The 576,716-nt window shown below is 37.8% G+C and overlaps 9 protein-coding genes, 1 long non-coding RNA gene and 1 pseudogene across 15 annotated transcripts in view; 6 read left to right on the top strand and 5 right to left on the bottom strand.

Moving 5' to 3' along the window:
• The window catches only part of BET1 (Bet1 golgi vesicular membrane trafficking protein), a 9,838-nt gene extending 8,723 nt beyond the window's left edge, over window positions 1-1,115 (top strand). Inside the window, exon 4 of the mRNA XM_081147085.1 lies at window positions 1-1,115. This exon is cut by the window's left edge and continues 62 nt beyond it. Coding sequence (XP_081003211.1) covers window positions 1-94 — 94 coding nt within the window. The 3' untranslated portion in view covers window positions 95-1,115.
• Window positions 1,116-49,009: 47,894 nt separating this feature from the next.
• On the bottom strand, window positions 49,010-53,070 carry GNG11 (G protein subunit gamma 11). Its single transcript, XM_081147000.1, has 2 exons — window positions 52,856-53,070; window positions 49,010-49,425 (listed from the first exon to the last, which is right to left on the bottom strand). Exons 1-2 carry the CDS (start codon window positions 52,949-52,951, stop codon window positions 49,300-49,302), a joined length of 222 nt encoding a protein of 73 aa, XP_081003126.1. The 5' UTR covers window positions 52,952-53,070; the 3' UTR covers window positions 49,010-49,299.
• Window positions 53,071-56,880: 3,810 nt separating this feature from the next.
• On the bottom strand, window positions 56,881-80,085 carry GNGT1 (G protein subunit gamma transducin 1). Its single transcript, XM_081148122.1, has 3 exons — window positions 79,952-80,085; window positions 63,641-63,746; window positions 56,881-59,383 (listed from the first exon to the last, which is right to left on the bottom strand). The coding sequence occupies exons 1-3, from the start codon at window positions 79,957-79,959 to the stop codon at window positions 59,255-59,257; spliced, it is 243 nt and encodes an 80-aa protein (XP_081004248.1). The 5' UTR covers window positions 79,960-80,085; the 3' UTR covers window positions 56,881-59,254.
• Window positions 77,271-81,639, top strand: TFPI2 (tissue factor pathway inhibitor 2). Its single transcript, XM_081148121.1, has 5 exons — window positions 77,271-77,746; window positions 77,935-78,114; window positions 78,944-79,123; window positions 80,500-80,670; window positions 81,024-81,639. The coding sequence occupies exons 1-5, from the start codon at window positions 77,662-77,664 to the stop codon at window positions 81,104-81,106; spliced, it is 699 nt and encodes a 232-aa protein (XP_081004247.1). The 5' UTR covers window positions 77,271-77,661; the 3' UTR covers window positions 81,107-81,639.
• Window positions 81,640-86,583: 4,944 nt separating this feature from the next.
• LOC308561619 (tubulin alpha-1C chain pseudogene) lies at window positions 86,584-87,933 on the bottom strand (annotated as a pseudogene). Its single transcript has one exon. The product of its transcript is annotated as a tubulin alpha-1C chain pseudogene (transcript).
• Window positions 87,934-109,737: 21,804 nt separating this feature from the next.
• On the bottom strand, window positions 109,738-274,648 carry LOC308562228. Its single transcript, XR_013999594.1, has 3 exons — window positions 274,462-274,648; window positions 268,765-268,873; window positions 109,738-109,810 (listed from the first exon to the last, which is right to left on the bottom strand). It is a non-coding gene; the product is annotated as an uncharacterized lncRNA (long non-coding RNA).
• Window positions 274,649-274,833: 185 nt separating this feature from the next.
• Window positions 274,834-364,778, top strand: CALCR (calcitonin receptor). The gene is made up of 14 exons (XM_081146291.1): window positions 274,834-274,866; window positions 275,056-275,233; window positions 320,449-320,534; window positions 325,004-325,148; window positions 326,854-326,964; window positions 333,435-333,547; window positions 335,161-335,252; window positions 340,796-340,922; window positions 347,754-347,907; window positions 351,903-351,963; window positions 352,048-352,114; window positions 354,461-354,679; window positions 356,676-356,717; window positions 362,575-364,778. Exons 2-14 carry the CDS (start codon window positions 275,227-275,229, stop codon window positions 362,875-362,877), a joined length of 1,527 nt encoding a protein of 508 aa, XP_081002417.1. The 5' UTR covers window positions 274,834-274,866; window positions 275,056-275,226; the 3' UTR covers window positions 362,878-364,778.
• A 22,847-nt stretch (window positions 364,779-387,625) lies between these two features.
• Window positions 387,626-484,120, bottom strand: VPS50 (VPS50 subunit of EARP/GARPII complex). The gene is made up of 28 exons (XM_081147863.1): window positions 483,966-484,120; window positions 477,430-477,498; window positions 462,680-462,802; window positions 461,500-461,571; window positions 458,004-458,057; window positions 457,093-457,163; window positions 456,273-456,390; window positions 456,156-456,191; window positions 454,937-455,019; window positions 443,033-443,075; window positions 441,590-441,688; window positions 440,008-440,148; window positions 435,830-435,962; window positions 432,659-432,750; window positions 428,398-428,492; window positions 427,965-428,063; window positions 425,951-426,041; window positions 423,087-423,263; window positions 419,936-420,054; window positions 417,237-417,343; window positions 406,694-406,815; window positions 404,090-404,170; window positions 395,715-395,863; window positions 394,385-394,481; window positions 393,174-393,332; window positions 392,668-392,789; window positions 390,543-390,732; window positions 387,626-388,345 (listed from the first exon to the last, which is right to left on the bottom strand). The coding sequence occupies exons 1-28, from the start codon at window positions 483,996-483,998 to the stop codon at window positions 388,226-388,228; spliced, it is 2,895 nt and encodes a 964-aa protein (XP_081003989.1). The 5' UTR covers window positions 483,999-484,120; the 3' UTR covers window positions 387,626-388,225.
• A 6,890-nt stretch (window positions 484,121-491,010) lies between these two features.
• Window positions 491,011-524,079, top strand: HEPACAM2 (HEPACAM family member 2; the record flags this gene model as incomplete). Of its 3 annotated transcripts, XM_081147391.1 has the most annotated exons (10): window positions 491,011-491,204; window positions 498,727-499,077; window positions 503,235-503,519; window positions 507,567-507,863; window positions 515,692-515,817; window positions 515,905-515,929; window positions 516,018-516,055; window positions 517,331-517,404; window positions 520,324-520,433; window positions 523,398-524,079. In XM_081147391.1, the coding sequence occupies exons 1-10, from the start codon at window positions 491,126-491,128 to the stop codon at window positions 523,399-523,401; spliced, it is 1,389 nt and encodes a 462-aa protein (XP_081003517.1). In that variant the 5' UTR covers window positions 491,011-491,125. The 3 variants fall into 3 exon arrangements, with proteins under 3 accessions (XP_081003517.1, XP_081003518.1, XP_081003519.1); XM_081147392.1 differs by lacking the exon at window positions 523,398-524,079 and having other exon boundaries at window positions 520,324-520,437; XM_081147393.1 differs by lacking the exons at window positions 515,692-515,817; window positions 515,905-515,929.
• Window positions 524,080-540,358: 16,279 nt separating this feature from the next.
• On the top strand, window positions 540,359-555,017 carry SAMD9L (sterile alpha motif domain containing 9 like). 2 transcript variants are annotated; one of them, XM_081147268.1, is made up of 4 exons: window positions 540,359-540,580; window positions 543,919-544,049; window positions 548,384-548,492; window positions 549,957-555,017. In XM_081147268.1, exon 4 carries the CDS (start codon window positions 549,976-549,978, stop codon window positions 554,728-554,730), a length of 4,755 nt encoding a protein of 1,584 aa, XP_081003394.1. In that variant the 5' UTR covers window positions 540,359-540,580; window positions 543,919-544,049; window positions 548,384-548,492; window positions 549,957-549,975; the 3' UTR covers window positions 554,731-555,017. The 2 variants fall into 2 exon arrangements, with proteins under 2 accessions (XP_081003394.1, XP_081003395.1); XM_081147269.1 differs by having other exon boundaries at window positions 540,368-540,580; window positions 549,961-555,017.
• Window positions 555,018-561,212: 6,195 nt separating this feature from the next.
• Window positions 561,213-576,716, top strand: part of SAMD9 (sterile alpha motif domain containing 9) — a 16,341-nt gene continuing 837 nt past the window's right edge. The window contains exons 1-3 of one of the 2 annotated variants that reach the window (XM_081147266.1): window positions 561,213-561,537; window positions 565,252-565,342; window positions 571,587-576,716. The exon at window positions 571,587-576,716 is cut by the window's right edge and continues 837 nt beyond it. In XM_081147266.1, coding sequence (XP_081003392.1) covers window positions 571,595-576,352 — 4,758 coding nt within the window. In that variant the 5' untranslated portion in view covers window positions 561,213-561,537; window positions 565,252-565,342; window positions 571,587-571,594 and the 3' untranslated portion in view covers window positions 576,353-576,716. The remainder of the gene's footprint in view (window positions 561,538-565,251; window positions 565,343-571,586) is intronic. The other variant, XM_081147267.1, reaches the window with a different exon arrangement.

Raw genomic sequence — 576,716 nt, 5'->3', positions numbered from 1 at the left:
ATCCAGAGGGAGCCAAACAAAGCTGATGTGCTATATGATGCTGTTTTCATTCTTTGTCTTTTTTGTCATTTATTGGATTATTAAACTGAGGTGATGTAAGTAAGTGTGAGTTTGGAATTTGTTCCAACTTAAGTGGCTTGGGGTACCATTTTGGTAAAAAAATCAGCATCAGAACATTCCTAATTTTCACATACTATGGCTTTTTCCATGGAAGATTACTGAATTTTACTTGTTTTATAAATCACAGGTAATACAGTGCTCTTTGAATACTGTTTGTTAATGAATCATTTTTGCCCCTATTTTAAGGGGTATTGAGATGGCCAAAAGTTAGTCCAGCCCTAACAATTGTCTTTCTATTGTTTCCTGTCAGATTAAACAGCAGTATAGTATTCTGTCATTACCGTAAACGTAGGTTTCCATGCCACATGGAGAAACTTGGTGGGAGAATAATTGAATGGAGAGCCTGTCGCTGAGCTCTTGGGGTGGTGACCAAGATTGGGATGGAGTGATAAATATATTTTCCTGAGCAAACACCAACTCTAATGATGTAGTACCTTTCCTCCTTCAGTTGGTTAAATTAGATTTCTTTTTACCTACAATTTTTTCTAATAATTTTTGACTATATGACTCCTTTTCCCCCTTTGCCTAAGGACTTCATGCTTTAATAAAGCTTGTTATTTTGGCATATTTCTTGTAGGGTACAAAACAAATGTGAACTGGTATAATTGTTATTTTATATTAACTTTATACATACCATTGACTTGGCTTAAAATAGTTTTATGATTTTAGCTATTTAGGCCATTTGGTTATCATTTGTGACAGAATAATGTGAAGCTAAAGTAATTGCTAAGCTCTGAATGGAAATAACATGTTCAAGAAAATTAATTGCCTCTGCTTTATTATGTGCTCAAAATAGATGATTGAAAGTACTCAGCATTGAACTTGGGGTTAAGAGTATTGTTGCTTTAATCCAGTATATTTGTTTATAGAAAGCAAAATAAAGGTGGAATGTTGAGTAGAAAGAAATATAAAAATGTTCTTAAATATTCTGTATTGCTACCATTTTGGAATTTACTCATTTATAAACACTAAAAATAAATTTTTAATGAAATAGATTAATCATCTTTGTTGCTTCTTTATTTAATCCTCTTATATTTTTAAAAAGAACCTGAGAAATGTCCTGAAAACACAGATTCTGAGCAAAATCAGGAAAAGTTAACATATTTGTATTATTTCACAACTTGCTTCAAACGAATGATCTCATGACTGCAGTTTCAAAAATATTTAATTTTTAAATATTGTTAGTTATAAATCTATTATCATTGATATCACAATAGTTTTTGTTCATCCCTCATTATCTATCAATTCGGATCCTGTGTTTTCTGGTTGGATTTGTTGTCATTCGGGCCTCTGCTCGGCAGGTTAACACTAGAACTGAGAGGGTTAAGTGACAGTGTGACAGACCTGAGGTATGATGTGAGACACACTGGTTTAAGTTAGATGACCGTGGTTCAGATATCCATTTGTTCACTTGCTCAGTGTTTGGTGGCCTGTTTCTTCATTAAATCACCTATTTCATAGGATCATTGTGTGAGACAGAGAATATATTGGAAAGTGCCTTACACATGATAGTCACCCAATAAATGTTGGTTCTCCCTGTTGTTCCAGACACATCAAAAATGAGAGTAATTTTAAGGGCAGGACAATAAGCTGATTTCAGGGTTTGATGATTACATGATCTCTAAGTGGAAATTTCTATCAGACAATTAGAGATTTTTTTTTCAAGAATTATTTAATTATGCCAATTATGTGACATCTAGAGCTCAGGGAAGACTCAGAAATCATGGCAGTAATTAAAATTGCAAAAAGAAAAATGACTGGAAGATGGAGACAGAAGGGAATCAACAAGAAATAGACAAGATCAGGCCCTAGGGAAACCAATGAGGGCAAGACAAGGATGGATTTTAAGATTAAGGATTGATTATTATATGAAAGTACTCTGTAAAACATTAAAACTACTTAAATGTTAGATATCATGAAGGAGGTGATGATAAGGGGTTTGGGGTGATGTAAACGTGATTCTTATCACTGCATTGTCCAACATTTCTTATTTTAGAGTTCTTTTTAAGAACTATCTGAAAACAGGTCCCTAACCAGTGCTTCACATCCCTCCCCCCCTCCCACCCCCCCATCACTGCCTTTGCTGAGATTCCTGTCAGGCAGCTCCTGAAAGGACCTGTCCCTGCCCCACCTGGGATCCGTCTGCCAGCTTCCTTGTCTTCCTTCTGTTTGGGGACCCACTAAGACAAAGTACTTCCAAAAATAAAACTTGGGGGAAGCATCAAATATGGAAAAGTTCTAGTTCTTTATAATCCTTTACAAGTTCATTGTTAACTCTGAAAAAGAAATTATTGCTAAGTATATCTGGGAAGTTGATTATAATAAACAGGCAAAATATTCACATTATTTAAATCATACAAGACTTGCAGATGTTTGGGTGGTAGGGGCACACTATAAATCCTATATTTTAAATGGTAAAGCAGAGTCAGAAAGCAATTCATAAAATCTATAAAAACCCCAAATGTCCAAAATTTTCTGCAAAATAACCATTTCATGTCACTAAGAGTTGGTCCTTGGAAGTGTGCCAACACATTTGCAGATAATAAGTGTAACTTATCTGCTCCATCTCCTACAGATATTAGGCATAGGTCTCCACAGTGAAAGAAGGCAGAATTATACATATTATTGCTAGAATTTAAATTAGCGTGCAAATTCATTCTTGGATACTACTTGAGCAGAGAATAGTTGTTAAATCTAAAACAAATATGCAACATTTTAAGCATCTGAATTCTGGAGCAGAACACTGGCACCTGCACCCATAGAAAGCTTTTGGTTTTATGAACTAAATTAGTTTTCCTAATTTTTCCATGCTCTTAAGTCTCAAATCACATGTATTGAATTTGCTTCCTTGTAGAGAAAGTAGAAAAAGTGCTTGATAATTTGGGTTCATTTAGTCAGTAAATAACTTCATCAGGCCATACTGATGAATTCACTGAATAAATATTTACTGGGAAGCAAACTAGCATCGTAGCTAAGACTGAAAGCTATGAAGTCACACTTGGGTGGTAGGAGCACACTATAAATTCTATATTTTAAATGGTAAAGCAGAGCTTAAATTCTGGCTCCACTACTCACATGATGACTCAGGGCTGATGACCCTGCGCCTTAGGTATTCTATTTGTAAAAGAGGAATAAAAATTGTATATAGATAGCAGTGATACACAGTCAGAGGGTGATTGTGATACTTAAGTATTACTTGTAAAGAACTTAGAAGGGCTCCTGGTACTCAAAGGTACTGCCTTCAGGGTAGTTGCTCAGAGGTCTCTTCAAATTTTAATTTATTTTTCAAAATGTAAACTACAAAGCTTCATAAAACAATAGCATTTTAATTTTTAAATTAATTTACTATGATTTTAATATACTTGCTTAAATTCTTTGTACCTTCATATGGCCTAGAGTAAATCACCAGGAAGTTCTCATGTAATAAGATTTAATATAAAATGTGTATGTAAGAAAATGAAAAGGAAGAAAGACTATATATTCTCATATATATTCATATATTTATATAAAATACTGAAAGAAAAATTTCAATCACCTTTGTATTTATATAGTCTTCAATCTAAATTATATTAAACTTTTTTGGAGGAGATGGGCATTCTAACACAGGAGTATAAAAATTTTATATTAAGTAGTTTGCTTTCTAATTGAGTGTGCAAGTGTTGCTTAATTCAATATATGCTTTCACTTTTATTCCTAGTAATAGCATGAAGTATATTTTCAGGAAATCTAATTTCTAATTAAACAGTTCCTACTGGTACAAATCTATGCCAAGTTAACTCAAAATGGGTTATATTTTTATATAACCAAGAGTATTTTCTCATGACTTAAATTTTTGTTGTAGTACTTACATAGAACTGTTATAAATGTATTTTTCTTGGAGCTGTACCGTCAGGTATTTAAAACTCATTTCTTCCTTACTAATGAGGAGGTTTTTAGAAACTGTTACATCTTCAAAAAATATCTGTGTGGTGTCTGATGACCACATATCCCATATACTCAGCTTTCCTAAATTTTTAGAGATATAAGTTCCTAATAATGAAAGAGCATGAAAATTATTCATAGAAAAGACAATTTTAACTATCAAAAATAAAATATTTTTGTTTAACTCATTCAGGAAGGGAAATTTGGTGTCTATCAATATGAGACCTTATGTTAAGTACCTGTGTTTTTCCTAGAACATTTGGCACAATAGTAGGTCCCAAGAAGTGATTGGTGAATAAATTAATGGTTCCTACTACAGAACATATCTTTTTTATGATCTCTCACTAAAATTTCAGTGCTGAGACCACAAAATGCCCTTAATAAAAATGTGTCCCTTGATTGATAACATACCAAGTTCATTTGCTAGCTGAGCTTCTTTGGACATCAGAGGCACAATACTATAACCACTAGGTTAATTAAGGGCCCAAAAGTGCTGCTAATTCAAAATTCTTCTTATGGTTTTTCCTTTTATAAAGCTGAGGGACGATAGGTTAAAATTGAATGCTCTGCCTACAGGGTCAAGAATGGATGCCACCAAATGAGACACAAGTGTCAGAGGAGTTGGGGAAAGCTGTTTAATAGTCCTCCCCTTCCATCACCATTCAGATTTCAAACCTAACAGGTCTATCAGCATCTCTGCCCTGCGTTAATCAGGTAAGTAGGGCATTCCATCCCAGAAAACCTAGTGGGTTTTTTGTTTTGTTTTTAAGAATTTCATTCCTGTTTCTGTTTCTAAGTAATTAAACTTGACTCCCGTCCTTCTCCAAGAAGTCTGCATTTCACCCAACAACATGTGGCACTCAGTTAGCAGTGTAAGTGGGGGCTTCTCCGTGACTAATTCAGGTCAGAGGGTGGGGCACTGCATCGCTGGTGTAGCGAGTTAGGCGCATCCACTGAGCCTAGCACTCCTGGGTTGTCTACAGTTTGCTGCCATTGACAATATAGAATAGAAGACATATAGATATAGATATATCCAAGATCTATAGATGTTTTATTTTGTGTCTGTTAAAACAGGCACTCCATTCTCATTCATGAAAGGCAAGGGATAAATATTAGCAACTTAGAAACTCAGCTCTTTTTGTCTACCCGGCGTTTCAGAGCCAAAAATTTCTGGTCTGTTCACAGGATTAGAGAATTTTGAATTGGAAATGAGACACTATCTAATTCTAACATACTGCTTTAAATATGCAAGGCTCTGATCTGCGTGTCTTCTCCGGTAAAATTGATAGAGAACTGAGGATTCATTAAGTCAAGAGGGTGCACACAGGTGAAGGAACCAAGTCAAACACATCTGTCTCTTTGGTCTTGCTGCCTTTGTTTGTCATTACCAACTTTCCAACCATTACCTTCACAGCTGAGGAAACAGCAGCCAGACTGGTGAGGAAAGAAGGCTAGTGTCGGGGAACAGGAAAAGAAACATTTAAATCACTACATCACAGGAGGACCACTGGGGTCCACCGCCAACTGCACAACCACCAGCTCTCAGGTCCTGGGTGTTTAGGAAGGAATGAAAGCATGGGGTTTATAGGCATATATGCATAACCCATGGTCACAGACAATAGTGCAGTGAAGGCCCGGGGGAGGGAAGGGGGGGAAGGGGGACATCTGTAATACTTTCAACAATAAAGATTTTAAAAAAGCGCAGGAAACCTCTAGGCAGCAGTTTAATTAAACTAGAATGCAGCATAGAAACACAAAGAGTAGAAAACAGAAAGTGAACAGAATTCCAACGTATATCTATATTCCTAAAGGAAACCTGGAGAAAATGAAATGAGGCGAGTTTTGAAGAGATAATGGATGAAAATTCGCTAGAATTGAAGAAATACATGAGTTCTCAAATTGATAAGCTACTTTAAGATGCAAGCAGGATTATAAAGAAAAAAAGAGAAAAAAGCCCCCCCCCCCCATTAAGCATAACATGTTAAAATTGCAAAAACATCAAAGATAGAAGGGAAAAGTCTTGAAAGTATTTCTTCAGTATGAAGAAAGTTGAATGTAGGAGGGAGAAGATGAACATAAGGGCAACACTTCAAAGGGAAAAAAATACCTAATTTACCTGGCCATCTTCTTGCAAAATGTAACTGTTCCTTGCCTTATTTTCAGGGCTTCCAGACCAAGGAGAATGGGAGAAAGATGGTTTATGAAACAAGCCCCCTCCCGTCGATGGAACTCGAATAGAGGCTAACGCAACCCCCTCCAGACAGAGCTGAGGACGCGGAGCAGGGCTCGGAGAGGAACCGAGCTCCCACTCATGCCCCAAACTCATGGAATCACGTCACGCCTGCTATCGCACAAAGGACAGTATGGCTTCAAGTGCGCCGGTTCTTTTCAAAGCCTTGTACCCACAAATACAAGGAATAAAATCCAGTAACATACCAAGTGGGAAGGTCCGATCTGGAAAAACACATAGAATTGTGGTAGCTTGAGAAGACTCGTTTCATTAACTTGTAACATCAGAGCCCACACCGGTTCTGCTGATGGCCCGACAGGCGGTGACTCTTGGGGACCAGGTGGAGCAAGATGCTGTTGGGTAGGTCCCTCGACCCCACGCCTGAAGTTGAGGGGTCGCAGGAATACAGTATTGAAGCCGGACAGAATTATTGGCAAAGTGAACGGTCAGTTGCATGAGAACCGGGGGTGTTTGCTCTGGTCTATTCCAGAGCCCGAGTGCTCAATGAGTGCGTACTGAGCAAACGAGTCAGGGTAACCCCGAAACACAAAGGGAGGCCTGCCTCCAATAGGCGATTTAAATCACTCTGAAGCGCATCGTACTCTGTCAAGGCCCATTTTCAAAAGAAGCAGAATCTAGCTACTGATTCTCTGTGCAATCATATTTAAAAGAGGGCATGGTTCTGAAAATCAAGGTGTTAAATTGAAGTTCCCGAATTTATGACATGACACTAAAGGGAAAATTCCACTATTTTCGGGCAATGAAAGCGTATTTTTAAATAAAAATATTTATAAAACATCTCTCAGTTCGTTGTAAGTTCTTGCTACCGCGTTGAAAAGTGGCACAGCTTGGCTTGGGTGGGGGACATTGCTTATTGCTGTGTGCCCAGCACCAGGCAACTTGGCCTGTTTGGGGCATACTCTGACTGTGTGAGTGTGGCTTCCCACCCCCGAACCCAAAGGCGCTAGGGACACTCGCTCCTGTCCTCTCGGTAGCCTGGGTATGTATCGGCTTAGAATCCAGGCTTGACCAGTTGAGTGCTTCCAACCAGTACTTGAAATGAGGCAGGTAGCTGAGAAACGATCAGTGGCAGAAGCCACAGCATCAATTGTTCAACAAACAGAGATGTGGAGTCCGGTGGCAGCAGCCTTAAGTGTCTCGAGTTGAGTCGCCTGACAAAGACAATAAAGCGATAGCCTTGGTGTCCGCCGGTCGCAATGCCAGAGGCAACCCACCCGGAGCGCTCATGAGATGCGACTGGCCACGCTTCCTGCTCTCTGGCCAACTTTCATTTTTTCATATCCATTTTCTGTTCTTGATCCCCCGCTTCTAGAATGATTATGTGGACAGCATTCACACAGATCCATTTTCTCTTCAAGTGAGCCTAAGCCGTGTTCCTAACACAAAACCCACCGATGCACCTTGCCATTCGTGATACAAGTTCAAATACTAAAGTAATTTTAATTTTCCTAAGGGAAAACACACAAAATGGACATATCTTGTCTTACCTTATATATTTGCCACTTCAACTTGGAGAGGAAGAAAAAGTTCTGTGAATTGTGGGGTGAATTCATGCATTTGTTAAGAAGTATTTCTAACTTGCTTTGGTTCTGCATAGCCGGCCACCTACGTAGACAGCAATGCCGACCTTAACAGCAGCAGGGACTATATTCAGCTCGAAACCTGAGGATGCTGGATAGTACACTTTGTCTTTCAGACGCTGTATCCTTATTACAAAGGCATGTTTCATTTTTAACTAATGACCTCTTGGGAGTGTGGTATTGATGTTTTTAGTCTCTACACTGTTTTTACTTTCCTGCAACTCGTAAGTAGCAGCTGATTAGGGGCATAGAGATGCTAATTCATCATTTGAGCATCCTCTGGGTCATACATAAACATAAAACAGACTAACTTGTATATGCTACAGTAATCTAAAAGGCTCATCACATCATCATAGTTCTAGAAGAAGAAAACTGGATGCTATTCCCAAGGGTCCCTGGTTGCTGTAGGAGAGAAAAAAAGAAATAATATGTATATATTCGATCACATAAAATCTTCTGATTCTACAAATACCCACGATTGCACTTAAATTTCCTTTCACGGAAATTTCCTGTCAACAGAAATTTAAACTTTAATAATAGAAAAAAGAATAAAAACATTCCCAAACGTAAATGAAAGGAAGACGTAATGAAATAAATGTTTATTTTCCAGAGGGCCCAAATGTAAACATATTGATTAATGGGATTTTTGTCACATAGGAGATTTTTGTTCCACAGAGTATTAGGTCCAATAGTTTATTTTGAGGGGAGGAAACACGGGAAGGTGCTAGCCCTCAATAGTCTTCTATAAGCCTGGATATTGTAAAATAATGACTTGACTTCTGCTGTTTTTTTATTTTGTTTGTTTATTTGTTTTTCAGAAAAAGTGCTTTATTACTAGTGGATTCTCAGTCCATCTTTAGGGATTTGTGATTCTGAGTACTTAGCAGAGAAGGAAATATGTTCTTTCTTTAAGGAATAATGGATTGTTCATTGGATCCAGTACTCAATCTAAAGAAAAATGGGCTCTCCTTTGACTTAACCCTAACCATCCACTCAGCTGTTATTAAGCTTCTACACAATTCCCATCCAAGCAGCTGCCCACATCTACTTATTTGGAACTATTTTATATTATGTAAAAACAATTAAATTACAATCATAATTTAAATAAATAATATTTGACACCCAGAAATAGCTAGTAAGGATATGTTTAGGAGAGAGGGGAAATACGGTTGTTATTAAAATAGTTTAAATGGCTAGATAAATGTTTTCAAGCTCAATAGTTTCCAGTAAAGCTCATTATCTGGGAAAATATTAAAAGTTGAGAATTATAAATATTTGGGAGATTGATACAAAATTCTTAACTGATATAATAAATACATTTAAGATGTATAATATCAACATTTAAAAATTCTTAAGTCTAAAACCACTAAACTGCATGCAAAGATGTATCATTAAGAAAAATTAAAGCCACAATAGGTTTCTATTCCACAAGAAATAAAGTAGTTCATTTTTAAATTATTATTTCTGACACTTACCTGCTCCTATTATCACAAGAAACAGTAAAATAGTATTTTTTAAAAAGTTAATGGTTATGAAAGAGAGTTTTAGGGGCAATGCGATCCAAACCACCGCTTAAAAAATGTTAAAACTGAGAGCTCCTCATATCAATGGAACTGCCTAAGAAGAAGGCAGAGGTGGGTGGGGTGACGCTGAAACCAAGCCTGGTCATGTTTTAACCACTTGCTTTGTTCACATCGCTACCTAGACTCCACCTCAACCCTGTTTGCTTCTCTAGCCCTTTCATCATACGAATGTCACTCAAAGGAAATACAGTTAACAGCAAGTTGTTTGTTGTTTTAAAGCGTCTAAGTATATACATCAGGCAAGAAAGGATTGTTTATGCCACTGTAACAAACCACAGAAAATTCCCAGGGCTTCGCCCCCCAGCCTGTTCCTTGCTCTCGCTGCAGGCCCATGCAGGTAGGCTAGGGAGCCCTGTTCTGTGTCACCCTCGATGCTCACGTGCGGGAGGTCCCATGTCAGTGCTTGTCATCATCACTGATGCAAGAAAACTGGAAGCTGCAAACAGCACTTTAGGTTTGTGTCCAGAAGTGACATGTGCCATGTCATTCATATTTCACTCCCAAAGCCCATCTCATGGCCACCCAAACTTTAGAAGGCAGGAAGAGAAATCTTCCCTGCACCTAGAAGGAGAGATCTTTGGTGGGCAAGCATTAATGACTATGTTATATATAAAACAGCTATTCCCCTGAGCTCTGCAGGGGAAATATTTACTTCATTACACATTCCATGAGTAATGAATATTCATATATCTGTGAGACAGATATTTCTAAACAGACTTTTAAATGGATAACATGCAGAACAAAAACCTAGGATTTAAAACCAGATTTTAAAATCCCATTATGATTTGAAGGTTGAATTCCTTCAAAAATGCATTTATTTATTTGTTAAGTAATGCTACTTTTCCGCTCAATTCAGTTTTACCCAATTTAGTAATAAAGTCAGTGCAGAAAATTATGCTATTAGTATTCTTTCTGTTTTATCGAAAAAAACCACCATGGTTTGAGGAAAGTAACTAAAGAAAGATTAAAATACCCTAGGTGCAGAGGTCTAAACATCTAAATGGGAATAAAAGATTGTCACTAAAAACACTAAATGCTTCTAGGCGAAAGAAAGTTAGAAGCCAAATAAATCATATCTTCGCTGTGTAGAGTGTATGTGTTATGTTAGCTTCTTTAAAATTTTCTTACAGGTGCTGTGCAGCTTATACAAGGTTTATATGTGACAATAATCACCTGCACAAAGATAAATGATATTATGACAATTTTAAGTACGTAATTTACCCAAAGGTCTTAAATAACCAACTAACTGAAGCTTAGGTGGGGCAAGAAAAACTTGGAGTCAGAAACTCATAGGTTTCAATTTTAGCTTTTCCATTTTATCTGTGTGGCAAGTCATGTCATCTCTCGGGCCCTGTTTCCTTTTCTCTGAACCGGGGATACTTTTATTGTATCATAGGGCTGTTGAGGGGATCCCTCATTCACTCATTAAACAAAATATTTCATCAGTCTCTCCTTATGCCATACACTTTACAATGTATTAGGGATATAATGAAGCACAAAGCAGGGAAGGGAGACTCTCAATCCTCAGGCAAACAAAAGAAGTCCTTTTGATAAAGAGGTAAATAAGCTGGGGAGCCAGAGTAAGAGCTGGGGGGAGAAGGGTCCGAGAAGGCCTCCCGAGGAGCTGCGGTTGGGAGAATGATGCCCCGGCCGGCAAAGAGCTCCGGGAAAGGCCAGCTGGGCAGAGGAAACAGTCAAGTGCAACGGTGCGGAGACTGACTCAATGAGATGACACATGACAGACAACTCCAGCCCTGGCCGAGTGGCTCACCTGGTTGGAGCATCGCCCAGCACACTGAAGATCGCAGGTTCGCTTCCCTGGCAGGGCACATACCCAGGTTGTGGGTTCTATCCCCAGTCGGGGCGCTTATGGGAGGCAATCAATCAATGTTTCTCTCTCTTTCCCTCCCTTCCTCTCTCTAAGATCAATAAAGATGTATCCTCAGGTGAAGATTAAAAAAACAGCAACAACAGAAAAACGCCTCCAGAACATCCAGCTTCTCCCTCACCACTCTACCCACCCCCACTACTCACCCTCAGGTAGTCACCCTGCTTCGCAGACACTTCACTGCACATGTGACGACAGCTGTGGTGAGTTTCAATGGCATACAATCTGGTGAGTAAGATAGCAACCAATAAAAGCCTTTGGGGAAAGTCATTATTAGTGTTAATTGAATACAATCATTGAAGCCTGATTGCCTGAGACGTTTTCAAAAAGGAAGGGGAAGAAATGATGTTGAATACAGTTAAACAGGAACGTGTAATCTTGGAACAGGTCATCAATTCTAAAACATTCAAACAAAAATGAGTCTGCTCTTTGCCTTTCTACAATTTAATTAATAGTTAACTGTCTTTACTATATTAACTTTTCACCACAATAAGTATTTGACAACATATTAAAATAATATCCAAGTTCAGTCCTTGACCTCAGAGTGGCAGCCAAAGTTGCTAAATCATCCAGGCTGAGCTGAGCACACATCTTATAAAAGTTTTCAGCTTGATGTCCCTCGAGGGGTTTGTACATTTTAGGTGCCTTTCTAACTTTACTGAAAAATTGCTTTGAGGAAAACAGGGGACCACAGGCCATCCAAATAATATCGTCTTTAAAAGATGCAACAACTAAACTCTACCACTAAGCTCCACATAACGTTTTGATCAAGTACTGTCAAGCACCAGGCAATAGTCCTGTTAAAGAGAAAACCACAGGCTCAGAAAGGCATCATTTGGGCTAAAGCCCATGATACTAAACCTAGATTTAATACTTGACTTAATTACTGTTTCAGCTTCTCCCAGAAACATAACCTTAATCGACCAGTCTGGAATTTTCTGGTCAGCACCAATGAGGCAATCTCCAGAGGCCATGTGCAGGATAAAAACCCTTGCCATTCCCTTCCCCTTCCAAAAAAGTTGTCCTGACCTAAAAATAATCCTTTTTTTTTCTTCTGTTAATAGTTCTCTTTCCCCACAGTCCTTCCCATAAAAACCTTCCTCTTTGTACAACTCTTTAGGGCACATTTCTGCTTGCCAGATGGGATGCTGCCTGATTCATGTTCAATAAGTCCCATTAAATCTTCAAATTCACACAGTAAATTTTGTTCTTTAACAGCCTCCTAACTCAACATACATAAAATTCATACTTATGAAGAGATATGTGTATTAAAGACAGGAAGTATCCCAAGTGCGATCCTAGCTTACATGTTGCCGCGATGCCGAGTCACTGTAAAAGCGACTTGTTCCATCACCGTGGAGCTGAAAGCTCTGTGAACAGTGAACAAATCTGAATCCCACGTCTTGATCCTTTGACAAAGATGACCTGCAGGACACCAGACTGTATCCAAGTGTTCACCATCCAACAAAGACACTTTAATCACAAACAATCAAGATGAGATAAAATATTAGACAAACAAAAAAGCTAAGCTGGTTTTGTAATGCTAAGCTAGTTCCTATTTTTAAAATTACAATAAAATTCTTTTTTTCCGTTTAAAGTTACCCAGAACACTATTGTTCGGAGCTCCTGCCTGCATTCAACTTAACTAGTAGATAAATTAAGCTGATAGCACCAAAGCATTCTTATTTTAAATTATTTAAATTGCCATTACACCAGTTAATGTGAATATTATATATGTGTCTCTATCTATGTCTGTGTCTATGTAAATATGTATACCATCGTAGGTACCTTTCGAATGTATCCTGTTTAGCAAAGCTCTCAAAATAATCTTGCCATATTTTCTTTGCTCTACTTTTGAAAGTAAAAATGCACCCTTCCTTCACAATGTGATAAATGGCTCTGGATCTAAGGCTGAAAAAATGATCTGGGTTTTCCATCACATAAGCCTTCCATTATGTCCACCCATTACCTGCTCGGCTTTTCTGCATCTCTCCTGAGATTACACGGATTTCCACTTTAAACGAAATTTTCAAATTACTCAGAAACGAAGATGTAGGGTTTTTTTCTTTCTCCCACCGTGGATCCTCCAGGTTCCAAGTAACAACAGTGGAAGCCTGTTTCTACTAATTTCAGTTCTTCCTTGGCATTCGTCCAGCCGTCTAAAAGGAAACAGGCTTCTTCTCAGCCCCATCTGTCACAGCCACAGAATTATATAATAGCATGTCAAAATAATGACTCCGAGGCACTGCGAAACCCTCTAGTGCCTTCCAAAACTTCTAAGAAAGGCGTCCGCTTTCTCTTTAACGAGTACATTCTGCAGACTCATACCACTTTGAAAACTGGAAATCAATATATGGCGTGATGGTTGAGCATAATATTAAAAGATAGGATCATGACATTCTTCGACTACTCAAGAGAAAGCAGCGTTTTCCACAGACACTCATTATATCTGGGATCACTTCAGCTTTCAAAAACGGTAGCTGCCTGCTGGTAATTAGATCACGAAGGATGACTCGGTGGCAATGGAAGTATCTACACAGAAACAGCATTAACTGGGATGGTGGTTCTCCTATCAAAAGCCAAATTTTCTTTGCTGTTGAAACTTTCAGATACTTTCTAGCATGTGATATAAAAATTTTGCATTATTTTGTTAAAATTTAAACCAATTTGTTATTTTTTTCACAATCAAAGCCACACATAAGGAAATTACTGACCAAAAATAAAAATAATAGCATATCTTGTACTAACTGTATATGCTCATTATAGAGATTTTAGAAAACAGAAAAGTGGGAGAGGGGAAAATAAATATCATCTATATTTTCACTTTTCAAAGATATCTACTTTTAATAGTCTGGTACATTTTGTTCCAGTTTTAAAAACTTTTTGTTTTGAAAGAATTTTATGCCTATAAAAAAGTTGCAAAAATAGCACAGAAGGTTACCCTATACCCTCCTCATCTCTCCCTTTAATAACCGTAGCACAATGACCCAAACTAAGAAATTCACATCAATACAATTCTATTAATTAAACCAAAGGCTTCATTCAAATTTCTCCATGTCCTTTCCTATTCCAGGATTCTTTTCAGGATAGTTGTCATGTCTCTATGGTCTCCTCTGACTACTTCTAGTCTCAGTGGACAGAGCTGGAGAATATACGTATGTGTACTAACCCATGTATACTCACAAATCCAAATTTATTTCTGTATCTAATATTTGTGTAGATACTAAAACCATAAGGTCATACTGATGCCTGTAATTCCAATACAACACTACAGAACTTATTCCAACCTCCTCCCTAGCCTTATATTTCACTTCTTTCTGGTAGGGACAGTGAGAACTGGCTCTCATTGTCTACAATGTATGTATTTATTTTTCTAACTCCAGTGCACACAGAAATAGTTTCTGAATTATAAATTCATGCCCATGTGGGAAATAAATTTACTAAGTTAAGTACATTATTTGTGTTTCATTTTTTTTTCGTCTTAGCTTTATATCATTCACTCAAAATAATGTTCAGATTCCTTTGTTACAGTTTCTGTTCCATTTTGGGTTCGTTCACATTCTGGTGGATTAAAAAAAAGAAAATTTTACATTCTATGTAATTCATTCTTTGTGCTGTAGAGTTCTGCGATTTTTGACAAATGCATAGTCTTGTATCTACCACCACAGTTGAGATCTAGAATACACGTGTACCCTCAACCCCTAGTCTCCAAGGAGGGTTGAGAAGCCTATGGCACACCCCAGAGCAGTGTTGCTTTAAAAAAAAAAAAAATACACCTCCCTGGTCTCTGGCTTTTCGTGTCCTCATCAGAGGGCTCAGAGGCCAGGTACTGAGGTGTGCGTGGGAAGCCTGAAAAGCTGCTTCACCTCTTTCTGTGTCCTTACCACCGAATCCCCTGCAATCAATAATCACCAGCTCTTTACAGTGTAGGGGTGTATGTGCATATGAAATCACTCCCACCCCCCACTCAACACCTGCCCCCCCCAACATTCCTTCATCAGTTCCAGTAACCAACCCTGAAAATATATTTTGTTAAAATGTCTTATTTTGTTTCTTTGCCCAGGGCTAGTTCTGGTGTGATGGGAATGACCTGCTTCTTTCTAGGTCAAAGAGCTACAGGGAACTGAAGCTCCCAGAACCTCTCTAGAGACAGCGGAATCCCTGAGCTTTAGTCATCCGGCAGCACTGCAGGGACAGTCAATGGATGTGATCCAAGGTCACCAGTGTGAGAAGCGCTCTGAAATGGCAGGCTTTCGGACAGTAGGAAGGCTGCCGAGTCTTCAAAGGGCCCTACATCCTGTTGTTCCAAAGTATGGGCAATCTTTCATCCCACCCACATGCAAAGAAGTTTTTTTTGTTTTTTTTAATCTATGATATTTTAATGGTTAGAAGTTTTGTGTCCTGTCTTTTTTTTTTTTTTTTTTAATTTATCTTTATTGTTGAAAGTATTACAGGTATCCCATTTTTCCCCTCACTGACCCTCTCCACCTTGCTCCCACCCCTCCCCAGGCCTTCACCCTAGTATTGTCTGGGTCCATGGGTTATGCATATATGCAAATAACTTCTTTGGTTAATCTCTTCCCATCCTCTACCCCCTTCCCTTTTCCCTCTGAGATATGACCGTCTGTTGCATGCTTCAATGTCCCTGGATCTATTTAGTTCGTCAGATTCTTTTGTTCATTAGCTTCTTCGTAAAGAAGACCCTTCAACATTTCATGTAATACTGGTTTGGTGGTGATGAACTCTTTCAGCTTTTTCTTATCTGTGAAGCTGTTTATCTGACCTTCAGTTCTAAATGATAGCTTTGCTGGGTAGAGCAATGTTGGTTGTAGGTTCTTGCTTTCCATCACTTTGAATATTCCTTGCCACTCCCTTCTGGCCTGCAAGGTTTCTGTTGAGAAATCAGCTGACAGCCGTATGGGTGCTCCCTTGTAGGTAACTAATTGCTTTTCTCTTGCTGCTTTTAAGATTCTCTCTTTGTCACCCACATGCAAAGAAGTTTTGACACCTGTGGCAGCCATGATCACAAGTAGCCCAGGGCCTTTTTGGTATCTGTTAACTAAACTTCAAATAGCTCTATAACCAAATGACTCATTGATTCTTATAAACTAAATGAAAAGAATCTCGAATTTTTCCACTCCTCTTTGGATCCCTGATACTCTTTAATTTTGGAGTCAACTTTTCAGTTTTGAAGTTGAAAAGACTGAAGAACTTAGCCAGTTTGCGGCTTCGAAAAAATAAAATAAAATGGAGAAAAGAAGCCGATCTTGAGGCTACAATAAAAGATAGTTTTCCACTGAAATGTGCAAGGGCCTTCATAAAATTGTTAAGGGAGATGAGAGAAGTAAAAAAAAGTAGGGATGGTGATGCCTGCCCACTTTTTTCTCTAAGGCAAGCACTGACGATTTTTCAAGTAAAATAGGAAAAAATCCATTTTACCTCCATGCAGGAATTCTTATTTTAGTCTTAAAGGAAATGGCTTTCTACGCATCTGAAAACTTTCTTCTCAGCCAGGTATGAAAGACGAGCTAGAGACGTAAGCAGGGGTGGGGCAGAAAGAACGCACATGCTGAATCCATCAGCCTGAACTTGCATCAACCTCCCATCAATTACCAGCTTAGTGACTTCAAGGAAGTCAGTCTCTTTGGCTCTCTATTTTCCCATCTGTAAAGTGACACGTGCCTCACAGGTGCTTATTAGGATCAAGTGAAAAATTTTGTGTCGAAATGCCTGGCACATAATAGGTTTTTCATAAATGTTCATTGAATGAGAAAATAACTGTGGTTCTTATGTGGTTTGACGTATTTTGCCTTGAAGCCAACTCCAGGGATAGTATTCTGTGCATATTTATTTTGCTGCCTGGCTACTTTGGCACTGTCCCGGACATCCACACCGGAGAAACAAACTTTGTCTGGGATGGGTGGCAGCTCACACGCCAGAGCCAACGCTGCACACTCAACCATGTATGAACAGAATGATACACTAACGTTTATAGCAGAATTACGGCCAAAGACTTGATGGAGAGTGTCATTTTCTGGGTAGGAAGGAACCCAACCATAGCTTGCCTGATGCTTCAGATAAAGCCCAATTTTAAGAAAAATAAAGCCTCTTACAGGAATTTTCTCGACTGCTTTTGCCACCCCTCAAATTTGACTTAAAAAAATTGCAGCTGCTGAAAGTAACTGCAAAACATAAAAAGGAATTTTATTTAATACAGCATTTTTTGCCCCTTTACAAGTCAGCTTACTTCATGGAAAACTGCTGTATTATTAAAACTTTCTTAGTTAAATCTCATTAGCAACACACCCATATCATTCATAAAATTTCCTATTTGTTGCCTTAACCAAAAATAGGGTAACTATATAATTTATTACCCAGACTGAGACAATTTTGGGAGTGCCAATGGGCTTCATTAGTGATTTATGCTGGGAACCTAAAGGATACTTAGGGATGGTCTTAGGAACACCTGGACAGAGGGTTGCTCTAACTTTTCACAAGGTTGACTAGCCTGATCCCTGAAATCTATGAGGACTGATGCACAAGGGAACTGCAGAAGGAGGCAAGGCTGTTTAGATAAGCAGAAACATAGAATGATTCTCTTCTTCCCTGAATTGGAGGATTATCATGTAATTTTCATTTTAGCATGAACTGTTATTCTAAGAGGAATTCTGTCTGCCTGTATTGTCACCAAATTTCAAACAGGAAGAGATTTCCTATATTGGTGGCCTGGACTCTGATTTATTGTTTGCTAAGGCACTGGAAACAATATGCCAATTTTGTGATTATTAGATTTGAACCTACCTCATCATGTGACACCCTTCTCCAGTGCAAAGGGACACATTGTTTTCATCAGGTCTGAGGATATGTGGTTAAACACAAATCTGGCCTTGCGGATCAAGCATGAAGGGAAACTGAAATGTATAAGTATTTATTACATTTTGTAGATATTTCTGTTTAAATATTACTTACAGTACATGCAATATATATTTGATTCTATTGGATTTATCATCTAGGTGTACTGGGAACTGTCTTAATATTGTGTAATATTCTTTCTGCCAGGTTATTTGCCTAATAACATTACAAGAACATCACCATTAATTGTTATTATAAATAATTCAGTTATTTAAAATGTTTTGAAAATGGCATTTTTCCTTTGCAGAGATCAGACAAGGCCTATTGTTTTATGTCTTGTCTTTTTCAAGTTTTCTTATATTTACTTTGAAAACTCACCACTTAGCTGTATCTTCCAGCTAGTATACAACAGGATACCCTAAAATAATTTTTTTAACAAGAATGGTTGAATTTTAAAAACATGATTTTTGCCCAGCCGGGCGTGGCTCAGTGGTTAAGCATAGGCCTAGGATCCAGGAGATCCGGGTTCGATTCCCAGTCAGGGCACATGCCCGGGTTGCGGGCTGCAGCCGATCAATGACTCTCTCATCATTGAGGTTTCTGTCTCTCTCTCTCCCTCTCCCTTCCTCTTTCTCTAAAAAAATCAATGAAAATATAGTTAAAAAAAAAACAAAAAACAAACAAACAAAAAAACCCCATGATTTTATTTTTATTTTTTGGTCGAAAGTCAGATACCATGTAACACTGAACACATTTATCCTCAGTTGCATTTGTAAATTCATTTTTCTCTTCTTCTTTATGTAATTCATTTATTTTATAATCCAAGTCATATTTTTTAACTTGTTTCTATGTGCCGGCCACTATTATTATTGTGAGCATACCCAAGTGAATAAGGCATGTGCCATTTACGTTATTTAGAATGAAATAACAGGGGAAGGATTATGACTATATATTTGTATATGTGCTCGGGGTTCAAGGAAAAAATGTGAAATATGCAAATTCTAATGTTATTTTGAAGGCTAGCCATTTAAAAGGTCAAAAGAAGTGTTTTCCTCTCAACAGCTAATAGAAATGGAGGAAAACCTGCCAAGCAAAGAGATTCAATTTGGCCGTGCATTCATTAGTTCCTTCCTGTGCTGCCTGCCACTCCACCCGACGAGAGGAGGCACTTACTGACTGTTCAGAGGGATGTCAGGCATGAGTGCCTTTCCCGAAGAGGACACCCTACTTTCCACTAATATTTAATTTTTTCTTTGTTTTCTCTATTAAACAAAGGTCTTTGCAAAACCCACCTATTTACCTCCTTCACAAATGTTAGATTGTACAAATTGTATTTCAGAGTAAAATAGTGTTAATGCAAATGCTCTTGTATAACACTAATTTTGTATAAGAGGTGATGAATTTAGATATTTTATTTACAAAGAGCCACTGACTGAGAATGATTAATTTACACTCTTCTTGTAAAGTCCAAACAAACAAACAAACAAACAAAAACTTGTAGAAATTCATCAAATTAATACATATTTGGATAACTATGACTTTTTCCAAGGTTGATTTAAAATAATATGTTAGCCTGGCTGGTGTAGCTCAGTGCGTGAGCGTCGACCTATGAACCAGGAGGTCACAGTTCAATTCCTGGTCAGGGCACATGCCCAGGTTGCGGGCTTGATCCCCAATAGGGTGTGCAGAAGGCAGCTGATTAATGACTTTCTTATCATTGATGTTTCTACCAATCTCCCTCTCCCTTCCTGTCTCTGAAATCAACAAAAAAATATTTAAAATAATAATAAGTTAAATTTCCTGCAGTTCAATGTTAAAATTCATAGCTGAACTTAGTGGGGCTAAGGCATTGAAAATCATAAACCAAGTAAGAATAGAACAAAACTGTCATTTTCAAAATTATGGAGAATCAAGATAAGCAATGTGAAAAATAAACATAAATCATTAAAAGAACCACAAAAATAAAATATAAAAAGATATGTTGCATGAGATTTCAGTAAGTGTTACAAATGGAAGGAAGTAGAAAAATACCCACGGGAAGCTAGCATACCCTCAAGGGACTCTTAACTTGTATGACTCAGGGGTTTTTTACTTTCCAGAGAAAAGCAGGTCATAAATGAATCTTTCCATGGAAGGAAAAAAAGTAGTCTAACAACTTCTAGGTTTCCTTCCTGGGTACTCATACCCACCAACACTATAATAAACAAGTTTATGAACTTACTAGTTATATAGATAGCTGGGAAGAGATGTCCAAGTTATAATAAGTTACAAGGGAGGGGACATTCCTTAGGGGAGCAAGGACTTTCTCTAGGATAGTCAGATCCTTCCTAAAGCTCTTCACTGTTGGAGTCCCTTGTTACCAAATAATCACATATTTCTCCTGTCTGAGTTCTGAACAGATTGAGAAATGGGCGCAAAATCAGAGTGATCAAACTACCGACTTAAGTTTCATTGAAGCTGGATTAGCGTGTTCCTTTGGATGCGAGAACAAAAACATGCCTCTGATTCTTCCTCCTGTGCCTTCCCGAGTAGTCACCCTGTCGCCAGGGCCCAGTCACAGGGCAGCAGGCAGGCTTTCCTCTCATCAGGACAGGCCTGCCTACTGGGCTTTGGGAGCCAAAGAGAACAGAGGGACAGTGACAGAAAAACAAGTGACACATGAGCTCGGCATTTCACACCTTAATTTTGCCTAACATGAACCAATAGCTCTGTCTTTTGCTATCAAATCATCCTCTTTGAGAAAAGCAGCTGTTTCTACCTCCTACTTCGAAGAGGGCTGAAGTCACTGGTGAATAGATGGAGATGAGTGAGAAAAGACTGTCAACTTTATAGAGGTTTAGAAAAAAATGCAAGTCCTCTAAACCAAACGCAGGAAGGGACAAAAACCTCTTCAACTACCTTTGTCTACATTTCCTCAGTTTCTCCTACTGCACACACACATACACATACACACTCTGAAACATCTATTCTAATACAAAATCATATTTGGCTTTCCGACGTTACTTAAATGTTCACGTGAGTCTTCTTTCCCTGATTACAGATTATAAATTTCAAGGGGAAGACAATATAGTGCAGCAAAAGCATATGGGCTTTAGGTTCCCAGAGAACTAGGTGAAAATTCCAGTTCTGAAATTTACTAGGCGTGTGACCTTGATTGAGCAATTTAACCTTTCTGAGGCTCAAGCTCATCTATAAAATGGGCCTAACTCCGAGGATCATTATAGGGCACACAAATATCAATGCACATAAAAATCTATTGAAGGTGCTTTAGACACATTGACACTCGTATTTTTCCCCACAGAAGACATTTGTTATCTCTTTTGAATTCCGCATGTAGCATGATTTTCTGTACATTGTCAAAAATGTCAAATGACCATGAATATAAGCTCCCATTGCCCTGCCTTGGAAGCCACTGCTGAACAGATACTACTTTTGTATGTATGGTTTTGGAATATTTGTATATTTTTAGTGTTTGAATATTCTGTCCTGGTACATTAGAAATAATCTGATTTTCACATTAGAGATGTATGTTGAAAAACTATGCCAGCACATTTGCAGTTCATTGTTCCTATGAATAATTGAAGGAGTATTACAAAGGGTCCAAAGTTTCGGCTTTGCAAGATGAATAAATTCAAGAAATCTAATGCATAGTAAGGTAACTAGAGTCAACAATAATGTACTATGTATTTGAAATTTTCTAAGAGGGTAGACATTAAGTGTTCTCACCACAGAATACATAGTACCACAGAAGTTGGGGAAATAATCGGTACCCAAAGCAAGCTTGAATAATTAAATAATTCTGAACCATCACAAAGCAGATTCTTGAAAAGAGTGTGTGACCCTCAGTCTGTGGGTGTTAGGGACTGACTGTCTGGGAGTTCTCTGAATTTATTTTTGTGTAAAATACAATGTTCATTAAAGGATAAGTAATAAAACTATGCTAATTAAAGTAAAAAATATTGAAATTCAGTAGTAACCAAAGCCATTTAGAAATTAGATCAACAAAAGAGTTTTTTTCTAGTGGGAGTATTTTATCACCTACATTTTAAAAAATTGCTGGTAAATGGCAATAACAAAAACAAGTAAGACCTTTACTTTGTTTAATTATTGTTTTTTAAATTTTTTATAGATAGTGCCTAATCTTTTCAGCACTCATTTACCCTAGCTTGCTCTTTAAGCTTTGGGAACTGACATTCACAAAGACTGGATGAGCCAAAATTCTATACACACACACACAAAATTTTATAAATTTTACATACATACATAACACATATAAGTATGTGTATATAAATTTACTCTAAGGTTGTCTGTTCCCAGCCTGGACCAAGTTATTTTTGCTGCTTTGGGTGGAGGAAAGCGAATGGTCAAAGGGCAGTAATGCCAACACAGCCAGACAAGGTGGGCTTGGTCAGAAATAAAGGAGATAGGTGGGAGTCATAAGGAAGGGAGTAAAATAAGTAAGAATCATACAAAAGGCTGCATCTACCAGGTGGTTAATAAATCTCATTTTCACTGTTTCTTGCTCTTCGGGTCCCACATTTCCCTCACTTTTCAGTCAAAAGATGTTATTCCTTAACTGCTCTTTAATCTCAGAAGCTATGCAAATCTCCCCTGCCTCCTACAGCCCATGGTTCTCAACCCTGAACAGTAGAACCACTTGGGAAATGTTGAAAAATACTGACACCTGGGCTCCCCACCAGACCACACATATCAGGAGCTCTGGAAGCTCGGCCCAGGGTTGGTCTTGTTAAAGCTGCCCGGCTGGGTGAACACCGCTCGCTTCCCACCCCTGACCGCAGAGCCACATGATAAACACTCTCGCAAGATGCTTTCTTTTGCCTCAGATCTCTTCAGCTCTTGTCATTCATAGCTCCTTTCTCCCCTGGGATCTTGGAGGGAAACGGTCCTCTGCCCTTTCCAAGATCATGCCCCTCTGTGTGCTGATTTCACTGCCTCCTCTCCGCTGTGTTAGCTTGCTTTTGGTCACCTCTCTTTGTCACTTCAATGCTCCCTTTCCTTCGCCTAAACACTGCCCAAGCAGACGTACAGGTGGATTAGGCTCTTTACTTGGCATAGCAACCCCATGTGGTAGGCGTGACTCTCCTCACTTCATGCATGAGAAAACTAAACTCCAGGGAGAGAGGTAACCCTGCGGACTTACATAGGAAATTCAAACACGAGTGTGTCTAGTTCCAGATTCTGCCGTTGTTCTGATGCACCTGGGTATTTATGTCACCAAAGAACAATTACATAACATGAGTAACTAGCAATAAGAATTTAAAGGAAGAAATTTTTGCAAAATCTGCATGTATGTATGTATTGTCTCTTGAAAAAATCTCATGCTGTTTTTTAAATAGGACTCTAAAGGCTATAGCTTTAAAGAAGAATAATTTACTGATCCTGACAATAGAAGTAGCTTCATCCATAAATGTTACAATTGTATAAACTTTATCTAAATGAAGAAATAGATTAGATAGATAGAAAGGGAGAGGGAGAGAAGGAAGGAAGGGAGGGAGGGAGGGAGGGAGGGAGGGAGGGAGGGAGGGAGGGAGGGGGGAAAGAAGAAAGGAGAAATTAATTTTTAAATGAATATACAATGCAGGGGTGGGCAAAAGTAGGTTTACTGTTGTTTGCATGGAAAAATACAATAATTCATAAATAATAATACAAGAATAAACTCTGTGTGCCACATACCCACAACTGCAAACCTGTATTTGCTCACCCCTGTATATATTCACACATATATGCAAACATCAATGTATACATGTCAAGCTATGTTGCCATTTATCTAAACCAGATGGTTTGATGAGCAATTTTTTATTGTATTTAGTTATTAGCACATGTAGGTCTCTGTCAATTCTCTACCTGCAACTCATTTTCAGTATTTGCAATAAGGTGTCATGTAAAATACATAGAAATTCCTGGGGGGGAAAAAAGATCTATCTATCTGTGATTTCCCCCTATTATCTCATATCATGCCAGGAGCTCCATCTACTCTTCTGCGCTACACTGGGTGCACTCAATTTTGTCTTCAACAAAAGTTGTGTCATATACCCATTGTGTCATGCTGACAGTCCATAAAATATCTTGTTCTGATGAGTAGCCCATCTTTCCACATTGCGCCAATTCTCTTCAACCTTTACGTAATTCTGATGAACCATTGTGAAGACAACCAACAGCCAGTCCCTGGTTACACGTCTGTATGTGAGCAGGAGGGAGAGAACACTGAGGCACAGACTAAACCCTTTCCCACGTCCTTCACACCAACAACAGGCATGGCCCACTAACTCTCCACCGATGTTACTTTAACAAGGAGGGAGAGTTTCTCCCTTTTCATTATAAACGTTCTAATCAAAGGAGTGCTCCACTGAGAGCAGGTCCACATGTTAGGGATATCTGGTGTTGCTCTTCTCCAATGTGCATATTCTATTAGTAACACAATAACAAAAACACATCTTAAAAGGGTAAAGTTACAAACCCTTGGGGAGAAAAATGACTTGTATAATCAAAATGCTACCAGGCACTTAACTGAAGCAGCTCTGGCGGGGATAATTATAATATAATTTATCACCAGAAAGCACACTAAGATGCGGAATACATAATCATCTTATCAGTAAGCTGAGAGCAGTGGCAAAACTCATTTGAATTAAGAACCCAAAATGTAAGTCTCAAGGAAATTATAAGGTGTCAGGCAATCAGTAAAATTGAGATGAATGCTAACAGTCTTTCAAGAGGTAGGTTGAATTTTTTTTTTTTTTTTTGGACTAAAGTTTTTAAATACAAAGGGTTAAAAACTTACCCCAAGGTTTAGGCGTCACAATGGCTTTTTAGGGATGTATATGCACTTGAAACAGAATAGAATTTTCTACTTCCTTTTCTTCTAGAGAACTATATATTTAGGTATCACAACTATAAAAATGAAATTATTTTCATTTGCTAGGAGCCTAAAAGTGTATCGAGGTCCTAAACTACATTAAATGAACAGTATTTAGGTTTCCTCTGCTAGAGTTCCAATTTTATTTTGTTGTTAAGGGACTCTGTGTTGTGTATAAACCACCATTATGCTCTTTTAGACACTAAAAATGTAATAGCTGGCACACTTAAATAGTACTTTGTGCTTTTCAACCATTTTCACCTATGCTTTTGCAAGAGACCCGCCCTGGGTAGAGGAGGGAAGAGCAGTCTTTTTGCCCCATCCATTCTCCAAGAGAGAACTTCATAAATGCCTGCTCCCTGCCCTTTCCCCCTCAGCACAGGCAAGCCAGGATGTATTTCCAAAAGGAACTGTTCTAATAAACAACAGAAAAATAACCAAAGGAAATGCAAACACAGAAAATGCATTATAAAGTGCAAGTGTCCAATCAAGGGTACCTAAAGACTGCGAAAAAGAACTGGTGACAAAGAAGAAAAAAATGAGATTAATTTAAAGTCTTCGTTTTGCCTTAGACTAGATGCGTGAGCTTGGATATGGTGGACCCTCAACTTTTCATTTGTTTTAACGTGTAAAATGTAATTAGTAACTCTTACTTTACAAGGCTGCTCTAAGGATTAAAGCTGTGGATGTTAACCCTCCTGTAACCCCCTGGGATGCAATGCAAGGCATTTTTTCACCCGCGGAAGCAGTTCTGATCAGGAACACCGTGTTACACCCCGTTGCAGTTGGCACTGCCCTTCAGGGTTGGAGAGCTCCCTTGTTAGTTCAAATCTCATGAGTAGATTAAATCACAGAACTATCTGTGAACTCCCCAGTGAGTGCTGCTTTGTGTCTGAGACCCTGGCTACGAACCACATGAAATACATTAAGAAACAAAAGTTTGGCCTGATCCACCAGCCCTGTGCCTTTTAGAGATATGCTCTCCCTAAGATCTTGTCCCTCCCCTTCCCTACCCAATCTTCCATTTCTCTCCCCGTGAGACTTCAGAGTCTCTTTCATTTGAGTAGCCCTGAGGGCAGGCTCTGTGTAGTCCTCTGAGGCCAGTCCCTCCCTGTTTAAGTTTCTCAGTTCTAGACATCACTGGAAATCTCTTCCCTTCTCCTATTCTTCCTGTGAGGGTGAGGGTGGGGTTCTTGTCAAGTTAAGTGTAGTTTCCCAGTATTGCAATATCTTAAGTACTGAAAAATAACCCTATGCATATATTCACTCCTTTGTATTGCCTTAGATCCTTCCTGTGAACAAAGCTAGTCTCTCCACAAACCACCACGTGGCCAACGCAAGGCCTCATGCAGGGCATAAAGAAGGCCTGCTGAGAGCAGCAGGCCCACACTCAGCCCTGGGTGCAGGAGGTTTGCCTCAGACTGAGGGCAGAGCAGAACCAAGAAATAACTTCCTCTGCTTGGGCCTGCACTAAGTGCAAGGCAGTGGTGGTCTGTCCCGGAGGGAGGGGCGGGAGTGCTGAGAGGGAACCACAATAGGTGCAGGAAAAATTAAGCCCTTTCGTGTCTGAGCACAGAAGAGAACTGCCAAAAATTCTCCAGCACTCCATACCCTACATTAAACACAGTCCCCCTCATCCGCGGTTTCACTTCCTGCGGTTTCAGTTACCAGAAGCAGTTCAAAAATATTAAATAGAAAATCCCAGCAATAATCAATTCATAAGTTTTAAATTTTGTGCCATTCTGAGTAGTGTTATGAAATCCCAGGCTGTCCCATTCTGCCCCCCTCCACCACCCAACATGAGTCACCCCTTCGCCCAGCGTCTCCATGCTCTTACTACTCCCTAAGTCACTTAGTAGCCATCTCGGTTTTCACATCAACTGTCTCTGGGTATCACAGGGCTTGTGTTCAAGCAACATTTATTTTACTTAGTAATAGCCTCAAAGTGCAAGAGTAGTGATGCTGGCAATTATGAAATGCCAAAGAGAAGCTGGAAAGTGCTTCCTTTAAGTCAGCAATTTTCAACTGTTTTCATCTTAGGGCACATATAAACTAATTACTAAAATCCTGAGACAAACCAAAAAATATTTTCTGTCGATCAGACCCAAAAAAAAAGGGTAAAATTTTGATTCATTCACACCGTATGGCTATTGTTGTGACTGTTGTCATTTTTTTATTTGACAATCCAAGAGAAAAGAGTGCCCCCAACTAAACAGTCAGGTATTGCATGTTTTAAAATTTTTTGCGGTGCCTTGGTTGAAAACTGCTGCTTTAAGTGAAAGGCGAGCACAGTTCGACAGGATATTTTGAGAGAGAGACACACACATAAATGCACAATCATATAACTTTTATCACAGTATATTGTTATAATTGTCCTATTTTATTATTAGTTATTAATGTTAATCTCTTACTGTTCTTCGTTTAGAAATTAAACTTTATCATAGCTATGTATGTATAGGAAAAAACATAGTATATATAGGATACAGTACTCTCTGTGGTTTCAGGCATCCACTGGGGGTCTTGGACCATATCCCCTAGAGATAAGAGGGGCTGATGTATATTTTTTACACACAATGACCAGCATTCAATAAAAAATAATAATACACATGAAAAAGCAAGAAAATACATAATCAGGAATAAACAGTCAATAGATGAAAGTTCAGGTATGGAACAGATGTAAAAATGTTAAGACTCGGACTTTAAAATAACTATTACTACAGACCACCACCAGAAGCATAACATCAATAGCCCTCTATTCAAGCAGTGGTTCTCAAAGTTTGTTTGGCAGACTGGCAGACCACTTCCCAGCAGCATCTGGGAACTTACTGGAAATGCAAATTTGGGGACTTCACCCTATCCCTACAGAGTCTTGGAAGGGGGCTCAGCGGTTTGTGTTTTAAGAGCCTGCCAGCTGCTTGTAATTCATGCTAAAACTTAAGAACCACTATGCTAAAGAAATTGAATTCACCACCATAGAAAAAGATAACACAAGACCCAGATATCTCCACTATGGATTCTATTAAACATTTTGGATGAAATAATAGCAATGCAACATGAGCATTTTCAGAAAATAAAGGAGAATGGAACCATTTGGAACTCATTTCAGGAGAGAGTATAACCTGGATACCAACCTGATAAAAATAGTACAGAAAAATAACACTATAAAGCAGTATCCCTCACAAACTCATATCTTAAAATTTTAACAAAATACTAAATAATTTAATAGTATATAGAAAAGATAATACATCATGACCAATGAGATTTATCCCAGGAATGCTAAGTTGGATTGACAATAGAAATTTAACCAAGTAATTCATGATATTAAAATGAAAAATATATTATAATATCCATTTAATAGATGCAGACAAAGCATTTGACACAAGTCAACACCTATTAATGTTAAGGATTCCTATCAAAGTAGGAGTGGAAAGAAAATGCTAATTTTTTTCAAAGGGATCTACAAAAGCTAAGAGCTAACTTCCCACTTAATTGTGTAACATTATGCATAAAGCTCTTAGAACGGCGCCTGGTACAAAGTACTGCAGCAGGGTTTGCAATAAAGTAATTACACAAGTTTTTAATTGGTCTTGTCAGAAATGCTACAAGTAACTACATGCTGTGGAAATTTATATTATTAACTTTTATCCTGGCAAAAATTGGATGTTCAATAGATGTTCTTTTTTTCTTGGATTACTACTTTCTTTTAGCAATTTTCTTTGTATTTGGTTTTGAAATTTAATGATGTTCTGAATACTTTAGTACAGAAAAAGAGAGATTTTGAGTCATAAAATTATTTTTAAATGCTTTTACTATTTTCTTCCTCCCTGAAGAATGGATAATGCCTTTCTTTTTTCATAGACTGAAAATCTTCGCAGCAAAAATATGAGTTTTCTGATGGTGTGACTGAGTGGTTTCTGAGAGAGATGAGGGTGCATGTATTTGATCTGTTCTGCATACCGGGGTTTCTTTATATATTTTCCTGCTCTACATGTCTGTCTGAATGAGGCTTGGAGTTAATTACAGCATCAGATATCACTAAAGCACATACAGTTAGTTGGTGGCTCAGGGGTACCAATTGGACCTGAGTGTCACACTGTTTCCCAGTACAGGCCTTAAAAATCAAAAACTCATTTAGAGAAGTGCAATATTTCTCTATTTCTCTTTAGGTTTCCGATAGAAGTTTTCTTCCTTAAAAAGCTGCCTTGCCCAGCTGATGTGGCTCAGCGGTTGAGCATCGACTTATGACCCAGGAGATCAGGGTTTGATTTCCTGTCAGGGCACATGCCCGGGTTGTGGGCTCGATCCCCAGCAGGGGCGTGCAGGAGGCAGCTAATCAATGACTCTCTCATCATTGATGTTCCTATTTCTCTCTCTCCCTCTTCTTTCCTCTCTCTGAAATCAATAAAGATATATTTAAAAAATAAATAAATAAAGTGCTGTAGCTAGTAAGCGGCAGAACTAAGTTTTGAATGTGGGTAGACTGGCTCCAGACTTCAAGCTCTTTTTTTTTTTTAAATTGTTTTATATATCTTTATTGACTTCAGAGAGAGGGCAGCAGAGGGAGAGAGAGATAGAAACACCAATGATGAGAGAGTCATTGGGGATGGAGCCCGCAACCTGGACTGGGAATCGAACCTCGATCGCCTGGATCCTAGGTCGATGCTCAACCGCTGAGCCACGCCTGGCCGGGCAGACTTCCAGCTCTTAAAGAGTGCCACTCAAATTAAAATTGCTTGCACGATGTCTTCATTAAACTGTAGGCTTCACAAGGCCACCAACTGTCTTGCTCACAGGACCTAGTGCATAGTAGAGATCTAAGAAAGAGATGTGAACCATATCCGGTAGCTATTCGTATCCTTGATTTATAGGTGAGGAAACCAAGAGGGATGAAGCCAAAATAATCCACTCAGAATCCAGCAAATAGGCAGGATGTCCAAGGTTTGAACCTAGACCACTCTGACTCCAAATCTTTTCCTCATTCCTGTTATAGCACACCAGACTAACACTTCTTTAGACAGCTGGAAATCTCCAAACAGTTAATAGACAGCAAAGAAGTAATGGGTAGAGTTTGTTCTTTTGAGAAATTTATATATATATATATGTAAGCAGCTTTCTATTTTTCCATTTTTTAAATTGTAAAACATAAAATTTACCATCCTAGCCATTTTAAGTGCATAGTTCAGCGGTATTCAGTACATTTACATGATTATGCAACCATTACCACCACCCATCTCCAGGACGCTTCATCTTGCAAAACCGAAACCCTGTCCCCATTAAACAATAACCCCCATTCCCCTCCCCCAGCCCCTGGCAACCACCATTGTACTTTCTGTTTCTGTGATTGCCTCACTTAAGGGAAATCATACAGTATTTGTCATTTTACTCAACACTGGTAATGGCAAGGGCCTTGAGGTGCCTAATGGTCATCATGATGATGGTCTTGATGATGATGATCATGAAGAAGAATGATTATTTTTAATACCAGAAAAAAAAAAAAAGGAGACTGAAGTTATACTTGTAGGGCAAAATATTGTTTACCTCATTTAGACCATTAGGTATCATGTATGCAAACTTTTCTGCAAAATAGATCTGCTGTTTTAATGGATAGACATCTGGGCAAGTGAAAAATTCATTTAATTCAGTAATAAAACATCAGATATTGATTCCGTACTGTCATTAAAATAACACTAACAAAAGCTTCTTGTTTATTTCAATTTTTTTAACTTTTCATTTTTTAACTATGTCTTTGAAACTGTATAAAATATGCTTAAACAGGAAAAGGGTACAATAAATTTAAGGTAAACAGTTGCATGAAAGATGTCAATACAATCCTAATAAAAAATAGAAAGGAAATAAATCAGATCTACTTGTATTCTTTACAGACTCAGAGGTAAAAATGGAAATATTTCTATTTTGGCAGGTGGCTAATTATTAGTCTAATAGGAACAGCATTCATGTCACAGCATCAAAGTCACAAACCCTTTTTAAAAAACACACTAGTCTTCTGTTTTCCTTCACTTTCCTCTTAATTGGAATGGATATATTCCATTATCTAACACTTCAATAACACTTTTGGTCACACTCTAAATGTATCTATGTCCCGATATTTAGGTCTCATTGGTCTTGCAAAATACAGGCCCTCGATTAACCCACCTACTGATTCTCTCCATGCTTCTATCCTTTGTTGACATTCCAATAATTTTTTTTTCATATTACGCTGCAGTCACATTACTCAGCAGTGACTATTTTAAACCATGACCATTCTCCTGAAACTTCCATTCCTGCAACTTTTCATTTCCTCCGTGGGGTCAGCAGTTGATATGACCTATATATATCTCAAAACAAAACAAATGCCATCAGTTGGATATTTTCTAGATTTCTAAATTACTAAACATATTCCTTCTCCCTCCATCCACTGCCACCCTCTCTTTTTGCACCCTCTCCTCCTGGTAAAATTCAAAATCTCCCATCTGTGATTTGGAACCGATCCTCTCCCATCTTCTCAGACATTTTACACAATCAAGTATTTTTTCTCTCTGTAATAGTTTTTAATTGTTTCTTTAAACCTAAATGTTGTCAATTGCTTTCAAGGTCTCTTAAGTTTCTGCCAAAGAAAAAAACCAAAACCCTTACCTGATCCCTCATTCCCCTTCAGCTACAACAGACTTGTCAAAACCATTGTGCAGCCTGGCCAGTGTGGTTGAGCGTCGACCTATGAACAAGGAGATCGGGGTTCGATTCCCGGTCAGGGCACATGGCCGGGTTGCGGGCTCGATCCCCAGTCGGGGGCATGCAGGAGGCAACCGATTGATGTTTCTCACATCGATGTTTCTCTCTTTCCTTCTCCCTTCCTCTCTCTGAAATCAATAAAAACATATTTTAAAACAAAACAAACCAAAACACTGTGCATATTTTACTGTTTCCAATTCCTCATCTCCTGATCATTAGCCAACTCTCTAATCTGGCTTGAACCCCTGCCATTTTACCCAAACAGCTTTCACCAAGGTCCCTAGTGACGTACATGTCACTAAACACAGTATCTTTTTAAAGTTTTTATCTTATTTGATTTCTCAGTAGCATATGACAATGTTGAACACTATCTCCTTCTTAGGACACGGTCTTCTTTTGATACGTTGTATCACATTCTCCCGGCTTTTCTTCTATATTTGGCCATGACTTCTTGGTGTTCTTCGCATTCTCTTGCTCTTCTACCCAGGAGGCAATTGTCGGCCTTCCTTTAGGCCAGGCCTAAGCTCATTTCTGCTTTTACATCCCTCCCTAAACAATTCCATGGTTTTAGTTACCATCCGTATGTCTCTATTGGACATAAGTCTTATGCATCTCCTCAGATTTTTTTCAACTGCCTCTTTATTCTTTCTTAGTCAGCACCACACCTCTCCTGCAAGGTGATTACTGAGGCTTTCAAGTTGTATGTGAAAGGTTGAGTAGAATTTGACGTGTAGAATATAGAAGTAGAGGAAATCATTCTAGATATTGAAAATGGCAAAACAAAGGCACATTTTCATAAGAAAAAAAGATTGAGACCAATTTTGGAATCAGGAAGTAATCAGCTTGACATGAGTACAAGCTTTAAAAATAGGTTGAGCCTGGGTCATGGAGGCATTTGGCAGTCAGATAAGACAACCAGTCTCCACCCAATTGATAATAGTAATTCCCACGATGGTTTTCAACAAGGGAGTTGTGGTATTAAAACAGCGGTTTAAAATGACACTGTTTTGATACAACAGGGCCTTACAAAAAGATGGTTTTATGGAGAAAAAGAAAAACTATAGAAGCTGGAACATGAAGTTGGAATGTAACTATTTTAGGCTTTCTGTTTTGGTACGATAAAGGCCTTAATCAAGATGACAATGAGGCTCAGCCGGTGTGGCCCAGCTGTTGAGCACCAACCTATGACCCAGGAGATTGAGGTTTGATTCCTGATCAGGACATATCCTCGGGTTGTAGGCTCGATCCCCAGTAGGGGGCATGCAGGAGGCAGCTGATCAATGACTCTCTCATCATTGATGTTTCTCTCTCTCTTCCTTCCTCTCTCTGAAATCAATAAAGATATATTAAAAAAAAAAAAAAAAAAAAAGACAATGAGAACTGGAAGAAAGAATGGACCCAGAGAACATACTGAAAGACAGCAATTAAATTTGATTTGCAGGATATAGAGCAGATGGAAATTCAGGCTAAAAAGTCTCTTGAAGGTTAAAGGTAGTTGGAAAAAGAGAATCACTATTTAGTGTTCAGAAGGGGATTTGGAAATGTGAAACTAGCATCTAGAAAAGAAACCTAGGGTGCTCATATTAATTTAAAAGTCATCCTCAAAGACGTGATAGCTTAAATTTTCAAAGTTGAGTTTTCCAGAGAGAAATACAGAGAAAGAAAAGAAAGTCAAAGATAAGTCCTTAGGAGGCATATACAGTGCTAAGCAAGCAAACAGACAAAGAACAAGCAGAGACTTCATTTTTTATTTTAATTCAGCCAGAGAAGCCAAGGAAAAGAAGAGGCATTTGGCACATTCTGAGGGTGTTTAAATCCTTGCAAGGGATTAAGAAGAGATTGATGAAAACAGCTCGGTCTTTGAAGAAATGTTGTTGTTAAAAGGGAGTTATAAGATGCTAGTTTGAGGAGGAAGTAGAATTGGTGAAAAGTTTCTTTTGGCTTGCTTATTTTAGGCTAGGAACATCCTGACAGCGAATTTATACAGCGTGGAGGGGAAACTTTTGGAGAGAAGAGACATAATATACGAAGAAATAATTAAGTGATGAACATTTTGGATGATGGAAGAAGGGAAAGGAATTTAAGGAATGGGGAAAGATAAGTCACAGGAAAAAAGGAAAGACTCCTTGTCCTTCCAACCACTGCCCAAAATAGATCAGTTGCAAGGATCCGGGAAAGATGTGCTCAGAAGTCTCGAGATGGACAAGATAAAGTTTCAGGGCACTGTTGCAAAAGAAAGATAAGTGAGAAATCAGATAATTTGCAGTTATTCATCTCCTCAAATGTCCACGTATGAAACAGAACAGAGGGGCTGCCAAGACAGTTCTTCAGCATTCCTTTTGAAAGTGATTAATAGTAAGTTTTGCCCCATGTTTGCTGTATCTGTCATATTTAGAAAAGTCTAAACCTGGGAAAGCAAATAGGTATAGTCTATCATGTCAACGTCAATTGATTAGTAAACCTGCAGCACTACTGGGCACCAGGAGAACACCCTGTGATTATTAGCAATGTCCACTTTGGGCCAAGCATGGAGGGTTGATAGATTTGTTAAATCAGGGATCATAACTAGAAGTTATTTGGTCTAATTTTCTGATATACAGATCAGAAGTAAGACATCATTTGGGTATTCGTCACAGGTTTATACTTTCGTAGAAATGTCAGGCAAAGCCAACCTACTTTAAGATTCCCTAACTGAAAGATTTGGACTTCAAAACTGGATTTGGAAACCCAGAGCGTTCAAGCAGAAAGACCAGACTCCACTCATTTCTCTAAACTGGCTTCAGATTTCCTGTTTGCTCTTTCTTTCCATGTTCATCTGGGACTGGCTTGTAAACACATTGGAACTTTACATTTAAAAAGTATAAACAAAACTTGCACCACTATCCAAATTGGTTGTCTGGTATTTTTTTCAGTAGAAATAAACACTATTCCGAAGCAAAAAGCTTTCCAAATGTACTCTTAAGTGGATAAAGTGAGAGAAGATGGTAGGGAGGGAGAAGAGCAATGGTGTCTCTGTATGTAGAGAAGTCTCTGCAGATGTGGCAGGGGAGGTGGGATCGCTGTGGCAAAACACCTTTGACAGTGTCAGCCCCTATCAATGATGCAAATGTTGGTCAGCCGACCTGGGAAGAAGGCCGGGTGTGGCTGGGGCAGCAGGCCTCTTCATTTGCTTCAACGCCTCAATGTAAACTGGAGATGGAAATTAGTTACAGAAAAGAAAACCAAAAGGTCCATCATTTTATTAAAGATATTTGACAAATAATAGAAATATTAATCCATTTCTTGAGTATAGTTAACATTTTGGTTGACATTGTTGAAACAAATTTCTGTCATCAACAGCTGCATTCTTGTTTTCTATACTCGTGCTATAAAATTCCTCTGCTATTATGCAGTGTATTGTTCATGTGAAGCTGTTTTTAAAGGAAGCACAGTTCTGTCTTGATAACTATCAGGAAACCACCAGAAGTTTCCTACTGTCTAAGCCAAACCAGTCAACACTGATCATGCTTTCACTGACACAGCCATGAACTGCATACCCCCTAAGCCTCCCCTATAGTACAGAATCCAGTGCTTTAGCACATCGTAAAATGTAATATTTCAGTAATTAGAAAAAATACACACAAAATAAAACAAAAAGGAGGAATACTTTACCTTTCTTACTAAAATAAAAATAGTAGTCTTATTTAAACTCTTATCCAAAAAAGGAACAGACTTGCTAATGTCACGTGATACTTCCATAAATAGTACAGTATTTACATGTTTTCTTTTCTGAAAGTGGAGAATTATTGAAGAGATTAGAGAGAAAATAAGTTCACTTGTTGTTTAAGGATAATATATTAATGTTTGTGATATTTATTGTTTGTGCACAAATGATTATTCCCTTTAGTCATTTTATTAATATTTCTTACCAATCTTTGCTTTTGGTGTTTATCCTTAGAAATACCTCCTTGGAGTGGGAAAGAGATCTCCCTCAGGAGTATGTATAGAACAGTGGGAGACAAGTCTAACATGGTAGATTCAAAATGTGTAGTGTAGCCCTAGCTGGGCTTGCTCAGTGGTTAGAGCGTCAGCCTGGGGACTAAAGGGTCCTGGGTTCGATTCTGGCCAAGGGCACGTACCACGGTTGCTAGCTTGATCCCTGACTCCAGTCTGAGTGCAGGAGGCAACCAGTTGATATGTCTCTCTCACATTGATGTTTCTCTCTCTCTCTCTCCCTTCCACTCTCTCTGAAAAGCAATGAAAAAATATCCTTGGGTGAGGGTTAAAAAAATAAAAGTTTAAAAACCAAAAAAAACCCAAAATGTGTGGTGTAGAACCTTGAAACCAATCTGAATCATTTATACTTAAATCAATAAGCAGGAAAAATAAGGCCACGGAAGTTTTCTGAAAGGGGAAGTATTGTCACAATAGTGAGATTCCTCATGCGAAGGGCAGGGGTCATGCAAGCCTGTGTCTAGGAGCCTGGGAAGAGTTTGCTACCAAACAAGTTGGAAAGACTCCAAGAGGCAGAGGCAGGGAGAGAAGCATGGTGGGAGAGGTTTCAAAGTCAAAGGAGAAAGGGGTTCGAGTGGGAAGCAGCTTCCAATGATACAGAAGGTCGTGTGTGAAGGAGAATTTAAAGGCAGAGATCTGACCGTTGGAAAGTCATGCAGAGAAAGCTGGTGAGAAGGGAAGGGATGTGAGGCTGCAAGATTTCAAAGAGTGGGTGACTGGTGAGGAATGGATCAGGCAAACGGTGCAGGCAGTGCTCTGTGAAGTGGAAGCAAAACTGAAAAAAGCACGGACTGTACTGCTCCCACAGGGAGCAGGAACCAGGAAAATTTCTCCTCTTGTTTCATTGTTATAATTGCTGTTGTTACTATCGATTTGGGTAGAAAGTGCAAGTCACATTTTTAGGCAGAAAAGAGGAAACCAATGAAGGGTGAGAATTAGAAAATCTAAGGGATATGGCATAATATGTAGACTCACGTCCCAGGAGATCCAGGGATACAAGAGCTCAGGGAACTAGGCTTAGCGAAATAAAAAAATAACTAAAAAAGAAAGAAAAAGGAAATGTATGCATCTTCATAAGAAAAGAGAGGTACCAAGAAAGAAAGATGAACATCTGACACAGTCTCACATAGGAAGGAGAAAAAGAAGGCGTACATCTGATATTTCAAACGTTTGCACTGAGTAAGAGAGCAGGACATCGGCCAGGGAGATGGCAGGCGGGAGCGAGGCTGAACTGTGGACGAGAAGAGAGAAGTTGGTGACTGATGCAGTGGAGAATTCAAGAGAGAGGTAAAAGACAGGCAACCGTGACACGGAAAACAACCCCAATGCAGCAAAGGCCCAGGCAAGACCCTGGGAGCAGGTAAACTCCAGGCTACCATGGCAGAAGGACTAATTTCCATCACAAATTAACTGGACTTTGGAGGTGAAATATTAGACAAAACAGAAGAAGGGGAGGAGAAATGTTGAAGGAGGGTTGGAGAGGAGAGGACTGGAAGGAGGCTTGGACAGAAAGATGCCAGAATGACATATTCAGGTAGAGGCTGTTTCTTCTTTGACCTTGTAAACGCCTTTTCACTCGAGTGAATAATATTTGCTACATACAGAGGTGTCCTGTGGAAGACTTTTGGGGAAATGAAGGAAAGACTCAGAGACGAGATGAGTGGCAGGAGGTGATGTGAGTGGGTTTAAGGGATGAGTTGTGTACATTCAGAGCCAGAGGGGACCTTGAGAAAGTAAGTCTCAGGAATTCACACACAGGCCTCAGCTTCCCACAGGACATAACAACAGGAGAGCTGAGGGATCTTTGTCAAACTCTTCAAAGATGGTGTGAAATGATCTGACGGTGAACGATACAAGTCTGATGTTGAAATGCTGACTCCCTGGTCCAGGCTGCATAGAAGCAAAGAAAAACAGAATTTGGGGGAAAATTAGGGAGAGTGGAGGGACTATGAAGGAGGTGTAGGCAGACATCAGGATGCATACAAGGCAGAGGGAAAGATGGAGGCTTAGAAAATTCACAAACTCGTGATTGAAGATGAAAGAATTTTAAGATAAAACAGTGCTGACAGAAGTCAAGAGCAAGGGGAGATAATGAAACGCAGTAGCAGCTGCAATGCTAAAGCAAATGGGCAACACTGATAGTCTGATATTTCATTCGGTCATTTATCACAAAGCAGGACGTGGTGTCATTATATTCTACATTCTGCCCCAGGGCGCTGCTCCCCCTGAAAGAGGGTCACGGTCCAGGCCTGAAGTGTTTTTGACCTACTGGCTCAGATGATCCAAGAAAAAAAAGGTCTGGTTTAAATAAATCATCTAAGAGCAGCAGGGGTCAGGCCCTTGACAATTTGTCAGGTTCAGAATGAGAAGCGAGGGAGAGTGAAGCGCATCAGCAATCAGCCTGCAGAGATGGCCCGGGAATTGGACAAGGTAATGACCTCCGACCTCTCATCAGTGTCTTCTACTCCCACAATCCCCCCACCACACACTCCACTATTCTCCACTCTCCCCCGTCCTCCCCCCCCTCCATGATTTTTAAGATCCTATCATGAACCTCAGAAAGTGCGGGCCAAACTGGCCTCTGGGGGAACTACAAATGACTAAAACGTAATGTGCTCAGCTCTTTAGTAACTTGGGGGATCAGAATTAAAATAGACCAATATCATTAGGTAGCTTCAAAGGGGGTAAATGAAATCAGAATATCTTCTATGTTGCAGCACAAAGTATATATCTCATAAGAGCATACAGCACAAATATTTTCCACAAAGTAAACACAATTGTATAATTAGGTGCCTCACCCAACGCCAAAGCATCACCAGCATCCTGGCAGCCCCTCTCTGTTCCCTTTTTTCGCACCACACACCTAAGAGCAGCCAGTCTTGGCTTCTAACACCGCAGATTTGTTTTGCATGCAAAAGTTCACTGTCATTTTGTCCACATTTTTAATACTCTCTGGGCATAGCTCAAGATAGAAATTATTAATATTGAAAATTGGTAATATACCGACAAAAATACTAGTATTTTAACACTTTAAATAGCACAGCATAAGGTAGCACTGTATAGTGGAATAGCAGGATGAGCAAACCTGCCACTGGAGTCACCTGGGTTAAGGGGATTGCGAAACCTACGGTTGAAGGGTTAAAAGGGTCATCTCATTATCTTCGAAGCTGGCGGGAGATTAGGGGGAAGGGTGGAGTCAGGTCTGATGTCCTCAAGGACGAGGCCAGGTTAGCAGGCGACTGTGTCCCAGCAGAAAGGACAGCAAAAGCCAGCAGCGTGAACTTTTGGGTCCTTCCGGAGGCTTCCTTACGTAGGCATGATTGATTAAATCACTGGCCATTGGCAACTGATTCAACCTCTAGCCCCTCTTACTTCCCAGAGGTCACAGGGTGGAACGGAAAGTTTCAGCCCCCTAATCACAGGGTGGGTTCTCCGGGCACCCAGCCCCACCCCTAGGCACAGGCTTAGGGCGCTTCGTTAACATAACAAAAGGCACTCTTGTGATTCTCCTCTGGTAGGAAATTCCAAAGGTTTTAAGAGCTCGGCGCCAGCAATGGGCAGGGACAGAGGCCAAATGTCTGTATTTCTTAATATAAATCACATGAAGTTGAACACTTATGTTGCCTGCCTCTCAGGATCAAATGAAGTAACATGATGGGGCACAGAAAACAGCAAAGGGCCGTGCAGCAAGGGACACTGCGAGTGTTATGCTTATCAGTTACCTGCTGGTTGATTCATCCCCCAAATCCAGCTTTTCCCAGAATATTGAACACACGAGGAGCCGGAAGACATTTTTCTTGTTCCCACTGGTCAATAAACAGGAGAATCTCCTCACCTGTCATCTGTAATCAGGGTTGAAAAAAGAAAGTAAATACGTTTCAAAATGGAGAAAATAAGATTCAAAAGGGAGACTTTTCTGTAGAAATTTTCAGTGGCCAGAGTTAATGAATTAGTCAGAAGGGTCATTTGGCACCAGTTTTAGGTGTGTTAGAGATGATACAAACAGGAATTGCACAGCGCCTATTTTTCCATTGCTTCTTAACCTCCCATTTCATTTTTGAGATATCCTGACCCTCAGGGTCTGGGGAAAAAAAAGAGATAAATTTGGATTTCATTGTGCAGTAAACAGCAGTAAAACACTCTGTTAGAGAGGTTTATAGCAAAAATCTTTTTAAGCAAAGTCCAACCAAATATCTCACTCGGCTGCAATTTTGGCTCAACTCAGTTTTTAAGAAATATAGGTTGAGATTAGTCTATTCAGGTTCTGAGAAGAAGGGGAGGAGCAGGAGGGACTCTACTTATTAAGGTGATTCTGCCCAAGCCCAGCCGAGGGGAATGCAGATGTGCACAATGAAATTCTTTGTTATGTGCATATATATCAGATAACCCTGTGGATTCCTGTGAAAGAACTGAAAATCAGCTTCTCTAGAGAACGGAATGTACAGCGCCCAAGAAAACAATATTACACAAATGGAAAGTGAGAGTCAAATCTTCGTTTTATCATCTAAAGCCAGTATGAATGGGGGAAATTTACCTAACTATTCGTATATCAGTTTTGTCACAATAAAGTGGCAATAATCCTAGTCTACATTTTATAGAGTCCTTGTGAAGATAAAATAATTAACATGTACAAAGCCTGTGGCACAAAGTCAGATAAACTTGACAAATGTTAGCAAGAAGCAGGAATAGGTACAGGAGTAGGAAGAAGCTTCTAGGTAAGGAGACCACAGACCTGATCCTCTCATTGCGGCCCTGCCACTAATTTGCTGCACAGCCTTTATCCATACCACTGGCCCATGGTTTCCTCATCTTAGAGGTTAGAAGGACACAGTTCTCTAAATCTCCCTCACTTCTGCTAACAATTACGAGTTCAGGGGTCCTCAAGACCACCCTTAAAGTCAATAAGTGGCTAGAATGACCCACAGAAGCCACGGAGAGCTGTTTTGCTCACCATGATGGTTCATTATAGCTGAAAGGGACATGAAAATCAGCCGAGGGAAGTGATGCACAGGGCAGAGTCCAGGAAAGTTCCAAGGATGGAGTTTTCAGTCGCCCTCTCCCAGTGGTGTCATGGACAACACTACTCTCTCGGAAACAATGTGCTACAATCCTCATGGAGTGTTGCCAAGCAGGGAAATTCACCGAAGCCTTGATATCCAAACTCATTGCTGGGCCTCCATGGTCAGCTGCCCTGTGGCTGGCCTCAGTCTCCAGCCTCTGCACATGACCCCAAGACTCAATATAAGTCACAATGTAATACTTTCTGGCATGGCCCAAAGTCCTCAGGTAAACAAAGACATTCTTACCAGGCAGGACATGCAAAGGGTTTAGAGATGACCTCCCAGAAGTAGGTAGGAAAAGGCCAGACCTCTCTCTGGAACAAGGTTAAATTCTTCACTGTATACTGTCAAAAGTTTGACTTCCAGCTCTAACACTCTGCACCAGCAGCCTTCAAATTTTTACTGGCCAAAACCGACAAAAAAAAGGAATTTTCCATGTTGACTTGAACACACATGTTTATAAGACAAATACCCTTTTACTATACGGAATATATACTGATATTTTAGTTTATTTTGCTTGATTAAAAATATTGGTAACATCCCACTAAATTGACCATTAATGGGTCTTAACATTCAGTTTGAAAACATTGGTCTGAGCAGGGACCTGTGAGCCAAATCCAGCCTGCTGCTTGTTTTCATGAAAATGGTTTTATTGGGACACACCTACACCCATTCGTTTATGTATTTTATTGTCTGTGCTGCTTTCATATTGGAGTAGTTGCCACAGAGATAGCACAGCCTGCAGAGGCTAAAATATTTACTAGTTGGCTCTTTACAGAAAAAGTTTGACAACCTCTGATCTAGTGTATTATTGTGATTTATGACCTCAGGAAAATACATTTATAAAATTGCCTATATTCCTTCCAATTTATGACAAATACATAACCTTACACCCATCATTTTTTTTTTTTTTAGTTTCTACGAATGCATACTAATGACTTGGGAAATGTCCTTCTAAAAAGGGTAAAAGAATCTTATATTTCCAGGGTCAGCTACCAAGTCAATGGATGCTCCGAGGCTGTATAATACTTTAAGCTCGTGATGTGCATGCCCTCAGACTTGGGATTGTTACTCATTAATCAAAAAGTATTCGCAAACTCCTTCCCTTCCAAATAACCTGCACCCTTTCAGCTGTAGACAAGTATGAGGAATTATGTGAGAAACTTAAAAGAAATCAGAATCCTGAGAAATACTGATTAGGATTAAGGAGAAAGAGAAATGCACTGTACCAAGAAAAAAAGTTCCAACACCGACATACACCCGAAGAAATACCAACAGGAGTCCCTCTAAAGTCCAAGTTCAGACAGAATGTTCAAAGGAATTCAAACAAGAGCAAATTTGGCAGGTGAGGAAGAAATTAAATAGCAAACCCAAATTCTCTGAACATCTCTCTCATCTCAGCCATCTAAGGCAGAATGCTAGGAAAAAACAAGAAAAAAATAAAAATGCAGGCTGCCTGGGGGTGAGGGGGGGGCGTTGCTAGGACTGGTACAATATTATCAGTTTCTGAAATATTGACAGGATTGGCTTATTATAGCTTTTACCCTTACCAGACTGACTTATCAATGTTTCAAACAGAAATAAAAGCTTGTGACTTCGCAGAGTCTGGCTTTATTGAAAATGAGTCCTGCATGAAGAGGCGATCCAGCTGCAGGCATTCGTCCTGTTCCATAACGTGTGGAAAGGTCATAATCAGAACCTGCAGTCCTTCTGCTTTCCAGGCATTGAGGTGCCTATAAACTGAGTTAGTCAAATTAATTTTCAAGAAGCTGCTCCTTTTCTCTTAGGTGCAATTCGGCTTGGCCATGCTAATCGTGAGGGGTTTTCGAGTCATTGAAACCCTCTCACACTCGTCTGGATGCTTCTCTTCTCACAGCAGATCCCCATGCTCGCCCTCGGCCTGTGTGCATTACTGTCCGAGCGTGTGTCCTGACCATCCCCGCAGCTTGCCTTTAGCATCAGAATCTTCTGGTTTATCTAATGCAGCTTCTTTTCTCACATATCCCTAGCTTATGCCTGTTGGCTTCCACCGCCGAAGGTTGAAACCAAAGTCCTTATCCAATGACGTGGTTAGATTGTAAACTGTCCCCAACTTTCCACTCTTCTTTGTCTCTATGCCCATTACCATGTATTTGGTGGCTCCCGCACTCAAGAGAGGGCATCTATTTTCATTCCCTTTGAATCTGGGTTGGCCTTGTGTTTTGCTTTGTACAACTGAACGCAGCGGAAGGGATGGTGTCACGGTTATTTCCCTAGGCCTGAAGATACTTTTTATGTTTCCACTCTCTTCTTAGAACCCAGCCACACTATGACCACAAGTCCAGGCAAGACTGTTAAAGGATGAACAACATAGAACCCAGTCACCAACTCTGCCCCCGTCAACTCCTAGCCAATACCCAGCTAACCAAGCAGCTTCCAGCTGGTCCATCAAGGGACTGCTCATGAGTCATGAAACCAGCCAAGATCAGCAGAGCCCGTCCCAGATACACTGACTGGCAGACTCATGAGCAATAGCAAGTGCATTGTTCTAAGTCATTGGATTTGGGGCAGTCTATTTCAATAACTGAACAAGCATTTCCAAGACTTTTTACCAAAGGCAGTAGGCTCCATTATCTATAGGTTCCCTCTACTCTTGTTACATACATTGATAAATGCTTTCTTGGCTTGCCACGCTGCTCTCAGCAAGTGAAATTTCTCCCTCTTAGTCTAATATTTAACAAATTCTTTTATTTCACTTGAGCTACTATGTCTCCTTCCATGAAATGTTCCCACAAAAAAGGTAGAAAATGTCCTAGTCTTACTTGAATACTTCACTTATGACCCTTTCTTTTCCCAAACACTTAATCCACTTACACTTTGTGCATAAAATTGATTTAATTAATTGGATTTGATTAATGCCACTACCACACGTTTCGACTGCCAGTTCCTAGAATTAGGAAAAATATTGGCTGAACTTGTCCGTAGACTGTTGTGTTAATAGACTCTCAGTTCATTTGTTGAGTCAAATGAAAACAAATGGTTTTTAAATGTCTAAATTACTCCCTGCCCCAAGTTGAAAAACCCAAATATCAACAAATATTAATTTATTCTGTTTTATTATCTGCTTTTATATGAAAATAATATATGTAAATAAGAATCAGCTGAAAACCCAATTGCATACAATCTTTCAAAGCTTAATTAAAACCAAAAAAGAGAAGAGGCAAGTCTGGATGTTAGCAATTAAAGAGCATGCACACCATATTGTGATGTTCCTCATTAACACTTAATTTAGTTATAAAGAGGAAACATTTAGCGACAAAGGCCTTTGAATGTTTTAAGTAATCAGTGAACTATATCGGTGTTAGAGCTTTTAAATTATGTTTTTAAATTGTTTAATAGAGGTTTAAATGTTCCTCACCTCTTCCCTTCATCCTTGCTCTCTTAGATTGAGACACACAGACTTTTTAATACTATTTCAAAACACTCAGGCAAGACCAACTCCCTTTCCTTACTTCCCTACATAGTACCAAACAGAGCTGTGAAAGTTTGAGTAACTACAGATTCTGTAGAACAGATATATTTTTCATGTATTTCTATTTAATCTGATTACTTCCAAAAGGGATTTGAAGGTGCTCATTGATAAATATTGATCAATGCCAATACATGAGGACTTCTTATGGATTTAATGAGCTCTACTCATAGCCTAGATAATCTAGGTCATTAATTCCCAAATCAGCTCTGTGATGTAGGTCATTAGCATCATATGCCTCAGGTTGACCATAAGAAAAGGCTGAGATGACACAAGCTAAAGCCTGTGGCTACACTTACTAGATAAAACATATAGGTTTGTACAGAGACTGAGCTTGATCACTTATTAGAAAAGATTGGTTAGTACCTTTAGGCATTTCTCTAGGGCTGACTGTCACTTAAATCATTTTGATATTTTCGAGAAAGTACTTACAGAGTCTGATTTATTTCTTCTAGGCATTCTGCCCTCATTCATGCAGTTTGTATCAGATAAAATTCTGGCACTAAACCGAGAGATTATATTATTTAGCAAGTTAAAGTTTATCACTGTTATAATAATTTAGAGTCATGATATGATTTTTATTAAGAAGGCAAAATTATCTTACTTGGTACAGGTTAAAATTGTTGTGTTAGGCTGTGATTAAAAAGAAACAACCAACCAACAAATAAAAACAACTAAAATGAGCTACTATAAAGTTCTATGTCATACTCCTGGGCTAAAGATTTCTGAGGCTATCGCAGCTGGCTTATTTTACCTATGCCAAAAGCCACTTCAGAAGATTGCCGAGCTAATAGTTCTTTTAACCCTGCATACGCACAGGCTCCTACAAGAGAGGTAGTATTGCAATAATGTTTAAGGCACGGTGTCTGTTTTGCCAGTGACACTAGCTATATGACTTTATGTAAATTATTTACCCAATACATAAGGTACTTGTGAGAATTAAAAAACATAATCTATGTAGAAAGGTTACCCGGCGCCAGACAAATATTAAGCACTTCATATGTACAAGCTACCATCATCATCATCACCATCATCACCATCACCATTCATCACCATCATCCTCAAAAAATATGAAAAACACTTTCCTATTCATCTTAACTTATATACCATAATGTGCTCCATCTCTACTGAGATCTGATTAATTATAATTTCTATGCATTCCATGATGTTGAACTTTGTCCAATCCACCACTATACCCTTTAAGACTAAACAAGTGCCTAGTACATACAGGGGGCTCCAAATATTTTTGTTGTTGAATGGTCTTCCCCTGAGGATAGCCCAATGCACAGAGTGGGGTGGCCGGTTCATCCTAACAGGAGAGCACTTCCCTTCTCTCACCACCCAACTCCTCTCTATTAGACCAAAGGCACCTTCTCAGTAGGAGCTGCTCTTCTAGACTGTTATATTCAAAATAGGGGCTTATTTCTCCTTCTAGGACTCAGTTCGAGGGGATAATGGTGAAATATAACTATTACTGACTCAATATCTTTGTCTTAGTAGGACAAGCTTAACAGATCAACATATACTACTAGCCAAATCATGTTGACCATACAAACTTATATGTCTGATTCATAGGACATTAATACCAAAATAGACTTACTCTCCAAAGCCTAAACATAGCCCTATAAATTTTGTTTCTGTTTTTTATTTTAAAATTAAGTTTAGTTTTAAAACCAGATAATATATCCTCAGGGTCCAAATAGTTAAAACTTTATAGAAAAATATACAATGAGAAATCTCAATCTCATTCTTGCCCACCTGGTTATACCCAACATTGGCCCTAATGGGTAGCAATATGTATTAGTTTCTTGTATGACCTGCCAATGTTTCTTTAAACAAATAAAAGCAAATGAGAATAGGCCCATAAAAAATGCTTAACATCACTAATCATCAGGGAAATGCAAATAAAAACCACAATGAGATATCACCTCACACTTGCTATAGATGTTACATTATTAGGTTATGTTATTATGGCTGTGATGGCTATTATTAAAAAGACAAGAGACAACATGTGTTGGTGAGGATTTGGAGAAAAGAGAATCCCTGTGCACTGTTGCTAAGAGTGTAAACTGGTGCAGTTACTATGGAAAACAGCATAGAGTTTCCTCGAAAATTAAAAATAGAACTACCACATGATCCAGCTATTCCACTTCTGAGAATTTATCAGAAGAAAATGAAAACATTAACTTGAAAAGATATATGCACCCCCATGTCCATTGCAGCATTATTTATGATAGCCAAGATATGGAAACTAAATGTCCCTTGATGGATGAATGGATAAAGAAAATATGAAATATTTATATATATACACACAATGGAATATTATTCAGCCATAACAAAAGAAGGAAATCTTGCCATGGCTACAGTATAATGGACCTTGAGGGCATTATGCTAAATCAATTAAGTCTGACTGAAAAAGACAAATACTGTGTGATTTCACTTATATGTGGAATCTAAAAAGGAAAAAAGAAAAGAAAAAAGAAAACCAAACTCATAGATACAGACTGATGGTTACTACAGGCAGGGAATTGAGGGTGGGTGAAATAGGTGAAGGTGATCAAAAGGTACATGAAAATCTGACTGTAAAAATCACAGGAAATCAAGGAAATGCAAATTTAGACAATAATGAGACATCAGTTTGCAGCAACATACAAAATAAACATCCTTAAAATACCAAGTGTGGGTGAGCTTCTACTATAGATTCTGCCTAGAAAGAGAAAAGCCAATTTTGCTAACTTGAGTTCATAGAATCTAAGTCTCAATACACAAAGCACAGTAAATATTTTATCAGTTACCAAACTACTGCAAACTACCGTGTAGTTTACCAGGAAGAAACTGAACCCATGGTTTAAATTGTACTTCACAAATTCCCACACACTAAAAGTTATTTTTATAATATATCCAAATGTGTAGCTACCATTTCATTTTCTTTAAATGCAAGCTAATAGGTTTTTAGTAGAAAATCAAAAGGATTTTATTACACTTCTATAGGTTTGCTGAGTTACTATGACGAAACAGTAAGAAAAATAGAATAGAATTAGATTTAGTAGAAACATCTACAAGATCGGCTGTTTAAGGAAAAACCAGACATTGGCTAATTTGTCATATGGTTGAAAGTATATGAAATGTAAAAGCTAGGACCTCATGGAGGTGCACGTGAATGGATAGTTGGATGTGCCTGATAGAAATTCAGGGTACTGCCTTGTAATCCACAACTCTTAGAAAGTTAGGGGATAAATGTATGGATCTGGCCCCCCATGAAGGAAGCACATGATTTAATCTGCTTTACCAACAACCAGAATTGATGTTTGCTTTCTCATGCAACAGAAGAAAACTTTATGACTTGAAATTGAACAGCTCATTCATGTAAAACTCAACAAGCACCAAGGTACTGAAATCTTAGGCCACCTAAATATTAAATAGTAGAAACACCTCCCAAATACTAATTGTTTTGTGGCCGTTGGAGAAAATATACGTACCTTTACCGTCCTTAACCTCACCTTGGAGTAAATCATGCTTTCATCTAAAATTATCCTGGGGCTCTCGGTAATTCCAATTGACGTCAGCACTTGGGAAAAGGCAGGAAACAGAAGGAAATGGTCCCAGCTCTCAGTTTGCTATAACCTGTTCTTTCAAATGCCCCCGGGGTATCCTGTTCTTTTGCAGGGAGGGAACGGAAAGTATTTTCAGTGAGGGTGCTGATAGACTTTAGGAAGCTGCTAAGAGGTCATGAGCACCTCTCTGGCTTGATAAGTTACACCTACGCCTCTAGGCAGGCGAAAAGGCCCGATCAAGGAGAAACCTGGAAGAAAGGTCCCTTTCTTTGAAGTCCGACATGCAGGTGCTTTCTCAGGCAACAGAAGAAAACTGTTGGATTCGATCAGACCACGCATTCTGGCTAAAACTGCGGCAGCTGTGACCCACTATGAAAAGTTAAGCCACGGACTGGGAAAAGGTATTTGCAACACCTTATTGACAAAGGACGAATGATCAGAAGTAGAGGGAGAATTCCTACAAGTCAACGACGAAAAAGTCAAGCAAATTTTAGACACAGGCAAAAGATTAACTGGTTCCTTTGGAGGAACAGGGAAAGAGGTGTGCTTGGCCCAGGCCTGCTGGAAAAGGCTGGCAGGAGCCGAGGCAGAGCCAAGTGCCTGTGCCAATGCCACACAGCTGCAGGGTTGGGATGCCCAAGACCTCGAGACCACGTGGGCGATGCAGCGCCCTGGGGGTGAACATCCCGAGCCGGCCCCCCCTCCGTGTGCTCATGATCCCCGATCCCCAGTCCCCCCGCTTTCCCACGGCCAGGGAGGCAGCAACACCCTGAACAAGATGTATGCGATGATAAACTCAGGAAGTGGTTTGGCCTGGTTCCTTCCTCACGCGGATCATCTGACTCCTGTCAGCATTAGGGATGCTACTCACTCAGTTCCCTAATATTACGGTTAGGTGGAAAACATTGCAGAAGTCCGAGCTCAGCAATGTAAAACCCCTGAGAGGTCTGAAAGCAGAGGGAACTGGCCAGGAGACCTGATCCATCAAACCACCTCATCTTTTGATATAGGTCCCAAACACCCAACATTGCATGGGGAGAAATAATGAAAGTGAATAATAATAATAATAATTGAAAAAGCCTTCAATCGCCAACACTCATTTTCCAGAGATAGCACTTTATTTGAGGCATCAAGCAATATACTGAAAGAGGTGAGCCATGCGCAGGAAACGTCCTAATCTCCATCACTGTCCATGTGACACTCTGTCTCTTAAGGAGGGCAAGTAGCGAGCCAAGACGAGATCTACAAAACCGTATCTAGGCAAGTGCTCGAGCAAGTCCGCTTTCAATTTCGTTTTGCCTCCTTTAAGAGGCACATCGGTTTTATTTCGGAAAACTAAAACAAGCTAGTTCTTCCACGGAGGACAGAGCTTCTCCCCGGGGCTATTTATGAAATAATGCAGCTCCCTTTCTCTTTAAAGGGGTTCTTGTCTTCTGGAATTCCTTTCACCAGAGGATCCTCTCCAGAACGTTCTTCAATGTAGTTTTTTATTTCTTCGGAACATTTAGACACCTGAAGCGGGGGGAAGAAATAGAATGAATTAGGTCAGGATTGGTCAGGCTTTATCACCACTTTTTAGTGAAATTAATAGAATTGGCTACGATCAACGTTTACAACGAGACTAAGAATATTAGAGTGCAGCACAGAGTATGTATGATATCATAAACGGTACAATGGATGTAAAATATATTTCTAACTACGGTCGGGATCAGAAAGTTTGAAAGTCATTGTATTAGGTAAATTATCCTCAGCAATTTCTATTCATTGTGACTCACATGATTTCCTTCCTCTGCTAAAACACAGTTATGACGTGTCCACAATATTTTAGGAACTAAACCATACCCCGCTTTCAATTTTCCATGCTAATGAACAGATGCAGTAGTAAATTCCAAATGTTTTGGGGCATATCCTGCCAAAATTCTCACTTATTATAGGTGTGTGCCACATTCTGAATTTCACAAAATTATAGATGCTTTGGAGAAAGTCTGACTCGGGAAAGGCTGAAGTTGCCCAGTTGTCCCATTCTTTCCCTGCTCAGAATTCCTTCCCCTTAGTTAGTTGCTTGGGGGCAATGATCCTAATAAAAGACATATCTGAGGCTTATTATGCTAATCTGAGAGTGTTGTGTGTATGTAATCATTTTAAACTTTATCTGAAACGGAGAAAGGATTAAAAAGCTTTTTTAAAAAGTCTATTCTTAAGAGACACCTTGCAAGAGTTAAAAAAAAGTACTAATGAGGAAAAAAATAGGATTCATGTCTTAATGAAGGCCTCTATTACTAGTAAGAAATTAGAAGCGAAAATTATAGAATGAAAGCAAATTCCAGGGGAGACCACTTACGACTAGACAAAAATGTCCCCACTCAATTTGTAATCTAGATTACTAATCTTCAAACTGTTTTAATGGTGACCACTAAAACATGTTCACATGTGTATCCCAAAATGTATATAATTATTTACTTATAAATAAGTGCAGATACTACTGTGTCGATACATCATTCATAATTATAAAACATAACCTGGAAATTATTTAAAAATAGAGATTTAAAACTAACCAAAAATAGAAATTTTAATATTTTACTCCCACACCCCAAAGTCTCCTTGCACACCACTGTGGAGGTCACTGATCTAAAATTTAAAACTAGGCATTGTACTTCTCTGGTTAAAATGTGGCAGAATAAAATATTTGCAAGTACCATTTTCTCAGGTAACATCTGCTCTCCATCACTGCTGACATTTAGAGTGTGTACGCTCTAAGTGAAATCTCAGAAGTGAGATGCAAGTATTCATAATGTGGGGTCTGAGGCCACAGAGAAATTTCTGGATAAGATTCAAGTTCCCCTAAGTCGCATCTGTTCTTAAGGAGGCTTCTTCATCATGTTTCCAAAGAGATCTGTAGTATACAAAGTACTCCTCTGATGCATTTCCTTCCATGATCAAGAGGATATGTTTGAACAACAATTAGCTGGAGCCAGAATCCAGCCTGTGAATTTCATGTCCTTGGCCTGAGCAGAGCACACAGCTCAGACATGAACAGTTGATTGACAGAACTAACCAGCGTCACAAGACTGTGTTTTAGTAACTGCCCTATCATTAGCTCTGGTGCCTTAAATGAGGAGCTAGTTAGCGTCATCGGGATTCAGGGTTTGTTTTTTTATTCTTAAAAGTAAGAGGGGTAAGTGATCTCTAAGAGTCATGGTGTTTGTCTAACCTAATACTCTATAATTCAAAGTGCATTATGAAATATGTTTGAATATTATTATTAGGACTTCGATGCATCTCCCTTTATTTCCTAAGGCCATCCTTGAAATTTTCTCTCCCTCTGGCATACAACTGGAGTTTCTGAAGTTGGAAAGCTGACCTAGCAGGGTGTGTCCTAGACGTGGATGTTGGGGAATTGGCAGGGAGGACCTGCTAATGAATGATATTTCCACAGTCAGCTGCATCCAGGCCATGCCCAACTACTAATTTGAAACTTTAAATAACCACAAGACATTTGTCTCTTTTTCCCCTACAACTTCTGCATAGTGATACTAGATATTAAGATGTTCCAACTTTGCAGACAATGCTTTACTTCAGTACATGCAACTCTGTTTAATATGTAACTTCGAAGTTTCACTGTGTGAAAAAACTAAGTGGCCAACACATGCTCTACCGCTGGGGTTTGCCATCCACAAAATCAGTCCCTTAAAGTTTCAAGAAACAAGCCTATTCATTGAGTCCCGTAACACATTTCCTTTAAACATAGCAGTATTGTTATAGCTACAAAAACTGTCAACATGGACAGAAAGGACTTTACACTCCAGAATCTAGAAAGAGCAGGGATTTTGAAGTGAAAGGTTATTTAATTTGAGAACAGAAATGTGTAAAGAGTAAAACTCAAAAAAGCCTGCATCTTCCAAAATGTGCATCCTGAGTACCAAGACTCTTGTCATAAACAGACTTACCATAACTACAACAGGCAGGCAAGTGGCAATTTTACAATACCTGCGTCACTTCCACTGTTGTCTTAATTTTTTTTTCTAGTATGAAACCACAGAGAAATAAAATCAGTTTAAATGTTTCTTGCCATGGAGAAAGGACTAGAACTTTTCCTTTAAAGAAAAACAAAAAAAAAAACCTATCAAAAAAACCTATTCCCTGACTATAGGTTGCCCGATTGAGGAAAAGAGGAAGAAACAAAGGCCCAGTTACTAGTAAGAAATTAAAGTCAAAGTTACAGAACCTCCAATAGATTTCAGTGGAGACTTCTGAGCACTGGGGCATATATTCTCACCGAACTTGTAATCCACTTTGGTGGGCTCTACCCTTTTTCATCATGATCACTAAAAGGAATTTTCGCACGCACCTCAGTATATGTAGAATTGTTGTTAAATAAGCAGGTACTACTGTGCTCGTTCATCGCCTATGAGGCATAAACTGGGAATGATAAAGGGAGGGGAGTTACAGATAAACACAAGGATTGTAATGCTTTGCTTCCCAGCCCCAGGGGACTGCTCCTTGAACACCTCTGGAGAGGCCCCGGTGAAATTCAAAACTAGGTAATTCAAGGCGTTAAATTGTGATTTAAAAAAACCCTTTCAGATACCACTCTTCCCATGACAAAAAAGATCAAGAAACTAAGTAGCCATCTGACTTTCGGAAACCAACTGTCTAACAGCAGGAACGTTTCCAGTGCCTCTCCCCAGCAGGCGCCTCCGACGCCCTGACATTTGCCTTCAGATTCCTCACCGGACCCCAGCCGGCTCCCGACCTCCCGAGATTTCCCACGTCACCTGGCAGCTCCCGGCGCCACCAAAGTCCGGCTTCAAGAGAAGCTGCAGAAACAGAACAAAACTGCAACAACAACGACAGCAAACCTACTTGTTTTGCTGCGACGACCCAGGAAACGCTGACCCCGGATTATTTCAGGGAAGAAACTCTCCCGGGGCAGGCAGCTTACCTGCTGTCTCTGCAACTTCACCTCTTTGCGAAGTTGCTCAACTTCCATCTTCAGCTTTTCCTTTTCTGGCAGATCTTCGATGTGCAGGGCGGGCATCGTCGCCCCGGACCTGGGCCCTCGGGGCGGCTCTGGAAGCGGAGCGGCTGGAAGTGCCGGCAACCAGGGCGCGTCCCCGAAGCGCCGCGCGGCCCGCGCACCCCGCCCGCCGGGCGGGACCGGCCCGCCCCCCGCGCGCTGGCCCCGGCGCCCGACGGCGCAGCGCCTCCCGCCGCCCTGCCCCGCGCCCCCGGACCTCAGCCCCCCCGATCTCTCCAGGTCCCCGCAGCCCCTGGAGGCCTGCCCCGGGGAGCCCGGCGGGCGCTCCGCCCGAGGACCCCGCGCCCCGCCCGCGATCCCGCCGCGCCCTCGGGGACCGGCCTGCGCTGGGGCCCAAGAGTTGGGGGAGCTTTAGCCCACTTTCCTGGAGGAAAAAAAAAAACACACCCGAAGTTTTACTTTTTGTTTCCCCTTTTCCCCCTTTCCCAAGTCATATCCGGGTTTTGTTTGCGAAACAAGAAAGGAAGACACCCCCAGGCAGGAAATAACAACTGCCCTGCGCTTCTCCGAGCGTTTCCAAAAGACGCGGCGCGGCACTTTCCCCCACTGACATCCACATTCACTGTGGGGACTGTGGGCGCCGAAGAAAAGTCCCAGAGGGAAAACGGGCTGGGCTGCGGTCGCAGAACACTCTCCACATCCGCACATGCCCAGCCGTCCAGCGTGTTAGGTGCCCGGGAAGGGTTTTACGCATTTGGGGATAAAAGGGGGATCAGGGTATGAATGTTATTTACAACTTGCAGACATTATATAACCCTCTGCGCCCTCAGTCGCGGAGTTTTGTTTTCTTTCTTCAGGGGAGGGTTTTGTAAGGACTGGAAGGTGAGCAGATGGTACCAGGAGAGGAGAGAGCAGGGATCTGAACGGTCCCCCCCCAGAAGATTTCCTCACCTCCCCCTGCCCGCACTCGGGGGACAGTTGACACCAGGAGTCTGAATTCCTGACGCCTGCAGTCTTGGTTGCTCCACTTTCTGGAAAGCAGTACTCCTCGAGCTGCCACTTTGTAACGCCAGGAAAAGTGTCTGGTGTGAAAAATGTTTCTGTGCAATAAAAACCTTCCCCTGGACTAGAAACTCAACCCTTGTTAGTGATGCTTTAAGGGAATCGAAGAAAAGTGAAGCATGAATGTGAGAAATCTTCCCAAGCAGTCAGATATTTCTCTTTCTCTCCGGGGATTACCTCCTGCTCATACAGTCAAATTCAAGCTAAGAGTGGAGGCAGGAACTGAATATTTCAGGGTACTTGGTGGTAGACACCCATCACCACTCCCCAGTCTGTAAGTAGAGGTTGGGTTTGTCAAACAAGCACAGTGATCTACTTGCTGAGTAGTCCTGGGTTCTAGTCTCAGCTCCCACACGGGCAGTCACTGGAAAAGTTACTTATTTTTTCCTGGATTTTGTTTTTCTAATTTGTAAAATATGTGATGGGCCTGGGGGAGAGGGGGCGGCAGTGAATTAGCTAAGGTATGTTTCCTTTCTAATTGTATGTATGTATCTACATCTGATAAATCTCTTTCAGAAAGAACAAATCTTAGGTTCTTTTTCTGTATTAGAAATACCACACATTCCAGAATCTCCCAGACTCAAAGAAGTTAGATCAGCTGATGGAGTTTCCCCTGTGAGCAAGCTGTGAGCCAAGACAAAAACTCACATGTCTCCAGAACCCATGCATTTTTTTTTTTTTTTGATTCCCCATTGTTTAAATTTAAAAGGTTGGTTAAAAATAGCTTGAGTAAATTAGTGAAAGTAGTTAATGTGGCCTAAATTAAATAAGTGTAGCATCCAAATGAAATAAGTTGGTTAAGTAAATTAATGGGAGTATGTCTGTTCCAAATCATAAAAAGAGAGTTATTTTGGTCTGGAAATTTCTTCCTGGTGAAATCATCTAGTTGCCTGCAGTGAAAAAGAATTATAAACCCATAATGTTTTTTTAACTTCTTCTACAGTGTTATGATACTTAAATTAGAGATGAAATACATATTAGTCTATTTTTTTAAAGGTTTTATTGTTATCAAATAATTCACATGCTAATATCATGTTTAAGTAAATGGGTTGAACTAAAATAGATTGGGAAATGCTGAAATCCTGTGATCACACAGCATCTGAAAAATGTTTTGTTATTTGGTTTTAAATGGTAAGATGATAGAAAAGCTTAAATACACACACACACACACACACACACACACACACACATGCACAAGTATGTAGCCCCTATTCTTAAGCATGGAATTTACCTCCCAGAGAGCAACCACGGTAAGCAATTTCTCGTGTATTCTCACAGAAATATTCTATCAGCAAAATTCTTTTGATAATTTTTTTAAAAAGACGTATCAATGGTATCCATATGTACTTTTAGCAATTGACATATCTTTGATAGATTACCCCTAATAAAAGTGTGCAAAATAATATGTGTGAAAATGACAGGTGTGATCAGAAATAAACTGTTATTATCCCACCATCTTTTGACAAATGTTTTAAAGAATTGCCAGTTATATAACAGTCACAGGGATGTGAAGTGCAGCATAGGGAATAGAGTCAATAAAACTAATAATTATGTGTGGTGTCAGATGGGTACTAGACTTACTGAGGTGACCACTTCGTGAGTTATATAAATGTCTAATCACTATGTTGTATGCCTGAAACTAATATAATATTGTATGTCAGCTGTAATTTAAAAATTTAAAAAATCATTGGGTACACAAAAACTTTTTTAAAGAAGAAATCTGCTTAATAAAAATAATATTAACCATGTGGTTATTTTCACTTTTAAAATATAAAAGGGCAAAAACCATGAAATATTTACCTTGGAATACAAAAAAAGCAAAAACAATTCTTTGGCTATTTTTCTGATGTATGTTGTTTAAAATCCATATAAAGAAAACTATAAGAAAAACTTGAGGGCAGTTATATTAGAGTTGGTTTTATACTAACTTGAACTAAAAAAACCAACAACACAGGGTTATTTTGTGATTTTTGCAAGACATAGATTATATGTTTTATGTAAATAAATTATGCTCCCAAATTATGCTCCTCCCAAATTACGCTCCTCTAAAATTTATTAAGTAAATGGTAACTGTTTAGCCCATTAGAATGATGGCTTCTTTAAGGAAAGCATTTATCATACACTTCATGCACTCTTGGTTCATTTGACATTTGGATCAATGTATTACAACTATCACACGGACACTTTCAGGACTGACCCATTCCACGTAACTGGGTGCATGAGACTCCTTTTTGAGGTGGATACAATGGGAAGTCACAGGACGACAGGTGTCTCATGCTCCGGTTACCTCAACAACTAATACTTCATGATATCAAAATGATTTCTTTTATCAATTATGTTCATATAAGACTTTCATTTTCATTGCATGTAATCGGTCATTCTCATTGCTCAGTTTATTGTTGCCCTCATGTTAATATATTCTTAAGTTTGCTATTAGCCTTATTTTAAAATGCTGCTAATATCAATCAATCCAAATGAAAATAACAGTGAAGTTTTTTTCTTACTGAACCTTAAACTCACCTACGTGTACAAAACACCCTGAAAGTGCGTGTATCTCAGAGGATAGTGTATGTATACTTTACCCATTCTCACTAGTGATGTCAGGAAGTTTTGTTGAACAGCCAAATGCTAAGGCTGTGCCTGGAGTATTTTTTGTTTCCCTTTAGTTCTACCTCATTCCATTGAACCTAGTAACCCATGTCCCTGAAACAACATTTGGGGAAAAAAAGAATCACTCACTGCCTCTTGTACAGCTGTGTGCGCTGTGGGACGGTCATGATTTCATTTCCTTCTTCCTGGACCATCTTTCTCTACACTTCCTTCCTATGATTTTTATCATATTGAAAATTCTGCTGATAAATCAGTATATTGAAGCAACAGGAATTTTACCTTATTGTTGATTTAATGAATAAGCCAATAAGAATTTTGAATTATCCGCTTTTTAATGGAATCAAACACTTAATTGAATTAAACACTTATTAAGTCAATTAAATTGTAGAGACAATTTATTAGTTGGTACAGCAGATGAACGGAACTTCCAGCTTAGGAAATTTACAATATACTATTGGAAGTAAGACAACCATACACATTATAATAAGAGAAAGCAAAGTAATGTTAAATGACTTTACGGGATATACAATCCTCTTGGGATGGAGTGAGGGACAGAGGACATCATTTTTATTAAGCCTCCAAATACAGGATTTCAAAGGTTGCAATGAGATGGAGTGGAGGAACATTTCAGGTAGAAAGAGTAGTATGATTCAGTTCTAGAAGATGGGAAGATGAAGAGTCATGCTAGGGGTTATTTAATATTTAAGCTTGTTGACAACAGGAAGTGTACAGGGTTTGTAATAAAAGAGGACATTTATTAGGTTTTCTCCTATATGCTTATCTCTGATCTCGTGATTCTGAATATCCATATAACAGTTTGTCCTACTCCCCCATTTTATATGTGAAAAAACAACAACTGAGGCTCAAAGAGCTGAGGTGACTTGTCCAAAGCCCTCAACTAGAAAGTGGATGAGCCAGGGTTTTAATTTAGAATTGTCTGGCTCCAGAATGAAAGCTAGAGGTGTTCGTTAGGAGTATATATGTTACTAAATTCCATAGCTAAGACTTTTTCTTTTTTTAATCAGAAAAAAAGATATGGAACACTAAATTGTACATGGAAAACCCCTAGACACAGGCCACAATTAAACAAACAAATGAATAAAATCTATAGTAAGCTAGATGGTGACGGGTGCTATGGAGGAAAATAGAGTGGGAAAGGGAGAGAGGAAGTCCTGGGGGAGGGGGTGGGAGAGGGTTTTTGGAATTTTAAACACGGGGAAAAGAACTTTTCCTAAAGAAAAAGAGATGAGACTCCAGTAGCATATCCTGGAAATCTTTAATACCCAAAGCATGTTTGACATGTGGTAGAGTGTGTTGCTAACCATTTAGCCAGAAATCTAGAGTCTGGACCTGCAAGATTTACCAGTTCACTTCGCTAAGCCTTGGTTTTCTTCATTCCAAAATGAAAGGCTTGGACAAGAGTATTAGGTCTTTGTTGAGCATTTACTACACCCAGAGTGGGCGTGCACTGTGCTGGGAGCCAAACTCGGGACAGCAGACCTTTAGATTCCCTTCCAGGCCAAAGACTAAGAATTCTTATCTTTCTCAACGGATGATAATAAATTAGCATTTCTGATCACAGATATTCAAAAATAGCACTGTAAATGTGAGAGAGTAACAAGGGAACACTCACAACAAAAACAGTTTCCCAGGGGGGCCATGAACACTTGTCATTTGTTACAGAAGCAGAGGCGTTGGTCATTAGCACAAATCCGGTGTCGGCAAACTCACTACGGTGCCAGGAGGAAACCGAAGAGCAGGGTAATGCTGACGATGGCTATTTTTCAATCATCTTGCCTTTACACTGACGCAGGAAAGACATCACGGGGATGGGATGGAATAGCGTGTGTATTATTAAAGGATTCTAGGCATTTTTGTCTAATTCCTTTCCCAGTAATAATACTAATACTTACTGGGCCTTACTATGTGCCCAATATGCTAAGTGCTATAGTCACCCTAGTACAATAGTTAATCCCAGTGAAAAAGGGGATAGCACCATGATTATCCTGATCCTACACTAGAAGAAACTGAGATTCAGAAAGATTAAAGAATTTATCCAAAGTCAGTTAGGCAGTAGAGTGCCAGAGCCAGAGCTCTCTGGCTTCTCGCATTCTTCATCCTGGTGCTGGTTAAACCTACTGTGCTCCGTGACCATAGACTGAACGCTCAGTCCATTCTGGGAAAATGTCACATCACCGGGGACAACTAGAACTGGTTGGAATGTAGGAAGAGGCTATGTGGAAACCACTACTGCTGACCGGGGGTGGAGAGAGAGAGAGAGAGAGAGAGAAACAGAAAACAAAACATCAACAACAAAAATCTTCACAGCACACGTTCTGCAAAGGTCAGTTGCATGAATCAAAAGAACAGGCTTCCTAAATCAGTAAGCAAGAGAAAGGCTGGGAAAAACAGAAGTCTAAGCGTGACATCTCCAGGTGCAATACAATGACTGTTGACAGGGAAGTGAAGGGACATAAACCATTAACTACACGTGGGCAGCCAACGTAATACAGGCCCATTCACAAAGCACAGTAACCGCTGCTCAAGAAAGGGGTCGTTTACATTGGAAATTAAAAGTTGACATTTATAAATTGAAAAATTAATGTACATGCTTAATAATAGTATTATACATGACCAAAAATTCATATTGTCATTGAAGCTCAAGATGTTGCAAGGACGTCTGTTTTGTTTTTATGAGATCACGCAGCCTCCTTTGAGCTCCTTGAAGGGGTTTTTGTCTTCTGGGATGCCCTTTACTAGCGGATCCTCCCCGGACCTTGCTTCAACATAATCCCTGACCTCTTCGCAGCACCTGGATACCTGAAAGGAAAGGAGAAAGAGACGACTCGTTTGGTTTAATATACAGCACCGCAGAGCGCAAGAATGTATTTATTATACTAATTTCTTTGTGTGCTACCTTTCTAATGGGATTCTGCTTTCTGCCCACGCTTATGTGCTTTTTTAGGAGAGAAGGGGAAATAGCAGCTCCCTCCCCCGTCCCCCTGGATATCTCCTGGCAAAGGACAAGCAGCTGGCCACACTCCAGCTAAGGGTTCCCAGCAGACACAGGGATCAGGACACAGCTGGCAACACAAGGCAAGAATGTCACCAGAGGGAACATTAATGACATGTTTTTCCTCCTTCCAAAAAATGTGGCCTGCAAAGGTGGGAGGGAACGAATAATTGTGAAATTCCAGGCTTATCACCACTGCTGGAATCTCAGAAGTATACATATAATATCATTTTAAAGCTATCTACAATGATCGATCATGATAGTGTACTTGAAGGTGAGCTCCAAGGGGTCAGCGGCCTTTGTCTGATTCATTCACATGCATCCCAGGCATGCAGAAGAGAGCCTGCGTTTATTTGGTGCCCAGTAAATAAATATTCACTGAACCGAATCCTTTGTTTTGTTTATGAGCTCGCTTCTCACTCATCTGCACCATTATAGCAATAACTCCGTGAAGAATCAGCCTTTAGTATTTTAATGCACTCAGCCAGAGCCTGCTAATGTACCAGTTAACCTTTTAGAGAGAGGCAATGTTCTGTACATATATACATATAAGTGTGTGTGTGTGTACATTGAAAGGCACACATGGGAACAAAGTATTCATACTTCTAAACTTTAAACTTGGTTTATTTTCACTTAATATATCATTCATAACATTAACAATTAGCACACAAAAACTTTTTTTGGCAATCCATCAGGTGGCCATTCCATAAGTTATATAACCAATTTATTGTTTTGTTTTTTAATAAAATCTTTATGCCAATTTCGAATGCAAATTCCAAACAACATTAGTCATAAGATTACAACTCTGTTAAATAATATGTAAACTCATTATTTACATATTAGAACAAATCATTTCTAACTGGGGCAAGGCATCAGTTAGGTGGCTCCTTCATAGGATGAAACGTGGACTTTGTAAACACTTTTGAAATATACAGTCATTTAGGTTCACTTGTTTCCTTCCTCAAAATTCAAAACTGAGATTTAAATTCGCTCTTTCCTCCTCCAAGCACCAGTTCTTTGGCCCCAACCAGAAGTCAGGACAGAGGTTTAAATTGCTGTCCTAATGTAGGAGTTTGACTGTGTCTGGCTAGTATCTCAGGACAAAGAGCAATGAACTACCTAAAGTCCTAGGTGACTGTATGTGTTTAAAGTGATCTCAGTGAGGCTTTTTATCAGCATATGTGGCTTAATTCAGGGTGAATGGTATGGCGGAAAGCATCAACATTGGATTCAGGCCACTCCAGGTTTGAATTGTGGCTCTGCCCACTGGCCAGCTAGGTATCTTAGTCCAGATTTAGATACTTCATCTATGAAACAGCAAGAGCAACACTGGCTGCATTAAGTGCCTGGCATACAAAGATACTCAAGCTGTAGCTATTTTTAGCTATTACTCCAAAGATTATCTTAATCATTGCAAATCTGTCAGCTTAGAAACTGGATGCAGAGTTGTCTTACTCTGATATTACTACAACCTTGACCACAAAATAGATTGAGGCATATTATGGGCCAGCCTGGTTCATAAATATTAACAGTAATTTTAAAAGTCATAATGGTAGAAAGTACTTGCTACATACTAGGCATTGCACTCAGAGCTTTGTATATATTATCCCACTTATTCCTCCCAATTACTGTCTGCATTTGATGTTGTTACTATACCCATTTTACAGAAGAAGAAACAGAGGCACAGGTAAGTTAGGTAACTTAGGGGAGTGTTACACAGGGAGAAAGCTGAACCAGAGATATGGTTCCAGAGCCTACCCACTTAGCTGTATGGTAATGATGCCGTGTCACCCTGTGTCGGAGCTGTGGGTTCAGGACCCAGAAGTTCTGTGGTGTGTGTGTGTGTGTGTGTGTGTGTGTGTGTGTGTGTAGTTTTGGTAGTCTAAGATTAAATGACTTTGACTTCTAAGAGCAAGGAGACGTTGAATAATAGAAAAAGGAACCCAAAACCTGACAGATGGCAATGTATGTAATGTTTACTCAAAGTAAAAATTCCTAGGTGAACTTGCTACGGGAGAATGATAAATATGAAGACAGCCAAATTGACTACAAAGCCACAATCCAGAGTATATAAATAATAAACAGCTTGTCGATGTTTCACGTAAAAAAGAAAATATAGCTTTCCTTTCCTCCAAAATTATTTATATATATATATACATATATATAATTTTATTTTATTTATTTTTGTTCAAAATATTACAGATGTCCCTTTTTCTCCCCAATGCCCCACTGCACCCCATCCCCTCCCCCTCCCCAGTCCCTCTCCCCACCATTGTCCGTGTCCTTGGGTTGTGCATATATGCACATAAATTCTTTGGTTACTCTCTCCCCCTCCACCCACCCGCCCCCCTCCATCCCTCTGACATTCGTCAGTCTCATCTATGCTTCCATGTCATTGAATCTATTCTGTTCATCAGTTTTTTAAGTTCTTTAGATTCCACATATAAGTGAGATCATATGATGTTTGTCTTTCTCTGCCCGGCTTATTTCGCTTATATTCCCGAAATTATAAAGATAAGGATTTGAAATTTTTGGTGTGTGTTCCAAGCTTTTATGCTGTTTATAGATATAATTTGATCTTTACAGCAAAATATGTTTTGCATATATGGAAAGGGCAACAGGGAAGATTGAGACAATTGTAAACATTAGAGAAGCCAAAATTCCTATTTTTATGGGGAGTAACAGCTTTGAGCAAAGTATGAAGATAATACACTCCTTTTTTCACTTTGGCCTGATAAAATGAGTTATTTATATACTTTTATCACTATCACTTGTGAAGGAATTTTTGACTCTTCTAACTTTCCTAAAATAAACAAATCTAAAATACATATCTACATTTCCAAGCTTTGGTCTCTGCTTGTTTGACGGAAACTTTTATGCCTTTGCCATTTATTCTCATTTAATGGCAGAGAATTCTTGGCAACCATTTCCAAGACCTGTCAGATGTTTTGGGGAGGAACCTGAGAGTTCTTGTGCTTGAACAAGTTTATATTTCCAAAGAAGGAATAGAACATACTCATTCATTACTGGCCATGACAGTGCTAGAGCAGAGGAGGTCTTAGCTAAAGTATTTGAACAATATCAAAGTATTGCATCAAATAAAAAGAAGCTTATCAATTTAGAAAGATAAAAACAAAAGGCCAATATGCATTGCTTTATTTTATTGCTTAGCTGCAATATGGTCTCTGTCTCATATTCTTTTCTTTTTTTATTTTCTTTTAAACAAGCTCTAAAAATGTAAAAACATTTTTAACTCAGTGGTCATACAAAAACAGGCAACGGCTGGATTTGGCCCATGGGAAATAGTGCCAATTCTTTGATTTAGAATTTAAATCAAGAGCCCAGCCGGCGTGGCCCAGTGGTTGAGCATCGACCTAGGACCCAGGAGATCGGGGTTCGATTCCCGGTCAGGGCACATGCCCGGGTTTCGGGCTCCATCCCCAGTCGGGGGCGTACAAGAGGCAGCGGATCAATGATGACTCATTATTGATGTTTCTATTTCTCTCTCTCCCTTCCTCTCTCTGAAATCAATAAAGATATAATTTTTTAAAAAATTTATAAAAAAAAGAATCTAAGTCAAGAGATAATTGTGATTATTAATTTTTTCATCTCTGATAAATTTTTACCTGCACAATTTATTTTTAACTCCATTGAGCCTCACCAATGAATGGTGTGGGGCTGAAAAAATAATTTTCCCTCTACCTTTGGCTCAGAACCCCTTGTAATAAAAAATCAGATTAACAGGAAAAAGACAAACAGGAGTTTAACAACATGTATACCTTCTGTAAACATGGGACATACCCAGGAAAACGGAGTAACTTCCCCAAATGGCCCAACACACTTCCTTAAATTCCATTTCCATCTGAAGACAAATGAAAGATGGGTGGGAGGGGTGGGGCTGTGGGCCATTTATGAGCTTCCCAGGCAAAGCACAGGAATAACCTTTATGCCAAAGAGGCATATTTGGTGGTAGCAAATTCTACACCCCTTAGATGGTTCTAAATCTGGCCAATCCTGCAGTATCTCTGGTTTAAAACAGAATTCAAGAGAAAACAGCAGCTTACCAGCATTCTTTCCAGTGTCACTTCTTTCTTGAGCTGGTCCACTTCCATCTTCAATTTGTCTTTTTCTGTCAGATCTTCTATATTGATCACGGGCATCTTTCGCTTGCTAAAAGGTAGAGAGTTAGTTCATACAACTGAAGAGCTGAACTTGCTCCAAGTCAGTGTTAGCCAACCCTCCCCTCAGCTCTTAACTTACTGAGTGAGCTGTCTCTTTCTTTGTGTGTTGAGCTTTCTGTGATAATCAGTTTCTCATGAATGCTCTCTGAGCAATCGTAGCACTGAACACTACTTGCCTTGGGATTTTAAAGCTTCTTTATAATCATCACTAATGTGATTAGACCAAGCACTAGACTCTGAACGCCTGCTAGTAGGTTGGCACGGGGAGGTCAGTGCAGTCAGTAGGTAACCTTAAATACCCAAAGCTCCTCCTTCTTTCACTCTTTTCTTTTCTTTCTCATTTCACAGTGTAAAAATTTGGATTTCCAACCCTCATCTCCAGTTCCAGAGCCTCCACTATATGATTTATGCCATTTACGTCCTTTGAAAGTCACTTTGAGGACTGCCTATTAATCCCTCAAATTGCTAGAGTATTTAATCTGGTTTTCACAGAGAACCATATAAAAAATATCATTATAAGTTCTTTATAAATATTAGATTGAAATATGCACCAATCAAATGAAAATAAAGCAAACAAACCACTTAGTTAATGAAAAATAATTAGCATCTTACTTCAAAGTGTTTTTCCAAACAATACCTGGAATTTGTGTATAACTGTCCCAGTGAGTTGGACAGCAGTGATGAGCTAATGTGGCAGGATACAGGGGGCCCAGTGAGTCTGACCTACCAATATCATTATAAAAGAATGGGCTTTCTGTTTTGCACTCTCCAGCAATCCCTTCTTAATTAGATCAGGGGGCACTGGGAAAGGTGGCACAGTAGCTTGGTGGTACCCATATGAAGTTGCCTGGAAAACATTTCATTATAGCCAAGTGCCATCATGCTTATCATCTCTACTTTTTTCTCTTTTGCCTCTGCGGTCCAATTTTTATAACACATTTTCATGTGATAGGTCACATGCTATTTCAGAGAACAACTTATACATCCACATAAAAACACTCTACTAATCATATATCAGCAATTAACTTATTTCCTTATATTTATATAGTGTTTTTATTTCCAAGACCTTTGAGGAAATATTATTTCCCTTCCAATTTTATAATATCCAGTTCTTCTCTGGGAAACAGGCAGTTTAGTATATTTTGGGGGATAAATGCATACAGAGGCCAGCACAGAAACAGAACAGAACACTCCATGGGTACCCAAGGCCAGTGTTCCCTATAGTTTTTGCTTCTGCTATTTCGTTTTTATTTTAAGAAGCAATGTGATGACAAGAAGGTTATTTTTCTTGTGTAATTATTGTTTGGTAATTGAGAGCCCATTCTCAATTTTATTCTGGCCTTCCTTCTCACTCCCTTCAAACTATCTACAAAAATTCACCAGCACATTTATTTCTGCTCATCACTTTTACCTGTTGATATTGTCCTTTCCGTTACTTTTCTCCAATGTGGAAAACCTGTTTCACTTGACAATGGCTCTGGCACTTCAGTATAAGGATCACTTCAGGGACGTGTTAAAATGTAAGCCCAAATTCAACCTTTGATCTGAAGTAGGGCTTAGAATTTCATTTTCTCTGTTCCAGAGAAGGCCTGCTATATTACTACCAATGAAATGATCATGCATGAGCATTTGCTGTGTGCCCTGACTAAGTTACTTAACCTCTCTGTGCCTCGGTTTACTGGGAAGCAGAAGCAGTAATGTTACTGACATTGTAGATTTCTTGAGAGGAATACAGGTTGCGTAACAGTATGTAGCACAGAGCAAGCGTTCAGCACACATTGGCTGCATCACTCTGTGCCTCTAGACGTTCAGACTGCACTGTCTTACATGTCACTTACTGACAGGTGGCTTTATAAATGCTCTTAAAGGACAGCATGGAGACATGAAGTGGCTCCTTCTAATACCATGTGCAGGAGATGCTCTCGGTGCCCTACCCAGATTCTCCTTTCCAGGCTGGGTATTCATCTTCCCGGCAGATGTGGGTTTTGACCGCCAAGGGCAAACCATCGGCATAGGTTTGTCCTTGGCTCATGGGAACCACTTCAACCGGTGATGTCCGGGAGATTAGGTCCCCAGCTGGCCCCTGAAGGTGACCTGTAGCAAATGGCTGGCTGAAGTGGGGTCCTAAAAGCCCAAACAACTTTCCTCTGGGCTGAAAAACCTTGATGTAATTGAGAACCTTCCAGCGCTCCCCATGGGCTCAGGAGGAAGCTGGACTTCTGAACCCCCACATCTGCGTAACTGACCCTGCTTTATCCTGCTTCCCTCCTTCCTTCAGATGTTCCTCCTGAGCGCTCGCCCTCCATGACTCACTTGGACAAGGGTCCATCCTGACTCTGCTCCTAAGGAATCTAAAACACTATGGATCTGTAAGACCTTTACCAGAGCATGCACCTCTTTCACAACATTCATGTCCTCACTACTGCCTACTGCTCTGTATATTGTTTGCTATACAGAAAAGAATCACGAAGTGTTGATAAATCACCCGCAATGTCACATGTTCACCTAGACATAGAGAAAGGTGTAAGGTATCTAACATCACTTGATTAACAAATGATTTCTTTCTTTCCTTTTTTTTTTTACAAATGATTTCCTAACCCTAAAATGCAGTGATTCACCATGTTTAATAATATTTTAAATAAAATGCACTTGAATCTTAGATTCAGGAACACTTGCCAAATTCATTGTCACAGGTCTCGTATGAAACAGTTTAAAGAATGAGAATCGAAACTCACTTTCCCCAAGGACACTCAGGCACACAGAGGAGGGTCCAAACGCTCAGGGTTGTATTAAGTTCAAGGGTTTAAAGAATTCAGATATGACATCCTCTAATTTACCCTCGATCCCATTTTCTGGATGAATCAAAGGTTGTCTAGAGAATTGAAATATCCAAAATCACACAACTGGGTGGCAATAGAGCTGCTGCTATAACTTAGGTATTTGTTTTCTGGCCTGGGGCGTTTTCTACTCCCTCATATTTCTCTCAGCCACTCTTCTTTAAACTAGTGTAAAAGAGATGTGTCTTTTTACACTCCACAATGACATAGAAAAACAAGCAGAGTTCACTACCTCCCACCCCCCATTCCTACCCTGCTACTTAGGCTGCTTATATTCTACGCTTTCCAGGCCGAGCCACCTCTCCATGGAGATCCTAGTGGAGCTGGATCAGATTACTGGCCCTATTACCAAGCATCCCAACCCCACCTTTACCAGAATATAAGAGGAAGACTGAAAACTTAGAGACCAACAAGCTAAGGTAGCAGTTACAGCCAACCCAGGGGAGAAACATACGCTCATCAAGTAGAAGACATTTGCCTTTTGCCTCTTGCTCCATCCTACCATTAGAGGAGCTGAGGTAGGTCCAAACCAGAAGAGGAGGCGGAGGGCGCACCTCACAGTCCTACCCTATCCTTGGAGAAGTGGTTCTCAATGGACGCAATACTGCTCCCTAGAGGGGACTTTTAGTTTATGGTTTTAACTGGTTTTTGTGGATGTGGGTGAGGGGATGTTGGGAGAATAGAACTATGTACAGTAGATTAAGTGTCCCACCAACATCGTTCAGAGTTTCCATTGGGCTTCTTGCTAATTTATTTTAGAACTAAAATGGGCTAGTGTGAAGTTCAAAGGCTACCTGTTTTCTGCTTTTACACATTATAGATCAGCACATTTTGAAGTAAGAAAACTTGACAAATATTTAATTTATAAGGGCTGTATTAGGGAAAAATTATCCAAATTATTTTTTGAAGTCCTTTGTTTTATACAGAGGTCAATCACAGATTCTTTGACATAGAAACGTTGTCAGTATACTTTAAATATTGAATCACAGAGGGAAGGCGGAGGGTGGGGTGGGAAGAGATTAACTAAAGAACTTATCTGCATATATGCATAACCCACAGACACAGACAATAGTGTGGGGAAGGTATGGGGAGGGGGTACGGATGGAGGAGGTCAATAGAGAAAATAAAGGGGACATCTGTAATACTTTCAACAATAAAGATAAATTTTAAAAAATGTTTTGAGTTATGAACATTCACTTTGACATATTTTTTCAGATACAAATCCACTGTGTCATGTACAATAAACTTGTGATCAGATGGGTATAAGTTTTCTTATCTCGTATTATTTTTTTCATTCTAACATTGTACTTGGTACTATAAGAAAAACAATAGCTCACATTTTATTCAATCATTCAACAAATATTTACTAAGTGCCCTTATGTGCCAGGCACTATTCCAGATAGATGCTCGAGGGTAAAGCAGAGAAAAAGATCAGAAAAGTTTGTGCCCAAGGAACTTACATTTTCATGAGGAAGCCAAAACAGTGAACAAGATAAAAGAATAAAACATACCATGGAGCAGGTCGTGATAAGCACTAAAAAAAAAAAAAAAAAGCAGGGACGAAATGGGATAAGAAAATGTTGAGAGAAGTGTTATAATTACTGCCAGGGTGGCCAGAGGAGGCTTCTCTGAGACAATGTTACTGAGTGAAGGCCTGAATGCGAGGAAGGACTGGGCCATGCCTGTAACTAAGAGATTGTTCCAGAAGACAGTAAGTGCAAAGGGAGAGAGCCAGCATGACTATGAGGAGTGAAGTGAGGAAAGCAGTACATGATACCAGTGATCGTGGAGGTCTTGCCGGCCATGGTAAAGACTTTAGCTTTACTCTGAGTGACTTAGGGGATGTTGGAGGGTTTTGAGTCACAGGGTGCAGTTATCTCTATAAAGAGACTCATGTATTTTAGGGGCATTACTCTGGCAGCTATTTAAAGAGTAGACCATGGAGGGCAGGGGTGGAGGGTGAACACAGAGAAGAAGCAATTTAGATAATTAAGATGAGACACAATGGTGACCAACAGCAGGGTAACAGGAGGGGAAGGGGGGTGGAAGAGGTGCTGAGATTCTAAATTTTTAAAAAAAATATATCTTTATTGATTTCAGAGAGAGGAAGGGAGAGGGAGAGAGAGAGAGAGAAACATCAATGATGAGAGAGTCATTAATCGGCTGCCTCCTGCATGCCCCCGACTGGGGATTGAACCCCGATCACCTGGATCCTAGGCCGATGCTCAACCGCTGAGCCATGCCCGGCCGGGCCTAAATGTGTTTTGAAGGTAGAGATAATAGGATGCTCTGAGAGTTCAGATGCAGAATGAAAAAAAAAAGGGAAAAGTCAAGATAATGCCAATGGTTTGAGCTCGAACAAGTGGAAGAAGGAATGTGCTATTTCCTGAGATTGGGAAGACTGAGAAGGGGGATCTCAAGTTTGAGATGCCTGTTAAACACTCATCTGAATGTGTGGTGTGGACTTTAGGGAGAGGCCGGAGCTGGGGAGAGAGTCACAGGAACAAATGAGGACAATGAGTGTAAACAGGAAGAAAACAAAGGATTCGATGCGGGAGGATTCTAACGCTGGGAAGAAGAGAAACGAACAAAGGGAGTGAGTGTGCGGTAATGGGCATTAAATGAGGCGATATTAAGTAACAACTTTTGATCATGTCCCGTGTGCCAGACACGGTGCGAAACACCTGCATGCAATGCCTCTAACACTTTATATCATGTATCTACTCTATCCTGTCTTTCTATCTGGGCCAGTGAAATGATAGCAGATAACAAGTATGTATTCATTCAGCAAATATTTGTTGAGTATCTACCATGGGCCAGGCACTCTTTTGATTGCTAGGGGGTTGCAGCAGCAAATGAAATCAGCTTTCTCACATCTTACTGTTTATACTTCATCACTATATAAATCATCCTTTCCAGCTGAGTTTTTTTTTCTGTCACCTAAAAGGTGGTTTGCATTTTTGTTTTGCTTTTTTCCTATCTAATCATAATGATCATAGGTTTTATCATATTTGGTTTTTGGAAGCCAGTTGCTTTTTGTATCTGTTGCTATGCTAGGACATGAATACCATTCTCTCTTAACCTGTTAGCTTATTCTTAAGGTATAGGTGACTTATCGACATTCAAATATATTTTATAACACTTTCTTCCCCAGAGCAACTCTGTTTCTCTGTTTCTACTGAGCCAGTTAGGTGTTCAAGACAGAGGGATAGTGGTAATAAGTAACTTGCTCATTCCACAGACATATATGAGATCCTACTTTTCAGGTCTTGATCTTAGCGCTGGGGTACAATGGTGAAGATGACAGGCAAGTTCCCTGCTGTCACAGAGCTTATATAATAGTGAGAGGATCAGACAAGTAAAATAAAACTAATAAGCATAATGATTTTAAATGACAAATACTATAAGATAGTTTATGAAACCATAAAGTCATAAGGTGTGGCTGGGACGTGGAGCAACATCATATACACTGATTAGAGGTAGTGCCAGTAAAACCAAGACCCAACTGCCAAGGAGACAGTAAAGACCAGGAGACGAGCATTTCATGTGGGGAGAAGGGATAAGCAGAGGGAACAGCTCATGCAAAGGGCCTGAGGTGGGAGCAAGCTTTTTGTTCTAGGATAACAGAAAATACAGTGTAACTTGAGTATAGTAAGATCAAGGGAGAGAGATGGGACAAGGTCCGTAAGGGAGGCAGGAGTCAGATCACATAGAGACAGAGCAAGTGAACTTGCATGGCGAGGTGGTGAGGAACAGAATGAGGGGCTAATGGAGGGCTTTAATTTTATGTTGAAGGACTCAGGTGGCGTGATATGGTCTGATGTGTAGGAAATACTTTGTTGTGTGAGGTTAAGTGAAGAATAAAAGTGGAAACTAGGAGTTTCAGCAAGAATCTAATGTAATGGTTCTTAAAGAACAGATAGAGTTGAACTGCATTGGTAGCCATGGATATAAAGAGATACAGGAAGATTAAACATGCAATTAGGAGGTAGAATTGACAGGACTATTGATTAGGCAATGAAGGAATGGGAGGTGTTAAGAATGATTCCAAAGTTTTTGGCTTGAGAATCTAAGTAGAAATGTCATATATAGAAAGGAGGAAGATTGAGGTATATGAGCAAGACGTCAAATTAGGATATGTAATGTTTGAGATGTCTATTAGACATCCAAGTAGAGATGCTAAATAGATATAAGTATTTGGAATTCAGAGGTGAGATTAAGACTACAAATAAATATATGTACATGGGTAAGATTTACATGTATATGTACTTGAAATCAAATAAGAAGAGAGTATAGTTAGAAAAGCATTCTCAAGGCTGAGCCTAGAGTCACCCCAACCTTTAAAGGGCAGGAGGAAGAGATTGATTATGAAATTGTAGTCAACTAAGTGGGGGAAAACCAGAAGAATACGGTATAAAGATTAAGAGAAAGTTTTCAGTAATGAGGAAGTCTTTGAAATTGTTAAATACTGCTGAGAAGCTAGACAAAATGTAGATGGGAAAATGTGGTCTTTGGTAATTTTAGAGAAAACTGTTTTTGTTGTCTTTTTTTCCCATAAATCCTCACCCAAGGATATGTTTTTTAATTGATTTTTTGAGAGCAGAAGAGAGACATTGATGTGAGGGAAACACAGATCGGTTTCCCGTATGGGCCCCAACTAGGGATCGAACCAGCAACCCAGATATGTGCCCTGACCAGGAACCGAACCCGCAACTTTTTGGTGTATGGGATGACACTCTAACCAAATGAGTCACTGGTTTAGGGCTGGTGTCATTTTTTTTAAGAGTCCAGTAAGATGTGGCAACGTGATGAGTCGCCCTTGACAGGAGCACTTCCTGTCCTACTTCCCAATAGGAAGTTTAATTGGAGTGGGATGTGGAAAAGGGGAGAGGGGGAAGTGGAGACAGACAGTGAAGATAACATTTCTGATAAGTTTTACTGAAAAAGGAAGCGGTGAAATGGGGCCCTAACAGGAAAGAGCTGTAGAGCCGATTATGAACTTTAAGTTTGGGATGGAGAAAAAAATCAGAGAGAGAGAGATCACTCCACATAGAAGCTTTTAGAACGTGGGTGATGAAGAATAAAAGAGGGGCAGAGCTGATGTTGCCAAGGAGTGAGAGGAGTGAAGCCCTTGAGGAGAAAGGACCCAGAGGAGTAGCCAAAGGGTCCATCTCTGACTCTAACAGGGCATGACTTGCATTGTAAGAGAAAGGAGAGAGAGTACAGGAGGTTCAGTTGGCCAGAAGGAACAAGTCTCCCTTCTCTGGCTTGGTTCGGTATATCTAGTCCAGGAGGGTGTACTCAGCTCTCTTCTAATACAGGTCTTTCAGTTCAACTCCGTTTTTCTCTCAGCTAACAGTCAATAGATCAATAAGAGAAAAAAAAATTAGTGAGAGTCCCAGGAGATGTATGCCCCTTTCAAACTGCAGCTCCTGCCTCTTCCTGCCCCCAAATGGCAGGCTGTCCCTCTCATGTAATTTAAGACACAAGACTTTTCCATATAAAGCTAGAACAAGTGGACATTTGGAGGGCTCATGACACGTTAGTAAGTAATGTATAACTAACATGAGATTTGGGGCAGAGTATACAAATGGCAGCATTTTTGCAAGAAAGGGTGTCTTTATACTTGGAAAGGTCAAGGTCCATTACTTTCTGCTAAATATAACCCTGAAAATAAGGACTTTAGTATTTAACTCTCTCAATCCTCTAATCTGATTATCAACTTGGGCAGATGTCTCTCAGAGCATTATCGCAACATATTTGAATTGTAGCTACTTGTTTGTTCTCAGTGATAAACTTTGTCTTTGAATGAGAAAGAAATCTGAGATAGAGCTGTCCAGGAACTAAACTAGGGCCATGGGAATATGTTGTATATAACAAGCCTGATTTTGGTCCCCACTAATGTAGAAGAAAAGGGTGTGTGCATGTGAGTCCGGGGAATCCGGGTTCAGATGGCCTGTGCTAGCTGTATAGCTTTGGCCAAGCCACATATCTATCTAGAGCTCCAGCTTCCTCACTGGCAAGTGGGGAAAATAAAGAATCTCCCCGGAGTGGTTCTTGTGGGGTATTTAATGTACTAACAAATGCAAAATACAGTGTAAACTCTCAATAAACATTATATCCATTATTATAGTTACTGCTATTGAGGTTCCCCCCTGGTATACAGCAATTAGGGGAAATTTTCTCTTCCTTTCCCCATTCCTGACATGCCACTCTCCAGTGGACTGGTAACCCATGCTAGAATTCTGGGTAAGTGGTGAGGCTCTACTATGCAGGAAAGGTCTTGGATTAAATAGTCCAAAATTTGTCACGACCTTTGGGTGCCCTACATAGTTAAATATGCAACAACCTGGGCAAGAGAAAAGATCCAGCATCCTAAGTAAGCATGACATTTGAGGAAGCTTATATCTAGGAAGAAGAGAAAGGGGTTTCAGAGCTTCTGCTCTTCTGCAGAAGGCAATGTTTTGCTCGGACCACAGCTCCTGAAAGACCCAACCAAAGCAACTAGCTGATGAAGGAATGAATCTCTGTGTCCCATAGGTATTGAAGATGGAATGTGAACTATGTTTTGTGGATTGCCTTTCATTTTGAATTGAGCTCTTGCTTAAATTTTATTTATTTCCTCTTTTGTGGTGCCATAGAACCAGATATGTATTCTTAATATTGCACTAAGAACACTATATTGCAACTGGGTTATATCATGTTCACCTGTCTACCCTATTATGCTGTGAGATTCCTAATGTATTTATTCACCCCAAATACCTAGCACAAAGTTTGCCACATTTTAAATATTTAATCTGCTTTTTTTTAAAAAAAAAAAAAATAGGTGAATGAAAGGGTGATATAAGAGACACATACACTCCCTTATCTTGCTCTTCCTTGAGAGAAGGAGAATAATAAAGTTAGGCATAGGGAATGTCTTATCCTTTTATGTGGCATGAACTTATTATTATGTAATAACACTCACAAGTGCACTCTGAGTAAGACAGAGGGCGCATTAGAGCAAACGTTTCCCACATGGCCCAACTTGGCTAGAAAAATGCCTACTTGGTGAAGCAGTTGCCTAAACTTTAACAAAACCCTCATGATCCCTAATCTCTCAGGAGAGATTAGCTGGCTTTCTTAGAAGATGTGTAAACACCTCCCTGGTGCCAGTTGGACTCTAGACTTTATTTTGACAGGGCTTAAACTAACAGGCAGCAAGTGACTGTTTTTTTTTTTAATATGGATCTCCAAATCACTGGGCTCAATGAATTCTCGTCACTCACTCATGAGCAAGACATGACACCCCTCTCTAAGGTGTCTGACAGAGAGGAAGACCATCTGACTCAATCCTTTCCTTAAATTCATGGTTACCTTCCAAGCCCGTGGGTTTCTCAGAACATAGAACAACAAGCTTAAGACTTGGGAATTCCAGGAGTGAATTATAAACTTTATAGCCATTTGTTAAGGGGCGCCCGGGGTAGAGGTGTTGGTGAGAAAGAAGAGAGGCAGGGATCTGACAGGTGCTCCTGAACTCACTGTAGGGTTTGTGTGTTTCAATTCTGTCTTTGTTGTTCTACTCTAATGTCTTGGTAGAGTAGAGCCCAGGACTGGGTATATTAGAAAGAACAGAGGGCTGAGTTTCAAGAGCTTGAGTTCTAGTCTCAGCTTGCCAACAACTAAGGTAAGTAAACATGATCAGCCATTTCATCTTGCTAGGTCTCAATTTTGTAACTCTGTAAAGTGAAAATACTGGAACAGGTGGTATTTATAGTTCCTTTCAGCACTCTAATTACAAGAACTCCATGCCTTAATTGACAGAACTCCAAACTATTTTGGGCCTCCATGTTTAGCTGCAGCCACTCGAGCTGTCACTTGGTATTGCAATGACAAATCAGTCTGGGTGACTGTTCTTCCCAGTTCCCTCCAGCCTTGTATTTCCTGTTGACTTTAGATAAAGGAATTGCTTTCCTCAGCTATGTCATAAACTTTGGCTTAGACACTAGTGTAAGGGATAGAAGTACAATGACATCCCTGTGGAGGTGGATTGTGGTGGTCACGTGGCTCCTTGCTCATGGCCCTAAGGAGAAATTCAGTAATTTAAAGTAGTCCCAAGAAATTGAGATTTCCCCTTATATTGGGAGACATTTTTCCATAGATATAAAAGTACTCAAGTGATTTGCAATAAGAGGACCAATTTCCCTTATGATAACCTGCCTGGATGATCTCAAACTTCTAACAACCCCACTTGTTCAATGCTCCTTCTTTCCTGTCCCTGCTTTGTACTCACAGAGGTGTTAAAGATGCATCCTATTTGGCATAGAACAAAGGAAGGAAACTAACATTTCTAGAATACCTCTGGACATGGATTTCAAACCTGTGTACTCTGCACTACAGAGGGGTGGAAAGCCTGGATTTGGCCCTTTCCTGTCCCTTCCCCTTCCCCTTCCCCTTCCCTTCCACAGTTCCTGTGGCTCTGTTTCCTGATTGTGATTGAGGCCAAGGCACAACGGGAACTGGGCCATGAGAGAATTGGGGTGGGTTCTGTGCCTGTGTGTGAGGAGCTGAAGCACATCTCTTTGAGCACCTAGGCACTTTCCCTTTAATCCTCAAAACACATTTCCAAGGCACAGTTATTATATCCATTTTACAAATAAGGAAACGGAAGCTAAGAGAGTTTATAGAACTGGTCCAAAGGAGCAAGGGATAAAATCCAGGTCTTCTCTGGCTTCCAACTCTAGCTTCCTATTACATCATGCAATTTCCCAAAATAATCTGCCCTAATTCAAAAGATTCCTCGTTTTATATGAGGCAAAAGATGATCACAAAATGCCAGCAGCTGAGAGCAAACAACAGAAGTGACAATAGTCAGTGCTGAATGACCAGTCTGACTCAGAATCAGTCCAATTAATTTCAGTCCATTTGGAAGATACATTCAATCATATTCAGAAGAATGGAAATAGGTGAGTTTGAAGTTGAATGAACTTCTCTCCTGAGCATGATCCTGGTTCTATGTTTGGTAAAAATTTTGCTCCCCTAGTGATATTTGGGAGGTACCGGGAGGATCTAATTTGATTCTCTTATGAATGTGTCTTTCGAAAACTAGCTGGCTGTCTCATTGGCTAGTGTGCTGGAGCCACTGATGAACTGATGGCTGAAACTGGTCATAGTGGGGACATCTGCAACGTGGGAGTCGCTAAACTGCAAACCAACCCCATTCTTCTTCCTGGAGAGCTGGTTGTGGAACATCTATCCTTGTATCTCTCTCATTCTTAACCATAGATATCTGGTAATATGACAGCATAAATGACACTGAGTATTTACAGACCAGGCTAGTTTTCCTAGGCATAAGACTCTATGCCACGACATCAGGATAATTGAAAACTGGCACAAGAAGCTATCGTGTACAAAATATCCTGGACTATTAACCTACTGTGAGCATAAGGGTTTTCAGAAACTTGGAAGAGAAATCCTGTAATTTCCTTCCCATATCTTCAGAAGAAGCTAGGAATAATTATTCTCTTGAGAATATTGAACAGCTCAAGAAGAAAAGATTTAGGAAAGGAAGGCACATTCATCAAGAGAACTCATTAAAATGTTCCCCCAAAGATCTTTAATATTTCATGTAAAAGATAAGAATAGATCATTTGTTTTGTATAAATAAAAAGTTAGATTCCCCCAGTTGGGTGGCTCAGTTGGTTGGAGCATAGTTGCCTACACCAAAAAGGTTGTGGTCTGATCCCCAGGCAGGGAGTGTGTGGCCTCTCTCAAATCAATCAGCATCCTTGGGTGGGGGTCAAACAAAAAGTTAGACTCGGGCTAATATGCCCAAGGAGCAGTGAACTCTAACATATGCAGCAACATTGTGTGGGAAGGGGCTGATCTGGTCCAAGCTTCAGGATCCCCAAAGCCCCCTCTTTGAATTTTGTTCCTGCTGAAAAAATATAGCTACAACTCTTACACATGCCCGGATGGGGGTGTAAAACTGTATTATCATTTTTGGAAAACTGTTTCGCAGTTTCTAATATTTCTAAATATTTCCCGTAAGAGTAATATAAGTTGTATGTACACATGAAGCACCTTTATTCATAATATTCCAGAACTAGGAACCACACAAATGTCCAGCAACAGGACATCTGTGGTATATTCACAAATCAGAAGGCTCCTCAGCCTTTAAAAGGAACGAACTACACAACAAATGGGCGTGTCCCGAAAACAGTCATGGAGCCAAAGAAGTACGAACAGTACTTACTTTATGATTTTCTTTGCAAGAGACTGGAGAACAGGCAATACCAACCTATGGTGATGAGAAGAGTGGTTGCCTCTGGCCTGAGGATGGGAGGGCTGTCTGTTAGAGGATATGACTGAACATTCCGGGGTGACGGAAATGTTCTAATTTTTTTTGATTGGGGTGGTGATTACAAGGGTCCACACAGTTATGACAAATTCTTGAAACTGTACACTTAAGGTATATTATGAGCCTTCTATTCAATGTAAAGTGGGCATCGATGGAGCTGTGTATGTACATAAGTATAAATGTATAAATGTAAATAAATACACACACACTTAAATTTCTAATGTAACTCAAGGGCCTGTTAGAAGGAGCCTCAGCCCAATGAATTTCACATTTTCTCTCCACCTTTTAAACACGTGGGCTTCGTGCTTTCCAAGTGTAGGCGCAGCGCTCGGGTGATGCTCCAGCGGGAACCTCACGCGGTCTCCCCTCCAGCCCGTCGGTTTCCCATCCCTGACACAGGGCCCAGGCGGTCACCCTTCCGGACGCCAGGGAGAGCCGCGGGACAGGTTCACGCGGAGGGGAACTCCCCCCTCTCCCCCCTCTCCCCCGCGCCCCCGGCGCCCGGCGCGGCTCCCAGCCCGCGGGGCATGAATCAGCCTCCCGCCGGCCCCCCACAGGCCCGCCCCGCCCCGCCCCGCCCGGGTCGGGAGGACGCGCACCCTCCATAAAGCGGACACCCCACCCGCACGCAGGCCTGCGAGCTGCACCCTGCGCGCCGCCTCCCGCCTCCCGCCCCGGCGCTTTCTGGGGACTCCCGGTCCCGCGCGGGACGCCCGAACTTGGTCACCATGGACCCTCTTTGTTCCCTCGCGCTGTTGCTTCTGTCGCAGCTCCTGACGGGAACAGCGGGCAATGCCGCGCACCAGCCGCTAGGTATCGCCCCCTCCGGGACCCCCTCTTCCGTCTGGCTTCCTCCGGCCCGGCTGCGGTGGCGAGGGGGCCCCCCGCGCGCCCGCCCCCGCGCGCGTCCCTGCGGCGGGAAGGGAAGGGGCCCCTCCGCGCCGGGGAAGTTCCCCCTCCTTCCCTCTCCCTGACTCCCCTCCCTCCCCTCCCCCCCGTAGGAAACGCGGGGATCTGCCTCCTGCCCCCGGCCGTGGGGCCCTGCCGCGCCCGGATCCCCAGCTTCTACTACAGCAGGTACACGCAGAGCTGCCGCCAGTTCATGTACGGGGGCTGCGAAGGCAACGCCAACAACTTCGAGAGCCGCGAGGCCTGCGAGGACGCGTGCTGGGCCATCGAGAGTAAGTTCTGGCGCCCGGGGCGCTCGGGTCCCGCCGGGGCGGCGGAGGCTTAGCCTGGATGTGCTCCAAGGCCCAGCAGGGCTCCCTGGTCGCAAGTCCGCACAAAAGTTTGCAACGCGTTTTCTGTCCCCTGCCTGGCGTGCATCACAGCTCCACGCCTGAGCAGGCTCGGGGGAAGATGTCACCTTAGGGCAAAATAATTCAAGGGTATAATGCACTGGGAGCAAGAGGAGTGCTTTCTGCATGTATCATTAGTTCTAAAGCTAGGGCTCTGACACCTCCGTTTCCGATGTCAGTTACCCATAGACCTGAAATCCTCTTAGTGGATTTTATTATTGAACTGTGATTTATCCAACCATAACCTTACTTTTGTCCCCTCATCACCAAACATGCCTTTGTGAGTAGGAGGGAGACGGAGGAGGTTGGCAATACTGTTTTCTACTTTATTTTAATTATGTTTATTATACCTGTTAAGGCCTGTGGCAACGGAGCGGGGGCTTTGCCATTCAAGGAGCTGAGCCAGGGGAGATGCCTATATTCCTGTGAATAAGCTATTTCACTTCATGTGCAGGAACAATCAGAACACCCCCCGGGGGAACAGTCTTTCTGCTGAATTTGAAAGATAAAGGCTCAGTCAGGTCTGGAGACACTGTTCAAAACATCACAAAGCTAAATAACTGGATTAATGGACGGTCTTTGGGGGATTTACTCTCCCGGCACTAAATATGATGTCGTTCCCCTCACCCGGTTGTTTCTGAATGTACAGTAAAGTTTTGGAAGTGATACTAAGAAGCCTCATTTTTTTAATTGCCTTTTTTCCTTTTTGTAGAAGTTCCCAAAGTGTGCCGTTTGGAAGTCAGTGAGGGGCAGTGTGGGACGCCCCGAGGAGACTACTTCTTCAATCTAAGTTCCATGACCTGTGAAAAAGTCATGTCTGGCGGGTGTCCCCGCAGTGGGAACCAGTTTCCGGATGAAGCAACTTGTAGGGACTACTGTGTACCAAGGAAACGTAAATATTTTTATGGTGTTTCTATGCCATTTCTTTATTAAGATTTTTAGGGTGAAAAAATCAATTCGATGTGAAATTCATATTGTTCGCACTGTTGTGATTTCATATATAATATGCTATCAATCTTCACACTGTTGCCCTGAGGGAGCATTATTATTGCCTTCTTACCTATAAGAGTACAAGCTAGGAGAAGGTAAGGACTTGCCAAGTTCTCAGTCCTGGAAAGGCACAAAGCCATGACTCAAGTTTTTGCTTCCTCCTCTGCATTGTTTCTTGAGAACTATTTGTAATCTATTCGATTGCACATAAAATTACAGTATATATTCATTAATGAATGCCATGACCTCAGGTTGCTTGGACTGAGCTGTATACACGAAATAACAGAATGTATATAGACTTAAGTGGTGAAGCTTGAAAATTTCTTTCTAAAGTTTTTGGTTAGATTTCTGTATCCTTTAGTAATTGCAAATTGCAGGGCATAAAGCTATCTCTCTCTCTCTCCTCTGTATTAAAAACTTTGAATTTATTTATTGATTTGAGAGAGACAGAGACATCGATTTGTTGTTCCACTTATTTATGCATTCATTGGTTGCTTCTTGTATGTGCCCCAACCAGGGATTGAACCCGCAACCTTGGCTTATCAGGATGATGCTCTAACCAGCTGAGCTACCTAGTCAGGGCTTCTCTCCTTCCCATTTCCCCCCCAGTTTCTAAAATGATGGGCAGTATTCAGTATTTGTAGAGAGGGACAATACAGGCATTTTCCCCAGGCTCAGTAGAGAGAGATACATACAGGTAGATGAATAAATTCAAAAAAGGGAAATTTACCTTGGCATGGCCTCTGATAAAGTCTACAGCTATAATATTGTGTTGAATATGCAAAATCTTGAATTGATGAGGAGATGGTTGTTGCTGGTGTTTTCTTCAATTGTTTGTGTAAATGTAAATGCTCCAGTGGCTATCTGGGAATTAGACACATACATTCTTGATTAATAATAGAAGGAAAGCTGAAAAACATTGAAAATAAAACTACCAAGACAAGAAAGTTTATAAAACATGTCATATATTATCACTTGAAACACAGCCCATTTTTATCTGACCATATCTGTTGTTTGGGTTTCATTTCCTCACACGTTCAAATGATACATAGCTTCAGAAGAAATTCTATTCAGTTTATCAAAATTTAGAATTAACAAAATATACCATGTAAACTTTCTTGAAATTTGAGGCACACATTTTAAATGGTTTAAAATGATCATTTGGATTCAGCAAGAAGCTTCTATGGGATTATGTTTTCTTCAGTTACTTCAGTAACCACCACAGCTTATTAATTAGGGTATCACTGCATTTCTAATTTTACTGTCTTTTTCCTAAAGGTCCATCATATTGCTACAGCCCAAGAGATGAGGGACTCTGCTCTGCTAATGTGACTCGCTATCATTTTAACCCAAGACACAATGCTTGTGAGGCCTTCACCTACACTGGTTGTGGAGGGAATGACAATAACTTTATTAGCATGAAGGACTGCAAACGCGTTTGCATGAAAGGTAGTGAATTTTTCTTATTCAGCTTTTAAGCCAACTTTATAAATAATTCATAAGCAAAATTATATTTTATGTATCCATTTTACTAATAGCATATTGCCATTTCTAGACTACTTCTACCTAAATGGCGCTTTAGGTAGAAGTTTTGTGAAAATGCTTATTCTGGATAGTTACAGTAGACACTAGCTGTATCCTTGTGTCGTAAAGGTAGAATGCTGTTAACTGAGTGGACAGTAAGTAATACTGACTTTATAATCATTAAAAATAAGATGTCAGTTTGTAAACATATTGGAAATGGTGGTTTATAGTGATCCTACAGGCTGATGTGATGTTTCTTTTTATTTTGTTGACTTTAGCCTTCAGGAAGAAAATAAGTAAGAAGATGCCAAAGTTTTTCTTTCCTGGTAGAAGACTGAAACTTCAGAAGAAAGGATTTTAACTGATTTTTTTTTATGTCATCTTATGAATGCTACTATTGCCTTATATCTGAAGAATAATATGGTAACATGAGTAAAAGAATCATTAGTGATTTATTCACATTTTTATTGATCAAAGTTACTTTTTTAAAAATGTGTCCACTTTTTATACATAACTAGCTGCTACTCAAATGTGAATCTGTTATTTTTAATTTACCATTTAACTGTTTCTTATGAGGTTGAAGCCTTGCTCGGCATAAGAAAGCAAATACGACTCACCCAGTTCTTGGGGTTGCTCTTCTGATTTCAGATGATGTTAATAACTGAAAAACAGACAACATAATCATGTTCTTTTAACACATATGAACATAAAAAGGACCAGTAAATACATTTTATTTTACATTTAAAAGTTGGATTATATTTTAGGCCCAAGGTGACAAACTTGTAGATTTACCCATAGTTTAAAAAATATTACAAGTGCTATTATGTAGACACTGCTAACTTACTTCCAATTCTGTTGTCATTTAAAAAATAATAAATTTTTGAATGAATTAAAGAGCTTGTAAATTTATTGAAATCAGAAATGTACTCAAGGGAAAAAATTCTATCTCTCTTTATCTATCCATCCATCTATCCATTCATCCCTACTTGCATGATATGTTTGTGGTTACATATAGATAGGTTGGTTTTAATAGTCTTCCTGTTATTACATTATTTCCTAAGACATAATGGATTGGAGACCACTGAAGTTAAAATTTTTTAACTGTTCAAAATGTTTATTTACATTACACTAGAGACTATGTATGAATTTAATCATTTAAATTCCACTAATAAGTTATTCTTGGTAAATATAATGCCAGTTAAACAATTCTCTCTTTCTCTATAATAAAAAGATTTTTAAAATTCCTACATTTTCTTGGGAAGACTAATATGTTTGAAAGTATGCCTTTGATGCAGCAAAATTATAAATGCATTTGCCCTTTGCTTGAGTAATCCCTCTTTTAAAAATCTATCCCAAAGGCATTGTGGCAAAAATATAAAATGGTATATGCTTGAGGACATTCATTGATGTATTTTTTGAGATAACTGAAAACTGGAGACAAACCAGATGCTCATCAACAGGGGACTGGTTGAAGAAATTATGGATGAGAAACGAGCAAAATATCTATATAGAGATATTATATTTGATCCTCAGAATACATTAAGAAAAACAGGTTTTAGAACAATATGTATAAACACACATACAAATCACAGAAGATATAAAGATAATAAATATGGTTGCCTAGGGGGGCTGGAGGAAACAGGATTAGACAGGTATGGAGATAAAACTTATGTGAATGTACTTGCTATATAGTTTTGATCTTAGACCATGTAAATATTTTACATAATTAAAAACCAAAATTCAAGAAGAATAAAAAGCATTCCTTCTAAAATTGGAAGCAAACCAAAACAATTGAACTCAAATGAATATCGAATAGTGGCATAATGACACAAAGGATATATAATTCTTTTTAGTGGCTTAAAACCAGCACTTTGATTATATCTATTTTGGGGGATATACTCTTAAGGGTCAAGAAAATTCTGAAGAAACATGAAAATGCACTTCATGAACTTCTTAGTAATATTGATATTGTTATTTTGAAACTATCATATATAGAATACTATATTATACAATACATTCTGTTAGAAAATGTAAGTATTTACATTTCTTTAGAAGTCACGATTTTCAGTGTTAAGAGAAAAAGAGATATAAGTATAAAATTAAGAAATTAAGGAAAAAAATTTCAACTTTTAAATTGGAATTACAAATATTAGTATGAACTCAAAATTTATTTTTGCTTTCCAAAAAAATGTATTTCCACCCTTCCATGGAAAAGTCCTTGAAGCAATGACAACCCAGTAGCAGTAAGTGCACCTACTGTCCAGATTGTGATCTTGAAATATTATTTCTCGCTAAAAGGAACCAGGGCCGGGGGTTCTTAAGAGAAATTGCTGAGTTTAGGTCTGCAACAGAGATTATGTAAGGTGAATCTGGGCAACCTATTTCAGAAAGTAAGGAAGCTATCAAAGACTAATAAATCATGTCACATACACACACACACACACAAAACAGGAGAGTAACATTAAGGGGCTTCCACTGACCTAAAACGGGACAATATGAGCATCAAAACAAATAACCACAACATATATAAGTATTTAAATATGAATATAAAATGAGTTCATAATTACACACACACTTCCTTGGTCATTTTTGGAGGTGTCTAGGGCATTCTCATTACTTTGAAAACCAGTGAATTAACAGAAAAAATAAAACATTTATCCTTTAAAAACTGTACCACAAGGAAACTAAATAGTGAATGAGAGAATGTTATTCTTGTAAGAACCCTACCTAATACAGGCATTAAAATGTTAGAATATACCCTAATGAAAGTATGCGTCGAGGTAACCATCACCTGTGGATGCAGAAACCATGGCATGACAGGCCGAGGGGGGGCAGTGCATGGAGGAATCAGAAGAACGTCTCTGAATACAATAAATTTAACATCACTAATAATGTGCCAACAGACATTATTTGCTGTTTAATATGATGTAACAAGTACATACCCCCTCCCCAGGAAGCAATCTTATAGAAAGAAATAAAGAAAAAATTGAACCTGAAGTTGATTAAGCCTCTAGATCTTACTATTATATTGTCAGATTATAAGGCAGTATTGGGGATAAAGGAATAAGGTAGAAGAAACCAGAAAAAGTCAATCAGCCAAGTTCATAATGTTGGACATTCTAATGGACAAATAGCTCAGTTTCTCCAACAAACCAAGGAAATTTTAAACAGGGGGGGGAGGCAGTGCTTTTAGAGACAACAAGCAGCATGTCCTTAAGGGGTTCTTGGTTGAATAAGGTCTGTATTTATGACTGTTCTTGGTGGTTTTTGAAAATGAATACAGCAGAAGGATCTTGTGTGTGCTCTGGGGTTGTCGGGGGAGTGATACAGAGCCCCTAGGGGTTTGGGGGGTTCCTAGCAATACAGAGAAGCTTGATCGATACCTGCTGCCTATAATCCCCCTGTAGTCGAAGCTCCTTGGGGATCACGGACCCTACTCAGTTTACAGCTGCAGCTCTCTGTTCAGCATGGGTAGGAAGATCCTTTAGATACAACTGTTCTGATACCCCAAACCTCTGCCATTTAATTGTAATGGAGATTATTTCATAAAGCTCTTGTAGGATATTCTATCAAAGGGAAATGCCTTTTTGCCACAATCAGCTTGAAGACAAGTCACTACTGTGGTGGCACCAGACGGCCTGATTAAAAGGACTGTCTTGTTCACCAAAAGACAAAAAAGGAATGGGGTGGCTTTAAATAACGGTCTTTTATTGTCACATGTTCAACCATAGAAACTGCAATGGAACCTTCAAGATTGCCTGGCTCACATGCCTCCAAGAATATGTGCTATCTCCCCCAACAGCCTTGTGGACATTTAGCTAACAATGTTCTGTACTGAGGGATGTTTGTCCCTGCGTTGTGACTGTAGAAATCACAGCTGTGGTGCATCCAGAGAGTCCCCAGGGAGTTCAGCACAAAAATCATCAGAAGGACGTATATTGGTCACCTTTGGGCTTCTTATGACCGTGTGGATTCCATCATAGTAGCAGGAACTTGTCTTTACAAGCTTCATGTTTCTAGTAAAATATAGGTCTTGTAATAAATATAAGGAAAAGTAGAAAAGTACAGAGTTGTAGCTTTAAAATATTTTTTGTCTATATATTCTGTTATAAACTTAGTGATGGAGGCAAGCAAATGCGGGAATCAGAATCATACAAAATTATTTCTTCTCCCTTCCACTCACCTGTTCAATTAGTCGCCAAGTATATCAAGTCAAGTCTATTTTCATCTTATCTTATTCTAGGAAAATTAAAATATTCTCCCAAGTTTCCTTCCTGCCTATGTCTGTTCTATATCCAATCATCCACACTGATGCCAGGGAAATATTTCCAAAAAAAAAAAAAGAAAATCTTATCAGGTTATTCCTCTGCTTAAAACTCTTTAGTGGTTTCCTACTGAATCTTCATGTGACTGCCCAAGCCCCTAGTGTGGCATTTAAGACTTCTTACAAGTAGATCATGACATCTCTCTCCGGATTCATCTGTCTCCTTTCACCATCACCTGCAACTTACAATTCAGTTACACTCAATTATGTTCAGTTTCCAAAGCATGTCATACGGCTTGATGGCTCTATAATGTGTTTATTAAATTTTGTGCATGAGAACCATCTGGGGAGCCAGGTACACTGCAGCTCCTATGCCCCATACCCAGGGGCCTGATTTAGTGGGTTTGAGTTGGTGCTCAAAGACACACATTATAAACAACGGCTACAGATGACTAGGATGTACCCTTGCATCACACCTTGAGGACTACTGTTTTATGCCTTAGCATAAGGTATGTGTTTGGTTTTCTGCTGTTGTTTCCTCACTGCCACCCTAAGCAATGCCTTCCCACAATTGCTACCTCTGGTTTACAACTTCCATGTCTCTTCTCCATCCCAGTTCCCCCATAGGCTTTGATACAGTTGGGGTAAAACACTCTTTTGGGGGGGTAACATTAGAGTTCACCAAATGTAGGATCCCACCACACACTCCTGTTTTTTGGATAATCTTCATATTATTTCCTTAGTGACATATAAATTGAAATTTATGTGTTCCTTTTCTTTTAGATGTAAGTATGCGTAGTCTCATTAGATCCTATTTTTCTGTACAGTCTTTGGAGGGTGTGTGAAGAGGTTACTATTTAAGTATCCAAATTATCCTAGGGAAATTTGAAATTCCAAACATTATGTTAAAACTAAAATAATATTTTAAGTTTTAAAAACCATAGATCAAATTTTCTTTTCTGTTTTTTAACCTACTTTGATTTTTATATTCATATTTCTTAATGCACACAGACCATAAATCATATGTTGACACTACCTTCAGAGCCTAATCTCATTAACCCAATAATGCATTTTTTTAACCTATGTTACCTAGTGTTGATGCAAATAGAATCTTTTAGCAAAGACATAAACGGATATGGTTCTAAACTAGAGGTCTGCAGTTGAGGCCAGCTGTTCCCCTCTGAGACTAAAATAGAGGTTAGTCTTATATCTTTTGCTTAGACAATTCTTTTGATATTTGATACTGAAGACATCTGCCCTCTGTCCTTAGCCATCCTCTCCTAGAAATTTTTCATCTGAATCACAGCACTGTAATTCTCATGGTAAATTGATATTCTACATTCTGTTTTAAAGTTAATCTTTTTTAGATAACCTTTACTTGTAAAATACTTTTTTTTACGTAGAGGATCTGTTCGGCTATAATTTTTAAGAAAATATTCTGTTTGTCTTTTTTCTTTTATTTTTTAAAATAACGTCACTTTTATTGACAAGTTATATCACAATGGACTTCACAGAACAACAGAAATAAGACAGTCAGTCCCAAGACACCAGAGTGTGACATTGCAGCAGACAGACTAATGCTCTTCCCCCCCATCTTCTCCCTCAGCACTATCTGCTCCAACCTCCTCATAATCCTTCTCAAGGGCAGCCATGTCCTCACGGGCCTCAGAAAACTCTTCTTCCTCCATGCCCTCCCCCACGTACCAGTGGACAAAGGCCCGCTTGGCATACATCAGGTCAAACTTGTGGTCCAGGCGGGCCCAGGCCTCAGCAACAGCTGTGGTGTTGCTCAGCATGCACACGGCTCGCTGTACCCTGGCCAGGTCTCCACAAGGTACCACAGTGGGAGGCTGGTAATTAATGCCAACTTTGAAGCCCGTGGGGCACCAGTCCACAAACTGGATAGCGCGTTTGCTCTTGATGGTGGCAATGGCAGCGTTGATATCTTTGGGAACCACATCACCACGGTAAAAGAGGCAGCAAGCCATGTATTTCCCATGGCGAGGGTCACACTTCAACATCTGGTTGGCTGGCTCAAAGCACGCACTGGTGAGCTCTGCCACAGTAAGCTGCTCATGGTAGGCCTTCTCAGCAGAGATGACAGGGGCGTAGGTGGCCAGAGGGAAGTGGATGCGGGGATAGGGCACCAGGTTGGTCTGGAATTCGATCAGATCAACATTCAGGGCTCCATCAAACCTGAGGGAAGCAGTGATGGAGGACACGATCTGGCTAATAAGGCGGTTAAGGTTAGTGTAGGTTGGGCGCTCAATATCGAGGTTCCTACGACAGATGCCGTAGATGGCCTCGTTGTCAACCATGAAGGCACAGTCAGAGTGGTCCAGGGTGGCGTGGGTGGTGAGGATGGAGTTGTAGGGCTCAACTACAGCTGTGGAAACCTGGGGGGCTGGGTAAATGGAGAACTGCAGCTTGGACTTCTTGCCATAATCGACAGAGAGATGTTTCATCAGCAGGGAGGTGAACCCAGAACCAGTTCCCCCACCAAAGCTGTGGAAAATCAAGAAGCCCTGAAGACCTGTGCCCTGGTCAGCCAGTTTTCGGATTTGGTCTAGGACAAGGTCAATGATCTCCCTGCCAATGGTGTAGTGCCCACGGGCATAGTTATTCGCAGCATCTTCCTTGCCTGTAATGAGCTGCTCGGGGTGAAAGAGCTGGTGGTAGGTACCCGTGCGAACTTCATCGATGACTGTGGGTTCCAGGTCTACAAACACTGCCCTAGGCACATGCTTGCCAGTGCCTGTCTCACTGAAGAAGGTGCTGAAGGAGTCATCTCCCATCCCAATGGTCTTTTCACTTGGCATCTGGCCATCGGGCTGGATGCCATGTTCCAGGCAGTAGAGCTCCCAGCAGGCACTGCCAATCTGGACACCAGCCTGGCCAATGTGAATGGAGATGCACTCACGCATAACTGAGACTTGGAGGGCTCCGTGGGGCTGGAGGAGGTGAGGGGACTTCGACAAGGACCTCCCACTGGCAGACTACCAAGGAGTCCAGGGGAGAAGTCTCTCAGTCTTTTTCTATTTCTTGAGTATATTGCAGCTAGTTGAATGATGTTATATCATCAGTTTAATTATTACCTGCTAAAAGAAACTTTTGTTTCAAATATAGTCTACAATTTAAGTGAAAAAACAAAGCTATTTATAACTTTTAACAAATATTCCCGTCTATAATAAATTGTGGTAAATGTTATTTTCTAAATCAAACTTTTGAATGCAAATGTCATTTCTCAAAACTAATAAAGCTAGGCTAATCTCAAGATTAGGTGTTATGCTTCAAGGAGACAATTATCTTTAAAATCAGGATATTTCTAATTATTAAATCAATAGTCCTAAGATGTGCTTAAGCAAACATTTAACTGCCAGGTATCTGTCCTTCTTATAGACAAATGGTTATTTCTGGCCTTTTTTTTCTAAGGAATTGTACTGATTTTTATAATGATATCACATGTTTTATTTTTCCTTAAAAGTAATTTCTTCACTATTTAGATACATTTATTCTTCAAGTTAATTTTAAAATTAAATTTAATTTTCAGGTTAAAAATAACCCCACCTCATTAAGTGGATTTATATAACATATATACACTTTCATTTGCAATAGAATTATCATCTTTAAAGTAAGAAATTTATCAGACACAAAAAACATAATAGCATCATAGTTCTTTCATCTTTATTTTATCAAATCATATGATTATTTTCTAGATCCTACCATCAAGACCTGTGAAAGTTCTGGTACCAATCTATGAGAGTTTGTTGGCTTCACTTGGATAGTTTAAGATTATTGGGAGCTGGGACGATTCTTCAAAGGCAAATGACAGCTCTAGACATTCAACTTTAGACTCAGGGAGAAGTCTGTTCTGTCCATGTTCCCTACTTATCCTTTTGTGGAACAGGATGCACTCTCAGCAGTCAGCTGCACCTCTGCTTTGCTTCTCTGTGCTGTTATAAGGTTAATTTTTTCAGTGACTTGTCCAAACCAGCCAGTCCTACAAAGGAATGTCGGCTCACATGGAATCCATGATCTGTTTGCTAATGCTGGAGCCAAGGATATTCCTCAGGCCTTACCAGCTCACTCACACCCACCTTCTTCTGAAGGTGTTCTTTAGGGGTGCTGCATCTGAAGGGAATCAGACATGTTTTAATCAGAATGTCTGGAACCCTTCCCCTTTGTGCCAGTAATCCCTCAGCAATCCACGCTTTACTTATTAAGCTTCGTGGAAATAAAAAGGCTGACAAGACAAAGTTAGGTCCAACATTCTTAGGACAGCTATAAACCCACGCATTTCACTCTTTTCTAGGGATCACAACTCTAAAAACCTACCCATTTCCTTCAAAGATGAGCTATCTTGACTATCTCAAAGATGAAGGAGTGAAACACACTCCTGGTAGGGTATTATTATACCAGGATAACAACAAATCGTTCGTTGATATATCATTATTTATTTACAAATTTTATATTTAAAGTTTACTTTTCATTTTTTTGAAGTTTTGCTGTTTTTGTTAGTGGAACTGTATTATAAATCATACATTCTGATAACTACCATTAAATAGGAAAGCTGTGACTTTTGGGCTAGTTATTTTTTCAGTTAATCAAATATTATGCCTTTCTTATTTGTTATATTATTTCAGTTGATTTTTAAAGTTTTTTCACAGAGTGAGTCACAACATTTGCAAATAATAATTATATCTCCTTGTTGCCAATATCTAAATTCCTTGTTCTTTTTGTTGCCTATTGCATTGGCTAAAATTTCCAAGAACAAAGATAAATAATAATGAAAAAAGTATGTTTGTTTTTTTTTAATTTCTGACTTTTATCAACATACTCTTTGTGTCTGAGAGCTAACAATGCCATTGACAATAGGTTTGAAATTAACATAATTTATCAGATTAATGAAGTATAACCATCTTCCTAATTTACTAGGAGGTTTTCTTTATATCAACCACAGATCATGAATCTAATTGGACAGATTTTCAGGTTATAAATGTGATTATATATTTCTCCTTTGATATTTTGACATAATAAGTGACCTATTTCTTTTTAAAATTTTTTTAATTTTAATTTTTAATATATCTCCATTGACTTCAGAGAGAGGAAGGGAGAGGGAGAGGAAGAGACAGAAACAAGGATGAGAGAGAGTCATCGGTTGGCTGCCTCCTGCACGCCCCCGACTGGGGATCGAGCCCGCAGCCAGGGCATGTGCCCTGACCTGGAATCGAACCTCGATCTCCTGGATCCTAGGTCAATGCTCAACCGCTGAGCCACGTCCAGCTAGGCTGGACCTATTTCTTAATTCACTGCAGTGTTCTTTACAATAGCCAAGATTTGGAAGCAGCCCACATGTCTATGAGTGGATAAAAAAACTGGTACATTACACAATGGAATACTACTCAGCCATAAAAAGGAAGGAAATCTTACCTTTTGTGACAGCATGGATGGACCTGGAGAGTATTAAGCTAAGTGAAATAAGCCAGTCAGAGGAGGACAAGTAGTATATGATTTCACTCATAAGTGGAACTTAATGAACAAAATAAACTAACGAAGTGGGGGCAGACTAATAGCTGTCAGAGGGGAGGAGGTTGGGGTCTGAGTGAGAAAGGTGAAGGGATTAAGCAAAGAAAAAAAGAAAGACTCATGGACACAGACAACAGTGTGGTGGTTGCCAGAGGGACGCAGGATAGGGGAGTTAGAAGAGGGCCAAGGGCGATAAACTGTGATGGAAGGAGACTTGACTTGGGCAGGTAAACACACAATACAATAGATAATTTATTGTAGAATTATATACCTGAAACCTATATAATTTTATTAACCAATGTCACCACAATTAAAAAAACAAAATTAGGAATTAGTCACTTGCTTCCACACTTCTTTTAGAAGCAAATTATATAGGACTCGTCTACTTGTATATAGGAAGTACATTTGTTACAAATAATAACAGGTAAGTAATAATTTAATTCTCTGTCTGCTTCTCACCATTCGGAATAAATGAATTACTAAAAGAGTGAATTACAAAAAAAATAAATGGTCTAACGGAAGTATCAATATGGGCTTATCTATACATTCTAAAAAAGAAATTTTATTTGAACATTAAAACTTTTAATATAGTCCTGAACTAAGTTTGATAATTTTTAAAGAAATTGGCCTAACATCTGTAGTTTTTCTCTTTCTGATGTCCTGTCACATTTTGGCAGTATTATGCTTGACAGATAAATCTTAAAATAGTATGTCTTTTCTATACTGTGGGATTTTATAATATTATAAGATTTAGTTAGTTATTTTTTAGAGGATTTTAATAGCTTACACATTAAACTGTCTGAGCCTAGAACTCTTCTAGGGGTTGCTCTTTGTTAACTTTTTTGTTTTATTTATGACTTTTCATTTATTCAGGCTTTTTATATCTTCTTGGGTTGATTTTCCTTTAAAGTAACTTGATGGAGGCTTTCAAAAATTTTAGCATTGCCTGCCTGGGTGTGGCTCAGCGGTTGAGTGTCAACCTAGGATCCAAGTGATCAGGCTTCAATTCCCGGTCAGGGCACATGCCCGGGTTGTGGGCTCGATCCCCAGTTGGGGGTGTGCAGGAGGCAGCCGATCAATGACTCTCTCATCATTGATGTTTCTATCTCTCTCTCTCCCTCTCCCTTCCTCTCTCTGAAATCAATAAAATATATTAAAAAAAATTTTTAGCATTGAATTTTACATCATATCTTTTTAAGAACTTTTTATTGTATCCTTGATTATAGCTTTGTCTACTTTATTATAGACTTTCAAATGAACAAATATTTAAATAAACATGGTTCTGCTTTTTATATATATCATGATAAATAATTTTTGCTTTTATCTTTGTTAATTCTAACATCTTGTTTTTGTAAGTATGTAAGTTTTCAGTTTTTTTCTTAGTTGATACGGCTTCACATGGAATATTTGAAATGTAATAAGAAATTAACTAAAAAAGTAGAAACCTGTTGTTAAATTCAAATATATCCATGCAAAAACCCAATAATACTAATTTTAGAGTGTGGTTAAAAATATGATAGAATTAAATTGAAAAATTAAGCTTAAGTGAAGGGAAATTGATTGCAATGAAGGTATTCTAGGAAAGTACATTGGATTTTATTAGGTTAAATGTGATTACTAAAGATAGAATATGTGGTTCCCAAATTATTAAAGAAAAAAAAATTAGAAAGAATAAATTCAAATGAGGATGAGAAAGGAGAAAAAAAGACTCAAAAGATACAAAAGCCAGGGCAAATAGAAAGCAAAATATAAGCCTATAAAAATAAATTTAACACCTACATTAAATATACTTGGAAGAAATTCTAAAGACAAAGATGATCTTCCTGGAATAAATAATAAATTTTTAGCATTGAATTTTACATCATATCTTTTTAAGAACTTTTTATTGTATCCTTGATTATAGCTTTGTCTACTTTATTATAGACTTTAGCTCTTTGCTATTCAGCGTAGACAAATATAAAAAATAAGCAGAAAGATTGACCATAAAAGGATTGAAATACATACCAGGCAAATATCAATCCCCAAAAGTTATGTTTCTATGAAAATAATGCCAACATTCCATCCAATATTCAAATTTTAAAAAGTAATTCACCAGGAAAATGTAACTATTCTAAACTTCTGTAAGAACAGATCATCTATCTATTTATAGCAAAACTAAAAATCTTAACAGAATTGTAAGAAACAAACAAACAAATATGTATACCATCATAGTGGGAAATCTTGATACATTTCTCTCCATAATTGAAAGATCAAAACAGAAAAAAATCAGTAAGGATATGTAGACTACTGAACAACTTAAAGTTAATACAATATCATTGTAGTGTAGTAAAAGCAGCCATAGACAATATATAAATAAATGGGTGCAGTTGTGTTCCATTTAAACTTTACTGACAGAAACAAGTGGCTGGCTGGAGTTAGCCTGTGGGCCATAGTTTGTTGACCTTTGTTCTGAAGCATACAATGAACACTAATGAAAATTACCACCTAACCATAAAACAAGACTCAGCCAATTTTGAGGTATCAGTACATAAGCCACATTTTTTGAAAACAATACAGTTAATTATCAGTGATAAAATGTTAACTAAACAATGACTTTGGAAATTTAGTAAAAACCTCATAGGTCAAAAAGAAATAGCTGAAAATCAGAAAATACTTGGAACTGAATAATAAAAATTACCTATCAAGACTTGTACAAGGCAGCTTAGAAGGCATTTAGGGGAAAAACTGTTAACATTTAATGCCTATATTAGGGAATATGAAAGACATATTAATGAGTTGAGCATCCAAGTTAAGAACTGAAATTTTAAAGAGGATTGGATTGTCAAATTAGACTCATGAGTAAGAGATCAAGCTTTATTAATCACATCGAGGATAAAATAATCAAAGAGCATAGTTAGCTCATGGAGAGGTCCAGCACCTCTAGCTGGGCACTTCTAGCTAGGTGTTTGTTTGTTTTTTAACTGTATTGGAAATTCAATGATCCACAACATCCGTACTGAAGGAGCATTTAAGTCATAAACCATCTCTGCTTTCTACGGCTCACATGATATTTTCCAGGCAATTATGTCCTATAGATCTATAGATTCTGCATTCTTTTCTTTAAGCAATTCTAAAGAACCAGGCACACTTGCTAAAAGTCTTTCGTACATCAGGCCTCTCCGTCTACAAAGCCATTTAGCTGGCTTTCTATGAAGTCTATGCACAGGAGATTAGACTGGGGCGTTTGCTTTCTTTTCTGGAGGCATCTCCCCCTCTTCTAGCCAGCAGAGTAAATACACTGCAGATCTGCTGCTTTAATCATTTACTGCCCAAGAAAAAGTCAGAACAATGGAATACAACTAAAAAGAAAAATACAAAATCCCAAAAGCAGAAAAAAACCCCACATAGAAGCATTAATGAAGTAGAAACGAAGATAAATGGACACAATACACAGTGCTAAACAAGCAAGCAAACCCTGGTTCACCGGCAATATTAGTAAAATGGATAAACTTCTGGCAAGATTAACAAGACAAAAACAAAGAAAGGGGACCAAAAATCATTAATATCAGTAAGTACAGCTGTGAATAGAGACGGCGAAGATCCTAAGAGCATATTTGCCACAATTTTTATGACAGCAAAGCGGAAATCTTAAATTGAACAGACACAGCCCTGGCCGGGTGGCTCAGTTGCTTGGAGCGTGATCCTGTGCACAGAAAGTTTGCGGGTTTGATTCTGGGTCAGGGCACAAACCTAGGTTTCGGGTTCTATCCCCTGGTCAAGACTGACTCTCTCACTCTCTCTCTCTCTCTCTCTCTCTTTCTCAAAAATCAACAAAAACATACCCTTGTGTGAGGATCAAAAAAACAAAAGCTTGAATGGACACAATCCTAGAAGGGAACCTGCCGCCAGGCCAGTCACAACAAACTGGAGGGAAGGGGATCCTTAGGAGCTCCAAATGTTATTAGAACTGGGACTAAAGAAAAGATGGAAATAAGGAGAGCACTATGGAATGACTCTGTTGTCTGCTCAATGTGGACCTGAAACAACTAACAAAAATCAGGAGGCAAAATAAAGTGGAAACAGAGCAGCTGTGATAGCCGGGAGACATCAAGTAGTCGGGATCCAAACATTTTCACAAATGCAAACACTACGCTCATACTAAGACCATGACTAAAATTATGCAATAACCACTAGTGGAGGGCGGAGGATATGATTTAATTTTGTTGTAGCTCGCAGCAGGGGACAGATAGGTTGCAACTAAAGAAAGAGGGAACCGAGAGATTTTATTTCACTAAATTTAAGTAAAATTACAAAGTAGCCAGTAGAAAAGAACTGAAATATCACAGAAGCAGGATAAAAAGGAAAGAAGATAAATAGAACACCTAGTCAAATAAGTATATTTTTAAAAACAGAAGAGGCCTCCCATTTTCAATCTGGCTTATAAAGAGCTTGGGAGCTGCCATTCTGTCCTCATGAGGAAAAAGCTGAACAAACTGAAAATGAACAAGTCTTCATATATATAAAAAAACTGAGGCCATGGGATAAACTTATCTACCCCTCCCCCAAATGGAAAAGAAAGGTGAATAGAGAGAATCACAGCTTACCAGGAGCAGAGACCCAGGAGCAGAAGCACAGACTGAAGCCAGCAAGGAGTAGGAACATTTAAATGGATATTGGCTAATTGCTGGGGCCTGAGCAAGGGCTAATTTGAGATGAAAAACTCCTGGGGACCCAGGCTCATAAAGTTAAACATAGTCTTACCATACGATCCAGCATTCATGCTCCCAGGAAATGCCCAATGAGTTGAAAATTTATGACCACACAAGAACTTGTGCACGAATCTTTATAGCAGCTTTTCTTATTACTAAAAATTGGAAGCTACCAAGATATCCTTCAATAGGTGAATGGATAAAGGAACTGTGGTTTTTCAGGGCTTCCTAAATGGTATTTTCCACATGACACTATAAGTTTTCTGAAACTTATAGTTTTTGAGACCATCTTTGGATAAAGACGAAAATTTACAAATTCAAAATTAGGTAGGGAAGTACTTTTTTTTAATTGAAAGAAGAAATAATAGTAAAATAGTGGAGCCTGGGAAATTCAATTTCCTTTTTTTTGAGGTCTCTAGAAAACCTATACAATTTGCACTCCCACTAGCAGTGCAGGAGTTCCAGTTGCTCTGTATCTTTGTCTGTTCTTGATATCGTGCAAGTCACTTCATCAAATGATTATACAGATTACCAATTTGTAAGTTATTTTTTGAAAATGTGCATTCCTAGAAGAATTTTCTTAAATAAATCAGTTAACTACTTTATGATGAAGGAAATGAAGCACAGATTTAATAATCTATTACCATCAGGTCAGTAGTGTCCAGGCTTTATTTTCTACAGCTCAGCCCTCTTTTCTGAGATTTTAGTAATTTTAGATGTGTTCGGTGAAAGAATTTTTATTGTTTTTTTTTCCCCCTGTAAATTTCAATGCTTACCATACTGTGTGTAAATTATCAACAATTAATAACTATCCTTTGAATTAATGAATAAATGAATTTCTAGCAAGCAATCACATTTCAAAGCTTCATCATATGCTGGTATTAGAGTCCCTTCTATTTCAGGTTGGACCCATCGGTTTGTAAAAAGGACTTGAATATAGCTTTTTTTTTTTTTTGGCAATTACCTGATGACATAAATGGCCAATTTTTCTGTCCTTGGAAATAAAAAGCAGAAGTTAATTTGTGCCAGACTGTGTGGCTTCTTGTTTAATCACCATAGTTATCTATTGTGAGCAAGAAATAACTTGTATAACTTTCTCTACCAGCCATATTTTCATTCTTACCTGGAAATTAATCACTACCTGGACCACAGAGACTTGTACAAACAGCACTTGTTCACTGTGAAACTTATAAATCAAATACTGCAAACATTCTTTCTTTCTTAGAGAGGTCAGGAGCAGGAAATGCTAAGTCCATGGAAAAGTGACATGTTCTTCAACCCCACAGAGTGAGAGAGTAGAAGATCAGTTTAAATTTTATGGGGTTTCTGTTCCATTACTTTTAGAATGAAAGTGTTTAGGGGAGAAGGAAGCTAAGAAATACAAGTTTGCATGCAATAGTGATTTTTCCCCTTTTGTTATTAAAGCTTTTCCAAGACTATGAATAGTAGATGATTGCAAATAGGTACTTTGATTTTCTATAGAAATTGAGCAACTACATTTGTTAGGGAACAGAAATCAACCTTGTTTTTTCAGAATAACCTCACATTTCTTATGTTAAAAAAAAAGAGGGGGAGTAACTTTTCCTTCCTTGTAATGCCAAGTAAAATAAAAGAGAGAGATTTGGATTGCTCAATGCTGAGACATACTCCCTCACACATTAATCACGTCTTGTAGAGAAGTGAGTTGTGCACTATTTGATGCTGAGATAGCATTATCTCCTCAGATCAGTTTGTTCAGCTTGTAAGGCCAAGGTTCGCACATCATGAGGCAGTTTCACTCAGTTGCAAAACAGACCCGAGGTTTGAAAGGGAGTGGCTGATGTATCCACTGTCACAGGGTGAAGGGCAGAGAGGGCACTGCAAGGGCATTTTAAGGCAGAGTCAAGGATTTTGTTGTAAGAAATTCTGGGAACAAGACTCCACCATTCTAGGGTGGCAGATGTGAGCACTTTTGTAGGAATGAGTAGATACCTTCCTACTAAAGGCAGTGCTTTAGAAATAAATGCAAGGACTTCTTTGAGATGTGCAGGTTTAGAGTCAGGAGAGGCAAAACTGAAGACATGAGTGTGAATAAACATGAATTAAATTCTCTCAGCCAATTCCTGGTGAAGGGATTGACTTGTGTCCTCATATAAGGGGACAGGGGGAAGCCTTTAATACTTGCTCTACTACTTGGGTGTGGAGTCCACCCTAGGCAACACAGATATCATCCAATGCTTCCTAAGCAAGAGAGTCTGGAAAGCATTTCTTCTGTGGCATCCTCCTGCCTCTGCTGGAGCAGAGGAGACCTCTGACAGACAGATGCAAGTTCTAGCTTTGGTTAGATACAGAAGCACTGTGGAGATGGAGTGGTGAAAGCAGTTACCAGTGGTGACAGAGAGTTTTAGGTAGTTATGCATAAAGTACACTAATGCCAAATAGAAAATTGCCCTAGGAAGGCAGTGAGTGTGAGAAAAGGTGTCTATCAGGAGGGATCCCTTGTAAGCCTCAAGCTAGAGCAGCAAGACATGCTTTTCTCAGTGCAGATTGACCACCGGAGTGATGTGCACCTCTTGATCTGGAGCTTTCTCTGAGCAGTCCGTAATCTATAGGGACTTGAATGTGCAACATGTTGGAATATCACTGCCGGCTAGCAGGAAGAGACCAGACACAAATGGGGAAGGGATGAGCCTACAGAGAATAACTTGGGCTAATCTATGGATCCCTTTTCTGTTGTAGGTCTACTACAGGGAGAAGGTCTGTAGTGTTGGCATGACTGGAGAAGACAGGGACTGAACATCCGAGAGAAAAACTTCCCACTCTTCCAATTTTTCTTTGAGGGACATGCCCCTAAAAATAGATTATTAGGAAATGGATCCTCAAGGTTAACCTGTCATAATTACATAATGCCAGCACCTGGCCCTACTCTTTCTGGTAAGGTCTGAATTATTTCCATATTTAAGAAGGTACAGAGTGAATGAGTGTGTAAAGGTACTTGAGAAGATTTTTTCCTACTCATATTTCATGAAACAGTTTTACTAAAATCTTCACATCTACAAAATCAATTCAAAGAATGTTTTCAATCAATTACGTTGGTCAGATCACATCATTTTTTACTTCTGTCTAAATTGAGAAGTAACGCTCTTTGAATCCATGGGTGGTGTGGTCACTGAATATTTTATCCTAAGCTACTGGTGCCCATTAGCTGATGGGGTATATTTTACCCCATCCTATGGGTATACACTTATTATGTTCATGATATAAGACATATTCTTCTATTATTTTGTTTCTTTAATTTTTGTTTTCAGGTTTTTAAAGGCAAAATTTATATGCAATAAGATGCATAAAACTTTAGTGTATAATATAATGAATTTTGATAATTCTACTTAAGCATGTAATTCATACACCTATCAAAATAAAGATAAATATTTCCACCATCCTAAATGTTCCTTCATAGAACTTTCCACACAATTACATTCTCCCCAGAAATAACAAATTTCTGATACTTTTCCCTCTAGTTTGCTTTGCCTGTTCTAGAACTTCACGAAATGGAACCATCCAATATGTACTCTTTTGTGGTCAGCGTCTTTCACTTAACATAACATCTGTGAGACAGTGTGTATTCAGTAGTCCTTTCTTTTTTATTGCTGAGTAGTATTCCATCATATGCTTATCCCACTATTTATTTATCTACTTCCTTGATGACCGTCATTTAGATTTTTCCAATGTGTGACTATGATGAATAATGCACATTTTATAAGGGTGTGTTTTTATTTCCTTTGGGAAAACTCAAAGAGTGGAATTGCTGGGTCATTAGTGAATGTTTAACATTATAAAAAACTGACAAACAGTTTTCCAAAGTGGTTTCCATCATTTTGCACACCCACGGGCAATGTATAGAAGTTCAAATTTCTTCACATTCTTAGGACTGTCACCCTTCAATTCCTGTACTCTTAATTCTTCACACTTAGGGTTGTCACCCTTTTAAATTTTAATTGTTCTAGGAGTGATATCTCTCTACTTAATTGGCATTTTCCTAATGATTAATGCCATTGAGCAACTTTTCATGTGCTTTTTGCCCATCTTTTTGTGAGCTGTTTGTTCTTTTGCCAGTTCTTTAATTGAGAGGTTACTTTTCTTATTGCCAGGCTGCAGGAATTCCTCACATGCTCTAGGTACAGCTCCACTGCTAGATAAAAGCGGTGCAAGTATTTTCCCCACCTATGACTTACAGTTCAGTTTCTTAATAGAGTTGTCAGGAGCGGGGAGAATTCCCCCTCTACCCTTCTTTAGCAGGACTAATAATAAAACAGTAAAATTGACACCAAACTAGATTACCAGGAGAAAAACCAATTTACTGTGTGCCCAGGGGAGAACCACAATATCATGCTCCGATCATAAAAATAAGGCTCAGAGAAATGATCAAACCAGGAACTTTTATACTTTCAGATAAAGAAAGAATAAATTTGTGAGAAATTGACAGGACAAAGAAAGCACTCACCAGAAAGGGATGGAAGCAAGGTTTGGGTATTTGTTAGTGAGGAATCTATCCATAATAAATGAGAAGAGGCAATGAGATTTGATTATACAGACTTTTGGCACTAGGTTGTTTAACTCGAGTGATAAGGGGTGTCTTCCAGGTGCCGGACGGATACCTTTCATGTAGGCGATTTGTTTCCTGTATCCGAGGGAGCAAAAGAGAATCAAGTTGCCCTGCGGGCACTGGCTGCCTGTCAAGTAACTTTCATTCAAAGTCATCAGTTCTCCATCATGAGATATTTTGGGACAGACTGTCTTGGGCCCCAACAGTGTCTTCTGATGAGTAAAATGTTTAATGTTCATTAAGTCCAATTTATCAATTTTTAAAATGTTTTTTGCTTTCTGATTCTAGACTAAAAAAAATAAATAAATCTTTGCATGCCATGGACAGCAATGATCATCTCCTATATTTGGTTGAGAATATTTCTGGCTATTCTTTCTTTAGTGAGTTTTGATAAGTGGTGTTTTTCAAAAAATTTGTCTATTTTATATAAATTGTCAAATGTATCGATGTGAAGTTGTTTATAATAATTTCTTATTATCCATGTAGTATCTGCAGGATCTCTGTTTTCATTTCTGATATGTTGGCCAACTGTGATTGTTGTCTGTCTTCCAAAATCAGTCTAACTGTGGGTTTATCAATTTCATAAATATTCATGAATATTCATTTTTAGCTTTAATTTTTTTTGTTTCTCCGTCTTCTACTTAATCGATTCCTGTCCTTTTATTTATTATTTCCTTTTTAACTTACTTTGGGTTTACTTTGCTCACTTTTTTTTAGCTTCTCATTATGTAAATTTAAATAATTGGTCTTAAACTTTTCTGCTTTCCTAATATAAGTATTTAAAAATGTAAGTTTCTAAGTTATGCATTAGCTATATTTCACTAGTTTTGATAGCTGTTTTTTAAAAATTTTCATTCAGTTTAAAATACTTTCCAGTTTTCCTTGAGATTGTTTCTTTGACCCGTGGATTACTTAGAAGTGCACTGTTGAATTTCCAGATGATTAGACTTTCTAGATCTCTTATTGTTACTGATTTCCACTTTAATTTTGTTTTATCTGAGAAGATACTCTGTGATAATTCAATGCTTTATATTTATTAAGACTCGCTTTATAGTAATATTTCAAATATACATAAAATAAGTGCTATTTCATAGTTTCTAGGTGTAGTGTACCATAAGTGTCCGTTGGGCCATGGTCATGGGTAATGTTCAGATCTACGTCCTTTCTAATTTTCTGTGCACTCGCCCCATCAATTACTGTAAAAGGGCCTGGATGTTTAGCTATTATTGTGGATTTGCCTATTTCTCTTTACTTTTGTCAGTTTTTTGTTCCATGCATTTTGAAACTCTCTTATTTGGTGCAAATATATTTATAATTGCTTTGCCTTAATGATCAATTCATCCTTTTTCACTGTAAAATGTACCTCTTGAAACTTTTTTCTGATATTAATATAACCATTCCAGCTTTCTTATGTATACTGACTGCTTTCATGATCTGTTTTCCTTTTATTTCTATCTATCTGTGCCTTTTTATTTAAAGTATATGTCTTGCAGATTCCATATAATGGGGCCTTGATATTTTATCCCATCAAAAAGTATTTTCCTTTAATGTAATTTTCCCCCCAAGGAAATTAACTACTTATTTTACAGACAAGATTTAAAAACTATTTACTTTTCGGATAACTTGTGAATTTAATAAAGAAATGGCAATAACTGATATATACATTAATTCAAAATATTTATTGATGTAGCTGAATGGAGGCCCATCACTACCTGTTTTCTGACTCCTATCTTTATTATTCCTTTCTCCCCTTTTTCTGCCTTATTTTTGGGTGAACTAAATATATATTAGCATTTTATTCTTCTCTTAACTTTTATAGCTATTTTCCTTAGGTTATTTTTCTATTAGTTGCTTTAGGGGTTACATTATATATTCTTAATTTTTACTGCCTACGCAGGGTTAATTTTGCACTACTTCATATAAAATATAAAAATATTGCAAAAATACATTTTTATTTCTGCAACCCATATACTTTATGCTATTGTCATATATTGCATCTACATATATTTTGAACTGCACAGTAACATGTTTTTTTTAATATAAGAGAAAAACGAGCTTCTGTATTAATCATGTATGTATAATTTCTGTAGCTCTTCAATCCCTTCTTTAGATCCGATGGCAGACCACATCCCTTCTGCTTAAAGAACAGGAGCACCCTGAGGCACACTTTGTCCACAGGCAAGGAACCAATGCAGTGTGTCTCAGGAATGTACCGTCACAGGCAAGGGAAACAGTCTTAAATTATGTCACCTTTTTATAGAAAGTAGACAAAGAGTTGAAGCCAAAGTGAAAGACCAAATGATATGGGGGGAAAAAAGAGGGAAACGATGTATAATATTACAAGGAGGAACTGGAGCTGTCTACATACATTTCTGATCTCCTGAATTTTTCTCATTTGTATTCAAACTTGATTCGAAGGCAGCTTCTTACGCCGCTCTGGGCACTGACCTAACTTGCAGACTATGTCAAAGAAGGAAGAGAAGAGGGAACCGAATTCAGCTTTTACAAAGTTACATCTGTGTAGCCAGTTGGCTTCTTATTTACAGGGTGGCACACAGAGAGCTGAGGGATCCAAGAGTGGATCCAACACATTTTCAGTTTTCTTTGATGTATAACCACAGTCATTTTCGTCCAAGGACAGATATTTATCAGCTACTTGCACTGATAATAGTTAGAACGTATTAGTATATCTTTATATTCATATCTCCTTGTCCTGCTTGCTAAAGGGGGGAGAATAATAAATAACAATGAGCGATCTGAGAAATGTATACTTTGGGCAATGTAACCTATGACCTTTTCAAAGTATTTCGGCCTACCTCTCCTTAATGCATATCCCACATTATTTTGTTTTTATGTGAGAATTCCGAAAAAGAAACTGTTCGAATCTTGATTCAGAGCATTTCCCCCCATCAAATATGATATTTCATTTGATTTTAAGGAATTTTAATTGTTATAATTCCTCATTTCTTGGAAACATGGGTCTGAGACCACAGTTTAGTTAAGATTCTCTTTCCTTAACCTGATTTTTAATTTGGAAAAGGAATTTTATTGACCTTTATTGGGGGCACAGATGCTAAATTGCCAAATGTCTTAAATCTAGTTGGATATAACTTAAATCACCTCTCCTGTTGGTTTGAACTTTGAATCTGTCAAGGTATTGATTTGGTTTTGTCAGCATGATTTTAAATAGGACCTAATGCTGTTTTCCCAAAATTTCACCAAAGAAGCACTCTTTCCCCATTATTTTATTTTTCCATGAACTTGTGTTTTAAAATATATTTTTGATCCAACAAACCAGATTTGTTAGGCAGTAGCTTGTATTGCCTTAAAACAGATAGCAGTTTAATTTTTGTTGATACTTTTTAATTCATGGAAAATAACTTGCAAGCACACATATTTCTTTTGTGTAAGTCAAATAATTCAGGGGCTCTGTGGGTATGTAGTAAGTAAAAGAGTAGAATACAACAATTTCCTTGATAACAACATTTACCTTATTAGATACGTGTGTAAGAGTGACTTTAAAAAAAAAAGTGACTTTAATAAAGAGACATCACTAACAGGGCCAGTAGTTTCTGCTGATATCTAGAAAAGAAAACTGGCTGCGTGACATAGTCACAAATCATATTATATGGTGACATTTTATTGAATATATTTAAACTTTTTTTTTTAAGGCCATCAGCAAGGTCAAAGTAAATCTCACAGAATGTTAAATATTTAAATAGATCCAAATATTCTCAATATCGTTTCTCCAAATTTCCCCTTCCCGTCATGTTAGCTGTTTCAGCTTTCTTTGATCTGTCTTGGTACAAAAACATTCTCCCTGTTTAGAGGTGATAGGGTATCACTCTAAATGGTAATCTCTAAGTGCTTTTATTTATAAAGACCACATTTATACTCTGGTATAGTTCAGTAAAATTATAAAGCTTATATCTTTTTTTCTAGTACATTTTCTATTAAATTTATTGGGGTGACATTGGTTAGTAAGATTAGATAGGTTTCAAGTGTACAATTCCATGCTACATCATCTGTATGTCACATTGTGTGCCCACCACCAAAGTTAAATCTTCCGTCGCTGTATAAAGTTGATATCTTTTCTCCTTCATATAATTTCCATATTGTCCCTGTGGCTTTCCAGATATCACGTCTCTTGGCCTTGTGGTGCCTTATCTGCAGAAGGTGCCGTGTTTATTTCTTCCTTTATTCTTCTTCCAGCCTCCATCAAAACTCAACCTTTCCATAACTGCCAACACATAGCGTTGTACCTACAGCAGCACAGGGCTAAGTCGTATGAGAAATGCATTTACATTTTATGTCCCTAAGTAGAATATGAACTTCCCGATGGTGCAAGTTTTATTTTTATCTTCATTTTTCCTCAAGCAAGGAAATGCAGTTAGTATTTCTACCTTCCTCAGTCTCCCGAAACTGCTCTTGGGTAAAGCACCACTCATCTCTTGACTGCCACATGCAATTCTTTAGCTTTTATTTTACTTGCCATTTCCTGGGCATTGACAGATTGCCTACTTTGTCCTAAATTTTCTTCCCTTGGATCTGGAAACACGGCTCTACCCAGGTCTCCTTCTATCTCTCCTGTTTCTTTCTCCATCTGATTAATTGGGCCCTCTTTCCTGAAATAGTGGTGTTTCCCAGGATTCTACCCTCACCACGGTTTTCTTCCTATTTCTTTCCTCTCTCTCTGAATAAAATGATTTCTTTCCATGTTTCATATGAGGCCTTCTTGCTTTTCTTGTCTGTCAAACTCTTCTAGATCCTTCAGGACCCAGTTGGTTGTCAGTTTTTCTTAATGATGCTTTTAAGCTCAGCTCTTGTATTGCCTCCTCTGTAAACTATTCTCTGGTCTTTCTCTACAGAGAAAATATAATCTCCTAGTCTACAAGATTGCTGATTTATAACTTATATACATACTTCCACAATGGCTTTCTTTTATTTAATTTATTGGGGTGACATTGCTTAATAAAATTATACAGGTTTCAGGGGTACAATTCTATAAGACATCATCTATATATTGTATTGTGTGTTCACCATCCCAAGACAAGTCTCCTCCCATCACCATTTGTCCTTTCCCTCTGGCCATGAGCCTACTGCTGCTGTCTGTTGTCTCTGTCTGTGAGTTGTTTATCTCTGGGGTGTGTTTTTTTTTGCTTAATGTCTTCACCTTTTTCACCCAGCCATACTATCAACATGTTACTTTTTCCCCGTGACTCTAGGAGCTGGTAGTTGGCAAGGTTTGTTTCTTATTTTCCTTTTATCTCCACTGTGTAATACCGTGCACAGCATATGGCACATGCTCAATAAGTTCATGTCGAATGAATGAGGGAGCACATGACCAGACAAGCGAATGAAGAGGTAAGTGCTGTTTAACCATATTGATTCAAACTGTCTTAGCCACCACAGCCAGCTAACACAACCACAGAGGCAGGAAGGAATCGGAAAGCTCCAGCCCCAGGTATACATAAGTAAACGGTAAGTTAGAGCTGAAAATTATTCTCTCATATCTGCTTCCACAGTATGCAAACTCACGAAAACTTAGCAAAGTCCTCCCTTTGTTCCTATCAATTTTAAATTTTGCATTTTCTAATAGTCTTTAAAAAGGTGCCATTGACAAACTCACCAGGTCCCCAATGTATATACTAATTGTTACTTACACTTTGTTTATATGACATATAAGTATTTTCAACTATTTGAATTCATTTGGCTGAAAATATAATCTGACTAGAAAGAAAGAAAGAAATATAAAAGGAGCTACTACTTTCTTTTCAGAAGTAAAAGATGGTATTTTTTTTCACTTGTTAGTATAATCAAGCTTTCAACATTTGGGGGGGGGGGATGCATTTATAGCCAATAGTTCAGAGTTTATGATAAATAATTATTGTGTTTCATAATACATTTGAGATAATTTCTTATGACTCTATTGGAAGTTTCTGGTGAAATTCAGGATTCTTATAATAAGATTTAATAAAATTAACTGGTCTTTAATATTGTGCCAGTCATTTTAAAGAAATACACTTGACATAAAGGGGGGATAAATGGTGATGGAAGGAGACTTGACTTGGGGTGGTGAACACAAAATATAATATACAGATGATGTATTGTATGATTGTACAACTGAAACTTATATAATTTTATTAACCAATGTCACCCCAATAAATTAAATTAAAAATAAATAAGAGAGAAAAAAGAAATATATAAAACTGGCAAAGTAAATTTGGGAAATGGAAGAATGAACATTACAAGAAGGATTTAGTACTAAGCTGGTAGAGTTTCTTAATCTTATTATTTATCATTAAAAATAAATTTCACCACAATTTTAAAAAATAGAAATAACACGTGACACCTTCATTTGAACCTCTCTAAAAATAACAACCCTGACAAAAATGATTAATCTTTGGGTTATACCATCTTGTATATTCTTAGATCAACCATTGACAGTTATTTAACTTCGGGGAGATAACCAGTTTGAAGTAATGGAGTTTTCTCTCTTGACACCTTTGATTTTAAACATCTTTGGGGGAAAAAATTTTACACTCAGACTCTAGAGTTATATAAAATCTTTTTGTTGATTATGTTCACTTAGCTAACTAAGAGAAAATAAAATGGTTTGCTTGTTACATCATTATCTCCAGAGTAAGTTATGTGGGTACCAATAAACTCTTCAAGCTCATTGAAAGCAAGAAGGATTAGATTGCAACATGCAAACAAATAATTTGCCATGATTACTGCTTATTTTCAAGCACACCTTTGTATATAATTGGTTTATTTTCCTTAAAAGTGGTCCAGTTTTGTAGTTTTGTGCTTCATAGTTTCATGTCTAAGATAAAAATATAAATTTCTAAAGTTGATTCACACAGCATATCAAAGAACCAGTAGCAGCATCATTTATTTTATTAGATGAAAAAGACTTACTGGGCAGGAGGAAATTTTTCTCTTTTTCCAGAAACTGTTTTCAAGCCAAACTTGTAAAGAAATAAATAAAAGTCCAACTGCTATATCTGGCAGTAGTGGGAAAGCACAGGATGGTAACCACAGAAAAGAAAGAACAAAATTGTAATAACTGTTGTGGTTGCCTTATGATAAAGTGCAAGAAAGTCTCCGAAAACATCCCAAAGAAGTAATAACTTGTCTTTGAACATACTCAAAACACAGTCAACTCATCCCAAAGACCTTCCCTTGGGATTTCTATAACCGCCATAATGACAAATCTGGTATGTTCACATAGGACCCTAAGGTATAGCCATAGAGTTGTGCCTTTAAATAGAAGGGGAGCAGAATTTGCCACTCCAAAATATGCCTCTTTGGGATATTGATAATTTTAAGCTGGTTAATTAGTAAGGCCTAGAAGTCTCTGAAAGAACTTTTGACCTTGCCCCAAACTGCCTAAAAGAATGTAAGGCAGAGGGCCTGTTCCAGGAAGAAGCTATCACCATAGATAACAATGGAAACTTCCAGGTGTGGTAGACAGAGAGGAGGTTTGATTCAAGTCCTTTCTTTGATGCATTGTTTCCAGATGGCCCAGCAAACATTGTTTACTAAACATTAACTCTTTTCATCTACCTGTAGATTGACTTAACTTCCATTTGAAGTCCCAGACCCCCAACTCATGCTTAGTCCAGAATAATAAATATACTTCATTTGGCCTTATTATTTTGACATTTTTCTTGCTTCTGTGAATCCCTTGTGTGTATGTATTATAACTTGATTTTTCTCTCTTTAATTTGCCTTATGTCATTTTAATTACTCAACTAGCCGTAAGAATCAAGATGGGAAAGTGGAATTTTCCCTTCCTCCACAATATCATATCCCCAAAAGATTCTGTGCTTAACTTAGTAACTGGAATTGGTTTTGCCATTTTGATTAAATCTTAAACTCAGTTCATTATAAATAATTATGCTGAGTCATTTTAAAAGTTGAAGAAATATCTGGGAGATCTAGAAGTCTTTCTGCTATGCACTTCTTGTGTATCAAAGTCCCGGTCACTTGGAATTCTGTGAACCTGGATATAAGATGTGGGTCATCGTTCAGCATGCACAGTCCTCCTAACCCAATAATAGAAAATATTTTAAAGAACAAATCAATGCAAAACTTGGGATGAACTCAAGGCTAAAGATAACGCAAAGAGATGGCTGAAACCTGAAAGCATTGAGTTCATTTATTTTCCAGGGCCAATGACTCCAAATTGAAGAAGAGAAATGCAAAATTCAGGAAGGGGGTCATTATGTTATTCTAAGGAATTTTGATAATGATAGGAGTCAACGAGCATCTACAAATTCTAAAAAAATAAACCCCCATCCCCCAAAACATAAACCCATACAAAAACCTCATTGTACACAAACCAAAATAGCCTAAGTAAATAACTTGTAAATGATAATTACAGTGGAAATGACATAGTGGTACCGAAGAGAAGGGACAAATTGTTACAAAATATCATCCAACCTCTTACAAGGCAACATAATGATCTTTTGTATTTTTTGATGAAGAAATAAAGTCCTCTCTCTCTCTCTCTCTCTCTCTCTCTCTCTCACACACACACACACACACACACACACCAGAGTTATATCCACAGTTAGCCTCCCAAGGATGATTAAAACTTCACTGAGTCCACTGACAAAATTTAATATTTTTCTAGGCAAAATCCATCCTACATAGTAAAGATCAGTTTGCTGAGAGGTTTCACTGCTGCTTGTAGAAGCATCCTAAATTTTCCCATATACAGACTCAGATAAAGGAAATGAGGTGAATCTTGGGAACATGACCTTAGGTTTCTGGTGGGATTTTAAATTTTAGTCTAATTAACATGAAATGAGGTCATCTTTTCAGAAGCCCCAGGACGTGTCTTGCGAATGGAGATGCTTGAGATGTATAGAACTGCCCGTGTTAAGTAAATTGCTTTGTGAGAGTGTTAAGTCCCTTAATCAGGCTTAGAGGAAATATGTAAATTAATTATTTTTCAATCAGAAACTAGAAAAGAGATTACCCAAAGATGAAGAGTTTTAGTAGTTAGGTTTCTGGTTTTATTTATTCTCAATTAACCTCTGAAAGTAACATACACAACACATTTAAGATCAATTAGCTCATAAATACTATAAATCAGTTTCCTAGCAAACACATCAAATTTATGCTTATAATATTTCAAAACAAATTTCTTAAGGGAAGTTTGACTTCTAGCTATTTTTAAACTGTTTAATCACTTTGAATTACTTGGATAAAAGAAGCTAAATGGATGTGAGTAAATAATAAGAAATAAGTTCTGAATTGGTGGTTATACATGTAAATCTCTGATGGAGTCACACTTATAAAATGGGTTTTTTGCTTTGGGTGATTTCTTATGCCATGAATGTTACCAGTGAGTATATGATGGGAACTGACAAAGACTCCTGAGCAGTAATGCCACAACCCCTCCTTCCAGAGTGCATTTGGTGAGATCAGGGCAAGCCACTCTTCTGTGTACACACGCACGTAATGCATCTTGTCCATGGCAACCTGGAAACCTTTCACTTGGTTTATTACCTTTCCGGAGCCATGTTTACAATGGCATCTTAGCAATTCTATAGTAGTCTACCTTACAGAAAAGCAATAACACCACATAAACTAGATTTTTATAATGGTAAAAAACCAGAAAACTCTTGTACTTTATATGAAAAATTAAGGTATAAGAACACTCAAATGGAGTAATTTTGGACAAAGGTGAATTTGGGCAATGAAGTCATCCAGATCAATATTCTGTAGTCACAGAAGCAAGATATTTGCCTTATTACTCTAATTTGGGCAAAGACAGTCTATAAATTATAAGGGCTAGTTTAGAGGAAGGGTTAATCCAGCACACTAGATTCTTATTGGTGAGGTAGATATAACCATTGCATCTTTTGGTGAATACTTGGAGTGACTTTTTGAGAATTGTTGTTTAAGAAGTAAATTCCTACCTGAATGCCCCAGATCCTTCTATGTCCTTTGCAACAGAGTCAGTATTGTAGGTTGGAAGGAGCTTACAACCTGGAAGAGAAAGACATGAATATTTTTTAAAGATTAACTGCTATAAGAAGGATGCCACCTAGTCATATGTTCAGGACTGTAAAAGGAAAGGACAAGAGATTTTGAACATAGAGGTGGAAAGAATAGAAAAGTTAAAATGTCTAGAGGAAGGTGGGTCAGTAAAAAGACGGAGAATGATGTCTGGGATCAAAATACCCACCTCATAAATAAATCTGAATGCAACAGTGTGGGGAAGGAGAGATACAAGAGTGTGGGAGAAACAGGGTAAACTTTGAATCTTTAAGTTTGGAGGTGCCTCTGTTGAACAGTCATGAGGGGAATGAACAGTTTGACAGGAAAGTAACAGCTGGTAGAATGTGTCATCGGTAGAGCTGAGAATGGGTTTCTGAAGATTCCTGTAAGCAATATTGGCAGATCCTGTTTCCAGATAAAGTCTGAGGGGCTGAATTTCACATCCGTCAGTTTGTGGATGACCAACTTTCCTTCCAAAAAGCGCAGGACGCATGCCTGGGTGAAAAAGTGGGAATGGAAGGTGTCCATTAAAATGGATAAATTCTATCACTGGGTTTCCCCTTTCACACTGACAACTATTAATCAGGTGTTGCTTTTGCCTGATTAATAATAAGGGTTGCTTTTGCCTGATTGGGGTGTCAGGACACCAGACTTCCCTTCAATCTTGAAGAGACGCACCATGGTATTTTCTTGGTTGGTCTGTTTCCTTTTCTGTGGGCTTTAAAATTTTTAATACTACTACTCTATTCATTTGCTTAATTTCTCACCTTCCTGCAGATACTTTGCCACTGAAACGATGTTCCTGAGAGATCTGTGCAATGATATGGCCTTGGGAATGTGAATCAGGAGCAGCCCATTCCGGGGGGTAACTTCCAGCTGGCCAACTGCTGGCCGCCTGCAAAGCCAGTTACCTCCTAGGCAGACGCTTGAGGCTAGACCAGAGCCACTGGAGAGGACATTTATGTCAAACTTTTTGAAAAGATTAGGAGATAATCATTCTGTTCTGCCCAGAGCAGGTTCTCCACTGGAAAGAGTAACACTACTATAAACATTCCTCTCTTATAATGCTCAAGTGATAGAATTTTACAGGGGAAAGAGATCATGAATACTGTGTAATCCAATAGTTTCTCAATGATAGTAACTGAATTCCTTTTCCTCAGATGAAACCTTACATGGAATTCCTTTGTCTCTGTGCCACTGCTCTCTGACCTCGTGACATGGTTGTTTAGAGAAAGAAGAGAGATTTCTTTATGTTCCATCTCTCATTGAACTCTCTATGACATCTGGTACCTTTTCCTAAAGGAGTTCCTCTATTTTCCATTTTATCCGGGAGAAACTGCTCACATTTCCTTACACTAAATCCTTTCTTTAAAATCCTCAGCACATGTGATGTCCTTCCAATTGATTTCTTTTGGCAGCTTTCAATTAGGGAGACTATTCTTGATCACCAACTCCCACGAGCCTCCCTTTCCCAGCCTAAATAAGTCATGTCCCAGATCTCAGGGGTTCCTATCTTATTTAATGGGATACTTAAAAAAAAAAAAATGTCCTAAATCTGACATATAGATTATGGAAAAAAACCCCAACACAGACTATTTTTATCATTTTCCAACAGTATAGAGTGATATAGACACAAAATTGTGTTCTTCCTTAAATAATACAGTTCAGAAAACTATTAACTCTCCGAAATAGATGATAATAGCATCCATATACTTAGATGCTCAAATTGGAGCTTTTAATCCAACAGCCTGAGCATTGTGTAAATGAGAAACTATTTTTGTTGTTGTTGCTGCTGTGTGTGTATATGCTTTACTAACACATGGTTATATTTTCTACAATCTCAATCCATAACAGAAATTTATTTTGGAAGGGCACCATGTAGGAAATATATATTTTGCAGAAGTGGTCACCTGAAACTAATAAGATTTTAAAATCTGAATATTTAACATTGTCCTCAAGTCAAATAATGACAAACTATGAGACAAATATTTATTTTCTTATTTTCTCTCTCTCTCCTTTCTCTCTTTCCTTTATCCTATAAGCTAATTATCTTTTTTGCTTTGGTTTTCTATATAGTTCAGTGCTGCCATTTGGCCATCTATATATGTGGCTCCCGTGGAGCAAAAAAATAGAATGTTTTCTTGCTTTCTGTGACTGACAGGGGCAGGACAAGAAAACAATTCCAGCACAACTATTTGGTTGTCTAGGAGAATTTTCCACAAAACGAAAATAAAATAGAAAAGAGTAAAATAAAAACTTCACTCTCAGGGACAGCTGTCTGGCAAACTTCCTTGCATTTGCAAAGTAATTCCTGAAATGACAGTGCTGGAAGAAGGCATTCCCCTGGTTTGCATGGCCCACCAGGTCAAAGTGGAGTTTTCTCTCATATTTGCTTGAATCTCTCCCTATATCTAGTAGTCATACCCCAATCAGTTCATTCTAATTGGCAGAGGCTTCAGTATCCAGGCAAAAAAGATAATCACACATCTCAGTTCTTAGGTATTCTTCCCACATTTGACAAGCTAGGCTGTGCAATATTCAGAGCAAAATCCCCAGGGCAGAAATTGGTACATGAACTTTGTCATCTCATAGTGCTATTTCCCTCATGTAAAGCAAATTAATTTTATGGTTGAATTAACACCATGCCCATACATAAAAATAAAAAGGGGAAAACTGACTTCTCAAAATCAATATTTCCAAAACTTATCTGAAAATGAAGAATTGAATGAAGTCCAACGGGAGATAGAATGCAACCATGAATTTAGGTAAATACAGAAGATACTGGTAATACATTTGCCACAGTGTGGTGGGTAAGAGATGTGTTTTTCTCCTCTTTGGGTACACCCCTCATCGCAGTGGGTGAACAGTGCAACTTGCTTGGGTGACATTTAGTGTGGCTGGAACCTCAGAAGGACTTGGGTGAATGTTCAAGCCAAAATAAACTGGCATTGTTAGCCAAGCTCCTGGTTTTTCAGGATCATTAACTCAGCAGGTGATGGAAAGCTGCAAATCTCTGATCTGAACAGAAACTTATTTGTTTTGAAACAAATTCCCACCAACCATAGTATTTTTGGGGGGTTTATTTCTTACACTTGCCTTTGAGATATCTGCCATTCTTTCAAAAGTTGCAGTTTTGATGATTAGCATTATAGATGTCATGTATCCTCCCCCAAAAAATTAAAATAAAATAAAAAATGTTTCCAAGGAAGGAGGGCTAGAGCTAGGCATTTCAGTTCCAAGGAGAAAAGCATTTCCACTAAGCTTAAAGTGCTGAAATGTGAGAAGTCAAAGTTCTCCAGACTGGGTAGGCACAGAGTTGGAAGCCATGGAAAATTGACCCTCCTGGGTTCGTTTTAGTTGATTTAAAACAAATTACTTATTCATTTATTATTGAGCTCAACTGAACTCGAGTGTGGCTCCAAAGATAAAGGACTGGAATCCTTCCACGTGTGGGCAATTGAATCCCTAGGCTATCTTGGGCATCCAATGAGCTCTCAGAGCAACCTAAAGACAGAATTTTTAATGTTAGCTTAATGCTAATTGGTCAATTTATTTGATTTTTCCAATAATGTACTTCCTGTTTGCGTCTAGGGATTTTCCTGCCATGCCACCTCTTCCAGCATTAAGTGTTGCAGCACAGCTTCTAGCATCCTGTGGTTTATCTTCTGTTAACACACTGAACAAGCCTTCTCCTTCTGTCTCTTCAGCAATCTCCCCGCACTCATTTATCTGTAATCACAGAGAAAATACATCTGTCTAGGTCTCTCTCTCTCCTTCTTGCTCTCTCTCTGCTTTTACTAAATAAAATTTAACCTTTGAGGAACTTCTTATGACATGATCATGGTAGCAGTGGTTTTTTAAATCTCCCTGAAACTTCTCCTCAAAACCAAACTGATTAGCCATAATAGTAAAAAGAAGAAGAAAAAATTCAGATGATATTTTTCAACAAATTTTATATCACAATCCACAATCAATCATTTTACTCAATGGGGAAACACTACAGGCTTTCCAACAAAAGCCAGAAATAACACAAGGGTACTCACTATGAGCACCTCTGTTGACATGGCATTGAAGATAGCAGCCCATGCAACTGCAGAAAAACAATTAGACACCAACGGGTAGAAAACAAAACCTAAAACTAGCACAATTGGTGGGTGACATGACATGATTGAATTTATGGAAAATCCAAGAGAATCTATGAAAAAAACTGTTAAAAATCTAAGAAAATTTAGTAAAGGAGATGGATATAAAATTAGCATACAGAAATTAATAGTCTTCATGTATACAAACAATAATCTGTTAGAAATGTAAGAAAAGGCTCATTTACAGCAGCAAAACAAATTGTTAAAATACCTAGGCAAGACCATAACATAAACTATCTTAACAGAGCCTTAACTTTAAAACATTACTAAAATTACAAACTATTCTTCTGAATTATGTTTTTGAACATAAAGACTCAACATCATAAGTGTATCAGGTCAATATTAATTTATAAGTTAATATAATTCTAATAAAATTCCAAAAATGTTTTAAACCAGAAATGAATATTAAATTGACATGGGAAAAATATAAACAAGCAAGAGTAGCCAAGAAAACAGCAATTCAAGATAAAAATTCTCAGCAAACTAAGATGGAAACTTCCTTGGGGGAGGCAATCCCGAACATAACATCGTAGTTAACCCAGAACATAACATCGTTGGGGGAGGCAACCCCTGAACATAACTGTTCAAATATTGAAAGTCTCCCACCTAATGTGAAGAACATGCCAAGGATGGTTCTTCTCATCAGTTCTACTCAACACTTCTCCAGGAGCTCAGGCCATTGCAACACGGCCAAGAGCAGAAACAAAAAGCAGGCCGACTGAAAATGGAGAAATAAAAATGTTTCTATATTCTGAAGCAAGACTGTTTATTTTAAAAAGTAGCCGGAGAAACTCTGGAAAGAAATAAACAAGTCAGTGAAGCTGCTTCTATAATTTAAAATGTGTGCTGATGCATGAAGAGACAGATCAATGGAATAGCATAGAAATTCCAATAAGAGACCCAAGTATATGCAGAAATGTAATGAGTGATATAAACAGACTTCTCAAATGCCAAAAGGAAAGATGAACTTTTTATTTACAGGGGCTTCTCACTTTGCATGTGGTCAGTGGCGTAAAACATGACTAAGCCAGCTGACATCAGCTAAAGCAATCTTAATAGTTAATGAGAAAACTACACTTGTTCTATGATCTTTTAATATTTTTTGTCAAAGCACTGGGCATTCCTGTAATATGGGTTATAAATGTATAGGGGAATTAAAAATAGTAGAAGTAATATTTATTTCGTACACTCCAATCCAAAACATTAGAAACACTGAGAAGGAAAGTGTTTTATTGCTTCACAGAAATGTATCAAGAGTCGTTTTAACAGTGCTAATTTTCTTACCATCCTAGAAACAGGGAACGCATCTTTCAAGGCTTTGGGAAACTCCTTTCTAAGTCTGGATCAGCTTCCAAAATTTTATGCTTTGCACTTTCAGTCTTACGAAATACCCCTGAGAGTTTCCATGTGACTTTTTTCTTTTGCTGAGTTCGCTTCCTCTGGGACATCTTCATCTTTTTCATTGCAACCACATTCCACATTTATGTCATCGAGTGATTGTGGCTGCGTATACAGCATTTCAAGTGGCAGAGTGTCACCATTCCCACAGTCACTATTTTCTTTGCTATTCCATTTGTGCTTGATTCAAGTCTACTCACAGCATTATTGTTTTCATTTCTTTCCCACACTTTTATCTTTGCTGAGCAATTCTCTCTCGATTATCTCTTTTTGTAAAATGTCATGGATTTGTCACTGGGAGATAAGAAGGCAAGAGAACGACATGCTTTACTGGCCGGCATGAACTGAGTAACAGCTGTACAGTGACCAAGTACCAACAGCCTCAGGAAGAAGTAACACGATTCGTCACTGATCACGACGTAGATCTGTTGTTCATGTGCTGATTTATAAACTGAAGATGAACAGCAAAGTTTGTACTCTATATAATTATTCACAGATAATATACTGTGATAACTGAAGTTTGAATTATGCTACTGAGAAACAATATTATTTAACTAAACCACGGTAACTGAAAGTCGTGCGTATTTGAACCACAAACACCGGGATTGGTTGTAATTGTTCTTTGTAAAACTGATTAGCCATTTGAGAAATGGTAAAATCATGTTTGTACCTCACTCCTAAGCTAAGAGGATAAACTCTACAATAGATCACAGTTCTAAACATTAAAAAACAACAACACATAAACTAGCAGAAAATATAGACAAATTCCTTTGTAAGCTGAATATAGGAAATATTTTCTAATTGTTACTCAATATATAAAATGAAATGATTAATACATTTGACTACATATAAAAATTTTTAAGGTGATAAACAAAACAACCAGAAAAAGAAAAACTCCGTAAGCAAAAACAAAGGACAAATAAAAAATTTAAGAAGATATTTCCATGTATGTCGTGTACCAAGAGCTTTTACAAATCAAGGGGGAAAAGATCAACAACTTCTGAAGAAAATGGGCAAAAGAGATGAATAGAGCATAGAAGAAGAAATATTTTTAAAATTCTCAAACATATGAGAAAATGCCCAGCTACACATACAGTTGGGGCAAAAGTAGGTTTACAGTTGTTAGCATAGGAAATAATACAATAATTAATAAATAATAATATAAGAATAAACTCTATGTTTCACATACTCACAACAGTAAACCCACTTTTGCCCCACCTTATATAATAAAAGAAATAACTATTTAAACTTTACTGAGATATGACTTCTTACCTATCAGATTTGAAAAAATCAAAAAGTGGTAACATCTTGCAAAACTGTTGTCCTGAAAGATGCACGAGGCACAGTGGATACGCTCTCTGAGTGTGTAACTTAATTTTAAAAATGTCATTTCCATTCAATGAGAGTGACTCAATTTGCCAATACATAGATTCACTTAAGATTTTAAAGTTAAAGAAAATAAATAATGGCTTTTAAAATAGATCCTTCACGTGGTCCAGACATGAAGTAGTTTTGAAATGAAATGTCAAATACACTATATTTTCCAATAATTAATCACTAACCATTTGTCTCTGTGCTAAAGCTTGGCTTTTAAGGAAAAAAATTTAAAAACTCTAATTACAGCTTAGAGAAGCAAAAAGGTAAAAAAAAAAAAAAAAGTAATGTTTAGCAGCTTAATGGGATTTCTTATTGATCCATGATAGCATTTTGAGAAGGTTGTTTTTCTCTTCACCAACAGGCTGCACACATAAACCTATACCACCAGTTCGAAATTATCGATGTGTCATACTAATATGCACCTAAAATCAATTGTCAAGCTCTTGAGCGCCTAAGTTATAGACAAAAGTCTAAAAGATTTTCAAGATGAGTAAATATATGGGATGTTGGGAATGCATGAAAATCTCTCCTGGAACTGAGAAGTGGAAACACTACAAACCATTTCCATTTCAATGAATCTGCTGTTAGTGATGCCAAATCACTACTTGGTTGTAATGAGAATGAAAGAAAACTACAGAACTGATTTCTTCATTTCGTCACTCGAATAAATGAACTTTGCAAAACATTTCTTTAGTACAGGCCAGGAAAAGTCACAGCCCTTTAACAAATTCCTTTTACAGAGTTATAACTTAGTCCATTACTTGTTGGATCTGGATACTGCTCTAACACACAGGGTGTCCCCCAAAATTTTTATGCACCTTGAATGATTATAAAGTCAGTGTTTATTAACATACAGTTCATTTTCAAAATTTAAAAGAATCTACAGAAATGAATAATTTTTTGTCAATGCCTGTTTTCAGACTGATGACCGTTCTGGTCCAGGCACTGCTGATAACTCGAAGCAATGGAATCGCAAACATCAAGAATCATTTCACTGGGTATTTGTGCGCCCTCAGTTTGTCGACTGTTGACAGTTTTCTGCTGTAAACTTTATCTCTTATGAATCCCCATAAAAAAAAGTCTAGCGGCACTTTAGGACAAATTTTCTTTGTCCAAAGCTTAGTCTGGCCCCACCCATTATTTCGAATCAGTTAAACCTGAAAAAGAGTGAAAATTAAGTGAGTCATCCTCTGTTAAAGTGTGTAGACTTTTTTTGGGACACCCTATAAGACATGTTACAGCTTTGTCATTGTTCCTAAGCTAAGGTGGAAAGTGATGTGACCACCATCCTCTGGAAAGTAATCTCAAATATTGGTTCCACCCATGTGGGGGTTATAGTTTAAGTCATAAGATGTAAGTATTGATATTTTAGAGTCCAGAAGCCCTCGAATACCCTAGTTGCAGGACTTTCTATTGCGTCTCTCATATTATTCCATATCTTGATCATATTAAGTTACCTTTTCTACTTCCCAAGAGGACCTTCTGTTAGAATAAGAAATGGTGAGCCAGTTATGAAAAACGAATACCAAGTCCCGGTGGCTTAGCATAAAGACAAGTCGTTTCTTCCCCATCACTGTTGGCTGCAAGTGAGCTAGTTCCTCAAGACTGTCTCGAGGGTCTTGGCTCCTTCCATTTGTAACCTTGCCATCTCACAACAGGCCCCCAGGGTAACCCCAGAGGAGTGGGGTCGAGCACGGGGGGATTTTTATGGCAAGCTTCTAAATGAACACTCGACTGCTGCTTTCAGCTCCTCAGCCAGGCCCAGGCCTGTGGCTACAATCTAACCTCACGGGGGCTTAGAGACAGCCTTCCTTGGTGACCAGGATGAGAAAAGAGGAATGGTGAACACAGAGTTATTTTCTGTCACAACCCCTAAACAACAAATCTGCAACTTCTAAATATTTCGGATTGTCATCGGAATCCTTGGAACCTGGTTATTAGAGGTAGAAGGGGGCGTTGTTAGTGATAGATAAATGTAGCAGGCAAGGCAAATAAAGATATTTGATAAACAAGAGCTGTCAATCCCTATAGGCCATAGTCTTTTCTCTTCCTTCGGTCCTCCCAAGTAGCCATCTCTCCTGGTAGTTCCCAAAGAGCCCCTTGGGCTGACTTTGGAACAGTTCGACCTGGTCCACATATTGCTAAGACTTTTCAAGGTTTCTATGTATTTTGATATCTACTTCATAACCAAACCAGATAACCTTAAGAGGCAGCAGGAGCAAGAAATAAAATTTGGCCAGAACTTAAACTGTTAATAGAAATGAATGTCTTTTTGTGGAGATTCCTACGTGCACAGTTCTGAATCACTCTTACTTAGCTGCATATTAAAATAAACTTGCAAACTACTCTGTGGTCATATTGAGTCTTGCTAAGAATCTAGTGAGCTGATAAGCTAATACCTCAAAGAAAGGAAAAATGAAAATTAAATTAGAAATAAAAATTAACAACAACCGAGGGCATGTCAAAAACAAACTTCCATCTTATCAGTCCCTTTCAAAGGCTCCAATGACGGGTATGTTGTGAATGGAAATAGTGATTTCCTTTTCAAAGTTTTTCATTCAGTAAGATGACAAAAGGTATCTGAAATTACAGATCTGAACTCAACGAGAATCAATGCTTTTCCTGCTGGCAACTTAGCAGCTTTTGTAATTGATGTGACAGTTTCTGCCACAGACAATCGACATGTTACTCCATCTCTCAAGCAAATCTTAAAAAAAAAAGATTTTCAGTTTTACTTTTTCGTAGATATTAACATTCTCCGAACAAGGTATGGTAGCAATGACAGACTACAGATTCTAGGCTTCGACAACATCCTGCTCTGGATAATACAAAACAAACTCTTGTCAGTGTGACTTTGTCAGCATACCTAATAATTTACTCAACAGGACAACTTATAATGTAAAATCTTTCTCTAAGGGCCTTTTAAAACAGGATTCACAGACAATGGTGCGGTAAGCTTAGGGGGGCAGGTGAGGGGTGGAGGAGGCCAATGGGGGAAAAAGGGGGACATCTCTAATACTTTCAGCAATAAATATAAATTTAAAAACTAAAAATAAAAACTAAAAAAGGATTCTCCTTAGCACAGGTGGACATGAGTGATGACAGATAGACATGCTCATGCCTCTACCATCACTGACTCAGAATTATCTTTCTTGCTTTGAGCATAAAGTAGATCTTTAACACAGCAATAAAAGACTGTTCACACCTTGTCCTGTCTCATCTCATCTTTTTTCTCCACCCACATACCCTGAACCTGAGCCCCATTCAGTTCACTGTTTCATAGTGTTTCACATTGATCTTTTGCACTTCTACGGTTTTTTGCATTAGCTATTCTCTCACCCTGGAAGATACTTTATCTGTCAGAATTAGTTAGGTTATATCACAGTAACAAATAACCCTTCACATATCAGTGCATTAAAACAACAGACATTTATTTTTCACTCATACATTGTGGACTGGTGAGGCTCATCTCATCACAGTCATTCTGACACCAAGGTTGGTGGAAACTTAATCTCACAGCAGAATAGAGAAGGGACCCTGCCGAATAATGCACTGGCTCTTAAATTTTTTACTAGAAAGTGTGGGTCTCACTCATTCTGCTCACAAAGAAAAGCACACGGTGCCCTAGCTGGTTTGGCTCAGTGGTTAGAGCGTTGGCCAGCGGACTGAAGGGTCCTGGGTTAGATTCTGGCCAAGGGCATGTACCTTGGTTGCAGGCTCGATCCCCAGCCCCAGTCCACTGGTGCAAGCGGGAGGCAACCAATCAATGTGTCTCTCTCACGTCGATGTTTCTCTCTCTCCCTGCCCCTCCCACTCTGTCTGAAAAGCAATGGAAAAAATATCCTCGGGTGAGAATTAAAAAAAAAAAAAAGCACATGGCTATCCTTAAATTGAAAGGGGATTATAAATGCAATCCTACCATGGAAGGAAGGCTATCAGGTACTTTTTCTGAGCAGTGCTAGTGACTACCACATAGACCTTTTCAGCAGGTGAAGTTTACTCACTTTTCAAGATACATACAAATGTCACCTCCTCTGGGAAGCCTTCCATGACATCTCAAGATAATTAATTGCTTCTTTATCTTTACTATTCAAATATTTTGTACAGACTTTCTTAGAATATTTATCATATTATGTTATAATAATCCATCACTATATCTGTATTATACTGTATTACACTGCATTACACTGAAAATCCCTTATTCACATTTTTCTGCCAAGTGCCCAGTATAATTGCAGCATATGCTGGGTGCTTGCTAGATGCTCCTTGTTGAAGGCTTGTTTGTCCATTTTCCTCATTAGATCATAAGGTCACTGAGGTCATAGACTATGTCTTTTTGCGCTCCCTTAATCCTCGTGTCTTGCAACAGTACTTGGCATTAGTGGATGGACTTACCTACTGTATGTTGGATAAAATAAATGATTAATTATTTTATTATTATACATATTTTATTAGTAGGGTAGGCTAGGTTATGCTACAGCAACAAAACAGTTCCAAAATATTAAATAAGTTCAACAAAATATATGAATTGTTCATGCTATATATTTACATGGGTGGGCAAGGAGCTCTGTTCCATCTACCCAGTTAGGGACCCAGGCTGAGCTATGCTCTGTCTTATAGCTGAATCATCCATAACTCCAGGCCTTTTCAGTTACCCTGGCAGAGGAATGAAAAACTGGAGAACCACAGCTTTTTAATTCTTCAGCCTAGAAATGACCTAGCACTTCTGCTCATGTTATTTTCATTGGCCAGAACTTGCCACATGGCCCCATAACAACTGAGGGCTGGGAAACATGAAGAAACAAATGGAATACTTGGTGTGATGACAATATTCTCATAATAGAAAATAAGTGTCCTCAATGTGGGAAACATAATGCTGGCAAGTAATATAACCACATTTCTCTAGCACTTTCCAAGTGGGAAGTTGCCTGAACTCAATAGCTGGTGTAAAATGCCTATAGAGTTAAGAAAATGATAAAACTGCTGTTTTTTGGGGAAACAATTCTTTCACAGACACTTAAATGACTTTCAAGTTAAAATGAATCTGCCTTCCAAGTTCCCATTAAATATCTATAACAATGAAAGACACGCAATAACACTAAAAGCTAAGGATAATATTTAGTTACATGTTAAGACTGGAAGGAATTTGCAACACTAGAGATGATGATGGGTTTCGGTAGATGAGCCCCTGTCAGCACAGGGGCCTGGGAGCAAATACCTGCTCAGCTTCCAGATGTTTCCCCATCTCAGGGGTGCTGAGATTTCACTAACCAGAAAACTGGGAAGTTTTTCACTATTATGCAGGTATTATTTCATTTGGCAGTCACAATTTGTCCCATTTTCTCTATTTTCTTTATGGTTACAAGTCTGAAACTCAGCTGAACCATAAACAGACAGGTAGGAGCCTTGTTTCCTAGGATGTCCTCTGTTAGAGTGTGTTGTCTGTGTTTTCATCTGGACAAAGTAATAGACATTGCCTCAGACTCTCTCTTCTGTGTCTGAAATACAGGACAGCAGCAAAGAAGTAAATTTTATCACACTCTAATGGAGTTATATTAGTTGGACAGTTAGTTGCACTCTTAAACCTGCTCGTTAGCTATCAGGATCACAGAGAGGTATTCTCCTGCACCAAAGCGGACAGTGGGAGCTGATTCAGTGAACATATCCATGTGGCAATAGATCATTCTGACTAGGACATTTCACATTCAGGGCTGAGTAAACAGGAACAAAATGAAGCAAATGAAAACTATAAAAAAATATACTTGAATTATTTCAAAGCAATCGGAGTGTAGAATGTTCCTAAGTGTTTATGTCTTCTCCCCCAATTGCACATTTTAATAGCAACATTTCTATTTTCTAAGCTATTTTTAAAGCCCTTTTTGAGTTTTCCCAAAGCTTTCATTTTGTTTTTATAGAAACAGTTCTCATTCATCTCATATTCAAACCTCATGGGTTTACATAGCTGATTAGATTACATGATTACTACAGCAACAAAAAAACTTAGAGGCTTAAAACAACAATTTGATTTTTTTTTACACTTCTTTGATCTGAATGGGGCTCAGCTGAGTGGTTCTTTCATCCCACCTGCTATCTCCTGGGGCTGGCATGTCTGACACCCCAGCTGTGATAGCTGACTAGCTAGGGAGTGACTGGGCAGATGTCTCCATGTGGCCTCTCCACAGGGCTATCTTGGGGTTCCTTACAGCAGGGTGACCTCAGAGTAGTCAGGCTTCTTATGTAGTGGCTGGCTTTCAAGAGAGAGGGAGCAGGTGCTACCAGTTCCTTTAAAGCTCTAGCTTCGAACTAGCAAAGCAACACATTTGCCACATTTTATTGGTCAAAGCAAGTCGCAGGGCCACCCCAGAGTCCTGTGGAGCAGAAATAGACTCCACTCCTTCAGGGAGGGGAAAAACGATGATAGCTACCTTTGAAAACTACCACAGCAAAGAAAACTGGCATAAATAGATTTAAAGTAAATCAACTCTTGGTAAATATCCAGCTTGCCTCGTATGAGACATATGTGCGCACTTTGGAGACAATAACCTACTCGCCATAAATTCAGTGGGCAGTAACATCAATCTGATCGCTTTACAGAGGTATTGGGTAAGGCAGGGATTAGGCCTGGTGAAGTGGTTAAGAATGTTTCTCTATATAGCTTGATAATTAAAAAGAAACACTATTAGTTGAAAGATTGCAAATATGATCTTACAATAAAGAGGAAGAAGAATTGCATGAAAAGAAGGTTTGGACCAGCTGAATTGAGTTGAGAGGTAATTGGGTGTGAGAAGAGAGGATTCATGGGCAGAAATGAATCTGGACATTCGCTATTTGACCAGATTGGTAAAGTTTATACCCAGTGCCCCAAGTCAGTTTGAAAGACATGATGATCTCACATTAAGCAGACACCAAGAGCTGAGAGCAATTTCTTAACAGTCTAAATGCATGAGTTCATTTTAATAATCAGTGTTTTATCTAATGGAGTCAAACACTGCCTAATTCCAAGATTATGGATTAAAAAAAACAACCGCATTGTCAACACGTAACTTTTAAAAACATACTCTGTCTCTTATTAAAGTGTCTATAAAGTGTTGGATCATTTCTGTATGAATGAGTGGTGCAAGGAGCTTTGAGATATGTGTCCTGCTTACCATGACTCTAAATAAAGCTTGTGTTTAATGCTTCTTCCCCAAATTGACCCCTAATATTATCCTCCTGGCTCAGCTGTCATCTGCCAATTTAACCCATTTTTTTCTACTTTTGGCTTTTAATATGTGTTAAATATGTTTCAATATGTGTGTCAGTGGAAGAAATGAAAATTACTCCGGACATAAAGTGTTTGAACAGCTCGCGAATCACTGGCATTAAGTGCTATTAGAATTACACGTGTCTAACAGATTCTTTTCACCGTTCATTGAAACAGCCTTTAAATGATGAAGTAGAGTTTTGAAGATCAGAAAAATGAAAGCACCAGAAAGTACCCTGAGAGACAATCTCATTTGTTTCCAAATAGAGAACTACTATCTCTAACCCTAACAGGGACAGTGTGATTTGGTAAGAAACACACAAGTCTTTTGAAACAACTGACTATTCTGTTGACTGAATGTGAGCAAAGGCACCCTCTTCACGGAACCATGGTTCCCTTCCTGTAAAGTCGTGTCTTTCTCAGAGAAGATATTTAAATATCAAATGAGATAAACTATGAGAAAGTAGTCTTTAAAGTCTAAAACTCCATAAAATTCATATATTCATTTAGCCAATGTTCGCATAGCACCCACTCTACGCCGTGAACTGTACTAGGTTCCATGTGAGCTTCTCCATATGGAATATAGTTGTGAATGCTGATTATATAGGTTACTTTTAGAACTGGCTTGCTAAAATCCCACAATATCAAAGAAATAAAAGGCTTGTTTTTGAGGGTAAATTGTTATTTAAAGCTTTGCTCAGCTTTCCCTTTGGAAGGTACTGTAAATGCCCAGTTGTCTTCTGATGTGACTCAAGGATCCACCATAGCACCTTCCACAGCGCACCACCTAGACGCCCCTAAGCTCCTACGGTCCACAATCTTCCTCGGCAGTTCGCTCCACCGTGAAGAGCTGTGTTCAAAATCCCTCCGTAAGAGAGTCTGACTCTGCTTTTGATGTCCAGCTGCTAAGAGCATTTAAAACTCACCTCTCCTCTTTCCTCTCGGCCTTACAATTTGGTGGCTGATAGGAGGGCCTAGGTGCTCCCTCCTTTGGGAGGAGATTCAAGCCACAAAAGCTTTTTCCTACCATCCTATAATTATCATTAAAACTCCAAACCAGTCCCTTCTCTCTACTCTCTCAAGCTACTTTTGGACCTAGTGGAGAAGTCTGCTCTCCTCTCCTCAAAAATCCCCCTTATGTAAGTAATAACCCTTTTTCATACCCTCTTGGTGTGTGTCTGGGGTCTTCAGACTTGACACCCAAACTAAATTTTGGTGGGGGTCCATTCTGTGTCTGGGTATGGTCGTTGTCGCCGCAGAATGGCCACAGTTGCCTCTGAGAGTGGCATGCCCAGGCAGTGATAACCATCACTGGGGGGCTTTCTTTTTGTCTGGCTGGCTAACGGGCTCTGCTGCCTGCTGGCCAACATGCAGTCTGAGCTCCTGCCTGCTGGATAGCCTGCGCTTTGGGCTATGCTCTCTGAGCTCCATTTGCTTAGTTTATAGGTGTAACCTATCTAAGTTAGAAGTGTCAACAATTAATTGGCTTTTAGGGAAAGAAGTATGAAATTCAGGCCCTTATTATGGCAACCCTGGGTCGTGTGTCTCAGCGCCTACCTACCTGTGTGCCTTAGATTAAATCATGTGTCTCAATTCCACCAAAAACTGTGACTGACACTAGGGTCAGAGAATGACCTTTGTCCTGTGACCAACTATGACCTGGTATGTTTCATCCAAGTATATACAAGTCATTCTATTGAGAGTTCAGGTGAAAGGTATCTATGGGCTTCTGGGGTGGTAACTCACATGGAGGAAAAATGTGAATAGCGTCATTACTTGAAAATTTGAATTGCTGAATTCCACGCCCCTAAAGGCAGATGGCTCACTAGGACCCCACAGGTGCCTCTGGTGCTGGTGCTGCTGCTGCACTATGTCTCTGTTGCCAAAAAGATACTTGTCATCAGAAGTATAGGGGAAAATACCCATGACATGCCTGTAGCACAATCAAGAGTTAATTCAACCATTGCCCGAGGCGAGGTCCTGAAGGTATTGATTGGTTTTTGTGCTTCTACAGCATAGATTCGTAATTAACTTTAACATCTGCTGAAATGTACCAATTGGCAAACCTTCATGGCCTTAATCAATATGGAAGCTCAGATTACAGTTACACTGGGAAAGCCCACTAAAACGAAGTAAGGTTCCCCCTATAATCTTAGGGGAGTTATTGAACATAAAGCAGAGGACATGTGTCTCATTTTAGCCATTGAAACTATTACCTTGCCTAAATTCCCCATATTCATAGCACCTATTGTCCCAAAATACTATATAATAAACATAAATGCCCAGGTGTAATGAGCAATAAGTGAAAATTAAATTGTATTTGCACTTACAAATTAGCTTGAGACTACATGAACCCTCTCTCTGGCTAAAATAGTTAATATATCTCAGGGTAAATTAGAATTGGGGTCTTCAAGGATTGAACCACATTATAAAAGAGCTCTTTGGAGGAGAGGTGATTGTTCCCCTTGCTTCTCCATTTAACCGCCTAATTTGGCCTTTTATACTGGAAGGAAGGAATGGCACCACAAAGGAGATCGCTGCAAACTGGCCACTTGATCTCATGCTTTAAGGTTCCCGTACCAATATTATTGAAGCTACTGAGTCCATACAAACAGCAACAGGTAAATACTTTGCTACTGTTGATTACAAAGAAAGGCTCTGGAATCTGTTCAAACTGTGTGCAACAAGCACTCCCATTAGCATCCCCACAGACTCCTTTATTGTAGAGGCTTTAGTAACCTTTTCTCATGTCTTTTGGAGTCTCCTGAACACCGAAAATGGTCATAAGTTGCTCATAGACTTCTGATGCAAGAACCTACCCTCCTTGACCCCATGCTATATGCCATTATAATGCACTTTCTTGCCACACACGGGGCATGTGACCCTCCACACCCAGCTACCTCCCTTTTACTGGGTCATGGAAGCAGCAACCCTCAAGCTCATCATGACTACTGAGGCTCCTTGCTGCAGGGTAGAGCCAAACCTGGACCCTGTAACATATTCACCTGCAGGAGTTTCCAACCTCAGTCCTTCGTCTCCTGTTATCTATCAGAGTGCTAGGGAAGGTAAACCCTTTCCAAGTTCCTCTGGATACCTGAGTTCTTGGGATCAAATGAATGAACAGCAAAAGCAGTGGGTAAACTTTAAGGATGCCCTTATCACCACCACCAATGATGGAACTCACTGGAGAGCAGCAGCGTTTCATCCCTTAACCTGAACATCCTGATCAGAGACAGGACACAAGGATCAACACAGTTGGTCAGACTTCAGGCACTGAATCCCTGGATGTCAGGCATCTTAGCACTGGATGCCTTGGCCAAAAATCAGCCCTCTTTGCACAATTTTAGTCTCCAGAGCCATTGCAAATGGTCTGGCTGTCTGATCCACTCAATGGCAGCAACAATTCCTTATCCATAATTGCCCCCTTAGAGATAAAGAACTTTGATAATTTCTTGCCTCACAGGCACCCAAAACATAAATCAAGGTCACACACGTCTGTACACATACTAAAGCTACATCCAAGACGTCGCCAATACACCCCTTTTCCTCCTCAGAGTTTTAGACGTTATTAATAGCGACCAAGGCATTTGCCTTACTTTTCAGAATATCTAGTATCGGGCTTTTGAAGAAGGCATTCAAGGATCTTTTTTGACCTTGCCAGCCTCATTTAATAGGCCTCATGGAGTGCAATAATGGCCTACTTAAATGAGTTCAGATTCAATGAAATGAACATGGTGCATTTTAGTCATCAGTAGACTATCAGGGGATGGATTGTAACAAAGAGACTGACTCTGTTTGTGGATGTTTGATCACTGAAAGTGTTTCAGCTTCACCACGGCTTCTTCCCGTTTGTCTCACATCTGGACTGGCTCATAAGAAAGCCGAGAGGCTCCTTTTTGGGGCAGAAACAGGAAATTCAAACCAGGCATGCCCTTTCCTGCAAGGAAACCCTTACTCCAACCCCTCTCCTTCTCCCCACCATAAAAATTGCAAGAAAGTCTCCTTTCCACACTCCTTTAAGCCATTTTTGAACCTGCTTGAGAAGACTACCCTGCTCTTTCCAGAAAACCTGTGGTGTCATCAGTCTCAACACCCAAACCAAATTTTGAGTGGCTGTCCATTTTGTTTCTGCAGGATGGTTATAGTTCCTTTCCTGGATCAAAAGTTTTCTTTACCAATGCAAAATATAGAGGGGAAAGAGAGAGAGCAGAGGAGGAAAAGGGACACTCATATGTGCACAGAACAAAAAGAAAGAGAAAGCGAAGTGGTCAAAATGAAACGAATTGCCAAGTGTCCATTTAGATGACAAACAGGATAGTTATTTACTGTCCCATTCCATTACTGACATTTTCTTTCACACCACAGGTTGCCAGGACCCCTCATTTTGTAACATTTCCCGATTGGAATTTCGCCACATGACATTTTACTAACCAAATTTCATTAAACATATATCTTAACCCTTGACATTCGGGCACTGATGACATATTTGGACCTGCAATCAGAAACCCTTTCCTAAGATGTAAAAAATGCTTGAGAGTGTATGAAGGGGATGGAGATGTCCTCTCTATATTTTAATAAGACATTTACCATATCTCAGATGTCAGATTTCCTATTAATATTCTTTAGATGAAAATTAAAATATGATTCTTCCTCCTCCATTATGATTTACTTAGCACATGTTATAATCTTAGTAACTACCATAGAGCTGTTTGGAAGAAATATCTTTTCTTTGATGGACTATAAGTAGTTTATAATTTTTTCACTATTCTTTGCTCAATAGAGTCTACTTGCCAAGTGAACTCCCCCTCCAACTTTACTGAGATATAATTGATAATTAAAAATTGTATGCTTCTCACTGGTCAATGCAAAGTGATAGGTTTTTAGCAATTTCCAACTCCTCCCTATTTTGTGATGCACTATCAGAATCAGTTAATAGATATTACTCCAAAGTTTGGGGGGATCAGCTGTCTTTGAAGCCAATGCTGTTCCTACTCCTCAATTTAGCTTTACAAGAAACAAATTGGGTATCCTGATCACCCTCTAACTTTGTCCCTATATTTCAGTTGACTTGAACTCCAAATAGGAGAAGGGATGTGCGATGATCACGCTGAGCCAGACAAATGTCATCTCCAGGGAATCTGTATTGGTGCACAGGGACTCCAATTAGTCTCTTTTGAGCACCTGGATTTGAAATTTAAGCCAGCCAGATGGGACAATCCCAGTTGAAATGGATTAGCTTTTAAATACAAGTCAATAAATAAACTGGAATAGGACTATAAACACATAAAAAATTAGGAATTGTATGACATAAATGTATTCAGAGAGATTCACTGTAATAGACAAATCTTAATGAAAGGAAGAAAAGTATCTGTCCCTGTGCTGAGAAACAAGACTGAAGACTGAGACACTATGGCATAGAAATGGAAAGAGCGATCACGATGCATAAAATAGTCTAGTTTTTGCTCAGCTATGGCCCTTTAGATCTGTGTGATATCCATGTATCCATATAATAAATTTCCATATTGATTTTAATCAGCTAAAAAAAAAGCAGAGTGGGGGAATTTGGTGAAAGAGGTCAAAAAGCACAAACTTTCAGTTATAAGATAAATAAGTCCTGGGGCAGTGATGTACAACATGGTGACTATAGTTAACAATTCTCTGTGGTATATTTGAAAGTTGTAAGAGTAAATCCTGAAAGTTCTCATCACAAGTGAAAATCTATTTTTTTATAACTATATGAGGTGATGGATGTTAAACTAAACATGTTGTGGTAATCAATATATACATATGTCCAGTCATTATGCTGTGCTACTTAGACTTGCACAGTGTTGTATGTCAGTTATATGTCAATAAAAGGGGGGGGGGGCGCAAATGCTATTGATTTGAACCAGACTGTTTTTTTAAGAAAAAAATTTAAATTTAGGTGGTTTCTACAAGTTGGAATGTCTTCCTCACATTTGGTAGTCGTCTTAGTTATCTCTTTCTGCATAGTCCACATTACCCTTAGAGTTTAGCTGCTTAAAACAACAGACATGATTATGTCAGGAATCCTGGCACGGCTTGGCTGGCTGCCTTTGGCTCAGGGTCTCCTAGAAGGCTGCCATCAAGGTACTGGCCAGGATGACAGTCATCACAGGGCTGTTTTCCAGGCTCACTCATGTGGCAGCTTAGATGGCTTCAGTCCTCTGGGAAAGCTCACAGTATGACAGGTGACTTCCTGCAGAGCAAGCCAGCAAGAGAATACAGCTCAGATGCCACATTTCAAGCGGTCCTAAAGGAGAAGCCATATGGCAAGGAACTAACAGCAGTCTCTGGCCAGCAGTCTGCGGAGCCACATGAGGACGTCCTGGAGGCGCACTACTAGTGTGGCGATGCCCGCGGCGGTGGCCGACACACTGATCGCGGCCTTTAGGGACACGCAGGGCTGGGAAATGCTCCGGAGAAACAATTCCATACAAAGGTCAGCCGAAGAAAGCTTGTGTTGCTGTATCAAATAGCAAATAAAAAAGACTTTACAGCAAAAGGGAAAACCATAGATAAAGAGAGGCCTATCATACTAAAATAAAGGTTTAATTCTCTGGGAAGATAAAATAACCCCAACTTTTCATGCACCTAACCTATACAGCCTTATTAAATGTAAAGTAAAATTTACCAAAAGTAAAAAGATAGACAAATGCACAGCCACCAGGGCTCAAATTTACATACCTTTTTTAGTAATTGATTAAGCAGACAAAACATTTGTAAGGAACATAAAATTTTTGAGCATTGTTATTAACAAAACTCACCCAGCAGAAATGTAGAAAATACCTTACAAAAGTCATTCTTTCCAGATATAAAAAGAAAATTTTAAAAATTCACCATATACTGTGCCATAAAGTTAATTTGAATGGATTTCAAGGTTTGAAATAATAAAAAATATATTAAAAATAAAAATACACCAAAATGTATATTTTTACCTCAGCTCAATTACATTATAAATAAAAAGCCACACATACCATGTACTCACATCATGTATTTCACATTTTAGATTATATAATCATTTATTTATTATATACATTGTTTATTTTGCCTTTTCTTCTACTAGAGAACAGAGATTTTAACTTTTGGCTTTTTGTTTTCACTGATGCATCCATCCCCAAGTTCACCTCTTTGGATTCCCTTCTTTGTCCTGATGTTTGCTCCCTAATTCTTCCCTGCCTTAGTAGCGATCTGATACCTTCAAATAAGATGCTTTGTAATAATTTGTGCAGCTTTCTGATTCTCAGTGGAAGGACTAGTACAAATGACAGGTTCTGCCATTACCAGAAGCTGGAACCACATTTATTTGACCTTCTGGCACAATATAATTTCAAGGTTCTGGTACAAACTCATGGAAGTTATTGTAAATAAAATCACAATTATTATTTGTGATTATTAGATTCTTGTCCATCCTGATAGGCTGTTACTCAGAGAAGACTTAATTTTAATTACACCAATAAAGCAGAAGACATCTGCACACATGGAAGAATTTTTCAAACCTATCACGATTGACTAAGTTATCTGAAGGTATCCAGGTTGGAGATTTAGTATCAAAAGAAAAGTAAAAGTCTAGTCTTGACCAAGTGTCTTCCACATGTTCTCCCTCTTGTCCCTCAGTTCTCACATTCCTTCCTATTTATGCCTCAGAAGTGTTAAGTGCTGGTGATACATTTATATCATGTTCTCTCTCTTCCACTTGCCACCGCGCACTTTCAATTTTTCTTATTACCTGTGCCTGACTTTTTACACAAAAATCCTATTTGAGATTATTGTAGGACCAAGCATGCAGGCTTATGGTCCAGATAATATTCTATCTCATGTCTTCCAGAAATATCAAACTGCTGATGTTGGCCAGTAGGTTCAGAAAGTTGTCTGGGCATCAGTGTATATGTGAGTGTGTGCCTGCCTATGAAAGTACGCGATAGTAATTAAAACCTTTGACACTGACACTGATTACAGATACAGGAAAACTGGCAAAATAAAACCAGGAAAATAAAAAAAAATTTAATTTGTCTGCATAAAATTAATGTTAATTACTGTCATCTCTGCGAACTACTATCAATTATTCTTAATTACAATGTAGCAAAATAATGATTATGTGTGATTAAATATTTACTATGGTGAATCTTAAAAAACCAGAAAATTTAGCACTATCAGAACTTAAAATTTCCTGGATTCTAATAGCTGGTGACTAGGAATGGATTCCATTAAAAATGATAACTCAGATTTTACCACCTAGGGCGAGATGACTTAGCTTCTTGCAAAGGCTCCCTCTCAGTTCCTCTGTATTTCTATGATTGTCTGAGAATGTCTTGTGTGTGCTTATAAATAAGCAGGATCAGGGCAAAACAGTCCTGCTAAGGGCCGATGTTGCTCTTCCAGGCACTTGTCTGTTCCTGATTGCTGCTGCACTAGAGTAGTCTCCGGACTATGCCAGTACTCTGATATAGCTCCAGGCATCAGAGTCATCAAGCAGGAGAATTCTGCTTGTACTCCAAATATTTTACAGGATTTGGGGGGAATAATTTGATCATGTTTTATTTATAGTTTCCTTTTACTCCATAAGAATCATACATAGAGGTATTGAGAAGCTGGACTGAAGGACAAGTCAGAGTGGTTAGACACTATGCAATATTCATAATCACCTCTTCTGCAGTGATTACCTCTTTATTTGCTGCAGACCAACTTTTCTGAAGCACATAGACATCATGGGCCATTGGGCTCTCACACCACTTCTTCAGACAGGCTCAGAAATGTCCGAGCCCCAGTGGTGGACATGCAAAATCTTAAATTCAAGATGGTATTGCTTCTATACTTAAATAATCGAACTTTATAGTATGTGTCAGCATGAAGTTGTGAGTACTGACAACCTAAAGCATTTAGAAGCATTGCATCTAAGTTTATAGAAAGCACTCCAAGGAATAGTTGCCAGAGGCAAGGTATATATTTGCCACACTGTGCTATAATCAGTAGAGTATCTATAAGAACAAAGTACTTTGTGTTGCATTTATAAATTTATATACCAATAACAAATTGTGATATAACACATGTATGAAGTCAGAGACCACATCTGGATGCTTGTTTGCTTGTTTTTGTTTTGAACTTCTATCACCATGAGCCCAGCATATGGTAGGTTTTCAATAGATACTGGTTGAAAAAAGAAAATTAGAAAAAAGTGAACTTCCCATTTTGGATGCACTTTCCAGCTGCAGGCATATTTTCAGATGAGAATTTTAAAGCTCGTAAATCAGAAAGCCTGAGAAGTGTCTTTTTTGGTCAGGACTGTCACTGAGAGAGGATACTGGATCTGTTCTATGGTGTATTTGGTTCGGTAATGGAGGCAATTCTTTCTTACATGAGTTGACATGATGACGATTATTTCTGGAAGGGCCCTTTCTGTTCAAAGTTCTGGAATAAGTACATTTCAATAACATACATTTATCCCTGACTGAAATCCAACTTGTCCTTCAAACTTACTTTAAAAATGTTTTTTTAAGTTCCAATCTACTAAATATATAGCACTTTTGAAAAACTGTGATGGTAGACTAAAGTCATAGCAAAATTTACTTGAGAAAATATATGAAGCTAGTGTTATGGTATAACAATTGAATTTTTGCAGCTTTATGAGGTATAATTGACAAATAAAAATTGTACATATTTAAGGTGTACAGTATGATGTTTTGAGATATGTATACACTGTGAAATGATCACCACAGTCAAGCTAATTAACATTTTCGTTTTTCTCACACTCCTTTTGTGTATGTGTGCGGTAAGAACACTGAAAATTTCCTCTTAGAAAATTTCAAATATAAAATACAGTATTATTAACTGTAGTCACCATGCTGTGCCTTCAATCCCCAGAACTCACTCATCCTGGGCAACTGAAACTTTATCTTTTGACCAACATCTTCCCATTTCCTCTCCCGCCAGCCCCTGGAAACGACTATTCTATACTCTTTTGTATGAGTTTTACTCTCTTAGATTCCACGTATAAATGAGATAATGAAATATGAGATAATGAAACATTTTTTTTTCTATGTCTGGCTTATTTCACTTAGCATAAGGCCCTCTAGTTTCATCCATGTTGTTGCAAATGGTAGGATTTCCTTCTTTTTAAAGGCTGAATAGTATTTCATTACACATATATATATATATATGTATGTATGTGTATAGCTATATATAAGTTGATATATATATCAAATTTTTAGACTGAATTCCTTTTTTATTAATATGCACATCAAGTTATTGAAATGCTGACTTCAGGTAGCTTTCTCCTTAAAGATGGCACTTGCAGGTACAAAGACGTCTACAGCCTTCAGATGTTTACTTGAAACGGTTCTTCAACAGCAGTTTGATCTTCTAGCTGAAGATTCACAAATTCTCTAAAATCAAATTGATGTTTTTTATTTAGATGACTAATGAAATTTCTAGTGATCTGGCTAGGATCTCCCCAGGGAGGAGACAGACAAATGGGACACGTCACAGGAACTATCTGAAATAGGTGATACTGTTCCAGGAATCCAGTAAACACTGTCTGGGAAAATGTGATTCTTGGCACAAAGGACACGTAAAGGAAGAGCTTGTATTCTCTTGGTAAGTTTCTGTGTTATCAGACGTGGATGTTTCACTCCTGTCACTGTTCCCAACTGAATCCTGAGAGTCCTGAAAGTTTGGAAAGGTAGCAGACACACGATATTCATCTTGATACTGCTTAAAAGATTTGTAATGACGTCTCGTGCGACAGAGTTGAATCTGTTTTGTACAGCATCTGCTCTTTCTCTTCCAGTCACATTTCCACGACTGAGGGGGGACAGAAACAGTCTCGATGTGGCTTCTTCTTTCTCTCCTTAGTTGTAGGACTTGCATCCCGTTGTAGGTTCTGAATGATGGTTCTTCTGTGGCTTAGTTGTAATTTCGATGTTGTTGTGGGAGGATCTGAGTATAGCGTTTACCTATGCCACCATCTTTTCCTTTCTTTGTTGTTATTAACCCTCACCTGAGATATTTTTTTCATTATTTTTTGAGAGAGTGGAAGGGAAGGAGGGAGGGGGAGAGAAAGAGAGACAGAGAGAGAGAGACGGAGAGAGAGAAGCTTCGATGTGAGAGAGACACATTGATTGGTTGCTTCCTGCACGCACCCTGACCAAGGCCAGGGATCAAACCTGCAACCCAGGGATGTGCCCTTGATCAGGAATTGAACCAGAGACCCGTTGGTGAGCGGACCAGTCCTCCTACCACTGAGCCACACGGGCCAGGACTATGCTGTGATCTTGACCAGAACTCATATTTTCTTTATCTATTCACCCGTTGATGTAGAACTAGGTTTATAATGATTCAACTTTGCATGCCCTCACCATCGCATGCACTGATAAGTTGATGATAAGGCAGGAGAACTCAGAAATAAATGCAAATCTCCTGTATATTTAGGTCAGTGTCAGTCAGCTCCGCTGAAGGAATTGATAAACCTGTGACCCAGAAATTTCTGTTCACATTAAGTTTTAAGAAGCTCTGATCTCGAATATTCTGACTAATCCATTATCCTTTTGTGTAATATCCTGGAGGCAAATACACAGCCAGAGGCAAAAGCCAATCAGAAGAGTCTCTGGTGCAGTCAGTTATTCATTCATCCACCCATCTCTCTAAACTACCCAGGAATTGAGTAAAGAAATGTTTTTAGCTATTTTTTGAACATTAATTCACCAAATATTGCTTGATAACCTACAATCAAAAGCACTGAACAAGTCAGTTAAGGTTGCACAGATAAAAGATATTAACTAGTGCAGAATATAAAGAAGTAACTAAACAAAAATAATATAGCATGGGGAGCGCTATGCTGGTCAAGGTAGATGGTGACAGACACACATGAGAAACATAACAAAGATTTCCTAGAAGATATGATATTTAAGCCAAGATGTGGAGGCTGAGTAAGAGTTATTCAAATTAAGTTACGGAATACTAATAAATATGGCCCGAAACACAGTGGGAAATTGCATAGGAGGGTGAAGAGCATGGACTGGTGAGCAAGAACCTGGGTTCTGTGCTCAAGCACACAAAGAAGAGCAAGGCCAACTGCAAAGAGGGTTAAAATAATTTTTCAAGTTGAAAGAATTCAAGTTGAGTGGTCCACTGAAGGCCAGGGAGTTCTGCAAGGATATCAATATTGCCTCATGTCCCTCCCTATTTTATTTTATTTTTTCATTTCAGGTGTCAGGCAGGGAATTTTATAGCTTTCTATTGACATCAAAACATTCTGACCGACTGCGGTCGCCCTGGGATCTGGTGAACTGGGAGGTGAGCACCCCTTTCTCTTACAGTCACGAGGAGCTTTTCCCAAGGCACGTATTGAAATGGCATGTTCACACTGTACCTACTGAAATACAGTCGGAGTCATGTCTTAGTAACCAAGTTGGTCATGACTTGTTTATTTGTAAGAATCGGAGACAGTAAGCTCTGAAGCAATAATTTAAAAATATATGTGTTTAAAATGGGAAGGTGAATTATTACCATAACCATGGAAACAAAAGGGCAGAGGCTCAGAATGTGATATGGTTTGCACAAAGATTAAAAGAGCCAGGGATTTGGGGGAGGCTATTCATGATTGAACAAAACGGTGTCTCTATTTCAATGGACACCTTTTCCATCATTTGCCTGTTCCAGGACTTCAGAATAGGCTTGTCCATTGATCACAGGATCTTTTGTAGTAATGAATCTCATTCCTGACAACTATTTTCCAAGTAGCCTTTGGGGATCAAAATCCCTGGGTACATGGAAAAAGCAAATTTATGGGCCGTGAACTCTGAAAAACTTTGTCACAGAACCTTCATTTAATGTTGCCAGTATACTTACATATATCTTGATCATAGGTTTAGAAGCCAAAGTCCATTATTAGAAATCCAAAGTTATTCCCATCCTCCTATCGCTAGTATTTTACTAAACTGTTAACATTTCTAGTTATCAGGATTTGAAAATATATTTGGTATATCAGAAATTTTAGCCGTATCTAATAAATTTTGATACATTGCATTTTCATTACTATTTAGTCAAAATATTTTCTAGTGTCACTTGGTATTATCCACAGATTATTAAGAAGTATGTTGTCATTTCAAATTCTTGTAGTTTTCTTAGGTATCATACTGTTATTATTTCTAACTTAATTCCAATGTTGTCACCAAACATACTCTATGCTTTCAATCTTTCTCAATTTATTGAGGCTTGTTTTTTTTCTCTGTATTGTCTAGCTTGGTGACTGTCCATGTATACTCGAATAGAATATGTATTCTGCAGTTTGAGATGTAGGACTTTATAAATATCAGTAAGTCACGGTGGTGGTTAGTGCTGTCCAGACCATCTTTCTCACTCCAATAGATTATTCCAATAATGCTTTTAGTCCACTAATCTTTTATGTCATTACTGATGTGGTTGGATATAGAACCACCATTTTGTCACTTTTTTTGTCTGTGACCTCTGCTTTATTGTTGTTTTTCCTGTTTCTCCTTTCTAGTCCATTTTCGTATTAAATATTTTTAAATTTTAATTATCTATTATTTTAGCTATACCTTCTTGTACTATTTTTATAGCTGCTCAGATTATAGTACACATACTTAATGTTTCACAGTCTACACAGAGTTAATATTTTACCATTTAACACAAAATTTAGAACCTTTGCAACTATGTATTAGTTCATTTACGGTCTCCTTCCCGAGCATCACCTTTTATGATAGTTTCTGTATTATATTTACATATATTGTAAACCTCACTTGAAAACGTTTTATTTTTGTTTTATATAGACCCATATATTTTAAATAAAGAGGAACACACAGTCTTCTTTATTTTACTGCATATTTACCGTTTCAGATGTTTTTCATTACTTCTGGGAGACTTGACTTTCCATATGACATAATTTTTTTAGACTGGAAAACTTTATCAATTCTTGTGGTAAAGTTCTGCTTGCAATGTTTCCCTTTATCTGCAAAATTCTATTTCACCTTCATTCTTGAAGGATAATTTTGAGTGATGATTTTTTTCCCCTCAGCACTTTAAAGATGATGTTCTGTCTTTAGGTTTCAAATTTCCTATTCAAATCATTATTTCCCTGATGTCTTCTAAAATAAATTTGGGAAACTAAAAAAATTACATAAATATATAATTATATATGTATATAATATATATATATCTCCAAAATATTTCAAAGGGTAGAATGTTTGCAGAGCCTTTCCTCCATAACAGACTGTCTGATCATGAGTTGTCAGTGAAGAGCCCTCCCTGAAATGTTTAACATTCTTTCTAATATAAAAAAATGACATTTCTATCCACAAGCCAGCAAATTGTGTTATCACAGTTACAAAAGAAAAGTTCGAATTTACTTTTGAAATGGTAAAATGCAACCTAGCGCTCACTCTCTCTGGGATTCTATGCTTTAATATAATCTTATGTCCACTTTAGAACTGCTGAAAACTTGGCAGGGCGGAAAAGATTTGATATCCTATTATACTGTAAATCTGTAGTATCTGTGAGCTTGCCTAGTCTCAAAAATCATAGGCACTTCAAATGTAAGAACTATTCAGGGCCCTGAGCAGTAATGTGGTTTTAGACTCATTTTTCAGGGAAAATACATCTTTTCAAGTGAAGTTGGAAACTCCACCGCAAATCAGAGAAAGTGCTCTTGCTTAGCTCTCTAGCCGGTATAGAAAATTAAATTATATTGTGCATCCTCTCATCCCTAACATGCATTGTAGGATTGTGGTTTACAGAATTGTTGAGATTTCTGAACTATTATTAATAATTATAGCTTAGTGCAATGCTATTTTTACTTATTTCTGACCCCCCCCCCCAATCTCTCCATATCTAGGAATACATATACATTAAAATAATAGCCGCCTGCCAAGATATGTCACTCTAAGTGAAAAGTAGGGTAGAGCGGAGGATTGTGGGGTCATTTTGGTTAACCTTATATTTTCTGCCAATGATAAGAAACAGCAAGGAGAGGGCAGATTAGGTAAAGCAGGAGATATGGGAGATTGGGATGCACATCCCACCTCTTAATCTGCACCAAGTGACACAGCCACTATCCTCTCAGCTTGGCTCTTCAGTCATATATTCTCTAGCATCTTCAATCTATACATGACTTTACTGATAACAGTTCAGAAGTAAGGCATGAGCGTGTAATATATTCAAAAGCAACACAGTTCTGTCATGTCACCACAACTGACAGCCATCGATGCAGAGAGGACTTGAGGCCGCACTGATCTCTTACGGCTCCAACACGGATGGGTATAATGGAAACTGTGCTTGATGGAGCTTCAAGAGACCACATTTAATTTCTTGACAACATGGAAAACTGCTTTCAAGTGAAAGACACTTCTGTATAGTAAATGTCTGAAGATGCACGGTGGGCAAATCAAATCACTGGCGAGAGATGAACTCTTCAACCTTTTCCAAATTTTAGTTTAATGCTGGTGTGCTGTTAGCTTAAGTTGAAAAGACAGATAACAGACCTGATTTGAATTGTTTTGTATTGTTTGTAGCATAGTGTGATCTATATGAATATTTTGATAGCATTAATTCAGCCCTAAGCTGTTTCTATTAAAAATAATAATTAAATGGTGGCCAAATTTAAAATGTAGATGTAATTTAGCATTAATTTTTTAATATATGAACACACATGCATTTATACATATGGTTATACCTGAATTCCAAGGTAAAAGATCTATGTTTGAAGGCACCATTATCAGTTCAGCAGTATAGTGTTAGTGGGGTAAATGATATTAGAGAAACAAAAATGAAATGGGGTATGTTTCCTGTCATCAAGAAGTATGCCATATTACTGGGAAGATTTAAAAAAGTAATCCAGATGTTCCTAGCCTTGAAGAACTGTGCCTAAAAAGAATTTAATTTTTATATAGAGACGGTTGTGACCTATTTGTGTGGAATTAGCCCCCTCAATGTACCCCAGTTTTTGGAGAGTTTCCAAGCCACACATTGTTGTGGAGCAAACCTCTCAGTTGATACTGTTCTCATCTCTGATCTGTTGGGAGGCTGGCACACTTACCTGAGAGCAGCGACACTGCTCAAAGTCAAGCCAGTGTTCGTCTGATCACCTTTGTCCTTCATAAAATGTCAATTTCATCCAACTTTAATTCAAGAATGATGATTAAATTAGAATTGGTTTATATTGTGAAGGAGACAAATAATATTCTCTCTGTATATACATATATACATATATACACACAAGTGTAACATATGTACATGCATACATATATACACATGTATATATGTGTACATATCATATGTATAGTTTCCCTATGTACTTTATATATAAATATATACAAATATATGTATATGAATAAAGAAATAAATATGTATAGTTTATATATAAAATTAAAATATATATTACATATGTAGTTTCTACATATTTTATTTCTAATGTACTAGGGACTAAGAGGGGCAGGGCATTAAAAAGCATGATTACTATTGGAGGTCATGGGTCATTAAAGGTTTGGCTATAAACATAAATGACCATGATATCAATAGAAAGAATGCTTTGTGTAAGAAATGCAAATAAAATGATATGGAGAACAGAATCAGGAGAAATTACTTATAGTTGAGGGACTCATAAATAAGCTGACAATATAATTTATCATCTAAACTTGTACATTTTTAAGAATGAAAGGGGGAGCGACTGACAATTATGCCAGGAAAAAGGTGTTAACCAGGATTGTTGCAGGCAAACCAGGACATAGCAGTCACCTTGGAGGGAGAATCTTACAGAAGAGATGGCATTTCATCTAAGAGTTGAAAAATGGCTAGGAGCTGGACAAATAGAAATAGGGTGAGTGTCATATAGAAGCAACAAGTCATAGACATGAAATCAATATGCATTAAAGAGCAGGGACTCTTTAGATTTACCTGAGATACCAGAGGTAAGCCCTTTGAATTAGGGTAGAGTGGGAATAGGTTGGCCTCAAATGCACCAAGTCCATCTACCTGTACTCGGCCTACAGAAGGAAATTATATCCTATCTGGAGAAAAATAGCGCCAAGGAGAGTCTCAATCATTTTTTCAGACATGGTGTCTGGGGTTCAATAAAAAATAAGTACACATGCTAAGAAACAGGAGTAGTTAATAAAAGCCAAGGGAGAAGCAGGCAATATAAACATATACTTAATTAAAATATTTTTAAAAGGAGAGAAAATACAGAGTATCTCCCTGGCAAACAGGATTTTATAAAAAACAATCAAATAAAAATTGAAAACAGAAGTCACTATATGACTTTTGAAACATATTAGAGACTGCAAAGAGAGGATTAGTGGACTCAAAGTTAGGTCAGTCAAAATTTAATTAAAAAATAGATGGGAAATACTGAAAAGAGCTAAGAGACTCATGGGACATGGTAAAAAAGTTTAACATATATGTAATTAGAATTCTAGAAGGAAAGAGAGGAGAACATAGAACAGAAACAAGTTTTGAAGACCTAATGGCTGAGAATTTTCCAAAACTAAAAAAATCAAAGTACCAATGCAAACATTGGTACAAACCTAAGGAAGGGTAAATTCAAAACGAACCACATTTGGGAACGCACAGTAAAACTGCTGAAAACAACAAAGAAAGAGAACAGCAGGAAAGTAGCCAAAGAAAATAGCACATTATTTTAAAAAATGAGAATGATTAGCACAATATTTAGGATGATAGAAGCCAGAAGACAGAAAGAAAATAACTGCCCAGCCAAACATCTTTCAAAATTGAAAGAAAAATAAAGGTGTTTTCATAAAGCAAACACCAAAAGATTCAATATCAGCAAATGGACACTAGTAGAAATATTAAGAGCAAGTCTTCAGTTAGAAGATGAATGGCCTTTGGAGGCAGCGTGGTAGTGCAGGAAAGATGAGGCACACCAGAAGGTGTTATGTTTTTGATAACCCAGACGCATTTGAGGAGCACTCATTAGGTATTTTGTAGAATATTCCTCAGTTGGGATTTGTCTGATGTCTTCTTATGACTAGACTGAGGTCATAGTTTTTTGGGAGGAAGACCAGAGAAGTAAAATGCCATTTCATCACATTATATCAATGGTACATACTAGTCATTACTTACCAATGTTGTAAAACTTGACCACCTGGCTGAGGTAGCTTTTGTTAGGTTTCTCAACTGTAAAGTTACTTTTTCTCTCCCCTTTCCATACTGAAATCTTTGGAAGGAAGGAACTATGGACAATGTACACTGTATGTTTAAGGAGTAGGAATTTGTGTTCCAACTCTATGGGGGCAGAGTATCTATCTACATGTTATCTGGAATTCTTAAGCATGAAAGAATTTTCTCTTCTCCCCCTTACTCAAGCATTTAAATTAGGATGGACTTGATAGATATTTATTTTATTCTTTGTCTCATAATCTGATATCACCTGATTTTTTTTCTTTTCTTCTTTCCTTTTTCTTTTCTCAAATTATTCCAGCTTTGGCCATTGGGAGCTTTTCAACTTGGCCCTACAGTTTTGTCTTTCCTGAACGTCATGTATTGAAATCACTTTTTTCCCCCCACTTAGAAATATACATTTTAAGTTGCTTTGTGGTTTTTTCCCAGCTTGATAATCATTCATTTCTTTCTATTGCTGTGTCATGTTCCGTTGTATGGATATACCAGTTTGTTCATCCATTTACCTACTGAAGGGATTTTGATTGCTTTCAGTTTTTGACAATCAAAAGTAAAACTGTTATAAACATTCCTATACAGGTTTTTGTGTGGAAATACAGGTCTTTTTACATCAAATGGGTAATACTCAAGAGTACAGTTGTTAGATTGTATGGTTAGACTACGGTTAGCCATGTAGGGCCCATCAAACTGTCTGTACCAAAATGGCTCTATCACTTTTCATTCCTACCAGAACTGAATGCGTTTCTGTTGCTCTGCACTCTCATCAGCAATTTGTATTGTCAGTTTTGGGGACTTCAGCCAACCTAAGAGGTGTAGTGATATGAAATTATTGTATTAATATGCAATTTCCTAATGACAAATAATGTTGAACTTATTTCTATATGCTTATTTACCAGCTGCATTTCTTTTGGTTGGTTGTTAACTTAGTAAGAAACTGTTGACTTTTTAGAGTTCTTCATATATTTTGGATTCAAGTCCTTTATCAGATCTATGTATTGCAAATATTTTCCCCCAGACTATGGCTTATCTTTTCATTCTCTTCATAGTGCATTTCATAGAATAGTTTTTAATAAAGTCTAATTTATCAATTTTTCTTTAATAAAAGACAGATGACACTTTTGGTGTCATATCTATAAATTCATGGCCAAATCCAAGGTCACATAGATTTTATCCCCTTTTCTTCTAGATTTATAAGATTACAAACTTTTTTTTTTTTTTTTTTTACTTTATATTTAGGTCTATAATCTATTTTAATTTAATTTTTTCATGAAAGATGTAAGGTCTGAATCAAGGTTTTGTCGTTTAGTTTTTGTTGCTGTTTTTTGTGTATGGACATTGATTTGTTGCCAAGTCCATCGTTTCTGTGTTGAATAGTCTCTACTCCCTTGTCAGGGATTAACTTACAGTATTAGTGTTGGCCTGTTTCTAAGCTTTGTATTTTATTCAATTGATCTACTGTCTATTCTCTTGCCTTTACCATGCTGTGTTGATTACTATCGTTTCATATTAAATCTTGAAGTCAGTTAGTGTTAGTCCTTCAACTTTGTTGTTCTTCAATATTATGTTGGCTATTCTGGCCTTTTGCCTCTCCATATACACTTTAGAATTACTTTGTTAATGTCCCCAAAATGGATTGTGCTGGATTATTAGAATTGCATTGAATATATATTTCAAAAGGGAAGAAAGTATTGACATATTAATAATATTGGACCTTCCAATCTATGAACACAGACTATGTCGCCACTTATTTATATTTTTACTTCCTTCAAAATGTTTTGAACAATGACAATAAAAGCTATTTCAAAATATGGCTCTTAGAAAACAACTAAAAGTAGAAAGTTGCTTAATCTGATAAAATCCATCCTCCAAAAATACAGGAAATGTCATATTTAATGGTGAAATATTGATACTGAAATATAAAGATTTCCCTCTGATATTAGGAAAGAAGCAATAATGTCCTCTATTACCACCTTTCTAAATGTTGTACTGGATGTCCCAGCAAGTTCAATAAGGCAGGAGGAAAAGAAAGAAAAGACATAAGAATTAAAAACATATAAATACAACCATCATCATTCAAAGATAATGTAATTTTCCACAGAAACCCAAAAGAATACAGAGTGACTATTAGAATTAATAAGAAAAGTTCAGTAAGGTCACTGGATACAAGGCCAGTTTTAAGAATTGGAAGAGTCAATATTGTAAAGATGTCAATTTCCTCTTCCCAAAAGGATATAGAGTCAATGTAATATATAATCACAATAAAAACTATAGAAATAGTTTTTTGAAATATGAGAAGTTGATTCTGAATATTTGATATATATATCAAATAAAGACCAGGCATAGCTAAGAAGAACAGAGTCAGAAGACTTTTATTACCAGATATCAAGATTATTATAAAAGTAGTATAGTTAGGGGGAAATCATAGACTATATGGTCGAATGAAAAGTCCAGAAACAGAGCTATATGTATGTACTATGTACACCACATATATGCGGTCACCTGATTTATGATAAAGATGCCATTAAAATTCAATGGAAAAATTATGGTGTTTTTAATAAATGGCGCTGGTTCAATTAGATATTCATATGGAAAAAAGTAAACCCGATCCTTATCTCTTATTTATCCAAAAATGAATTTCAGATAAACAGTCTAGCTAAATAAGTTACATGTAATCTTTATAATTTCACAGTACTTAAAATCATCATTAAATAAGTCACAAAGAGTACTAACAATCAATAGGTGGATACATAGATAGATAAATAGCTTGAGAATAGATGTATCAGTGGATAGACAGAAAGGTGAGAGGTTAATGGCAGACAGTTAAGTAAATATGTAGAAATCTTGTGGGGTAGGCACTTGAGTGTGTGTTTGCATTTTCTGGGAACACTCACTGAAAATCTGTTAACGGCAATGAACTTAGTGGAGGAACTGGGGGTGAGTGAAAGTGGTAGGGGACAGAGAGGGGTTTTAATTTGTACATCATTTCCATTTTCTAAGGGTATATTTAAAAATAGCAATAGAATATCATAAAATTCTGAGCAAATTCAAATTTTTTTTTGGTTTACATTTCATTGAATAAAAATCCCAATAAGTATTATTTCAATATAAATCAATAAAATGTTTAATAAAGAGAATACAGTTATGCCTCTTCCCAATCAAAACCCTCACTGATGGCCTACTCCAAAGATAAAATGTCCTAGGGCTGCGCAAAGCATGAAAGAGTCCCTGGAACACAAGGCCCTCATTATCTGCACTTTGTCTACATCTGCAGCCATTTTCCATACTTCTTCACCAACACCTCATGCTAGATTACACTGAGCTGTCTATGCCTCTCGAAAAATAGCATGTTGTCTCATAGGCCTGTGACTTTCCAAGTACACAGAGATTCCTCTGCCGGGGATGCCTGTATCTTTTTTTCTGCCTGAATTTTTTTGTTGTTCCTTTAAAACTCAGCTCAGACATTAAGTCTTTCAGAAAAGTTAACTACTCCTTCCACAGAATGCCCATTATACTCTGTATATACTTTTTCCCCCTATGTTATCATCTTAGTAATGCTTTGCTTACTTTTTTATCTCCAACATTCACGCGTGAGCTTCCTGTGGGCCAAGGTCTCTCCATTTATCTTCGCATTCACAGTACCCGACATGGCGTATAGCTAAGTAAGGCTCAGTTAATGGATTGAATTAATGAGTTTAAAGTCTCTGGTCCAATAAACAAAAAAATTATACTGTGGACACGTGCACATAGAGACTATAGGAGAAAACTACAGACGTCTAATCGCACTTAGCTGGACACCTATGGAAAGATTTGTTCTTATTAGGTGAACTCTCTTTCAAAGAAATGGCACTTGATTGTTGAGTTGATTGATTGGGTTCTCTACAGCTTGTGTTTGAGTGGAAGGAAGTTCTTAGGTCTACTGGATATTTCTGGGTTGCCTGGCAACGGAATTTAACCTTCAATATTGGCTATTTCCCTTAAGAATGTCTCATCAGTCCAGTCAAACTGTCACTGATCAGCGTTTTCAGAGTCCAATTTTTTTAAGCTTTAGATGTGCTGTATCAGAGTAGTTGGAGCCAGAATGATTTGAAAAATCTAGAAACAGGGTGGTCTGAAGTCCTAAGATTCCCGAGCAGGAATATTCTCTACATAATTTTCATACTGCCATATCCAAGGGAAAACAGCCCTTACTAACCAAGTAGCACATTACAAAAAAACTAAAAAGCAATGATAATAATAATAATAATAATAATAATAATAATACCCCTCCTGGTCAAATTTGGTAGGATTCTTGTAGTAATTCATTTCTCTCAAAATCAAATTGATCTTTGATTTTTATTAATTAAATTGCAATTGCAAATGAAACAATCCCAGGAAATGACTTGATGATTTTATGAACATTAAGAAAAGTTATAGCCCGGCCGGGCGTGGCTCAGCAGTGGAGCATCAACCTAGGATCCAGACGATAGGGGTTCGATTCCCGGTCAGGGCACATGCCCGGGTTGCGGGCTCGATCGGTGACTCTCTCATCATTGATGTTTCTAGCTCTCCCTCTCCTTTCCTCTCTCTGAAATCAATAAAGATATATTTAAAAAAAAAAAAAAAGAAAAGTTATAGACGTGTATTTTCTTTTTCCCCGTAATACCGTAATATCTAAGTTAGGAGATTTTATAGCTCTCAATATATTAATCTTTGGATAAATAGCACCTTCAGAGAAAGGGATAATGACCCTTTATGATAATATATGGCATCATACTTATTTTACCTGTACATAAGCCTGAATGGTTCATTAATTCAGTTTTCACTCATTTAACAAATATTTAGTAAGCATTTACTGTATTCCAAGTACAGCACCAGACGCCAGGGAAGCAACGAAGAGAAAAACAGACAAGTCCACGTGCTTTCACAATCACTAGACACCCAGTGAATCTGCTTAATTATTTTATCTCTGCTGAACAGATTTCTCTGCTTCTTACTCCGCAACTTCTAAGTTACACTTCTGCTGTTCAAAGGCCAACCTGTGCTGCACTGCTTTGAACTCCAGCTCCAAAATCAGGAGCGCCCACCTGACCAGGCTACTCCGTCATTTGCCCCTTCTGGATGTCACCTGCGCCAGAGGCAGGGGGTGCTGGAGAAAAAGCACAGCCACTAAGGGTACGCCCCGGGTGCGAGCGGTCCCACTGAAGGGCCTGATTTTGGGATGCACCTTGCAGATACCTCTACAAATATACAGATCTAGAGGATATGTCCTTTATGGGTTCACCTATCCCAAAGAATGTTTTTGGAAGAATAACTTAAAAAATGTCAGAAGACCCAAGTCCTCTTTGAAGAATGCAAACAATCTGCTCTATGTATGGGCCCTAATGCACTTGTCATGCCCTCGGTTTTTATTATCATTAGATAAATGTTTAAAAGTGCTGGACTCTTTTGCATGTGAATGAAATCCTCCTCTGACCCCACATTCATGAGTCCCAAGCTCTTTCCCCTGCTTCACAGCTGATCTTGGTGCTTCGCTCTTTACCTCTCGCTCACTTCCCAACCCACTCCCACCAGCCCTCTCCCCCTAAAACTGCCTGGAGCTGCTCTCCCCAAGGCCCTGACCACACAGTTTGTGATAAATATTAAGAAAACATTTTGTCCTTACTGTACCTGACGTCTCAGAAAGATCTGCTTCTTAATTATTCCCTCCATAAAAAATTATTTCCTTAACCTCTATGACATCACACTCTCCCAGGCAGCAAGGATAAGATCTGGGTTGTGAAAAGGCACGCTGGAGAGACGGGGAGGGTCTCCTGAATGTTAGTGGGGGCTGGGGGGAGGAGAGGGGAAAGAAACGACTTGCTATAGACTCTAAGTGATGTGAGGAGAGTAAAATGGTACAAAGACTCTTCACACCAAGACCTGTGCTCCCTCGGGATCACAATGTAAAGTGGATAGATGTCCCTTCTCCAGGTGCCCAGGATCTCAGAGCAACCCTGTGTTGTTCAAGCATTTTCTTTCTTTCTTTCTTTCTTTCTTTCTTTCTTTCTTTCTTTCTTTCTTTCTTTATTTATTTATTTATTTATTTATTTATTTATTTATTTATTTATTTATTTAAATATATATATTTTTAGTTCAGAGACAGGAAGGGGGAGAGAGAGAGTTGAAATATCAATGATGAGAGAGTTATCATTGATATTCTGCCTCCTGCACAGCCCCAACTGGGGATCAAACCCTCAACCTGGGCATGTACCCTGACAGGGAATCGAACCACAATCTCCTGGATCCTAGGTCGATGCTCAACTGCTGAGGCAACCGGTCAATGACTCATCATTGATGTTTCCATCTCTCTTTCCCTCTTCCTTCCTCTCTCTGAAATCAATAAAGATTTTTTTTAAAAAAAAGAAAAGAAAAAGGACTCACATAGTATGATTCCTCTTAGTCAAATGAGTTCCACAACTAGCAATTGGATTGTGTCTGTGAATTAAGAGGCTACGACTTAACTGAGGAATATTTTCTTGGGCTCCCAGGGGTGCATAGCCAGGAGTGAGGAAGCAACCCCTTCCATTTCAATATTTGTATCTTCCTAAATTGTTGAGTTTTTTTATTTTCTGCATTTATAAGAAATCTCTGTTATTTGAACTTTATATAGTAAATGCCTTCACTGAGTTATTAATTGATAGAATAAATAGCCTGTGCTGCTTGAGGTGATATATGAAATCCACGATCTCAGATACTTATACTTCTAATAATAAATGTGGCTCAAATTAAAAATTACCTTCACAATTCAGTCATGTTTCCAGGTTCTGGTCAATATAAATTAGCAAAGTCTTATAGTTAATTTGTGAGAAGACCCCATAAATACATCACCTGAGTAGTAACTGTATAAATGGATATAAAACTCATCACACACCATCCATAACCTCATTGCTTATAGATTAAAATTAGAGTCAGATCCCACTCTGCTACGTAGGACACAGAGTTCAGGTGGCTATTTTTAAAAGAAGCTCTGTCAGCACACATTAGTAGTACTTAGCTTGTTTGAACAAAATTTTAGATTCACACTTTAAAACTACAGTGATTATTGAGTTTTCTTTGGATTCTTGATGGCATTATTATACCATCTTTGGAACAAAAACAAATCACCAGTTGAGTCCTACACAAAAAGAAAATCAATACATAGCAGAAACCACAAACCACAAATATTTCAAGGACTATTTAGAAAGCAATTGCTTTGCTTATATTAAAATTTATTCTGGGAATTTCCTTTTTAGCATATTAGTTCTGAATCTTCCCACTTTTCTTGAAAACTATACAGAATAATAAGGGAATCAGTGACAGATATCAGGCTGCCCATCGAATATTTATGCTTCCTTTCCGTTGTTGAGTTGTTTCTGGGAACCAGCTCCCCATCCAACAAAGTCTGGAGGGCCCAAACTTTTTGTTTGTCTTGTTCAAAGGTTCAATTAATTTAATTTAATTTTTTTATTTAAGTATAGTTGGCATAAAATCTTATATTGGTTATGTTAGTTTCAGGTGTACAATATAATGATTCAACATTTTTATACCTTCCAATGTGGTCTCCCCACTAATTTTAGTAACCCTCTGCCGCCATGTAAACTTATCACAATGTTATTGACTATATTCCCCTTTCCCTTTTCACCCATCCTCCAGCCCTTCATCTGTCTAGCATCTAATAACAGAAGAAACAAAACACAAGTAAACCTAAGGTGAGAATAGAGAAAATCCACTGGGACTCAGATATTTGTATTGGAAAATGAGGGACAAGCAGTTTAAAAAATAATAATTCAGTTTAAAGTATTTGCAAGAAGCCCACTAATACCATCTAGCACATACATAGCACCTTTCCACATATGTGATAAGAGATCACAAAGAGGATTCCATATTCATGGCCAAACATACCATGCATTCTTCCTTCTCAGATCCACCATAATATTCCCATTATTTCTAGGTCAAAACAACCTGTTTACTGATGATGTTTCATAATCTGCTCAAAATCTCACCTCACTGCAGGCTGCTTAAGAGATGATTCATATAATGCTGTTGTATGAAAAAAAACCCACAAAATATTCCCATTCAGCAAGTATGTATTTAGTGTCAGTTATGGGCAAAGCACTGGGAAGCTCTGCACTTGGGATTGGCAGGAAGCACCATAGGATATTTCTCTGTGTCACACACTTATTACCACTGGGACTGCTTTGTTATGAGGCTCAAGTGGCAGGACAGTGCAGAACGTCCTCTGGAGCTTGGAGTAAAACCTCGCCTTCTTCTAATATTGACTAGTCTCCATTTGAAAAGCCAGACTCATAGATACAGAGAACAGACTGATGATTGCAGTAGGGAAGCGGGGTTGGGCGACTGGGTGAAAAAGGTGAAGGGATTAAGAAGTACAGATTGGTTGTTACAAAATAGTGATGGGGATGTAAAGAACAGCATAGGAAACATAGTCAATAATATTGTAATAACTGTATGGTGCCAGGGGGTACTGGAAATATCGGAGATAACACTTTGTAAAGTATATGATTGTCTAACAACTATGCTGTACACCTAAAACTAATACAAAATTATATTGAATGTAAACTGTAATTGGAAAAAAAAAAGATAAATAAATTAAATAAATTTAAAAAGAAAAGTCAGCTTCTGACTTACTACTGAACCTCATTCAGTAAAGACTGAATATATTCATTGAAGTTTGTGTTCCTAAGACCCTGGAATGCAAAGAGATTATGACACTTAAATTGCTCATTGTGAACAAAATTATTTCATCCACTGAATCACTCGCAGGAGCATGTCATTGTTCAGTGGATGTGGAATATGGGATGGGCCCTAGTAGACCAGAAAGGAGAAAACTTGCATGACTAGGATCCTTAGGGTTCCTGCTTTTCCTACTGTGTTGCCTTGCCTTAACTACACCTATGGTCTTTTAGGAAGTTCCTATGTCCAGTTACCCAAGGAGGGGGAAAAAAATGTGTAGTCTGTTTTATATGTAGCAGAGGAAGAAAAGTGTTTTTTTCCTGCATTATATTCTGTCACCAGCAAAAATCTGATAGCCACTACATAACAGAGCTCCCCAGGGATCGCCCTGAATGACAGCAATGGTTGGCTTGTCCATGGTCCATGGTAGGAGAGTTGGCCTGAAGTATGGATTTACACTAAAACTACTTCTTTAGCAACTCCGAAGATTTTGTAAGTCTTTAAATACTCAGTAATAAATCCATCTCTGCTCAAACCTGCTCGAGCATTATAGTCTCTGCAAATGAACCCTGACCAAAGAAATGTAACTAACATTTATGACTTGACTATATATTATGTTCATGATCAAAGAAGCATTACAGTCAAATGGCATATATAAAGAACAACTGTTGCTACTTTTGTTTGCATTTAGCGGAAATCATTCTTATATATATGGTTGTGGTAAAACAAGCCTCATCTTCACAGCGTGGTGGGCTGTTATAATATAGGCTGAGAAAATTGCTTTAAAAAATAATTTCTCAGACCTTAAGAGAGGTGAATTTCACAAGTCAGAATGAATTTGTTTGGTGAGAACCACAAGAGGTTAAACACTATCTTTTGGTTAAGAAGTCAAACGCCCTGAATGCTTGGGATCATTAAATGTCTAAGCCATGATGTATTGGGAATTTTTAAATGCAGCTTTACATGACCTGAGTGAATGACTGAAATATTGATGCAGGTTATTACTCTAGAAAGAACATTAACTTTTCTTCTTAATTTTTAAAGTCAGTATTGAGTTCCATCTAGCTGGCCTGATAAATAAACCACCCTTGAGAAAGTAGTAGCAAGCAATAAGCCCTGATTTGACTGAAGGAGTGGAAAACTATAAAATCAATAATCTAAAGGTCTTGTTTTTCTGGAAACCTTCAGGCCAAATATGCCTCCTTTGGAAATGTCAGTACAAAACATGTAAGTACTGACATTTAGTCCATTTCTTTACCAAAAAAAAAAAAAAGAGTAAAATTTATCTTATAAAGGTTAAAGGATTTTTTTTTCTCGAGTATATAGTGGCAATTCTGGAATTAATTGTTTATTACATTATTTAGGGCTATGATAGATAATAATACTGATAATAATATCTATAGCATTTAGTTCCTGCCATTTGACTGGCTCTGTGTTAAGTGTTTCAGATAATTTTTTTTAAGTTTTTTCTTTTTTTTAAATATGTCTTTATTAATTTCAGAGAGAGGAAAGGAGAGGGAGAGAGAGATAGAAACATCAATGATGAAAGTCATTGATCAGCTGCCTCCTGCACGCCCCCTGCTGAGGATCGAGCCCGCAGCCCAGGCATGTGCCCTGATCAGGAATCGAACCCCGATCGCCTGGATCCTAGGTCAATACTCAACCGCTGAGCCGCGCCCGACCGGGCTGTAATTCCTCAAACTCGGGGTCTTCTTCCCTTCTCTGGCTGATCAGTGAGATAAGATACTGTTAGATGTACGCATTGCCTCCATTCTTGCCATTATGGCTATTCCATTCATGTGCCCCTTGGGGAAAACACTAGGATGGGAATCTAGTTGTTTATTAAATTTCTTCAGGCCTTTCTTCAGTGTTTATTAAATTTATTTGGTCTTCCTACCTGCTTTACATTTTCTTCCCTTGATAATGCCCTGTGCTCTAAACGTTACACATCACTTTGTTTCTCAAGTTCTCAAGCACCAAAACCATCATTTCCTAAAGAGAGTTCTTCTCAACTAATTGTCAGGGGGAATTGTAAGTAAAGTATATGCTTCCTTGTATCTTACATCCATGCCCACCCAAGATCACCCACTGCAGCAGACACTGAGCAATCACATGGATAAAGGAGCTCATCTGGTGGGCATTAGGCAGCCTCTTTCATCATTCCAGTGCTTTCACAATGAGCACATGAATGGACTAGCAATAGTGGCCAGGATGGAGGCAATACACGCACGTAACAGTGTGTATTCTGTCCCCCTGAGACTGATTCTTGCTCCTGAATGTCCAACCCAATAGCAGCAAAAATTGACATGAAATCCTCAATATGGCACCATCCCTTGATGGCCTCAACCAGCTCCTTGATGGCAAGTTGAAAAGATCGGACCCCTTCTTCCCTAGAAGGTTGCAACTTGTCTTTATCTGGATGGATACATATTACATTATGGGTTTAACGTTTCTACCCACAGAGTCTTGACCAGCTGAGCCCAAGGACTCACAGAATGCCTGAAGCTGTATCACATTGCTTCAGACCAAGGAATCCACTGGTCTTCCATGTACAGCATCACCCATCAGCTGCTGGACTCACAGGGGCAGTTCAAGCACTAGCATAGAGATGATTTTGCAGGGTTGGGGCACATTTATGGTGCTACTGTAGGCAGAATACTGAGTCCTGGAATCCAAAGGATGGAAAAAAGAATGACTGCTCTCACTGTCATTCCAAGCAATCAACTTGAAGAGATTTTGTTTCCTATCAGTATAAGTTCTGGTTCTGTTTTACCTGAGGTCTTGTTCTTTGGTAGGAGTAAGGTTAGGGGGTAAGGTTAGGAAGGAATCTTTCACTAGAGGATTCAGTAACCTGTGAATTGCCACCTGGCCATATAACGCTCTTCAAAGCACCAAAGAAAGAAGTTACGGGGCTAGCCACCCTCACTGACCCTGATTAGCATGCGGGAATAGAGTTGCTGCTGTATAGTGGAGGCAGATACGGCTGAAACTCAAGGGATTCACTGGGGTGCCTGTTTTACTTCTGTTCATTAATAGCCATGAATGGGCATTTATAGCAACCATCACCTGGATAGGCCATAATAACCATAGGAGCTCAGATTTTTGAGTGATGAACCACCAGGCCAGCAAAAGTACTGGCTGAGGTTGAGTGGAATCTGGGAGTAGTCAAATTGAAAGATGAATATCAGTTGTGGCTTCAGAAATAATTACAGCTAGTCCCACTAGGTTCTTTGTTTCATAAATTGCCACTGGCTACTGCTTCAGAGAAGTAATGAAAGAACAGAATTTAACATAGAGCATGCATGAATCGGAATATTAAAGTGTGGACCTTACCCAATATTATCAATGCCTGGTTCGTCTCACCCTAGCTTTACCACTTCAGTAGAGTCTACCTGACTTCCAGTTCTTTCCATTGCTAGTACCTGCATTTCTTTACCCCAGGGCTTTTTCCAAAGTTACAAAAGGTGACTTTTACCCTTGCATGTGGTAGTCTGGAATTGCCAGGAAATTAATTCCCCCTCCTCCCTACACCCAAGCAGGGACAGCCGTCAATCAATGGCAAACAGGAGTTGGTGAATGAATATCCCAGTTTCCTCACTCAGAATTGGCAAATGTCCCCTTGGAAATTCTACTTGCTTAGATCATCTCTCATCTGTTCCCCTCTTTCTAGAATCTTAGCCCCTCTAGTCTTAATTGTTTCAATCATCTTTTCTCTAATGCCTTTACTTTGATAATTTTTGTTTTTAATTTCATCAACTTTTCTATTTGATTGGTGGGATTATGTTTGGTGCAAGCTACTCTATCCTAAATCAGCAGTGGAAAGCTTCAGTGAACCACTTCTGAGTTCCTAACGTATGCCTGGCTATTTTTTAAACGTATGTTAATAATAGGTAGCGTTTATTGAGCAATTACTACTTTATATGCTTTATAATGGTCAGCATGCATACATTATATATAATTATCCCATCTACAGACATTATTCTTACTTTACATAAAAAAAATGAGCTACAGAGAGTCTAAATAACTGTCTTATGATCACAATTTAATTAGTAAGAGATCTTGAATTTGAAGCTAAGTCTGGTTTCAAGCTTTTTACTGCCTTACCAGTGATCTTCCAGTTTCATATGCACAGCAGAATAAAGTATATAAAGTGCAGATTCCCAGGCCTAACTCAGAGATATTCTGATTAATTTTGTCTCTAGAGAGCCTCAGAATCAACACCTTTGGCAAGCAGCCCAATAATTTGATGTGTATATTCTAAGACTGTAGTTTGAGAAGCATTTCCCTACATCAGACTACCTAACTATTTTATACTTTATATAAGTATATAAGCTTCGAAAAATTGTAATTTTCTTGAATTCACAGGTCAAATATTATGCTCTGAGTATGATTCTCATAGGATGTAATACAGCACATAGAAGGGCTTCGATGAATATTTTATGCATAAGAGCTAATATTCCACAAGAGGGACTGTATGCATGATTCAATATTATTATGATCTAGCAAGAATAAGAAAAACCAAAAAACCCTCATTTTTAATAGTGAAGGATCACAAGACATCTGTACCTGCCTTGGATGAGAATATAGTTTAAAAGGAAATGAACATTGTACTTATCCTGCTAGATATAATGGATTATATAATTTATTGTTTTAAAAACTAAAGAGAAAAATAGTTTAAGATGTAGCTAATTTCACATCAAATCAGCATCTTTTTATCAAAAATATTATTTTTTTTACAGCCTTAAGAAAAGGAGCTCTTGTGGAGAAAAACTGAGTCCAATATTTAAAATTTTCAGGAACTGTTATAGAAACAGGCCGAACCCTGAGGAATACTCTAAAGTTTTAAATATCAGTAAGAATTATATTACTTCAACATGCATTTATTTAGCATAAACTTTCATTTATTTGAGCACACACGTACTTGAGAGACAAATCACTCTTTCTAGTCTGTTCACCTTGGCTCCCCTAAGTACAGAAGGTGTTTGTAGTAGATTCTCCTACAGGCTCTTTTCGTTTGGAAATGAAATGATTCCTCATCTAACATATACATATTTTGAAGTTTCCATTTCTGTGACACAAGGAAAACTTTGATGTAAGCTTCTTTGGTATAGAATGTGTTTGGAGTAAAAATTGGGGGTAATTATTTAGTAAGAGATCTTACCTTTCTACCCAAAAACCATTTATGCTAACAAAAAATGACAATTAAAAAAATACTTGAAATCAGAATAAAAGGTTAATCATATAAAGATACTTTCTACTACCTGCAGTATTAACAGGAAAGAAATAAGACATATAAAATTAGAGCACAAAACCAGACTAATATTTCTGGTATGAGAATTATACTGTGTCCCAAGGATGTTAATGGAATGTGATATGCGAACGAATGTCACCTTCAGGTGTGTAAAAGCAGAAACAAAAGGTTGAAAGCCAGTATTCTATATGGCTCTAAGTATCAGGAAAAGAAAACATAATAAAAAAAAATTTTTAATGAAGTACAAAGAAGCCTCAAAAAGAAAAAGAAAAAAATTATGAAAGAATACTCAAATGAAAGTATTTGTCTTAAAATTCCCAAATAAAAAAGCAAAACCTAGGCTGATTGAGTAAAGAAATAAAATTGCCCATGTGGAACTTAAAATAGGTAATGATTGAACAAAGTGACAAAAGTTTTGAAATATTAAGAGGGAGTCCACTTCTGGGCAGGATGGATTAGGTTAGAGCCGGCCAATGATCCTCCTGCAATAACTAGATAAAGTGAGATAAATGTAAAATGTCATGTTTATACAGACATTTTGAGAGCTGTGGAAGACATAAGAATTGAAAACCATAAAATGCCTCTGAAGAGCAGAGCAGAATTTTTTGAGTATCAGGGTACTTCAAAGACAAAGATTTCCTGGAGAGGAAAGGGGAGTGTGGAGAACATAATGAATACTCACGACGAGATTTTTAGAAAATTGGGGAAAAGAAGGAAATTCCTCAGTCTCAAAAGGAGCATCTGCAAAAGGACCTATAGCAGACATCACGCTGAATGGTGACAGCTTTCCCCTGACATGGGAAAGACACAAAGATATTCTCTGTCACCAATTCTGATCAAAATTAGACTAGAAGTTCTATACAGTGCCACAAGGCAAGAAAAAAAGACATTAATATTGAAAAGAAGAAATAAACTGCCATTGTTTACAGGTGACATGAAAGTATGCATAGAAAATCTGAAGGAAACTACAATTATTAGAAATAATAAGTGAATATAGGAAGTCTAATATAGAAAACATGAATGAAATAAGTTTTTAAAAATACTATTACCTTTACATTTTAAAATGACTACATTGAACACCTTGCAATAAATCTAATGAAAAAAAATGTACACAACTATATTGAAAAATATACAATTAAAAGAGGCCTTTAAATAGAGAGAGACACAATCTTCATAGATTGGAAGGCTCAATACACTGAAGATGTTGTAGACTTAAATTAGTTTATAGGTTCAGTAAAATTCTAACCAAAACTCCAGCTGATATGGTTTTTGAAAATCAACCACTGATTCTAAAATTAATGTGGAAATTCAAAAGGCCAAGAATAACTAAAGCAAACTTAGTTATGCCAAAACAGCATGAACCAAAAGGATTCACAGTCATCTGAAAAATGGTAAAGCTGACCTGTCAGTACATGGAGAGAGAATGGTCTTTTCAAAAATGGTGCTAAATCAATTGTTTATCTATATAGAAAAAAATATTCCACCCGCTCTTCATATTGCACAAAACCACAGATTAGAGCCTTAAATGTGAAAAAGCAACGCTGTTATGCTTTTAGAAGAAAACATGTGAATCAGCATTCATGATCTTGGGGTAGGCAAAGATTTCTCCAACAGTACCGAAAAATATCAACCATAAAGAAAAAATGTGGCAAATTGCACTAAATTAGAATTAAGAATTGCTATTCATCGAAGACACCATTAAGAGAGTGTAACAGAGGTCAGAGGCTGAAGAAGAATTTTGAAGACTCATATTGGACAAAGTACTTATGTCCAGAATATATAACGACAACTTACAAGGCAATTTTTAAAAGGTAGACAAGTTAGTAACACTTTGAACAAAAGACTTGAACAGGTACATCACAGAAAAATGGTATACAAATGACCAGCACACACATGACAAGGTACTTTCACCAAAATGACTAACCTGGAAATGACAGATAACAGCAAGGAGGAGGAACCATTGAAGTACTCACAGTCAGCTTGTGGTAGTAAAACTGATAAAACTGCTTTGGAAGTCAGGTTGGTAATATCTACTAAAGTTGAATCTATGCAAAGCCAAGGACCCAGCAAATCCACTCTACTTATGAATACAACAGAAATGACTTCATATGTACAATAATTTTCATAGCACGGTTATTAAAAAACAGCCCCAAACTAGAAACAACTGAATGCCAATCAACTATAAAATTAACAAACTGTGATGTATTTGTCCAATGAAATACTAAGCAATGCAAACAAACAAGCTATAGCTCCAAAAAAACAGCATTGATGAAACCCACAAACATAATGTTTTATGATAAAACCCAGAGCTAAGACTATCTAATGTATAATTCCACTCAAAAAAGTTCTTTAAAATAGTAAAGAGCAATCTAAAGTGTTGGAAATTAGAATAAAGTTTACTATAGGGATTGGTAATAGCTTAAATGGGCCCCTGGGGTACAGGTAATGTTCTGTTTCTTGATATGGACACCGGTTATACAGGAGAATGTGTTCACTTGGTGAGAATTCATTGAGCAATGTATTTGTTATAATTTGTACGCTTTTCTATATAAATCATACATTTCAATACACTTTTGCAAATTGGGTGTTTCATGAAGAAAATAAATATAATTTTGAGTGTATGAGCCAAAAATTAGGTAATATTAAGTCACTGCACATGCAGAACATATGGCAAGATGTATTTCATAAAACTATAATTATATGTGTATCACTGGGAAATCAATGCCACTTAAAAACAGTAACAGTGCCGTTCTTAAATGAAGTTACTGAAATTAAAGCATCATTTTAAGTTAAGCTTTTTTTTAAATAAGCTTTATCATGTAGGGAACAGAAAAGGGACATTGGTGTCTGATTTGGTAAATTTCTTGTCTACCCTAGAATATTGCTTAATTTGATGCACAATGTATACAACTGTTCTTTTTGCTGACATTCTATAGAAATATTCTGTCCAATATTTCAAAATATCTTTCAAATGCAACCTGTTATTGCAAAAAAATGGACTGGAATGTTTTAGTTTATACACTCATTATCCAATTCTGAAAAGGCACCAGATGTGTAAGGAAGTAGCTTTCATTTGTTTTCCCAAGGGTAATATAAAATTAACAAACTTAGATATTCAACAAAAACAATCATTATGAAATAGAATGCTACATGTAACATGCACCAAATAATCTAATAGAGGATGGAAAATGTCCTAATGAAAGATTTAGAATGACACAGCCTTTCAAGAATTAAACTATTACAACAATACAGTCCTAAAGGGTACTGCTTTATAAATAATAAAAAATGTAAGGATTAATTCGATTATCTACATAAATATAAAGACATATTTAATATATAATAACAAATAAACAATACAATTATGTAATCATAGGTTATGTTTGAAATTATAAAGTTACAAGAATCAGTTTTACAGATTTTAGAGTAAAAGAAGGCACACTGGTCTTCCTCTTTACAAAACAAAAAATCTTGCTATAATTTGACCATATATGAACTCTGGAAAGAATCCCAATATTTCTGTTTTGTCATGGCTCTCCTCTGGAACGCCTTTCATTTTGAAGTAGTACAACCTAGTAATTCAGAGTTTCTGTGAGATGTACAACTAAACTAAGTTTAGATTCAGTTTCCTTTCTTAAATGTCCTGTGGTCTTTGGTAAATTATTTAGCTTTGTTGATCTTCAACCTGCCAATCTGTGAACAGCTACAAAATATTTATGATGAGCCTACACTTATAAAATACTTAGCACAATACCTGGCATTTAGTACGCATATCAGACGGTCTTAGTTTTATTTTAAGAAACATTAAACAGCACCTGATACTACCAAGTTTAGTTCTCCAGGAATACACTGATATATCTTTAAAATCAAGGATCCAAATCTTTTTCCTTGTTTCTCTCAGCAGAGCTGAGAGGCTGAAACTGTAGAAACAAAATCAAATCAAATCAGCTGGTGACAGTAGCAGCATATTAGTGAGCTATTGTCACAATAGCACGGCCTAACAAATTGCCCCAAAGTGTAATGGATTAAAACAATAAGTTCTTCAGCTTATATAGGTTGGCTCAGCTGGAAGCTTTGTCTTAGGGTGCAAGTAAGTCAGATTTGGCTTTATTTAGGCTATGGAGAAAAGTGCTGGCTCTAGGCTGAAGTGTAGAGTGTTATCTAGCATTTGTGACCAGAGCACAAAAGTACAAGCCTTACCCCTGAACACAATTCCAGTTTCTGCTCACTTCACATCTGCTAATATCCCACTGGCCAAATCAAATCACATGTCCAAGGCCAACTTCAAGCGATAAGAAAGTATGTGCCAGCAACCATGAAGTCATGGGCAGAGAAAGGTGTGGAAGAATCATTCTTTTACAGCTGAGTGATGAATTAGGACCAACAATTCAATCTACCACAAAGAGATCTGAGTTCATGACTGTAGGACTGCAAGCTGTTCTTAGGGTCACTTTAACCAGATAGCAAAGCAAAAGCTCAGCTCTCAATGACACATAAAATGAATCCAGTAAAATAGGAATAATAATAATCTTTAACTAATAGGGCTTATATTTAGAATTTTAAGTAAAATAAGTCGCATAAAACAACTTGTAACACAATACTTGGCATAACAGTCAAAACACATATTAGTTAACACACACCTACCAAACAAAAGAGACAGTTAGCTACATTTCAGATATATGCCAGTGGATATGAGAGTAAACAACAGAATGCATGTGTTTAGCTTATTTTGACTTGTTATTGTAGGAAAACATGTAACTCCAACCCTTTTGTTCTTAATCATATTGGGTTAATTTAAGAACATGACCTTTGTAAATGTAAGACAACATATTTGGAATGAAATAAAGCAAGATAGGAGAAAATCCCTCAGCTATTCTTTGTCTCATTTAGGAGGCTGTCCTGCATTGCCCTTTGATTGAATTAATTTCAGTTGTAAAGCAAGGGAACTTTTAGTACAAGCATCTGGTCTTTGCATTCTTGGAAAAAGAAGGCAATGACATTGCTCAAGGAATTCTCCTTAGTACCAGAGAGACACAATTTCAAATTCAGCAGTAATTAAAGAAAACAAACAATTAAAAAATGTCAGGATGGCAAAGTCAGTATGGCTTTAATAAAAAGGAGTCAAAGGAATCTGATATTTTTATGCTAAATTTCAAGCAGTGACTTCAAAATGAACGTTGAGAGATGAGTTGGAAGCCAGGGAAACAGCAGTCTGTAGGTGGAAGTTCTCTTAGCGATCATATTCAGTTGTTATTACTATTGAATATACAGTTGGAATTAAAACTTTCATCTAAATAGACATGTATATTTGATACCACTGTAATTAGCTAGTTATTAATAACAGGAAAGGAGCAAAGGGAAGGCCAGATATTATAGGCATGTCATTTGGGCAGCTTCACTAGGAAGCTAAGACTTTGCACTCCCCGGGGGGGAAAGGAATCCAACAAATGGAAGATAAACTCATGCCCATTAAAGCTATGGTGGGGGACAGAGAAGGTGCTGACTGTCAGTCACACCTGGGGACAGAGATGATAGGCCAGAATGGGTGTGACCACTGCAAGCAGGTGGAAATTTGGGGATACACAATCTCCTAAACGCTGGAACTTGCCCTCTTGGTTCCTGTTGTGCCCTTGGGACTCTTGGTGCTCGGGGCACTCTCTTGGTTCTCTTGCAGCGGACCCCACGTGCAATGGCCTCATGCCGGGCTGGGCCTCGCTGCAGCAGGAAAAGGAAACTGGACACTGGCTCTGATTTTAGCTGTCCTGAAACTCCAGCCACAGTTCTCCTACGACTGGACTCAGGGAGATGGGACTTTGGAAACTCCGGCACTTAATTCCACGCAAATAAAAATCACTTGTTCTCCTGTGGGAGTCTGAAAAAATTCCTTTTTTCTGGATATCGCAAGAATCCCACCCCCAGCAGCAAATGGGAGAGGGAGATGAGGCATGCTCCCCTAGGATAACATATTTATATAAAAAGGCTTTCTAGCACACTTGTCCAATGCTCATTTTATTTCTCTATTTTACTTTCCAGTTCTTTCACTCTTTAAATGACTTACTACCCAATATTGAATAGGATATAGAATATATTGAATAGAATATACTCTTAATTACGCCTATTCAAACTTTAATACTCTGTTATCAGCAACTGTTTCTAAAGGACTACAGCTATATGTCAAGTGATGGAAATAAATTATGCTTGTTTTAGTAGCTACTATACGTCAGTCATTTCACAAAAGAGAGCCAAAAATATCTATACATGTATGTTCAGGAATTTTTCTTTCTTTCTTGAAATGATTTGAATATGTTCTTAAAAATTTAACATACTATAAATACAGCTCTCTCTATAATGGCAACAAGAAGAAAAAAGGCAGTTGATGGGAAATTATTTTGAAACCAAAACACAAGCATTATTTAAAAGCCTTTTCTTATCGGAACCAGAAGAGATTTATAATAATGGCTTTGTTTCTATTTTTAGCTTTCACCCTGGGAACTTGGGCAAGCCTTGATGTTTCCATACAAACCAAGTGAGACCAGCAGTAATAGTTTGTGTCAAGTATTTGCTTCCTGTATCTCTTAAAACTTTCAGAGTTCGAGTTAGTTGTCCTGGAAGCATGAATCTCTCCATGTGGCAATGAGTTGTCAGGCTGGAGAAGAGGAGATGGCCTTCAAAGGACAGAGAACATAGGGGAGCTGTGGGTTTTACTTTGCTGGGTCGGGGCCCTGTCATACTCAAGTTGCTGACACCTACTCACTGGGGAGACTCGGTCTTCAACCAAACCCTGTTCTGTAATTCCTCCAGTGAGTCTCAGACCTTCAAAATATTTTTCTTTGACTTTTAGTTACTTTTCAGAAAAATCTGACCAGTTCTTTTGGAGGTAGATTTTGGGGAAAGAGGTTATAAGCACTGTCTGATTTTATTGTTTTTCCCTTTCCCTTTAATTAGTAATCTTTCAGTTTTGTTTATTGTTTGTTTTTTCCACCAAATTTTTTTTAATTGCCATTGCATATTAGATTTTTTTCTCTTTTCCCAACACAAATGGGTCTTAGAGTCCTGGTTTCATAATCTGGCTGGCATTCAGCCTTGTATTATTCTTAGTTAATGGGTCCTCCTTGCACAAAAATTTAAAGCTAACTGTGTTCAGCATCATTCTTGTTTTACGCTTGACTCTGTGAAATTTTATTAAGGGAAGAATTCCTCATCAGTCACTTACATCTGAATGAGCAGGTGAGTCAGCATGGACCATCTCCTAAGTCATTTGTCATGTAAAGCCTTAGGTCTGTAAAAATAAAGTTATTAAGGCAATGCTTGTCCAGGCTTATGAGTATTTTGTTTGGAGCAGGAATTTTCTTGAATGCGACTGAAATTACATCGTGTAGACAGCTTCCCACTTTGCCTACTTCACCTGGCTATTGTCTATAAACACTTCTCCAAAACTAAAGTATAAGCTCCTCCAGCTCAGGGGATATTTGAAGATACTTCTTTAGAGCCTTTAAGGAGATCTAGACTTAGAATATCCTTATATACTAGTTCATAATATCAGATTCAGAAATTGGTTGATATACCAGTATTTGGAATTATTATCCACATGATTGAATAAATACAACTTCAGATCCAGATCTGATTCTCTGCACTCTGTCTATGAGGAGATGATGCTTCATTGTGGGGACCAGGAAACCATAGTCACATCCTTTGTTATTAATGTAATTTGAAATTTCAGGTCATGTTTACAGTTCTGAGCTAAGACACTGAGAAGCATCTTCAGGAGCACATTTTATTTTATTTTATTTTATTTTATTTATTTATTTTTTATCTTTATTGATTTCAGAGAGAGGAAAGGAGAGGGAGAGAGAGAGATAGAAACATCAATGATGAGAGAGTCATTGATCGGCTGCCTCCTGCACGCCCCTGACTGGGGATCGAGCCCGCAACCCGGGCATGTGCCCTGACCGGGAATCGAACCCCGATCGCCTGGATCCAAGGTCGACACTCAACCGCTGAGCCGCACCCGGCCAGGCCATGAGCACATTTTAAAATCATGTGTCTAAACTGTATTTTGGGGTCCAATACCATATAAGACACTGCAATAAACTGTGTTGAATACATCACGTCATTGAGCTATTTTCTTTTGTTCTAATGTGAAGATATTACCTATCGCTGGAAATGAAAAATAAATATATCCAGGTTTAAAAATATTTTGCAAAATAACACCTATGAGGAATAACATGGAAAGCACAATGAGAAAATTTACCTTGAACTCTGGCAATTGTATCTGAATTAATCAGGTATATTTAAATTGCAAAAGACAGAAACCCAAGTCAAACTAAATTTATTAAAACAATGGAATTTCTTGAATGATATAAGTAGAAAGTTCAAGGTTACTGTGGACATGGTTGTATCCAAAGATTTACATGAGAGAATTGAGAAAGATACCATCCCTTCCATCTCTCTACTCTGCTTGCTATACAGTTAAGCTCAATCTCAAAGATAATCACCAGGAGCTCCAGGCTTATAATGTTTTTGCAACTTGTGATCCCACTGAAAAGAGGCAATGTATCTGCACCAACATTCCCATCAACTCCTAAGAAGAATTTTGATGAGCCCTTGCTTGGGCTACATACTCACTCTTCTCATGAGTGAGTTAGGGTTATATTATTAACTGCCTCAAAAGAGCAGAGGCACCTCCCCAAAGAAAAGTGTTTTAGGCAGCCAAATAGAAATAGAAGTCTGTTGAAAGGTCTTATGTCCTTCAGTTTTATATTTGCATATAATCAATAATTTAAATTAATTATAAGTATTATGCATATGCAAAGAAAGCAGACTATGTACTGACACTTTCCAGTATATCCTCAGCTTCTAAGTCATAAAATATTATTATAGAGAAAGCAGTATTATAATAAACCTTATAAATTAGGTATTCTTGGATTTAATTCATGGGAAAACTATTTCATGTTAAAATTTTTATATGCTCTTCAACTTGTATCTGGAATATGTTGAGTTTATAGGTTTTGATAATGGTTTTATAATTTACTCTATCTCAGGATGAATTCTGAGTATAATAAAAAATTTAATATATAACAACCTCTCTATTCTCTAACTCAGGTCTAAATAATCATTTTCTGCAAAAAGCTATATAGTAAATATTTTAGGTTTGTGAGTCATAAGGATTCTGGTGCAACTACAAACTCTACTGTTGGGGCACAAAAGGAGCCACAGATAATCTGTGAAAGAATGAGTGTGGCTGTGTTCCACTGTGGTTCGCCAACTTAGTGGGCTTGGTGAAAACTCAGTACCTATTACACAGTAAGTCTCAATACTCATAGAGAAGATCATGACCTATATTGACAATGTTTTAATTACCGACAATTCTAACTTAAAGTGAATTCCTTTCTCTTTCATTCCAACAAGGAATAACAAAAACCACAAATATGAACATTTTTCTGACCTCTCATCACTGCTGATACATAGAGGATTCCCACCTTGAAGTAGGAAAAAAAATACTCATTGACAAAGTCTATCTAATTCCCCCAAATATTTCTGAAATGCATAAATACATTTCCATAACAATGTTTTACAGCATGTCTTGGGAACTCTAAGCCATGCGCCAAAGCCAAAAGAAATATATGTCCATGAAACTTTTTTAAAGGGGATTTTGAGGAGATGATACAAAAATAAGAGTCTATAAAGAGTGTAAAAGGAAAAAAATGACAAAGAAACAAGAACTCAGCAGCAGGATTCGGACACAATTCAGCAAGTATCTGTCTCTGTCATAGTCCCAGATATGTTTTATAGAAAATGAATTAATAGACACCAGAATCTATCAGTCTCCTGTGAGAATAGATAGGTAATATAAGTCATTTTCCCAAACAACTCTGGGTAAATGGCTACATTTGATTTTCTGGATCAGGAAAGTCATCTTTAGGACTCTACTACCTATAAAACTCTCCCTGATATAGACAGACATTTACTTCTTAACAAAAAAATATTCTAATCATATTTTATAGTATGGCATAGAAAATATACTGTTTTGTGTTGTGGATACCTATGGCTTAAAAGGTGTAGATTTTATAAAAGTTATGCATCTAATGTGAAATTTAAAATTCCACGAAATGTTAGTCTCTCAAAAGACATCGTCTTGAGTATTAGTGCAAAAGAAAATAAATCCGAAAATAGGTTCTCTGGAATACAAATATAGTAGAAATCCAAGTTCAACTGCTCGTCCTAAATGTAAGATTTTCTTCTTAAACATAAATATGCTTCATTTTCCTCTGCTTGTGTTTGACCTCTAGCAGCTGGTAGCTGTCTTCTGTGGTACTCAAAAGAAATAAAATAAAAGAGAAAAGCCAGTATTTTATTCCCAAAGAGACACACAGCCTTCCATCCACCAGGGGCTTCCAGGTTAACTGACTCTGACTCTGACAGCCCGTAGTAGCTGGTTCCATAGTTTGTGCTGAAAAGACTACAGCAGAGGCAGCCAGAAAAGTGATAAAGGTGACTGATCGAAGAACCCAAACACTTGGATTTTCCCCTTCACCAACAAGCTGGAAGACTTCAGCTGACTCACTTTACATTTCTTTGTCTCCATTATTTTTGGTGAGATCTTGATCCTTGAACATCACGTAGCTTCTGAGGACTGCACTGAAAAGGCTGTACTTTGCGTGCATGTGCGCACTTAAGCCTACTGCCTGGAAGCATTCTGGTGCATTCATGGGCTTTGCAATCACATAGATCTAGGCTGGAGTCTTTGTTGGGTACTTCCTAGCTGCATCTACCAGAGCAAGTTACTTAAACTCCCTGAACCTCAATTTCCTCACTACAATGTGGGAAGGATCACACTTATGTTAATTAGGGACTTTGTGAGGGATTTAATTATGCAACAAATGTTATGCCCCAGGACAAAAATGGGTGTTTTATAAATGCAGTTTCCTTCCCCGTTGACCCACCCGTATTTAATCATACAGTTACCATCTAAAAGGGTTGATTTTGGAATAGTTTACCAATTGCCTAGTTCTACTATATTATAGATTCTGGTTCAAAGGAAATGTCATGTAACCTAGAAGTTAGGAAACTAAAGTTCTGATCTCATTTTTATCCATAGCATTAAAAAAAATCAGGAACAATTAAGCACAAACAATTAAAAAATCTGAGAGTGTAAGCTCTCATATATAATATAGAGGTGATAAGACCTCCCCTGATTATGCATAACTGATCATGTAGTATTTCATTGGATACTTGTGAGAGTTAAAGTGAGCACTATTTGTAGACCAAGGAATCATGCTATGGCCACTCTAACTAGAAAGTTATAACTAGAAAGAACCAACTGAGAAGATGTATGTGAAATGGCTAAACACTGTACCACCTGCCTAAGAGATAACAGAGTCTATGCTAAATGGACAAAAAAAGCCCAATTTTGCCTCTACCATCCTGATCTTATTTTTTTCCATTACCTAACTTATGTTAGATTCAAAGTATTTAGAACTGGGGGATTGTGGCTGAATTGTGCCTTAATGTCTGTGCACCTAGATGATGTCAGCACCAAGGCATGGGATTCTATACAAAACTCATGGGTAAAGTGAAAAAACGTCAGAAAACCAAGGCTAATTTCAGTGATAAGTGATCATGTACAAGGTGAAGGTAGATATCTCTTGAAAGAGGTTAATATTTTAATTATAAATTTTAAAATTTCCAAGCAGATGTAATTATAAAAATAATTTTTGTAATAACTTTATTGGGTGTTTTTCAGTTTTAAGCTCAATTTGTAACATCAATGAATCAGTGCAAAACATAACACTCCAACACTTAAAAATGGAATTTAAAAATGTATCAAGTTCTATTAGAATGCATGTGGACCATGGTTATAGACCAACTACTGCTTTTTGCAGCTAAGAGAATGTGAACTAGCAGCACCTCACCCTTGAGTCAATAGCCAGCCATTGACCTTCACTGTAAGCTGAATGGTTGTTTCAGATGCAATACCACGAATAGGGAAATTTTAACTTGATAGACATGAGGAGGGGATTCAGGCTGAACAGATTTCAATAAAAGTTATGCAGAAAGATGACTGGCTGGAAGCATTGTTGTTCATGAAATTATGGCTGGGAAGAGACAGCATTCTCTCCAGCTATTGCAGTTGTTACAGGCAATTTTCAAAGAATTTTATTACTAGTGATTTTAAAAGAAAGGGCAGTAAAAGGTCGCTTCCTGTTTCTATTTAGCAGCTGGTACCATAGCTGAAAGGAGAGAATCAATGGAGCATGAACCAGATACATTCCCTGTATTTCCATGTCTGCAGGTAGTTTCCCATAACGGCCATTCATTTTTCTTCAATTCAACAATAATTTTGTTCACTTCATTAATTAACTGGCAGTGTTCTAGACACTGGGGATATGTGGGTAAATGAAACACAAAATTCCTTCTTCTCTTGGCATTGATACTTTATTGGAGGAAGACACAAAAAATAAAATAAGCAAGTAAATTATATAATCTATGTGTGATAAATGAACTGGAGAAAAACAACGTAGAGAAAGTGGTGGTGGGGGTCAGTATCGCAAATTTTAAATTGTATGTGAAAGCCTCATTAAGAACGATCTTGTGAGTAAAGTATTACTTGTATAAAACTGGGTACTGTGTAAAAGTTAACAGCAAATTACCTCTCTTTAAGGTGTATACATACTAGGAATAAACTCAATGATGGCTTAAAATGCAGCCAGTGCAAAAAGTAAAATAGAATTGACTCTTCAGGCTAGCATTTCTCAAAGTCTGGATCTGACCAGCACCAGAGACGCCTGAGGTACATATTAAAATGCAGATTCCTCATTCTCAACCCACAGCTAGTGAATCAAACTGCGCAGGCATGGGTTCTGGGAATCTGTCACTCATCAAGCTTTTTGGATGATTCTGAGGGACTGTAACATTTGAGTACTGAGACTGCCTAATGCAAACACATCAAAAGTCAAGTAAAAATCCACCCATTTACTAATTTAAATATTTTCTGAGTGTTCTCAGTTGTGTAACTGTCGGGTCTAAGGAGAGGGACCCATGCTTCAGATTATTCTGATGCAATTGGAGCAGCTAGATATTCAAATAAATTAATAAAAGAATGTAGAAGAAGCTCATTATGTTCTTATGAATTTAGTTTGGTGGAGGGCAGGGGGAGACAGCTGAGAAAATTGCTGATTTTTTTCTCTCTCACATCTTATGCTTGCAAAAAGAATCCATTTATGTAAAGACCTTGGATTTGTATACTCTGATCCCAAGTCAGCCGTCACTTCGTGGCCTTCATGGAGCTCTAGCACTGTGTCCAATGATCCATTTCATGTAAAAATATTTTTTTAGAGTTGCAGGAATTCCATGATGTTAACACAAACATTTCTATTCAGTTGTTCATTCATTTGATAAACAGTTATTGAGGCCTACCACATACAAGTGTCCAGAGGCTAGAGGAAGAGATGAACAAACCACTAGATGAGCGTCGTAAAACGTAACAGAGGTCTGTGAACTGTGTGCTTTAGGGGCCCAAGGATGAAGTCACTGACTTCCTGGACTTCTGGGGTTATTTTCCAGTAAAGGAGATGACACCTGGATTAGGACTTAAAGGTTGAATCAGACTTTGCCAAGGAGAGGAAAAGGTAAGGATGTTCATGGCAGACATAGCAGCAGGCACAGATGCACAAATGCAAAAGGGTAGAATTTTACCCCATTATAATAGAGCTATGCAAAGACTTCTAGCTTCTTCAGCTTGTTTGCTTGTTTTAAAATATACCTTTATTGATTTCAGAGAGAGGAAGGGAGAGGGAGAGAGAGAGAGAAACATCAATGATTAGAGTCATTGATTGGCTGCCTCCTGCACACCCTCCACTGGGGATCGAGCCCTCAACCCGGGCATGTGCCCTGACCGGGAGTCGAACCGCGATCTTGTGGATCATAGGTCGATGCTCAACTGCTGCGCCACACCAGCTGGGCTGTTTTTTGTTTTTTAACTACAAGCAACTTCTTTGGAGAACTTATAAACTGGCACTTTTACTTTTAAGATATATGAAATAAATCCAATAGAACAATTACTTAAATCAAAAGCATTTTATTGATCTGAAATTCTTGTGTCTCTAGAGAAACAGAATCCCAAGGCTGTGTTCAGTAAGATTCTGTGATATATTTACTGCCTGCCTATTACTCACTGTCTTATTTGCTTTCACAGTTGCTAAAGATTCAGTAATTCTAACCTGTGTACAGTTTATATGATGGTTGTTGTGGTTTTTTTGAGCCACACAATTCTCTGAAATTAAAGGTATATTTTTAAAAGTACCTGTTTAATTAAATATAAAACTTTTGTGAAGATCTCCATAAATATGTTCTTTTATATCATACTGTCACTTTCCCCCAAGACCTAAAAGAGACAAGTTGCTCCAGCTACATTTTCTGGAACTAATATGAGCCTGTTTGAAATACCATTGAGAACCATCTTTAGATAAGTCTATTTGCTAATGGGGCATAGGACAAAATGCAGTTTTGCAATTAAATAATTGCTTTTGACTATGTAAGCAGTCAGTACAATCAATTCATGACAGAAAGTAAATTCTTTATATGAATAATTTAGTTGCTGTTTTTATTGAGAATCCAAACACTTGGTTCCTTTAAACAAATATTTAGTGAGTATATATATATATATATATATATATATATATATATATTTTTTTTTTTTTGCTCCTGGAAATGTATCGGGCTGTACAGGTGAAGGAGGCAGACACAGTCCCTGCCCCCCTGGAGCTTACCATTGTAACAGAGGTTAGAAGGAAAACTACAGTGTCTAAGTTCCAAATGAGTAAACCTTAACAGATAGGGGTGTCCGGGAAGGCTTCCACAGAGAAATGATCTTTAAGCAAAGACATGAAAACCAAGTTGCACTTATCTAGGTGACTAGTCGGAGAGATTTATTCCCAGGAAGAAGGAATGCAAAGGCCCCAGCTGGGTATAAGGACTCAAGGAATGAAAAACTTCATGGCAGGAGCACACAAATGAGGGCGACGGGGCCAGGTCATGAAGGGGTTTATAGTTCACGTGGACTATTTTAAAATTAAAGAGAAGGGGAAAGCCACTGAAAAACTGAAGAGTCTGACGGTGGCTGACTTTTACCTTTAGAAGACTGCTTCAGATCAGGCTCGGGGCGCACACAGCCCAGGGAGGCGCCCCTCTCTCGCCCGCTCGCGGCTCGGAGGAGGTGCTGCTCCAGAGACGGCCCGAGGCGGGTGGCGAGGGTGCCAACCGAGCTGCCCGGGGAAGGGGCCGCCTTGGTCCAGGCGGGGGAGGCCGGTGGCGTGGAGTTAGGCGGCAGGCACGTGGGGAAGGGAAGGGGAGGGGAAGCATTTGCAAGGTACCGATGCGGTAGAATCCAAGCTGGAGGACGTGCGAGTGTCTCCGGGACGCGAGGGCCCCGCCGCAGGGTTGCAGGCGCCCCTGGGCCACAGGTGCCTGGGGCAGAGCTGGGGGGGAGGGAGAGGGAGGGGGGAGCAAGGCCGCCAAGACGTCTGCCTGTGAACCGAGCAAGACAGAAACAGACTGGGGAAGAACATGGGGCCCAGAGGTCTGAACGTGGGTGAGAGGCATCTGGTGCAGAGGGGGCGTTCTGAACAGGTAGGAGTCGTAGTCGACCAGCAGAGAGCAAGAAGCAGGGAAGGAGGGAGACTGAGCACCCCAGGGCGCCTGGCTTTAGGAAGGGGGAGGAATGGTTGCTTCAGGGCTTAGGTGGAGAGGAAGAGAGAACAGATTTGGCTGTAGAAGTTGCATTGCTGGTGGTTGTGGGACCCCCACCAATGGCTCCTGCTTTCTCTGCAAAATATAGTTAGGCTTAACAGTTACGGGGAAAAAAGTGTTGGGACTTTAAAGAGAGCAAAGGATTGTTTGAGTGTCTTTGTGCAGCAATTAAAACACAGCTGACCAGAGAAACATTGAATTGCCAGGTAACGTTTAGGGCCTGATTCACACTGGGGATACTGGGGATCTGCAGTCAAAATACTGTAGCTAGTATCTTAAGAAAACAGAAGTGCAGAACCCCAAAATCCTGAAGAGCCAAAAATCTGTTTTACCGATCATCAAGTACACAGGACCTGGGTGCATGTCTGTGGTAGGAAAAGATGTCTCCGTGTATGTGTGTGTGTACATACAGGACTGACTGAATGAATGTGTAGACGTTACACACACACACACACACACACACACACACAAGCATGCCCACACACACGAAAAATATGACTCTCACTCAGTGTTGATCCAGATAACCTTAACTTTCCAAATTGAAACAGTAATTATAATTAGCCAATTATAAATCTTATCACGTTAGAAGGATCAGTGATTGCATCTTATCAGGGTCTAGGAATTGGACTCCAGGATAGAGAGTTCTAGGCTTCTCACAGCACCATCAATGGTTTCTTAAATATTTTACAATGATAATATCAAGATAGAATTATTATTTTAAGCCCATGAGACTCAAGTTTGTCATTTGTCTATAATTGTGGGGGAAATTAATACTACAAAGTCTCTAAGAAATTGCCATGTGGTAATGTGGTGAGTTAAGCCACGTCTTACCTCACAGCCCAGAGGAGATAAAAGCCCAACACGGTTAGTCAATGGCAATCACCCAAAATATGGCAGTGAAGTTGAGAAGAGACTATCTTCCCTAGACCCAAATTCATTGTAATTGTTCATTCTTTCCTCTGAATTTATCCAGCACATTATTTTTAACTCTGTTTAGGATATCATTTAACCTTCTGTGTACTCTAATTGGTTATTTGTATGTCTTGGTCCTCTGCTACATTTTCCCTGGGCTTGAATGACAGTGTGCTAAATGACTGTTTCAACATGGTTTCTGAAATAATGCCCTATTCAATAATAAACCTTGCTTAATAATTCACTCAACAATTATTGTTGATTACTCTTCTGTATGCCAGATATTGTGCCGCACAGTGACTACCCAGTAGAGAAATAAAATAGATACATTTCCTGTTCTCACAGAATTCATTTTAGTGGGAAAAACTGGCATTAAACAAATAGATGCAGAACTGAATACATAATTGAAAATTTAAGTGAGTTTCTGAGCAAAAGAACAGCATGGTGTGAGAAAAATAAAGGGAATTAATTCTATATTAAGTAAAAACTTTGAAGTAGTCACAAATAAAGCAGGGTTTCTCAACCTCAGCATCACTCACATTTTAGGCTGGGTGATGCTTTGCTGTAGAGGGCTGTCCTGTGCACTGTAGATTGTTTACCAGTTTCCTGACCTTTTCCTACTTGATGCCAACAGCACCACCCTAATTTTAACAGCCAAAATGTCTCAAGATATTGTCAAACCACCTCTGGTAGCATACCACTAATTTAAATTGAGACCAAGTGTATAAGTAAGAATTATGAAGGAGAGAAAATGGCCAGAAGACCCTTATTCCAGGAAGAGGAAACATTATGAGACATCCATGGGAGAGAAAAGAGCTCAAAGTGTTTAAATAACTGAAGGAGGCTAGTATGGCAGGAGGTGTTAAATGAGGGAAAGATCTGTACAAGGTAGGGCAGGAAAGAAAGGCAGAGGACAGGCTTAAGAAGAGTCTTATAAGTTTTGTCAAGGAGCTCAGAATTTATCCGAAGAAAAGTGGAAAGCTACAGGAGAGTTTTCGGTAGAAAAGTGGCAAGATCAAAAAATGCAATTTGTATTTTAAACGATCCCTTTGGTTGCTCTGATAAAAATAAGTAAGAGATTAAGAGTGGAAATAAAGAGGCCAGGCAAGGGCAACTGCCTTTTTCTAGGATGGTGGCTGGGTCTAGCATGGACGATGCAGATGGTAAGGAGCAGGCCCAGCGAAGCTATATTTTGGAAAAGGAAATAGCAGAACTTAGTGTACAGATGATTATGTTCAATGAAAAGAGGAAGAAAAGGAAGAAAATTATTTGAGGCTTGCATCAATTTATAAATACATACATTAGATTTGTGTTACTCACTTCAAATAATAAAATTTTTGGTTGGTCATAGTCCTATGCCTTTATGACATTAAAATTTTTAAATTCACATTTCTTCCACGTGATTGTCCTACAAAAACAGTTTATATCCTCTAGCCCCCTACACTTCCCACCCCACCGAGTCTTCTCTATCCCAGGTTAAAATTCGAAGGACTTCAGTAGTTCAGTTCATGCCACAGCTTGCCATTCTCTTAACCCACTCCTGTGTGTTTATTAGATTATAGCATCTAAAACAGAGTGGTTTACTCTAGGTAACGCTCTGAAAGAGTATCAAGGGGAGTAAAAATATTTCTAATAGGCATACTGAACTCTTCACTCATGTTGAAGTTTTATTAATGAAAGCTTCTGTCATTCAAACATGCGCTAAGCCGTTTCTTTCTCAATCCTATACATTTGCTGCTGCAGTGATGCTTCTAAATGTAAGACTTCATGCTTACTGTCTTCAGGCATGTTGTATCTGTCGGAGTTCAGTCACCCAAACAGAAACTCCTCTCTGCATTTCATGTATAAGTCACTATAATAAAGGGCATTATAGATTTATATGGGATTGGAAGGATGAGGGGGTAAAGGTCAGAAGTCATCACGAACAAGCGAGTCTGCAACCTGCCCTAGGAAAGGACAGAGGGAAGATGACATTATGACCACCTAATTATTTAGAGCCTCCTCTGAACTGGATGACTGGTGAGCACGCACATGAATACAAATACTCTTCCCACTCTACTCATTCTGAGAAGTCCACTCATATATTAGATAAAATTACAGGTGGAAAGAGTATATTCTCAAAGAATATCTGGAAGCAGAGACACAAATCTGCACTTACCAGATGGATATCAAGACCTGCGGTCTTTAAACAGGTGCTAACCTTCATCATTTGTACTCTAGATCTCTCTCTAAAAGCATTTTGTAGTGTTTTTGATGTATGCATTGTTAAGAGCAATGATGTCTACGGTGGCCACCTCACACTTGGTGAGAAAGAGCTGGTGATACACTAGATGACATTATCCTCAGCTGCTGAATGGACGTTCATTTCCAGGATGCAACTAACAACGCCCACTCACACAGTGGGTCATCAAACTGAAGGAAAACAATGATCATGTGTTTTAACAAGATAAATTCCGGAGAAGCCACTCCACAAGCAAAAAATTTGAAACCTTAGCAGAGAAAAGTACCTTCCAACACTTCATATGATTGCTTTTCCAAAAGTCTTTAATCAAAGTCAAGTGCTAAAATTATGAAGCACGGAGAAACACCATGGTTAATTTACACCTGCAGTTTCTAGTTTTCCACGCAAATGAAGTTCTTGCCCCCTCAATCACAGCTTCTCACTTCACCGAGGAAACAATACAGAAATTGAAGCCTGTTTGCTTTAGGAAAGATTAAATGAACCCAAAAGCTGATCTATTCATAGTTTGATAAAACCAAAGAGACGGCAATTTCCTAAAATATACAGAGGAATGAAACATATCTGCATTTCTGCTGAGAAGTCACTGCCAGGATGGTCAGACTTACTGGGGAGTCATGTGATGCCAACTTTTTGGTTTTATTTTTACTTGAAGAAGACAAGTAGCCAGTCTACAACCAGAGGTGGGGCAGTGGGTGGGAGTGTGAAAAAACTTCTCTCTCACACACATGAAACCCTGAGGAAGGATCAGTAAGATTCACAGTAAAAGACCCAAAGAAAACAGAGAGAATGGGAGAAAGGATGCACACTGATCATTGCGGTGCTTGTATTGGAGAAGCCCCCACACTCATCACCCACTAGCAGGAAGACTCAGGGCGTCGATCTCTTGATGTAACTAACCATGTGGTAATTCCTTTGGTTGCTAGAACATGCACCCCCAACCCCAGACTCTACACCTGTCTCCCCAGACCTAGTCATCCTTAGTCCCTCACTCTTAATTTCTTCCATTCACTAAACATACTCACCTCTCCTCCAATCCTAAACTGGGTTTGCTCCCGAGCCTTATTTTTAGAACCCTGCTCTTTTCCATTTCTGTTGCTGAGAAGGGGAAGGATAATCGTTAGTTCTGGAAGAAGGAAAAAGTAACTGAGATGGTCTGGTCTCCTCTTGGCAGAGTTCTTCTTCCTCTTCTGATTAACTACAAATAGTTACTTAACGAAAATAAAACACAGGCTTTATTTTGAGAATAAATCTCCTGTGTTGTTTGCATATCGTTAATTCCTTATTATACAAAAAGAGTTTTTTATTTTGTTTTGTCCCAATGGGGAAGTTTATTATAAAATTCACCTTCCTGATTTGGGGAATCATTTGTTTATTTGCTTGTTTGTTTGTTTGCTGCAATTTGTGAAAAATGTGCCATTCTATCACATGTAGATTAATGTCCTTGTATATCTGTATTGTAGGAAACATTACTAAACAGCGCAAATATTAAAATGTCAGGTCCTTTGAATATAGAGCAATAATGTATCATACTGATAATTCATTTTCCATTAGGATAATTCAATTCATGACGACAGCATTATTTAGACAATAATCCAACACCAGAAAATGAAATAGCCATGGTGATGACTGTAAATGTTGGCTGGGTGATGATTAGTGATTCCTTGCCAGCAAACAAATGTTCTCATCAGTATAATTGTCCTTTAGTATGGACCCTCTTTCAAGCTATTAGGATCTCTTGGTGAAATAGAAATTGAGAAAGAAAGAAACTGGCCCAGTTTAACAACTGAAATGTATGACTTCGTAGGCCTAGACAGAGCATTAATCCAGAAATAACAACTGTTCACTGTTTTCCCTAAAAGTAACACTTAGAGCAGGGCAACTCAGCTCTGAGACTCAGATGGTACATTTTACATCTAATGATCATAATAACTGCTTACCTCAAAACTTATGTTGTGGATTAAATAATAACATGCATGTAGAGCAGAGGTGGGGAACCTTTTTTTCTGCCAAAGGCCATTTGGATATTTATAACATCATTCTCAGGCCATACAAAATTATCAACTTAAAAGTTAGCTATGAAAAAAAACATTCCTAGACTTACCGAATTTTGAATCCCACCCACAGGTGCCTTGGCAAGGCCAGACCTAATGATTTCGCGGGCCGGACATTCCCCACCCTTGATGTAGAAGAACCCCAGAAATCACGGGAAATATAATAGTATTAAAAATTATTGATATATGTTCTTACTTTCTGCAGAAATACCTATATATTTTGTTTATGCTTATTCTATTCTTTGCCATAAAGCAGAGTTACTTTTATCCTATACAATTCCTCAAAATTTTCCTTTACAGTTTATGCTTAAGAAGTCTTTCTCCTCCAAAAATATTATATGATATTCATGCACATTTTATCTTGTTTTTTTTTCAGTCTCTACAATTTAATATTTAACCCGGCTACAGTTTAATTTTGTTATAAGGTATACAATAACTTAGTTATCTAAAATATTTTTTTCATATAAATGATTAGCCAATTATCTTTTGAAATGGCAGTGCCAAAAATGCTGTCTTCATTTTACAGATGAGCAACAAAAGCTCAGGGAGGTAAAACGACAGCCTGTGGTGTGAGAGCCAGCTCAAACCTGCTCTCAAGAGCCAACTGTAACCAGTATTTCCCAACTCCACATTCAAGAAATTGGACATGGAGGAAATTTTACACCAGGAAAATTGGCAACACTACAAACCAGAGCTTCCAGAGCTTGCATCCCTCCTTCCTTCCTTCCTTCCTTCCTTCCTTCCTTCCTTCCTTCCTTCCTTCCTTCCTTCCTTCCTTCCTTCCTTCCTTCCTCCTTCCCTCCCTCCCTCCCTTCCTTCCTTCCTCCCTCCCTCCCTCCCTCCCTCCCTCCCTCCCTCCCTCCCTCCCTCCCTCCCTCCCTCCCTCCCTCCCTCCCTTCCTCCCTTCCTTCCTTCCACAGCCCATTTATCGACATATCACTGGAAGGGTCCTCATTCGCAGTGGGCAGTATGCTGTGCTAAGGCATTAACAAGATGATAACATAAACATGGTCTATCTTCCTGAAGTATCATTTGATTTAGTAGTGACATATTCAAGAATAAAGAACACAAGTATATTACAAAGTAGGATATAAAATTCACATAACTTTTTAAGATTTGGCCTGATATTTTACACACACACACACACACACACACACACACACACACACACACACACAGTGTGTCCTTGTGGCAGAGGGACTTCATCCACACCTCCAGCTCCCAGTGCAGAGATGAAAAAGATGTGTTAACTCACCTTCCCCTTTAGGAGAGCTTCAGCAGGAGTTTAAAAGCAGTAGAGTAGAATATTTATAAGGGCTAGGGGTTCCTCCTCTGATCCTGAGCTTGCACATCCTATAATTTTAAGTGATGAAGCTGGAATAAAACTGCAAATCCTCTGGCAGCTCATTGGTCTTTCAAAGACAGTACACTATTTCTCGCTGGCTCATCATTAGCATAGGCTTAATGTAAATAAAGTAGGAAATTATGTGCTGCTTGCCAACATATTCTAAATAGTTAGAGTACTAGCAATCATCTGTGTTGTAGGACACCGTTCCAAGGTGGCTCCCCAGGATCCCCAACTCCTGGTATTCATGACCTTGTGTAACCCCCAACTCTTGAATTTGGGCTGGACTTACTGGTTCTCTTTCAGTGCATAAAGTATGGCAGAAGTAATGGGATGTCACTTCTGCAATTAGATTTTTGATAGTCTGTGGTTTGTTTGGGGCCCTCTCTTGTTCTCTCTTGACTTGTGTCTCTGAGATAAGCCAGCTGCAGTGTTTTGAGCTATAGAGAGATCCATGTGGCAAGGAACTGATATTTCCAGATAACAGCCAGCAAGAATCTCAGGCTTGTCAACAGCCACATGACTGAGCTTAGAAGCAGATCCTCTCTGAGTTGAACCTTGAGATAACTGCAGCCCTGGCTGATATCTTGATTGTAGCTTTGTGATAGACAGGAAGCCAGATACTCAGTTAAACCCTGTCAGTATCCTTGACCCTCAGAAACTATGAGATAATATTTGTTGTTTTAAGCCACTAAACTTTGGAATGATTTGTTAAGCAACAATAGATAACTAATACAATCCCCAAGGGACTCAACTCAAGGATGAAACTATTCAGAGGCCTTACATCTTAACAGTCTGATGGACTAATGATCCATCTCCCAAATGCTCCACTTCTCTTCTGAGAGCCTCTTTTATTTACTGTTCTTGGGACATAAAGACATCAATACTAATTCCTTGTTACAGGTATCTGAACTTCACGTATTTGGATTCTTTTTATGAATAGTCCCATACCTTTTATCATCAGTTCTCCTTGTTCCACTCAAACCCTTATATTGGCAGCTTGCAGCTGAACTTGGTTAGCCTGGAGCTATGGAATAGAATTATTCCAGGGACAACAGGAAGTGGCCAGGGGAAGACCGAATATCTGATGCTAATCTTATTAGCAGCAAACTTTGAAAATACTACCCCAGACCCAGGAAACTGGCTATGGTGCATGTGCTGAGGGCAGGGATATGGTCCCACCTTGACTGAAAATGCACTGAAGGTTTCCCAGAGAAAGAAAGGACTGCTCACATAAGCGCCAACTGTGTCTAATGACATTAGCCTGCGGTGTCCCCACTCTCAGAATTCTCATGTTTTGAAATGACTTTTGTCCTTTCCTATATCTAGAGGCTTTGCAAGGGCTCTCTAGTACCCTTGGCTCTACCTGATTTGGTTGTTGCTTTCAGATATGGTTTTAAAAACCAACACTAGGACAACTTGTTGTCTACGCTCTTCTGATTTAATGCTAAGACTTACTGGAACACTGCAGGGCTGGGGAGTGCTTCAGGGCCAGGTGAGTGCATCCTTAGGAGGAGATGCTATCAATTGTTTGTTAGAAGAGGAATCTGCTGCCTGTCACTCATTAAACAATTGTCCACAGGTCAGTGGCAAGGCCACAGATAGGGCCTTGGATTTAATATTTTCTTTCCTTGTCTTGCAATGGAAACAGCATGCTAAGCATTTCTTCTATTTTCTAATCCCTCACAAGATAGACTTCCATCAGAAGGTCACCCCTACCTTAACTGACAAGTGATTGCTAAGACTTGAAATTCTGATCAGTTTTCTCTCTCTTGCCTGACACTATAGGATACTTGCTTAGCCCTGCTCAGTCTAGTTAGTTGCCACTTTTATTGATGTTTATATTATACGAAATGGCTCTATTAACTAATCTCCTTGCCTAACAGATTCAAAGTATTCTGAATTGCTGTCGATCATTGTGACCCTGGTCAGGGCTCCTGCGTGACCAACTTTTGCAAAGTGATCTTTACTGTCACTGTCCCAGCTTGCCCTTTGATGTGTAAAGTAGAGTGGAAAGTGGGGAGGAAGCACCTCGGACCAGGTACCTCCTCCTGCAGCTGATCTGTTGTCTGAACTGCCCAGGACTAATGCCTTTTACTTCTGTGAGTTAACAAAACTTTTATGTGGGAGGAGAAATTTGCAGCTACCACATACTCAGAGCTGCATTTAAGCTGGATAAATGTGTACTGATATCCATTTTTACACAAGAAAGCTGGACTGACATGAAGAGAACCCAGGTCCTCTATCTGGACACATTTGTCTCTACCTTTAAAACCCTAGTTAAATATCAGTTCCCCATGACACTACAAAATTTTTCTAGTTGGTAGCAATATCAACTTCCTAGGAATTTCTTACCCTTTGGTTGTGCCACACTCAGCATGAACCATAGGCACCTTGCATTTTAGCTATTTGTGTGCATCTTTTCTTCCCTAAACCATTCATTCCTTGAAATCAGTGAAATACTCAGTTTGCTTTGTGTTGCTCCACAGCTTCTTGCACAAAAGCTTGCTACAGAGGAGTTAAATAAATATTTGTGGGTCGGATGAATAAAAAAAATGAATGAAAAGAGTCTGCACTTGACAAGGGAGGGAGACACTGGGCAATGAGGACCATGGGAATAGCCGTAGGAGGTACAGATGAATTTTTGAGGGGCTGAAAATGATGAGGGTATTTGGTCCAGGTATAGATAGAGAGCAGAACCCAAAGTTATGCCTAACATCAATTTAAAAGGTCTGGCCAGTTTAAAGTGGTATATTTTGATGTTTGTTTGTTTGTTTGTTTTTACTACCAACAAAGCTGACTGTAACAGTTAATTCTTAGAGTTGTCTAAGCCAGGAAAGAAAAAAGAAATTAATAACTATCATACTGTGAGTAATGGGCATTTATTTAACAGTGTTGAGCATTTGAATTGAGCCAAGCTCTACATGAAAACACAAAGTAGCCAAAATAGCCATAGGATATATTTCCAGAGATCATATGCCATGGTTATTATTTTGCAAAAATAATACTGGAGATATCACTTTGGGGCTGCGATGCAGTGATGTCAGGTCTGTGTCCTGACTGTCCCTACGTTTCTAACTGTGTAAAATGGTAGGAAAAGCACTAATTTGATCTGGAGTATTATCCAGTTGTGTGTCTCACCAGCTGTGTAACTTCAGGTAAGTTCCTAATTTGAAAATGAGGACTTAGGTTGCAAAATCTATGAAGTCCCTTCCAGATCTCACATTCATTGGGTCTAGGATTTAGGAATAGACCACACAAATGTGGACAAGCTTTTCCCTTTCTTCTCCCTCCACCGGGACAGGCCCTTTACTCTCTCCATCAGCGCTGGTGGTGGGGAGGAGGGGGGAGACCGGGTGTTGGGCACGAGGCTTCCTGGGCCACAGGGACCCCCTGGTGGCCACCCGGGGAACTCTCACACTAGACACCTTTCCTCAACCTTGGGAAGATTATAGGCCCTCGAGAGAGCCTTCTTTCATTTGATGTTTTTACTTAGAATTCAGTTGGTACTACTTTGTGTAATCTTTTCTAACATGTCCATTTACTTTTACTTTCTCTTCCAACTCTTTTCCAATTACCTCAGGAAATAGCTTTCTTCTTTTTTCCCCCTTCTATTCTTAATTTTATTTACCTCCTTGATTTATTTATAAAATAAAAATAGGGTGACTCTTGTGTCAATTTTTTAAAATAAATTATTTTCTAAAAATTTTGGTAACTTTTTTCTGCTTGTACAAGAACATGCATGTTTACTGCAGGAAATTTGGAAAATAATAAGAAAATAAATTACCCACAATATTGTTATCTAGAGCTATACACTGGAAATACTTCAGGATATTTCTTTTTAAACTTCTTTTGTATGCATATGTAAGTAACTTCCAAAATTTAATTTAGATCATGTTACGCTTTTGTTTTTGTTCTTTATAACCAGATACTGCTTACTCAATACTTTATATTTTAAGTATTTTCCAATATCGACGTTGAATCAATTCTCTATTTCATATTCCCAAATCTAATAATAATAATACTTTACCTAATGATTACCTCGTGCCTGGCACTATTCTAAACCCTTTTATAGATTATCCCTTTAAATCCTCAAAATAACCATGAGATGTAGACACTGTTATTATCCACATTTTAAAGATTTGAAAACTGAGACAGGGAGATGCTTGTTCAGGGTAATGCAGCTAGCAAATCCTAAATTGGAATTTGAGCTCAGTAATCTGGCTCTAGAATCCATGCAACTAATTAGTATATATAGCGCCCTTTTTGAGCATTTCTGTCATCTCTAACTTTAAAATATATCCAGAATTAAACAACTTCTCTCCACTCTCTTACCACTTCCCTGGTATAACGTGCTATCATCTTTCACTTGGATTAATCTAAAAGTTTCACATCCTGTTTTTCTGCTTCTGACTTGCCTGTTCACAATCTATTTTCAACACAATAGCCAGAGATACTCTTTTAAAACATAAGTACTGTTGTGTCGATTCCTTGGTTAAAACTTTTCGGTTGCTTCCATTTCGCTCAGAGTAAGAGCCAAAGCCCCTTCTTGGTCTCCCTCTATGTTCACTTCTTACTCCACGCTCCGGGCTCAGTGGCTCCCTCACCCCCTCCCCACTCTGCCCTCTACTGTTCCTCAAGTGCACCACGGGGCATAATCTATAAAAGCAAAGTAAGATTAATTGGCTTCATGAAAACTAAACATGTTTAATCTGTGAAAGACATTCAGGGAATGAAAAGATAAGCCACAAACTCAGAGAAAATGTTTTCAAATTACATCCCTGGCAAAGGACTTGTATCCAGAATATATGAACAACCTTCAAAACTCAACAACAAGAAAACCCAATATCAATAGACAAAAGACTTGAACAAATACCTCACCCTCCAAAATATACAGATGGCAAATAAGATGGAAAAGACAATCAGTATAATTACTCCTTGCTGATGGAAATGCAAATTAACAATAGAATAAAATTCCACTATTCATTTATTAGAATGACCAAAAAGCAAACAACAAAAACACCTGGCAATACTAAGTGCTGGCAAGGATGCAGAAGAGCAACTAGGACTCTCAAATATTACCGGTAGAAATGCCAAATGGTACAACCACTGGCAGTTTCTTATAAAGTTAACTATACAGTTAATTCCTACCCAGAAGACCCACTCATAGGTATTTACACAACTGAAATAAAAACATATATTCACACAAAAACCTGTTACAAATGTTTATAGCAGCTTCATTTGCAAAAAACTAGAAACAACCCACATGTCGCTCATCAGGAGAAAAAAAAAATCAAATTGTGTTGTTTATTTAACGTAATATTACTTAAGAATAAAAAGGTATGAACTACTGATGCCTACAACAACATGCAAGTATTTCAAATACATTATGCTGGCTGAAAGAAGTTAAGGCCAAAAGTCTTACTATATGATTCATTTCATTTGACATTCTGAAAAATGCAACACTATATGAATAAAGAACAGGTCAGTGCTATCAAGGGTTAAAGAAATAGGTCTGACTCTACAGTGGCAGCCCGAGGAGGTTTTGTAAAGGGGTGCTGAAACTTTTCTATATTTTGATTATGGAAGTAATTACATGATTCCATGTGTTTGTCAAATCTCATAGAACTCTGCAACATCATGATTGAATTTTACTGTTTATAAATTTAAAATAAATTTTAAAAAATACCCCCCAAATTTCTACTTGAGTCAGAAAACTGAATACAGATATATATAGGGCTTTTTCTTAAAAGGTAATGAAAAAATTCACTATCTTTAACCTTCTTTATCATTCCAATATTTCATCTTACTAAAAAGAAAGGTAATAGGATATTTGTCTTCCTATTATAAAGATATCAATGTATTAGCAAAGTTGCTAAAGTACTGCCTTAGAAAAGAAGAGATTATGGGCTTTTCGATAAACTTCTGCTACTACATGTGTGGTTGTTATGTAAGCAGGAGAATCTGCTATCTTGGTAGTTTTTTTGTTTTGTTTTTAATATATCTTTATTGATTTCAGAGAGAGGAAGGGAGAGGGAGAGAGAGAGAGAAACATCAATGATGAGAGAGTCATTGATCGGCTGCCTCCTGCACGCCCACCGCTGGGGATCGAGCCCGCAACCCGGGCATGTGCCCTGCCCAGGAATCGAACCGCAATCTCCTGGATCCTAGGTCGATGCTCAACCACTGAGCCACACCTGGCCGGGTGGTAGTTTTCTGAATAGAGTTGTCTCCCCAGAAGAATCAATGAAGCTGCTGACTGATTAATGAGCATGGAAACACAGAACGCTGTTATCATTAACAGTGAAAAAGTATAGACTTTAAGAAGAAACAGAGCAAAGACATATGTGAAATATTTTCTCTAGCCCTAGTTCATTGTTCTCAGGCACCAATTTATACCTGCATGTTAATGAAAAATAAACTTTTAATAAGTAATATTTTGGAGGGTGAGAAATTAGCGGTAGTACTGTGGGATCATATTAATTAAATCCTGTATACACCTGATGTAATTAATGTTAGTCTTTGAACTTCTCAGGGTTTCTCTTCCTAAATCATCATTATCTACTTTATTCCTCATTTCCTCCTGCTGCTTTTGTTGAATAGAAGATAATACTCTCATTTTAGGTGTTTTATGGATTTTGCTAATTCTTCTCAAAAGCCACCGGTGTTAGTGGAACAGTCAATTCCATTAGGGTCTTAACCAGCTTGAAAAATGTCCCTAAAACTATTTAGTCAAAAGTAAAATCATCAAAGTGGACAGACAGAAATCATATTCAACTGTTCCCCTACAACTAATCTTCCGTTCTCAATCCCTTGCAGATATTCTTTCTCCATGCCCATGTTATACTGTTATTATGGCCATGGAAATATTAGAAGTAAGAGGGATAGACAGAACAAAACTTAAACATAGGTTTTGTGTATAAGTATATATACAGGTGCATAATTTTTTTTAAAAGATTTTTTTATTGATTTTTAGAGAGAGAGGGAGAGGGAGGGGGAGAGGGAAAGAGAATCATTGATGCGAGTGTGAAACATCGATCAGCTGTCTCGTGTACGCCCCCTACCGGGGACTGAGCCCCCAACCCGGGCCTGTGCCCTGACTGGGAATTGAACCAGCAACCTTTTGGTACATGGGAGGAAGCTTAACCAACTGAACCACACTGACCAGGGCAGTTGCATAATTTCTTTACTTTACATCACACTACTCTGTTAACACACTTTCTCTAGAAACAAATGCAATATTATAATTACAAATTTTCTAATTTGAATAGTTTTCTCACTAAATGTTGAACTCTAAATTTAGTGTTGATGAATCAATATGAGGATGTATTAAAAGTTGAACAACATGCTATTTTCTGCTTCTGCCAGACTTACTGAGGAGTGCCTCAAATATATTAAGACTCGTGTTTATGATGAATGTTAGTGTTTAGGATCCAGAGATCAAGGAAAGTAGACGTGTGGACCACAAAGGGGAGAAACATGTGAGGTGATGACCATGGGATGGGAAAACAGGTCAGTCCTCTAGGCCTAGGAAACAATGGGGAGACTGAGTGCCAACTGGAACTCAGTGACCACTACAATGTTACCCTAGTAGAAAACTCAACTCTACAACTCGTTTGTCTCTCTACTTCTGGAATTCTTTGCACAACCCTCTCTCCTCAGTCCCCTCTTTATCACAGGGTCACTATCACTACCCCTCAAGTCATAATCTTGTTCCAGCTCAAGTTCCTGTATCAGAACATTTTCAATGACTTAGATGTCAAGAGTCTCTTCTTGTACTACCCAGAAGATGGTATGTTAATAGAAAAGATAAAATATTTCTTTACTAGAGTGCAATGTTTCTTTGATAGATAACTTTGAATACGTTTCCCATAGAAACATTGCATTATTGTTGTAGTAATACAACACTATACCACAAATATATTTAGAGATATAAATATCATGAATAATACTGTTTCCCAAAGAAAAATATCTTCCAGCTTCTGAACAACAGATTTATAATCAAACTTTTGGAACCCTGCCCATTGTTATAGTGGGAATTTCAGGTAGATATATTTGTATCTGTGTTGTTTTCTTCATTACTGTAAACTCTGGGCAGTAGGGATATGGTTAAATCTTTTAGTAGATTAGTAAAGAAGATAGAGTATCTACTTCGTGCCACAAGCCAGGCTCTCGAGGAGAAGAAATTAATCACCATCATTTGTTTATTATATACAAGTTTGGCTGTGGTCTATGCTTGGCCATTTCAAAAGGAACTAAACAAATCTAGTCTCTTCCCTCTGGGAACTTAAAATCAAATATAGGCTATTCTAATAAAGCGTTAGAGGTCCAAGAAACATGTAAATTCAATAAGAAGTATTTATCAGTCAAAAAGAAATTGAATTAAATGAGAGCTGAGCTTCCCAAAGCATTCTGAGAGGTTCCAATGCACCCCCGTGCGGCAGAGTGAGGGCTGCACTCTGCGGGGTGCTTTGCTCTGCTCACCGCCCAAACTGTGGAGGACTTTTCTCCAAACCTAGAGCTTTGGGAACTTCAAGGGTTTTAGCAGGAACTTCTCCGCCTTAACACTGCACCTGTGAGAGTAGCATAACCCTACCTGACCCTCTATTCTCTAAAGTCATTTCAGACTTGGAACCTGATCTTTCGTTTTGAAAATAAGGAATTCCTCCCATTGTGGCGTGCTGGCTCGGTTGAAGGGCGTAAAGCAATCCTAGCCTCACATATAATTGGAAAAGAGAGGAGTGTTTTGGTAGTCTTTTTAAGATAATTTGATACCCACCAAAATTTGATACATGGTAGTTTCTTAAAAGTAGTTGCAATATGGAAGAAGCAGTGAATTTGGGCCTGAGGGAAGGTACAAGGTAGAAATTGGCAAACCACGGCCTGTAAGCCACATAAGGTCTTGCAAATAAAGTTATAATGGAACATAGTCACATTTATTTGTCTATATTTTGTCTGTGACGACTTTCATTTTACAACATCATAGATTGCTAAGTAGTTGTGATATAGACCATATGGCCCACAATATCTAATATATTTACTCTCTGGCCTTTTACAGAAAAACTTTGACAATTCCTGGTGTAGAGTCAGAGCTCACATGATCAGCTGAGAGTTTTACGGTTACATCTATCTCCTGATGGCAGAATAGCACAACAGAAACTCAGCTTTCTTTCAAGTTTAGACCTTGGTCTAGTGGATGGGTTAGGCAACATGACAAGGGACCTTGGGGTAATAGGTTACTGCACAGAAAAATTTTAAATGGGAGAGAGACAGAGAGAACCACTGACAAGCATTAATGACTGAATATCTTCTTTATATAGGATAAGAAACTCATTCCACTGATATAGAATAAAGTGTCATACCTAGTCACTATACCCAACCCATGGTTTTCTCTAATCATTTTAGAATATTTTGCATGCTTATGAAAGATATAAGACCAGTAGTCCTAAAGTCTGCCCTATTTTTTTGAATTAAATTTATCAAGATGACACTGGTTAATAAGATCATATAGGTTTCAAGTGTACATTTCTATGATAGATGATCTGCATATTGCATTGTATGTCCACCACCCAAAGTCAAGTCAATTTCTGTCACCATATATTTGGCCCCCTTTACCCTTTACTAACCTCCCCATGCCCCTTTCCTCTAGTAACCACCACACTGTTGTCTGTGTCTATAAATTTCAGTTTTGTATCCCACATATGAGTGAAATTAAATGGTTCTTAGCTTTTTATGACTGACTTATTTCACTTAACATGATATTCTCAAGGTCCATCCATGTTGTCACAAATGGCAGTATCTCATCTTTTTTACGGCTGAGTAGTATTCCATTGTATATATGTGCCAACTTTTCTTTATCCAGTCATCTATCAAAGAACACTTCAGGCTGTTTCCATGTCTTGACCACCATGAATAATGCTGCAGTGAACATAGGGATGCATATATCTTTGCAAATAAATGTTTTCAAAGTTTTCAGGTAGATACCCAAAAGAGGGATTGCTGGATCATATTCTTAATTTTTGAAAAACTTCCATAGTGTTTTCCATAGTGGCTGTACCAGGTTGCATTCTCACCAGCCTTGAATGAGAGTTCCTTTTTTCTCCACAGTCTCTCCAACACTTGCTAGTACGTGTCTTGTTGATAACAGCCATTCGAACAGGTGTGCGGTGGTATCTCATTGTAGTTTTGATTTGCATTTCGATAGCTAGTGAAGTTGAGCATCTTTTCATAGGTCTCTTGACCATTTGTATATCTTCTTAGGAGAAGTATCTGTTCAAATCTTCTGCCCATTTTTTAATTGGATTGTTTGTTTGTTTGGTGTTGAGTTGTATGAGTTCTTTTTTTTTTTTTTACCTTCATCCGAGGATATTTTTTCCATTGATTTTTTTTTTTTTTTAGAGAGAGTGGAAGGGAGGGGAAGAGACAGAGCGAGAGAAACATCAATGTGAGAGAGAGACATTGGTTGCCTCTCCCACACACTCAGACCAGGGCGGGGATCGAAACTGCAGCCCAGGTATGCGCCCTTGACCAGAATCAAACCCGAGACCCTTCAGTCCACAGGCTGATGCTCTAACCACTGAGCCAAACTGGTTAGGGCTGTATGTGTTCTTTATATATTTTGGGATATTAACCCCTTGTTGGAGCTGTTGTTTGCAAACATCTCTCATTCGGTTGGTTGCCTTTTTGTGCTCTATTTTTATTTTAGAAAAATAACTGATCACGGCTGAGGCTATGGAGCTCACTATCAAAGTGCTTCCATTTACAAGAGTCAAAGATTTTTTATCTTTTGTGACTATGGCACATTTCTATCATCTACAGTCACTTCTCAAGGCAGACCTCATTATACAAATATTTTCTTAAGAAAACTTGACTCAATCCAAATAAAAGGGCATTTCATAAATATATACTTAATGATAAACAGAAGTATATTATGGCCATAAGTTGCAATTTTCAAGAATTCATATAGAATCCTAGGACCATTTTAAGATTGGAAAAGCCACAATTAGTACTATCTATCAAATATTGGAAAGTGATGACACTAGAAATATCAGACTGATTAGTTTTACTGGAATGGCTTGAAAAATAACTAAGAAAATCATCAATTAATGATACAGTTACATAAAAAAAAAACAACTCCCTGGGATAAAAATTATCATAGTTTTGTGACTATTCCTTTCAGTTGCCCTTATAGAGCTGCAAAATTACGTCTTTCGGTATTTCAGAAAAATATTAGTACATTTGCTCTTTATTGGGTAATTTATTTCATTTACAAATTATCTTTTTATATATCTTAAGGTCTTCCTAAAAAGTTGTGGGTAAACAGAACTTCAAGTTACATGTGTTAAGAATATGTCTTTTTAAAAAATCTTATAAATCCAGATTAAAATCTTGGCTCTTGCATTGTGTTTTAAGTGCTTCTATGAATTATTTAATCTCTCTGAAGTTGAGTTTCTCATCTATAAAATGGAGTAACAATAGTACTCATTTCATAGTGTATCGTGAGGATTAAATGAGAATAAATGTAAAGCTGTATCACACTGTCGGGAACATGGAAAATGGTAAAAAATGTTAATATTTTTATGTTACCTGTACTGGGAAAGATAATTATGGTGTTCTACCACAAGTAAAAGCATCTTGGTAAAATCAGTTGCTATACCAATAAGCTTTATCCTACTTGATTGATTTTATTTTTTGTCTTTGGTATTTGAGTTTTTGCTTGTTTCGCTTTCTTGTTTTCAGTAAATTTGAGTTCCTTCCATGGATTTTCTTAATGTGGCTAGATCTACTCTAAGTTCTTCACAGATCAATACTTGGACCACAGTTACTTGCCAATACCTTTCAACAGACATGGAAAACCTATAGCACACAAGCATCATTCATTCTTCCACTCCAAGAAAAAGAAAGACATCATTAATCAATGACAATATTTCTTTTCTACCTGAGTTCTAATGCAGCTCAGAATCCTTCTCAAAACATCATTCCTGGAAGGCAAGAACAGAGATCAAAGATAACAGGTGAGCTGAAATCTGGTTGGCATCCCTGATTTAGGAGATGGTGCCTGTTAATTCTCATTGTCTGTATCTTATGTCCTTGTAGTTCTTCTTGTCCATGTCTATCTTTTTTCACCTGCCTAAGTCTTGGGTCTATCAGTGATTGTCACCCACTCTGTCATATCTAACGTCCACTGCTAACATTGATACTAAGATGTTGCTTATTGAATTTCTATACTACAAGGAGCTGCCTAGAAAATCACACCTGCCCTAATGGAATTTATAGACTAGTTGATTACATGAACATTAACAAAGAGTCACCTTTAAAATTTTAAATTACAGCCCAGCCAGTGTGGCCCAGTGGTTGAGCATGGATCTAGGATCCAGAAGATCATGGTTTGATTCCGGGTCAGGGCACAAGCCCGAGGTGCAGGCTCGATTCCCAGTGGGGGGCGTGCAGGAGGCAGCCGATCATTGACTCTCTCTCATCATTGATGTTTCTCTCTCCCTCCCTCTCCTTTCCTCTCTCTGAAATCAATAAAGATATATTAAAAAAAAATTTTTAAACTACGGTTGAATTAAATGAAAAGTATATAATGGAGTCCTAACTAAATCTAGTGAATCAGAATAGGCTTCCCTAAGGTAGTGTTGTTTGTGCTAAGATGAACAGGACTTAAACAGAACTAGGAATTGGTAGGAGGTAAAAATATTCCAGGTAGAGAGGTCAGTATGAGTGAAAGTATAGGGATAGAAAGAACTCAGTGTGTTTAGAGAGCTGAGAAGGCCAGTCCTTGCAAACCCCATAGGAAAGAGCTTGGAAAATAAATATCCTGACCTCACTTTCCTCCAAGCTTCCTCCCCCTCCTTCTAACATCTTGCCGATGCTACAGATTGGCAAAATCCAGTCAATCTGAGTCAGGAAGGCAAGGGCAGAGCATTTTGGAGAAGGGTGAATGACTCTGGAGAGGCATGGAAAGATATCCAACACAAGCACCTGCTAAGTTGGGGGAACAGAAGTGACTTCATTCACCGAGGGTGGGTGGAGAGCAACCTAACAAGGCCAAAATTATAACGCTCAGAGTGTCTCAGAGCACTGGCAGGCCAATCAAAACTGCCAGGCCACATGGAGCCACATGATCTGCTTATGCTTTCTCCATAAAAATATCTCAAGAAAACCAGCGTCTCCATTCCTTTTGCCAAATGATCCCTTCCGTTGGTACTGGTCACCAAGCACACATTAATGACAGGACACTCATCACTCCACATACCTTAGTGACAGGTGTTAGGACGGTCCTTGGTTATAAGAGGAATATCTTAGGGAGTTTATTTCTTCACATTGATGATAGGGGAAAAAAATCAGGTAGACAGCATGTGACTTTGTGACTATGAACAGCAACACGTTGTCTAACTTCTGTGTATCTGACATTCTTTCTCACCCACCAAGACATGTCTTATGACTACTAATCAGTTTCACAACTTTACTCTTAATGAATGTTCAATTATCTAATCTTTGGGATGTTGGTTATTTTCAAGACAGTTTTTCTTTCTTTTATTCTTTGTCTGTTATACCTCTGGTGTTAAAAAAAAAAAAAAGTTCTCTAAATGTCAATCTTCAGAGAAAATAGTGAGGGCTGAGGTTGCCTGACTTTAGAAATTCTCAGAGATTTCTTTTTCTATCTCATAATACCTTTCTTGCTAACCTCTCAGAGTTCCTGGAAAATAAAATGACATGATACATAAGGAACCTTTTTTTTTTTTTTAATGCTTAGCTTTACCCTTGTGCTTCTTTTTACAGGTTTCTGTATTTCCCAGAAGTGGCTGATTCCTATTTCATTTTATTTTTTTCCCAAGCAAACTATTTTCTTTATTTCAATTTTATAATTAGAAGCAAATTAAATTGAAATTTTGTATTTAATAGTTCACAGTATTAGAAAGTTCTTAACAATTTTGAATCACTTCACATTTTTCCTGCAGTTATAACTTAAAGAGGATACTTGTGCCCAATGCTATGAGTCTTACATTTAAAAAACACAATTGTAGAAGTATACCATCTCCTTAGTTCTATTTTATTTTTACTTCCATGTGAGACATTTACTTTTTACCTTATTTATTTTCATTGTAATAAGAAGAAAGGCCCAGATACATAAGCACAAGTGTGTGCTCACACATACATACATATACCGATAAACTATTCAGACAATTTTATTCTTTCTAATATTCAGGCTTTAAGGTTATTGGAAACAAGACCAATGAATTCACATTTAGAAGCAATGGTGAAAAATGGGGCCACTGATGCCTTTCAGAGGAAAAAATAATATAACTTCACAATGAGTTCTCTTTAGGAAAATAGTGTTTTCTTTGCATCATTTTATTAATTCTCTCTTCATGAAGGATCTAAGAGTGGAATGCTTTGCTAAATGTTGCTTTCTTTATTATTATAAAAAGTACAATCATTTTAGAGGATCTGAAAGTTAATTTTCCTCAATGCCCTTTTAAAATATAAATTACTTTCAAACATATAATTTTACTGTAACTGTAATCTGTATAGTAATAGAAGAGAGTAATATACATTGAGCTCACACTAATGATTGTAAATTATAGTATCATTGTGAAGTTCATCCAGACAAAATAACATTCATTAAAGAGTAATATTTATAAGTGTTGTGCCTAATGTGAGTACTTGAATCTTGACCACAATGGTAGAATACAACTTCCAGGTTCAGAAATCTCTTTATATGTTAATATTTAGAGAGGCTCTTTAACTGGAACTCTTGTAGTCTACATCACTAAACCCACACTCTGAAAAGAGAACTGTACTTACTGTTCTCAACATTTAACACAGGCATAATTGTTAATGTAAAGTGATGTTTTGATGTAAATTTCCTGTTCCTCCTCACCACCGACTGGTAAAACCCCTTGACTGCTATGTCTAAGAGTACTTTTCTGAGCAAATTAGGATTCCTGTATATGTCCGCAGTACTGATCCCTCACCCTGTCTCTTCTAAGTCTGCCCTAGAATACTGTCTTTTCACATCAGATAGCATTACCATATGGAATAAATTTTAATCTTTGCTTTTGCACTTCCTCAAAGCTCCTTTTCAGCATAGAAACTGTAACTATTATTAAGAAGATATTACTTTCTTCCATTATATTAAAACTGTGTGCTTCTCATCACCCATGAAGCTGGGAATGCCTAGTCTCTTTGTGATGCACAGTTGCTATCTTTCTCTTCTCTTCTCTGAATGCTTTGTGTCCTAATTTATTGGAAAATTCCATGCTGTAGTATCTAATTAAAAATTTGACCCAGTGATCCTACTTCTAGGACTATATCCTAAGAATCCTGAGGCACCAATCAAACAATCTATGCACCCCATGTTCATAGCAGCACAGTTTACAATGGCTAAGATCTGGAAACAGCCCAAGTGCCCATCAGTAGCTGAGTGGATAAAAAAGCTGTGGGACATTTACACCATGGAATAGTATGCGGCTGTAAAGAAGAAGGATCAGGATGGATGGACCTGAAGAATATTATGCTAAGTGAAACAAGCCAGGCAGAGAAAGACAAACATCACATGATCTCGCTTATACGTGGAATCTAAAGAACTTAATATACTGATGAACAGACTAGATTCAATGCCATGGAAGCATAGCTGAGACTGACGAATGTCAGAGGGATGGAGGAGGGTGGGTGGGTGGAGGGGGAGAGAGCAACCAAAGAATTTATATGCATATATGCACAATCCATATTTAAAAAAAAATAAACAAAATAAAACAAAACAAAACAAAAACTGATCTCCATCTCACCATTTTTACCCAAATGACCATGATATATTTTCTGTTAAACCCGGATATCAATTGATCAGAGTGATGAGACGATGTGCTCCTCCCTCATTAAGAGTATTACATTTGTAGCACAGTAATGTGCAGGAAATAATTAATTTGAAATAAAAATATTGAAAAAGATAATGGGAGAAAAAAAATTCACTTCTATCACTCCAATGGAGCTGTTACTAAAAGCCATTTACTTCAGGATAAATGTGAATAGTAATTCACCTTAATGAATTACTAATTTGGTCTAAAAATTGCTATAATTTAATGTGACTAAGGAAATATTATGGCTCATATCTCTAAGTCCAGCACTTAAAATACTGCCTCAGAGTATATTTTTCAATCATTATTTATCACCTCTGAGGTCATCAACATCCCTGCTTTCCTGATGGCCATGTGTTGGGAACTGTAACCCTCTTCTATCCAGGCCACTTCTGATTAAACTGCTATTTCCCCCAGGATTTAGAAACTCATTGAAGTCAAGAGCTAGACCAGGGATTTGCTGGGTCACAACTCACTCTTTGGAAGCTTTTAGAGGGTAAAGTAGAAAAAAAGTATATTTTCCATTTAAAAATTTATTTATTGCTTTACTTAATTAAGAAGCTATAAAGTTTTATGATGCCTTTTTTTATGCCACTTAAATAAAGCAGCTTATGACAGAGTAATGATATCACCAAAAACAGCTAGAAGAGAAAGATGAGATGCAAAAAGTATCTACATGAAGCTGTCAGTGACCTGCAGAACTAGACTCAGGATAGAAAATAGTTTCAAAAGCATCAACTGAGACCCTGAGATCTACTTTTCTACTTGCTCATAAAACTAAGACTTAAATAATCAAACAGCTCACTGCATCCTAGAAAACAATTTTAATATTTATAGAAATATTTAAACATCTAGCATCCTTCATAGTAAAATACAAGTTGTCTGGCATTCAAATGAATAAAAATTATAAACCTACACACCCAAGTAGCTAAAAAAACCCTCCAAACCCAATAAACACAAAGGAGCAGGATACAGATAATAAGCTACACATCAAAGCACAACAATTTGCTCAAAATTAGTAGCAACAAAGAAAACTTAAAAGGAGCTATAGGGGGCAAAAGACAGTAAAGAGAAACAGGGTAAGAGTAACAACAGTCTTTTCACAGATAACAATACAAGCAAGAAGTCAATTGAGCAACATTCATAAAGAACTGAAAGAAACTACTGTCAACCGAGAATTCTCAGGCTGGTTAATATAATTTTCAAAAATGAAAGCAAAATAAGGAATTTTTCAGCTATGTGAAAGCTAAAAGAATTTATTACCAGCAGACCTGCACTATAAGAAATATTAAAGGTATTCTTTTAGGGAGAAAAAATATTAGATAATAATATGAAACTACAAAAAGGGAAAGAGAGCACCAGAAATGGCACCCATGTAAGTAAATGTGTAATTACTAATTTTTAAAATCACATTGACAGATAATTTACTATTTAAGCAGAATACTAAATACTAATACTAAAATAGGTAATATTAATAGTATAAAGTCTAAAAGGAAATATACAAAAGTATACTATAATAAAATGCCTATACTATGCAGAAAGAGGTGATATCATTTGAAGATAAACTGTGATAGGTTAAAGATGTACACGATAAACCCTAAAGCAACCATTAAAATAAGAAAAAGAATATTTGTTAGTAAACCAACAAAGGAGGAAAAAAATGAAATCCAAAAAACTATTCAATTAATTTCACGAGGAGGAAAGGGGAACAAAGAAGAATTTGGACAAATAGAAAAGAAATAGCAAGATGACAGGTTTAAAGCCAACCACATCAACAGTCACATCAAATGTAAACACTCCAGGTAAAAGAAAAAGATTATCAGGTTAGATTAAAAAAGCATGATGTCTACAAAAAACACACTACACATAAACAACACAAATAGCTTAAAAGTAAAATAATGCAAAAAATATGCCACATTAACCAAAAGAAAACTGGGGTGGCTACATTAACACTTTACCCAACAACAACTTGAAGCACATGTTTTCAAGTGCACATGGAATATATAACAAATAGTCCATGTTCTAAGCCATAAAACATGTTCCAAAAATTTTAAAGGATTTATGTAAGTTTTATAACTACAATTAAACTGGAAATCAATACTAGAAGGAATAATGAAAAATCCCCAAATATTTGGAAACAAAATTATATACTTTTAAATGTCTCATGAATAAATGAGAAATCAAAATTAGAAAGTATATTTAAACTGAATGAAAATGAAAACACAACGTATCAAAATTTATAGGGTTGCCACTAAAACTGTACTTAGGGAATATATAGAAATGTTTCTGAAAAATGACCACAACTTGTACTACAAGAATTTAGAAATAGATGAGCAAATAAAACACAAAGTTAGCAAAAGAAAGGAAATACAGAAGATAAAAGTGAAAAAAGTAAAATAATATAAATAATAGATAAGAGCAAAATATGGTCCTTTAAGAATATAAGTAAAGTTTAAACACTTCTAGAAAAAAATAGATAAGGCACAACTAACGAGTAGGTGGTATCATTACAAATTCTACTGGTACTAAAAAGATAGGGAAATACTAAAAACAATTTTATGTCAATAAATTCACCAAATTAGATGAAATGGACAAATACCCTGAAAGACACAAACTATCAAAGCTCATTCACAAAGAAAGCGATAACCTAAATAGCCTATACCTATAAAAGAAACGGAATTTTTAGTTTGAAATCTTCCTGTAAACAAAAACCCAGGCCCAGATGGTTTGCTGGTGAATTTTAACAAATATTTAACAACTAAATAATATCTATTCTACTCAAACCATTTTATAAATTCAAAGAGGAGGAATATTTCTCTACTTATTCTTAGAGGCCAGAATTACCCTGATAACGAAGCAGACAAAGACTATACAAGAAAGAAAACTACAAACTAATAACCTGGATGAATACAGGTGCGAAACTGAAACATAAAATACTCACCTGGCGGTCATAATAAGAACCTCCAGCAAGCGAGGAAAAAAAGGGTATTTATTCAATCTGATAAGGGGCATCTAAGAAAAACTTACATTTAACATCAACTGTATTGGAGAGTCCATTCAGTACAATAATCAGGAAACAGAAGTAAAGGAGATCAGACTGGAAAAGAACTTGTAAGGTGGTATTTATTAACAGATGATATGATCATCTATGGTGAAAATCTGCCAAGGATGAAAAGAAAAAGCCTCATTCATTGCTAGCAAGAATTAAAATAGTACAGCCTTAATGGAAAACATTTGGAAAGTTTCTGTAAAAGTTAAAAATAAACTTACCTATAATTAGGCAATTCTATTCCTAGGTATCTACCCAGAAAAAGTAAAAGCATATGTCCAAAGACTTGTACACAAATATCTGTAGTAGCATTATACACAATAGCTTCAAACTGGAAACAGGCCAATGTTCATTAACTGGTGAATGGATTTAAAAAATGTTGTATATACCTACAATGGAATACTATTCATCGATAAAAATAAACAAACTACTGATATGTACTCAACATGAACGAATCTCAAAAATACTACATTACGTGAAAGAAGTCGGACACAAAATCCTGTATATTGTATGGCTCCACGTATAGGAAATACCCTGAAAAGGCAAATCTACAGAGACAGACAGACCAGTAGTTCCTGGGGCTAGAGGTAGGAGCAGTGAATGACTACCAACGGGCATGAAGAAACTTCTTGGGGTAATGAAATCTTCTAGAATTGCATTGTGACGATGGGTGCAAAGTCATTGATTTATATAGTTACAATGGATGAATTTTATGGTATGTAAATTATACTTCAATAAAGCTCTTTTTAAAAAAATCCAACAAAGGGTTGGGAAGGGAGAATTTAGATAAAATAAATTTGACAGCATATTTATAAATGTTGATGCTGGGTGATGGGTAAGGAGGGGTCCATTGCACCATTCCTTTTACACATCTGTATGTTTGAAACTTTTCAGAATTAAAAGGAAAAACAAAAAGAGAGTAACTGATTCATATTTTGATCTATTGTGTAACCTATTTTCTATAGTCTGATTGTTGCGCTGTGAGCATATGCCCTTCATAACCCTAAGTAACCATATTCAATTTTAACCAATAACTCTGTTGACCTAAACTTCCTAACATTTCCTATCTCAGTCATTTATCATTCTTAATAAGCCTAAGAGAGCCACTTTCAATTTAATTTCTCTCTTCAATTATAAATGAGCCAAATGCCTGATTTTCATGCATGTCCACATTTCAGGAATCTTACTCAATACACTATGAGATTGCTAAGGGCATTCAATGTTCTGTGCCAATGCTGAGGGCATTCAATGTTCTATGCCAATGTTGAGGGAATGGAATGAAAGAAGGTGCTTTTCATACTGATTTTAAGTGTCCTTACTCTTATTTTAGCCACTGATTATTATTTCCCTAAGGAATTACGATACGCCTTTAACTATTTTATAAGGTTTTTTCCATAAAGAAAATATAAACACTTGAATTTAATCCCATTTCCCCAGCCACTGCATTGGGAGGTCCTGTGTGTTTTTCTGCAATTAAAATTATTCATTCCTTCTGAGTTTTAGTATCATTATAATGATACTCAATGATTATAATCCATCCTCAAATTTATCACAGTGTGACTTGTATTACAGGAAGATAGACGATGCCTTGCCTGTCTCTCCGGTGAGGATATAAAATAAACTCTTTCAAATATATGACTTTGGCCAAACCACCTTCTGTTCAACTTTGAGTCTCAGAGGTTAATGCAGTGAGCTCTCAAAATGTTTATTGAATTGAACTGATCTGGAACTCAGCTTGTCCAATGTTTACATTTTACAGATAAAGAAACTGAAGCCTAGACTAGACATCATGACATACACAAAAATATTGACACTAAGGTAATTAAGTCAGACTGCTCCAAGGAAGAAGCTACATCCCTGGATGCTGCAACTAGCCCAGGCACCCCATCCCCACTTACCCTGCTCCTCTCTGGACACCTGAGTGGGTTATAACCAGGCTGCTATAATGATCTCAACATACCCCTATGCCAAGGCAAAGGAGGGCAGAGGGAGGCTCTGCTTGCGTCTGCCTCAAGGTCATCCAGCTTTCTAGCTTCAGATACTTTTCGTGTTCAATTGAAATTAAATTTGTATAACAAAAAATTCATTACTGAATAAAACACATCCTTTTTCATTTAGATGATGGACAACACCTCCTGGCTTTTTCTATATAATACTGTAAATAAAATCATCTTAAGCTATGCTCTTCAAAATGTGAGTGGGATGTTTTGAATAAATATTGGGTTTTATTTTTTTATATCCCCCGACGCAATGGTTCTATCCATCCTAGGTTTCAAGTCATGTACCCTTTCCTTAATTAAAAATAAATAAATAAATTTTAAAAAATGACCTTGTATGGCTGTGTTATATAAAGATGAATATAATCATGGCTGTGTTATATAAAGATGAATATAATCAAAGCTGCATTCATTATTATATATTCATTATTATAATATATTTTTTCTTACTTAAAAGAAATTATAAATAAAACATTTTCTTAGGCCCTAAGCACTGATTTTTGGCTGCGAAGCTCACACACACACTGGGGTTCTTTAGTTAACCATCCCATGGGCTAAATTTCTGCATGTCTCCAGCAGAGGAACATTTGGCCCAAGCTACGCTTGGACAGAAAGGTAGCCGAGCTGAATGTATAAGCAGCCCTGAAAACAGTATATTCTAATTTCTACTCTAGGGCACATTAATGTGCTCTTGGGCAAGTCCATTGAATTTAGTATAATTACCTTTGTTTGTTCACTTAAAAATAACTCATGGGAGGTGAAGTTGGAACACTCTGAATCATTACATAAGACTTCACACTGTGAATAAAGTTGCCTACCTGACCGTTGTTGGGTAACTGACATCTGTCACAGAAACCAAATACAAAATCTAAATTCATAGGCTGCAGAGAATCTGATCTCTCCTACTGCCTAGCTCCCAATTCTCCTTTCCGACAAGAGAAGGCTCTCCTGATTTCCAGAGAGCAAGTGCCCCTGAATTCGTGCAGGGCATGACAGAGCAGAGTAAGCGGCTTAGCGCCTGCTCCAGCTCTCAGCTCTCAGCTCGCAGGGAAAGCCAGGCTCCCTTGCTTTCCCATTTCCCGTGGGTTTAATTCAGAACTCTTTCTCACCGGTGTACCCAAGTGCAAACTGATGTGAGCTGAGGAGATTTTTACCTTCAGTCAAATTCCTAAAATGTATCATTTCCAAGTGGCTTCAGATCTGAGGAAACAGTCAAAGTCGAGGCTCCTGCTAGCTCTTTGCATTCTTTTGATATGCGCAACAGGGCCAAAGCTACTGCTGCTAGTTTCATTCCGACCATTGCCAACGTCCATGCTAGGAAGACAGAAATATTTTACAACATTTATCTCATATCTTTCAATGAACTGCTTTCCTTGGAGAATTTAGCACCTCTTCGGATTGTGGAGGCCTGGGATTGGGTGCTGACTGCTAGGGAGGGCTCTCTCCCCCAGACTCAAGAACTTTCTGCTGGCTTCCTTTACAATGGCTCTGCGTTCAGATAGTAACTGGGGCTTCAATCTTCTCTCAGTCTGAGTGGGAATGTGGGGTGAAATTGGTATTAAGAGAAGCAGCTATTGGATTTTAATTTATTCATTCAAAATATATTTATTAAATGCTTACTAAATACCAAGTCCTAGATTCCAACAGATAGAGGAAAGACAGTTTGTGTTCTAAGAGTTCACATAATCTGAGGGTAGAGGCAATAAGACACAACCCTTAAATTAGGGAAAGATCGATGCTATGATTGAAATAATTACAAAAAGATCTGTGTGTGCTCTATGCAGAGCACTGTCAAGACGGTGACAGTTTATGGTTAACACCAGAAAAACTTAGATGATTTCTTTATTGGGCTTAATGTGTTTTTCCTACTTTGTGGTTTCTATAGGTGGTAGGCACTATTCTGTGAGTCCTGCTGTTTCAATCTTGTTATTTAATATTATCTGGTGTCCTGAATTCTGTTCATTTTTAATGTCATCTTTATCCAACACCATTTTCTTATATTCTTCCCTGATTTTCCATCCAAGAAGTAAAGTGTTCACTTTAAAAGTTAAATAGAAAAAAAAAAATGCTTTAAAAATGTAGAGGCAAGGTATTGTGTTAGCTTCCGATGACTGCTTTAAGAAATCACCACAAACTTGGTGGCTTAAAACAACACTGATTTATTCTCTTACAGTTCTGGAGTCCAAAAATTCAAAATCAGTTTCACTGCTCTTAAGTAAAGGTGTCAAAAGGTTTGTATTACTTCCAGAGGCTCTGGGGTGAATTCATTTCCTTGCCTTTTCCAGCTACTAAAGGTCACTTATATTCCTTGGCTTGGGGCCCCTTTCTCCATCTTCAAAGCTCATCAATCCAACATCTACTTCCAACATCACATGACCTTCTCCCTGATTCTGTTCCTCCTACACTGCTCCTATAAGACCTTTGTGACTACATGGGTTCACCTGGCTAACCCATGATAATCTCAAAATCTTTCATTGCATCTGCAAAATTTCTTTTGCTTTATAAAACAATATTTGAGGGTTCCAGGAATTAGACTGTGGACATATTAGGGGGGCCATTATCCAGCCTAACATAAGTATTTGAGCCCACAGAATTCATAAAATACATTCAGGGTTTATGTTTCTGGGTGGTGCACTCTATTCCACCACACATTTCCCCAGTCCTCAGTCCACTTCTGGACCTTGATTAAATGTCAAAAGCAGATAACCCAGGCCCAAGTGGTCATTCTTAATGTTTCCGAAGGTAAATGTTTCACAGTATTTCCCTATTTTTGTTTAAAATGTACATGAAAGTTTTAAAAAATGCAATTGGAGTAATTCTGGTTCACTGACATTTAACTCATCTAAAAATTTCACTTGGGAAAATGCTGATATTTTCACAAAACTGGAGATATTTCTCCCTCAATTCATGGTCTTAAAATGTAAAGATGATAGTTATTAAGTCAGAGTTGAGAACATGGAGAAACATATAGTTTTCAGTGTTTTATTTCTAGTGAGATTGACTTTTGCTCTAATTTTACATTTAGTTAGTTCTTAGTGAGGAAGTATTTTTTTCTAAATTAAAATCATTAGTTAATGAAAGAACTGTGTGTGTGTGCATTTGTGTGCGTGTTTTTCAAATGACAAAATGCTTCTTAAACTTTCACTGAGCAATTGCCCATGAGAATATGGATTTAGCCTGCATTTGATAAAACCAATAGTGCTAAAGCTGTTTATACTTCCTTCAGCATCTGAGTAGCCTTGCAATGGAGAGATCATGTTATGCAAAATAGTTCAGGCCTTGAGCATGTACTTCATTCTCATTTCAATATCATTTCTTATTTATTTATAAGGAATATCAATAAAAGTGCTATGTACTGTTGGAAACCAAAATCTTTATTTCACACTACTGATGATAGAGAAATCTTAGTGATTTTTATAAACAGGGCATTTGTCAAAGACTGGAATGATAACATTTAGACAAAGACATCTCATATTTATAGTTAAAAATGACATGACATTCACGATTCCTTTGGAAATATCTGTTGCTTATAGTGCATACACTTAGTATTTTCAGATAGGAGACTCACCAGTAACCAAAGTTTACTGTACATTGATAGTTTGGGAAATGTTTGCACTTTAATCCAAATTGACTGTTGCTATGAATATCTTAATTTTTGTTATTTTCTTTCTTACACTTCAATTTCAGTCTTTAGGAAGACAACACTGGGAAGCAGCTATAGCAAAAACAGGAGGGTGGATGCTCTCCTCAGCCAACCTGACCCCTTAGACAAGTTATTCAGAACAAACACTGCAAATCATTCTTGCTTCCTACATCATAATGCCTGAGGAGATACTACTCCTAGTAGGTTTTAACATCTGAAAGTAAAGGCCCTACATAAATGCAAATTGTTTGCATTTATATTTAGACTACATTATTGCATTTTATCATTTAATATTTATTCTATTTTACTTTCATATGCACTTTAATGAGTTATTTGTATAGGCCTCATGGTAATTAAAAAGATATATAGCAATAAGATGCTGTATGGTTCAAATTTGGCTTTGTATTTGACTCTGTGTTTAACTCATGAAGTCCCCAATTTAATTGATACCAGGCTCTACCCTTTTTCAGGTAACTAATTTTAGATGAGAAACAGCAATAAAACCGCCTTGGTCTCAGATGTGAAATCACAATTACCATCCATCCTTCTTAGTACAATTCCACTATGGCTAGCTTTACCCTAAAAAAAAGTCAGCATTACATCAAATATTATGAAATAGAATATGAGAAAAGTGGAAAAAATTATTAAACACTTTTTTCCTACCTTCTTGGTTAATCTTAGCTTTAATATAGATTATGCAATTTATCAGTTTTAAGATATTTAAACAAACACACAACTAAGACTTCTTTCTCTTCTGGAGTTTCCTCTCAATTCCTTCCTTAAGCAAATATTTTTATATTGTTAATATAGACCCTTACATGTGCTAAGATGTAAGTGCAGTGAGTGTAATAACGGAAAAACTCATGATGAGAGAATAAAAGAGAGAATGTGGCAAGTTGCTTAATTTCTGAGATCTGGTTTTTCAGCTATAATATGGGATTGATATTTACTTTACACAACTACTGTGAAGATGAGACAAAACACATTAAAATGTCTTATTGCAGTACTTAGAACAGGATCAAGCCCTCAAAAATAGTAGCTCTGATTATAATTATTAGTAGCATTATCAAAATCATTGTTATTTCAGAGTCCTTCTTAGGTAAATGAGTGAACTGAATCCTAGAGATTAAAATGTGCCACCCAAGTCTTCAGAGCCTAATTACGATTCGGTCACAATACAATTTATTAAAGACAAGACTCTTTATAACTACATATACCATCCCTCTTGTGTGAAAATCAGATATTTTCCCCAAGATTCTGGGTACAACGAACAGGACTCTGAATATGCTGGTTTTTAAATAAAGTGATCTTGTCTTATGATATTTTTGGGACTTTTCCTAAGGAAACTGTGCAGGCAAGCATGTCACCTTGTCTTCTGGGCTTATTGTGACTCCTTTATTTTTCACGAGGGGCCTGGAGAAAAGCACTTTCCATTTCAGCCACTTACTATTCTGCAGTCATTTCTGAAACATTCATAGGAGCATGTTTAAGGAACTGAATACAGTGAGACTGAAGAAAGCAAGTAAGGTCATAAGGACTCTTGGCTACAAGACGCACAACTTCAAACAAGCTTTTAGCCAAAAAAGAAAATATAATTTATTGGCTCTCTTAACTGGAAAATTTAAGAGCTGTGTTTTGAAGTTCAGATTGTTATGGAAGAGAGATATTCTTATGGTGATTAAAAATGCATGTGAGAACCTGCATTCATATTAGAAAATAATTACAAGCCAGTGAAAGTTTCTGCTGAAACAAGTAAGATGATCACATTTGAAGGTATTTTTTCCAGTAGGGAAACAATGCAGCTATTCAATAAATTTTCGTAATGCAAACGGCTGGACCATATCTGGCTGCCCTTCCACACAGACTTTGTGCCTTCCCCACCCTACTATATGCTTCGGGGCTGATTCCTATAAATCAGGCTTTCCTATCCTCAAATTCTGATTTGTTCAGCCAATATGAGGCGCTGTCTGAACGTTTAAGGTTAGGAGGAGAGAATTCAGGGTATTTATTCCTGCAGTTCGCCCCTGATCTGCCATGAGTTGGCTAAGGCTGTGTTCTTTGACCAAAACTTCAGCTTCTTAAGACAGATCTTTTCTGTAGTTGGAGGTCTTAAAAGGTTCTTAGTATACATTCTCCCCCTTTGTCCTCTCAGGCCTGCAGGTGATGGCAGCAATCTGCTCAGCTAGCTCTTGGGTATTTCACCATTCTTTATTAATACTGTTCAACCTTGGCCAGATATTTGTTAAAAAAGCAAACTTGTTTCTTAAACTATTTTCAATAACCCCTTAGGACGTTGCTTTTTCCTGCTAATTTCATGTCTGATAGGGTAATTTATATCGGGTCTAGCTACTGGAAAAAATCCTTCAAAATGTAATTTTATAAATGAGTTGCTCTGCTATTGAATGGGTACACTAACCTAACTGTGCAGATGGGAGCATGGGCCTTATTCTCAATTAGTCATTTTCCTGCAGTGGAATTACGCAACCATAATCTTGCATGGACTCAAGGTGGGCAAAGCAAGTTCCTCTCCCCTTTATGAAGGTAGATGGTGATGTTTCTAAGGCATGGGCCAAATGCCACTGCGGACATAGTGTTTTGTGGGTTGGATGTTCATAATCTTAAACCAAAGTAAGCAGTATCAGTGAGTCTTCAGCCAACAAAATAATTGCTCTTAAACATCCGTTCCACAGAGCAAAAATTTAAAGAACTAAATGACTGCCTCTGCTCTATGTGGAGAGTATCTAAGTACTCAAAGCAAGTTGAAACTTTCCAATGATCAATTGGAAAGTGTGAGTAAATTATTTGAGTTAGAAAGTATTTGATGAAATATGTTTACCTTCTCTGGTAATGAGAGGACAGTGATGTGAATTGGAGAAAAGCTTTAAATTAGGAATAATGTCAACTTTGTTAGAATCTTCACCTTTATATTTAGTGTAATTTTTATTGAACAGATCATTTAATCTGTGTCATATCAATTTATCTTTTTTAAATGAGAGTTTAATTTTGCTTCAACCTTTTATGTTTCAAACTTCCGAGTCAGTTTTTAATTCTTTTTGAAATTTCTGGCTTCTAAGAGGTCTTCCAAAGCCTCAGCAACTTGGTGAAGTCAATCAGGACTTTAAACGCAGTGTTCCAAGAAGGAAATGGAATATAAATACAGGCTGAGTGTCTCAGTGACCTTTGAAATAGTGGCACCATGATGGTTGCAAAGTAACATCGTATCATAGCACTGTCAAAACCATGAAACAAAAACATTTAAACTAAATGCCAACAAATTCAAAAAGAAAGAAAGAGTACCACTGAATAATCTCCTGCATTGCACTGCATTCAGAATCCAAATAGAAATTCTGGATAGTTACAAACTTCTCATAAGAAGTTTCAACCTTATACACAACGGATGTATGAGCCGTCTATTGGTGGGATTGGAGAAAAGCAAAACATTTCTTCTAGCATCAAGTAGTTCCCAACATTGCTGGGAAACTCTCTCTGGGCTAAAAGACAAAAGGCTGCAAAAATACAGAAAAGGCTAACGGAGGTGAGCCAGGGCAGCTGGTGCTGGCCTTCAATTGCTGGGGGATGTGCCAACCTCCCATTTCAGGGGGAAGGTTTGGTTAGGGCAAGTGTGGAGACCACCTGGGATCCCTCAAGGCCGGTGCTGGGGCAGGTGCTTTCTTCCTCAAATTAAAATGCATGGAGTTGAGCTACCGAATGGGTTACAACATGAAAGGTGGCCTGAAATGAGCACTGGGTACCAAGACACAGACAAAAATCTGGGCCAGAGAACCAAGAATACAGGAATGAAGAACAATAAGTTAAAATGGAGAAAAGAGGTGGGTCTGGGGGGATGTGAACAAATGCTGGAGCTAGAGGGTCATTGCTTGTGATAGAACTTTTAGACACAGCCAAAATATGTGTGCAGAATTCTGGGGTAAAATAAAGCAATAAATATCACATCACTTCACTGTCCAGATTCTGAACAAGTTGAGAAAAAAATAAACAGTAGTTACAGAGAGCAAATTATCACTTTTATTAATCAGTGGCTAGGTTGGAGGACTTTTAGGTAAGATAGTGAAGTAGAATTGCTACTACTGGAACCCTGAATTAGATAGACTTAGGTACCCTGTAGCAAGCAAGGCTGGACCAGAGCAGGCCTCCCTGTGTTGGGGAGAGTTGCCCAAGTAGGACTCACAAGGTAAAGAAGCAGAGGAAAACCTATCTTGTAAGCAGGCTTGGTCCCCGGGAGAGACAAGTGGAGCTGAGCCAAGCCTGTCTAGTTCCTCCATCCAGGTTTACCCAAGGAGAGGAGAGAGATTGAGGTTATACCAACTGAGTTCCATCCATAGGAAAGAAACATTAGGAATAGGGAAGGGACCTTCCCCAATCACAGGAAGTGGCTAAGTTTGGATGGATTTGCGGGGGTGGTGGCAAGTGCTCAGAATGATACTGAAGGATTAGCCAGGGTTGGCAGAAGTCACACTGCTGTGCTCCAGGACCTGGAGGGAAGCAGTGCTCATCAAAACCCATCCTCCGTGTAATTAAAATGTGTTTAAGAGCCTTGAAAACTGAGCCAAGGATAAAAGATATTAATCAACCCCCAAACTTTCAGCATCGTATTCCTATATTTTTCTGTATTGTCTGTCGTTAGTTGCTTATAACTTTATACATTTTAAAATACTTCCATGTATTGTCATTTTGTTTATACGCATAATCATCCTTTTGGGGGAAGCAAGACTATCATCATTATATCTATTTTATAGAAAAGTAGAGGACTAAGATGTTATTTTCTTGAAAGATACTTAGTAGAACTAAAACAAGAATATAGGTTTCCTAGAATTTTTATGACTAAACTATGAAATTTGATTTACTTGATAGCATAAATAGAAGCTAAGAAAGAAAGCTAAGATATATTTCTGAACAGGTTGGCCTCATTCTCAGACTATGAAAATTCAAATACCTGGAGTTTCAGGCTGGGCCCAGTTACCATGAACCATCCTGCGTAGAAATATTTGACCCATGCAATCCATGAGCTAAATTTTACATAGTACCATATACAAGAAAGTCAGTTGTGTATGTGTTTTTAACAGATTTATTAAAGGCAGGTTTACAGATATTTTATTTCTTTTTTTTTTTTTTTGCTAAAGTCATGGCAATATAGAAAAACCTTTCTAATCATTATTTTCAGGGGAAAATGAACATTTGTGGGTAAGCCAGTCACTTATTTACTTATGCTGAGTGCAAAATAAATGCTGGACTTTAGGTACTTATTTATTCAAAGAAGAAAAAGACTTGTCTTTAGCTAAGTATACTCAAATCAGGGAAATGGACAAATAGGTGAACATAATAAATTACTATAGCTGAAATGATAGGGGGATACAAAGCCTGTAAGGGAAGTATGAATGATAAAATAAAGAGATAAGTGACAGAGTCTAAACTTTTAGAACTTTTCTTACAGATTTTATATAATATATAAATTCTTTCCTACCAGAACTTTACTTCGCAAATTGTATGGAAGCTGGATTTACCCTACTCAGCTTATAATACAAATGATTTATCTTTATGGTCTATAAAAATTTTTTTAAAGAAAGTGTAAATGATTGATATTATCATTGCATGAATAATTACTTTAGCATTTCCCTGGTTATCACAGTATCGTGAAAGTAGGGATTAGGAGAGAAAAACATTTGCACCCCAGAGCAGTTAGAATAAAATAAAAACTGAATGATATGCTTCTGAAAGAAAACATGTTCCATTATTCTAGCTGAGAACAATGACATGTCCCTATGGAATCTTAGGACTGACCTGGCAAAAAGCTAATAATTTAATGAAGCCACAGAAAGAATCTACTTTTATGATTTTCTCTGTACCTATTGGGATATTTTCAGCAAAACACAGTGTATTCCTAATCACACAGGATCCTATGGAATGACTGAACCTGTGACTGAAATATTGAGCCATCTTTCAAAAAAATAGAAAATAATTCTGGTAGCATCCAATTTGCAAAGGTCTTTATCTATGAAAAATTTTTTAGAATGGCATATTCTGTATAGGAAAATGAGCCTGTGTTAGTTTGCCCGATAAAGCATTCTAAATCTCCCTTGTCAACTGAATAATTCACTCCATTCAAGTAGAAAAGACCTCATGGGGTCTTGTTTATCTTGTGAGGGGAACATAAACCATAGTTATAGCATAACTGCCCAGTCTGAAGCACTGAGCTCTAAAATATTCACTTGTGTCAATATGGGACTCATCTTTGAGGATGCACCTGATACAATCATCTGCAGTTCCATAAGTAACTTCTTTGTCCAAATGGGTTTATACACCACCTCTTTCTTTTTTTAAATGAATAACTTACCCATTTGTGTATTTCTTAGAGACAACTGAGATATAAGCAGCAAATAATTCATCTATTTGATTTCCTGATTTTGGTAAAATCCTGAGACGATCACTGGCTTTGGGGCTAACAAATGTACCACAATAGATTAGAGCAAGCCCCAGTGAAGTCATGGGTAGCCCCACAAAGCCTGGTAGGGAAATATCTGTGATACAAAGTCACTAGCCAGCATTTCTAGAAGTGATAGGCCATTTGTCATATAGTGAGGAGTAAACAGCATCAGGCCATAGGTGTGAAACTGGTAGCAGAGATGTAGAAGCCTCAGAGAGGGCAGACAGGGAAACAGGAAGGAATTATGTCACAGGCTTGATTTTGGGCAGTCTCTTAAGGTCTGATTAAGAGTCAGTCTCATTGATTGAGGTCAAGCTTCATGGTGCCTCAGTAAGAGAACTTAAAAGGAAAAACTTAATTAATGTTGGTTGTTGATGATAAAAAGCTTTGAGTCCAGACTCAACCAAGAGTCTCAGGCAGGCACTACAGGTAAAAGTACTGTTCTATAGGTAGAATTTAAGTTAGTACTGGGGGTCAAAAGAATGGAATCTCTGAGTCAGGTAGAGGGTGAGGAACCTGGAGGTCAGAAAGTGTTATGGACTGAATGTGTGTGTCCCCATAATAGTCATATATGGAAGCCCTGACCACCACTGTGGCTGTCTGTGGAGTAAGGAAGTAATTAAGGTTAAATGAGGTCATAGTGTGGGGTACTAATTCAATAGGTTCAATGAACTTATAGGAGGCAGCAGAGAGCTCTCTCCTCGTGCACACACCTAAGAAAAGCAATGTGAGCACACAGCAAGAAAGCAGTTGTCTGCAACCCACAGAGAGAGCACTCCCCAAACATCAACCCTCCTGGCACACTGATCTTGGAATTCGTCTCCAGAACTGTGAGAAAATAAATACCTGTTGTTGAAGTAACCTGGTCTGTGATATTTTGTTATGGCAGCCCAAGCACGTTAATGCAGCAAGCACTGTCAGGCAAAGAACTTTGAAAAGGGAACGACATAATTTTAAGTTTTAGTGAAAACTGTTGAGTTGAGGAATCTGATATTACAGCATTAGATTTTATATTTCTCAATAGGATGTAAGCTATAGGAAAGCAGAAATTTAGTCATTCACTGGAACATCCATAGTTCCTAGAACACAACAGGTATTCAATAAATATTGGTTGAATGAATTCTGTCTTACCAAAATTGGCCAGAGACCTGCAGTAAAGGCCATTAGAAATAAAAGCAGAGAATAAAATAGCTCTCAGCACAGCATTTTACACACAATAGACATTGGACTGATGTTATACCCAAAACAGAGACAGTTGCAGAGCCATTCGCTATACCTTCTCCAGAGTTTCAGAGTAAAAGTCATTCTCTAGACTACTCAACAAAATCCTCTGGGCCAATTTGCTTACCTGGAAAGGCAAGAGGTAGAAAACACTCGAAAGGCAGCCCATTCAGAATGCACGTAATGGACTTCCTCATTTTTCTGAGAAAATAGCCAATGAGGGATCATGATCCAACACTTCATAATTTACAGATTGTTCACTGATAAAGCAAATTCAAACAAAGTACAGACTATTAATATCGTGGAAGCCATATGCTACATGTATATGCACAAGAATTTTATAGGGAAATGCTGGAGGGCTTAAGAGCAAGGCCCACAGTGTAAGCCTAGTTTAAGCCATTGTTTATGTCACTTACACTTACCCGTTCGTCAAAGTAAATCATAACCTAACAATCCCAAAGTCAAGGAGTGAGGACATTCATTTTACACACCAAAAATGAAATATTTTGGTCCTCCAAGTTTTAGAAACTTGGCCACGGCAAGGATGCACATACGTAATTGTATTACAAAGGAATGAAGTGGTAGAACCAAGAATTCAGTCTATTATAATTGGTATTGTCTGATTTTTAAATTTTTTGAAAATCTTTATGATTAGTAGTGTTTTTGCTATTATAGTATTATTTTGCTTATCCTTGATTATTAAAGAAACTAAACACATTTTCATGGTGTTTTTTGTCCAAGTATATTTCATTTTTTACAAGATGCAGGAATGTTATGTATATATTCCCAAATCAATTGTCTATTATATGTTTTGTGAGCATTTTCTCTCATAGCTCATACACTGGCTTGTCTTCACTCTTTTCTAAAACTTAGAGGACCAAAATATTTCATTTTAATGTAACTGAATTTACCTATCACTTGTATGGTGGATGCTTTTCTATTATTTTTAAAGAAGTTCTTCCCTATTCAAAAATCTCAAAATATTATTCTATATTAACTTTTTTAAATAGTAGTTTTGCCTTTAACATTTAGATCTTGAATTCACCTGGGAGTGTGGGGGAAGGGCAGATATAGTATGAGATAATAGTAGTCTAATTTCATTTTTTCCCCCGTATGGATTCCAATTGTATTGGCAGGGCTTCCTACATAATCCAGCCTGAAAAAAGTTATGTGCCTTTCTGGAGGTAAATATTATATGTAAAGTAAATATAATGTATAAATATATAAAAATTATAAATATGTAGAAAATGTAGAAATTAAATAAAGTATGCCAAAATAGTCCATAGGTCAAAGAAGATACTATACAAATAAATTAGAGTGTATATAGTAAGAAAACCAAAGTACATAAAGATATGTGAGATGTAGTAAAAACAATGCTAAATGGAAATATTATAGTTGGAAATAAAATTTCTTAAAAAGAATAAACATTTTACATCAATAACCTAGGATTACATTTGAAGAAGGTAAGAGAAAAGAGCAAATTATATGCAAAGTAGAAGGAAAAGTGAAAAATGAATGGAAACCATTGAAATAGAAAATGAACAAAAAATAGAAAAAAATCATAAAGGTGAAAAGTTGGTTTTCTGAAAAGATTAATCTAAGAAAAATTGTCAAAAAGTATAGGAAATACAAATTAATATCAGGAAGAAAAACATTAAAATGATAATGGGGAAATATAAACAATAAATTAAAATGTGGATAAATATGCAACATCGAGCAAATGATTGGATTTCAAAAACATCATCTTAAATTAAAGAAATAAGGCATAGAAGAATACTTCGCGATAATTGCATTTACATAAATTCCAAGAAATAAAAAATTCATTAACAGTGACAGAATATTAGACAGTCATGGAAGGGATTGGGGGTGGGCGAGAAACAATTGAAAAGATGCATGAGGGAAATTTCTGATGTGCTGGAAATGATCTGTTTCTTGTGTTCTTTGGTGTTTACACAGGTGTATACAATAGTTAAAATTGAGCAATTAAGATCTGTGTACTTTATACCAAGTTAACCATATCTCAATTTTTAAAATGTTAAAAGTAGGCCTTCCTTGCTCCGGTTGTTTTTAGAAGAGCTGTTGAACTCTATCATTACCATACTTTTGACATTTTCAATGATCTGCTGTTCCTCCCTTGCTTAGTGCCCTCCCAGTCCTCTAGCCCTATATATCTCTTCCCAAATGTTTTCCCTCTCTATAAGCTTTCCCAAAGATATCTGTGCATTTTGGAATCCTATCCTCCTTGACCTATCCAAATTCTGACCCCCCAAAGCCCAGTTCTAATCTCCCTTAAGTCTTGCCCATCTACTCTTGCCATTATTATCATCATCATAAGTATTATTATTATTAACTATGATTTATTGAGCATTTTATATGCTGTATCCCATGTTGTTTTACTTGTCTAACAACCACATGAGATAGGTAATCTTATCCCTATCTCTATACAGAAAACTCAGCTCAAAAGCAATTTGCAAAATATTAGACAACTAGAAAGAGACAGAGCCAAGATCGTCCAGCTATGAAGACTGTGCGCTTAAGCCGGCCAAGATTCACTTCCATTCAATCACATGCTTCCTTTTGGTCAGTATGAGTAAGCACTTTAATATAGTGTTTTTTGTTGTCAGTGTCTCTTAAGAATAGAAACCAGGGCTGTCATTTCTCTTCCTCTTCCTAAAATACTTGACATATTGTAGTCACATAGACAACTAAGGGAATAGTTGCTGATTGATTGAAAATAAAGTTATTATCTCCAAGTCTCTGGAGCTGGAGCTTTCCCTAAGTAAATAAAGGAAGCGTTCACAATAATTATGGCTAAAATATGAGAGTTTTGTTGACTTATGACTAATTTGTTGCCAATACCATCACTTGTCAGATGCATCCTGCATATGTTATACAATAGTAATGATTAAAGGCAACCTCTTGAACATTAACATGAATATAGGGACATAGTTATTATCTGTACAAATATTTGGCATTCATTAGAGCTATGATGAAAGCAAAGCTGTCATTTGAGTAAAGAGCTTTTAACAAAATTAAAGCTGGGGTGTTTTATTCTACTTCCTTGTGTTTCTAAGACTGAGTGACAAGTGTTGCTTGCTGTAATTTGAATTGTCTCTTATTAAATTAGTTAAGTAGAAATTCTGTGACATCCTTTGTTTCTTTGCCTATCTGAAGATGTCTAGGCGCCCTTATTTTATATATCAGTAAATGATCGTGTAAGTTTTCTCCGCCCCCAGCATTTTTGATCTTCTCAGTATCACAGGGAACTACATTTATTTGTCTTTCCCTTGCCCTCTGGCTTCCAAGAAGGCCTGGCCATTAGGAGGAACAGCAAAAACCTGGAGGGTAAGAGCAGGGTAAAAGCCAGGGTATTTCTATCCTTTCTCTACTTCTGGCAACATTTCTGGCAGGGGCCACGTATCCTGGTGGCTTCAACTTCCACCATGCAGCCTTCCACCTGCCCCTATGATTCTAACTGCACGGAAAGATCTAGCTCCTGAGGCCCTGGCCAAGTAGCTCAGGCGGTTAGAGCATCGCCCCAATACACCAAGGTTGTGGGTTCGATCCCCCATCAGGGTACATATATGAATCAAAGAATGAATGCATAAACAACTGGAACAACAAATTGATGTCTCTCTGTCTCTCTCTCTCTCAAGAAAATCAATTTAAAAAAAAGAAATATCTAGCTTCTGGACTCTGGTTATATCACCTCTTCATTTCATCCCTCCAGCACTGGGGTGGTAGTGCAGTCCTGCTGTTGCAAACCTCCAGATTGCTTCACCATCTGCTTTTTGGTGTCTCAGCTATTCTTTCTATTTAAAAAGATAGATAACCAAGTTCCAGGAGTAATTCTCTACATTAAATCTCCCCTTCTTGAAAGACTTTGAGAGGTGTTTGGGTGTGTGTGGTTTTTTTCATTTGGACCTTGACGGATACATTAACCATTTTTTAAATTAATCACTTAGTATACCCAGTGCCTATATGTTACAGCAATACACTTTCACAAACTTCAAATACAATAGGAAAAACTTCTCAGAAAACAAGCACACAATTTATGAATACCTTTTTATTTCCTGTCTTGCTCATTCAAGATGTGGTGACAGCAATTAGTAGCACTATGGAAGTCTCATTGCTCCTATTTTTATTGATAATATAGAGCTAAAAATCACACTGATGGCACAACACAAATTCCTCTGTTTTGGTCAGTATTTCTTCCTTACTTGAATTTATTAGGTATATTTCAATTTCTGATTGTCTTTGTCAGGAACTTTAATTGGTATGTTTAACATAATAAATTACCAACTAATTAGCAGCCAGTAAATAAAATGAAATAGACATAATTTCTTATCAAGAGATGACAACCAAATAGTGCTTCAAAAGAGAAGCAGTCATATTTTTGAAAGATGAGTCAGCCTAATGCAACATCTTTTTCTCTACGGATTTATTAATAAATTAACAAGTTCTTTAATTTTTGCAAGTTTTATATCACAAATGTATATTATTCAAAATTGGTGCCTTTCTAAAATAATGTCTCATTGCTCTGTCTTGAGATAAATCAGAATATATACTGTTAAATCAATTGAAATTCAGAACTCAACAAATAGGTCTACTGCAGAGACTCACACCAAGATGAGCTCATAAGACAGATACCTGGAGCTACGATGAGTGATGCTGCGCACTGTGTCTTAGATACACATCCAGAAAACCCAGAGCTGAAGCTTCCTATATCAGCAACAGCAAACTAAAAAGTGGTCTTTGTTTCTGCTCTTCTGGTGTGAACAGATGAAAGTAGCCACAGGCCACGCCAAGGCAAGCACATTCTTTGGTAACCTTCCTGATGCATAATAGTATTAGGAACCCAACAGCAAGTTAAATGTCTACAAAGGGGGTCCGTGAAAAAAGGCCTGAACCTCCAGTTGCTATCACTTTCTTGAACAACTCGATCAATGACCTCTATTGACAACACAGAAAAGTAAGATAGTCTCACATAGACATATGTGATGACTGGGAAAGAGGAGTTAATGCCACAAGTAATGTGTGATCTTGGAAAACATAACTTCATCCATTAGATCTCAGTGCACTCAATTATACAGCAAGCAGCTTGGAGCAGCTGATCTCCAAGTCCCTTTTACCTCATATGCCTTGCTCTGGACTCTCACCTCCCTTTGACAATATTCTCTCTTTTTTTTAAAATTTAAAATATGTCTTTATTGATTTCAGAGAGATGAAGGGAGAGGGAAGGGAGAGGGAGAGGGAGAGGGAGAGGGAGATAGAAACATCAATGATGAGAGAGTCATTGATCGGCCGCCTCCTGCACGCGCCCGACTGGAGATCAAGCCCATAACCCGGGCATGTGCCCTGACCGGGAATCGAACCCCGATCTCCTGGATCCTAGGTCGACGCTCAACCGCTGAGCCACACCAGCGGGGCCAATATTCTCTTTTTAATAACTGGCTAGACATGTGCAAAGGAAAATGGGAAATAGGGCACCCATAAAGCTGTGATACAGACAAAACTATGCACAAGGAAGCCAGAACTAGTACTAGTGGAAAATCTAAAAGAAAAAATGCTAACCCATGCAAAAATGAAAAAAATATCTCCTATCAGGAAATCTGAGTGGGGTGAATGTCAAAGTTGGGTAGCTCAATTGTAACAGGAAAAAAAAGCTAACAAAGTAATGATTTTCTTGTGTTCTCCCTTAAGTACAAGGGAGCAGTAAAGCCACCCGCTTCATATTCAGTCTTCTGAGATAATTACAAAGAAATGCACAGAAGACAATGCTCTTTTAAACTAAAATTTACAGTTGCCCAACAATGTGGAAAAGCCCCTTTTCCTATTTAGTAAGTAGATACCTCCAGCTAGGGAGCATTTTTTTTTTCTTTTCAACCCAGTAGAAAGGAATTCTTGCGCACCTGCCAGTCCATCTCTGAAATATTTCCAACCTCGTTTCCCCCCAATTTTCATTTTTTCTTATTCCCAGATGACAAAATGTTAACTAGGAGGAAAATCCAATCTCTTATGTAGTTTCATTTCAAAATAGAAAACAGTTTATCAAGTTGAGGAGGTTCCTTTATTCATATTTACTCTCTGAACAATCTATTCCTGAAGGGTAATTAAGAAGTCAGGTGTGAGAATGTCGCGCAGGCGAGCCCCATCTCTAATGGGGAAGAATTCATTTTGGGGTAGCGAGGGAAAACTGAGTTGTTCGGTACTGTGGTCAATGCATACAATTACAAGGGTATTATGAAAAAATGAAATAGCTTCTCAATTTCCCAGTAGCAACTCACTGTTTAATCTGTAATGTCTTTTGTGTATCCTCAACTGGCTGCTGCAGAGTTTGGGGTTTTTATCATAGGATGTGGCATGACATCCAGTTCTTTTACACATAAATAGAGAACTCAAGACTTTGAAAATAAAGTGGAGCTCCAAGATTAGAGTGGTAAAATGTGACTCTCACAGCATGTGACCACAAAGGCCATAGGAGCGTTATATAGAATAATTTGTTATTCCCTCCCATACCTCCCCCAGCTTTTGACCAATCTACCAATTCAGAAGGGAAGAATCTGGCCCTTTGGGATCCACTCCAGTAAGTTTAGAGTATGCAACAGTCCTATAAGGTCAGGGATTGTCAATTGTAGACATGGTCACCAAAATAACAATATCACTACATACATACATACATACATACATACATACATACATACATACAAAAAAGCAACAACAATAATTGTGCTTTTCATAACATCAAACACTTATTTGTGGGTTTAATGCATCACCTAATTTAATTTTCACAATTCTTGAAGTAGAATTACTGTACACATTTTATAAATAAGGAAGGCAAGACTTGGAGAAGTTATATCAAACAGCCAATGGGTATGGTTTACTCCTTTCAGTCTCATCACTGGTAATGCTAAGATATTTTATCAATTATATTATACTAAAATTATTTTTATATGTTTTTAATTTAATATTGTCTTTCAGAAAAAAATTTCTGACACTATGGAGGAAATTCTTGATTATGTTTGGAATCATTCACAAAAGTTTCTGTAGGTGTTTATGATGTTAAGCAAAAATAATGCAGTACTTCCATTTCTATTTTTGTTCAGTACATGTAAAAAGTATTCAAATTTATTTTAAAAGAGTGAGAGTAGTATTGGATATGTATGAATGGAGATATTCATCACTTACATAATGAATATATTCATGCTTTACTCACCAATTGGTTTATAGCGCAACTGAAAGATACCAGCCACCACAGTGATTGCTTTTTAAACAGCTGTGATTTATCGTTCACATACCATACAACTCACCTACTTAAAATGTGCAACTCAGCACTTTTATTATATTCATAGGGTTGTGCAGTGAGTGTCTCAATCTATTTTAAAATGTTCTGCCCTCCCTAAAAGAAATCCCATGCTTATTAGCAACATATATCCAGTCCTCTCCAACCCCTCCCCAACTCCACCAGCTCTGAGGAATCTCTAATTTACTTTGTCTCTATAAATATTCCTACCCTGGACATTTCATGTAAATGTAAATATATAATCCATGGTCTTTTGTAACTGGCTTTTTTTTTAACTGAGAATATTGCTTTAAAGATTTATCTTTGTTGTAATATGCATCCATTCTAAATTTATTTTTATTGTATAATAATATTCCATTGGATAGATATCCAACGTTGTATTTACCCATTTGCCAGTTCATAAATACTTGTATTGCTTCCATCTTTTCACTCTTATGAATTATGAGACTATGGACATTGTGTACAAGCAGACATAGGTTTTTACTTCTCCTGGGCATATATTTAGGAGTAGAATTGCTAGACCACATGGGAACTCTATTTTTCACTCTGAGGGACTGCTAAACTGATTTCCACAGCAACTGTACCATTTTGCATTCCCACCAGCAATGAATGAGAATTTCAAATTGTTTACATACTTGCCAATAGTTGCCATTATCTGTCTTTTTTATTATAGTTTTCCTACTGGGTGTGACATGGTACAACACTATGGTTTTGAATTGCATTCTCATGACTACTGAGTTAAAAAACTTTTCATATGCTTAATAGCCAGTTATATGTGTTTGTTTTTGTTTTTGTTTGAGAAATGTCTATTCAAATCCTTTGATCATTTTGAAAACTGCTATTTTTTTTTATTGAGGTAAAACTCATGCAACGGAAAATTCATCACTTAAAAGTGTATAATTCAGTGGCATTTAGTATCTTCACAATGGAGTGCAACCATTATTTCTAATTCCAAAAAACATACATCAGGTGTTCAACATAAGTCAGATTTTTTGTGTAGATTATGTAGAAAAACTGTTGTGATATGACTCAAGGCCCTAAGCATGCAAAATACTCTTACCAGTCAGAGCATTCCATGAGCTAAATTCCCAAGAGCTATCCAAAAACCATCAATGGGAACAGGCCCTTCTTGGAAATAAGGAAAGTTTGAGCAACTGAGGCCTACTGGATTAACCCTTTTCCACGTAACTTGTATCCAGAATATATAAATAACTCTGAAAACTCATTAATAAGGCACACAACCAACAGAAATGGTAAACAAATTTAAACAAATATTTATTAAAGATGATATATATGTGGCCAATAAGCACCTAGAAAAGATTCTTAATATCTTTACTCATCATGGAAATGCAAATTAAATTACAAATGAGATATCACTAGGCATGCCTAATTAAATCACAATTAAAACGACTGACAATGCCAAGTGTTAGCTTGAATAGAGAATAACTGGAAGTCTCATATATTGTTGGTGGGATTATAAATTGGCACAGCCATTTTGGAAAATAGCTAAACATACACTTATCATAAAATTCAGTAACTGCTCCATTTATCCAAATAAATTGAAATTATAAGCCAACACAAAGGCTTAAGCTCAATTGTTCATAACAGCTTTATTCATAAGAGCCCCCAATTGGCAACAATCCAAATGTCCATCAACAGGTGAATGGATTTATAAATTGTGGTATATTTTTATAATGTAATACTCCTCTGAAGTTAAAAAACATCAACTTTGGATACATACAACACTGATACATACAACAAAATGAACATCAAAGAAATGCTGAGCAAAAGAAGCCAGCATGACTGATAATTTATAAAATTCTGTGACAGGCAAAGTAGTCTATAATGTTAGAAATAAGATCAGTGGCTGCTTAGGGTTTGAGATGGGGGAGAGTGGTTGACTGCAAAAGCCACTGAAGAATTTTGGGAAGTGAGTAAAGAGAATGCTCTATCTTGATTAAGAACCAACTGTGTGGTTGTACACAGTTGTCAAAACTCATCAAATAGAATCTTTAAAATGGTTGTATTTATTGTATGGAAATACATATATAAATCTCTATCAAAAGTAAATTTGTAAAAAGTGAAGTTGGAGTCCCTGGATCAATACTTAATAGCATTTTACTTGTCTTCTAGTTATATGAGTTATTAAATCTCCTCGCTTTTAAACCAGTTTGAATTGATTTTCTGTTACTTGCTTCCAAAAGCATCTTTACTGATGTATCTCATCAATCATAAACAATATAGAAAACATATACAGATAATACTGTCAATAATCTTATGTATAAAACTCATGCATATCAAACAATTATACTATAAAATATTTTTCACATATTTTCACAGTTCCACTAACAATTATACTTCAATCTACATTTTAACATATATTCAATTCCTAACTAGAAATAATAAATCATTTTTTAATTTACTTGTTACTAATATTTCTCTCCAAAAAATAGAACTTAAACTAAATTAAGCTAAAATCCTTAATTAAGTGGTGCATATGTGAAATTTGCCTTTAAGTAAATATTATTAATAGTTTAATTCAAAAATATATAAGCAGGTATAGCATGAATTTCATGACATTCTGACATGAAATTATATAATATATTTTAGACTTAAATATAAATATTCACAATAGTAATTTTTAAAAATTTCCAACAGATAAAAATGAGCTTAGATATATAATGATGGATAGGTAGATATTTGGCATAAGCTTTTCTAAATTTGAGAATGCTGATTTATGGTATTAGGCAGTATAAGTATTATGGGAAAAGTCACATTCACAGGTTACTAAACATTAGAGTCAGTTTTTCTTTTCCTATACGTGACAAAATGTAATGAGTGGAGTTCTCTCCTTTTCATTATTTCATGTACTGTTATTTGCTATCAAGAAAGAATCCCTGGGTGGTGTTGCTCAGTTGGTTGGGCATCGTCTTGGGCACCGAGGGGTTGCCAGTTGGGTTCCCAGTCGGTCAAGGCACATGCTGGGTTGTGGGCTTGCTCCCCGATGGAAGGACATGCAGGAGGCTGCCAATGATGTGCCACTTTCACATCAATGTTACTCTCTCTCCTTCCCCCTTCCTCTCTCTAAATCAACAAAAAATATATATTTTTAATTTATAAAAAGAAAAAAATGCTCTGTAAGGTAAACATTACATGATCAGCCCAGAAATGGTCCACATATCTGGAGTTCCCATTGACTCCTAACTAGTGTTCTTTATCTTTGTATCTTTCTTTTCCGTGTGTGTTCCTTAAAAACAGCACAATGGAGAATAGCAACAAGGCTGCCGTTTGTCATTTAATTTGGATTCGGTAACTGCTTGAATTTCCACTACGCGTTAAACTACTTTCCAAATTAATTTTAGAATCTGCTTCTGAGGTGGTTCAATTTTTGTCTCAGTAACTAACTATAGGATCATTTTATGGCCTGGAATCAAAGCTTTGTTTTGGTCTTCATTTTCATTAATGAATAAACTAAGCAGGTACTTATGCCTGACCAAATTATGTTGCTTCATATTTTTTTGTAGGATGCAGTAATGGTGATATTGAATTCTAATTCATTTGGCTGGTGCTATTGATTGAATGTTTGCATCCCCCCAAAATTCATATGTTGAAAACCTAATGCCCAAGGTGATGGTATTAGGAGGTGAGCACTTGGGAGAGGACTATGAAGGCAGAGCCCAATGAATGGAATTAATGTCCTTATAAAAGAGGCCTGACAGAGCTCCCTAGCCCTTCCCCCATGCGAGGACACCACTGGAAGCCAGCAAATGCAACCCTGAGGAGGGCTTTTGCCAGGGCCTGACAATGCCAGCACCCTGATCTTGGAATTCCGAGCCTCCAGAACCACAAGAAATAAGTTTTTGTTATTTACAAGCCCCCCATTCTGTGGTATTTTGTTATAGCAGCCCGAGCAGACTAAGACAATTGGAATATTCCTACATCAATTTTCCTTTTCATTTTTGCTCTGTAATGTTCTGTTTTCAATAGGTTAAAGAAGAAATTTTTACAAATATTCTGTAAAAACATCTTCTGAAAAAGGAGAATCTTACTAATTAAATATCTAATAAGTATTATAGAAAGTAACGGTCAAAAGCATGGGATTCTGAATTAGAAAGATCTGGGCTTCAAAGAGTTTTCCAATTGTTAGCAGTATCACCATGGAGACACTGTCTCTCTAAGCTTTACTTTACTAATCTACTAAATAGACAAATTAGGGTGGTTGTAAGGACAAATTAAGTTATAAATAAGAAAATGAAAATGTACTTAGTCAATGAAGTGACAATTTTTAGTGTTCAATAAAGATTAACTTTTATTCTTAAAAATTACTATTATTTTTATTACTTTTTGCCAGGCCCTAATAATAATATTTTACTTTTAGTGTTTGATACACTATTGGAGTACAAAGATAAATTAAGACGTCAGAAATTGGTCTTGTGCAGTTCACAGCCCATTGGAAAAGACATGTTAACAGATGTTCATAATACAGTGAAATTATATCTATCAAAATATGAACAATACACCATAGTATTTCAAGGGAAGAAGATATTATAGACTGAGTGAGAGAAGGTAAAGGGTAATAGCTGCTGGAAAGATGAAAGGAAAATCTCCAATAATATTATGACATTTAAGCTTCCTCGTAAACTACCTGTGTGCGTCTGTTCATTTGAGTCCCTTTTTGCACAATGACTGTTTCAGACTTTATCCACTCCTCCTGACACTTATAATGCCTCTTGCAGCCCCACATGCTCAACAGATGACCGTGCTTCACAGTTTTAGAGAAAAGAGAAGCCATTAGGCTGGAACTCCATTAGTTTCCTTTTTCCTAATATGCAAACCTGTCAATATGAAAACCTATCAATATCCCTTTGTTCCTGCTACACTAAAGGGTCTTAACCTCTGTCTGTACCTTGGATGTCATCTCCTCCACCTTCTCAGGAAACTGCCTTACCTATTCCTCCTTCCCTCTTGTATGTTTTACAACTCCTTTCAACTGGATCCTTCGAATTGGCTTTTAAATATGTTAAGTGTTTCACATAGAAAAAACAAAACAAAGCAAACACCTCCAGCCACTGCCTGATCTTCTTTTCACAAGCCAACTTCTTTAGAGTTTTCTGTACCTAGTGTTTTCTTTTCCTTACCTTCAGTTTTCATCACATTCCAGTCTGGTTTATGCATCCACCACTTCATGTTAACAGCTCTTTTTAAGGTAATAAATAGCCTCATTTAACTAACCCCAAGAGAAATATTTCTTACTTAATATCTCAGGAGCATCTGACTGTGCATCTGACATTGGCACACTGACTAGGCACTTTTCCTTGAAAGGCTTGTTTTCTTGGCTTCATGACACAATGCTTCTTTTTACTTCCACAGAGATTGCCTCTCTGTCTTCCAGGTGGGCTTACTGACCTCCCCTTGGCCAATAAATGCTAAGATTCTTGCAGTTTCATTCCCTTCTCATGCCACACTCTCCATGGGTGATATGATCCATGCCCAGGACTTTACTTATCACCAGTACATCAGTGACGCATAATTCATATCCAACTGCCTACTTGGCATCTCCTGTTTAATTGCCTCAAAGGCACATCAAACTCTACACATGCAAAAGCCCAATTCACGCTCTCCGCCTCCCACAGCCACCTCATAACCCACTTAGCATGGTGGTATTCCCATGAGTGACAGACCATGAATGGTCACAAACCAGAGCCATGCTTTAACTAAGCCGTCTCCCTTGCCCTCCAATCTGTCACTAGGTCGTACCAGTTTTAGCTTCTGAATATCTTTCAGGTCTGCCTATTTTTCCTCTATGTCCACTGCCACCACCATAACCCAAGCTGCTACCATCTCTCACTCCAATAACTGCAATGTCCTCTATATTCATTCTCTATTGCCAAGTCACAAGTTACCACACACTGAACGTCTTAAAATAACACCAATTTACTAACACAGTAAAAAATCTAGCATAAGGCAGCCATAGCTAGGTTCTCTACTCAGAGGATCAAAAGGCTGAAACCGGGGTATCGGGTGGGCTGAGCTCTTATCTGTAGGCTCGGGGAGAAAATCTACTTCTAAGCCCAGTCTCCTTACTCGCAGAAGTAAGTTCCTTGTAGTTGTAGCGCCAAAGTCCCCATTTCCTTGCTGTCTGTCATTCAGGAACTGCTCTCACATCCTACAGGCTTCCTTCATTTCTCTCTTTCCTAATCTTTAAGCCATCGATGGCAGAGCAAATTTTCTTGTGCTTTGAATATCTGATCTCCTGTTCTGTAATCTACTAAAGAAAATTCTCTGTTTTTAAGTAATTTTAAGGTCAGGTCAGATGCACACAAATAATCCGCCTATCTTACATTTAACAGATTTGGGAGCTTAATTCACCTGTAAAATATCTTCACAGGAGTACCAAGATTAGTATTTAATTGAACAACTGGGAGAAGGTATGTGCGCGCCAAGAGAACAGGAATCTTGGGGGTCACCTTAAAAATCCTGCCTGTCATAGTCTCTATACCTCTTCTTGTCCCTCTCACAGTTAATCCATGATTCAGCCAGAGTAATCCCATCCTTAACACTGAATAGACTCCATGGCTTTTTTGTTGACATCTATATAAGATAAAGAGGAAAGTAAATTATCTGAGTCTTTGAATAATTTTGATCAAAGAAGCAAATCACAAAATTGTATGATAATCATCTAGTACAAGGATTATCAGCAAGGAAGAACTACATGGGGTCCAAATAAAAGAGTCTCAAATACTAGACAACTCCTTTTTTTATAATGACATAATAGTTTAATGATCTGAATTATAAACCTGATTAAGGAAGTAGGCAGTTCTGGGAGTCACCTTGGGGGACAGTTTGTAGAGACAACTCAATAAAAGCTGAGTAAAAATTTTGTAGAATAACAAATATATACCGAATAAAGAGAGGGTTGAAGCTCTATAAGTGTGAAAATCCAAACATGCATATTTAGAACTCTGTAATACTGTAGACCTGTTTCTTTTCCCACTGACACAGTTTCCTATGTCAGGGTAAATAAGTCAGATTTTCATGGTTAAACAATCAACCAATTGATATGCTTACAAAGACAACTTTTTAGATGACGAAAACACAGAGTTTGCTTCCTTGGAAGGACAATGAATTAAAATGGGATTTTAGCCTTATAGATAGCCAATAGCTATGGAACAACTCTGTTTAATTTTCATGGTGACCAAGGACAGTAAAATTGCCTGGAAAATGGGCTAGAAAAGATACTGTCAACAGAAGTAATGAAAATATGAATGTGTAGAATATGGGAAAAACAGAAAACAGCTTGAGATATAAAATGGGGGGGGGAAGAAAAATTGAGAGGCTAGAAAGGCACATTTGAAGTATCTGGTGAAGAATCTCATTTTTCTTGACTACTGCAAAAGATTTGGTACAGACTGAAACGAACAGCCAGAAGTGCAATGGTTTCAAAGATTCCCCCTCTCTCAGCATCCTATGGCATCCTTTGGAGGGGTTCCCTGGGGACAAGGTACAGCAGGACATACCATGCTGCTGTGCTTTAGTAGAGAAACCACACCACTCCCTCCCTGGCTAACTCCCACATTGAGTTTCTTTTTTAAATGGGGCTAGCTGAGCTAATCTTTGCAGAGTTTGGGTCAAAATAAACTCCTTTGTCATCAAAAAGTTTGAGCATAAGTGACAGCTTCTCAGATAAGTATCAAAAAAGCCAGGTGCCTACCACGTGGAGATATGGGCAGTCTCGCCCACTAGGAACAAGAGACCTTAGTCCCTTAGTCAGGCAACCCAGAAAGATCATCCAAGGTTATGCATCAGAGAAATCCTGACTGCCTCTCCCCACCGTGCCAGCAGAATTATACTTTATTTCCAGGGTGGGAGAACTGTCAAAAGTTTCCAAACAGATGGCAGACATGATCATGTTGGTGCTTAAAAGGATGGTTAGCAAAAATGTGAGAGAAGAATTTGGTAGAGAATGTACACACAAGAACTAGAGAAACCATTAAGAAAACTATAAAATAAGCCAGGCCATGAAGTAAGCAAATATTTTGGAAGAAAGGGGATGAGTTCTGGTGACATTTGGATATCTGACAAAACTTTAACTCAATCATCCTGGTTTTTATTAAACTACCACTGGATCACTCAATAAGTATTCCCTTATATACTCTTCTGGTAACTATATTTAGGCTTATTGCAAGGACATTAGCATCATCAAAGAACCAAGTAATCTTCTGGAGCTCTCCCAACCTTAATTTCTTAGATATCAATCTAAGAAATCAATCAATGAAATATGTAAATAGAATATAGGTTTCATAGAAAATCAACCCCTAGCCAAAATATGTATTAATTAAAGAATTCTGAAAACTGTAAGATATTAAACAAATGTAGCACACCCCTGACACCTCACCTTCCCTTAGGCAGATTCAACCCCACTCCCATCTATCTGATCACCTAACCCTGAAACTCTCAGAGAAAAAGGTTAATCTATCCAGGATCTTTTGATTTCCCAAGTATCAAAATGGTCTTTGAGGCATCCCAGAACACTGATGTTTATTGAATGATATCCTAATTAGGAGTCTTGTCCTTTGGTCACTTCTACTTCCTCAATAACAGGGGACTTCTCACTCTTTCTGATCTGTTGACAGTTTCCCAGGCTACTAGTAGAATCAAAGAATCATTTGATTCAATTCAAAGAATTTTCACTAAGCATTAACTATCTATGCAGCATGACATGGTAGACACTGTGGGAGAAATCAATGGCAAGTAAGCAACTATTATGATCCTCAAATAATCCATAATCTAGTATGAAGATGGACATAATCAATTAACATGTAGGGTCAAAAGTGAAAAAATGAAGGTATATATAAAGTGCTATGGGGCATAGAGTGGATAGCAAAGTGTTATACTTTATCTTTTCCCTTTGGTAATTTTGCAGGAAACTTACCAAAACCTGAAATCTGGATTTATTTTTAGCAACTCATAGAAGAAAGTAGTGTAAGATCTGTTATTTCTAACATTATAAAAAACTAAAATTTTCAAATATTCCTATATGAGAGGAGTCTTACTTTAATTATACATTGTTTAGAAAACTCAGAATGACAGGAAAAACTTCTGCCTTTAGTTTGGTTGATAAATCACAGATTAAATTCTACATATACCTATCAGGAAAAATGCACTGCAAAAAATCTTTTTGATCATTAAGGCACTTTCCTTTAATTTAATGGATATTTAAAATTGATTATTTTAATATTGCTAGTCATAGAAGTATATATATTTGAAAAATTAAAGTGCATACATAGGAACCACTTTCACTCCACAGAAACTATTTCATACATTTAAGGACTTACAATGATTCTGCAGATTCTCAGACATCTAAAGTATTTAATTTGAGAATCACTTATCTAGGTGGTCTATAGCTCAGAAAAGGAATAAGAACAGTTTGAATTTCTGGGGCCCTGAGAAGGAATTATAACGTGTGTGGAAGCTAGAATGGAATTAAGAATTGTCATAAGGGTTTTACACTCAGTAAATCTATCTGAATCCCTAATACAAAATGTCAAAATTGGTAGAGACATTAATGATTTTTTGTGTGGTCCTTCTCATTTTACAATGAGGAAACTGAAACTCAGGGAAGTTAAAATACTGAAATTTACCAAGCAATATAATCAAAAGTATGACTTCGGTTCTTGAATCTAAGTATATTATTTTATCCAATCCATTAAATTAAATGATTAAAAATATTTGTTGCAATGCATTTTTTCCTAACAGACATATGTAAAATTTGATCTGTGATTTATTGATCGAGCTAAAGGAAAATTTTGATGTTAATTCCATAGAAAAGGGGACAAATAATAAAGAATATAAAATCTATATTGATAGTAACTTGTATACATATAAGTTTGATTGGAAATTTGAAAATACAAATTGACACATTTTCCTTTCCAAGAATGGTAACCAGAAATAAACCACAAACAACTTAAAGCTTGTTTCCTCCAAGAAAGATTTGTGTTTGTAGCTCATTGAACATCCTAGGTCAGAATTATTATGCAGAAGAGGAAATATTAGGCAATACAGGGAGTGACACTTCATTTCTATTCCTACAATAATTACTTGGCTTCATTTCCTAAAGTCTTAGATGAGGGGCTAATTTCCTTTCTGTTGTTCTGACTCTAAATGAGACTGTCGTTTGCTTCTGTTTAACTCTGATGAAAAGTAATAACCATTTACGTATGACTATTTAATCTAGTTTTGATCAAAACCACCTGTCACCACCAATAATAGGATTTAAAACTTGTGTTATATATTTATCCAGAATTCTACTTGTTGTTCGAACAACGAAACACGTCTTGCATTGCATCTCTTTAAAGAGCACTCAGATTCTTTTACAGAGGGGACCAATGCTGGGTTTTGTCACCAACAGGCTTGCACCTCAAAGTCCAGGAAGGAACAAGACTTTTGCATCATGCAAAGAAGGAAGTTGGAACTGAGGGCCCTGGGTAAAGATGAGTCATTTGTCACAACAGCAGGGGATGAGGCCCTCCCTCCAAAGCCATCAGGCATTCTAACTATTGAATCAAGATGACAAAAATAAATATGCAAAGTAAATTAAAGATATAAAATAAGAATTTGAAACAGGAAAATAGAAAAATGTAACAAAATTTAAAACAGAAAAAGTTAAACCACAAATAGATACAGCTGAAGCTTTATGAGTTATTAAATTGAAAGCTAGATATTGAATTAGTCAGGAATAGAAAATAAACAAAATATTAGAAAGTATAGAAAGTGTAAAAACAAAATCTATTATAAATTAGTAGGAGTTCCAGAAGAAGAGAAATAAGAAAATGGCAGTAGAAAAAAAGAAGCACAACTTTACCAAGTAAAAGTTCCACAAATTAGAGTTCAGATCTGGGAAAGAAGCTGGAAGTATAAAGGGGAAATCACGGCAGTCTAAGAACCAAAGAAAAGTGAAACCAAAATTCAGAGTATAATGAGATAGATCCTGGGGACAGGAGGAAATGCTACCAGAGACCATAAAGAAATCCGCTTATGAAATGTAGAGCAATATGGAGCTAGATCTGTGAGTCTGATGATTTTCTTGACTGAGTGCAAGATCCAAGAATCTCAACCAACTCCAAGCAAGAATAAAAGATAAAAATAAAAGCTCCTGCCTGGCTGGAGTGGCTCATCGGTTGAGCATCCATCCAGGATCCAGGAGATTGTGGTTCGATTCCTGGTCGGGGCACAGGCCCGGGTTGCAGGCTCGATCCCCAGTAGGGGGCGTGCAGGAGGCAGTGGGTCAATGACTCTCTCTTCATTGACATCTCTCCCTCTCCCTTCCTCTCTCTGAAATCAATACCTTTTATTTTTTAAAAAGGCATTTGTAAAGCTCCTTTTAAAAAAAGTAAATTAAAATAAAAAATAAAAGCTCTTCTAGACACATCATATTCATCTAGACTTCATCATACCGCTGAAAGGCAAAAATACAGAGAAAACCTTGAAAACAGCCAGAGAAAAATGGCACAATATAGAAAAACAACGATTAAATAAAAGATAACTTAGAAACTCTTCAAGCCAGAAGACATTGAAATGACATTGAAATGGGGCTGAAGGAAAAATGCTGTCAACCAAGGCTTCTATATTCCAGTGAACATAAACTCCAAAGATGAAAGTGAGCTAAATAAATTTTCATGTAAACAAAAACTAATTGAGTTTACACTTCACAGACTTGCACTATAAGAAATACTAAGGGGAGAGACTTCTAGAGGGCAACTTGAATCTACAGAAAGAAATTTTTAAAACCTAAAATGGTAAAGATGTGAATATATATCAATGAGACACAGAAAATCCAATGACACCAATAACCTCGTTAGCCTAAATGGTAACTATGTAAGGTGATGGATATGTTAACTAACCTTACTGTGGTAATCATTTTATAACATATACAAATATCAAATTATCAAATGTACACCTTAAATTATACAATATTATATGCAGTATTAAGAAAATTTCAGCCATTAAAGTGTTTATATAAGAAAAAAAGTTCTCAAATGAAAGATCTAATCTCCACTAGAAACCAAAAAAAGACTAGCCAATGACACTCAAAACAAGCAAAAGGATAATAATAATAAATACAAAGGCAGAAGTCAATAAAACTGAAAACAGAAAACCAATATAGAAAATCAGTAAAACCAATGTTTATTCTCTTAAAAGATGAATAAAATGGAAGACCTCTCTTAAGGCTAGTGAGGGAAAATACACACAAATTATCAGTACCAGGCATGAGTCAAAGGAAGTCACTACAGACCTTATAGACAAATAGCTTTATATTAATAACTTGGAAAACTTAGATTAAAAAACAAATCCCTTGAAAAACACAAATTACTAAAGCTCACCTGAGAAAAAATACATAACCTGAATAAGTCTATACTTATAAAAGAAATAGAATCTATATTTGAAAACCTTAGCATAAAGTAAACTTCAGGCCCAATCGCTACCCTGGTGAAACTACAACATATTTAAGGAAGAAATACCAACTTTATATATGGCCTGTCAGGAAATTGAAGAGGAAGAAACATGTTCCGACTTATTTTATGGAGTGAGCCCTATTGTGATAACAATAGACAAAGATATCACAAGAAAAGAAAACTGCAGAACAATATCTCTCAAGAATATAAACACAAAAAATAAATATGAGATATAAAGAAGGTTCTTGAGAAAATTATAAAGGAACAAAGAAAATACAAAAGGAAAGGAGGCTATTGGTTGCGCAAAATTCTAGTGGAAGGAAGCAGGCTGATACAATTACTCAGTTGCATGCACATGTTACCTTTCATTAAGAAAGAAAATATGACAAACAGGGTGAAACCAAGAGCAGAGGGAGCATAGCGAAGACCCTCCAGGCACAAATTAGAGCTCAAGGGGCAGAGCAGAGACCATGAGGGATTATCCCCAAGTTCTGAAACTCAAACAGGGAACTCAGGCTAGAGTTTGCCTGGCTAAATTTTAGAACTGCACTGGTCCAATTATTCCTTTTTACCTTCCATTTTTTGCCATTTTTGAATTGGAATGATTATAACTGTCAGCCTATACTTGTCCCAGAATTGTATGTAGGGAGTGTTAGGATCATATAAATTGTCTCTTTAGTTCCCCAGGTCCTTAGGTGAGGATTAATTGTGCCCCAGGAGTTACACTTAATGGATTATATCCAGGAGCCTCATCTGCATGTGCTTTAGATTATTTAAAAGTTGAGAGTTTGAACTTTTGAGCTAATAAGATTTAGATGAGATTCTGGATTTAACAGATTCTGTAATGGGCTGAGACCCTTGGATTCCTTGGGAGTAGATGAAGGAGCTATGCATTTGGCAGAAACTTGAATCTTTAGGGGTCAGATGGCACACTGGAGTAGGTAGAATTCTAAGACAGCTCCCAAGAATTACAATTCTCCTGAAATACCTGGGATCTTGAATATGATAGATTTTACTTAGGTGATTAGGTTATGATACAGGCAGAGTTGACCTCAAGATAGAAAGATTATCCAGGTGGGTCTCAAATGTACCAAATCGCATGAGCCTTTAAAAGTAGAGAATTTTCTTCAACTGGTCACAGAGGAGATAGCATAGATTTTGATATATCATTGCTACCTGGAAGGTCTAGGTTATTAAAATGCCTTACTGGAGCAATCGAATATGGAAATGGGGTGATAAAAACGGAGGAAGAAGAAGAAAAGTTATATGGTCCAATTATGTCTCTGGGGTGTGCGTGAGTGCACAAAACATGCATTAAAAGATGGACTGAAATGTTGGTGGTAGTAACTTAGGGATGATAAGATTCAAAAGATCTTAACTTTCTTATATTTCTATGTAACATTTTAATACTTTAACTGAGTATTATCTATTTAATACTGAATAAAATGTAAAACAAAAGTGAAATATAGTTGCTTTTAAAATAACATATAAAAAGTAACTGTGATCATTACAAATAATATAAGATGGGGAGATATAAAAGTGGGAGAGAGAGATTCTGTAAATCCATAAGAACAAAGTCAAACAACCAAAGAGGAAAAATATAAACAATCAATCAGAAAAACAAACTCCAATAGCAAATAAACATAGGAGAAAAATGCTGGTGATCATATAAATGTAAAATAAAATCACAATGTGATACAATTTCATACCCCTAAACTGGCAAAAAATAAATACAAATAAAGTCTAATAATACCAAGTGTTGATGACATTGTGGAATAATAACTCTCTTATAAATGGCTGGAGAAAGTGTAAGTTTGAGAACAAGTGGGGGATATCTGATAAACTTTAAGATTCATTTAACTCTGATGTAGAAATTCCCTGTTAGAGACCCTCTCGCGCATGCACACGAGGAGACACACAGACACTCACTGCAGCACTGCTGGTGACACAGACAAATGACAACCCACTTGAACGTCCTTCAACTGAAGGATGGATCTGTGTAAGAGTTACATCAATATGGATAAATCTCAGGGAATTTCATTTGAATAAAACAAACACGTTGTTGGAGGAAACACTGAGTATGAGGCCATTTATTTTAAAACGGGCAGAACAACAACATATGAAGTAAACACCTTACCTGGGAAGAGAAACACAAAATTCTGGAGTATGGCTGGAGAAGAATAAGTGGGCATGAGATCAGGATGGTACGTGTAGGGATTTTCAGGAACAGTTTCTTTTTAAACATTTTTAAAAAGTGCATATGACAAAATGTTATGACTGACAAACCTGAAAGAAGGATGAATGCTGCTGCTGATCAAATAGATGTAGAAACATAGATAAATAAAATGTATCATAATGTAAAAAATCCTAAAATATTGTAAAAAATGTACTTTCCAAACTTCTAAGAATAATTTTTAAAATGAGAATATGTGTAAAATTACCTGACACACATTAGCTAACAAATAAAGTCTTACTTTATTTTACTAAGTGAGGATAATCTATTATTACTAAGCTGTCAAAGTTCTATTAGGGGTCATTTGTTCGATGATAATTTCATGAGGAACACAACTCTAACACTGGATCTATACCTAACAATTGATCAAACCAAGGCACAGTTGAACCAGTCATTTCAACTCTCTTCAAGATCAATATCAATCACTACAATATTGATTGGAATACAAGGCCAGATATAGATTGTGAAGCTGGAGAAAACGATTGGCTTAACCTGATTGTGTCACCAGTGTAGAGTGGCCCAGGGGAAGCGAAACAACAAAACCCTGTCAGTGTGTCAGACTGCATTATTTCTGAGGATTTCCTGTACCCATTTTCCAAAGAGCAGGTCTGATCCATTTTGACAGTACAGTAATGGGGATAGGGCTCCCCCTATGCCTAATTAAGAATCAGAAAATCTGGGGGAGAAAAATCTTGTAGACTCAGACTGTTGCATAAGATGGGACAAGACTGTAATAAACTGAAATTTATATAACATAAACCATAATATTATCTACTATACATATTCCTGAGTTTTGAAAGCTCTTATAATGAGTGGATACTGTTAAATACCCTGTGTCATATGAAAATGTTGGTTTACTTGCCTATTGATATGATCATTACTAGAATTAGAATGCATTAGCAGTATGACTGTGATATAAGAACAGAGGAGACTGTGCTTTTGTGGGCATTTAAAATGCAGTAGGTAAAAACATTATTCAGGTTTCTTTTATTACCTTCTTAAATCAATCCCCATAATGACATATTGGAATTATGGAATGCTGTAATTGTAGCCAGCTAGGAAGAGTGAAATAACGTAATCTGGGTACTCAAAGTGGCAGAATTCTGATTATCCAGCAAAGCAAATTCCTCTAATAGTCTGCTTACAAGTAATTCCTTCCTACATATGGTGGAGTTATACATAATAGCTGCTGTTAGATATAATGTGTAGCAAGCCTTCAGAATAAGGAAGGGAAAATTCTATTTCAAACTTTTTTTTCCCCCCAAGTTAGGAGAAAGATGTAGAAAAAAAAAATCCCTATAGCACGCTCAGCATCCAAGCCTCCGCACAGCAGTGTGGGAGAGATAATCTAATGATGCTTGCAGAGGAAAAGATGTAGATGAAATTATTCATGGATACCACCTGCTGGTAGACATGCAGCGTTGCTACACAGAGAAGGGCACAGAGGGGAAATATGTATACAAAGAAATGAAAAGACCAGACTACACGGAAGAGAGAAATAGGACATTTCTAAAGGGGGGATGAAATCGACTAAGCTTTATAGCAAGCTGGTGACAACACCTCTTTCTTTCAAGAACTTTTCTAACAAATTTCTGAGTTTTTACTTTGAAATGTCTGTAGTAGTAGTGATAAGTAGCAATTGACTCCACTTTACAGCTTTGTCATTACTAATGATTGTACATAAATCCAAGATTTCTAGGCTATTAATTCTTGCATCTAGAGCAATGATTCCTGGTGGAAACTATTTTGCCACACCCCCTAACCCCACAGGGAAATTTGTCAAAGTCTGGAGACTATTTTAGTCGTCACTATGGGGGGGTGCTACTGACATCTAGTGGGTAGAGGCCAAGGGTGCTGCTAAACATCCTACAATATACAGGATAGCCCCACAACAAAGTGTAATCCAGCCCGAAATAAAAAGAGTGTCAAACTTGAGGAACTCTGACCTAGAGGAACCAATTCAAAGATTAAAATACACAAAACTAATATGAAGCCATGACACTTACACTTTCTGGTTTTTATTTAATTTAATAAACACTTATGTAGTCCTTATTATGTATCCACTGCTCTTCTAAGACCTTTACAAATGTTAACATATTTTATTTTCATAACAACTCTAGGAGGTATATATTATTAATGACCTCATTTCAAAAACAGGAAGACTGAAATACGAAAAGGTTGAATAGCTCGTCTGAGATGTTACCACTAGCAAGTGCTCGAGCCACGATTTGAACTGTGGAGCCAGGGACACTGGCTCCACAGTCCATTCCCAAAACTATGTTCACCACCTTTTTTTCCCCCCATCACCATCTTTCAGTGGACATATTCTTTTAATCTAAGAATATATCCAAAAGTAGGACTACCATTTCGATAAATTTTCTGAAAATCTTAGTGTCTTCTGCTAGAACCTGATGAGGTCAATGTAGTGTCAGTCCCTGCACTCTCTGGTGTCCCTGTATCGAGAGAGTAAGTTGGTATGGTGGGAAAAACAAAAACACTGGGTTTTGAAATTCAAAAGATATGAGTTCAAAGGCAACCAACCAAATGGAAGAAGACATTTGCAAACAATACCTCTGATAAGGGGCTAATATCCAAAATGTATAAAGAATTCATATAATTCAACAACAAAAATACCAACAAATGAATTTAAAAATGGGCAGAGGACCTGAATAGACACTTTTCCAAGGAAGATATACAGATAGCCAACAGATATATGAAAAGATGCTCAAAGTTACTAGTTATAAAGGAAATACACATCAAAACCACATGAGATACCAGCTCACACTTGTTAGAATGGCTATTATCAACAAGACATGTTGGAGAGGACATGAAGAAAAGGGAAACTTTCCACACTGCTAATGGGAATGTAAATCAGTCCAGCCACTATGGCAAACAGTATGGAGGTTCCACACAAAAATTAAGAATAGACTACTATCTGACCCAGCTATCTCTCTTCTGGGTAACTACCCCAAAAATTTGAAAATACTTATTCATAAAGATACATGTACCCCATGTTCATTGCGCCGTTATTCACAATTGCCAATACACGGAAACATCCTAAGTGTCCCTTGACTCATGACCGGATAAAGAAGATGCGTTGCAGATATACAAGGGAATACTACTCAGACATAAAAAAGGTGAAATATTGCCATTTGCGCCAACATGGCTGGATCTTGAGAGCGATACGCTAAGCGAAATAAGTGAGACAGAAAAGGACAAGAATCATATGATTTCACTCATATGCGGGATATAAAACAAAAGTAACAAATGAATGAACAAAACAAATATCAGAAAAAAAACTTCATCGATACAAACAACAGCATAGTGATTACCAGAGGGGAAGGAGAAGGGGGAAGAAACAGGGCAAAGGGGGTCAAATGCATGGTGACGAAAGGAGACTACAGGTGGTAAGCACACAACAGAATACACATGTCATCATAAAGTTGTACACCTGAAACTTACATAACATATAACCAATGTTACCTCCATAAATTTAATAAAAATTTTTGGAAAATGATAAAGAACAAAGAGCAAAAAAAAGCATGAGTTCAAACTCTCTCCCTAGTCCTTAACTCTGTGGCCTTCCACTTTCTAAGTCTCAGTTTCCTTCTTATAAAATAGCAGTATTAATACTTGCAGACTGGTTGCAAGGACTAACGAGAAGATATGTTGTATGCGTAGCATATAGGTGGCATTGAACATCATAACAGCCAATAAAAATGGTTATTCTTTTCTATTGTACAGACTGGATTTTCTTACCAACACCCAACTGGTTCCATATTCCCTTTTCTCTACCTCTCTTCCCATTCAAAGCTGAATATTTAGTTCTAGAACAATACTGACTCCCCCAGTTGGCCCCAATAAATTTAGTAACTTCATTTCCCAGACTATGTAATAAGTAAGGTCACTAGGATAAGGAATATAGAAGTACATTTTGTGTGACCATAGTGCAAGTATCTTGAAAAAGTGTTTTTTTATTCACCTTCCTGCTGTGTTGATTTCTTTGTCTTAGACAGTTCGGATATTAATTCAGGTCTCCTACAGTATTCCTTTATCTGACGCAAGACAACTCCCTGGTCTCAGGGAGAAAATAACATTATAAATGGGTCAGTTTGTTTTTACAATGTCAAATTTGACTCCTTAGATTGCCTGCAGTAAGAAGACCTGCTCAAACTTGGGAAGAAAAAGAATGTATGTGTTAATTCGTTACCACTGAGAAGTTTGGGAATGTCGCTAGGTCCTGAGGTTTCAAGGATGACTAGACAGAAGATAATGCCTCTTTAGCCATATGTTTTTGGGGGTGTTTTGTTTTGTTTTGTTTTTTGAGTCTTACCCAACATCTCTGGCTGAAAAAATCCCTCGAGTCTCTGGAACAGGTCATGTGCTCGTCAATGAACAGTCAAAGCGACCAGTGGGACAGCTTACTCTGACATATCTGGTCTATGCCATATTCCCTGTCCCTCACTGACCAGAAAGGGGACAGTTATGCTCACTTACTCACCCAAAAAGAGTTTCCAACAAGAAATAAAAGTTTCATCACCAGAAGAGATTGCAGATGCATGCTCCACTATAGTCACCAAAGAGTTCGAGCTTTGATTATAAGGAAACAAGCTTTGATTCTGCATTTACGTGCACTAGATGCCTAAACCAAGGTGTTTTTTAAAAGTTCTCATTCTCTTATCTTGAAAATTTATCTTGATCCAAAATATTAACTGTTGTAGAAGTACCTGAAGAATCATTACTGAGGAAAATATAGTCAACCAGTAGGACAGGGCTAACTAAAACTAGTGGCAGGAATGGGAATAATAGGAACCTAGTTACAGGGAAGGGAAGCCCAGCCAAACGCAGCACAGGATTTGGGAAATGTGGTGACAGTTGTGCTTAGATAAGCTGGTCAGCAGGCACCAGCGATAAACTAAACAAGTCCAAACACCTATTCCAGCCCTACTCGACTGTTTTCTATAGCCTGGCACCCACCCAACAATGCCTAGAGTAATAGAAGAAAACCTATAGTACAGAGATCAAGGTTATAAAAGTTGGTTATAAAAGGGGCCTTTTGTAATGGAACCCAGAGTGGACTAGGAGACATTCTTTTAGAGTATAAAGACATGAGAGAAGAGCTCCCTAAGAGAAGATATATATTTTAATGCTATATCATCAGCTCTTTTATTTATCAACATAATAAAGAAAGGAATGATAAACCTTATTTGCAATAATAAAATAATAATAGTCTTCAGAGTCCCCACTCTGAGACAATGCCATCATGGAGGTTTCTGCCCCTCCTCCCTCTACTTCCCAGATCTAAAAACCCTCTCCCACCTCCTATCCAACGACAGCATTAGAAGTGACTGAGGTTGACTAACAACCCAGGTTACAAGACAGATTTTTCAGAAGGAACCAAAAAGCTAAAAGGCAGAGAGCAGCCCTAGGGGATGACAGAAGGAAAAGTTGGTAAGGAGAATATAGAACTAAGAATTAAAGCCAGAAGACAAAAGCATGGGACAAGTTGAAAGTGTGAGAAACCAGTTTTGAATATCCATCACCCAGTGGCCTCTGGATGTGTTGGAATATGACATTTGAACTTGAAGTAGAAGACTACTTAGACATTCTCCTGGATCCTATGCATGTAGTTATGTAAGAAGAGTAAGGTGGTTTTATTACTTTGACTACCCTTGTCTTCTACAATAAGGGAGCTCAGTTTTAGGATGACACTTTCACTTGAAAAAGTTTATTGAAAACCTGATATATATATGCTAGGATCTGTGTCAGCAACAGGAATATACAATTAGTACAATATATACATGAATGGTCCAGCCAAAAGTGGCTTACCTTAAGAATGAGAATTTTGTATTCCAATTAGTATTCATCCATATTTACATTTTTGTGTTATTATTGAAATGTTTACTCCAAAACACTTTAGTAGCAGATATTACAAGAAGATGTACACTGTTTACCAAACATCTATGGGTGCTACAGGAATCCTGCCATATATCACCAAGGAAACACTCAATTTGAAAAGCTCAGTTTTAGAGCAAAAAATAAATGTTTTGATCTTCAAGGGAAATGGTGCAATAGCTAAATTGGATAAAATTACTCCATGATGCTCTCCCTTTTCCCTTTCCCTACCACATGATAGAAATGTTCTTAATATTCTTTGGGAAGCCGTGTCATGTATAGTTGTACTGGACATTGATTGATTCCACTGGTTTCCTTCTCAAGAAGCTTTAAGTCTATCGTGATTATTAAAAAACTCTTTTTTGTTAGTCATTCTGCAAATTTAAAACATAACCCAATAAAACAAACAAACAAACATTTAATCTTGAAGTACACATGGTTTATGGAGACAATTTTTATGAGAAACCCTTTGATAAAATAATGTCAAATGTGTTGTCAATCACTAAATTACAGAACTGACTTCCATCTTGTATGCCAACTATTGATACTATGTAATCTCAAGGTACTTTGCCTCTAGCGTCTAAATATACCAAAATGCTTGGCTTTCAATGTCATGTTTATCATAACGAGTCCTGGAAGTCAAGAGATGAGGTCCATTTTGACAGCTGGGCTTTGCTATAACAAGCGTTCAATGGAATGTTCTCTCAGGTGGTCCTGCTGCTTGCAAAATTTGCCCTTCACTTTCTTGACCCTTCAGGTTGGAGGCTAAGAGATAACAGTAGATCTCTTAAACAATTCTCACAAATGGAAGTTTTGAAAAATTGCAAAAATATATTATGCATGTAGCCATACTCTCATCAGCTTATTGATTTTAGTTATGAAACTTATATTTCAGAAAAAAGATTCATGGATAGACTCCCTTAATAATACAATCATTTTTTATAAGACCTGGTCATGAAGAAAGTTAGGACATGGAACCCATAATCTAATGAACTTTTCCTCACAGATTGTCGTAGCTTGTACCTTCCCTTATTTGCTTCATAAATGAAGACCCTTCTGTCATAGATTCACAAGAAGCAATGATTAAAATTGTAATTTTCATCAGTGTATGCTCAATTTTCAAGTGGAATGCCTTCAATTAAGATATTTATGTGCTTCCAGTTCCAGAGGGTGACTCAGGAGGATTCTAACCTCCCCCTCCTCCCACAAACACATCAAATCTCTAGCTACATGGAAAATAACTTCCTCTAAAAAAAAACACACACACACAAAAAAAAAAAAAAACCCTTAAAATCAACAACAACAAAAACAAAACACCTAAAACTAGCTGAGCCACTTCTAGCATCTGCCAAAAAAGAGAAGGTCCACATGGAAGTGGGTAGGAGAGGCTGGGACACAATCTTGCCCTAAATCCCACCCCACCATCACCCCGCCCCACTTGGAGACCCTCAGTAGGGAGAAAACTCAAAACCTGGGGCTTCTCACTAAGGAGGGAAGGATGTGAATCCCACATCAGGTACCCCCAACTTTTAAGACCTGCACCTGAAAGACAAGCTCTCCAAACAGCTAGCTTTTAAAGCCAACAGGGTTTACCTGCACAAGACCCACAAGACCCAATGTGGACTCTCAAAGCGCTCATGCCCACACTCACCTGCCCCCCCGGGCAGCCACTGGAGGGGCCCCAACTTAGTGTGGGAGATCTCCTTTGCTTGTCCTGGACTGTGGGCCTGAAGGGCAGGCATATGATTTGACACACATTTGGAGGCCTGCCTGAGGCTCTCCAGGGACACCCCTCACTTCAGACTCACTCCAGAGGGCCTGTCTCCGGAGGAAGGTGGCTTTTAAATGCACCTGCTGTCCATCCTCGACTGCCCAGGGGGTGCCCCTTGATCACCTGACTCTGGTAGCCAGCCGGGCTTGCATTCCTGTGTCCCACAGAAACAATGGGAGGGACAGTTCTGGCAGCTGACACCCCCCCGCCCCCTGCGCTGTATAGGCCAGAGACTGAGACCCACTCCCAGTCTTTCTGCGACAGAGACCTATTTACTTGTCCTGGGCTTTGGCCTGAGGGGCAGGCTTCCAGCTTGGCACTTGCAGGGCTCTTGGAAGGTGCTCTCGGGGAGGGTACCTGGGCGGGGATGCCGTCTCCACACTCTCCGCCTGCCTCGCTCCAGCTCGCCAGCACCTCCAGACAGGAGCTTAGGTATTGGTCTGGAGCCCTGATTTTGGGGGGCTGCTGCCCAGGGGACACGTTGAAATCACCTAAGACCATAGGTACTTGCATACTTTACAAGCTGCTGCCTGAGAGCCTGGCTTCTGATTACATATCACAACATGGCACATGAGAATGCTCTAAATAAGAAAAATACTCTTCCCAAGCTCATCAGTAACCCTAGACATCTTCACTGATGTCAGGCACCAGCCCTCGTCCACGTCATTTTCAAAATTTCTATGGATTTTTATCTTCTTGTATGGTGATTTTAAAATACAAATTTTAAATTAGTTTTTTAAAAGACCACTCTTGAAGAGCTAGGCATAAGCTCTACCAAACACAGCATCAGAATCTATATAAATGCCACCAATGACTTTCCAAACAGTACAGGTTAGCCTCCTTGTGTTTCCTTTTTTCCCCTCCTGCAATCTTTCGTGGACTGACTTTGCTAATCAATGCCTGTCAAAATAAATATTTAACATTCATCTTTTCAATTCATGCTTATTAAACTTCGCAGATATAGACAGTGGTTACCCATGATATCTTATTAAGACCAAACAATTAACTTGTCAAATTATTTAAAAAAACACATTTCTAACTTCAAAACCTCCGCATGCATTTGCCAGAACTATTTGAGGATCTTTTCAAAGCTCCTTTTTAATCTTCTGAGGGTTTCTCCTCTAACTTTGCCAAATACAGTATTAATAAACCTCTCAATATTTAAATTTCAACACATTTGCTTAAATTTTAAAACAAGTTTGCAATGTTTTATTTATTTAAGCACTTTTGGAAATGTAAAATGATATTGGGCATTCTTGAAAGTAAAATTTTAAAAACTGAGCTAATAAATTCTCTGGTGTATGAACTTTATATTAATACTCATATAAATGCATACAACTACCTCTTCCATTACTGTAAGGCTTAATGATTATGATCTTAGGGTAACATTAAAGATTTTCTTTATGTAAGTAGTACCCATATCTTCCTGTAAATATTTAATTTTTTTACTTGGAGGCAGGGTGAGAAATTGGTTGCTCTGTGGTCATTTACATCAGATTAATTTAATGTGTATCCTACCTTAAAATAAATCAATTAACCTTACTATTAAATCTTATTTTGTTTTAAATGCATTTTGTGGTCTTGACTATTTGAATTATACATACCACATTATAGCACATTAGAAACCTCAAAATAACAAAAATAACCTTCCACACTCTCAGCAGCAACCTTTGACTTTTCCACTTATGCCACCCTCCAGTCCTTGTCCACATTTATTTTAAGTAGTTGTCGAATTGTGAACATTTCAGGGTCTATGGCAGAGAAGTAAGGAAGTTATTTTTCATCAGACATCTTTGTATCATTTTGCCCAAAGTTTTCGAGTACATCTTTTAATTACCTCTTTTTCTGATCTTGTTTTTTACTTAAAGAAAATCTGTTGCCATTAATGAAGCTTACCCAGTACAAGTCTTCACCATGGGTAAACATCTATCTTCCCATCCACTGGTGTCCTATTTTTCCTGGCCCTGCATTTGGTATCCTATTTAGATTCTGACCAAGTTCTACTGTAATTCTATGCCATCCTTAAAAATTATATGGCCAAAGAAAATATCCCCTCAAAATTGCTCAGACAAGATACTGGTCACTAAAGAACTGGTCACTAAAATAGTTTATTGGCATCTTGTCTCCATTTCTGAGGGATGGAAAGTTCAACCAGATGGAAACAAAACAAAATATAATATTAAATACTATTCTAATTGCTTTTCACATATTTAAACTTTTCTAATATTCACAGCAATCCAGTGATGTAGATACACTGGCTCCAGAATCTGTGGGTTTAATCATTAACATATTGCCTCTTAATATGATTAACGTTATCTACCTTGTTCTTGATTTCTAACTTATATGTCCACTGGACTTAGGTGTATTTGAGAGTAGCTGAATATATGTAAGCAATTCCAACTTTGAATTTTCTAACAAACTTGAGCTAAAAAAATAAAAATTGAAGGTTATATTCTCAATATTTTTTATTTTAAAAAGAATTTCAGGCAATTGTGATTCAATGCAGTACTTGAGGAAAGTTAAAGTATGTTGTTGAAGTATAGAAAGTAATTTTCATTCATTATAGACCGATATAATATGGTACAGTAGACAAGGAATTAAACTATAACTTGGAAGGCCCAGCTCTGGTCTTGGCACTGCCTCTAGATTGTTAGTTTAGATAAGCCACTTTCTTTTCAAATTAGTTTCTTCATCTGATTAAAAAAAAAATCACAACAAAAATATGTTTTGCTCATCTCACTGATTTATCTTAAATACAAATGAGATAATGTATTCGGCGCACTCTATAAATTGTAGTGTTATACACAAAGCTACAAAATGGGAATTACTGTAGAATATGGTTCAGTGCCAACTCTAATGTCTTTTTCACACATATTCCCTAGCTATCTGACCTTGGCCAAGTTCTTTAACCTCTCTAATATTCCATTTCCTTAACTGTGTACAGTCTTTATAAAGGATACAATAGTGTACAGTAATATACAGCAGTGTCCTAGACTTTCACATTCACTCGCCAACCAATCACTGGCTCACCCAGAGCAACTCTGCAGTCCTACAAGCTCCATTCCGGGGGAGTGCTTTATACAGCTCTACCATTTTTATCTTTTATGCCTTATTTTCCCTGTACCTTTTCCATGTTTAGATATGTTTAAGTACACAAATACCACTGTACTTGTGTTATAGTTGCCCACAGTATTCAGCACAGTGCTCTACATGTTTGTAGCCTACGAGCCTAGCCGATATGATACAGCCTAGCTGTGTAGTAGGCTATGCCATCTAGGTTTGTATAAGTGCACTCTATGATGTTGGCACAATGCTGCAATCACCTAAAGACACGTTTCTCAGAACATATTTTTATCATTAAGTGGCTTGTGACTGTATGTAACTTGACAACACACCCTTAGTGCAAGGTTATAAATGTCTATTTCTGTTCATCCCAAATGAGTGTGAAATTTTTCTTATTCTTTTTCTTGATTGGATTTGAAAGGAACACTTGTCAGATCAACAGTCTCATATAATGTGCCGGAAATTTTTATTGACCTGTATAATAAATATATAACATCTGGTATAGCAGCTGTAACTGGGACTACCACCTTGTTAATTTTCCGGAAGTGTACTATTATCCACCATAGTCCATCTGGTTTTTGCCAGATGGCAGATACAGATGCAATATCCGTATCCTTTAGTTTTTGAAAGTGGCACTAATCTCTGCGATTCTAACTAGAATGCTCCTGATATACTATCTTGAATGGTAGGATGTAGTTTAAGGGGCTTTCACATGGCCTTTCCCACTCTAATGGATATTATTCCAAAGGTCAAGGAACCAACAGGAGAGTTCCATCAGCTTCTAAATATATCCATCCTTTTAAGCACATAGATATTAGATAAACAGCCATAGGTTGATCCATGGACCCTTTGAATCCAGTGCCAGATGGACTCAGGCCATGGCCCTATTTTAAATCTGGTCTCAGTATTTTTCACTGAAATAAGAGTCATCATAGCATTGATGTGTCCTAGATGGATTCTCTGAGATGAGATAAATTAGTTATCTATTACTGCAAAAAATATTAGCAAATTAAAACACACTTATTTTCTTACATAATTTCTAAGAGTCAGGAATCCAGAAGTGGCTTAGCTGTGTGACGCTGGATTGGGACCTCCCATAACATTACAGTCAAGATGTTGGCTGGGGCTAGAGTCATCTGAAGGCATGGCCCGGGCCAGGGGATCTTATGGGACTGACTTACATGTCTATTGACAGGAAGCCCCAGTTCCTTCACATGTGAACCTCTCTAAAGAGCTGCTTGAGCATTCACATAACATGGCAGCTAGCTACCTCCAGAGCAAGTGATCCAAGAGAGAGAGCAAGGGGTTACCCATGATGGCTTTTGCCCCTACACACAAAACATCATTTCCACCATATCCTATTGAATAGGAATAAGTCACTAAATCCAGGCAAATTAAGGAGGAAGTTTGGTTCCACCTTTTAGAAAAAGGAGTGCTTAAAAGCTGTGGGCATATTCTAAAACCACCAGAGGATTTGAGTACAAATAGTTTGTTAGGAAGACAATCCTAGGAAATAGCAGAAGGAGAGAAGAAAGTGACAAGACAAATAAGTAAAAGATCCAATAAAGAATATGTTACCAAGTTACCACTGTAGGCAACTGAAGTGTCACACGACTGGGAAATGGGAAACCCATCTCGGAATTTTCTTACCCAAGGTGTGAGAGAGCAGAGTATTCATGCAACAACTCCCATCAGTCATTGGTTGACATAATTCATTGTTCAGGACTAGTTACTGCCCCCAACCAATTTTTAAAGGAGCCAGGACAAAGAAGTACAATTCTGCCACTGTCCAAGGAGAAGAGAAACATTCACCTAAAACAGAAAGTAACTAACTGGACATTAGTGAACCCCACTGGTGATGACTAGGCTCTTAATCAAAGCCTAACCATGAAGAAAACAAGGCCTAGAGTTTTTGCCACAATGAAAGTCCTGTGGGGCTGGTCCTGAGGGAAAGGGGATGGTAGCTATAAACTTAGACGTCACAAGGCCTGAGGGGAAGACCTCAGACCTGGGGGTTTCCCTAGCCCTCTGTTACCTTTACCAGGGAGACAGAAAAGGCCTGATTCAACACGTATAAATTATTATCCCAACGCGCACTACATTTCCCATATGATTGGCCATATTGTTTATTCATACCACTTACTTGTAGGGCCCTTAATCCACAGCTGCTTTGACTTTGCCTACAGAAGAAGCAATGCCTGAAACTCTGCCGAGCCTCTTCTGAACTCCCCATGAGTATACCCATTTTCTAAGACTAATGGGTGCATTCTTGATACCTCTAGAGGCAGTGATAGTAAGAAAAGGAGAAGTTTCCAGCGATTGTATTTGGGAAGCACCAGACAGTGATGAAAACCATCTCTTTTATTTACTACCTTTCTGCTAACCAATATAACTAATGAAATGCTCCCGTTGCCACGCCATGCTTGGTATCTTAAAATGTATTATATTGAGGAAATAAGTGTGGTAAGCTTCTAATAATCCCATCCATTTCCATCACTACTGGTAGAGTACCTTTCAAATGAAATGTGAAGATCCAGACTTTCTGTGATTATTACAGATTACATTACACTTTTTTTGAGACTGACATTGCTAACCCCAGCGCCTTGCTCAATTCAAATGAAAGTAATTATATTTTTTGTCTCAGTCACCTTTTTGAATTTGTAATCTCAGAGCAAAAATTATCTTTTTTCCACATATTGGGCTGTGACTGTGTGTACTTTTAGAGAGTTCCTAAGTTTTCCAGTCACTTCAAATTTCACACAGAAGCTCTGACGTAACCAAGAAGAAAAAAATAGTTGGGGAACATTTCCTTAATGTCAGTGTTGCCAAATTACATCAACATATTCAGCACTGTGTTTCTGTGTGAATAGATGGATATTACTAGCCTCCACATCACCATAGAAATAATCATCAAAATCCAGTAAAAGACAGCACATTTCTCTGATATGGGAAAAAGTGAATATTAGGTGTGGCAGGTCCAGGACGGATTTTCCTCCAATCAAAACAAAATTAAATCTTTGAAACAAAGTCATATGGCAGGTAGAAAACAGATAATTTTTAACTAACTATTTCATGACTTACCTCTACTGAGAGGAAACTCCTTTCTAAGGAAACAAAAGTCACAGCTGTCCCACCTCCCCTTCAGTTATTCTTCACATTATTATTTCACTTTTCTTTTTTTAAATTAAGTTTATTGGGGTGACAATGGTTAATATGAACGTGTAGGTTCCAAGTGTTCAATATTACTCATCAGATGATAATTCTGTTTTCTAGTATATGACATATATGGCACATAGGGAAGAAATAAGGAAAGTATGGCGACAGGATTGAAACCACAGAAGTATTGCTTTCATGTGTCATTAAATTTACTTTTTATTTACATTATATTGATAAGTCCTCTCTTTTCTCTGTTTCCTGAAAACCCTCCTGAGAGCAGAACTGTTTAGAAATATAATTTGGTAATAGTTTTCTAAAATTGGCTCAAGAGCCCTTGTAGAAAATATTATAAATATGCCTTACATGCATCAAGTTATTTTTCAAAAAGTTTGTAGTGAGAATGAGAGCAGAGTAAAGGGGGATATTGAAAATGTATCATAAGCAACGCAGCTTGGGCGCTGACCAGTCAGAATGGATGTTATGACTAATAAGAACACCGGCAATTAGTCCATCTATACCTGTGCCTACTGCGTGTTTTTTACATCTCAGTAAAGCTGATCTATGTAGGACTAAAAGGTATAGTAAGAGATATTATCATCCTAATTCTCTTGCCGGAAAGAAAAAACAAAACAGTGAAGAAATGTTAAAAATAAGAAGATCCCTGACTGATTGGAATGTAGTTTTGTAATTACTAACATGGAATAATGGTCACCATTTCTAGTTCTCTGAATTTATGTTAAAAAGAGTCTATTTGGTATGCAATACATACACCAAATGAATTCATGTCCCGTCAGCAATCATTTCTCCGTCAGACACTGGGATTTACTTAGAGATGAGTTACAGGTGAAAACTGGTTTTGGTTTATTGTCAGCAATAGAGACTTTGGTGAAGTCCCCAGCTGTGCAAAGGGGACCCCACAACGAAAAGGACTCAGTGCCTCCTGAACAGCGCATGGGATGCTTAGCAATCCAGGAAACTACCCACATTTCAAAATGGGAAATACAGGGTGACCATGGAGGAACAAGGTGTATTTTAAAGTTACTTCAAAAGAGTCAGTGTCCCAAGCTTTCTCTTGTGTACTCAAAATGAAAATAATCTAAAAATTGTTTAAGCTTTACATCATATAAAAACAGGTCATAAGATTGCAAATAAAAAATGAACAAGAAATGAAAATGGTTCTCAGTGAACCCTCAGCCGTTTAAATCTTTGTTTGAGAAAGGAACCACAATTTCTCATTTGACCTTCTGTCACTCCTAGTAACTCTCTAGAAACCTACAAGGAGATAATGTGTTTTGTCTAAAAGAGAATTTCTCTTTGTGAGATCCCAGGAAACCCACACTGTATTTAAAAGGCCTGTAGAAGACTGTGTATGTTCTGAGTCAATGGTGCATTTCATTGTCTTCCCTCTTGTTAACGTTGGTAACATCTTTTGGTGAATCAAACTCTTTACAAACGGGAAACTAATATTTGCAACTTTCTTGCCACTTAGGGGTGTGTCTATCCAGGTGAGATGACAATTTTCTTGAGTTGAACCATCAAACCTCCTAAAGCATAACATTTATAGAACCATATTTTCATAAAGTGCTGTTTTTCAAGACTTTTTTCACCACAACTCAGTAAAAAAATATTTTTTCACCATGACCCAGTAAACATATTTATATGCTTGCATACATATGTAATTAAAACAAAAACCCTTACCACACAGTGAAAGCTAATAGTCTCTATTCTGTTGCAGTTGAGTCACTCTTAAATTGATATATAGTATGTTTAATTGTAATTGCTTATCTAAATCTATTAAATCGGTATCATAATCCTTCTATAGCATGTGTTCTTCAGTTTGGGAAACACTGCTGCAAAGATCTCAAAATATTATGTAGACCTTTGTTGCAAATGGGAAGAAATCAAGAAAAGGGGCTCTGTCCTGGAGATGATGAGTTCTCTAGAATAAAAAAGCTCTCTTCTCTGAGACAACCTACAAAGCCAAGCGAGAAGGAATCTGATTCAGGCACCTGGACTTGTCTAGCTCAATGCCTTTACACAATGTCTTGAAGCTCGATAGCAAAAGTCCAGAATCTCACAACATTGTGGAAACTTTGCGGTACTGCCCTGAATCCACCATGGAGTTCCCCTTTATGGCTCCCAGAGATAAAGTTATACATTAAATGTAGAAGGACCAAAAGAACACACGGTATCTTGAGGGCTGTGAAATGCCAATAAGAGCCTGGGATTGTGACATGATTATGAACTTCATGCCGTCAATGTCAATGTCAAATAGGACGGGCATTACAGTAGTTGGCAGATGAAGACAGGAGTCACACAAAATGATCTTATGGTTATATAAGCCTATCAGGACATACTTAGTACTCTTTTTTTTAAAAAAATTTATCTTTATTGTTGAAAGTATTACAGATGTTCTCTTTTTTCTGCCATTGATCCCCTCCACCCAGCATCAGTCCCCACTCCCCCCTCCCCAGGCCTTCTCCACACTATTGTCTGTGTCCATGGGTTATGCATATATGCATATAAGTTCTTTGATTAAATCCTCTTAGGACTCTTTATTCTTTATAATATGACAAAAAAGTACCTGGAGCATTTTCCTAGTGTTGAAAATTGTTTAGCATTTATTTCATTTGAATTTGCCTTTGTTTTTTTCGTAATGTTCCACTGTATTTTTTATACCACAAGTTCCCAGGCATAGTTCCTCTGTTTTAATGAATATATACATATATTCTTATTATATTTTACAGAAAAAAAAAATATATATATATATTCTTTTTAGTTAAAAATTAAAGTTTTATGCCCCTTGAAGCCCTTCAAAAGAAAAAAACATACACAACAATGTTTTCCTCCTTTTCCTAAAGAAAAAGCAACAAAACAGCAGGACTAAAAGATTTTTACACACTTAATATATTTTTTTCTGAGAAAAGATATTATTTGTAAGGTCAGCAGAGGGGTTCAGTAGCATGGGTTACTCACTATGGTCCATTATCTGGCATTATGCATTATTTGACTATGGATTATATTCTAGTAAAAAGAGAGTAAAAGGATCACTTTTTAGAACCACATTATCTTATTAGGGTATTGGAGTGTTCATGTATATTAAAGAGAGAGCTTTGGATCCCCAAAGGTTTAATGTACCCATATTACATAAAGAAGAGAGTCTCTTCCTAGTAGGCTTAATGTGGAGAGAAGAAAGACCAGGAGACAAGAAAATTCAGTAATACAAGCCGCACTGAATTTAATACGAACATGTTCAGTCATTCTAAACAAATGCATTTTGATGCACCGTAACATTATAATCAACAGAAAATAGCTATGCGAACACCAGAATCATTTTGTTACACAGTCTTACGTTCACTTTGACGTACAATAGAAAAGTATAAAAAAGAAGACATGTATAGTGATATTAATGTACCCTCATCTCTCAGCAAGATGTGGAAACAGATCATTTTACTGCAGTTTCTTAAAAGTATTTTAGTAGATTACCTCAGTTAGAAATATGGTTGATTTGCAATTAAAGTTTTATATTTAATAGGGTATAATTTGTTCAAATCAACCCAAAGCACATTTTAAATAATTACTTATTCAACAAGTAACTTCCTCTTTATCTCATATCCTTTCATATCCAAAATTTTATTACACATTTGAATAAAAGTTACTCGTTATTATAATAATATTGGGATTTTTAGATGTATAATTACTGCTTCTAGAAAGAAAGACTTAAGTAAAATTAATCTGGATAATGAAACTATGTATTTAATGTGAATTTATTCTTTACATTTATATCCCATGGTAGTATGTGTGTGTGTGTGAGAGAGTGTTTACAGTGGTATTATTACTTTTCTTTTTAGCATAAAATAAGCAATCTGTAGTTAAAGATAGCATTGAAAATTGTAATATTGCTGAAGTTAAATCTTTCCAATGGTAATATTGAGAGTCATAGAGTTAACTGGATATTGAAAACAAACTTAATTACTTTAGTCTTAAAAGAGACCTTGCGTCATTTCTCATAAAGACATTTCAAGTCATGTGTGACTTGGTTCCAAATACTATAGGTCTATATTATTAATCTTTGAATGCCAGAGCAAAAATGAGAATTAAAAACCTCCCAACTGCAAACCTTTACCTCTAATCGTTAGCAAATATTTATGATATAAGCTTGATAGAATACCTGACTTTGCTACTTCTTGTTAAAATGGCTGTTTTTAATTTTATAAGTTTTGTTCATTTTCCTAGTATCATGTAAAGGTATCCATTGAGTGGACAGGAGCATTAATAAACATGTGCCATTTGCCACAAATGACTCGCAGTTGAGCAGCTCTATTCAGACACTTCCACATGAACTCTAAGAAGGCCTATTTGTATCTAGGAAAGTCCAAGTCAGTAGGTATTAGAGTAAACTTTAAAATTCTATTTTACCCGATTTGTCTGTCTTTGGGGGCCGTGAGAATGGCAAGTCACTACATTGGAGTGGCAAATTTTGAGAAGATGGAGATGACCAAAATAGGTCTCACAGCTTGCTTTAGTTTGAAGCTATTTGGGCCAACAGGGTTAGAAAAAAAGGCTCTTTCACGGGCCAGCCTAGAATTCTTGGATTTTGAGACAAAACTCCAGTTAATATAAAATATTGCATTGCCTAGTATGTCTCCTTTGTGCATGGGTTTCTTCTGGGTGCCAAACGCAGACTAGGGGTGTTTGATCTAAATACTATGTTTGGCATTGGCCTGAACATTATGCATCTGGCATTGTTTCAATAAGCCAGCAAGTGAATGCCTAGGCATGGACGTTTGGAGAACACATTACAATGTGGACAGGTTCATGAATCAAAAGTGGCTCTTTCTGTTTAAACCTCACAAAGAAAGTGTACTTTGTTAATATTAATGGAACTGGGGATCCAGAAAATTCTAAGATTCTAAGGTATGAAGCTATTTAAAAGCCTGTTGAATGTGAGTCACTTGGAGGGAACAGACATCTGGCCACAGCCAGAACTAAGATTTGTTTAGGTGAACATAGGAGACTTACTCTTAAGCCTCAGACCAAAGGGAAAGCTATGGTTCTGGTGGCCTGAATCTCACAAGCAGCAGAGCTCTTGCTAAACCCTCAGTGGGTATCAAAGGCTGGAATTTGTTTCTAGGAGCAAGGGAGCCTGAATCCTAAATAGAGACATGGTCATTGGTTTTCCTTATTGATTTTTTTGTTTAACAAATCAATACTGAGAACTTTCATATCTCTGCATGGGGAAGTCAGGTTGTATTCCAATTAGAAAAAAAAAAGATGTGGTAGAAAAGGAATATTTTGTTTTAATAAAATGTCTTATTTTCACTTAATGCATATTTATTGAGTGCCTAGCATGTGCTAAAGTAGTAAAGTTCATTCACAGCCTAAGAGGGTGGAGGTGAGTTCAGGAAATGAAAAGATAGGAGTCAGGAGATGAGAAGGAGTAGGGTTACGGCATGAGACCTGGGCAGAGGGGACAGTGCTTCTGGTTTGGCCCCAAGGACCCAGTCTCTTGAGGACAGCATCTGGAAGCACACCTTTTGGCAGCAGACACTTGACAAGCTCCTTTAGGGTTCCAAAAGATAGTAGAGAAGGGAAAACCATAGCACAATTAATCTCTTATTATGAGATTTCTCTCAAATGTTTCTTAACATCTAGAAGATTCAGTGATAGTCTGGAAAAGCTGAAACCAAGAGACTTTCTATCTCTCTCTCAATCCTAAATAAGGACATGACCATTGGTTTTCCCTATTTATTGATTATTTATTGATTATATGTGTGTGTGTGTGTGTGTGTGTGTATATATATATATATATATATATATATATATATATATATATACACACATCCCTCTATATTTCTCCTATCTACTTGTTTCCATAATGCTAATGTTCTTTATTAGGTCTATAGTATCAACTTCAGTATAGACCAAGATTTTAATAAGAAATGATTTGGAGAAATTGCTTTGCTTGGGAATTATTATTGTATAAGAGAATCAGCATTTTGAGTATAAGTTACTACTTTTAGATTTGGAGGTCTTATTGGATTCTGAGGATATTTATAGTTAACTCACACAGGTATTATTCCAGTGCTATAGTCCTATGTTGTGTTGACATTCCAGAGCCTCGAAAAAAAAAAAAAATGAGAAACTGGTCATATTAGCTAACTATTGCTGCACAACCAACAACCCCCAAACAATTTCTATTTGCTCATGACTCTGTGGCTTGGCAGTTTAGGCAGGGCTCTCTGGGACAGACAGCATGTTTCTATTCCATACAGTGACAGCTGGGCTCATTCATGTGTTTGTAGTCAGTTGGCAGGTGGGCCAAGGTCTCGGTGGTCCTGGATGGCCTCACTCACATGTATAGCAGTTGGCCTGGGCTTCCAGGAGAGCCTCTTCAATTCTTTCCCACATGGACTTTTCTTATGTCTAATGGAGATGTTCTCACCCAGTGGCTAGATTTTAAGGTGTCATGGCCCAATGCACAAATGCTCATCAAGCCTCTGCTTGCAGCACATATGCTGATACTTAATGAACAAAGTCAGTCCCAAAGACAGCCCCAGAATCAATATGGAGAGGAACGTAAGGGAGTGGCTGGTTAGAGGCAAGACTCACTGGGGACATTAACATAACAATATGCCTCCTTTGTGCAGAGAATAATCCCTCTTTAGCAAAGGAAGCATATTTGTAGTTCTGTGCAAAATGACTTGGGCTAAACCCACACTCTTGTGAGCACACACACTCATTCACTTAAGTGAGACTCTTTCAGATAAGGCCAAATAGAGTAAGAAGAAATATTAAAGGGTAAACCTTTCTGTTGTGAGAAAAAGAGTGATCCATTTGTGAGAAAATAATTTCTCCTTAGCAGAAAAAAGTGAGAAAGTTAATTTGCCCTTCTCAGTGAAAATAGGCATTTTCTTGATCATTAAGGGAATGAACGTATTGCATTATTAGGCCTATAGTATCCATATTACAATGTACAACACTGTCCGGTGAGTGTGACTAAACAACAAGATAGGAAATAGAAGAGGTGGCAAATTTTTGACTTGAGTGACCTTAGAGTTAAACTAACATTTTATTTTGGCCAATCACAGAAACTTCTGGAGGGGTTATTAAAGATTTGAGGGCACAGTGGTTTTAGAATATGTCCACGAATTCTTTGATAGCCCTTCCTCCAAGTGGCAAAGTTTCATTTCCCTCTTCTTGAGTATGGTCTGGATTTAGTGACTCACTTCTGAGGAATAGTGTGTGTCTTTGTGATGTTCAAGATCAGGACATAAAATACAATTTGACTTCCTCTTGGATCATACACTCTAAGGAAGCAGCTGCCATGTCATAAGACCACTCAATGAGCTCTACAGAAAGGTCCATGTTGGGGCATTCGGCCAACGACTATGTGAGTCATCATCATGGAAGAAGATTCTCCAACCCCAGCCAAGTCTTCAAAGGACTATAGCACCACTGCATATCATGAGTGCAACCCTGCGAGAAACTATAAACCAGAACCACCCAGCTTAGCCATTCCCAGATTCCCATCTCTCAGAAACTGTGTGAGATAATAAAATTTTGTGGTTTCATGCTGCTAAATTTTGGGGTAATTTGCTACACAACAAAAGAGTACGGAGGAGCTGAACTACCTCTATCATTAATCCTGTGTGCACAAAATAGAGTATTGAAAGTGCTCGAGAAAATCACCATAGTGGTGCAGGTAGGGTTACTGATGTTTGCTGTCATCTTTCCCCTCACCCTCAGCTGATCATAAACCTGACCTTTAACTCCCTGGGATTAACAACACAACACAAAGGTAAGAGTTTTGGTTTATGGAGAAAGAAATTAAAACTTCTCCTCAACCCCTCTCCTCCTTACTATCCCTCAAGGATAGATCAGAATCAGGTGAAAACTACCCACAAGAAAGAGCATGCACTACACTGAATTTTGGGGGGAGGAACCACTGATTAACACATCTGGCACAGAGAGTTGTGGCTCCATTTAGACAATTCCCATGATGTCACAGAGTAAGGCCACACACACTTCACTCTTTCTTTCCACTCTTTTTCTCTTCTATCCACAAGTCGGAGAGAAGCCCAGAGCTTGTTTTCCCTTGAAACAAAAAACCAAAAATACTAGCTTTCTCCTTCTCTCTCCTCCCTCTCTTTTCCTTCCTAGAAACTAGCACAAGTGTTGCCATCAGAAGTAAGTTACTAGATTCTGACCAGGGTCTTCAGGGGAAATAGCCTACCATGTATAGGGAAAAGGAGCTTTTTCCATTGCCTTCCAGCACAAAATCTCCAGCTAAGAATGAAATAACGCTTTGCCTTCTTTGTGCTTCTTTGTGCATATAAGATGTCTTTGGGGCTTTCAGAGAAGAAGGCAGAAACAGGGTTCAGATGTTAGTTGGTTCTAATTGACCACTGATTTTTTTTTTGAAATATACAACTATTAAGTAAAATGCTGGAATTGTTTGCTGGCATTAATTGGAAGATCAAGTTAAGAAATAAATATAATGACATCAGCCTAGACTATCTGATTGTCGAAGTGTCAGTCAGGCCGAAAGTTCGCAGGAATGTGACGAAGTACGGAATTATTCCGAGCAGGAATTGAGCACTGTCATAGCAGGCAAAATTCCAGTGTCAAATTGAAAGTAAGGCACTTTGGAAACAGCAATTTAACATCCTTTGTCCTGATTTTGTAGTTTCTGTACCCAACTCCCATTATTTCAGGAAGCAGTTTCGCCTGAGTATGAACTGTGGAACTGGATCGCAGCTGATAAGCTGTGAAATAATTTAACCACTTGGAGAAGGGAGAATAAAAAAAGGCCCAAGAGTTATCACTGTTGTGACAGCTTAACAAAATCTTCAGTTTGGTGTGAAAAGAACTTTAAAAAGCAAAAACTCTAGTCAGTCTAAAGAAGTGAATATTATACAGTAAGAGTGTCTGGTATATGCCTAATTCATTATATCATTATCTCATTAATTTTCATTAAAATGCCCTTGAGTGCAGCGCTATTGTGATTCCTATTTCACAGATAAGAAAACTGAGGCTTAAAGAATTTAAATGTATTGGTGATGATCACACAGAGTCAGGAAGCAAATGCAGGCAGGCTCACCCCAGCATGTTCAATCCTAACCAACTCCCTATAGTACCTCTAACAGGGAAGAACCCTGAGAATACTCAAGTATTAAGTATCACCAGCAAATTCTTTAGACTTGATGATTTCAAGGGAGAGAAATGAAGAATATTTATCTACTGTCTTTTCCTGGCTACCAGCCTGGTAATATTATAGACTGTCTGTCTGTCTCTCTTCCTGTCTCTTATTCTAACATTACAGATTATGGGAACTTCAATCCTTTCTCTCTGATTCAAAGCTGGGTATCCAGGAGAGGTTGTTTACATCATTCAAAACTGCCACCTTCTTCCACATTCAAAGCACAGTCTCAGTACACTGCTCACTGCTCCAACCAACAGTTCCCAGCATCCTAGAGAAACTCTATGTGCTGCACCCGTCGTCGTTGCCCAGTGAAGCTATTATAAAATGCTCTCCTCTTACCTGCATCACTGCACAGATGATTTTCCTATTCCCTTTGACTGTTCTGATACTGAGTTCCCAAGGTAGTATTGCTGCAAGCCCTCAGCTTTGTACAGGAATATCAGCGGCATCTGCTGTTTGACTGCCGATATATCATCTCCTCCTCACTTTGGAACTCCGGCACTGAGTCTGAGGGAGCTAGCTAGACAATCTGAGGGTCACTTCACCAAGATGAAATGAAAGAGTGTTGTCCCCATGTCATAAAAAAATGGTGTGAAAAGATTTCTTTCCCGGGCCTTATGACAATCAGCGAGTGCTGATCAGGGCTGGCTGTCAGCTCCCAGAGCGGGCACTTGTTTTATCTCCACCAAGCTCCTTGGTTCCTCATGAAAATATCCCCTGGCTGGTCCACTTACCAACTCTCAGAACATGCCCAGATAAAATACGGAGCTGCAAGAAACAGAGTTAGTGCGTTACTCCAGCACTCTGGACATTTCAGAAACCCATCAGTCAGCCACAGGATGGCCAGTATATTATAACCTATTTAAGTGTCATTTTACAAATGCACTCTCTAGCTTGGGATCAAATGGTGTGTGATAATACTGTTAAGTATTTTATTTATTATAATTAAAGTAAAAGCATAACGATTCTGCATAAATTGCACATTTTATGTTTAGGAAAACTTCCAATTTCATTATGCTATAAAAATAGTATAGAAAATTATACTACTACTATAATGTATTTGCGTGTCAGCTAAAACATACATATTATGCCCGTTGACATGTCTGATCAAACTGGCAACATTGATATGATCATGATAAGATCATGGTTCTGAAAGAAGTTACTAGATTAAACCTTTGTTATACAAACAAAAGGTAATAATTAGACATATATTTGCAGGGCAACTTTGTGTGGAAAGGGTGTAAAATAACTTTTTAAAAGTCAATCCAGGCTATATTTCCTGACATCACTGGTATACAAAATTCATCAATGCAAAGAAGAAATGAAAGAACTTGAGAATCCCACCTCTGCTATCCAAGAATCTAAATTAAGGAAACCTGGCAGAACAGCCTGCAGTGCTGTCTCTGAGGTCCACTGGCAGAAATGAACTCGAAAGGTCCCCACAGGGAATGAACCAAGTGGGAAAGGGCAGTTTGGTTTGTTGACAGGGAACCTCATGTTCACCGGCAACAAACAAAGGCTGGTTATAATACAATGAATCTGGGACTGGAAGCACTTTGGGGCCCAGCCAGATTACTTTGGGAAACACTGGATGAGCATGTCACTTATTCTGAATCAGGACCACTTGCTGTGCTGACTATGGAGCTGGCAAGGGCCTCTCTACAGAGTGGAGCAAGCGTTCTTAGTCTTGCATGTGACCTATTTTCAACAGTGCCATTAGGTGAACCAAGAAGCAACAACAAAACTGATGAACCTCCAGTTATCTCTCAGTCTGACATGTAAAAATAAAACTGAAACTTTACTCTATTAGAGCTGTGTAAATCCTGGGGTTCTTGGGAAAATTTAAGGTAAAAGAATGCAAGAAACATCTAATGGATTTCCAGCAACTAAGAACATTTGGAAGCATTATTTATTAATTCAATACATAATAAAATTATTTATACATATACCCCCCAAGTCGATAAAGTGTCCTTCTATTGACTTCTCTGAATACCCATATTCCTGTCCCAGTGGTGTTACTCTTATTTCTTGGAATCACTTCCCAAAAGAACCACCTACAACCAAGTCTTTGTCTCAAGTTCTGCTTTTGGGGAAACACAGACCAAGACAGCGACTCTGAGAAGCAACAGTGGAATAACTAAATTCAGGATGGGGGCAAAAACTTGAGCAAGAGCACAAAAGTAGAATAGAAAGTGTTACTAAGAACATCAAAGTAGATTGGCATGGCTCTAACACAGGCCTGGGAGTAACACAACAATGAAGAGTGCACTGGGTGGATAGATTTCGTAATAACTCAGGCTAGCAAATTCAAAATAGTAGAGTGATTTTTATGTCAAGATGAGAGCTTGGGCTCTATTTTTAAAAACATAATGATTCAGAGAAAATATTTCAGCCATGTTCAAATACATATTTCAGGGAGGTAGCTCCAAAAAAATTATGTAGCACAGAGAAAACTAGGAAAATAGACAAGCTAATTCAGATGAAGACAATTCACAGGTAAGAAAAAGTGATGCCTTGAACTAAGGTAGTAGCAGAAGTGGAAAGAAGGGTAGATATTTAAGAGATAGAATCACCTGGAAAACAGTATAATGTGATGGTTAATAGTGCAAACTCTGGAGTCAGAGTACCTGGATTTCAATCACTGCCCAGGTATTGCTAATATTTCTATTTTGTCAAAAAGGAATAATTTTTCTCAAAGCACTACAGAGGAATAGTAAAATGTCAAGTTATTCTTATATATATGTCCTCCCAGAAAAACTTGAAGTCGTGTTATTATTCCAGTTGAGATTGATGTAGATGTAATGACTTGCTTAAGGTCACACAGGCTGTAAGTTATAGGACTCAGATTTGAACCATGATTTCTTAATGCCAGTGTCATGTCTTGACCCACTAACCAGATATTCCTCTAGGTACCAGCATGCCCGTGTGCAATAAAATATATGAAGAAAGAAGTTTCCTTCATACAACAACCATTCATGAAGAGCCCACTCTGTTACCAGGAAGTCTTCTAGACTTTATATAAGACACTGTTTATATATGTCATTGTGCCTGCTGTGAAGGTCATCACAGAAATGATTGGAATAGGAGAATATTGAACATCTACGGTTCTTTGTGGTATCTTGGTTAATTCTCTCAGAAACTCAGTGAGGTAGACATGTTCATCATTATTTTCCAAATGACAAAAAAAATCCAGGCTGAGAGGAATTAATCTACTTACCCATAGTCAGGAGCAAATGATAAAGTGGAGATTTGGCCCTTGATCTGCCTTATTCTAAATCTCATACTTTTTCATAGTTTGAGATCTTAGAGATGTGGTGTTTCCTGGATACCACAAATTCTAAAGCTGTATTCAGATTAATAAGGACCAAAAGGGACTGAGAATTTTGGAATTTAAGATACCAGAAACTGATGAAAGTAGGAGACCAGAAAGTAGATTATGAAAATCCAGAGGATAATGGGAGAAGTCATGCAAGTCAACTGAGGTGGGTGAAGTACTGATTATTGAAAACACAGGGGCAGGGTCTATGTGTGAACCGCTGGGTATGCAATTAGGAGATAAAGGCAGACAAGTTTGTTAGAGGATTTTATAAGTGGGTAGTGGGATTTGAAAGGAGAATTCTTTTTCTTGATGGCAGGGTAATAACTTCTTAAAGAGTTAGGAATTTCTTGCCATATTACATTTAATCAATGCCTTTTTTATGAATTAAATGATCTTATAGATTATACTGCAGTTTCTGCATTGGCAAATAGAATCTATATTATCTTATAGATTAAAATCTAAAAACACTAAGCTGGAGAACAGGATACTATAAATTCCCACCATTAGGTTGGAAATTAACTTAGTAAAATTTTCTTACATTTTATATCAAAATAACAGTGTGATGGCACACTATGACAGCATTGTTAATTGTCTTCCTCCAAGCCCCTTCTGTTCATTTACCGTTGGTAACTAAATCCAATTTAATATGGGTGACAAGGTTACTAACTTAAAAACTACATTTTGCATATTTTCTTGTGAAAAGGTAAAGCTCAAGTCAATGAGATGTAAGCAGAAGACTTGTGAGACTTCTGAGAAAGTATGGTTTGTCTCTGAAGACTAAGGATGCAGAGCAGCAAGATAGAGGGAGACTGGATCCCTGATAACCCTGGAACCATCACCATGAGCCTACCTTAGATTCCTTTATGAGTGAATTAAGACCTTCCTTATTACTAAGCTCCTATGACTTTGGATTTTCCCATTTAGATGGAGGAATCTGATCCTAACCAATACAGGACTAATTAGATTAAATCATCATTGACTTAGGTGGTTGTTAAATGCTAGATCATCTTAAAGGAAATAAGTAGATAATTTAAGTAATTTTAAATTTATACATGGAGTTTGTAGCTGAGCTTGGTCCATGAGCATCAAATATAATTATTTGAAAGCTGATCTAAGAGAAATGAGTCAAAGTTAAGTGATAATAGATAAAAATTATCTTCAGTTTTCCCATATTTCCAGTGTTTCACATGCAGAGCATAAGCAACAAAGACAATAAAGTGTTTGGACTATTTACATATATAGTCAATGTTCTTATGATAAAAGGAAAATGATGAAATCAACAGAAATGCAGGAATTCATTTTAATCTCCAATATTCACTGAAGTATCTATACTTTTCTATTAAATTCTATTCTTGAAAATGTGTTATTTTGAAAGGTAATATAATTCTTAAATATAAATCTTATGATAATTTTATGTACATTAAATTAATAATAAAAGAAATAGCAGATAGTGGAAAAAGCTATAGTCACTTCCCAAACTTTCACTAAAATGTGGCTATGATTTTTCTGTTTCATCATCTTTGTAGGGTTCTTCACTGAGTAATTCCAGGCTAAGAGAAGACATCAGGAGACATTGATCGCAGGATAGGGTGCTTCTAGAAGGAAGGAGAGGAGGGAAAAGGGGGCCATGGAATAATACTAAGTGGGACACTGCACATATTTTAACATTTTTCATGTTAACTGGGAGAATGAAAAAATAATAATTAATGAGAGAGAGGATGCAGAGTTTCAAGCCCAGTTTCTGTCAGAGAGTGGAGGTGGGAATGGCCAAAGCAGCCTTCTTGTCTTCAGAAGGAATAGATTCAGGGAAAGTGTCACCCTAATCTTCGTTTTAGCTTGTTTTACATCTTATTACACGCTAATTTCTCTAACCCCACAGCCCCCATCATCGCTTATTGACAGATGGATCCCCAATGTCCATCTCCAGGTCTCACTTCTGCCCTGAATTCTAGATCTGCATTTTAGGTGGCCGTCAGTCTTTCACTAGGACCACTGGACATCCTTCTAGCTGGTCTCCATCCTTCCTGTCCCTTTCCCCTTTAACTGAAGATGACTTATTTTCTAAATCCGTATCTGACCATCCTTAAACTCTCTTTAAAATCCTAACCACCTTTACAGGTCCACAACCTCAGACTCTGGCCGCATGAAGCAACTCACATGTCTTCAAACAAGGTGCGCCCTTGGGGCCTCTGCGGCTTGCCCGGCGCTCTCCCTTCTGCATGGGCTGCCCCCCTTCCTTCTCTCCTGCGCGTATTGTCTGTGTGTGGCCATCTGTGGCACCTTTGACTTTCCCTATCAAGATAAATTGTTCTCTCTTCTTCGTGGTCTTAAAGCATTTAGCGCACACTTCCATTAAAACACGCATTTTGTGTGGTACTTAATTTTTTACTCCCCTTTCCACCACTGGGCTTTGAGTTATTTGAGAACAGAGATGAGAGTTTATCCATTTTTAAAAAAATATTTCAGTCAATTTTCTCTCTTTTTTAAAAAAAATATATCTTGATTGATTTCAGAGAGAGGAAAGGAGAGGGAGAGAGAGAGAGAAACATCAATGATGAGAGAGTCATTGATCGCCTGCCTCCTGCACGCTCCCAACCAGGGATCGAGCCTGCAGCCCGGGCATGTGTCCTGACCAGGAATCGAACCCACCACCTTTTTGGTGTGTGGGACGCTGTTTAAACCAACTGAGCCGCAGCAGCCAGGGCAATTTATCCATTTTTATATCCTTAATATATAATAGCCTATGTTGTACATAGCAGGTGTTTGGTTTTTCTGAATTCAAATAAAATGTACTATCATGTTACCCAAACAAAAGTTGTTTTTTGTTTTATACATTCTTCTTTCTGCCTGAAAAAAATTATCCATTATTTTAGTTTTATTCTCAAAATGTAATGACTTGAAATGATCAGGGAATCAAACCAGGAAAATACCTGTACTCCATTGCATTTACACAGCACATTTTAGGTGCATGATAGTGCTTAATAATCACCCTAATTATTTATTAAATTTTAACTCTCTTTTCCAGTTAATTAAACTTGCATTTGGTAAAGCTATCCAATTTTGTCAGATAAGCAGCTTTTTCTATGTGTATGTACATGTGTTAAAGGCTGACTAGATATAACTTTTACAGCAGTAGAAGTTTTCAAATTTCTCTCCCTACTTAAATACATGGCAACATCGCTCCTTTAATATAGGAAGTCTCTCCCAAAGAAACAATGAGACTTAATCTATTGCCTCTAAAGGGGTAAATCTTAAATAATTTAGATAGTTATTTTTTCCTTTTCATATCTACATGAGTATAGATCAAAAGTACCTGTTTTAAAAAACAACAACAAAAAAACACAGAAAACAACATAAATATTAAAAGAGTCTATAGCATGGTTTTTGGTCTTCCTAAATAATTTATCCTACTATGAGTAAATGATCTGCATTTTATGCCAACAACAACAACAAAAAAAAGCAGAGCTCTTATAACATCAGCCATTCTCATCTCAAAAATGTACCAATTCCAACACAGTATGTTCCTTTTCTAGGAGACACTGGCCTTCCTCTCTGTTTTTGGATGCAGGTGCTATTTTTGGAGTACACAAGCCGAGGCAGACACATTTTACAGATGTGTACAAGCTCTGGAACTGCTGATATGATTCTGGAGCTTCAATCACAAAAATATTACACTCCGATGTGAGTCAATCTGCTCCTGGCACCATTCTGTAAGGGGCATCCTCTGGACATTCAAATTGGAATGGCACCGAAACTCAATTACAAGTTATTTTTTTAAAGGGAAGGCTGTAATTTTTTCATTTTAAAACATTTTTAAAATTATTTAATTATAGGATATTTTAAACATATCAAAGAAATACAGCTTTCCATATACCCATCACCTAGATTTGACAAGTGTGAATATTTTGTCACAATTTACTTCTGATTTTTTTAAAGAAATAAATCTCTATTAATATTTCCTAAGTCCCTCTCCCATCTTTTCTCCCTCTCCCTCATCTGAATGATAATACAAACAATAGTAGTATATCTGATTTATGGATGCACCTAAATGTACTAAAAATATAAGGGTTTCTTTTAACAAGGACTTGACAATGACCAGAAAAAAAAATAGATTCCCACAAAATTTGTGAAAACATACTCTAGAATCTAGAGCAGAAAGTGGCAAATTTTTAGAAAAAGCAAGATAGTAAATATTTGAGATCTCTGTTGCAACTACTCAGCTATGCTTTTGTAGTGCAAAAGTGGCCATCCATGATACACAAATGAATGAACATGGCTGTATTCCCATATAATTTTATTGACAAAAACTGATGGCATGCCAGATTTGGCTCACAGGTTGTTGTTTGCCGACCCCGGCACTGGACAGTCTAGATCGAACTATTTATTTTATTAAAGAGTTACCTGAAACACAATTACATATAGAATAAGCTATAGAAATTTCACTGTTCTTATAATAAAGTTGTAATGACTTTTCTAGAAAAGATCAAAATTGTAATAACTTTTTGTAATAACTTTTCTAGAAAAGATCAAAATTGCCCATTCATCTTCCACTTCTTCTATATTGATATAATTTTTAGCTCATGGTGGAATAAAAATGGATTTCCCTGTACTATTTTCCCATACTCACTGTGCCAATGAGCTATAAGTACAAGAGCCACTTGGCAGCTTCTGTGAACTTTCTTTAAAAGAAAGCTGGCATGCACCCTTCAGTGCTTTATCCTTTGCTTCCTGCATCCTGCTGCTCAAAATGTGGTTGCAGTAACTGGAACTCTGTCTTGGCTCATGAGGACATGAGCCTCACTCTAGGAATGGAAGAGCAACAAGTTGGAAGGAGCCCAGGTCTTCAGGGACTTGGTAGGAACAGATCCTATTAGCCACATAATCCCTCAAATGCCCATCTCAGTATACTTTCCGATGAGAGAAATAAATTTTAATATTATGAATCCATGGTTATTGGGGCTCTTGCAGCCGTACCTAATTCCTACTGATGTAACTTGCAGACCTACTCAGTAAGCAATAGGCAAAACCCGCAGGCCCAGCTAGCATCAATATTCTTGCCTAACAGAGAATCCTCCTTCCTCATTCGGATTCTACATTGCTCACCTCTCTCCAGCATGGAACCTGCTAGGGGACTGATCCTCTTTACCCACCTACATAAGGAAGTTATACAATATGTAAAGAAGAATCCATCTCCTCTCTGCAACTGTTGAAAGCATAGATTTAAAATGCTGTACACAGACTTCATCCCTTTTATTTACCTAATTTTGATTTATACTAATACCTATAGCAGGTTCATGCAAATGCTAAAAATTCTGATGTACTTTCTTCTAAATGTTTGTGCCTCTTACTCTGGATAACGGACCCTCATTAGCTGTACTGACAAGCTTCGTTTCTACACAGGCACCACTATAACAATGGCTGATGTTGTTGTTTGTGTTGCCATAGTTATGCCTGGGGAAAAAACAGATTCCAGACTGGGTAAAACCTGCAATGAGTTTTCCTGATGCATGAAAACCATGCAATCTATACTTTGAAATTCTTATCATTATGACCCCCTTTATATGTATATGTGTGCAACTCACCTCTTCCCTAGATCCTAGATGATGACTGAGAGAGGTGAGTTGCAAAGAAAATTACAATCTCAATTTAAATGTAATTTAAAATAAGAGAAAGATAAGAAGATACAATTACTATTTCTAACATGGCAAAACTGGGGAGAAAAGAATCAATATGTTAATGTTGCTTATCTCTGACTGGTGAAGTTATAGGTGATTTATTTCTTCCTATTTATTTTCTAAATATCCTACAACAAACTTTACTTTTGAAAACAGAAAAAAATTATAATTCAAGTTCCTGCAAGACTCAATTAAATAAAGAAAACACATAGAATGGAAAATATGAGGAAAACCAACACGGCACAGAAATTAAAAGCAAATAATAGAGCAATAGTTCTCATTTATCTGAATTAAAGAAAGGCGACAAAGATATAGCTGCCCAAAACGCAGATGACCCAGTGCTCAGCTTTGCTTGGGTTGGTTTTGGAACACCTGTGCAATTAACCTTCCAGTCTCTTCTCTGAGCCTCCGAACCTCACTCTCATCCTCCGTGACACTGTACCCATCCTGCAGAGCTGCTGAGAGGGCGGAAAGTTGATGGGAAAGCACCTGGATTTCAATTTCTAGCAGATGAATAATCAATTCCTATCATTGTAATAGCAGATGTTCAATCAATTCATGAAATGTTACGTGAGCGTGCACGGTGAGCATCAGTGTTGTGGGGGAAACAAAGATGAACGCAGAAGCCTCCCTGCACCCAAAGATGCCACAGTTGAGTTGGAGGGAAAAGACATGTACTCACATAGTTACAATGCAGTGTTCCTCGTGAGAGAGGAACAAAGTACAATGAAGCCCAGGGGCAAATGAAGAAAGGTTTTACAAGGCAGAGTATTCCAATGTAAAAAAGCAGAGGAACATGGTTTGCATAAAAGAAGTGAAAATCCTGAATTTTAGAGTCGGCTGTACCAGCAACTGCATGACCCAGGACAGGGTTACAAACCCTTACGAGTTTCAGATTCATCATTTTCCAATTAGGAGGATTTTCCCAGATGATCTCTAAGGTAACTTCTGCTTTTACAACAAATACTGATACAGTGTTTTGTGCAAGAAGTGATCTAACTCCTTTATAGCTACAGATATAAAGATCGTGTGTGTGTGTGTGTGTATGTGTGATATTATACAAAGGCATACATATGTTTAATCCTCACAGAAACCTTGGGATACAAACACAATTATTATCACTCCCATTTTTCAGCTGAGGAACTGAAGCACAGAGAAAGAAAGTAAATTGCTTAACGTCACAGGACTGGGATTCAAATTCAGGCACTCCCCAGTCAGTACTATTTGAGTGAAGCCTTGAAAGATTTTTAAGATTTTATAAGAAATAATAATTTGCAAAAAGAGAACTGTCCAGAATGGAAACTCACCAAGAGCAAAAGCAGAGAAGCAGGTGAGCAAGGGAGTTTTAAGGAGGCTACACACGATCCTGCTAAGAGTAGGTCCCTGAGTTTAAATACAAGAGTTGGAATATTTATTCATTTTGTGACAGTGATAAAATTACTCTAAGCTTTAATGATCTATAAATTAAGGATAATAACATGTTCCCTGTAAGGTTGAAGTGAAAATTAAATAAGATAGTGCATGTAAAAGGCTAAACACAGTGTCTGGCACATGGTGGGTACCTAATAAATTGAAGCTATTACTATCAATGGATGAAGAGCCTAGTTTGGCCAAAACATGTCAGGTTAAGGTGATAACTGGACAATAATTGGCTACAAAAGTAGTTAAGATACAAGTTGGGGAAGATCTTGAATACCTGGCCAGAAGTTTAGATTTTTTTTTTTTTTACAGAGTCACTTCAAGTTTCCAATGAGGGAATTTTGTATGTCTACAGCCAATATTAAACTTGTTCAAGTTTTCTAAGCACTCATTTGCTGGACAGGAGAAAGAGAGTCTTGAGGGAGGATCCTGGGTTAAAATATAAAAAAAAAGTATGGAAAATAATACACACCCATTTATTAAAACTCTGGCGCTGACCTCCCAGTTTATGGGGTTGTTAAAGCTTCCAGATAGAAAAATATATTGCTATGTTCTACAAGTGTCCATTTCTTAAAAAGCTAGAATTATAGAGAGGAATCTTTAAATCGGGTATGACTGAACTGCCTTTATTCACTTATCCAAAGTTCAAAGTCAAACCTGACTTCTCATTCTGAACAAATAAGGATGGGTCCAGGAAAAAAAGACAGGCAGAAAGAACATATAAACAAAATTTTAAAAGTCTGAATTCAACCTAGTTGGACACTTACAAGTCAAGAATATTTATTTTACCAATAAATATTCAACACATTTTGCTGAACAGTGGCTATGGGCCTCACACTTTGTTAAGGGCTTCACATACTTTATTTCAATTAATCCCCATGGCATGCTCATAGCTAATATTTTGTTATCACCATTTTTCAAACGAGAAAACTAAGACTCAGAGACATTAAGTAATTTGCCCAAATACACAGAGATGTTAAATGGCTTGAACCAGGATTGAAGACCAATCTTGGCTGCACCAATCTTCAGAGCAAATTGCTAAAACTACCATCACTACCAGCTCTACCCATATGCTGACCACCACCATGGTGCCACCATAACCACTAGTGCAAGCACCCTCACCGTTATGACTACCAAAACCACCTCCTCCAGCACTACCATCACTATCATCACTATCACCACCACCAAGTCACGACAAATGCCAACACTACCATCATCAGCATCACCATCGCCTCTGCCACCAGCACCACCAGCAACGTCAACACAACAATCACTCCACTACCACCGCAACCCTCTCCATCACCAGAACCATCTCCACTGCCCCCTCGCACCACCGTCACCACTATTAACACCACAACCACCATCACCACCAATATCACCACTAATAACAAGCACCCCCACCCCAGACATTCCCTTTTGCCTCTAAAGAAGACTAGTTTCCTTTAACCAAATATCCTTCCAGGAAAAATCACTGATGTCCATAAAATCCAAGAGTAAATTTCTTTCCCAACTTCCTCCTACACAAAAGGCATGTCCTCATCAACAATATCCCCCCCCCCCAGGACGACTGTCCTCAGTATTTCTACTACTGATAATTGCTAAGATATTTCTGAGATCAAAAGGAGCAGACTCAGGCCCATTTCCCACAGTCATGCAGTAATGAATGCATTTTATAAAAACTATTTCTAAAGTTAAAAGAAGAATGCTTATAAGATGAAGTACATATTTGAGGGAATGATTCTAAAGCCTTGCTATATAAAGGAGCTTGTTAGAAATGCAGAGTCTCAGGCCTCACCCCTGATGTGATCAATCAGAATCTGCACTTTAACTCGATACCCAGGTGATCTGCTGCACTTTAAAATTTGGGGAGCACTGCCCTAAATTCTTTAATCAAATCTATCATTCTGCATATAGCAGTAGGTGAATTTTTTTTTTTTTTTTTGGTCCATCTTTTTTAAGAGCTCGACTCAGACGCACGGGAAACATAACATTTCCTTTTAAATAATACTACCAAACTGTTTTCACAAAGCTGAGAATCTAGCTGGTTCATCACTGAGCGATGCAAATGGAAACACAGGTACCCTTCCTGGGAAAGGGGGGGGGCTGCAGTTGCAGGACAGGAAATTTGGAGCGTGTGAGAAAATAATTTCAGAAAAAGGGGTTAAAAATGAGGTGGAATAGGAACAGGCATTTGAAAGAAACAATAACAGAGCGAAAACATTCTTTAAATAGAACAGAAATAAAGAGGCCATGGAAAAATGCTGCCCCCCTTTGAAGTAGAGAAGGGAAAGCTGGTAAAAGCCGAGGCTAAGTGGCAGAGGCTGCTAATGAGGTTCTAAGGACGGGTCCTCCCGCCCCTCCCCTTTATATAGTAATTTCTAATCAATTTAGTGCTCTGCAGTCACTTGTAAGAACCACAGCGACCAGAGTAGTTTAAGAATCACCCCTGGGATGAAACACCGGCCTCTCCCAGTCCTTGCTCTCTCCCGGTCCTCTCCCCCTTTACGCAGAAAGTCTCTTTTCTCTTTACAGTTTCCACCTTAGAAACACGTGTGCATCGTCAGCTTTCTCTCGGATGAACCTACGCAATTAAAATCAATTTCTGAGGTGCTTCCAGATGCCCACCGTGGCCCTGTTCGTCGCTGAGAGTGAGGGGATTTTAAGGAACTGGAGCCTACCTGAAGCAGAAGCAGTCCATCCGATCGGGCATCCCTTCGAAACCGGGGGCTCTGTTCTCCCCTTCTGTCTCCTCCCGCCAGCCAAGACTGTGCTGGGTGATTCCAAATTCTACAAAAACATTTTCACACGTGTAAGGTCTCAGTTTTAGCACTTGGGTCAATTGCTTCTCTTCCCGTTTTTATTTTGCCTTTTAAATCATTTTTTCTTTGTGTTTTCAACTTATTCCATTTTATTTGCTACCCTTTAAATGCCCTGCCCATGAAACATTAAGATCCAAATAACATTCCTTGCTTAAACTAGGAACTGGAAACAGTGTTATAAATGTTTAAACACAATATCCAAAGAAAAGTTGTGTGGACAATATATTCTACTGTTATGCGATTTCATTCATGGTATATTTACCATGTAATTGAAAATGTCACCTCTTATTTTATGCTAAAAAAAGGATAATTCTATTTCTGGGGCACATAAAGCTCTGTGTTTCTAACACTCGCCCACCCACACCAGAGTCTTTTAGTGCCAAAGTATTAGATTTCAGAGAGACGATAACTAGTAAAAACAAATCTCTTCCCAGGCAGAATTAATCCCCTCTCTTCTGAGCTCCCAGGGCACTGTAACACACTTCTGCTGCAGTTCTTTGAATTGTTATTAATTGTTCAAATGGTTTGACTCCTCCATTAGACTATGCCTGGAAGGTAAAAATTCACTGTAATTCAGATGGTGAGGTGTTCAGTTTTTAGTTGGCTGAAACAGAAATTATTTTTTGAAAGATTTCTTTTGGCTGTCATTTAAAAGCATGTGAAACTGTGTAGAATTGCCAATGAAAATAATCTTATGCCTCACTATTTTTTATCTATAACATATATTTTTGTGCTGAGTAATTATTGAATCAAGGTTTGTCTCATACACACACATACACACACACACACACACACACGCACACACAGAGATTCTAAGAGGCTGTCTAATAATCTGGACTCCTCAAATCAGTTAACTCATTAAGCATCAGTCTCTGCATCTTTACAATGGGGATGATAATTGTACCTACTTCATAGACCTAAAGTGAGATAATGCATTTAAGTACTTAGTATAATGCATAGCACATAGTAGGTGGTAGGAGTTCAATAAAGCTACTGATTTTTAATCAGAAAAGGGAACGCTAAGAGTCCTAGGTATTAAAGACAAGTTTTACATTCGTTCTGGGTAATGTTGTAAATTGCTGCATTTCAGCCCTCTGCCAACTTATCCTGAGACAGCCCACGCTGAAAGGCTAGTGCCATGTGAGAATTCTCTCCTAATTTAACTTCATATGGACCAGAGTACTTAAAATTACCACTGCCCCTCTCACGGCGAGCCAAATACCTCCCATCTCCCAGATTCCTGAGCACAGACTAAATGGGAGTAAATTACAGAAAGCCTTTCACAAAAACAGATGCACATCAGAAAGAGTCGATTCCTGAACCAAGTGACATTTGTTTGCATTTAGCGGTGGGTGAAGTGGCACTGCCTGAGATTTTTACTAGGGAGCTCAGGGTGGCTGGCTCCGTCTCACTGGCGTCTCAGCTCCAGGAGAGCCCTCCCTGAGCATCCTCCGGCAGCACTACCCCTGCCTGCTTCCCTGTCCTCTGTCCACAGTTGCGTATCATTGCCGGTATCTGAAGTTAACAACTTATTTCTTATTCTGTTATCCATTTATTCTCCACTAGAATGCAAACTTTTAAAACTCAGTCATTGTTTATTAAATGAATTAATAAATAAATGCATGCATCAATTTCCTTCTGCAGTTTTTCTCCCGGCTCCTGGATTTCCCTCTAGAATTCTCTCTAGAAGCTTAGGAAATACCTGGATATTTCCCAACTTTATCAGGGAGGGAGCAATTAGTTTCCACTGCTACTTACTGGTGCATGCCTCCCCCCACCCCCTCCTACCCTGAGCTATTTATTTATAAAGTTAACAGTTAACCCAAGGGGCGCTTATGGAAGTACAATCCGGCAAGACACTTGCTAGTTTAAGTGGAATTTGTTTTTCCCTGCTAGGAGACATTATGCAGAGGAACACAGATGACGAGAGAAGAGAGACTTACAAGTGCATCAGCTCCTATTTCTGTAAAAGAGGTGGAAAATCTAAGCAGGAGACTACCCTCAAGAGAGCCTGACCTATCAGGTGGAAGTTCAAATTGTTTCAAAATGAAAATATTCATTTTTCACCACGGCGGATTATTGTCTCTATCATGATGAGGTCTGTAAATCTGTGAAGGGTAATTATATACAGGGTAATCACCAGCTGTTGTCTATTTGGAAGGAGTCTGCAAGAGGAAAAAACAAATGTCCTCCAATAGATTGTGGCCTTCTTGAGGGTAGGGGCTGCATATTATATTTTTGCCTCCCCCTTGGGTGGCTAGGGCAGTGTGTCGTGGCATAAGGTACTGTTAAACATGCATTAAATTGCCAACAGATACGTATGAAGGATTGGGCTGAATTTCAATGTAAAGAAAACTTTGCTGCTTGGGGAGTTAACTAAAGGTAGATATTGGGTTCCTGAGAGAGACTAGAAATTTTTCCTCTAAACTGTTTTCAAAAGAAAACAAATGAATTTATTTCACTTGATAAGTGATTTTCTTCCAAATAGAACGGAATGACTTTTTTTTTAGCCCCTTCTTTTACATTATCATATATATCAAGAACAAGTTTTAGTAGAGTTCATTTTTAATAACAGGCAATTTCCCTTCCACTCACTGTAATTCAAAAAGTCACTGGATTCTAGGATCATAAATGGCTTTAAAGTGATATTGTCCAAATCCCGGTTGTGCAGATGTAACCCTTGCTCTGGAGAGACAGAGCTGAGAGGTCGCTCTCCTTCCCGTTGTTAGCAGCTGAACTTCAAATTCCCTTCCTCGGCAACGATGATGGACGATTTCAGGACTGAAGTGGAGTTTGCATTAAAAGGCTGCTTTTTAGTAGCCGAACATGGAAGGCAGGATCTACAATAGAATTCTCTCTAAATTAACACCTGCCCAAAGGCAACATTTTTTAAAGATGAAAAGGGGTGAAGTCTCATAAAGATGGAGAATTTTAGCCATAAGCAATCTGAAAATATCAGAAATGGGTGGTTGCCACATCTTAAGGTGGTTATTTTCTAAGTGCCCCTTTAACAAACTAATTTCATGTCAAGATTGATTTGCAAATACAAGCTATCCTATTTGAAGCGTGGCTTATTATAACCAACTTGTCTTAAGGTACTTTTGATTGAGTCACAGAAAGAAACATACCATACTTTTCATCTCAGTGCACACCACACACAGAAGAAACACACGTTTCAAGAAACCAGGCTCATGCTTGTCACAAAAAATGAACTTCACTATTTTCTATTCTACTCCACTTCATTTTTTTAACTGTTGCTTTGTGTCCACTAAGTTGATTTCAGAACCCACGATAGGTCTACATTTCCAAAAACAATGCCAATTCCTCTTACGAAAGCATCCCCAGGTTAATACCCACCCTCCAAAGATCTACAACACCATTTCTACATAGAAAATATTTTGATAGTGTTCAGACAGCAAGAGTTAAATTTCCGTAAATGCCAAGTGCTTCTAACAGGTGCAGCGCCCTTTGGTGTTCAATAAATGTCTGTTGCTGACAAAGTTAATTTTATCCCCTTGAGAGGCCAGAGAGCGTCATCCTTGATCCCACTGCTACTATGTCACCTTCCCTGAAGTCTTCTGCCTGCAGAGATTTCCCCCCAATAATCTCTCTAATGCAATGAACACGTTAATCAGCCCGGGTCCCTCATGCTTATACCACATGTGTTCAAGGTTTATAATACACCCGAGCTGTTTTGCCCACTCATTTTGATACTTTGTTTTGTCTCTCAAGTTAAAGTTAAGGGCTGTGCCCTACACATCTTTAGTAGCTTTATGGAAGAGCCCACCCTGCTCTCAGATTACTGGTTGTCAATCGGGGATGTAGGGTGCCCTGGGATTAACCCCCAAGAGAAAAATCTCCCTGCACCAGCTCTATCACAGGGCGCAGGGGACAGCAGCCCCCTCCGCTCGCAGAAATCTCCCGATTCAATGTTATTTCCATGATTGGGGCGACAACAGGGAAATTCTCAACGTTTGGCCCCCAGCAGTCGACCGTACGAGGTACTCAAAGAACTTTAATAGGTATCAGCTTGTTCGCCCCCAAAAAGGGTAATTAATGTTTCTAGAGAGAACTGTGGATGGAGGGCAGGCCAGGTGTTGGCAGCCACGCCAAGCACAGAGGGAATGTTCGCACCCAAGTCCCCAATTCAGAAGGTTTCTCCCACAGGTTGTGCTTGGTCACTGGGTGTGTGTGTGAGTGTGTGTGTTCCTCTGCAAGACTCCTCTCCTCATTGCCCAATTCCTTCCCCAGTCGCATTTTTTACTAACAACATCCCCACTTAGATCCCCAGAATCAAGGGCTTGGTTGGGGGGGGGGGGGGGGTAGGGTTTGAAGCCCTCTAAGTCACCAGACTGCAGGTGGCAGGGGGTTGGGGGGCTATGGAGAGGAGGCAGAACCTGGAAAAACAAAACCTTGGAAGGTCTGGTGGGAGAGCAGCTCTGCGTCTTACGCTCGGTCCTCTGTTGGGTTCCCCGAAAGCCCCAATCACACAAATCAGGGGTCCCTGAGGTCCCTCTGGGCTGGGGAGCGGGGGCTCCCCTCCGGGCAGGCACACATGCACCTTTGGCCTATCCTAGTAATTTTTGTCCCGGGGGAGAACCAGGGACCGGGTGGGTGCCGGCACAGTCCCATTCGCGGGCACCTGTCTCCGAGCGCTTAGGAGAAACTCCCGGGAAGTGGGCTGTGCGGCCGGCTGCCTTCCTCCCGTCCCATTACGTGGGTATTTCTCTTGCTGAGCACACGGCGTTGGTAACCCCGAGGGCGCGCGGCCACCGTGCGGTCCCGGGACGCGCGGGAGGCTGCCTTCTGAGCCCAGCGCCAATTGTGCCGAGTTAGGAAGAAAGTGTCCGCTGCTGCCCCGCTCTGCCCAGCGGTGGGCTAGAGGATGCCAAGGGCTGTGCCCTTGGTACCAACTTGCCCTCCTCCCAAGGCGCGGCCAGCGCGGGTCGCACCTGCTCTGAACTCGGATTGTCCGAGGTCCACCTGGCACCAAAGCCTTTAGGAGGGCGCAGGGAGGTGTCACAGTCCCCGACACGGAGTCTGGCTCTCCAGACCCCCTCTTCCCACGCCGTCCTGGCTGCACTCACCCACCCTAAGCTACGGTGCCCAGCACCAGACCCCTGCGTGGAGGGTGCGGTTCCCCCAAATCCAGCCTGCGCCCCCCGCTCGGGACAGCTTGCCTAACTCCGGACGCTCTTCCAAGGCTTGGGGACCCCCGTGGCCCCTCTTCTTACCTCCTGCCTCCAGGCTCCCTTTCTTGCCTCCTGTCTGCGCCCAGCTGCTAGCCAAACGTTTCCCCACCCATCCCCGTCCCACTTTCACTACCTCGCCCACTCCTGACGCTCTCCAGAGGCTCCCAGGTGGTGCTGTCCCCCGAGTCGTGGCTGAAGGAGCCGGGGTGGCTCGGTCCCCCGGGGTGGGTTCTTTGGGAAACTCACCTCCCTCTGGAATTTGCATCCTCGGGGGAGGGGACAGGGCTCCGAGACAGGCGTCTCCGGGGCGGGAAAGAATCTCCTACACCAGACCGTCGCCCCCCGCCCACCCTTGCCTCCCTACCTAAGCTCTAACTCGGGTTCCTCTCCTGCTTCCCGCGTGTACGCCGCGTTTGGGTCTCCGGGACTGGTGGGGTGAGTCCCAGCCGGGACTGGATCGAGGCAGCCGCGGGCGCAGCCCCACGCGCGGGCCGGGGCCGGAGGGGCTGGCGCGGAGGCGCACGGAGCTCTCGGCTCGCCGCTCCCTCTCCAGGGACCGGAAAGGGCTGGCGGGGGCGGAGGGGCCGGGGGGGCGGGAGGGGGGGCTGGCGCTCATCAATTCCGCAGCCACCTCCTCTGCAGCAGGAGGGGGAAGGGGGGAGGGAGAGGCGGGAGGGGTGGGGCGGGAGTGCGGGCGAGGAGACTCTATAAGTAAGGAGAAGTTTGCGCACTGCTCACAGCTGCCCGAGGAAGGGAAGGCGCCAGGAAGGTGAGCCTCTTGGACTTTGGGGAGCTGGAACTAAGGCATGAGGGGAAGCAGTTGCCTTTTAGCCTGTAATACAAGCTGGGACCGGGTTTAAAGCATCACTTAAGGCAGAATTAAAGTGTCAGGGAACCGGGAGGGAGGCAGGGGAAGGAGGGCTCAGGACTAACGCAGTGTGCTCTCATTTCGAATTAGGAAAGGCAGCCCCCCAAGATTCTGGGTGGGCTGCTCCGCTTGGCCCGCGGACCTTCCCGGGTCGGAGAGGTGCGCTCCGTCCGCGCCTCGCCCTGCGCCTGACTTCGGGGGTCACCGCCTGAGAATTCCCTTCGCTTCTGCTGAGCTGTGCCCCAGCCGCCCGGCGCAACCATGCGAAGTAAGGAGGGTCTGGGAATGAGCTTTGGGGTGTTCCCAGGGATGGTTGACAGTGGGGGTGTCCGAGGTCCCTTGATTTGTTCTGTTTTTATTGCAAAAGTGCTGTCCGATTGTGGTGTTTGAGGTTCTGATGTGGGTTCAGCTTAGTCCCATCTGCTCCACTTTATTTGCCCTTGATTAAAGGAAAGCGTCCTGGGAAGGTGCTATGACTTACAGGTTTCCTATTGGAAAGCCCTCTGATTTTTTCGGTGACTTTTATTATGTTGTTAATATGATTTTCCCCTCAAAAGTTTTATTCTCCAACTTATTGGGTATGGAAATGATGGGGCTGAAAGTGGTGGGTTTTCCCCGAAAGGTGTTTATGGACTAAGAAACAGGTGATGTGGGCATCTGTGTGGTGCGTCATGGCTGTTCTGGACATTGGGAATGACTGCAGTGGTGAATGGGGCTGCTTGTTAAGTCATGTTTTACGGAGAGTTATTTTCCAACAATCATTTATGCATAGCAGCCATTCTTTACACCTATTAGGGAAGTATGTTGTGTGCAGAGTTTCCAAAGGATACTCTTTTTTTCACGATGCTCTTTCCAAGCTGAGGGGGGAAAGGCATCAAGGAAAGCTCTAACAAATTAATTCTTCCTCCGAAAACATACATCTCTCTCCAGGCCCAAGAAAGGCCGATCGAAGTCAAAAATCAACAGTCCAGTTAGATTTTTAACCCATTATTCAGGCTTTATTTGGAAAATCTATCACGTTCTAGCTGAAACCTTTAACCTAATAGTGTATGGTCTAGGCAAGACTGGAAGACGGGTCTTCAGGAGACCCTCACGATGTGGTGGCTGTGGTTAACCTGAACCGAGTCATCTATTCAAGGCTATTTGTTGAAATTATTGGGTGATTGAAAGTGAAATGTTCAAAATAAACCAAAGTGTGACCGAAACTAATCTTTAAAGAGCAGAGTGTCCATGTTTTAGGGTGTCTTAGGTGATAAGAGGAAGTAGATATTTTGTGCACTTGGACCACTTTGGCTTACCATTAAAGACAATGTAGGACTGAATGCACTGAGTGGCGTGGAATTGATCAAATATCATTTGTAATAGCATTTTGCAAAAGGACTCAGCTTTAAAATTCAAAGTTGCTGGTTCTCTTCACTAGCATTATGAGAGGAACCAAGGTGATTAGATTTGCAAAGCATCTTTGCCGTTTAAGTCAGTATTCTCGGAGGGCACTGATTTCTACTCAATATTTTAACAAAGCTCAAAACATCCTTTATCTGGGATGTGTTTGAGTTCTATGCTTCTGATCTACAGTTAATTTTAGGAACTCTAGCTGCAAGAATAATATCCAGTCATATTATAAAGTGTTCTAAGATTATTTATTGACTGCCCGGCATACTGAGCATGGTAAACATGAAATCCTTATAACTTACTCACAAAAACACATAAATAATCTCAGAGTTGTATTGTTTTTATGATGCTTGGAGTTGAAGAAAATTAGCTGATATAAATTCGACCTCTGTTTCCCATTTTCTTGTGTTTTTCGGAACTCCAGGTAATGAATGATGATGGGTAGGTAAAGATAGAATGTGCTTCAATTAGTTAAAGAACTGGGGCTAAGTCTTAGCATAGGAGTGCCGGTGCAACTCTGCTCTTGGTGGATGTCTCGGACTCTTTCAATGTTGACATGAATGAAGATATTATCTATTGTTGGCTTTTATTAGAGTAAAAACAAAATGGAAATAGGAGACCGGTGATATTTTCACTGATGACCTAAACCAGTGTTCTCAACTCGGGCTGCAAATTTGAATCAATGGAAGAACTTAAAAAATAAATGGATGCCCAGACCCTACCCTACCTGAAACAAATTAAATCAGAATATCTGATGAAAGGGTCTTTATTTTGATATTTTAAAAAATATGATTGTAACGTGCAGCCATAATTGGGAACCACTGGCCGAGATGGCTCCCATCGGATTTGGTAGAGCCTGTTAATGTCGGAGGGTCTTAGTGAAAATAAATGCTGTGTGTTCTACTGTCTGCCTGATTTTTTTTTTTCTTTAAAAAGTGTATACCTTGATTTCCCAATTAGAAGAAAGATATTTTTTGTCCTTTTTGGGTAGATGTTTAAATCATAACAGCTTCTGGGGGAGAAAAATTTTTTTCTCCAGAAAACACTCTATTGAATTTGAAGCTTATTTGACTGTCTAGAAAATGCTTCAGTAAATTAAGTGTACCTTTAGGAGATGTTGGAAATAATGCTTTATGAAACACGGAACCTGACCTTATTTTGCTAAGACCTGCATGGTGTGTAATGTGTAAATTTGTACCCTTTTGAAAGGAGAGAAGAAGAAAAACAGTACCCTTCTCCTTGGCAGACCAACTAACAGATCCCGGGTGCCGACTATGTTCTAGAATTTTCACATAAATTATTTATTTAAAGCTTACAATAGCTTTGTGAGGTACCAGCTATTATTCTGATTTATGTATGAGGAAATTAAGGACCCAGTAGGTTAATGGACTTGCTCAAAGCCACAAACCAAGTACATTTAATATGTGTTTGAATCCAAGTCTTCTTGTTCTAAGTTCAATATTATAATAAAATATATACTTATTATACATATTTTATGTATTTAAATTTAAGGACAGAATTTTTCCCCCCGAAAAAAGCAGTATTGGTTAAGAGCACAGATTCTGATGTGGCTCTGCTTGGGTTTTATGCCCCACTCCATCTCTTTCTAAGAAGCTGTGGGATTGGGGGCAAATAGGGTAACCTCTCCTTAATTTCCTTTGTAAAATGAGGATTTTCTAATGAGAATTAAACGTGTTAATATTTGTAAATCATTTTCGGTAGGTGCCTGGTGCATAGTAGGTTCTATGTAAGTGTTATATTTATTAAAATGTCATTTATTCAAAAGTGTTTTTGATTGTTTATTATATGCCAAGAATTGCATTACGCCTGATGTTACATAGAAAAATAAGACATGTCCCAATCTTCAAGGATTTTGTGTCTAATTAAGACTGACCAATATACAAATAATCATTCCACTCAGGAATGAGATTTTCTTCCACTTTAATTATAATTAAAAGCATTATTTTCTGTGACAACTGTGTGCTTTTCAATATTAATATGATCTTCCCGAAGTCCCTATGATGAGAATTATAAAACCAATTGATAATAACATGTTGTCACAATGGTATTAACTTCTTTTCAATTCTACTATCAAAATACACAAAATAATATTCAAATATATTTCTGACTTTACTTTAGGGGTTTAGAAAACTGGTAACGTGGAAAGGTTTTGGGTCTTTAAAATTTTATTTTCAAGGTGAAGAGTTTCAGGGGGAAGAATTGGTAGAAAATGTCATCAGAATCTGTTCCTAAGTGCAGTTTTCTTGAATCGGTTACTGAAAAGAATGTGGCCTGGAACATATATTTTTTTTAATAGAAAGCAAAATAATTTTAGGGTAGGAAGTGTCCATCGAGGAGTACAATTAAAGGGCTCTGATCAGGACTGGCTTGACAAAACCCTACCTCATAGGAGCTGGCTCGGCTTCTTCCACTGGGCTGCTGCTCGCTATTGCACGATACCTCCAGGGTACCTGTGTCACCTGAGGTATAAGATTCTGTCTGTTGAAATGAAAAGCCTCTCATTATTAAAAAAAAAAAAATAGCATAGGGATTGCTGTTCTTTGTAAAAGAATAACACAGACATCCTAAAACTATGGAGCTATTTTCCAATGAAATAAAGGACTTGGCTCGGTGAAACATGTTCTGTTTTTGTAGTTACTATTTATCCATTCCATTTCATTAAAATCTCTGCTTGCAAATGTCTGTCTTTCTTTTCCCTTATCAAATCTCAAACCTATTCCCAGTTTTTTCCCCATGGGTGCCTCATCTTTTCACTGCCACCCCTCCCGTTTAAGCTTTTATTACCTTTTACAAAATACTTAAATATTCTCCAAATACCTGGTCACCTTCAGGCTCTGCGCTGCACTTGGTGTTACGCAACATGGGCAGCCATGCTTTCCAAGCTCCCATTTTTGTCACCCTCTGTTCACCTTTATTCGGTGATGGCCGGGCAACCGAAGACTTAGAACAAGCCTTCAGCCTGGCGTTGAAGATTTTCGTGATATAATTCCCATTTCATCTTTCTCATCTAAGCCAGATAGCAAACCTCAACAGCTAATTCCAGGCCTGAAGCCTCAGTGACGCAGCAGAAATTAACTCCCGGTCCAGAGCCCATCCTTCACTTTCAACCTTTATGCCCTGGCCTGTCACCCTCAGTTTGTGTCGCATTGCCTCCACATTGAGGCGTGTGACAGGGGAGAGGGCTTCCCATTAGTTGCGGGACTGCTTTGCTTTAGAATTGGTTTCTTCCCAAAACCCTAGGCCCAGTCCCTGCCTTACATTTGCCCGGCAGTGCAGAAGTCAGCGTTTCACATCTTCCCTTCCTCCACCCTTCAGAATGTGTTATTCACCATTCACCCACAACACAGCCAACAGATTTCCATTCTTACGGCTTTGCTCATATTTTAAAACTCAATAAATATTTACTAAATGCCTATTATGTCCTAGTCGGGGGATATTGTGACAAATTACAGCTCCTGGTTTTGTAAGGACTGGAGGAGACAGACAGACCCATAGACCATGACACACCCGTGTGGTAAGTGCCGCAGCAGAGAAATGCCACCAGTTCTCTGGAAGCAGGAACTGCAAGGAGCTGGGCATCATCTGGAAAGCTTTTCGGTGAAGGTGACCCTAAAGGGGACACGATTCAGCGTTGAACAGACAAGACGGAATGAGGAGGGGGAGAAACGAAGTGTGCCACAGGCAGGACACCAGTCTGTAAAAAGCCCTGGAGACTTGAAACAACAAGTCTGATTTGGGGATGTCCCAGATATTTTAGTTGGTCCTGAGGTCTACAGGGCACCCTTTACAAAGGGTTTGCAAGCCTGCAGGGCTGAAGGGTTTGCATTTTATCATGAAGACAATGGGGGTCCTGGAAAGAGTTAAAGTAAGGGGGCTGAAGTCATCAGACCTGCCATTCCTGTAGAGCACTCTGGAGGGAAAGTAGGAGAAATAATAGTCTGAAACCAGGAGCCTTTTGCAGTAACAGGGGAGGAATAATTAGCATCACCTTGCTGGAGATAGGAAAGGAAAGAACACAAATTATTGTCAGGAAATGGCTGACGGTGTGATCAATTCCAGGTTTCTTTCACAGATAGTAGGAGAGATGGATATTGTTCAGGTAGCCCAGACAAGGACTATTTTAGGGAAGGAAGATAAAGTATTTAATTTGGAACATGATGCCTTTGGTTTATTCATAGCAGGATGTCCAGTAGAAGTTAGTACAGAAATTTGTGACTCAAGAAAGAGTTCTGTACTAGAAATACAGATTTGGGAAAAGTGTGTAGCAATAGATAACTTCGCCTTTGAAAAAGTAAAAACAAAAAACAAAAAACAAAAAAAAAGAAAGGAAGGAAGGAAAAAAAAAACAAAGGCAGAAAATTAAAAAGAAAACCCAGAACCCTGGGAACACCAGTTTTTTTTAAAAGGGAACGGTTAGAAAACAAGCCTGCAAAAACGGCAGCGATGAAAGGCTAGATGAAAGAAACACCAGAGAAAACACTTTTATGGAAGCCAGGGGGAAGAAAGGCGGCACCCAAACAGGGTGTTACAAGTAAATCAAGTAGGGTAAGGAATCAGAGACCACAGTTGGATTTAACGAAGTACAATTTCAGTAGTGGGTTTGGTGTGTGTTGAGGAATAAATACGGGAAGAAATGCAGACACTGAAGGTACACAAAATTTTCAATCAGTTTGACACGCACCCCTTACGTTATCTCCGCTTTTTTAAACCTTACAACGCCCTCAAGTTTAACTTACAGGCTGCCTCCTTCTTTTAGCCTTACCTGCATAGCTGATGGCCCCCCAAGCAAGAGGCACTCCCACATCCTAATATCTCTTTCCCTAGAGCTTCCAAAGACACTTGTGCACACCTGTGTGTAGAAAGTATTCGTCCCTTTTGTCATTCATTCATTCATTGAAATAAACTCTCCGTCTCTTTATTATAATAGCGTATTGGGGAAAAAAATATGGATTGTGTTAAACCCCTACCTTCAAGGGTTGCAATCTAGACATCGCAGCATTACAGCGTCCAAATATTTCTCAAAATGTATGTGCGCTCCAAAGTTGCACGGCTGAATTTCTCAGGGAAACATACCAATTTGGGATCATAAATTATACCATTGGATGCTTGTCTTACGGCACTTTATTCTCTCCTTTTGGTTGTGGATATCTGTTAATTTTTATTTCCCTACCCGAGTATAAAGGACAGATGCCCTCCTTTGATTCCGTATTCCCCAGCACGCGCAGGAGGCCTTCTCTTAGTGAAATGAGCTAAGCTTCCCTGCATGTGGCCGTATGTATTGTGCTTTTTTGGCCTTAATCATTTTTGTCACATTGAGGCTTACATTTTTCCTCTTTTAAGATATCAACTAGCCGTTGCCCCAGAGACTTCAGCCCCTTCTCTGTGCTACTTCCTCTAAATCAATAATTCATTCACATTTCTTACACCCACACTCTTATTTCCAGTGTCAGTATGGCTTGAGGAGCCAATTCTGTTTTCTTGAGCACGCCTTTAAAACGTAGCTTACATATTCAGAACATAGCACCCAGTTTAAGCATGCAGAACGACTTTCATCAGCCCCTCGACACTTTCTTAATCACAAAGTATAGACCCCTACTTCTCCCCTGCCTCTTACGCTAGGCCGAAGCTAGCTCAGTGGTATTTATAGGTATTATAGGCAGGAAAACAAACAGGACTTTCCTTCTCATGTTCTCAATATGGACCAGAGCCCTGGAAGCAATTAATCCTAAATCATTTGAATTACCAATCAGCAAGCTAATACTTCCTAGACTTTAGAAACGTAACTAAAATAATAATAAAAACAACTAGAATTGTCCCTGGTCAGGTGGCTCAGTACATCACCCCAAAAGTTTGAGGTTTCGATTCCCAACCAGGGCACATACTTAGGTTATTGTTTCGATCCCCGGTTGGGGTGCAAAAGGGAGCCAACTGATTGATGTTCCTCGTTTCTCTTTCCCTCCCTCTCTCTCTCTTTCTGTCTCTAAAAAGCAATAAACATATCCTCGGGTGAGAATTAAAAGAAAAAAAATAAAACAGCTACGATTCATTGAGCCCCTACTGTGTCCTGCATACAACAATGCTCAGTCACTTCTCATGACAGTCCTATGGGATGTTATCAAGCCCATTCCACAGATGAAGAAATAGAGGCTCAGAAAGCTTGCGTTGCTCTCCAAGGCTTACGTTATCTCTGAAGCGATGAGCTAGAACTCAAATCTAAATTTGCCTGATGCCAAAAGGCTAAGCTCATTCCACTCCTGCATCAAATGACATTTTGGTGGTGGCTTAGAGAAATTTTTATTATCATTGATATATATTGTCTTGAATGATTAGAGCCTTTACTTACAGATGAAATTAGGAGCCCCTTTCCATGGACTTTTAAGCTGATATTTCTGGAGGCTTTAAGCTCATCTTTTCAACTCAACGGGACTGTAGGAGCTGGGCTATACTGAGAATCAAAGCGCAGCCTTTTGGAATAGCCTGAAATAGTCCAGGCTCGTGCTGTATGTCAAGTGGACATTCTAGGTAGCTACGTACATAAGCAGGAACTTTTTGCACAGCAATAAAAAAGGTAAAATGTGATAACCTCTGACCCAAATCTATTTCTATTAAGTAGATGTAAAATGAATTTATTGTAACCAGATATGAATTTGGTGTCAGCCTAATACAAAAACTTTATTTATTCTTTCCTGGGATCTAAAAGTAACAGCACTTATCCCAGGACTATCCTATGAAAAAAAAAAATCTCTATTTGGTAATAATGTTCCAAGGAAAGCTCTGCCCTTTGAGGACATTTCTTCTCTTGAAAGGTGTTCACAGGTCAACTTGGGCAACAGGGGGAAAAGAAAGGCAAATTGCGCTAAAGCCAAATTTAAATTTCAAATGGACTTGGCTCATACATTAATAAACCCAAGCTTTGGCATAATTATTTGTTTCCAACCTTTCGTCTTACAGACAGAATTATTGCAAGCATGAAGGCTTATTGTAGAAAGCGTCGATGTCTTACAGACATTGAGAGGGGATCTCTTTAGCCCAAGATTCAAAGATGTTTGAGGCACAGATACCTCAATAATGCAAATTGCTTTAGCACTTTGTCCTTGGACCCCCGCACAGGGCTAAAAGGTCAGGACAATATTAGAACACTTTTTCATTCCTAACATCATACAGACTGCAAAGGTGGCGTAAGGCCAAACCCCAGCAAAGCGGAGAGCGATAGCTGTTGCTCGAGGGCCAATTCAGGAAAAACAAGAATTTACTGAGTTGCGTTGTTTCCCACTCAAAATGAAAATAACTTTATTGCCTCTAATGAGAAAAATATATATTCTTGAAAATTAGATATATTAATTTAGTGAATAGAAAGTTAATAGAAAATTGGATTTTTTTTTAGCTACTAAAATTTTAATAATCTGGGCAAATTTGTGAAGTAGCGACTTGGCATCAGCAGCTATCAAAACTAGAAGTTACAGTCTCATCGAGCTGCACGTTAATTTGTTGAAGAGGCATTTCTAGCATTTGAGATGATCCCATACATTTTCTTGATAACTAGTATTTTACCCTTAGTATTGATCAGGAGTCCAGTGCTTTCATTAAAGAGGAGACTGAAGCAGAGGTGACGTATTTCGCCGCCAGCAGGTAACAGTGCTGCCATGAGAATTGCAGCCCTCTGACTCCACATCCAGTGCTCTCCCTTAAGAGTGAGCAAAGAAGCAGGGAATCATGAGCATTTGCAGAAAAATATTTGCATGAATGTACTTTTAGATGACCATGAGGAGAGTGAAACATGTAAATAAGAGTGGCCCTGGACTACATTGCTTAAGAGACAAAATCTACCTCTGGTGTCTCTTATTTCCCAAGCACCTGCCACTCATAGTATTCCCATTTATTGCAGAACCCTGCTTTCCTGAGGAAAAAGCCCCATGGCTTGAGTCTTCTCACAATCTCCACTTCAGCTACCTTTGCCCACCAAAATCAATTGCTTTTTTTAAAAACCCTATTACTACAAACCCTGCTGTCTGCAAGTAATGCAGTAGGGAGATGAGCTCTTATTTACATCAGGGGAAAAACATTTGCATTATCGATGATTCAGGAGGTAATTCTGGAACTTACGTTTCCTGAAGTGTGTTCTGCGATCAAATCACTTTAGATGTTTATTCCCAAACTTTATGCAACACGTAAGCCTAGTAAAAGCTGTGAGAAGTCTGCTTTGCTGCATACCCACCGCCCATAATGTAGCCCAACTACTCCAACTGCCTCTTATTTGACCTTCTCAGTAGCCCTTCCCCCCTCGCGGACACATTCTCTGCTGGCACCTAAGTGAGCTCCTAAAATGTAAATCAGGTCAGGCTTCCCCTCTGTGTGCAGCAATTTAACATGGCCCGGCCACGCTCACACAGTCCCCACCATAGCCTCAGGTTCCCCTGTGACCTGGCTGTCACGACCTGTCGCTCCAGCCTCGCCTGCCTGGGCCTCTCACCCACCACCCTGATCAGGCTCCATTCCCTGGAACATGCCTCGTCCTTTCCTCCGACCACGATGCTCTTTCCCTCGTTTTCACGTCTAACTGCTTCTCCTACTTCAGGCCTTGGCCTACACGCCACTGCCTCAGAGGCGAATGCACTTCTGCAGTATTTGCTGCCCTGCTAACCTCTATCTCAGTTCCTTGTTTATTTCCTTCATAGTAATTAATACAGTTGGAAATCATTGTGTGTATCTCTGTCTTTTCTTTTTTTTTATCACCTGCATTGGAATATAAATTCCATGAGGTCTGTCTTGTTGACTCTTTTCATTTCTAACACTCAATAAATATCTAGGTAATGAATGAAGAAATACAAGCGTTCAATCCTGTCCTAGCCACAGCATTTCTCAATGTTTGTGACCCTAAGACTCTTTTGTGGTACACCTACTCTTAAATCTTTGGGAAATCTGCCTTTTCTGAAATAAAGTTAAGTAATAACAGGCATTTCCAAGTAAAATGCTAAAGAAACTTCCACAGACTGTTTGGCTCAAATGGGCTATTTTATAAGCATTTCAAGTTGCAATATGCAAAACTAGCTGAAATAAGAAACGCACCTCACCCTTATAATTAACTTGTAATGGTAGATTCTTAGAAATTAAGTTACGGGGTTGGGAGTGATGGTACCATAATCAAAACAGAGCCAAATGTGAAACTTTGATCAAAATCTGTACCCCAGCAAAGTGCAATGTCCAGTTTTTAAGAAAAGCAGGTTTTAAAAACTTTTAAGGAATATAAAACAGATTCATTGAAATATTTCAATATGATGATAAAGGTAATAATGATAATAGTAACTAACACTTACATAGCACTTACTATGAACCAGGAATGTGCTAAGTCTTTTATAGATTTTAATATATTTAATCCTCACAGCAACTTCTCAGGTAAGTACTATTATTATCACCTTTACACAAGGAGGACACGGAAGCACAGAGAGGTAAGTGCCCTATGGAAGAACACACAGCTAATCCACAACAAATGCAGAAATGAAACCAACGAGGTCTGGCTCCAGAGAGTAAGTAAACTCTAAAAGGGAAATGTGATTTTTATAAATTTATGTTTAAAACTCAACAGCATCATCACTTATTATGATGTAAAATATTTTTCAGTTTTGCATTTTTGCAGGTCTCTCAACAGCAGATCCACAGATTTCTCTCCTTTTCTTCGAAAATAAGAGGAATTAACTAGTGTTTTTCCTTCTTTGTTCTAAATGTTAATCTCCACAGCTGTCATGGGATGTACCCATGCTAATAGTATTCCACTCTGCTCTGTGGTTTACAAGACGGGGAAATTGTGCTCCACCAAATTGACACCTCATTCATAAAAAGCAGAGTCAAACACAAAAGCGCAATCTTTTTATTATTTTAAAGGTGTACTTTCTACCTAAAAATTGCAAAACACATGCTTTACAAAACATGGTTTTAAACGGAATTTTAAAACTATATTTTGATACTTATATGAAAATTAGTCAGAAACCCATGATATATATATGGTTTTAATGATGTGGAAGAAGAAAAAAAGTGGCCTAAAAATGGCAAGTCCAAATACATTGAATTTTAATTAGGCTAAAAATGTCAAGTTTCCTATTTACTCACTTGGAGATGATAAACTTTCCAAGATCTCTTTTGGAGCCTGGCGACTCTTTTCCATGTGCCCTGAACGGTCTCATTTCCCTGTGCGATGACTCCGTCGGCACTCTGTGTCCTTGTGCCACGGGGGGACCTGTTCAGACACCCCAAGGAAAGTCTGCGTGTACTTCCACATTCAAGTGCCTCAGCCGTTTGCAAGTGGTTTTTATTTACCATCTCCAATATATTTTAAATGCATTTACCATTTCTGTGGTTATTTTCTGATATTAATTTTAGATCTTTTCTTTACTGTTTTAAAATTTCATGCATTCTGTTATGTAGTATGTGTTAACCTAAAACTCCCCCCCCAGTACTGTTACAGCTCACTTTAAGAATAATGAAAAATAAAGATGGAAAATAGGTTTTAGGGACATTTCACAGAATATTGACCTAGAACCTGGCTGTTTTACGTTAGATTCTCCAATTTCCCTGTGAATCAGGTCATCTTTCCAAATGCAGGTTATCATCTTAGAGACAAGGAAATGTGTGCACCAGAAAGTGAGATAATTGTAGCCTCCAAAGTTGTATGAAAGGGTAATCAAATTCATGGAGAAAAAGAATGGAAGGGGGAAATATGTATACAGCACAGGAAACATTATTTTATTTCAATCTAGTTGGAAAAGAAAACTGCTCTTAACATGTCTTCTATCAATTTGATAAGATGCTATATTCTAAGTACTGAGGAAGAAAATAGTTTGGGATCTTCTTTGCCCTTTGTCAATCTCAAAATACTACAGAATAATAACTAGAGTGCCCTCAGTAATGCAAAATATCCTCTTAGGACAGAAGAAAAAAAGCACTCAGCCTTTAATGTAGAATCTCATCGTGAATGCTTTCGAAGACTGAGCAGTGTCATTGAGAGAAGGGGAGCAGTCATCATTCTATTCAGTTTAGGTAACTGTTAAATAGGTAAATTAGTGAAATCAGCAGCAGCCCAAAGTTTTATAAACATTGCGTTATAGAATTCATTGAGACCCCGCCTTTTTCCCTGCCAGAAAGCCAAAGAGCAATGCATGTACTAATTTAGGAGGGCTATATTTAAGAGCAGACTGGCTCTGGCCATAACATGCTGACCCTCAAAAGGTGAGATAGGGCCTACTTTCTTTGATACTTTATTGATTTGACAGTCAGGGATTTTTCTAAGCCTCCTTTTGTTATTTGATATCACCACCTCTTAGAGAAACAAGGAAAACACAATCGAACTCTTCATATTTATTATAAATCAGCACTTGAATGATTCAGGATAAAACCCCCTAGTTTTAATACACCAGGTTTTGTCAACAAAACTTATCTCTCACCATCAGTTTTACATATGCATATCCACTCCAGCCTTCATTCAGATTCTTACATCCTAATGTTAGTTTATGTTAGTCCATGAGCTACATGCTTGCATATTTGAGGAATTTTCAAGAGAGTGTAACATCTCCCTATCATGTTCCCTCTCCTCTCAGTCACTTGTAAATCGAAAACAGCCTTTCTCCACTGCTTAATGCACATCGTATAGATGATTAGAGCAGATCTTACAGGTCCTAACCCCACTCCTTTATCATATAGGTGAAGAAATAAAAGATATGACTTCTTCAATGTCATGGATACTTTCCTTTTTCCCCTCAATCACATGTTTTGGGAGGGAATGGGAGGGGAAAACTGTTTCAGTTCCATCCCATGGTGCATCAGACAATTTTACATTTGGATTTAGAGGTGACTCCTAGAAAAGAATAGGACATTCTCCACTGAGGAGCCAAGATTATAACAACATAGACTGAGTTTGTTTCTCCTTTTGACCCCATCACTGTCCAGAATCTTCCAGCTGGCCAGACTCCACTCCACATTAAATTAAAAAAGGGGTTGGGATCTAGACATAACCACCACAGTGACCAGTGGGCAGAGATAAAGGTCACCTTGGGTGACTCCCTGAGTTGTCCAGGCTGATGGGCACCTGAAAATATAGACTTAGGCAGGAGAGAAAGCAAGGTTATTTGGTCTTACCATTACTCATTGTATCCAAGCTGGAATTTTTCTGTTATAAAGTCATCTTTTTTTTTCTTTCCTCTTCACACTTTTAAACAAAGCTCCAAAATAGATAATGCTGAGTTTTTAAGTGGTAAACAGGCATGTGTTTTGCTCTTAAGATTTCTCAATGTGCTTGATGAAATAACATTCAAAACTTTCTGAAGACAGTTTGTTGATGGCATTGCTTTCAGATGTGATCAGAACCTTAAGGGGCATTTACACGGGACAGGTAAGTTTCCAGGCACATGACGGAGGGGTTGGCTGGAGCCTGGAACAGAGCTCCAAGTAGAGCAACAAATGAGATTCTACTACTGTTCATTTTCTGGTTTGGGAAAGTCAAGGGTAGTCTGACAACTGTAAGTGCACTAGGGGAGAGGGGACAGGAAATGACACAAAAAATGATGACTTATTAATTGGGTTTGTTATATATGTCAAATTATGTACAAACATGCATTATTTCACTTATCTTCCACAACAACTCTGCAAGTTAGGTATTTTTATCTTCATTTTACAGATGGAAAAACTGAAAATCAAAGAAGCTAAATAAATTCATAATAATTGGAGGAAATAGGAATAAAATAATTATAGTCAATATGTTTTGTTAATTTAAAAGCTAACATTTTTTGAGGGCTTATGTTGGTTCTTGGACAAAATATTATTCCATTTAATTCTTATAATAAACACAGGTATTATTATACCCATTTTAGCTCCAAGGAATGGTGAGGCTTAGAGACTTAAATAAAGATGGTGTAACTAACAACAGAGGCAGGATTTAAATGTAAACAGCCTAACTGCAGAGCCCATGGTTTGAATTGCTGTCCTGTATGACTAAGAGCTGAGCCTGCATTCTCACCCAGGTCTGTTTGCTTCTTGGTTCATGATTTTCCAGGGTCCCACCTGAACTTTCAAACAGTAGTCCTCAAATTTGGTCTGATGACCCATACTGATACACACCACCTAAAACACACCTATGCAGAATGATGGAGGCTTGATTAAATGGAGGTGCACTGTCTGTCCACAAAGATCAAAGACAATGTCAGGAGTTACTCCTGCCATTAACTGTGTTCAATTGAAAAGATCGTACTTTGTGTTCTTAAATATTTAAAAATTCTAAATTTCTCAACCTTATGCCCCCCACCTCACACTGGGAAGAATGAAAGAAGAATTGTATGTATTCATAGACTTTTAAAAAGGAATAGAATGCTTTTAGGGAATGAGGGGTGGTACACGGGGCAAGCATCGCAAATTTGCCCAAGACTAACCCTTATGCCAATGAGTACCACTTAATAGTTTTTAAAGAATTTGTAAGGACGCAGGTGATACTTGAAAGAAATTGCTATCAGGCCTGGCCAGGTGTGGCTCAGCGGCTGAGCATCGACCTGTGATCCAGGAGATCAAGGTTCAATTCCCGGTCAAGGCACACGCCTGGGTTGCTGGCTCCATCCCCAGTAGGGGGCATGCAGGAGGCAGCTGATCAATGACTCTCTCATTATTGATGTTTCTATCTCTCTCTCTCCCTCTCCCTTCTTCTCTCTGAAATCAATAAAGATATATATTTTTAAAATTTTTAAAAGAAATTGTTATTAGAGTATAAACGTTTTTTTACAGAGAAGCACTCTCCATATACAAAACACCTAAGCTTTGTTGAGTATGTGCACAGTCTAGAAAGTTCCTCCACATTCAGTGTCTCATTTACCTGCACCCAACACACCCTGATGGCCAGCTGCTGTAGCAGGAAGGATGTTGTCTTTCAAGTATATATCAGGATATACTACTTATAAGTATCGTTTGACCACTCTTAGCCTTGGTTTCCTTTAAGAGGGCAATTATTCTATCTTAAAAGATGCTTAAATTTTTATTTTTTAATTGCAGTTGACATTCAATATTATTTTGTATTAGTTTCAGGTGTACAGCATAGTGGTCAGATAATCAGACTCTTCACAAAGTGTTCCCCTTGATATTTCCAGTACCCACCTGGCACCACACATAGTTATTACAATATTATTGACTACGTTTCCTATGCTGTACTTTACATCCCTTTGACTGTTTTATAACTACCAACCTGTACTTCTCAATCCCTTCACCTTTTCCACGCAGCCCCCCAAACACCCTCCCCTCTGACAACCATCAATCTGTTCTCTGTATCTATGAGTCTCTCTTAAATAAAGCAAGAGAAGTGCCGAGCATGGTACAAGGCATATAGCAGTCAATAACTGCTCTCTGTTATTATGATAATCCTCATTTTACAGATTATATAACTATAACTCAGATTAAACCACGAGCTAAAGTCGCTCATCTAGTTCAGTGATGCTGTTGGGACTTGAACCCAACTCTGACCATATCCCAGAGCTTCTTCCAGTTACCCCATCACCCACAATTCTGTGTGAATCCCAGCCTTCCTTTTCACTATCCCATGCCACAATTCCAGAAGTGGTCAACACCTGAGAAACCCCACCAATTCAAATGTGCCTCCATCATTCTGTAGATGTGTGCTTTAGATGATGCTGTCCAGGTGGGCACAGCACTTAAACTTCTCGGTAGGAAAATCAGATGAGATTTCACATAATTTATTGTATATATCAATCCAATAAAAATAACATTAAAACAAGTGCAAGTGGGAATGGAAATTATCAAGATCCCCAGGTGATACGGAGAGTAAGAGACTCCAGTGCCTAAAGGAGGCAGTAGCTGGAGGTCATCAGTTTAATGGGAAGACAAAAGTTGAAAGTGGACCCATAACTTTTATATCTATAAAAGAGACCTCGTTGAGTGACTAGGACATGCTAGCAGATATATTTTCCTAAGCGTGTTCTTTGTTTTTGATTGACATTTCCTGAAGAGTGGCTTCCTCCCCCTAGGATGGAGGGGGGCTTTCGTTCTAAGTGGAAGATCAGAAAAAATCGGCGTCTCACTGTTCCTTAGTCAAAGCTTTATTTTCGTCATAATCCTAAAGAATAAGAAGTTTCTGTCCTTTTAAAGAGAAAGGAGAAGTATGACTATATTAATCCTTACAGCAAGCAAATGAGGGGTTTTCTCCTCCCACAACACACTCTCATTTAGAGCTCCAGCTCTCGAGCTCATCAGAGATCTGGAGCTTAAACAGCTGCTTCTAACACATTCAGAGACAAGTGTGCACTCAATATACACTGTGTTGTGAGAATGCATATCTTGAACTTTAGGAATTTAACGGTTAAGTTTCATATCTTCCTGTGATTTACGGTGCAAGAGCTTGTCACGTGGTGTGTCAGCCCCCAGACAGGGAAGGAGACAAGGCAGGATCTCCCAAAGGAAGCCAGAGCTATGAAGTTAAGTTGCACAGGTTAATGGTCAGGCCGGGCACTGGTGAGCATATGAGAGCAGGAGATAACGTTTGAGAAGCTCGCTTGCTGCCCCTATTTGTGAAAATGGCACGAAAATATTTATATCCAAAAACCAATATATTTCTTCAAAGATTAACTCTGCTCCATTAAGAGTAGCAAGTAGAAATTTTTAAAAAAATGGTTTTTGTCAAGTACCTAAGTGTGTTGCCAGCAACTCCACCACTCCAAAAAGCGAGGAGGGGAGAGAGTCACAGCATTTAGGTTCGGCTTTATTTCAGGTAATGGAAATATTAGGTGAAAGAATCAACTGGACTTATAACACCAATAAATCATTTTGCTAGGCCACGAAAGGGCAAAGGCCTTGGTACATAACTCATGAGAGCGCTGAAGCTACTTGGTTTTTTTTGTTTGATTCTATGCTCATCACTTTTTAAATCTTTGGGTTTTTTTTGGAGTGAGAATGCTGAAGTTCCACTTTCTTAGCAAATTTCAGGTATACAGTACGGTCATATTAACTATGGTCACCGTGCTGTGTATTGGAAGGCCCTTCCGAGCAGGCAGGCTGTAGAAAGCTGGACCAGCCGAGTTTTGCTGGACAGCAATCACGGGTAGGGAGCAGAAAAGCCCTGCTTACTAGCGCCCGGTTAAGCAGGCCTGCTCTGCAGGCTGTGTGTGTGCAGCTTGCTAAGAGGTACTGTAGAAACTTGCCTACCAGTCTTTAAAGTTACCAGTCTTTCCATATTTTCTCAGAGTAATTTTCTCAACTTCTCAAAGTTTATCCTTGTGGCATGGAAGTTGACAGGGTCAAGGATTTTATATGAGTTGTCAGATTTTTTAGCCTCCCGCCCCCTCTCCTGCTACACTGAAGCAGTTCTCAAACCTCAGCCGGCAACGGGATCACCTGGAGGGCTTGTTAACACACATCGCTGGCCCCGCCCGAGTTTCTGATTCAGTCTACGGTGGGACCCCAAAACTGGCGTTCTTAGTAAGTTCTCAGGTGGTGCTGATGCTTTTGGTCAAGCTATCAAGCTCACAAATACCTCCCCAGGTATCCCTTTCAACACACTCTCTCCCCCATCCCTTCGGAAATTCAAGGGATTTTCATCTGACTACAGCTTACATCTACTACTCTCAGCTCACATCAGCCCTAGCATTTCACTGCCGGTCAGAATGTCAGCAAAACGCCGACGGTGGTTCGATTGTATTTTGAGTGAAGCATTTCAGATGCTTTACTTCTTCCCTGACCATGTTGCTAGTATTTTCTTTCAATATTTCCAGCACTGTCTGATATTTTCAAATTCACATAAAAAGTAGCTGGGCAAATAAAAAAAGAACAGGTTGCTTTTCTCCCAAATGTTGATTAATATAATAAAAAGAATCGCCCTTATAAAAAAGATTATCAAAAACAGCAAAACATGAAATCTGCCCTCCCCTCTCAAGATTTCTACTGAGTCTTTGAGAGACACAACAATAACAACAACAAATCTGATCCTCTCTTTATTTCAAATGGCATTCTTTTAGCTCACTAAAGGTGAGAATTCCAAGACATAGCTATCTTTTCTTCCTAAAACAAATGACAGAGTAAATAATGTCCTTTTAAAAAGTATAAATAAATTTAGTATTACTTGTCAAAATTACAAATGCTCCTATGCTTTGGCCCAGCATTTCTATTTATCACCTACCCTCCAGAAATGAGGGTCTTTTTGTACTTAAAATATTATTTGTAATACTTGAAAGATGGATCTTCTCTAAACACCAATCAACACGGGAATACGTAAATGCATTATGGCATACCAATATTGTGAAGTACTATGCAGCCAGGAAAAAAGAATGAAGTATATGTGCTGACATGGAGAAATGTTCATCACATAGTAAGAAAAAGAAAATTTTATGTGAATATATCTAGATAGATACATAGATCCTGATTTGTAAAATTATAATTCTATGCACATCTATGTGCACAGAAAAGTATCTAGAATGGTAAACCTCAAATTGATAATGTTTTCTACTTCAAGCAGTTATATTGAAGAGTTATGATGGGTATGAGGGAGAATCATAACTTATATAATATAAAATAAATTCTAAAAGTTCTCAGCAGTTTAGATTTTATAATTATAAAGGCAATAAGTACAAAAAATGCAATGGAAAATATTTTTGAAACAAATTTTAATCAAAAAGTAAAGAACACGTCAAAGATGCTTCAAGTAAAGCAGCATAGACCATTTCTTGATTGGAATCTCAGAATGCAAGAACACTACTTGCCGTTTATATCTGACTCAAGGATATCAATGCCCTTGAGCACCAAGCTTTGCTTTCATACTTTTCCAGGCCACTGATAATAAAAGCCATCCAAATTCCATTTCCATTTCCATCCCTACTCTGCTGTTTTAAAGCAAGAAGTTGCCTGGGAAAAACAAATTCAAGTATCCCCAAGTATCTTGGTGACTTAAGGATAAACTTAGTGGATTCAGAAGGGATTATATACCCATGTTCATTTTTGAACTGTTTTCAGGATGTAGTATTTGGTTACGTTAAGCCATGCAGTGTGAAATACCTGCCCCATTCATTTGGCCATCTAAGTTACTCACCTCTGTATTACGGATTAATTTTAATCTTTTCATAGTTGGCAAAAAGGACCTCAGTGGATATGGGATGTTTTAATAAGATAAAAAATTGAGCAGAAATACTTGTTCATTTATAAATGTGATATACCTCATCTGTCCACCAATCAGCCTCTACTCGTATCTCTTTGCTGTCAAGTTCTTGTTTATCAAGATCTGTTTTTAAAGATACGATTTCAGATTAGAGGTTAGTTTGATGTTTTTACTTGTTTTAATATACCTATGATCAGCTCAGGGCTGTGCTTAATCCAAGCCATTTTGATGTAGTCATTAACCTGCATCAATAAACCATTTAACAAGTTTGGAAATCAGTGTCTCCCCTTTGATAAATGCCTATCCCTTCAAAACAACTTGAAAGGAGGCATCATTCTAAATGCTTGCATTCAATCCGATCCATAAGTGTCCTTTTGCTGTTTAAATCATTACCAAGTGTATTTGGGGCTACCAGCCCTGGTCCCACCCAGCTGTTGCAGATGACCCCAGGAGCATGCAGGCTTGTTGTTCTCATAGCCAGTGTGAGGCTAAGGAGTCAGTCTTTCTCTAGCCCACCCAGGGTCCTAAAGGCTCCAGGCTAATGGTGCCTGCACTGCTTTGGAGCGCAGATAGGGTATACTGGGGGCTGATCAGATCAAAACCCCCTCTATCAAGCTCCTGATCTTCTATTCAGCCAGAAGTGTCTCCACCCCATGCAGAGTACTGACACCTGAGCAGTTAGTAGTTCTGTTTGATGTTCTCTGTCGTTTGGCTGGGACCTGCCTGCGTAGAAGTTCCCAGCAGCCCTTGAACCCTAGGGAGGTGGCACCTGACAGTTATCCCATAACCTCCAGGGCCCTCAGTATGGTAGTTAACTAAAGCCTCTGGAGTCAGAGATTCTAAGGTCAAGTCTTGACCTTGCCAATTACTGGCCACTTGGCCTGGGGCAAACAATTTAATCTTCCTATGCCTCAGTTTCTCATCCACTCAATAAGGATATTAGGTGCTGCCTCTCAGAGTTATTGTGCCAATGAAGATTGAGTGATTAATGCTCTTAGTACAGTGCCTGGTGTAGAATAAGTGCTCAGATATTAATAATATTATGTAAAATATAATATGACATGCTATTATATTGTATTATCATAATCTAGTCTACTTGTCCTCTCCCTGCAGCTGAGACTTCCCTTTGGAACACAGTGTTTAGCTTAGACTAGAAACAACCTGCTGCCACTTGGTCTGAAACTTCTGGCTCTTCCCAACAAACTATTGCTGGATTCTATCCTTTTAGTTCTCTTACGTCCCTTATTCCCCTAGGTTTAGCTCTCTTGTTATCTGGAGAGGTTGATGATGAATATCAGCCCTTTTGGGAAAGAAGTTATAACAGGGTCATCTTTAATAATTTAGGTCACTCGTGGTAACTTCTGTCTCCTTTATCTCGTTGCACATAGATGTCCTTTCTTTGAGGAGCATTTGCTTTTGTAAAATGGTTCTTAATCTATAATCTAAAGCCAACACTTGGCATTTCAAAAGAAGAAGGTTGTTAGGGTTCGCATTTCTATTCAGCAGCTAAAAAAGAGGGATACTTTTGCTGTTACCATAGAAACTGATTCTCTGCTTATCCCACCCAATGAGTAAGAACTTCCAAGGGTTGTCAGACATACCTCACTGAATGTGGTCCACCATGTGCAGCTGGACAAAGTAGTCCCTCATTTAGCAGAGGGGGTGCAACGTAGGGAGGGGGAGCGCTCCACTTGAGCATCCCTCTTATGATGGGCCTCAATTGTTTGTTGTTTGAGATTCACAAATAACAACCTATTAATGTTCTGTTCTTGATGTATGAAGATAATGCTAATTATCAAAGATTAACTTTGAAATTAATCTAGTTATGTCCTCCAGAGAAGATGGAAATGCGCCAAAAAGAGATCATTACAGAGATACAGTTTCATAACAAGGTTTAATATCAAACCTGATTCACCCATTCTTGAGGCCATGGAAGTGACCTTCTAAAGATGGGACTGAATAAAATATGGCCAATCAATTGATTCACCAAGGTCAGGTCTTGACTTTGGTGTAGCTGAAGTCATGTGCATACGCCCATTCATGTGCATACCAGTGGAGCTGAACCGTAGTTTTAAAATTACTTATATGTAAACCCTTAGAAAGGGCATCACATCCAACAGCAGGACACCAGGGTTCCAGGTCCAGCTCTGCCAACAGGTGTTGTGACTTTGAATAAGATCATGGTATTTATTGAGCACCTGTTAGGCTTTGAGAAATTGAGCTGAGTATTTTATCTTATCTAAACTTCATAGCCACTTTTTATATTATATAATACATTTACCTTGTACATATGAGGAAATTAACATTTTGAGAGGCTACTTAACAATGGCCAAGTCACTCAGCTGGGGTTTGACACAAGCGTTTCTCTGCATTAAACCATTTCCATCATTTAACCTCTGAGTCTTACTTTACTTCTTCATAGAAGTGAGGTCCATGTTCTCTCTTTATTCTTTGTACTTTGGACATTCTCTAATATCAATGTAAATGAAATGAAATATAATGTCCTGTTCTATTATTATTATTATTATTATTATTATTATTGCCCATCATTCCTCTTCACTGGCTGCTGGCAGAACTTATTCTCAACGTATTATCTCTATCAAGCATTTATCTCAGCCAGATTTACCAAATAATGAAATCTCCACCTAGGTTGCCTTAACGTACCATATCACTGTGATTTAATTTTACATTTGATGTGTATGTAAAATAAAGTTAAATATTACAGAATGTGACTCCTACAGTCCAAAGCTTCAGGTTCCCTTTGCTAAAAGTAGAGGCCCTGGCACCTTTTCTCCCCTCCATCTGGCAGATGCCACTCACAGGAGGGTCCTCATGTTTGTTTTCCCAAAGGGTAGGGGGATAGAAGTACCTACAACATTTTCATTTTTGCTGTCACTTTTGGCCTGTTGCCTACAAATAAAGTTGTTATTGCATATGTGCAAATGGACTTTAAAATACCTGGCACTAAAACAAACAAACAAACAACAACAAAAACACTGCAGGACCTTGTTGCTGTTTCTGTTGTTATTGTTTGAACATTATAGGATTGATTCTGAGCGTATGAATCATGTTAACAAAGAGCCTTCCATAATAAATGGGGAAATATCTTGCTGTCAAATAAGTTGGAAAAGTTTGCCTGCATATATCCCAGAGCTTTATTCAAACTACCACCAAAAGTCTCTTAGAAGCCTCGCTGTTGAAATGCACAAGTTCTTGAGCACATTTCTTGGTATTTGACAAGTTGTCCAGTAGGTGGCAGAGTGTTAACACTCTGTTAATGGCTTTTCCTGTTAAAAGGAATTTTTTTAAACTTGCTTGGACCTGTAACATAGGAACACATACCTCAAACCTATGTGTTCATATTAACCATTGCCACCCCAGTAACTTTAATAAAGTGTTAAAAAAAAACTTGTCTGGAAAACAATCTGAGGGAAGACTTGCTTTATATGTACCATGTTGAAACAGACATGCAGCATATTTAGTTCATTTTTCGAAATATATTTTGAGATTCAATAATTTTTGAGCTTTTATATCTCATTTGAGGTTTGTTAACTTTATATTCATTCATTATGCCTCTTCCTCCAAGTAGTTCTGTTCTGCACTTCTAACTATCTTTTGCTTAGAAATAAGTACAAGCAGATATAGACTGGAAGTGGATGTTTCAGAATTACAAATATTTATTCACAAACTTCTTGAAAGGGAAAATCTGCAGAATCAAATTGCTGGTTTTAGGAAATGCCCGAAGCTGATGCTACTCTCGCACACTTTGCAACTGAACTGTCGTAGTGGCTGAGCAGAAAATAGGAAGGCCACTCCACAAATTATGCAGATAAGTCAGACAGAAACATCAGTGCATTCCAGTTATTTGAATACACCAAATAGGTGTTTTGTTATCCTTAATCTGTGCAGATATTGTACTTGCCTAATATCTTTCTCTAGTTGTCCCAGTTCCCACACGTCATTTTCTCCAGTGTGTGTGTTTGTGTGGCCTAAATGGAAATTCTTGGTTACAATATGTTAAATTCTAAAGATACTAAAATCTGCCAGCCTTGATCAAACTGACAGATTTCTCCACTCATTTGTCCTTAAGGGGGAAATAAAACCACCTAGTACACTACATAGGAAACACTGTCTGATCAAGTCATTATTTTGAGAAGCAAAGTTGCTTATATGTTCTGTCCTGGGGAAAATAAAAAAGATCCCACCTCACATTCTGACATATTGTTTTATTTAACTAAAGTGCAATAAATGGTGAACTCTGTCATTGTGTTCTGAGGCAAATCATAGCATTTAATTATGTTGCCAGCCTGATCTCTCCAGAAGATAAGATTTTTAGTGACTTAAACAGAATTGCCCATTTACACTGTTTAAAGCACGTGGTGGTTTGGAATAGATACGCTCCTGGATAGCCCCTCTTTTATGTACTTGTCATTGTAACAATATTTAAACACTGCTTGTGGTCCTTACATCTCAGTTGAGGTACAAAGATACAGAACTGCATTAGCTTCGAATTCCTATTGACTCTGCTTAACAAGGCCTTTGGCAAACCTTCAATCTGCAGAGAGTTTATCCAGTCAGATGGTCTGAATGAATTCCAAAGCCAACCTCTTCCTTTGTTTACTTTAATCTTTTCATCTCGATATCCTACTCACAAATCTTAACCTAAAATTATTTCCCTGGGAAGCTTTCTATGAAAAATAATGAATAACTTCAGCCTCCAGAGTAACTGTTTTTATATTATCTAATGTCAGCTTCCTAAGCTGGGTATTTTAAGTGGTCCACATGCTGGGAATGCTCAAAAAAAAAAACTGGGAAATACAGTGGTGGAGAAGACCTCGTTCTGTCTTTTTTACTAGGTTTACCTTCTCCCTCTCCACCTTCTCTAGTTGAAAGGGGCATAGAATTGAGTATTAGGACAATCACCTGAAAAATGTTATTGCCCTTAAATGTGAAAAACAGGAGGTCTGAGGGTTCCGTCCGTAACACTGACATAAACCTCCAGGCAAATCCTGGGCCCCGTGGTGTGTGGTCTTGTCTCACTGTACCCTGGGGACAGAGGGAGCAGCGTGCCTCGCGTGCCACCTGGCACCCTGTTAGAACGAGCTGTTACTATCCTCTTAATGCTTCCTGAGGGATTCTGCTCAAAAACGAATTCTGGAAATATAGCATCTCTTTCATAGCAGTATTTTTAGAGTTTGTAAATTTGCAGCAGGTATTTTTTTTTTTAATAAGGGGAAAGAAAGTATGCTCCGATGTTTCACTCATTTACCGCTTTTGTGCAAGAGAACACAAGCATGGAGTGTCGCAGGCAGGCTCCTTGTGTTCGTTCCAGTCCCACCCCCCCTGATGAGGAAAGCGGGGTGATGTGAGGTCAGTCCCACAGTAGCAGCGGGACTAAAGTTTAACTTCAGGAAGTTGACAGTTATTTTTATTTAGGTGTTTGAAAAAATTAAAAACGCTGTGTCAAACATCCAGCAAAAATAATTGGTAATAGAAGCAAAGGAATTCCAGACTCAGAAGTCCCATGAAGTCATCTCTACACCTCTTGCCAGCATAGGGTCTTTTAAAAACATGTTCTCAGGGTCCTGGCCAGCCTCGCATCAGCTGCCCCAAAGATGGGGCTTCTATCATTTCTTTGGCAAAACATCATTGACATCCAGCAGGCAAGGGCTTCTGACCTGCATTAACTTTCTATTAAATGCAACTTCATGGCCAACGTTTGCTTCATTTGAGCCTGTGCATCTAGAACTAAAATTTACATTGCAAAGTTCAAATTCTTTTAATATTCACCGTCAGAATTATCTTGCCTTTCTAAATCTAAATCTAGCAAAACCAGCACTCTATACTTGGCAAGAGGACAGGATTTTTAATGTATGTGACATGAAAAGCAGCGGCACACACGAAGGTCACAATTTATGAAAGAGCCCAATAGGTTGCTTTTTTCCTGATAATAATATCCACAGGAAGAGCCCTTGTATGGGGCCTCCCACTTTGCAGAGTAAGCCAAGATGCATTACCTCATGGGTATTTTATTCTTTCGGTTCCACCAATTTAACACTCAGCAGGTCCCATCTCGTGCACGAAGCAGCCTAGGAGAAAGCCCCGGCAAGAGTAGCGTGCAGCGTGTTTTGAGCCCTCCCGGCGGCCCGGGGAAAGCGGGGGACGGCTCAAGAGGAGATGAGTTCATGTTCGGCCTGGGAAAGCTGCGCAGCGGCCTTTCCTGCTGCTCGGCATGAAATGAGCCATGAACAGCATGAAATCACTGGCCACAGGTGTAGAGATTCGCAGTGACATAAATATCTTTGCTGTTTAGCAGTTGGAGGAAGGCTGTGGGAAGATTTGCCACAAGCTCCTCCTGGCCAAGTCTGCCTTTATGAAGAAATGGTCATTTAGGCCACACTGTGGCCAGGGAGCTTGATGAGTCTCATGTCAGCTTCCAATTAAAGGACTCGTGAAGAATTAGAGAAAGATATGGGTGAATACTTACTTACCTCAAGCCATTCTAAAAGCATAAAATAAAAAATCATAAAGCACAAAACTGGTATGTTTGCCCACAAACACTTAAAATCTTCTATGGGTTAAATTTTTTGAAAACCTCATAGACAAAATTTACCAAGACAAAGGCAAAATTGTAACCTCTATGACAAAGCATTAACTATACAACTATATAAATGTTTTAAATTGTTTTTAAAAAATGAGTTTCACTGATGTGAAAATATGCAAAGAAAATGGGAAGCAAATCACCAAAGGAGGGGTAAAGTCATAAAATATATGAAAGTATTCAAATTCACGAATAATAAGATATACGTAAGTTAATGTAATAAATATACTGTGTTTGCCTGTGAAACTTGAAGACTTTTTTTATTATTATTGTAACATTCAGCCTTAGCTAAGATGTACATAGGGGAGATCACACCATCTGATTTTAATTTTAAACTCTTCTTCTATTTTATTTAGTATCAGACCAATTTTTATTCATATGTTTTATTTATTCATTTCTGCATCATTTTGTTAGTTTCTTATCAGTGTAAGCAGGATAGAGTTGTATTTTTAACCAAATTAAAAGTTAGTCTTTTAGTGGAAAATATATTCCAACTATGTTTATTGTCATATGGCATGATTGACGTTAAGTTTTGCTGTAAATTTTCTAGTGTCCTTCATTCTGCTTTTTTTTGTTATGTAGTGTATGCTTTGTTTACTTTTAATTCCTACTTAAATTTAAAATGTGGGAGTCCTATAGCAATTACTATCACATATAAATATAACTAATTACTAATCATAATAATTATAAACAGGCCATCACAGAAAAATATATAAATAATCAATAATAAGAAATATTAAATATAATAGGTAAAACTTGATAGAGTATTTTATTTACTAAAATTTTTATTTATAAAAAATTTTGCAATGGAAAAAAATCTCCCAATATAATAAAAACTTGGTAAACAACTAGTACAGTGTATATATAATATATATAATATATTATATATATTATTATATAATATTCACACACATACACATATAATATTCATAGAAAAAGACCAAGAGGTAAATACATCAAAATGGCAACATTGATTGTCAGCTATTTATCAGTTATGGGTAATTTTTTTCCTCTATTGTATTGTTTTTAATTTTCTAAATTTTATGTAATGAGTTTATACTTTTTTTATAACCCAAAGCAACCACTAAAGTGAATTTTAATTTAATGCTTATTAATGAACTTCTTAATGCTCAGAAAGCAAAAACATTAGAAACTCTTCTGATGCCTTGCAGCAGATTACAGGGATTATTTGGAAGTCCGAAAACCGAGTTTGCAGTGGATGGTCACAGGCCACGCCCTTTAAGAAGGGCGGCTCGTTCCAGCCACACAAGCTCCATATCTGTCCAAGGACAAAGGAGTGGAATGGAACTTGGACTCTGCCAGACTGTTTCCACTCGTTAGCATACAAGCCACAACCTTGAGATGCCCTCTGGGCCACAGATTGTCCGACAGATAGCAAAAGAGCATAAAAAATAACACTCCAGCAGTTGATTTTTTAATATTAAAAGTATTTGATGTATTGCTCTGAAGTCAAGATTTAATGCAAGTGCAGCAGCAAATGTATTCTCCCCCCAGTTTCTATGACTTAATTTCTGTTGCTCTTTATCTTAAAAAGAATTCAGTACTCAGTTTCATGTTTCCTTTAACAAAGCCGATGATTTTGTTACTTTGGAGTTTACAATCCAGTTTGTATCTGTTGTTCAGCCCAGTGGAGGGAATTTGCATGGCGATCCTGTTACAAATTATAAACTCAAAACCCAGCTGAAATGTTGCCATCTTTATAAGGCTACCCCAAATCATTTGTCATTTTTCTTAATCAGATTGATTTTGCTATCAACTATTTTCTATTGAATCCTTCCCAATTAATTGTAAATGGGAAGAGAGGTTGAATTAAGTTGATTTATAGAGCAACGCTTATGTTTATATATTCCCATTCTCTATTATACCACTTAAATGTAATGAAGACATCTATCCTCTCTTTAGAGGTGTCTTAAAGTTCGAGCGTATTTTAAAAATAGGACAACTGGGAATAAAATTATGCAAATTGTTTAAAAGGGACAAGAAAAAGCAGAGTTTACTACACATTTAAAGTAAAGTCATTACTATTGGGCACTCAATTTGCCTCTGATTTTTCTGTAAGTAAATGCAAATAAAGGAACATTGAACTGCATAAACATTTAAAAATAGCCAGAAAATGTATCAGCAAAGATAAACTTTTTACTGGATCTCCATTCACATGAAATTTTATCACATGGTTCCACTTATAAAAAAAGTGTTGAGCATCAGCCCCAAATCCTTCCCACCACAGTTTTACCAAGGATAGGGTGACTGTATGTAAGTGGACGGTGTATTTTATTTACCCTCCATACCGGGCACTGTATCCTAGCCCTTGCCCCTTGTCTTCCTGTTTAGTGGACTCATGCAGCTCTCACAGGTACCCAAAACTCACCAAATTCAAAACTGAACTACCTGCCCCTCAAATCCTGCTGAATTAATCAGTGTTTTTGATTGCACACAACAGAAACTAATTTGTAGTTGCCTTAGCAACTGGGATTTTGTTGGAAGGCTCCTAGGGCAGCTTCCAGAAACTGGAAGCAGCTACTCTCTACCCCTCTAGGGGATGGAACTAGGCATTGAAAGCCTGCAAGAAGCCTGGCAGCCCTTGCTCTGTAGCTCTCACCTGCGCTGCTCTCTGATTATTGGCTTCATTCCGTTGCAGGCCTGCACCGTCCGTGTCAGAGGATAGTTGCCCCACACATCCTTCTTTGACGTGGGTCCTCCGGTTCAGGCCGTACAAAGACACAGCTGCCTCTTTCTTCATACTCTCTAGAATTTCGTCATAGGATGGCTTTTCTCAGTTCCCAGAGCACAACATGCTCTCTTCCCGTCACGGCCTTTGCCATGGGATGCTCCCACCCCTCGCCCACCCAGCACACCTTTGCCTAACTAGGTATCCTTAGGTATTCAACTTAAAAGTCATTTCCTCCAGGAGACCTTCCCTTAGTTCTTAGATCATTTATTCATTCATTCATACACTCAACAAATATTTACTGAGCACCTACTATGCATCAGTCACATGCAGAGCTGGGTATTGAATGAACATGGTCCCTGTCCTCATGGAGCTTATACTCTATGGTAAATATGCAAGCTTACATTATGATATGATATGATAGAGGAAGGCAATAGAATAAAGAATAATAGTGTTAACTCAGCGTGGTCAGAGAAGGCCTGCCTGAGGAGGTGATATTTCAACTTACACCTCTGAAGGAAAGGAGTCAGAATTCTGATCCAAACAAAGGAATTGGAATGTGGTACATTTGAAGGATTGCAGGGAACCAGTGTCCCCCCAGATACTGGGAAGATGAACGTAACAGAAAATAAGAACATACTGCCTGGCTAATTTTTCTACTGGCAAAAGATGTGAGAAGTCTAAATAAAGGAAATTTATATTTATAAACAGAATAGTATAAATCATCTTGGACCCTAATAAAACAGTCCCATAAAAACGAGTCAATTTCATTAATTTAGTAAGAGGGGGAAAAAAAAAAACCTATGAAACATGTTATTTGACTTAGGTAAGAGAATAAAAATGTTGTTTTTTCATCCAGATGACTTGAATATTACATATTACATTCAAATACATATGAATATTATATATTAAATGCATGTATAGTAAAATATGGTTTAAAATAGCTCAGGATTATAAATAGCGTAGGAAGTTTGCAGGAAGTGACTCAGGGAAAGAATTGTAACAAGCTGGTTAAATGATTTATATGAGAATTACTTTTGTTAATTTTTAAAATAAAATTACCAAAATTGATCAAATCACATAAACTACACTTAAACTAATAATAATAATAACAGGGAAAAATGAAGAAAATATTTTCACTCAGTTGGAAAGCTATGCAATGCTATAAAGTTAAGAAAGGGGTAAAAGACATAGTTGTGTCTATAAGTATTTATTTATGTTTTGGGTATGAAAAACATTTAATTAAATTAATATCAAAAAGAGAAGTTGAAAAGTGGAAAATGTATAACGTGGAACTAGACTAATGTAACCCTACACAGAGATGACACCTACAGAGCTGAAGGACAGTGTCCAGTGCAGCAGAGGTCAGAGCGGGGCACTGACCTGGTCGGAAACATGGGCTTTGTTCCACTTCCATCGTCCGCTTTTGTCTTAGTCTGTTCTATGAGCAACCTAACAAACCAGCACTTTCTCACCCGAGGAGCTAAATTATACTCTTCTCCTCTAAAGCACTAACCATGTTAAAAAATGGTGTCCGTGAGGGAATTTCGCTTTAGCCTGGAACCCGGCCCAGAGTGCCAGAGAAAAAATATATATTTTCATGAGCACACTCAACGTCTGATTACTTCACACTTTACTAAATGTTTTATGAATACCCATTTAAAGTGAAGAAAATTATTTCACAACTTTCTTCTTAATATTAGTTTATTTCTTTTATTTTTTTATAGAATTTTAAACTTACAGGAAAAGCCACAAAGAATGGTACACAGAATTCCTATATATCCCCTACCCAGCTATACCAATTAGTTTGCTTTTTCATTTTTTCATAATTTTGGGACCATTTAAGAGTAAGCTGGAACACTGTGACCCTTTCCCCTGAAATACTTTAGTGTGTATTTTCTAAGAATAAGTGTATCTTCTTGCATAATCACGACTGAGTTCTCAACTTCAAGACATTTAACGATGACATAATACTATTACTTAATCCACAGTTCATAGTTAAATCCCATCACTAATTTTTTTACATCAAAAATGACCCCAAAAGAAACTTCATGAAAAAAAATCAAGAAAACTAATAAGTCACTAAACATATAAAGGAAACAGAAAGCTTTCCTCTTAGGGAAAATAAATAAATAAAAGGTGATGCTCTCGGCTATTCTCTATAATTTTTAGAGATTTCATTTTTTTCATAATGTCAGAGGCGCTCGGTTTTCTACAAGGTCTCTAGTTTTTCTTTCCAAAAGCAGTTAACAGGAAACATTAACATTTCTTAAATAGAAGTGCCTGGCATAGTAAGACAGAGCCCTTCAAGCTGATCAGTGGAGCAGGAACAAAATTAATGCCCAGGATTGGTGACAAAGTGTGCCATTTACTTCCATGAAATAGCATGTGTCGGTCTGGGGGCAAAAAGCATTTAGCATAGAAAATAGCTACCAGGATTTATTTTGCACTTTGAAAACGCTCTTTTACTTCTTCCACGCACTCTCGGCTTCAAATCAATGATTAGAAGCGAGAAATGACTTCTGGAGAGCTTCCCTCGTTAAAAATCCCCTCTCCTGAGACAGAACAGCAAAATATTAACCTGAATAGATTTTCTATCTTGGTACGTGCACACGTGATATTAAATAAATAGGTAAAATTATTCAATACAACAAAGTTGCAGAAGGTACCTTGAGAGATTTGAGAAGACACAGATAACTATGTCAAAGTTAAAACATGTTTAAATTCTGTTTCTCACCAAAGAAGTTTAAATACTACAGTGTGAGCTGACAGAGTTGGGTCTGGTCTGACAGTCCTCAGAGTCACGCACTGTGGTCCAGTCAGCGTCTAAGTCCCTAATTAAGTCAGAATAAAATGACCAACCTGCTTCTTAGGCCAAGGGCAAGCCCTTGAAGTATATGTACAGCCCCGAGAAGATAAGCCAAGACTGTTTACTTCTGGTTTTCAGTATGAAATCCTTTCCATTTTGAAATTCTTTGGCAATTTTCTCTGTATCTCAAGTGAAAACTACTAAGTCAAGGAGAGAGATAACCTTCTGGTCTCTGAGAAGATTCGTTCATTTGTTCACTCATTCAGAAACCGTGAACTTGAGTTTATTGATGGAAGCAGTAGCACAGTAATAATGAGTATCTACACATTGCTTTTCAGCTTATGAAAGGCTTTGGCATACGTAGTGTCATGTCATCCTCCTACCTGCTTCTGTAAGAGGGCCTCATTGTGTCCATTTTACTGTGACCCAATGTGTCCATTTTACACATGAGACTGTACTTAAGTGCTGAGAATAAACTGTTAAACAAGACAGGTCCATACACTTAAGAAATGTAGGCTTCCATGGTGAGTTACCCAGCTAGGTGGAATTTTTCTTAATATAAAGAATAAAATGTGCATTTCGTCTTGCTTGTTATAAATTATTGAATACATTTCAATTATGCAACTACCAGAGTCTTCTAGAAGCCATGTCTTATGATTAGAGGAAATGCTGATTGCATTTGGATAAATTTAGCATAAGCATAGAATTGAAAATCATAGGTCAAAAAGATTCAATGACAGTGAAATTCACTTTATGACTCGCTTTTTGTGTTTTTTATGAAGAATTATGGGAGAATCGTTATGAATATCCATAAAGTCATCGATCATGTGGAGAGGCCATACAGTTAACTGAGTTAGGAAGATTAGCATCACAGCTCTATCACCGACTGGTTTAGAGACATGGGGCAAGTTTTTAATACTCTGAGTCTTAGTTTTCTCATGTGTAAGGTGAAGGTAGTCATCAGTCTCTTGGTTTTTTATGTAGATTGAGAAATTATACATAAAATACCTGGTATAACTCAGTAAGTGTTATCTCTGTTGTATGAGCATTTTAATAGTTCTCTATGGGTTCTTATATATTTCTAAATACCGTAGGCTTTTTAGACTTGTGTCAGAATGAATATTTCTTACAGCATCTGTGTCTCTCTCTAGTAAAGCCTGTGGTACAGTGATTTTTCCCTGCGATATGGTGAAATAGAAAATGTAATGAAATGTTTTACAAAAATATTGTCCTCAATTCTGCAACCAGTGTTACCTGTGAGTCTAATCATCATTAGCACTATAAGAAATGCAAACTCATCACAGGAATGGTTTCTTTTGACACCGTAATTAGTAAGACTTTGGAACTTTGTTGGAAGGGGGGCTAACATGGACAGAAACAGAAATAATGTCTGCCCACATTTACATCTTATTGGAAAAAAAATGACAGTTATTTTTGAGTGAGCTGGGTTTGCCATCTCTGAGCAAATGTGTGCCCCTGTGACCAGAGACCACATCTCAGGAGGCAGCGTGGCCTAGCGGGAAGCGAATGGGCTCTGAAGGCAGATTCTTCCAGTTTACAAATCCCAGCTCCTCCATTTACTCCCTGTGTGGTTTGGGATTAACCTCCACACACTTCTTAATTGTGCTCAGCTTTACTTTGTACTCTTTCAACAGGAATTACAGCATCTACTTTTAGGGATGTTGTACATATTAGAGATAATACGCAGTACTTGCCAAACATTTGAGAGGTGTGTGGTAAATTATGTTTCTTAGGCATATATTTAGCTACTTTGATACAGAACTTTATGACATTGACAGAATGTTCCGAGTCAGCTTCCTCCTTCAGGTCATTCTTTTAAAAGTGGCATCTTCAAAACCATCCTTCTGTTAGATAAGGGGATCTTGTTCGCCAATGGTGCTTGATTTGTTTTCCACTTTGAAAATGTGGGATAGAGAGCTGTTCTCTAGGGTGATAACAGTATTTATACAAACTGCCAAATACACATCGGGAAGGTAGAAGCAGACTGCTGCCAAAGCCTTGAGCAATGACCCCCAGATTTATTTCCCAAAGCAATAACACTCATGGCAGAAAAATACCGAGTACTTTCTGAATTTACTGGGCAAGGGGGAGAAGACTCTAAAATGCTGATAGCTTATCTCTATAAATTTTAGCTCTACTTAGCTACTAAAGCTCATGAGCAAAGGTCCCTATCTTTCCGTCTCCTTCACCCAGAGTAAAATGATGATGTGAATAGACTTTTATTTCAGGGTGCTTCTCCACCCTGATCTCCCAGTTCATGTCTAAACATCCAACACTGCCAAGTTTTTTTAATCTTTCCTTAATATCTCCCCCCACCGAAACCTCACCTCTGCTGTTTCGTGAACACAAAAACTAATAACATCTCTGTGCTTTATCTTTCCCATTGGTCTTTCTTTGCATTTCAACAGAGGTCAAAGGCCAATATTTCAATTGAAAACACAAAGTATAATTAAAAAAAATAAATATCGGGCTTCTGGAGGAAAGGGTGCCAGATTAGGGAAATGATTAGAACCTCCTGCAGATATTAAGTCCTACTGGGTCATTGGTGCTCATCTCTTGGGCATCTTAGTTAACACGGGAAAAATGAAAGTGTCCACCAGATGCACTTTTAGCTTATTCAACATGAAAACCACATAACTGAGTCCCCTGGGGAAAGGAGTTATCTTCCATTTAAATTAGCAATTTAATTAAATAAAACAAGTTTAGAAATGAGAAAACTGGCACCACGTTTATCCACTAAAATGTTAGTCCCCCAAGTAACTTGTAGAGAAGTATCTTTAATTCCCTCCAATTTCAGAGAAGAATTTTAATCCCACGTGTGTCTAGATATTGCCCCTCTAAATACTTGTCCTGGGAGGTAAGCACCATTATTATCCATGCTTGGTGAAAGCTCAGAAGAGAAAAGTACCTGGAGTTGAATAGCTATCAGCAGAGCTGAGGCTAGAATTAATTTTATCCTATCAGTGGACTGTTGACTGAGTGCCTAATGGGAGCCAGGCCCCCTACTACCCAGTGCTACTAGGCTTTCCTCTTTGGTACAGCAGGATTTCTTCTCTGCTTGGCCTGGGTATGACAGAGCCAAAGGGGCCATTTGACCTTTTATTATGCTAATGCCACGAAGGAGGGAGAGGCTTTGTGTGCTCCAGCTTGCTTTGCACCACAAAGCCCAGATGCCCCAGCCTTACAGGGCGATGTTCCCGGCTATGTTCCTGGGTCGGGCTGCAGGTGGCTAAGAGGAAAAAAAAAAATCAAAGCTCTTCTCTTTGACCTAGAACTGTTGCTCCTTTGGAGGCTTTTATCCCACCATCTTTCTTTGAGCAGAAGAGTAGTATTCAAAACTGGCAAAACTAACTAAAGAAGTTGATAGTCCACCAACTGGAGCATATGATCACTTTCTTTTTCAATTCAAGGCCAACCCTAATTATAAACATAATTCAAAGACTCCTCGGTTCTCTGTGGCTCCTGTGTGTACCAGAGTCATGTGAAGGAAAGCCAGAGCACTGTTTTTCCCACGGGCTTGGCAGTACGTTAATCTTTTGTAAAGCATATCAACCAAATAAATTGATGCTGCGTCTAGTGTCTCAAGCATTTCTGCCTTGATCAGAAAATGAGAAGTTATCTTTCACACCAACATTGAATACTCACGTCTTTTTTGAGATTTTCTGCTTTGGACACTACCGATCAAGGCTTTCTGATGTAGCTATGTATTGAATTTCTGCAAAGTCCTCTGGGCCTTTTGGCGAAGGAGCACCCCTGCCATTTTGATGCTGAAGAATGGCATCCATAGGCCACAATCTGTCCACTATTCCACATCCTAGCCAGATGGACTGTTCACGGGGCTGTTCTAATTTGGGAAGCATTTCAATTCTGAAATAAAGTGCCCTCATAATTTTGTTGCATGTGAATCAGCCGTTGACTGAAGTTTTGGCCACCACGAGGAGCAATTACTCAGCTTTCTCGTTACTGTCGTCATCCATCTGTAAAGTGTCCTGTCAATAAGCTGCATCCTCTGCTGCTTGGGGTCCTTTTTTAACCTGGTCTCCTGAACCTGATTCTACTCTGCCTAAGGCAAAAGGAGACCAGCAAACAGCGCATGCAGCAGAAGGGCTAATAAAGATAGATTGGCGACAAGTGCATAGTGGAGGCGACTGTCACCATCCCACTCTTGGAGCCAAACCCTCCTCCCGGTACCGGATATAATCTCCTTGGGGCTTGTGGGTATAGCTATTAATTATAGCACCTGCACTTGCCTTTATTTCTTTTTAAATATGTTTTTTATTGATTTCAGAGAGAGGAAAGGAGAGGGAGAGAGAGAGAGAAATATTGATGAGAAACATTGATCGGCTGCCACCTATTGGGGATCAAGCCCACAACCCGGGCATGTGCCCTGACCGGGAATCGAACCGGTGACCTCCTGGTGCATGGGATTGTGCTCAACCATCTGAGCCACACTAGCTGGGCTGCACGTGCTTTTAGATAGACTTCGTATGTGTCTTTCCCAGAACTGAGGAAGGAAGTTTTGAAGTAATGAGAACTTTGATGATTTTACCATCACTTTCTTTTATTCAGATCACACCATTAGGACAGTTATTTCTGCATGGCTATGTATAGATCGTATTTGAGAATATTCAGTACTGTTCATACTAACAAAACTCATATTCTTCTTACAGTTTGTATAAGTGGGTTTTTTTTTTTATCTGAGAAAGAATGACATTTTTAACTTAGTATGAATGTTAGCCGCATTGGGAGCTTTGTTGACTTACTCAGTGTACTAAATATTCTTCAACTATCATTTAAAAACAACTTATGTGATATTAATTCCTTGATGATGAGTTCATTGTATTGTATTAAAATTTTAGCTACATGCTGGATTTTGATTAAGACTTTGGCCACCAAACTTTTGGGTTGTTTCAATTATCCTAAAGCTTCAGTTAGTAGTGGCTTTCCCTGTTAAAGTCACTGTGAAAAGAATGACCATAATGAAAGAAATAAGGATTTAAAATGTATATATAGTTGTATGACAACATATATTCATATTTCCAGGAAATTCTGAAATTGCTTTGAAGAGTATATAAAAATCAATTCAAGAAAAAGGAATAGTTTTCATATTCCCTCCCTAGATTGGTAATTTGCTGATTTCTCCATCTTATAAGGTGGTTTGTGAATTTCAGCTCTATTTTGTGATATGTAAAGGCAATGTATGATTGGAGATATTCCTGAAGTCATACGGCATGCAAGATGGGTGCATATTTAGCAAAGGTGATAATTTAGCATCTCAGGTCCCTGCCAGTATGCAAAGACTTTAACAGCAACTCCGCCTAGGTTTCCATACTCCATAATTTCCATTCCACCATTGCCTAAAGCAGATTTTTCTTCACAGAGTAAATCACATTTGGCATCCAAATAGTGCTATGTTAATGAGTTATTAATTCAAATACACTAATTCTAATAAATTCAAAATGAAGAAATTAAAGATAAGAATTGAACATTCTATCCATGACACAATTTATAATTTAGATATAATAATACATTAACTTTTATATTCCACTGTGTTCTCTCTAGAGAGCACCTCCAAGTAGCTTACAGCAGAAGTCCTTAAAATTTAGCTCTCATGGGAGCCCTCTGGGTTGTTTGTAATATCACTGATTCCTGGGATCACCACCACAGAGTTTCAGGCTCACCAGGTCTGGGGTGAGGCCATAGAGTTTGCATTTCTAACAAGTTCCCAAGTGATGCCAATGCTACTGGTCCAGGGACCTCACTTGGAGAACCACTGGCTCAAAGGACCATCTATCCTGCTAGGATTAGCTTTTCCATCAATGAGCCATTTTGAAAGCTCTAAAATGAACAAAGAATTCATTCCCCCTCCCTCCCAGCTTTACTGAGATAGATTTGACCTATAACATTTGTAGGTTCAATGCGCACAATGTGTTGATCAATGAGCAAAGGATTTACACAAAGATCTGAGAAAGCTGGAGTATTGATAAGGGGGTACTTTGAATATCCTCTGCCATTACGGCTTGTTCCTGGAGTTTCAGACTCTTTTCATAGATGGTGCTGCTCTCCCCAGTCAAAGAAGTTAATCACATCGGCACCTGTGTGACTAATTGCCATCTGTGCTCTCTGGAACCTTGCTAATAAGAGAGCGTGTCAAAGATCTTTAATGAATTTTAAAATGTTCCACTTATAGATGATCTTAAGCACTTTTTTTATGTAAAGGAAATTATGGACCTCCTGTCTAATACATTACATTAATCCAAATAAATGAAATTGAGCCAGCCCTTTTGTGCGGTGTGACATTAAAGTCAAATTAAAAGGTGGAAATAAAGTCTGTAGTGACATAATCTATACAGCTTCTAAAATGAAAAACAAACAAACAACTGGGCCACCAGCTGAGTCCTCAAATAGGTCTAGCTGGCAGGAAAGGTCGAGGGAGTCTTTTCCACTCTCGGGAGCACACATCTACATCTACCATTGTTAGAAAGAACAGAATTGGTCATAGCTTAGACTAAGCAAAAATCTGAATATTTTCATTTGTAAATTCACAACCTCTGTCTGCTGCTGACTTCCTATGAGGATCACGTCATCTCTCACTGTATTTTCTCAGTTCCATAATAAGGGACAATTATGTTGATGTGCCCCATAATTATGTGAGAACACTATTAATGGAAAAGAGCTCTTTTAAGAACTTAACTTTCTAAACTATCAATAACGGTCTAAGTACTCATTAGTATATCCGTGCTCAATTTGGTTAACCAATTTACCTGAGAGGCCATGCTATGGAACAGGAGCAATCATAGAGACAGAAAAAGAACTCTGTTTTACACATAGAAATGTAACAACAGTGAGGTTCTTGAGGCTTTTGCTATCACAAGGCGAGGAATATAAATTAAAGTGTTAATCTAAAATGCAGAGGGCAATTTTTGCCTTCACATATATTAATATTAATTATATTGTACTACCTTTGCAATAACTACTGTATTTTAGATTAGTAATCACCGACTTTGCTCAAACTTTGGTCATTTTTTGTTCATTTACTCATTCAACAAATACTAATGCCTGGTGCTCTGTTTGAACTGTGGTTGGAACTGTGCCTTGGCCCTACATTTTAATAAAAGGTATATAAGTCTCAGATACAAGACATTCAAACATGACATTAAAAGAAATAAAAGCAACAAATGAAAAGATACCTGGCATTTATGGGATAAGTGATTTAAAAATAAATGAAAAATCATAGTATCAAATATGCAGACTTTGTGGTTCTTTGAACTGTTGCTTTACTTTGAAACTATATGAAATACATACTTATATCTCTATCCTATGTTCACTTGTCAAATTTAAGTCTTTAATCAATTCAACCATCCATGTCACAGGCATGAAAATAAATTAATTTTTCAGTAATCATATTTCAGGATAGTGCTTACAGCTATAGAACACAGCATTATGCCAAGAGAAATGGAAGACCAAGGTTTCCTATGGAAAGAAAGCCAAACATTCCTCTTTCACAAAATCTCCACTAAAAGTGGTTAAGTACTATACATATATCAGTTTCAGGCTAAATTAGCAACTTGAGTGATGGTAAATCAGAAGCCTTATTCAAGTATTTTGGGACAAAATAGAACATTGGTATTACGGATCTCTGATTTTAGGAAATTTCACTGTGTCTTTTCCTATGTGTTTAATTTGTTCTTTAAAAGCTAACTATGAAAATAAATAAATAAATAAATAAATAAATAAATAAATAAATAAATAAAAGCTAAATACGAGTAAGATATCATTTTAATTATTTTAAAGCCTTTAAAAATTATATTACATTTCAAATAAAATAATCAATTTTGATATATTTAAATGGAGAATAATGTTTTAGAGCTTATTTATATTATATCATACAAATTTGAATTTCATAGCAATTTTCCAAACATCATTGAGTGTGTACTTTGGACCAAACACCGTGCAAGTCTCTGGTGGTGCAGAGGCTTGCGCAGTCTAGAGGTGGACCTGCCAGTGTGGAGGTTGGTGTTAATTTTTGTTATTAGCGTACAGGATTTATTTAAACATAGACTTAACTTTTGGACCAATCAGAGGTATCAGAGCATTTACTGAGCAGTTTTAGGCTATGATGAAAAACGACTAATATTTCTGAGCCATAGACAATGGCATCTTATGCTCTGGAACCTCAAATAAGCCATTGGATGCATATGTTTCTGTAATAAGCTTACTAAATTAAGTTTTAAATGCTCACACTTTGAGGCAATGAATTAGAAACACTTCATCTCTGTAAAAAAAATAAAAAGCAAAAAATCCCAAAAGACTGAGCAGGTCTGTTTTCTCTAAAAATGCTTCAGCTTGAATTGTTTTAACCCTGAAGGTAGCATTTCTTCTACCACAACATCGCACCTACATGAAGTAGCACAGAATTCTGCCCTCCAGAAAATGCTTCTGTTGGTTGTGCTCCTCTTTTGCCATAGCTGTGGGCCATTGTTTTGTTTCAAAAGCTTATCTGCAAAGCTCTTCCTAGACAACACTTTGAAGTAGGCAGAGTTTTTTGGACACTTACTTTGGAGATCCATTCAGTCATTTTTTGACTACCTACTTCAGGTATTTGTCATCTTTAATCAGAGGATATAAAAACATTTCAATAAAACATTATTCAAACATCACAAAAGTAAATCAGTGTAAAATAAATTTAAGTAATTAAATTTCAAGTGATATTTTATAAGTTTGTAGCATTTATAGTTTGGAAGTGATTAAAGTTGAAAACTACCTGAAGATTTTGAGCACATCCTGCAAATAGAGAAACAGATAGACAATATTTAGATATAAAATTTAAATATAAATATGTACGTTTTTAAAAAATATATCTTTATTAATTTCAGAGAGAAGAAGGCACTTCTCTAAGTATATTGCATACATTAATTCCTTTAATTCTCCAAACAACCTTATAAGGTAAATATTTATATTAGCCTTTTATTTTTAGAGATGAAGAGATGCTAGCAGAGGTGACATGACTCACCCTAAAAATTTCAATTTTATAGTAGAAACCAAAGGGACACAAAACTTCACTTTAAAGCATATTTTATTCCGTGTGGGTCTCATTATCTACTTAGAGACAAGTTAAAGATACAGATATTTATAAAAATTATGCACATACACATACATTATTTTCATTTTTATTTATTTTTCTTTCTAAGTCTATTATTTTGATAATTCTGTGAGACTCAACTGCATATTTGGGCTCCTTGTGAAAAGAGAACACAAGTAACATGATCAGTAAGTTTACGGGGTAACTTGAAATTAGACTTGCTTACTTAGTACTGGAAAGCATTTTTCTCCTCAGGCAGAAATAAAATTAATAAACAAAATACATGAGGTACAAGTTTAACTTGATTATAACTTGGAAGAGAAAATTATAGATATATGTACAAAATATTGGAAAAAGTAAACCAAAATATAGGAGGCGGTTGTGTTGGGGTCATGGGGCTGTAGCCAATGTTCTTTTCCTTCTGTATATACTTCTTCATTTTATTTAATGAGTGATTGTTACCTCTATGATGAAAGTATTAAGTATGGAAATAGGAAATGTAATTATAGAGTGAGATAATAAGAGAGTCTTAGAGTTATACATTTTTATCTAGAATAAATTTCTATAAATTATGGGCATCCATTATAAAAAAATTTTTTAGGCAGTAATATGCACATTTGTTAGATTTGAGATCTCAGAAACTTACTACTTTAAAAGGAAACCTGCCTAATTATCAAATGTTTATGTATTAGAACCAGATATTGGATTTTTAATATCTACTCACTGGAAACTTCTTAATATTACCTAAGTTTTATCTCACTATTATGGCTTAGACTTTAAAATACAGGAAGAATCTTTAGGTTTAAGAAAGCAATTAAAGGGGATGTTTTGCTCCTTTGTTGGAATTGTGAAGTGTTTTTTTTTTCCAAGGCGCTCTGCTAAGCACTAGCTGAGGTTACCAAGGCGAATAGAATGAGTCCTGTCCCCAAAGAGCTCCCAGTCTTGTTGAAGACACGTGACATTTACCCAGAAAATAGTTGGGTGAAAAATTGAAGACATTAGAAGGTAGACTGTAAAATAAAGGTGAAAATTAAATGAGGCAGCTTATATAAAGCACTTTGAGCACTGTGAATACACAGTCAATGCTAATAATATTAGATATTATTATCACCATTATTATTGTTATTTGCTAACTTTTTTCTTCAGACAGTGCCAGTGAGATACCACTTTTTAAGCTGGTAAGGCTATTCTCAAGACATAGGAAAAAATCTGGCCAAATAGCTTCAGTGTATTATTTTATATTATTTTTAAAAGGCTAGTTTAAAAGCAGAATAATTTTAAGATCCCAATGAAGATTATTCTTTATATTTATAATGACAAGAGGTGGTGTAGAGGATAGTTCATATATGCACAGAACTTTTTGTTAATGTGCAAAATTTTAAATTTGGTCAGGAAAGGAAAAAACAAGAATGCACAAAAGCTATCCCATAAGTGTGCGAAACTCTTCTAATAGTCTTATTGAACAAAAGATAAAGGTTATTGTCTTAATTCTTTAAGCATTCTAAGGACTTTCTACTTCCCTGACTATATCTGAGTCCTTTCCCTGACCTATTAGGCCTTCTAGAGACCACAGTCTTAAATTATAGTTTATTCTCAAAGAGAAATAGAACATTCCCAGGTCACAATAAAATAAGTGTCTACATGCTGAATGCTTATTGCATGTCAAATGCTTATGAATCCAACCCCGTGGGAGTTCACATTAATACTGGAAGACGGGCATTATGATCCTTATTTTTCAAATGAAAATGGAGCCTCAGAGAGATTGGTTGACTTTCCCAAGGTCACACAGCTCATAAATGCCATTACGGGGATTCAAACCTAGATTGATCACTTCACGATGCCATGTGGAACGTTTAGGAGGTTTCACTAAAAACAACAACAAAAAACAACCACCGATATTGTAGAAAATATTACCTTTCAAAACATATATAGAAATTTTAAGAGGAAAACATGAGAACAACTCGAAATACAAAAACAGAAGAAATATCTTTTTAAACCAGCTGTTGCATGAGAAAACAGTGGTTCTATATTGTATTCAACAGAGTATCCTAACAAATAAAAAATATATATACTTTTACTCTGAGAAGTAGATGTTAAAAAGATTTTTATCATTCTAACATTTATTAACATAAAAAATTAGCTTGAACTTCCTTGAAAATCTTTTTTTTTTTTCTTGCCACATCCTCTGAGGCTCATTTGAAACCTCTGCTTGGGGATTGCTCTTATCCCAGTTTTCTCTGAAGCCAGTACTCCTTGGAGACCATCCTAGAAGCACAGAGCCCGGAGGGGGAGTCAGGATTCATTCGCAGGTGAAGGCCCGTCTCTGGCTTCGCGGGGAGCACAGAGCACTGTGGGGGAGCAGCAGCCTCCTGCAGCAGCTCTGTGTCTGAATTTGGAAATGGACATGTGCTTAGTGCTGATGGTCACCCCTGGCCTTCATGGGGCCTCTGGTTTGCCTTAAATATTTTGTTTCTTACTTAGCAAGCTCTACTGCTTATTAATTGGATGCCAGTTCCTAAGGACAGTCATCATACCTTAGAAGGAAAATCGGTTTTCATAAATTATGTCAGTGTTTCCATTTATCGAGGGGAAAAAACCTGATGAGTGCTATTTAGAACCAGATAATTTTCCAGGGAATTGGCTGATCCTCCTGCTGGTGTGAGGGGCAGATGCCACCAGGCCCCATGCTGCTTGTTAAGAACCACTGAAGAGCCTCTTCCTCCCTGAACAAGCACTGCTTTTTAATTAGACTCTTCAGATGGTCTGTATAAGTCATAGTAATTCGCACTATCAAAAATATAATTATCTTAAATATTTTAGGATCTCCAGCTGGATTTAATTAAGCAGAAGTTAAGCAGAAGGCTTCCCCCATGTTTTTATTCACCAAATGGTCATTGATTTCATCTAAATTGTAAAAGTCCCTTTATAAGGTTCTGAATAACTTTTCTTGTTAACAAATTCTGGTATCATAAAACAAAAGAAGTGCTTTTCTAAAATGAGGGAACCATCATAAGGTACTCAGAAAGTGAAAACGTGGGCTGTAGAGTCAGAAAAACTTAGGTTTGAATTTAGGTTCTGTCTCTAAATGGAAGGAAGACTTTGAATAAGACTGAGTCTCCCTGGGATGTAGTTTCTTCCTAGATAAAATGAAGATGCCATGTACCACAGAGGGCTGTTGCGAAGGTAAACAGCATGATGCCCGGCCATACCAGGCCTCCAACAATTTTGACTTTAAGAAGATCCTTAATAGTACCCTACAAATCCTTTACCACCCTCCCTCCATTCCCTTCCCACTCAGAGGCAACTGTTGCTTGGTATTCTAAAATTTCTAGTTATTATTTCCATGATTTTTAAGATTACATCTATTTATGTTCCTAGGCAACATACATACATATTTTTTTCACCTTGCATATTTTTACACCTATCTTTCTGTTCTCTGCTCCATGTCATCTCCTCTGTAAAGCCTTCCCCAAGCCCCCAGGCTCCAGCTCCTTGACTGTCCCTGACTCTAGGATTGGTCTTCTCCAACCCCTTCTCCAAAAAGAATCTTGTTGCTCTCACAATTAACACTCTGGAGTTTCCCCAGTTCTTTTGGTCCAGGCTTAGAGATGAGGAATTTGATGCAACATATGAAAACTGCAGTATTATTTCTAGCTTTTCTCGAAAGACTGATTAAAGCTCTTTTGGGAAAACCTGGCTACTCTCATGTCCCCAGCTTATACTTGCTACTATATATTACCTGTGTGACTTTTAATATTGTTTGTACTGTTTTTGTGTCTGTAAAGTGGAGGTGATGAGTGGTGACAACTGCTCAATTTTTTTTTCATTATGAAAACCACAAGCAAGAATATTCACTTTCTATATGGCAACTCATTCTGTTTGAGGGTGTTGTAAATGTGCATCAGTGTGATTAGGATGATCAGTATGTGATTTCCACTCCATTCACTCTGTCAGAATTCAAGTTCCCAAGATACTTAGTTAATGACTATTAAATTATTTTATTTTAAAAATTTTCATTCATTCATTCAACAAATATCCATTGGGCACACCTCATGATATTGCTTTATTTAAAATTCCCCATAGCAGAATCATGGGTCCCAAGGCTGGAAGGAACCTAGTCCAATTGTCCCAATTAGGAGATGGAAAAACTGAGTCCCAGAGGATATTGTGACTTACTCAAGACTAAGTTTCATTAGACTAACATATTTCGGTAGTCTTAAAGCTAGAAATAGAGCCACCTTTTCTTACTCTTTTACCTGAAGCCCTCGAGCCACATTTTATTACAGTTATCTATTGTTAACCCAGCTCTATGAAATTATAATCAAGGACTATTAATCCTTTACAAGCCACAGATTTTATTTGTTCATGCCCAGAGAGGTGACTTCTTCATGGATGTTTCCATTGAAATTTTCAGCAGATCTATTGATGCCGCATGTTAACTGAAGTCCACATTGACTGCTCTTGATTTCTCTGAATTCTTTATTTTGGTCTTGATATGTACAGGCGGCTCCAGAATAACTTAAAGAGGACTTTAGACAACAGCCAGACAACAATCTTTCCCGGCCGACAGGAAGGGCAACGGCACAGGCCAGCCACAAGCACACGCTCCTGACATGGATTTTACGTAGGGCGTCCTGGGACATTGATCCACTTCAAGTCCAATAGAAAGACAAGAGAAAGAAAGACTATACTCGACATTAAAGCTGTATTCATTTAAATGTCTTTTTTTTTTATATTTTTCTAGAAATTAAAAAATCGACTTCAAAAGCAAAGATGCAGATCCCACTCCCATTCCCTCGCTGGTGCTTCATACTCCTAATCTTTATGAATGTAAGTAAAAGAAAATTATTCTAAGCTCTGTTCATCAAGGGTGCTGAAACGTGGAGGAATGTCTTTGGCATGAGTGAATGGACGTTAGTAAGAATAAGCATTGTTCTATTTTACCCTTAGTTACTTTGAGAAGTATAAGTAACTGAAGACTGCCAATGATTCTTGCCCATACGTTATTGTTATTAAGGGTGGTGACGTGGGAATCCCGTGGGTTGTATCAGCTGGTGGACCCTGGATTCGTATCCCTTTTGGAGCAGTTCAGTCTGGGGCAGCCCTTAGGAACCTCTCCCTTCAGCTGTCACATGGGCCCCACGTTCCTTGGGTTCGACCCCTTGCAGAGACAGGCCGTTTCTCCAGGTTCTGCACAGAGCAGCTCTGTAACTGTGCTGTCTCTGTACTTCTGGAAACCACCTGGAGCACAAAAGTAGGCTGATCGTCTTCCAGCAAAGTAGGAATTCCTTGAGCGCCCGACCATTCCAATCCGATCGCGTCCCTCTGGGCTCCGCGATTAGCGGGCCGGAGCCTCCTAGACTGTAAGCTCCCTGAGGGCAGGGGCCTTGCCGGCTGGTTCACGGTGGACTCTTCAGAACCTAGAACAGCGCCCGGCACCAGGGAGGCGCCCAAAGTGTCTGTTCCCCGAAAGATCCAGCGGTGTTTCAGCTGCAGACTACAGCTGTTGGTGGCAGCTTGGTGGTCGTATGTGTGGCGCCATTGACTTGAAACTTGAGGAGTGACGTCATGTATATGGCCGCTAAACTGCTACATAGGACAACAATTAAGAGGTTGGTTTTTTTGTTTTGTTTTGTTTTGGAAGATTCATGGGAGAGGGCTTGTGTGCAAAACATTGAACACCGATCTTCATTCAGAAAAACTGTATGCCCTTCATGTCTCATTTCTACCTTCATGTGAGCGAAAATCATATACTTATTTACATCTCTCAGACGTATAGTATGAATATAACACATGACAAGTAGAATGTTTTTTAAGTTTTTCCATTGCTTGGTAGTTTTATCTATCCCTACTGCTTCTAATGCACTGCTTTATTGCTGAAAATGATACCACCTCACTCGCGATTTTTATTTGTATGAAATCATCAACAAGAAGCTTCATGTGCCTTATGAACTTCATGAAATTTATATATGTGTTGTTTTTAAGCAGTGGTAATTCCATGATTGGAATCCTATATATAATTTTACATATAATCACATATATAAATAAGCATATATAATTATATACATTATACATAATTATATATAAATATATGATATATGTCTATATCAACATATCTGTTATATATCCATATGTATATAACAGAATGCCCTGATGTATATGCTATTTTCAGAAGAAAGTCACTGAAACGTTCAGCTACTGCTAGAAAAATTCATCGTCAAAAACTCCATGCTCAAATATGAACCAGACCAGGAGCAGACTCAGATTATTATGGCTCATCTTACAAGAAGGTTCTAGTTCCTCATTCCTTCAGTGCTGAAACAATCTCCACTGAACCGGCTCCAAACCAAGTTCACTGGAGATTGTTTCGATATTGCAAGAATGATAAGATTGACGCTACTCTCATCTGCATGAAATACATCTACTCTTTCAGATGCTCCTGTATCTACTATTATTGATGTTAAAACTGCATTTAACCAAATAATGTTGTAACTGAAAATAAAAGTATAGTGTTTTCCCCTTGATATCTTGGCATATACTGCCTCCCCATGGCTTTCATGGATTTCTAGTTAGTGCAGGAATATTTCTTAATTGTTTGTCCAGTCCATTTAAAGATAGAATTCAGAATGTTACTTCTGGAAAGAATGCCAAGCTTCAACAAAATAGTCCCTAATGTCTAAAATATCGAATAGAAGTGACAGAAAGGATTTATATATGACATATTCCATCTTCTAATTTGATTTGAAGATGGTGAGAAAGTGGCCCAGAAATAAACAATATTATCATATGATAATTCTCATATCAACTAAAGATTTTAATGATAGAGCCACAAAGAATCTAAAATAGATATATAAGCTGCACCAATCAATATCTTTTCTTGTGAGGACACCATGATTTATTAAGGATCATGGTTACATGATCTTTAGTTGAATTATTAATACACACACACTCATAGAAATATTAGACTAATAAAACCCAAAATGAAGCCTTAATATTAAATCTATTTAAAATACTTTTTTTTTTTACTCCAAAACTGCATTCCAATTCCTATTAGAATATCTGAGCATTTAATGACTGATAGTTCTTTACCTTTCACAGTTTCTGGTGTCAGGAAATATTTTAGAGTGTTGATCTTGCTAAGCTCTAAGCTCTATGAGGGCAGGATCTCAGCGCTGTATCCTCAGCACCTAGTACAGTGCTTAGCTCACCAAGTTCAATGACTATTTGCTGATTGATCTTAAAACCCAGTCAGAAAAGGGTCATATGGTAACAGAATGGTGTTCATCTACATCGGTAAAGGGTTTGTACATTTTAAGTCATTTTTGTTGCCTCATAAGTTTCTCTTTACTCTGCCATAAAGTCAAGAGGCATTAAAATTCGAAATAATCTTAATATTTAAATCCAAATATTTAAAGGTATATTCATAATAAGTGTCCATATAGAATTATAACACTAATGTTATAAAGATAACAATACTCACATGGTTTGCTGGCACTTCTAAAACAAGTCTAAGAGGGAACTTACCTTCTTATCCATAGTAAGGTTTTTCTTTCTTAGCATGTCCCCTTTCTCAGGGCCCTACAGGGTTTTTTTCCAGTAACATAGGCTAAAATATCTGGGCTTTTGACTAATACTGTTCTCCATTCCTTATATTCAAATATTCCTTCGTGTTTCATTATTTGAGAAAGTGCTGAGAGCTGCTCCTTCTTTTCCATCACGAGATGATCTAGTCCATACCTTCAGCTTCCTGGCTGGTCTCTCCAACGAATCAATGGACATCTGAGGCCTCCCACAAGAATTTTACCAACACTCTCCATTCACAACCTTCACTAATCAAAAAGCTACAAAATATCTTTATTTCATTATCATATTTAATAACATTAGATAAAATGCATTGAGCCTCTCATGCCCCTGCACTTTGTATTTATATTTGGTTTTGTCAGGTACTGTAGTATCTGATTTTTCTTGACTCCATGTCTTACTAACCCTCAAATATGCTCCCCTCTGGTCAGATGGTTTCCTTACAGTGTCTCACACATGCCATTTCCTACCTCTAGTCTAGAGTCTAGACTTATAAACATTTCAGAAAGTCTTCCCTCTCCTCTCTGCCTGTGTAGACACTACATATACAGAAGGTCCAATTCAAATTCTACCTTGTTCCTGTAACAGTCCCTGACTAATCTTTCTTCATGATCTCTCTCCACTCTGAATATTTATTGTATTATATGCTGTACAATTCAGTGGCCTGGAGTATATAGGTTAACTTAATGAGGATGATTTTGTTTTAGAGACTGTGGGGAATAGAAAAAAGTATATAACACTATTTCTGCCATCAATACATTTGGGAAAACTTCGATGTCAGAATAATTGAGACAAAGCAAAGCTAAATAAAAGTGTGTTTCAACAGATACAGAGAGAGCACAAGGAGTATGCCTGACTTCTGAAGGTGAAAAGTCAGTGCAGGCTCAGGCTTGCAAGTTTTCTCCAAAAAAATCTCTATGTAGATGTAAAAAATCACAGATTCAAATACCACAAAAACGTCACAGCCACAAAAGAAATAGACATCTCTGTGAACACAATCAGACAGTGATCATTTTAGACACACACACATCAACTTTGATAAACAGGACCTATGGTGGTGACAAAGATTATCTGAGACCGACAAGACTAATGTCAGTACCAAAAAGGGGAAATATATAAAAGAAATATTCAAGATTTACATTGATTTTCACGAATGCAAATGAGTGACCCCGTATAGGTGATCTGCTGATTAAAACAAAGAGATTGAGGCCAATTATTCAAGGCAGAATATATCAGAATGGATTTGTTTGTGCTATGGAATAAATTGGGTAAATTTTTGGCAGTGTGCACAATCTGAGCACAAATAAAAATCAGCTGAAGAAATCCAATTTAAAAAGCTTATTTAGTGCACCAATATATCTGTTTTAAATAACATGATTAAAGATTCTTAAGAGTTCCAAAGAAAACAAAGTTGATTTAATAGTAGTATTTTTTGGAAATCAGGTTACTATGTCTGTATACATCTAAACTTTACAGTGATAATAAAATTAAAACAATCTTATACGATAAAGAAGTGTGTGAGTTTGTGTGGCTGCTATACGTTTTCAATAGTGAATGGAATGAATGTTATAAAGCACAAATATTCCACCTGGAGACCATGCATAATTGTTGCTTATAGGAAGAAAAATAAATGTTTTCAAAGTTTTTATTGTTTCACTTGTTTATGTACACGCCCATCCGTACTCTCTATAAGTAACTGACTTTTGTTTTTAATACAGTATCCAACCCTGGTCCTTCCAAACACCACGGTTACTCCAACAGAGCCTCAGTCGTTTCTGCACCGCGTAGGACAGAAGAAGCTGATGGATGCGGAGACCAGATGCTACCGCCGAATGCGGGCGTTACCCCCGTACCGAGGAGAAGGTAAAGAGAGGGCTGTATGTCAGCATGGGTTTCAGATATCACTGAGGGCTCATTTTCTTCCGGAGTAAATCTGTATTGACTAATTTCAATGTAATACACTAGTTTGAACGGTGGTTTTCATGCCCTGGTATGTGAGTGTGTTTCTCGCAGCAGGGATGCCTAGTTTCTCTGCTCAAGTTCATCCAAAGGCTTTCTGGCTGACATCTGCGCTTAATGCAGAATGACTACAAGGACAATATTCACACCCGGGGAGCAGGGACAATACAGGACTAAGCGAGGGAAAGGAATTGGAAAGTGACAGGAAGGGGCCTGGAAAGTGGTGGGCAGAGGATGTACCTGCGGTGGAACCTGCAAAGCCCGGGCTTGTTTTGGTTAATGAGGCAATATCTTCCCTAACCTGGCAGCTCGTGCTATTCCTTCTCCCGGTCCACCTCCAGTTCCCAGGGGAATTGGAAAAAGATATCTCCTAGGCAGAACTGTTTATCTCTCATCTTCTCTGGAATGCTCTGTGTGATTGCCCAAATATTCTCAAGGCCAGGCATAGTTGATCAGCTATAGGGAGCCCACTGGAAAACAAACGGGAGGATGCAGGTTGGCCGAGCATGGCTACTTCCATTTAAATTCTCTCCCTTGTCCCCGAAATCATTTTAAAAGACCCAACAAGATCTTGTACACCTTTGTATTTCTAAGACAACACTCTTGGTGAGGGGGTGTTAAATATGCTCTGTTACTACACATGGTTTGCCTTCAAATAGTTAAAATTTTGATTTCTAGTTCCCATTTTTTGTTTAAACAAAAATCAAGTCCGTTTTCTGTCTGCAGTAGTTTCTAGTGTTTTTTAAGAACCTGAAAAGGCATTAGATGCAACTCTCCATAAAAAAGAAAACCATTTCTCTGAAGTAAATGAAATAATAGAAACAAAAAACTGATATTTTCAGAGACCAAGTGAGTGCAGTCACCTTCACTTCAGTCTTAGTTACCTTGGGAGGTTAAACTTTTGTGCTATTATTATTTAAAGCTTTTTTTTAGAACTGCCTTCAAAGCCTGAGGTTCATGCTTTTGAATATCATTGTAGAGATAAGATCTTCATGTTTGGGGGAAGACTTAATTTTTGAAAGCAGTGAGAAACCACTTGGAGCCAACGTTGAATACACAATATGATTGAACTGAGTATTGTTTTAGCCATAAATAAAGTGTGATTCTAAAGTAATAGGACTGTTTATATATGACCCAACTGGCTGAAAATGCATCTGCAGTAGGAATTTTGAACAATTGCATCATCCTTGAATCAGGAATAGGAAAACCACTTTGAAGGTTAGTGGTTAGTAGAATACATATGCTCCAATGCCATATAGTTATTTTCAAGGTAAGTTTTACCCAAGGCTGACTTTGCATATACTTTCACAAGAGTTTTCTTATAACATTGCCAGAGATATTTTAAAGGGAAAAGTTTGGATGAAAGATTCCATACAGAAGACATGTGTGTCTTCTGAGGAACAAATGGAGAAAACACTACAAAAATGTAAATACCATGAGTAATCGGTAAAGTTAATACCTTTATTTTGTTGCTACTGTTGCTACTATTGTTTGTTAAATATATTTCCACATGAAGAGCCCCAGAATAACTGTCTATGCACTATTAAATCCCGCTAAGGCTTCTGCAGTTTTTGACAATGGCAATGTTCGTTTGTTTTTAAATGGCCAGGTCCATTTTGCAACCGCACCTGGGACGGATGGCTGTGCTGGGATGACACACCAGCTGGAATAACATCCCAACAGCAATGCCCAAATTATTTTCCGGACTTTGATTCATCAGGTAGAATATCTTATTTTTATTTTATAGTTTACTATGAAGCTTTTACAGTTTTCATGGTCCTCAAAAGAAAACCAGATATAAAATATACCTACCTAATCATACTCTACAAGTTTTAGCATGTTCTGAAGCATTTCCATAAATGAAATATTACATGGTTGCAAAAATATTACAAGCTGTCCTTATTTTATTTATTTAGATTTGTTATTGACTTTTAGAGAAAGGAAGAGAGGGGGAGAGAGAGAGGGAGAAACATCTACGTGAGAGTGAAACATCAATCGGCTGCCTCTTGCACACCCCCTGCTGGGGACTGAGCCCACAACCTGGGCATGGACCCAGACTAGGAATTGAACTGGCAACCTTTCTGTGCACAGGATGATGCCCCGCCAACTGAGCCACACCAGCCAGGGCAACAAGCTGTCCTTAGTTTTTAAGTCACATTACTGGTCAGTTGTGCACACTGGTCATAAATTCCATTACCTTTTGAGTAAAAGTTAATTTTTAATATATTTAAATAATAAATATTAAATTTTAATAAAAATTTCAATTAATTTTTCTAAACCTGTGAGCAGTTTTTAAAAATGTATGGTTTTTCAAAAGTGTTTAATTGTCTCACATTTTGGTGACTTCTGCAAATGCTTGACCTAGAGTTTGCAAATACCAGCCTGGTATAATATGCACAATAGAAATTTTACATAAGGTCGAATATTATATAAAACCATGATATATAAGGGAAAATAAGTCAGAAGGTGTTAACTATAGATTCCAGATTTCTGTTCCAGCAGATTATTAAAGTGTTCTCAGAAAATAAAACAAATTCTGTCAAAATGGATTATACTAACACCCAGCTCTGTGTCCTACACATGAGCGGTTAACAAACGTGTGTTTAGTAAAATAGTGACACCAAATTCACTTTAGTTATAAAAGTAACATACGAATACTCTTCAATGAATATCATTTTTTTACTTTTCAAAACATTTTCGTATATATTATAGTCACCCCGCCCCCCTCCCGTCCCCCCATTCTGAAGTTTTCCTTTCCATGGTTTCGGTTACCCATAGTCCAAAAATATTAAATGGGAAATTCCAGCAATAATTCATAAGTTGGCAATTGTGCAGCACCATTCTGTCCTGCCTTAGAAGTAAATTATCTCCTTGCCCAGCATATCCACTCTGCATACACTACCCACCCTTTAAGTCACTTAACAGCCATCTTAGTTATCAGATCAACTGTCCTGGTATCACAGTGCTTGCGTTTAAGCAATCCTTATTTTACTTAATGATGGTCCCAAAATGTAAGAGTAGTGATGCTGGCAATTCAGACATGCCAAAGAGAAGCCATAAAGTGCTTCTCTTAAGTGAAAAGTTGAGTACAGTACAATAGTACATTTTGAGAGAGAGAGACCACATTTACATAACTTTTATTACAGTATATTATTTTATTCTATTTTATTATTAATTATTGTTGTTAATCTCTTACTGATCTAATTTGTGAGTTGAACTTTATGCATGTACAGTAAAAAGCGCGGTGTGCAAAGGCTCCGTACTGCCTGTGGCTTCAGGCATCCACGGGGGGCCTTAGGATGTACCCGCCATGGATGAGTTGGGGGACTACTGTACCTTATTTTATACGCACACAATGTTTGACACAAAACCACAAGTGAACCCAAGTCTCCTGAACTCTTACCTAACTCTCTCTGTATAAGTAAGTGCAACAGTCTTGGAAAAGCATTTGGCGAACAGTATTTCTAAATCTCCATACAAACCTGTGCAGATTGAAGTATTTTTAGAACTTTCAAGGGAAGATACATTTTTCCTACCAGCTTCAATCTAGTGTCACACTGGTGTGGTTGGAAGCTGGGCTAGATGCTTAGGCAGGATAAAGGTCTTGGAGTACCAGGTGCAAAGTTGAGTGAGAAGGTAGGGGGTTGACGTTATGTATCTTAGAATTGTCAGGTATCCAAATAAATTAAAGATCTGGAATCCAATATGCTCAGTGGTTAGTGGTCAGGAGCAATGAAGGGGAATATATGAGATATATGAGGTTTTCTAACAGCCCCAGTCTAGAGATTAGACACATAGGCCTGGAGAACAGGGTTGGATAAGCTCCAGTAGTAAGTGAGTGATTCTCAACTTGACTAATAAAACCCTGATATCTGTTACCACCCCCAAGCATTCTGATCTCATTGGTTTGGAGTACATGTCAGGCATCAGGATTTTTAAAAGTTCTGCTTGTGACTAAATGTGCCCCCCAGATGAAAATGTGTTAAACATTAAAGAAAGTTCCAATAAGAAGCTCAACCGGGGAGCTAAGTAGTTGTGCCAGTGGGAGGCAGAGCATAGTATCAGAAGAGGCTGACACAGACCATGGACCAAGGTGGGTTCCAGAGGGATGAAAGCTGTAGCTGGTGTCAGGGCTATGGGTGTCATGGCCAAAAAAGTCCTGTTCCAAGGAACTAGATAGAAAATCTACCCCACTGAAATAAACCTGGGATTAAGATACAAAGTATCTTAATCACAGTGCTCATCCTTCACCTTCTTCCCTCGGTGTCCTTTGGAAAAGGGTTCCATGGAAGAGAGTTAGAACATCCAGTCAGTGAGGAGAATGTCAGGGTCCTGACAAAGGAGAATCACCTTGGAATTATCTGGTCTGGACTAGAAATAGCATTTTGAAAAAAAAGAATCAGTGTGTCACACTTAAGAGACTATGGGAAATCAACTTTGACTTTTAGAGTCAGAATTGGTACCACATTTCAGGGCCTACCAGCCCATCTAGTTAGTGTCACTCATTGATAATGAATGACAAGAGGTTATTGTCCATAGACTGAAAGTGAGGACATCAGTTAAGATAGCGGCAGTCAGATGGTAAATATAGATAAGAAATTGCCTGGAATCCAAGTTAGAGCAGAGAAATTTGCCTATCCCCAAAACAATATTTGGGAGATGCTTTTTGTGTGTGGTTTCGTTGAGGATGAGATTCTAAATTCTACCCCAGTAAGACAGAGATAATGGAAATGGGATTACAGGGGCCCACTGTTAAAGCCAGTTCAGGCCAGCCACTTCTGGGAATTCTCATTTTGATGGAAAAATTGGGACATGAAGAAAGGGCTTAGTCCTGTGCCCCGATCAGCACTGCATTCCTGTAAACTCTGACTAAATGCTATTTGATGGTAATCCTTCAGGTCTTTACTGACTCTTCCTGATAAACGATGCTTCATTAATCTTGTTTGACAACCACATTAGCCGTAACTTGACTGGCACAAAGAGCTGTTCTGCAAGTGAGACTACAAGGCCAGTTCCAAAGTGGCAATGGGCTCTTGCCAAAGTGGCTATAATCATTGACTAAAAGGCAAGTTTTTGGTCAGTGGAACAGGGATTTCCAGGCATAAATCCATCTTTTCAGCCTGGTTTTTGGATAGAACTACCTCAGCTGGGGGGCAAATCCACTTCAGAAGAAAAGCACATCTTGAAAATACCTATATTCAACACACTTAAATTCTTCAGGATTTTACCATTAACCCAAAACTATATCTTGATGATACACAAAACAAAAACAGTGTAATGAAATGACAGAGATTTCATTTTGGACAAAGTGCTTGGTAAAAGGCAGGTAGATGTGAAAGAGTGAATAACAGTATTGAAATTCAAAAGAGCTGATAGTCGGAAGGAATACCCTAGAGTGTAAAAAGCAAATTTAACAAGTTGGTGCTTAAAGCCCTGCCCCTAGAGTCAAACAGTTAATCAACATTAACGGCATTGAGTTAAGATGGTTTAGAACAATGATTCTCAACCCTGATACCCTTTGGAATTAACGAGCCTTTAAAAAATGCTGGTGCCTGGTACCTCTTCAGATCAATCAAATTTGAATCTCTGAGGATTGGGCCTAAAATTCTGTAAAGAGCTCGTCCATGTGAATCTAGAGTAAGGGCAGTCCAAACTTAGAATATTTTAGAGGGAAATACCAATATCTGAGCACATGCAGAGAGGCTCTGGGCCGTGAGGGCACAGCAAGCTGTGTGGTGAGAGTAAATGGGATGTTTGGTCTGGAAAGGAAATCAGGATAGACACATTCTTTCTTCAAATATTGAAAACTTGTCAGATGGAGGCGAACAGGAAACGGCTATCTCCACACTTAAAGCAAAGCAATACTATTTCCTACGGTCCTGTCCATGATTGGAAGGCCTTCAGGACGAATACCTCTCCCCCATATAATATATAGGGTGTCCCCCCAAAAATGTATACACAATCTAAGAACTGATAGCTGTTAAATGAAGATGAATTGCATTTTAATGAACATTGTGCATACATCTTAATAAGCACTGTGTATACATTTTTGGGGACACCCTGCATTTTGCCATGCATAGCGACGTAACTTTGTTAAAACCAAATTATGTTAATTTTAATAAAACATAAAACCACTTTCTAACAATAAAATGCTGCATTGCAAACCACTTTTTATTTTTTATTTTTATTGCAAGTAAGCTTGGAATGGTCATCATGGACAAACAGCATTAACAAAACCATTGACCAGTTCCCAGGGTCAATTTTTCTGTGCTGGTTAGTGCTAACCCTTTTTCAAACATTTCTGTTGTTCTCTTCTTTACATGGCTTTTGTCCGATGGCTGTCTCAGCAAATGAACAATTCAAAAATTTTCTACTTAACTTTGTAACAGATTTACATTAAGCAATGATGATTCTCATGTGTTGCTTGAAAATATATTTTTGCATCCATTTTAAATAATTGTTAAAACACACAGAAACAAACCTACGATTTGCAGATTAAATCTTGTGATTAGTCTGGTAATACTGTTTCAGTAATACAAAGAAAAATAATAAATATCATCTAAAAATTGCCAGAGATGAAAAGATTTTTATACTAGCTCTTTGAATATTGATTGACTTACCAAAGCTGATAGAAAAAATATGATCAGTTCTCAGTGATAGTTCAGCTAAGTAATTTTTTTAACATGAGTTGTTTCCTTAGCCTTTAAAACAATGACAGTGTCCTCCAAATATTAGTATGTGATTCTGATTTCCACATCCCTCTGCTAAAAAAAATCCTCAAAGCCACATATAAGGGAGTTATCTATAGATGGGACAGGTCTTTGCCTTTGTTAATGAAAGAAAATGCTTCAAACATATTTTCCCTAAGAAATGACCAAAAATCAAAACTTGTCCAGTGTTCCAAATACACTGTTAAAATCTATTTGCATATTATACCAATTCACGGTTCTTATATAATCTCTCAGGCAATAAATACATTGCAGAGGTACTTTGGAGAACTAAAGAAAGTCTGAATAACTCAGATTAAATTTGATAAGCGCATTCATTTTAATGTTTACCTGTTCATTATTTTGATTTTATTTAATTCAAAATATTTCTTCCAATTGTGTAGCTAATTAGGTTGGAATTTAAATACTATATTGTAGTCAACAAAATTATTTATGATTCTTTGGGTCCCTGGAATGGAGTATAAATAACCTTGCCACAGGACTATAAGGTTAAATGAAGAGTTTACTAGCTTTGCCATAGCTTTGCAATCAAGTAGACCTGGATTCAGTCCCTGGCCTAACTACTTGATAGGGAAGGGGGAGTTACCTCACTTCTCTGAGCCTCAGTTTCCTCACATTTACAATGGGAAGGTCAACATCTACTTTAAATGGTCATTATTAACATTTAGAAGATAATTCCACAAAGTGCTTGTTAGCACAGGGCCTGCCTATTGCAAAGGTAGAGATCTTTAATATGCCAATCCAGCTGAATCAGCAAGTTTCACTATCATGTAGGAAATTATTAAAAAAGTAAATAATGAAAACTAAATCTTTTAATCCCTAATATATTCTATGTGAGATGAAGAAAGATGATTTCAATGAAATTATTTTGAGAGGCGTAAAAATGACTTCTTGATACATCCCTTAGTTTTGGACTCCTTTGTTCTATTGAATTTAACCATATGAAATTGCCAATGTTTGATCATTTGACCAACAAAAACTGCAGTTTCATAAGTCAATAAATTAATATGGGGTATAAATGAAGAAAAATATATCTTGCTCTTCTCACATAGTTCTATTGAAAATCGTAAGTTTAATGTCTGTTAAAAAAACAGGAGATAAAGTGTAGGTAGCACTTTGGAGTCTGAAAGACCTGGTACTCAATCCTAGCTCACCCACTATCTACTGACTTTTTAAATTCCAGAACCTTTCTCACTGTCTCCATGCTGTTTATAAAATGGAGATAGCAATGTCTGTTTTACAGGGCTCTGCCAAAGATAAAATGAGACAAAGCATTTTAAAACATTTTGTGTAATTAAAACATCTCTATAATCTAGTAGATTCATGGTAGTCTGTATTTACTGATACATTGAAGTTCTAGAAAGTGATTAACACTTTGGAATGGTTTTAAGTCTTAATTTATTATTTCCCCTTCTTGTTATTTTGAAATGGTAATGTAATAACTGTTATGTTTCATTAACAGAAATGGCTTCAAAATCCTGCGATGAAAACGGGGTTTGGTATAAAGAACCCGTAAATAATGAAACCTGGTCTAACTATAGTCGGTGTTATGCCTTCTCTCCTGAAAAAATGAGGGTAGGTTCTATTTCAAATTTCAGTATTTTGTGAGAATGCCATTATTTACACGTAGAAATCTCTGCATAACTGTAAAGTACCCGCTGCCAAGAAGCTAACCTATATTATAAAGTTTAGAACATGCATTTCATTTTTTTGAAAAGTGAATACTTCAGCATCAGCTGTGTCTTTTTTCCATATCGATGTTCAGTGTGTATCTGTATCCCGTTCTGCGGATAAACCACCAGTTGATGGCCACTGGAGTTGTTCCCACTGTTTGGGTCTTATGCATAATCCTGCTATAAACCTTTGTGTTGACATATATTTTCACATCTCTTCGAATTTTTTCTCTTGATCACTCTTTCCAGGGGGAATTGAAATTAGTTTTTTTTAAGAATCAAGTTTTGTCATAGTTGTTCCACTCAATTGTATATTCAATCTCTTTATCATTACAATCTCTTTTACATTCGTTGAGTTTAGTTTAATTCTTATATAACTCCTGTAGCTGGAGATTTAGCTCATTGATGTTGAGCCTTCTTCATTTTCACCTATGCCTTTTAGTCTTTAAACTTCCCTCTACCTAAAAAGATCGGGTATATCATTGGGAATTCTTTGACCCAATGGTCATTTAAGAATGTTTTGCCTAATTCTCAACAATATGAGAGTATTTTTTAAGTTATCTTTTTGTTAATGATTTTTAAACTATTGTGGTCAGTGAAGATACTCTTTAAGATTTAAGGGGACATCTGTGATACTTTCAACAATAAAGATTAAACCTATTGTTTAAAAAAAAAAGATTTCAGTTATTTGAAATACGTTGCGATTGGCTTTACTGACTAGTATATGTCATTTTGGATAAATGTTCTTCGAATATTGAGTCAGCACTTGAAAAGAATGGGATTCTGCAGATGCTGGGTGCAGTGTTTATTATATGAATTAGTAACATTTGTTAATCATGTTGTTCGAATCTTCTGTAGCTTGGTTTTTGACTATGTTCCATCGATCACTAGGAGGTGTCAATTTTTGCTTTATGTTTATATGGTTTGAGTTTATATTATCAGGTGCATGGAAATTTAATATTATTTTATCTTCCTAATTTAACATTTGCACCTATGTGATATTACACCGGTTTTCTTATGGTTACTGTTAACCTGGATCATCTTTTCCCATCCTTTTACATTCAAGATTTCTCTATCCCAGTATTTAAAAGTGCTTCTTATAAGCAGCATAGAATTGCTTTAAAAATCATCTAACCCAACCAAATTATTTTATAGGTAAGGTCTAGGGAGGTCTAGAGAGGTGACATGACTGACTTTATGAAAGTCACACAAAGGCTTAATAATAATATTCTGAGTAAAGAACAACTCTGATAAGTCCAGTCTTATGTTCATCCCACAACATCATGCATATTCTTAATCTTATAATATTCAGTCTCTTCACTCAGTTTATTATAATTCAATGTAGTTTAATTATCTGAAATACTTGTTCTAATTTGAGTAGGTTTTTTTAAAAGAGAGCAACCGTTGTTGATTTACACTGATATTTAAAAAAAGAATCGATCTTCCTTTCTACAATCATTTACTCGCCTACAGCATTTGTGTTTGTAACTGTTTTTGTTATTGCTGTTATTCCAGAATGCATACATTCTGTACTACGTGGCTATCGTGGGGCACTCCACTTCTCTTTTCACCCTGTCGATTTCGCTGGCGATTTTCGTGTATTTCAAGTAAGTACCCTCAGAGCATCTGCTTTTTCTTCTTAAGATACTGAAATAAAGGGAAAGCTCTGTAAATGTTGGGCGGGGGAAGGGGACCTGCAAATCATAAGAGATATATTGGAGTCATGAAGTAGCAAGAAAAATTATATTTATTAAAATATGCTTTTAACCCTGCCTTTGAGGAAAATAAAATAAGTTCATATCAACTTTAAAAGCATCATGCCTCCTTCACAAAATGAAACGGTCCTGGGGGCCCTCAGTACCCTGTTACCACGGTCAGGGTTCCATTTACCATGGCTAAGGCCCCATGAAGTAGTGAGGGGAGACCCTCACTCTAAAAGATCTTTCCCCTTTTACCCCCACTCTAAAATATGGAGGTCATGGCCACAAGTTCACATGCACCCTGCCTAGTGATGAGCTGTGTCACAAGCGGATTTGGCAGAAGAGAAGTGGGCCTGGTGAGGCCGTGATAGTGCCTGCCCAGAAAAGGAAGGCAAGTCTCCCTCCTGGCTTTGTCTCACCCAGCCAGGGTCAGGGAGCATCTCTGGAAGAAGATGGCTATTGTGAAGTATCAATTTTTTGCCCTTCCAAACCTAGCATTCTTAATTGCAAATATTTTTTAAAATGGTGTAAGGGATAAAATTTCAATGACGGTTTCTATTCTGACACTGTGTCTATATACACTTGATTGCATTATCCATGGCAAACTGATTAAGCTGCTATAGATGCTGATTTCACAATAATGGAGAATTTCAAACATTGATTCTGATGCTGTATTTTCAGGAAAGACTATATAATGTATGTGAGATAGTAGTATATGTTAAATTTGGCCCTAAAAACATATCTTAATTTTAGTGTAATTTATTGAAATTAAAGGCAGGAGGCACTGCATTACCCTTTCATGAGAGTTCTGACTTCTATCTTACCATGGGGTCTCCTTCCACTAATTATACAAATGATGAAGAAAAGCTCCTTCATAGCCTAAACTACAAATAATCCTTCATACTTTAGAGATGTGATATGTAATTAAATATATAGTGATTCTTAAGTAGAATAATAGAATCTCAATTTGATTTTTGTTAACATGTTATGATAACACTAAAGAAAATTAAACCAAGGGGAGAAGCACCTGTGAACCCACCCTTAACACAACCATTATTATTCTCATTCTTTTTCAATCTTTGCCTATATTTTATATCATAATTATGTATTATATTATGTCTGTATCTTATGTAGTCCAGATTCTTATATTGATCTAGCAACATTACTGAATAGCAATTTTTTGTTAACTGGATAGCAAATAATAACAGAGAATGAGCTCCTTCCATATATAATTTCACAGGAGAAATACATAAACAAAGCAACAAGACATGAGGGATTAAGTACTAGAATTATAATAAAAGAGTACTTTCAATTCCAATGATCAGGATATAGTAAAGTAAACACGTAGCATGATTAATCTTGGAATGTCTGTCCATTTTTCAGCTGCACCTGACCATGGTGAATAAATACATCATCATGACTGCCATACAACTCTGATTAAAAAATCTGTCACTAAAAGTCTATTGTGTGAAATGTTTTAATATAACCAAAAGAAAACTGAATGAAAAGCCCCCAAATTTGTAACGGTGCAACTAATAAATGTATTCAGGACTTTAAAGGTTAAAAGTGTCAAGGGGAATTTCTTAGTTCTTTATTTCTCCAGCCATTTTAATAAGTGATGAGATGTAAAAGCCAAACCAGCAAAGAAAATATGTTCTAACGATCATTTCTATGTTAAGCCACTGAAAATGGATGGTGAAGAGTGCAGCACATGGGCAAAGTAAAGTATTCCTCAACTCCAGTTAGTCCCAAGACAAAATCAATCTGTTCAAACCCTTGAGATCAAATGTGGGGGCAGATTGTCTAGGAACCATCTGATTTTTGTCTTCTTTCTCAATTTCAAGAACCTACCAAAACAACATAAATTTTGGGGGGAAAACAAGTCTTATTGACTTATACTATGAATATAATAATGGGAAGACATAAAATAGCTGGTGCTCCAGAGCACACACAACAAGAAATAAATAGGGTATGAAAAAAACACATGCTAAGATGCTAAATATTCAAATCCAAAAGAAGTCATATCTGACTTTCATACATGTTCTTAATCTTATCGTAAACCTACCCAAACTAAAGGTATCAAGGGCACCATTTTCTTATAATTAAAGTGTGTTTCTGATTCTTTACATTTTTCACATTTTTTCTTTACATTTGTATTTCAGAAGTATTGAAAGTGATTGTGAAAAACAAAAAGTAATTCTGATTTATCACTGGATTTTAGTTAGCAGCATTTTCCCAAAATTTTTAAATACAGTACCCAACATTACCCTTATGGTCTTTACCGCGCATCACACTGGAAGGTTTTATTATTTATACACTTAAATGGCATCATCTCTGTGAAACCTGAGCAAAAAATAATCATCACTCCCTTGCAGAATTCTACTGTCCCAGGGTTGCGTTCCTTTCCAAAATCCAATCAGTTTTATAAAACTTTCATGAAACCAAAATGAGAAGTTACATCCAGCTCCACTTCTGACACTAATGCTTCATTCATAATCATCCCATTGTAATCACACTCTAAATTCACAAAATGTGCCGTACAGGGCCTATAAAAAGGAATAGCCCTGTAAGAGTCCTTCTCAAGCCAGCAGGCTAAGAAGGCCTGCAGAGGAACTTAAAGTTACTGAATATAAGGGAGGCTGTGGACTGCCAGTATTTTGCTGCTAAAATCCTGGGATATTACTCAGAATGAGATCAAGACATGCCTCTAATCTTTATGTGATTTTATTCTGAGCATGCTGGGGAAGGTAACAGGCAGGGCTATGGAACCTTGAAACAAATAAGAATCATGCTTTCTCTGCTATGAGAAAATAAATGTAGAAATGTATGTAGTCTTTTTATTTTAAAGAAGAAAATTGGGCTTCTGTGCCCTCTTCAAGATAAAAAAATTTCAGTGATTTAAATTATAGAAAAGGCAATACTATAGATCTTAACTGTACAAAAGTGGCAGAGTTAAAATAATGTTCAGGATGGTGTACAGGTTACTGCTAGTCCACTGGTTTAATATTGAAGAATGGTATTTGGTTTAGGACCATTTTAGGAAAAACAGGAGCAATCCCATGGAGAGGGATTACATGGAAACATCAAATTAGTTCAGCAAGACTTCTCGCTACTAGATGTCAAAAGTAAATATTCACAAGAAAGTTAAGATAAAGGTACCCTTAGGGAAGATTGGCTTGAGAAGTCACAGAAGTGGACATTTTTTGTGTTTGTTTCCTGACAGTTTTTAAGCAAGTTTGCAATAAATTCACGGATCGCAACAATTATTCCAAGTGCATATTTTCCTAGGCATCAGTAATTTCATAACAGCTTTTACTTGCTTCCTTATTTGCTACTTCCCTTGCTTGCTTCTAATGTGACTATAATGACATTCTTATAAAGAAGTGAATACTGTTCTTCTGTGTCCTAGGCTAGCCAATTGATTTATGCAATCTGCAAAACTTAAGACAAAAATTAAATGCTTTCTATGCAACTAAAAGCTCTCATAAAGCATGCACGTACATCTACATATAGTGTACTAATAACTTAAAACAAAATATTTAGTGTGAAAGATTTGCACCAGGTAAACTAAAATCATGAATGCGACATTTCACTTTAGCCTTAAAATATGATTCCCGGCCAACTGGCTCAGTGGGTTGGAGCATCTTCCTATACATCAAAAGGGTTGTGGGTTCGATTCCAAATTCCTGGTCAGGCACATACCTAGGTTGCATCCCGTACATGCAATATACGATACATCTTTTCCATCTGACAAGGGTTTAGCACAAAATGTTTATCCTTAAGGAGCTCCCTTTCAATCTTAATTTTCGCTTCTTTTCCTATTACTGCCGTTCTACTAGTGAACAGTATGCCAAGATATGACCAAGAGTTATCTCGTGTCCTGTCATGTCAAGGGTGGGTTGGAAGAAAGGAGGGTATCTTTGGTGCCATTGATTGAATGGTTTCTCTGGATATATAGGAAGGTAGCCAAAATGTGCTCTAACACATGACCCCATTACTTAAACTTACTTTTTACTACAGATCATTGACAACACATTTTTCTTTGATTTGGAAATAGAGGAAAAGCATTGTAAGTAAACCTAGGCCATCTTTATATTTCATCTTTCCTCAGAATATTCTTTTCAAAATTCCTGGGATTCTAGCTTTATTACATTAAGATTTTTTAGGGATAGTTACTATGATTCATCTTTAGCATCATTAACTGAATGCCTTAAGTTTTCACATGATGCTAAACATTTTTTAACTGGATCAAATATGGTAAATACAAGATTTATATTTATTTAAGAGCATCATCCTAATTTGTTATAGCCATTCTACAGTCTCTCTTCATTTGCATCAAAAAGTGAAGTAGGATATTTAATGTTTGTTTCTGTGAACATTCACACAATCCATATCCCAAGTATAAGAAGTGGAAGACAAAGGAATAGAAAAGATCCAACAAATTACTTAGCACCCAAAAGGTGGGACATGGCTATACCAACAAGGATAAGTACCATCAGAGCCAACCACAGTACCCTCATTTGAGCCTATTTAAAATTCTTTGTCTGTGTCTGAGCTCCTCCATCAGGAGGATGTGAAAAGTAGGAGCCACAAAGTTGATTCCAGTTGGAATATAAGAAGTAAAAAGATGTTAGAAGAAATGTCAGAAGAGAAGGCAGATGGGAGACCAATGGGTCAAGGACATGGATTTAGTACTTTGTCCCAGGCCACCTTGGTTCTGACTTCATGCTCTATTATCCCATTTGCCACACAATTTCTCCCTGGTTACATCAGTAAATAGTCTACTTTTCATCTGAAGCACACTCCACACCGTAATGGTTTCTCTGACAAGAGTTCTCTCAATGACATTTGTTATAATTAAAAGTGATTTTTATCACACATTCTTTCACTTGTACGAAGCCGTCTGAAGACTGAAAACTATGAGCTGCCATGACTGGAAAACTGTTAGTTTGCATTTTTTATTATTATGTGTTCTTCAGCATTTAGAGCGTATTTCACATTTACAGCGCATCTCAATTTGGACTGTTTGCATTTCAAGTGCTCGATAGCCACATGTGGCTGGTGGCTGCCTTAAAGGAGAATGCAGTTAATTATAGATGTCCCTTTCTGTTCTAAAAAGTTAAATACATAAGGTATTTGGGGGCCAAAGTTTGTTAAATGACAGAATTAATAACAGCTATTAATTACTTAACTGAATCCCTGGTGTTCTATCTCTTTTATATTTTACTATAAATTATGGGTTTTTTTTCCCATTTTATAATAAATTTGTTTTTTAAAGCCTAAATAAATAAATAAATATCAGACAGAAAGTATAAGGAGTCTTAGAGATGGGACCGGCCTCACCTCAATATGTTCTCTCCATTACTGAGTAAAGGAATATTGATGTTTGTGGGTTTGCCCAGGCGCCTCAACATTTTGGCACTGGTTGACGCTGTGCCTCTTTCTTTCAGGAACCTTGGCTGCCAGAGAGTCAGTATACACAAGCACATGTTTCTGACTTACATTCTGAATTCTATTACTATTCTTATCCACCTAATCCAAGTGGTCCCCAACGGAAAGTTTGTGAACTCAAATCCGGTGAGCACTGCATTATTTGCTTTTGATTTTATTTTTAAAGATGTAGTATTTGTAAATGGTGAACATGGTGTTATTGTTTGACTCAAGCAGCTCTTTACATGTGTAATCATATTCAGTTTTACAGTTGGGTTTTGCATGAAGCAAGGCTTATCATTTCTGTGTGGTTATTGGAAGTAATTGTTATATGCTATTGTAAAGGGCTGCGAATAATTCAGTCATAACCAAATAAGAATTACACAACATTGTGAGATTTTTTACTACTAATCAAAAATTTATAAACATCTACGGGAAATTTACTGAGCACACCTTGTGACCATAGACAATACTAGGTGTACCAGGGCCATGCTTCCCCACTGGCCCGGTGTGTCACTGATGGGTCACAAGTGTGCCTAAATATCAATCCCCTCAGCATTCTGGCATCAGGCTGGGCTTGGACCAGTCACTTCAGCTATGAATAGCTATGCGTTGCCTCTAGTAAGCCATCTAAATACTATCATGTTCTATATCTGCATGACTCGAAGAAGGTTTCCTTACCCCTAATTCACTCACTCTCATCTCCCAATCTCTGCTCATGGTCCCCATTAACTGAGCTCAACCAGAAACCAGAAGGCAAGGAAGCCCTGATGGAGATGTAGGGATCCGTTTCTCTGGACCCAGAGCAGTGGGAGCAGGGTGGAGAGTGCATTCGGAAGCACAGACAGAAGCTGTCTAGCCCAAAATGAATGGCAGAGGGACGATTTCCTTTGTTTCTCTGCTTACCTGTGTTATGCAAGCCTCTGTAGATAGCCTCATCTTTCAAAACTGGCATTTGATAGCTCTGCCAACCCAATGACAAAAATGTATGAAATCTGCCCAGAGCACGCATCCTGTGTGACAGTTGGCATGGCATGGGAAAGCAGCTTAATTTGACTTCTAATGGAGCCATGGTATGACTGCATCCGAAAGGAATTTTGGTCCATCTTCTAAAACCATGACATCATGACATCGGTTATCGGTGACAGAGTCCTGTCTTACCTGCAGAATGAGACCCAGTGGGCTTAACTTGATGAGTTTTCTTTTTTAATGTCAACTGATTTTAATAAAAGTAATCTCATTTCATTTAACTCTCATCAGGCCCCAGTGGAGGGTGGATATTATCCCCATTATTAGCTGAGTAAACTGAGGCACAGTAAAGGTTCATGTCTTCTGTACTGTAGGTAGAATTGGGATTCGAACCCAAAAGCCCATCCTCTCTCTTCTATACTACATGGTGCGTTTGATTGTCTTGTTTATTTCTTTAAGAAGATGTATTCTTAAACAATGGGCTCAGCCATTCCAAAGTGATGACTGTCCATAACTGGACATGGACACTACATTTAATTAGGGAAGTTGACCCCCACTAAGTTCTACAGATGTAGAAGCAATTAAGCATCTCTCAACAGAGAAGACTCAAAGTTTTGGCTTCCCATTTCTCATTAAGTGTGGAAACCCTGAGAAACTTATTGCCTGTACAAAGTAGTCCAGGAAATGGCAATTTGATCATTAAATAATCAACCCTGAGAGCAGTGCTCAATCAAATGATGAAGTATTATAAGTTTGTGAATAGACTCTCATCTCTCTTGTGGGGGCCTCACACCCACATGTCCTATCACCAGCCCACTCTCTGCCTGTTAGAGTGAAGGGAGCTTCTCGTCCATTGTGAAACTGTACTAAACCTGTTATCTTCCTGAAATAGTCTAAATTCAGGATTTTTCTGAGCTCGCTATTGAATTATAGAGGTCATTTCATCTTATCCATTAAATTAAAATAATAAATACTGTCCCACTTATTTCCAAGAGATTGTCTTGGAGTTCCGTAAAGCTTTTAAAAATTCCCAAGGGCATAAAATGGCAAGCAATGGCTCTCAGGGTTGCTGCTAACCCTTACCCTGTGGCTAACTTCCTAGGTCTGTGCGCAGGGCTTCCCCAAGCACTGTTACTCTAGTTGCTCTTAATGGTCTCATGAGTTATCGCTGGATATTTTCACTTTCATAGGATACTTTAGGGGCAGATGTGCCTATGTGCCCCTCCAAGCACTGCATACAGGCTGCCTCCAGGCCACCAAGTCAGCTCAGCTCTGCCTTGCAGCTCTCCCATTGCCTAGAAACCTTTAATACACCCTGTAAGCAGGTGTCTAGGGACCTGGCTCAGCCACTGTGGAGCTGATTTCCTGGGAGAATGTAAGTGTGCGGGTAGGGGAGCCAGAGAGATGCACAGCAAGTTTTCTTCTGGGTGTGAAGGACTGAGGTGGCTCTCCCGCATTTGTTAGACATCTTCAGCGTGACCTAAGTTGGAAAAACAGGAGAGAAGCTTATCTTTATGACATGACTAGCACTTGATTCTCTCAAGTTAATATACTGTTCAGAGGACTTGTTATTTTTAGCTATGCAAAGCAAACTTCCTGGAAAAAACTGTCAAACCCTTGAAAGGTAGAATTTAATTTAATTCAATCGATTGTTTTTTTAGTGCCCAACACTTAAATTTTAGTCTTTAGGATGAACTAAATTCATATCATTTTGTGAAAATATCCATTTATGACATTCCCTTCACAATCCCTAGCAATGTGCCATGCAACCATGCGTGTGGGGTTAAGTCATTTGTTTACCTGTTTCAAAGTGTGTGTGTGAGATTTTGTTAAATCGCGTATCTAACCTTCCATATACAAGCAGCACAGGACTTCTCCTTCTAGGCAAACAAAATTAGTTCAAGGGCAAGAAAGAAACCCCAAGTAGACATGCCTTATATGTTATACATTCTTGAAACTCCTTATTTATTATTTCCAAGAGGGACACAGGTCTTGAAATTCATGTTGTACCTTCTTTTTAAAATGAATATTCTGCCATAGCTGTGTTCACAGAAGCCAAATTTATTAATTATCTCTTCACATTCAAACATTTGTTAAAGTGAATTGCAGTTGAAACTATAAGTTCAGGCTTCAAGAGAGAAGAAATGTTTTTTGTTGTAATATATTTGTATATACAGGGGATAAACAAAAACTAGGAAAGCCTCAACTGGGGAAATTCCACCTTTCCTAGGAGTAAAGTTCTCTACCTCTAAAAAGACAGGCAGAATCGCATCCAGACAATGAGAATCATGCCATTAATAAATTATTAAGTCACATGCAAAATTACATATTTAAAATTTTACTTTAAATGAATTATTTGAAATATTGCATTATTCTTGAAAAACTGACATTCCAGAAAACATTAGGTTAAGGTTCTCCATAGCCAAGAAGAGTGACAACAGCAAAGAAAACCCCCAAAAGAGACCAAAAATAAAAGCAAAAAATTATTTTAGAAAGGGAAGTTATTAGACATTGTCAGTCTACAAATACTGAAATTGCAGCTAACATGAAAAACTTAACCACAGTCATAATTAAAGAAAAGCAGGTCCATCAGCAGTTCATCTATCTGTGATTCAGGCAGATGTCTACTTTAAAATACAGCAGAATGTATAATTTTTAAAGATACTTTCTCTCCTAAGCAAATTAAAGACAGAGTTGTGGATTATTTTTTCATTTTGACCCAATGCTCAGGTCACTGAGTCAGCAGTTAAGAGGCAAAAAGATGTTTCTTCCCAGTGTCCGTGGGGATTATATTTTAAAAAGAAAGTTATTTCTTGTAAAAGGTGGCTGCATCATCCCAAATGTCACACTACTTCTATGAGAGTTTACCAGGAGCAAAATAGAGCACTGTTCTCACTCCTCTGTGGGTTCATGGTCCCTGTCCCATCAAAGTAGCCAGTTTCTTCCCCTGGAAGTTTTTAGTTAAGTAGATTCTCTCCTATAACATCAAGTATGAGAATCTTACTCCTTTGCAATTTTTTTTAAGTTAAACTCAGAATAATTGGTGACATAAATAAGGGCTGAATAGATCCTCAGTTTACTGAGTGACGTGAAAATTGCCCATTGTCATCCGTGTCATTGGAGCATTTCATTTCCATAATATCTAAAATTTCATTTTCTTGATCTATCTGCTTATTTCTTCATGTGGAGAGTCAGGAGGCAGAATTAAACTTATTGTTCTCGCTGCATCTAAAGGAAGCTGGTGGCACACTTGTCATTTTCTGGAAAGAAATGCCTCTCTGAACTTTTTATCTGTATCTGAAGGGGACAATACAGGGAGATTATTAGTTTTTACTGAGAACCTGAGCACTTTGCACCTCAAAAGCCAAAACAATCAAGTCACATTTTCTACAGCCTCCTTTATAAGCCAAGTCAAATGAGTTGCAAGCTCTGAAAAACAAAGTGAGTTTCTTCCCATTCTCATTGCTTCAGGACACTTGAGCCATCAAACTGTCAGAACCTCATCCTAGTCACAGGACGATCAGCTCGGAGTGGATGCTCAGGGCTGAAGCACGAGAGACCCAGGAAACCCAGGGTGGACACTGGACTCCTCCCACCCAACCCAGAGGCTGCTGGAGCCAGGGATAGTATAGGAATGTGAGGGCGGGGACAGGGACAGCCGAGTTTTTGAGATGAGAGATCAATGGCAGATAAAACCAGATTGGAATTATCCATTTGGTAGGCCGTGGGAGAAATTAGATAGAGAATGAAAAAGCAGAATGGATTTGAGGGCTAATGCCATGGGAATAATTCCAAAATGTGGCCATGGGATGAAGCATCCCACCCTGGTCATTGAGTCTACTTCATGTTACTCACATGTCAGAGTCAATAAATGGTATTTCAACCAAGATCATACAGTGCAAAAAAATAGAGAGGTCTTCTTTATTCTTTCTAAATTGTATTACTTAAAATTGAACTCTCTCACATACGGATTTGAAGAGTTTATTCCTAAAATGGCCCCAGGCCTCAACCCAATGCCCAGTTTCCCTTGTCTGGTTGATCTGGGTGCTACTTCTACACGGGAAAGCGTGGCTTACAAATGGTGTCCTGTGGCATGGTTTATGTATTGAGTCTTCATCTCAACATCTGCAGCTGGTTCCCACTGCTTTGAAAAGACTATCATGAATTCAGTACAGAACTTCTTATAGATTTGTTTTCATTCTCAAAAAGCTTCCAGTTGAGATACAAAGAGTTTCGTGCACTCCTTTGGGGTATGTTGGTTCATTGCTGGAACTAGCTACAGAGCAACAGTCATTCTGGTATTTGCTGTGCTTCGCTGGATTGCTCCAAACACTGTAGCACTGTTCTTGCTGAACTATAGGATCTCAGATCCCAGCTCTTCTACTCCCTTACAGTTCATTCTGTAATCTTGAGCAAGTTACCTAACCTCATTGTGCCTCAGTTTCCTAATGTGTGAAGTGGAGGTAACAGTAGCTCCTTCAAAATCCACAAAACAGGGCCTGGCGCATAACAACGCTCAGTTGTTAACTAGTATTATTTATATTACAGTTGTTACCATTGTCATTAGGCCTGAAGCCCTTGTCATTTTCTGACTATGACACCTGGTTTCATTTGTGTTACACAGCATAGGGGATGTGGAAACGCAGAGCATTTGTAAAATACTGCTTCAATACAAACGGGACTAAGTGTAAAAGCAGAGTGCGGGCAATACCCAGAGGTTTGTAAATCGCAAATAATCAAAAGGACTGGTCTGAGGCTATCAAACTAAAGCAGTCATGGCCTGAGACTCCCCAGAGAAGAGTGATATAATACGCTTGTTACACCATATAGAGAAAGACCTTTAAGCGTAGCAAGCTGTTAATTTATGTTCCCCTGCCGCATTGCTAACAGACTTTTCCACCCTGTGTGTGTCCTGCTTTTCTGTGTACTGTAGTTTTGTTTGCTGGACATTTCCAGAACGCTTCCTTTGCCAATTTCTGGGTCACCTTCCAATGTACTCATCTCATGAGGGACTTTTTTCTCCAGTGCTTCCCCCTCCTTGCCCCAAACACACTGAATCACACCTACAGTTGCAGAGACTCAATTCATTTTCTCTAAGGCTTTATCGGCGACCAGCTGAGGATTGCATTGCATGTGACAGACTCACATTTAATTGAAAATGTTATACCTTTAGATTCCTCTGGAGAAACTCAGTACTTCCCTCCAAAATTAGTTAATGCTGACTTTCTGGCTGGGGGATTTCCCCCCTTCATTTGGCCGGCTTTAAAGAATGTACACATTGACACTTTTCAAGTTGATAGCAGAACCTTTCTGCCCCTTAGTTTACCAACTGCACTAGCATCTTGACATAAAGTTCTATAATCCTCCTCGTGAGGTTTTAGTATGTATGTGGATCAGTCAGGACGTTTCCCATTACATTGTGACTGCTGGAACATGAAGCTCATGCTCTTTGATGGTTAGGGTTATCAGCACTAGAAGGCCAGCAAGTAGCCAAAGCAGGAGTCATCAGTTGGGTTCAGCATAGCTCCTGGATCTATGTATATCACCTAGTTTTCTCCTCTTTGTGGCTAAAGAGATCACCAACATATCAATGAACTTCAGGAGCAGCATTAACAATTTCTGGGTTATTCACCTCATTGCCTCTAGAAAAGGGGCTGTAAAAGTCATGTGACAAATCCTTGGCTGCTCTAAAAAATTATGGGTCTCCCACTCATTGCAGAAAAATAAATTTGTCTAGTCTATGGAAGTCACCAAAATGTAACAGGAAAAGAACATTTTAGGGACTAAGCTTCCATTCCCCTAGATGGCTGTTTATATGTAGTACAAACGACCTATGTGCACTGTGACCCTGATTTGTGGATATAGAGGGCGACACGTGTTAACAGATGCTTGGGGAAGCTGAATGCGGGCTGAATGCAGATACTTTGGCTCACTTTCACATTTATCCTCTGTTCAAAGTCAGATCCTTGCCCATGTCTTCCACTGAGTGTCTCTGTTTCTTTCTGACAGGTGAGCTGCAAGGTTTTGAACTTTGTCAACCTGTACATGATGTCGTGCAATTATTTCTGGATGCTCTGTGAAGGGATCTATCTGCACACACTCATTGTGGTGTCCGTGTTCGCTGAGAAGCAACACATGAAGTGGTATTATCTCTTGGGCTGGGGTATGTATTTCCTCCAACTGAGTCTTGAGCCACCTTCACCTCTGTATGTTTATTTATAATTTTCTTCTAGTCTTGGTCTTAGAGAATAGTCAGGGCCAGGTCCTTTAGGGAATGATGACACAGATGCTGGAAGGAGTTCAATCTCCAAGAGAGCTTGGTTGAAGCCCTTTAACAAGTTTATACAGACTTAATGAACAGTATGGAGATGAAGGGATATGATTATGAGTGTCATCAGGTGACCCAGCTAATGGATGGACAAAAGACACGCCCTGATTGAGAGACCTGATTAAGCCCTCTTCAGTTTTATTTTTCACCTATTTGAAGAGCAAAGGAGAATTCCACATTTTGAATTCTGTATGTGCTTTACCCTGGTCCTACATCCCATCCTCAAGAGCATTCCTTCCTGTCAACCCATCAGCAGAATTCCTCCAGTGGAAGGTCAAGAAGTGGAGTCTAGATGAGCAATAGACGTAACCGCATGGGCCTCTAAGTAGAGCCTACCTGACATAGCACATGACAGTGACTTTGAAAAACCTATGGCTGGATTGCTCCAGCTGTGACTGCTTCTGTAGATTGACTAAGGCAGGGTGCTAAGGTCCATGAGGACTCTTTAGAATTGTGCCCCTTCCCCCAGGGCTACTAACAGTCTAGCTCACTCTGGTGGAAAGGGAGCAGATAGATAGTGAGGTGGTGAGAGCAAAAAGGCTCTGGGACAAAAACACATGCTGCTTTATGCTTTAAAAATCCCATGAAACTCCCATACCAGAGGAGGATTCCTAACCAGAGGGCCAAGACTGCCTTTGCTATTCACTGGCGAGATGACTGTGACTTCTGGTGCAGAGGCTGTGGAGCATCTTCAGCTAAGCCTGCCCTTTCATGCAGCATTGGGGAAGCTCCTAAAAATATTGATAAGAGAGAAAGTATTTACTGAGGATGCAGGATAATCCAAAAGCTATCTAAGAACAACAACCTTTGTATTTAAGCCTTTGTCCAACAGACATTATTACCAATTGTATAGAATGAGTCTGGGAAGTCATATAAGCAGCTCAAAGTCTTTTCCACAGTCTCTCCCAGGGCTGGCCTTAGGTAACATTTATTTTCATAACACCTCTCCCTAACAGGAATACATGGATTTTAACCAAACACAGGACCCAAACCCAATGAGATAATCCTATAATGGTGGGTCAAGGGGCAGCTATTTGGGGTGTTTCAGTACTGAACTGATGACGCCATGACTCTGTGATTGCAAGTAACAGAGAAAAAGATGTTCTAATTTAAGCAAAAAGAGGGAAACTACCAGAATGTGAGTATCTCATGGAATTCAAAGGCTAAAACGCAAAGTTTATACTGAGGGACCAGACAACAGGAAGCACTCTCTAACCTTTGTCTCTTCTTTCCTCTGAACATATTTTAACCCTTCTTGGTCTCTAGACACCATAGATCACAGGCCTCTGCTCCCCCAACCCTAGTGGTAAATACCACCTTCCCCAGACTTTCCTGAGTTCACATTTCTCTATTCCAGCTACACAGAAAGATTAAATGCTTCTCTTTAAGTCCCAATTCTGAATAGCAGGCCAAGAGAATCTGATTAGTCCAACTAAAGTTAAGGGGCTAGCCATGGCTCAATGAACTGTGGCTAGGGACATTGAGGGGGATATTGTCACAGAACGCAAACATGTCTGGAGTAAAAATGGGAGGGGAGTCTTTGTAAACTGGACAGCCATCTAGAATACACCCCAAACCACCTCATCTTGTGGGCCACTCTCCCCTGAGCAGCAGCCCCAGAATCCTGTTTTCTTAAACATCCAGCGAACTTAGAAATCAGGTTTCTGACTAATCCCTGGTCCCACTACAGGTGCTAGGTTCTCCTGTTCTTCTCTGTCCTCAAAACAAGTCAGAATACAAAAATCAAAATGGTCTTTTATTGTTTTTTTCTTTTAGCTCCAGCCTTGTGCAGCCTTTCCTTCCCCTGCCCTTCTCAGCCTCAAACACATCCTCTCAAGAATTTCTGTTCTTCCAAAGGTGGTCATGCCAAGAATCAAATGGATACAATTTAATTCTCCCAGTAGCAGTTCTGACCATCCCAAGAGTAATGATTGGTGCTGGTCAGATGCCTCCAATTGAAGACACAAAAATAACATCTCACCCCAGGCCTACCACATACACCCCCACACACAGAGAGATGCCACTTCTGTCTGACCTATTTTACTTACTTCTTTTGAAATAAAATTTATGGCATTCTTCTTGTACCAGTTTTGACTACTTAAGAACATCTACCTGCCATATTCAAAACATTTTCACAGAAGAAAAGGAATGTACATTTATTCTTGCCTGTGACAGTCAGCAGAGATGAGGGCGCCCTGGAAGGGACAATTTATATTCCTCTTTCCATCCCGTTACTTTGTGAATTGGTTATAAAACCCTTCGGCATCATCTTAGATGAATGAAGACATCTGCTTAACATGCATAAAAAGTCCAAAGGAAAACAGAAACAAGCTGTTCAGCTGTATTGAAAAGAATGTAATGAGTCCAGCCAGGCAGGTGGCTCAGTTGGTCGGAGCGTCAGCCCTTACACCAAAAGATTGCAGGTTCGATTCCTGGCCAGGGCACATACCTAGGTTGTGGATTTGACCCCCAGCTTGGGTGCGTACAGGAGGCAACCGATGGATGCTTCTCTCTCACATCAATGTTTCTCTCTTTCACCTGTTCTCTCTCTCTCAAATCAATAAACATATCCTCTGTTGAGGATTTTTTTTTTTAAGTGCAGAAAAAGAGGTATCTTGTCTAGAAGAAGGCAAAGAGCCTTAGGAATTAGCAGATATAGGGGTTTATATTCCTCTCTATATCACGTAAGAAACATATTTTTCCCCTTTACAAAATGATGGGATGGGAGTGAGATCTCCATATGCCACTCTTGTTGTCTAATTAAAAGCATTTCCAAATAAATCCAGAGAGTGAATTTCTCTAAATCCAAGTGGGAAAATAGTATGTTAGAACTTCTGTGGATACAACACAATTATGTTTGGTGTAAATAGTCAAACTGAAAATTATTTCAGGTCAAACATTTAATTGATGGTCCTATTGATTATATGCTTCATGGGTTTAGAAGGTGAGGTGGTTCTTTGGTGAAAACTCAATATTTTCAGGCATTCTCTTTTTGCATATAATTCACAGAAAATCAGTGTGTAGGTCGAATTTACATCTGAGACACATTTCTTAACTTAATAATAACTTAAAAACTCATTCTACAGATTTATAAACCAAATTAAATAATATTCTATTGTACATGGGTACATCTGAGAAAAAGAGAGATTTGTTTTTCTCATGAAAATCACAACTTTAGGTTACTTCTATAAGATGAAAATTTATTTTTAATAATATGCAATAAGAGCTATCTCTATCATTGTTTACAGAGTCAAAGTTGTTTTCACTAGCACTTCAAGTCTAGTCAGGAAATACTAAGCTGCCTTGGTAAAGGTTCTGCAGCTACTCTGAAGTGTTCTTACTGAAAGGGAACAGAGTCAGTATACATGATATAAACAGAAAAACAAAAGCCAAGCAGAAATACTGCAAACATCAACCAGGCTTTCGGAGCAGTCAGACCACCACTTCCAAATGCTGTCCCAGGTCACTTCCCTCCAGGGTGACCAGCTTCTCTCCATAAGAGAGCCCAGTTCACACACAATGAAAGGCTTTCTGGTCTCCAGGCATCACCATCATCACAATGGTATAATAGTCCTAGTATAATACACCTATCACACTGGGTAATATGTGAAAAGCTTTCAATTATTTGGGTGCTCTTAACCAAACTCTCTGAAAGCACATGGTATTCTAACCGAGAACATTTTTACTTGGTTTGACCAAAGGTAATTTGTGCAAAATCATCAGGGAAATATCTTGACTGAGATGTTAAATTGACTGTTTTCCATGCAACTGTAGTTATATAGCTTTTGACCAAGAAACCAGGTGTAATTTGTACTTTTTCACATTTTTAGGGTTCCCATTGGTGCCAACTACCATCCATGCTATTACCAGGGTGCTGTACTTCAATGACAAGTAAGTACTATGGTGGTTTTTAGTTAAATAAATAAATGTAAATAAAATGCCTCCATACTGATGTATTCTCCCCCCTTTTTCCAGCTGCTGGCTGAGTGTGGACACCCATCTGCTCTACATCATCCACGGCCCTGTCATGGCAGCTTTGGTGGTAAGAACTGCTTTTTAAATCTATTATTAACAATGTTATCTCTGGGGATTTCTTTGAAGATGATTCTATAGAGCGTATATATTATAACTTTCAAATGAACCTAATTTAATGATGATCTATAAGAAGAACAATTTGATTTGAAAGTCTTCATTTGAAAAAAATACATTTTTATTTAATAAAATTAGGAAGGGGCGCATAAGCTTATTTCTGTACACCTTACAATGATATAGTTCTTTTTTTTAACAATACTGTAACTAAATTCTCCTAGTTAAAGGTAAAGAGAAGGGCTGAGGAATGATAAAGGTGTTGTTGATGAGAAAGTGAGAGACCATAAAATCCCGCTGCAATTTTTTTCCTTGGGCTCCGCCAAACAAAACTCTTTTCCACTTTATCCAAAGATAAACACAGATGACTATCCACATGTGAACAAAATCATGAGTCATCAGCCTAACTACCAGCGATCATGCACCTAAAGTATTTCATGCACTTCACATGCATTGCCATGCTGTTTCTAACAGCAGCCTTCAAAGTAGACACATACATCATCAGAACATTTTACTCATTAGGAAAACTAGACCCAAAGACTCATGGAAACTCACCCAAAATTAGATGACTAGTAAGAAGTTGGGTTGGGGGCAGGATGACTGTCTGAACCTATACCCAGCTCTTTATTTATACCCATGGTTTACTATGTGTCAGTCAGCCTCAAAACCATCACATTTAACATTTAGATATTATTTTTCTCATTAACCACAGTGTTTTGTTCAAATAAGAGAGAGAAAAATAAAAACCTTCTGAGTCGGAAACCATGTTCTGCTCCTGCATTGAGGAAGCGTCCATTTGTTACTGATCATCCAGACTGTCTTCCAGACTGTCTTCTAACTTTCCTGACCTTTCCAATGCAAATTTTATTTCTTTTGCCTGTTTTCAGTGTAGTGATGTAGCTAGGAGCCCAACTGTCCTCACAAGGACCCACTAATGTGGGTCTTGAATACTTACAATGCCCCATAACAATTATTATTACTAAAGTATTATTACAATTATTACTAAAGTTCTCTTTTCTTGAAATTTTTGGGCAATAACATTTATTTCTATTTCAGGTAGTGGAAATCATTCTAATTATTTTTAAATAAATTATCAATCAAATTCTAAAAACACTTTGGCTCAAAACTATCTCCACAGCCAAAAACCATTGTGCCCCACCAGAATGGCTACTATGAGATAGAGTGACTGTACCAAGTGTTGGCAGGGCGAAGAGCAAATGGAATTCTCATAGAGTGCTGGAGGGAACATAAAATAAAGCCACCTCTATGGAAAACAGTTTGGCAGCTTCTTATAAAGTTAAACATACACTTACCGTGTGAACAGGCAACTCCACTCCTGGGTACTTATTTAAGAGAAATGAAAACACATGTCTACACAAAGACTTGTATACAAATATTCACAGCATGTACATTCACAATAGTGAAATTGTGGAAACCATTCTATTTCCATGAGCAGGAAAATGAATGCACAAATAGCAGGTATTATTCATATAATGGAGCACTTTCGGCAATAAAAAAGAATGAAATGCTAATATACACAACATGGAAGAATCTCACAGATAGTACGTTAAACCAAAGAAGCCAGGCACAAAAAAGTACATACTATCTAATGTACTTTTTTCTTAAGGTGGCATGAGGAGGTTGTGGGATATAAAGTGGCAGGAGGAAACTTTCTGAGGTGATGGAAATGCTATTTTCTTGTTTGGAGTAGTTGTTACGCAGGGGCATACCTAAACTTCTCAAATATAAACTTAAAATCTCCTTTTTATTGAACATGCATTATACCTCTATGAAGTTATTTTCTTCTATTTAAAAAAGAAAAAGAAACCTGGGTTAGCTGTCTCTACTACATAAACTTTACAAATAAAAATCCCAGTCCTCCTTTCACTATTAATTAAGTACTCCTGGCTGTGGGGAAAATGTTCATAATGAAAAAAACAAGAAAGCAAGATCTAAAAGAAAGCAAGATATAATAAAATGTTTCCCCTTTGTAAAAGTAAAAATCAAAAGAAAGAATAAACACGCTCATTAGAGTTAAACTTAATATATTTACATGTAAAGGGAATTATTTTCTCACTTAGGGAGAAAAGGAAATGTTAATTCAGGTCTGAAAGGGTGTTGGTTATACTGGTGCTCAGTGGCCCAGCAACGCTGAGGCAATTGAATGACCTTTCAGGCAGCCAGTCTCCCATCCTGTGTAGGTGACATCTGCTCCCCACATTGGATAAAGAATTGAAGAAAGTGGGTACCCCTCAGTGGTACTGACCTGGATGGTCTGCTCATTCATAACATCTCTTTGCAGGTCAACTTCTTCTTTCTGCTCAACATCGTCCGTGTGCTCGTGAAGAAAATGAAGGAAAACCATCAGCCAGACGTGCAATTGTACCTGAAGGCGGTGAGGGCCACCCTGTTCCTGGTGCCCCTGCTGGGAGTCCAGTTTGTCGTCTTTCCCTGGAGACCCGAGACCAGGATTCTTGGCCTCATCTATGACTACATGATGCACTTCCTGATTCATTTCCAGGTCAGGAGGCCTCCGGTGTGTTTATTCCACGCCTTGCTCAGCTAGTTGATGCAGGACGATTAGTTTCCTGGGGCTCACTGTGATTAGAAGGACCCTTTTGACCACATGGAACCTGGAAGGGACTCTCACTGCCTGCTTCCCCATTTTTCAAATCCTAAAACTGAAGAAGGAAACTGGGGAGTATGGGCTTTGAGAAACATCTTTATGAAGACAAATGTTTGTCCAGGGACTGAGCCATTGCACGGTGCTGAGGTCAGAGCTTCTGCCTCCACCGTCCTTGCGACCTTTCCTTCCTTCCTCCCCCCAGTATTTCGAGGGCCACACTTGTTTTTGCTTTAGTGAGGTGAGTTCTGAAGAACAGCATAACCCATGGCAATGAGTTACTATCAACATAGTCGCTCATGTCCTGAAAACACAGGGCAGAGAAGCAGATGTTTGTATCAGTATGAAATGCTTCTGCTGGACCCCGAGCTGGAAGCTGTATGCTTCTTAAACTGGAATCCAGTTTTCAGCTCCTTCATTTGAGGGCCTTGATTGTGTTGAGAGAGGTCAGGACCCTGGACTATCTGCCAGTTTGGCCATTCCTGCAATGTTAGGCAGACCCCAGAGAATGGGCATGGCTCGCATTCTCACACTGTCCAATAAAAACTAGACCATCGTAGTTACCATTTATTAAGTGCTTAACGTGTGAGGGAAGCATTATTATGGCTATCTTATAGATAAGAAAGTTGAATTTCCTGGTTAGTGGCAAAGTTAGGAGATCTAACCCTAAAGCCCAAGCTCTAAAAATCTCATAACATACAGCCTCCAAGTCAACAGGGCCCAGCCAAAACTGTGAAGAAAATGGGTTTTTTGAGGCACTTCGTTGCTTTTGCTTTCCCGCTAATCCCAGGGCTCTCTGCTGGTCCCACTCAGGTATACTCTCCCGCTAAGTAATTTTCAGAACCTTCTTTCATAAGTAAACATTGAATCAGCTTTTGCCACAGGGTATAATGAATCTGCAGAGCCATTCGTGGCTTCTGCTCTGTCGCCTCCATTTGTCAGAGGGGTGTCAGGAATCCATCCATCACAGTTCAGTGACTCCAAAGGGAAATGTATCCAGGTCTGTCTTTATGTGGGACAAAAGGGAGTGGCTCTCAGGAGCTGTCCTGTGCCTGCCACACAAAAGTGGGGATGGCTGCCCTGTTTCCACTCATTTACTCTACCCCAGATCCGTAGCCCCATTGAAGGCATAGTGCTAGGTATTTTGAAAGCAAGGTGGGGCATGGATGGGCCTAAGGCCGAGGTGAGTCTGCTGCAGGCTCATAGGCCAAAGTTTTACTGTCTCCATTATAAATTTCAAAGTAATTTTATTTTCTACTACTGGATGTCAAAATTAATAGGGCTAAAAATAAGTGTAGAGATTATTTAAATAATTTAATCATTGCTTTGGCCATTTCTATAGATAATTAAAGCTTAAGCATAAGAGAACTTCTGAGCAGTGACCAAGACCTCAGAGGTCACTTGGTCCGTGTCCTTATTTAAGAGATGAACTTGGCTGTGGGTCCAGCACTGCACTAGCTCACCATGAGGACACGGGCACAGTCAGGCCCACAGCCAGGCACTGCAACACTCGTGCTTGCAAAGTTGTCTCTACTAAACCCTACAAGATCTCAGTTTTAAAAATTTTTAAGTGCCAAAAAATTATTTTCAAATCCACTCGAATCAGCACATTCTGCTATAAATCTCCCATGTTCAAGGCAACACTCTATTAACCAGGTGGACCAGAGCTCCCTTTTAAACAAACAATAGAATTATTCTAGCAAGAAAATTATCATTCTAATGGGATATTCTTGTAGTGAAGCACTGAATCCGAGAGGGAGTAGCTTTTTCATCGAGCCTTGACCTGCTTGACAATAGCAAAATGCTCCTCTCCAGGTTGTCTCTTTGTGTTGATGGCTGAACAGTGTCATGCACACAAAAGTAACGTCAACGCTGTCCTTCCTTCTCTTTACAGGGATTCTTCGTTGCGGTGATTTACTGCTTCTACAACAACAACGTAAGCATGCCTTTCACATTATACTCCCGCTCATAAATGAAGCCAGCACTTTACAGTTTGCAAAGGGCCTCTTCCCCTTGGCCTCACTTCTAGAGTTTTCCTTACAGGATTCCCTGACTGGCAGGGTCGTGTTTTTCTACCAGTGCAAGCTGAATCCTTTCCACGCTTGCAGATATTATTCGGACAGACAGCTAAGTCCTGATTTGCTTGGACTGCACCCTGAGTGGCATAGTGAAAGCTGCTCTGGATTCCCATAGCAAGAGAGGTCATGCCCCGTTCCCTGAAAAAACCCAGCTCCTCACGAGGGCAGAGCCGGTGTCCAGCCTGTCTGCACTGGCTCGCTGCCTCCTTTTCAGTTGCTTTGGTGCCAGTGTCCTGTCACTTAGTCAGCATTTTGAAAATCACCCTGAAGTTAAGACTCCAAAAGGATTCTCAAAGAATTAATTTATTATCTGAATATTTAAATCTAGAGATGCTTATGGCCAGTGTTTTCAGGGGTCTTTAGCCAGAGTTCCCTTTCTTCTGATGAAACCTTGCCTGGGAGCCCAGTTTGCAAAACATAAAAGTGGAGCTGCTTAAATTTATACCGAAGAACTCCCAGGGTTTCAGGGAACATGATTTGAAACCTGCCTTCTTTCAGGAGAGAAATCTGAACTCCAGAAACATCACGTGACCTGCCCAATGTCATGATCATAGTTGCATCACCACGACTAAAACCCAGATTTCCTGATGCTGAATTGAATGAACTAAATCCCCCACTGCCCTGTATTATACCTGTGATTTCTCCTAACTCTTCGTTAGTAAACTTTCTGTAGTTTTATGCCATATAACTTTCCATGTAAAAACATTTTTCATAATATTAAATTAATTCCTATAAAGAATAATTCTATAGCAAGGCAAATCACATTTTATTAAGAGATCAACCTGTTATTTTTCTGTTAGTAATTAGAAAGATTGTCTAATAATCCATTGGTATTTAATTGGTTTATTATTTCTTCAGTGGAACAATATTTAGTGAGCACCGGTAATATTTTGCTGCTCTGTGACCAATTGCTCTCCTCCAACCCCAATATCACAAGATTATTGCTGCTCCTACTCTACCTTTTAGCTGGTACATTTTGTTCCTCTCTTCACCCATTCATCCATCAACTCCTTCCTTTATTCAACAGAAATACATTGTGCATTTACTATTGCTAGGGGCTAGACCGCAGGCCTGGGCTGGAAGTGAAGTCACCCTCTGTTGCCAGCTATTAAAGTATCTCTTCCTTTTTTTTTTTAAAGAATAGTAAAAACTAATAAATAAGGAGGGCTTAAGTCACCCCATCTTTATAGCAATTTCTGTGAGTGTATATATATATCCTTGCCTTCTGAGTTGTTTCAGGTGGCATACAAAGTAAATATTTTTCATCTAAAATAACATTAATATGGGGCTAATATAAAAATAAGGTTCAGGAGGGGCATACCTTGAAACCAGGAGAAGATTGCTTGCATTTGTAAAAACACTTCCATCTTGACTGTGTCTTAACGGCGATGCCGCCCATGAAGTGTCAGGCAAAGAAAGCAAACCCAGAGGTACTCTTAACAATTGGATGTATCTAGTTCATTCAAGTATGTTATCTTTGTTTTTTGAAGTAAAGAAACAATCCCCATTTTAATCAAGATCTTGTTGCTGGCAGAAGGTACAAGTGTGACATTTCTAATAATGTATAAGTTGTGTACTGTGTCAAATATAATATCACAGCCGCATCGATTTAGGTATCTGGGTCTGAGCTGGGCCTTCTGTGAACATATCATCTCACAACATTATACACAGGCAGGGCACTCATACATGCTAGGAGTGGTTTCCAGCTGCGTCTGAGACTGGGCTGTGGTTGGGCTTTGCCTGGTTGAATATTAAGTGTCAGCAGAGACCTAGCGGGCTAATATGTCAGTTGTACAAAGAAGGTAGAGGTTTTAATTACTGCCTATCAGCAGTCTCCTATTCAGCAGAACAGGGATGGGGCCTGAGAATTTGCATTTCCAAAAGTTCTCAAGAGCACTACTCTAGACAAAATCTAATCTGTCCTCCAAGGATTGAATGGCCTTGACTTAATGAATGGGGGAGATGCAGGGGACTGTTATTTAAGAAACACAGTCATTAAATATTTTCAAAAATATTTACCTTACAATAGATGATACCTATTAATTGTTGTCTTTTAAACAAGACAACCTTCCCAAACATAGGGAAGTAGGTCGTGAAAGGGAATTAGAAAGCCCTGACCTTGTTATCATCAAATAACCAATTACCTCAAACTAAAGACCTTATAAATTCTGATGGGGTTTCTCAGTGGTTAGAGCATCAGCCCGAGTACCAAAGGATCTCGTGTTCAATTCCCAGTCAAGGGCACATACCTGGGTTGCAGGTTCAATCCCTGGTTCTGGTCAGTGTGTCGCTCACACATCAATGTTTCTCTTTCTCTCTCCCCCTTCCTCCCTCCGTCCTTCCCTCCCTCCCTTCCACTTTCTCTAAAAGAATCAGTGGAGACCGGCGGGCGTGGCTCAGGGGTTGAGCGCCGGCCTAGGATCCTGGCGATTGGGGTTTGATTCCCGGTCAGGGCACATGCCCAGGTTGTGGGCTTGATCAATGACTCTCTCATCGTTGATGTTTCTATCTCTCTCTCTCCCTCTCCTTTCCTCTCTCTGAAATCAATAAAGATATATTTAAAAAAAAAATAGTTTAAAAAAAAAAGAATCAATGGAAAAAATATCCTTGGGTGAAGATTAACAACAACAAAACATCTGTAAGATAAAGACCAGCAGAGCTATTGTTCACATGTCCTTTGAAAAGGTGGGAAAAAATATCAGTGCCAACTTTGTGAATAATATTCAGAAGTATCCTTATCCTTTAGCTCTTAATTAATAAGATATAATAGGGACCCAGCTTCCAAAAGTCTTATAAAAACATTTAAAGCATGTGATTACTTTTTAACTTTTTAAGTGTATTTAAAATGTTTTTAAAAATCACTATTTCTAATCTGAAATTCATTTTGCAATCTGTTGAGTTGTGGTGGCAGAAAGTGAAGGAGGGAAGGAGGGGACCTTAAAATCTTTTCATTCATTGGATCAAAACTCCTGGTATAAACCCTGCCTTCCATTCAAGTACATAACTGCAGCTTATGGAGAACTTTCCAGGATATCAAAGGCCAAAACAAAAGTATTCAATTCCAACCCTATTTTCCTTTTTATAAATATATATAATCTTAGGCCCAAATAGACCAACCTTACACAGCGGGTTATTAATAGAGCCAGGTGTAATAATTATGTCTCCAAACCATCAGACTAGGGCTGTATTTTTTAAAGTTGTCCATAAATAAATTGAAATAATCAGGGAAAACTCTAAAGTGACCTGTATTAATTGCTTTTATAATGAGTGATGAGTTTATATAGTAATTCAAAACTTGGTATGTTATACTATCTATCCCCCTTGGCAACTCCTAACATTTCTGATGCTTCAGGAGCAACAAAAATCTTTTTTTCCCCTCCAGATTTAATGTCCTTATTCCTGGATCAAAGCAGAATCAGTCTCAATCTGTGGCATTGTAGGAAATAATTGCCCTTATTAAAGGGTAATTATTAAAACCAAGCCGCTAAGGGCCTGTTCTAATATGCGTGGTTTACAAATTAAAGCAGATTGCCATCTCCACACAAAAGGATAGGTTATAAGTTTGGAATACAGTTATAGAGGGCTATGAACATTTCTCTAGTAATAATTTTATTTTATTTATTTATTTTTAAAATATATCTTTATTGATTTCAGAGAGAGGAGAGGAGAGAGGCAGAGAGAGATAGAAACATCAATAATGAGAGAGTCATTGATCGGCTGCCTCCTGCACGCCCCCGACTGGGGATCAAACCCTCAACCCGGGCATGTGCCCTGACTGGAAATCGAACCCCGATTGCCCGGATCCTAGGTTGACGCTCAACTGCTGAGCCACGCCTGGCCGGGCTCTAGTAATCATTTTAAAAATTAAAGTAGACTTCAAACCCTTGGCCTTATGCTTGGCTGGGTACTTAATTGCTATGCACCGTGCTCCAATGGGGATTCTTTTAAAAGGACAGATGAGAAGCAAAGACTTCCTTTTTTAGTTCTACTGGGTTCTTTTACAAACTCACCTAAACAAAACTGTCTACCTTGGATACTTCTAAATATCTGTTCAAGTTTTAGTTATAAGGACAATGTTGGTATTTGACAAATGCTGAATTTGTGGAAACTATCAGTTAACTTTGTCTGGGGATATTGCTTCCCCTAAAATATGCGGAACCAGTATGTTTCCTGATTCCTCAACAGGGGGAAAAGAAGGGGATTACTGCTGTTATGCACCAACACCACTCTGGATGATTTAAATAACCTCAGTAAATCTTACCAGTAGCCCTTTAAATTAGTATATGATTCCTTTTATGTAAAGAACACTCTAAGTTAAAGAAAAAAACAAAGACCAAACAAACTGGGACTCAAATCCAAAGAGCAGTCCTTGGAACATACGCTCAAACACTTGGTACTGTCATCCTGCCTGTGCCATGACCACAAGAAACAAGTCCTATTTTCACTTCAGTTCTAAACTTAATGGTCAGCTCTCTACTGTGGATAATGAGCGGCATGGTCAGAAGCCACGGATTTCCCCTGGAATTGTGGCTCTGCCACATTCCAGCTGTCTTACTGCAGACACATTACATAACCTCAGCCGTGCATATAGTTTTATGATATGAGTAGACTGAGCTATTGTTTATATCTCCTTTCAGATTTATACAAATATGAAGTAGATAAAATGGCTCTCCACAGTCAACTCATTACATGCTTCATCTCATGCCGTCTTATTTCCAGACTCCCCTTCGTGTGCCCCGCAATGTTTAAGTGTTATATTCAAGTTTGGCAGCAAGATAGAGGATGTATTACTAAACCGATGCAGATATTTTGGATATTTTGTCCTATATACTGGGCAATAGAATCTCTCAGAAATATAGAGTAGATATTGTAGCAATAACCTCTTCTTTTTTAGTTTTGGTCATCTACAGAGAAAAGGAAGGAGTTTAGGAGACAAGAAGGATGGACTTAACTATTAAACTTCATCCTTCTGTAAAAATCGAGCTAGACAAGCAAATGTACTGCCTGTGGTAGTGTTTTCTGTTGTGGTGGTTGTAGTTTTCATATTTAGAGCTTCCTGATTTTAGCATCTTCTCCTCCTCTTGTGTTTTATATACAGTTTATCATACTTATAAAGCAAGTTTGATAAGTTCGTATTAGCAATCTTTCAACAGAAAGAGATCATTTTACTCTGAACAGACTGTGACTCTGTTCACCAGCCTTCTACCCGGCACACCCCACCATCTCCAGCCATGTCGGGTAAAGGAAAAATCAGCAGCATTATCATAAAACCCACAACTGTGCTATGGCTTACATATATATTTTCATGACCAATAATGCAGAGATTCAGACAAAAGCTTCTGCCTTGTCAGAGGTGGTAGCAGATGAACTCTTTTCCACCTCTTTCTCCCTAACATGACATGTATGCCATCTACTGAGTGTGAAACCAAATCTAATTTAATTCATTGGACTTAAAGAGCTAAAGAAGAAACCTTTGCCCAGTAGCAAGCAACCCTGCCCTTGGTAGCTTAGGCAAGTTTGGAGAGATGTGCTCCACACTCCAATCTGCAGATTCCCCTCTGCACAGCCAGAGCATGTGCCACACAGCCCTTAGATCAGAATTTCAACCCAACCAGCAGCCTTGAACCTCTGATAAGTTCCAAGGATTGTGCTCCTGAGCTCGCTTGGGCCCTTTCTGACAATTATATGGAAACAAGACTCCCTTTTCTCTTCCAGGTCCAAACCACCTTAAAGCGCCAGTGGAATCTTCTTAAAATCCGATGGGAGCAGCGCTTTGGGAGCCCCAACCGCAACTACCGGCGGCGCCCCAACGGCGGCGCCCACGACGTGCGCTCCGATTACAACAATATGCTCATGGCAATGGCCGCAGCTGCATCTGATGGCAAGGAAGGTGGCCTCCCCGTGTACATCTGCCATCAGGCGCCGAAGAACGACGACGCCGAAGTCGCCATCAACCTGGGCGAGGAGGTTCCCGAGGCCATCCCTATGGAAGTCATCGAGCAGGAGTCATGCGCTTAAATGTGAAGCAAGTACAACATCATGATCTCTGAGCCTCCATGTCCTGGGAGAAAGTCCAACCATGCTTTTAAAGTGATCACCATCCTCCCAGGAGCCAGACATATCATTTGTGAAGAATTATTAAGTGATTTTGTCCATAGTGAATCTGAAGAATGTTCTTCTTGGTACTATTGCTATGGGAGACGGTCTAAGGAATGGAGTCTCCCACTGCCAACACTTGTAAATTCCATCTTTCATCCAGTGCTGAAATGCAGGTGTAATGCAAGCAGAGTGTCCAAGAAAAACACAATTAAATTGACCTAGTTCAGATACAGGGTGCTCCTTGTTAATCTTGAGCCATTTCTACCTTTAAAAATCAAAATCACTGTCAAGATTTTTATTTTTAACTCTAAAATTTGAATTAGAATATTTCTGTATTTGGCTATGGATCTGATTTTTAATCTTTTTATTTCAATCAATTCTGATGTGACTCAGATGTTTTACCATCCACACAGTGTAAACCACTCAAATTGCAACATGACCTCTACCAGACAAAGCGGCTTTCTAATATAGAGATGATTACGAATGTAGGGCAAAGACCTGCACTTGGCAGGAAGATGCAATGCTTTGAATGAAAAAACAAAATTTTGAGTCAGTTTGCTCGAAACCTTAGATGGGCCAATTTGTGAATTGGTTTATATGTATTGTGTGCTCAGCCTGGTTTTGGATAATCCTGTCCACTAACTTTTGTAAGGAATTGGCCTTCATATTGAATGTGCTTTGTTTGCTGACATTTACAAATTGGGAGGTCATGAAAAATTCTTTGCTAAATTTTTCACAAAACTGCCAAAAGTAGAATTCCTAGTGGAAGAGAATATTCTCTTTAAAGAGAGTTTTCTACTTTCCTAAGCTCTAGGATTTATAAAGCAAACCACTCCAAAGTTTATAAAGCCGATTACCTCTTGCCCTTGGGTGCTATCTAGCAGTAAGATAAATTTAAGACTGGTAATTCAAGGACTCATCATATAAGTCCATTATGTAACTGCCTCCACCCAGCTTCATAGCTTAACAAGATCTCTGTCTTTTCCTGGAAGACTCAGTATGGCTGATTAGAAATCAGTGTGTAGTTGACCTCTATTTGCTATGATTAGCAAAACCAGAGGAGGAAAAAAATATGTAACCACTACAAATTTAACCATATACCGATTTATTTGCAATAGAAGTAGCTTCTCATTGAAGCCCAAAATGATATTCCCGTGTCTCTCTTTACTTCCTCAATATAAAACAACTTCAAAAATCCCAGAACAAACCAGTATCATTACTGGCACTTGAAATTAATTTGTGAATTCAGGACAGTAATCAGGGGTATCATTATTTAATTTGTGTGCTAAATGAGGAGATACATTGAAACCCTACAAATCTCAAGTCTCATCTATGACACCTTATGCCACTGCCTTTAAAAATGACTTAGTTGTGGAAAGACAAAAAAAGTTAATTTGTTCTGGTTACATATAAAGTGTACTCCCCAAGAAATTATATTCTTTCAGAGAAATATTTTGGATACTGAAGTAGCTTAAGTCTCCTTTACTGAAGGTAAGGGAAGAGTTATAAAGAGGGTATTTTTTCAATCACAGTGTTTATGTAATAGTGTTTCTATTTTTGTTTACAAACATAGAAAGTCTATTTCAGGCAGCTCTAGTACAAATGTGATAATATATTGCTAAAATATTCCAGATGTTATTGAGCTAATATAGTAGGGGCCGAAGAAAACAAAATAGCTTATTTTAGAATTGCACATAGTGCCAAAATTGTGAAATGCTTATGCTATGTATATGTATAAATCAATACATCACATGTGATAAGCAAAACGGTGTATATTTGCATATTTTTCTAAAGAAATATATTCTTCATCTTTTCATTCATTCATCTCGTCTCCTGCTCATTCCATGGTCTTTTTCATTTCAGTCATGAGCCAAGACCATCTCATCTGGCAGGCACTGCAGGCAGGGGGGAGATAATCCAAAAGCATACGTTAGAAAACCCTGTGCAAAAACGTTAAGGTTATTATCTTTGTCAGTGTAACCATCTTCAGTCTTCAACCTGACTACAAACTCGGTGGCATTGCTCTCATACCCTTGATAATACACAAAAACCACATACAACCGTCAGTCTATATTGTATAAGTTTGGGAGGCACAGCAAAGAAATATAGGGCAAGAAAGGATCATAGCCTTTTATTCATTATTCTTGGTTGTTGTTGTTTTCTTTCTTCTCATTATTCTGGGAATCAGACCTGAACCATCCAACATCACATCAGATCATTAGAATGGTTACCATCATTGATTTTTAATATAGTTTGGGAGAGAGAGAGGCTAAGACTGGATAAAAGGCAACTAATTAAATATCATTAGAATACATAAATGCCACCACTGGAAAGATTTTCAGATCTGGAAAGCATGAAATGGAAAAATGAGATTACACTAGAACTGCAATGGACTAATGAAGGGGAACAGGAGCGATTTGTAGGTTCTTCACATTATGCGATAGCATCCAAGTTTGCTGGTCTCCTGAGATCTGGAGAACTTTTTCAAAAGGGATGCGTAAGGGCAACATCTTTCCCTTTATGTTTCAGTGGGCAACACGGCCTTGTGATCTTGAAGAACAAAAGCAATTTCCCATCACACCATTCAATCTGACTCTTCAAGAGGGTGACTGGAACGCAGGTGGTCAGCTGCCCGCCTGCTTTGATCCCGACTACAAAGTGATCTAAAAAGGGCCTTGGGTACACGGGGGGGGGGGGGGGTGTCCTGAGAAAGGAAAGACGTTACAAAAGATGCGACAAATGCCATCATCATGGAGCTCCAACCTGTCTCATTCATTCTTTCATTCATTGTCATTGATGTTTTCTCTGCCTTTCATTCAGCTGTACAACAAATATTTCTTAATAGTAGTTATCATGGCAAAGTTTCTTTGCAGTGGTAACTGCTTCTTTCCTGGGTCAATGGTAACAATCAAAACCTGCTAAGGGAACCATTATCCTCCAACCATAACCACTGATATGGGCGGGGGGTAGAAGAACTTAGTGACACGTGTGGTTGTATGTGATCTTTCCTCCTCATCATGTGGGTGGGGCAGCTCGAGGTATAAGGAACATCCTCAGAACAAGATCTCTGCGTAAAGGCTTAGCAAGGACTCATTTTCTTGACAACAAGGTCTAAAGAGTGATTCTTCCACGGGCTACATTACAGTGCAACTGCTTATCAGAGGAGTTAATACTTCAGAGTTTAAAATAAGATTATTCATGAAGGGGGGAGGTCAGAAGCCACATTTAGAAAAGCAACCAGGTAAACTCAGAAGCAAATTTCATGTGTTACTTCCAGCCAGGAGACAAGCTCTGTCACCCCTAACTTAAGCTTAGTAAAATTGATTTCACGCATGTGGGGTTGGGGAGATTGGGGAAACAATAAGTGAAAGCAGAAAGGAAAAGGGTAATACTATGTGCATGTGAGGACAAAGGGAGGTAGAAAAGCCACATTTGAAAATCAAGAACAAACTATACTTCTGATGGTTTTTAATCTTCTGGACATAGAATTCACCTCTGTTTACTATCTGAATAATATGAAACACTGAAGAAGAGGAAACATGGCCATTCAAACTGCAAACTAACCTAGGCCAAGAAGATTTTCTAGTATCGCACCTTCCTCCACATGGATAGGGAAGCATCTCTGAAAGATTTCAGACATTTTCCCATTATCTTAAGCTTTGGCCAGCCAGTCTCTTAGGTCACTGATCGGTGTTCATTTTACATTTACAGAAATGCAATGCCTTCTCCCTAACTTTCCAAGAAACCCTCCCACTGAGATTCAAACTGTGCCCTTGCTCTTCCACGACTGGCCAGCAATGCCACTGCATGTCACCGCTGTCTCCTTTGAGAGACTTAATATCTTATTTTAATTTGGATAAATTGCCTCCAAATAAAATCCCAGAGTATTACTAGTGAAGTGCTGAATAGGAATTCAATAAAACCAGCTGAGATGTCTTTAATGAAACAAAAAAACACACAAAAAAACACCACAAAAACGTTCATAATAGATCAGGAAATCCGTCTCCGTCTAACCCTGCCAGACTGGCCGATCAAACCTAGCCCACCAGCCTCTCCCACAGAGGCCCTGCACCTAACCATACACCCAGCTTCAAACTTTCTAAACCTCTGCACAGCAGGGTGGGAGGCTAAGCCACAGGGCGGCAAGCCTTTCTCTGGGTAGCGCAATCCTCCAATGCACCTGTGCATTGTAGCTTCTGTATGTAGTCATCACAAGAGGGATATTATGGTTCTTAAAGTTAAGAGACCTTCCCTTAAATGGAGATAATTTGAGAACAACAACAACAACAGGAACACCAGTCATTGAAACACTGCAGTCAATGCAGACCTAGAGACATTAGCTTACTTCCCCTTAGCACCATCTGTAGTAAGACTTCCACTTACTGTTTTCAAGAATTGAGTCCTGAATAGATGGGATAGTGAGCACCACAAATATTCATTCACCCGCTCAACTAGGTGGTGAAGAGAAGTGGAGAATGAAGCACTGAGAACTGTAAGGCCAACCAAGATGGCAAAGTAGTTATAGCTACCGACTCCCTCTCCAGATACCAGGCCGTGTCCTGTAGGAGCTCCAACCCCAGGAGGGCCACACTGTTCTTTGCTAGTCCAAAAAAACCAAGTGGGGGACCAGAGGGGAAAGACATAGCCTTTATTACTTACATCTGGGGAAGACCCGATGCACCCGGCCAGGGTGGGCTAGGGACTTACCTAGCAGAGGGGAGGGGAAGAGGGAGGGAGCTCCCATGCTGGGAAAGGCCAAGGACAGACAGAGAGCCTGGAGGGGCTTGTTAGCCATCAAGGTCATGGGAAACACTTGGGTCGGCGCTGCTACGCTTCTTGTGGCCGCTGGCCAGGTGGACACTGTTCCACTGCCTGGGAGGGGGAATCGGGCTATATCCTCGCTTGACCCTACAACCCTGGAGAAGCTATAGAAGCAGAGGGGAGTCTAACTAATGAAAAAACAGGAAATGAAAAAAGAAATAAACAAAACTGAAAAGGCCTAGGTTTCTTGAACCAGTGTGTATTTTGAGGAGGGGCTGGTGGTCTTGGAACAGCTAGTGGCAAAAAGAGGCCATAAAGAATAGAATGGAGGAAATAGTTTTATTGTGTTCTATGCTTTACCTTCTCCATTGCTTTGGGACCTCACTTGCAGCAACAGGCCTTATTGGTGGTCCCGGTGTCCATAGGACGCTCTGAGGGCAGCACAGAGGCCCTAAAGGAGTAAGAAGCTCATGCAAACAAACAACTATGTACTTAGCAGTGACGTTAGGCATTCATCCCTCCCCTTCCTTCCTCTCCAGTCCCACAGGCTGATGGATTACAGCCTGTGGAGTTTGCCTCATCCCAATGCTTTTACTCTGCAAGATTTATAAGGGAACCAGGTTTAAGTTTTCCTGGTAGAGTAGCAGCAGAGGGAGAAATAGGGGGACTTCTGTGGTGACTAGATCTTTACCCTGGGACTTACTCCCTCAATTCTCCTTAAACTTACCAGGATTAACAAAGCCACGGCCTGAGCTTTGGCCAGTCCCCAATACACATTAGAGACCGATGACTCCAGAAACAGGAACTCATAGGCCACGATAATTAGACTTCTCAGGAATACAACTATTCCAAAGGAGAGCCAACAAACTAAACAAAGCCTACTCTCCGCCAGAGTGATAGGGAAATGCTGAGGAAGAATTCCAAATGACCTTGAATATGTACTTTGAAGGACTTAAATACAATTATTTGCAATAAAATGCAGAAAAAAGCAATGGGATACTGGTTATGGAAAACACAATAGTTGAAATAACTTTATATGCAATACTTGAAATAAATAGCATCTAATTAGTAAGATGGATACAGCATAAAAATCAATTAGTGAATTAGAAGATCAGGTTGGAAACCTGATCTGTCCAGAGGAAGGAGGAAAAAATAAAGAGATAGATAACAGAAAAGAAAACCTGAGAGATACAGAGGTAGAAATGCCAATATCTGGACAACAGGAGTGTCAAAAGACCAAAAAAAAAAAAAAAAGAAAAATGGGGAGGGAAAGATATTTGAAGAAATATGTTTAAAATACTCCAGGATTAAAGAAAAAGACCTTGAATGAGAAAAACTCGAATATTGCCAAATAGGAGCCCTAAACTAAAATTCCTGTTAATATTGAAGAGATTGGGACAAGATCAACATGGTAACAAAGCAGACTAAAGCTTTTCTCTTTTAGGAGAGAGGATAGAGATTTGGTTAGTTAAGAAAGCAATAAACATGAATCCTGGTCTTAAGGTGTATGAAATAAGTCTTAACATAAGATTAATTATAATAAATTAATGGTCACCAATTAAAAACAGAACTTCATGTTGGATTAAATTATTAAAGCCCCACAATGTAAAGGCAACAAGAGACACACCTGTGAAAAAAAAAGAGAAGGGGGGGTTGAAGAGAGAAGAAAGAGAAAGAGAAAGGGGAAGGGGAAAGGGAAGGGGAAGGGGAAGGGGAAGGGGAAAGGGAAAGGGAAAGGGAAAGGGAAACGGAAAGGGAAAGGGAAAGGGAAAGGGAAACGGAAAGGGAAAGGGGAAGGGAAAGGGAAAGGGAAAGGGAAAGGGAAAGGGAAAGGGAAAGGGAAAGGGGAAGGGAAAGGGAAAGGGGAAGGGAAAGGGGAAGGGAAAGGGAAAGGGAGGGAAAGGGAAAGGGAGGGAAAGGGAAAGGGAGGGAAAGGAAGAAGGGAGAGAGGAAGAAAGAATTTGAAAATGGATGGGAAAAGTTATGTTAAGAAAATATGAACAAAAAAAGTGAGGTTATCTCTTAATATCTGACCAAATAGAATTTAAGACAAAAAAAGTCATAAAGGACAGAAAGGAAACTGTGTGCTAGTAAAATGAATAATTGAACAAGAAGATTATAATCACCATAAACTCATAAGCACCTTAAAATACAGCTTCAAAATACATCAAGCTTCAAGGGTTATATAAATGTCTAATCACTATGTTGTATACCTGAAACTAATATAATATTGTATGTCAATTGTAATTGAAGAATAGAAATAAAATAAAATTTTAAATAAATAAAAATATATCAAGCAATACAGAGAAATTCAGGAAGAAAGAGATGATTTATCAATTTTAGTTTAGTATTTTAGCACACTGTCTCAGAATTTGATAGGTCGCACAAGAAGTGTTATAAATATCCAGGAAATATAACTATCAAACTCAAGCTATTAAAAATATGTCAAACTATGCTTGACAAACAGGAAACATACATTATTTTTGAGTACACACAGAATGTTCACATAAACAGCCATAGTTAAGACTTTAAAGAAAACCTCTATTAATTCCAAAGAATTCATATCATTTAGAAGGTCTCTGACCATAACGCAATAAAAATAGAAATTAATAAAAAAAATTGTAGCTTAAACAATCTGTTGTTGGAAACAACAAATGTTTCTATATAACCCTTAGTTTTAAAAAGATTAAAAGTTATAGAATGGCGACTGTTTATTTAGTATCACATTAATCTTTAACTGTTAATTCCAATTAGATTAAGAAAGTACCACATCTTTAAGTTTATGGGACATACCTAAAGCAGTTCCTTGAAGGACACTTACACTTTAGACATATTTATCTAAGAAGACACAAGAAGATGAGCAATAAAGCAAAAGCAAAAAAAAGAATAAAAATTAGTTACGTGAGAAATTACCTTGATGAGATGGTATTCTCCAAGTGCACTATCAGGCAAGCTCTCTCAGAGGTCATGGCCCAGAAAGGCTCATAGACTAAATAAAGGTGCTCAACTCATGCAGTTTATTTAATCAACTGAAAACATTCTGAGAAAATTGGGGGAAAGATGGGGTAGGTAGCACACTTAGGATAGAGTACTAGCAGGGTAGACTAACCACACTACCTGAAACCTTAGGTACAGTATTTACATGTCCTCTCTGGGCCACACAGTCCCTGCTAAAGGTGTGGTTGTGAGGACCCGAGTTGGGGTTTGAGCAATGGGTGCAGAAGATGGAAGATGCCTACAGCCAACGGGTGGTGCTCGCTCTTATCAGAGAGACACAAGGCTAAGTACGTGTGGCTACAGTGGTAGCCTGCCAGTGACTATAAGTAATAGATACGGTGATGAGTTTTTCTGCTTTTCTTGGGTAGAGGACACAGGAGCTAGAATAGAAGACACAATGGGTGGCATATTTAAGATATCACCCCTACTGAGTGTCTTAGAAGCCCCGTCCATGTGTAGACTATCAAGAATATTAGGGGGTCCTATACCTTGGTACCTTTAGGGTGTCATAAATTAAATATGCTCTATGTCCAAAATATCTCACAAGGTGACTAAGCTACTTACTGTTCATACTTTTTATTTACTTTCCTTGACTTTATAGCAGAATTAAATGTTTTAAGTAACTCATCAAACATATATGACAGAGGACCATGAGTTTCAGAGCAGAAATCAATAAAGTAAGAAATTTTAAAAAGACCAACAAAACCAAGTATTTGGTTCTTTGAAAAAAAAATTAGAGAAAAAGGCCTCTAGTGAGACTGATCAAGGAAAAAAAGAGATGCTTATTTTTTAAATACATAATGAAATGATGAATAAGATGCCCAGAGATTTAGAAAACAATAAGATTATTATGATGTCCATAGGTATATGTTCTATGTACAATTATTCAGTAATAAATTTGAAAACTCAAGTGAAAAAACTAAATTTCTAGAAAAATATACAGTTTGTAAAATGGACAAATGGGGTAAAAAAATAGAGAACTTGAATAAACTAGTCAAAAAAACACAGTCTTAGGTGGTATTATAGATAAGTTCTATCAAATTTATTGAGGAATAGTTAATTCATACTTAAAATATTTTCCAGATATATTGGATTTTCCAGAATATATAACAAAGGTGGCACCACAAATTGGGGGATAACAATGAGTTGTTTAAGAGATGGTGTTGGAAAAACCAGCTCAAAACACGGAGAAAAATAAAACTGGATCTCTTACTAATCCCACATAAAAAGATAGGGGCTAGCGAGATTAAGATATAATTGTAAAAGATAAATATATGCATTTACAAAAAGAACATGTAAGCAAATAGCTTGAGTGCAGGGAATGATTTCTTAAACAAATTGCATAAACTAAAATAGAAAGAAAATATGAATTTGTTTGCATGAAAAAAGATCTACATGGTCAACAATGAATAGAGTCCTTGTTAAATAGATAACTTTTAATTTACAAATGATAGGATGGAAAATAAAACTGACAGTGAATTAACATCTAGAACATAAAAAGATCTCCAGTAAATCAACAAGAAAAACAGTGGCGTGGGATATGCACAGGCAGGTTATAGAAGAGGTCATTCAAAAGTTAAAAAGCATGCAAAGATACACACAGACTTGTTAGCTAGCAGAGAAGTGTTTACTAGAGCAATAGTGCTGCTATTAGACATGGGAATAAGACCATTTCCAGGGAGAACTACTGAGATCCGTGCCTCCCTGGCTTTGCCCCCGCACATCAGGTCATGGTCAGACACCTAATGTAAGTTGAGCTAATTAAAGTCTGAGAAATTTTAACTAAGAGACATAGAAGTTATTAATTACATGGTGATAAAATTTGAAGATATAAGTTCATAAGGATTCTGAGTTTGCAGCCCTTTTTAGCCATATATACACTGATAAATTTGACAGAGATCAGGAAAACAAAATAGACACACCAAGGGAACAGAGACAAGGAACCATGATGGGGGGCCGGGGAGGATCAAAGAAAGAAAAATTAGCTGCCTGATTACTTTCAATCTCTCAAGAGACCTGTCTATTTCCAACAATTGGATTCTATAATATTGTCATATATTCTTACAATTAATCCCTTTTCCTTGAAAAAATGTCAATGGATTTCTGTCCTAATATTATAATGAGTCCTGACTAAGATAATTGGCTTCTTAGAATATATGTCTAAGCCCTGAACAAAAGCTTGCCAAGGCTCATTAAAGGCACTAGACACGCTCTTCTTCCTCCCATAGGAATAAATAGCAATGTCATAAAAAAGGTTCCCTGTCAGAGGGTTTTTCTGTAAAAAGCTGAGGGTCATGGAAGCACACATGGTTTTCATCTCTTCTTCCAAATAAAGGTAGTGTCTTTGTCAGAGGAAGAAAATAGAATGAGAAGTGTTCAATCAGAGGGCGTCAGTGAACAATAGAATTTGGTCTTCGGAATCTTATTACAACAGTACATTGAGCCCGTGCCGAGGACTCGTCTGCCCATCCTGAAGGCTGAGAGGATTCTATCAGGCAGAAAACCTACAGGTAAAATCAAGAAATCTTTGAACTGAACAATGAGGAAGGGAGGGATAGCAGCACCCACATACAGTCCCAAAACCTCTGGAGGACCTCAGCATGACAGATAAAGTAGAACCATGGGGACAGGATATGTTTCATGGGGATTTAAGACAAAATAATCTTATATCCTACAGAGATTACATAACCATGTGAAGTGGTGTGAGAGTAACAGTGAATCAGAAATCTTAACACAAATAGAGAAGTAGTGTTGCGTGGGTGCTACAGAAAGTTGGAGAGGGAACAGCATCATAGGGAGCTGATGCTTTATAAATACATATACACACACACACACACACACACATATATTTAAAAGCCCAGCTACTCAAGGAGTGGAAGACTGGAATAGTACACTGAGAATGTGTGGGATTATTGATTTGCCTATAAAATCAATAGTGGACCTGATGAGGAAAGGGAATAGAGCATCTAGAGAAACCAGCATGGAACCCAAGAAGCTCTCTGAGCAACATACAGCACATGGTGAAGATACATGCACAGCTGGAATTCCTACTGGTGGAAGTGGGCTTCTTGGGGTGCCGCTAGAATAAGAATTTCTGGAGGCCCCCACAGGAGAATGAGGTATTGTGGGAAGTTTTATTTCTGTAAAATTAAACCCCTGAGTTTCCAAGGTCCCATCTCCCTCTGTCGTGTCAAGGTAAATTTCCCAATTGGTCTTCAGCAGAGCTAGGGTTAAAGCCATTGCCCAGAGCTTCCACTCCATATTTTTACAGTCTAGTCTAGCATCTGGCTGGGTTAGCTTGTGTTCCCAGCTGCAGTCCATTGCACGTGGGGTCCGCATGGCCATGGGCCATGTGGCTTCTAGGGCCACATGCTGGGCTGGCACAGTTCTCAGAGCAAGTAAGTGCAAGGAAGCAGGAGCAAAGCAAAGGGAAGGAGAGAAAGAGAGAATTCCTTTTTCTGCAGATTACGTATTCCCAAATTTTGAGTGCTTGCAGTGTCTCCACCCCCTACCCAAGTAAGTGTCTTTTTCTCAGGTTAGACTGACAGGTGAATATTTTCCCTACATCACCCTGACTTTACCGCGCATGCATCCATCTTCCCCTTTGTTGGATCCCTTCCCCCAGTGATCTGCAGGGAATGGACCAGTGGTTCCCTGGGGAGTGTCAAGTGAAGCTGCCCAGATGGCCAGGCTTATAACGTCTGGCCTTCCCTTTGCTCCTTTCTTATTATTAACAACTAGCTAGTTACGGCAGTAACACTAGTACAGAGGGAAGGAAGAACCTGGCTTATCTGGCAAATCAGGAGAGTTTCTTCACTAACGATAAATGAGGTTTACTTTGGTCACATAGTAAGTGCTTTACATAAACTATTTTATTTTTCCCGCTAAAACACTATATCAATAAAGATACTATTCTCATTCAATGGATCATAAAAGCAAGGCTCAGCCAGCTAACTTGCTCAATGTCACACAGCCCATAGGCGCAAGAGACACTCTGACTAGGAGAGAGAGCAGCTATTCTTATTTCCAGTTAGGATTTCGAAAATCCCCTCAATGGAAGGAAACATAACCAGTCTGAGGAGATCAACCCACCTCTGTTTCTTTAGTTCAAGGAATTTTTCCAAAAGGAATGTGAAGGAAAAGAGAGACCGAAAAAGCATTCGAACCCATGGACTGCTGAAAAGATCCTAGAGGAGGTAAGCCCCTGCCACACTTCCCTTACTAAAGGCAAACCTATTATCCTTCTTATGTTTGAAATTCTGTCCTGTTTATTAACTTATAATGTTTGTGGAGTTTATTAACTTACAATGTTTGGGTGTTCAAGAATCAAACATATAGACTACATGAGCCCCAAAATAAATGCAGTGTCAAAAATTATATATAAATATGCAACCAAACTCAAATTGAGTTTTACTGAATCCTAAATATTCACTAAATTGCTTAATAAGCCAGCGCTTTAAAAAAGGAGAAGCGATTCCATTCTTAATTAGTAAGGACCTAAAAAGAAGACATTTATATTTTATCCTATTCTTTGAATCTTACCACCTACAAGAGAAAAAAAGCAACACAATTAAACTAGAACCATAAGCCAAGAAAGCAGAATCCAGATTTTTAATTATTTTTTTAACCCTCCCAGAGGATGTTCTCTCCATTGATTGTCAGAGAGAGCGGGAAGGAGAGAGAGAGACATTGATGTGAGAGAGATACATCGATTGGCTGCCTCCCACATGCACCCTCCACCGGGCCCAGGATAGAGCCTGCAACCGAGGTTCGTACCCCTGGCTGAAATAGAACCAGGACCCTCAGTCCTCAGGCCAATGTTCTAACCACTGAGCCAAACCAGCCAGGGCAGAATCCAGCTTTTTAAAAACTGTGCTTCCTGAACTAAGGAATTTTCAATTCCACAAAAATTTTCTACTTTAGTTACATTAATTACTAGTTGACAGAATTGTAAAGACTAAATTTAACTTCATAATCACTTTAACAGGAAAAAAATACCATTTTGCAGATGGTAATTTCAATTTGTTAGGCATTTATGGCAAGTCTTATTCAGCTTGGCAAATATTTGAGTGCCTACTAGTGGTTAAAGACTGTACTACCACGCAGCCCCCTCTGTGGGAGAAATTGAGGGTCCTGCACGCTTGGTCCAGAATCTGCAATAGCTGTTTATTAAATTCTGTCTTTCCTCAACACGCTTAATCCCATAGGGTAAACAGGCAGGAAAAATGAAATTTAGTATTTATTACCTTTAAATATACAATTACAAACATTTTCGGTTTCTTGAAAAACCAAGGTTTTCAAAAAACAATGACAGATGAGCCTGAGGTGAGGTGGAGCCTGTGAATAAAGGATCATGGGTTTGGAGTCCAAATACCAGTGTTCTCGCCCTAGCTCTGTCACAAACCATGTGGTGATTGCGGGGTGAAGGGGATGGGTGGGGGTGGAAGAGGGCATAGAGGGGATAAAAGGTGATGGAAAAATTTAATTAAGTTTAAAAAATAAAGTCTACCTTGTCAAAGTCTATTGTGTTTCTAAAAAATGATCATAAGAGATCAGACAATAAACCTGATTGTACCTGCACATCTGCATGAATGTTCCAAAGCATACAATTTCCTGTGTCCTTTGTAAGGACTATTTTACAGCAAGAAGTTCCACTCCCTAAGTGCATAAGATCCCAGTTAATCAGAACTTATTTCCCCCAAATAAAGTGTCTCTCCTTCCCCAAACCACTAACTTTTGATTCCTCACACTTTCATCCCACTGTTATCTTGGAGGGAGGGAGGGAGCCAAGAAACTATAGTAAGACAAATTATGTTACGTAAAAAGAACTCTACTTTAATATTTTCTAGAGTGTCCCTTAAAGATTGTCCAACTGGTAGGAAATCCCTTAAGGTAAAGATCAAAATACTAAGTTTTCTGCCCATATGGTCAACTTTTAGTTGTGACGTGACATTGTCAGTAAAGTGATATATGCCGCACAGGTACAATTTCTCTCTAGCAAGGAAAAGAATGTACTGTGTTTTGAGCATTTTCTAACAGATCCAGTCATCAATAAGTAAAAAGAAATTGCATCAAGCCCAGAGTCTATTAGTTGGTATATACTTCTACTGAATGAAGTTATTTTCTGAAATCTCCTAATGGGAGGACAATTCTATTGTCCTCTCTGCCCCATACGTCTCTGGACTAATTTATAGAGAACTAAGAGTATGAGTGTCTTTCTCCACTTTAATAACCTTAAGTCAATGCAGAGTTGTTTGGAGTGAGGAGAGATGGGGGTGATGTGAAAGATTTTAGGTCTGCCTGGAAACAATTTTTGATGTATGAATTCTGCAGAGTTTAATGGCTCTCCTGTCTTTACAATAGAGTTGGGTTTTCTATGTGTCATGAGTGGTCCTGGCTGGCCTTAGAGGAAACGCAGTCCTTTCAGGGTGTGTAGAATAAAGTGCTATTTCTGGGGCAATACTCCAGGGTCTAATTGTGGGAATTGATTTATTTCCTGGAAACCAGGAGAGGGCAAAGGAAAATGCATCTGGTCCTGTAAAAGCCAGTTTTTTAGCCTCTAAAAGGAGGGAGTTTTCAAGTAGAAAATAAAGAACTGTTTTCACAAGTGACTTTTTGAAACTCAGAGCACAAAAAAACAATTGCTCAGGTCCAGGTCCAAAGTGAAGGTCAAATCGGAAGAAGACAAACAACATCACACTGTGTGGTGCAGATGCAGCGAGGATTAAAGGCGACAAGGGACGGTTTTGTGTCTTAGGTTTTGTCCTTTTAGCAACTGAAGGCTGTGATAGTTTGGGCTGTTTCAGAAGATAGCACCCAGGAGGATCCCCCATGAGGACATGGCCAAACGCAGGAGATGTCCACAAAGCCAGGCTGATGACCAGGAGACAAGGTGGCGGCTCAGTGCTGAGAGAGCAGCTGCACCCTGCACAGGTGGTGGGTCACTTCTTGGGGACAACTGTGCTGGGAACTGATGATTTACATTACACACAAGAAAGCTACCAAACAGTGAGACTGGGAAACTAATGATAATTGTCTTCTTATACCCACAAACTGATAGAAAGTGGATGTTTTCCAGTTGTACATATTTGACCATGTATTTGATTTCACGTTAAATGAACCTGAAGTGAAGTTACCAAATATTCGATTTGCAAACATCTTTTAATCTGAGACCATTGTTTTTGCAGTGTCTAGTTAAAATCTTTAATTCGGTCTTCTCATCTTTGTGGTTTTCCAACGCCACCAAACTAAGTCTCTAGGCAAGAACCACTCTCCTTTGCGATGACTAAAGCCAAACACCTTAAGATTTACTCTGACTTCTTTACTGTCACATTTCAGTTCTCGATATTGCTGAAATTAAAAATAAAAATGTTTCCCACATCATAAGAAACCACATTTGAATAGAAACTTACACAAAGTTAAACACAAATAGTCTCTGTTTCTATACTGATTAAATCAGCAAACTTAGGAAGAAAGATCTCTAAGGAAACAACTTGGCATTTTATATCTTGGTGGATTCCCCATTTGCTCCCATTGGTGCTAGGTGGCTCCGCTGGGATTAGTTGTGTGCATTCTGATGGCAAAATCTGAAAATGTGTCACTGTTGCATTAATGCAGATATTGCCAAGTAGCTGGACCATTATAATGAACCTCTTTGGGCTATTGGACAGAATCACCTTTTAAAATGACCTTTAAGATCCCATCTTATTAAGTTTCTCAGCAAAAAGTTATCTTCCAATTTCCTACTGCTTTCAAAGGAAAGCCTGACAAATAAATTTTAGCAGTTTTAATTAATGAATGAAAGCAAATAAGGTTATTGGGTTCTCTGTTCTGTTCCATTGATCTATATGCCTGTTCTTATCCAGTACCAGGCTGGTTTGATTACAATGGCTTTGATATCTGGTGTTGTGATCCCTCCCACTTTGTTCTTTCTCAAGATGGTTGTGCCTATTTGGGGTCTTTTTTGTTTCCATAGAACACTTTGGAGTCTTTGTTCTAGATCTGTGAAATATGCTGTTGGTATTTTAGTTGGGATTGCATTGAATCTGCAGATTGCTTTGAGTAGTATGGACATTTTAATGATGTTAATTCTTCCCGCCCATGAACACGGTATATTCTTCCACTTGTTTCTATCTTCCTCTGTCTCTTTTTTCAACACCCCCCAGTAAACCCTGCCCCAGGTCAGGAAGCGGGCATGCAGGGGCATCCAGGGGGTGCTGAGGGAAAGCAGAAAGACATGGGAAGCATGGAGAGTCTGAAGAAGGGAAACGGAGGATGAGCATTACATGGAAACTTTCAAAGATTGCTTCTGATTTGGGTCTAAAGGTTGAGGCCTATTTTGCCATTTCTAGCATAAACCAAGCAGAGACCTGAAAATGGCTCCTCCTTTGGGGAGCAGTGGGCAGCTGTGGTTGAACTGGAGCCCAGTAAAAGAGACTCAAATGTAATGCAAAGACTTTCACAGCATTTAAGAAGGGCAGTGGCATAATGGATGGAAAGTGGCAAGTATTAGAAACATATACTCAAGCTAGGTTGAGTATTGTACTAATTCAAGCAAGAGATGCTAAAATATTGGAATAGGCTAATGCTTTTACTATTAAAAAGAAAATGACGGGTATGAGAGCAACTCTTTGGGCAGAACCGACCAGAATTAGTATTTCAAAGGATAGGGAAGATGAAGAAAAATTTCCATGAAAGGTCTCTGGATGGTTCCTCCCTATAAAACTGGTTGTGTTATATTTAAATTTCAATTGTATAATAAGTTATGCTCATTTAACATTTCATGGAAGATTTTGCTCTCTAACTTATAGTTTTTCTGCTTCCAATGGTAATCATTTTTTGTAAGTTTAAATGAGAGAAAAACTCTCCATCCAAAAAAGAATGAGAGAAAGATAAAACTTTTATAAAGGGCCTTTTCACTTCTTAACCTAGGTCTATCACTCATTCAGCCATGCAGCAAATATTTATTGAGTACTTCCATGTACAGTTGCTGTGACAGACTCTTGGGGTTACCAAGTTTACCAAGAAAGGTCCTTTCTAGAGGTTCAATAAGGGAGATAGGCAAGTAAATAAAAAACGATAGCCCTGCATGATGAGAGCAATGACCAATGGTCATCAGGTGCTGTGGAAGCACAGAGGATGGAGGACAATTACTAGGATGGGGGGAGTCAGAGAAAACTTTCAAGAAAGTTAAGCTTTGGGTGAGTCTTGAAGAATGAATGGGGTTCCTGTCTTTTTAACTACTACGCTTGAATAAAATATACCCATGCCAACATGTTATGATTGAGAGAGCCTCAAGGGTACCTGCTCATAAACATAATTCCTGACAGTATGCCACATTGTTTGAAATTTTCACCTGTAAGTCAACTTATATTAAGATTCTTTGGAGGAAGGCTATTGTCAAATGCAAGTTCCTTAACTGGAAAGCTTAACACAAAAATAACAACAATACATATATTTACACATATAGTTTATGAGTTTATGAGCAATGGACTAGCTCAAGAAATGGGATTCTGCCTGGCCGGGCGTGGCTCAGCGGTTGAGCATCAACCTAGGATCCAGGAGATAGCAGCTTGATTCCTGGTCGGGACATATGCCCGGGTTGCAGGCTCGAACCCCGGTTGGGGGCGTGCAGGAGGCAGCCGATCAATGACTCTGTCATCATTGATGTTTCTATCTTTCTCTCTCCCTCTCTTTGAAATCAATAAAGATATATTTTTTAAAAAGAAAGAAGAAATAGGATTCTAAACAGAGAAATTTGGCAGGAAAGAGCAAGAAGAGCCAAGGTCCTGTAAGAATTCTATGGAGGGCTGGACCCCCTGGGGTCTCAGCACAGGAGTCACCACACACTAGTTTCTTGGCAAGGTTGTGGCTACATGTAGAAGAGAAATAGGGTCACCCTCAAGGGAAGGAGAAGGAAATGAAGCCTAACTCATAATTTCATGTTGTGTTAACTCAAGTCTTCTACTTCCCAGGGAAGGAGTAGAAGACGTTGTTGATACTTTAGCTCTCCCAAGATTGAAAGGAAGCCAGTCAAGTGACATGACCAAGAGACAAAGCTTGGTCTTCACTTTCGTATTCCAATTTGGAAGGCACCCAGCAAGAGCCACTGAATGGTCAACAAGAATTCTGAAGCCAGAACCATGTTTACCCATGTTAACAGTTTAACTCATCTACTGTGGATACTAAACAACAGGTAGTCTTGCCTACAGCAAAGACATTATGGAGAATCCTGAGTTTTTAAAAAACATGCTGTGAACTTCACTTCCAGGAAGACAAGTACATGTAAATTTCTTATGGTGGCTCTAGTGCCACGGAAAGCAAACTAAAATCTAAGCTTGTAAATGCCTCAAAGTTACAAAAATCAGCATGCTAAGGACAACCAATCACCAATAGCCAACTGGGCTTTAAGCTGTAGCCAAACAAATAATTTCCTTTCTTTGCTTCCACACTTTCTCCATGTGTCTTTCCCTGACTCCTTTCAGGAAACGCTCCAAACCATTTGTGGTTTTGGAGCTGCCTGATTGGAATTGACTTGTGTTCAGATAAATTCGTAAAATTTTTAATATGCCTCAGTTTATCCTTTAGCAATCTTTGACACGTGCTCGTGAGTTCATTTATCCAGTTTTAGTGGCCCAGTCTTGTGCTTCCCACAGTCCCAGTGAGTCTCCGTCCTGAGATGAAGCTGGCTCTCCCGCACGTGTTTCCCGGAGCATGCTGCTGCCTCCTGTGACCCTGATTAGCTCCCAAGTGTCTGCTCAAACAGCTTGTCCAGCCTTTCTAAGCTGTCAGCCTTTCAATGTATCTTCCCCCGTGAATTAGATTTTCAAGGCCTTTGGTCATGTCTGCTACTTATCTCTGAACTCCTTTCATTTTGCCCGCATTTCTCATGAAATGAGATGGTCAGGACTGAATACATTACCCGTCAGAATGGAACTAAAGGAACATACTGCCTGAAAATTATGTTAGAATTCCTTGGGCTATGCTTTTTAATAAGTCTTTAAAATCCATCTCCCACTTAAGATTTGAATATAATTTTCAGTCTACTAATAACTTCAATTAATTTCTGTTCCCTGAGTGTTTCCTTCTAGTTCAAAAATTATTTGTGAAAAGATTTCTCTGGATGGGCTAGCTTCAGTTTTTAATATTTGTATCATTTTAGTATTCTTAATTTTAAAATGTTCAATTTTTTAAAAAGTATTTTTCAATCTGAACATGACCAATATTTTGCATAAGTGAAAATTAAAAAGTACTTTTTAAAAAGTAAAATCTTTTAGGAATATTCTATTCAAGATGCTCTTATTTAGAGAGTGCCAAACTAAATCTATTTATATAAATCCCTACAGATTGCTTTTTAAAAACAGGATGAAAAGGCATTAGAATTAACCTTTGCTTTGACACAGTATCAGAATAACAAAGTGCTTTGCAATTTGCAGTCTTCAATTTCTTTGTCAAGGGAAACTTGTTCCCACAGATCTAAGAGTGATTATTCTATTACTGATAATTTGAATAATGAAATTCATATAATTTTAGGATCTAAAAGCAATGTGAAGTAATCAATAAAAATAATTTTCCATCCCTGGCTGGTGTGGCTCAGTTGGCTGGGTGTCATCCTGTGCACCAAAAGGTTGCTGGTTCCACTCCTGGTCAGGGCACATGCCAGGTTGTGGGTTCAATCCCAGTAGGGGGCGTGCAGGAGGCAGCCAATCCATGTTTCTCTCTCTCCCTCTCCCTTCCTCTCTCTCTAAAAATCAATAAAAAAAGAAAAAATATTAATTTTTCAAACAATATTATGAGTTCAAAAGGGACACGGTCTTAGTGATTTCTTTGAGAATAAGAAAACACTCCATGTGCAGTACTAAATATGAAAACAAATTTCACTGGTTCTAGCAAAAAACCCCCACAAATATACACACACAAACAAACAAGCAAATAAACAAATAATTTCTTACTCATCCAGGCAGCAGAGGAAGTCAGGGTAATTGTCAGCCCACCCGAGAGCAAATGTTTTGCCAAAAGTAAGGAAACATACTTCCATTTAGAAAGGTCTTGTAACCACAAAAAGAACTGTCAAAAACAAGACGCTGTGATCTGACGAAGAAAAATAGTAATTGCTGGGGTAATAAGAGACTACTACAAAGCATTCTATACAAAAAAATTTGACAGCTTACATGAAACAAAACAAATACTAGAAAAAAAACCAAACACCTATCACAACTCAAGTTGCATTTGCAATTTAAAATCTCCCCCCAAAATAAATTTCCGGGCCCACTTTGTTTCACTAAAGAATTAACACCAATTCTAACCAATCTTTTCCAGAAAGTAAAAGAGGAGGAAACACTTCCCAATTTATTCTATCAAAACTCTGCAAAGACAGTTCAAAAAAGAGAACTACAGACCAACATTCCTCATGAATACAGACCAAAAACGTCCTTAAAATATTAACAAACAGGACTCAGTAACATATAATAAGAATTCTACACCACGACCAAGGGCGGTTTATTCCAGGGATGCAAGGCTAGTTCAATACTTCAGAAAGTTAGGCAATTGTAATCCACGTATCAACAGGCTCAAGAGATTGCATGTGAATTACATTTCCCTGGCTGGCCGGAGGTACAACTATGTTACAAACCTGAATAGGCTCTAGCAACACAAAGGTACTGTAGGGGTAGCTTTTGGTCTTCTTGGTGAAACTCCTAAGACATCCTAAGTGGCCAAGGTACCCAGGCTGTGCTAACTGCTCTATTGCAGGTTAAAATTACCAACTCACAGAGTGACTAAACCCATTTTCCAATTTACTGACTTAATAACCAGGGCAAAGGGAAAACTAAACAACATTCAGTTAAGAGTTAATAAACCCGGCCGGGCGTGGCTCAGGGGGTGAGCATGGACCTAGGATCCAGGAGATCAGGGTTCGATTCCTGGTCAGGGCACATGCCCGGGTTGTGAGCTCGATCCCCAGTCGGGGGTGTGCAGGAGGCAGCTGATCAATGGCTCTCTCTCATCATTGATGTTTCTATCTCTCTCTCCCTCTCCTTTCTTCTCTCTGAAACCAATGAAGATATATTAAAAAAATACTAATAATAATACCAACTCATTAGCTGACAAGGCTTGCTTTCAATACAAATCCTGAAGCACCATTTTTGTCAAATTGCATACTGAAGGTTGGAGAGCAAATATGGCGAGTCCTTCTAATCTGTCATCTCCTTGAACTGGTGCATTGCAGAACATCAAGAACACCTTGTCGTAGGTGGAACTGAGGAACATGCAGCATCTCTTTTGTCTTCAATTGCATAGCCTGAGCGTGAGAGGCCGAGGTGACCAAGAGGTAATTAGCGCACATGGGAGGTAGGCAACTTGTGCAAGGAAGGTGAAGTATCTAAATCCAACTCTAGGTGCCCTTCATACATATATATTCACCACATCCCAGTTCATGCATCAACTTCCTCCCTCCCTCCTGCTTTCCTTCCCTCAGGAACTCTTTCCAATTTGGCTTTCACTTCCACCAATGAATCTATACTATAGAAAGAGACCTCAAGTCTCAAGATCTCTTCTATAAGGCTTATTCTGCTAAAGGCTGGGGCACCTGAGGAATTCTTGCTTTGCCTTGCCGATGGTTTCATCATTCAGGGAGCAGCGGAAAGAACAGGCCCAGTGCGCGTGCCCTGCACAACTGCAGGAGGCACTATTCCCACTGCAGTCTCCGTGACTGTTGCCCCCTGCACTTGTGTGGGGAACAACACATAGCCCTGGAGGCAGCTTTTTAAAACTATGTTCTTCAAATAAGGGAGAAGTGATTAATAAGGTGAAGATGAGAATGTTGGAAGAATAAAACCAAATTCCTAGGATTCATAGTAGCATGGTCAAAAATAGTCACTAGACTGTAACAATAACTAATATATACAGTCTTGTGTCTGGCACTTTACTAGAACTCTACATATTTTATCACATTTAATCTTCTAGTATGACACATTCTATGATTCCAGTTTTACAGATCAGGAAACTGAAGCACAAGGAGGTTAAGTAATTTGCCCCAGTTCACCTACCATATTAGACTCTGGAGCTAAGTCACTTAACCACTATGCTATGTACTATCTCCCTCAGGAGAGACCAGATTTTAGGAAATGGTCAGTGTAAGAAATCATTGTCCTGTGTCAGGAGACTGAAAGGGAATTTAGCTATAGAAGAACATTTAAAGAGACAGAAAGAAGAAAAGAAAAGAAATTCTGACGATGGAGTTCTAGGGCATCGTTCTAAGGAAAGAGAAAGAGCTGTCTGAAGAGTGTGCCTGCCCAAAGGAGTATTCTGCTCATATCAGTGTAAAAGGTACAAGAGATGAAAAGAAAGGTGGGTGCATAACCAGAGTGACAAGGGACCTTTCTGGAGGTTAAAGCACAGTATGGCCTGAGACATAAAAAGCCTCAGGCCAACTCTAGGGTATTTACATGTGTGCTCCAAGCAGGAAGGAGGAAAACACATCACACTGCTTGTCCTTTTTGTCACCTGTTTTTACTAAAATATTTTTTACCCTCCAACTCCGCCTTTCCAGGGCAGTTCTCGTGTGATGCTGCTATTGCTGTCTTCCCATTTCAAATGCAACAATTATGATATTTATATACTTTGTGAACAAGCATCTCATGGCATCAGCTGACCGATACCTGCGCACCCCAACCCCTGCCGTCCTCCATGCCACCATCATTTTTATTAAATCGCCATCTCTTCCCAATTTTCCTCTTCATACTCTCCTGAAGATGAAATCTAAGAGCTGAAAGAGCAAAAAGTACAGTCAGAGGAAAAAGAGAAGTTTGACCTTTAATAAGACAAAAATCTATTTTGGTTTTAAAACAAACAAACAAACACCCAAGATGCATGAAATCCTAAGAGCCAAGTTCCTATGAGTATGGTCAAACATCAGCCAAACAATATGTTGAAAACCCCTCTGTTATGTTCAATGAGACCAATGGAACTTCAGTTATAAAGGTCATCCTGCCCTTTCTCCACAAGATGGTTAGAAAAGCATTTAAGCCAGCTTCCAACATGTGAGCTTTTAAAGATGAAGACAAAACACTTATTGAAAAACTGTTTACCAGGTATAGCCAAATCTTAGTCCCTGGGTGTGTGCTAATTATCATTTCATTTAGAATTTTATTACTGACACACACTTAAACCTCAGGGTCAAAACTACAGTTAGTTTTCTTGCAACAAGCCTTGTCTCAAAGATTAATGATTCAGAAGAGGTAACTGATGGACCTCAGCCCAAATAAATTTTAAAATAGCCATCACATTATCCAAAGAAACAGCTACTGGCCAGTACTTTTGTTTAGTCAATGAGGCTCAGGGTTCAAGGAGATGTGTGAACATGTGGGCCAGGGGAGGAAAGTATCAGGTCCTTGTATTTATAAATTTATAAACTACAAAGAATTCTACTAAAAGAATTGACAGTATTCTCCTGACAATCTTAAGATATCGATAAATGGCAGGGTTATAGCTCCATTAATGCCTCTGTTGGTTTTCTGTATAATTCCCTTTTCTTTGCTTCTCACTAGCATCTAAGTGCTATCTTCCCTCCTTTGACCCTCAAAGAAGCTGAAATGAATCTAAGAAAATGCTGACCTAAGTGTGGGGGAAAAAATGCCCACTTGCAGAACTTCTGTTCCCAAAAACATAAAATTGGGGCCAGAGAAAGGGGCTATAGTGGGTGACTGAGATAAGAGAGGAATCCTGGAGAGTGCAAAGCAGAAAAAGAGAAAAGGCGACTGTCGCGTGGGCAAGATAGCAGAGTAGGAGGGACTCAGTGCCCCAAGTGTGGACATTTCTATTGCCTGTCAGCCACCCACCACTCAACAGCCCCAGACATAAGCCTTCTGAATGAAGATTGGGAGGATGGGGCATCTTGTTACAGAGAAGCTGGTAAAGAGGAAGCTTCTCTACCCCAGAGATGGAATTGAATATAACACATGGAATTTCCTTAGAAATTCATAATGGCATAAACACTGATTCTTGCTTCCCTAAATCGGGACACATCACTCACCTGTAATAGGCCCTGCTATTCAATCTGGAGACGCTCAAAACAGGAGTCCCACTGAGGAGCAGCAAGCTTGTGTGTGCCAACTAACCCCTCAGGAAGGAGGCAGATGCGTAGCAGAGGAGTTGATACTAGAATACAATTCAGGCAGCCCAGTTTCTCAAGGAATGGAATGAGGCCCATCAGTGGCCAATACATGGATCCCAGCAGTGATGGGAGGAGCACTGCATTCAAGCTCTGGCCTCTGTAGTCTGCTACCCATCTTCTCTCTCATGGTGACAGTATCAAGAGGGTAGGGGACAATGTCTTCTCTTTTTGCTGTCCCAGGCTTGTAAGTTTCCCCAAGAAAGCCTATTCCTTAGCCCACCCTGTGTGATGTGGGAATTATAAACCTACATTTGCCCCCCCCCCCCCCCCCCCCGTATGTTGGTAGAAAACTCCTAACTTCAAAGCAAAGTTTAGAGGAACAGTACACAGTTCCCAACTGAGTCCCAATGTTTATCACTGGCTAAACTCACATTATCTTACATGTGCCACACACAGTAGATATTTAAGAAAGGTGAACATATGACCCTATACTTATGCTGTCTAACCAACAGACAGTTCTTTCCATGACTCAGCTAAGTCAGGTTTTGCTGCCCTAAGACAAAAGTTAAATTCCAAGAGAACAAAGTGGATATAAAAAAGTCACTTTTTTTTTTAATCCCATAATCACCATTCTGTGCGCTGTTCAGGTACTGAAAAGTTATATCTAGTGAAATCACTTTTCATCATTGGTTTCAGGACATAAGATGACTAAAGTTAGAGCATGCAAAGAAAATCCGTTGTACATTCATGAAATCTGCCTGCTGTGGAAAAATATCAAAATATAGTCTCACACTGGCTGGTCATGTTGGAGTGTACCATTTATTAAATTTCACCATGTATGATCACTGTATTACAACCAATTTAAACCTGACAAACTCACATTTGAAAACACAGAGAACATACTTATTTCTCAACTATTTTGCTTACATGTATTTCTCAGTTCTCGTGCAGTGCTCATAATTAGGAGATACTGTACATTAACCCTCTAATATTATGCTTATTAAGAACCAAGTCAGAGGGTAGAAAAATGTCAACATAAATTCATTCTCTGAAAACTGCCTATGGCTATGTTGTCACAGTTCCTATAATTATATACTTACAGTCCATTCTTCTGTAAAATGTGTAATGATAATCATATAACAATAGTTATAACAAGGCAATAACATCATTTCAGGAAAGGAATGCAAACAATGAGACTGAAAGTTGAAAAGAAGAGATCAGAGCATATAAAAGTCATTTCAGAAACACACAAACTTCAGTGTTTTCCACTTTCCAGTTGGAAGGGACATGCACAAGGTATTCTCAGCAGACGGTCGTCAGGAGGGCATGGAAAGTTGGCTTCCATGCCATACGTGTTGAGAGAAGATCAATGGCATTGAGGAAAGAGAACTGTGTTCATTATCTTTTAGGTCTGTCTATATCATCTATAGCTGCTAGAAGTTTCTGTCTTGCTTTTTTATTGATATGGGATCCCAGGCAAACATTAACCAGATTGGTCAGCTGCTTCGTTGAGTATTCCTGCTCAAAAAAGGAGATCAAATTTAGTACAGAGATCGACCAAAGGAAGGGCGGACGCTCAGGTCTCAGTGGACAGTTACTGAGCACTGCAAACCAGTGGAAAGTACAGTTGAGACCTGAAAGACAAAGAATTCACTGAGCTGTAATAATAGGAAATGAGGGGACCATAGTGTACATTTGAACAGGGAGGACTAGAAACTCTTTAATGTGGCAGATAATCTGACATGCCTATGCTTTTTGTTATGTTTAAGGACACAACTTTATGCTGGTTTCTGTGACAGTCTTTGTTATTATCAGATACACTGACATTTCAAATTTTTAAAATGCTACTAAATAAGTACTTTCCAGCACTCCACATTATGCAAACACTGTATGTAAAAGGCAAAAATCTCCAATCACAGAAGAACTCTTCTCAGATAGAAGAAATGAGTAAGGTAACAAAGATCAGAAAGTTACCGTTTTTTTAAACCCTCATGTTGTAATTGGTAGCTAGTAAGTAAAATTAAGATCATGCGTATTTTCCGCTGTACAAGTCTACTTGGTTTCTTAATTTCAGATGAGTTGCTAAGATGAGAAAGAATAGGACTCATAAGAAAGTTTTACATATTGATGGGGTTCTGAAGGTAGAATAGAAGAGTTCTGACAGGGAGAGAGGGTCCTGTCTATCATCTAGTAAGAAAAGAACATATCTTCACTGGAGGTAACCACTCAAGATAGTTCATTTTAAAAACTCGGCAAACTACTCAGTTTGTGTATATGACCTCCGAGAACACCTGTGAACACCTGGTAATTTCTCTTAATCAGTCAACACTCAGAGTGTACAACTGTCATCAAGCACCAGACTAGACATTGTGGAATCGGTTCCCTTGAGACGGGACAGCCCCTATTGCTGGGAATTTTCACTGAATTACAAATACTAGTTAGTTAAAGTTCTTCCAAAACACTAACATTCTTAGTCCACTATACTAAGAGGAAAACAAAAAATGGGCATCAAATAATGGATCCCTGAGAGCTGTGCCTTTTCTCCTCAGCTACTTGTGATCTTCGCCCAAACTCCCTCAGAACCACCCCCGCAGTGTTTACAGCTTACTTTACTAATGGACCCTGGCAACATTCAGCATCCATTTGCACCTGGCTTAGCATTTTGGTTCACCAATGTCAGAGGTAAGTGGGACTAAAAGTGGGGATATTTTTCTCACTTCTGAAACCCTGGAAAATAGCATGTCTATTTCTACTCTGCTCTCAGAGATCTGAAACTAACCTACAAGTGGGCACAGAGACAAAAAACTCAGGCTAATGGCCCAGGCTAACAGCCACTTCACATTTCTAGAATGCTGAAACCAGAAAGGATGAACCTGATAAAGTAAATATAAGTAATTCCTTATGTCCTTACCCAGTCAAAAGAAATGAAAATTTATCTAGCCTTTACTGATGATGTTTACAGCATAAATGTGAACAGGAGAGTTATTGGGGGGGAGGGAGATTTGGTGTAATTTTAACACTTCCCATACTTTCATTAAATTTGTCTTCACATATTGCCTAGCTGGACAAATGCTACAACAATCATACAGGAAAGCTCCCATATTAAGCATGCTCTAGTGATATGTTGGTTTGAACTGTATCAAGAATTCAGCATCCTAAATAACACTTCATAAATTGTATTTTTCTCTACTTATCTATGCATCCAAACAAAAGAAAAATAATCTCATCTATACTTAAGGTAAAAGCTAATGGAGGAATAATATTAATATATTCAGGGTCACTACTACATGTCAGTGTGTTCAGGGTGTCACTAACTCATTCACTGTTGAGGGCTACAAGAAGGTTTGTGTTACGTAACAGACTGTAGCTTGTGAATCATTTCAATGTCGCTGTATTCGGTTTGTCTTGACGTTAACCAACTTCAGCCTGTTCCTACAACAGCTGGAGGATAATAAATAGAGCTAACGTTTAGACTCTGGGTATTTCTAGATAATTACTGTTACGGTTCACAAAGGTCTCAAAAAGATATGATTATGCAAAGGGCATTGCACAGACACTGTGTGAATATGGTAAAGAATTGGCCTAAGTAGTTCACGCTAAAAAAGCAAATGTTTCTTCATGTTTTGCTCTCATGACTGAATTATATAATGTGCTAGACAAGAACAGAAGAAAGGAAAAGGAATAAAAACTTAATTAACTGTTTCCCAGCTCTCACCCTGTGCTCTTTGATCCAGCGCTCCATGTCATTCTCAGTAAGGTAGTAGGCTTTAATATAGGTTTCCACAAATTCTTTATCAGGAATGGGTCTAATATCTGTTAGTTTTTCAAGTTTCATTAAAAACTGTTGAAAATCCAATTGCATCAAGGCACGACCCTCATTACTACACTTCTTGACGTTGGCATATCTAAGATATACAATAATAAAAAACATAAATGATGGGATGGTTAGAAAAAGACTCTTCTCTAATCCAAAACTGGACAAATTCTCCATTTACAAGGAAAAACGCACATGAGCCTTGAGTCAGAAGGACTGGCTTGGTTCAGGCCCTGTCACTCAGCAGTCACTGTATATATCTGGGCGTCAGTTTCCTCATTTGCCAAGCAAAGAGACTGAGCAGCTTCGAAGGTTCTTTGCTGCTCTACATGCTGTTCTCTAGGCTCAATTAACATAATCACCTACCAGGAAGTTAAACTGGTATTCCAGTTAATCCTGCCTCCAAAGATTATTTCTAAAACAAAGTTATGAAGACTCCAAAGTAATTTTAGTTTCATAAAACTGTTCAATATTGTAACATCTTGATACAGAGAAAGCAAATGAAATAATTCTCCCATGAACACTCAGCAAACCTGAAAAATGTACGAGCATATTAGCACAGAAAGCACATACATATTTTTTATAATAAAGCACTTAACAGAGTTATTCTGACACCCACATTACTGAAAAACTGTGTGTTCTAAGGTTGAATAGTAATAATAATAAATATATTAATCCTCACATACATTTTACTACTGATAAGCTAATGCCTCATTCTTTCAATCGTACAAAACATGGAAATTACAACCCTAGGGAATGAGGTACTTCCCCTAAGGAAATCTGCAAGAAAACTAAAGCTTACATTATTTAAAGAGATCAAGTGTTTTTTGTTTTGTTTTTTAATATCAATTGTTTATACAGTAATATAACATTTGTTATTCAGTTTTCTACCTTACTAAACAAATTTATTAAAAATACTTTCAGCCAGGATTGTGGACACAGAGCCTCTTTGTGATTCATAGCACTGCTAGTGCCAGGACTGTCATCAGCTTGTTGCCAATACCTTCCCACTTTCTAATACACCCTTTTTTATAACTAATAAGAACTGAAGAGAAATCAGATAAATGATAGTGTGAAAATTCAATTGATGTGCAATTGTAGATCTCTCTGAATGGGCTTTGAAAAAGCAGTTTGCTTTCAGGGATGTTTAAATGTATTACTGACTCTTATTTTGTGTTCTAGATGTTAGGGGCAGAGTAAGCACGGTCTCTGAGTAAGTAGCAAATTACTACCGATAGATCTTTAAAGTCAACATCTGAAAGTTACACAGTTTACAGTGACATGATAATGATATTATTAACAGTGATATAGTGGCTATGAGGACTGACTTTGCCATCAGAAAATCAGGAGTTCATAAGCTTTCTCTGTATTTAAAAACTGTGAACTTGTCAGAGGAATCATTTTGTAAGTTATATAAATGTCTAACCACTATGCTGTACACTTGAAACTAATATAATATTAACTGTTGACTGTAACTGAAAAAAATAAAATGGAAATAATCTAAATAAATAAACAAATAAATAAAATAAAAACTGTGAACTTGGACAAGTTATTTAACCTCTTTAAGCCTCGATTTGCTAGGTTTTCTCAATGATGTAACAGAGAAAGTAATAGTACTAGCAAAGAGAGGTTAGGATTTCATGATATAATCCTGTGAAGTCCCTGGTTCTGTAAACGACACAGTGCTCAATAAATACCATGAATCATCATCATCATCATAATTACATTACTAGGTAATAATCACTACTAGTTTAACTTTCAGAGAACCATTAGCTGCTGCATTCCTCCTCTTTCATGAGTTTGTTCTAGGTCACCAGCCAGAAATCCATAGACAGAGGTGGCACAGTGAGGTTTAAGGTTTCTTCTCTAATTATGTTCCAAAGTCAAATCTAAATTATTATGGAATAAACTACTATGTATCACTATCTCTACCGATCTCTCCATCTATTAGCGATAACATATAATGTTATTTGTAAATTATGATTTATCATTGAAGAGTCAGATAACACTTTCATGAAGAACTTACCCTTCCACAATAGTTCTATTAGCCAGTCGTATACAATGTTCCCAAAGTATATTAGACACGGGCAAGGGTATCCGAACTCTCTTAGAAACCTCATTTAATCTCCTGTTAAACTGCTCGAATTCCTACGAAGACAAAAGTCATGGCTGTACGTGAATATAATTATAATGTCATGTTTTCCCATTACAGTGACAAAAAAGATTTAGAAAGACTCAGAATCAAATCAAGTGAAACCAAAAGAAAAAATTCCAAATGTATTCAATTTTATATACTTACAATAACCCTTCATACTGTTTAAATTATGCTGTAATACAGAGTACATACATTACATTTCATCATAAAAGTAAGTTCATCGACTGATTAAGAAAATAAGCCTAATCCAATTCAGGGACTTGAACACCACGATGCTAGAAATGTGGTAATACAATAACTACAATCTCACTACTTCAGAGAGACTGCAATTATCGGAGCAGTCCTCTGAACAGAATCATCTTTAACAAAGTACTTGCCTTTAACAATGCATCCACGTAGATGTTGTGCTGGGACATAATCTCCTTTACATCCCATTTCACGTTAGCCATCAGGAGCAGCATCTGCTCATAATCAATGGCTTTACCAGCTACAATCCAGTAAATTGGTTTGCGTAGTTCACTGGCAGTTGAGACTGTCTGAAGTAAATTTCACAGAAATGAAAACAAATGTTTCCTAAAAGTATCAAATTTATAAAGACTATTTTGCTTCTATTTCTAGTACACATCATATTTGAATATAAAACATTATTCATTTGGAGATTTATATTATAAAATATTTTAATAATTCACGGGCAAAGGTCTTACTCAAAACATAACTTTGAGACACTCAATGAACTTGAGGACATGGACACTACAACTCTAAAAGAGCTACAAATTTTCATGGAGATAGCAAATACTTCTCAAATTCTCTCACTTCTCTCCATTTTGACTCCCACTACCCCACGTCAAGATTCCATCACCTCTTGACTATATTTCTGTAGCAGCCCTCAAGCCGGTCTCCATGCCTCTAGGCTTGCCATCTAAGGTCCATTCTTCACACTGCCTCCAGGGTACACTTTCTGAAACACACACCTGCCCATGCCACTCACCTGGTTCAAATCCTCCCATAGCTTCCCAGTACCCTTGGAATAAAGTCCAGCTCCTGGCGGAGCCCTGTACATGGTGTGGCTCCTGCTTACCACTCTGTCACCTTTCTCATCACCAGCCCTCCTTCCTGCTCTGGACAGTAGTTATCCTCAGCTGCTCACATGCACCATGGTCTCCCTCACCTGCTGCTCTTTGTATAAGTCACTCTTCTAATTTGGAATATATTCCCCACTCGCCTGGCTGGTCAGGTTTAAACATCACTTCCTCCAGACAGCCCTTCTAGACAACCTGCTTCCAATCACACCCCTGTCCTCCTGCAGTCAAGGTTAAATGCCCTGGCACTGTTTCTTTTCCCTTTTTATACTTCAAATAAATTGGCTTTCTCTCTCACCAGACTAAAAGTTATATGAGGTGCCCAATAAGTGTTTAATACAGGAATTCAGGGGTGAATAAACACATATTCTAATCCAGATCTCCTGGGATTTGGAGACTGCTCACCAGTAAAACAAAACAAAACAAAACAAAACAAAAACCCTAAATAACGTGTGGCAGTCTTATCTTGCTCCCAGTTGAAATGACGCACAAGAGAGACCATCGCTGACCTGAGAATAAAACTGCTGAAGAAAGGGCTTTTTCACCGCAGGCATCACCGCATCCAGATGCGGCTGAAGGAACTCAAATTGTTCGGCCAAGAATACCCTAAAGGAATAAATAACCCACCTTGTGAACAAAGCACAGGAATCACAGCCCGCCAGTATTTCTGTATAAGTGATCTTTAAGATCTCTAAGCAAGTTTAACAATTAAAATGATTTTCCACTTTACTGAACTACCTCTTGGCATGCTCATTTACATTCTACACAAAAATTAAAGCTGAGCTTATCACTGAATGGGAGCTGAGGTGGAAGGAGCGTGACTTCAGAGGAGCTTTGCATGTTAAGATATGAGCACCGATATCACAAAACATTGAAGATTTGAAAGGATTTCTCTTAAAGATCCCATTCATTATATATAACAAACCTGTGACTTCACAGATTTAACATCTGGCACTTTCAGAAGTTACCCAAACATTCGTAACATACAACACACTGACGTGGCTGAGACACACATGTAAACTCAGGTCAGGAGGCTGCAAGACAGCCAGCAGTTGCACTGTTTTTCTCTATTTTTTGTTATGTAGCAAAAATTCTTAAGTTATAATTGACTACATTTTATGGAAGATGTCATATGCTTAAGTTGTATTAAAAATTGGGGGATTTATAAAGGTCAGGAACACCTTTGCTGATGTCAAGGGCCAACTACATTTAACAATGAACTGACAATGTAACTACAATTTCTCTGGAATCACAATTTCAATAGGAAAATAGAAAGTACACGAGACCATGATTTTTTAAAGTTTTACTTAAAGCAAGGATCATGTTGCTAAAGATGGAAATTTAAAAGATTTCCCTCCTCCCATTTATGTAATTGAAAACCAACCATGCAGTTGTAAAAATCCAATGGTAATCTATTTTAGGATATACTTTTCAGAAATATACAAGTGATATCTAGAAGAGGAAGATGTATATAGCTAGAAGTCTAATTATACAATGCTTATATATAAAGTAATAAAGTTACTTTAATAACCTTTCTTAAAGAGTCAATGGTGCCCTAGCTGGTTTGGCTCAGTGGTTAGAGGGCTGGCCTGTAAACTGAAGGGTCCTGGGTTTGATTCTGGCCCAGGGCATGTACCTCGGTTGCAGGATCGATCCCCGGCCCTGGTAGCGCATGAGTGGGGCAGCCAATCGATGTGTTTCTCTCACATCGATGTTTCTCTCTCTGTCTCTCTCCCCCCTCCCTTTCCACTCTCTCTGAAAAGCAATGGAAAAAATATCCTCAAGTGAGGATTAAAAAAAAAGGAGTCAATGGTAAAGCAACTGTTATTAACAACTTACAAGGATTCTGTGGCTACCACTCTTTCTGCCAACCCATACAATGTATCCCCCGAGGTCAAAACCACTAGGTGACTGAGGTGTGGGCTCGGAACCTTCTCCTTTCTCTCTTCTGTTGCTGTGAGCGTGGCAGTAGGATCAGCTGAAACTTCCTGAAAATACAACACACACACACACACACGCAGTCTGAAACAGCAAATCTAATAGTAATAAACCATGTGATTTTACCAAACTGGAACTATAATTAAAACACTCTTAAGTATGCATTAATTACATTTAGTTCCTGTTCTCCACTCCTGCCCTCTGCCCACCCTGCCCTTTTATATTTTCTAACTGCTGGAACTTTCCTTTTTATACTAGGTGAAAATGATCCAACTCTATATGCTATTCTCTGTGCATGACCTAAAGTTGGCCAACACAAGAATCTTTAAGAATTGAGAGATGTTTCATAGAGACAGTAGTGAGATGCATGAGCCCTGACCGGAACTGAACTGGCAACCTTTCGGTGCATGGAATGACACTCAACCAACTGAGCCACACTGGCCTGGGCCAGGACAAATTTTTTATGAGAAGGAAGATGGTTAATGGGAATAAAAGGGCTGCCCCAAAAGCAGGGTGGGTTGAGCTTTAAAAGATACTCAAAGAAAATTATAGCACAAAAATTAGACACACAAAAAATCTGAAGTAGAAATGGAAATCTAGATTACTTTTTACATCAGTTACACAGTCACAAATCACCAACATTTTCCTTATGAATAAAAGGGACATCAAATGCAAAGGACTCTGGGAGTGTAACTCTAGTTTATAAATTTAGGAAAACAGAACATTGTAAATCCTTTCAAGTTAGAAAATGGTCGTATTCTTCTTCAGTTCTTTTTTATATCCTATCTTCTACTAAATATATTGTCTTTCTTCCATTTCTAATTCCTCAATTAGCACCTGAAAGTTAGTTGGGAACAACTCTGCTTTCTCTAGGGAGGACTGAGATACGAGTACCAGGAGAGTTAAATGACTCAGCGCTGCAGTTTCATTATTTATTTCCTTCTACGAAAAAGGAAAACAATCACCCCACTCCTTAAAAAAATCACAAAATTACATAACTGTTTGGTATGAACCGGTTGCCTGTGGTATTTAACTTGATTCTGGTGGATGCTTACCGCCTTCCAGACCCCTGAGGGCGGAACCCTGGGGTCCTTCCTGACCCCCCTTCCCGCTCACTTCCATCAGGCCTAAAAAGACACCTCTCTTGTTTGTTTCCTCCTCATGTCACTACTTCACCAGGACCAAGACCACAGCACTCTTAACTGAACGATTCTAAAGTCCCCTAACAGAGACCTCTCCCTCTCGCTCACCTGGATTCTACTCCGCTTTCCACAGGTTTAACTGGCTTGTTTTTCTACAATACACAGGTGATCTTTCTAAAATGAAGACATGATCACACCACTCCCTAGTTTAAAAGTCCCAAATGACTATCCGTTCTGTACAGGAGAAAGCCTAACTTGTACCATGATATTACTCCTTTACAAATGACACCAGCTACCTTGCCAGCCTCATTTCAAGGTAATCTTCTATGTCCCTCTGGTCTAGCCACACTGCCCTACTTGCTATACCTGTCCTACTGACACTCCTCTGTTTTACCAGCTTTCTTCCCCCTGTCAGCCTGGCTCTCTCTCCCTCATTTTTTAACTCTGAGCTCACATTCACCCCCTTTCTATAATGTTCTCAGTCTCCCAAGAAGAATGAGTCTCTTATCTGTGTTAATGTTATTGACATACATACAGCCTTCTGTATGTGGCATAAAGAACACTGAGTCTGTTATCCCTGCCTCACTGTGAGCTTGCAAAGGGTGGGGAGATTTCATCACCTTTGTAACTCAAGGCCTTCACATGCCTCCTGGCATTAGCAGGCCCTTGATTCATTTAATTGACAGAGATGATGATAACAATGAGGGTGGTAAGACTCTTCATTTCCCTCTCCTCTTGACCTCTTTCAAGCCCATTCCAATCAGGCTTTCGTCTGCCCCACTCCAAAGAAATAGTTGTCCAGGTTCCCAATGGTCTCCTTACGGCGAAATCCAATACTCTATCCTGAATACCCATGTTCTTTAACGGATCTGCAGCAGTTTACAAGGCTGATCTTGAAAAAACTTGCTTCGCTTAGTCCCCAGAACTCCATGCCCTCCTGGTTTTCCTCCTATACCACTGGCCACTTCTCAGACTCCTCTGCTAGTCTGCCCTCCTCCCCTGACCTTTGAATACCGAGCAGTCTTACAGTTCAGTCCTGACTTCCCTCTTGCATTCTACTCCCTAGCTGAGTTCACCCACACTCACAGTTTTAAACGCCCTCCACATACCAATAGCCCAAAATGTATATACTGGCCCTGACCTCATTCTCACCTTCAGTGCATGTAACATATCTGAAAGGGAACTCTAGATTCCTCCTCAAATATTTCCTTCTAGAAGTCTTACCCATTTCCAACACCAGCACCTCCATCTCCAAAAGTTAGCTGTCATCCTTGACTCCTCTCAGTATCAGACCCCACCTAAAATCCAACAAACCTTGATGGTTCCAGAATCTGACGATGTCTCACACTTCCGCCATGATCTCTTTGGTACAACCTACCCCATCTCTCTGTTACACACTGCAGCCAAAATAATTCTCTTTCAAATAATTAAGTCAGACCATGTCAATTCTGCTTAAAGCTCTTCAATGGCTTCCTGCCTTCCTTAGAGTAAAATCCAAAGGCTCTACATGATCTAGGCTCTGGCTACTTCTCCAGTTTCATCTATCACTGACCCTCTTGCTTACTTCATTCCAATTATACTGGCCTCTTTGCTGTTCCTGTAATATGCCAATTACAGTCCCACCTCAGGGTCTTTGCACGTTCCCTCAACTAAAACTTTTTTCCCCCCAGTCATCATCTCCCTACTAGAAAATAAGCTGCACATAGGTAGGGAGTTTCGTCTGGTTCCCCCCTCACCACAAAAATTATATCCTTAACTCCTGAACAGTGCCTGGCATCATGTTCAATAAATAGGAACTAAATAAGCATTTGTTGAATAAATGAATTCTCACCCAGGTGGTTCATTTCCCTATTTCTTTCAGGGATCTAATTCAATGTTACTTTCTCAGAGGGGCCTCCTCTGATCACCTAAACAAAATCACGTTTTTCCTCCTCTTTTTACCCTTCTTTCCTACTTCTTCATAACTCTCAACACAACCTGACATTAAGTGAGATACTCATTTATTCTTTATCTGCTTCCTCCAGTAGAGGGACCACCAGTCTTCCACAGAGTACCTAGGAACTCAATATGAACAACAAATGAACAAACAAGAAAAACAAACAAAAACTCATGGACAGGACAACAGTATGGTGGTTACAAGGGGGAAAGCGGGGGGAAGGGGTAGTAAAAGGTAAAGGCGGTCAGATATATGATGATGGAAGGAGATTTGACTTTGGGTGGTAAACACACAATGCAATATAGGGATGATGTATCATAGAATTGTAAAAAAAATAATAAAATGTGACAGAGAAAAAAAACCAACAAAGATCCAACTATTCTGCATCCCAAGTCTTGCCCGCTGGTCACAGAGCTCTTCGCCTTCTATTTCCAACACCTCCTATTGCGCTCTGTATTGTTCTTAGTTCAGAGTTGTGAATACCCATCTCAGAGCAAGTCAAAGAATGGTGAAGAGACCTAAAACCTTGAAACAAGAAAAACTAATAAAGGCTTTGGGGGAAGAGAAAACACCTTTGGGCCGTACGGCCAGGCTAGCCAAGTAGCCCTAATGGGGTAAAAATAGGAATAACAGAAGGCAGTCCCAGCGAGGAAGATTTGGCTGTATCATGACAAAGGACATGCTATCAGGCAGAAGTGTAAGGCAGGAGGAAGTAAGTGTAAGGCCGCTTTGGGTGGTTATGAGTTCCCAATGGACGGAAAGGTTCAGTCAGAAGCTGACAGCGACTCAGTATGTATGAATATAGGGTAAATGAACACAGATAAGCTTCCTTCTATGATTTGATGAGTAGAAATCTGGAGTATTATACTCTATAAGTACAACAAAGTCTCGTTCTAAGCATCTAGCATGAGCTCTTTTGAAATCTTTTGTAATTAAACTAACAAGAACTTTCTGCCAATACTGCACAGTCTCAAGCTCAAAACAGCTCCAGAGTAAACATGAGTACCAAACATTTATAACAACAGTGACTTCTGAATTTCATTCATTTATGATCAGATATTACCATACATACAACATATTTATAAAATTAAAAGCTTCTTTGAATTTAGATACTGCCTGGTTAATTTATGATAGGAAAGGGAGACAGGATTAGAAAGTGATAAAAGGCAAAGAGAGGGCATAATCTGTAGCCTGAGGGAAATGTATTTTATAATTGTAGTCACAGGGGAGGCCAAAAGCACTTACAGTGGTACTTCGGTTTTCGAACGTCTCCGTTGAAGACCATTTCGGGTTACGATCGCTATAAACCCGAAGGAAATGCTTCAGTTTCCGAACACCCCTCGGAAGTGGAACGTGCCACACAGCTTCCGCTGAGGGCAAGATCCTGAGGCCCAGCTGTCCGCTGTGGATCCCTCGGTTTTCTCGAATGTTTCAGAACTCAAACGGGCCTCCGGAACGGAGTACATTCGAAGACAGAGGTACCAATGTACCTAACGGCCACCTGACCTACCTCCAATTCAAATGTGCTGAGTCCCGCCTTTACTCACACGGCTCTTTCACAACATTCCTGCAGAAGACAACGGGATTGTTGCCCTCACTTCAAAAGGTTCCCATTAGGATGCCTTCCTATGTTCCAGTAAACACTGGTATTTTAGACATAAAAATTATGGTAATTATCTGCTTAAAGGCTAAAGTTCTGTTTACATTTAGGGAAATAATGCCTGAAGAGAGCAAGAGAGTCACAAAAGTGTCAAGCTGACATAAGTAAATGGCATGTGTTTACTGCTCACTGAAACGGACCAGTGTTCGTTACACCAGTAAAGTCAGAAAAGGGTATAAAGCCTTCTGAAGACGCCCAGGAATAAAACCCTGATCAATCTTCATTCTCACAGTGAAAGTCATGTTTTTTAGCCTTTCCTGCCACCAATTTTTACTAAGAGAATTCATATTTATGGACTTTTCTGGACCAATTTAAAATATATTTTTATTATCAAAGGTTTACAGTTGGCCAAAAGTCTTAAGCAAACAATTATCATCACCAAGTGAACAGTGAAAAAGCCACATTTTTGGTGCTATTATCACCTATACCAGCTTCCTTTCCTGCTCTTCTCCTATCAGACCCCTTTTCTTAGACTTTTATTTGATGTGTCAAGCAAATTTTCTTAGTTTACATTGAACCATTTATCTGATAAATGATTCCAGGTGGCATCTTTAAGACCATAATGGTTTAATTTGCTTTTTACAGCTAAGCAAAACTTAGAAGATAAATATGGAGAAAATAAAATTACTAAAAAAGTGTCATAAAAATTTTGACCAACACGTATGAGAAATATAAGGAAAAACACTACTTCGACCTAGTGGGGCCAGATTGATTAGGCTGTACATTAACAGCAAGGAAATGCAACAAATAACGAGACCAATGAACGTTCTCTGCCGATCCAGATGCGACTTACTGAAAACAAGGAATACGCCAGCTTACAAAAACCTGAGCTCAAGGTCTAGTAACTGACAAACGTATTTTTTACAACACTAAACCTAATGCTTACCAGTTTGAGTATAATTTAATATGTAAAACACTGGAAACTAATGGAAATTTTCACAAAAACTTCTAACACACTGCTGAAGAGCAGCAATTTTCAACTGGGGTGCAGCAATATTATTTACAACATGCAGTACCTGACTATTTAGTCAGGGGCAGCGACCTCTTTCCCTTAGATTGTCAAATAAAAAAATGACAACAATAACCATCCAGTGTGAATGAATCAAAATTATACCTATTTTTTTTGTCAGGTTGGCAAAGAATATACTCTTTGGTGTGCCACAGAATTTTAGTAATGAGTTTACGTGTGCCATGAGGAGAATGGTTGAAAATTGCTGCGGTAGATGCTAATCCTCCAAAGGAGTAAAGGACCATGGAGAGGCCCTGTCAAAGGTCAGTACGCCTTTCAAACCCTTACGAACAGGAATCACCGCAGTCTTCTGATCCAAGGTGCTGTCTTTAAGAGATGGGAAGAATAAAGACGTAAAGAAAAGATATCTTCAAGACAAGGTGCCAAAGAAAAAAACAGGCATATTTATTTATTGGGAAGGGATGTCAGCTGCTTTTTAAAAACACATTTCTAAATCTGACTACTACATCAGTTCAGGAAAACATTAATACAATGAACATCAAACTAGTCAGACAGATATTACAGATACATTGTTATCAGCAGATGGGTGGCAGCCTGTCTCAGAGAACCCCTAGTGTGGTCCCACTGTTCACTCAGTCATGCTATTTCATTATACACTGGATGGCAAAATCAGAAGCATTAAATCCATGCCTTAAGGGTCAAATCTAGAACTGGGGTTTGACCATCATAAGCTAGTCACTAGTAGAGATGACAGAAAAACATCAAAGTGAATGACACTAATGGTAAATTATAGGCCATCAATCTTGAGGCATTCAGGGAGAAACAAGAAAAACTTCAGCAAGAGACTAAGATCCAATGGTAAAGGTTATACTGGGTATCAAACAAGGAGAAGCGAAATCGAAACATAGATCACTTCCAATGGGGTTGAAAGCCAATGGACTTTCAAAGACAAAAAAAAAGATTGCTGGGTCAAACAAGGAGCTTTGACTCTGAAAATGGAGGTCAGGATTAAATGGATAAGGCAAGGAAACAAGCCAGGAGACACGAAACTCACAGACTAGAGTTTATGCATATTCTCTACAAACATTTACTGAGGAAATGCTGTGTGCCAAAGTAAGTGCTATGAAAAACACACACACATATATATATTTCCATATGTACATATTTACAAATATGTGCAAGGTAAAAAGATGTGCAAATGGTAAGGGAGATGGCGAGACGGATACAGGTTATTTCCTGCGCTCACATGAGACACGGGAACATGCCTCTCACTCTATTCACCTCTCTGTACAAAGATCACCATCCTATCACCCTGCTTCATTTTCTTCTTAGCACTTATAACCATCTGACACTATATTATATATTTGTTTATCTGCTTCTCTGCCCCAATAAAATACAAGTTCCAAGAAGACAGGAGTTATTTTTTTCTTTTGTCCACTGATGAATTCCCAGCACTACAAAAATTCCTGGCATATAATAATTATTTCAATAAGAAATAATTATATAAGAAATTTATAAGAAAAGAGAGAATGATTGCTTGTTTAGGTAGGTGTAGGAACAAAGGAAAATTCAGAGAATCTTGGGGTTAGTGTAGGTGCAGAGAAACCCACTGAACAAAAATCTCTGGCTGCAGTAACCAACCACAAGAAAAGAAGTTATTTTAATGCTTACGTAAGCTTAAACACTACAGAGCGTCAGCCCTGTTTTGCAACCTATCTTCTTAAAACATGCATTTCATTAGGTGTCATAGTGAGGAATCCAGACTTCTTACTGCACAGCCAACTAAACCCACACTTGAATTTCAAGGCCATTTATAAAGTGGTCCTAAACACTGCAACACAACTCTTCAGCATATACCAGTGCCCCATCACAAAGACCTGCCACGCTTCAAACCAGGCTTGCTCCCACCTCAAGGCCCTTGCTCAGCCTCTTAACCTAAATCGGAATGCCTGTCTTTCTTCTTTTTCCCACAAAGCCCATGCCTGCTCATCAAGGTCTAGCACGAGTCTCACTTCCTCCTTTAGTCATTCTCTGACCTGAAATATGCACATACACCTTTCCTCTCTTTGAACTTGTACTGGATATATAGCCAATATCATTTTCTTCCATGTGTACTAGCTCTCTCTCTCCAATGAGACTACAAGAAACCTCCATGTTGCCCGGCCAGCATGGCTCAGCAGTTGAGCATCGACCTATGATCCAAACAATCGCAGTTCGATTCCTGGTCAGGGCATATGCCCGGGTTGTGGGCTCGATCCCCAGTAGGGGGCATGCAGGAGGCAGCCGATTAATGACTCATCACTGATGTTTCTATCTCTCTCTCTCCCTCTTCCTGCCTCTCTCTGAAATCAAGAAAGATATATTAAAAAAACAAACAACCAAATTCACAAGAAAGTTATTAAAAAAAAGCAAAGAAATCTCCTCCTTGTTACTTCCTCTGAGCACTTAGTGTAATACTAAGACTCAGGCACTCAGTATACATATAGACATACACTTATATGTAGTTAATTAGATGGCTAATTTCTATTTTCAATGACCCCAAATAATTGACTCCAATGGATTACTTACCATATCAATAAGGCTCTCTTGTATTCTGTTTAGAGTTGTTCTTAGTCTACTACTGCTAAGGCCTAGTCCCGTTGATTCCAACTGAAAAAGAAAAAGAAAGGCATAAATTGCTATGGAGATAATCTTGCAAATGTCACAATTCAAATTAACCAAAGTGAAGCATCTGATGAGCTTTCTCTCAGATACTTAGCCTTTGGAGGGTTTCTGAACTCCATTTAAACATTCCAAAAGAGAAGATGAATTGATGAAGTTATAAAACTTAGTCATGCATTTAAAACATGTTTTGCTTTACTTTATTGAAGATGGTTAAAACTGTCCATTTAAAATCCTTATCCCTTAGTTCCAACATCTTGGAGTCAGATTAGATTGATTTTCTTTTTACCAATTTGATTCTGGAGATTCTGGATTCTGTTATTTTTCTCCAATGAGTACTGTTTCTTTTGTTCTCAGTATGTAATTTTCTTGGTTGGGCTTAACTACAAACTATCTCTTGTGGAGCAAATTCACTCTGTTCATATATTTTTTCTTGCCTGGCTGCAGCCAGTCTATTCCATATAAACATGGTTCATGCATTAGTCAGAGATAGAAGTAGATAGAATTTGGGGATCCTCTCTTTGGCTCTTTCCCTCTGAACTTCCCCCTATTCTTTTCACTATTCCCAGTTTCTTGGTTTCACTTTTCTGGTTCCATAATCCATAAAGATTGCAGATTTTACTACATTTGCTTCCACTTGTGTGCCATGTGGACTGCACTTAGTCCTGGGGTAAAGGTCACAGAGGTGTAATTTATTTTTATAGCTTCCCTTTCCCCAACCTGCATGCTAGCATGAGCTCCCCATCAGAGTCTTTAAGCTCCTGTTTCTCTCCAGTATCTTCAGGTAGTTGCCTGTAGTATACTATCCAGGTTTTATCATTGTTTTCTGCAGCAAGTATCATCAGGAAGGTCTTAGTACACCATACCCATGAATGTAAGTTAATTTATTCTTAAAAGTTGAAATACTGAATCACAGACTCTCTACAAAGAAACAGTTTCATGAAGGAACGGTAGCTTTAAATGAGGCTCATAAACTGCTGTCAAGTAGGAATCCTCATAAGATTTACTGGGTAAGAAATAATTAGGACATTGATCCACATCAACTATGTGCTTACTACTCTGTTAAGGTAAGTTACAGAATGGTCTTCACAGGAGAATATGAACAGGAAGAACCAAGGAAAATATAACTCAAGAGGTGAACAATGGAAGGCTGGGGGCAAGGCAAGGTAAAGCAATCCTACGAGTAACATTATTAACATAGGATCAAATGGATTAGATATGTAATTGAGCATGATGTTCAGTGTAGAGCAGGAGCTTCTGGAGGAATTACTGTGAAGAGAAGGAACCCCTTAGCTTAATGCATACACTATGGCCCCCAGCCAATGATTTTCTAGAACCTCTGAGAAACAGATTCCTCCACGAGCAGCATCTTATCTAAATTCACTCATATAGTGTCTTTCTTCTGGGAAAGAAGCAGGAGCAAACATGTATCCTGTCTGTTCTTACTTTTCTACTAATTGCCTGATTCTCCCTCTACTCCCACCCACCTAAGACTCAACAGCTAACAAGGCAATTTGGCTCATCTAGAAGACTGAAAGAGTGACAATTAGCTAAAATTCTAGAATGTCTTTCTTCTTTAATATTTACATATTGAGTTTACAAATTCACAGTGAGGAACTAGTACATATTTTAGAGTAACATAAGTTCTGTATCAACACTCTGTCTCTGATTATATTAGAATTATTTCTAAGGAATATTTTGGAGAATTAAGAACACAGGAAATTCAGATCCCATATTAAAAGATCATGTCTTTCATATACTTATAATCACAGGAAAGATATGAACATTTACATGATGAATGCAGTTATCCATTAAAATTCACATTTTAAAAAGGCAGAAAATACAGTGTTTGAAAAGTATTAGGATATATTTATATAACCAAGCAGTATGCTTTTGCACAGAAAACTACCAAATATCTAGGTGAACCACACAGAAACTCCCGATATTAGGTCGGTTACCTGCCAAATACTGTGGTGTACTCCATAGGAGTAGAAAAAGGCAAACTCAATAAGAGCTTTGGAACACAAGAAGGAGGTACAGAAACATTAATTTGTGGCAGGCAGATGGTTTAGTTCAAAGATTTTCAATTATTTTAATAAATATTTGCCATTATCTGCTGAATGTAGTAGTGCCTGCTACGGTTGTTAGCCAATATTTAAAACGTCTCATTTACTATGTGGTAATTATACACTGGGCCAGATTTAAACCAGGCAACCTGCATATTTTTCATTGCCAAAATACGTCAAGGTTAGAAACAGATGCTGTACTTTTTCTGCCAAAAATTTGAATAACCTACAATATGTTTATCATATCAAAGCTTAAAATTAACATATAAATAAGCCAATTAGGCAGGCAGAAAGCTGATATCAATAATTTTGTTGGGATTTTGATGGATAATTTTCAAAGTAATGCTATTTGTGTATTTTATACAGAGGAAATGAACTGAACTTTACATTTAAAAAATAAACAGATTTTAAAAGAAACAGACTTTCTCCTCAAAGGCCGACTTACTGAATCATTCCGACCAAAAAAGGTATATACTGCGTATAAGTAATAATCAAATAGCTGAGACATGAAATGAATGACATCAAAGGCAATTGGCTTGAGAATGTTCATCATCTGCATATATTTACCTGGAAAGAAAAAATTAAGTAGAAAAAAATTAAAATCTGTTAGTCTATAACTATAAAGTGACAATAACGACTCTTTACCAAAATATTTTTTTAAATAAAATACTACATTCCTGAGTCACACGAGCCATATTTCAAGGGCTCAATAGTCATTTGTGACTAGTGGCTACTTTTTTTGACAGCAAGATAGAACAGTTGTATCATCTTGGAAAGGACTATTAGCACTGATATAAATACCTACAAAGACTTTTTACATCATTATTTTTACTGTTTGTGAAATATTCATAGAATCCTATACTGTTATACAAATGACACTGTATAAACATAAAACACAGTTCCTCATTTCTTGGAGATTCCACTTAAAATAACTTCTTCAAAAATGTTTAGGTATAATGAAACAGAAGACAATGTGCTTGAGAAAAAGTGGAGTTTTTTTCATAAGCATATACACACTGAGAAAAAGTAAAAAGGGAAGAAGAAAAAGGGCACATGGGAGGCACTTCACATTCCCGAATCCCAGCCCTGCGAAATCTTACGTCAGAGGCCAAGGACTTTTCTTTATCACTACATCACTCAAGAGCTCGATACTCTCAAAATGCCAAGAACACCTCCTCCTCCCTTCCTTCAGGAGATGCCAGTATTCCATTCTCCATGGGCTCTAGTTTCCCAACCACTACACTAGATGACAGACAGTAAATGGGGGTAGGTTGACAGAAAAATGCAAAGGCATTAATAAAGCATAAGGACCACAAAGGAGGCAGAGTATTAGATAAGATGGTGACTGCTTAGAATCAGCAGGTATAGCACGAGAGCAGGATCGAGAAATGGGGCTGAAAAATGATAGATTAACTGAAGGTCCACATATGGGACAAACTATACTGGTCTGCACATCCCCCTCTACCATGATCCCTCATCAGCAGTTAGAGTACAGGCTGCCAGAATTTTCCAGCAGACAAAAAGAAAATAAAAACTCTTAGGATTCCTTACTAAGAGAATTAAGCAAACTAAGCTCCCCCCAAATTTGAGCAAACATAAAAAAATAATAAATTAGAAAAGCTAAGGCTTCTAAGGTGAATGTGGGCACCACATACTAAAATCTATCTCCTTCTGGGAATTTGGGGACCTGTCCCCATAAAGTAAAGGCTGCCAGTAAATCTGACAGTGGGAAAGGGCATGTAATAAGAATAGAGCCGCAGTTGTTTAATAATCATCCACCTTACTAACTATAGATCAGAAGTTTTCTCACAGACCCTGGGGAACTGGAGGATGAGACAAAGCTGTAAAACAGTAAGATGCCTCGGTGGATCCATTACTCAGGAAAGAAATAGATTTTGAGAACAGGCCAAGGACAGGACACACTTTGATTTGGTTGCTGTGCCCAGACCCTGACCCACTCTGGGAGTTTGCCTCAGGAACACTGACCATTCTCCGGTCCCAGGAATGGGCTGAGCTGTTTGTATCATAGAAGATCAGCCTCCTGGTTATGGGACTTGGAGCTCCTGAAGCCGGACTGCAGGCCCTGCCCTCCCCTTTCCCTGTTACACTTGTAGCTCGCAGCTGCCTGTGGGTATCGTCTCCCTCCCTGGTACATAATCAGCCAACTGGCGAGGGGGTCAGAGCAGAATTCCCAGGGTGACCGACTGCTCTCCCCACACTGCCAGCATTATTGGAATAAAGCTCATATGTGATTCAACCCTGTCTCTGCTTAATTTGGCTCAAGTAGTGACAGGCACCTCAGACCCTGTGTCCGCTATCAAATCTACCCAGCCCTGCCCTACTATATATAAAGTTCCCAGCGGGACTCCTACTCAGGGAAAAGAGCAGGCTTGAACACAGTTCTGACTACTCAGAACTGGACACCCACAACAGTTATATAGGCTTCCTATTTAAGATATGAATAGATAAAAATCATCAGGCCCATAAGAAAAACTCAGAAAGTAAAAGTACAAAGAAAAGCTAATCTCAGAGGAAACAGAGTAATTGAAGCTAAAGAAGAGAAATATAATTATGTAAAACCCTATAACAGGAGGATATGGAGGAAAAAAACAGAACACAGAGAGCTCTTAAAGATTAAAAATATAATTTTAAAAATAAAAAATAAAATAAAATAAATGGGGGAAAGGAAGTATTTCAGATGGTAAAGCAAAAAAGACAAGAATATAGAAAACATTAGAGAAACAATGAGAGACATAAAGGGCCAATCTAAGAGGCTAAGTACTTGAGTAATTGGAAAGTAAAGAAAAAGAGAATAGAGAAAACGAAGAGGTGAAAATTATTAAAGAAATGGCAATATCAGTCATAGCTGAGAAACACGCAAACCTTCACACTGAAAGGCTCACAAACTACCCAATGCACAATGAAAAAGAACTCACACCTAGAAACCTCAATAGGGAATTCTGAAACATCAAGAAAAAAATACTAAAAGCTATCAGAGAGAAAGAGAGAGAAAAGAAACTCACCTACAATAAAATGAATAGAATATTAGAGGTTCCAACTCTCTGAAAAGTAATTTTTAATCTCTAATTCTATACACAACTAAACTGTATTTCAGTAAAAAGGGCTGAATTAAAGACATAGTCAGACTGACAAGAATTCAAAAAACTTACCTGTCATCACCCTTTTCTGGGCAATTACAACTATAAGGACAAACAGAAACAGACTCTAAAACTGCCTCCATTCTGGTGGCAGGGAGTGGTGGGGTGGGAAACTGCCACTTTTCATTACAAGCTCTTCTTTATTATTTAATGTGTTATTTACTAAGAGATGTACTGCCTTGATAAAAAATATAAAAGCATGGCTCTGAAATTAGCCTTCCCAGTTTAAAAAAATGTGGCCAGTGGCTCAAGTGGTTCAGATGCACGCTGTCCTTCCTTTCTTCCCTTCTGGAGTTCCTCACAGGGGCCACCACGAGGAGTGGACGCAGCATGCTTTGGGAACACTGAAGAAAGCTCTCTAATACATAGCCCAGATGACCAAGAAAGCTCTCTTTCCAAATTATCAGCTGCGAGAGGTTCCTATTCCTGACCCCAACATATTATAACCTCTTTGAACTTTATCCAGGGATAAGAATTAATGTTCCCAACTTCCTCCACTGGCTGTGAAGCATGAAAGGTAAGAGCTTACTGGCTCTGGGATCAGACAACCTGGATCCTACCACTTACCAGCTGTGTGACCTAAGGCAAGTTATTTATCTCTGAGATTCAATTATTTGGTGTGTAAAAAGGGAACTGTGAAGAATTCATGAAAAAATGCATGTGAAGTGTTTACATAACATATAATAAGAGAGCAAGAAACCTTAGCTACTGCTATTATTTTAAAATAATTATAATTATAATGAACACAATAAGGGATAAGTATGGGTGTTACTTGAAGGGAACCTAACCTAATCTGAGGAAGAGGAAATGCTCCCCAGGGAAAGCACTGTTTAAATTCTCCCATTCTAAATCTAGACCACGGGACTGCATACTCATGGGGAGGAGACACACAGGAGCTCTGGCAAAGTAGCCAACCGGTAGCATCATGGACAGGGACCACAACCAAGAGGAGAACAGTGGGCCTGCCTTAGCCAGCTCATCAGCAGGAGCACAGAGACGAGTGTGGCTACCACAAGAAGAGCAGCCCAGGAAAATTCAATCAATGAGCCACAACTCCTATGCAGAGGAGGGAATACAGAGTAAACAGAAGGCGCTGAAAGTGTGCGTGTGTGTGTGAGTGGGGGGTGATTTCTTTCACCCACAGTGGATTATGACAAGAGAGGAGGAAAAAGCGTTTCTCCAATATTCAAGATTTTTAAAATTAAGGTTTGTCACTCCAACGTATATTGGGCACCTACAAAAGTGAAAAGCACTTGGCTGGGTGCTCTACACGCTGCAAGGATGACCCAAACTCTCTTCATCTGGAGAAGCTGACAATATGATGCGGCAAGAGCAAGAAAGACGTCCTGCACTGGAAGGACGTTCATTATTCTTACTACAGTGCGCTAAGTTGAAAGAGCAGCCATGGATATAAATAACACAGAAACAGTGGAAATGCTGTAAATGAGGCATAAAAGAAAGGAAGGAAAAGTTAGTTCAGCTCAAGCAATTTAGAAAAAGTGTACTGAACAATGAAGTGAAGACCAGAGTAAAAAATTAACAGGTCTGTTACTTAAGTCCCTGGCTACCAGGTTTTATTCTGTTGTTTGAATATTGTATCTTAGCCTCCTAAAATCTCCAACACCTTTTTCTTGTAACATGTACTGAGGGATGACACTTCTTGGATCATACTCTCAAAATACCATGTTGTATATAAAGCTACCAATTCAGAAAGTGTTTTAAAACTGTTTAAAAATATAAATTCATATAAATAATATAAATAAAATATAAGTATTTTTAGAGAAACAAATACTGGAATTTAATATAAATTAAACAATGATAAAATTTTCCTTAAACCTCACATGTAAAAATATTAAGTCTCTTAAAAAAAAAAAACCTTTTAATTTTAATCATAAAATAAGATTTTAAAGTTCTAAAACAAACAAAAAATGTATTGTGATAATCTATATAAGACTGAACTTAAAACCCTATGGCTTGATCCTTAATATTTGGAATAAGAATTTTGAAAACAATTATGATTACTTATATTCATAAAAATAAAACCTACCATTTAAATTGACTGTTATACAGTCAAACATATTCTTTATATTTAAACACACATTGTTTACATTTCGAGTGGGACAACGCAAACAGGAACCAATGGTTCTCAAACTTTGGTCCTTGGATCAGCAGCATTAACATCACCTAGAAACTTGTTAAGGATGCACGTTCTCAGGTTACATCCCAGACCTAGATACTCTGGGACGAAGTCCAACAATCTGTGTTTAACAAACCCTCCAGGTGATTTTGATGCATGCTAGGATTTAAGAGTCGCTGGCTTAGATCATCATAAAAGACCAATAAAGCATGGTCTTCTTGATAGGCTTTTATCTCCTGGTTTTCAAGATTTCCTCTTTACCTCCTAATTTTCTCCTGCCTCCACCATTCATTCACAACCTCCTTCATGGGCTTCTGCCCAATGAGTTTATCGGCTGCCAAGATAAACTCATCCACTACCAGGGTTTAACTCTATACCAATGACTCCAAATATGTATCCTGACCATGTTTATTCTCCTGACCTCCAAATCTCTCTATCCAAATGCTTACAGACTATTTCTATTTAAATGCCCCACAGGTACCTCCAGATGGCCCAAATCGAACCTATCATCAGCTCCCAAACTTGGTCTTCCTCTCATCTTTCCTATTTTAGTCGTGATAGTATAACTGGTCACACAAATCTAAAATTTAAGAATGATCTCTTATAACACATTCACCAGTCCTGTCCACTGTATTTCCAGAATCTCTCAAATCTGTCTCCACTGCTCTGTTGCAATGGCCATTGCTTTAAGCAGACTGTAGTCCCCATCATCTCTTGCCTGGGAGATTTCAACAGCCTCCCATCTAGCCTTTGACCTTCTAAGCTTCTCCTTTACCCCAGTTCAATTCATTATTTACACTGTGGCCAGAGTAATCTTTTTAAAAAAATAAAATAAATAAACAAACAAACAAATCTGCTTTGTTTCTCCACCGTTTAAAATCCTTAATAAGTTCAAGTCCAGACATTACATACGCTCCACAGGGTACTCTGAAATACAAGGCACTCTGAAATCCAGTTCTTGCCCACCTTTCTTGCTACATTTCCCCTGCTTCTATCTCCCACTTCCCATCATGCTTCTATGCAGCAAACTAAACTGCTGTATTCTGTGAATACATCATGTCTTGCATATGCTGTTCTTTTCACTCTGGCTAGAATGCCTTTACCAAGGCAATAGAGTCTATTCATCTTTCAAAGTCAGCTAGTGTGTCAGCCTTCAGTGAGTCAGCCCTTTTATTTTGTATGTTATTTCCCATGTTGGGCTCCTTAACTATACAGATTATGTTCTGTGCATGACTATATTTCCAACAGCTAGCAGAGTGCCTGAACAAAGTAGTAGCTCAAAAAAAAAAAAAAAATCTGTTGGATTGAAAATGAGTGGATCAATACACATGGCAGAAAAGCATTAGTTTCCTTAATGTAGAAATTAAAACATCGTTATTATTTTTAAGTGGGCAATTAATATGAATAAGTAGTTCACAAATAGAAGTATCTTTTTAAGCTTATTAAAGGATGCTTAGCTCAGCCGGTGTTGCTCAGTGGTTGTCGACCCATGAACCAAGAGGTCACTGGTTCCATTCCTGTTCAGGGCACAGGCCCAGGTTGTGGGCTCAATCCCTAGTGAGGGGCATGCAGAAGGCAGCCGGTCGATGTTTCTCTCTCATTGATGTTTCTATCTCTCTACTCCTCTCTTTCTAAAAATCAATAAAAGAAACATACTTAAAGGATGCTTAAACTCACTCAAATTAAATACATTTTGAATGAGATGCCATTTTCCCCATCAGATTGGCAAGCATCTGAAATTGGACGATATACAGGCTTGCTGAGAGACTGGGAAAAGATACTCTCATACACTGTTGGATAAACTAGCAGAACCTCTTAAGTAAGTTCTTTAGCAACTTCTCTGGTAAATTGAAAATGTCCATCAAAACTGAAAATGTACAAACTCTTTGATCTAGCATGAGGAAACATTTGTAGGAATTTGTCCTACAGCTGTATCTGTATTTCAAGGATATTTTCTGTGATGGGCATTGTTTGTAGCATCAAGTGACTTGAAACAAATGCTAACAAATAAAGGACTTATAAACGGTACATCTATACAATAGGATCATAAAAAAGAATGGGCTAAGATATGCAATATTTTAAGATATTTTAACTGCAACCTTTAGGGAGCTGAAGTCTAAAAAACCAGATGAAGAACACTATATGTATTGTGATCCAATTTTTGAAACAAGCAAAAACAACAAAAAACAAGGAGAGGAGACTCATATATTAAATATACTTATAAAAGCATATTAATATTTCCCAAAGGAAAGAGGAGAGACTGAGTAGTTTTCTCTGAGGAAGGATACTTGGAGGTCAGGGGCTCTGTTTATATCCTGAAGTATTTTCATTTTTAAATATTTTCATGCATTTCCTTTTCAATTTAAAACACTCCGTGATAAAATAACTAACAGTAATGCCCCACCTAAAAGAATGTACTAATGAAGCCAGTGGTGGATCTTTCCCTCCTCTTTCTGTGTTCTCTCCACCATACACATTGCATCTCAGCCACACTATGCCTCAAAATCCCTTAGGTGTACATATTCCGGTTAAATCCTGGTGCATGTGCTGGTGTGTATTTTTTCCAGCTGCTAAAGTAATAATTTTGTCGTACGGACTGTATTTTTACAAGCCTGGATTTTGGCAACCTATCTTCTGTGCCTCAGCCCTATCATACCTGCTCCAGTGAGAGCTGCCTCCAGGACACAGACCTTGAATAACGAGGCTATTTCAGAGATGCCAGATTCCCTAAAATTTATCTGCCTCTGTCTGCAAGAAGCTGTCAGGCTTTTGGATTCGTCCTCTGCACTTGGGAAACATTCCCTGAGCTTTTCTAACAGATTTAGGTATCACCCGGGGCTGGGAAGCCCCATTAACACTCTTTTGTTTAATCTCTGCTAATTATCTGCCAAACAAATACTCATTGAAAAGGACATTTTGAATATGCCTTTAATGTTCTAAAATGTGTCTCCCAACTACTAAATAATTAGTTCTTTCATCTTCCCAGCACCAAAAATTAATCTATCTTATTTATACAACTGTTCTTATGACTTTTTAAAGAGATATCACCTTTGTCAGTTTATAATCTTTAAGCATCTTACGTAATAACTACAGGGGATAGAATAGTGCATTTGCTAGTCAGAGACCCCGTAGTGAGTGGTTCCCTTTAAGTTCTATTTTATGAATATGTACAAACTGAAGATAAAGAACGTCCCAAGGACAGAGAAAGTGGCAGACATAACAATCTACTGGGGAAATAATGGCAGCACCTAATTGCAGCCCTAAATAGGAAGACATGAAAGTTAAATGGACATACCAGGCATTATTTCCTTATTGCAACTCTAGTAAAAGTTCTGGTGGTGGAGAAGGCCAGAATTACAATGGTCAGATTCTCAGTTCACTGAGTAAAGTTCTATTCAGGACTGCTCTGCTTTACAGGGCTGACATATCACAGGCCCAGAAGAACGCAGTTTTTCTGTTTCTATGAATCCACTGTCAGAAAACAATGTCCACCGTGTTGATCAGCAATCCTTACCTAAGAACTGGTTATTACTATTTTCTGAATTTAACCCCTGCAGCACATTTCTATTGTTATTTTACCCCTTTCTTAGATAATGAGAAGAACAGAATGCATTCCTTCTTCATTTCCTTATGCCTACCAAGAACTGTGCATTTAACTGAACGAAACATGATTTCTCCCCTCCGCAGTTTTGTTTTAGCCTTATATTTTATTTGACTCTACTGAATATGCCTTTTAGAGTAAAAAGCAACATGACACCCTCTAGTCATTTTTGAACTAGCTAAGTTAAAAAAATACATAAACAACCACTTAATGTATCTGATTGTACTATTTCCCACAACATGGTTCAGCTCTTGCTCTTCTCTCCATGATCAGGTTGGTGCTTCAGCCCGCATCTCAGAGTGAAGACACACAAGGAGCTGAACTAAGAAGAGCAGGCCGATAGGCCTCATGGTAAAATAAACCTTTGTGGTTGAAAGCCACTGGCGTTAGGGTGGTTAGTTACTTCCACAAAACTAAGCGAAAGCTGACTCCATTAAACTGCAATTCAAACAGCACGTTCAGACACTGAAAACTAGCGAGTCCAGGAGGCTGAGAAGGATGACAAGGGTATCTGTACCAGTGAGGACCACGTAAGGGAACTGGGCACACTCACCCTGAAGAGTGGATTCGGGAGGAGGGGATAAAAGAAGGCAGAACAGTGCAGCTATCACCACAGATCTGAAGAGTGACCGCATGGAAAAATAGGAGGAAAAAAGTAGGCTTTTTTGCTTTTAAGGACAGAACTAAGACAACAAAATTACAGAGAGAGGTATTTTGGTTTGCCATAGGAAGAGATTTCTACCGATTCAACCAGTCTAACAGTAGAATGAGAAATCCTGCAAAATAATATACTTCCAGTGACTGAGACATAAAACAAAGGCTAGATGGCCACTACGTATCAGGGGCATTAGAGAGAGAAATCCTTATTTTTGTGGGAATTTATATGAGATGGCCTCTCAGAACCCTTCCAATTCTAATTCCAATTCTATAAATTTCAGAGAATAACTCATGACTCTATACTTAGTTAGCTCTCTTTGACAAAGAAGAAAAACTAATCTCCTTGGCAACAATCAGCCATAAACTAGCTCTTCAGAATCTGCCATTTTTCTGTCATAAAAATATACATCTTTTTTTCTTCTCAGTTCACTATTACACTTTTGTACTATTTTCCCTAAAGAAAGTGGGACTTCTAAAAACCATTTTGTCTACTTTATCCTACTCCTTAATGAAATGTAGAAATTATCTTCAAGAATACAGGCCATTTTAGCAAAGCTAAAGTATAATCAAACTATAAGAAGTTATCATCTCCAGTGAATTTTATAGAAAACCACTAAAATTCCTAACTAGTGTAGATGACTTAATCTGAGACAATATCTCTATAACTTATTTGTCAAATGTGCAGCCCTACTTGTGAGAGTTGAAGGCTGAGATAGCATATACAATGTTGAAATGCTGGCATTAAAAAAGTCAACATTATCTTCAAACCTAAATGCTTTAAATATGGCATTTCTTTATGTTTTTGCCTTCTATACAATCATCAATAAAGTCTTATCTGTAAGAACTACACTTCCTGAGGCTTATGGAAAACTTGTGTCTGAAAATGCCAGAGAATCACAATTCACTCTGCCGATCTGACAGGAAGATGGTGAAGATCAATGGAGCAATTAGGTAAAAAATATTGTATAAATGTAAAACTGGTACTATCATCACCCTACATGTACCTCTACCTCACATAAAGAATTTTTCATTACATTTCAATTAATTGGGATATTTTAGAAAAAGTGGAAGACACAAACACTTACTAAGTAGTTAACTGAAAACTGACATTAATATTATTATTATACTATTTGGAACAATTAAGATAAGAAAACACTGACATATGACAATCTTAAATCCTTCACTGCAGTGGGCACTGGATATATGCATAGGCCATGGACAGAAAATAGTGTGGTGAAGGCCTGGGATAGGGGGGGCTGTGTGGAAAGGGGCAAAGGGGGAAATGGGAGACATCTGTAATACTGTGAAAAATAATAAATAAATACATACATAAATAAATAAATAATTCAAACTTTAAAAAGTAAAAGCCATTTGTTAACAAAAGCAGGCTAATTTCACTGCTATAATAATTTCTTAAAAAAGGTGTGCTACTTACCGACAAGTCTTATTACATTCAGTGTTGTATTTGTTAAGATGGGTGCATTTACTTTATTTAGACTGTAATCTGATTTCTTCCTGCTCTTTAGGGTTTCTCGAGAAAAGCTTAATATAGAGAAACAAAAGAGTTGTAATTAGGGTTGTCAAGTAGTAAGTCAGTAAAATTATCCAGCTTAGGCTCTACCCTTCATTCACTAACTAGTTATTGAAAATCTTACCATGTATTAGGTGGGGATATAGAGATTATTATTCTCTTGTTCTTACAGAGCTTACAGTCCAGAGGGGAAAAGAAATTAGTGAGCAAAAAAATAAAGTACTATATTTCTTTGATTCTAAGACATTAATTATCAACCATTAATAGAAACTATGTCACTTTAAAAAACCATGTTCTGCCCTACCCAGTTTGGCTCAGTGGCTAGAGCATCAGCCTGTGGACTGAAGGGTCCTGGGTTCGATTTCAGCCAAGGGCACGTATCTTGGTTGCAGGCTCAATCCCCAGCCCGGGTTGGGAGGCAACCAACTGACGTGTCTCTCTCACATCGGTGTTCCTCTCTCTCTCCCCCTTCCACTCTCTCCAAAAAGCAATGGAAAAAGTATCCTCAGTTGAGGATTAAAAACAAAACAAAACACCAGATGTTCTAGGGAAATTACACATCAGATGTACCAAGCATCCATTTTCAGACATATAAGTATAAAAAAAAATACCCTACTTAGAATCTGAAGTAAGTATAAGATATGATGGTCGAGTCTGGGGTTGGGAGGTGAGGTCTAGATTCAAAGGGGAAGTAGAAGTGAAACGTTAAGTACAGAAAAAAGGGGACAATGTGTACTAAGGTCAAAGGTAAGAGAGAACAGAGCATGTTCAGAGATGCATACAGCGTTCACAAGGCTAGCATGGAGGACAAGTGGGCAAAGTGACAAGAAAGGAAGTAAGTAAAGGCCAAGTCACCAAAAGCAATCAAACCTAATAAGTATGAAACTTGTATTGCACACAGTGGTGAGCCATTAAAATTTTAAGTAGGTAAAGGACATGATCAAATTTGTATATAAGAAAAAAAATCTAAATTTGTATCCAAGAATGGATTAGAAAGTGGCAATATTAGAGGTAGGAAGCTAAGTAAGGTAAGAGGGCTGACTCAATAATCTGGCACAGAGATGATTTCTGCGTGAACTAGGATAGCACAGTGAAATATAAAGAACTTTAATAAATTAAGAGACACTTAGAAATTGGAATTGATAGTAACCGTTAACTGACTGACTGCAGTTAGTAGTTCACATTGTTCATACTTACCAGGAGTAAGGTAGGACAGTGTAGGAGACTACATAACCCTACCAAAAATGCAAGTATATAGGCATAAACTGGCAGACACTATCTTACTTATTCATTTCAATTTAATCAGAGCTGTCCTCTGGATACAATATACCCAAAACATCCAACAGAATAGTTGTATTCGGTTCATAATAGATCACAGATGTAGATATTTAAATATTATACATATGTGAAAACCAATGGAAACAAATTTTCCCAATTAAAATATCCACAACTACATGAGTTGTTCACTTTTTTTTTTTTTTTTAATATATCTTTATTGATTTCAGAGAGAGGAAAGGAGAAGGAGAGAGAGAGATAGAAACATCAACGATGAGAGAGTCATTGGTGGGCTGCCTCCTGCACACCCCCGACTGGGGATCAAGCCCGCAACCTGGGATGTGCCCTGACCAGGAATCGAACCCCAATCTCCTGGGTCATAGGTCGACATTCAACTGCTGAGCCACGCCCCGCTGGGCAGTTTTTCACTTTTGAGGGGAGAGATTTCAAATCAATTAAATATAACTAGGTACTTTGGGGGTAAAGCATAGAGAAGAGTATATTTAAATCTGTCATTAAAAATACATGTATTATGATTATTAAATGCCTGATGGTCATGAAATTAATTCACTTATATATCAGAATTAGGTCCACTTAACTGGGAGAAGGTGTCAAAAACATCTTATTTAATTCTCCAAGTTTTTGAAGAGGACAGTTTATCTTAAAGCAAAACTCAAGTACAAAAGGGAGCCTAACAGAAGGCTCAGATAGTGAATGTAAATGACATGGGAAGATAAGTGGACATTTTCTGTATTTACTATATTGGGGCAGCAACTCCACATACAAAAAATGACCACTTTCCTTCCAGAGGTTTTCTTTTCTATGTGAAGCATAAATTGCCTCCAAAGGCAGTATTGATCATATAAAGCAAAAGTTTTTTTCTGCAAAAACCATTGATCTCTAAATTAAGAGCTCTTTGATGATGTCCAATATCAAAGAAAAAACTACATTTTAAACCTTTTGAGAATCATTTTAAAAAATATATTAAATTCTGTCACATGATTTTATAACCAACAGAAACTTTTAATTCTGATTTTTTTTTTTAATATATCTTTATTGATTTCAGAGAGAGGAAAGGAGATGGAGAGAGAGATATAGAAACATCAATGATGAGAGAGTCATTGATCGGCTGCAGCCCGCAACCCGGGCATGTGCCCTGACCGGCAATCGAACCCCAATCGCCTGGATCCCAGGTCGACGCTCAACCGCTGAGCCACGCCTGGTCGGGCTAATTCTGATTTTTGTTTTTTCTTACCTAAAGGAAATCCTATATGTTAAGTGTCAACATAAAATGCAAAGAGCACCATACAACCTAAGAGCAATTTTACCTTTTCACAGGAGCATCGCCTGTCTGCTCATCCACATAATCGCGCTTTAGTTCCTCAGGAACATCGCTGTCACTGTCATACTCCTGATAGGCACTTTTTTCCTGTTCATCAGATTCATACTGAAGAAAACACAGAGTATTCAACAATGGGTATGAAAAGCCAACCTTTGTTGGAGTCTTTCAACACAATAAAATTATCCAATTTTATAAAGACTAGTTATAGAAGAAAGTTCTTAATAACTTAGCTTTCATTTTACCATCAAGAATCATATTATCCTTACATTTTCTTCTTTTTTAAAATATCTTTATTGACTTCAGAGAGAGGAAGGGAGAGGGAGAGAGAGAAACATCAATGATGAGAGGGTCATTGATCGGCTGCCTCCTGCACACTGACTGGGGATGGGACCCACAACCTGGGCATGTGCCCTGATGGGGAATTGAATGGCAATCTCCTGGATCCTAGGTCGATGCTCAACTGCTGAGCCACACCCAGGCGAACTACATTTTCTTCTTTATTATCCTACCTTAACCAGCTCAAAAAAAAAGAAAAAAAAAGAAAACTAAAATATAAACACTATGCCTACAAAAGCTTGTAAACATCCCAAAGAAATCAAATATGTATATATAGAAAATAAACATCCTGCTAGGCCTTAGGGGAAAAAAAAGACTGTTCATGTGATTTTTAAAAAAATACTCTCTTTTTCCAAGTGGTTTCATCCCAAGTTCCAACTTGCTAACTCATTGTAAAGAGGCTGAGTACACGTTCTGGCACACAAAGTACTAATGCAGCTTAATAAACACACGCAACACACATGCTAATGCTCTATCTCATTCATTATGATGAGTGAGATTTAACTCCAAAGGCAACTTAAAAAATCAGGTTTAGCAACTAGGGACTACTGAGACCAAAGACAAAAATAGTGGGATTTTTAAAGAAAGGGTACCTTCCTAACATTTTCATCATCTTTATGGCACTACTGGCCAAGGCCAGGATGGGAGAGAAGTGGGTCCATGCACAGCAAAGGAAGCAGCAGCAGCAGCAGCATCAAATATTATAAATTAATATGATTAAAAAATGGCTAACATTTTTAAGTTTTAACCAAATACTGTGCTAAGTGCTTTCATGAATTATCTCACTGAGTTTTCATAACAATTCTATTAGGAAGTTTATTCTCATCTGTCAGCTCAGGAGACCAGTATAATGAGGACATAGAAAGAAGTTAACCTAATTCACCAACTGTTTTTTGAGACTAAAGCATTATGACAGCCATATTAAGATGTGGACCCTGACTCTCAGGACTTCTGCTGTACCTGGAAAGATTACCTCACACATTAAGAACTGCAGACAAGCATTACAGGTATGCTCCCCCACATGTACACAGGTAGCCCTGATGGCATTCAGAGGGTGTTCTACACAAACTCAGGTCTCCTGGTTATAAAAACAGGGCTTCATGATTCCACAGTATAATAGATCCTCATTTTCAAGGATTCTGTATTTGCAAATTTTCCTACTCACTAAAATTTATTTGTAAACCCAACAATAATACTTCATGATAGTTTCATGGTCATTCATGGATATGGGCAGAGTGGCAAAATTTTGGGGTCACCCAACATGCATGTTTTAGGTTGAGGGCAAACAAGGTGACACTCCTCTTTCTTGTATCAGCTCTCTTACTGGAAACAAGTGTCCTTTCGCAATCCATTTAATGCCACATTTTTAAATTTTTGTGTGCTTTTTGCTGGTAATTTCACTGCTTAGAATGGCCCCTAAGCATGATACTACGTGTTGTCTAGTGTTCTTAAGTATAAGAGGACTGTAGTGTACCTTACTGCAAAAACACGTGTTAGATAAGCTTCGTTCAGGCATGAGTTATAGTGCTGTTGGCCAGGAGTTCAATGTTAATGAATCAGCAGCATATACTAAATTAGGTGTAAGCAAAAACACACATAAAACAAAAATACATATGAAAATTGTGTGACCAGAGGCTCGCAGGTACCTAATCCCGTATTTCTCCTAAGAGCAGAGGTTCTGTTTGCTAATTCAGGGTTCATGGTGACTTTAAAGAACACAAGTGTAACAAACAATGAGAATCAAGTGTTATGTGAGATTTAAGTTTAAAAAAAATCACCAGTGTAGAGGGATATTATTTCAAAAATATTGGTATGACTTTTAATTCCTTTTAGTTTGATCTACCAAGGCAAAATTTCAAAAAGAATCAATAAATTGTCATTGAAAATATAATTTACTATAAAATAACTACTACTTCCTGATAAAAAGTGATAATGGTATACTTTTATGGCAATATTTTTTAAAATTACATCTTCACTAAACACAAAAATACCAAAACTAAAATACAGAGACACATTTAACAGATTTTTTTCAAATCTAAACAGTTTTCAATTTCAGCTTCACCACACCTAAAATAAAAATCATACTGGGTCCCTCTGAAAACGATGAAGATCAGAAGGACCCATCTGAATATTATACTATGAAAACATCCTGTAGGCAACTCTGAAGTAAGCATTCCCTCATTGCAATTACAGGGAAACTGAGGGATACAAAATTAAAATAATTTGTGATGAGCCACAGAGGCAATAGAAAGTTTGCCTTCAAACACTTTCCATTAACTCACACTACCTCTACTTTATATTGTCTTTTGAGCTGCTCAAAGTGTTATTAAAACATCATACTTCTAAATCCAAAAACCAACCTATCAAATAACTAAGTAAAACATTACCTTCTCTCCGTAAAAAGATATAGAACAAAATGGCACTCTTAGTTGCCCAAAAGTAAAGTTGAAAAAAAAAGTGCAGATGATATATTGCCTCATGCATCCATGTATCCAACAAATCATATAAATATTCAATAAAGAACCTATACTCCTACTCAATAAACATAAGAACATAAAGTAGTCTAATAAGAACACAAAGCAAACATACAGGCAATATTTATCATTCAAAAGGACAATGTCAATAAGGCACACTGTAAAACCATGACCTGTACAAGTAGTATAACACGAGTGTAGAGGCAGGAACGCGGGTGGTGAAGGAATAAGTAAACTCAGCCAATCACCTTGCTCAAAGGGTAGAATACTTCTCAATAAGAAAACCTCACTTAATGTTCCACAATATGTTTCAAAAACACCACATACCCCATTAGAAGCCAGAACATCTTCTGTTTCTTCATCGTTGTGGTTGGCATGAATTTCAAATGGATTCCCACCACTACAGTACTGCTCAAACAATGTCTCTGTTTTTGAGGAGGTTGAGGCTGGCTGCTTACTAGGTGAAACTGATGGGGAACGAGACTGTTCCATGAATTTAAATTCCTAGACATTAGAAAAGGAGCCAGATACCTTTTAGAAACAACAATACAATTCAAGTACATAGACATTCCATCAATGTACATATAGTTAGTGGGGGGGAAATTAATTCTAATTCTTTGGGTTGTTCACTTTTATTTATTTATTTACTTATTTATTAAATATATATTGATTTCAGAGAGAGGAAGGGAGAGGGAGGGAGAGAGAGAGAGAGAGAAACATCAATGATGAGAGAGTCATTGATTGGCTGACTCCTGCATGCCCCCGACTGGAGATCAAGCCCACAACCCAGGCATGTGCCCTGACCGGGAATTGAACCCCGATCGCCTGGATCCTAGGTAGACGCTCAACCGCTGAGGCACACCCAGCCGGGCGGGTTGTTCACTTTTACGTTGTGCAAGTTGTCAGAAAACACAAACTTGGAAATACATATTCAAAGGTTTTCCTAAAGACAAATTCAGTTGCTGGTATCACAACAGTGTTATCTGCATCAAACTACTTTTGACTTACTTTATGTAACTGCACAGAAAAAATTTGAAAATAATTTAAATTTGAATAATTCTAAAAATTTAACATAGCAGCAAAAGCACTGGAAGGATATGGTTTTAACCAATAGTCTTTTTTAAAACTAACTGTAAACACCTTGCATACTTATATGCTTGCACCATTTAAGATACTCTATACAAAGTCATCAAAAACAAAGCCTGAGGGAGATATCTTTCTTTGTTATAGTGTTGTCTATAAACTTTCATTTACTTCTCTTCATATACCAAGAAGCAGAAAGCACAAATACACACGCTGAGGTCAGATGATACATCTTATGGTCCTAGCTTGCCATTAATCCATTACATTCCATTAACTTCCTATATAATGTTGGGAATGTCACCTGGTTTCTGTGTGCCTCAGTTTCCTCACCTGTAAAATAAGAGAGTCATCCAGGATGAGAGAATCACAAATGCTAAAGCAAGAGAGTTGTAGCACCCAGTCCAAATCATGCATTTCCCAGGTGAGGAAACTGAGGCTATGTGGAGCGGTTCAGTGCAAAGTTGAACATCATGCAGCTAATTAGAGGAAGAGATGGAATAATCCCTAAAGTTCCTTTGAATTACAAAATTACTGATTTGATGATTTTAAATAAAAATGTACTATATATTTTTCTTATATCTTTTAATTTTTAATATTAATCCCAAATTTAAAATTTTTCATATTCAATGGTAATTTTCTTAAAAATTACATTGGCTTAAGTTTCAAATGATGTTTATTGTTTTTTAAAATTACAACTATACATTCGATCTGATCAATCATGCTGCTTAAAAATCATGCCATTATTTTTACAATTCTAAACAAGAGGCGACCATAAATTAATGAGATAATTAAAAAAAAATCAAATCTACAGGAATCCATGTGTCAAGTGAACACTCATCTGTGAACAGTTTTCGAGGTAATCACTTTTTGTGTGGTTAGGACACTTAACATGAGATCTATCCTATTAAAAAAAATTTAAGTGTACAAACAGTATTGTTAACCATAGGCGAAACTTGTACAGTAAATCTGTAGAACTTATTCATCTTGCATAACTAAAACTACAAAGTAACTACCTTGAAGGAGATAAAGCTCACTTGGATGGGAATGTTTCAATGTACCTTGTAAAATAAGTTTTCCTATAATAACACAAAGTATGTGTGCACACAATTGGATTGTTAAACACAAATTCAAACAAAATTATTTAAATAGAGATTCTAAAATCAATGTTAGAATTTTACATAATGTTAAGGAATCATCTTAATATATGAATTCTAAAATTTGTTAATGTTAATTTTTTCTGTATTTTAAAGCAGGTATTAATCAACATGTTTCAGTTATTTAATATTTCCACATTAGAAAAGCAATATGATAGAAGTAAGCTATTATACAATATGAGCATAAAGACTACTCCTATTAAAAAAACTTTTAAGCATGTATTCTTTACATTTATCCATAATAAGAAAATTGGTTCCAGAAAGCAATTCCTTCCAAAGGCAAAAACTAAACACATTGGACCTTCTAAACAGAGGTCTAAGTTTATACATTGTATCTTGACACTTGGTATTTGTAGGACACAATCCATCACACAAGGAATATTTCTCTACAGTGTCAACCAAGGGAAAAATCAAATCAATTAAAGATATTTTTACAGATTACAAATTCTATAAGGATTCAAGGAATCAATTAACTAATAAAAAATACTTAAGAGTGTTTTTTATAATCGCCTCTTTTATTTCTGAGGCATTCCTTCATTACAGGCAAATTTATGAGTTGCAGCATAAATTAAGAACCTATTAGTCCTTTTAAGAAAGGACAAAGATTCTGTAAATACAAACATTTTTATTAAAGACCATCAAAATATAACTGATGAATTTTCTGTAAAATTTAAATAAAGCAGAACCTCTTTTTAAATCGTAAGAAAATAATTATTTTAATTGTGACTCTTCTCAAGCAAAAGAGTTTTCTTAAAGTCTGTAAACTGAACTTATAAAAATAGACAGAGTTTGACATCCAAAAAGGATCACTCTTGTAAAAGAGGCTTGCTATTAATTACTTTTGTGGAAGAAAAGGCATTATTCTTTAATTATTGTGTACGTGCTCTCCCATATATCTTTTTTTAAAGATGACTAAATAAAAGACAGATTTACTTGTTCCTAAGAAACACTTACATGAAGTTGCAAGATGCTGAAATTTGACTTAACAGGACAAAGTTCCCAGGTCTCATTCTCTAGAAACATTCTCAATTCATCAAGCCGTGTTCTAAAAAATTAAAAAAACACTCCAAGAAGTAAGAAGTATACTGTACACAAGAATTAAGAAAATAAAATACAATATAAACAATTACAGGAGATCTTCATGATCATAATGAACTTTGAGAACCCATTCAGATCAACACAATAAACACAAACATTTACTTTTCTTAATACCTTATCCTCCTTAAAAGAGAAAAACTCATTATTTATTAAAAGACTCAAATATTTAATTAATTCTTATTACTCATTATATTTCAAAAATAATAAATACATAGAAAATGCCATTTTTATTAAGGGACTAAACTAAAAGCTACTCACCAAATCACGTACTTAAAAAACCCTTAGTTAATCATATATCAATGCCAAAAAAAGTGAAATAATTTATAGAATTTTTGAAATCATAAATACTAACAAATGCTTTATACTAAATAGCATAGATTTTAATCATGCTTACTAAACCACAATATTAAGAGAATTACCACTCTCCAAATATATTTAAATGAGTAATCATACTTGCTCATTTAATTTCTGAATTAAATGAGCAAGTATGATTACGTACCTGACACTGCACTAATCACTTATGTCATACTGATCTTTCTTTAATGCTATTGCTCTTCTGTCTATCCTGAATAATCAGTACATTTTATGGGCAATTACAAAAAAAAAAAAAAAAATCCATCAGTTAACCCAGGAAACAAAGGGCCAAAAAGCTACAATAATAGCCCAAAGTGAAAACATTAAAAGTCCAGTGCCTGCCCAACTGTTCCCCTTCATGCTAAAATCAAGCTAGGCCTTGTGTTTTAGCAGAGCTTAAGTTTTAATAAAAAAGGAAGCTATAAATAATGGCAGTGTTAGGGTTTCATGTTGTTCCCTTTCATCTGTTTTCCTGAGGCTTAACCAATTAAAAAAAATTTTTTTTTTAATTTTTAAACATTCCCTTCATTAAATTATGAAACTCAAAGTCTCCGCTTTGGTACAGAATTGACTTAAATTTTCTTTCAAAAAAATATTTAAGGTTACAATTAACAGAGAACACTTGTACTTAAACATATTAATAATTAATACGTCAATGATCTGATGTCCCATAATCTCTCTTCTGACATGGCAAAGATCACTGTGACCAGATGTTGACTTCAAACAAGGAGAGAAGGCAGAATTTCAAATCCTGACTCTCCCTGGCACCAAATAACAACAAAATCAAAACTGAATTTTAAAAGGTAAAAACGCAGACTAAAAAAAAGACAGAACTCAATTGAAACAATAAAATGTATGTAAGGGATACAGTACAGCCGCTACCAAGGTCTAATATATGCTAGCTGTCTCATTTAATGCTGTTTTAAGTACACAATCACATTGCTATATGAACATCACTTCCCACCTTCCTCCCTTCCCAAAACCATTCCTAATCACCCCTTTTAAAGTTAGTAGTGATTGTTTTGCAAAGCAATGTAGTACATAATCTTCACTTTGTAGCTACATTCTGAATATTGTGCCTCTTCTCTAGAAGCCTTCCTTACTCCTAAAAGGCAAATGCTTTCAAGCACCCCCTCATGAGTGCTGCCTCTACTGATTTAACTTTCTTGCTAGCTCACACATATATTCAGGCTTAGAACAGTGGCCAAATCCTTTTGGTGAACCCTGATGCAATAATCATCTTTCACCCATAAAGAAATCAGTTCAATAATTAGCTCAAATTTGAGACCCTCAAGACAAAGAATATATTAAAATTGACAATGAATACGTAATGAGAACATTTTATAAGATTTTCGGTAAAAACTCCTGAACCATCCTAAAAAGAGCTACAAAGAACATACCTTCAAATCCACAAGTAATTGTTTTAAACCAATTAATGCTATAAGGTTACTAAGCGTTAGACAAAAGTATGTGCAACATCTCAATAAGTCTGTTCATGTTTCATTAAAATTCTTACCTGTGGTAGTTCTTAAAATAATTGACACTTTGCTTTCTAATAGATTCTTGCAAAACTTCAGATTTGCTACCACAAAATTCTTCTCCAACTTGCATCAACCTAGTTGGATAAAAAGATTTATATAAGTTCCAGCAACATCCTTTTTATAATAAAAAAGGAAGCCCAGATCATCTTTTTCAAAGATAACAGATTATGAAATTTGGATGTTTGAAGAAATTCTAAAGATCACAAATCCATTATGGTTTATAAACATCTGAAGGGAAGAATTATTTAAATGGATTCACATACAAACCCAGAAGAAAATAAATTATGAAAGCTCAATTATTTCATTTCCCTGAAGAGTTACACATGATAGCTCACTGAATAATGACTCCTTTAATTATCACTGTTGAATGAATCAAATTAAAGACTAAGACAAGACCTCAAACACTACCTGCTGATTATATCCAAAACAAAGATGAAATCATCATATTTAAATATAGACAAGTCAGTTCCAAGCAAGTAGGTTTTTACTTTTAGCTGAACATCCTGTAAAAAAAAAAAAAAAGTTTTTAAGTAAACCTAAAATATAGAAAATAAGTTTTAAAACCATTTATTCTATAGTTACACATTAAAATGAGACAGGAATACGTACTTAACTGATAAAGAATATCTATTTAGGCCAACAGCCAGTATCCTTAGGGTGATATCACAGAGATAATTCCATGAACATCAGATATAATACAGTAATGGCTATGATCATCACTATTAACACATACATCCACACATGCAATATAAGAATTATATCCTCATACAAAATATGAAGATAAAAACTTCATATTTTTGCATAGCTTGATAAACTAAAAATCCCAAAATAATCTATTTAAAAATTATCAGAATTAATAAGACAACTATTGAACTGATCATATACAATATATAAAAATAGTTTTCATGTATACCTGCTGTAGTACCTTAAAATGGAGATATTCCATTTAAAATAGATATCAAAAATATACTTAGAAATAACTTTAGTAAGACATATCAGAGCTATATAAAAAACTAACAACTCTAATGGAAAATAAAAGAAATTTCAATAAATTGCAAGTCAAGGAACCAGGATGGTGACTGAGTAATGGAAAGATGTCAATTTGTTCAAATTAATGAAGAGGGTCAATGAAATTCTAACGAAAATCGACACCAAAACTTTTCTTGTGAATAACTATTCTAAAATTTCCTGGAAATAATAAATGGGCAATAATTGCTTTAAAAAAAATAAAGCTTTGAAAAGATGGAATAAAAGTTATAAGTAATGTTGGAGGACCTGTAATATCTGTCTTCCTGTATTAAACATACTAAAAACTTTTTTAGAAGAATGCTAGCAATATACAGAGAAATCAATGTAATAGAATAACTCAGAAATAATGCTGATATACACACTAGAGCTTAATAAGCAGCACTAAAATTCACTGTTTCTGATTATTTAATTTGTTTCAATCATTACAAGAACATTAACATATGTGTAATTGTTAACCCTAGGATAGCCCTGGTGAGCAAGCATGTGCTACCCCCAAGAGGAGAAATGTAGTGGATAACAAAGCTAAGATTTGAATCCAGGTCTACCTGCCTTCAAAGTCTCCTCTGCTCACCGTACCTTCCTACAAAGAAGAGTCACAAATAGAGAGGGAAGAAAAAGATTATCCAGCAACTAGTGAAGGAAAAATGAACTAGATTCTGGGAAGGGGGTGTCCTTTATATCATATGTCAAAAGGAATATGAAATGTACTAAATATGTTTTTGTATGTTTTCAAAGGATTAAAAATTCAATAAGCAAAAATAATCTGAGTACCTATTAATTGTTCTAGGCACTACTCTAGGTATTAGGGATATAGAAATTAATCCAAAGTTTAGATAAATATAATTACCAGGTGAACATTTATCTGAGCTTTACAAAGGAAAGAACATTTATAAAATAAATGTAACATAAGTCACAAATAACAAAGGTCAATAGTTTGACCCCGTAAAAATCTTAACCATCTGCATATTGAAAATATAAGTGAAAATATGAACAGAATAAGATAACAATGGTGATAATAAAACAAATTAGAATTCATAGCCTTAGGACAAAGAACTATTTTTAAAATTAATAATGGGAATTATGTACAAAGAAGGTAAGTGGTTATTAGTACTGCAGCATCAATCAACATAGCATCCAGGTATAAGAAAACAAGAGCTATTAGAAATAAAAGCCTGACAAAACTACAGTCATTATGGAAGATTAAAGCTCCTCCCTCAGAATTGCACAGACCAACAAAACAACAATAAAAGGACATAGATTAAAATAATATAATTAATAATAAGTTTTCTTTAAATACATATAGAACCTAGTTACCAACAAAAAGAAGAAATACAGAGTTCTTTTTCAAATGCCCAAAGAATTTTAAAAGTGGGTGGTATACTAGGATGTAAATTAAATTTCAAATTCACAAAAAGTAGAAATAATGTAATCCTATTTCTCTGGAGTAAAAAGACATTAATAATAAGCATTTTTAAAAATGTTATTTTTCACATATCAAATATTTAAGGATGAAAAAGAAAATCTTGGAAGACCAAAAGTTCCATATGGTTAGGTTTTATGCTCCATGAAGTCAAGGACCATGGGTTCACCACCATGTTCTCAAATCCACGAATAGTGTCTTCCGCACAGCATAATTTATACAGCCCCCCCCCCTTTGTTTTTGAGTCAAAATGCATGGGAAATCTGCCCAAAAATTCTAAAAACTTATATCAAAAATCAAAATGATTATGATTTTGAGTTTAGTTTTATGTCAGAAAGGTAAAATATCCCCTTATGCTTTCCAATCATTATCATTATCTCTAGAAGTAATATATTTATGATGTCTACAAATTGTCACAAGATCACTTGTGCTTTGCAACTTGGGATTTCAGATGTTAGAAATGTATTATGGTACATATAGCATATGTTATATAACACCCCCAGTGTGGTCTGGGGCAGTATCCCAAAATAAAACACATTAATATTGCTATAACATATGAATGTTTACTCTAATGGGATAAATAAATACTATAAAAAACCTAATGATAATACTGGTTAGGCTGTACCAAACAAATTCAATTCAGGTCAGGTTTTGCCTGCTAAATGTGTTATCAAAAAAAATTTGTTTTTCAGAGCTTTTGCTTTTTTCAATTGCATTGAGCCTTGTGATTTCAATTTAAAAATATTCAATGAGTTCCTAAAGTATGCAAAGTCCTGTTCTAGAACTAGTTAAGGATCTGGGCTAGGGATGCAAAAAGGACTTCAGAGTGGTGGAGATGAAGATAGTCTAAAGCTTGAAACCTATAACACAATAATCTCTATTCAAAAACATGACAACTTTTATTAAACTAGCCAAATGTTTAAATAACAATAGCTGTATCAAACTGTATATTAATAGATTTTCCTACATCAGGAATGACATCAGGTTGCCTGACTGAATGGAAACTAACTATGTTAAATGCCAGGTCAACATTTCAAAATGCAATGAATTACCAGAAAACCTACAAATTCTACAATTTCAACTAAGCACAATTAGAGTCTATTAAACTGAATCAGAAACAACTCATATTTGATCCTGAGAAAATACAGAAGTTGAAGCTCTTACAACTAACACATGAATATACTTTATATATTAAATTAAAAATTCAGATAGCATATTCAATGTAAAGTTATCAAAAGCTGGAAGAGCACTAAATTATAATTGCTATGTGATTCTTGAGAAAATTTATGTTTCAGTATATACAGGATGGGGCAAAAGTAGGACTACAGTTGTTTGTATGGAAAATAATACAATAATAAATAATAATACAAGAATAAATTCTGTGTTTCATGCACTCACAACTGTAAACCTACTTTTGTCCCACCCTGTATTTACCTAAATAACTTTTTCAAAAGAAATCCTATAAAAGATTGTCAAACTAAAAATCAGCCTCATTAGAAAAATAAAAAATACATTTTAAAAGACCATACATGGTCAAAGGATCTATAGTCTTCTAACCTTCAAAGAAGTCCAAAAACAAAACAAAAAAGAAACCTCAGCTATTTCCAAAGAAATTACACTTTTATCTAGAAAGTAACAAATTTTAACAAATTAACAAATTTAATATCAAATAACAAAAATTGAGCTACTAAACTGCAAGAGAAAAAGTGAAGAAGATATACATTTAGCCAATGAACATGTAAGATTCCCTCAAGGCATAAAAATCATTGACTTAGAAAAAAATTCTTCATTCTATATCAGATTCCAGCCCAGTAGTTGGCCTTTTAATTTAGTTTAAAATTAATAGAAAAGGAAAGAAAACACAAATAAATAAAATAAAAATAAACAGAGTATCTCAATAAGAAAGCAATTTCTTTTGGAAAGCATACATTTGCTAGGACACTAAAATAAAAAATGTAATTAAGGAAAACAGAAATATTTCCAATGGAGATTTTCCAATTAAAAAACTTTTTCTACTGCCATGTGTAATCAACTAAATTGAACTGTCAACTAAATTATAGAAATTAAATTAAACGACAGACTTATTCCAAAGAAAAACTAAAGGTGATTAAAATGCAAGAAATACAAATAAATACAGAAAATTTAAACACTGAATTTCTAAAACAACTTTGACATGAAGGTTTCTATTGCTTTTGTAAAAAAAAAATTTTTTAACCAAACCTGCCATATTCGTGTAAGTCCATGTTCTAATTTCTTTTTAATGTAGCCAATATCAAAATTAGCTTCTTCAGTACTCATCATATTACTCCCTTCTGAAAATAAAAAATCATATATTTTTTTTATTTGCTTCATAACATTTTTGTTTTCAAAAGAAATCTCATTTGGACTCATATTGTAAGTCTATGTATATATAGAAAATATGTTTAATATTAATACAACCAAAACAATGTTAAAAAATAGGTATTAGTATTGAATCCATTTACTAAGACAGATAAACTTAGAACCTGAAATGTTAAGTATGTTACACATAAGATCAGACAAATAATCTAACAATGTCCAGTTCAACAGGTTAAAGCAATGACCTGCTTCAAAACAAATTTTCCCCTAAAATTAGCAACTGCAAGTATACACACATTTATAGGAAATACACACATTTATATATTTATATTATACATTTATATTAAATGTATACATTTCTATTTAAAAGATTGTGCTTTTGTGAGAATGAACTGGGGAACAGCGAAGCTGTGCGGATATTATCTCATCTTAGGCTAGCATAAACCACGCCCCTGACGCATGCCTAATATCCTCTGACCACTCCCACAGCTGGGGCCTTACTGTCAGCTTTATGAAGTTCTGTGAAGAATAATTTTTAAATTACTGACTCCCACATTTTTATTCCTTAGTGTGAATATGAAAGGAATGCTTTCAGGTGAACAAGTGATTTGTTAGGGTCCTAGATATTTTCAGCTGACTGCCAGATTTAATCAGAGTCCTAAATAGTCTTAAAATACACAGATTAGGTTCAAGTCATTTTAGCAAAAAGGAATAAGTATGTAAGATTCAAATGGAGTTTAAGTTTGGACTCTACACCCCATGAAAATACATACATGTAGACATATATACATATATAATATAGTTTACACTTGAACAGGGTTGAAAATCCATATGTAATATTTGACCCCCCAAGTTTTAACTAATAGCCTAATGTTGACCAGAAGCCAGCCGCAGCGATAACAAAAGTCGATTAACACATAGTTTGTATGTTATATGTATTATACACTGGATTCTTACAACAAAAAGAAAATCATAAGAGAAAATACATTTACCGCACTATATGTATTTACTGAAAAAAATCTGTGGAGTGGACTCAAGCAACTCAAACCCGTGTTGTTCAAGGGTCAACTGTACATGTAAACTATAAGCCTGAAGCAAAACACAGGCTTCACCGTTATGAGGAATATATTGTCCCCTAAACTCTTATCTTACATCTAAGTATGTGTTAATTTTGTTCCAAACCTTTCCTTTGGTCTCTCCTTAAATAATGTACTAGTAAAGGAAAAAGAGGTGCTGAAATGTCTTAATAATTTCCACATCTAGAAGAAAAAAAAAAGGTTGCCAAAACAGATATATTTTGTGGAAAACTGGAATCCCAGTAAGCCCAGGAATTCCCCAAGTAAAGTGATAGGTTTTTTTTTTTAAGGCCTATGTACATTTCATTATTATTATTACTTCTTGATCCATTTCCTTTGATGATATTAACAACAAACAGTATAAGCACTTTACATTTTCTCTAAATTTTACAGGAAGCCCTGGCCGGGTAGCTCAGTTGTTTAAAGCATCGTCCTGATATGCCAAAGTTGAGGGTTCACTCCCCAGTCAGGGCACATACAAGAATCACCCAATGAATGCATAAATAAGTAGAACAACAAATCAATGCTTCTCTCTCTCAAATCAATCAATAAATAAATTTTACAGTAACTCTAAGGGATGTTTTGTTTTGTGTGCTTTTTAACCTATCATTTTAAGGAGCAAACTGAGACCTGGAGAAGATAATTTCTTCACGCTCTCACTTTTAGTGAATGGTAGTAAAAATTTGAAGCCAAGTATCTGATTACAAAGTTCACTGCTCCAAGACAGCACAGGGATGAGAGTATAGGAATTAGTTTAAAATAGACTGATCTAGAACTCTGGTTCAGCACCCACTCCTTTTCTCCGTTTTCCCTCTCTTTCCCTTCCTTCACCCCTCATCTCTGACAGTATTTCTAAAAGGATGAAAATCCTTCCATAGAATTTTCCTCTTATTTTTTGCTCTCTATATTTGTGAACTTCTTGTGAGTCAACACAAATATTAAACTTACATTTTCTATACTACCAAAATCATATGTTTAATCAAGCAGTAAGATTTAGTGTTACTCTACCCACCCAACCACAGAAATCAAGCACCTCAGAAGTAGAAATTCCTAAAATAACTTGATTGATGACCTACAATAAATTGTACGTAATATAAAAAAGTAGTGCACTAATAATTTATTTTGCCCATATTTAAAAAAACGCTAATAAAGTCATTTATTAATTTTTAAAGTTTTCTGAATATTTAATCTTAGTTACTGTTCAAGGATAATCATTTTAGATATATTATACAAATAAAGTAATTTAAATATAATACTTAATATAATTTCTCAAAGATTTGTTCTTTATTTAGCTGACTATAGCACAGTCATTTAAAGTTGTATTTTCCATTTAAAGACAAACATTTTAAACATCATTTTTTTATGAAAATTTTAAGTCCTGCTATACTTTCAGGAAGAAAAGTACCAGTATAGTTAATTCTTAGAATCTAGCTTTATTAGTACAACTTGAAAATTAGCAAAATAGATTTAATTTTTTTTTAATTTATCTTTATTGTTGAAAGTATTACAGATGTCCCCTTTTTTACTCCATTGACCCCTTCCACCCCGCACCTGCCCCACCCCCAGGTCTTCATCACACTATTGAACATTTAGCATTAATTTTACAGTAAATTTGGACAGATCAATGTCTTATCTAGTTTACAACTAACATATATATATATATATATATATATATATATATATATATGAAAATATAAATAAAAGCCCTTTCTTAATAATTCAGTCTTACAGCTATTGACACATGTTCCTGTAAACTGGTACTTTCTGTCACTTAAGAAGTCCGTTGGCCCAGTTAATCTCCAAAGGTAATGGAGCTTTTATAGAAGCTGAATCACTTTCTTTGGTAACACATTTAACTTATGGTCACTATAGTCCCTGAAATTCTAAAAGAATGGCTCTTCCTTTTCTTTCACCTTACTCCAGAAATATGGCATATTTACAACACAATTAAAAACAAAAAATCAAAGTAATTTCCTACCAGAAGTAGAAGTGGTATCCTCATTGTCATGTTTTTCATGCCATTCCATAGTCCTATAATAGCTCAGCATAACTTCCCACAGTGCTTTGCACAAGTCGGCAAGGCATGGAATATAGCTGTCTGCTGTAATATGCTGAAGAAAATGAGAAGAGCCAACTTTCAAATTATAACATTTACTTTAACATAAAGTTAATCAAAATAAAATGTTATGTCATTAATCTTTCAAGAATTAGAGATAATTAAGAAAAATTCTTCCACTGACATATCTAAAGAAAAAGTTCAATGGCGAGAACATTTTGTTCAAGTAATTCTCATTTCAACATGGCTGTTAGTATTCATTAGGATATAAGTTCATATACTATTTATCAAATTATAGTCAGAGAATCAAAGAGTCTACAAAAATTACTGAATTGACAAGTGTTCTCAAAAGTGGCAGTGTAAATTTCCCAAATGTATTTTTTCAAGACATGCTTCTGAGAATGCAAACACAGCTTTATATCCTTGTTCCTGGTTGTGATGTCTCAGCATCATCAAGATGTCAGTTCTGCCTAAGGTAATTTATTAATTTACTGAGATACCAATAAAAAAGATCCAGCTTCATATAAAAATATAGTATAAAATAAAGATAGCACCTTACTTCACTTACGTGAAGGCAGTCTTTTCATAAATAGTGTTGGAACAACTGGACAGTCAGTTAGACAAAAACAAAATTAGACCCCCTCATCACATCATACACAAAAATAAACTCCAAATACATAAGAGATCTAAGTGTAAAAAATAAAACTATACTAGCCCAAGAAGAAAACATAGAGGGAAAGGCTTTCTAATTATGACTCAAAATATCTTCAACAGCAATCTCACTAAAGATATTTATTGACCTTCAAAAATTGACATTGAATTAAAATTTGGTATTAAAAGGTATTATTTATAAAAATGAAAATTTAAAAGCCTAGAAGAATGGAACACTAGGCCAGTCTCTAGTTTCTCTTTCTATGATGATTGCATATAAAGCAGCTATGAAAGTTCATGACACACAGGTGCTCCACGTTTCTTTCCCTCCCACTTAATCAAATTTGAAATGTTTCAACACCATACCAGTTAGAAACAAAGAGGACAATCCAATTTACTCAAGAAACATATACTAAACACCTCAGATGTGCCAGACTCTGAGAAAACAAATATTGAAATGATTTCAGAGAGTTTTTTCAAAAGAAGCAGTACATTTCCTCCCAAAGTATTATAATATTATTAAGTTTATTTCAAAAACAGTACTCAAGATTCATTAAGATCATTTGTATATGAACAACTGAAAAATGGCTGGAAAAACTTCAGCCAGCTTACCCAGATTTGTTATCATAAAATTAATCAATAACAGCCTAATCAACATTTTGAAATAAGCTCCCCAGGGACATCCATCAGGCTGCCAAAAAACTTTGGTAAAAAAAATATTTTTAACTGATGCACACTTCATAAACTTTTGAATAACCTACAAAGGGTTCCTCTACAAGATCACTACTTGGTGTCTTTAAGTCTCTCCACAAACTGGGGTAAACATGCAAGGTACATGGAAATGGAAATGCAATCACAAACAAGACTAAATTTTTAAAGTACACAAAACGACCACTATGCCTCTTTTCATTGGCTCTTTCCAGAAATGAATGGGGCTTAATTCTGATTTGAAAATGTTGTGCTAAGTATTAGTAGTTTATTTGTGCTTCAAAATAATGTGCTCATTTTTTAAAAGAACCTAAATTACTAATCTAAAAACTGTAAGTCAATACATTCAAGAAAAAACAGGGAAACCAGACTAAAAGATAAACTATAAGAAGAAAAACTGTGCTTCCAATTAAATCATTTCAAAAACATGGTTTAGTAAAGAAAGGAAAATAAGGACATTCATTTGCAAAATGGCTTCAAAAAGCTCAAAGCCAACTAACTGTTTAAACTCAGAGCAACAGTGACAGGACACAAATGGCAGAAATTTCATAACGGGACAGAATGCTGCCGGCTTTAAGATCTTTGAAGTGCTCTGCTTACCAGAGTAAATAAAAACAACACAAATCTTGCCCCCGACTTCTTTATAAAAGGATATAAAAATCAGTTCAATTTCATACTAGTCCATATAGTAATAGGCTGGTATTGGCAATGGTTTAAATGAATACCATGAATAAGAGCACGAAGATGACTCTCTCCACTTGAAGGAAAGTCAGTTGTTTCATTTACAGGAACTCCATCCCTTTGTCAACTCCGATCAGTGTATCATCTCAATTATTTCATTTTTAATGTTATATTTAAACTCTATCTACAATCAAGGACTTCCTTCAAAATATCGCCGTGGTACAGAGAAGACCTACTAAATGCCTTGGCTGTTTCTTCTCACTTTTAAAATCTGCCAGTCAGCACCCTATAGCAGTGATTTTCAACCGGTGTGCTGCAAGAATTTTTGAAACATGCAATACTTGACTGTTCATTCAGGGGCACAGACCTCTTTAGACTATCCAATAAAAAAATGACAACAGTCAACATAACAATAGCTGTCCAGTGTGAATGAATCAAAATTATACCTATTTTTTCTTTGTCAGATTGGCAAAAAGGTATTTTTTGGTGTGCCGCAGAACTGTAGTAATGAGTTTATATGTACCATGAGATGACAAAGCTTCAAAATCGTTGCCCTATCCATATTTCCTGAGGGCTCTGCTGCTTTTTTCTTACCTGACACTCCATAGCCACATACACTCTCACCCTAGTACGACCTCAATAATTATTATCAGTTACTGCTAATCAGAACGAAAATGACTCCCATTGCCACATGCTGAAAAATTAAGAACCTTACATTCTAATACAAGGTTCCTTCCTGAATTATCTCCCTGGCATGAGTTGTGCCATTCTAGGTCCTGGATATGTGTTCTCATCAGGAAAACATGTTTAAATTTCCTTTTGTCAAATTATTTATTAAACTTCTCAGGGTTCCCTCCACTTTTCCTCTCCTAAGCTAATTAGTTGGAGAATAAAGATAAGCTTAATTTCACATGAATTCCTGAACATAATTACAGTAGAGAATTGATACCTACTTCCCAGAACTGTTATTTCTTGAGGTGATATTAGAGAAAACTTATGAAAGTTTCCAGTGAGAAACCTTGGGCTAGAATTAGAGACCAACATGAACAATGACCACCCCCAGCGTCAAATCAAGTGGTCAGTTCTGTGATACCACCTTATTCAGACTCTCAGAAGCATCTGAGAGAGATTTACAGTCCATTCGTCTTGAATCACTTCCTTCTGTGGGCTACTGTGACACCACCACCTCTTGCTTTTTTCCTACTCAGCAAGCTGCTTTTTCTCAGCCTCTTTTATTGGTCTCTTCTGCCCTGAATGTCACAAGGCCCAGGGGATCTCATGTCTTCTATATCTATATCCATTCCCCCAATCTTCTTATCTAGCATCATGGCTTTAAATTCAATTCGATGCTAATGACTCCCAAATCTAGAATGTCAACTCTGACCTCCTTAGATTCTTTTATCCAAGTGTCTCTGCAACAAGTCCACTTGAATATTAGTAGATATCAAACAGAATTCGTGAATTTCCACTACAGACCAGTCTTCCTTGTAAAAGCAAATGACACCACCATTCTCGAGAGTTCATCATTCTCTTTTCCTCACACCACATCGATCCACAGTAGAACCAATTCTAAAACAAAGCCCAGTTCAGTTCACTTCTCACCTATAGATCTGTTTCTTTAAGAATAAAAAGATTTAAAAAACCCCAAAACTGGTAACAGATGCTGACAGAAACAGCATTTATTTACTCGAAAAGACTGAATTGAAATGTGTATGAAAAAACCAGCAAAGATGATTGCTTAGAAGCACCTCAGACACAATCAGAGAATAGAATTAGGAGCCTGAGAAAGACAGTAAAGAAGCTATGAGAGGGTGGAAAGTCCATTTAGAAGCTACTGCACTCCGCAAATCTGTACTATCTCATCAACTTTCACCCTCTGTGTGACTGTGACTGAATCTTCCAGTTGCTCTATAAGGAAAAGAATATAGGAGAAAAAATCTTTTGGCAATCATATTTGTTTCTATTTTAGCAGCATCTTCAAATAAAAGGTGCTAAGAAAAGTGGGATGTGAATTTAAAAACTAAGAGAGACATATGAAAAGCAATTAAGTTGCTACATACTGTACAGAGATCCTTATATTGCAGCTTTTGGAATTTTGTATCTGTGTTTCCTGCACATAGTTCCACATAACCAAGAACAACTTGGAACACAGTATTATGAATGGCTTGAGTGAAGTGCATATGAAGTTGATCCATTGCTGTCTATGGAAAAGAAAATATATAACATAATTTTTTTGTTATTAAAATGAATAAATTTCAACAGATTTGAAAATCTTTACCGATGATAAGCTATAGCACAAAGATCACTATTATATACAGAATTATAATTGTAATGTTGATTATCTGCAAATAACCACAACGTCATACAACTGAAGATAAATCTGAATCATGAAACTGCTCTGTTGGTCTGTATTTATGACTGTAGCCATTCTGTTCACTTGAATATGTCTGGCATAATCATGCTTTTGGATCCCCTCTGCTCTCATTCCCTTACAGAGTTCAGGATGCTTCTCAATGGTCACCTTCTCAGAGAAGCCTTTCCTGGCCATCTTATATATATCAGTACTTTACATCACCCTATCCACTTACCCTGATAGATATTCTTTATAGAAACTGCTATCACCTGACATTATATTCTTTTATTTCTTTAATGTCTGTCTCCTTAACTAGAAGGTAAGATACATGATGGTCTATATTCAGGTGCCTGAAGCAATGCACAAAGTAGGTACCAATATATATTTAACCAGTGAAGAATTTCTTTAATGGAGAAAATTAGAAGTTATAATCATATTTTCAAAAGTCTTTCAACATGTCCCTTAAAGTTACCAAGTGTCTTCTTTCTTATATTTTTTTGTAGATATAGCTTAAGATATGAAAATTAATAAAGTAAATTAAAAAATACAAATTTCTTTACTCAGATTTTAAAATGTAAACAGTTTAAATGATTTGGTAAAGTCTTAATTTTCTTTCTAAGGCAAAAGACCATTTAACGGAAGAAAACACAACTATTGTGTTTAGATGTTCTGTAGATACTGTATAATACTATACACACAGAAGGTAAAATTAACTTTCCAACCACGGCCCCTTTTTCAAGTTTTTCAAGGACACCACTGAGTAGTAAATATAAAGCCAAGCATCTAGGGAGTACTAAGGACATTGTGGGGATAAGGGAATCCTTTGAAAAAAATCTAATAAATGTAGCTTACCTGTTTTACCAACAAATGTGCACAGTGCATGAAAGTCAACACACCACTCTGAGGGAGCCATGCAGGCCTATCTAGGAATCATGAAGCTCCAAATTAAGAAGTTCTCCTTCAGGGCCAAAAGGTGAAGTAAAAAAGACTACAAACCCTCTCCCATTGAATCACCTTATAATATACTTGTTTTAAAACCTACATAAAATTGTGAAAATATTAAACCTGACAACCAGTTCAAAGGTCAAAACATTTCTGTAATGTTTTAATCACACTATATATACTCTGAGCCTATGTGAACAACATGATACTACTGTGAATACAGCTAAAAAATTTACTTTGTTAAAGAAACTTTAAGGACATTATACTAATAATATTCCGACTTAAGAAATCATGAATATTAACAGATTTCTGATTTTTTAGAAAGCAAACAACCTTTCAAAACTAACCTGTGTTTTTCCAAGAAGTCGATAGGCTTGTTGAACTTTGGTATAATGATTAATGTCAAAATTCTTGCAAATTTTAGAAAGAGCCACATCCAACTGTTCCTATGTAATTAAAAGAGGAGGCAAGAGGTGGTTAAAGAATTATGTTTTCAAGGCAATGAAAAAATATTGAGACTAATTTCTCACTTTTAATTACTATCTAAACCAATTTACTATAACACTTAACAGTCAAAAACAAATTTAAATAAAAATATAAATAAATTTTAATTCTCATTTGTTACCAACTATAATCACGTTTTACTGAGATGTTATTAAGATGTTTCTAAAAAAGCATGTCTAGTGTTTCAAGAGACACAAAATCAGTATAATAGCTACAAAAGAAATTTTAGGTTTTTATTTTTACTTATCTCGGTTTCCTCAAACACCTACTAAAATCCTACAATTATATGAATTGAATTTGTAGGACTATTAAAAAATAATAAAACAATCCTATTGTAATCACTGAAAAGTAATTCTCAACAAAACTACATTGACCTTAAAATACATACCTTACTTTTATATCTAAATACAACTTTATTTATGGATTTCTATTTCATTTTAAAATGACTTTTCTACATACATACAGAAACTATTGCATATTAAGAGTGAATAAATACAGAGCTTTCATAAGAAGATCCTCATTAAAATATTGAGGTGATTATTTACTTAAAGGATTTTCAAAGTAGTTATCTTTATGTTTATCAAACAGTCATTCTTACAATTAGTAAATAATTGCATTTATGATAAAAAAGCTACTTTCAGAAAAGGTCATTTGAAAGTCCAGCCTCAATTTTATCAGAAAAACAATAAAATACAAGAAAACCAAATAATTCTTATTAAATTTATAAAAATGAATATCTTGCTTTATAAAGATTGCCAACGAAAGAAAGAAACTCTGAATAAATGTAGGAGGGAAAGCAAGACTCCATACTAACAATGACATATCTTTTCCTTTCTGATGAATTGTATAAAATATTATTATGAGGTTAGGAATTTAGAAGTCTTTTCATCAGCCAATAATTATTCTTAAATAAATTTACTCACTAAACTAAAAAGTAATAGTTGATAATCAAAAAATAATTCACATGGTAAGCACTTTGGTTATAATTTACATGATAACATACCTATGACTAAAAGTTTGGGGATCTTTCTGGATATGGTGATATTTTCAAATACTGTTTTCAGATACCGTAATTCCAAAAGCATTACTGCATTTACAAGTAGATTAACATTAACTTGACCATGCACAGATTTTACAAATGAAAAACAACAAATACAGCATAGTGATCTAGAAGCACTGGTAATAACATAAAAGTCAAAATGTATCTATGCTATAAGATGTATCTATGTTATTTAAAAACCTCTAAAAAGAAAAAGCCAATTAATTTCTGATACAATCCTTCTTACCTCAATTTGTTCTAAAGTATCTTGCAGCTTTGAATTCAGTTCACTATTAAATAAAATAGAAAGTTAGATATGGGTGTCTTTAAAGGAGACAAACTAAGTGCTAAATAAATTCATGCTAGCTGAAAAAATAATCAATAAATTCACAGATCAATAGTATGAGCAGTAAGTTGCCCTACTGATTCTACAATAAGGCAAGAAAAAAAAATAAAAGAAAAAGAATTAGGAAGAAATGAGAGTCATTAATAACAGCAACAGGATTGTGTAGGTAGAAAATACTAAAGAATCTATAGATAAAACTAAGAATTTAAGAATTAAAAGTTGATACCAATTTTAAAGATAAAAAGGTTATTGACCGGGGAACTTATGTGCATATATGCGTAGCTCATGGACATGGACACAGAAGACAGTGTAGTGAGGGTCTGGGTGGGGGTGGGGGGTGTAGAGGGTCAATGGGGAAAAAAAGCGGGGGGACTTCTGTAATACTTTCAAAAATAAAGATAAATTTTAAAAAGATAAAAGGTATAATATAGATAAAAAGTAGAATTTAAAAAAATAAAATTAATTTCTATATATTAAGGACAAAAAATTAGACAATGAATTTTTTAAAATCCCATTTCAATAAAACAAATACCTGGGAACAAATCTAATAAAAATATATAATACAAAACTGAGCAAAAATAAAGAAGACTTAAATACAAGAAGGTATATACCATGAAAAAGACTAAAATCTTCAATATAGTTATGATACCAGTTCTCACAAAATAATTTCCTAGAATAAGTGAAATTCTAATTGAAATCTCAGCAGCATTTTTTAAATTTATTGTATCTGACAAAATCACTAAAGCTTCTAAAATTTATGTGGAGCCCGGCTGGGTGTGGCTCAGTAGGTTGAGCATCGACCTAGGATCCAGGCGAACGGGGTTCGATTCCTGGTCAGGGCACATGCCCGGGTTGCAGGCTCAATCCCCAGTCAGGGACATGCAGGAGGCAGCTGATCAATGACTCTCATCATTAATGTTTCTAGCTCTCTCTCTCCCTCTCCTTTCCGCTCTCTGAAATCAATAAAGATATATTTAAAATTTATGTGGAAACCCAAAGGGCTACGAACAGTCAAGAATATCTTGAAGAGCGATGCTGGGGGACGTATACTAAAACAGGTAAAAGTTTACAAAGTTAGAGCAATAAGACAGTGTCAGCATAAGGATACATAAACAGATCAACAGAACAGAATAAAAATAAGGGCAAAATGCTTGAGCAGATGCTTGACAAAGAAGATATCCAAATGGCCAATAAATAGTAATAGGCACTCCAATTAGGCATTCAAGAAAGGAAATTAAAACTATGATATGGCACCAAAACAAACATTCAGAAAAGCTAAAAATATTTTTTAAAAATTAAAAATTACATCAACAAATGTTAGCAAAAATGTAGAGCAAATGAAACATTCAATTCAGTATTTGAGGAAGGGGAAATTGATACAGTCTCTTTGGAAAGCTGTACCATTACTGAAACTCAACCCACACTTACTCTATATCACTAAGTCCTAGATATATATCTAACAGAAATGCATACAAAATCCTTGCAGCATTATTTGTAATAGGAAAAAATACTGAAGCAACACAATTATCTATGGAGAAATAAATGGATAAAGTGTGACATAATTATACAATGAAATACTATAGCAATGAAAATGTGTCATCTAAATTTCAAAAGCATGATATTGGACAAAAAAAAGTCAGCCAGAAAAAGGGCATACTATATGATTCCATTTATGTTAAGTTCAAAACAGGTAAAACTAACTTGAGAGACAAAAGCCAGAGCAGTGATTACCTTGGGAGAATAATGACAGGGATGCGGCAGGAAGGAAGTTTCCAGAGCACTAACAATGTTCTACTTCTAGCAGGTAATTACATAATTATGTTCACTTTGTAAAAATTCATTAATTTACACACTTGAGATATGTGACTAAACCTGATTTTACTCCCTTTAATTCTAAGTCAGTTAAAATAATAAAAAAAGAGAATTGTTATTATTTTAATTACAATATCTCACTACTAAAAACGATCTGTGATGTCTAACAAAATAAATACAATCACAGAGAAAACATTTTAATAGAAAGATTAAGGTAGAAGTAAAATAAAGTAGTAAGAACAGGTGAAAGATGTACTTTGGTACACCACAATTATGCCAGGTTTCTTACAACTGTTATCTGATTATAAATTTGATTCTCTAAGTCCAGCAACAAAAGCAAATAGGGCCACAGTATACAATCAGTGTCCATAATATCAATACATACCAATAACTCAAGGCTGGGGGGGGGGGGGGCAAAAATCCCTTTTTCTAGGCTTAAGTTCAGAGAGAAAATTTTGCCAGTCTTGATAAGGAGACAATGACCTCCATCTCCTAAGGCACAACACCCTTGACAAAACCTTACAGAAAATACATTAACGGATTTATGGATTCCATTTGCTTCTTATAGAGCCTTTTAATACTAATTGAGGAGATAATGACAGAGTGATGTGATATATATTATATATAGAGAGATATAGACAGATATAAGGCAATTTGTCAGAAAAGTAAAACCAGTAATATAGCGAGATGATATTCTCTAGTAAAAACAGAGAGTGAGAAAAATTATATCCTTTGACAACCAACAATGTAGGATTGATACCTTATTAGAAAAATTAAAGTCTCTAAATAGGATTTATGCCTGAAAAATAAGACACAGCCACAGATATAGATAGGTTAAAGGAATTCTTGTAGACAGGACTGAGATTTTCCTTAAAAATAGGATTGTGGAACAATTTCTGTCAATAAATAAATAAATAAATAAATAAATGCCCCAAAACAATACCCTCTCAAAGGACAGTCATGATAGTGCCTTAGCATAGAAAGAATTAAATAATTGCTCATCCCCTGCCTAAAATCAGTATCTTCTCCCAGAGTTGTTCCTTGTCCCATGTTCTCTCTCTTTTGATTCATATCATCACCACCCATTCAATCCAAGCCAGAATCTCAAAGTCATCTTTAATTCTTCCCTCTCTTCAGATGTAACTGGTAATCAAATCTTGATGAATTCTACCATTTCAGTATTTCTCACATCTACCTATTCTTCTCCTTTCTCAATTTTGTGTCTTAACTCAGCAGTATCACCTTTTGCTTGAGTTATCTTAATAGCCTCCTATGAGTATCTGCACACAACACACGTGCCCACCCTTCAATCCATCTGTGTGTTTATTTGACAAACACCATTCACCTACTGTATACCAAACACTGTACAACATCCTCCAAAACACTTTCAGGGATAGCTCTGAGCAGGGGTCTAACTTCCGATTGAATTTCATCAATATTCTGTTTGATTTGGCAGACAGAGTGTTTCCAAATAGCTTGTGTGTGAAAGGCTCCAGGCAAGGCCTGACCAGTCCTGTGGGCCTGACCATTTCCTGCTTCATATAGATGTTACCTGCCTGGTCCCTAAAGACATATACGTTTGCAGCTCCTAACTAAAGCAGAAATAAAATCACATTAATCCACTGCTTTAAAACCTTTGGTAGCTCCCCATTAAATCAAGGATAAAGTCCCAAATTAGCTTGGCTTATAAGCCTCTTAACAACTAACGTGAAAAAATGACTTCCCATTCACTTTTCAGTGCATATACTTCAGTCGTACAGACTATGTGCAATTCCCCAAACAAACCCCAGACTTTCACATCCTCTGTTCTTGCATACAATGTTCACAACAACTAGAACATACCTTCTCCTTGTCTCACTCACAAATGTTCATCTTTCTTTCCAGGCCCAATCCAAATGTCATTTTTTCTGGGAAGTCCTGGTTTACAGTACCGTGTATTATAGTAAAAAATATCTGTGACTGACTGTCTAAGCCTGGGGTGGGGAACCTTTTTTCTGCCAAGGGCCATTTGGATATTTATAACATCATTTGAGGGCCATACAAAATTACTGTTGCAATGAAAAGGCTCCTAGATTTATTGAATTTTGAGTCCTGCCTGGAGTTGCCTTGGCAGGGCCAGACCAAATGATTTCATGGGCCTTATACAGCCCATGGGCCAGATATTCCCCACAGGCTAAATAGAGACTGTGGCTTATTGCCAGTGAACTCCCAGGACTAAATAAACTCACACCTGACTCAAAGCTGATAATAAATATCTGCTGAGTCAAATCTGTAATTCAAACAAAAACGGCAAAATTTTACTATCGTTCCATTAGCCCCTCCTTTCTACCTCAGTAAAGAAAACTACAGATTGATAGGGAAAAAAGGAAAATGTTTTAGAAGCAAAAGAACACTAGACTCTGAGTCTACAGGTGCCTTACAAAAGGGATGAGCAGAGCTAAAACAAGTTCCACTCTTCTATGATATGGGGTTCAGAAGCCTACCTAAGGCTGAAGATAGATACAGGTATGAAGAGGCAAGAATACCTGAAATAGTAAGTAGGTCAGCACTTATAAACATATTCTTTCAGGGAATATTTTGAGCTTGAAGAAAAAAGAAATATATCTAAATTCATTAATAGGTGAGAGTAATAATTTCTTTAGCTTCTCAGTTGGAAAAAAATGCAATTTAGTGTTTATAAAATTATTATAAAACTAGATATTTTTGTTGCTTCTATTATTTATGATGACAATTATTCCATATACTATGTATTAAGAGTTAATGAAAGCCCTGGCCAGGTAGCGCAGTTGGTTAGAATATCATCCCTATATACCAAGGTTGTGGGTTCGATTCCCAGTCAGGGAACATACAAGAATCAACCAATGAATGCATAAATAATTGGAACAACAAATCAATCAATCAATCTCTCTCTCTCCCCCCACTTCCTCTCTCTCTGAAATCAATCAATAGAAAAAAATGTTTAAAGGGTTAATGAAAATAGCATGTACAAGATTTTAAATATAAAAGTTATAAATTAAACATTTTGGTTTTATTAAATATGCTTTCAAAAGCTACAACTCCAGTTTGACAACAATTTACTACTAATTAAAAATACATGTGGAAAAACTGTGATTGAGGAGTGGACATATTAACTGTAGAGCCTTTAGAAAAACCTGTCACCATCATTTAGAAACATGAATTCAAGTCATTTCACTCAATTAATCAAAGTATGTTAAAAGAATCTATTCAGAATCATTTGGGTAAATAAAAGCTACATTACTGTCAAAAACTGAGTAGTTCTAAGATGGAAGGCTAAAGGCTATTAAAGGCTATTTACGAGCTTAATGAAATGAATCAAACAATTTTGGGGGCATTTTTACCATCACTACAGAAAATATTAAAGGTAACATACCCCTAAATAACTGTGTTCCTTTAAATAGCTGATCTAGGACACACACTTGCAAAATGAGTTCTAAAAAGGTTGCATATAAATCCAAATTTTGTACAAATTTGACCATACAAAAAGACAAGATGGTACGAAGTTAATTAGCTTCTTAATGGTCTTTCCCTGCTCTGCTATTAATGAGCCATGTGACTTAAGTCTAGTCTCTCAATACCTCTGAGCATCAGTTTCCTATACAAAAGTGGGCTAGAGCTAAAGGTTGCTACCATCTCTAAAGTTTCAAGATTCTATTATATTGTGAATACCAGCTACCCAATTATCACATCTTTGTATATGATTAGGCAAGATGCTAAAACTGCTATAATAAACTTAAGTAAAATTTATATGTCTAAGTTTATAGTGTATGTCCATGGCCTGTGAAAATTCCAGTCTATTTAGCTCAGAGATCTTTTCCAGTGGTTTCAATCTATTCACAGCTGGCAGAGAGTTTATAGATAAACCTCAAGAGAAAACTTGATTTTCAAACACTCTGAAGCCAAACCAACAACCATGAGGCACCATGAAGTGTCCACATTATCCTTTAAACCACTAGCAGACTATAAAAGAACTCCTAAGATCGCTATGAATCTAGCCAGCACATCTCTGTCCTCAAGCTGTTCAGAAATCTCTGACCTAACCCAGAATGCACTCATTCACCACAGAAAAAGCTCAGTCTGTTACTAAGGATACAAAAGATGCTCAAAACATCTCCAAACTTGATGAACTGTAAATCTAGAGCAGAGATCAGGCCCAGGAGCCAAATCTAGTCAATGGCCAATGTTTCTTAAGTTTTATTGGAGCATAGCTACATGACTTTGTTTACATATTGTCTTATGGTTGCCTTCCGGCTACAAGGGCAAGACTGAATAGTTAAAACCAAGACGTTATAGCCTGCAAAGCTTAAAGTATTATTATATGTCCCCCTTTTTTTAAAATATATCTTTATTGATTTCAGTGAGAGGAAAGGAGAGAGAGAGAGAGATAGAAACATCAATGATGAGAGAGTCATTGATCGGATGCGTAGCCCACAACCTGGGCATGTGCCCTGACAGGGAATCAAATCTCGATAGCCTGGATCGTAGGTCTATGCTCAACCGCTGAGCCACACCCGGCTGGGCTATTATATGCACTTTTAAACACAAAATTTGCCAAACCAGTGCTAGATAGAGTTCAGTGGAAGACTTTTTAGTTGGACAACTGATGAAAGTTAAACAAATATTTAAATGTGTATTTACATGCATATTGTCACTTTAACTAAAACTGTATAAATGTACTTCAGTCATTTCTGATTTAAAGCCAATGCCTTTTCATTTGATTGGAGTCTTAACTTCTTAGTCTCACATGAGCCAAATCACAAATAAATTGTATGTGATTTCAACTTTCAGTTTCTCTAAGGTGAAATAGAAACAAAGACAAGTGAAAAACAATCCAAACGCCAAATCACATTTAGTTACTTTATATCCCCCAATTTTTATAAGTTATCTCATCTTCAACAAATTAAAAAGGAAATTTATTTTTAATAATATGTTTTGTTTTTCCAAGGCATTCAACTTTTTTAAAAACTTGTTTCATTTCGTTAGTTTACTTACTTAACATAAATAACAGTAACAAACACAATGGGCAGAAACAGGTTTAGGAAAATAATACAATTAATTCTAGAACTATATAACAACTACTGAAGCAGATACTAAAAACTGGCTTACTAGCATGAGCTTCCCACTGTATACAGCACCTCTACACTAGTAAACAGTCGCAGGAGTGGTTAGAAGCAACAAGTTCTACATTCCAACAGACCTAAGTTTAAATCCTGGCTCTGCCACTTATTTCACAAACCATCAATTCCTCATCTACAAAATAGAGACAATAACGACACTTGGGATGAATATTTTATCAGTACTAAATATGAAAAAGGAAAATGACTAGTACAGTGCTTGACACATAGTAAAGGCCAAACAATTTCAAACATTATCATAACCATCATCACTATCACCATCCTCATGATTCAGTTTTTAAAAACTAAAAAATAAAGCTCTAGTGAGGAAACCTTATTAAAATCTAATTGAGAATTACTGTACAGCCAGTGCTGCTTTAGCTAACAGTGCCTAGCTTCCATTGCCACTCCTATAAATGTCAATACTTTCTATTCCTGCAGGGATATAAGAAGTGAGCCACTCACAGCATGAACATCTCTGACGCTCTTTCGTTTGTGTACTCTGTGCTCTTAACTGGCATATTATCCTACAATCCTGCCTTTTAACTGCCTGTTATTTTAAACTCCTAGAGAACAAATAAATTTCAAAAGCTCTTGGCATAGCAAGTAACACAGCACCTCATGCAGATAAACATTAAATAATACTTCATTCTTGTCTTATTATCTAGGAGTAAAGAGTTTGACTTTTCTAAGTAACTGGTGAAATTTAGAACATCAAGTAAAAAGAGAAAAATCCTAAAAATATCTAAAAGCACTCTTTATGATGAAATGAGAAAGAGAATAGCGTCTGACACTGTCCTACAAAATAAGAGGCTAGAAAACAACTGAGCAATGTCTTCCATTTTCTTCCAAAAAAATAATTTTTTTCAATCATGTGTGTGGACAAAATTAAGGTCATTTCAAAATCTAAAAATTTATCTCCCATGTATCCCATATAAAAAAAATTCTCAGCGGTAACTGTAACAAAACAAGACAAAATAATATACAAAAAAGAATATTATAAAAAATGATTAATAGCTGAGTAGGACCTAAAAAAAGTGAAAAAATGTTCAACAGAAAAAAAGACAGTAATGGATTTTTATTTTTATTTAGAGACAAAGGATTACTTTTCCTTTTTTATATGTCTAGTCACTCAGTGCTGCACATAGGCTATAGCAGGGATACACCTACACATCACTTCGTTTGGGTAAATTCGGCGTAGTACTCAGTGTGCGGCAAATTCAAATTTTGCTTTTTGGAACTTTCTGGGATTTTTTAAAAAAATATTTTCAATCTGTGGTTGGTTGAATCCACAGATGAAGAACCCAAGGATAATGAGGGCCGACTGACTATACATCTGTCTCTGTTAAAGTATAGTACTCAACAAAGGATTTCTAATGGTATGCAAACTTTTCAGTGCAGAATCCAGAATACTCTCAGGTTCACTCAAATGAAATTTAAAAAAATGAAGAAGTTCTGACTTTTAAGAATAACTTTTCTTGAAACTAATTTAGATAAATTTCAAAAAAGAAATTATATGCTTCATTCAGATGTACCTGAACATAAACACACTCAGACTCTTATTCCCAGCAAATCCCAACTATATGACTTTCTGTCAGTCAACCCCAAAAAATATTAAGTAATATAAAAATGTCAGTTATAAAAGTGAAGAAAACTGGTGTTACAGTATCTTTTATTAAACATGCTGAAACAAAATAAATAAATAAATATGCTGAAACACAGCACATCTCAAGGAAGCTACAAGGTACTGAAGAGAATACATTTCATGATTCTCTAGTCATCAACAGGAATGAAAATAAATATAAATGTTAAAAAAATGAGAGTGTAAATTCAGTTGGAAATTAATTACTATTCCCATGATTACCAGAGGGTCAAATGATTTTTCACTCTGATTCACTCAGGTCCAAGCAAAGACTAAATCTTGCCTTTGGCTAAATTCCACAGCTCCAGGTAGATTAAAGGAATAAAGTGTTGATGAACCATGCCTGAAGAGGCCCACCAAAAAACCTTAAGAACAGGTTCAACATCATATTTAGAAGACCATCACCAAAAAAGGAGAAAAAGAAAACTAAATGTGTAGAATAAAAAAGTACATCTAATTAATAAAGGCAAAAATAAAAAGAAGTTGTAATAAAATTCCTGTCATTTTCATGGGTTCAACCTGTCAACATATCAAATTACTCTACCTATATATCCCATGTCACATTATCTACAAGAAGTGAACAGACGTCTCGTGTTCTCCCAACTAGGAACTAAAGGGTTAAATAAGAGGTGAAGGGGAAAGTGGACTGGGTTAGGCAGGATGAAAGGTGGCCAGTAAGGCAACAGTGCTGGCATGTGGGGGAGGAGACTTGCTGGTGGAGGGGTGTCATCTCCACCAAACAATTCCAACTAGTACCTCTGCCCCTGAGCCACCCTGACTAACTAAGTTAAAAACACAGCTCTATATATGCACAACCCAAGGACATGGACAATGGTGGGGAGAGGCAGTGGGGAGGGGGATGGGACGGGGTGGAACTGGTCATTGGCGAGAAAAAGGGACATCTGTAATATTTAAAAAAACAAAAACAAAAAACACAGCTCCAACAGTTTTCCCAGGAAGCCAATTACAATGAATTCCTTGGCCATCAATGCATTTGTGCATGTATTTTCACCTATTTTCAGAGAATAAGACAAACTATTCTCATTTTTATTACTTGGATGACTCATATGTGTAAACACAGCATAGTTCTTACATATTGTATTATCTAAAATAAAACAGTTATTAATTTAAATCATCATTACAGATCTTCTCAGTTTCAAAACTTGACCAGGTCAGATAACTGTAGTCACACCTCCTCCACATATCCCTACATACATTAATTAAAAAGTACTTAGAAGCTCCCTCATGTTAACTTTAAAAAGCCCCAATGAGAACTTCTTTCAAAACATTTTTTATAGTTAACTTTCGTCCAGTAAGATATTTACTTCAGCACAGCTAAAATAAAATTTCTATTTAATGGAAAAAATAAAGTGTCAACACCTGTCACCTACTCCCCCAATTTCCTGCCACCAAATTTCCACATCCAGCCCCTCCTACTACAATCCCTGCAAAGCCTTGGTACATTATGTTCCCTAGTTTATTTTCAACCTCTCACTCTTCCCCATTGATTTTCAATTATTCAGGTTTCTCCCTCTCAGCTGCATGTCATCCTCTTCATAAAATTTCCTCACACTACACTTACACATCAACCAAATCAGTCCCAGCAAGGTCAGCTCTGACTTCCTTGCTGCTATAAAGCCAACAGATAGATATTTCAGTCCTCACTTTGCTTGGCATCTCTGCAACAAAGACTTCATCATGACATCTGTAATCTCATATCCACAACCCCGCAGATCTTGGCTTGCTAAGTCCTTCTGGTCCTCCTTCAGGTCCTCCTTTATCTTGACCCCTAAGGAAAGTGAGATCCCAATACGTCCACCGGATGCTCAACTTCCTTCGCCCTTAGGCCTCATCCCACCTGTGCCTTCTTCAATTCAAGTCCTTCTTGATACATTATATTCTCTAGAGATAATATTGGTTACATTATGTATGGCTGATCACGACACAGCCAATTCCAAAGCAGAGCACCTGGCATATAATAAACACTCAATAGATACAGAACTGCCTGAATTATATTCACTCACTCATAAATAAGCTGTTCTCACTGTAACGAATTTATCACCACAAATGAACTAAATGTGTGCTGCCCTTTTCCAGGACCCAGGCCTTTTTAAAATTTTCAAATGAATAAAACCAAAATATCACTGGTACTACCCAATGATGTATTTCCTAATCCAATAAGAAGTGTATTGCTTCAATATGCATGATCCTAAAGAAAAATATCATAAATATTTAAAGAGCATCTCTAGGGGGAATTATCCAGCCCTTAGCCTACACTCAGCAGAGACCTATGATGTCAGAGTATATTAAAAGAAAAATTTAATTCAAAGGTGTATTAATATTTTGGTCTACCATAATCTTTTTATTTTTCAAATACTTGCAATCAACATCTACAACATCAGTGAGTCGTGCTCACTGAACTGCCAGAATTTCAATAGAGGAGAGACTAAGGGGCTATATTCTATGATAGGTATGAATTTAATTTGAAACTGGGTTTGCTTGGCAAGAACACTACTTAGAGTGTTATGTTTATTTGTGATGGTTTTGGAGGAATGATGGGAATTACACCTGAGGATTAGAGCCTCCCCAAGGTACTGTCCTCAGTGATATAAAACCTTTCTTAAAAGTCAACCAAAAATCCATAAAGTTAAAACTAATAGTAAAGGATGTAGCAGGCATTTTTACATTGCATATTTTATAAATAACTAAACAAAAGATGTAACACATTAAATAGTCACTTAAATATTATAATCATGACTATTACATAAAGTGAGCTCCTACTTAAATTTTCCAAAAAATTTTTTATCAGGATGAGCCAAACACTAGAAACATCTGGATCTGAAAAACAAAGTACAATAACACTCTCAATATTTATAAGCTGGGCAAAGTTAAGGAGGAAGAATTCCCAAGAGATGCAATGGAGACTTGAACAGGTATATGTATTCTTCTCTACTCCTCTATAAAAATAAAATCAACCAGATTGGGAAGAATGAGTTTCGGTGAGGTGAAAAGAAAGGGTAGGATTAAAAAGTATCTGATCTTTCACACCTTAAGAATTATTATTTATAACTTTATTGTACTGCCCATTTATGAACAGGAATGCTAAAAGAACAGAGCACTTAATATTTATTTCTCATGTTTATTAACATTGTTTGGAACACAATTCCCACATTAAAAACAGGCAACAGAGTCAGCTTTAAAATTTTTGTATTACCTTACCTTATGCAACTGTAATGTTTAAAAGTGCTGGCAGCTTTCTGACATTCCAGGCACAACTGAATAGCTCCTGGATAGTCTTCCTCCTTAAGATAACAACAAGAGAAGTCATTAGACTAGAAACATTTTTCTTAATGCACCTGAAGAAAAAAAATCTTTGTTCATACTCTATCCAAAAGTTACAGAACCAGAAAAGTTAAATTTCTTTTATATAAGGATTAGAATACCAACAACAGATAAATAATAAAATAGGAAGAGGCAACTAAGCCCAGACCTAAAACATATGCATAGAAAAAATACTCTATTCCCTCAAAGACACAGTCACAGCTCTCTGTGATCATGCCATGCGGATAAAGCCTATCTATATAGAATTATAAGCTGCTTCACAGGGAAGGTGCTCTTTAACTATTAACATTCCTTCTTTCAGTAATGTCTATATAAAATGTTCCAAAACAATATGCATTCTACTTGTAATCAACATTCAACAGTTCTACCACAACATTCAACAGTTCTACCACCAAGAAATCAACAAATATTTTTAAAAACATAAATTTGGAAAAAAGTAAAATATTCATTAATAGCCTTAGAATATTTTTATCACCTAAACAGTAATTTAATGCCAAAAGAATTTTTCATATGGATGTCTCAAACCCCAGTTTTGGAAGTAATACAGTGATTACACAGAAAAAACTAATTTATTTTTCCTTAAGCTAAGTTCAACAATGCAATTCAAACCACTGGGGATGCTGGGATGATAACAAAGTACATACTCGAAGGAGCTCAAGTGGTAACACATATAACATTAGGCTTTTGAGAACCTTATAAGAAACTATCAAAGAGAAAACACAGGGCTCACTCAGAAAACCAAATAATATATGAGACACCAAACATAACTAATATGTGAAATATACCTTAAATCACTACTATACCTTAGATGAAAAGGATAATTTTATTGCTATTTGAGTACAAATACAATCAAAAGATACTGAAGCTAACATTCCCACATTGCCACATTGCCACAAACTAAACAGTTCTCCAAATAAATTTTTCTAAATGAAATACATTATGTTAATAGAAAAATGCTCTGGAGCATGTTCCTTCACATGTCTAAAAGGCTCTTTTTACCATATACCGGTGAGAAAAATGCTCATCTGAATTTTTCACTATAATTTTTTATTTAATATTATCAAGATCACCAAATTTCCAAGCCTTGTTAACTTACCTCTAGCATTTCACTTAAGCGCACATCTGTTCTTTGCTGAAAAAACAAGAATCAAAGGTGAAACATGTTTCAAGCATAAAATTAAGTTTTAATTTTTAAAAAGTAACATGTATATACCAATGTTTTTATTGTTCTCAGAGATTTCAGAAGTCCAATCAGCAACTGACGTTTCCTTTGATTTGCAAGAAGGCCTAAACTAGCTTGAGTAAAACCTTCCTTTGCGATATTCAAGTGTCTGCAAAAGTGAACAATAAATAAAATTTTTTCTAGTATAAAAAGAATACTATCCACACAGAGCAATAGGCAATTACTAAGGCAGTATCCTCGATTACTCTTAAAACTCGGAATCTATCACAAATTATGTGACAGATTTATTCAACGGCTCAATTTAAGCCAGCATTACTCAAAGTGTAGTGGGTGGACTAGTGCCAATCCTCAAACTGTTACTGGTCCATCAGAAGAAAAGTACAGAAATTGAGAATAAGCATTTCAAAACATTTAGAGCAAAAGTTGACTTAATAATTTTATGTTTCATGAATGAATAATAAGAAATTGGAACTGTATTTTGTATGTCTTTGTTTTGTTTTTTTTCCCATTTCCCTGGTACTTTATTTTGATCACATTTTATAAAAATAACAGTCTGTAACAAGTTAAAAATTTAAAAAGAAAAAAAAAACTGATCCTTCACCATAGGTAGTTTGAGAAGCATTAATCTAAGCAATACAAAAACAGTAATTAATGTTTTTAAGCCATAACCAGATATACAGACATTTCCCACATACCTTCTTAGTGTAGTCTTTAGATCATAAATATGTTGTTACTAAATGGTGTTCTAGAAATCACAGTCATAATAAAAAAAATCAATTATCAATGATAGTTTCACTTTTTCCCGAAATGTTTTCCAGTTCAAAGAACAAAAGATCGTCAAATACAATACCTCCTCCCATTCGTGCAGATAACAGCAGCTAACTGAAGACCTGTCTGTAACGAAGTAACTCTTTCAAGTTCCTATGGAAATAGTAGGTATAGGTTATTGTTTCAGGCATTTTATTTTTCTTTCCTATTCATATGGTACTCTAACAAAAACTTTAGTGGGTTTCAAAGAAAAGCCTACTTGGAAAACAAAGTAGCAAAAAAATGCCTGAACCTGAAAACTGTTGGTATATTTTTCAACAAAATTATTTAAAATAACAATCTTCAATTGATTTTCACAACAACATATGACAACATATTTAGTTAGTATTGCTTGTAAGGAAATCTAGACCCAACCTGCTTTATACAGGCATAAACAAAGATTATATATCCATTTAAAAGTTTCTACCCAACAGAATTTCACAAGGTAATAAAGGATATGACAAATACAATTTCTGTTTGCTAAGATGTTTTGACAATGAATATCTTCATTTCAACACTAGTAGATATTTCAATGGATTATGAAGTCTCTGATTTTCTAATGAAAAGACAGATTCTGCCACACAATCCCAATTTTATTATATTTTAAAGACAGACTGTTACACTGCCATTGAGCATTCATTATTAATAATCTACACAAGGAACATAAAAGCAATTTTCACTGGCTATTCCACAGTTTGGAAAACCAAAGAGATTACTTCAGTTATAAAAACTCATTTCTTCAGTTTGGCAAATCCCCCCAAATGAAAGAGAAACACATAACACACACACACACACACACACACACACACACACAAACATACCCCCCAAAAGAGTCAATATGTTGCTACAGAACTATAGACAAAAGATTAAATTAAAACACTTCAACAGTTTCAGGAGTAAGTCACTCAAACATTTTTAAAATTTCACTACTGAAAATAACAATTATTATTTTACCTTTACATAAGCAGGTTGCTTCTCAAGGATTAAATCTGCTACTTTTTTAGAGACCTATAAGAACATGTAATCAAACAAAGTAAGAAAAAAAGACTCATACGTCCTGTTACATTTTATTTTTAAAATTTTTCCAAGAATATTTCATAAGCCTTCCCTAAAAATTCTATTCTATGGTCACACATATTTCTCTGGGCTATAAAATTAGTAAAAGAGGTATAGCCCAGAGCAAAGTGCTTGGTTCTTAACAACACTCAACAAATGGTCATTATGACTATTTATAACATGAGTATCATTATCTGAATTAACTAACATGCACAAAAGTTTAATCATCTTTAAGGGTTCAGGATGTGCATTAAAAGATAAACTTGTTAAGATCAATAAGTGTTTAATCAATTGAATTTATGAAAACAATATCTGGGAAACAGGGAATGTCCTTGTACCCTTTAGGTCCTTTTGTACCACTATGAAGTGAAACAGTAATTTGCTCCTCTCCTAAAAAATTGAGAACATGTGTTTTTTGGAGTGCTATGAAGATACCTCAGGTGTTCTTAGCGAATTCCATGAATAATGTTAATAATGTAGGCAAGTTAGAATTACAATGATTTTGAACATGAGGACCTTATTTCACAATTTTAGGGGCCTCTGTGAGGCTACACTATGAGATACCAAGTCTGGCACGAAGCACGGCAGCGAATGCTTGCTCAAGAAACACAATGCGCTCCCCTTCCCCAGGCCACCTGAGAACAAAACATTACACACACACTTACGCACTGCACTGATCCTTTCATGCTTTCTTAATCTCCTTTGAATTTGTACATAGATGTATATATGTGTATAGATACAAATTTGTACAGATGTACCCAGACAAAAACCCACCTAATTTTACCAAAGTGGGTTTGTTAAAAAAAAAAGACACTGTAGTTATTGTTAGTCTGCACTGTGCCAGGCAGTGTGCTAAGTGCTTTTCCTACATTATCTCAATTAGCACTCATGACAATCTACAGAAACGGGTTACATGCTTCCTCATTTTCCAGAGGAGTAATCTTAAACATAGCAGTAACTGGCCCACAGTCCCATGGTTAGTCGCCGTAAGGCCAGGATTCAAGCCCTGGTTAATCAAATTCCAAACATCACTCTGTGATGGGGCTGATTCCCAAAACACCATTACCACATAAAGTACACAGGTGGAAGAAAACATACTTAAACATGCTGAAACCAAGAGAAGGCAAAAAAATGCCACCATCCACTGGAATCCAGTTTTCCAAAAGCACAACATATCTTTACTACACAAGCCTCTAGTGCTCAAGTTCTTCCCCACAGCACGCCTGCTACCCCCAGGAACATCCCAGAGCACACTGAGGCCTCTGGTTGTAACGAAGAGAAAGAGAAGTGAACAGTCATGCACTGCTTAAGGATGGAGCTCTGAGATGAGGTTGTTAGGCCATTTCGTCGTCGCACGAACCCCACAGTCACTTTCACAAGCCCAGATGGTATAGCCGCCTACCCACTGAGGCTATGTGGTACAGCCTATTGCTCCTAGGCTACAAATCTGTACAGCATGCCACTGAACTGAATACTGTAGGCAATTCTAACACAATGGTATTTGTGTATATAAACATATTTAAACATAGAAAAGGTAGAGTAAAAATACAGTAGAAAGATAGTGTGTGTGCAGCATGCACACTGGTGGGCCTAGGGAGGTAGATGTGAGGACAGTGTGTGTCGGGGGGAGGGAGGAAGGGGGGAAAAGAAGGAGAGAGAAGAGATCAACAGAGGCCAAGAGAGAGAAAGCTTGAGAGGAGAAATTATAAAAGGGAGAGGGAGGAGGAGAGAAAGAGGGAGGGAGGAGGAAGCAATGGGACCAGGGAGGAAAGAGCAAAAAAAGAAAGAAACCGAGGGAAGAGAAGTGAGTTCCTGTGCAGGATGGGGCAGGTTCCCAAGCTCCCCTCTCCCCTTTTGCTTCCAACTCCTGGTCCCAGCCTCTAGCAGGCATATGGCAGGGGAACAGAATGCTTAGCTTCCACCTCTATTTAAAACACCCAGAACTCGCAGTAAATTCAACATCTTAGATGGGTCCAGTCCTTTCGTTCAACATCACAAAGCTTTTGCATCATAATCTTATAGGACAACTATCGTACATGTGGTCAGTTGTCGACCAAACCATCGTTATGTCGTGCATGACTGCATCTTCCTTTACTTGTGAGATATATTATTAAATCGTATTTTAAATTCAAACAGATAAGTGTATTGCTATTGTTCCTTTAGTATTAAAAAAAATTAACTTGTCTTTCTCTGACTGGCTTATTTCACTTAGCATAATAATCTCCAGGTCCCTCCACACTGTTCCAAAGGGTAAAAGATCCTTCTTCTTTACAGCTGCATAGTACTCCATGGTGTAAATGTCCCACAGCTTTTTTATCCACTCATCTACTGATGGGCACTTGGGCTGTTTCCAGATCTTAGCTTTTGTAAATTGTGCTGCTATGAACATAGGGGTGCATGAGTTCTTTCTGACTGGTGTTTCAGGATTCTTAGGATAAATTCCTAGAAGTGGGATCACTGGGTCAAACAGCAGTTCTATATTTAATTTTTGAGGAAACTCCATACTGTTTTCCATAGTGGCTGCACCAGTCTGCATTCCCACCAGCAGTGAGTGTACTAGGGTTCCCCTTTCTCCACATCCTCGCCAGCATCTGTCATTTGTTGATTTGTCGGGAAGTGGGTGGGGAGAGATTAATCAAAGACCTTATACGCATAAACGCATAACCCATGGATACAGACAATAGTATGGGAAAGGCCTGGGGGTGGGGCAGAGGCGGGGTGGAGGGGGTCAATGGGGGAATAAAACAGGGACAACTGTAATACTTTCAACAAATTTTAAAACATTAACAATACCACATACCACAACTATTTAACCTTCTACAGTATAGTCAGAATTTTATAAAAGGAGCTCAGCCTAATGTGAGGAGAATACAGAACCACAGAATTTTACAGTATTAGAGAAAACGCAGGCCTACCCCATCACTTCACAGATATAACAAAAGAGATTGAACAAGGCTAAGTGACTTGCCCAAGGTCACACAATTAAACAGTGACTACAGTTCAGACTTCCTGACTCTTATCCCTGTATTCTCTTTGGACATGTTTCAACTAGAAGTGGGGACCTTTTATTTTGAGGTAAAAATGGACAAACAAACAAAAACTCCATCACAAAACTATGGGTAGTTTTGCATGGCAAGGAGCCTAAAGGTACTTAGTAACCTGAAAAAAAAAGTTCAAAATTCTTTGATCATGTTTAGGATTCCAGAGAAAGAACTTCAAGTTTTGAATAAGCATTAAATTTTAATATAAATGTATCATTTGAGTCAAAGCCATGTTAAGTAAGATTTGTTTAGTATGTTACTGTCTTAGTTAAACCATAAAAATGTGAAAACACTGCACCTTTCTGCTGTGTTTCATTTGCAGTTCCGTCACTAAGAAGTGTGTTTTTACTTACGGCAGCTTGTTGTTGTTTCAATTTGTCTCTGTACTCCTCTAATTCTTGCAAATTAAGAACAGGAGGGAGCTTCTGAAAAACCAACCCATTAGAGAAAAGCAAAATAAATTGTTTAGTTCGATGTCATTTACCTGTACACCTCTGTCTTATGAACTATGCATACAGAACAGTGTCATATCTCTTTCGCGTCCGTTCGTCCTGTCCTCCCCACCAGACTCCAGACACAAAAGCCTACACATCTTTGTTGCCCAGCACTCCGGTGCTCCTCGCCCAACCCACCATCTCCACTGCTGCCTCCAACCTCCAGGAAAGCCCCCTACCATTGGGACCCCTGACTCCTGGGTTGGGAGACACTGCTTCCATGACCTGTGACAGGAGAACATGAGGAAGTCCCTAACCCTAATCCCCTACTCTACCAGCACACGTACATCCCTTCTCCTCCATGACAGAATTAAAAACCTATTTCCCCTCTGAAATACTATGAGTAGTAACTTAGCACTACAGAGTGATGGTGATAGTTGTTGGGGTACATTCTAGATGATACACTGGCTTTCGAAGGATAGCATGGGAAACTAAAAGTATATACCACCGTGTAGGTGTGAAACTCCAAGTTAGACTCCAAGTCTCAGTCAACTGATTGATGAAACCTCAAAATGAGTTGAGGAATGACTTCATATGTACTGCATAGAAAGAATGTATATGCACATTGTGTTTGGTTTTGTCTAAAACCAAATTTTACTATTCTTTTTTTTTTTGAAGTTGCTATAAATTTAAAATGCCAATGTTGTAAAAATTATGGCATAGGGATATTTATCATGACTAAACAATTATGTAAATATATATCCATGATTAAAAGTTGTAGAGCTTTTCTAAACATATTTAGCCAATATAAAATAAAATAGAGGCAGCATACTAACATATTGTATGTCAACAGTTAAAAACTAAAAATGCAGAAATGTTTCCTGGTCCAATATTCTACACCTGCACTTAATTTTACATTTTTAAAAATAATTTCATCTTTAAACAATGCTGGCAGTTCATTTAATCACAATTTGGTCATTATAGACCAATCCTAGTATCAAAAAAATAAAACATCCCTAAAAAGCATTCAAATCTCACAAATTCAATCACTGAAAAAAACAGGCTTTAGACAGGTTTTAATGATATATATTTTTTTTACCTCCAGCTCATATTTAACAATATCAAATGAGTCTGTAGAAAAATATATTTGTTCAATGCTATTGATTAGTTCTTGTTCAGCTTGAGGGTCACTAGGCTGTTCTCGAAGTTCTCGGAATTCCTCCTTTAAGAAAAAAAAAATCACAATTACAGTACTTGCAGCTGTTATAATTCTACCTGCATGGAAATAAATAATCATCTTTCTTAATAGTCACAAATTTCCAGGGAATCATTCTGACAAAGGAGACAAACTGATAGAAAACAGGAAAGTTCATAGAAAATTAGGAAATAACCAAACACAAAAACTACTCATCTACTGAAGAAAAAACAGCCAGTTTGGTAATTCAGATTTTATTTTCAATTCCTTGTATGTCAACTAGTAGTTGAGCGAACTCAGATGTTTAATGAAAGGAAAAAACAACCATCTAGTATCTGTCATACATATATACATATCACATATATACATGTATTCATCATTTAACAGCATTCTAAAATCTGTCTCATCACAGATAAACAGGGAACAACATCTCAATCGCTTTTGGGTCACAATCAACATTGGAACCCTGAGCAGCAGACGTTTCCTTTTGCCAAACATCTCACTGCTCAGCTAAGAAACACTGGCTCCAGAAAAGCTTCAGAAGTTTAGTTCTGAAAGTCCATGAGACTTTCTTCAAAGTGTACTAATACTGCAACTAATGATATGACTATGACCTAGTGCTCTGATAAAATGCTCCTTTCTAATAATATAGAATAGGGCTTCTATGACTTTATATAACTAAAAAGAGCTTGATAGACAAATCCCTACCCCTAATGCCAGCATCCTTAGCCTATGCAATTTCACTGCATAATTGGATAACCTTTCAGTTAACTGGGAAATTTCAGTAACCACACTAATTAATCAAGACATTACCATATATATATATATATATATATATATATATATATATATATATATAAAACAATTTAGTCATTTGATTATACATTTAAGTACACAAAAAGAAACTAGTATTTTAAATCATTTTACAGTCATTAAAATAATACTTAACAAAAATTCTTAATGAATGTTTAATTAAATACACAAAAATTATATGGTCAATTAGAGGACATTATTTTCCAAATAGAGGTACTCTAGATTATTTTATTGCAGGGCATAGTTTTTTCAATAAAAAGAAAGCCTCACATAAAAAAAGAGCCTCATAGCTTATATATTTGTTAGGCTTTAATTTATATTTTAAATTTGTAAATTTATTAACTATAAAATTATCTCCTCTTAGTAGATCTAACCTAAAATGTTAGAGCAATAAACCTGAAACTCAAGAGAATATTATTTGTTTAAATTTAAAATTCCAGTAAATTGAAAAGAGAAGGCAAAGTAAGTTCATGACAAAGAAAATGCCTCTTCAGTACCAAAACTCAACTTATAAAATACACTAAGAAAAGGTCAAAGATACAGCCATCACCAATTCAGTATGCAATTAGATACTATGAGCACAGTAGGAAATCAGTGGGGGCTTTGTTGGGGGGTAGGGGTATACACTTACAACACATTAATCTGTGTAGTACCCTGGACAGTGGCGCTGAAGAATGATTTAGGTTAAACCCATACCACTTGCAGTATTCCCAGCTAGCCTATCCACAGACAATCCCTGCATCCAATGGAAATGTAAAATGACACTGAGACATGAAATGGGAAAAGATGTCAGAAATTCCTGGCAATCTCCCTCCCTAAAAGCCCACGGGTTTTTGAAATACAAACTTCAAATGCTGCAAGCCAAGGATGGGAATAACATCCAAGTAAGAATATGGCTATGTTGCCTCCTAGAAATTCCACTGTACCATTAGCAAACAAATGTGCTTGGTACCACTCAAAAACAAAAACAAAAACAAAAAACTGACGGTTACAAAAATTGCTAAGATTGAAAAACATCAAGTATGGAGCTAAACAAAAAACTGAAATAGACTGGAATGAATGAGCACTTTACCTTAAATGCATAAATGCCAATGATATATACCTACATGCTGAGGTTATCCATATATCACCTAAATGGCTGGTCTAAAGGTAGACACTTGGGTTTTAGTTGCAACTCTGCTATTAACCTTGGGCCATTTACTTAGTTTCTCCAGGTCTAGTTTTTGTCACCTATAAAGGACACACACACACACGCACTCAAAATGACAGTGAAACAAATATCCAAAGCTATAAGAATGTCAAAGAGAAGACATGATTTCATTTATAAATATCTCATAAGTGTACATTTCACATATGTGATGAATCTGTAAAAAAAAAAAAAAAAAAAGTACAATCTGTATATGTATATAAAAGGGCAAATGTCATTTTTTCCTAGAGAACTAAGCAATTAGATCACAGAGAGCAGGCAAACTCGTATAATTTCAAAGGACTGACATGTAACACTTGCCACTCTAAGTAACATGGAATAAGGAAAGGGATAAGACCCAGAAAGGCAGAAAAAGAAATGCAGCACTCAAAGGAGGATTCGGTCCAAAACAAATGCCCCCTCTATTTCCACAAAATACCCTCTCCTTTCACACAACTTAGCAGTTCCTGTGTGAAAACACATATCTGAGCTCATTCAGACTCCATTCTGTTTGGAATCCGACCGCCTATTTATCCCCCTGCGCTTGTAGGCTGTAAGGCTTTCTAACTGTTCTCCAAAGGTATCACTGTCAGTGCTGCCTGCTCGATCGGATTACACACTTGAGAACCGAGATTTCTTCTTATTACCCCATCACTACGCCCTGCAGAGCCAAGGCACACTGTAGATAATAATCACTGATCCAACTAAAATTAATTGCACCATGAGTTATACTTTTTAAAAAGCATTATAAGAAGAAAAGAAAGGAAAAACAACATATTCTTGTTTTGATAGTCAAATTTTTCCACAAACTCTGAATCAAAGGTTTATTTCTTCTAACTAGAAATAACAATAAATGTTAAATGATTTTAGGGATGTTTTATGCATGTAAATTAGAAAAAGAACAAAGCTTCTAGATTGCATATTCTTATCACAATTACTCCACAATTTTGCCATTATATAAACTGGTTTCCTAGGACTGGAGATGTACAAAAAAGCCTAATTCTTCACCTAAATCAAAACCAAATATATATACGTATGAGGCAAAATTTTACGTAAACAAAACAAACAAAAGATTTCCTACCAAAAAAATTAAAAGGCAAAATCAGGGGAACAGAATAACAAATGAAACTCCTTATACCATATTGAAATATGTCACTTTTTTCAGGTACAGTAATATTAGATACTTAAGCTAAGTTGGGAATAAAATATTTCAGTCTTACAGACTGCGATTGTATTATTTCTAAAACTTTTAAAGGATTTTATTTTTATAGTAAAATTTAGTAACTAAAAAATACACATTATTAATAGTGGTAGAAAGGTTCTGTAAAATTTGAAAATTCAAAAATAATTTGTCAACAACTACAGACCATCAAATATGCCACAACTTGCCTGCCAAGGGTAATGAACTACACCTAAAATAAAGAAAAGTACACCAATGTCACTCCAGAATTAAAGCTACAGTACAACTACAATTAAAGTAATAAACTAAATTGTAAAGGAATAAAAACAAAAGTTCTTTTGGCAAAAAATAAAAATTTCTCTCCCATACAATCAGGAGGAAATAACCTGCCTACTTTCAAAGCTCTATTACCTTACCTTTCCCAGTGAAGCCATATATTTCAATTTAACATTTTTTACAATTCCCACTATATAAAAATCCTCAACACTAGGTCGTACGAAACAAAGATGAGTAAAGTACAGCCTTCCTCTCAAACAGCTGCTAAAGTAATAGGAGGGAGGTGAACAACAATGAGGCAAAGCAGAACCTAAGGGAGAAAGAGACAAAACAAGGGGCATCAAGGGAAAGCGAGTTCATGTCTGACGGAAGAGGCGGCATTTAGAGAACATGAGAATAGTTAAAATTTCAAATTTGAGAAATTGGGGAAATATGGTTACAAATATAAAAGCACAGGATATGTAAAAACAGTGTAGTGGGAAAGCATACAGCAAGCTAAGCAACAGAGGGTGGCTTCTGCAGGGTAGAAAAATGTCATGGGGAGAGTGTGCATGTACACCAAGAGGCAGTAAAATGCAACAATTGAGATTTTTAAAAATGCAACACATTTTTCTATATACTAGAACCATATTTTCCCTTAATAAAAATAAAATATATTCAACACTTATATCACTGTGCCAGGTGCTATATCAAAGAAGGATAAATATCCAATATTCTTTACATAATAAACCCAGCAAGATTATTTTAGGAACGTGGTAGACAACAAAGAAGTTATTTGATATTTCAGAGGCTGTCTTTTCCAGCAGTTACAATGCACTATAAGGCTGCAGACAATATTACCTAGCCTATTTTTCTATTTAGATAATCTCTGAGATAAAGTCTCATGAACATACACATAAAATGCACATCTTAAATGGAACTATGAAAAATAAAGAAAACAATCAGAAATTTAAGTCAACATTCTAGCTAAGCCATTATTCCTCTCAACATAACAACAAAAGGTATTCTAAGAACTGAGAATTCAAGTCTATAAAACAAGTGGAGCCCTCAAGTGTAAGATGTTACAAAACATTTCCAGTATATTTATGGTTTCTAAGGAAGTAGGCTGTAACTTTACAAAGCAATTTCTCACTTAAGGGTTTATCTCTTAAGGGAACGTATTCAAGTTTAGGAGGGAAAAAGAAAAGACTACAAATTTTGCATTTAACCACTACTTTCAAATTATACAAAATACCACACTAATTTAAAATACCAACCCAAGTTCAGGACTTTCAATCCTATTCAATTTTATAAGTGTAAAAAGTTAGTTATAAAGAACTTAAAGATTCTCCTTACCTTATTAAAAAAAAATACTCTCTTTAATTCTGAAAAGTAATTTAACTTAATTTTAATCCCACAGAACAGCTTGGAAGCTTATAATCTTCAGCAGTAGGTTTTTATTCAAACTAAAAGATCAACGAGAAATCTTCATTTCACCTTTCGGGTTTCAAAACCCCACATAAAATTTATGAAGTAAAATATGAAATGCAAACCAACTTCTTTCTGCCCTTGGCTTATTAGACCACAATTGACATTACATACCTGAACGGCAGAATGCACTGTGTTGGGAGGGAGTAGGGGATAAAAGGGAGAAATTTTACACTTGTATAGTATGAATTTGGGTTTCCCAAGATAGATCTTATCAAAGGCATTTTTTTTTTTTTTTTTTTACTATTTGTATTTCTTCATCGGTCAATATAAGAAAGTTATTCTGTTACAATAATTCGAAAAATGGAAATCATAGTCTTCTCAGAGTTAGTATCACATGAGAGCTCTAATTGAGAGCAAAAAAAAGTTTAGCTACCACAATCTATACAGACCTAAAAGGAAGAACAAAAGCATAGATTTTCAGTATTCAATCAGCATTATAAAAATCACATATCACTGATCAAAAATAGGTTTTCTGTTTTCAAATGAAATAGGATTTAAGATCATTGACATCCTAAAACCATACAAATACCATAAAAATTTGTAATGAATTGCCAGATGTCTGATTATGTGGGGAAATGGCATATTTTCTTAAAATCCCACTAGGACGACAATACTAATCAATCAAAGCAGCGGTTCATCAGTTTGTATTTGTGTGTTGTAAATAAAACAGCTTTTAAAGCCTAGCCTGTTTTTCTTCAGTCTTTTAGTGCCATCTAGTGGAATATCAGTGAGGTTACAATTTGAAAGGAGGTTTCAGCAAAATGATTTACACATTTTTATAAAAGGTTATAAAAATAAGTGGCATTATTTTAATTCAGCTTTATAACATACATAAGTGATACAAATAATGTATTTTAATCACTTTCTATATAATAATAGCATTCTAAATATACACAAATTTGTTTTTAACGATATTTCTTTAAAATGTCTTTAAAATATATTAATATAGATCATGAAATAAAACTGATTTTATTCATAGAACTGTACTGAGTTATTAACATGCACTAAAACACAAAATTAGAAAGCAAAAATTTCATATTTGATACTCTGCCAAATATTTTTACTTCTCTTAGTCAATAATTATATTTTAACAAGTATTTCCTAAATTTATTTCTATGAAAAGAAAAACATTAAAGATAATAGCTTTAGAGATTACAATTTTTTTAAGCTATATTTAAATTTTTCTCAGCTTCAGTGAACAACATCAAGCTATTTGCCACATGCCTGTCCATCTGTAAGTTAATGCTGAAGCAAAGACACATCACAAATTGAAGTGGAGAAAGAAAAATCCACTGTGTAACTCTTAATTTTGTTTTTCTTTCAGATTTCAAATGTCTTATCAGAGCCTCTCTCTAAAAGAACTATCTATTCTTAGAAAATACATCACACCACCTTCAATCCCAGTGTCTAAAAACCTCAGTGTTTCAGATTACTTCACATTCCACATCCAATAAAATCCTCAGTCCCAATTTTGCTTTTTAAGTGTCTCTCACATTTAACCCTACTCTTTTCCTAAACCTCATGTTCTTACCTTCTTTTTAATCAGTATGCTACTGTCCAGGATTTCCACTCAAAAATCCACCTGTACACTAATTATCCTTCTAAAACAAATTAACTGCCAACTAGAAGGCCCTGCACTCACTTCTACCTACTCCCAGTCCTCTCCTAGTTGTGCTCCCACTGTGAAGACTCCAGTATAGACCTCTATTGTACTTCCACTATTCTGCAATGATCAAGTTCTACTTGTCTTTCCCACAGAGATTGAAGCAGGAACAGCCTTATACCTCTTTGCATCTTCAAAACTTAGGAACTGTGGATCAATAATTGATTGCCAAATGCACTGTGTGAATGATCTTTTGTGATTTGCTATGAAAGAAGGGTTAAAATATCAAAGCATTTGAAGGCAAGAGGAGCCTAATTTCATTAATGGTTAAAAACAACACAGCTAAATATTGTTAGCCATGAATGCCCAAGAAAAACTCTAAATGATTCTGCAAATGCATGGTTAGAGTCCCTCTTGGTACCACCTGCAGAAGATACCTGTTTTAAATGACATTTAATAATCCTAAATTAGAAGTTTTTATCCCAATCACTAAAGCTAAAAAAGTCTCCAATCATAAAGTTCAGAACTAATCCTGTCTAACACAGACCAATATACTTATCTTCCCTAAAACCGCTCAGTGCATTCTTTTGAATATATATATTTTATATCTCTCATACAAATATTACAATATAGAAAATATAAAATATCAAGCTAAAAGGGCTCTTGAAAATCATCTAGCCTAATCACATCTTTTCAAAGATGAGGAAACAGAGTCAAAAAGCAATTAAAGTGACTTCCCTTTAATAAGCTGAATGTTTAACTCACTGTTTGAATCTAGCTCTCCTGACTCTTAATTCAGCACACTCTACTCATATCGTGGTAAAGTCCTGAAAACAAAGCTCTGTAATTACAATTAGTGTGTGGTTTTCAGATTCTTTTCAAAGATGCTAAGAAGTCAAGTCAAATCCATTTATCTTCTCAGAAGAACTTTAATTTTAATATTATTATTTTGTAATCCTCACCCAAGGATATTTTTTCCATTGCTTTTCAGAAAAGGTGGAGGGAGGGGAAGGAGAGAAACAATGATGTGAGCGAGACACACCAATTGGTTGCCTCCTGCTCATGCCCCAACCCACGTATGTGCCCTTGGCTGAAATCGAACCCAGGACCCTTTCAGTCCACGGGCCGATGCTCTAATCACTGAACCACACTGGCCAGGGTTCTCAGAAGAATTTTAAATGCTAGGAAACATTCTGCCCAAACTCCCAGAATGCTATAAAACAGAAATGCTACAGAGTAGGCAGGTACTAAATAAATACTTGTGGGACAGATTAAGTATACAAACAAAAACACTTTCTTTTATTTAGAAAAATATATTTTCAAGTTTGAACTGCAACAGATATTTCTTTTGTCCCCTTGCCTTATATTTTTCTTTTATGAAAAAAATCAAAGGCATAGCTAAACCAATCATGTAATAACATAGCTCAGTCCTATTTGTTTTTATAAGTTAGTGAAATCAAGGCCTTAAAAAAAACCTTATCTTTAAAGAATATCAGAAAGCAGTATTTCAGTAAAAATGCATAAAACAATATTAATATTAGTATTCTTTTTCACATTTATGATATGTATCCATTATGGAAGTGCTATGGAGAGTAAAGTCTAAATGTAGATTTAAAAGGTTCTGAATAGTTATATTTTATTTTTTAATCAGGATTTAACAAATACTCTCAAACACAGTCCTAACAAATTATGTAACTACTAACCATGTAGCTATTGTGATTATTATATACCATAATAATTTTTGTTCATAATCCTTGTAACCAATTAAGCAAAAACCTGTCACATAATTCAAAAAGTATAAATTTCTTTAAATGATTAACAAATTTAGTCAGTAAACACTACATCAATTAATTTCTTATACCCTTACCTCTGCATGAAAATCCCATTAATTTTAAATATAACAATTCATTTCCCAAAAATGAAATTTCAGGTCATCACTAACTCTTCATTCTACTTTTTTGCACAAAAATTATCTGTAAAACTTCCATTTTTTTTTTTTTAGAATAATAATTCCTGTACTTCCCCTTCCTCCATTCTCATTATCAAATCCTCAGATTGGTCAATGGTTCCTAAATTTGACTCCACATTTGACTCACCAGGGTTCCTAAACACTACTGACACCTGGCTCCAGCCAGACACTGTAAATTAACTGGAATGGGGTATGGCCTGGTAATTCTAATGTGCAGCAATTTGGGCACCACTGACCTTGGCTCTAAACTATTAAGCTAAAATTTTCCTTTCCTATAGCAAGTTCTGTAAATAATCCTAATTTTTTTTTTTTTATATTATTCTCTCCACCAAAATCCCAAATTTCCAGTATATGGGTTATTTGACTTACATCTCTCTTAAAATGGGATACAGTGTCATTTTGTCTGTAAAATGCAAAAACCGTACCAGATGATTTCTAAGGTTTCTTCCCACTTAGAATTTATATAAATCTCAAAAAACACCAAATCAACAGTGCTTTCTGGGTTACCAAGCACACCTGATGCCCTTCTTCAGTTTTCTTTCTACCCTCCTTTTGCTAGTGAGTTGAACCATATGAAATGTGCCATTATTATACCATTTCATATGATCCATCCTAATATCTTCCTCCTACTTATCCTTTGTACTAGAACCTTTTAATGTAACACAACCCAAGCTAAGTGATTTCTTTCTAGAAAACCCCACTGAAATTGTAATTCCTTGTCACAACTTAGAAAGATATTATGACAAGAAAAGGAAATAGAAATGGACCCATTCCTAAGGACCAAGAATGCCTTTTTTAATGCTCTACCTATACTTGAGTGAGGTGGAGCTACTAAATGAAGTTAATGTTTAAAAGTTTCTCTAGCCGTGGCCACATGGCTCAGTTGGTTAGAGAGTCATCCCAATATACAAGGTTGCGGGTTCGAACCCCGGTCAGGGCACATACAAAAATCAATCAATGAATGCACAAATAAGTGAAACAACAAATCGATGTTTCTCTCTGTCGCTCTTTCTCTCTCTCTCAAAATAATCAATAAAAAATTAAAAGTTTCTCTACACAGGTATTTTACACATTAACTACTTAAAAAGCATACACTGGTGTTCTTGTTTGTTACTTCTTGCACTAGAATATCAGGGGAACTTAAGCTAAGATAATGTTCTATTCTCTTATTGAGGCATAATTGATATAGAGCATTCATTTCAGGTATACAACATAATAGCTTGATATTTGTATATATTGTAAAATGATCACTACAATAAGTCTAGTCAACATCCATCACCATACACAGTTACAGAATCTTTTTCTTGTGATGAGAACTTTTAAGATCTACTCTCTTAGCAACTTTCAAATATGCAATACAGTATTATTAACTATAGGTACCATAATGTACATTACATCCCCTTATTTATTTTATAACTGGAATTTGCAACTTTTGACTCCCTCCACCCATATCCCATTTCGCCCATCCTCTGCTCCCCACCTCTGGCAACCACCAATCTGTTCTCTGTATCTATGAGCGTGGGTTTTTTGGGTTTTGTTGTTATATGCCACATATAAGTGAAATCATACAGTATCTGTCTTTCTCTGTCTGACTTATTTCATTTGGCACAATGCCCTTGAGGTCTACCCATATTGTCAAAATGGCAAGATTTTATTCTTTTTTTTATGGCTGAAAAATACTCCGTCGTGTATGTATATATACACATTTTCAATCCACTCACCCATCAATGGACACTTAGGTTGTATACATATCTTGGCTATTGTAAACTGCTACAATGAACAAGGGGATATAGTGTTTTCATTTCCTTCAGATAGACACCTAGAAATGGAATTGCTGGATCATATGGTAGCTCCATTTTTAATTTTTTGAGGAACCTCCATAATGTTTTTCAATAGTGGCTACACCAAGTTACATTCCGACCAGCAGTGCACAAGGAATCCCTTTTCTCCACATCCTTGCCAACACTTATTTCTTGTCTTTTTTATACCAGCCATTCTAACAGGCATAAACTATTATTAAGTTAAAAAAAATACCTACCTAAGCGTCACTATTGGGTGGCTTGCTTTTTAAACATATATATACCGTAGGCATTTTCTGTGCAATACATTTTATTGTTTAAAACCCAAGCTTCAAAATATTGTATAACACCATTTTTGCAAAAGAAAAAAAAGGAGGGAAGAACCCACACTGACTACTTCATGCAAAATAACCCCCAGCTTCACACTATTTTCTTCATAGTATTTGTCATAATCTGCAATCACCGTTTACTGTCTTCCCTCTACTTGAACCTAAGTAAGTTTCCTGACAACAAAGGATTTTTGTTTTTTGGAAAAGACTTTTGTCTTTTCCACTGCTGTATTATTGCCAGTCCCTAGAGAATATAGCACAGAGTAGATGCTCAACAAATTTACTGAATACGCACAGGGAAAAGATCAGGAGACAATGTTAACCTTGACTGTGTGGGTGATTTTTGTGACTTTCTTTTTGGTACTTTTTCTGATGTTCTCTGTTCACAGTATATATTACTTTTTTTTATTAAAGGAAAAGGTTATTTTAAAATAATAACTTCCAATTAATATTTTATATTTTGTTGAAGTGCTTTTAATAATTTGAAACCTTAAAGATCTTTTATAAGCCATTATAGTTCAGATCAAGAACATTAATTTTAAAGCAATTACATAAATATAAATCATTTCATATATATATCATCACTAATCATCAAGGAAATGCAAATCAAAACCACAGAAAAACAGTACCTCACAACTCACACCTGTTAAAATGGATATTATCAAAAAAACAAGAGATAAGTGTTGGCCAGGGTGTGAAGAAAAGGAAACCCTTGTCCACTATTGGTGGGATTGTAAACTGGTGCAGCCACCATGAGAAACAGTATAAAGGTTCCTCAAAAAAATTAGAAATATAATACCATACAACCCAGCAATGCCTGTTTTGGGTATATAATAAAAAAATTAAAATAGGATCTTGAAGAGATACCTACACTCCCATTTTCATTGCAGCATTATTCACAACAGCCAAGATATGGAAATAACCTAAATTTAAGTCAGTGGATGAATGGACACACACACACACACACACACACATACAAATAGTAGTATTCAGCCATGAGAAAGAAGGAAATCCTGCCATTTGCAACAACATGGATGGAGAATGCATTATGAAGTGAAATAAGTCAGACAGAGAAAGACAAATACTGTATGATATCACTTATATGTGGAATCTAAAAAAGCAAAACTCATAGAAACAGAGTCCAGAATGGTGGGTACCAGGGCTTGGGGGTGGGGGAAATGAGGAGATGTTGGTCAAAGAGTACAAACTTCCAGTTATAAGATAAGTTCAGGGGATTAATTTAAAAATTTTTTAATTAAAAATATATAGGTATGACCTAACTATACGGTAACATATAAGTTATGAAAAATACTCAACATTCAAGTTATACCAAGCTATTGAGGGGGAGCAGAGTTTGCTACCCTAAAACATGTCTTTTGGGATATTGATTATTTTAAGCTGGTTATTTTTAACACCTTGCTGACCAGTCTCGAGTATACATGTGTTTCCATGTCCAAATGTTGCTGACTGGTCACGAGTTAACTCTTGTCTGCACTTAACATTAATTTAAGTAACTTTAAACACCTTGCTAATCAGTCATGACAGAAAAGTAGCCGGTTGCATGAGCAAGTTCTGGCTCAAAATAGCCAGTCAGTAAGAAAAAGTCAAAAAAAAACTTTGACTTTCCTCCTAACTGCCTAAAAGAATATAAACAGAGGGCCTGCTTAAGGAAGGGAGTTATCATTATAGGTGACTAAGTTTAATATGAACTAAATGTGAAACACAGGGAGGAAATTAGCAAGATCCATTTGACCAAAGTCATCTCTGTGTCCCTCTGTTAAAGATGGCCCAGCAAACATTTGGTTACCAAACATCTGCTTTTCTATCCCAATGTGAATTACCCTCCTGCTGACTGAAGTCCCAAACCACTACTTCCCCTTTCTCTTTAGCTCAGGATGGCATATAAGCTTCAACAGCCCCAGTTGTCCTCTAGTCCCACATTCTTATGGAACCCTGTAGGTACATACGTAATAAATTTGATTGTTTCTCCCATTAGTATCAAGTAAATTTGATTATTAGACCAGCCAAAAGAATTAAGATGGAAAAGGGAAAAATTTCCCCTAGCCCACACTATGCTGTGTAGGAAATTTTCGAACATGAGTCCTCTTAACTCTTAATTTCAGGACTGACTGCAAACTGCACCCATATCAAACTTAGTCTACTAACTAGAGCTTTGCCACTCAACAACTTTGACGTTCCCAAAACTACCTAGAGTAGAAGGCAGCAGTCTGGCTCACGCTGCAACACTTGTGATGTTTCAGGAGAGAACAAACAGGCACAGGAAGCTTACAAGGTTTTCTCAGCGTAAGGCTAAATATAAGCTTAGAGCATTAATACCGATTTTACTATTAACTTCTACAATTTAACTAACTTAGCTTCTTAGTATATGTCAATGAGACCAACGCCCAGGCTTAACCTTCACCTACTCATTTACATTTATTGACCTTGTGTTCCCAGACTTGTCTCTCTACCCAGTGCCAGTCATCTGAAAAGTACACACCACTGGTTGCTGACTGGGCTAGGGTGGGAACTCAGTAAGAAGGCCATGAAATGAAAGCATCACAAATTCACTTGCTACCACTACTGGAAAAACATCACGGCTCATGGTTTAAAGACAACAGAAAGTTCTAATGCAACACAGGCATGTGTTTTTTGTTTGTTTTTTGAATCCTCACCCGAGGATATTTTTTCCATTGCTATTTAGAGAGAATGGAAGGGGGGAAGAGAGAGAGAGAAACATGGATGTGAGAAAGATACTCAATTGGTTGCCTCCCACATGCGCCCTGACCAGGGCCAGGGATCAAGCCTGCAACCCAGGTAATTGCCTTTGGCCAGAATTGAACCCGGGACCCTTCAGTCTGAGGGCCAACGCTCTAACCAGAGCCAAACTGGCTAGGGCCAGGCATGTGTTTTTTAAAGAGGCTCTATTATCAATTTTATATTAATTCTGAAATATCTAAGGCAATCTAATTCAAGGTGTGTTCATAATACATGATAATATTTTTTTCTTAAGTCAAAGAAATAAAGAGATTTATTTGTCAATTAGGAACTATGGTTATCTCTTACTTCCCAATTTTATCATACTATATAAAACTATTCAAAATGCCTCTCTAAGGTTTTGTCTGAGCCACCTAATGCAAAATGGTTGGCTAGAATGTTATCATATTTGGAGAGTATGTTTGGGTCTGACCGAAAAAAAAAGACTAAGCAGTAAATACAAAATTCACTTTGGGGGGTAAGGAGGTGGGAAATTATCCTCTTAAGCAGCTGACACTGAGGTGTGATACGAGTCCTTCTCATTGTCAATGCCAGCCACAGAAAACAAGCAGTAGTTTCAAATATGATCCTCAAATTGAAAATCACAAGAGCGTACATTCAGAAGAACAAGCTTTAATCTGTGATGGCGCTGCTACTCACAGAGGCAGCTCCAAGTGGCAAGGACCCACAGTGAGAACCAGCAGGGATTTATTTACTTAACAATGGTTAATAATTCTCCTGAGGGGAAGCCAGCTAGCTTTCAAATAACACCTATTAAATTTGTAAACTGAGAAGCTCACATGAATATCTGAGGATTAAAATCTAAGATATCTGCAATTTAGTGTAAGTTATGCTTTAGCTACTTATTCAAAAATCTCTGTTCTGTAACAAAAACATAATTATGATTTTTTGACCCACAGTGTTACAGCATAAAGTATATTATTTCATTTTATTTCTCCAATTACAGCAGATAAATCAGTAAGTTTCACATATATATATAACTGCTTTCAGGCTAAGAATTTGATACAACATTAAACTCTAAATTTATCAACTTCACATTTTCTGCTTAACTATAATGAATTATACTGCATCCCAATGAGTAATGAAAGCAAAAACAAGTCCCAAGCCTCCTGTACTATAAAAATTTACCTAGCTTATCATAACAATCATCTGACTGTGGGAAGGAAAAGTATCTGTGAATCAATTATTATCCAAAGACAATAATATTTTCTTAAGGAAGGGAAAAGTCATGCTACACATGTAGATCAATACCTTTCCAGGGACTCGGAGACTCTCAATGGCACCAAGATCACTAAGGCTCTCTGGAGGACTTTTCAGACCCTTAAAAAAAATAAGATAGAAAGAACTTTAATTGTGCTGCAGAACTATAATATGATAGAACATACCTATTAAAATAGAAATCACCATTTTAAAAATAGAAATTTTCCTGCTTTGAAATATATGGAACCTATGTTCTAAAAACAACTGGCATTTAATACACATAGTACTATTATTCCATCAAGTAAAGATGCACTTTGGTAGTTAAAATAAAAGTATCATATGGCACATCAAAACTAATGGTTGAAGTCTAATTTAACTATGATTTTAAAATAACCAAAAGAAAAACACTTGAGTGACAAAAAGCATTCTATAAAAGCACTTATCTATTAATTATTACCAAATTCACCTGGTAAAATGGTCAAAGTATTATGATTCACAGATTTTAATATACCAACCAAGCAAATAAAAGATTTTAAAATAATACTAATTGCTTAATTAATATGTAAGTAATCCTTTGATTTTTACCTGATTATTTCTCACCAATGCATCCAATTTATATTGCTTTCTACCAATTCTTTACCTCTTTGGTACCTGGTACTTTCTATATTCACATCAACTGAGGGATTCTGAAGGTCTCATTTGTGCCAGATAAAAATTATCAAGACAGAAAGACGTTAGCAATTTAAATTTTCTTTAAGAGCCTTTCTTTAAAAATAGGCTACTCAAAGCAGACACCTAAAGTCCCTATAATGTTAGTCTGTAAGCAAAATTAGCTGGTACATGAATTTGAGGAGAGGCTTAGGCTACAGTCAAGTTTTTGTCCTTCAGGTACCTTTTATTGGCCCTTTGATACTCTTAATAATCAAAATATACTGTACATTTAGGTTGACTATTTGAGACTTAGAGCAGAACTTGCTTATTTTTAAATTTTAGAGGTGTGTATGATATCTTCCCTATTGTAAAATACTATGCCATGTGTACAATTTTTATGACAAGGTGCTCTGCCTCACCCTCAAGTCTTCCATTACCCACAGAATACTCCACCCAGCCTTCTCTCTCACTCTCTTTCTCTGTCCCCCTCCTCTTTCTCTCTTCCTCTCTCTCTCTTCTTCTCTCTCTCTCTCTCTCTCTCACACACACACACACACACACACACAACACCTTCTAAAGAAACCAATACTTCCTTTCAGAATTAACTCCTCCATGCAGTCTTGCTAAATCCCTATGCTTCAAAGAACACACTATTTCTCAGTATTGTCCGAGAATCACCTCCATCAATACCACCAGGGAATTTTTTAAAGAAAAGATTCCTGGGCCCCACTACAGATCCAATGAATAGGTATTTCTGGATTGGGGCCAGGAACTGCACTTTAACAAGTGACCCAGGTGATTCATATAATCACTGTTTTATAAATCCCACTAGACATTTTCCAACACAACACTTCTGCCAAAGTAGTGAAGTTTTAAATATTAAATATATCTCTTTCTCTCCCAGACTAAAGTCCCAAGAGAAGGAAGACACCAAGTGTTATTTGCCTCTATAGCCCAGTAGCTAGCAAAGTTACAGGGACAGAGTAAACACCAAAGAAATGAGTAAATTATTCAGCAGAAGTCCTTGGTCAGGCTCCACTCACCAACTAATTATAACATTGTTCCCATGGGAACATGTGGTTGACTTTAAAATGAAGTTTTCAGGGAAGTTTGCTGGAATAAGAGATGCATACTGAGGTTTCCTGTCTTACAATGCATGAGGAAATGAAAGTATGTAACTACTCTTGTGCGTTTGTTCTCCTTGTCCCAATTTCTCACCAACAGTCATTCTGAGGGCCAGGCATCAAAAGTCGTAGAGAAGGCAAGGTCGGGTTAGAGAACTAAACTTCTACATATTATACACATGCACATATATACATACACATGTAAGAGAATACAGCTTCCTAATTTGATTCAAAATCACAACCATCCTTAAAATATATTTTTAAATATAATTGCCATGCCTTTTAAACTAACATTTTAAAAAGTATAAATCTGTTTAACCAATCTAACAGTAATCCTTGGGGGAATGTATCACATGTAATTTTCTCTTTCCCCAGAGCTACTGGGTAAAGAAACCAGTGCCTAAAATATAAACAAGTGACATATATCATTATCTCAAAAAAGGCCTTACTTCCAAATTAGTCACCACATACAATAATTTGCCACTAAAATATGGCAACTTTCCACCAAATGTACAAAAAATAATAAAAACTGTAAACGCTGTGTACATGTTAGGAAGCAGGGGAGTGCAGTGATTCAAGGCATGGGCTCTTGAACAACTTACATAACCTACCTGTTTTTTATTCTAAGGTTGGTGACACTAACTCATAGGCTGTTATAAGGAGCAAAGGAGATAATGTACATGAAAGTCCAAAAACAGTCTGGTACATGGCAAGCATTCTTTCTTTTAATTTTTTTAAATTGATAGAGGGGGAGAAGGGAGAGGGAGAGAGAGAAACATCGATGTGAGAGCAAAACACTTATCAGCTGCCTCCTGCACACCTGCTACCAGGGATTGCGCTCACAACCCAGGCATATGCCCTGACCAGGAATTGAACAGGCAATCTTTGGCGTGCATGGGATGACGCCCAACTAACTGAGCCACGCTGGCCAGGGCAGGGCAAGCATTCTTTAAGTGTTAATCATTATTCTAAATATTGTTGTCATCAGAGAGAAATGGTTTCCTTTTATCTTATCAAAACAGAGAAGAAAAATTACACAAATATCTCAAGCACAACATCTGACCCTCTCCTGTACTTTAGGATTACAGATCTTGAAAGCTTTGATTTGCAATTTTATAAATTTCTACTAACAAATATAAAGTCATCATTTTTATTTTATTTTCACCTCTCTAAAGCAGAAAGTCATGGTTATAACTGTAGTATTCTGCCTTTATTAAACTGAAACTTTCACTGTAATCATTAACCATTACTTGACTTTCTTTTATATTTGGTTTTTGTTTTGATAATTTCCCCGTTTAAATTTATATAAAATTCAGCATAGATAACACCTGCCTCTGCACTTTACTTTTTACCCAAATCAGATTAACGTTTCAGAGTTCTTCTGTTATATCTACATGAATCCTCAATTTCTATTTATAAGACCAGCAACTTATATCCCAATGATCAAAAGGAAGATGTGTGATTATGTGTTTCCTCCTTTCAGCAAAACTCAACAGTGCTTAAACCCAGTCCTCAGTTTCTCTCCAACTCGCCCTAATCAGACTTTCTTCCCCACCACTTCACAATAAGTGCTGTTGTCAAGTAATCGATGACCTCCATGCTGCTCAGTCCAAAGGCAGATTCTTATTTTTGCCTTACGTGGCCCTTCTGCAGCATTTAACCCAGCTGATCACTCCCTCCTTGTTTAAATTCTTTACTTGGCCTCCAGGGCCCACTCTACTGGGTTGCCCTCTTTATCCAACATCCATCTAACAAATATTTATTAAGCATCTGTTATGGGACAGGTGCTCGTTGGGATGCTGCAGACTTCTTAGCTCACTGGCTGCTCTTTTGCAATCTGATTTGCTAGATCCACTTCTTTCTCCTGACCTTGTAACACTGAATCCTCAAAAGCTCCAACTGTGGACTCTTGTTTTATATCTACACTCACTCTGTTGGTGATCTTGGCCGGTTTATATACCTTCTATATGCTCGTAGCTCCCAAATATTTATCTGTACCCTGGATTTCTCCTCAGAAATTCACTCTTTTAGCCAATTGCCTACTTTATCTCTCCACTCAAATATCTAAGAGGCTTTTAAATGAATGAGTCTAAAAACCTCCCTTCCCTCAATCTTCTCCTCCCTCAGCCTTACCCTTCATTAAACGGCAGTTCCATTCTTCTAATTGCTGGGACCAAACCATTTGGAGTCAACCTTGATGCTTCTCTTTCTCTCACAACCAAATCCAATCTGTCAAAAAATCCTGTCAACTCCACATGTACAACATATCCACAATCCAACCTTTTCTCAACACTTTCACCTCTAGCACCCTGGTCAAGGTCCACACCCTCTATCACTTGGAATACTGCAAGAGCATCCTTATTGGTCCCCCTGCTTTTTTGCTCATTTACCTGTTTCAGTCTATACACATATCTCACACATATTGTGGGTTCAGTTCCAGACCACCACAATAAATCACAATAAAGTGAGTCATAATCTTTTTGCTGGTGGAGGATCTTGCCTTCAATTTGTAAAAAACACAACATCTGTGCAATAAAGCAAAGTGTAATAAAATGAGGTATGACTGTATTCTTAAAACACAGGCCAGAAAGATCTTTCTGAAGTATATGTAAAATTACAATCCTCCTCTGCTTGCTATTTCAATCAAAACAGAGGCTATGAGGGAGGAGAAATGTAGGAGACAAGGTCAGGCTGAGGTTCTATGGGATCTGGATTCCTGCTCTCAGCTCTCTGACCTTATCCTGACCTCACCTCCAAACAAGCTCCTGCCTCAGGGCCTCTGCTTTTCCTTCCACCTAGAATGCTCCTTCCCAGATACCACGTGGTTTATTTCCTCACCTCCCTCAGGTTTTTTACTCAAATGTGGCCCTCTCAGGCAGGCCTTCCATAGCACCCTATCTAAAATTATAAATGACCCAAATTGCCAACAACTCCCAGGACTCCTTGGCCTCTTTCGCTCCAGAACAGTTATCACCATGTCTGCCTTAGCCCTTGTCTGTTTGGTTCACTGCCGCATCCTCCAAACTTAAAGCAGTGCCTGGCACGCAGCGCTCAGCAGACATTTGGTGAATGAACTGAAAGAACAGGGGCCAGCATAATCAAGAAAGCTGAACAGCAAAGCTTGCCTAAACAAAGGGATCAAACAAAGCCTGCTCTCCCACTCTATGCCATACCAAGGTCCTGGGGGAGCTGATGTGCCAAAAACCCAAGTTTCAGAGACCTTAATTTCACATTTCTCCCCATGAACAAAATATTACCATCATGTTCTGTAGCTTCACAAAAAAGAAACAGCTTTGTGTATATTTATTTGTAATACTGCCCCATTTAATCTAATAATAAACAGTACTGAATAAAATCCCCATTGTAACTTTAGGTAGCACCCTACTTTTTTATACCTCACAGGTTCATGAATTGTGTATTACTAATGATCAAATATGTGGAAGCCGAGCTTTAAACATACATAATTAGGATGACTTTAAAACTCTTAATTTTGCCTCACTTTTTACATAGGATAGTTGTAGCTTTTCATATGTGTTCTCTAACTTCTTTTCATTCTAAGGACAGATTTCACCTGGTCATGTCTAATGAGCAACTGAATGAAGCAGGACCCGAACTCACTCACAGGTAAGAAATGGTCTGAAGCATAACAATAGTACTCAAGAAATGTGAAGGATTGCCAAATGCCACTACCTGCTTACTGAGATCTTGTGTTAGTTGTAAAACTTTCTTATTCTATGCTCGTGACATTAACAATCTTATTTGACAGGAGTAAACTAATCATGTATTGTTCCCCAGAAATCTACAAATGGTAACCTGTTCGGGTGTCTCTCAAAGAAGAATTTAATCTGGAATTTGTATTCTTTTTATATTCAACAACAACAAAAAAGCCACAAATGAGCCTTTCATTAAATGATTATCCTCCGCATTCTCCACAGTTCTCAAAACCACATTGACTGAAAAATCTAATCCAAAATATTCTTCTCATATTGAAAGAATAAATAATGGCCAGTTCTAGTGTAATATTAAGTTGAAATAGATAAAGCTATCTAAAACCAAGCCATGATCAATAAGAAAGGGAAATTTCTCCCACTTCCTGCTTGAAGGAAACTGAGGCATTATTAGGAAGTCCCCAGCATTTATGAGATGGGATAGAAAACTGCCAGGTTTTATGCATGAATTATCATTCTGACAAAAAGAAAAAAATAAGACTTTTATTTTGCCAGGACAATGATAAAAAGTAGCACTGCACAAAGAATTTTCCCATGCATTAGCGTACCGATGGCCCTCCGAACAGAACTGTGAGATGGAATTCACAAAAACCATCCTCATTTCCAGAGACTTGAAGCTACCACAAGGTTTGGGGACTTGCCAAAAGTCGTAAAGCTGCCAATTCTGTCATCAAATTATCCGCTGTTTTCACTCTTTCCAGGTCACCTCTATGGCAGAGATCTCACCTCCCTCACCAAGCCACCTGCTCCGAGGCGACAGCCGGCTGGGGACAGGGGCGCCCCGGCCGGCGGCTGGGGCTGTCAGCGGGGAAACGGCACGTACGGGAAGAGGGGGACGAAGGCAGCGCCGACTCCCCTCCTTAACCTCGTCTAAAGAAATGTTGCTGGGACGCCGCTACCCTCAGGGCTCTGATCTGGGGGGTACTTAGGTGAGCTTTTCGGGGTGTGCAGCGGCTTCCGGTATCCCAGACACCTGCCACCACCTATAACTCAGGTGTCCGCACGCCGCGGCCCAGGGGCAGGACGTCTCGGCTGCTCCGCCAGCGGAGATGCAGGCGGCCTTTGCTCGGCCTCCGCGACTTACCTGTCGGGTCATAAGCGATTTGATTTTTTGCATGTCGAAATCGTGAGGGAGGTAGCCTGCCGCCAAGAACTAACAAATCACACCAAGGCGCCGGCCCGCTGGCCCCGGCACAGGGAAGCCATAGTGAGCGGTCACGTGAGGCCGCCGCGCTTTCCTCTCGCTGGGCATGCTGGGAATTGTAGTCTTCCGCCCGCCGCCCGCCCGCGACGGGAGCGAGCGCGCCGCCCGGGGACCGCGCGCCCCTGCGAGCCGAGCGGCCCGCCTCGGGGGGACCCTGCAGGTGTGCCTCTGAGAGACCCTGGCGAGCGCCGGTCTTTAAAGAGGTGCTCGCTGTGGGTGGCTCTGCTTGGGCGAGGCGAAAACCTAACTCGCAGATGACGAGGCGTGGAGCGGCTGGAACAGACGCCGAGAAGACGAAGATAGAGCAGACTGACCCGATGCCCCGAGGAGTGTGACCGAGGGGGGGAACCCCGCCCGGTCTAGAGGCGCGGGTGGGACAAAGCTGCAGGACTCGGGCAGGCACTCTCCTGGAGGGGACCTGGGACTCGGCACTCCCCAGGGGCGCCTGGCTTGGAAGGGAAAGGTGTGGCCCAGGGTGTCCCGCGGGCGCCGGCTGGGGAAGGGCTGTCATTCCTCAGGCTTGGCATCCAGTGGAAAAAGCCCTAAAACGAAGCGTCAACCCCCATTTATCATTTTACTACCAGCATAATCTAAGGCAAGTCAAGAAGGAAAATAATAGCAATAAGTACAAATGTCACTTTAAAGTGCTCTTTTCAATCTTTAGCAGTTTAATTAAATTGGGGGGAATGATAGGGAAGTTATTTGGGGCTTAATTTAAGAAAAAACTTTACAATTATGAGAGTACCAGAAGAAGAAGAAAAGCAACCCAGAGCTACCAATAATAGCTAACATTTATTGAAAGCTTTGCGCAGGTCAAGGACTCTGCTAACAGCTTTACATACATTATCTGATTTGTCCTGTACGCGGGCATCCCATGGGGTTGGTAACTATTGTCCCCATGTTGAAGCTGAGGAAAATGAGGTATCAGAAGTTAAGTAACTTGCCTCACATTACTGCAGATGTGCATGCAGAAACCGAAGGCCTGGTTATCCAGGTGTTTTAAGTAAAGGTTTTATGTGTAGGGTTGAAGAGTGAGTCCTAAAGCATGTGTGGACGCAAAGGGGGCCACATACTAAACCTGCCACGCTCAGGGGAGGCCTGCATGGCTGGCCCTACAAACTCAGAGACCAGAAGTAACTAGGTAGGGTGGTCTGAAATAAAAATTTCTAACTAAAAATAGATCATGGCAGGTGGTCACATCCTAGGTCAATCTTTACCGTAAGTGAGCACATCTATTGTCTGTCTGCATCTCAGATAACAGACCTTTGGAATGTCGGAGTAAACCCCTTTTCCAGACCCCTCAGGGCACACTCAGCACCAGAGCAGGAGACCACAGAACCCCTTAGAACCCCTCATCATCTTGTTTCCCAAATACCAGTCTGTGTGCAGTAAATGTTAATTGTTAACGATCCTGTACCCACCAGTGTAAAAGAACTATGTGTCTCTCCATTTTGCTCTTCATTCTCGGAGATCTCCCAGCTTTGTTTTCTGCCATCACCTTAATCTACCACCAATGGATTTCATGTAACCTCCCTTAGGTCTCCTCCTTTGATTCTAATGTATAAAATAAGTTGAAACACTGCCATCCTTTGAAGCATTTTCTCAATTCTTTGAGATTTTGCTTCCCTGTAGTTGTCATCAGTTTGGCTCAAATAAACTCCTAGAAATTCTCTATAGGTTTAGATGTTTCTTATGTTGACACATGGTACCAGTGATTTTTTTAAGATTCATTTATTTATATTTAGTGTTTATTGGGGGGGGGAACAGACCATGATTTCAAAAACATTTCTGAAGACAACTAAAAAAATGTTAAAGTGTGACACACAAATGAAAAATATAGGGTGTCCCCAAAAATGTCTACCCACACTTTGAATAATTATAAAGGCAGTGTTTATCAAAATACATTTCATTTCCAAAATTGAGCTATCAGCTAGTAAAGTGTGCACACATTTTTGGGAGACACCCTGTATTAGGTAAACAATAGTATGAGTGGTAGTCAGTTATGGCAAAAATAAAAGTAGTTTGGAAATGACTGATGGTTGGGGGACACTAACCATCAGTTCATTTCAACTCTAAAATTCTGTTATTTGACCTCTCAGAGTCTTGTCTTATTAATTTTTACTAATAAAGTTATAATATTTAACCTAGAGGTTGTAAGAATAAAGGAGATGAGGCAATTAAATGCAATTTATAAATTGTAAAGCACCTTACAATTATGAGGTGTTATAGTCATAATCCTCCCCGGTTCTCTGCTCCAACAGAATAACCCTGTGCTTAAAAATCCCTTTTAAAATTTTTTGTTTACCCATGTGCTTCTCTGACTCTGTTATTGTTAACTGTATAAAGAAATTCCAGTGACTTCAGAGCAGTACTAGTTTCATTTTTCTTTTACCTGCTCCAATCCTAATTGCCAGACAGTTCTCAGTGTGTGCAAGTCTTTAAGATTTAGAAGTTCCTGAAAGCATCAAAAGAAACAGAAAGTGCTGCCCTAGCCAGTTGCCCAGTGGTTAGAGCATCGGCCCTTGGACTGAAGGGCTAGGGTTCAATTCTGGCCAAGGGCATGTATCTCGGTCCCCAGTCGGGGCACGTGTGGGAAGCAACCAATCCATACATCTTTCTCACATTGATGTCTCTCTCTCTCTCTCTCCCCCTCTCTCTCTATTTCTCTCTCCCCCCCTTCCACTCTCTCTGAAACTGAAAAGCAATGGAAAAAATATCCTCAGGTGAAGATTAAAACAAAAAGAAACAGAAACTGCTCATCATGTTAGCCTATAAGCTAAAACCCAATTCAGTAAACACTTGTTGATTGTTGGGCACAAGGCAGGAGGATACGAAGCCCTTTAATAAGATACAGTTATGGTCCTCAAGGAGTTTATGACTCTGATTTTGTTGAAAAGCACGCATTTGGGACGATCCAAATACAGTAGTTTTTGAGCCTGAATGTTTATATTCACCTGAGGAGTGTGCTCTTGTTCTCTTTGGGGTTCTGTGTTTTAAAAATTCAGCAATTCTTATAGGCAGCCAGCACTCGCCTTTCAAATCCATTCTTTATGAAATGGGAAAATTTATCCACCTAAGCTGCTGAGGCTGCACAATTTATTAGAGATTGATCCAGGAATAAAATGCAGATCCAAACCCAGATACGAATTTTTTTTTAATGTTTTTTTATTCAGTGTATTTGGTTTTGTTTCCTATCAGCCAAATTTGGGGAAGTTAGTGTTTTCTGTATCTATTTGACCCTGAAAAGACAAGAAAGCTTTAAAACCTTGGTTTACTCCAATAATGTACATTTTATTCTATTTCTCATAAACTAAAAAGAGATGGACAACTCAGCCTTCTGAAAGTTCAAAAGCTGTTACTGTAATATTGAAAACATGTAAAGTAAATCAGTGCTGTTATCTAAATAAACTATATTTTCTAATTCAACATACCCTAACACTATAGAAAATAATTGAGCCATACATGATGCATTTTTAACTGCCTTAAAAAAAACCCACAGCCTTAAAGAACACGTTTTTAAAAGGTGAAGCATGTTGCCCCGCCGGGTGTGGCTCAGCGGTTGAGCATTGACCTAGGATCCAGGCCATCGGGGTTCGATTCCCAGTCAGGGCACATGCGCAGGTTGTGGGCTATAGCCGATCAATGACTCTCTCATCATTGATGTTTCTCTCTCTCTCTCCCTCTCCTTTCCTCTCTCTGAAATCAATAAAGATATATTAAAAAAAAAAGGTGAAGCATGTTATTTCATTTCCACTTTTCAAAAATACATATATAAGACTTATTTACGACTTGCACACTTGCCTGAAGGCTGTTAGTGGTAGGCCAGAGCACAGTAGTGGAAAGTATGGATGGCCTGCCAACAAGTCTTAAGGAAAACTTGAGTCATTTTATAAACGAGTGCTGGCTCCATTTGTGCAGACAGGAACATCAGTTCTAAGAGCTAAGTTCATCTGATTTGGGGCAGTAGCATTAGCAGTAAAGTAGGGTAAGGACATTTCCAATGATCGGAATGGGAGGAGACTCTAAAGGTTTAAATAAAAGCTGAGATCTTGGCTTGATTAAGAAGATACATTTCTCATCATCCTATAAATATCAAAGCAGAGAAAAAATGTGACTTCTCCAAGATGATGTCATTAACACTCCTGAGCAAGCAGTAGCAGAAAACAGAACCCTTGCTGAAGATACAACAGTGACCTGGAGAGGGACCCAGGAAGGGAGACATTGCTGCATCGTCATTTAGCAGCCGCATCAGTAGACTAGGCTCCTGGGAGGCAGCACTGCAGACATAACTATACAGAAGTGAACTCCAGCACAGGCACAGGCGCTTGCCATGGCCTCCCTAGCAGCCAGCTCTTCCCCGTAAACTGTAATCTATCTAATTACAACATAAAACAGTGCTTCCTCTCCCAGTTCTTCTTAGTCCCCACTGTTCTACGTTAACTTGTCATTTCACCACCTCTCCTTCCCAGTTGTTCCCATTGCAAAATGCTCATGTGCTACTAGTAAATAAAGGATGTAAGTGTTTTGGAATGAATGCAGCAGACAGTTGGCTTTATAAAGTAAGACCAGACCTACTTACAATTTATTAAAACCTTCCCACTAACTACCACCATCACCACCACCACACACTACACACACACACACACACACACACACACACACACACACACACACTAGCCCCACTGGCTCCTTGCATTGCTTGAAATTTAATCATCATGGGTATAAATAGCTTTAGATTCATCAGCTTTCTCACTGTCAATGCATATATAACTAAGATCAACAAACAGGCTCCTGAATAGAATGGTTGAGCAGAGCTCCCCTGCTTGTTACAAATGAAATGTGAGATACTGATGATGGAAAATTTCTTATAATTATAAAACACTTTAAACCATTTTTAACAATCATGTAGAAATTAAAACAGTTGAAGTTATATTTTAACATTACCCGTAAGGCTTTCTGTGTAAACATTCTGAATTCAGGAATTACTCCAGCAAGCAAGATTTTATACCTTCCACCTGCTGCTAGAGGGCGCTTTGTCACGGTTATGCTAGGTAGCACTTAAAGTTCTGTCATACATGTATTGTTATTTTTTAATATTGTCCATGATGTGAAAAGATCACAACTATGATTAATTTTGCATTTGTTTACAAATTATTTATTTGATAATATTTATTATAATTTATTTACATAGCATCTGTTATCACCTATGTCAGAAAAGAAAGGATATTTTAAAATATAACACAAAAGAAATAAACAAAAAAAAACAACAACAGTAAAAATTACTCCTTTAAATCAAATAGATTTAAGTTAACATTAGGGAAAACTCACTACATTGCCTTATTTCTCTCATTTTGTGTAGGACCCAAAAAGCTTCATCATGAGCCAGCACTGAGTTTGAAACTGGAAAGAGCTTATTTAATAAAGGCAATTGCAGACTAATATTGATTTAAAATATGTGAGGGGTAGTCCATGTGAAATCTATAGAACTTCCACAATATTTTCCAAGTTGTATTTTGTGCAACCCAATATTAAAATTTATATACATTTCTTAAGCATGAACTGAGAATCAGAAGACCTGGGCTAAAGAGGATTCGGGGTTTATTTCTGGGGGAACAACTTAACAAAAATACTAGTTAAGCACTTTGCTAGGTGCTAAGGATTCATAAATAAGTAAGGTCTGTATTCAAGGAGCCCAGAGGGAAAATAAACATGCAATAAAATGAATTGAGGTTAACGAGATAAGTACTGCAATAGACATATGTACAAGTGCAGAGAAAGCTGTGGTATAGTGATTACTTGGGGGGCAGTTCTTGCCATTTTTCTGAATCATGGAGAGATCACAAAGTGACCTCCAAAGAGGCTGCAGGTTTTCCAACAGTCACTCACTTTCTTTGCCTATAGAAGCACCTACAGAAGAATTGGGAGCCTCAACGCAAAATGTGTTTCCAGACTTGAATTCTGAAATAACTATCATTTCCTTTTTTACTTTTAATTATGCTTGAGGAATATTCTTCCTTCCCTGTTATCATTGAACTTCTGCAGTGAGCTTTTAGTGTGAAAAAGAATTTATGCAAGGAATGTTGCTCCATTTGATGCAGACTTGGTTATACACTTTTTATTTTATATAGTGGAAGGCTTGGTCTAGAGCTTTCTTGCAAGAAGTGGAATGAAATGAGGGTTAACTTATAACTTAGTAAATTAAGCGGAAACGTTCAGACTGCCTGCTGCCAGGGCAGTGCAGAGGCCAGGCTGCAAAGCGGAGGCCCAAACCCCACGGCAGCGGTAAGATCTTCTCCGGGCCATTGGTTCACCTCCTCTAGGCTTTGGCGGTGAAAATGTGGCCTCAGATATTATCTGTTGGCATAGGCTTTTCATTATAACTATACCAGCCCATAATTCAGTGTTACCTGGAAACACACCTGTGGTTTGTTTTTAAAAATAACGTGAATCCACAGATTCAATAAAATCAAAACAGATATTTGTAATAGGAAATACTACATAGAAAAATACATTTCTAAAGACATTCAGGTGTTCTGTTTTGATTCTTTGGTATAACTTGTACCTGTTACTTAGTGACTTCATGATGATTTATAACCATTTAGCAGATCTATGAAATACTTCAATTTTCATAGAAAGAAATGTAATTTCAAAATAAAGGCATAGTTTCCCATGGTAGGAAAACAGCTTTTGTTTTTCAGGCTATTTCATTATGAAAGCACACTGTTTTTCAAGAAAGTCACCAAAAAGGATATTTTCCTTCATGTGATTATTAATAACTGGGAATAATTCATGAGATATATTGACAATTACTGATAATTGCTACGAAGCTGTTCTGAAAGTCATAAACCTGTGTTCTTGCAGAACACATAACAGGTGTTCCCACTCCCTGTGTCCTTTGTATACACATTCATTCTGTATTCAAATCACAGAAGCAAGAGGCAGGATAGGGTCTGTTACCTCACTGCTAATTTCCCTAGCAAATAAACCAGCAGCTGCTGGTCCATGAACCAAGTTGCCACTACGAACAGGGCACCGTATACATGGGGCAGGATGCTTTCATGGAGCCCTCCAGCAGTACCGTCGGGGTCTTTCAGTGCCAAATATACCTCCTTCTCTTAGGTAAGCTACTGCATGATTTGTGTTTTAGCTGTCTGGTGTGTTTTTTAATTGTGGCCTTAAGGTTAATATTTGCTTTAAGCTGTAGATTCACTCAGATAATTGAAGAACAGCTCAGGACCTTTTAAACAATAACACGCTTTGTTCCAACAAAGAAGCAGGAACATTTCGTAGAAATAAGGTTCAATAAATAGATGGTTATTGTTTTCTTGAAACAATAATTTTTGTCAATAGCTCCCATTAAGAAAGTTAAGACATTCTTAAAACCTAATGAATGTCTTCTTCTTGGAGAATTTACATATAGTCGAAATAGTTTTTAGTACATTTAATTTTGGCAAATATTCTTATAGGCCATGAATTTGTGACTGCTTATAGTGAAACTCAAAACAATTTATGCAAAATTTTTTTGCTATTTTTGTTCAAGATATTGTAGCAAACCATTAGCTTTACTTCATTTTAAATTACCTGTCTTATGAAATATGGAAAAAGATGAGGTTCCAAACTGATAAAGAAATATTTTATACGCAATAGGGAGAAATGTGTTTTAAAAAGTATTATTTCTCCAAAATGCCTTTAGCCTTTCTCTTTGCCCAATGGCTATTTCTATTAAAAAAAATTTCTCTATACGAATATTTTTTCCTCAATCTCTTTATCCTTAGAGTTTAAAAGAGTCTTTCGCCAACATTCCCACTGTTTCTAACATCATTATTTTTACCAGATGTTCTCTTTTTCATTCTTCCTATTAATCAGTTTTAAAAGTCAAGGTTAGTTCCTTGTTTACATTCAACAGATGGGAATTTTAAAATGCTTTTTATTTCTTAAATGTTAAGAACAACTTAGCTAAATGAGCAATTTAAGTTTCAGCCTTCTTCAGTAGTTTAGAGCTTTGCTTTCACTGGTGTATTTCATTATAGTTTTCAATGTAAATGAAATTGTTAGTAAAATTTACACCTAATGTAGCACATAGTCCATATATTTGACATGTACAATTTGTAAATTTTTTTTAAAAGTGTTTGAGTTTTCCATAGTTGTGAATGTTCCAAGTGTGTATGTTGTCAAGTTCAAACCTATATTGATATTTAATGGGTTTTTTTTAATTAAAAAAAATCAAACAATTGCCATAACTGGCTTTTTATCTTTTGCATTTTTCTGTTATTTGCAAGTATCCTGTGTGTCAGGACACTTATTTTTAATTTTACAACAACAGGACTGCTGTCATTTCACAACTAATGCTTTTGAATTGGCTTAAAGAAGAACTTAAAGACAATTCACTTGAGGATTTCGACTAAAATAAATTAAGATATACTTTAGAGAAATAGCGTGTTCATAAGTAGTCAAAGCAGTTATTACCCTTAAGACTTTCTTACACAAATTTACTTTTTCCCATTAGTAGTGTGTCGTAAAGACCATAGGACATGTGGGAATCTTTTTGTCTTTTGGCATACTGAATTATCCATTTGTTTTTTTCTTTAACAAAAAATTTAAATATTTGAAGCCCAAAATGTAGTTTGTAAAGTCTATTTAAAGTAAAATTTCATAATTTCTATTTTCTCTAAATACACAAGAGTTTATTTTCAGTCAACAATAGTTGTGTTATGCTTGCTAATATCATACATGATAATGGGGAAGTAAATGCCAACTATTTTGAGCTACAGCTAAGGTCACTTTGTGAAAGTTTGATGTTTATATTCAACACAGTGAAACTGACCTAGGGAGTCTTTTGTTTCTGGAATATAGATCAATTTTACAATGACTTCAGGTGTTCCTTAACACTGGACATTCCCTTAAAATGCTAATGCTACACTGTTTAAGGGAGTCTCTAATGGGGAGTCTATGGCTATAATTTTAGTGTCAGATTATTAATGGTATTAGCAAGGTTTCTCCAGATTAGTATGCCTTATATGCAAAAATATAAGCGTTTTCCTTTTTTTATACTAAGAAAGTATTAGTTAATCTAATAATAAAATGAATTTTCATTTAAGTCAAAATATTTGGAGTATCAAAAGTTAAGATTTCATCAATTTTATATCATTTACCTTTTTTGAAGTTTATTTGTTCATACTGAGGTTGTTTTTCTAAAATCAACAGATTTAGTCCTTTAGGTTTTCTCATACTACCATAAAAGAACACTTGAAAAATACTACAAATGAAGCCAATTTTTTAAAAGTTAACAAACTGCTGTTTGACAACATGAATTTGTCACATCTTTAGTGGGAAATACAGCAATGGCAAGAGAGTCTGTGTTCCTAAAATGTAGAAGAAGCACTCAATTATCTGTTTATTGCCCAAAGTTCACTACAAGTAAGGATTGCATCATATCAATAGATTCATGCCTTCCCCGCAAAACAAAAATTTATTTTAGGTGGCTGAAATAAAGAAAATGTTATTCCTTGATGACATTCTTATAACTTGCTACCTATAAATTATCTGATAAAAAAAATGGTACAGGCAACCTAAGCAAACAGCTATTGTCACAAGTGTGCTCTCACTGCCATACATCTATGTGAAAAAATTCAAATGATATAACTTCATATCATTTGATGTGATAAACATTGAATATATGCAGAGATATTAATGGCAATATATTATTTAAGGTATTGTTTATGTGATGCAGTTTCTAAAATGGTCCAAAGTACTAGTTCACCCTAATTAAACAGTACTGTAAGTGCCGTATAAAATTATTTTCTGCTAAAGTAGTTTCATTTTTAACTAGGCTGCAATATTCATATTTAACATTTTATTAAATAAAACTTGCTTCCCATAATTCTAGTCATAGACGTCCTAATCAGTCTTTTCCTACTTAAGATTTAACATTCTGATTCAGAATCCAAAAGTCACCAACATTTCTGGTCTAGTCAAGCTGTCACTCCACAGTAATAAAGTGTTTCCCAACCATTTCCAGAATATTACAATCTCAGTTAATTTTCTTCAACTTCAACCACACACAAAAAAAGAAAGTAGATAAGAAAGGGTTCTTATCTTTTTAAAAAAAAAAAAAGTGAACAAGGGCTTATGCAATGACTTCCCCAAATGACAAGAACAGACTGGCCAGATTGCATTCAGGCCATCTAGATATACATCTCAGTACAACAGTGGTTTCTAGGCTGAGCTGTGAAATGCATTCGAGGGACCAACATATCAATGACCAACCTGCTCACAAACAGATGCAGCTACTGAGTTTTACGTCAGCAGCCATGCAGCTTTTCCCAGTGCATTCTCAAGGCAGCGACGTGGATTCCCACCATCCCCCTTGATGCCTTGGTAACAAACATAGAATCGCCACTTTATTAAAGGATATCCAGGGATTGGCAATGTGTTAAGTGGACTAACACCTGAGACTCAAGACTTCAAAATACTTTGTGCTCTCTCTCAATTAAATATGGACCCTTCACCTTCAAATGCAGGGTACCTGCTATCCTGAGAAAAGCACCTCAGAATGTCAAGAACATAAAGAGTAAGAGAGGCCTTAGCCCCCATCTGATACTACCCCTTTTTGCACAGGAGAAAGCAAGTCAAGAGAATAAAATAAAAAAACTTATTAAGGTCACTTAACTGACCGATCCCCATTTCTCTCCCAAGCGTGTGTCCTTTACTAAGACCTCACATTCAGTGGATTTTTAATGTTATTAAAGTATCAAATACAGTAACCTCTCTCCAAATTTAGAGAATAGTTTCCTGAAATCCTTATTTCAAGGCAATTAGCAAGTGATAGATTTAAGACTATATGGTAGAAGTGGGATAAGGGAGTCCAAGATGAGGACTGAACGATGAAACCATAAATATTTTTATGTGCACTCCAGTAGAAAAGAAGACAGTAACACACAATAAAAATAGTGGAAATTACATTTTACAAAAAATAATAATGGGTATTAAAAAGTTAGTTTTGATTTATTGCTTACCAGGAACTTGTCAGGAGCTTCCTATCACCAATTTCAATGAAAGGCATGAAACTGTTGTTGTTTTGTGCAGATAACACATATACCAAAGTGAATTTTTTCCTGAACTGGTTCCCCCATCCAAATGCCCCTTGTCTTTCTAAATCTATGAGTTCAAGAGCGTCATTCCCTTCTATCAGCCTTTGCTTCACGTATCTCAGGCATCATTAGTTTTGAGTCCTAAATTTACTCTCTCATCTCCCTTTCCCTCTCTTATGATTCCCTAGCAGAAACCATTACTCCTTTCCTGCAATCCACTTTACTTCCTCTTTTTTTTATGTGATGTTAGAAAACAATGTTACTCCATAACTTTAATCTTTTTAAAAAAAATATTACAGATGTCCCTTTTATCTCCCCAATGACCCATTCCACCTTGCCCCACCCCCCTCCCCAGTCCCTCTTCACACCATTGTCCGTGTCCTTGGGTTGTGCATATATGCGTATGAGTTCTTTGGTTCACTTTACTTCCTCTTTAGAGTTCCCAGCCACCAGCTCCTTCTTTTACTAATGATTCAAATTGGAAACAACTACAAATTTAACGTTCTTGCACTTTCCAGAAAAGAAAACAGAAGCAAATCTTCATAGCTTTCTAATTCTTTTGTTATGGACCAAATCACTGAAAGGAATGTGCAGGTACAGCCCATTATGAGAAAAGAAAAAAAAAATTACAAATCAACCACAAATACACACAGAGCCCAAGGAGACTGTAAGACACATGTTTATTTTTCCCACAGGGTCACCTAACTTTCAGTCCATATGGTCAGTTGCAGTTGAGTACCTGGGAGTCCCTTCTCTCTCTACCCCCTCTGGTCTTCCTCTTTCCCCTCCTGACTTCTTTGCTCTAACTTCCCTGCTGGCCCCAGGGTCTTACTTTCTGCTAGCAGCTAGCGAAAGACCAAAACCATGGAAATCTTTGTCCCCACCTCTACCCTGGGAAAGAAAGAGAGAAATTTACTGTCACTAGAACATGATACCTCCTAGGAGCAAGCCTACGCCTTTCACTTTCTCCAAAGAAATCATTGTATAAGAGACCTTTACACCTTTCCCTTCCTAATATTCATGGCCTTTCATAACAAGACTTAGATAAAGCTTAAAGATCCCCTTCTTAGTAGGGATGAAAAGGGGAAGCAATCAAGATAAACGCTTTGAATATGAGGAAATTGAAATTGTGAAACCTGATTTAACGTATAATTTTGAATTAATATGTAGCCCAACACTATGCAGTTTCTGCTCAGGATGCCCTAAAGCCTTAACCCTTTCCGTTACAAGTCATGACCTGCCTGAGGCAGCCAGAAACAATGTCCATGTCTTAACTAAGGGTCACAAGGCATGTTAAGCTAAAGATAACATCTTCCCTAAATTATGTTTCAGTTCCTGAGCCCTAAGGTGGAACAACCCCCTAGCTCCTTTCTCATGAAACCAGGCAGAGGGATTCCAGAGTAGACCTCAGATCTGTCCTCAAGATCTGAAGAAAGGATTTATTATCAGTCAGCTCCCAACATGACCCTGAACCTCTAACCTACATTGTCCTGTGATTTTTGCCCTGTATAATCTGTAATCTATACTTCATCGGGGAGTTCAGGTTTTTGAGCATTAGTGTGTCATTCATAATAAACTAGCCAATTTTCTTTCTCCTCTGCAATGATCGATGCTTAGTGTTTGGCTCTGCTAATGCCACCTGGACAAACTCTTTCTTTTCAATAACAATTGTAAGATACTTATTTGTGTCCAAATTCCCATCTCTTCTCACCTCAAATTTTATTCCATCTTCACTTCATATGTATTCTGCTTCATCAAGATTTCTCTTCCTAGTGCATCATTCCAATAGCTGCAAACATGCTGTTCAGTATCCATCTAGGAAAAAAAGAAGAAACATTTTTCGGCTCCCCTGCACAGCAAAGCTCCCCAGAAGTGCTGATAATATTCACTGTCTCCGATTTCCTTTCCTTTCTTTCTTTTTTTCCTTACTATTTAAAATACTTCACATTTCAGTTCCTTCCATCCCCTCCCCCACTATTTTAAATGTTCATATGATATAGGTATCATGTTGCTACTTTTAAAAATGAAGATTTTGAAGCAGAAATTTTAATTAGGACTTTAGCAACATGGTAGCCTAAACCAAGGAAGGTTCTCTTTTCAATTGCAAATACACAGACATGCTAGATAAAATAAAATAAAATAATAAAATAAAATAAAATATCATGGCTCAAGGTAAAGAAGGGGAAATCTCTAACTGCCAGAAACTAGAAAGAAACCTGCAGACCTAGCAGTGAGTACATAGGCCAAACAACCCAGGCAAAGAGGAGACCAGGAGCCAGGGCTATGCACTGGGCAGAGCTCCTTGCACCAAGACCCTCTAGAACCCTCATTCCCTCTTAACCCGCTTTAATCCAGTGTTCATGCCTAGTATATCCTTTCAGTATTTCCTCTTGGATTTTTAGTGGGCATTTAAAATGAACATGTCCAAAACTGACTCCCGATCTTCCCCCAGGAAAGCTGTTCTCCCCATAGTCTTCACCATGATTAATTTATTAGCTGTCCATTAATAAATGACAACTCCACTCCTCCAATTGATCAGGCCAGCAACCTTGGAACCATTCTTGACTCCTCTTGGTTTCTTATATGCCACCCGCAATGTGTCATCAAATTCTGTTAGCACCACCAGCCTTTTATCACAGTATCTTTTACTATCACCCTGGTCTATAGCACAATCATCTCTTGCCTACTTTATTGCAGTCACCTCTTAAGTGTTCTCCTACTCCTTCTCTTGACCATATTTCTATCTATTCTCACAGCAGCTAGAGTACACCTGAAAAACAGAAGAGAGAGGTCATGTCCTTCTCTGCTCACAAAATTCTAGTTGTATCCCTGTCCCAGAGAGTAATTGCCAAGGTGTTTCCCATGACCCTAAGACATGGCCTGATCTGGCCCCAGCCACCTTGCCGACCTCATGTCTTACCACGCTCCTCCTCCTCTCTGTTCCATCTACTTCTGCCCTTTGTTGTTTCTCAAACACTCCAGTCAGATTCCTGCCTTTGGGCAGGAATAACTGATCATGATTGATAATGATTTAATGTCACTGTCCTTGGGATATCTGCATTTGGCAAGGCTTTGGCTAAAAGGAAAAACTTCCAACTATTAAGCTATTTCAGAAGACTTTGGAGGAAGGTTTTTTGGAGGAACTAGCCCTCAATATTTCTTGAATCACATAGATTGATTAGGATATGATATGACTCAGACATTAAGATAGTCACAATTTCAAATTTTTAAAAAGTTTCATGGACTTTAGAACTAATAATCTCTCCCAGTTCTCCTTTTCCCACTATACTTTAACAGTCATAGATAATAACTTCTGCTTTTCCTTAAAGAAGTCATGCAATCAACACAGTCTTTGGGTGGAGTTTTTCAAATGCAGAAGGCTTTAGAGACAAATATTTACCTCTACAGGTAACCGGTTCTAGGATGGTCAGTGCCTAGAAACCGCTCTTCTTTGAAAGGAATTATCGCCTGATCAGGTTCTCGCTGCACTGTCTCTTTAGATTATGAAATGTGGCTCAGAGTCTTTACTGCTTTTCTTTCCTTTATAACAGGTGCTTGCTCGGGACTGAAGGTGGTGGTGCCATCACACACCGTCCATGGCATCAGGGGTCAGGCCCTCTACCTCCCTGTACACTACGGATTCCACACTCCAGCATCAGGCATCCAGATCATATGGCTGTTTGAAAGACACCACACGATGCCCAAATACCTGCTGGGCTCTGTAAACAAGTCTGTGGTTCCCGACTTGGAATACCAACACAAGTTCACCATGAGGCCGCCCAACGCATCCCTGCTCATCAACCCACTGCAGTTCACTGACGAAGGCAACTACATCGTGAAGGTCAACATTCAGGGAAATGGAACTCTCTCAGCGAGTCAGAAGATCCAAGTCACTGTTGATGGTGAGTCCACTTTAAGTTAATAATGACTCAGATCAGACTACCCGGCTTTAGGTCCTGGCTCTCCAACTTTGGGCAAATTAATCAACCTGCAAAGCCTCAGTGTCTCGTAGCACAAATGGCATTACTTACCTCATGAGGCTTTCTGAGGATTAGATACGACATGCATGTAGAGGATATGCACAGTGCCCAGCCAAAGGTAATCAAGCAATAAATAGAACTTAGTATTTGTTTGCCTGGAGACTATCAAGTATAAAGTTGAGAATATAGTGAGATGGAGAAAATTTTATTTTCTCAGTAGCAGAATGCACACTGGGAAGAGCCCTAATTTTGTCACATGGAGATTTTTATTTATTTATTTTTAAAATTTATCTTTATTGTTGAAACTATTACAGATGTCCCTCCCCCCCATTGGTCCCCTCCACCCAGCATCTGCCCCACCCCCAGGCCTTCCCCAAACTATTGTCTGTGTCCATGGGTTATGCATTTATGCATATAAGGTCTTTGATTAATCTCTCCCTACCCACTCCCCCATCCCTGCCTTCCCTCTGAGATCCCTCAGTCTGTTCCATGCTTCTATGTCTCTGGATCTATTTTGTTCATCAGATAATTTTGTTCATTATATTTCATATGAGTGAGATCATGTGGTGCTTGTCTTTCTCTGAATGGCTTATTTCACTTAGCATAATACTTTCTAGTTCCCTACATGCTGTCCCAAAGGGTAAGAGCTCCTTCTTTTTTTACAGCTGCTTAATATTCCATAGTATAAATGTGCCACAGCTTTTTTATCCACTCTTCTACTGATGGGCACTTGGGCTGCTTCCAGATCTTAGCTACTGGAAATTGCACTGCTATGAACATAGGGGTCACCTGGAGATTTTTATTTTAGCACACTGTGTGGGGGAGGATGAGATCTGCACAAGGACCATTCTTAAGGAACAATAGAAGTTGTGGGAAATGTCGTTGGAGGGAGAGTGGGGTCAGCTAACTTTCAGATATTTATTTTCCTTATTGAGATATTTAAGCAGCATACCTTAAATAAATTACGTCCAAAGCCCAATTTCTCATTTTCCCTCTAAACTCATTTTTTTAACAATGTTTCTCCTAAATTTTCATAAATACCAACTCTATTCCATCAATTGCTTAGACCAAAACCTTGCCATCACCATTGACCCCCCCTCTTTCTCTCACATCCCACATCCAGTCCATGAGTTAATCCTGTCAGCTTCACCTTCAAAATACACAGAGTTCCATCTCTTCTCACCCCCCACCCCCACCATCTCACCACCCCCACTGCCCCGCTCCACCCCACCATCAGTTCTGGCCTAGACTAGCCAAATAGCCTGCCACCTAAACTCCCTGCTTCTGCTCCTGCCTCCTGTAGCTTAAAATGCTCCCATGGCTTTCTAGCTCACTCAGAATAAAAGTCAAAGTACTAACAATGGTCTACAAGGCCCACCATGATCTCCCCAGCATACCCAATGCCTATGTGACCCCATTTCCTACTTCCCCTCGCTCTGTTGTGGCCACTCTGGTCTCTTTGTTCTCCCTAGAACAGGCCAGACACTCACATCTCAGGACCTTTGTACTTGCTGTTCCATCTACCTACATTACTTTTCTCCTAGATAATAGCATGGTTCTCTCCCCTATTTCCTTTAGGTGTTAGCTGAAGTATCACCATCTGTGAAGCCTTTCTTGACCACCTTATATAAAGTATAACAACACTCCCAAATACAGGGAGAGAGACAGAGAGAGAGACAGAGGGAGAGGAAGAGAAAGGCAAATTTCTGCTTGAGTTCCTTTCATAGCACTTATTTCCACTCAACATATTATATATTTTTATTTGTTTATTGTTTCCCTTCGCCACATAGAATATAAGGTCCACAAGAGCAGGAACTTTGTATTATTTTCCTCTTTGTCCTCAGTGCCTAAACCTGTTGCTGGCCATTAGTAGGTACTCAGTGTATATCTGTGGAGTAAATGAGTGGAGACTGGAGAGCAAATTTGCAGGGCAGCAAATACACAGGATGTGGAAGCAGATGCCTAGGGAGCAAATTTAGGGAACAAATAGGAAAAAATTCTAAATGGAGTTTTCATGAAATTCTCCTGTGTAGTATCCCTTCTCTCCCCAAAACTTTCAACAGAACATCCATTACTTGTTAACGTGTAGTAAAATCGAACCTGTTTAGAGAAATGCAACCAAAAAGCCTTACTAAGGGTTTAGGGCCCACGCAAAGTCTTCTGGGGAAACTTTCACATCTGAGCTACAGTATTTTAGACAAATCTGTGATTACAATCCTAACGTCTATCCTAATAATTGATTCTCTCCATATGAAACTTTTGACATAGTACCTATTTGACTTATACCGTGTCTATATCCACACACAGACATATTTGAAACATACGCTTTTTTGATGTAATAAATGTACACAACTTGTTTTTCTTTTAAAATCATAATAATGTGAACAAAGCTATTCCAAATCCTTTGTTCTTGCCAGCAAAGATGAAGGATTAAATTAAATGGACAAGTTGATTGCACCCATCTTGAGAAAGGCCGGAGGCTTCAGAACCACTCAGTTGCCTTGCATGCTGCCCTTTCAACCCCCCTTCTCCTCGTCTTTCGTATTTTCCTGTCTCCTCTGGGCTGAAGGCTTGGGTCTGTTTGTTCCGTAATAAACATGTTTCAGTGTAGGAAATTGTATGAATCGAGACAGATTTACTTAAGATACATCAACCTCAGTTAAAAACTTGATAGGAAATTGAAATCTTAATATTGGAGCCAATCATCTGTCACTTATACATCACCTCAGTCTCTCTGTGTCCTGTAGTCATACACAGAAGGAGGTTATTAAACACGTATCTCTCCAAAGTGCCCGAGAGAAGCGTCATCAGATTTAAAGCCCTCTTCACTTTGCCACTGACTGCTGCGTAACTCTGGGCAAGTCACCATCGCTTATCAAACAGAGTCAAGAACCTCAATATTTAATGAAGGTTGCTGAAAATGGTTGTGGACACTGATGTAATTTCCACTCTTATCCAACAATTTTAGAGTTAAAACTCAGGGAAGAAATACATACTCATTCTTGGAAATTCACTTGTTTTCACTTGTCACAGATATTATGTGACTACAGTGTATCAGGCTCATGACATAAAATTATGTTCTTATGTCTCTAAGTTCCAATGGGAATTTCTATTGGATTTGTCTTTTATGCTCTGATTTGATATGATCCCAATCTGAAAATACCCTATTTTCAGTTTTGAATACCCTGAGTCAGTTTTGAAATGTAGGTGTTGGTTTGTTAGAGTGACAAACATAATGTTGCAACACAAATGCACAGCAATTAAAATATATAATTAGCCTGGCCAGTGTGGCTCAGTGATTGAACATCAACCTATGAACCAGGAGGTCATGGTTCAATTCCAGGCCAGGGCAAATGCCCAGGTTGTGGGTCCAATCCCCAGTTGGGGCCGTGCAGGAGGCAGCTGATCAGTGACTCTCTCATCATTGATGTTTCTCCCTCTCTCTTCCTCTCCCTTCCTCTCACTGAAGTCCATAAAATTTTTAAAAAAACTAAAAACCAAACAAAACATATAATTAGTTTGCTTACATAAAAAGAAAAATAATTGATACATATATTATTCTCTAAAGCTTTCCAATTCCCCACAAGTATAATATATATGAGCTTTATATTTTGCAAATGGTAGATAGAAATTTGAGGTTAGCACATCCACCCCACCAGTTGCTCTTGGACTTAGGACAAATCAAGAGAAGGGATTATGCATGTTAATGTTGTCTGTGAGAGTATACTTTTATAGTGTTGGCAAGCACACAAACAGGAGAGAAGGCAGCTGATGTTCTCTACCACCAATGTCATTGTCTATAAAAGGTTTTCATTAGAAAACCCTTGAAGAGTAAGTTCTAGAATGTGGTTATTTCTGCTGTAAATGATATTTTTATATTTTACTGCTTTGCATTTCCCACAGCTTTTTAATTCTCTTCTTTAATTATTGCCTGCACTGTCTACATTTACGACATGTAAAACTGTAGAATCATTTCCCCAGGATTTAATATTTGAGAGACTGTATAGATTTTTTTTAATAAATTTTTTATTTTAATGTTGTGGTGGTAAAAGTCATTTCTCTCTCTCTCAATATTGAAGACCCTGTCACAAAACCAGTGGTGCAGATCCAGCCTTCCTCTGGGGCTGTGGAGTATGTGGGGAACATGACCCTGACATGCCTTGTGGAAGAAGGCACCCGGCTGGCTTACCAGTGGTTAAAAAATGGAAAACCTGTCCATACCAGCTCCACCAACTCCTTTTCTCCCCAAAACAACGTTCTTCATATTGCTCCAGTGACCAAAGAAGACATTGGGAATTACAGCTGCCTGGTGAAGAACCCTGTCAGTGAGATGGAAAGTAACACCATTATGCCCACCATATATTGTAAGTTAAAAAAAAATCATGAGTTTTCTTCTGGGAAGTTCTCACAAGGGTAGTAACAGAGACTATCAACACCAGATGTCATTTGGTTTTTACTATTACTGTAGCGCAGTTGTAATCACACTTCCTAGGCACTGTCTGATCATGAAATACATTTACTTGCACAATCCTGTTTCTTGAAGTTCAAGCTGAGATACTGGCCAGGGGCCTTTCAGGATACATTTTATGACTCAGCGCATTGTGCGACCTTATTTCTAGTGGAAAATAGGAACCCATAATCACACCTGTGTTAAATATTATACTTTAAATGCTGTACCTTCTTTCCTTGTTGTGTTATTTGAAAGAATTAAAATATCCCAATTTGAATAAATTCAGATTTTCCAATATATCTTCTTTTACAGACTGAACTCTCTTCTTCACATTCTTTTAGATGTAATCTCTGAAAATCTCACAGAGAAACATCTGTCATGAGTATAGACTAATGACAGTAGAAAGAAGAACATTGAGAAAATTTACAAACATGGGCTCTGTTTACACATTGTAAAGATGAATGCCTGCATGACTTAAGATTTTTACTCTGATTAAGGAGTAATTGTAAAGATAGTATTATTGTAATTAATTTTCTGGATTATTTTCACATTCAAATGCAAAAGCCTTCACTTGGCCAACACCACTTAATGACATTCATTCACTCATTCCTTCACTTGTTCATTCATATTTTGATTCAAAAATCAAATATCATTGTCTTGTTTATTCTAAGCAATTATTACCTATAGGAACATGCATGGAACATATGTAACATATACAGTAGAAACACAACCCAGACTTGTTAATTTATTAATTTTTCTTGCTATCACTCTTTTAATCCTATTTTATTGTTTGTTGTTGTTGTTTTCTTGGTTGGGGGTTATAAGAATTAAATAAAATATATAATCTGAAGATTTGTCACTGATCCTTTCTGTCGATGTGGCATCAACATGTTTGCAGTCTTCATCATTCCATGCAAGCTGGGGGTCCGCCCTCAGTTGATGCTGTGCCCCCTTCCCTCTCTCCACCTGCTTACACGCTCCGGCTTACCTCCTCCTACATCTTCTCTAGAAAGGCTCACCTGCCCCCACTTGGTCTCACCTCTCCTGTGTTGCTCAGAGGTTCGCTGTGCTCCTGCAGTACCCCACACACATCTCCCCTGGTACTCATTGCATTATATTTTCCTGCGTCTCTTCCCCTTGTCAGTGCCCACCCCCAAATAGGAGCTCTACCTTATTCATCTTCGTATCCCTAGGGCAATACTTAACACAGATTAAGAACTCAATTGAGGTTCCTTGAACTTGACTAAAATGGAACAGCTTATCTTTCTTCATATCCTTTTTACATGCCAGTGTTACTTGATGCTGTAGAGAGGCTAAATTCCCTTTATAAGATAACAGCATCTTAGAGTGATTGTGCCCTTCTTTGTTGTTTTTCTGACCTTTGGCAAAGTTCCTCAATAATCTAGTAAATGCCATATTCCAATATTTCCCCATAGAGGTCTGCATCATAATTTATAATTTCAGCATGAATTGCCTATTCTGTTTTCTTAAGGCACTGTTTCTATAACAGCTTCTTTCATGAAAGCAGGAATTATTTTTTATTCTGGCAGTAAAAAAGTATAACAAAGTCTATCAAGATCGACCATCTACTTATGAGGATATGATGTCATAATCTGGTATTGGTCTTGGTGGAATATAATGTCAACCAGTAATTCAGACAAATATCTGCTTGCAGTTCATGCAGTGTATATACCTTCCAGCTCCAGTTGTAAATAATAACCCAGTAACCACTGCATTTTGTGTGTAGCATATGGCACCGCTGCAGGGAAGTACTCTAAGTGATAAAAATTAAAGAAAAAATAAAAGGTCATTCACAGTAAATACTTACCATCTGCTCCCAAGCAGGGTGGCAAGCAACATCACGATGAACATTTAGGTACTGGTCCCGCCCAGCCATAAATTGTTAAAGAGAACAGATGATATGTGACTTTACAAGTCATTTAGGAAACAGCCAATCCTGAGGCAAAGAGTTCATTTCTATTGGGAGTTCTCTGCCAAAGGCAAGAAACTGAACCACAATCCAGAGTCAAAATAGAGTTATCCTTCTACTTTCATCTTCAATGTCAGAGGCAGCACTGGTTGAGGCCCTGCAGGTGTCTTCAATTGGATTGCTCAGTCCCATGAATAATGTACTAGGCTGCACCTCAAAGTAAAAGGATGGTCAGCCTGAAGTGCTAATGAAAAAGGAAATAACATTATAGTATATTAAGAAGAAAATAGATTGAGTATAAGCAGTGTGTGGAATGTGAAAGATAGAAAAATCAATAGATCTATAATAGAGAACTACTCTGGGCATCTGCAAATTTGAGGCTGGCTTGCTAGTATTCAAAATAGCTTTAGTATGGCATGAATCGTGGTGTTTCAAAGGTAAAAAGAACTTTAACAACAAGTCATCTAGTCAACCTTTTTATAGTAAAGGTGAGGAAAATGAGACTTAAAAAGTGTTAATGACTTCTGAAGAACACTTAACAAATCATTGAGAAAATCAGGATTTAACCTATTTATCTATCCTATTGCCTAGTTACTACATTATTACACATGAGACATGAAACAGCTTTTACAATCAGAACCTCTAAGATTGGGTTATTACTGAGCAAGCCATCCACAGCCTTACCCAGTTTATAAACTTCTTGAGAGTAGGAACTGTGTCTTACACATTTTTTATCTCTCCTATACTATATTATCTAACACTTAGTATTTGTCAGTTGATTACTTGATTGACTGAGTGCAGAATTAATATATAATTAGATAATTTATTGTAGAACTAATAATATAATTAGATAAAAAGAAACTGTTATAAAAGTTATATCATTTACATTTTTTTAGAGAGGTAATATGAATGATTAAATGCATGTATTTTAGAGTCCCAGCTGCATTATGTAATAGCTATGTGACTAAGGCAAAATCAATTTTTTCAATATCTCTTCCTTCACCTTATAATGGGAATAATATCATCTACTTCATGTGACTGTTTTAAAGATTAAATGTGGTTGTCTACATAAGTAAAGTGTCTTCAGATGGCAAATATCCAATAAATACTGGTTATGATCAGCTAAAAAATGGGCACAATCATGCCTAAACCTTGAAGTTTTTAGAACATAAGCCAGGATTTAGATTGAATGAGAAAAACCTATCTAGCTGGGGGAACATTTTTTAAACCTCTCTCTTTATTCTCTGAGGAAAGCAATGGGAAATGTGTCTTCATCTGCAGGCAATCTGATGCTATAGAAATAGCAAAATGCTACAGGAATATTGTAGTGTGAGGAAAAACACTATGGGCTAGCCATGATTAAGTAGTTTATTGATGACCAATGAGTATTTGTTAATGATAATGAAGATGTATTTTTTCCAAGTGAAATTTTAGGCTTAGTTTGTGGAGAGGAATTTTTTAATTTTGTTGTTAAAATGTCATGAAAATACACATATATGGAACACTTGTTATATCTATTTATACACATTTATGTTCCATGTGAAACTATGCATTTTATAAATATTTGCATCACATATCCTAGCCCTGAGAAAAAACACATAATACTCAAAGTATGATTGTGAAAGAGAAAACAGTGGCCATAATCTATTTTTAAAAGGCTTTCAAATACAATTACTATTTCAGAAAGATTGAACTTGTCTAACAAGATTGCATATTTATCAATATATTGCTCAAAAGCATAGCACCATGATTATCACAACAGTTGTCTATAAAACTGTATATACCAAGTTTCAAGGCTTTCACTATTTCATATAAGTTCAATCACATCTCAAATAATTACTATTTCCATGGACATAAGGATAAAACATTTTTAGGTCCTTATCATTTATTGGGAGTCTAAATGAGGACCTATTTGCCCAAGTTTAATATGAAGTCTTTCATAGAAAATAAAATGCTGCTAAGCTCCCAAACTTATAAACTATGTCATGAAGATTTATGTTATCCCTTTATTTTTTTTTTCAACTAATGCAGATGGACCTTACGGACTTCGAGTTAATTCTGATAAAGGACTAAAAGTAGGGGAAGTATTCACTGTTGAAATTGGAGAAGCCATCCTGTTTGATTGCTCTGCTGATTCGTATCCTCCCAACACCTACTCCTGGATCCAGAGGACTGACAATGCAACATATGTCATTAAACATGGGCCTCACTTGGAAGTTGCATCTGAGAAAGTAGACCAGAAGACAACTGACTATGTGTGCTGTGCTTACAACAACGTAACTGGAAGGCAAGATGAAACTCGTTTCACAGTCATTATCACTTCTGTAGGTAAGTGTGACATCAAAGGCAGGGATCCCAGTGAAACACACACACATGCTGGCCTTACTCTACCCATATTTGATAACCGTGTGGAAGAGAATATCATTGTGGGTTTGATTGTTGATATACTATAAGAACCTCTTTCCTGAGTTAACTAAGCAATGGCTTCTATAAGAGAAAGAAAACCAAAAACAGAATGGAGAAGAAATCCAATTTCTAACTCTGAGGGACTGAAAAGAAAAAGAGAATTCAATAAATTATGTACTTCTAAATATGCGTTCTTGCTCTCCTGATTTTACAAACAGGAATATAATAGAAGCAGGCTACTCACTTAAAAGGCTTATATCTTGTGTTGCATTCGGTCAGATGAATAAATTTCCAAGAGTTGGAAATCTGGTTTTCCTACTATTTGACTCCCCTTCTCACTGTCTGTCATGGGCTTCCCTTCCTCTTTCATAATTTAAATACCTGAAATCTGTGGAAATTCTCAAAAGGGGTCCTGGAAGCTTTTAGTAGTCTGTGACATTTGACATTCTCTAGAAACCATCTGATTTTCCAGAAAGTTCATGGAACCACAAAAGGTTAAGAATCACTGCTTAAGATATTTATGTCCACCAAAGTCCTGGCCTCCTGAGCCTCATTTTCTCTTTCTATAGTATGATTTTATTCTCTCATATGATTCATTCACTCCCATGGCTTCATGCAACATTGGTGCATCCCAAATCTCCATCTTTAAAGCTCTACAGCTGCATACCTAATTCCCCTCTAGATGTCTTCGCTTAGAAGTACCAAAGGCCGCGTACAAGTCCAACATATCAAAACGAAACCAAATTACTACTTTCCCTCCAAATTACTACTCTTCCTGTATTCCCTGTTTCAGTGAATGGCCCTACTATCTACCAGCCTGAGCCAGAAATATAAATGCCACGTCAGGCTCTTTTCTTGCTTATTGCCCTGCCCAACATCCAGTCGCCAACTTTGTACATTCGTCTTCCTTCCTATCTCTCAGACCCATTCTTTTCTCTCCTTCTTTCTTCATGCTTCTTTCTTTTCTTCTCCCTCTCCTCCTCCTCTGCCACCTTCTCCTCTCTCACCTTCTTTTATTTCTTCCTCTGCCACCACTATTTCTATTCCTACTATCGAATCCTTCCTGGATTCACCTTTGCATACAAAGAAGCCAGATCCTGCTTGGGAAACACCTGGGAGCAGGTCTGGACAGGCATCAGTGTTCACAGTGCCTATGGCCGGGGGAACAAGTTTGCAAAAGGAACCACCATTACTACCTTCTCCACGGATGTCTTCTCTTTCTCTGTCTTTATAGCTCATTTATTTTCTTGAATAAATGAAGCAAGAATATAATCCCTGTAATTCATAGGCAACATTTTTCAGGATGCGGCCCTTGGGCCATGTGCATCAACACGACCTAGGGCGGTCTAATCATGTATTTTTATGAAGGCACAGCAAACCTCTTGGAGCAGGATCTTGCAGCTAGGATCTGAGAATCTGAATATTTAGCAAGCAAAAGTGGGACAACTACTTGGTTAGGTGTTTTTATCTCTCTATTGCCTTTTGAATTTAGTAAAAATCTCTTAAAGAACAATTAATAATTATAAGACTATCACAAACCTACAGATTGATAGAGAAATATATAGTGGATGGGGTCCTCCTGGACTCTTTAAAGCTGAGGGTACTCATAATTGCAAAAACATCTGAGTATATTGGAAGTTATACACTAGCATGGTGGGATTTGGGGGGTTTTATATGAAGAAAATACCACACTCTCTAGAAGAGTGCTATCCAGTAGAACTTCCTGCAATGAAGGAAATGTTCATTGTCTACACTAACCAATGTAGTAGTCACTAGCCTCATTTGGCTTTTAAATACTTAAAATATGGTTATGCAATTGAGGAACTGAAGTTTTATTTTATTGCATCTTTATCGGTAATCTGAATGTCATGCTTATTGCAGGTGAAAACACGGTTATAATATGTAGATATATACTGCCTTTCCCACTGCCTAAACTTTCTTCATTAATGTTCAGCCAAGGTATTTTCATAAGATCAGAAACTCCTAATATTTGATTAAGGTCTTATTACTAAGGTTGAAAGACAGCAACAGTCTTAATATCAAATATTGCCTTTTGCAAATTCTAAAAAACCTGTTTGACCTGTACAAAAACCACGCATTTGCTATTATAGTAAATAAGAGGAGCAGGTGCTTATTTTTCAGAGGGATTCAGGGTTGTCAACATTAGTGACCTCTTTATGGTTTTTAGAACTATATTTCAACCCCCAAATGTCCACAGAACTTTAAAACAGTGGCAAATGGCAAAGAAAATTAGTAGTATTGATGTGTTTTGTTAAATATTTGATTTTTTAAAGTTTTCCATATGAATGAATCTCTGCAATGCAGATTAAGTGTATACCAACCTACAGTAAGAAAAATGAACATTACTTGTAACTATCAATTGAACACTACTGACCATCCACTCTGATGAGCAATCTGTATTAATATCTGTGGAGGATTTGAAATAATTTCGAGGGAAAATGCACCTGCCTTTGAGATATTTTCAGAACCAAGCTGTGTTTGGTGTAACCAGAATCAGGTTATAAGAAACAGATGAACCTCTTTATTTTTAATGAGGCAGAGGATGTGGCCAGTGAAAAAGTCTCAGCAATAAGATGTAGAGGGCAAAGGAAAGGGGAATCAAAGATGACTCCGAGGTCGCCAATATGGAAAGAAAATAATGAGGTCAGGAAATAATCAAAAGTTTTATTGGGGACTTTCATTTGGGGAGAGGAAGGCTGGTGAGTGCCACAATTAGATCTGTGTTTTCCTGCCTGTGTAAGATAGTGCCTTCCACCACTGTGGGCTATGAGTCACATCTACTTGGAGATATTAATTGACCTTTCTGTATCTCACTGGAGATAGCCTAAAGGAAACAGGGCAGTGGTTAAGATCACACAGCTAATAAGTAATAAAATAATATCTGAATTCAAAGCCCTTGTTTTAAACCACTATATAAACTGCTTTTTATTGAGAATATCAAAAAGACTATGATCTTTCTAAAAGATATGTCACATATACAAGATAGTGTGTATTTTCTTACCACCTTAACTAATTTTATGCTATATACAAAGAGACACTCAGGTCTGTCCATGATATGTGTACACATTCATATTAATTAGAAATTATGAAATATCTGTAACTAAAAATATCTAGGATATAAGTGTCAAGGAAGAAAGAATAGAAATTAAGATAGTAAATTAGCATCTGTGTTTTAAAAAAACAATTTTATTATGCTAATTAAAGACTTCCTTGAATGCAGGTGTTCCCACTTTTAAGTTTTAATGGGGTCTAAATCACTATCATGCCATGAATATATATAAAATGAAAGTATGTACGATTAGAATTCAAGCATCCACATTTAATGAAGACATTCTAATTATTTGAGTTCCCAAGGTCCACATGGCTGTAATTTGAGATTTAGACATAATAGAGATGTTTTTAATTTGTATGCAATCCTGAGAAGGGAATAGGGAAATGACCCAAGGCAGGAAAATGAATTTACTAATTTCTTCCATCTACCTAGAAATTTCTCAGGTTAAGATATCCAGGAGGTGTATTTCACTTTGGGCCACAGGAGAAAATGACTGAGATAGAACTACATCCCTGATATCCAGATCCTGAGAACTTAGGTGACATCCCCATGAGCATCTAGCACAGAATAACTGGATCTGTCAGATGGGGCCATGGTGGAGTGTGAAAATAGCACATCCCTCAATATGGCACCTTCATCTCTGCGGGGACATGAATCAGCTGCCATAATCCGCGAACATATTGGATGGGAGCGAACTCAGACCCCCATTCTGATCTAGAAATAGGCACACTGACTGGTAGCATATGGCTGTCCCGTTTTGGGTGCAGTCTCTCAAACAGCCGGGTTGCGATACCATGGATACCACACCTCTTGCCCATATTTACACTTAATATGTGATTTCATTTTATTTGTTTGCCTAAGGAGGGGGCAAACAGCATTTGCACTAAGGCTTTGGTAAATGAGTCAATCGTGTTTAAATAATGGGGAGAATGGCATGCTGTGTCCTAAAAAGTAGAAACCTCTCTGGAAGGAGAAAGACTGGGGCTCCTGGAAGTGTCCAGAACTACATTCAGGACCCCACACATTCTCTGTGGCACCTGGGTCAGAATTTCCCTGCTGTCTTATTTCAGGTTGTGCTTCTGGAAGCACATCTCTCTTAAACACTTGCCTACAGCTGAGACTGTAGCAACTATGCCCCTTGATTTGATCCTTGACATGTTTGGCACTTCTTATTTTGAGAAAGGGAGAATATTGCAAGTTGTGGACCTGGTAAATCTTGAATGTTCTGAGACAGAATGAAGCCAAGGATTTGGGCTGACAGGTGCTGGTCTCTGCAGGGTGGTTCTCTGACAGAGGACAGAGGCCAAGGGGAAGAGAGGCAAGAGGGCAACAGGAAGGAGTCTGAAGAAATAAGGAGGTGATGGGAAAGGGAATGAGAGGGATTCCCTGTAGGACAGAATGAGCAAAGTTGGTCATTTCAGAACACACATATCAAAGGTGACAGAAAGTTAAAAATGACAGAGAGGAGAGATGTGTCCTAACACCAGACTTGATGTGCTTTACTCTCTCTGTCTTATCTAGTGGAAAACATCCATTCATCATATGTTAAACCTCCTACCAGGCCTCAGAATCCTGGACTGCCTGGCTAAGAGCCAACATGCCGGGGTGTAGCTTCATTAGAATGAGAAGTACTCTGAAATAATAACTATTAGCATATTTTCAAGTTTACAAGGGGGAAAATAGCTGAGACTGTACTAAAATGTTTTTCTGCAGTTTCTCAGGGTAAAGCACATTGCAGAAACTTGACTAGAATAAATTAACGTTGAATACTTTTTTGAGGGTTCAGGGGTTATTAAGTTTTGGTGAAGGTAATCTGGCCATCAAGAAGAGAGAGAGAGTAAAGCACATCGAGTCTGGTGTTAGAAAAGGTTAAAGAAAAAACTAAATATATGGGAGTCTACTTGCCAATTATAGAACCATTCTTTAACCACAGATTAACAGGAAAAACTTGAACTTGCAGTCAGAAAAAAAAACCCTTATGTTCCAATATCAGTTCTAGGACTTACTGACTGTGGCAAATATTTTAGTTTCTCTGAGACTATTTCTTTATCAGTACCTAGAAATGGTGCTTTAATTTTTCTTACTATTTTCATTATTACTGGCATTATACCAAATAAATGGGAAAAACATATACATTTGGTTTTATGTGTACATAATGCTCAACAAAAGTACCCTGTGAGAATCGATTAGCTATCCAGGGAATTAAAAATAGAGTATTGAGTGTTTTACTATTATTTCTAAATTATGTGCTACACATCCTTTATATCAGTAAAAATTACAACTTTTGTAGGTATATATGCACACAATTTTTTTGCAGTTCAGTTACTAGCATGCCAATAAATATAATGTCATATTTGCATAATAAACATGTAAAACTCTCTGGCTGCCCCAAATCACATAATAGCAGAGCAACAGAGAACTTGAAAATCAATCACTCTAACCTCCTCATTTTACTAATGTGGAAATCCAGACCTTCAGAGTCAAGGGGCCTCACCCAAAGTTGCCCAGCTCTTTAAAGAGAACAAACTTGCGAAGTGGAGCTGAAACTTCACAAAGAGATCAACCAAGTGCAGAAGTAATTCCAAACTAAAAGCTCAGCTTTCTAATAGTGGGAGAATATGAAATTGTTCTACAAATTATTAGCAAGGAGAAAAGGAGGAAAAACGATCCTGATACGTTTTATGATGTTCTAGACCAGGTCTAGAAGCAGCAAATTGCCATTCTGTTAATTTTTTAAATTTTTTATTTATTGATTTTAGAGAGGGTGAGGAGAGAGAGAGGGAGAGAAGCAATGATTTGTTCTTCTACTTATTTATGCATTCATTAGTTGATTCTTGTATGTGCCCTGACCAGAGATCAAACCTGCAACCTTGGTGGATCAGGACGACGCTCTAACTTAAACCACCTCGCATTTATTTCTTCCTCCCAGAGTTAAAAAGAGTTAGAGTGGGTGCAGGGTGAAAGGGGTCAATGGAGGAAAAAGGGAACATCTGTAATATTTTGAACTATAAAAAATAAATAAATAAATAAATAAATAAATAAAAAGAGTTTAATATAAAATCTGATTAAAGGAAAAAATTTTACACAGGTATCATAATCCCTTGAAAAGAACATTTTTAAAACACAGTTCTCTCAATGCATTTCAGAAATCTATAAACTTCTCATTTGAGATCGTAAAGACTTTTAATAATGTGAAACAAACTGCTTAACTCTTAAAGACTTAAAGAGAATGTGCGAACAGCATTGTATGGGAAAATTAAAAGAGACAGAATGATTTCCATGACTTTTGAACTGGAGTTTGACATATGTGATCTATACCACATTATAGAAAGATACTGGGAAATGGAAAATGAAAGTGTTTAAGTGGAAAGCCAGGAAAGTATATATAGGTCTTCAGTGAAATGGGGAAAGATTGCGGTTTCCTCCTTGCCTTGGCTGCTGGAGACCTCAGCAGAGGTTGTATGGTGAAAGATGACAGAGCCAAGTGGCCACCATGTCTTCACCACACCCACGTGCTCCAGGCCATTATCAGCACTGTGGAACAGGAGTGACATTCCATGACTGTCACTCCCCATTAAGCTAGACAGAGACAGGCAACTCCATGATTCATTTCCACATCGATATCTGATCCACACGATAAAATGAAAGACACCTGTTACTCCCATTCGTGGGAGGTCACAACTACTTCCCACTTTATAGATGAACTCTATGACTAAACATATTACAGTCCGAAACTGGTGTTAACATTGCCCTGGTTAATAAGTTGTGTTAAAATAACATCAAAGTGATGCAGCTCAAAGTGTTGAGAATCTGGGGTCCCCTCTGGACTCTGCCACTTACTAGCTGAGTCACTTTGGGCAAGCCTCAGCTTCCTCATCTGTAAGAGGGGATAATAATATCTCCCCAGTAAGATTATGGTAGACATTCAGTGGGTCGCTCTGCTTCATGTATTCTTAGAATAGAGCCTGACACATGGTAAGCACTCAGCAGATGTTAGCTATAAGCACTAATAAAAGGAATGACTTGCAAAACAAAGTGAATTTTAGTCACAAGGTGGGACTTTAAACATTTTAACAATCATACACACATTCTATTTTAGGAATGAAATTTCTTTATTGGTCAAAAACTAGTAAAGTGTATTTAAAATAAACACCTCCCCTTTCACATCTTTAATCAGATGCCACTGCCCTAGAAAATTCACATACCTGAATTATTCTGAAAGAGCAAGATGGAAGGAGAGACAGAACAACCTAGTATCTGGGGATGTTGTATACATTGAGAACACGAAAAAGAGAAAAAAAAAGAGTATGACATGAGCTATTTGCTATCTCTAGTACAACAAATCAGTATTATCCTGGCTAGATCACCGCATTTTCTCAAAGGGTTTGCTGTGTGCTCTAAAATAAGTACATTCCTTTCATTTAGTCTCTCATTCATATTCTCTCTCATATATACAGGGTATCCCCCAAAATGTGTACACAGTTCAAATAGTTATAAAGGCACTGTTTATTAAAATACATTTCATTTTCAAAATGTGTGTATACATTTTGGGGGACAACCTGTATACTTGCAGCAGCATCTTCATTTAGGATAAAGCATGAACCAGTCAAACATTTAGAGCAATTTATTATTGGTCTTCAATAAAAATGTTAAAACTGTGTCTGTCCCTTCATTTAGGACTGGAGAAGCTTGCACAAAAAGGGAAGTCACTGTCCCCTTTAGCAAGTATAACTGGAATATCACTCTTTTTGATTATATCCATGTGTCTTCTTCTCCTATGGAAAAAATACCAACCCTACAAAGGTAGGTGAAAATTAGAAAAAAATTTTAAATGGCTTTATATATGTACTAAAAAGTATCTTACTGTGTTTTTTCCTCTCTTGGTTCTAGTAATAAGACAGAAGCTAGACAGCAGGTAATGCATATATGTCTATGAAAGGAATTTTTTTTAATGCTTTTTTCTCAGTTATGAGACTGACAGAAATGCCAATTTGTTTTTTCAGGCCAGAAACAGAATACAGAAAAGCACGAACATTTTCAGGTAATGGCCAGGCTGAAGGGGGCTATTATCAATGTCATGCATATTAATGAATATTGTTGATATTAATTATTCTACATAAAGCACTAATGAAATAATAGACTTCGCATGAGCTAATATTAATGTGATACCAACAATCCCTTACCTTTGAATAGTGCCTTCACTTTGCAAAGGGATATCCCTCGCACTGATTTATGTAAGTCTCACAAGCCTGTAAGACAAGCACTCTTAAGAAGGAAAGGCACTCAGCAGAACTAAGGCTCAGAAAGCTGAAGTCACTGGCCTGCCCTCACTGAGTTCTGCTGAACTCTATTCCATTGATCCTATCATTATTTTGAAAATGCCCAGGGTTCCCTCACTTTGTTAATTCCAAAGGCAGATACAGAGCTGGCAGCTCCATCCCTGGGAGAAGAAAGGGGGCTCCACAGGTTTGCTGCCTCTTTGTCCCCAGCATGCTCCTCATTGCCATCCCTACTGACTCCCTACTGAGTTGTTAAAAGTTAACAATGAGACTTGGAGTCACACAGAGCTGGGTTTTAGTCCCATATATGCCACTTTCCCCAGGTGTCACCTTGGGAAAATTATTTTTCCTGACCTCAACTTCCTCATCTATAGAATAAAGATAATAACTTCCCCCCAGGGTTGCTAAGAGAATTCAATGCCATGATGTGTGTGGAGTGCCTAATATGATGCCTGGACACTTAGTAAATACAGGTCTTCCTCCTCTTATCTAGTCCTTTCTCATAAATGATAGCACGTCGGAGCTGGGAAAGACCCCTGAGAGACCATCTGGTTCCTCCTGCTATTTTTCAGATGATAGTTTAGTGATCTTGATGTTGTATTGTATTCTATTTTGTATGTATGGGCAGCTATAGTTATTTATTTACTCTTATTAGTCCTGATGGTCTCTGTTAGATCCAGCAGGGTGCAGTAGATATTATGAGTGGATTAAGACCTGCTGTGGCTGTAAGTCTCTGGTAATGAGAGTTACAAAGGACAAGACAGCCCACGTGTATTTATTTGCATATATAATACACTGTTCCCACAGCAGGCTTTAAGAATACTTGTCCCAATTCAGTTTCAGTTCTTGGTTTCAAAAGGAGGGATTTCCAACACTGCTTAGCGCCAATATGACTATAGGGGATAGGGAATCGTTAAATTGGTTTTATACACACACCGCCTGAAGCAAACAATACAGGTAAGTTTTACAAAGGCTTAGAAACAACACTAGCAAGTTGAGGCATTTGGTTTGTAAACAGTATTTGTTTTCCCTTTCAGGCCATGAAGATGCTCTGGATGACTTCGGAATATATGAATTTGTTGCTTTTCCAGATGCTTCTGGCGTTCCCAGGGTTGGTTTCCCTAGTGGCTGATTAGCAACAAAGTAGAATTTGGCTGCACCAGAGGTGCAAGCCGCAATCGGTCAGGCCCTGGGGCAGTGTGGCCAAATGGTGCCTCCCAGCCGCAGTGTTGACTCTGGACCACGCTGCTGGGTCTGGGGGGCTACAGCATCTTCCCTAGACTTTATAAATAAGGCTAACACAAATCGGGAAGCGGCACTAATTCTTAAACATTCTTTGCCTGGGAAGCTCAGTGAAGAGAGAATTAACTAGGTAGAAGGTTAAGAGAGCTGAATAAAGGGGGAGTCGGGAGACCCCAGTTGAAACCACTGCGTCACTGCAGTGACTGCGGCTGTCAGCCTCACTGAGCTCTCTCTGCTCCTCAGCTTCCCCTGCATTTCCCTCATATCTCTTGAGGACGCTGCAGACAGCTGATCACACTGATCATACCCTTGAAGGTGCCTTATGCTCTTCAGAAGAAAAGTACCATATAAATCCAAAGTATGCAAACACACATCTTTATTTTTATCCTAAAGGTGCATGAGATGGGGGGGGGGGGCTTTTACACAGTTGAAGCCATTTTTTTTCAGTCTACAGAGACAGGGTCTTTTAAAGCAATCAGTTTTGTTTCATAGACATGCGGAATGTTGCTCTGAGCTATTCAGCTCATTAACATCTTTAAAGATTTCTCTAGAAGCAATCTTTCCCCAGCTTCCTTACTCCCCTGCGATAGTTCACATAAGGAAGGAGCCATAAATAGACTACTTGCTTCTGGGCAGTTTTAAAAGATTTGCTGTTAGGGATGGTTACCTCAACTGTTCAGAGAATCCTATCAATGTAAGGTTCCTGGCCACGGGCTTTATTTCACAAAAGCCATGTGACTAATGCAGGGGGACTGATTGGACCCACCCTCCTATGGGTGGGTCAGTAGTGCCAGTGCCCACATCTTCATAGAGGAAGGGCAGGACTGCATTGCAAACGCTTTGCAGTCTCAGACAGGATTGGCTCACCCTTTACTCTACAACCAAAAAAACAAATATGTGGTGGATCAGTTATTTCAAACAGCTTCCCACCATGGCAGAAGCACCCCTTTTAGGTGTGGCCTTTAAATGGGAGAGCAGAAAACCAAACAGCTAATAAGACTTGGAGCTGAATTTTTGAAGTCAGGAGTTTTTTCATTTTAAACCAGGCACAGTTTTTATTCCTAGGAATTCATTAGAAAAGAGTGAGATCTATGTAAGAAGCTTTACAGTGAAACTTGTGATTAATCAGTACGCAGTTTGAAGGTTTTATTGGGAGGACCTCTATTTGCTGGAAATGCTACAATCGGCAAGAACTTGAGGAAGAAATGAGTGTTTTCATTACGCATCGGAAGCCCCACTTATTTCCATCATAAGTAGAATAACGTAATTTGGAGCTATGCCCATCTTGAGAGCTGAAATCTCCTAAGGAATTAGCCTAGGCTCTTCACTGGGCCCGGTGCTTTGGGGAGAAGTGAAAAATCAATACCAGAAGGAGGAGAACAGGACATATGTAGGAGAAGAAGCTAGAATGGCAATTATGTGTGAAGACTAGCAGCAAAATGCAATGGCTTGCAGAAGAAAGGGAGAAATACTAATAAAACCAAGAAGTGAACATTGAAGTTAAGAAGGGAAATAAATTCCACTACTAACTTTTTGAGTTTTGAAAAAATCAGAATCGTCTCCTACCTGGTTGTGGTGCGTGTACAGATGGAACACTCCTCCTCTCTCTAGTTGCTCTACATTTCACTGTCCCAGTAGCACCTCTTCCAGAAGCTGGACAGAAAGCAATGGCATGAAATCAACAAATTTCTTACATGTTAACAGCTCTAATATTAGGTTAGCTAAGTTAGTTATTATTTACAGACTGCTTTTTATCATAACCCCTGAATGCCTCCATACCAAAGAAAATCAAGAGTTGATCTCAAGTATAAACTGTAAACCAAAATCTCTTTGACACACAAAAGTAGAACAAATCATATATTCTTTGGCTGCCCGTGATAGTTTTAGCAAGTGGAATGGAAACAGGCAGTCTCCAGAAAAACACAAAGCTAAGATGTTCCAGTATAGCCTAGCAAGCCAAACTGGGATGAGATAAAGAACTTTCAGATGATTTATCAAGGGCAAAGAGTCCTCTAAATGGAGCCACATAAAGGGCAGAAAGTGATCAGAAACAGGATGAATAGAAGGAGTTTGGGATAGGGAGGGGAACCAGGCTTTAGCTAAATAATCGGTAGGCAGTGTTTACAAAATTTAATATAAAGTCATTAAATACAAAGAATAGGAGTTAATAAAACATGAATCCCAGTTTCAATAAAATACATGTTGGTTTTTAACCAGACAGAAATACACTACTATACTTTCCACATTCATCCAAGCCTTTAGTTTTTAGAGCCCATTACCACATTCAAACGTAAACATCTCCCTCTGTGTGTTCTATGTTGCTTGGCACTGTCTTTTTACTAACTTGCAATGTGATGAGGGCTTTTATCTTTCTTTTCAACCACCCTTGCAAACAAAATTGGCAAAGGGTGCAAAAAAGTCATCGAGATGTAATATGAAAGATAATAATATGTGCTCTCTGATTCTAAGCTGTCCTGATATCTTCTCTTTTGCCATTTTTCTTCCCATAATATTTCCTTTACAGTACTGCCAGCTTTTGTTCTTAAATGAAGAAAAAAATGATAGCTTTGCCAAGCTATCCCTCTTTTGACCCGACAGCTGTGCTGCTACACTAAATACCATAGGTTACGTGCAGGGAACTGTAGCAAGGAGGAAATGAGCATTGTAGGGAAGATGAACAGCTCTAATTCTCTACTCATCACTACCTTCAGTTGTTTGCAACTGTGCAGCATAGTGGAAATACTATTTACTAGTCTGCTAATTATTTTTAATGTGCTACATTTTCTAGATGCCCAGTAGGTCTGTTCCAGCCTCTGATGGTGTATCAGGGCAAGACTTGCACAATACAATTTATGAAGTTATTCAGCACATCCCTGCCCAACAGCAAGACCACCTAGAGTAAGTATGAACCTGCCTTTGGCGATGCTACCTTGGTAGGGCTTGGCATTCAGCTCCGGCTTTCCCCAGAATTTAAGTCTCAGAAGAAAAATGCTAAAATGGAAAATTATAGCTTCTGTACATAGTTCCCCATCTGAAAATAATCTTAAGAAACAAAACAAGTAAACATACAAGTATCTCCCGGGGCCGTGCACTTCGGCCAGTGGAGGAAATGAGGAGCTCTGGAATCCAGCATTTCCCCCAATGAATCCACATCTGGGTATGAAAGTGACCTTCAGGCCAGGGCTCAAACCACCATGGTTATCTTGATGATTTTCCAGTGGCTATGGTGGTTTTAAGGCCAATGATCTCTCACTATAAACAGGACCAGGAAGACAACAACAACAGCAAAATAATCTACAAAATGTGCTCAACACTGTCACTACCCAAATGCCCAACCTCTTACAGACTCAAAGCAGTCTACTCCCAAGTGAACAGAACCAGAGAGAGGACTGGCCTCCCACTGAGAGGACAGAACCTTAGCTGAGGCCAATGCCAGGAAACTGCTTACCCTGTTAACCTCAGGACTAGCACTGAGGAGCCCCCAACCTTCCCAGCCTCAGAGAAGCTAAACTTACCGCCTTTTGAAATAATGAAATGAACTTCCCCTTTTTTGTGGGCTTTAGCTGCTTACAGGCATAACTGCCACAAATCATCTTCCATCATTTCTTTATTTGTCATTTATTGACTTTGAAAAGAACATCAATAACCACACAGGAACTTCCCCTCTGGCAAAAGGAACAGTTCTACTGAAGTAATTCATGCACACCTCTGGGTAAATACCAAAAATAACAGCCAGCAGCCGATGAATGCATGGGAAATCACCATGCAGGGAGGAGACCCAGTCCTGGGAGCTATGTGGTCATTTAAGGGCTAAATAAGTGGTAAGAGCAACCTCCGAGAGGCCCATCAGTGCATTCCTTCTTGCCCCAGGAAGCATGGAGAAAAGGGAGTCCGGTAAATTAAGAGAAGACCCTGATGGAGCTAGGAACTTCTGTTTTAAAAAGAAAGTTGTTTTAAAGCATATTTTTAATCTAGTAAAACGCAAGAGTGGAATATTATTCCATGACAATTTAAAAAAAAACAACTCTCTAAAATGATACCTAACCCTCTTTACTTTCTGGAATGGAAAATTAAGGAATAGTTTTCTTTGTTTAATATAAAGAATAGAAAGAATTTTGAGAGTATGTCTGCTTCCTAATTTTAAAATTGTATCCAATTAAAAAATGTATCCTATTTAAATTCACTTGTTTTTCTACATGTCCTTTAACCTACATATCTATTTTTCCAATTAGAATGCAAACAAACCAGATGAAAACTTGAATTTAACTTTTAAGGCTCCCCATAATGAAATAAATGCTCATTTAAACTGTGGAATATGGCAATTTTAGATCACAAAATGATGAGGTGGTTTTGCATGTGAAAAAAATATATCTCTCCAAATTAAAAAATAAAAATAAAAAAATCACCCTCTGAAATGAGAATGCTTTCAGACAAGAGCAAGACATGAGCAATATCTTCACAACTTTTGGGAAATATAAAACTGTATTTCAAAAATAAAATTTGAAGGATGAAAGTAAAGCAGAAATGCTCTTTTTCAAGCACATAAAGGACTATTCAAAACTGCTGTTGAGGACATGCTTCTTCCGGGGACAGTGGACCCAAGAGCACCAGCCCACACCCCCAGCCCTAGTGCCCCCCATCCCCGTGGCCTCTCTCTTCTCACCGACCTCTTCCCCTGGAGCCCTTGTTTCCCTTTGTGTGTCTTTGTCTCCCAGTGACTCTCTTCCTTTACCTCCATCCTCTGATGTTGTCAGTCTCTGATTCCGCCCTACTCTTTTTCTCTTTCTCTGTAAGACTCTCTCCCTTCTCTCTAATATCTATTTAAAATTTTCCCTCTGTCTCTCTTCCAAACCCATCCTAACGGGCAGCCAGCATTTTTCACAGTGCTATTTTCCTTGAATACAGGTTTAGGTGACCTATTCTAAGTTTTAAAAACAAACGAGTAGAATATTTTCTTTTTATTCCATCAGAAACTGTTTTGCACTTATTTTATTTACAGTCAATCCACAAACATTTCCAGGACATTAACTATGTGTCAGGGATAGAGATTAAATGAGACTCAGTCTTTTAAGGATTTCATACTTTAGTGGGTTCCTATTTGCTTATTTTAACTAAAGACTAGTGGTCCTTAGTAGAATAAATATTCCTCAGTAGAATAAACGTGGCCTAAACATACAGAGCCCATTTTTCTCTCCTGATTGCCTGTGGTTTTATGCTCTAGGTCCAATTAAATTCAAAGATCAATTTCATGAATAATGCAGTATTGCATGTGGTTAGTGAATCTCCCCAGCCCCCTTTCGCAAGGTGAATGTGCTAGTTCTGGTAAAGAGTCCTAACTCACTGCTTTCTTTTACCTCTATCTGACAGTTGCTTCTGAGATAGCAACAACAGCCAAAAAGTTATTTTTTTGGCTCTTCTAGCAGTGTTTTCATAACTACATGTGTCTATTACCTAATTGGACTGGTGTTTAACAAATTGGTAAGTTGACCTGTGTTCATATTCTGATACTCAGCCTAATTATTTGTTCATTGAACTTATGGCTGCATTTATTTAAATGCTGTCTGTTGACCTCATTAATTGCCCTTAGCACGGTTTGTTTTGACCCCAAGATTGGCTGTTAGGATCTTAAAAAACAGGACATTCAAGTAGGAAAACCTTTAGTTTCAAAAGGAAATTATCTACAGAATTTAGTGATTGCTTACTCTTTTCACTTTTTAGCTTATAAGTGTAATTTTCTTGAACTAAGTCAAAACACTCATGTTATTTGCAGCTATGGGAAGGAATGAAAGGATATAAGGCTCATCTATCTTGAGAATTGGAAATCTATAGAATATGTCACATATTTTAACATCTCTTTGCCAGGTGAGCACTGGTGGGCAAGCAGTACACTGGAGTGAAACAATGAAGGAACATTTTGAGGAAAAACAGTGGAAATGTATATTCATCCGGAATCAGTGAAGAAATCAAGCCCAATACAGCTTGATCCCTTTAAACGCAGGCTAGAGACATTTATAAAAATTGGACTGCTGGTTTCCCAGCACACACAGAATGCATTCTGCTATAGAGGAGCATGGCTGGGCAATGTCCTTGGTGGACAGTTTTATCATGCTGACCGGCAGAAAGAAAAGGCTGCGACTTTCCAATTTGTCTTTTTGTATCAAGTTGCTCTAAAAAGCTCAATTAGTTCTAACCTATACTTTCACTTTCAACAACATTGACACTATCATATCTAACCTACAAATAAAGTTGAAACTTTATATTTGGAAAAATTTCAGCAGGCTTTGTTTCATTAAATTCTCACTACCGTTGAGATGGCTGTTATATTTCATTCCCAAATTTCCTTCCTGCTATTTGTAACACAGAATAATGATGGTTGTCACAAAAGCAAGACGGTGCCTTCTCCTAGGTTGTCAATCACCAATAGTGTTTTTGAAAAGACATAAAATGCTGAAAGAAATGACTCATTAAAGTCTTTTAATTTCTGTTCAAGAAAAGATGGATTCTGAATAAATTATTCTGTTTTTTTGTGGGTTTTTTTGCTTTTATATGGTCTTGATTCTTTGTCTTATAGAGTAAAAATTTTGCATAAAAGTTAGATTGTAGAATTAGGTTTCTTTTCCTTATTTCTGAATGTGTAATTAAATGTAGATTATAGAGAACTACTAAAATAAGAATCTTGCTCTCTCACTGCTATCTTTTTTCAGACTTGAAATTTTTACTGTATTGAATTGCTGATTCTGGGGAAGGTCTCCTTCCTTGTATGTTGCAGTATTTTAAAAAATCAGTTAGAAGTCAAATGACAGAATTAGGTAACACTATTTCACAAACCCCAGATGAAATAAGTGATTCAGGTAGCAATCATCATGAGGCAAGACTGCTAGATCAAAGATACCAGATAAAACTACTGGATAACCAAAGGTCAAGTTGCAGAGACTGTGAGAGGAAGGTGGTCTGAGGCCTAGGGAGAAGCAGGTATACAAAGTGGCAATAGTCAGCAGTTAGGGCACAGTGAGGTCCAGGGAATGGGGACAGAACAGTCATCTGAGTCTTATTGGCTGCAAACACTCTGACCTGGTAATGCCACCCTTTAGAATTTTCTCCTAGCCGTATAAAGGTAGAAACAACCTAAATATCCAACCATAGGGGATTTAAAAATGGCATTAATGACACTATATCCATACAATGGTTCATACTGCAATTATTGAAAAAGAAAATATACGACTATATTTAAACTGACTTTAAAACTATGTCTCACGGCCTTATTTTATCCAGAAGAAATAAGTCAAAAGAATAGCATTTCTTGTTTAGAGTATTTCAAGTGAACTACTATATTTACACTGTACCTCCCATATTTCCATAGAAGCACATGGTAAAAAGAAAATTAAGACTAAGTTCCACAACCCCTTTCTAGTCTTCTCTCTCTACTGCCCTTATATATTTTTCTGCTGAAAAAGTCTATCAGTTCTACCACAAATCTTTTCTTTTCCAATTAGTAAAATATATTTTATCTGATTAGAAAAGGAATTCATGCTCATTGTAAACAATGCATAGAGAGTTAAAAATGCAGAAGGCTAGCCATAAGACAATTCAAAAGACCAGTAGAGGGTAGATCTTAAATGCTCTCATGACCAAAAAATTGTAATTATGTGAGGTAATGGATGTGCTAACTAACCTTATTGTGGTAAATACTTTACAATATATAAATATACCAAATAATTATACCTTAACCTTACACAGTGTTATATGTCAGTTATATTTCAAATAATATCACTTGTAATCTCACCTCTTAGAAATAATCTGTTAGCATTTTCCTAGATTAGTTAGGCATATTTATTCATATTCATTCCAGTTCCAGGAAGGATTTGTGGTAACTCATATAAATGCATACTATAACAAGATAAAATACACGCAAATATATTAAGTTGACAAAGAAAACAGGATGACGGAACAATGAGAGTTTCCAAAGGCAAGGTGAAAGTGGAAATGATGCTAATAAGCAGGATGGTGAATTCCCCTCCACCTCTGAGTGTGGTTTTATACCGCTGAGATCACGGAGCGTGTACAGGTGCATGTGTAAGCTGAATGCCATGTGTCGTTATCAGAGCCAGAGAAAGGTTGCGATTCTGCTGCAGGGCTAGAAGAGAGCAGGTCAGCTTCCCCAGGCCCCCGCTACCCAGGCCCGTCCGCCTCCCCCCTCCTTTCTCAACCCTGAACCCTCCCCTCTCTCTCCCTGCCCGAGGCCCTCACCTCTCTCCCTTGGAGGGCAGGCACCGGCTACAAAGAGCTGTGCTTTCTTCTCCCTGTTCCCCTTCCGAGACCCAACCCTGGGACACTTTAAACCTCAGACGGTCACATGACGCACAAATCAAAATCTTATAAAAAGTATGCACCAAGATAGCTGTTTTTATTAGTTTTTGGTTTTGGTTTTGGCTACTTTTGTGTATCCCTCCAGAGTGTCTTACCACAAGCCAAAGGAAATTCAAACACATATTCTTATTTTTTTCAAACTCACTTTCAATCACTTGTAATTCCTCTCATTTCTGTATCTCTCTCACACACACAAAAATACACAGACTCTCTTAGCGCATGGTTCCACTCGGCAGCGAGGAACTGCTCAAGGGGAAAATGTGAAAGGATCTAGAATCCAATTAACTTTGCTGTCATTGGGGTGTGACACCGAATGACTCACTGCTTTTTTAGTAAATGGGGATGAAAATCTCATAAATTAATCAAGGTTTCTAAGGGAAGGGATGAACCAAACCCAGATGTTCACCCTAATTAACAAATTAATCTTTAAAATCCAGCCTCAAGTTCTTTCCTTATTACTAAACATAATCTTAGCTATTGTTAAAGTTTTTAACTTTATATTACTGCTTCTAACTTGGAATAGAATTATATTCCCAGTGAGTATTATTTTTAAATAGTATATCCTACTGATCGACTTTTTAAGTAAAAAAAAGTACTTATGAATAAAACCATTTTCCTTGTTTATCTGACATTTGTGCATGTCTGTTAGTAAGACAATTTCAGTGAAACTGCACATGCACACTCAGAGAAGGTCCATGTGATCCCTCAGTTCCACAAGATCATGTACCTTATAAAGTTTCATTAAAATAATAAAATTAAGTAATAAAGTACATGGCATATAGGTAGCTATTTTACTATATATTATTAAAGATTTAGTTTTAAAGTTTTTATTTTCTGCTTCTATATTGCTATGTATCCCTGTGAATTCCCATGTCATTCTTATATATTCCTCTAAAGTTCATGGTCAGATATACACAGTGGGACAAAAGTAGATTTACAGTTGTTTGTATGGAAAATAATACAATAATAAATAGTAATACAAAAATAAATTCTGTTTAGCATACTCACAACTGTAAACCTACTTTTGCCCCACCCTGTATATGATTGTGTATGTTTTAGTTGAAAACAAACGTTTCTTTCTCATAAGCAGACATGGAAATCAGACATGGCACGTGGATTTAACACTGTTACTCTCCTTCCTTCTGTCTCTCAGACACACTGCTTATTGCGATTACCACGTTAACCTTATAAACACTTTCATGCCCTTATTTCCTTGGATCTTCCTAAGAACCTTGTGGGCTAGAAGCCTGCATGCCCACTTTACAGATGAAAAAAACAAAGACTCAGGAAGTTCAAAAGACTTTCCTAAAGTCACTGAACCAGTAAGTGGCAGAGCTGATCTTAAACAGCACCTCTGGCTCCAAGTCCAGGGTCAATTCCAATGCTTCCACCAAAATTCCAGTAGTGTTCCCTTGGCCACACTACAAGTTCTTTCCTAAGGAATTACTGGCAAGAGGAATGGGATTACCTTGATTGATAAATACTCAGAATTTACTCCCCGGGAGAGAGAGATAAAGCCCCAGAAGCACCTAGTTGAGTGGAGGAAGAGTGGATATCTAACAAAACTGGAAGTTTTTATGGAAAAAAGGAACTTGGAAATGATACAAGATAACTTGAATGAAAGCAAATAAAGAGGGAAATACCTACTTCAGGAAATTAAAGAGAAGTCAAGGAAGGTTAAGAGGCAGTAGTTAAGGGAGTAAGAGAACTCGGAAAGAAATGTTTAGGATGCTGTATGTAGGTTTAATATGATTTTGAATCCACTTGTTCATGACTTAAGTGAAGTTGTTTTAATCTACTTGTTCATGACAAAGACAAATTTAAAAGTTGCTTTTAAATAAGTATGAAGTCCTGCCATCATTCTACATCTGTTGTGGTTGATAAGCAGCCAGCAGCCCAGCCGCTGAGGGGCCACACTGGGGGCTTATTGACAAGAATGTGTAGTGAAGCAACTATGGCAAAGGCATATTTAGACGATAAATACTAAGAGTTTGTGAGGACTATTTGAGTTTGGGTTTAGAGGAAGTGGCTGTTCCCTAACCTAAAAACTCTCTGAAGACCTTTGGGGCTTTGGCTCCTGTCTTGGGGAGACACTCCATAGACAGTGGTGCTAACCACTCAGTGGTCCCTCGATAAAGATTAGCCCACCTACCAACACACTGGCATCTTTGTTCCCTAGCAACGTGCTCTAGCAACAGGGGACTTTTACTTTTGCACTGGCAACTAGAAATCAGCACTTAGTTCGTCACTGACCCTTAAGGTGCCGCCTCTTATAAAAAGGTACACATCATATTAAATTTGGGCTTTATTCCTTCCCTGCCCCTTGCCTGGAACAATAGTGTGACTGATCTGACATTTGTTTGGAGTTATTTCTTTATTTGACTTATTAAGAGATAGTATCCTGTATGCTATTGGCTTATTATAATTCCCACAGCCAACCTGTTCTAAATAAATTGCTGGCAAAGATACAATCAGTGTCTGAGCATAACTTTTGCTGCCTCCTCAAGACAAAAACAAAGGATAACTGGGCACAGCAAAAACAGGCAGAGAGAGAGAGAAATTTAACAGGAATTTTATTGTTATGTGTCTATCAATATCTAAGAAAGAGGTGGTCCCATCTATTCTGGTTCCTGATGAGGGAGGTTCCTGTGCTTACAATGACCACCACTCAATACCACATTTTCTCAGACCAGTTCTATTTCAATGAAATTTTATTAGTCTACTTAGCATATACTTAACATATGATTAAATTAAACTTAATTTTTATCTTTATGATATTTTTATATTAAGAAATTTACCAACGGGGAGTCCTGATTCTTGGTGTGTAACCTTCAATAGTAGAGACTGACCTGCAGAGCAATCATAATTGGATGCTACTAGACAAATAGATTTGCTTGATTCTATATCCATCAAACAACCTCTGGCTTTGATTTAGTTTCCCATCATCTCCCCACTGTTCTAATACATGCACTTAAAATGCATTCACTTCATGCATTCTGCTTTCAAAAATGTCCCAATTTAAACAATAAATTACATCTTGACCATACATGGAAAGCTCTGATCTGCCTGCTTGTCCTTCTGGAAAATTCCACTTTATTCTTCAAAGCTATTAAAATCAATATCACCTCCTCTATGCAGCCACCCCAGTAATGCCCAAGATTCCTACACAGTGCCATAGTGCTGCCCACAAAACTCTGTTGGAGCCCTGATCATTGACTACTTTCTCTTATAAGACAATGGATGAAATAATTTTAAATACATGAAATAACATTTAGTTACTAGGTTATAAACAGAAATAATATTAGCAAAACATTAGTGTGTATTTCGCAATATACATGCAAAACCAAACACTGTTGTTAGTGCCAGTCCTGACTGTCTAGTCTGTAATATGAGAGAAAAACACCGAAGCTCTTTAATTTCTTTAGATTCTACGGCCTATGATTTTATTAATTTGCTAAAAATATCTGTATCTTCTTTGCAGGCAGATATTTTAAGGTCCAAAACTTTTAACCAAGCTGCTGCCTTTGCTTAAATAACTGAACCAGGAATTAGACACAAAAGGGTGTTTTTTTCTCATTTGAGAACTCAGCATGCCACCTCATTGTAGCCTTATCATGTTTATGCAGCACTACTTAGTGTAAGCACCAATAAGTAATTACACACAGTGTCGTGTTGTGCCAGTAAAATGTTCACACTTTTTCCAGTCAGTATTTTTGAATTTTTTTCTTTTCTAAATTATCTGCTTAAAGGAAGGGAACAAGAAATTCCTAGATAATACAGATAATGCAGGAGACAATGTGGATGACCTCAGGTATAACAATGACTTTTTAGATATAGAACAACAAAAGCAGGATCCACGAGAAATATTAATAAATAAGTTGGACTTCATTAAAATTGAAAACATTTGCTCTGAGGAAAACAATATCAAGAGAATAAAACCAACCTGGCTGGTGTGGCTCAGCGGTTGAGCATCGACCCATGAACCAGGAGATCACGGTTTAATTCCCGGGCAGGGCACATGCCCGGGTTGCGGGCTTGATCCCAGTAAGGGGCATGCAGGAGGCAGCCGATCAATGACTCTCTCTCATCACTGATGTTTCCATCTCTCTCTCCCTCTCCTTTCCTCTCTCTGAAATAAAAGAAAACATATTTTAAAAAAGAGAGAGAGAGAATAAGACCAGCCACAGACTGAGAGAAAGTATTTGCAAAAGACACATCTGATAAAGGACTGTTATACAAAATATATAAAGAACTCTTAAAACTCAACAAGAAAACAAACAACCTGATTATAAAATGGACCAAAGACATTAACAAACACCTCACTAAAGAAGATATATAAGTGGAGAACAAGCATATAAAAAGATGCTCCACAACAAATATCATCAGGGAAATGCAAGTTAAAACAACTAGATACACACCTAGTAGAATGGACAAAATCCAGAACGCGGACAGCACCAAATGCTGGAGAGTAAGTGGAGCAACAGGAATTCTCATTTATTGCAGGTGGGCATGCAAAATGGTACAGCCACTTTGGAAGGCAGTCTGGCAGTCAGTTTCTTATAAAACTAAACACATTATTGCAATTTATTGTGCAAAATACGCCCTTGACCCTCAGAATAACTACATAAGTCATTGTCCGCCATACTTTACAGATGAAGAAACTGAGGTGAAGAGAAGTTAGGTCATCCCTCCAATGTCACCAATTAATAATGTCTATATCGCTCTCACCTCCCTCCAGGCCCAACCTCGCAAAGACTGCTTTCTGAAATTATATGGGAGGCCTCAAGAAGCCATGTATTTACTTACAACGTCCCCAGCTAACGCCTCTAAGCTCGCTGGAGTCAAATGGCTGTAGAATATCAACTATTGAACTGTTCAGTGCCCTGGTGGGTTCCACTTTACAGATGGAAACTAGACCAAAAGGCAAATCAACAAACTAAAATGAAAAGGAATATGTCTCCCAATATGTATATAACATATACTAATATATACATATAAATATATTTATTTCTACATAGAATTCTATATACATATACGTGTGTATATACATATATATGTACACACACACATATATGTATATACACACACATATATATGCATACACACAGACATATATTCAGGCAATGTTTCCATTGCAGTGAGGCAGACGGCAAACTTCTTTATCTTGCAGAGACAAAAAGATAAGGTGGTGCTCTTGACATTCCTATAATTGGGTCCCCAGAATTTTAACTCATATCTCAGATACCAAGCTATTCCCAGAATGTTGTCATGAGACCTTTATTTATATAGAAACAAAAAGGCCCAGATGAAGTAAGGGTGTGTGTGTGTGTGTGTGTGTTTAATGTCTCTGAAAGGACTTTCAAGCCATGGGTACTTGTTTAAACTAGTGTTAACTAGTTGCTATGGTTAGACTCAATTCATATGTCCTCTGCATTGAATGCTTTTTTACTCTGAGTGGCAAGTAGTAAGGGTTAGCATTTTGGAAATATGTTTAAAAAGACACTAAAGTGAATGCTTCTCATTGCTGCTCCCCCCTTCCTATATCTCCCAACCATAAATTGGGAGTGATAAAAACATTTTCTACTGTCATTGCTAAAGGACATTACAGAGGGAAAGCTAGCTCCCAGATTTTCATTTCAACCTAAGTCAAGGCAAGCAGTATTTAATGCAGGTTTCATCAGCACCAGCAGGGGCTATTTGGTTTTATAAGGAAAGCAGGTACCCTGCGAGCCTGTTTACTGCTCAGTCACTGGCCTATGAAATCTGGACGTGTTGGGCAAGAAGTCATAGAAATCGCAAGAATAGCTAAGCAACTACCCCTGACATTGTAAACAGTGGACAGTGGGGGCATGCAAAACTGTCTCTACCAGGACACATCAATTTGGCATTTATATATTTTGTTTATTTTGTTTAAAACATAACTTTCACACTGAAAATTTAGAAAGTCATCAAACAACTTAGCAAACTAAATACGTCACATAAATTCATATCCAGAGTATTATAGTGCTCATCTCTGTGATCAGATCATGAGAGAGCACTTTACCATTCTGACTCATGACTATGTTTCCTTCTTAAAAACAAAACAGAACAAGTTATTGAAGCAGAGTGAAAGGTTCTGCATAAGACAATTGGTTTGGGAGAACAATTTGCAAATGACGTGATGAAGTGTATTCCAAGCCTAGAGGACAAGATAAATGCAAATAGGCTTGCATTGTCGCAGAGTCTCCTGTGTGACTGACAATTAGGACTAAAAGTATAAAATTATAATGTGCAACTAAGGTGATTTACAGATCATGTTAAGAACAGAAGGGATTATTTTTCTAGAATTGCTTATAGCTTGTCTGCTATAGAAGCAGGTGGCTGAGATGTTGGTTCAAAATCCCTTCTGATTTAGGAGTCTGGTTCCATTTCTTCATCCTTTAGTGCCACCTATGGTTCCAAATTAGGAAGTGTCAGTTTAAAATAAAATACTAGGTACAGAGAACAGTATCCTGGTTTTAAATATTAGCATATTTATCGCTCAATTATATTTTGCCTTTGGGGTTTGACTAAATAAATGGAGTATCATTCTAGAGGGCATTTGACAATATGCATTGAGATTTTAAAATGTTTAGACTCTTTAACCCAGTAATCTGTGTTTAGGAAATGAAGAAAAGGAAAGGCACATGTATAAGAATATTTATTACAGTATTATTTAAAAGAGCTTAATGTTTAAATGATTTTGGCACATATATTGGGATGGAATATGATGCATCCAATTAAAAATATGCCAGAAAAAGAAAATTACCTTTAGTCCATTTCTATAATGTTTCTCTTTATAGAAGGATTTTAGGTCTCTTATAAACTGTCAAAACCCTAAAGAGACATATAACTGTATTCTGTGCAATAGCACATCAAAATAATATAATTCATAACCCACAAAACTAAGCAGCTATGAGCCTAGAACATAGAATGTATTAATATGCTAGAAGAGATTATTGTCTTTTGCATACATACCAGTGAAGACAAATGAGATAAAGTTCCTGCTTTTCAGAATAAAATAAGCATAAGTCACTAGATGGAAGTTCCATCTTTCTAAAATAAAACACACACTGCCCTTGGGCTTCTATCCTGGTCTAATTATCATAAAGGGGCCCAATCTCTTCACCTCTGCTTTGGGACCTACCCCTTGTTACCTAATCAAGAACGTACGCCATCCACTATCCCTTTTCTTCTCTTTTGTACATTCAACCTTTCCATTCAATGTGTTCCACCAGCTTAAAACTATACTCAAGTGTCTATTACCTAAAATAATAATAATAAATAATCCCTCAAACCCTTGTCTACCACCTCCTCACTTCTGGCAAACTGTAGTCCTATCCCTAGCTCTCACTTCACAGTCAACTTATAAATTTTTATATGTTATCACAATTTCCACATCTCCTGCTCAATCTTAAACTCATTCTAGTCTAGTATATGCCCCCATCACACCATTAAAGTAGCTCTCTGTAAAATCCACATTACTAAATTCATGGATTGTTTCAGTATTCAGTGCAGTGTCTCAGCAGCAGGCAACACCGTTGACCCACGCCCCCTTCCTGAAACACTCACTCCTCTCGCTTGGCCCCCCTTCTCTAGCCACACCCCTGTTTCTTTTCCTGCTCACCTTCACCATTAAATATCATAGCTTGGTCTGTGGCCCTCTTCTCACTCCCTCATCTCTTCCTAGGCAATTTCTTAGTAGCTATGATTTCAATTACCACCTATACACAAATGATTCACAAACCCTAGCTTCTAGCCCAGTGCTTTCCCCTGAGCTCCAGGAACATGTCCAGATAGATAGAGATTTCTTCACTTCTTAGAGGTCTCTAATGCGTGTCAATCTCTATTTGACCGAAACTTAACTCATGGTTTTTCCTTCTAAATTTACTCTTTTAGTCCCCTCTTTCAGTTCTCTAACTGGCCCCATCACCAATCTAGTCACGCAAACTAAAATTCTAACATTCTTGATGCTTCTCTCGGTTTCACCATGCACATTTCAACCGCCTCCAAGCTCTGTTGCTTCTAACTCCGACCTCCTAACTCCATCTTCTTCTCTCCATTCCTACCACTGTATTCATTCAAGTCACCATTATCTCTTGCCTGTCTTACAGTAATAGTCTTTGAAGGTTTAATAGTCTTTATAGTTTTATTTCTTTTTTCCCATTCTGTATACCATTTATTTACTCTTTTGTCTAAATACACTAGCTAGGACTTCCATGCAGTGTTGAGTAGGAGTGATGAGAGGGGATATCATTGCCTTGTTTTGTTTTTTTTCTTAAATGAGAAAAATGAAAAAAATTTTTTTTGAAAATTTTAATTCATACATTTCAATGGCCAGAAGAACAACCAATTATATGGCATTTTTAACATGTGAGCAAATGGCAAGATAAGAAAACAAATTATGAATGATAAAAAGTAGTAATTGAGTGGCTTCAACAAATGTCATTAAGTTTAAGCTTACTCCCTGTTTGTACCTATTTTTCAATATAACATTAAGAAAGACTCATGCCCACCTGACCGGGCATTTCTCAGCGGTTGAGCATCCACCTAGGATCCAGGAGACAGCAGTTCGACTCCCAGTCAGGGCACATGCCGGGGTTGCGGGCTCCATCCCCAGTCGGGGGCATGCAGGAGGCAGCGGATCAATGAGTCTCATCATTGAATGTTTCTCTCTTTCTCTCCCTCTCCCTTCCTCTCTCTGAAATCAATAAAGATATATTTTTTAAAAAAGACTCATGTCCTTAAAGATATTGCTACTGATAGTTACAAAAGCATTATGTATCATTTGATAAATCTATCTTTTGTGCTAAAATTGTTGAGTCTATATTTTGTTGTTAGTTGAATGGCGGGTGACAAAATGAACCAAAAAGATAAGAAATCACACAATCAAGATTTGTCAGACCTTGCCCCATGTTACTGCCTCACTGCATTTCACAAAAGCTGCTTCATCCTCCTGTTCCACTTCTCACATGTACGGATGAGACTGCCACATCTCAATTGGTGACATATCTAGTGGTGAACAAATATTTTTAAAAGGAATTTCTTCCTCTTTCAGGGGAAGTGCATCTTATTTGAAAGTCTCTTTATTCCTTTATTGTTAACACTTTTTTTGTCCTATTCAAAAAATCTTTGTCTCCCTTCATATTCCCCTAGAATTTTTTTCTTTAAACTTTGTTTTGGTTTTGAATGTTTATACTTTTGATAGATGATGCTGAATTTCTTTCAAAATTATTCTCATGTACATCTCTACCTACAGTTTATGAGTTAGCTTGTTTCTTCCATGCCTTCCCCAACACCAGGTGTTATTAAAAATTTCATTTTGGCAACATGATATGATAAAATGATATTTATAGTGTTTTGCTTTAAGACATTTGGTTATGAATGAGGTTGAAATTATTATGTTTATTGATTATTTTTTTTCTTATAAATCCTCTTCATATCCCTTGCTTATATTTTTAAATTGAGCTCCTGAGTTTTCCTTACTGGTTTGTACAGATCCTTTATATTTAGCATTATTTAGGAACACTGATCATGTGCATGAGCACCAAACAGCACTTGCCCTCCAGGCCATCTTCTCTGGAATAGCTCTTGCTCACATGCATCAGAAGACATGAACAAGGATGTTCAGAACTGATTTATGCCAAATATTCATTAACAGAAGCATGGATAAGTCAGATGTGACAAATCCACACAATGGAATATTAAATAGCAATGAAAAAAATTAACTACAATTACATCAACGTGGACAGATCTCAGAAACAATGCTGAGTGCCTGAATACAAGCCAGTTCCAATAAACAAAACTAAGCAAAATATGGCTGAGAGAATGAGGAACCCTAAACCTATTTGTATACTCATGAGAAAGATGCCATTTAAAGTTGGAAATTGAAAGTGTAAAGATAAGAAGGGAACTAAGTCCCTGAGAGTGAAAAGTATAGACTTCAGAAGATTATCTCTTTCTTTTATTGGGGGTTGAGAGTGTTGTTACACAGTTATTAGCTGTATTATCCTTTTAAAAATTTTTTAGTAGGAAGTACAAGGACAAAAATCTTTCACTGAATAATTTGAGTAAGATGTTCAGTCACCCCCCCAATGCTTTAGTGTATATTTTAACAAATAAGGAAATTCTAACCACAACAGAAGAAAACATAACCATCAAAATCAGAAAGTTAACCCTGATGTTTGCTAACAGATGTTAATGTTGATCTAAGCCTCACACTTCATTCTAGCTTCACCACTTGTCTCAATAATGTCTTTTATAGCAAAAAGACCCAGTTTGGAATCACATATTGCCTTCAGTTTCCTCCAGTCTGGAATAATTCCTCAGTCTTTCTGTGATATTCATGACCTCAGCACTTTTTAAGTTTACAGACCAGTTATTTTGTAGAATGTCTCTCAATTTAGGTTTGTCTAATGTTTCAAGATTCTTAGATTTAAGCTATGCTTCTTGGCAGGAACATATCACAGAAGTGATGCTGTGTTCTCATTGCATCCTACCAAGTGGAACATAATTCTTATTTGTCCCATATTGATGTTCACCCTGATGACTTGAAAATATCACTGAAAGCAGCAGGAAGCCTATCTCTTTCTCCCTCTCCCTTCCTCTCTCTGAAATCAATAAAGATATATTTAAATTTAAAAATCACTGTAAAGGCATACTGGCCAGGCTTATCCACTGTAGTGTTAGAGTCAGTAATAAGTATTTTGTCACTAATAAGTACTTTGTAGGGAGGTAATTTTGAAAGTTCTAAATATGCTATTTCTCACTGACCTCATTTATTCATTTATTTGTCTATATCTGTATGGACCTATGGTTTTCTATTTCATTCAGTGGATTAAAATCTGTTACTACATTATTTATTTTGATGCTCAAATTGTCCTAGATTTGGCTACTTCAGTTGGCTTTTGAGAACTTCTAATATGTCCGTCTTTCTTTGTGCCTTTCTTTGCTTTCTGCACAATGTCCCAAGTTTATCCTATACTTTTCCTGTCCCATCCCTGGAATCAGATGTTTTTCCAAGGTTCCCTGGTTCTTTATAGGAAAACAAAGCAAAACTAAACTAACAACAGCATTTAGAAGCCAAGATCTGGGTGCTAGCTGTGTTCATTGCTGTTGAGGTATCTCCCCTCCCCTCTCAATTGAACAATCCAAGACAATACATTCACAGCTATATTTATTTCTATATCTAAATATTTTGAAAACCTTGAGGTCATAATGATATCTCCAATTGTAGTGCCATATCACAAGTTACTCTCTTTCAGTATTTGTAACTCACTTCTTCAATAAAGAAATCAGTTTTTATCTTTTTTTATATCTTTATTAATTTCAGAGAGAGGAAGGGAGAGAGAGAGAGAGAAACATCAATGATGAGAGAGTCATTGATCTATTGCCTCCTGCACACTCCCGACTGGGGATTGAGCCCACAACCTGGGCATGTGCCCTGACCAGGAATCGAACCGCAATCTCCTGGATGCTAAGTTGATGCTCAACCACTGAGCCAGGCCCGGTTGGGCTGAGCTTTTATCTTTTTAATATAATTTCTTATTTGATCAGTTCTTCTATGTAATCAATCTCCTGCCTCAATGCTGCAGTTCCCTGTGGAATACAGATGTCCTCTCCCCCCACTCAGCTCTGAAGCCCTTAATTATCCTCTCAGCGTGACTAAATTTTGTATAGGCTTCTTCCCAATCATGGGCACCTGACTAAAGGCCTCCCTTTTCTTTAGAAGATGGGTAATTGCAAATTCTTTCTCTGTCCCTTTAAAATATACGTAAATATTCTCCCAGCCTGTTGCCAGTTTTAAACCCAGGATTGTCTTCCTCAAGCACCAGGGAACCATGTCTTTGAAATGTGAACACCAAAAAAGAGATAGGACCCCTGTCTCCCAGTCTCAGTGGGAAGGTGGAAGCCTAACTTAGATGTGTGTCAACAGCAAACCCAGATGGCCTAATCACAGAGAAAATTATTTGCAAACTCAGGAGTTACTCAATGTTCTCCACACATCCCATTGACCACCCCACCCCCTGGTAGTTCAGTATTTTTCCATTAGCTCATCCCAGGGCTTAAAGGCCTCCCCACTTTTTGCTTCAGTACAATTGAGTTCAGCCTCTCTCCCCACTATTGCCATAGTCTTGAGTAAAGTCTTCCTTGCCCCTTTAAATTTACGCAGTGAAATTTTTGTACTGACACCCTTCATTTCAGACTACTCTCCCAGAGGAACACCTTCTTATTCTGCCTAGGCTCTGATATCCCATACCAGGCCAGCCCTCCATCTAGATGCCTCGCTCATGGTGCTTGAGCTCTGACACCCCATACTGGGCTGCCCCCTTACATGTACACCCTCCTCACCTTCCTCAGGCTCCAATTCCCCAAGCTAGGTCACCCCTGCAGGTGGATACTATTTTCACACTGTCCAGCTTCTGACTCCGGACCTGAGATCACCCCTCTGAAGGGCCACCATCCTGGGCCCTGATATACCATTCTGGGCCACCTATACTCCCCCTCCCTTCCACCAGACACCTACCTTTTTCTGCCCATATAATGGTTTTGGGACTGAATTGTTTGAAAATGGAAGAAAAAGAAAGAGAAGGTAAGAGGAAGAGGAAGAGTCCATTTATTTTATTCCAGATGTTTTTGCTCTGATTGTACATTAGAACTGCTTAGGGAGTTTTTAAAAATTACTGATGCTTGCCCGGCTGGCATGGCTCAGCAGTTGAGTACCGACCTATGATCCAGGTGATCTCGGTTCAATTCCCAGTCAGGGCACATGCCTGGATTGTGGGCTCGATCCCCAGTGGGGTTCCTGCAGGAGACCGCTGATCAATGACTCTCTCATCATTGATGTTTCTATCTTTCCCTCTATCTTCCTCTCTCTGAAATCAATAAAGACATATTTAAAAATAATAACAATAATAAATTACTGATGCTTGCCCTGGCTGGTGTGGCTCAGTGGTTAGAGAGCTGGTCCCCAGACTAAAGGGTCACAGGTTTGATCCGGGTCAAAGGCATGTACCTGGGTTGCAGGTTCAATTTTTAGCCCTACTGAGGTACGTGCAGGAGGCAACCATTGAATGTATCACTCTCATATCAATGTTTCTCTCTCTCTCTCTCTCTCTCTTTCTCTCTCTAAAAATCAATGGAAAGAATATTCCCCAGTGAGGAATAAATAAATAAATACTGTTTGATTCCTTTCCTAGAGATAGATATTTGTCCAATAGAGGTCCTGTGCATGTGCTTCTTTGAAAACCCCCAGATGATGTTAAGTGGGGTCTGGGTTGAGATCCACTGCTTATTAGGGACAAATAGGAGTGGAATGTAGGAGTGCAGGTGAGTTTGAAGATCTGAAGAATGGAGCATGTGAGAAAGCTCGTCTGATGGCTTCAACTTTGTCCTTTGGGTCAAAAGCAATGTCATCAGGTGAGAGCGATGGTGGTCAAAACTGTTAGGGGGTGGGAAGAAGGGAATTATGAATAAGCTTATTCAAAGAGGGAGACAAGCTTAATAAATGTAGATTAATGGGCAGTGTACATTGCTTATTCGAAGTTATAAGCTTCAGGACCTAGTAAAATTTCTAAGTATTACAATTTATATATTTTTTAAAGTATATATAGAAAAAAATGAAAGAAATTAAACAATGAAAAATAGATGTTGTGTTTGGATACTATGATATTCTTCCCCCTTCTTTGTGTATTCTGTATACCTTAAGTTTGAAAATGAACTCTTATTATATTCATAATAGAAAAAAATAATGTTTTACTTTTCAAAACATAATGAAATAAATGGTGATTCAGCACACAGAAGAGTTTAGGGACACTATATTAGTTTGCTAGGGTCAACTAGCACCCCAGACTGGGTGGCTTAAAGATCAGAAAATTATTTCCTTACAATTCTAGAGGCCAAAAGTATGAGATCAAGGCATGGCAGGGCTGTTTGTTCAGAGGCCTTTCTCCTTGGCTTATAAATGAGATATTCCCCCTGTGTCCTCACCTGGTATTTCTGTGTGTATCTGTGTCCTAATCTCCTCTTCTTACAAGGACACCAATCATATTGGATTAGGGTCCACCCTAATGAGCTCACTTTACCTTTTTAAAGACCGGGTCTCCAAATACAGTCACATGCTGAGGTCCTGAGATTAGGACTTCAACATATGAGTTTTGAGGGACACAATTCAGCCCATAAGAGGTTCTTAGATCACACTGAGACTTGAATTTTCTCTCGATATTTCCTTTTTCTTTTTTCTGCAGTTTCCCCCTACCCCCTTCCCTCACCCCTACTGGTTTCTTAAGACTGAAAATTCTGTTTGGTGAAAAGTCTCTAAGCAATTGTTCCAATTTACTGATAATTTTTGCTCTGTCAGTTTTTCAGTATTTAACATTCTTCCAAATCCATAAAAAAAAAACGTTCTTAAGCAAAAGTGAAACTGCCTGCAGTCCTATTTCCTCTTTCCGAGCCAGCCCTGCAGCTCTCACACACCCTCCGGGAGAGGCACAGCATCGCATCGCAGGGCATCAAAAGATCGGTAAACATCACTCCTTAAGGTCTTAACTTTTTTTAAAAGACCCTCAGAATTATATGTCACCTAGCCTTCAGAAGAAGAGTAAGAAAACAACTGTTTCAAGTTTTTGATATAACAAGTGAAAGTTTTCAGGAAAATCCTGGTAAGTTGCTGAATCAAACTTTATTTTTATACTTATAAGGGGACAGCTATTTTTTTAAACTTCAGTTGTACTTTTTATATAAGAACATCTGTTTGTACTTGTAAAAAATACTAGAATTAAAAATATGAATGGACAAAATGCATATCAATATATTTTACTGAGGCTCTCTCTCTCAGTGTATTTCAGGGAAGAGAGTGTTCCTGGTTGAGTAGACAGTAGGAAAGGTGATTAGAGAAACAATGTTAAAAAGTTCAGGAATTTAAGCATAAAAGATTATAAAGGAACTAAGGGTCATGTGAAATTATGCAAAATTCTGTCTTCAGTAACCTAAGTGTTCTTAAAAGTTTCACATTTCATCAAAGGTACCCGGCAGAGGCTATTTTTCTATGTGCTTCCTTCAAAGCCATCTCATACAGTAACCTGGTTAAAAACTAAAATGAAAAGGACTTCAGGAAATGAAACTTAACTTGTTTGTGGTGGTTTCATTTCATCAGACCCTTAGAGAAAGGTATGAGCAGTCCTTCTGGGCGAGAGCCAGGATTCCAGAAATGCCTTTCTCCTACTATCAACTCTAAGAATCTTGCAAAGCATGGATATCTGGAGCGTTCCTGAGGAACCCCCTGAGATGAGGGTGGGTGGGAACCAGCAGCGCCCCTAAGAGCTCTGCTAAATTGGTACTTCTTGTGCAATATCTAAAGAGAGAAAATCAGAGCAATAACTCGAGAATGACATCCTGGTGCTCCTTTGCCAATAATTAATGTTACTCTAACAAGAAGATTTATGTTCATCATTGTTTCAAAACAGGAGACTGAAGGCCTCTGGGAAGCCAAGAATTATGTCAAGTCACTCTCAAAATTTGTCAATACCAGTCATTGTTGGAGCTAAGTAATTTTTATTTTTACTTAGCTCCAACAATATATATGCAGATTCTCTTAAAGTTGGTAAAGTACAAACTGCTTTAAAAGCATTATTAAATATAATAGGTTCAAATCCTTATATGTCACAACTGTTACCATGTAGGAGGGAGTTGAGAAACTTTTGACATTATTATCAGCCCCAGGGTATTATTGAAGAGTTTAGTATATTATATTGAGACAAGATATTGTCAATTTTTCCTTTTAACAGAAGGAAAGCTCCAGATTTGGTGGAATAAATGTCAGTAACTTATTAGAGAAGAGTATTTCTATCTCCCTGGTATCTATTGGCAGAATACGAACAAAAGGAAGTAAGAGAATGCTGTCACCTATTAGGTGGCACAAAGTAGCCCTTGTAGCATCCCCTACACTAGACATAGCACACAATGAGCCACTAGCTGTGCAGAGGCCAAAGAGCTATAATAAAAAGGGATGGACTGCAATGGAAATCTCCTGAAGTGTTGTTTCATTTCTAGAATGTTATGCCCTATTTGAATGTTGTAATCACTGGCTAAACTAAAATAGAAAATCTGGACTCTGTCCTTGAAATCTTTCGATTAGTCAGAGAGGGGGTGGATGGTTAACTTACTGAAAGAGGACTCTGGCTAAGGGAAGGTACTGCATCATGAGACCTGAACAGAGTGAGCCTGCGGGAAGCGGCAAGCCCCTCACCAGGATCAGCTGCCCAGGCAGGAGATGAAAACAGCAGATGTAGGGAAGCTCTGACACCCAGGGCCTGGGGTAGAAAGGGACCTCCTCTGGGGAAAACCCCGTGTGAGTAATGGCCTTATTTACAGACCTAGCAGAAAACTGATACAGGGTGTTATGAAACTAGGGTACCTAGAAGGACTGCAGGAGAAAAATGTTTATTAATTTTCGTTTCCTTTTGATAAAACTTCCTTTTCATTCTTTGTTACCAGATAACTGAAGTTAGAGTTAGTTCTGGCCTAACAGGTAGTACGGAAGAGATTTCTCCAGATTTCTGTCTGGAATTGAAGCCAAATGAAATAATTGTCCTAGTCCTTTGACCCACAGACATTGCTAACTCAAGGGTTTTCAAAAATTCATTATTTTTAACTACTCTAAGAAAATATGTTATTCGTCCAACAAATTTTTGTTAAGGAGCTACTATGTGCTAGGCACTATAAAATAGTTAACAAAATGCACAAAAGCTCTTGTTCTCATGAAGAGCACAGAATAATGGATAGGACAGAAAATAAAGAGGTAAAAATATATGTAATATTTTACTGTGATGAGTCCCGAGTAGATTTTTTTTTTAAGCCAATAGAGGAATAAGAAGTGTTGGGAGATAAGATAAAGTTTTCTGTAGGTAGGCCAAGCAGTGCCTCAGTGAGAAGGTGACATTTGATTAAAAACAAAACAAAACAAAACACCTGAGGAAAGTGAAGCCGTGAACCTTGCAGGTATCCAAGGACACTCCAGGGAGAGGAAACAAGTGCAGTGCCAGAAGCAAGAGCAGGTACTGCCTGCTGCGAGCAACCAGGGAATTGGGGAGGGAGAAATAAAAGTAAGATGGGCTAACAAGGTGCCAGGTCTTCTAGAAGGCTTTGTAGTTCATAACGAGCTCAGCTTCATTCTGAGTCAAATGCAAAGCCACTGGGAGGGATTGAACAGAGTATTGGTATGTTATTTACATTTGAACAGGCTCACTCCGGCTGCTATTTTGAGAAGTCCCCAAAGGAATCAACAACAGCCAGAGGGAAACTAGTGAGGGTGCTACTCCTATAATCCAGGAAGAGAGGATGGGGGCATGAACCAGGTGGCAGCAGTGAGGTAGTAGCTGGTGGTCAGACCCTGGACACTTTGTTTGTTTGTTTTTTGTTCATTCTCATTGGAGGATATTTTTTCCATTGATTTTTATAGAGAGTGAGAGGGAAGAATGGAGGAAGAGAGAGAGGGTTGACTCCCACATGCACCCCGACTGGGGTGGGGATCAAACCTGCAACCCAGATACACGCCCTTGACCAGGAATCAAACCTGTGACCCTTTGGTGCCCTGGCCAATGCTCTAGCTACTCAGCCACACTGGCGAGGGCAGATGCTGGACATGTTTTGAAGATACAACCTACAGGATTTGCTCCACGCTGAGAGTGAAATATGGAAGAAGAGAAAAAGAATGCCTACAACACTTTTGTGGTTGCTTATTTTATTAAAAATATTTAAATATAGAAGAGATGTGCTAGGTGAAGAATGTTCCTTTCACTGTTCTTTCAAATCTTCTGTATGATTGAAAATTGTCATAGTAGAAGGTTTAGAGGAAAATAGTTCCCATAAAAAATTCTTAAGCAACTGTCCAATCAATTGCATTTTAATTTGCTGTGACATAATTTTTTGATGTAACAGATTCTCAGCAAATATGACTCAGGGCTGGGTCTGTATTGCCTACCTCTCTACTTCCTTGTAGGTGCTTCCCGGAACATGACTCCTGCAAACTCAAGAAAACGCAACTAATTTAACAGCTCTGGATCAAATAGCCTCATGAAGACTTATTTCAAGTTGTCAATATAGAAAGTGGAAGTTTTTAGTAAAGCCCTGGTAAGTTTCTAATCATTAAAGATATGTTTCATCAACTTTCTTTAAAAACTATCTTTTAAAATTAATTCTAAAAACTAATCAGAACTATGAAAATGAATATTCTTTCAAGTGTACATAAGCTTTTTCTAGCAAAACAATTCTAAAAGAAATGAGGAGAAATGTTGAAGGGTGTTATTTAAGAAGGAACTAATGAACAAAAGAAATTGACAGACAAAATAGACCCAGAGACACTGACACAGGCAACAGACCTTATCTCAGAGGGAAGAGGGAAGGAGGGTGGGGGGGGAGGGAAGAGATTAACCAAAGAAGTTACATGCATATACGCATAACCCATAGACACAGACAATAATGGGGTGCAGGCCCGGGGAGGGGGTGGGAGCAAGGTGGAGGGAACCAATGGGGAGAAAAAAATGGGACACCTGTAATACTTTCAACAATAAAGATAAATTAAAAATAAATTTAAAAAAATAAAAAAAATAAAAGGAATGCGGAACCTTACTGCCTTCATATACATATTGCTAGAAGTAACTTAGGCTGAGTGCAGAATTCTTTTAACAAGAAACCTTCCCACAGGCAGGGTGCATACTGTTTCTGGAGGTGGAAGGCTCTGGGGATGAGGCTCGAAGAGCCAAATAAAATATAGATCAGAGGATCAGGAACTGAAACATACCAAGCTGTGTAGAAAATTGTAACCAAGTGCAGCTATGCCAAACACTGCCCCATGTAACTCAAGATGATATCAGAAGTTTTCATCCAGTTAAAGATTAAGCCCTCCAAAGTTTATTTTACTTAAGGATTTCCTTCATAACTAGCTTGGACAGAGACTATGTGAAGAAATACATAATTTTAATGTGTACTTTGTAAAACGAAACTAGCTTGCTGTACAGTTTCAGTTCCAAAGAGCATTAGAGCAGGGCGTGGACCTGCTGGTCTAGAGCCAAGCTTGCACAAATTCCTTCCTTGACGTAAAAACACCTGGGGGTTGCTAAGGCCCAGCCTCCTAGAGACAGGGCTGGGCACAGGCATTTGCCCTGCTGGTTTGATCCTTCCTGATCACCTGCCCCACTCCACCCCACCCCTGAGAGAAAATATAAATCCTTAGGGAATAGATCCTGAAATGAATTACTCATAAGGAGAACTTGGGGGTTGAAAATGTTCCCAGAACAGAATAAAGGAGATAAAGTGGAGGTTTTCTCCCCAACTCCATCCCGAGCAACACCTTCACCCATTTAAAGAAGCAGAACAAAAACAACAGCCAAGACAACTTTGGTTCCAGTCCTATTCCCTGCACCATGAATGGGAAACAGGTCAGCTGGAAGGAGACACAATTTAATCATGGCTTTATTTGCCTGATCACAACTGCTAGGTAGCTTCTTGACAAATATAAAGGACCTTCCTGTTTAAAAACTATGCCAATACTTTAGGACGTAAATCCAATCAGAAATGTTCACAAAAGGACTTTGTAAACCTCAGGATAGTGAAATATACTAAAGTTTTATATATACATTAACAAGTATCACCCTAAACTAGGTTGAAGATACTGATTATGCCAAGAAATTATGTCAGAGCATTATTGAAACCTTTTGGCCCAAATCACTGTCACCTTGAATTAAATACATGGCTCCAACCAAATACGGATCATAGATCTTATAAGATATTCATAATTGACAGAGTGAAAAATTCATATGAGAGCATTACCAAATATATGATAGCCTCAAAGCATTATGTATTTTCTTAGCTCCCATCATAGGAGTGGGCAGATGAGAATTTTTTGATGTTACAAAGGGTCTTTATCTTTGAACAATGGGGGAATCTGTAAGATAACGTAAAAAAACTGACTTGGACAGATAACTGATATCATTCATCCTGTTTGAGACAGGGGCTTCCATCTCCCTGGTGGCTCCCAGCAGAATTCAAACAGTAAGAAGTCATAGCCCTTCCACCATCCCCACATCTCTCTCTCTCTCTCTCTCTCTCTCTCTCTCTCTCTCTCTCTCTCTCTCTCTCTCTCTCTCACACACACACACACACACACACGTCACACACAGTGTCTCTGGGCATGTTGCCAAAATCCTTTATGTGCTGCTTCTTGTAGAATGCTGGAATACTCTGGCTAAGAGAAGATACTGCTTTGGATGTGAACAGAGTAAGCCTGTGGAGAGTGATAAGACCATCTCCAGAGGAGAGTCCATGTGCCCAGGGTAGCGAAAGCAGATAACATAGCACAGTTAACACGGCAGAGGTGATCCTGAGGTCCCTGTAGGTCTGGCTCACTGAGGACCTAGGATAGAAAACCCTGTATGGGATTTTCCTAGGAGCTTCTACTATTTTAGGGTTAGGAGAAAGTCCTAGGAGAAACGCGCTCCTTCAGGGGCTGTGACACAGCAAAAGCTTATAAGGGGTGTTATAAAACTGGGGCTTAGGTTGCTGTAATGTGCCTGTGGATGAAGAACATATGTCTACTAACTTTAAAAAAAATTAAACCACTTTCTCACTCATTATGACCGTCTGACTTGGAAGCTGGATGTTTAATGGGTGACAAATGAAGAAATTTCAAAACCACAATGAGATATCACCCCACACCTGTTAGAATGACTATTATAAAAAAGACAAAAAATAACAAGTGTTGGTGAGAATATAGAGAAAAGGGAACCCTCGAACACTGTTGGTGGAAATGTAAAGCGGTGCAGCCACCAATGGAAAATATTAGGGATGTTTCTCAAAAAATTAAAAATAGAAAGAACTACCACATGACCCAGCAATTTCACTTCTGGGTATTTATGCAGATAAATAGATATCTGAGCCCGGCTGGGTGTGGCTCAGCGGTTGAGCTTCGACCTGGGATCCAGGAGATCGGGGTTCGATTCCCGGTCAGGGTACATGCCTGGATTGCGGGTTCGATCAATGACTCTCTCATCATTGATGTTCCATGTGTCTCCCCTAGCTTCTGGTGGTTTGTTGGCAATCTCTGGCATTCTTTGGCTTATAGAGGCACCACCCCCATCTCTGCCTTCATCTCCTTGTGGTGTTATGCCTTTGCACGTGCCTCTGTGTCCAGAATTTCCCTTCTTTTAAGGACACCAATCATATTGAATTAGAGCCAACTTTAATGACCTCAAGTTAACTAGTTACATCTGCAACCATCCCTATCTCCAAACAAGCTCACATTCTGATGTACTGAAGTTAGGACTTCAACACATGAATTTGGGGGGGGGGGGTCACAATTCAACTCATAACAATTATGATAAGGTCAATAGTGTCACCATGGGAGAGGAGATGGATGGAGGTCAAGATCATTAGACGAGAGGTAGTCAAGAAGGTGAAAGGTCAATATATTGAGATCATTTTCCTGTCTATTGAGTCATCAAAAATTATGACAGAAATAGTGTCTGAGGGCATTACAGGCCAGGACCAGTACCTGGCTCTGGGAGCAGAAACAGACACTGCCTGCTGTTGGAGCACCACCGCACAATACTCCTTAGACCCACTAGATCAGCAGTTTTCAACTGGTGTGCAGCAAGAATTTTTAAAACATGCAATACCTGCTAGTCAGGGGCACTAACCTTTTCCCCTTAGATTGTCAAAGAAAAAATTGACAACAATCAATACAGCAATAGCCCAATAGCCACCCAGTGTGAATGAATCAAAATTATATCTAACTTTTCTCAGATCAGCAAAAAATGCAATGTACTTTTTGGTGTGCCACAGAATTTTAGTAATTAGTTTATGTGCGTAGTGAGATAAAAAAGGTTAAAAATCGCTGCCCTAGATAGCTCTTCGGTAGTCTACCAGTATACTATTTCTTATCCCCTTAACTCTGTCCCCTAGACTTCCTCCCTCCACCAGTCTCCCATCCTACTCTAGCAGCCCTCCTTTAACTTCACCTGCCCAGTGTCCCCGCTCTCCTCCTAGTAATACGCCCCTCCTCTTCACAGCTCCCAATTCTCTGCCCCTTATTCTTACACAAAACACTTATCGCAATTGGTCATTTGTGATAAAACTTTTTTGAATGTGTGTGTGTGTTTTAATTCCCCCCCCCCTCCATTGGACTACAAGTACCATGAAAGAACTTCACATCTCTTTTGTTTACCAAGATTTTGTTTACCATGATGCCCAATAGGTGCTCAATAAATATTTGGTATAACAGGTGCTCAATAAACATTTGTTGAATGAATGAACAAATAACACAATTTAAGGTAATATAATAGTTATCTCTGGTTACAATATGTGCACTAATTCTTGTGGAACCTCTAAGACCTCTGCCATCTACATTGAACATTGAAAATAAACAGGATTGATCATCTGAAATATGTTCATAATGTTCATTATTCTAGTTGCTCGAAGTTTGGCTAATTTGCTCAGGGCTGGGTGTGTCCTGTAGACTGAAGTCAGAGTGACTAAGAGCATCCAAGACACAAAGGCACCAAGAAAAGTTTCATCAAGGTAAGTGAAGCTTCTACACCCAGTGTTTGCAAGCCTATAGGTGGAATGAAGGATTGTGGCGTGCTAAGATATTCACACCATAAGTAACTAGCATGGGTTTCTTCTTGGCCATTCACAGGGCTGCAGGCTGAGGTCTCAGTTTAGCTCATCCTTCATATCTGACTTCAAGGAGACCTTACAGGAAAGCTTTTGCAAGCAACTTTTCAGGCTGGCTAGGCTTTGTGACTTGTTATACACTACAGTTTTTAAAAACTTAGTCCCTTAAATCTTTCATTTAAAAAATTAAAAATATTTGTAAATGTTTGTATTTTCTCTCTTTATAATTTAACATTTTGTTTTGTTTTATCCTTAATGCTTTTAGTCTGTTTATCCTTATAATACTATTACTTTCCTATTTTCTCTTATTTAAACAACAGTATTGATTCATCGTTTTAATTCTGACTTAGTAGGTCTGGGTTGGGGGCTGGACATTTACATTTCTAGCAAGCTTCCAAGTGATGCTAATGCTGCTGATCTAAAGATAACATTTTGAGAACTGCTCTCAACCTGATCTAAACAATAGAATATTCCAGACAAATTTTAAAAATACTAATACCTGAACTCAACTCCACTCTCTCAATCAATTAAATCAGTCTCAGAATGTGGAGTCCCAGTGATTCTACTGTGAGCCAAGGTTGAGAACCCCTAATCTAGGGTGTTCCAGGATATCCAGCTCTTGCAGTTCAACAAAGTACATAATTGTAGGACCTTCATTAGTCTCATATCAATAATTTAAGCTAAAGTGGCTTTAACAAAATTAAAAACTCACATTATTTTCCTTATCTAATTTCAGGCAGGCCAGGCCAGTGTGAACTACAATTAACTCTATAGTACCTCCGAGGGCCACAAGACTTAGGCAACCAAATCAATTAATATTTTGCTACCATATCCCCCAAAGCTCCAGACTTGGGGGGCCTAACAGCTTGATTTCCAAAAGATAGTGGGCAACGAGTCAACCAACTGCCTTGTAACTGTGTAACAAAAATAGCCAACTCCCTAGCTGCAGACTAAATCTCCTGTTCTTCAACCCACTTCCACTTACCCAGATTCGTATTTTCAAGTTTATTTGCAATGTTCAACGATGGGAACCAATTTCTGTTTAGTTAAGATTCTGGTTTTGAGATACAAAAACCCCCAATGTTCACCAAATTAAGCTTAAAAGGGAAAATTATTATAAGGATAAAGGGATGTGTCATCCCTGTTAACAGCTACTGTTTATTTCATAATCATAATTATAATCATTTAGGGAACAATGACACTAACTGGAACTATAAAATAGTTAAAATAAGTACCAAGCAGTTTTAAGAATCAACCTTGAACAGTGTTTTATGTATGCTGTTTATGTGAAATTATATATTTAATTGACTCTGTGACTTTAATGATAAAGTATCACACTAAACTACTTATTGTATTACTTTTTCCAAGGAAGAAAGTTGCAGTTGTGATGAGTGAACAAGTAGATCTACCTGAAATGACCAAAAGCTGGAGCAAAGAGCATGTGAAACGCTGGGTAACCAAAGACCTTGAGATTGATGAGAAGTATGGGCAGATTCTGTTCAATGAAGAAGTGACAGGATTAGTCCTGCAGGAATTAACTGAAAAGGACCTTAGAGATATGGGGTTACCACGGGGCCCAGCACTTTTGATAAAACGTGCGTATGACAGATTGAATAATAGTCTCCCTGAAAATCACAATCAGGATTCTGGACAATTAAATCACACAAAACCCTCCAAAAAAGAACACCAAAAAAAGCCACAACGGATAAAAAAAGAAGAGGAACAATCAATGTCATCCAAGATTGATGATAATCTCAGAGAGACCAGAAATACCAAAGAACAAGAATCAGTTCTTATGAAAGAAAATGCATTAAATGAAGTAGTGACCACACAAGACAAAAAAAATAAGCTAAAAATTGAGCAGTTGACGTGTATGCCATATCCTTTTGATCAGTTCCACAGCTGCCATCGTTACATAGAACATTATCTTATACAACCTGAAACAGGACCACTCAATCTCATAGACCCAATACATGAGTTCAAAGCCCTCACAAATACAGAAGCAGCCACAGAAAAGGACATTAGGATGAAATTTAGCAATGAAGTCTTCAGATTCGCATCAGCTTGTATGAATTCACGCACCAATGGCACCATCCATTTTGGAGTCATGGACAAACCCCATGGAGAAATTGTTGGTGTACAAGTCCCCAATAAGAATGCCTTCATTGACCACTTCAATACAATGATCAAACAGTATTTTGAAGAAAGCGAGATCAATGAAGCCAAGAAGTGCATTCGGGAGCCAAGGTTCGTGGAAGTCCTTCTGCAGAACAGTACACCATCTGACAGATTTGTCATTGAAGTAGATATTATTCCAAAACACTCTGTATGTAAAGAAAAGTATTTCTACATTAAGTTGCAAAACTATGAAACTGGAACATGGAAACAAAACCAAGACACTTCACTGTTTGTGAGGGATGGGGCTAGCTCTAAGGATATCCTGGCCAATGTCAAGCAACGGGATGTGGCTTTCAAAGCATTTCTGAAAAAATTAAAGTCACTAGTAGCATCTAGAAAAGAGGCTGAAGAAGAATATGAGGTGAAGACAAATAGGAAGGAGCATGAAGGACAAAAGCTGGTTAAACTTCTCATAGGAAACCGAGAGTCACTGGATAATTCATACTACAACAGGTACATTCTTGTAACAAATAAGTGCCATCCAAACCAAACAAAGTACTTAGATTTTATAAAAGAAATTAAATGGTTTGCTGTGTTGGAGTTTGATCCTGAATCTGAGAGCAAGGGGGTGGCCAAAGCTTACAAAAGAAGCCGTGTAGCAAACCTTCACTTTCCAAGACAATATGAGGAAAAGACAACTACTTTAAGGGAGAAAATTTCTAGCCTGAATCTTTTTGATCAGCCCAGCTGGATCTTCTGCAATGGCAGATCTGACTTGAAAGATGAGAGACATAAGCCTCTAGAACCAGGTTTATGGCAGAAAGAACGAGCTTCTGAAGTCAGGAAACTGATTTTATTTCTTACAGATGAAAATCTAATAACAAGAGGGAAACTTTTGGTAGTGTTTCTATTGCTCTCTCCAGTGGAAAGCTCAGGAGACCCACTCATTGAAACCTTCAGTGCTTTCTACCAAGTTCTCAATGGAATGGAAAGTATATTGTGTATCTGTGTAAACTCCCAGATTTATCAACGGTGGAAAGATCTACTACGAGCAAGACTGACAATATCAGATGAATTAACAAACCACAGTATTTCCACTTTAAATTTAGAATTGATAAACAGTACTATCCTTAAACTAAAACCAGTCACTCAGTCATCAAAAAGGTTTTTGCCCTCACATGGATCATCTTCAATTATCCTAGAGAAAAAGGAAGAAGATATCTTGACTGCACTGGAAATTCTCTGTGAAAATGAGTGTAAAGACACAGATATCGAGAAAAATACATCTAAATTCCAAGAATTTAAGAAGGTAAAAGAAGAGCACTTTTATCGAGGTGGCAAAGTATCCTGGTGGAACTTCTATTTTTCTTCTGAAAACTATTCTAAAGCCTTTGTCAAAAGAGACAATTATGAAAACCTTAAACGTCTGATACAGTGTGGGGCAGAGTCTCCTAAACCAACGTTCGTAAAAATTATCAATCTCTATCATCATGCAGGCTGTGGGGGTACTACATTGGCCATGAATGTTCTCTGGGACCTAAAGAAAGACTTCAGGTGTGCTGTGTTAAAAAACAAAGCAATTGATTTTGCAGAAATTGGAGAGCAAGTAACCAAGTTGATTACCTATAAAGTAACCAGCCATCAGGATTACATTCCTGTACTTCTTCTAGTGGATGATTTTGAAGAACAGGAAAATGTCTACATTTTACAGAATACCATTCATTCCATTTTAGCAGAGAAGGGTTTGAGATATGAAAAAACACTGGTAATTATCTTAAACTGTATGAGATCTCAGAGTCCTGATGAAAGTGCAAAATTAGCAGACAGTATTGCACTAAAATACCAACTTTCTCCCAAGGAACAAAGAGCATTTGAGGCCAAACTGGAGGAAATTGAAAAGCAACACAAGAACTGTGAAAACTTTTATTCCTTCATGATAATGAAAGAAAATTTTAATAAAATATATATAGAAAATGTAGTCAAGAATATCCTAAAAGGACAGACTATTGACAGCAAGGAAGCACAACTCATTTCTTTCCTGGCTCTACTCAACTCTTATGTTACTGGTTTTACAATTTCAGTGTCACAGTGTGAAATATTTTTGGGAATCACATGCACTAGTACTCCCTGGAAACCTGAAAGCCTAGAAGACAAGATGGGAACCTATTCTGCACTTCTAATAAACACAGAAGTCACAGAATATGGGGGATGTGCAGGTGTACGCATCATTCATCCTCTGATTGCCAACTGCTGTCTAAAAGAACTGGAAAGAAGCTATCACTTGGATAAGTGTCAAATTGCATTGAAGATATTAAAAGAGAAATTATTCTATGTTTCTGGAATAGGGAGAGACAAATTTCAACATGATGTACAAACTCTTCTGCTTACAAGACAACGCAAAGAGTATGGAGATGAAACAGACACTTTGTTTTCTCCGTTAATTGAAGCTTTACAGAATGATGAAGTTGAAAGGGTCTTGACTGAAGGAACTATTCGATTCCCACAAAATGCATTTATTTGTCAGGCCTTAGCAAGGCATTTCTACATTAAAGAGAAGAACTTTGACATTGCTCTGGATTGGGCAAATCAGGCCCAAAAGAAAGCACCTAAAAATTCCTTTATCTCAGACACACTTGGTCAGGTCTACAAAAGTAAAATCAAATGGTGGTTGGATGAAAACAGAAACTGTAGGGATATCACGATTAATGATCTAACACATCTTCTAGAAGCTGCAGAAAATGCGTCAAGAGCTTTCAAAAAATCCCAAGAGCAAACTGATAGGAAAGACTATGAAACAGAGACCTGGTCACTACAGAAGTCCCAAAGAAAATACGACATGTATAATACAGCTGGTTTCTTGGGTGAAATAGAAGTTGGTCTTTACACTATTCAGATTCTTCAGCTCACTCCCTGTTTCCACAAAGAAAATGAATCAACTAAAAAAACTATGGCAGAATTTTTATCAGGAAAGAGCAATATTCCTACAAATCAAAAAAATGAATATTATTTGGCTCTTACTAACTTCATATCCTACTTACAAAATTTACAATCAGATATGAAAAAGTGCTTTGACTTTTTTGCTGATTATATGGTTTTTCTGAAAACAAGGAATGCCCAAAAAGAAATAACGGAAATCTTATTAAGCAAGAAAGTTAGTCGCTGTTTCAGTAAATACAAGGAACATTTCTGCCATGTAGATTTGGGCCCATTACAAAGCAAAGAGAGTCAGTTACTCCAAGAGGAGAACTGCAGGAAGGATCTAGAAGCTTTGAGAGCAGACAGGTTTTCTGGACTTCTAGAATATCTTAATCCAAATCACAAAGAGGCTGCAACCATTATGGAAAATATAGTGAATAAATACACTTTCCTCTTGCAGCAAAATCCAAATAAACGGCTGGCAAAGGAGAAACAAAATTTCATTTTGGCCAACATTATTCTCAATTGTCTAAAACCCAACTCCAAGTCCATTCAGCCACTTACCATACTTAAAAAACATCTCCGAGAAGTATTGCAATTTGTAGAACTAAGTTACCAATATCCAGACCCTTATTTCTTGGCCTGCCTCCTGTTCTGGCCGGAAAATGAAGAGCTAGATGAAGATGCTAAACTAATGGAAAAATATGTGTCATCCTTAAATAGGTCCTTCAAAAGACAGTACAAGAGCATGTGTAGGTCCAAGCAGGCAAGCACACTTTTCTACCTGGGGAAGAGGAAGGGTCTCAACAGCCTGGTGCACAAGGCCGAGATAGAGCAGTACTTCAGTAAAGTACAAAATATAAACTCCTTCTGGCAGAGTGGAGATGTGTGGAAAAAAAGGGAAGTCAAGGACCTCTTGCGTCGTCTCACTGGTCTTGCCGAAGGCAAGAAAATCTCTATCGAATATGGAACAGAGAAAAAAATAAAAATACCCGTGACATCTGTTTATTCAGGTCCACTCAGAAGTGGTGGCAACATAGACAGAGTGTCCTTCTACCTAGGGTTTTCCATTGAGGGCCCTCTAGCATATGATATAGAAGTTATTTAAACAGGATATATTAACTCAAATATGTTTATTCATACTTCTCTCTGGCCTTATTCCCTCTATCCCCATGGCATTAGCAGCTTACCTGTAATCACAGATTTTGCTTTTGTCTCCCAAGTAAATTATAAGCCTTTGTAGAGCATTAAGCATGTCTACACACAAGTAGAATCAATTGTTCAATGTTTTAAATATGCGCTTTCAGACTAAGATACTTAATTAAGAAGTTTCCATTGATATCCACTGGTCACATCATTACTGGTTCTATGTCAATAAAATCTGTTTTGATTCTATCACTCGTATGCGTTTTCTGAATGATGAATTACCCCTTCACTGTGAAAGCCAAGATTTAAATAAGATGAATACGGAAGAGAAAGCCCCTCCTTAGTTTATTGAACTCAAACACAGAGGTCCACACCAGAGCGCCACTTGTCCATCTTGGTACCAATAAAAATGTATGTGGAAGGTACACATTTTGTTCCCATTCACACCTACCCCTCCACACGCACACACACATACACAGTTCCTTATACTCCCTGCCCTTCTCTCAGTTCATTGCTTGGGAGGGGAACGAGATAAGACAACCAAGTAGCTACAGGCTTGAACTCTGTCCATCTTCTTGCTCCCATTTACAGGTGAAACTGTTTCTTTCTCCATTCTTGCCTCCTGTCAACATAGTCTTATCTCCACTTGTTCTTTAGATCCCATCTCCCTGCCTTCTTTTTTCATTTGCTACTCTCTTTACTTCTCAGTCTTTGCTATTTGAATGCTGTTCTCTCTGTCAAATAGTTCCTTATTTTCATCCAACATTTTCAGGATATGGCTATTCTGATTTCTCCATCACAACTCATTTGAGTAACCAACCACCAGGAAGTCTGCCCTGACCACTGTAACCCCTGCCCAATTAGATGACTTCCTCATGGCAATATGTGCTCTCAACTTTCTAGCACCAGGAACGCCGCCCCAGAAGCTTGTTCCTAGTCTTACACCAGCCAAAACAACCTTGAACAACATTCTAGAACTTGGGTTTTAAGAGATATCTATTGCCTAAGAAGTAAAACACATGCTAATATAGATTAAATTGAATACTTAAATGTATATATTTATTTATCCATTACTTTATATCTCCGTATAATGTAACTTAGAAATTGCAGGCTTCAAACCCAATTCCTCTTGTCATCAAGATGTCTATTTTCCATCAGGGTTCTTTTCACCAGTTTCTATGGATCTCTGGGGAATACTCACATGCTCCATGAACAAGACCCTGTTGCTAGAAGCCACATCTGCTGCTGATCCTGCCCCAAACTTCTGCTTCCCCTTTCTACAGTCCACCTGTTCATCTGGTAGCAGGCTCTCCCAAGTGGCTATAGTCCCTGAAGTGCTCATAGGCCAGTCCCTAATCCTTCATAGCTCAGCTAAGACTGGGCTACAGTATTTAGCTATACTTAATTAAAGGCTTCACAAGAGGGAAAAAGTTATAATAGAAGAAAAACTGTTATATGTTCCTGTTATCCATGACTATCCTTAAGAGTTTATAAGCCCAGCTTCTATACAAGGTTTTTCAAGGGGCTTCCCTCTCCTCAGCACTCCTTTCAATAGCTATGTTGTAGGTAGCCTTTGCTCAGCTCTCCCAGATGAGACAAACCCTAAATATGAATCTTAGGCTCAGAGCTTAGGCTACAAACCCTCTAAGATCCCAGAGAGAATTATGTCTTTTCTGAAAAGAAATATAAAATGCAGAGATGTCACTCCACCCACAATGAGGACAAGGTTTTACATTCTTATGCAGAGAAGTTCAACTCCCCATTTCAGAAGAGATTCTGTGCTTTACTCTTCTAGAATCAAAGAGCCCATTAAAATGCTTTTCCCAAAATAAATGCTTAGTCTTTCTTCAAAGGCGAATTCATGTTTTACCTGTAAGAAAATGTAGCCTTAAATTCCAGTTTATACCATTCCCACCATCTATATTTCAAAATATTGGGGTCCAATTTCTGCTCAGGGAAGTCCATTGAAAATAAAAACAATAATTTTTAACTGATTCTTTTCTCCCTTTTCTCTCTTATTTTTTTGTCTGAATTGTCATTGGAGAAAACAAAGGAAAAACCAAAATTGTTGGACTGAGTATTTGTAACACTATGTGTTAATTCTACCACCCCTTTCCTCAACTCCCTACTCATGAGGACTCAGTGCCCCCTGGTTATCTGCAGCCTATCCAGGGCTCCACCTACTCAGCAAAGCACCAGCTCTATCCACACAGGTAAATTAACTCACAACTGATAACAGCACAACAAATGGTTACCCAAGGAGGTCTTATTTGGAAACAGGTTGAATCAAGACAGCCAGTGGGAAAAGTTCATACTTAGAAAATAAACAGGCTTACAATGCAAGCCTAACTGTGACAGTCCTTCATTGAGTTAGTATACACAGGTAAATTAGAACCCTGGTTTTCTCATTTGTAAGATGAGGAAAATAGACTTAGTTTGCAGGCATCTGATGAGGATTAAACTAGATATCATAAGTTACATGTCTGCCACTTAGCAGGCTCTTACTAGGAGGCAATGTAAACATCTTTCTTGAGATAACTCAAATACCATAAAGTTCTCCCATTTAAAGTATACAATTCTCCCAGCCAGGTGTGGCTCAGTGGTTGAGCTTTGACCTAGGATCCAGGAGATCACGGTTCAATTCCTGATCAGGGCACATGCCCGGGTTGCCAGCTCGATCCCCAGTCAGGGGCAATCAGGAGGAAGCCGATCAATGACGACCCTCTCATCATTGATGTTTCTTTCTCTCTCCCTCTCCCTTCCTCTCTTTGAAATCAATGTAGATATATTAAAAAAAAAAAGTATACAATTCAATGTTTGTTAGTATATCATCAGCACCATCAGCACAACCAATTTTAGAACACTCTGCCTATTCTGGGCATTTATATAATGGAGTCATACAATATGTAATCTTTGTGAATGGCTTTTTTCACTTTGTATAATGTTTTCAAGGTCCACCCATATAGTATCATGTATGAATACGTGATTCTTTTTAATTGTCAAATAAAATTTCATGTACCGATAGACCACATTTTGTTTATCCAGTAACTAAGGCTATTTACTTTTATAAAGTACTAAGTAAATATTGTTTTATTGATCTAAGAAGGGTGTATTTTACCAGCTTTGCTTAGGCCTTCTTGAATTTAAACACTAGCTATCAGTGTAGCTCCAATTCAGTCTTTGGTTAAAGGAACTTACTTACTGATACTCTAATTCAAGCCCCTTCCCCTAACCACACAACCTTAGTTTTCTCACATTATATTGTTTATCCCTTTTCCAACACTCATCCTCATATGTAGGTATGTTGTATTACATCAATTTTTATGAGTTTAAACAAAAACAATATTTCTTCAATAGTTAAAAAATTAATTATCACATTGGTAACAGGGAACAAAACAGTTAGATGAAAACAAAATGAAACAAAACATACTCATAGTTTTTTTAGTTCATACTCATGCCCGAATTAAGTAAAAACTGTAAAAAAAATTACACCCTGGATGTTTCTTCAAACAATTTGAAATGTTTATTTTTTTCATTCTTATTTGAGAGAGAAAATATTATTCCTGAGAATCAAATATGCATGAGTGATTTAAGAGGAAGAATATTTTAAACATGGTTGACTTCTACTGACCACTATGAAGCCACCTTACAATATCTCGTCAGGGGTGGATAAATACAGACCCATCTCATCACCAAATCCCTTGGAGAGCAATCATTCTATTTTCCCATATTAACAATGCTTTAAACATTTCATCAAAACATATGACTAGATAAACAAAGAGACTAGATTAGAGAAAATTAAATGTACATTAAGCTCAGTATTTCCCTGAAGGGATAACTGGTATATTAGTTTGGAAATACCAATGATATGAAATACACATCCAATGTGGGATTTATAATCATGTGAATAGTACTTAAAGTTACCAAATAGACTCTTAACTAAGAGAAATGTAGCAATAAGGAAGGGAGAAATTTTTAAAGAGAAGTCAAAGGTCAAAGGTCTGCTTGAAGCTGAGTAACCCTTGGGTAAATAAAGCATACCCACATCCTCTGAGTCTAACCAATCTTTTCTTTTTGTCAACATTATGTAGAATAGAGACTCTGACAATGTTGTATCTCACGCTCCTAGGGCACAAGCCAGTTCCTGAAGGGAGTCAACTCTTCAAGGAGCCTCATGTGTTCAAAATCTGAAGCTGTGCCCGGCCAGGCGTGGCTCAGCGGTTAAGCATTGACCTAGGATCCAGGCGATCAGGGTTCGATTTCCGGTCAGGGCACATGCCGGGTTGCGGGCTGCAGCTGATCAATGACTCTCTCATCATTGATGTTTCTATCTCTCTCTCTCCCTCTCCTTTCCTCTCTCTGAAACCAATAAAGACATATTTAAAAAAACCAAAAAACAAAAAAAAAACAAAATCTGAAGCTGTGTATTGAGTATAAATAGCCACAGGAAGATTCAACTTGTTCTTACAGTCTTAGAAAAATGGAAAATATCATTCAAAGTGAGTCATGCATGGTATATGATATATGGGTCCTTCTAGAAAGAAAAATTAGTAATAGCTAGAGAGTTAACAGGAAATATCCATGTGGTCTGCTATTACTTAAAAGGTATCTCAATTGTCTGAAAAGGAACAAAGTCTGCCTGGTAAAATACAATATCCATATGTTACCCTCATAATGTCACTTTATCTTGTTCTTCCAATCAACTGTATTAAGTTTCTAACTGCCTGCTCAATGTGTATAAAGCAGGTTTGTTTTGCTGGAGCATCTTGGGAGTTCTGAAATGATGCTCATTACAGATAGTGTAAAAATATAAACATTTGCCAATGGGTACCACATCTGACCATTCTTAAGATGGTGAAACAGGCCAGGTATTATGGGTACTGATGATACGAAATCACCAGTTACTTCTAGGTTCGGGGGTGGGGTAAATTGTGATGCCTGGCAGCCTCAGACACTTGCTACTGATGTGCTGAATATCATTATTTCTTTATTCCTATACTAGCAGGTGAGATGACACCAGTTCCTTATTTCATTTTGACTTATACAGTGGCCTGACACAGAGATTCAGCATACCTTAAAGAGTACTGCTTCTGGTACAAATTTTAGCAAGGACCTGACAGTTTTTTATAAAGTTAAACACACATCTATTTGATCCAGCAATTCCATGTCAAGGTTTTTACCAAAGAGAAGTAAAAACACATATCGACAAAAAGACTTGTACAAAAATAGTCATAGCAGCTTTATTCATGACTTCCAAAAACCAAAATTATTCGAATGTCTATTTAAAGGAAATTGGATAAATAAATTGTGTTATATTGACAAAACAGAATACTATTGGACAATAAAAAAGAACTACTGATACATGCAACACTAGGACCAGTCTCAATTACGTTATGTTGAATAAAAGAAGCCAGTCACAGAAGAGTATATTCTATATGATCCCATGTATATGAATACCTGGAGCATGTAAAACTAAATCTATGGTGGGGGAAAAAGCCAGAAGAATGGTTTCCTCTGGAGGATGTTAGGAGTGACTGGGGAGGGACATGCCATACAGAAATGTTTTATGCCTAGATTGGAATGTGGGTTATTCTGGTTTGTCAAACCACTTGTGCCCTGGGTGTATTAGTCAGAGTTCTCCAGGGAAACAGAACCAATAGCATGTAAATAAATATAGACATATGTGTGTATACATGTATATGTATCTATATATGTTTATATAGATATATAAATATTTAAACTATATAGAGTGAGTCACATTATTTAACATCTCTGTGCCTCAGTTTCTTCAGCTGTAAAATGGAGATAAAAATAGCTTCTGCCTCAGAGGATTTTTGCAAGGAGGAAGTAAGTTAACAGTGCATGGTACATAGTAAGTGCCCAATAAATGTTTAAAGCCCGTATAAAATCCGGTGTGATTCAACAGTGGAATGTAGAAACCAAAAGCTAATTGAGCAGACACAATAAGTGTTAGCACCTGCTATTAATTTTTTTAATGTTAACTATTTGTGTGGCTCTTAGGCAGTTCTCTATCCAGCCCTGAGACTGACCTTAAAAAGATAAATCTCTGAAAAGTGGCCATGGGGGGCCCCTAACCCCTGCCCTGTGGAAATAATTCAGAGGCCTTTAGTATTTATAGAGAACTCAAAAGAGTCTCTGGAAGCCATTCCTTTATGCTCTAGGAAAACTTAAGGATGGTTAGCCCACCCTAGAAGGCCAGGGGGAAAAATCAACCTAAGCTGTTTCCTACCCAGAGCTCCACAAGTCCCCCAACAATGAAAACGGGTATTCCCGGAAGATCCATTCAGGCTGTCCCAGAGTTTTTCTGTAGCCAAGACAACAGGGCGCTCAGCAGTCCCCACAACTCTCAAGCAAAGAACAGATTTGGTATCTTGGGATTTTAACAAAACAGACCAGGAGGTGGCAGACTAACGGCTAACCACCACAACAAAAAAGTCCTATTACAGAGCCAAGTCACCTCTATAAACTCCGATCCAGGAAAACGAAACTAAAAGCAGACCATGGCGCCCTTCCCCAACCTGCCAGTTTCCACACACCCATTCCTGAGACACACCCTATGGTTCCTGAGCCAGTTAGAGCCCGGACTGAGGTAGAAGCAGAGGACATATAAATGTTCATGAAAACTGAAAGGAAGGATGTCTTTCTCTGACATCGGAGGAGGAAGAAAGCACAGACATTAGATATCTTCTGCACTGAAATACGTGGTTTTCCTCTCATTTATGTAGAAGAAATTTGCAAGGCAATCTGGGTAAGTACAATATCTATTATTAATATTATTATTATCTATAGCAGCATTTATTGAATGGGAAGGAATCTACTTTTCAATTAGAAAACTGAAATACACCCCCAAACCAAAAATGATATTTAAGCCTAGACATTCTAGACTTCATTGCTGTGACGGGAGTCAGCTTTATATTAGTTGAAAATGAGTAATAACATTTCACAAAAAATGCAATTGTAAACTAAAGGCACTTTTATTGATGAAGTCCTCCAAGGCATTAGCACCTTCAGAAAGAACATATAATGAAAATTTAAAGATGTGCTTTATATTAATCAAAGATATTTTCCACATCTATTCTAAGAAGTAGGCAGCGGCCAGAAAATGAAACTCCCTCGCCACCAATTCTTAGATATTTAGTGTCAGATGATATAGAGAGACAGACCAGAGACAGAGAGACAATGAGAGAGAGACAACTTGCTAAGAGAAGTCCTTGAACTTATGGCAGCTATATGTTCCTGTTAAATATCCTAGGTTTTTATGTCTGATTTCCTCCAAAGTAGGGGACAAAGGGGTGAAGGATTACATTTCCAACTAAAGGCCTGATATTCAACTCTCTTTAGAAAAGCTGACAAACCCTGCAGTTAACCCTACAGTTAATACATGTATGTGGGTTCTATCTTGTAACAAACTGTTTCCTTTTTCATCCTGGTTGCTGAGAGAAGCTCAGAACCAAAACTTCAGGCCACTTCTAGTAAAGTATATAGAACTGAAAAGTTATTTTAGGCACTAACTTTACTCCATTTTTTTTCCTGCCTTCTGTCTTCCCCAATTAGCCTTCTCCCTGATTTCTTTACCCAAGGGTTTTCTCATATATGTGATCCTGCATAACTTTCTGAATTATCTAAAAGCCGATTTGGAACAAGGGAGGGTATAAAGGAATCACTAATATGTGAAGTACCTCTGAACAGTAGTGTGAATGTGGAAAACATAGAAGTTAGCCCTAATTCCTCTGGTGCAGCAATTTTCAACCTTTTTCATCTCATGAACTACTTACTAAAGTTCTGCGGCACACGAAAAAAGCATAGGTGTAGTTTTGACTTGTTCACACCAGACAGCTATTGTTGTGCTGGCTGTTGTCATTTTTTTAAATTTGATAATCTAAGAGAAAAGAGGTCAGTGCCCCTGACTAAAAAGTCATTATTGCATGTTTTAAAAATTCTTTTGGCACACTGGTTGAAAATCACTGCTGTAGTTTATATCCTCCCCGAGTGGCATCCGCAACAACTTTTTAAAAGTAAGTTATCGAAAGGCACAGCTATCAAGACTCTGATGAAGGCTTTAGGGGAAGCAGTGTGAAAGTGCAAGCTGTTCAATCATGACTTAAAGATCGTAGACACAGACAACAGTCTGGTGGTTACCAGAGGGGAAGGGGGCTGGGGGAGGGTAGAGAGGGGAAAGGGGGTCCAATACAGGATGACAAAAGGAGACTAGACTTCGGGTGGTGAGCACACAATGCAATATACACATGATGTATCATAGAATTGTACACTTGAAACTTATATGATGTTATTAACCAATGTCATCCTAATAAATTTAATTTAAAAAAAATAGAAAAGGTCCATAATCCGGTAGAGAAAATAGTCAAAAGCTATTCCTTTTTCATTTGTTCACATTCCCGACCAAACATCCAGGCCCAGCTCCCCGTTCACCTTGGCTTTATGTTTTCACATGTATATGGTACGCAGCTCATACGTGAATCAAATAATCCATCTAAATCAACACTCAGTCTCATAATCTGATTGTTGAGGTATCACTTAGGAGACATGGGCTGAATTTATAAAACTGTTCCTGGAAGCCAGGGAAACACCCCCGGAGAAGCATACCGGTAGGATGGAGCGAGAGATGGGGCATGAGAACTACAGGGGGGAGGATTCAGGAGCCTGAACACAGCTGGCAACAGAATGATTGGGGCGCCCCCTGCCTTCGGCATTACAATAGTGTGGGTGCGACAGACGTCAGCTGTATTTTATAGGGTGGAGTAGATGAGACTTAGCAGATGGGCACACGAAAATGACTCACATAGCAGAGTTCCTACATGACAGTGGGACTGGGTTTTAGACGACTATAAAACCAGTATGAATCAACAGTATCATGTAAAACTAAAAGCTGATCCCGTGGTTGAGGCTGCAAAATAAATCTCTAGTGTAACATTTGGACCTCAGGTGCCATAATTGAATTAATCACTATCCTTGATTGGTAACATACCATTACTTTTTCTATGCAACTACCTTTTTAAAATAACTTATTGCTGAGAGTATTACAGATGTCCCCCATTTCCCAAACCCTTTTTCTCTCCTCCATCCCCACCCCACCCCCAGGGCTTCACCTGTCTATTGTCTGTGTCCATGGACTATGCATATATGCTTATAAATTCTTTGGTTAATCTCTTCCCGCCCTCCTTCCTACTTTCCCTCTGAGATCTGACAGTCTGTTTCATGCTTCCATGTCTGTGGTCCTATCTTGTTAGTCAATTTATTCTGTTCCTTAGATTCTGTATATGAGATCATGTACCTCTTTTATCTTATTCATGTTTATTTTACCATGCATTTTTGGAGATGTCATTGGCTTTTTACATGAAGTATAATTTATGTGAAATGAAGAAATCTTAAGGTACAGCTCTATGAAATTTTTATGTATTCATCAGTGTAACCACTAACTAGATCAAGATATAAAATTATCAATCTTAAAAATTAAACAACAGAGGTTATCGAGCAGCAAATGAGTTGATTTGGGAATAGCAGAGGAATTGCAATTAGGAACATGCAAACTATGGCAGATCATAGGCAAGTACAAAAAACAAAAGGGAGGTCAGTTTGGGAGAGGGGTATTGGAGGATACTGGGAAGGGTTGTTTTAACAGGAGCACATGGGCAGGGGGTGGGGGGAGATGTGTACAAGGTTGTGGTTCTTATTGGCAGCAAGTGAAAGGCAGTTGCAATTCCTGAGATGAGCAAGGAAAGACAGAGCTCTCCCTTCATGGCCTCCCAGATCCATGTTGAATGAGATTTCTTTTATTCATTTTCACAAAATATTTTTTGTGCCACTTCCCAGAAAATATTGCCCTGCCAAAAGGTAACCACTGAATTCTACAATAGATTAATTTGCCTGTTATTGTGCTTCATATAAATGGAATCCTACATTATGTTTCTCTTGTTACTGGCACACTTATTAAAATTGCCAAATAGTTTCCCAATGTGGCTAAAACAGTTTATATTTCCACCAGCAATGTACGAGTGTTCCATTGACTCTACCTCACCACCATTTGGTATTGTCAGACTTTATTTTTAGCCATTCTGCTAGGTATGTCATATTATCTCACTGTAAATTTGAAGACTGAAGTGAACTGAACAAAATCAGATGACAAAGACTGGTTGAATTAAGATTCCAGAGAGGGAAGATCCCTTACTTTGCATTTCCATGATAGTTAAAGATTCTGGAGTACTTTTAGATTCCAATTCATCACATCCACCCATGTGACTATGAAAAGCCCTATTGGTTTCCCAGCAAGACAAGACTAGTCCCCAACCCCTGCCCAGAATTAGCAAATGCCCCAAAGTTTACCTAGGAAGGGATCTTCCCTCTCTGGAATCTTAATTCAACCAGTCTTTGTCATCAAGTCCATCTATAACTCCGTGATAACTTCAAAAATATGTTTTGTAATTTATCTGATTTTTTTTACTAGTTGTTATAATAGAAGTGTTGGTGGCCTGCTGGAAACTACAACATCACACTGGGAAGTGGGATTCTTTCCATTTCTTCTTGAGTTAGTTTTGGTAAGTACATTTTTCAAGGAATTTGTTCAGTTCACTTCAGTCTTCAAATTTACAGCATCTGATATTATTTGTGCCATCTTTTTTATTTCTTGGTCACTCCACAGGTGTGTAAATTTATTACTCTTTATCATGAACAAATTTTGGAATTCTTTGATTCTCTTATAACTTTGTTTTCCATGTTAAAGATTTCTGCTCTTATCTTTATTTGTCCTTCCTTTTACTTACTTCTGCTTTATTCTGTTTTTCTTCTTTGAACTTATTAAGTTGACATTTAGCTTATACTTTTCAATAATTCTTCTAGTTTTATAAAAGCATTTAGTCTATAAATATCCTCTCCAAATACTGTTGAAACTGTATCTTACAAGTTTTTTAATGCGGCATTTTAAAATAAAAATTGTATATGTTTAAGATATAAAACATAATGATTTGACATACGTACGTATAGTAAAATGACTTCTATGGTCAGGCTAGTTGACATATCATCTCACACAGTTGCCATTTATTTTTGTGATGAGTGCACCAGAAATCTACTCTCTTAGCATATTTCCAGTGTTCAAAACAGTACTATTAAGTATAGTCATCATGCTTGTACATTAAGATCTCTAGACATTCACCCTACATAACTGCAAATTTGTTAGTTTTACCTACATCTGCCCACCTTTTCCCCCTCCAGCCCCTGGTATGCCTTGCTCTATACTTTTTTTTTTTGGATTTCACATATAAATAAGATGATACAGCAACTGTGTTTCTCTTTCTGACTTATTTCATTTAGCATAATATCCCCAAGTTTCATCCATGTTGTCACTAATCTCAGGACTTCCTTCTTTCTCATGGCTGAATAATATTCCATTGTGTATATGCACCACGTCTTCTTTATCTATTCATCTTTCGACGGGCATTTAGGTTGTTTCCATATCTTGGCTATTGTGGAAATGCTACAATAAATGTGAGTGCAGATTATTTCTTTCAGATACTGATTTCATTTCCTTCTGATATATACCCAGAAGTGAAATAGCCGAATCATCTATAATAATTCTATTTTTAATTTTGGGAAGAATCTCCATACTCCAAATTGATAATAGCTGTACCAATTTACATTCCCACCAACAGTGTGCAAGTGTTCCTTTTTCTCCATATCTTCACCAACACTTGTTATTTATATTATTATTATTGTTATCATTATTATTATTATCCAGTCTGTTCCTGGGCTAGGACATGTGCCTAGGTCTATAAAAGCCAGCCTGGAGGCTGGGGCAGCCTGGGAGCTTCAGTTCCAGGAGCTAATCTGGAGTCTGGGACCATGGGGCCCAGCCCAGCACTGGGGCAAATAGAGAGCCTGGGTCTATAGGAGCTGGCCTGGACCTGAGGTGGGGCAGAAGCGGGGTCCATGGGAGCCCACCTGAAGGTTAGGTCTGCAAGGGTTTCGCTATGAGGGTAATACTAACTTCATAAAATGAATTGGTGAGTATTCCCTCTTTTACTGTTTTTTTTGGAAGAGACTGTATAGAATCAGTGTTAATTCTTTAAATGCTTGGTAGTATTCTCCAGTGAATCTGTCTGGGCCGGGAGATTTGAGGGGAGATTTTTTAAGTTAAAAAATCCAGTTTTCTTCCCTGGACAGTGTGGCTCAGTTGGTTGAGCATCATCTTGTGCACCAGAAGGTCGCTGTTTGGATTCCTGGTCAGTGCACATGCTTGGGTTACTGGTTTGATCCCCAGCGGGGAGCATGCAGGAGGCAGCCAATCGATGTTTCTCCCTCTCTCCCTCTTCTTTCCTCTCTCTCTAAAAATCAATAAAATCATATTTAAAAATCCAGTTTTCTTCGAAGTTCTGGGACTATTTCATACAGAGTTGTAGAAATTTGTGTTTTTTGAGGAATTGGTCCATTTCATTTGAGTTGTCAAATTTATGTGTATGAAGTTGTTCATAGGACTCTCTTAATTTCTTTTTGATGTCTAAAAGGTTTAGAATTATATCCACTGTTTCATGTCTGATACTGTAAATGTGTCTTCTCTTTTTTATTCTTCTTCAGCCTTGCTAGAGGTTTGTAGATTTTATGATCTTTTCAAGTAAGCAGATCTTTGCATCATTGACTTTCTCCATTAAATTTCTGTTTTCAATTTAATTTATTTCTGTTCTTTATTATTTCCTTTCTTCTGCTTGCTTGTGTTTTATTTTGCTCTTCTTTTTCAAAGTTGTCTAGGTTTCTGGGTTAAAAGCTTAAATTATTGTTTTGAGACTTTTCTTCTTTCCAATATATGCATTTATTGATATGTCTTCTTTTAACACTGCTTTAACTATGTCCCCCAAATTTTGATATGTTGTATATTCATTTCCATTCATTGCAATGTATTTCTTTTACTTTTCTTGAGACTTTTCTTTGGCCTATGAATTATTTAGGAATGTGTGGTTTTGGTATTTAGTAATTTTCTTCTTATCTTTCTATTACAAATTTTTTATAAGATTCCATTGTAGTTGGTAAACATATTTCTGTAGGATTTCAATTCTTTTAAATTTGTTGAACTTTGTTTTATCATTTAGGATATGGTCTGTCTTGGATACTTAAAAAGATTGATATTCTGCTGTTGTTGGATGGAGTGTGTGTGATTTAAAACCTGTTGGTCATGCTAGTTGGTTTTGCTCAGTGGTTAGAGTGTCAGCCTGTGGACTAAAGGGTCCCAGGTTCGATTCCAGCCAAGGGCACGTAACTTGGTTGCAGGCTTCATCCCCGCTGCAGGCTCCATCCCCACCAGGGTCCTGTGGGAGGAGACTGATCTGTGTCTCTCTCTCACAACGAAGTTTCTCTTTCTCTCTCTCTCTCTACCTCCCTTTCATTCTCAAAAGCAATGGAAAAAATATCCTCTGGTGACAACTTTTTAAAAAAACAACAACAACCAGTTGATCAATGGTGTTAAATTCTTCTGTATTCTCACTAATATTCTGTCTAATTGTCCTATCAGTCGTTGAAGATGTTGATATATATGCAACTATAACTGTGGGTTTGCCTAAAACTGAAAAAGTCCTATCAGTGTTTGCTTCAAACATTTTGCAACTTCCTTGTTTGGTGCAAACATGTTAGGATTACTCTGGAGTCTTGTTGGACTGACTCTTTTATCACTACATAATATTCCTCTGTCTGAAGTAATTTTCTTTGCTCTAAAATCTACTTTATCTGGCATTAATATAGCTACTTCTGTGTTTACTAGTTAATGTTTATGTTATATATTTTACCCATACTTTTACTTTCAACCTACCTATGTTGTTTTATTTCAAGTAAGTGTCTTAATGACAGGATATCTTGGGTCATGTTTTTAATCCAGTATACCAATTCTGTCTTTTAATTTCTGTATTTAGGCTACTTATATTTAATGTAGTTATTTATATGTTAATATTATGTCTACCTTTTTTTGCTTCTGTTTGTTCTCTGGTTTTCATTTCTCTGTTTTATTTTTCTGGCTTCCTGTGCATCACTCAAAACTTTTTTACAATTCCACCTTTATCTACAGAGTTTTTGAGTGTATTACTTTGAAGTTTTTTCTAGTGGTTGCTCTAGATGTTGCATTATTTATGTAAAATTTATGACAATCTAGTGGTGTGATTTTGCTAGTTTAAGTGATGTGTAGAAATCTTAGTTCCTGTTTTCCCCTTACCCTATCCACTTATAATTATCTTAACTAGTTCCACTATATACATTTGGAACCAAATCAGAAAGTGCTTCATCAAAAAATTTAGAAAGCCAAATAGGAGAAACTCTATCATATTTACCAATATTTTTCTTATCATGTTCTCTTTTTTCCTCCCTTATGTTCCAAGGTCCCTTCTTTTATCAATTTCTTTTTGTTCAGAGAACTTGCTTTAACCATTCTTTTAGGGTAGGTCATGTAGGTTGCACCATTTTACATTCCCACCAACAATACACAGGAATGCCTTCCAATTTCTCCACATGCCCACCAATACTTATTATTTTCAGGGGTGTGGTTTTTTTTTTAGCAGTCATCATAATGGTTGTGAAATGCTATATCATTGTGGTTTTGGTTTGCTTTTTTCTAGTGATTAGTGATGTTGAGCATCTTTTCATGTGCAAGTCCACTGTTAATTTTTTAATTGGGTTATTTTGTTGCTGTAGTTGAGTTGTAGGAGTTTTTACTATATTCTGGATATTATCATATCAGTTACATGATTTGCAAGTATTTTCTCCCATTCCATAGCTTGTCTTTTCATTCTGTTAATTGTGTCCTTTGATGTACAGTCTTAAGTTTGGTGTAGTCCTACAAAAGGGGCTTACTTTGAAGATCAGTACACCTAAAGAAGTTTTCCCCCTTCACCCTTATTTCTTTTCTCAGATCATTTAAAATTTGAACTTCTTAATCTCTATAGGCTAAATTGCTGGAGGAAACTTCATCTAATTCACTTTTTAAATAAGGCATTAAATCTTCTAGGTTTCTCATTATCATAATGTTGTAAGGGAGTAAAATTTCTATCAATTTTGCATATTTTTACTATTTTGTATTACTGTAGCTGTGAGATACGTGGTTTTTTTATTTGTATTAATTTTTTAGAGAGAGAAACATTGATGTGAAAGAGAAACATCAATTGGTTGCCTCCTGCTACACCCTGACCAGGGACCAAACCTACAACCTGGGCATGTGCCCTGACCCAGAATCGAAATGGGAACCTTTCAGTGCACAGGATGACCATCAACCAACTGAGCCACATTGGCCATGGCATAAGATATGTTTTTTACTCACTTTTTATGCAGGAATTACTAATGAAAAATAACAGCTTTAATCCTGGACCAGTGCTCTGGCATCTTTATTCTGAAAGGAAAGATAAATCCTAATCTTGAATTTATATCTACCACTGGGAGGCAATATTCCTGTGTATTATTTCATAGAAGTGGGCCTATATAACCTACTTGCCATAATTCCCCAAGTTTATCTGCTCTGTTAATTTGATTTCTCCCATGATGGATTCACTGAAATGGCTCACATTTTGGAGCCATTATTGGATTGTACATAAAGCTATTATTATTTGTATTTTGTTTTTTCTAACCATTGCTATATTTCTTTAACCTATATTGCCATGAATTTTCCAGATACTAGTCTGCCAATTTGCAGACCAATATTAATGCCATTTGTTACTGCCCAGGAATCCACTATTATCAATTATTAGTGAAAATTAATATAATAGTAGCCTCTAAGTTCACTACCCAGCAAGCTATCCCAGAAGTCATGGAATAGAATGGCTCACACACCAAATAAAGATGCTTAAGGCACATGCCTTATTAAATCAACTTAAATACACAACAAAAAGCAGGGAGAAGATATGGGCAACTCACTTTGGATAAGATACAAGAGGGGTAGAAGGATCTTACTACCTGAGTTATGCAAAATCATATATCCTCTTTCCCTCTGTACTGTATCAACATTCTCCACTGATTATGTAATTTTGCTAACCAAAGTTGAGGTCTGTCCAAAGGGATCAACATATAGAAGATACACTGGGCCAAAGACATGCACTTGCTCTAACCAGAGAGATGCAGAGGGACATGGATGCCTGACCACAACTATAGCTCATCAATTTGCCTGATAATCTACTCTGAATTTTATTTATGTTTCTCGAGTAGAAGGCCCAAAAGATAAAGTGGGTGTCACCCAGTTAAGACCCATTTAAGACCTCATCAATATCAAGTGCTTCAATTGTGTCTTACTAATGCTTAATATCTATTTGGCCCTTCTGTTCCTCCCTATGTTTAACACTCATATGCTCAATATACTTTATCTACACCCATCATAACGTTTCACAACTACTTACTTCTCTATTTAATTTCACGTAGCCTCCTTTGTTTCTCTTATTTTCTATAGCAGAATTGAGTATTTTAAAATAATACAGCTAATACGCATTATAGCAAACAAGCATTAATAAGGATGAAACTTCTCTATATATACTGACTGGAAGTGTCCCCAAGATACAGTTAGTGAGTAAAGCAAAGTAACAAGAATTGTGTATACTATGCTATCATTCATGGGGGGGGGGGGTGCTTGTATTTGAGAGCATTTTTGTGGTAGGATACAGAAGAAAATGGTAATAATAATTTCCTCTCAGGAAGAAAACTAGATAACATGCATATTGTTTTGAACTTTTAAAACTGCATAAGACATACATATTACCTATTGAAAATTAGTTGATTATTTAAAAATTTACTTATAAGCATACTAAATTATTTTTCTTTTTCTATATACAGATCTCAGAATGGCAGCACAACTAAACCTGCCAGAAAATACAGATGACTGGACAAAAGAGGATGTCAGTCGGTGGTTAGAAAGTCATAAAATTGACCAAAAACACAGGCAAATCTTGACTGCACAAGATGTGAATGGAGCCGTCCTGAAGTGGTTAACAAAACATCACCTCATTGATATGGGCATAACACATGGACCAGCTATCCAAATAGAACATTTATTTAAAGAATTGCAGAAAGCACCCTCTGAAGATCCTCATAAAACATGTCAGAAGAAAAAAGGCAGTAAAAATATTCCTAAAATACAAACTCTGATGCAAGGGGAAAATGAAGAAACTTCTAAACAAAAAGAGAAAGAGAAATCAGATGTGGCTAATGCCTCTACGATGAGCACAGTTACTCAAGTTTCTAAGTCACCAGAAAATGAGCTCATGGAAGGGGAAATAGATAACACAAAGGGAAAGCAGCCATCCGTAGAACTGACATGTGCGGCATACCCTTTTGATGAATTCAGTGACCCATATCGCTACAAAATGAACTTTTGTCTACAGCCTGAAACAGGACCACTCAATCTCATTGATCCAATACATGAATTCAAAGACTTCACGAATACAAATAAAGGCACAGAATTGGATGCTAAAATGAAATTTAGCAATGAAGTCTTCAAATTCGCATCAGCTTGTATGAATTCACGGACCAACGGCACCATTCATTTTGGAGTCATAGACAAACCCCATGGAAAAATTGTTGGAGTGAGCCTCACCACTGTCACCAAGGAAGACCTCATCAACCACTTCAATCTGATGATCCACCAGTATTTTGAAGACCATCAGGTCCAAAAAGCAAAGAAGTGCATTCGAGAGCCAAGATTTGTAGAAGTTTTACTGCCAAACAGTGTGCCATCTGACAGATTTGTTATTGAAGTGGATGTCATTCCGCAATACTCTGAATGTGGACATGATTATTTCCAGATTAAAATGCAAAATTGCAACAACAAAATATGGGAACAGAGAGAAAAATTCTCGGTGTTTGTGCGAGATGGGGCCAGCTCTAAAGACATCATGAAAAATAATGCAGATTTCAAAATATTTAAATTAGATTTAGAAGCACTGGCAGGGCGTAGAAAAGAAGCAGAAGAAAAATGCAGAGTAAAAACAAATGAAAAGAACAGTGAGGGGCCAAAGCTTATTGAATTGTTAACAGGAAATCAAGATTTGTTAGATAATTCATACTATGACTGGTACATTCTTGTAACAAATAAATGCCATCCTAATCAAATAAAACACTTAGATTTCATAAAGGAAATAAAATGGTTTGCTGTGTTGGAGTTTGATCCTGAATCTGTGAGCAAGGGGATAGTCAGTGCTTACAAAGAAAGCCGAGTAGTAAACCTACACCTGCCAAGTCTGTACATAGAGGGGAAAACCACAACAAATGAGAAGATTTCTAGTCTGAATCTTTATGTACAACCCAGCTGGATTTTCTGCAATGGCAGATTAGACCTTGACAGTGAAAAATATGAACCCTTAGATCCAAGTTCCTGGCAAAGAGAAAAAGCATCTGAAGTCAGGAAACTGATATCATTTCTTACACATGAAGACATCATGCCAAGAGGGAAGTTTTTGGTGGTATTTCTGTTACTCTCCTCCGTGGATGACCCAAGAGACCCCCTCATTGAGACCTTCTGTGCTTTCTATCAAGATCTGAAAGGAATGGAAAATATATTGTGTATTTGTGTACAACCACACATATGTCAGAGGTGGAAAGATCTACTTGAAGCAAGATTAACAAAACAACAAGATGAATTATCAAGCCAATGTATTTCCTCTTTAAGCCTTGAAGAGATAAATGGTACTATTCTTAAACTAAAATCTGTGACTAAATCTTCAAAGAGATTTTTGCCATCTATTGGTTCATCTACTGTCCTTCTGAAAAAAGATGAAGATATCATGACCGCTCTGGAAATTCTCTGTGAAAATGAATGCGAAGGTACACTCTTAGAAAATGATAAAAGCAAATTTCATGAATTCAAAGCTTCAAAAGAGGAAGACTTCTATCGAGGTGGTAAAGTATCCTGGTGGAACTTCTACTTTTCTTCTGAAAACTATTCTTCGCCTTTTGTCAAAAGGGATAAGTATGAAAAACTTGAAGAAAAGATACACAAGTGTGTAGATTCTTCAAAGTCAATATCTGTCAAAATTATTCATCTGTATCATCATCCAGGCTGTGGTGGGACTACCTTGGCAATGCATATTCTCTGGGAACTAAGGAAGAAATTCAGGTGTGCTGTGCTGAAGAACAAGACAGCGGATTTTTCTGAAATTGGAAAACAAGTGACTAATTTAATCACCTATGGGACAGCAAGCCATCAGGAGTACTTACCTGTGCTGCTTCTTGTTGATGATTTTGAGGAGCAAGGGGACATCTATCTTCTGCAGGCCTCCATTCAAGCAGCCATAGTTAATAAGTGCATTCGGTATGAGAAACCTCTAGTGATAATCCTAAATTGTGTAAGATCGCAGAACCCTGAAAAATGTCCAAAGGTGTCAGACAATATCGCCTTAATACAACAACTGTCTTCCAAAGAGCAGAGAGCGTTTGAGCTTAAACTGAAAGAAATTGAAGAGCAACATAAAAACTTTAAAGATTTTTATTCCTTCATGATCATGAAAACCAATTTTGATAAGAAGTACATAGAAAATGTGGTCAGGAATATCCTGAAAGGACAAAATATGTCCACCAAGGAAGCAGAGCTCTTTTCTTTCCTGGCTCTTCTTAATTCATATGTGCCTGATACCACCATTTCACTTTCACAGTGTGAAAAGTTTTTAGGGATTACACACAAGAAGGCTTACTGGGGAACAGAAAAACTTGAAGACAAGATGGGCACCTACTCTACGATTCTGATAAAAACAGAGGTGGTGGAATGTAAAAAATACTGTGGGCTGCGCATCATTCATCCTTTGATTGCCATTCGCTCCCTGGAAGAACTGAAGATAAGCTATGATTTGGATAAAAGTCAAATTATGCTGGATATGCTAACAGAAAATGTGCTCTACGATACTGATATGGGAAGAAGCAAATTTTTCCGAGATATGCAAACACTGCTGCTCACGAGACAGCGCAATGAGCATGAAGGTGAAATGGGAACTTGGTTCTCCCCATTCATTGAAGCGTTACATAAAGACGAAGGGAACACAGCAGTCGAAAAAGTATTGCTGGAAGGTATTCATCGGTTCCACCCAAATGCATTCATTTGCCAAGCCTTGGCAAGACATTTCTACATTAAAGAGAGGAACTTTACCAGTGCCCTTCATTGGGCAAATGAAGCAAAAAAGATAGAACCTAGCAATTCTTATGTCTCAGATACGCTGGGTCAAGTCTACAAAAGTAAAGTAAGATGGTGGCTAGAGAATAATGAAAGAAAAAGGAACGTTTCCGTTGCTGATCTAAACGAACTTTTGGATTTGGTGGTACACGCCTCGAACGCGTTCAAGGAATCTCAGCAGCAAAGCGAAGACAGAGAGAGTGAGGCAGCAGAAAGGTTTTATCAGAAGTCAAAGAGGCGATATGATACTTACAACATTGCTGGTTATCATGGGGAGATAGAAGTCGGGCTCTATGCAATCCAGATTCTCCAGCTCATTCCTTTTTTTGACAATAAAAATAAACTATCTAAAAGAGACATGGTCAATTTTATATCAGGAGTTAGTGATATTCCTGGAGATCCAAACAATGAATTTAAATTAGTCCTCAAGAACTTTATTCCCTACCTAACTAATTTACGGTATTCTTTGAAAAAGTGCTTTGATTTTTTTGACGATTATTTTGTCCTTCTAAAACCCAGGAACAACGTTAAGCAATATGAACAGTCCAAAACTTGGGGAAAGGTGGCTGGATGTTTTAAGAAGTATGCAGATATATTTGGTCCCTTAGAGGAATTACAAAACAGAGATCTCACATCAAAGCTTAGTATTCCACTTCAAGCAGAGCTGTGTCGGAGAAGCCTGGAAGTTTTCAAAGCAGACAAGTTTTCTGGGCTCTTGGAATACCTTATCAAAAGTCAAGGAGATGCTATTAACACCATGGAAGACATAGTGAAAAAATACACTTTTCTCTTTGAACAATCCAGTGTCAGAATCCAGCCAAAGGAAAAACAAAATTTCATCTTGGCCAATATCATTCTCTACTGTATTAAACCTACTTCCAAAATTGTGAAGCCAACTAAAACACTGAAAGATCAGCTTCGAGAACTCTTACAACAAATAGGACTGAATTATCGATATTCAGAACCTTATTTCTTAGCTTCCCTCTTATTCTGGCCAGAAAACCAAAATCTAGATCAAGATTCTAAACAAATGGAAAAGTATGCTCGGTCACTGCAAAATTCTTTCAGGGGACAATATAAACATATGTATCGTACGAAGCAACCAATTGCATATTTCTTTCTTGGGAAAGGTAAGAATATGAACAGACTTGTCCACAAAGGGAAAATTGATGAATGCTGTGGAAAGACGCCTGATACTAACTTCTGGCAGAGTGGGGAGGTATGGAAGGAGCAAAAAGTCCAAGAACTTCTGCTTCGTTTAAAGGGGCGAGCTGAAAATAATTGTTTATGCATAGAATATGGAACCAATGAAAAAATCACAATACCCATCACACCTACTTTCTGGGGTGAACTAAGAAGTGGTAGAAGCATAGAAAAAGTGTCTTTTTACCTGGGATTTTCCATTGGAGGCCCACTTGCTTATGACATTGAGATTATTTAAGAGCCTGATCTTCTCCCTCCAGGAATGTGGTCTCAGTACCACCTTTTTTTTTTATTTTAGAAACCAAGACTTTAAATTCCTCTTAAGTATGTTATGAGTCCTACACAGACTGTGGTGAAAAAGAAAAAAGTGAGAAATGTGGACAGTATCAAATATCTTCCTTGGTTTGGATAACACCATGAAGGACAAGATAAGAAGGAGCCAGGGATGGAATTAGGAGAGGTGAATATAATAAGTCAGCCTCACAGAGCCCCACCACTTCCCCCAGTTACCCAACCAAGCCATGGATTGAGGAAGGGTGTCTCATTTCCTCTCAATTGTAAACAATTTTCAGAATAGGAAAAAAGAATTATGATTCTAAGGC

The sequence above is a fragment of the Miniopterus schreibersii genome (assembly GCF_964146895.1).
Source record: "Miniopterus schreibersii genome assembly, chromosome: 9".
Taxonomy (NCBI): Eukaryota; Metazoa; Chordata; class Mammalia; order Chiroptera; family Miniopteridae; genus Miniopterus; species Miniopterus schreibersii.
Note: the sequence above shows the minus strand (reverse complement) of the source record. Positions and strands in the feature narration are given on the sequence as shown.

Bases quoted from the DNA above. Each gene is read 5' to 3' on its own strand.
- VPS50 (XM_081147863.1), bottom strand. From the start codon at position 483,998: ATGCAAAAAATCAAATCGCTTATGACCCGACAG. The intron at 462,803-477,429 runs GTATTGATCTAC...TTTTTCTTAAAG, and splicing joins GTCTCCGAGTCCCTGGAAAG to GAGGAATTCCGAGAACTTCG. The intron at 395,864-404,089 runs GTAAGTAATCCA...TTGTATTTTCAG, and splicing joins AAGAGAGCCTTATTGATATG to GAAGTTTCAGCTGATCCTAC.
- GNG11 (XM_081147000.1), bottom strand. From the start codon at position 52,951: ATGCCCGCCCTGCACATCGAAGATCTGCCAGAAAAGGAAAAGCTGAAG. The intron at 49,426-52,855 runs GTAAGCTGCCTG...CCCCCGCTTCAG, and splicing joins TGAAGTTGCAGAGACAGCAG to GTGTCTAAATGTTCCGAAGA.
- GNGT1 (XM_081148122.1), bottom strand. The intron at 59,384-63,640 runs GTAAGCTGCTGT...CTTTCCTTTCAG, and splicing joins TGACACTGGAAAGAATGCTG to GTATCCAGGTGCTGCGAAGA.
- CALCR (XM_081146291.1), top strand. The intron at 320,535-325,003 runs GTAAGTAAAAGA...TTTTTAATACAG, and splicing joins TACTCCTAATCTTTATGAAT to TATCCAACCCTGGTCCTTCC. The intron at 326,965-333,434 runs GTAGAATATCTT...TTTCATTAACAG, and splicing joins TCCGGACTTTGATTCATCAG to AAATGGCTTCAAAATCCTGC.
- TFPI2 (XM_081148121.1), top strand. From the start codon at position 77,662: ATGGACCCTCTTTGTTCCCTCGCGCTGTTGCTTCTGTCGCAGCTCCTG. The intron at 78,115-78,943 runs GTAAGTTCTGGC...TCCTTTTTGTAG, and splicing joins CGCGTGCTGGGCCATCGAGA to AAGTTCCCAAAGTGTGCCGT. The intron at 79,124-80,499 runs GTAAATATTTTT...TTTTTCCTAAAG, and splicing joins CTACTGTGTACCAAGGAAAC to GTCCATCATATTGCTACAGC.
- SAMD9L (XM_081147268.1), top strand. From the start codon at position 549,976: ATGAGTGAACAAGTAGATCTACCTGAAATGACCAAAAGCTGGAGCAAA.